The sequence below is a fragment of the Aotus nancymaae genome, unplaced genomic scaffold (assembly GCF_030222135.1).
Source record: "Aotus nancymaae isolate 86718 unplaced genomic scaffold, 86718_ANA_hifiasm-v0.15.2.pri h1tg000022l_1, whole genome shotgun sequence".
Lineage (NCBI taxonomy): Eukaryota > Metazoa > Chordata > Mammalia > Primates > Aotidae > Aotus > Aotus nancymaae.
Genome location: NW_026988435.1, coordinates 36683024 through 37235552, shown reverse-complemented (window position 1 = coordinate 37235552; position 552529 = coordinate 36683024). Strand labels below are relative to the sequence as shown.

At 42.0% G+C, this 552529-nt stretch overlaps 7 protein-coding genes, 1 non-coding gene and 2 pseudogenes across 28 annotated transcripts in view; 5 read left to right on the top strand and 5 right to left on the bottom strand.

Annotated features, from left to right (window-relative positions):
• The first annotated feature begins 135767 nt into the window (after positions 1-135767).
• On the top strand, positions 135768-149465 carry ATP5PO (ATP synthase peripheral stalk subunit OSCP). The gene is made up of 7 exons (XM_012446097.2): positions 135768-135845; positions 137075-137125; positions 139147-139257; positions 142309-142438; positions 144123-144235; positions 148905-148991; positions 149282-149465. The coding sequence occupies exons 1-7, from the start codon at positions 135810-135812 to the stop codon at positions 149393-149395; spliced, it is 642 nt and encodes a 213-aa protein (XP_012301520.2). The 5' UTR covers positions 135768-135809; the 3' UTR covers positions 149396-149465.
• A 4180-nt stretch (positions 149466-153645) lies between these two features.
• ITSN1 (intersectin 1) lies at positions 153646-400701 on the bottom strand. 10 transcript variants are annotated; one of them, XM_064380114.1, is made up of 40 exons: positions 400489-400701; positions 330815-330874; positions 328052-328144; positions 326626-326689; positions 316831-316991; positions 301190-301369; positions 299630-299726; positions 295827-295927; positions 289223-289286; positions 285095-285232; positions 283312-283427; positions 279400-279662; positions 277153-277302; positions 276923-277063; positions 269969-270056; positions 269378-269517; positions 257452-257579; positions 254605-254834; positions 252253-252374; positions 249855-249869; positions 241817-242064; positions 238955-239114; positions 234530-234735; positions 233360-233442; positions 229076-229242; positions 225873-225918; positions 222961-223082; positions 218636-218753; positions 216145-216336; positions 194527-194648; positions 192276-192382; positions 184773-184956; positions 182822-182920; positions 174770-174937; positions 170709-170921; positions 169238-169359; positions 167794-167876; positions 167391-167474; positions 166440-166613; positions 153646-165265 (listed from the first exon to the last, which is right to left on the bottom strand). In XM_064380114.1, the coding sequence occupies exons 2-40, from the start codon at positions 330840-330842 to the stop codon at positions 165117-165119; spliced, it is 5166 nt and encodes a 1721-aa protein (XP_064236184.1). In that variant the 5' UTR covers positions 330843-330874; positions 400489-400701; the 3' UTR covers positions 153646-165116. The 10 variants fall into 10 exon arrangements, with proteins under 10 accessions (XP_064236184.1, XP_064236186.1, XP_064236185.1 ...); XM_064380116.1 differs by lacking the exon at positions 249855-249869; XM_064380115.1 differs by lacking the exon at positions 400489-400701 and having other exon boundaries at positions 330815-330892.
• Positions 400702-401444: 743 nt separating this feature from the next.
• CRYZL1 (crystallin zeta like 1) lies at positions 401445-454973 on the top strand. Of its 2 annotated transcripts, XM_021669429.2 has the most exons (13): positions 401445-401523; positions 411017-411088; positions 417980-418057; positions 420934-421006; positions 425949-425993; positions 429169-429237; positions 438848-438981; positions 440347-440458; positions 444399-444497; positions 446530-446651; positions 448398-448503; positions 453098-453143; positions 454388-454973. In XM_021669429.2, the coding sequence occupies exons 2-13, from the start codon at positions 411023-411025 to the stop codon at positions 454485-454487; spliced, it is 1050 nt and encodes a 349-aa protein (XP_021525104.1). In that variant the 5' UTR covers positions 401445-401523; positions 411017-411022; the 3' UTR covers positions 454488-454973. The 2 variants fall into 2 exon arrangements, with proteins under 2 accessions (XP_021525104.1, XP_021525105.1); XM_021669430.2 differs by lacking the exon at positions 440347-440458 and having other exon boundaries at positions 444362-444497.
• LOC135276457 (U1 spliceosomal RNA) lies at positions 415305-415465 on the bottom strand. Its single transcript, XR_010343997.1, has one exon. It is a non-coding gene; the product is annotated as a U1 spliceosomal RNA (small nuclear RNA).
• LOC105712824 (small ribosomal subunit protein eS1-like) lies at positions 421202-421997 on the bottom strand (annotated as a pseudogene).
• A 692-nt stretch (positions 454974-455665) lies between the features above and the next one.
• Positions 455666-484508, top strand: DONSON (DNA replication fork stabilization factor DONSON). Of its 3 annotated transcripts, none has more exons than XM_012446178.3 (11): positions 455666-455977; positions 456695-456772; positions 458148-458351; positions 460162-460340; positions 460926-461104; positions 462014-462095; positions 462208-462312; positions 462766-462964; positions 464611-464823; positions 465709-465854; positions 483357-484508. In XM_012446178.3, exons 1-10 carry the CDS (start codon positions 455666-455668, stop codon positions 465844-465846), a joined length of 1689 nt encoding a protein of 562 aa, XP_012301601.2. In that variant the 3' UTR covers positions 465847-465854; positions 483357-484508. The 3 variants fall into 3 exon arrangements, with proteins under 3 accessions (XP_012301601.2, XP_012301595.2, XP_012301584.2); XM_012446172.3 differs by lacking the exon at positions 483357-484508 and adding an exon at positions 472285-478032; XM_012446161.3 differs by lacking the exon at positions 483357-484508 and having other exon boundaries at positions 465709-477150.
• Positions 466605-501430, bottom strand: SON (SON DNA and RNA binding protein). 4 transcript variants are annotated; one of them, XR_010343929.1, is made up of 13 exons: positions 501298-501430; positions 497812-497978; positions 489103-495003; positions 486957-487117; positions 484900-485046; positions 484532-484720; positions 477033-477143; positions 475188-475304; positions 471679-471758; positions 470842-470989; positions 468403-468474; positions 468181-468296; positions 466605-467673 (listed from the first exon to the last, which is right to left on the bottom strand). XR_010343929.1 is itself a non-coding variant. In XM_064380106.1 (12 exons), exons 1-12 carry the CDS (start codon positions 501372-501374, stop codon positions 467667-467669), a joined length of 7266 nt encoding a protein of 2421 aa, XP_064236176.1. In that variant the 5' UTR covers positions 501375-501430; the 3' UTR covers positions 466605-467666. The 4 variants fall into 4 exon arrangements, 3 of the variants coding, with proteins under 3 accessions (XP_064236176.1, XP_064236177.1, XP_064236178.1); XM_064380106.1 differs by lacking the exon at positions 471679-471758 and having other exon boundaries at positions 466605-467726; XM_064380107.1 differs by lacking the exons at positions 466605-467673; positions 468181-468296; positions 468403-468474; ... (2 more) ...; positions 475188-475304; positions 477033-477143 and adding an exon at positions 483651-484430.
• A 909-nt stretch (positions 501431-502339) lies between these two features.
• Positions 502340-541496, top strand: GART (phosphoribosylglycinamide formyltransferase, phosphoribosylglycinamide synthetase, phosphoribosylaminoimidazole synthetase). 6 transcript variants are annotated; one of them, XM_064380109.1, is made up of 23 exons: positions 502349-502392; positions 503593-503655; positions 505257-505442; positions 509229-509324; positions 509796-509970; positions 512332-512443; positions 513514-513582; positions 514630-514755; positions 516269-516356; positions 516583-516668; positions 516852-517020; positions 520351-520582; positions 523120-523214; positions 524601-524710; positions 525055-525253; positions 527786-528037; positions 528260-528412; positions 534050-534256; positions 535241-535378; positions 538830-538960; positions 539533-539674; positions 540678-540793; positions 540890-541496. In XM_064380109.1, the coding sequence occupies exons 3-23, from the start codon at positions 505298-505300 to the stop codon at positions 541079-541081; spliced, it is 3033 nt and encodes a 1010-aa protein (XP_064236179.1). In that variant the 5' UTR covers positions 502349-502392; positions 503593-503655; positions 505257-505297; the 3' UTR covers positions 541082-541496. The 6 variants fall into 6 exon arrangements, with proteins under 6 accessions (XP_021525126.2, XP_064236179.1, XP_064236183.1 ...); XM_021669451.2 differs by lacking the exon at positions 503593-503655 and having other exon boundaries at positions 502340-502392; XM_064380113.1 differs by lacking the exon at positions 535241-535378.
• LOC105712844 (charged multivesicular body protein 3-like) lies at positions 537422-538183 on the bottom strand (annotated as a pseudogene).
• Positions 541497-552352: 10856 nt separating the features above from the next.
• Positions 552353-552529, top strand: part of DNAJC28 (DnaJ heat shock protein family (Hsp40) member C28) — a 5439-nt gene continuing 5262 nt past the window's right edge. The window contains exon 1 of the mRNA XM_012446202.3: positions 552353-552443. The gene's annotated coding sequence lies outside the window, so the exon portion shown is untranslated. The remainder of the gene's footprint in view (positions 552444-552529) is intronic.

Here is a 552529-nt window from a genome sequence, read left to right as displayed (position 1 = left end):
AGCCACACCTTTGGTATTTCCTCAGCTCCTATCGTAAGACTTCTATTACGCTTCAATTCATTAGCATTTCTTCTCAGATGTTTTATTTTCATCAGTCTTCATAGCAACATGTTAATCTTCTGATGAGCTGAGGTAGTAACTCTTATTTCTCTAATAGTCTCTTAATTCAGGGCTTTAACCAAGAGGAGGAGGGGGACAGTCCCAAAGCCCGCACTGGATCTCCACTTAAGTGATCCAGCCACTGGAGGAATATTGATAGCTGGTGTCACGACACCACCAGGCAACACTTCCTGGTAAGACAGTCAGCATGCAGGTGTCATCTCAAAGCCCAGCCCTCTGTGAGGCTCATGCTACCCCCTGTTGCTGGAACTGACTGGACGTGGTTCTGTTGATCCATGTGGGAGAATGCCCTCGTGATCGTCAGCCAGGGTTGAACAGAGACCTAGTAAAAGAAAACAGAAAACAACCCATTTTTAAAAAATTTTAAATGAACAGGCACTTCATCAAAGAAGACGGCCAATAAGCACATGAAAAGATCTTCAACATCATTAGTTACTAAGAAAATGCAAATTAAAACTAGAATGAGATACCACTGCATACCTATTAGAATGGCTAAAATTAAAAAGACTCCAAAGTGCTGGTGGGAAGATGGAGCAACTGGAACGCGCACAGCTGATGGGAAAGTACATGGTGTGATCATTTCAGTAATTTCTTACAATGTTATACACAGACCTACCATGTGACCAGCCATTGTACTCCTGGGTATTTGCCTAAGAACAATAAAAGCATGTCCCCACACAAAGACTTGTACACAAATGTTCACAGCAGCTTTGTTTTTAATAATCAATAATTGAAACAACACAAATAACCATCAACAGGTGAATGGAAAGACAAATTGTGATATACCTATACAATGAAATTCTGCTCAGCAATAAGAAGGAATGAACTATTGGTATATTCAACAATACGGATGAATTTAAAAATAATTATGCTGAGTGAAAGAAGCCAGACAAAAAAAGAGTACACACTGAATGGTTCTATTTATATACAATTCTAGAAAATGCAGACTTACAGTGACATAAAACGATGTTATACAAGTCACAAATGGTTAATTGCCCATAACTTTCTAACACTCAGTCATTGTTGGGTATTTTGCAGTGATTATCAGGTTAGAGTTACTGAAAGAGTTGAGTTTTAGGTAAGTTTGATTTTATGGGCTTACCAGGGCACATGCCTTGGATCAGTCCCTGTACTCTCTAACCCAAAGTGCAGATCTGCACTGGAATTTTTCACTAATGCAGACAACCAAGTAGCTATCTCTTTTGAAAACAAAACTCACAAGATTGCTTCACACAATGAGTTTAATTATATTTTTTCAGGCATATTAGGTAGAATTCTTTTGGTTACAAATAGTAGAAACTGACTCTAGATGAATTATTATAAGTGTACCAGATGTCTCCCAGGACTCAAGGCAATATGTAGCTAACAGTCTCTGGAACTGTCTAGAACCAGGATGCTCTCCACATTGTTTTTCTGTTTCTCTGCCCATCAGCTTTCTTCTCTCCCTGAAAGCAACCTTTTTCTCTGCTCTCCAAACTGAACAATAGATGTTAGCCATTCTCAGCTTCGTGGTCTACATATAATTCCTCTAACCACCAATGGATAATCCGAGGCTCTCCTTCAATTGGCACTCAATTAGCCTAACCTGGTTCATTGGTCCACCCTTGGGCCAATCAGCCAGATCTAAAGAGTAGATCAAATCATATCACTGTGACTGCTAATAACTACCTCTGAACCCTACAAATTTGGGAGATTATAGGTAAGGAGAAACAGTTTGCCGCAAAGAGGAGGCTAGACAGGCAACCCAATGGGTATCATGGTGTCTCCTCCATTCATGCATATGTTGAGAGTTGTCATAATTTTAGAAATGTAGCTGTGAGCTTTGTGACACAGAGACACATAGAAACATAAGGGGGTTGGAGGAGAAACTGTGTCTTCCTCAGGCTTTTTTGGTCATAAGTAATAGAAACCCATCCAAAGGTTCTGCTATGGTTTGAATATGTCCTTTGAAAAATTCAAGTGTTGCCAATATGATAAAAGGTGGGGCCTTTAAGAGATGATAAGGCCCATGTAGACTCCTCCATCTTGAACAGGATTAGGTGCCCTTTTAAAAGGGCTTGATGGACGGAATACATCTTGCTTGCCCTTCTGCCTTCCACCATGTGAAGACACAGCATTCCTCCCTCCAGAGGATGCAACATTCAAAGCACCATCTTGAATGCAGAGACCAAACCCTCACCAGACAACTGAACTTTCCAGCACCTTGATCTTGGACTTCCCAGCCTCCAGAACTATGAGACAATACATTTCTGTTCTTTATAAGATACTCAGTCTCAGATATTCTGTTATAGCAGCACAGAAACTAAGACAGGCTCTTAAGCATGTCACCAAGATTTTAAATAATTGAGGAAGGCTTTTATATGCAGAGGACCACTTACAGTTACTGACTTTGATTAATACTCAAGTTATTAAAGTTGTAATATTTTAAAACCTAGGTTTTCATGTCTTTATGTTTAACTCACAAGTTTTATCCTTTTTGATATCCAGTAATTTCTATATAAAAATAAAATTGATCATTTTCATTTTTTCTTTGATTAGCATTGAATTGACTCCTAAGTTTGAATAGTAAATCCTCCTTGATAACTAACCTTATTTATAAACTTTGGCTAGGTTGGGGCCCTGCTGGAGGCTTGAGGAGCCTCAATCTTGGAGCCATGGATTCCATTTGGGACATAGGTCTCTGCCATTTCTGCTCCTACTGCATCCTCTCCCCCTGGAGGTGCCTTCAGCATGATCCCCCTCAGGGGGCCTGAAACACAAACAGCCTAGGAGGAGTAGAAGACAGCAGGAACCTTCCAATCTAGAGTAGGGCAGGAAAGCTGTGTCCACAGCTGTGCAAAACAGTAACACTGCAACACCACTGGTGTTTTTCTCCCTCCATAGGTGGAAAATATTTATTCTGCCTAGAGCAGCTACAACACACATGGTGTCCCGTCCCTGTGCCCAGGTCCCTGTCTTCCCACGCCATCCAGTCCCCCCTTCCTGTCCTCTTGTTGGCAGACCTCCCAGGTACTGAGAAGCTTACCCTGCCTCAGCCAGCATGCCCCTCTGTGCCAGCCTCTGACTTTCCCTGAGGGGATACATGTGATGCCATCGCTCTGGCCTTGACAGTGTTATTTCCTTATGGCCTGGAAGTCTCTTGGCCTGCCTTGCTCAGCGGGAGCACCCCACAAGAGGATTCATGCCTCACTCCCATGAGCCCCACCCCAGGATTTTATAGGTAGTGTCAGTGACAAGTTGTGGGAAATGGGCCTCAAATGCTTTCCAGAAGCTTCCTTGCTCACTGCATGTAAAGCTTTAATGCCCTCATTTTAATTGTCATCTTCCCACATTTTAAAGGTCAGCACCCCTGAGGTGGGGCATGGTGGCTCACACTTCTAATCCCAGCACTTTGGGAGGCCAAGACGGACGGATCACTTGAGGACAGGAGTTAGAGACCAGCCTGGCCAACATGGCAAAACCTCGTCTCTACTAAAAATACAAAAATTAGCCAGGTGTGGTGGCACATGTCTGTAATCCCAGCTACTCAGGAGGCTGAGGTATGAGAATTACTTGAACCCAGGAGGTGGAGGTTGCAGTGAACTGAGATCCTGCCACTGCACCCCAACCTGGGTGACAGAGTGAGACTCTGTCTCAAAAACCAAACCAAAACAAAACAGAGCCTTGGCTGCTCCACCCCAGGGAGGGGGTCTGGTTCTGCACACAAGCTTCTGGCTAGCCTCTGTAAACTTCCCCAGATCAATAGACAAGCCAAGAGGAGGAATCCAGTCAGAAGGAGTGGAGAGGCCAGGCTGGGGACAGGCCAGGCTGGGGACAGGACAGGGAGAGCCCATGCTTGAGAGACAGCTGAGAAGAGGAGTTACCTCTCAAAGTAGGCTTCAAGGTTTTAAAAGATTGTTATTTGTATTTTTCTATTATAAGATTACTGTAACCTCACTACAGAAAATTTGGGAAACCAAAAGTTTGCTGATAATCCCACAGCCCAAGCTAAGCCAGTGTTGTCACTTTAGAGGTTTCTTTCTAGACTTCTTATGGATATGTGTATTTAATCAGACTATACATCTAATCTTATATGCCATTTTTTCATTGATATCTAGTTATAAGCTTGTCCATGTTTTAACTAACATTTATAACTGTTATTTAGACTCGCTGTGTTATATTCAACTCCAGGAAACGTCGGTGTCTGTTTAATCTTTCCCCTGCCCTTGAATGTTTCAGTTGACATTTTTTGACTCTTCATTTATAACGCAAATCACTAGATGAACATCTTTGTTCCCTGGCTTTTTCTGCATTTAGGAATGCTGCCTTTGCTTTGCCTTCCAAAGTAGAATTTCTCGAATCATTGATGGCTCCTTGGGTTCATTGCTGTGGGAAGTAGAAAAGTTCCTTTTTAAAGTTTCTTTTCTTGTTAAAGAATGAGTGTGCTAATAACTTTGTTAAGCCCTGTCCTATGTAGCTGTTAGCCATGCCAGGCTTACAGGCATGTAGTACATTCTGTGTCCTTGTACTTTAACCAAGATATCTGTGCCGGACATGCTCACAGGCATACCCCAGCTCTCCATTGCTTTTACCTGTTTAGAAAAGTTTTAAGTTATTAGCCAGTTAGGTTTTAGTTTAGATTGTGAGGTCTGGCTCCAGCCAACGGAGATCAGACACAGAAGTAAGGACAAGCCCAAATGAGTAAGGGATAAATTTGTCTGTTTTCCTTTATTCATTGTACTCTTGTGGCACGATTGGCTAGTGAGGGTACCCTTCCTGCTGTCCAGGAAGTAAAAATTGCATTACTGAAAGATCCTTTGTCTCAGTGCTAATTTTTCTTTGCAGCACCAAGCATCTATTTTCAACAATTGCCAAATGTTTTTTTCCAAATAGGGCATCAGCAGTGCTGAGCAGCCTCAGGTTAGAATCAGAGCTAGGGGCCCAGGTACAGTGGCTCACGCCTGTAATCCCAGCACTTTGGAAGGCCCAGGCGGGAGGATCACCTGAGGTCAGAAGTTCAAGACCAACCTGGCCAACATGGTGAAGCCTCCATCTATACTAAAATACAGAAAAATTAGCTGGGCTTGGTGGCGCATGCCTGTAGTCCCAGCTACTCAGGAGGCTGAGGCAGGATAATCACTTGAACCTGGGAGGCAGAGGTTGCAATGAGCCGAGATCATGCCACTGCACTCCAGCTTGGGCAACAGAGTGAGACTCCATCTCAAAAAAAAAAAAAAAAAAAAATCAAATCTGGGGAAACTGAGACCAGAACAGCAAGGATCCTATGTTCTCAATACCTGAAACACTGCAATAAGATTTCTCCAGGGCTAGGTTAGGAGGTTAGATCTAGGAAGAGGAACTACGGATGACTGGAAATGTCTGAATCATGTGGAATCAGTGCCAAAAGAAAATGAGTAATGAGTCTAGACATGTAATTGCCCACGTGCATATGGTGCCTTCAGCTGTACCACCCTGAACAGCTGATTGCTCAAGTGCTATACAATAAAGACCAAGAGGTGGAAAATTACGGGCAAAGTATAGGTGAAGGCCAGGACCCCAGGGCATATTTTAAAAAGAAGCTCTAATCTCCTGGGAGGTGGCATGGAAAGTTACTCAAAGGCAGAAACTGCCCCATCACAATGGTTCCTGAAAGCCACCCCACCCTGCACTTCGCCCAGGGAACCCTATAAAAAGGGAGTTCCAGCAGGGCACAGTAGCTCATGCCTGTAATTCCAGCACTTTGGGAGGCCAAGGCAGGCGGATCACGAGGTCAAGAGTTCAAGACCAGCCTGCCTAACATAGTGAAACCCCATCTCTACTAAAAATACAAAACTTAGCCAGGTGTAGTGGTGGGTGCCTTTAGTCACAGACTCAGGAGGCTGAGGCAGGAGAATCACTTGAATCCAGGAGGCAGAGGTTGCAGTGAGCCAAGATTGCACCACTGCACTCCAGCCTGGGCAACAGAGTGAGGCTCCATCTCAAAAAAAAAAAAAAAAAAAAGAGAGAGTTCTGGCATCCACTCCCTGCTTGGTTCCAGGCTGCCTGCCTCAGCTCATTCTCCCACCTCATTCTATCTTGGATTTTATTTTTTCAGCTTCCAACCTGGGCATTCTTTCATGATTGAAGGTGAAAATGACAAGGTCCTCTTGCAGCTGCTGTTGACTTTCACAAACCATAACTGGTTCCACTGCCAACAGCTAGCCAGCTTTGGGTCACCTCTGCTGATTCCTTCTGTCTGCCCCCAAGACCACTGCTGTGCCCACCCCACAGGGCTCCCTCTCTGAGTACTCCCCTCATACTGTCTGGTTTCTGGCACTGCCCAGACCCTGCTGACATCCAGAACTTCTTCCAGCCCAGACCTGTCTCCTGGGCCCCAGGCCCAGGTTTGGACTGACCATTAGACATTTCTTCCTGGGTGTTCCAGGAGTCGGTTGAACCCAGTATCTCACCTTTAGGCTGTGCCACCTCCAGTCCTATGTCCCGTGAATGGCCCCAACCATGCACCCAAGTCTTGTGCCAGAAATCGGAAAACCTCCTAGAGTTGACCTTACTTCTTACTTCCATCCAGAAGGTCACCAAGGAGCAATCAAATCCATTCCTTCCTTGCCACCCACATCAGTCCACCCCTCAAATGCACTCCCACATGCACCTTTTTACCTGCCTGACTGACCCAGGTCTTCCCTCTTCTATTCTGGGGCTCCCCAGAGTGGTCCTTCTCAAAGAGCATGTTGATCAGGTCCCATCTCTGTTTACGTAAAACTCTAACTGCCTCCTGAAATGAGGGGTGCTGGAGATAACATTCCAAATCCATTCATTCATTCACTCATTCAGGAAATATTTACTGAGGGCCTTCCATCAGACAGCCACCGCACTAGCACTGGGAATCTGCTGGAAAATAGAGCAGACATGGAGAAGTGATATCCACTGATATTCATGGTCATCTACGAAGGGCTACTGCATGCACATCGAGTTGGACCCCTCACCACATCCCAGCATTCTCCACTGTTACACTCACGACCTTGCAGCTCCCGAAACATGGCACTTCCCTGCCCAGAAAGAGTTGCTTCTCTGGCCTTGTACATGCTTCCCCATTCTTTCTATAGATAATCACTATTTGTTCTTCCCAACTCAGCTGTAGTCTCAGCTTCTCCAGAAAGCTTTCCCAACACCCTTCCCCAGCCCCCTTCAGATCTACCTGCCCTTGCCCTGTGTCACCAGCACCTGTGTTTACCCCCATAATTGTATCAACCACACAGTATAGTGACATTGTTTACTAGCCTGTATTTTCCTTCCCACCCACTTCCTACACACACACACGCACACACACACCCCACACACACACACCTTTATGAGCACCTTAAGATAAGGGCCTGGGTGTTTTTTATCACCGGTGCCTAAGAATGACTGCTGTATGGTCTGCATTTGGTAAATAAACCATATGAAGATAACACAGATCATTCTTACTGTTAATAAAATATTTGTTGACTACATTTATTTATATAGTTCATTATAAATGCAGGTTAATGTCTTGGTCACCTTGGATACATTTAATAAACTTTTGAGAAAGTAGCATGAAGTTCATTGGGCTAGTGCTTCCTGAACAGATTTTTACTGAGTGCCTACTATGTGCCAAGCATCATTTTGGCACAGGGGATATGGCGGTGAAAAATTAGAGTCCCTCTCCTCATGGGGCTTGTATTCTAGTGGGAAAAAGCTGGCTGTAAACACATAAACAAATGGAAATCTCAGAGTGATAAATGCTATCAAGAAAATATCGTAATGGGAGGAGGTATTCTTGGAGGTGGAAGAGTGGCCTCCACATTAGCTGGGGTGATTTGGGAAGCCCCCCTACTTTTTTTTTTCTTTTAAGACAGAGTCTCACTCTGTCACCAAGGCTGGAGTGCAGTGGCAAGAGCCCAGCTCTCCACAACCTCCGCCTCCTGGGTTCAAGCAATTCTGCTGCCTCAGCCTCCCATATAGCCGGGATTACAGGTGCCTGCCACCATGCCCTGCTGATTTTTGTATTTTTAGTAGTGATGGCATTTCACCATGTTGGCAGGGTTGATCTCGAATTTCTGACCTCAAGTGATCTGCCCACTTTGGCCTCCCAAAGTGCTGGGATTACAGGCATGAGCCACCTGGCCTGGAAAGGCCCCTCTTTACCCCAACTTTCCCATCAGTGAGTTGGGAATGATGATGGTACTGGCGTTCTTGGAAACTTGGGAAGATTACATGAGAAAAATATGAATACAGCACTGGATACTTAATAAAAATTGTACTTATTGCAGGGTTTTAAGCAAGAAAGACAGATGATTTAATTTTCTTCTTCTTCTGTTACCCAGGCTGGAGTCCAGTGGCACAATCTTAGCTCACTACAACCTCCACCTCCCCGATTCTCCCACCTCGGCTTCCCAAGTAGCTGGAATTACAGGCACATGACACCACGCCTGGCTAATTTTTTCTATTTTTAGTAGAGACAGGGTTTCACCATGTTGCTCAGGCTGGTCTCAAACTCCTGCCTTGAACTCCTGAGCTCAAGAGATCCATCTGCTAAGCGTGAGCCACTGCACCTGGCTCCTAATTTACACTCTTAAAGAAGCATGCCAACTGCAGGTGGAGAATGAATGTCAAGGGTAGGGGGAGAGGGAGACTACACAGGAGGCTGTGGCGATGCAAAGAAAGATGAAGCTTCTGACTATTTCTAGAAGCAGATCTAGTCAAATGTCAGAGACTTACTGATATGTGCCACTGGAAAGGCCAAGTTTAGAAGATAGTCTCTTGGATATGAAGAGCACATCTGTGCCTGATGGAATACATGAAAACATGCCTATATTTCCTGCCACACGTATGTCTTGCATCAAGTTCGACCTTGATATCATACCTGGGCCCTCATTCACATCTGCTTCTAAAATGACCGGTGCAACTGTGTGTCTCTCTTTTTACTGCACCTTGGCTGTCTCCTTAAGGTTTCATTTTCATCACTAAGTCTATTAAATTCCTCTTTAAGGTTTCATGAGTATTTCCCCTGCAGTTTCCCAGAGTACTACAAGCTACTCAACTGTTGTTATATTTTTGAGACTTTTTAAGCTTTAACTTAATAAAAACACATACAATTTTTTTTTTTAATTTTATATAGGGTCTTACTTTGTCACTCAGGCTGGAGTGCAGTGGTGCAATCTAGGCTCACTGCAACCTTGACCTCCTGGGCTCAAGTGATCCTCCCACCTCAGCCCCCTCAAGTGACTGAGACTACAGGCATGCACCACCATGCCCAGTTAATTTTTGTTTTATTTTTAGTAGAGATGGAGTTTTGCTACATTGCCCAGGTTGGTCTTGAACTCCTGGAGTCAAGCAATCCACCTGCCTCAGCCTCCCAAAGTGTTAGGATTACATTTGTGAGCCAGTGCTTCCAGCCTAAACACATACAATTCTAAACAGTCAGAAATGCACACAATTCTTATAAACATGATCTACCCAGCACCTGTTCATGGTGAAGATTTTGAATGTTATTCAAGTGAGGTTTTCAAATGTTGGCCTACTCAGTGGCTGGACTGAAACATGAAAACTTCCAACAGCTCGGCCTTAGCAAACACAAACATACACATATTTGTTGAATGAATGAGTGAAGAAACAAATTCTTAAAACTTATGGCAGCCCCAAAAGTGGAAGTAGGAAAGAAATGTTCAGGGAACATTCTAGATGAAGTTGCCCAATACCATCTCCATTGTGATCTTGGGTGGTTTGATTCAGAATTCTAGGTTTGGTCATCTCTCCATCCTTCCCTCCCCTCTTTCCTCTCTTCGTCCTTTCTTCTTCTTTTGTTTGTTTATTTATTTTTAGTTATATCAGTCATACATATAGCCCCCTCAACAAATACCCAGTTCCCTTTCTAGAAGTAACCACTATTGGATATATGCCTCTGAAATTAATTCTGTGTACTTCTATGCATGAATGACTGTACTGTATATGTAAACATGGATAGCATTGTTTCGATATATATGCATTGCATTGTTTGCATCATTTTGCAAACTGTTTTATTTTCTCAATGGTAATGGTACAGCTTCAAAAACTCTCCATGTCACTATGTACAAATCTACTTCATGTATGAAGACTGCTACACAGCAGCATTTCATAATTTTCTGTACTTAGTATACGTAATCATTCTCTTTTTTTTAAATAATTGTGTGCCTGCATATGTTTGTGTGTGTGTGTGTATGTGTGTAAACAAATATAGAACAGGGAAAAAACAAAAATGTATAGCTCAATGGTTTATCCCAAAGTGAACATCCATATAACCTATTAGAGAGATAAACTATTACCAGCGTTCCAGAAATCCCCTCTGTATTCCAATCACCATACCATTCCTCTCTGATTAAAGTAGCCACTACCCTGATTTTTATGGAGTCACCTCCCTGATTTTTTAAAAGATACTTTTACCACCAAAACTTGTATTCTTAAATATTATAGTTTAGTTTTGCTGCTTTTTGAATTTCATATAAATGGAATCTTTCAGTACACCTTCTTTTGTGTTTGGTTTCTTTCACTCAAAATTATTTTTGGAGATTTCTCATGATTTCTCCATGTTGCTCCATGCAGCCAAGGTTCATTTGTTTTCATTGCTACTGTATTTTAATCAGCTAATACACCACAATTTATTTATCCATCCTACTATTAAGGACAATTGGGCTGTGTAAAGGACAATTTGAGGCTGTTGGGAACAGCTCTATGTTGACCATTCTTGTACATGTTTCTTGGTGCATGCCCATGTACATGCGTTTCTATTGGGCGTATATCTAGGAGTGAAATTGTTGGGTCATAATATATGCATGTCTTCTACTTTAATAGATAATGCTAACCTGTTTTTTCAAAGTGGCTATAGCAATTTATTCTCTTACCAGCCATGTATGAGAATTCCCTTTGCTTTATATCCTCACTAACAGTCAGTCTTTTTAATTGTAACCATTATGATAGATACGTGGTTGAATCTCATTGAACTTATAAGTTCTCTGATTTATAGGTTTATTAATCATCTGGATAGCCTGTTTTATGAAGTACCCATCCCAGTGTTTTGTCCCTTTTTCTTTTTTTTCTTTTTTTTTCCTGAAATTTATATAGAAATTTATTTATTTATTTATTTCATTGCATTTTAGGTTCTGGGGTACATGTAAAGAGCATGCAGGATTGTTGCATAGGTACGTACATGGCAATGTGGTTTGCTGCCTCCATCCCCATCATCTATATCTGGCATTTCTCCCCATGTTATCCCTCCCCAACTCCCTACCCCCCACCGTCCCTCCCCTAGTCCCCCCAACAGACCTCAGTGTGTGATGCTCCCCTCCCTGTGTCCACGTGTTCTCATTGTTCAACACCCACCCATGAGTGAGAACATGCCGTGTTTGATTTTCTGTTCTTGTGTCAGTTTGCTGAGAATGATGGTTTTCAGGTTCATCCATGTCCCTACAAAGGACACGAACTCATTGTTTTTTATGGCTGCATAGTATTCCATGGTTTATATGTGCCACATTTTCCCTGTCCAGTCTATCATCAATGGGCATTTGGGTCGGTTACAAGACTTTGCTATTGTAAACAGTGCTGCAATGAACATTCATGTGCATGTGTCCTTATATAATCCTTTGGATATATACTCAGTAATAGGATTGCTGGGTCAAATGGAATTTCTATTTCTAGGTCCTTGAGGAATCACCACACTGTCTTCCACAATGGTTGAACTAATTTATACTCCCACCAACAGTGTAAAAGTGTTCCTATTTCCACATCCTCTCTACCATCTGTGGTCTCCAGATTTTTTAATGATCGCCATTCTAACTGGCCTGAGATGATATTTCAATGTAGTTTTGATTTGCATTTCTCTAATGGCCAGTGATGATGAGCAATTTTTTCATATGTTTGTTGGCCTCATGTATGTCTTCCTTTGAAAAGTGTCTGTTCATATCCTTTGCCCACTTTTGAATGAGTTTGTTTGTTTTTTTCTTGTAAATCTGTTTTAGTTCTTTGTAGATTTTGGATATAAGTCCTTTGTCAGATGGGTAGACTGCAAAAATTTTTTCCCATTCTGTTGGTTGCCGATTCACTCTAATGACTGTTCTTCTTTTGCTGTACAGAAGCTCTTGAGTTTAATTAGATCCCTTTTGTCTATTTTGGCTTTTGTTGCCAATGCTTTTGGCGTTTTAGTCATGAAGTCCTTGCCTATGCCTATGTCCTGAATGGTTTTGCCTAGGTTTTCTTCTAAGGTTTTTATGATGTTAGGTCTTATATTTAAGTCTTTAATCTATCTGGAGTTAATTTTAGTGTAAGGTGTCAGGAAAGGGTCCAGTTTCAGCTTTCTGCACATGGCTAGCCAGTTTTCCCAAAACCATTTATCAAACAGGGAATCCTTTCCCCATTGCTTGTTTTTGTCAGGTTTGTCAAAGATCAGATGGCTGTAGATGTGTGGCGTTGCCTCTGAGGACTCTGTTCTGTTCCATTGGTCTATATATGTCTGTTTTGGTACCAGTACCATGCTGTTTTGATTACTGTAGGCTTGTAGTATAGTTTGAAGTCAGGTAGCATGATGCCTCCAGCTTTGTTCTTTTTGCTTAGAATTGACTTGGCTATGCGGGCTCTCTTTTGGTTCCATATGAAGTTCAAGGTGGTTTTTTCCAGTCCTGTGAAGAAGGTCATTGGTAGCTTGATGGGGATAGCTTTGAATCTATAAATTACTTTGGGCTGTATGGCCATTTTCATGATATTGATTCTTCCTAACCTTGAGCATGGAATGTTTCTCCATCTATTTGTGTCCTCTCTTATTTCGTTGAACAGTGGTTTGTAGTTCTCCTTGAAGAGGTCCTTTACATCCTTTGTTAATTGTATTCCTAGGCATTTTTATTCTCTTTGTAGCAATTGTGAATGGCAGTCTGTTCTTGATTTGGTTCTCTTTAAGTCTGTTATTGGTGTATAGGAATGCTTGTGATTTCTGCACATTGATTTTGTATCCTGAGACTTTGCTGAAGTTGCTTATCAGTTTAAGAAGATTTTGGGCTGAGATGATAGGGTCTTCTAAATATACAATCATGTCATCTGCAAATAGAGACAATTTGACTTCCTCCTTTCCTAATTGAATACCCTTTATTTCTTTTTCTTACCTGATTGCTCTGGCTAGAACTTCCAATACTATATTGAATAGGAGTGGTGACAGAGGGCATCCTTGTCTAGTGCCAGATTGCAAAGGGAATGCTTCCAGTTTTTGCCCATTCAGTATGATATTGGCTGTGGGTTTGTCATAAATAGCTTTTATTATTTTGAGATACGTTCCATCGATACCTAGTTTATTGAGAGTTTTTAGCATAAAGGACTGTTGAATATTGTCAAAGGCCTTCTCTGCATCTATTGAGATAATCATGTGGTTTTTGTCTTTGGTTCTGTTTATGTGGTGAATTACATTTATAGACTTGCACATGTTGAACCAGCCTTGCATCCCTGGGATGAAGCCTACTTGATTGTGATGGATAAGCTTTTTGATGTGCTGTTGCAATCGGTTTGCCAGTATTTTATTGAAGATTTTTGCATCTATGTTCATCATGGATATTGGCTTGAAGATTTCTTTTCTTGTTGAGTCTCTGCTGGGTTTTGGTATCAGGATGATGTTGGTCTCATAAAATGCTTTGGGGAGGATTCCCTCTTTTTGGATTGTTTGGAATAGTTTCAGAAGGAGTGGTAACAGCTCCTCTTTGTATGTCTGGTAGAATTCGGCTGTGTACGCATCTGGACCTGGGCTTTTTTGGTTGGTAGGCTATTAATTGCTGCCTCAACTTCAACCTTTGTTATTGGTCTATTCAGGGTTTTGACTTCTTCCTGTTTAGGGTTGGGAGGGTGGAAGTGTCCAGGAATTTATCCATTTCTTCCAGGTTTACTGGTTTGTGTGCATAGAGTTGTTTGTAGTAATCTCTGATGGTGGTTTGTATTTCTGTGGAATCTGTGGTGGTATCCCCTTTATCGTTTTTTATTGCATCTATTTGATTCTTCTCTCTTTTCTTTTTTATTAATCTGGCTAGTGGTCTATTTTGTTGATCTTTTCAAAAAAACAGCTCCTGGATTTATTGATTTTTTTGAAGTGTTTTGTGTGTGTCTCTATCTCCTTCAGTTCTGCTCTGATCTAAGTTATTTCTTGTCTTCTTCTGCTAGCTTTTTTAGTTTTTTTTTTATCTTGCTCCTCTAGCTCTTTCAATTTTGACCATAGGGTATCTATTTTAGATCTTTCCTTGCTTCTGATGTGGGCATTTATTGCTATAAACTTTCCTCTAGACACTGCTTTAAATGTGTCCCAGAGATTCTGGTACGTTGTGTCTTCATTCTTGTTGATTTCAAAGAACATCTTTATTTCTGCCTTCATTTCATTGTTTATCCAGTCAACATTCAAGAGCCAGATGTTCAGTTTCCATGAAGTTGTGCGATTCTGAGTTAGTTTCTGAATTCTGAGTTCTAATTTGATTGCACTATGGTCTGAGAGACTGTTGTGATTATGTGGTCAATTTTAGAATAAGTGTGATGTGGTGCTGAGAAGAATGTATATTCTGTGGATTTGGTGTGAAGAGTTCTGTAAATGTCTATTAGGTTTGCTTGGTCCAGGTCTGATTTCAAGTCCTGGATATCCTTGTTAATCTTCTGTCCCATTGATCTGACTAATATTGACAGTGGAGTGTTAAAGTCTCCCACTATTATTGTGTGGGAATCTAAGTCTCTTTGTAGGTCATTAAGAACTTTATGTATCTGAGTGCTCCTGTATTGGGCACGTATATATTTAGGATCGTTAGCTCTTCTTGTTGCATTGATTCTTTTACCATTATGTAATGCCCTTCTTTGTCTCTTTTGACCTTTCTTGGTTTAAAGTCTATTTTATCAGAGACTAGGATTGCAACTCCTGCTTTTGTTTGCTCTCCATTTGCTTGGTAGATCTTCCTCCATCTCTTTATTTTGAGCCTATATGTATCCTTGCATGTGAGATGGGTTTCCTGGATACAGCACATTGATGAGTTTTTACTTTTTATCCAATTTGCCAGTCTGTGTCTTTTGATTGGGGCATTTAGCCCATTTACATTTAAGGTTAATATTTTTATGTGTGAATTTTATCCTGCCATTTTGAGGCTAGCTGGTTGTTTCGCCCGTTAGTTGACACAGTCTCTTCATTGTGTTGATGCTGTTTATCATTTAGTACGTTTTTGCAGTGGCTGGTACTGGTAGTTCCTTTCTATGTTTAGTACTTCTTTCAGGTGCTCTTGTAAAGCAGGCCTGGTGGTAATGAAATCTCTGAGCAATTGCTTGTTCATAAAGGATTTTATTTCTCCTTCACTTATGAAGCTTAGTTTGGCTGGATATGAAATTCTAGGTTGAAAGTTCTCTTCTTTAAGGATATTGAATATTGGCCCCCACTCTCTTCTGGCTTGTAGAGTTTCTGCTGAGAGATCTGCTGTGAGTCTGATGGGCTTCCTTTTGTGGGTAACCCAACCTTTCTCTCTGGCTATGCTTAGCATTTTTTCCTTCATTTCAACCCTGGTGAATCTGACAATTATGTGCCTTGGAGTTGTTCTTCTTGAGGAATATCTTTGTGGTGTTCTCTGTATTTCCTGGACTTGAATGTTGGCCTGCCTTGCTAGGTTGGGGAAGTTCTCCTGGATAATATCCTGAGGAGTGTTTTCCAGCTTGGATTCATTCTCTCTGTCACATTCAGGTACACCTATCAAACATAGATTAGGTCTTTTCACATAATCCCGTATTTCTTGGAGGCTTTGTTCATTTATGAGACTATGCCACTGCACTCCAGCCTGGGCAACAGAGTGAGGTTCAGTCTTTAAAAAAAAAAAAAAAAGTGTGAACTTAATATACCTACATAGTAAAAGTAAAACTATGAAGTTACGGTGTATTTATAAAAAATGTAGAGAAGGAAATAAGCAAAATGAAACTAAAATAGAGAAGAAAACTACTTTCACCAGGACCTAAGAAAAACCACCCTTTTGTTAGAAAGTCTGATGAATATTGTCCAGATATAGTGCAACGTGCACTAACTTGAAGACAACTCCAGGAGCCCCTATACAATTTTACAGTGAACAAGTCTAGTGCAATAGGACAGTCCAAACTTCAGTTTGGAGACAAGATTCTAGGGAGGAAAGAAGGAAAGAATCAAGACTGTTAGGAGCCTACTGTGATATTCCACGGAGCTTGCAGTGAGTCGAAGTCGTGTCACTGTACTCCAACCTGGGCAACAAAAGTGAAACTCCATCTCGAAAAAAAAAGAGCCTCCTGTGGTATTCCAGAAGTGTGGTGGTGCTCTGGGCCAGGACAGTATTAGTGGAGGAACTCAAGATGTACTTTGAAGGTAGAGCCAACAGGATTGAATCTGGGGAGTGTTGAGAGACAGAGAGGATTCCAGTTTGATTCTAAAGTTTTCGACCTGAGTAACTGGATGAATAGGTACCATTCACAAAGATAGAGAACACTAGAGGAAGAGCAAATCTGGGGACAGAATCAAGTTTGATTTTGGACAGGTTACGTTTGAGATGCATATTGGACATCTAAGTGAACACGTCAAATTGACAGGTGGAGTTTAGGAGAGAGGTTAAGACTAGAGATATAAATTTGAGAATTATCTGCAAAAGGTGGCGTTCAAGGCCATGGGACCAGATGAGGTCACCCAAGGTGTCAATCTGAGGACTTAGTGTAGGAGCACCCCAATATGTAGGGGTGATGAATGAATATTTAGGAGAACCAAGCAAAAGAGAGTGAGAGGGAACCTCTAAGAGGTAAAAGAACACTGAGATTATGCAGTATCACAGAAGCTACAGAAGTGGCTTTAAGAAACCCATACAAAAAACTCATTGACAGAGTAGTTGTACCATTTAATTTAAAATTGTTTAAAGGAGGCTTAAAATAGAAGACATAATGTTTTAAAAAATCCCTAAACAGTCTCAGAGGTAGTTTGAGGTAGTAGTTAAGAGCTTGGGAAAAATAAGATAATGCATATAAAACAAACACGATACATGGTACTTAACATTCAACAAGTAATAATTACAGATTCTTTTCATCATCATCATCAAGAAAATCTAGGTTGTAGAGAGGTGACTAGGAGAATGAAAGCATGTTAAGTTTCTTGCGTTGTGGAGATGATAGAAGGGAAGGAGAGTTACATGGGCTGTTTAATCCTTGATGTCAATAGAGAAATGTAGAGTATTGCTCTGTCACCAGGCTGGAGTGTAGTGGCTCAATCTTGCCTCGCTGCAACCTCTGCCTTGCGGGTTCTGATGATTCTCCTGCTTCAGCCTCCCAAGTAGCCAGGACTGCAGGCATGCATCACCATGCCCAGCTAATTTTGTATTTTTAGTAAAGATGGGGTTCAAGCAATTCTCCTGCCTCAGCCTCCCAAGTAGCTGGGACTACAGGTGCACGCCACCATGCCCAGCTAATTTTTGTATTTTTAGTAGAAATGGGGTTTCACCATGTTGGCCAGGATGGTCTCGATCTCTTGACCTTGTGATCCGCCCACTGCAGCCTCCCAAAGTGCTGGGACTACACGGTGTGAGCACTGCGCCCGGCCAAAAGTTACTTCTTTCATTAAATTTATTCCTAAGCATTTTTGGATGCTAAGTGGAATTGTTTTCTTAATTTCATTTTTGTATTGTTCACTGCTAGCTTACAGAAATAAAATTGATTTTTGTATATTGATCTTGTGTTTTGTGAATTACTTAGGATTTTCTATATATGAGACATTTTTCTCCTTATAGCCATGGTTTCCTTTAGTTTTTGGGGTTCTTAAAAAACATATTTAACATAACGGATATAAGTCTTTGTCTAGAAAATCCAATGTCTGTGCCCTCTTGGGGACAGTTTCTATTGAGTGTCTTTTTTCCTGCATACAAGACAGACTCTCTTGTTTCTTGGCATGTTTCATAATTTTTGGTTAAAACTAGATATTTAAAACAATATAACATAGCAACTCTGGAAATCAGATTTACCCTGGGTTTGTTGTTACTGTTTAATTGTTCTGTTCGGTTGGATGGTTGGTGACTTTCCTGAACTAATTCTATAAAGGATATATTCTTAGCTTTGTGGGGCCAGTGATGTCTCTGACCAGTTAGCTTAGTGGCCACATAATGATTGAACAAAGATTTCCTTAGATGACCGGAACCAGTAAGACTCTCAGTCTCTGCCAAGAAGTTCTGTGTGTGCTTCCTTCAGCATTCAGCCAAGCACCTTACAGCTTCATCTTAGCCTCCGTTTCCTGCTTGAGCAGAGGCTCAAATTTGGCCAGAGGTGAGAGCTAGGGTCTTCTTGGATATTTCCTGAGCACACACACAGCGCTGTCTGCACAGCCCTACACATTTATATGGCTTTCGATATTCCCAGGAATATTATTAGAACTTTTAAAAGCCCCCGCTCCCTCCAAGGAGATCCCTTTCCTCTGCTTTTTTTTTTACATTTTTTCTTTAGCCCATTGTCTGTCCCACTTGTTAGCCACCACCTCGGTCAGCTGTGAGGTTCAATTCTCAAGGCTGCTTTTATTTGTGCTGGATGAGCTCTAAGTTAGCTCAAATAAAAACAGCCTTGCACGTAGTGTGACCAGAGAGGTCCAATCATGACAATTCTCTGAGAATGGGCTTCCAAGAGCTCTAAGCCCTTCCAGTGACTCCCGGGCCTTCCCCTGTGGTCATAGGTTGTTTTGCAGGCTGTTGGATTTCAGGGCTAATGTGGTGCTGGGAAGGGTGGGGATGGGAATACAGCAAGTTAAAGTACCACAAAGCACCCTGTTTTTACCAAGATTCTGCTGTTTTTCCTAAATAAATGTTTCTCAGATTGCTGCAAGCCTTTGGTTAATTTTGAAAGTTCTGAAAATGTTGATTCTGACATTTTTTGATAACGTTCTTGTTGCTTTTATGGAGGAGGGAATTTTCGGAGATTCTTATTTGCCATTTTGGCTGATGTCCTAGAATACAATTTTAACGGAAACTTTCAAGCCTCCAGGAGTGCACCGCTTAGTGCAGCAGCCACCACTAGTACGTGTGGCTGTCAAACCCTTGAAATGTGGCTGCTGCAAACTGAGATGTGCTCTAAGTGTAAAACACACACTGGCTTTCAAAACACACACACAAATTTAGTATCTCCATAATAATTTTTACTCCAAATATATTTTGAAATGATAATATTCTGGTTACATTAGATTCAGTAACATGTATTGTTAAAATTAATTCGGGGCCTGATGCAGCAGCTCACACTATATCCCAGCACTTTGGGAAGCTGAGGCAGGAGGATTGCTTGAGCCCAGGAGTTCGAGGCCAGCCTAGGGAACATAGTGAGACCCTGTCTCTATAATAACAACACATTTTTAGAAATTAATTTTGCTTCTTTAAACATTTTTCAATGTGTGTGGTAAACAGGATTCTAAGATGGTTCCCGATGAGCCATGCCTTCATGGTTGCTAGAAAAGTTTAAATCACGTATGTGGCTCTTGTTATGTTTCTATTGGACAGGATTGATCTAGGAGGTAAAAAGTACAATGGAAACTAGTAGTCTGTTAAAATGAAACAAAATTAAAATTAGAAAGAAAACAAGGAAAAATAATAAACAGAAAATATCAAACATGATTATAGGAATGAGACTAAACATATTGTTTATTAGATTCCATACAGTGGAATGCTTGAAGTTGTCAACGTGATGAGCATTGTGTTAACTGATTCCTGGGGAACTTCTGAGATGGAGGTTTGTGGCCTGGCATCTTACTGGGAAAGGCCCTCAGGTACAATGAATACCTGAGGGAACGAGGGCAGCAGGAAGGGACAGAAAGAGAAGTGAAACTGAGATACAGGTGGAACGGGGGTCTCAGCTGATCCCACAGGAAACTCTGGAGCTGGAGAGCTTTTCAGAGGGAAGACTGAGCCTCTATACCACATTGACCAAAGCTTGGATGTGAATTGTCCTCTAGAGAGAAGGTGTAACCTTGGCCAAGGGTAACTCCTGGGAAAGGACTTAGCTGCGACCCACCACCAATCAGCTTCCTGACAGCCGGGGAATGAGTGCCTTGACTCTGAAGCAGGATCTGGGAGCATACTACATCATCTGCTACAGAAGTGGTCTGCCATATAGTAAGGGAAAAAGAAGCAGATTATAGACACTATATATGTTAAGCATTAAAATATGTGTTGATATATAGGCATTAGAAAGGCCAGAAAAGGAGCACACGAAATCATTAATGAAGGCTCTCCTGGGAAGGATGAGGGGAAGGGTTAGTGGTGGCTGAGATGGGGGAAAATATGTAACATCAGGTATTCAGATAATTTACATTAACCACATATTACAGGAAAAAAAAAAAAGTATAAAAACTAATGGGAGGTTTCCAGTATAGGCATGCCGTATGGTGTCCAACCATGGGTTCAGGACTGAAAACCTCAGAATTAGAATTGCTTTCTGAATTTTGCCTTCAATATTTCTCTAGACTCTGCAAATAGACAACAACCCCGGGCAGTTCTGACATTAACGAGAATGATTCCACCATCACTAAATTCCTCCTGGGCCAGATGGCATCTGCCTCATTGTACAAACTTCATCTTTTTAAGGTCACTTATCTACTTGTTTTATCTGGTTGAATTATTCCAGTGACTTTCTTGGCACCACAAAAAGAGAAAGCAAATATTAATTCTGCTCTTTTTATCATGTCAATGGAGTTTCTTCTCCGCACTTGGTTTTCTCAACCACTTAAACAAAAATAGTGGTTAGGGCCTCCTTTCATCCTGAAAGGAATTTTCCAGGGAAAGGAAGGCATGGTATCTGCCACCCCCTTGTTGGGAGAGGATTTGTTTTAATTGTTCCATAATCTGGGGTGTCAACTATTCAGCAATCAGGGTAATAGCAGAAACCAACCAATTAGAATGAACATGAGCCCTTGGGGAGGTTGGAAGGTGTCAGGCAGTGGTTATTTGGCAATCAGTGTGAAAGTAGTTCAACATTTTAACAGGTCAAGATGTACCTGCCAAACACCGGTGCAAATGCAGGCACATGGTGGGTGAGGGACGATTTGATGAAGCTCACTGGGTGAATGAATGGCTCCAAATTAGACTAACAATCCACCATACTTAACCTCTGGAACATGTCAGCTGGATATGATAGCACAATTCATCCGGCTTCGACTCGCCCACTTCTTCCTGTGACCCAGCCTGAGTCACCGGCATCTGTAGGTTTATCACAGCACCCCACTTCAGGAAAGACAAAGGTACACAAAACAGAGAAGAGCCGTCTCCCCTTGATTGAAAGTCCGTGTGTGTTCCGCAGTCTTCTCCAGAGCACCAAGAGTGGGAGGCAGGAAAAGGATGGTGGGTTTTTTATTACACTTTGAAATGCCACCAGACTTGTGGTAAATTGAAACATTGTTTTAAGGAATTATAGGTATTTCCAGGCAGGAGAAATATGAGCTCCATTTGATCACAGTAATGTTGACTTTAATTAGGGTTCCTTGGGCAGAAATCTAAAACCAACATGGGCAAATGGATGCTCTAAAACACCTAACTGTGGGTAGGGTACTGAATATTTGGCCATGCCTCTGCTTTTTTATTTATATGTGAAGAATTTCACGAGCCACCTCCTTCTATCTCATTTGACCTCTGCCTTTAGTCCCCCTCACAGCCCAAATCAGGTGATGAGACTCTCCAAGGTCCAATCTCCCTTCTAGGTCCAACTTCCCCACTGGGTATAACCTTCCCACTGGCTGCCAGTCTCCCAGTGTGCAGCACACTTCCTACTGGGTACCAACCTCCCCACTGGTACCAATCTCCCCAGTGGGTACAACCTCTCCCTTGGGGAAACCTTCCTCCTGGTACCAGTCTTTCTAATGGGTACAACCTCTTCCCTAGGTAAAACCTTCACCCTGGTACCAATCTCTCCAATGGGTACAATCTCCCCACTGGGTGCTAATCTCCCCAGGGAGTACTTATTTTCCCACTGGGTACCATCATCCTCCCTGGGCATCAACCTTCCTGCTGAGCATACCCTCCCCCTTGGGCACAACCTCACCACTGGGTACCATCCTCCTTCCTAACAGCCTCCTCACTGAGTCCCCACCTCCTCACTGGGAACCAGCCTCCCCATTAGTACAACCACCTCTCTGTATACCACTCACCTTGCTGGGTGCTAATCTCACTGGGTACCATTTTCTGCTAAAGACGAGTACTCTCATGTTGCGTGAATGTGTGTTACCCTCCCAACCAAGAGCAAGAATCACCCATATCTATATGGCCCTGGACAATTGACAAAGCACCTTCATTCTCAAGGTCCCCTTTGATCCTCACCACTGCCCGGGAGGAAGTGAGAGTGGCACCCTCCATTTTATGGACGAGGAAGTGGGGACTCACAAGGGATATTGATTTGATTCATATTCTTAACTTTTTACCCAAATACCCTGTTCTTTTCTCTTCTTTCTTTCCTTCCTTCCTTTCTCCTTCTTTTCTTTTCTTTTCTTTCTTTTTTTGAGATGGAGTCTCGCTCTGTCACCCAGGCTGACGTGCAGTGGCGTGATCTTGGCTCACTGCAGTCTCCATCTCCTGGGTTTAAGCAATTCTCCTGCCTCAGCCTCCTGAGTAACTAGGATTATAGGCATATGCCACCATGCCTGGCTAATTTTTGTATTTTAATAGAGACGGGATTTCACCATGTTGGCCAGGCTGGTCTCAAACTCCTGACCTCAGGTGATCCACCCGCCTCGGCCTTTCAAAGTGCTGGGATTACAGGCATGAGCCACCACATGCGGCCGCCCTATTCTTTTCATGATGCTATGCTGCACCATGGTACCCATGGGGTGTTGACATCTGTGCAAACTGGCTCAACCTGAGAGGACAAGCCCATGCCCATACCTCCTGCTGCTCTCATATCCCGGAACCACAGGGTGCGGGTTCTCTGGGTGCCTAGCTTGGAAGCTGATAGAGAAATGTAGGCACTTGGAAGAAGTTGCCCTGCTGTTTCTGTACCTACCTTCCACGTATGGTGAGAAGATAAAGCGATGACATAGGTCAAGCATGTATTGTCATGCCTGGCACAACAAATGGCTGGGGTTGGGATGAGCCCAATATAGAAGGATATGTGGGAGAAAAGGCTCCTTTACACCCAGGGCAGCACGTTCAGTCCAAGGTGGGTTAACTGAGTAGTTCATGCCTGGCGTGAAACCTGAGGGCTTGTCCAAATAATTTCCTTTGCAAAGCAATGCACTGTGCCTCCCATGAGGTCTCCATGTCTGTGCAAACTCATTCTAAACCTGCAGAGGACCAGGCATGTGCCTATACCACATGCTGTGCCCACATTCCAGGCCTCTTACGTCTGCACAGCAGGGAGGGGACTTGTACCACCGTGCACAAAGAGGGCTCCCAGGCCAACATCCGGCCAGGCCTGGCAGGGGAGCCCGTTCAGTGACTACAAAAGACACTATCGTCCTGAGCTCAACTTCAGGACTAACAAAGGGATGAGTCCAGCCCCACTGATCTTATACAAGACAACTGTCCTTGGCTCCAAAGGACCACTGGAGTCTTTAGTTTCCAACATTCTCAGTGTGGCTAGTGAACCACGAGAGTACATCAGGATTTCCGTAGATAGAGACTCAGCAGTTCTAAATGGTGAACCACAATATAACAGCTCATATGGAAGGAAGTGTGCTTGGTGAGTTACGCAAGGTATCACTACAGAGGTATTATAAGTGGAAGGAGATGAGAGGAGCTCATGAACCATTTTGTTTTGAGAGCTCTATGACCCGAACAAGTTTGAGAAGTTTGTGGGGCATGGGGGCAAATCAGCTGATTTCCAAATTCCAGACCCTCTTTCTGGAGTCAAAGCTTGGCTCACCAAAATTGCATCTGGAAAACAACCATCTCTTTGTTCTTGAGCTTAACCTCAGAAGACTTCTGGAATCTAATGGGATCAGAATTGAAAGGGGACCTGGCAATTTTTCTTTAGATGAAAAAAAAAGCAAAAATAACAAAACAGCTTTCTGCTACACCCCCACCCCGGAACCCCCACCCCACTGCCCACCAAAAAAAAAAAAGAAGAAGAAAACACGAAACAGATCCGGGGGGATTTTCCTCTTTCTCCCTGCTTCCTTTTCTTTGAGTGTTTTGTCAACTACTGCCGTGGGTGGCATCTGAGCTACTGGTGTTTTTCTACTTAGAGGAGAAAGAAAATTCCATTATTAACTGAAGAATAATATGGTTGACTGCCCCACACGGCCGAGGCATGCAGCACACTGCAGACTTGTTTTCTCTGTCGCTCTCAGGACTCTGAGGTCTAGACTCACTGACTCCTGTTCGTCCAGGTCTTTGGAGGCGTGACTACCACCCACAGGGAAAGGACAGTGCATGCTGAGGTAGACCACAGGGACACAGGAGGGAGAAAGAGGATGAGAGCGGTGTATCCGGTGAACCATTTCTTGTTCAAGAAAGAAAATAAAGAAAAACAAATCTAGGCATAAATCTGTACTAGAGCTCATGCTGAGACTCTGGAAGTACAGTTGGGGTCTAGAATCATCCAGAACACACCCACGGATTGACTCCCACCAGTCCCTTACCCTTTGGGTAAATGACCCCAACCTTCCTGGTGTGTGTGTGTGTGTGTGTGTGTGTGTGTGTGTGTGTTTCAAGATGGTCAGGTCTCATACTATAAGTGTAAAATGGTAAAACCAATTGGGAAATGGAAAGTTTCTTATACAATTAAACACATACCTACTATGTGCCTCTGCAATTCCAATCCTAGCTATATTTACCCTAGCATCTTTATTCAGAATAGCTCCAAACGGCAAATAACCTCCATTCATCAAGAGGTGAATGGATAAACAAATTGTGTTAAAAATTGTATTAGTTTCCTATTGTCACTGTAACAAATTACCACAAAATTAGTGGCTTAGAACAGTCCAGGCATGGTGGCTCGTGCTTGTAATTCCAGCACTTTGGGAAGTCGAGGCAGGTGGATCACCTGAGGTCAGGAGTTAGAGACCAGCCTGGTCAGCATGGTGAAACCCTGTCTCTACTAAAAATACAAAAATTAACTGGGTGTGGTGGTGGGCACCTGTAATTCCAGATACTCGGGAGGCCGAGGCAGGAGAATCCCTTGAACCGAGAGGCAGAGGTTGCAGTGAGCCAATATCGCACCACTGCACTCCATCCAGCCTGGAAGGCTCCGTCTCAAACAACGACAACAAAAAAAATGTACAAATTTATTCTTTTTCAGTTCTAGAGATCAGAAGTATAAATTAAATTTCACTGGACTAAAGTCAAGGTGTTGGCTGGTTCCCTCTAGAGGCTCTAGGAAAGAATCTATTTCCTGGCCTTTCCATCTTCTGGTGGCCCCCTACACTCCTCCAATCTCTGCCTCTGTGGTCACATTGTCTACTCTTCTGTAGTCAATCTCCCTCAGCCTCTCTCTTACTTGTGATGACATCTAGGGCCCACCTGGATAATCTGAGCTAATCCTTCCTCTCGAGATCTTTAATTCAGTCGACTCCTGCAAAATCCCTTTTGCAGCTTAACATTCACAGGTTCCAGGATTAAGACCTGGATATCTTTGGAGCTATCATTCAGTAATATACTAATTAGGAATAAAAAGGAATGAGCTGTGATACAAACAACATAGATGACTCTCAAAAACAGAATGTGGAGCCAAAGAAGCCAGACCAAAAAAAAAAAGAGGCCAGCCAAATGATTCCATTGAGATGAAGTTCTAGAACAGGTAAAACTAATCTATATTGATGGCGATCAGAACACTGGTTGTCTGGGGGCAGGTGATTTACTGGAAAGGGATATAGAGAACTTTCTGGGGTGATGGGAGTGCCCTCTGTCTTGATTATCTTGATGGGAGTGTTGATCATGGGGTGTATACGTTTATCAAAACTCAGGGAGCTGTACGCATTAGAGCTGTGCATTCTGTTATATGTAAATTTTTCTCCAATGGAAAAAAAGTGTTGGAGGAAAAGTAAATAACAACAAACAAAAGAGAGAGAGAGAGTAGGGGAGGGAGGAGAAGGGGGAGAAGGTGGCAGAGAGGGTGGGCAGGAAAAGAAAAGCAAGGTTCTATCTATTTGAGAAACACATTTTACATTTTCCTCTCTTATTACGGAAAGAGCTTTGATACAGAGGAGGGAAGGACTGGACTCTAACCTGCTCGAGGTCAGCTATTCCCCGGCCCGTTCTAGCGCTTAAGGCACCTGAACCCATTAGCCCACCTTAGATAAATTTACAAAACAAGACACCCAATGGGAAACCTGAAATACATTGAACACTTCCTTCCTCCCACTAGAAGTGAGAAAATGATCATATTTTTAATATATCAACTGTTTCCACTTTTCACACTCCCTTCTAGACTCCACACATAGTCCTATTTATTTTTTAGAGTGTTGTTATCATGGCAGAGGGATCACTTATCTTCTGCCTTTTTCATTTAACATCATACAGACACATTTTCCAATTTTGCTAGGGAGGCTTCGTAAACAACCCTTTCGATCATGGGATAGTATTTCACCGAGTTGATTGATTTGTTATCATTTACTTAGCCTTTTCTGTCATATTCCTTTTATTTCCCCCATGGAAAAATAATAGAGTAATGATTATGTTCATACATAGGCTTCTGTTCTTTTTTTTTTTTTTGAATTATTTAAGACATGAATACTGAAATAAGAAATAAATAAGGGAGAAAAGGAAGCAGTGAAGAAACCCCTATCATAGAAATTAGAGTTCAAGGCACCTCCAGAATCACTGGTCTAAAGCCGTAATTACACAGAAGAGGAAACCGAGGCCAGGGCGTGTTTGAACTCACATGCCCAAGGCCACAAGGCGGCTAAGTCACAGACCTGCTACTCAACTGAGGACTTCTGAGTGAGTGCAGCACTCTCTAATCCAAACAAAATAAGCACAAGCCAGGCTGTCTGCCTCACCTGCACAGCAAACGCCAACAGGAACGAATTGCTGCTGTCTAACCTCGTCATAAAACTGCGTCTCCCAGCTCAATTGTGAGAGAAATCACTTAGCTGAAAAGAACAGTTCGTTGGGCCCGTAGTGTTAGCATGAGATTCAATTTTAAGCTATCCTTCAGCTCAGTTGCAGAGATAAACACCTCATCTGGAAATTGGAGAGAAAATTCCATTCTTTGCATTTGTGTGTTTGGGAGATGCTCTGAGTACCTGTGAGTGAAAATGAAGGATTGTTGACTCCCAACTTTCTTCACGAATAGCAGGAAACCCTGTTGTAGATCATCCAAAGGAGAAACTAATCCAAATATAATCTGCAATGTGCTTTACATAATTTTCTGGCAGCAGATACACCTTCTTAATTATGTTTACCATAAAATTTGAGTCTTTAGAGTATTCATCTATTGAAACGGCTTGATCTATACAACGTACTGGAAGGAGAAGGACTGCTACTTACAATGTGCCTGTTTTGTGCCAGGCCATAAGCTAGACACTTTACATATGCTCTCTTGTGGATTGTTATCCTCAATAAGAAGGAATCTGAGGCTCAGATCAATTAAGAAACTTCCCCAAGATCACCCAATGAGAGTCATAAAGTCAAAATTCCATTCCAACACTGTCTAAACCCCACTCATTTTCAATTCCACCAGGAAGATCAGGTCAAACTTTTTTCAACAATTTTTTTTTTTTGAGACAGAGTCTCACTCTGTCACCCAGGCCAGAGTGCAATGGTGTGATCTTGGCTCACTGCAACCTCTGCCTCCGGATTCAAGCAATTCTCCCGCCTCAGCCTCCCAAGTAACTGGGATGACAGGCACCTACTACCACACCCAGCTAAGTTTTGTATTATTATTAGAGACAGGGTTTCACCATGTTGATCAGGCTGGTCTTGAACTCCTGATCTCAGGTCATCCACCTGCCTCGGCCTCCCATGAGATCATAATGGAGCTGAAAAATTCCTATTGCCCAGTGACATGGTAGCCACTGTAATGTTGTGACACAATTACTTCACATGTTTATAGCTTTAGTGCAGTCCTAACCATACAGTGTTAATAAAGTCTACAGGAGTGGGCAGTAATGCCCTTCACATTCACTCACCACTCACTCAGAGTCACCTACAGCAAACTTCAGTCCTGTAAGTGCCATTTATGGCAACTGCCCTCTACAGGTGCACCATTTTTTATCTTTTATGCCCCATTTTTACTGTACCTTTTCTATGTTTCCATATGTTTAGATACACAACTTGCCATTAAGTTCCAGTTGCCTACAGTGTTCAGTACAGTACCATGTTGTGCAAGTTTGTAGGATACACCATACAGCCTAGGTGTGTAGGTTGTACCTACGTTTGAGTAAGTACACTCTATGACGGTCACACAATGACAAAATCACCTAACAACGTATTTCTCAGGACACGTCTTCATTGTTGGCTGGGCATGGTGGCTCATGCCTATAATTCCAGCACTTTGGAGGCCAAGGCAGGTGAATCACTTGAGGCCAGGAGTTCGGGACCAGCCTGGCCCACAGTGAAACCTCACCTCTACAAAAATACAAAAATGGTGTTACATGCCTGTAGTCCCAGCTACTCAGGAGGCTGAGGCATCAGAATTGCTTGAACCTGGGAGGTGGGGGTTTCAGTGAGCTGAGATCACACCACTGCACTCCAGCCTGGGCTGCAGAGTGATACTCTGTCAAAGAAGAAGAAGCGAAGAAGAAGAAGAGGAAGAAAAAGGAGGAGGAGGAGGAGGAGGAGGAGGAAGAGGAGCAGGAGGAGGAGGAGGAGCAGGAGGAAGAGGAGGAGCAGGAGGAGGAGGAGGAGGAGGAGGAGCAGAAGGAGGAGGAGGAGCAGGAGGAAGAGGAGGAGGAGGTATCTCTCTTGTTAAGTGACACATGACTGTATTTTAAGAAAATGTTTTCCTCTCCAATGGCTTCCCATCAGCACTTCAATCTGATCAAATCTTCATATGAAAAGTAAAATCTCATCAGGGAAACGTAAATCAAAACCACAATAAGATATTCACCTCACATGGTGAAGACGGCTGTTGTCAAAAACAGCGGTCCTCAGCCTTTTTGGCACCGGGGACCAGTTTTGTGGAAGACAGTCTTTCCACGGACCAGGGTGGGGGTTGGTTTGGGGATGATTCAAGCACATTACATATATGGTGCACTTTATTTCTATTATTACTGCATTGTAATATATAATGAAATAATTATACAACTCATTATCATGTAGAATCAATGAGAGCCCTGAGCTTGTTTTCCTGCTAGATGGTCTCATCTGGTGATGGGAGACAGTCACGGATCATCAGGCATTAGATTCTCATAAGGAGTGCACCACCTTGGTCCCTTGAGTGTGCAGTTCACAGTAGGGGTTGCCCTCCTAGGAGAATCGAATGCCTCTGCTGATCTGACGGGAGGCATAGCTAAGGCAGTAATGTGAGCAATAGGGAGTGGCTGTAAACACAGATAAAGCTTGAACTCACTTGCCTGCTGCTTACCTCCTGCTATGAGCCCACTTCCTAACAGGCCATGGACTGGTACTGGTCTCTTTCAGAGAAAAGAGAACTCTTGTACACCTGATGGAAATGTAAATTAGTACAGACTCTATGGAGAAATTCCTCAAAAAACTAAAAACAGACCTCCCATGTGATCCAGCAATCCCACTTCTAGGTATATATCCAAAAGAAATGAAATCAATATCTTGAAGACACATATGCACCCCCATGTTTATTGCAGTATTATTCACAATAGCCAAGATATGAAATTAACCTAAATGTCCATCAACAGATGAGTGGATAAAGAAAATATGATACCTACACCTCATGTATACATGTAGTGGAATATTATTTGGCCTTAAAGAGAAGGAAATCCTGACATTTTGAACAACATAGATGAGTCTGGAAGATATTACGCTAAGTGGAATTAGCCAGGCACAAAAGGATAAATATGACATGATCTCACGTCTTTAAGAAAAAATGGAACTCATGGCCGGGTGTGGTGGCTCACGCCTGTAATCCCAGCACTTTGGGAGGCCAAGGCAAGTGGATCACCTGAAGCCAGGAGGTCGAGACCAGCCTGGCCAACATGGTGAAACCCTGTCTCTACTAAAAATACAAAAATTAGCTGGGCTTGGTGGTGTGCACCTGTAGTCCCAGCTACTTGGGAGGCTGAGGCAGGAGAATTGCTTGAACCTGGGAGGTGGAGGTTGCAGTGAGCCAGGATCATACCACTGCACTCCAGCCTGGGTGACAGAGGGAGACTTCGTCTCAAAAAAATAAAAGTGTAACTCACAAAAGCAGGGAGTAGCATGGTGATTGCCAGGGTCTGAGGGGGCAGTGGGAGAAATGGGGAAATATTGGTCAAAGGGTACAAAGTTCCAGTTATAGAGGAGCAATGCATTCTGGGGAGCTAATATGCAGCATAGTAACTATACTTAATAATGCTGTATTGAATATGCTAAATTTGCTAGAAGAGTTGATCGTTAAGTGTTCTCACCACACACACAGAGACACACAAATTGTAACTATGTAAGGTGATGGATATCTTAATTAGTTCCTTAAAATAAATAGGTAAGTAGGTAGATGGATGGACGGATGGATGGATGGATGGATGAATAGATATAGATAAATAGAAGATGACTGACAGAGATAGATAATAGATAGATAGATAGATAGATAGATAGATAGATAGATAGATAGATAGATAGATAGAGAGCTGGCCAGGCATGGTTGCTCACACCTGAATCCTAGCACTTTGGGAAGCCAAGTTGGGCAGATTGCCTGAGCTCAGGAATTTGAAACCAGCCTGGGCAACACAGTGAAACTTTGTCTTTACTAAAATACAAAAAATTAGCTGGGCAAGGTGGTGTGCACCTGTAATCCCCAGCTGCTCAAGAAGCTGAGGCATGAGAATTGATTGACCCCAGGTGGAGGAGGTTGCAGTGAGCTGACATCGTGCCACTGCACTCCAGCCTGGGCAACAGAGTGACAGTCTGTCTCAAAAAAAAAAACCAAACAAACAAACAAAAAAGGAAGCTCAAGCTAGATGGATAGATGAATAGATCATTTGATAGATTGTTCAATAGATCTCACTGACACCTTCTAGCCATTGTATAATAAGTAGTCTCCTCTCTCTCCCTGAGTAGCCAGGTTTGGGGAAAGGGTTGCCTAGACCTGGTCTCCATTTCTCCCCTGTCATTAGCTTCACCGCTGTCTCCAGTCTGAGCCTCTCTCACTGCTAGACTGAAGCTAGTTTCACCACAGTTTCTTATGACTTCTTGTTGCTACATCTGTGGACGCTTTCCCTTCCTGTATTAGGTTTGTAGGACTGCTTTAGCAGATTACCACAAACCAGGTAGCTTAAAGCAGCAGAAACATTGTCTCACAGTTTGGAGGCCAGAAGTCTAAAATCACGGTGTCAGGTCATCATCATCTTGCTCTAAGACTAGGAAAAAAGCTTCCTCATGGTCTCCCTGTCCCAAGCTGTGTGGAAACTCAGATCTTATCATCACTTCCATATTAAATACTCAACTGTCCTTACAACCCTCAGAATAAAGTCCAAGCCCTTGAACTCACCCTCCACGATCTGGCTCTATCTACTTCCCCAGTCTGATCTCTCCATATTCCACCCTCACATGTTAATACTTCAGCCAAACCCAACCACCTACACTTGGCCTCCTGGTCTTTGCTTATGGTTTTCTGCTCCTGGAATATTCTTTCCAGCCCTCCTGGCTGCCCAAATCACACTTACATTTTATATTCATTTATTCAACAAACATATCTCAAGTTATGTGTGCCTGCGATGTGTCACGAACCATCTTAGGCATGGAGAATGCAGTAGGAAACAAAACAGAAAAATATCTCACCTCATGAGGTTACATTTTGGTTGAGAGAGACAGACATGAAATGTCAGCAAGTGAACACAGGGAGTGCATCAGAGAGTGACAGTTCTTTAAAGAAAAATAAAACCAGAGGGAAGGGGTTACATTTTTAACTAAGCAGGACGTGAGAGTCCTCACTGAGGAGGTGGCATTCAAGCTTGGCTTGAACATCACTCCCTCCTGGAAGCCTTCTGGAAATTTTCCAAGAGGGCAAGTGTCATCTTTGTAAACTTCTCTGAAGCCTGTATTTACCCATCATAGCACTTACCACACTTCAAAGGACTTTTCTGTTTATGTGGGAGTATCAATTTTAAACTTTGTGAGGGCAGAGACTGAGTCTGTTATTTATTATGTATCGACAGCTCCTTGTAGTTTTATGTTTCTTGAACAAATAAATGCATTGACAACTTACATTATTTGCAAGTTATATTATATAAAAAATTTATGTAGTATTTATGGTAATGTTCTGTGTTACAAATCACTTTCTCACCCACTGTCTTGTTTGAGAGAGACAGGTCTAATTGTCACCTTTTAACAGACACTCAGAAAAGTTAAGTTTCTTGCCCAGGTCGTCACAATAAGGGCTAACCCCAGCTCAATCCCAGCTCTTACATCTTCAGACCCAGCATGTTTTCTAGAAGAGCCCCCTGCCTTCCTGCAAGTTCTAGGAAAACACAAACCACTAACCCCAGGGCATTAGCCATCCTCAGCCAATACATAGCCATTTTTACTGTTCCTCCCTGAGATCTCATATTCTCATCTCCCCAGAAAACTTCCACCAAATGCTAAAGCCAATGTGTAAATCCAAAGGTAAAACCTTCTGGAATTCCTTGATGTAGACACTGCACAGCTGGCCTGTGTTCTCACACTAGTTTTCAGAACATTCCTTGCCCTTCTGCAAGTCAATATTTAGCAGACCGGCTCAGACAACTACCGAGTGAGGATCAATTGAATTCCTTTCCAATCTGACCCTTTTGAACTAAGGTTGTCTTTTCCATGTGTTAATTTTAAAATGTGGGTTTCCTAAAAGCTGCAGGCAGAATAGCAGATGGGAGTCAGTTAGAAATTACTAATATCCTCTATTCATTGCCTGCCCCGCAATTGATAAAGTGTCACTCCATTTGGGCAAAAGAGGTCAAAAAGGGAGCAGGGCAGGAAAACCTGCTGTTGAAGGAAAGCTCTCCTGTGCTGTGAGGAGCTGACGCCATCAGAGCGCCTGGGTCCTGCAGGGTTTGGAGAAGTGAGCCTCAGCTGCCCTCCCTTGAGCGAGGCGAGGTTTGTTGCAGGAGCGATGGGCCAGCTCTTGGTAGTTTTCCACTTGCTACTCATGAGTTCTCGCCCTCTTTGGCTCTTTGTCACTTGGTCGCATAAAAACGCCCACTGCAGGACGCTTGCTCATGCCACCCACCCACCAGATGGCATGTGGCAAAGAGGGTCAGAAGTTCACACACTCTTCCTCTCTGTTTTCTCGTGTTTCTTTCTGCATAAGCCCCCTCCACAGGCCAAGTGGTCGTTGTTGCCGCATGGATTTCCTATTGATGGTTTCCTGCCGTCCTCTCAGTCTCAAGAGGGGTGGGGGAAGATCCGGGGAGACCCAACTGTTTTGATGAAGAGCAGATTATAGGATGAGCAGGCACAGACCACAAAAGTAAGTCGAGATGCTTTGAAATGAACTGCTTTGTGTTGAAGGGCTTGCTTCTGCCCTGCAATAAAGAGTAAATACACTTGTCTCTCTTAGGAAGAAAAAAGAAAATTGTGTTCTCAGGAACTGGAAAATTCTCCTATAGGTATAAACATTTAGGAAAAAAAAAGATAAGCCCCCTAATTCTCATAACTAGGAATAGCCAATTAGGTCATCCGTCCTCACCTCTGTCACTTCTCTGTGAGGCTTTCGGTGTTCCAATTCTTCTACCCTTAACTTTCTAGAAGGAGGAAGCAACACTTCCATTCCTTTCCACTCTTCCAAGTCAGATGGTTCAAACAGCTGGACTTCTTTGAAAAAAAAAAGACTTTAATCTGACAAAAACACATTACTTGCAATACAGAACAGACAGAAGAGAAAAACATTTTCTGTGATAGTTTTCCCTTTTGGTTTCTGAAAAGTGAGCAAAATTTTTAATTTAAAAAATGCATAAAATTGTCTTAGGACACGCTCAACACAGATGAGAGAAGACAGTCATTAAAATAAATTGCAGGATGGGAAATGGCACCATTACCATTCTCCACTGATTTTTTTTTTTAGAAATGTCTTTTACCAAAAACCTTTTTGACATTTAATAAAAGCAAAATGTTTTAAGTTAGGAGTGACTTTTCAGAGCAATATTCCTGTGCCTCAGTGGTTACTAACCAAAATAAATGAACAAGATAAATCTGAATAAAAGCAAGAACTAAACCAAATTGAAGTAACTTCTTCTCAGCCAGAGGTTAATTTAAAGCATTAAGCTGAACCATCATTCCTGATGACTGTGGACTGAGGTATATGGAAGTGTATACGTTTCATCAACAACTGAAAGACATGGAGTGTGGTTAGGAGAATGCCTTGGAATTACACAGTGCTGGGTTCAAACCTGAACGGAGTCATTTCCTAGTTGTGTTCTCTTGAGCAAGTTAGCTAGCTTCTCTAAACCTACGTTTCTTCATCCATAAGCTTCGAATAATAATAACTGTTTCATCCATCACAAGGTTGTAAAAAGGATTAAAAGATAACACAAAATGCTTAGAGATACAAAAGGTATAGTAGGGTATCTGGTACCTTTTAAGCAATGCTATTATTACCATATGGAATATTCAGAAAAACTACTAACTGCTACACAATGCACACGATCTTTTCCTCACGTGTGCATGGACTTAAACTAAAGAATAGAGTTTGGGGCCGGGCGCGGTGGCTCACGCCTGTGATCCCAGCACTTTGGGAGGCAGGGCGAGCGGATCACAAGGTCAGGAGTTAGAGACCAGCCTGGCCAACATAGTGAAACCCCATCTCGACTAAAAATACAAAAAATTAGCTGGGCATGGTGGCAGGCGCATGTAATCCCAGCTATTCGGGAGGCTGAGGCAGGAGAATTGCTTGAACCCGGGAGGTGGAGGCTGCAGTGAGCTGAGATCATGTCATTGCACTCCAGCCTAGGCAATAGTGCGAGATTCCATCTCAAAAAAAAAAAAAAAAGAATAGAATTTGGGATCTTCCCACATGGAAGCATGTTAATCATGGTCTCAAAACCAGATTGAACAATATTTGCGAAGTCTGCTTGTGAATTTTCACAGTATCAGGTCACATGGGTTGGTTCTCAGGGTCCCAGGAGAGGGACTGAATTGTGTTCTCCTCAATTTATATGTTGAAGCCTCAATACCCCAGTGAGATTGTATTTGGAGATAGGGCATTTCGGAGATAATTAAGGTTAAATGAGGTCAGAAGGGTGGGGCCCTAATCCAATAGAATTGGTTGCCTTTTAAGAGGAGGAAGAAAAGTTCCTCTCTTCCTCACTCGTGACTCCCACCCCACCCCGCTACATGCACAAACTAAGGAAAGGCCATGTGAGGACACAGCAAGAAGGCCGCCATCTGCAAGCCAGGAAGAGAGCCCTTACTTGGAAGCCAATCAGCTGGCACCTTCACCTTCCTGCCTCCAAAACTATGAAAAATGAATGTCTGTTGGTTTAGCCACACAATGTACAGGATCTTGTTACGGCAATCTGAGTCATTAATACAGAAAGAAAGACAGCATTAATTTTACCCCACAACCAGAAAATCAAAAACATGCCTTCATTAGCAGAGAATGCTTCCTCTCTTGAATACTCTTGGGAGTGGCCAAATGCACATAAAATTGACAATGACTTTATCTGATTTTGAAAGAGAAATACATCAAATCCCAATTTTTTAAGTTAAGTAGTTTTCACAGGGGAAAAAAAATTCACCACCCAATGGAGAGCATAATTTGTATAGTAGTCCATTGGGGAATACATTTTCTTGCACAATTCAAACCTGTAGCCAGGATTGAGTAAGAAAGCAACTTGAATGATTTTGGAAGAAACTGCCCTAAAACCGGAAGCCTTAGTTCCCTTCTGAAATACATTTCTACAAGTGGTTCACAAGTTTAAAGAGAGATGTTATCACCAGTTATTGAAATGATAGTTTCCCCAGGGAAATGGGCACTGCCCCAAGAGAGACAAAAATGTAGACAGAGAACGAATAAATCCTGGAATGTTCTAGTAATTTCTGCGACAACGACTCTCCCTCCTTGCCAGCTCTACTCTAAGCAGATGCTGCTGAGCCCTCTGAACCTTAGAAAGGTGGCCTCCGCAGGGTAGAGGCAGAGGCACTGGCTGGGATTCAGCAGATCTGGCTTCAGATTCATTTATTTGCTTGACAGCTCTTCATCGAGGACCTGTTATACTGAGAGTATCAAGGAACTGAGTCTGAAGCTAGATTGTAAGATCAAATCCTGCTGTGCCCTTTACCACGGCCATGTGGCCTTGAGCACGTCAGTCCATCTTCCCAGGCCTTGGTTTCCCAAGACGGATGGGCGGACTGGGAAAGCACTTGCATGTCATCACACCCCTGTGTGTGCTTGTGGTTTTCACTGCTGCTCCCTGGCCCAGGGTCTGTTCCTGGTACTGGCATCAGCTATCCCTTTTCTGATATAGTGTAGCTCTGTGACCTTCAGCAAAACATTTAACTTGCATGTGCTTTCACTTCCTCATCTGCAAAATGGAGACAACAGTGCCTGCCTCACTGGATTAGAGGCGCATCCAGTGAAATATATATGCAAAGTGCATGGTATAAAATGGTTGCACAAGAAATGTTTTTCTCGTTAATATGTGTTAATTTTTCTTTTTTTTTTTTTTTTTGCTTCCATCTTCACCCCACACCCTTTTATTATTCAACATAGAGAGTCCTTCTGAGCCCTTGGCCATGGACAAATCCTGAGAATGATCCTCGTGAAAGAGGCAGCTGTGTTTCTTCCGTGTGAACTTTCTCTCATTGGTCATGTGGGGTCAGGGTCTTACACACACAGCATGTTGTGGAAGTTGAAGTAGTTATGTAAATCAAGGGTCAGTTAACTTTTGCTGTAAAAGGCCAGATAGTAAATACGGTTGCCCTTTCAGGTCATACAGTCACTGTTACAGTTATTCAACTCTGCTGATGCGGTTTGAAAGCAGCTTTAGACAATCCACAAATGCATGAGAATAGCTGTGTTCCAATAAAACTTTATATACAAAACAGGAAATGGGCCAGATTTGGCCTGTGGGCTGCACTTTGCTGGCCTCCGTTCTAGATTCATCCACTCAACAAATCTACTGCATGCCTTACATGTAACAGGCACCATTCTAGGTGCTAGGAATATAGCTGTAAACAAAATAAAGTCCTCACGTAATGGAGCTCACACTATGTTATAAAGGTATTAATATTTGTTATTGTCTGTTTCTCAGACTGTAACAGAGCAAGTGGAGACAGCAAGTGGAGACAGTTTTTCAAAAAGGGAGTAACCATTTGGGTGAAATGCTGCCGAAGTTTGAGTAAACCAAGGACTGAGAACTGGCCATTGGGTTTGGCAACAAAGGAGTCACTGGTGACCTTGATGAGTGCCCTTTCAGAACAGTGAGGACAGGCCAGGTGTGGCCGTAAAGGGAAGCACAGCAGTGAGGAGGGAGCGAGGAGGGGCTCAGGCTCAAGGGAGAAGGTTGTTGTGTTGTTAATCTGTGATTAGAGCTCATTTGCATAGAGAATAACCCAAAAGAAAGGTACAGTTGGATGTCATGAATAGGAGAGAGAAGTGATGTTCCAGAGTGGTAAGAGGACAGGGTCCCAGTGCTCTGGTGAGGTGCACTCCTCTGCAAGGAGCAGACCCGGTTCATCCCTGGGAACAGGAAGGAAGGCAGAGCCAAGGGGCAGAGATTCAGTTCTAGGAGAATAAATCAGTTCTCCTCCAGTTGCTTCTATTTTCTCACTACAATCAATGAGAAGCAATATCATCAGATGGGAATGAGGAAGGGAAGAAGTTCTAAGAAGAGATGAGAACATTTGAAACAGCTGTCTCAGAGGTAAGAAACTTTCCTACTGGGACCCTCAGTCAGCCTCTGGTCAGCCTACAAAATGGGCTCTTTGGGTTGGATGTCCAGTTTTGGTGCAACCAGCCGAGTCAAGGGATGTCCTTGGAACATGCATTGCAGCCTAGTCTCTCTGCATAACCATCGAGTTCCCCTTAGCCAGTAACGGGCTATATGTTGAGTGGGATGGTTTTCCTAGAATGATCTGTAGGCATAGACCCCTAGAAAGGGGCAGAGAGAGGGAATACCAGCCTGAGAGTAGGCCTGGCCAGATCCGCTTAACATCAGATGACCCTGAGCTTTCACATGGCAATGAAATCCAGAAGCTGCATCATATTCAAAGTGTCCAAGACACAGTGCTGCCAAATCATGCCCTAGTTTTTTGTTTTTGTTTTTTGAGACAAGGTCTTACTCTGTCACCAAGGCTGGAGTGCAGTGGCATGATCTCAGTTCATTGCAATCTCTGCCTCTGAGGTTCAAATGATTCTCCTGCCTCAGCCTCCTGAGTAGCTGAGAATAGCGGGTCCCACCACCACATCCAGCTAATTTTTGTATTTTTAGCAGAGTCAGGGTTTCACCATGTTGGTCAGGCTGGTCTCAAGCTCCTGACATCAAGTGATCCCCCTGCCTTGGCCTCCCAAAGTGCTGGGATTACAGGCGTGAGCCACTGCACCGGCCTGTGCCCTAGTTTGAAAACTTCTTGTACATAACTGTGCACCCTCTATCTGTATTGGAAAGCAACTTCAATTTCGCTACAATCTAATCAGTTGTTGGTATGTGTCAGGCACTGAGCTAATTCACTCTTAAAATATATCAACTTATTCTTAAAACAATCCAGCGGTCGGTACTGCTGTTGATTCCACTTTACAAATGAAGTATCTGAAGTTGAGAAATGTGAAGCAGTATGTCCAAGGTCACGTAGCACAACATATCAGTAGGTCTATCAGACCGCAAAGTCCATACTTTCAAATGCTAGTATAGACTGAAAATACCTCTGATTCAGTTAGATTGGGTTTGACTGAAAGTAACAGAAACTCCCAAAATACTGACTTACACAAATTGGAGGCTTTGCTTTTCTCGTGGAAAGGGCTGCCGTGGTAAGCCATTCAGAACTGGTATGGCAGCTGCGCAACACTGTCTAGAACTGATGTTTCTTTTAGCTATCTGCTTCCATGCTTAGTTTGTGCCTTCGCGCTCACAGTCACCGCATGACTGCAGAATGGCGACCCTGCCCGCGGCATTGCAACGGCATTCCAGGGAGAAGAAATGGGACAATAGATGATAAAAGTTGCAGGCCAATTTATTCCCCGGACTCCAACATTTTTTTTCTGTCTTCTTTTAAAGAGTTTTCCTGGAAGCCCCACCCTGTAATATCTGCTTACTTCTCATTAGCCAGAATTGCCAAAGGTCTCCCCTGGCTACAAGGGAGCTGAGAAATGTACAATCCTCGCTGAGTTTATTGCCACCCTAAGAAAATTGATGTTCTGCCACCCCTCCCTTTTTTTTTCTAGCAACCCTCTTGACAACATTGCTGAAGCAATATGAACTTTCTTTTTTTCTTTTTTCTTTTCTTTTTAAGACAGAGTCTCACTCTGTTGCCCAGGCTAGAGTGCAACAGCGCATTCTTGGCTCACTGCAACCCCTGCCTCCCAGGTTCAAGCGATTCGTCTGCCTCAGCCTCCTGACTAGCTGGGATTATAGGTGCACAGCACCATGCCTGGCTAATTTTTAATTTTTGTATTTTTAGTAGAGACGGGATTTCACCATGTTGGTCAGGCTGGTCTCGAACTCCTGACCTCGTGATCTACCTGCCTCAGCCTCCCAAAGTGCTGGGATTACAGGTGTGAGCCACCGCATCTGGCTGCAATATGGACTTTTAAGATTACAAGAGCTATGTGGTTAATATTACTGGAATGTGTTCATAAGTGTGAAATGCAGTTGTCACAGAGAAGCTTCTACTCATCATCTTAAGGTAAACACCAAACTCTTCAGAACAACTGATTCCCCCTACAGGGAGCAATATCCAAGGATATCCAATATCCACCAGAACAGTCCAGTTATTGAAACGTATCAGGCCTCATACAGTGGCTCACGCCTGTAATCCTAGCACTTTGGGAGGCCGAGGCAGGCGGATCACGAGGTCAGGAGATTGAGACCATCCTGGCCAACATGGTAAAACCCTGTCTCTACTAAAAATACAAAAATAAGCTGGATGCGGGGACACACACCTGTAGTCCCAGCTACTCAGGAGGCTGAGGCAGGAGAATAGGTTGAACCTGGGAGGCAGAGCTTGCAGTGAGCTGAGATTGTGCTACTGCACTCCATCCTGGGAGACAGAGTGAGATGCCATCTCAAAAAAAAGAAAAAAAGAAAAGAAATTTCTTCCAGTGTCCCAAGACAATCCCCTAAGTATCTGGAATTTCAGAAAGAAGACCAGACACAATTCTATCCAGAATTCATTGCTACGCTTGGGAGTTAAAAAGACCCCTCTTTACCATGAAAAACAGATGAAAGACCTTACGCTTCTAATAAAACAAGATGCTCTTCAATCTGCATGCTCCTGTGTCCAGGGAGCTAACCCGAGTGTGTTGGTAGTAAGGCTTAATGGCAAGAAGATACCATGGGAAAGTCAAGGACACCTAGATCTGACAGTTTACCTGGGAACAGCTCTAACTGCTTTCTCATTAGGATATTAATTCAAATGCATGAACACTGATTGTTCATCAGAGGGCATTGTGACCTTCCCTAGTACCATTTTTTAATAGACATTTTTAGAGTAATTTTGGGTTTGCAGAAAAATTGATCAGAAAGTACAGAGAGTGCCTGTGTATCCCCACATGCCCTCACCGTTTTCCCCTATTATTAATACCTTGCTACATCTGTTTCCATCGATGAGACAATATTGATGCATTATTATGAACTAAAGTCCATAGTCTACATTAGGCTTCCCTCTTTGTGTCATACATTCTGTGAGCTTTGAGAATATCTAATGACATGTATCCACCATCACAGTATCCCGCAGAAGAGTTTCACTGCCTCTAAAAGTCCTGTGTTCCTCCTCGATATTGGATTTGTGTCCCCACCCAAATCTCATATCAAAATGTAATCCCAAATGTTAGAGGCGGGGCCTGGTGGGAGGTGATTGGATCATGGGGTTGGATTTCTCATGAATGGTTTAGCAGCATTCTCTTGGTACTGTCCTTGAAGTAAGAAATGAGTTCTCACAAGAACTGGTCATTTGAAAGTGTGTGGCACCTCCCCTGTCTCTCTCTTGCTTCTGCTCCTGCCATGTGAGACACCTGTTCTCCCTTCATCTTCCCCCGTGGTTGGAAGCTTCCTGAGGTCTCCCCAGAAGTAGACGCCTGTGTTATGCTTCCTGTACAGCCTGCTGAACCATGAGCCAGGTAAACCTCTTTTCTTTCTAAATTACCTGGTCTCAGGTATTTCCTTATAGCAGTGTGAGAATAGACTAATACACACTTATTCATCCCTCCCTCCCTCCCTCTGAACCACTGGCAACCACTGATCTTTTTACTGTCTCCATCATTTTGCCTTTTCCAAAATGTCTTATATTTGGAGTTATATAGTATGTAGCCTTTCAGATGGGCTTCTTTCACTTAACAATGTGCATGTACAGTTTCTCTGTGTCTTTTCATGGCTCAATAGCTCCTTTTTATTACTGAATAATGTTCCACTGTCTGGATATGCCACAGTTTATTTATTCATTCACCTATTGAAGGACCTCTTAGTTGCTTCTAAATTTTGGCAATTATAAATAAAGCTGCTGTGAACATGAACACAAATGTTCAACTCCTTTGGGTGCCAATGAGTATCATTGCTGGACCACATGGCAAAAGTATGTTTAGTTTTGTAAGAAACTGCCAGACTGTCTTCCAAAGTGATGCTGCTGTGTTGCATTCCTGCCAGCAGTCAATGAGAGGTCCAGTTACTCTACATTGTCACAAGCATTTGGTGTTATCAGGGTTTTGGATTTTAGCCAATTCAGTACTCTTTCTTCTTCTTTTGGAGACAGAGTCTCACTCTGTTGCCCAGGCTGGAGTGCAGTGGCGTGATCTTAGCTGACTGCAACCTCTGCCTCCCGAGTTCAGGCAATTCTTTTGCCTCAGCCTCCTGAGTAGCTGGGATTACAGACATGTGCCACCACGTCTGGCTCATTTTTGTGTCTTTAGTAGAGTCGGGGTTTCACTATGTTGGCCAGGCTGGTCTCGAACTCCTGACCTCAAGTGATCTGCCTGCCTCGACCTCCATTCAACAATTATTTACTGCATATCTACTTAATGGCATATGCAAGAGAAAGTCAGTCTCTACCTCAAAGTGCTTAGAGTTTCAAGGGTCTTTAGGATTCCAATGCAAAGTTGTGGAAAGTCCTGCATCCTTTGGCTGTGTCCCCACCCAAATCTCATCTTGAATTGCAGCTCCCATAATTCCCACATGTTGTGGGAGGGACCTGGTGGAAGACAATTGATTCATGGGGTGGTTCCCCCATACTGTTCTCGTGATAATAAGTCACATGAGATCTGATGATTTTATAAAGTGTTTTCCCTTTTGTTTGGCTCTCGTTTTCCTCTTGCAGGCTGCCATGTAAGAAATGCCTTTCACCTTCCACCATGATTATAAGGCCTTCCCAGCCACGTGCAACTGTAAGTCCGTTAAACCTCTCTTTCTTTATAAATGACCCAGTCTCAGGTATGCCTTTATCAGCAGCATGAAAATGGACTAATACAGTTCTTAAACTTTAGCTGGCATCCTAGTCACCTGGAGTGTTTATTAAAACATAGATTGCAGTGGATAGAGAAGAGGAATGATGCCCAGCCCCAGAGCTCCTAATTAAGTAGATCTGGGATGGAACCCAAGAAGTTGTGTTTCCAACAAGTGTCCGGGTGACACTGCTGCTGGTGGTCCAGGGACCACCCCTTGAGAATCACTGGCCTAGATGCTTCTCAAGTAAAGGAAAAACACCAATGGGGATAGTCACGCCCTCCCTCAGGTATTGGAAAAACCAGTGGAAAAGCCACTGTATCTCAGGACTGTAGGGATGCCCCTCACCTAGCATGGTAGGAAAGTTCATGACATTCATGCTTTGCCTGCTCCATAAAGAAGGTCTCAACCCTCTCTGAAGCAGCTCAGTTTAGGTCCTGTTTTCTTTCCAGAACAGAAAGCCCTGTGTTAAGCATATTGACACCCCCTAGGGGAGCAGCTCTATGGTTGGGTACTCCAGCATGAGGACCCCTTCTGAATGTCAAGCAGGTATTGATGGCAGAAGCTACGCTAATGCATTTTGAGGAGTGCAAATTGTGACAACTGCATTTTGTTTTTGTAGCCAATGCCATACCTCCTGATACTAGAGCTTGTGCTGAGCCACCAAATGCTGAGTGACCCCTAGGTCCCGATTATCGATGGTTTACTTCTCAAGAGAAATGTCATCCGCAGAACAGACCTGCCTTTGACCCCAGGCATCAGCTGGTTCCACAGCTACTTCCTTGGCTCAGCCTCTACCACCTGTGTTAATTATATCTCCCTCTCCAACTCTGTCCTAGGAATCAGCTGCTACTCCAAAGTGATTTTATCCCAAGAGGAACACTGACTGTTGTCACTGTTTTGCTCACCAGCATTTGCTGTGCCTGGCTGTGCAGATAGTGGGCTGGACATTCCACAAGCCTTCCCTTTAATCTTCCTAAGGGCTTCTGGAGGGGGTTCCTTTTAGCATCACCACCCCCAAATTAAGGATGAGGAAACTGAGGTTCAGTGCAGTTAAGACACTTGTTCCAGATCACATGGCTACTAAGTGGCAGAGCTAGGATCTAAACTGGGGTCAGCCTGATATTATAGACCCTGGAAGAGTAGATCTGAACAGAGCTACCAAGATATGGACCTTGAGGATAGGAGATAAAGCTAGAATCAGGAGCAAAGTCTCTTTCCACCTTTACACACTCTATGAGCTCTATTCACAGCTCGCGGGCAGCACTCTTCTTGGACCATAGAGTAATAGAGTTACTTGCACCCCATTTTTCTTGCCTGCCTCAGAGTCTTGCCCAAACTCGGGACCCAGAAAATGTGTATGTTTAGTAAATGAATGGATGGATTAAAAGTGGCCAGGCTGCCACCAGGCACCGTGGCTCACACCTGCAATCCCAGCACTTCAGGAGGGTGAGATGGGAGGATGGCTCAAGCTCAGGAGTTCGAGACCAGCCTGGGCAACATGGAGAAACTCTGTCTGTACAAAAAAATACAAAAATTAGCTGAGTGTGGTAGTACACACCTGTGGTCACAGCTACTCAGGAGGCTAAAGTGGGAAAATGGCTTGAGCCAAGGAAGTGGAGGTTGTGGTGAGGCGAGATAGCACCCTGCACTCCAGCTTGGGCAACAAGAGAGATCTTGTCTCAAAAAAAAAGTGGCCACGTTGGACACATTTAGCATCCAGATCTTGGTTTTTGAAACGATTCTTCAACAATGGTTTATCCACAGCTTCTTGGAAAAATGGCTGATCCTAAGACTGGCACAGGAGATAGCCTGGGGCATTTTGTAGTGCCAAAAAGTAATGATGTGCTAAACAACCTAGTAAACCAAAAAACCGCAGTGCTGGGGAATGTAGCAGAGGAACAAAGAAGCCGACCGAAAGAACTCCCACCCACCAAAGCAGGAACCATTTGAGCAAAAACAAATAAAGTACTATCGAATGACAGCCCCAGAGAGAAAGTAAGTCTCCATGAGTTCATTACTCATATGGATAAATGATCAAATATTTAAATAATAAACGGGGAAGGGTAGACAAATCTCCAGTACAGAGGAATTCCAAATAAATCATGTAGATATTCGCTCCTCAAGAAAGTAGAGCATCAATCAAAATGACTTCCTTCTGGCTGGGCACGGTGGTTCACGCCTGTAATCTCAACACCTTGGGAGGCTGAGCCGGTGGATCACCTGAGGTCAGGAGTTTGAGACCAGCCTGGACAACATGGTGAAACCCTATTTCTACTAAAAATACAAAAATTAGCCAGGCGTGGTGGTGGGTACCTGTAATCACAGCTACCCAAGAGGCTGAGGCAGGAGAACCACTTGAACCTGGGAGACAGAGGTTGCAGTGAGCCGAGATCATACCACTGCACCCCAGCCTGGGTGACAGAGCAAGACTCTGTCTCAAAAAAAAAAAAAAAAAGACTTCCTTCCAAAGAGCACAGCATGGAATGGATGGAAGAAGAGGAGTTTTGCACTAGAGAAGTCTGACCAGCACTACCTCAGCCAGGTCACCAAGGTCAACATCAACAGTGATGAATCTTGTAGGTGGTATGTATCCTTGATGTTTTTCCTGAGACATGGCGTAGTTTTTTTTTAATACCCTCTTTTAAAACACTTAGATTTCTATTTCCTTGTTAAACTCTGAAAGGTTTTTTGTTTTGTTTTTTTGTTTGTTTGTTTTTTTGAGACAGACTCTTGCTCTGTCTTTCAGGCTGGAGTGTAATGGTGCAATCTCGGCTCACTGCAACCTCTGCCTCCCAGATTCAAGCGATTCTCCCACTGCAGCCTCCCAAGTAGCTGGGATTACAAAAACCCACCATCATGCCCAGCTAATTTTGTGTTTTTGTAGAGACAGGGTTTCACCATGTTGACCAGACTGGTCTTGAACTCCTGACCTCAGGTGATCCGCCCACATCGGCCTCCTAAAGTGCTGGGAATACAGGTATGAGCCACTGCACCCAGCCTCTGCAGTGTCTTAAGACCTGATTTTTTTTCATTTCCCATCACACACACACAAACACACACACACACGCACACACACTTTGAAAGCACTTTGCATTTGTCTTCCTGATTTCATGTCATAGCAGTTAACATTTCTTAGGAATACGGGAGTTGAACAAGGTGGACCCAACCACAATGATTGAACCAGAAAGTTGTAAGAAGACCTGGGAGAGTGATCTAGAGGCATAGCTGGACTCTAAATGAACTTCTGACCCAACAACCGTGGCAAAATCATTAGATGTATCTCCTCTAAAACTAACAAAAGTTTTGGCTACACACTTTTAAGCTCCCTGTGATCACAAAATGAAGGAAGCAACATTTTCCTTTGTTACTATGATGTCTCAGTGGGGTCACCCTGGTGTTTCTAGATTTACCAGGCAAACTAAAAAGAGCCTCCGTTGTGGCTCCGTTGTGGACACACAAGAGTCCATTGTTCATAAGAAGAAAGATGTTGTGACTTTGGTCTAGCACTGGCATCTTCATAGTGTTCTGTTGACTTTACATTGTCCCTGGATGGAACAATATAAGTTTGGGGGATTTTAGAGAAGCATTTTGTAGTGATTTCAGAATAATTCTGAATTCCTAAATATTCCTGAATATTTGGAATATTCAGGAATATTTGGTTAAAGGTCCATTTGTTGCTGGCAGGTGGCTCATTTGTTTTCATTGCTGTCTAATGGAATAGACTTTGCCTAAGTTACCCAGATAACTATAAAGTTTTAAACTAAGAAGTTTAATTTGTGCTATTAGCAATTTAGATCCACCCAAATTTGTCAGAAAATGAACGGAGCTCTATTCAGCTCTTGCTGCGTAGGTCTAATGTCGGTGTCCTTTAGGCAGCAAATGTCATTCTAGATTTGTGTACAGTGTAAATTCTAAAAAGCACATACTTGGAGGACCAGGAAACTCAGACTCTCTTAGGTGATAATGTGTGCATGAATTAGCGTGTGAATACACAAGTACATATGAATCCTGTTCAGTTCCACTGAATTGCTTTCTTATCACTCAAAAACTGCTTGGCTTCAGAGAAATGAGGTATTCAAGCAATGATTTTATTGTTTTTCTTTTGCTTTTACCAACATGTTGCAATCACATGTAATTGAAGGACAAATTCTTCCCCAGAAGATACAAAGAAACAACTTCTTAGAAATGCTGTTCTTGGGCAAATAATGAACCATCACTGCAAAAGGATGAGAGACACGTATCAATCCGCAAAAGCAAAGGCTTAAAGTCATCCCCGTCTTTCCATCCCCATCTTTTGTGGTTCAAATTTTCACTACCACAGATACACAATTAAATAAGCTCACTTGGACGTGAGCAAAAGAAACCAATCTTACTGTCCATCATAATTTGCTTTAATGGCTTTAAAAATACATGAAGAAGGCTGGGCACAGTGTATCACACCTGTAATCCCGGCACTTTGGGAGGCTGAGGTGGGCAGATCACTTGAGGTCAGGAGTTGGAGACCAGCCTGGCCAACACGGTGAAACCCCATCTCTACTAAAAATACAAAAATGAGCTGGGTGTGGTGGTGCATGCCTGTAATCCCAGCTACTCAGGAGGCTGAGACAAGAGAATGGCTTGAACCCAGGAGGCAGAGGTTGCAGTGAGCTGAGATTGCACCATTGCACTCCAGCCTGGGAGACAGAGCAAGACTCCATCTCAAAAACAAACGTACAAGAACAATAACAAATACACACACACACACACACACACACACACACGAAGGGTTTTTTACATCGAATGGCTCACAAACTTTGGGGTATATCAGGATTTTCTGGGTGCTTGGTACAATGAAAATTCTTGGCTCTAGCTCCCACATATTTGGTTGGCAGTTTGGTCAGGAATTTGTAATTGAAACAGGTCCCCTGATTCAGACGTAGGGAGGTCACTAGATCATGCTTTGAGAAATGCTGGGTGACACACTACTCAGGAGAAGACACAGCCCTGACCCTAAAATATAATGTATTTTTACCTTAAAGCAAATTTTTAATTGGACAGGTGCTACCAGTTGTACAGTACTTGGATTCACTGCTTGAGGGCAGGCATCCTAGGGCAGGGAAAAAATGTTCCTTTTGTTTGTTCAGTTGTTTGTTTTTGTTTTTGAGATGGGGTCTCACTCTGTTGCCCAGGCTGGAGTGCAGTGGCTCAATCTCGGCTCACTGCAACCTCTGCCTGCTGGGATCAAGCAATTCCCCACCTCAGCCTCCCAAGTAGCAGGAATTATAGGCGCCCACCACCACACCAGCCTAATTTTTGTATTTTTAGTACAGAAGGGGTTTCACCATGTTAGCCAATCTGGTCTCAAACTCCTGACCTCAGGTGATCCACCTGCCTCAGCCTCCCAAAGTGCTGGGATTATAGATGTAAGCCACTGTGCCCAGCCCCCCCAAAAATGTTTTTTATTGGTCAATACACAGAAGCCCCTCAATACCTTTGCTTGTGTTAAACTCTTGGGGGGCATCTGAAGCACCTCTTGCACTTTTATTCCATGTGCTCTTTTCCAAGGAGGGAAAGGTCATCTGAAGAACAAATCACTCGCCTTTCTCAGCCAGGGTCCCTGCAGAGATCCAGCCAGTGTTTTTCAGAGCCTGGTGCTCTGCCCAGGGCTTAGAGGCACCTTTTGACTTGGTACTCTGGACAAGATTTGACAGTCGGAACCAAATCTGGAAGGGGTTTCCGAAAGCCAGTATTGGAGCCCTTGTGATTGAAACCTGCCGAATAATGTGTCAGGAATGTCCAATTCCTTTCCCATGCCGAGTGGCAGTGTTTAATGAAAAAACACAGCTCTGAAAAATGAGATGTTTTGTACATTATCCATATTCATTAAAACTGGAACCCAACCCCGGAAAATAAAGATGCCTTCCATCATCAACACCTCACCTTTTTTCCTGTGGTTACTTAATACAAATGTCACAGCAGCTATTCTACAAGGACATGTCACGTGGCAGCATCTGCAGGCCACTGTCCCCTTTCTTCTTGCCCAGCCTGATGCTAGGCAGTGGGAGGGGAGGTATGGGGGTGGTGAATTCAACAAAATCTTTAAAAACAAGCCTCTGGCTCTGACTTCCACTGCACAGATTACCAAGCGGATAGGCATTTTATTTTGCTAAATGAAAGGGCTAGTTTATATCTTCCCTGGATCATTTTCTAACCTAACTGCAGGGGAAACATTCTCAGAAAGAAAGACTTTCTTGTTTGTTTGCCCTTTATATAGCCACTGGTCATCCCACTTGGAGAATTTGGCCAGTGACCTGCTGCTTCTGCTTGGGGCCAGGCCAGCTAGCAAACTCCTCTATGAGTTGGCCAACACAGCGTTTCGTCAGATGATCACAGCCAGCTCAGAAGCCCTCAGGGGCACCATGTTGAAAGGTAGACCACATTCCAAGCCCATCTTTGATGGATGAAAATGGCTCATCTCATTGGCTCCTCTAGGCAGGGAACCACATTTAACCCAAATCGTCTACATTCCACAGACTGGTCTTTTTGTTTGTTTGGGGTTTTGTTTTTTCAGTCAAGCATCTAGCAGGAATTTTCCTCTGGAAGGAAGTCATGAAAAGATGTTCCCCCAAAACTGAAGGAAATCCCCATGTAATGGTTAATTTTAATGTGTCAACTTGACTGGGCTAAGGGATGCCCAGGTAGCTGGTAAAAGATTATTCCTAGGTGTGTCTATGAGGGTGTTTCTGGAAAAGATTAGCATTTGAATTGGTCGGCTGAGCAAAGAAGATAGATCTCAGTAGTGTGGGTAGGCTTCATTCCATCCATTGAGGGCCTGAATAGAACACAATGGCAGAGGAAGCATGAATTTGGTTTCTCTTCTTCAACTGGGGCATTCATTTTTCTTGAGCCTTTGGACTTTGGAGCTCCTGGTTCTCAAGCCTTTAGAGTCTGGAACTTACACCAGCCTCCTCCTACCACCTCCATTTTCAGGGCTACATTATACCACCAGCTTTTCTGGTCTCCAGCTCATATGGTAGATCAGACTGTGGGACTTCTCAGCCTCCATAATCATATGTGCCAATTCCCACGATTGATTGGTTGATTGACAGATAGATAGATAGACAGATAAATAGTTGATGGATGACAGATGATAGATTGAGAGTTAATAAATAGATTATTAATAGATAGATGATAGATAAATAGATACTAGATAGATAATAGATGGTAAATAGTTGATAGATGAGAGATGATAAATAGATGATAGATAATAGGAGATAGATACATAGATAGACAGATAGATAGACAGATAGATAGGTAGGTAGATAGATAGATAGATAGACAGATAGATAGATAGATAGATAGATAATAGAGAGAGATGATAGGTATATAGATCCTACTAGTTCTGTTTCTCTGGAAGCCGCTGACTAATACACCCTGCAACTGGTTCCTATTACGATCTCTTGCAACCAAACCCCACGGTTTGCTTCTTACAAAATCAAGGTAAGGCGGTGGGGCTTGGCCAGCATCTGCCTCTCCTGAGATCTGACAAAGCCGGAGTGCTTATTTTCCCGCTTTCCTCACTGTCTCCTTCCTCCCCTGGCAGCGGTTGTGTGGCAGAAGCAGACCTCCACTGCAAGGCGTTTGAATCTCAGTTCTTCTTCTAAACCAGTTAGCAAGGTTCTGAGCCATCCTGAGCCTCCTTTCCTCAGTTGATGAAACAGTCATGGAGAATACTTCAGAGTCTTTGCGGGTGAATGCAGTGAGACAGGGAACACAAAGGGACCTGAAAGGATGGCAGCTCTCCCTTTTGGTTGTGTCTTCTTTCTTTGACAAGGGGAATGACTCAGAGATGGGAAAGTGCCATTATTCACATGGAACTTGAAAATCCCTTCATGAGTGAAATTTGAGGCTGTTCTCATTCTAGCCACTGTCGCAGTGACACTGCAGTCATTTCTCCCGGAGGCCTGCCTCTCCCACTCTGAGCGCTGCCCAGCCTTCAGGCACCTGCTCTCAGGACAATGCCGGTTTCCTGCGTGGTGAAATACAGTCATGGTTCTCACTCAAGTGATCTAATCTCACAGGGACATTCTTTGTAGACATTTGGAATGTAAATAAAAGGAACTTTTAAAATGGTAATTTTAGGGTTTCACAGATGGGATGTTAAGCGGTCCATGATACCCCTGGAAACTGTATGAATGTTTATGGGTCCTGGATATGTAATAAAATTTCCCAGGACAGACTCTACAGATGCACTGTTCAATCAATACATAACGTGAGCCACATAGTTAATTTAGAGTTCTCCAGTAGCCACACTTTAAAATTAGCAAAATTAGGCTGTGCACGGTGTAATGATAACACTCTGGGAAGCTGAGGTGGGAGGATTGCTTGAGCCCAGGAGTTCAAGACCAGCCTGGGCAACATGGCGAAACTCCATCTCTACAAAAAATACACAGACAAAATAAACTGAGCCGGGTTTGGTGGCACAAACCTGTGGTCCCAACTACCTAGGAGGCTGAGGTGGGAGGATCACTTGAACCCAGGAGTTTGAGGCTGCAGTGAGCCATGATCACGCCACTGCATTTCAACCTAGGCCACAGAGTAAGATCCTGTCTCAAAAAAAAAATTTTTTTTAATTACTTAAATAATATTATTCAATTTAACCCAAAATATCAAAAATATATTCAATATAAAAGATTTACTTTTTTTTTTTACTGAATTGACAATCTGGTGTGTATTTTACACTCACAGCACATCTCAGTTCTGGCTAGCCTCATTTCAGCTGCATGTGGCTAGTGGCTACTGTGATGAAGAGTGCACATTGGTAGCTTTTGTCAGCTTTCGATAACAAGTAGCATCATGACATTATAGAAGATAGTACGAGATCACCGTTGAAAACTCCCAAACCAAGTTCTTAGTAGTACCAAAAGTCTCCTTAGGAGCTCACAAAAAGCTTTCAGGTGAATTATCTCACTGGATGCTCACTTTTAAAAACACACAAAGTGGACATGGCAGATGTCATTTTAGAAAAAAACTAAAGCTTAAAAAAATTAAATAGGCTGGGTGCAATGGCTCACACCTATAATCCCAGCACTTTGGGAGCCCGAGGTGGGAGGATCTCTTGAGCTCAGGAGTTTGAGGCCGGCCTGGGCAACATAGCAAGACCGCATCTCTACTAAAAATAAAAACTAAAAAATCAGCTGGGCGCAGTCTTCCCGCCTTTAGTCCCAGATACTCAGAAGGCTGAGATGAGAGCATTGTTTGAGCTCAGGAGTTCAAGACCAGCCTGGGCAACATAGAGAGACTCCTGTCTTTATAACAGATTAAAACATTAGCCAGGCCTGGTGATGTGCAGCTGTAGTCCCAGCTTCATGGGAGGCTGAGATGGGAGGGTCACTTGAGCCCAGGAATTCAAGACTGCAGTGAGCTGTGATCACACCACTGTACTCCAGCTTGGGCAACAGAACAAGACCTTGTCTCAAATACATAAATAAATAAATAATTGGCCTCAAGCCAAACAGCTGGAAGTTGAAGGGCTAGAAATGTCAACGGGGTCTTCAGACTCCAAATCCCCAGTTCTAGCTAGGAAAGGGATGGCCACATCCTACTGTCATCAGGACACTGTAGAAGTGGCTTCGTTTACATCCTCTGCCAGGTACTAAGGCCCAAAGAAATTGATCTACATTTTGTGCATTCCCAGCACCTGACAGTGCCTGGCACAGAGCAGGCACACAATTCCTCCTTGATGAATTAAATTCAACTGAGAAGAATGGCACACAGCAGACACCCTCATAATCAGAATCCAAGTCACTCCATCTCTGGGACCTTTTGGTGAAGCCAAAATCACAAAAACCACCTTCACATGGAAGTGGCCTTTGTCCCTCCTTTGACACTCTCTCCTTTCCCACCACACACAAAAACATCAGCACATCTTTTTCTGATCAAATAACCTTTGCCATGCCTCTGTGTTAATGCTCACTTTGCATTTTTAAGTGGAAATTTACATCTCCAGTGCAAAATAGATCTTGAAAGTAGACTCAGCCTGAAGCAATTTGGATGCCAACCTCTGCCCCTCCTTCCACCCACCCAAGGCCACCTGGAGGGGCCCATGGACCACCCTAACAGGCTGTGAAGCTATGATATTAGCACAACAGAAACATCATATTGCCCCTCCGCCTTGCCAGCTGTATTGGGTTGAATCATGCAGACCAGGAAGAGCAGTCAAGTCTGACTAGCTAGATCAGAGGATGGCTTGAGGCTCAGTGGAGGCACAGCCCATTCCCAGCCACCCCTGGCACAATCTGCTACCAGCCCCTGGCTCACTTCTACACCCCTGTCAGCAGCAGCCTCCTCCACTGACGGTCTCTTGCCTCCCTGTGTGGCAGCCCTGGCATTCCGTGTCTGGGTTACCTTGCCGGGGTTTAGTGGAAACCTAGGCCAGGTGCTGAGAGCTTCTATCTTCCCAGAGGTGTTAGGATGTGGGGGCGAGGCAGAGATCCAGGACCAGCACATTCTGCCCATGCCCTCAGCTGCTGCTTCTTGCCAGCTCACCACTGGGAACCCAAGAGGAATGCAGAGCAGGGGGCAGGAGCAGAAGCTGATTCTGAACTTTTTATGAGTTCCTCAAATCTGATTGGCAAACATTTCAGAGCCCAAGGCCCCACATTTACCCTTACAAATGCAAACTAGAGTCTGACTGAGTCTCATGCTATTTCTGTCAAATGGATCTTGTTTTTGTAACATTTCTCCATAAATTAGTTTTTCCAGAGGACACCCCAGATTGCTACCCACATTTTGGTTGAAGGAAAAACATCCTTTGTTAAATGAATGAACTGAGATTAAGTGCAGTGAAAAATCAAGATTCATCCGACTAATAATCAAGGACCTCCCACTGCTGCAGGTCAAAGCTCCAGGCACCAGAGATACTAAGGTGGCGCTAAGAGACACAGACTCACTTGTACGGTTCACAACTTAGTGGTGGGGGTGAGGACAAGGGGAGAGAGAATAAATGAGGAAACATCACTATGTAGGAGGGTTCCAGTAGCCACAATTGCTATGAAGATATTAGAACAAGTTATGGGGGACACAGTCACTTTGGCACCACTTATAAGGGTGGTCTTCCTTTGGAAGCAGTGACATTGAAGCTGTGAGATGAGTGACAAGAAGCAGCCAGCTCCATGAAGAGCTGGGGAAGAGTGTGTTGGCAGAAGGAATAGTAACTGGGAGGCCAGGCCCAGTGGCTCACACCTGTGATCCCAGCACTTTGGGAGGCCGAGGCGAGTGGATCACCTGACTTCACGAGTTCAAGGCCAGCCTGGCCAACGTGATGAAACACGGTCTCTACCAAAAATACAAAAATTAGCCAGGCGTGGTGATGCACACTTGTAATCCCAGCTACTCGGGATGCTGAGGCTGGAGAATTGCTTGAACCCTGGAGGCAGAGGTTGCAGTGAGCTGAGATCCTCCACTGGGTGACAGAGCAAGACTCCATCTCAAAAAGAGAAAAGAAAAAAGAAAAGCGGAATAGTAACTTGGAAGGCCCTGAGGTAGGAGTGGGCTTGTTGCATGGAGAGAGGCCAGTGTGGCTGGAGCAGGGTGACAAGGGGCAGTGGTGAAGGATGACATTGCAGGGTCATTAGGGACCAGATAGGATGGGAACAAGTATGGATTTTACTCCGAGCATCAAGTGCCTCCTTGGAGGGCTCCAAGCAGGGTGGTGAAACCCCTTAGGTTTTTTAAGGTCTGCCCTGGCTGTGGTTGGGGATGGGTGGTGGAAGGGGCTGGAAGGAAAGTAGGGAGACATGGTGGGGGCAATGAGAAAAAGTTTTTCCAGCTGAGGAGACAGGAGGACACTCAGAGCCACTCAGGCCCGAACCTGGGCTTTGGGTACAACCATCTCAAATTTGTTCTACAATTAATTTATGTTTTTCAGTCACCACATGAGGTTACTCTGATGCCAAATAGCCATTCTCAATCAGCCCATCTCCATGGAGGATACAGTTAATGTCTTCCAGAGCCTTATACTCGGCCACAGGGTGCAGGGCCAAGCTTTCAATAGGAGCAATATTATTAGTTTCCATCTGGGTAACAGCAGCAGGAAGGCATCTGATTTCTTTGACTTCAGGAGTTCAGAAGATGCTGGAAACCACAGAAGGGGAGGCTTTATTTCCTGGTTAGATACTAAGAGATGTGTCCCTGGGTGGAGCCCACCTTGGCAAACCTGTGAAGCTCTCCTGGTTTCAGGGATCAGAGCAGTTCAAAACTGCAAAGGATCTCATCTGTCATCCGGTCTAGCATCTCCCAAGTCCAGTGGTAGCCCTGGAACAGGAAGTGCTGGAAATGCAATCTCCAGCCTTCCCAGGTCTCATGAGCCAGAATCTGCATTTTCACAAGATCTGCAAGTGATATGCATGTGTATTATAGTTTGAGAAGCACGGCTCTGAAGATTCTCACCTTCAATGGGTAATAGATTCACCAGCATAGTTTAAAAAAAAAAAAAAACTGTAATCCCAGCACTTTGGGAGGCCAAGGCAGGTGGATCACGAGGTCAGGAGTTCGAGACCAGCCTGACCAACATGGTGAAACCCCATCTCTACTAAAAAGACAAAAAATTAGCCAGGTATGGTGGCGCATGCCTATAATCCCAGCTACTCAGGAGGCTGAGGCAGAAGAATCGCTTGAACCCAGGAGGCAGAAGGTTGCAGTGACCCGATATCGCGCCATTGCACTTCTGCCTGGGCAACAAGAGCAAAACTCCTCTCAAAAAAACAAAAACAACAACAACAACAACAAAAAGCTGTAAGAGATGCATGGCCCTGTTCTAGGGATTTGGTTTTAATTGGTCTGGGGTGAGCCTAGGCAGTTTCAGGTCACTGTTTTTTTTTTTTTTCTAAGGTCTCTGATTATGAAGGGACATTAGAGAATCGCTTACATAATCCAAAATTCTTACTGAAGCTCTGGCACAATAAATTGAAAAGATTTACATCTTATTCCAATGCAAGGATCTTGGCAAAAGTGCCCAAGATTCTACATTTCTAACAAGCTCTCAGGTGAGGCCAATGCTGGTCCTCAGACCATACTTGGAGTAACAGGTGTAATGGTTAATTTTATGTGTTGATGTGATTGGGCCATGGGGTGCCCAGATATTCGGTCAAACACCATTCTGGGTGTGAGTTTGGTTTTGGATATTATTAACATTTGGTTTTGGATAATAAGATTAACATTTAGATCTGTAGACTTAGGGTAGATTGCCCTCCATTATATTGGTGGGTCTCCTCCAAACAGTTGAAGGTCTGAATAAAAAAACAAAAAGACTGTCCTTGTCTGAGCAAGAGAGGATTCTGCAGCAGGTGGCCTTTGGACTTCATCTGCAACACTGGCTCCTCCTGGGTCTCCTGCAGACTGCCTTTGAACTAGAACTAGAACTAAAGCATTGCTTCTCCTGGGTCTCCAGGCTGCCAGCTTACCCTGCAGATTCTGGATTTGTCAGCTTCCATAATCTCATGAGCCAATTCCACGTAATAAATCCCTTTCTATAAATATATACACATTATATTTGTTCTGTTTCTCTGGAGAAGCCCGACTAATTCTTTAATTTAGAAAGAAACTAAAGAAAAAACTGTGAGAACACTGAAAGAGAAACTGCTGTGTGTGTGTGGTGGTAGGAGTGGTAAGGGCTGCAGCCTGGGACAGGGCAGCTGGTGCTGCTCTAGGAGGATACAGCAGAAAAAGCAACTTGAGTTCCACTCTTCTCCTCCATCATTGCCTTGGGACAATCACTATCTTTTCTCAGCCTTTAGAAATTGGCAGTAGTGGCCCAGACTGCTGACACAAGAATAAAATCAGGGCAGCCCAGAAGTTCCATTCCAGTGAAACCTTACAGAACACAAGTGAAGGCTGAGTACCCTCTGCGTTCCCTGCCCTCCCAATCCCCGAGTTGAGGATGATAAACTATGCATGCCTTTCCTGTTGCTGCTTCCACCTGAGGATCTGAAGAGGAAGCTCTGGCCTCAAGTGTTGCTCGGTGGGTGATACCAAATGGGGGCATCCTATTTGGGGTTCTCTCCCATGCTTGCCCATTCTCTCTCTTTGTTCATCCAAACATAGCAACATAAAACAAGAACAGGGAGAAAATAAAAGGTATGGAAATTACATAATGGGGATAAAGAGCACAGTAAATGGGCTTCATGGTTGAATGGATACAGCTAAAGAATGAATTAGTGAATTAGAAAATCAGATTGAGGAATTCTCCAGAAAGCAGCAGGGGAAAGTTCAAATGTAAAAAATATAAAAGTTAAAAGACTTGGAGAATGAGAGTAAAACTACTGGCATCCAGGCAATAGGTCACAGAATAGAAAAAAAATCAACAGAAATGAAGAGAAGAAAATAGATGGAAAATTCATGGAGATACATTTCCAATATTAAAGATGAATATATTTAAATTAAAAGAGTGTGTAGAATGTCAAAAGGAGAGAGAAGAAAATGCCACATCTAGCCACACTAGAATTAAATTTAAGAATACCACACAGAATCATGGAAATAATTAACTGATTAACTTAGGAATACCAAACTCAAAGAGAAAATTTTGAAAACTCTTAGAAGGAGCATATCACCTACAAAGGAAAAATAACCAAATGAGTATCATACTTTTAAACCACAGCAGTTAATGCAAAAAGATAATGAAGTGTGAGTTTTAAAGTACTGAAGGGCTGGGAGCCACAGCACATGCCTGTAATTCCAGTACTTTGGGAGGCCAAGGCAGGGGGATAACTTAGTCTTAGGAGTTCGAGACCAGCCTGGGCAGCATGGTGAAACTCCGTCTCTACAAAAAATACAAAAATTAGCTGGGAATGGTCGCACCACAAGTCCCAGCTACTGGAGAGACTGAAGTGGGTGGGAGGGTCGCTTGAGCCCATGAGTAGGCCATGATCATGCCATTGCACTCCAGACTGGGACACAGAGTGAAACCTTGTCTCTAAAAAATATTAATAAATACAGTTCTGAGGAAAGTACTTTGAACTTAAAATTCCATTTCTGGCAAGATTGTCATTCAAATGTAGGGTATAATAAAAATATTCTCAGGCATACAAGACATGAGGAAGTTTGCCATGCTACAATCCACATTTAAAAACACTTTTGGAAGAAGTGATATTCAAATAAGAAAAATAAATCCAGAAAAAGCTGCAAGAAATATGTGAAATAAGGCTGGGCATTGACTCATGCCTGTAATCCCAGCGCTTTGGGAAGTTGAGGTGGGTGGATTACCTGAGGTCAGGAGTTTAAGATCAACCTGGCCAACATGGCAAAACCCTGTCTTTACTAAAAATACAAAAAACTAGCTGGGCATGGTGGCAGGCACCTGTAATCCCAGCTACTTGGGAGGCTAAGACAGGAGAATTGCTTGAACCCAGGAGGTGGAGGTTGCAGTGAGCCGAGATTGAGCCACTGCACTCCAGCCTGGGCAACAGAGAAAGACTCTGTCTAAAAATAAAAATTAAAAATTAAAAAACAAAATAATATGTGAAATAAGGGGGATCATGTACCTTGAAAATTTTTTGTGTATGGATATTAACATGAGAGATGGGATGAACTCAAAGGATCTGAGGGCATGCTAAAGCTATTTTGCTAAAGAGAAGCCATAGATACAAAATTTTCTAAATAACAGCAGCAGAAATTTTTAATTTTTAATTTTTTGTGACAGGGTCTCATTCTGTCCTCCTGGCTGCAGTGCAGCAGTGCAATCGCTGCTCACTGCAGCCTCTACCTCCTGGGCTCAAGCAGTCCTCCCAGCTCAGCTTCCCAAGTAGCTGGAACTGCAGGCACACATCAGCACATCTGGCTAATTTTCTTTATTTTTGGTAAAGATGGGGTCTTACTATGTGACCCAGGCTGATCTCAAACTCCTGGGCTCAAGTGATCCTTCCACCTTTCCCCTCAATGTGCTGGGATTATAGGCAAGAGCCACTGCACTGGCCAATTTTTAATTTTTAATTTAAACTTAAATTAAGAATGCAGAAAAAAAGTTTAAATACATTTAAAAATCTGGCCGGGAGTGGTGGCTCATGCCTATAATCTCAGTACTTTGGGAGACTGGGGTGGCCAAATAACCTGAAGTCAGGAGTTCAAGACCAGCCTGGGCAACATGGCGAAACCCCATCTCTACTAAAAATACAAAAAATTAGCTAGGCATGGTGGCACGTGCCTGTAACCCCAGCTACTCAGGAGGCTGAGGCAGGAGAATTGCTTGAACTCCAGGGGCAGAGGTTGCAGTGAGCTGAGATTGTGCCACTGTAGTCCAGCCTGGGTGACAGAGCGAGACGCCAGCTTAAAATAAATAAATTAATTGAATTAAATTAAAATTTAAAAATAAAAATAAAACAATATAAATGGTCTAGATTTGCCAACTAAAAGAAATCATCAGATTGAATTTAAAAAACAAAATCTACCTACATACTATTATAAAAGGTATATATAAAAACATGAAAATGCTGAAATTAAAAGAATGAAGAAAGGTAACATATGTCAATATAAGATAATTATACTTTTAAAAAAAGAATACTTAGGGCTAGAGAGGATCAATGGATGCAGAGAAAAGGGTTAGTTCTCGATGAAAAGCTAAATATGAATGCATCTACTGAACAAAACTCAAATGCATAAAATAAAAAATTGATAGAAATACATGGGGAAATTGACAAATCCACATTACAATCACTAAATATGAATGCATCTAATTAATCTCAAAATATATAAAACAAAAAACTGATAGAAATACATGGAGAAATTGACAAACCCACTGTCGTCAAGAGAGGTCTCAAGTATTGATAGGTCAGGCAGACAAAACAGCCACACAAATTCCAAGCTTGAACTAATGGCCATATACAGAATTCTGCATTCAACAATTAGAGAATGCCGTTTTCTTACGCATGCATGAAACATTTATCTTTTTAAGTCTTCTAATACTTAATAGAGATTTTCGCTGGTTTCCCAGACACCCACATAAAGACTACATTTCCCAGCCTCACCTGCCTCTAAGTAAGGATATGTTACTAAGAGCTAACCAATGCGATGTGAGTGGCAGTGATGTGTACAGCTTCTGAATCAGGCCCTGAAAGGGCTTCCTACTACATGGATCAATAAATGATTGTGAGCCACTGTGGGTCCTGTAAAAGGCAGCAACACCCTAGAGATGGCAAAGCAATATGACAGAGGGAGCCCGGGAGGCTGACACTAAGGGCTGCTAGACGGCTTATTCCCAGTCTCATAAGAAGGAAAGAGAATTCTGTCTGTTTAAGTCTCTTCTTGAAATAGAACAAGTCCCTTTTAGCTTTGTCTGTTTCAGGATCCCTAATACAGAGTATGTGTGGCACTGTCTACACACCAAACTGACCCCAGAAACAGAAGACATGGGTAAGGAGGAAGGATGAAAAACCAGCTTTTGCCTTGCAGCAAAGACCTTAAAACGCTGCTGGAAAACTTGAAGGGAGACCTGAAATGATCGGAATCTTCTGCTGGTCACTAGGCAGCCCCTGGTGGGAGGACATCCTGCAGAAATTTATATTGTTTGGGAACACAAGTGATATGGTTTGGCTGCCCCGGTGCCCTCAGAGGAGGAAGAGCAAAAAAACAAAGAGGAACAGGGGGAGGAAACACAGGAGGGCAGAATAGAAACCGGCACGGGGAAGCAGCTGTTACCTCGGGGAGGCAGGCTTGTTGCGCCAAAACCGTATTTGTTTTAAGATGGCATTGGAGGGAGGAGTGCTCCTCCCTCCTTTGTAAAAGTAGTTTCTGAAGGCAAAAGGAAAACGGAGGCAGGTGGCAGGCTGAGGCCACAGTGATAAAAACATATCTCCTTATCACAAATTACTGAAGATGAGCAACACAAGACCAACGGGAGGGGAGCTGAAGATGGGGGATGTCCCAGAGCAAAAGAACGTCTGTGGTGACCTCCACAGAGTCACCAGGCCACCGCTTCAGGGTGCAGCCAACACTGAAAGACTCCTCCAGAGAAGCCCAGTGTTCCACGAAATCACACGGGAGTATGTGCCAGGAGCTCCAGATCAATATATGGAGTGGAAAAGTGCCCGCGTTAGATGGTTGTGCCATGGTTTCTTTCCAAGTATTTCCTTGGCAGATGGGCATGCCCCACCCACAGCAGGGAAGGGGAGAGGCTGGAGATAAGTGTGCCTGAGGTCCAAGGGTGTGGGCCTGCACAGCCAAGACCCAGCTCCCTATTGCCTCTCTTCTGGAAGCCTCTCCAACCATCTAGATCTTTATTTACCTTGTCCTCTGCTGTTTTGCCCCCCAAAGGCACCCAGTGCTGCCATGCTCCAAACTCCTTCCAGAATCTTCTTTCTGAGCCCTCCGTGTGCCCCATTGCCCTACCCCAGATGGGCACACCAGTTCTGCTGCACACCTGGCAAAACAGCCATGGAAAGTCTAGAGCAGCACCACCTTCCCAGGGCTATTTACATCTAAAATAGGGCTCCAGATGACACAAGTGAGGCTGGATATGGTGGCCCACTCCTGTGATCCCAGCACTTTGGGAGGCCAAGGTGGGAGGATTGCTTAAGCCCAGGAGTTTGAGACCAGCCTGGCCAATAAGGCAAGACCCCATCTCTACAAAATAAAAATTTTAAAAATTAGCCTTGTGTGGTGGCACATCCCTGTGGTCCCAGCCACTCGGGAGGCTGAGACAGGAGGATCACTTGCGACCAGCAGGTCAAGGCTTCAGTAAGCCATGTTCATGCCACTGCACTGCAGCCTGGGCAACAGAGAGACTCTGTCTCAAAAAGATAAAAAGTGAAAGAGAGAGAGATAACACAAGTGATACGGTATTGGCTGTCCCCACCCAAATATCATCTTGAACTGTAGCTCCCATAATTCTCACAGGTTGTGGGAGGGACCTAGTGTGAAATAACTGAATCATGGGTACAGTTTCTCCCATACTGTTCTCATGGTAGGGAATAAGTCTCATGAGAACTGATGGTTTTATAAGAGGAAACCCCTTTCACTTAATTCTCATTCTCTCGTTGTCTGCTGCCATGTAAGATGTGCCTATTGCCTTCTGCCATGATTGTGAGACCTCCCCAGCCACATGGAATTGTGAGTCCATTAAAGCTCTTTTTCTTTGGAAATTACCCAGTCTTGGGTATGTGTTTATCAGCAGCATAAAAACAGATTAATACAACAAGTGAGCCTCCAAGTCAGTACCTTAACCCCAGGTAAAGCATCCAAAGTCCCCTGTGGAACTTTAGAAACTACAGAGTTTGCACTTCCTCTCCACATCCCGGTAAACAGAAGACCCAGGAAAGGGGCAGGGAGGAAGAGGCTGGGAATGTGCAGTTTTCAACCTTTTGTTTAAGGGTTTCTGCTGCCTGCCAAGGCTGAGAACCAGAGCCCCAAGGCAAGATCCAGGAGATGTTTTGGAGCTCCAAGTTCACTAAATTGCAAGGTATAAAAATTAAAACAAGAGCACAAGCATACCAAGATGTACATAAGGATTTGGCTTGTTCTTCTCTCCAGCCATCTCCCAGGTCTTCCTCCTCTTCCCTCTGCCCACCTGGGCATGGAGTCCAGCTTCTCAGTTTGGAAAAGGGAATGAGGGAAGAGAAAATGAGAATGGAAGAGGCATAGCTGATGCCCTTCAAAGCCATCAGCACCTGCACCTTTCTGCTTCTCTCTCCTCCCCAGAGACAGACAGTAAATATCTATTTTTAAAAAGCAACAGTTGTTAATAATTTCTCTACTAATTCGGGTAATGTTTAACCTCTTATTGTCAAACACAGTGGTTTGTGGACAAAGGACTTCTGATTCATTATCGTCATTACTGTCTTACTGTTAGTTTTCCAAAATGTATTTTCATTTTACTTTTATTAGGGATGTGCATACTCTTTAATTCCTTGGCAAACCCAAACTCAATCAATATATTTATTGTACTAAGTCTTCTAAAACCCAACAAATTACCATCCCTCCTGTTAAGGGCCTTAATTAGATTGCTAATAAGTATTCCCTGTTTAAGGACGTGTTCCTGAAAAAGCACAGAGAAGTCATCGACCTCAAATGTAATTTTCATGGAGTTACTTCCTGAACCTGGCTGTGGCCCCCATCATGTGTCAAATTAAATTAAAATCACAATTCCCATGAAGGCTCTCTGCCATCAGCCTTCCCCTGCCTAACAGCCTTCTTTTAGTGGCCCCTTCCCCCAATGGATGTCTTCTCATTCCCTCTGCCTAGAATCTTCTTCTGCTCTCTCTGCTACCTGGCGAGCTCTCAACTGTCTCTTAAGGCTGGCAATCAGCATCCTTTCTCTCTTTCTAGAAAGCCTTTCAAATCCTCTCCAGCAGAACTGGCATATTTTTCCTCTGAGCCTTCTTCTAGCAGACCTCAGATATCCTGTCCTAAAAAGCCTGTGCCTCGATGCCCCAGACTTTGAACTTCTCAAGTGCAAGAGATGAGATTTGGTCATCTCCATGTCCCCAGTGTCTTGCATAAAATCTGCCCATGGAAGGTGGGCCATAAATGATGGATTAATTGAATGAATGTATAAAAGAAGCAAGCCCACCTGCAGTCCTCTACACAACCCTCACTCTCTCCTTCATCTTTCCCAATGTTCATCCTTTTGGTCCAGAGTAACCTGAAAACCACACACCTACCATGAGAGCAGGAGGCGTGTCCGTTCTGTTCCCTGTTGTATCCCCAGTGCCTAGAACCATGCCTGACGTATTGTAGGTGCTCAGTAGACATTTGTTGACCATATGAATGAATCTTTCAAAACCCAACTCCTCTACCCAACTCTCACCATTCCCAGAGGACTGTCCTCCATCTACTCCCCTCCTCCTTTCGGTGTCCCCAGGGCATGACTAACTCAAATATGACAGAAGAAGTAAGAGGCCACACAAACCCATACCTGGGCAAATCAGTCATTTCAGGAGCTTTCTGCCCAAAAACAGATATGATCTGACAATCCAAGGGATTACTGATGCAGTAAGACCAAGGTGGGACACAGATGAAAAGCTGCTTTCTGTAAATCTCTGTTCATCACACCATTCCGTCTTGTCTTTTCTTTCTTTCTTTCTTTCTTTTTTTTTTTTTTTTTTTTTTTTTGTATTTGGTTTTGGTTTTGTTTTTTGGGACAGAGTCTTGCTCTGTTGCCCAGGCTGGAGTACAGTGGCACAATCCGAGCTCACTGCAACCTCCACCTCCTGGGCTCAAGCAATTCTTGTGCCTCAGCCTCCCGAATAGCTGGAACTACCGGTACATGCCACCACACTGGGCTAATTTTTGTATTTTTAGCAGAGACGGGGTTTCACCATGTTGGCCAGGTTGGTCTTGAACTCCTGACCTCAAATTATCCACCTGCCTCAGCCTCCCAAAACAGTATATAAAACTTTCAGATTACAGACGTGAGCCACCATGCCCAGCCTTGTCCTGTCTTTATCAAGAATTTTGGTGCAAATATACTGGTTTGGAGTTAAATTCTTCCCAATTTGATACAATCCTGAAATCAACCATGTTTCATGTATTCATTTTTTTCCCTATGTGAGAAAATAAAAAGTCTGTCCTGTAAACATTATGGGCCCATTTAACAATCAGATTTAGGTAACTATTCAAGTAGGCAGGATAACAGAGGATCAGAGTATTCTGCTCTGTTCAACATTGTGGTCGACAGAGCGTTGCAATTTACATCATTCATCCATCCCTAAGTTTCCAAGAATGAGAACACAATGAAATGTGCTTCATGTTAAAAATCTACTGAATAGAATCTAAACTTTGTTTGATGGTTTCTGGATCTACATAGGATTACTCTGAACATCAACATCTTTTTATGAAAGTTTTACAGAAGCACTTTAATCAAGGAGCCTGTTTGCAGGAGTCCTATGTGCACTGGCTGGGGTACACACAGCACACACTCCAGGTCTCTCTGTGCCACAGTGCCCACCCATTAAGGATTTCATGTTAATAAACTCCAGTGACCCCTCCTAACTGGCCTATTTGCTGGAAAAACCAGCTGCTGAACTACCCCTCCAACTCTCCCACTTCCAAACTCCATCTCCTTCAAATTCCAGTGAAAAAGACAATTCTTTTATTTTGTCTTAGTCTTTTAATTCCCTTCTCCTTCTATTTACTTTTCTGAAACTTATAGCTATAAAGGACTTTGATACACCCAACCAGTCATTGCTATATAACACTATATAGTCTTATATATACGTATAAAAGTTTGACGTATACATAAAATGTCAGAGGGTCACCACACCAATAGGATAAAACAACAATAAAAACTTTATACTTGGCCAGGCGCGCGGTGGCTCATGCCTGTAATGCCAGCACTTTGGGAGGCCGAGGTGGGCGGATCACGGGGTCAAGAGATCGAGACCATCCTGGCTAACAGGGTGAAACCCCCTCTCTACTAAAAATACAAAAAAAATAGCATGGTGGCATGTGCCTGTAGTCCCAGCTACTTGGAGGCTGAGGCAGGAGAAACGTTTGAACCAGGGAGGTAGAAGTTGCAGTGAGCCAAGATTGTGCCACTGCACTCCAGTCTGGTGACAGAGCAAGACTCCGTCTCAAAAAACAAAACAAAACAACTTTCTGCTTAGAGCTTAGGTTAATCCTTTTTAAAAGCACCTGCCTTTTGAGGACTGCATCAGGACTCAGGCGTAAAAAGCTGATTTAACTATCTGTGCTAGAGAAACAGGTAAAAATTAGAAGGTCAGTCTAACCAGACTTTGTGGTTAGGCTTAGAGTTCATGACTGACGTACACCATGTTACGATGTACCTCACCATGTTATGATGGCTATCATGATATTTCTAATTATAACATCTACTATAATAACACCATTTTGTGAGACAGGCATCAGTATCCCAGCTTTGCTGACAAGAAAACTGAGGCTGGGACAGGCTGGATATCGCCAGGACTGAGAGACAGTAAGTGAGACTGCTGGTACTCAGACCCATGTGCGTGGTGCCAAAGCTCATTCTCTTAACTACTCTGCTCCTTCCCAGCCCTGCCCTGCACATACACACACACCCTAACATAGAGAACATTTGTAATCATCCTGGCTGCCCAGCATCTGAACTCCCTTCCTGGGTTCAGGAAATCCTCTATTTATGGGTGAATCTTGTAGGAGGCAGGGCACAGAGCCTCCTGGTACAGAAGCCGAGCCCCTTAACTCCCACCTTTTCCAGCCCCCTTTGCTGCTGGAGCTCAAGCACGAGACCTAGGCCCAGCCAATCAGATGTGCCCTCCTGGATTCTAACTCAGGAGCTGATGGGGTGAGAAGGGGGCCCACGGGAAGCCCTTCCAGCAGCAGGGGCAGCCACGCTGAGGGGCAGGGCCAGTAGCGCCAGTGTCCAGGGTGGCCTGGGGTGGTCAGTGGTGGTCCTGGGCCACAGCCTCGGCTGCCATCTTGTCTGCAACCTGCCTTGTAGCCTTGCGAGCCTCACTTGCAACAAAAGCCCCATAGATCCAACAATCAAGGGGACACATCTCAGCGCTGAGAGCAACGATCCTCAAGTGCATCTCATGGGTCCCTGGGGATGGAGAAGAGCTGACCAGGCACGATCCCCTCCAGCCTCATCCACAGGTGGCCGGAAGTGGGAACAGTACTAGACAACCTTTGGAGTCGATGCCTCTTTTCATGTCTGTATTGGTCTGTTCGGGCTGCCCTAACAGCATAGTATATATAGTCTGGCTGACTTTTTTTTTTTTTTTTTTTTTTGAGATAGTCTTGCTCTGTTGCCCAGGCTGTAGTGCCGTGATGTGATCTCGGCTCACTGCAACCTCCATCTCCCAGGTTCCAGCCACTCTCCTGCCTCAGCCTCCCAAGTAGCTGGGATTACAGGCATGCACCATCACACTCGGCTAATTTTTGTATTTTTAGTAGAGACGGGGTTTCACCATGTTGGCCAGGCTGGTCTCAAACTCCTGATCTCAGGTGATCCTCCCGTCTCAGTCTCCCAAAGTGCTGGGATTACAGGCATGAGCCACCACACCCAGCCGATTGGGTGACTTAAACAGCAGAAATTCTCTCGCAGTCCTGGAGCCTGGAAGTCCAAGATCAAGGGCCTGGCAGGTGTGGTTCCTCCTGAGGCCTCTCTCCTTGGCTTGCAGACCCCCGCCTTCTTTCTGTGTCTTCACAGGGTGTTTCCTCTGTGTGCTTTGCTGTCTCTGTGTGTCCCAATCTCTTCTTACAAGGACATCAGTCCGATTGGGTCAGGGCTCACCAACAGGCTCATTTTAACTCTTTAAAGTCCCTATCTCCAAATCCATTCATAACCTGAGGTACTAGAGGTTAAGCGCTTCAACATATAAATTTTGAGGGGACACCATTCGGCCCATGGTAATGTCAAATCATTTCATTTGTCCCCATTATATTTTAGTATATGGTAAATGTTAGTCTATATTAAATATTAGTCTCTATTAAGAATATGGAGATATATATATATATACATATATATGTATGTGTGTATATATATATAGTTGTGGGGTTTTTTGTTTTTTCTTTTTAGACAGAGTTTTGCTCTGTTGCCCAGGCTGGAGTGCAGTGGTGCAGTCTCAGCTCACCGCAACCTCTGCCTCCTGGGTTCAAGCAATTCCCCTGTCTAAGCCTCCTGAATAGTTGGGATTACAGGTGTGCACCACCACACCCAGCTCATTTTTGTATTTTTAGTAGAGACGGGGTTTCACCATGTTGGTCAGGCTGGTCTCGAACTCCTGACCTCAGGTGATCTGCCCATCTTGGCCTCCCAAAGTGCTGGGATTATAGGCGTGAGCCACTGCGCCTGGCCAGTAAATGATATATTACTAAAACATTTAAGTTGGTATTTTATTCATTGACATGATCACATATATTTGAAAAATAGAGCATGTAGAAGTGGAAGGTACATTGGTTTATAGGCAACACTTGGCACACAGCCTGCTTCAGCCCCTTGCAAGGCTCCCAGGCTTCCCCAGGGACTGGAACCCAGACTCTGGGGACTGGGAGCTGGTCAGGAAGAGGCACAAAAGCCCAAGCTGGCTGCCACCACAGGGACGCCTTGGAGAGAGGACCAGTGCTTTCCTCTCATCCTGTCCTGCCTGCCAAGGTCCCACCCATCCTGCAGGGCCATCTTAGCCTATGGGAATTGGGGAGCAGGCAAGGGATGAGGGCCTGGGTTGTGTCCATAGAAAAGCTGGCCTGGCTTTGCTGTGGGAAGGATCCATGAGGTCAGACCATGGACCCTTTCTTCCCAAGACTTGAGGTGTGCAGATGGGAACCCTGCCCAAATGTCCCATGAGCCAGAGAAGCTTTAAGCCATGGGCAGAGGACAGGAGCTCAACATAGAATGAAGAGTCCAGCTTGGTATCATCCTCTGGGTTTATTTGCATGAACTGCCACACACCAAGGCTGTGGGGAGAATTTTGTTGAGAGAGAAGAGTTTAAACGAATAGGTTCTGTTGGCCCCAGTGAAGAGAAAGCAGCAAGAGCTTTCTATTTTCTAATAGAGAGGGTGGGCTGGGTGCGACGGCTCACACCTGTAATCGCAGCACTTTGGGAGTCCAAGGTGGGAGGTTCGCTTGAGCTCAGGAGTTCAAGACCAGCCTGAGCAACATGGCAAAACACTCTACAAAAATTAGCCAGGCATGGTGACGCATGCCTGTAGTGCCAGCCACTCAGGAGAATCACTTGAACTCGGGAGGCAGAGGTTACAGTAAGCCGTAGTCACACCACCGCACTCCAGCCTGGATGACAGAGCAAGACCCTGTCTCAATAAAAAATTAATTAATTAACTAATTAGTAGATGGGATGTGGCTGAGGGTAATGGATGAGACAAAGGTATCAGCGGGTGATGGAGATCAGGTAAAAACCAAATCCTCCCATTCTGCGTGAGGACCATCCCACTTCAGAGCACCCCAAACTCAGGGGCACTTTGAGTTGGTGGCTCTTTGCACCTAACTGTCACCTGCAACCAAAAAGCTCCCTTCTCCCTCCAATTTTAATCAAGGCCCTCCTCAGGTGTGGCCACGTTCACGATTCCTTCCCAGACCCTCCCTCAGGTTAACCTTTGTGAGCACTCCTCCCCCATATCACTGACTCTACCTCCTGAGAGGGCCACGCACAAAGCCTGAAGACCCAAGTTCCAACTCCAACTAACAGAGTGATTTTTGCACAAGTTACTCCATCCTTTTGGATATGGGATAAAAATTCTCTCCAGACCTTTCTCTCAAGGTTGCTATTTGTGGGGCTGGCATGGCTAATAAGCAGGAAGATGCTTTGGCAGCTCTGAATGGCCCCGGGCAATTGTCAAGATTTATTGAGAGCAATTCTGTCTTGAGGGCCCAGGGACAAGCCTCTGTTCACCTGTGCACTCCTCCTCATCCACAACGCCTGACCTGCTCGACATCCCGGGCATCTTGACCTCAGACTGGAAAGCCCCAGAAGGCAGGGAGCCCCAGAATCGGGGAGCGTGTACACCTGCTGCAATGGGGTGAATTGCGGCTCCCACTGCCCAAATTCATCTTTTGAAGTTCTAACCCTCAGTTCCTCAGAAGGTGGCCTTCTGTGGAAATAGGGACGTTGCAGATACAGTCAAGAAGAGATGGTATAGGAGCCGGGAGCACCCCTAATCCAGTCTGACTGGTGTCCTTATAAAAAGGGGAAATGTGGACACAGACACATACGAGGAGAGCACCCCAGGCGAAGGTGAAGGCAGAGATCTGGGTGATGTTCTAGAAGCCAAGGAATGCCCAGGATGGCCAGCACCCCCAGCAGAAGCCAGGGAGGGCCTGGGACAGCGCCTCCCTCACAGCCTCAGAGGAACCTGCCTTGCCACCACCTCCATCTGGGACACGTGACTTCCGGAACTGTGAGGGACGACATCTCTGTAGGTGCATGTGGCTCATGGTGCTTTGTCACTGTGGCCATGGCAAACTGTGGCACCGGCAAACGCCAGCCTGGGATTCACTGAATTTGCCAGGCAAGGAACTGGAGCTGCGAACCCTGGGAAATGCTGGTTCAGGCTGTTCCTCAAGCGCTTCTGCTCCCTGAGGAGCTCTGAACACAGCCCTGCAGGGTATGGGGTGTGTGTACATGCTGTGGGGAAGGCGTGCAGTATGCTGTGTGTGTGTGGCATATGTGTGTGATGTGGTGTGTATGTGTAGTGTGTGGGGGTGTATGTGTGTGGTGCGTGTATGTGTAGCATGTGTGTGTTGTGGTGTGTGTAGTGTGCGATGTGGTATAGTATAGTGTGATGTGGTATAGTATAGTGTGATGTGTGTAGGTGGTATGGTGTGTATGTGTAGTGTATGGTGTGTGGGTATGGTGTGGTACAGTGTGGTATAGTGTGGTGTGCGTGGTGTGTATGGGTAGTGTGTATGTGTAGTGTGTGGTGTGGTGTTAGTGTGTGTGGTGTGGTATGTGTGGTGTATGTGTAGTGTGTGCTGTGTGTGTGTGGTGTGGTATAGTGCGGTGTGGTGTGTGTAGTGTGTGGTGTGTGGGTGTGGTGTGGTATAGTGCGGTGTGGTGTGTGTAGTGTGTATGTGTAGTGTTGTGTGGTGTGGTGTGTGTGGTATGTGTGGTGTGTGATGTAGTGTGTGTGTGTGGTGTGTGTGGTGTGGTGTGGTATAGTGTGGTGTGGTGTTGTGTGTGTGGTGTGTATGTGTAGTGTGTGGTGTGTGTGGTGTTTATGTGTAGTGTGTGGTGTTGTGTGTGTGGTGTGTTTGTGTAGTGTGTGGTGTTGTGTGATATAGTGTGGTGTGGTGTGTGTGTGGTGTGTATGTGTAGTGTGTGGTGTTGTGTGTGTGTTGTGTTTGTGTAGTTTGTGGTGTGGTGTGGTGTGGTATAGTGTGGTGTGGTATGTGCGGTGTGTATGTGTAGTGTGTGGTGTGTGGCGTAGTGTGGTGTGGTGTGTGTGGTGCGGTGTGGTTGTGTGTATGTGCGGTGTGTATGTGTAGTGTGTGGTGTAGTGTGGTGTGGTATGTGTGATGTGTATGTGTAGTGTGTGGTGTGTGGGTGTGGTGTGTGTGGTGTGTGATATATGGTGTGTGTATGTGTGGTGTGGTTGGTATAGTGTGGTGTGGTATAGTGTGGTGTGTATAGTGTGTGCTGTGTGTGTGGTGTGGTGTGTGTTGGGGGCAGCGTGGTCAGGAGCATTGTGGCCCTGAGACACAAAGCTCCCCGTCTGGCCCCCTGTCCACCCCATTCCACCTAGCACCCCATCAAACCCAACTACTTGCCCTTCCCTTCCCTTTGGACTGAGCAGGCTGGAAGAGGAGAAGAGAAAAGAAGAAAAGCAGGAAAGTACAAATCCTTCCTAGATTCTTCTCCTCGTCCTTTTCCTCCCCTCCCTGCTCCCCGCATCCAGTGTCAAATGGCGACCAGGAGCATCAGGGTGACCTAACATTTTCTCAACTTGGCAATTCCCTTCTGGGCCATGCAGCAAGTAATTGACATCTTCAGGATTGACTGAAAACAAAGTTGGAAAGACGAGAGAAAGAGAGAAAGAGAGGGAGGGAGGAAGGAAGGAAGGAAGGAGAGGAAGAAGGAAGGAAGAAAGGAAGTAAGGAAAGAAGAAAGGAAGGAAGGAAGGAGAGGAAGAAGGAAGGAAGAAAGGAAGTAAGGAAAGAAGAAAGGAAGGAAGGAAGGGAGTAAAAACAGAAGAGGACACCACTTCTCCCACTGCTTATGCCCCTCCCCAGATTGCTATCTCCAAATACAAAATGCGGCATGGAATCTCAGCCAAAGCTCCAGCACAGCCTCAGAGACCAGAACAGAAGTTACCTGAAAATGAAGGACACACCCGTTTCAGATCTGAGCGGGCACTAGGATGTATCCTTGGCCTCTGGAATCTGGAGCCCACACAGACCCCACAGGCGGGGGAGAGGCCAAAAGCCAGGCCCAGAGGCTGATTCCTAAGCCGACAGCCCAGCTCTCAGCAGAACAGCTAGGCAAGGGCTGTGAAAATTATGCAGCCTCATGTGCCACGCCAGCCTGGCTCATGCACCTGCATATTTTGGGCCTTCCCCCAGCTGATGGGGACAGCTTGCATGGAATGACCTGGCGCCCCTGGGTCAGGGACAACTTTGTTTTTGAAAACATTGTTTCCTGTAGCAGCTCATGGAGAACTGAAAACCAAAAACGGAATGCCCCCAGGCACCAGAAACTCTGCACAGCATCTCTCAAAGATGATGATTCTTGTGACATTACTGTCTCCTCAACCTCTTCCCATGGCAGGTACCCGTCCCCAAAGGCGGTTCAGCCCAGGCCTGCATTTCCAGAATGGACGTTGTTATTCAAGGCTATCCCCCCATGAAGGGCAGGAGGGTTACTTGGTCATCCAAGGCGACTGTGGTAAATGGCAAGGTGACTCCAGGCCATCGTCCCAGGGATAAAAATGCTGCCACATGAAAGAGGGTGCTCAAGTAGAGACTCGCCTAATCCATCACAATGATCCAGAGACACAGCTCCCCTGGGGTTTTATCCCATGTAAGTGGAGAGGGAACAGGGATGGGTGCCCCAGGTCACACCAGCAGACTGAGGGATCCTTTGACCCCACATTTTTTCCAGCACTCCAGAATATTAAGAATAAATGACACTTGACTGAGACAATTCATTCAAGGTAGTTGCATGCAAATGAAGTCATTGTGGATTACACGTGTGAGTTATTATGAGTTCAAGGCCATGTGTCTGAATATAAGCTGAGATGCCTTTTCTTCTCTCCTAGGAGACAATAAAATGTTCCATGAAGATCAAAGAGCCATGAGAGCCAGGCCAGTGTGAGAGAAGGAGTGTGGAGAGAGGTGTCTGGGAAAAGAGAAAATCAGCAGTACCAGTAGACCCATTAGAATAGAGTAAGTTGTCGTCAGAAGTCATAGGCTAGGAGCAGACAGAGCCCACAGAAGCAACTCCTCAACCAGCAACACCAGGCAAGAGGTGATGAGGAAGAGGAACTTGATTCAGATCAAATCCAGGAACCATGGGAACTGTCCCCAGGCTGGCCAGAGCGATCCTCTGCTTCTACAACTGCCCGAAAGAGTCCGGTGTCCTCACGGCAGGATCAGCACTATGGCTCTGAAGACCTGACTGAATGAATATCCTTGGTGACCCACCAGGAGAAGTCACTGAGGGGATCAGAGTGAGTAACCCACTGGCTGCACCCAGGGTCTCTGACCAAAACAGGGAAGACGGAGAGCAAGCAGTCGGCTGGCCTAGGACACTCAGGCCAGATGCAGGAGGGGCTGTTGCATTTACTAAACCAAGTGTGAAATCATTATCTGGGAGAAATTGGAAGCCTCATGCCCCGCTGGTGGGAATGCAAAATAATGCAGGTGCAGCCACCGTGGAAAGCAGTTTGGTGGTTCATCAAGTTAAACGCAGAATTAGCACTTGACCCAGCAATTCCACTCCTAGGTATATACCTAAAAGAACTGAAAGCAGATGTTCGAACAAAAATGTATGCAGAATGTTCATTATAGTTCATGGCAGCATTATTCATAATAGAAGATGGAAATAACCCAAATGTTCATCAATAAATGAATAAACAAAATATGGCATACACACCCAGTTGAATATTATTCAGCTGTAAAAAAAATTGAAATACTGATATACACTACAACATGGGTGAACCTGAGAGCATTATGCTGAGTGAAAGAAACCAGACATGGCCGGGCACGGTGGCTCACACCTGTAATCCCAGCACTTTGGGAGGCCGAGGCAGGTGGATCACCTGAGATCGGGAGTTGGAGACCAGCCTGGCCAACATGGTAAAACCCTGTCTCTACTAAAAATACAAAATTAGCAGAATTGCTTGAAGCTGGGAGGCAGAGGTTTCGGAGAGCCACGATTGCGCCATTGTACTCCAGCCTGGGCAACAAAAGCAAAACTCTATCTCAAAAAAAAAAAGAAGCCAGACACAAAAGGCCACATATCGTATGACTTCACTATATGAAATAGCCAAAATAGCGCCAGGAGCGGTGGATCACGCCTGTAATCCCGGCATCTTGTGAGGCTGAGGTGGGCCGATCACTTGAGGCCAGGAGTTTGAGACCAGCCTGGGCAACATGGTGAAGCCCCGTCTCTACTAAAAAAATACAAAAAAAAAAAAAAAAATTAGTCAGGCATGGTGGCGGAGGCCTGTAATCCCAGCTATTCAGGAGGCTGAGGCAGGAGAATCTCTTGAACCCGGGAGGTGGAGGTTGCAGTGAGTCAAGATCACACCTGCACTCCAGCCTGGGTGACAGAGCAAGATACTCCGTCTTAAAAAAAGAAAAGAAATATCCAAAATAGGCAAATCTATACAGACAGACACAGATTCATGGTAGCCAGGAGCTGGGGAGAGGCTGCTAATGAGTATGGATATTCCATCTGGGATGATGAAAAAATTCTGGAACTAGAATATACTTAAAGCCACTGAATCAAACACTTTGAAATGGTTAACTTGGTGGAAAGACCCCCCCACAAAAGGTATCCAGCGATTTTCCTCCTTCCTAAGTTCACAAACTTTGATTTATTTGAAAAGAAACTTGATCCACAACAGGGTAAAAGCAAAGTTTCAAGCTTTTAGTCATTCTCTGATGTCAGATTTGCCTCATCTGGAAGCAACATGATGTCTGGAGACTGCTCTGAGAAGCTGGTGCCGAAGGAGGAGGACGGTGCCTGGACAGCCGCATCCAAGTCACCGTCCAGTAATACCCCTTAGCTTTGCAGAGGACTTGCAAGACCTTTGAAACACCTCACTTTTCACTTCCCATCCTCACATCTACATTGTGACAGACAGACGTGGCTGTGGTTATTTTCTTACCACAGAGGAAGCTGAGATTCTTGGGGATGCGTCTAGATTCAGCATCTAGACTCTGTCCAGTGCCGCTTTCCCCACGAGCACCTCCCTGGTTTGATATATCATCTCAGGCTGAAAGCCTCAGAATCTCTGGCAGAGAACCACTGTGAAGCTCCACAGTGGGTTGCCCGAGCGCAGTAGTGACATCAGAGACTTGTATTCTTTCTCCAATTCTGCCCCTAGGGAGGCAGCTGGCCCGCCCGAAGGCAGCAGGGAGCGGTGAGGAAATGAAGTACAACTCAGGGTCTTAAAACCAATACTAGGGATTTTTTCTTTCTTTCTTTCTTTTTCTTTCCCAAGATTAATCACCTGGCCATGTCCTTTTAAAAAAAAAAATCACAAGAACCCAAATACCCTTAGATTGAACCATGTGAAATCTTCATGTGTGTGTGTAAGTGTAGTGAGTAGAATTTTGTCCCTCAAAAAGATATGTTCAAGTCCTAACCATCGTACCTGTGACTATGACTTTATTTGGAAACAGGGACTTTACCAATGCAATCACATTAATATGAAGTCATACCAGATTAGGGTGGGCCCTGATCCAATGACTAATATTCTTACAAGAAGAGGAACATTTGGACACGGAGACACGGAAGCAACCCAGGGATGAAGGCATGTGGTGACCGAAGTGGAGATTGGAGTGATGCCGCTACAAGCCAAGGAGTGCGGGCAACCACTAGAAACCAGGAGGTTTCCCTCGAGCTGTCTTTGGGAGCATGACCCTGCTGCCACCTTGACTGATTGGAAGAACACCCTCTAGGACTGTGAGAGAATACATTCCCATTGTTTTAAGTCACTCAGTTTGTAGTCAATAGTTCCTGCAGCAGTAGGAAATTATTAATATAGTAAGGGCAAGACGGTTGGATGCTGGTCCTTTCACATGGCACCATCTCACAGTGGGTCAGGAGCCTGTTATGGGTCCCTCAACTTCAGCCACCCACTAGACGCCCAGCTGGCCCCTGGAGAAGAGGCGAGCAGCCTCGGCTTGCTGGGCCCTGGGCTTGGGTGCTCACGGAGCAGGCACCATCCTGGCATCTTTGACTCACAGCAATGGTTATTGCCTCTTGACAGCCTCTGGGCAGAGCTCAGTCCATCACTTCTCTCTTCTCTCATGACTCACTCTCCTAGCCAAGAGTTTGGCAAACAGCTTCTACAAAGGGAAGTATCTTCAGCTATGTGGGCCATGTGGTCTCTGCCATGACTTCTCAACCCTGCTGCCATAGTGTGGAAGCAGCCGTAACAATACCTAAATGAGTGAGCATGTTGTGTTCCTACACTTTATTTGTGGACACTGAAATTTGAATTTCATAAAATTGAATATGAATATAAATTGAATATGAATGTAAATTGCATATACTTGAAATTTCATATAAATTGAATTTTATATAATTCTCATGTGTCACAAAATAGTAATCTTGAAAAATTTTTTCAAATATTCAAAAATGTGAAAACCATTCTTAGCTTGCCAAACAGTATAAAAACAGACAGCGGTGGCCAAGCACAGTGGCTCACACCTGTAATCCCAGCACTTTGGGAGGCCAAGGCAGGTGGATCACCTGAGGTCAGGAGTTCGAGACCAGCCTAGCCAACATGGTGAAACCCTATCTCTATTAAAAATACAAAAAATTAGCCAGGCATGGTGGCGGATGCCTGTAATCCCAGCTACTCAGGAAGCTGAGGTAGGAGAATCGCTTGAATCCGGGAGGCGGAGGTTGCAGCGAGTCAATACCACACCTGGACAACAAGATCAAAACTCCATCTTGGGAGAAAAAAAAAAAAACACAGACAGCAGCCCTGTGCCTGTAAATACTAAATATATTAGATGATCCACAAATTCCTGCCTCCAGCTTAGGCATCTTTTCTGAGCTTCAAATATCTCCATCTATGTCCACTTGGATGTCGAATGTGTATTAGATATTTCAAACGTTACGTATTCTAAATACCACTTTTGATCTCCCTCCCCACCTGATACCTATCTCATCCCTATGGTTTTCAAACATTATATACCCCATCTCAGAACTTAATCAACCAATCAGGTCAGGCGTGGTGGCTCACACCTATAATCCCAGCACTTTGGGAGGCCGAGGCAGGTGGATCACCTAAGGTCAGGAGTTTGAGACCAGCCTGGCCAACATGGTAAAACCCTGTCTCTATCAAAAATACAAAATTTAGCCTGGCGTGGTGGCAGGTGCCTGTAGTCCCAGCTACTCCAGAGGCGGAGGCACAATAATTGCTTGAACCTGGGAGGCAGAAGTAGCAGTGAGCTGAGATCTTGCCACTGCACTCCAGTCTGGGTGGCAGAGCGAGACTCTGTCTCAAAAATTAAAATAAATCAAAAACGCCACATGATTCAGTAATTCCACTTCTGGGTATACAGCCAAAAGAATTAAAAGCAGGGTGACCAAGAGATAATTGTATACCCATCTTCACAGCAGTATTATTCACAATAGCAACCCAAGTGTCCATCCACAGGTGAACGGATAAGCAAAATGTAGTCTATGCGTACAATGGAATATTACACAGTCTTAAGAAGGAAGAAGAATCTGACCCAGGCTACAACATGGATGAATCTTTTTTTTTTTTTTTTTGAGACAGAGTTTCACTCTTGTTGCCTAGGCTGGAACTCAATGGTGCGATCTCAGCTCACTGCAACCTCTGCCTCCCTGGTTCAAGCAATTCTCCTGCCTCAGTTTCCCAAGTAGCTGGGATTACAGGCGCCCGCCACCACACCTGGCTAATTTTTGTATTTTTAGTAGAGACGGGGTTTCTCCATGTTGGTCAAGTTGGTCTCAAACTCCCAACCTCAAGTAATCCACCCTCCTTGGCCTCCCAAAGTGCTGTGATTATAGGCGTGAGCCACTGCGCCTGACCCAATATGGATGAATCTTAAGGACATTATGTGAAGTGAAATACGTCTGTCACAAAAGGACACACACTATATGATTCCACTTAGATGATACTCTGAGTAGTAAAATTTACAGAGACAAAGAAGAATGGTGGCTTCTATGAACGAGAGGGAAGAGGAAATGGGAATTGTTTAACTGGCACAGAATTTTAGTTTTGCAAGATGCAGTGAGTTGTGGAGACTGGCTGAATAACAATGTGAATGTATTTAACACTACTGAACTGTATACTTAAAATGATAAAGATAGTACATTTTACATTTTATTTTTGTGTTTTGCCACAATCTTTTCCAAAACTCCAATTCCTTCCTCGTTCCCTGTGCCCCTCTGTGATCTGGCACCACCTCCATCTCTGACCTCATTTTCTACGCCCCCTCCCCTACTCCCTCAGCTCCAGCCATTCTGGCCTTCCGGCTAACACCCGTTAAAGCATTTAACACCCACTAAGGCATTTCCACCTGGAATCTTCTTCCTCCAGAGAGTCTCATGACTTACCCTTCCACTTCCACAGTGTCTGCTCAAGGAGACCTTCCCTCACCACCCTTTCTAGGATGGCAGTTGCCCCCACTTTGTTCCTTTTTGCCACACTTTCTAACTTGAAATTAGGTTGTTTATTTGTTTGGAAACAGGATCTTGGTCCGTGGCCCAGGCTGGAGTGCAGTGGTGTGATCACAGCTCACTGCAGCCTCAACCTCCCAGGCTCAAGTGATTCACCCACCTCAGCCTTCCAAGGCCTCTGGTCCCAAAGGACCAGACTCATGCCATCACCCCTAGCTAATTTTTTTATTTTTTGTAGAGACAAGTGCTATAAGTAGAATTTTCGATGCCACAAAAGAAGTAGCACTTTAATATAAATTTCCCCAGCAAGGCAATTTACTTTTGTAGAAGGGTGCGGCTCACAGATGGAACAATGGTGAGCACACACTTGAACAAGTAGGGAGGAGGGACTTATGCCTGATGGGGGTCATCCCTACTGCTGTGTCATTCCCCTATTGGCTAGGGTTAGACCACACAAGCTAGACTCATCCCAATTGGCTATTTTAAAGAGAGCAGGGGTCCCATCTGGAGTGGCAGGGTGGGTGTTTTGGCGGGAAGGACAGTTACAGGTGGGTCAGAGTAGGTAGTCAGGGGTGGCCTAGGTCAAAGAAGGTGACCAGAGCAGGTGATGGGGATGAGTCAGAACAGATATGAACTACTAATTAGAACCTGGTGAAGGTTGTTTACTGGAATTACAAGGAATTTAAACTTTAAAGTAGAGAATTAAAGAATAAGAGAGCTGAACACACTGACACACTGATTCTTTGAAGAGAAACTTGGGGTTCACTATAACACGAGGTCTTGCCATGTTGCCCAGGCTGGTCTTGAACTCCTGAGTTAAAGCAGTCCTCCCACTGCCACCTCCCAAAGTGCTAGGATTACAGGAGTAAGCCACCACACCCAGTGACATTATAGGTGCAATTGTCTACTTGTTTATTCTTTCTCCTTGTGAGAGCAGCAGTTTTTGTCTGCTTAGCTTACCACATAGCTCCTGGCACACAGTAGGTGCTCAATAAATGTACTGTCTGTGCAACAAGTTGCTAAGAGAATAAATGTGAGCCCTGCAATACAATCTCACATAGAAAGACAAGGGTGGGGATCTCCAGGGACTTCAAATCACCTTCTTAATGCTCAGTAAATTCAACATTTTCCCTGGACAATAGAGAATGAAATTGTATATGTAAAATACTTAGAGCTCTTAGAGAAAATAGTTACAAAATTTATAGAACCCACACACAGTAAAGCTCAATGTTCGTGGAATGCAGCTCTTTAGTACTGACCTGATTTAAACATTCAAACATAAGCTGTTTTTTCCATGTTCTTTAATCACAAATAAGGCTGCTGGTCTGGGATCAGGACACCTGGACTGGTGGAGTCAGGAGGACTCCCAGGTGACTAGTGGCAGCACTCACTTGCAGCATGACCTTGGGGAGGACACTGTTCCTTGCTGTGCCTCCATTTTCTTTCCAGTCCTGTACAAGAATCAGGTCCCTTCCGGTTCCCATGGTTCCCTTCCGACTTGAACATTTTTGCAACTTCCCATGGGTTCCCTTTGGTTCCCATGGGTCCATTCTGATTTCAACATTTTCACAACTTCAAAAGGTTGTAGTTCATTCACTCTTCAAGGTTTCTGAGAGTTTAAGTTCATCTGAAACTGCTAATTTGTCAGGTTCCTTTTTTGCCCTTCCATCATTTGGCAACGCAATACAGAAAAACAGTTCTACCCAGGAGTAAAACCACAATGATTCATGTCATATCAAACCCAAATGCAATGGGGAGGGGAGGGAAGAGGGACATTTACTCATTCTTGGAATAAGAAGGAGTTTGAACTCAAAACTGCATTATTTACGGTAACACCATTCATCCTGACAAGCTGCTGTGTTTTACATGAGGTTGTAAGATGTAATTGCTCAGGCATTCAGATGGTAGTAGAACAAGGGAGTGTCATCCTATCAATAGAAACAGAACAAATTCTGTCGTTGGGGAGGCCAAGAGTGGGGCATAAGTGAGGCCAAGAGTGAGGCCACAGCGAGGGAGACTGAGGCTGGGACATCAGGCACTGGGGCTGGGGGTGGGGTGGCTGCAGCAGTTCCCCGCCCCAGCCTGCCCTTCCTACAGGCCTGCCCCGGACTCATCCCCGCTGAAATGAAGCAGGAAGTGGAGCAGGCGATCCTCGGGCCCCACAAGCTCAGGGGAAGGAGGGCAGCAGGGACTTTCAGTGCTTGGCTACAGGAAATTTACCAAGTGGAACGGGAGACTCCAGAGAGTTCATGTGCTTTTCCGAAGAAGGACCCAAAGGTACTTAGACCAAAAATAGATGACTAGATGAGTGAGTGTGTGTGTGTATGCGCGTGCGCAAGCGCGTGTGTGTGTGTGTGTGTGTACATGTGGCAGTTCTGGTAATCTACAAAGACAAGACTGGCTCTTCCCAACTTAATCCTCCCACTCGCTCCCACAGCCCCCACAGCCCCTTCCGTTCTTGTATGTCTGAGCCTGTCTGTCTGGCAGATCAAAAGGTGAACCTAGCAGCCTCTGAGGAGAATTAGAAAGGAAGAGAAAATTAGGCTAACAAGTTTGGCCACCCCGCCGCCCCCCGAAAAGCTGCTATAATAAAAGGGGAAGGGCCGTTACATTGATTGTCTACTCTGGCCTATGTGACCAGAATTTGTTCTCGTGAAATGTAGCCAGAGAAACTACAAGTGAAAACGCAAGGCATTGTTTTCACCCAAGATATAAAAAGCTGCGGCCCTGACAATGTAGACGCCCACCACTGCCACTGCTCATCCACCTCACCCCACTGTCACTCATGCACAGACGGCCCTGTGGCCTCGTTTCCTGAGAACCTCAGAGGATGTGAAATCGCTCTAGCCCTCTGAAAACGCCTTAGCGCCTTAGCACTGTGAGCCAGAGTGGCCTTAGTTGTTTGAGGAAGTGGCAGTGACCAGCAGAAGACAACCTTCATTGAAGGCAAAAATGAGGTGATTTCACACAGTTCTGCAGATAGCAGAGGCCTCTCCTTGAATGCAAAGGTCACCATGACAGGAGACAAACACATGGCAATTCACCGGGCAGTAATGAACAGGTGTGCCCTCTGGGTGTGCCCAGAAATAACTGGAGTTGGACATATTCAAAGACAACCAGACATCCAGGAAACCATGACGCCATGAGTAGGGCGGGCAGACAAAAGAGACTCCCAGAGCTTTCAGATATTCAACTCACTAGACAGAGACTAAAACAATTCTAGTTACTCTATTCAAAGAAATAGTCAACAAATTTGCAAATTCTAAGCAGGAACTGGAAACTATAAAAAGTGTCACATAGTTAACATAAAAAAAAGAACTCAAAAGAACTTTTAGAGGTGAAAGTACAATAACTAAAATTAAAAGCCATATAAGTGGCTTTGACCACACTTTGAATACAGCTGAAGAATTTGTATACCAAAATTAAAGCGGAAGAAACATCCAGATTACAGTATAAGGTGACAGAAAGATTCAAAACCAAAAGAGAGGGTAATTGACTAAGCGTGTACAGTGAGTCGACCTAACATCCATTTAATGGCAGTATCAAAAGAAGTAAAGAAAGCAAAGGCCCAAAAGAAAATATTTTAATATATCATGATGGAGGAAGGAGGGAGGGCGGGAGAAAGGAAAAAAGGAAGGAAAGAGGGAGGAAGGGAGGATGGGAGGAAGATAAGGGAGGAGGGAGGGAGGAAGGAAGGGAGGAAGAGTGATGGGGTAGTGGGGAGGGAAGGAAGGAAGGAAATTTTTTTTTTTTTTTTGAGACGGAGGCTCGCTCTGTTGCCCATGCTGGAGTGCAGTGGTGTGATCTCTGCTCACTACAACCTCTGTCTCCTGGGTTCAAGTAATTCTCCTTCCTCAGCCTCCTGAGTAGCTGGGATTACAGGTGCATGCCACCATGCTCGGCTAATTTTTGTATTTTTAGTAGAGACGAGGTTTCACTACATTGGCCAGGCTGGTCTCAAACTCCTGACCTTGTGATCTGCCCCCCTCAGCCTCCCAGAGTGCTGGGATTACAGGCATGAGCCACCCCGTCCAGCCAGGAAAACTTTCAAAACAGTCTTAGGAAGAAAGAGATCGCCTTTAAAGAAGCCATAAATAAACAGTCAACTGACTTTTTTCAAAGCCACATTGGAATCCAAAAGAAAAGCCTAGATCCTCTACCCATGAAAAATATCCTTTAAGAGTGAAGTTGAAATATAGACATTTGGGACAAGAAAAAAAACCTACAAACAAAACCCCAAGAGCATTCACCACTGGCAGATCAGCATCTTTGCAAAGGAAAAGGAGTACGGCGCCCAGAACTGTGTGGAATGCTGGAGCTGACATTTTGCTTGGAGCTTCCAAGGGAAATCGCTCCTTGATGACCTGTGTGGATCACTGATCATGGGCATCAGTGTGAATCAGATGGACCCCACATATGTATTTATTATTCTCTAGAGCGTATATATATTTATACACACACACATTCCGGGGCCTCCAGGGCCTTTGAGGCCCCGGAATGTGTGTGTAGATATATACACTCTGGAGAATAATGAAGTTATGCTTCTTGTGGTGCACAGACTACTGAAGGCAGGCTTTGCAAAGAGCTTGGAGACCTCCGATGTTACATCTTAGCCACTCTCCTGAGTTACTAGGGGAGTCAAAGGACACAAGTCCTCTTAAAGCACCTCAAAGGCAAAGAAAGCCATACAGATTTGAGGCAACGATCATACGTGAAATCACTCCCTTAAAGTGACTGAAAGAGTATCAGTTGGGCTCAAGCAATTAAACAAATGTCAAATGCATCATGCATCCGTGATATGAATTTACAGGCACATCTGAGCAAGAGCCCAACAGCAATTCCTCATGTTGTGACTGGATCTTGGGGGGAACCCTGGAATTCTCCGGTAGGGCTCCTACCTAGGACTGGCCCCCTCTCCTGGCTTCCCTGCCAGGAGCCACCTTCAGACACTAAGGGTCTATGAGTTCCTTCTCCCTAGCTTCTCCCTTGTAATTCCCGACATCTCTGACCACTGGCAGCTCTCCCCTAGAGGCTGGAGGGCTACTGATGATTCCGGGGAAGTTGCTACATGCACCGATCCTAACCCCAGACAACCTTAAGGAGGCTGAGGAGGAATCTTATTCCCAGAATCATAAAACTTGTGGGAGAGGAGGAGTTTGAAAAAGATTAATAACTTGCTGAGGACGTGACCAGACTCAGACGAACTTCCTGGAAACAAGGGACTTGTGTGTATCTTCTCTCCCGATGTAACATCACAACTGCCTGGTGAACAACCAGCTCAGGGAACAGAAAAAAGAGATTTGCTGCTGTTGCTAGGGCTAGGGCCCCAAATGCATTAAGGCCCTTGATGGGGCAGTTAAGCCTGCATTACGGGGGTTCAGCATTATGGGGTAACCAAGAACTGTCAGCTCTCTAAATGGTAAACATAATTTTCCCATGTGGGAGACACTATTCCACATCTTGATGAAAGCAAAGTTATAAAGTGAGACTGTTCCACCCCACCCCACCCCCCACCCACCTCAGTCATGAGCATCCAAGGTGCCTTTTCTTTTTGGAGACAGGGTGTCATTCTGTCACCTAGGCTGGAGTACAGTGGTGTGATCGTAGCTCACTGAAGCCTTGAACTCCTGGCTCAAGCCATCCTCCCACCTCAGCCTCCTGAGTAGCTGGAACCACAGGTACACACCACCATGCCTGTCTCAGGTGCCATTTCTTGAAGCATCTTCCACCTGGGTCTGAGCCTTGATCCTGGAGTTATCCTTTGGCCAGGGCTGCTGGCACCTGAAGCCACCCTGACCCCTGAACATCCCCCAGACACACTAGTCCTGACTCTCTCATTCTTCACAATGTCCATCAGGGCAGAGACCAGCCAATGGGAGGTCAGACCCTCCCTCCTCCAGACTCAGCAACATGTGTGTGCTTTCATTATGTGCCTCTTCACAGATTTTATCTTTTTTCATTTTTGTGTCCCTTAGGATAGGAATTTCTAGTTCTACTTAACAGATGAGTGTTGGGCCAGGCACAATGGCTCACACCTGTAATCTCAGCACTTTAAGAGGCCGAGGTAGGTGAATCACTTGAGGTCAGGAGTTCAAGACTAGCCAGGCCAACATGGTGAAACCCTGTCTCTACTAAAAATACAAAAATTAGCCAGGCTTGGTGGTAGGTACCTGTAATTCCAGCTACTTGGGAGGTTGAGGCAGGAGAATTGCTTGAACCTGGGAGGCAGAGGTTGCAGTGAGCTGAGATTATACCACTGCAGTCCAGCCTGGGTGACAGAGCAAGACTCCATCTCAAAATAAATAAATAAAGATGAGTGTAGTAAGCAGAATAAAGTCCCCCAAGGAAGCACACAGCCTGCCCCTGAGACCTGTGAGTGTTTCCCTCTATGGCAAAAGAGACTTTGAAGACGAGACTAAGTCAAAGATCTTGAGATAAAGATATTACTCTGGATTATCATAGCGGCCTCTAAATGCAACCACAAGTGTTCTTATAAGCAGGAGGCAGAGGGAGATCTGACAGGAAAGAAGGCAATGAAACAAGGCGCTGCTCTGCTGGCTTTGAAGATGGGGCAAGGGGTCACCAATCAAGGAACGCAAGGAATGCAGCATTAGAAGCTGGCAAAGGCAAGGAAATGGGTTCTCCCAGAGCCTCCACGGGATCTTGGTCCCACCAACATCTTGATTTTAGCCCGATGAAATTGATTTCAGACTTCTGACCTCCAGAATGCTAAGAGAATAAATGAGTGTTGTTTTAAGCCAACAAGTTTGTGGTGATATATTACAGAGGCAATAGGAAAGTAATACAACGAGGAAACAGAGACATTTAATGACTTGCTTCAAGTCACCCAGCAAGTCAGTGGAGCTGGAATTCACACTCTGGCTTTTGGATTCTAAGCCTCATATTCTTTCTGTTATACCATATACCATGCTGCTTCTGAGACTCGGCAGCAATTGAGAGTGTAATAATTGGGGAACAGATAGGTAAGCAGAATGTGTGTGTGTGTGTGTGTGTGTGTGTGTGTGTGTGTGTGTTAGCAGAGGAAGAGAAAAGGGTAAGAAAGAGAGCATGTCATTGACTTGTATTTATCTCTCAAACTATCCAATGGGAAATTGAGAAACACCAAATACAAATTATAAAAAGGTATTACTAAGCTCAACATTTTGCCTCTGTTTTCTCTGGCCATAGTGCAGTTGGTCTTCATACTGCAATACAGTGATGATCTTGTTCTGGTCAGGTGTTCACCTAAAGTACTGGTCTTACAGAAGGGCTTGAAAGAAAACAAATGGGTTGGGTGTACTGGCTCACATCTGTAATCCCAGCACTTTGGGAGGCCAAGGAGGGCAGATCACTTGAGATCAGGAGTTCGAGACCAGCTTGACCAATATGGTGAAACCCCACCTCTACTAAAAATATAAAAATTAGCTGGGAGTGATGGCACATACCCATAGTCCCAGCTACTCAGGAGGCTGAGACAAGAGAATTGCTTGAACCTGGGAGGTGGAGGTTGCCGTGAGCCAAGGTCATACCATTGCACTCCAGCCTGGGAGACAGAGTGAGACTCTGTCTCTCAAAAAACAAACAACAAAAATAAAAAAATGACTGTCCCTTGTGAGCCTTATCAAATAACAGAAAGCGTACAGAATAGATACAAGCCGGGGCCCAGGTCCTGAAGGCTGGTGTTCAATGTCTCCATTTCCTAAAGGAAATCTAGGGGAAGCACATCTCTAATGGACAGGGTCACTTTTGTGCCAGAGATCAGCCTTGAGCTCGTGCTTACTTGGTACATGTTGCATTTTCTCCTCCATTTTTAGCTCCTCAGGAACCCCTAGAATGGTAAACTGGGAAGGCACCTCACTTAACAAGGAATCTGGGGCCCAGAGAGGTTAGGGGTGATTCAGATGCTACTGGTTATGACCACAATCTGATGAGTCATCATTATTTGAAGGAGTGAGCGGAGCTTCGCTTAACTTCCTTAAAGCTCTCAACAAAAGAACCACAAGTGTCTGTCCCTTTGTTAAGAAAGCAATTTATCATGAAATCCTCCCTGCTGCTGAACTATTCAATACTTTTTTACATATGAAAACTCCAGTCTGGTTAGTTACTGCTTGGACATGATGCCATAGCATTATCTGAGAGGTCACAATACATTTCACGTCCTTGGTCAGAAATAGAAAAACAGAAGCACAAGACCCCGAGTCAGAAGATGACAGCATGCCAGAACTTAGTGTCACCAAGGTTTCCTTTCTGTTTTGGGAACCTTTAACGTACCATCCAACAAACACTGGGAAATGTAAGTTGGAAATGTCCCGCTATTGATTAAATTCCCTCATTATCTTCCAAGGCTCTCCCCAAAAACTGAAATCCCCTTGTCAGCTCTCATAACAGCAATAGAAGGAAGCAAGCATTTTCTAAGCCTTTGTTCCTTCTCCTGCCTAACCTCCTAACTCAATCTTCACCCCTGGTTTTAAAGCCACTAACACCTCTACTGCTCCCAGGACTTTTCTCTAGCTGGGATGCCCATCAGCTGCTTTAACTAGAAGATGTAGTGAAGAGCTGTCTGAAGCCCACTTTGGGGAATCAATGTGGAATCAAAGTAGAAGATTCTTGATGCTCAGGTAGCCATCCTCCACCTAAACAGGGTCCTGCCAACATCATTGTACTGCTTAGCTCATGTCAGCACAGTGACAAGATGTGCTGGTGAGATCTTTCAGGACTTGCACTTGACAAGTCCTCATAGATGTTGAACTCGTATCGGACAATAAAGCAGGAGTGTAAATAGCATGGCAGAGGCAACCTAGAGCTATCAGAAACTCTCATTCTCTGAATCAGGGGACTTTGCTTATTTTGTCAATAACATCTACTGGCAGAGAACTCCCAGGCCAGGGAAGCAGTGGGACTCCCCACAGGAAGGGGAGTCACTGGCAACTAACCATGAGTGGTTTATCTTCACAGTGGACAACTGGTGGCCTTAGACATCATCTTCTACAATCACATCTACATCCTCTCCTTTCTGTTTCAAATTGTTGTCTTGGGAAACTGTTCACATTTTGAGGAGCTGAAAATGTACTACCTTAAATCAGACTCATGTCAAGATTTCTGGGTTTGCTTTGAGGAATCCACTGATGGTGACTTGTTTAAAATTCTACAGCTGTTCTATTAGGTCAAATTTGACAGATAGTTACTGAGTGATTGCTGTAGCCAGTTTTTGGTGAGCTGGGAGTCTTCGGGTTTTCTCGGACCTCATGGAGTTCCCAGTCTATCTGGGAAGACAAAGTTAAGAAGTAATGAGTGTTGCAAAGTACACTATAAATAGCAAGGAGATGTTAGTCTAGAGGGCCAGCTGCTACTGTTGCCACTGCAGCTAATTGAAGCCAGAAAGAGAACCAGAGGAAATGCAGAAAATGTGCCTGGAAAAAAATAATAATAATAGCATGGTGGCCACCCACAACGGTGATCAAGGTTTTTTCCAAGTTCTAATGAAACATCCATTCATTTTTATTTTGTGAGATTCAGGCAGTAATGGCTGGGTATATAAAGAATTTCCTGTAGATTAATATGAAGCTGGAAGGAGTTGATAGACTTCAGCTGTGATTTGGGCTATTAATCCAAGCCAGTCATTCATTAACCCTCGGGAAGTTTTCTGTGCCAAAGTCATTATTATTATTATAAACTAAACCCCAAGCCCCAAATGGGTGTATAGCTACTTTTCTCTCCAGGATCCTGAGTGTTTGAGTCAGCCAGGGAGCCTGAATCATTTCCTGAATTCCTTTCTGGTTTATGGGGAGTTAGATTTTGTACAGTGCACTTGCTGCCAAGGGAACCCAGCAAAGAGCACTTTTGAGAGGTAACTAGCACTCTTGCCTTTTTACATGAGGTCCTAAGTCGCTATGGCAGATGTATCCCAATTTTTGTTTTTCTATACTTCTATAGTATAAATTTTAGCTGGCAACATGGCTGCCTGGCCAAAGACTACATTTCCCAGCCTCCCTTGCAGTAGCTATGGTCATGTGACTGGGTAAAGGCAGCAGAAATGATGCGGGTCACATCTTGACCTTGCCCTCAAAAAATTGATAGTATCATCAACTCCCACACCCAGTCCCTTTCCCCCTTTCCACTGCTGGAGGAGAGAACAAGAACCGAGGCATCTCCTTAGACACAGAGATGGAAAGCACGTATTAAGGATGTTGAGCTGCCCCAGGTCAGGACCTGCTGACCTTCAGACTGTGACTTGGGAACATCAACTTCTCTCTTGGTAAGTCACTGTATTTTGGAGTCTCTTTGTTACAGCAGCTAAGACTGTACTCCTACAAACACAGTGCCTACCAAGCAAAACTGTGGCCCCAGCTCAGGGACCCTTCCATATTATATGTTGACGTATCAAGGCAGTGGCTTTTTTTTTTTCTTTGAAACAGGGTCTCAGGCTGGAGTTCAGTGGCACAATCTTGGCTCATTGCAACCTCTTCTTCCCAGTTTCAAGTGATCCTCCCATCTCAGCCTCCCGAGTAGCTAAGACTACATGCAAATGTCAACCATGCCCAGGTAATTTTTTTCATATTTTTGTAGAGATGGGTGTCTCAAACTCCTGAGTTCTAGTGATCCAACTGCTTCAGCTTCCCAAAGTGCTGGGACTACAGGCATGAGCCACCACGCCCAGCTGGCAGTGGCTCTTTTTAATATTGTCTCATTTAATTATCCCAACAGTCCTGTGTGGTTGGTATTATTGCTGTACTATTTTAAAGATGAGAAAACTGCAGTAGAAATATATCAAAAAACTTGCTCAAGATTCCACAAGCAAGTAGGTGGTAGAGTGAAGATCCCAACCCAGCAGCGTAACTCCCTGTTACCTCTTCCCTGTCTTGCCATTTCCCTGTAAGATGACATGGTCACATCAACATTCCCTTTGAGGTCCGGAGAAATACATACCCCGGGTTAAACAAATTCCAGAAAATAGTCTAACTTGGCTCTGTGTGGGTGTAATCCACCAGTCTCACTTTTCTAAAGGCAACATCGATCGGTCACCCTCAAAAGCTCCACCAGGTGGTTCAATAGTTCAGCAGCTCCACATTGATTGAATTCCTATTGTGTTCCCAGGCATTAAGTTTGACACTGGGGACATAAAAATGGATAACACATGGCCCTGGATCTCAAGGAACCAGCCGCCTGATGGAAAATAAAAGAGAGAGAGAGACTTAAATGGATGATTTCAGCATAATGAATGTGACAGGTGATAAGATAAGGCAGTGCATCTGGTATCACTGCTTTCCCAAGGCTTCTAAAGGGGTAAAAAATTACCCAGTGGGTATTTGAAGAAGAAAGTAAATAAAAGAAAATCTACCGAGACCTGTGCTATTTGGTAATACATGTTATTTTATCTAATCCTTACCATAAAACTAAGAGGAGTGTAATTTTATCTCTGTTTTACAAATGGGGAAAGTGAAGGGCAACCAGACCTAGGTTCCCAAGTTCCTGCGCTCCACAGGAGAGGCAGCATTGAAATCTAGGTTAGCCTGAGTCCAGAGACCACGTTTTACCGACTGTTCCCAAAATAAAGAAGAAGTTGATCCTCTCTCTTGGGAAATTTTTCTTTTCTTGAGCCTTTGACTGGAACACACAACACCTGGAATTATGAAAACAGCTAAGAGAAAGTACTAGTTCTTTATAACATGGTGCTTTCTATCAGTCTCAGGGAAAGTGTCTCTTATCAGCATGGAAAGAAAAGCAAGATTATGGGCAATTACTGTTTCTTTTTCCTGTTTTGTGGGGAGCTGCTTCTCCCCAATGCTGATGGTATTGATTCTGGGGGGTTCAGTCACAGTGTCTGGCCCCCTCAAGGTCTGGCTAATCAGCCCCCCATCCCTCCTGCTAACTCAGAAGCCCAAGGGAGGGGCATGTGTCCAAGTAAGGCCAGCCTGAGCTCATCATGCAACTGCTGGAAGAGAGAAGCTCCTTTCGCCCCTCTGGGCATCAAGCCAGGGAGGCCTGGAGGTGAGGCAGTGTATTCAGTCACAGAAACAATCAATCATTTATTCAATCAATCAATTTTCCTGAAGTCCTAAGCTGGCTTGGGTTCAGTTTCTTCTACTTGCCAATGAAACCATCCTAGTACTGTGGGAAAGGTCTGAGTACAAAAAGCAAGCTCACAATGTAATTTCAATACTTACATTTCTTATGTTTATTTCTGATTTTATATATTATATACTTTATGTATACAATATTCATATATAAAGTACATATGATTTTACATATAGAATATTATATTTATATATTTGTGTATTTATTATATTCATTATATATTATATTTTTACCTGTTTCTTGTATTTGTTATTTCAGTGCATAGAGTTTTGACTGGGCATGGTGCCTCCCACCTGTAATCCCAGCACTTTGGGAGGCTAGGGTGGGAGTATCTCTTGAGGCCAGGAGCTCAAGACCAGCTTGGGCAACACAGTAAGACCCTTAGCTCTACAAAAAATTGTAAAAGTTAGCACGGTGGCATGCACCTGTAGTCCCAGATATTCCAGAGAATACCTTGAGGCCAGAAGTCAAGGCTGCAGGGAGCTACGATTGCACCACCGCACTCCAGCCTGGGCAACAGAGTAAGACCCTGTCTCAAAACAAACAAACGAACAAAAACTTAAGAGTTTTCTAAGTTCTGAGAATTTCAGGCACCCCACCATTTTCAAATGAAACCACAAAGACAAATTCTAAGGTTAAATATTTGGAATCACCATCTTTTTATGTGGCTCCTATGGCAGAGGTTTTTCATGCATTTCTTAACTAAGGTCTGGTCCTCATTTTTATTTGTAAGTTGCCAAGGATGCAGACAGTAACTTCTGGCTTAGTCACCAGCCCCACTCTATGAGATGTCAGCTATGCATATTTAAAGAGTTGTTAAATTTATGTTTCCACCTGAATTGCCATCTTTGTCTAACAAAACCCATGCTATGATAAACTACTTCCATTTTTTTCTTCTTCTAAAAGGTATTACTCAAAATGGATTTCCCCAGGATTTCACAGTTTTCTAGACTCTATGACCAAAAGTGGGACTATTTTTCCATCTCTATACTGGGGGCCTGGGCTGAAGTGTAAGCAGGTTTTGGGGTGCCTACTTGGGGTGTCATCAGGGCTTTGGGGTTCCTGCCTCACTCCAGAGCCTTAACATCTGCTTCCTGGGGTCTAAGAGTTCTTGCCCATGGAGCAACCTTAGTTAGAGATGCCTTCAGAATGTAATTCTGCCTGCAAGAGGTGACACATGGATAACTCCACAGTAAGAAACAAATAGCTGAGAGCCAATTCTTTCTAATTCTGCAAGGAGAAAGAGTGAAGTGAGAAAAGGTGGGCAGAGGCTGCCTGATCCTGGGAGAAGCAGCCCACGAGTGGGGAGTGAGGAGGAGGGATTCTGAAGGAGGAGGCCGAGAGTCCAGGAGCTGCCCTCACAGCTCAGCCTGGCCAGCCGTGGCACAATCCCGCCTGTGGCTTCTACTAGCCACGTGACCTCGGGCAATGCCTTAACTTCTCAGTATCCTCATCTGGTAGTGGAGACAATCAAACCTACGTCACAGGGTGTTGTCTTCCTAAAATTTCTCAAATCAGTGGAGGGCACAACACGATGCATGAGGCTCACCATCAGTGGACAGAAATTTAATCCCTAAGGATATCAGGTAAATATTTGTTGAATGTTAGTCAATTAATGAATGAATGAATGCATGAATAAATAAATAATCACCCCTCCCTCCATTCAGTCAACCAGTCAGCAACCTCCTATCTCACCACATTCTACATTTGAAAACCACCACATTCTACATTCATTCAATACATTACTTATTGAATGCCTACTATGTGCCTGAAAGTCAGAACCTGCTCCATAATTTGCCAGGTCTAGCATGAAATGAAAAGGGAGGGTCTTGTCCACAACTTATTAAGGATTTCAAAAAATAGAGAGAGGAGGGCATGTAGCTGGCCACAGTGTCAGCATTTTAGGAGCCAGGGATACAAGGATGACAAAATAAGCAAGCACTCCTACCCTTGTGGAGTTTACATTCTAGCAAGAAGAGATAGACAATAAAACAAATCATTTTGTTTATACAAGAAATATAAATAAATATATCAGAAAAAATATAGAGAATGTTAGAAGGTGATTAGTACTAGTGGGGAAATAAATGAGGAAAATGGGTGAGGGAGTAAAGGGGTGGGGTTATTTGATTTTAATGAGGATGGCCAGAAAGGCTTCACTGAGAAGGAGAATCTGAGTGAGAACTGAAAGAGACAAGGAAGGAGCTGAGCAGATATCTGGGGAAAGACTTTCCAACAAAGGGAACAGCGAGTGCAAAGGCTCTGCCAGGAGCATGCCAGGTATGTCCAAGGAAGAGCACAGGGCTTGGAGTAGCACAAGATGAAGCCAAAGAGGTAGAAGGTCTGGAGGACTCAATCCAAGGCTCCTGCGATGATGCAAGTGACACACAGGGTGGCCTGACGCAGAGTGAGACAGAGAGGTGGTGAGAAGTGAGCAGATTCTGGATGACTTTGGAAGGCAAGGCCAAAGGATTTGCCAACACACTGAATATGGTGTGTGGGCAATAGAGAGGGGTCAAGAATCGCTCCAAGGTTGGGGGACTGAACAAAGCCCAAAGAAGAATAAAGCTGCTGCCGCTGGCTGAGAGGAGGAGGTGGTGGGGAGGAGCAGCTTTGGGGGCATCACAGGAGATCAGTTTTGGGGCACTTTAAGTCTGAGATGCCTCTCAGTGGTTCAAGTAGAGGTACCGAGCAGACAGAGATAGGAATTTTGGAGTTGGGGGTGGGGACGTCCAAGCAGGAGGTACAAATCTGGGTGTCATCAACAGCAATGCAAGACATAAAAGGTGTCAAGCTAAATAATGACAGAGATAGATAGGATCTCCACAGAAAGAGCTTATTTGGGAATTGCAGGGAATTACAACCTGGGGAACATGTGCTATAATGAATCATAGACGTATCCAAAGAGATTGGGGCTAAAGAAAACTTTTAAAGACAAAAAAAAAGGAGAATTCCACATAAGCTGTTTGGAAACAGAGACCACTGATGACAGGAGTTGGCAATGTCTCATTGGTGGAGGCTGCCATTGTTGGGCAATTGGCCTTGAGCAAATGGCTTACCTCAAATCCTGCATATTTGAGGAGTTCCTGGCATAGTGCCTGTCATAGGCCTATGTGCAGGGATTCCTTGTGATAAGTCCTGTTACAGGCATGTATGCACGTAGGCTTGTTCTTCATGGCCTCCACCTCCATTTTGTTAGGGTTTAACATAAGTGACTCGATTCTGATATTGATAACCTCCACAAAGGAAAGGACCCCCAGGATCTCCAGTCCACCTGGAGAGATGAGACACAAACGGAGGCTTTCTAGCAGTACCAGGCAGTCACAAATGAGTGCAGGCAAAGAGCTGAAAGAGGGCATCAGAAAATGGACTCTGAGTGTAGGGAGTGGCATGGGCCAGACCTGGAGGAATGGGGGCAGGCTGACCAAGAAGAAGCCACAGAAAGAGCTGAGCCTGAGCAGCTGAGCTCAGTGGACCCCAGGGGATCTCACAGAATTCACCTGTCCATTCTACCTGCAGAATAACTTTCAAATCAACCTGTTTCTCTCCAACGCTAATCCAGCAGCCCAGGTTCTTCTGCTGTTGCTGAGACGACCACAGGTGGGCTCCCTTCTACTCTCACTCCCTCCCGAGGCTTCCTCTTCACAGGAGCACTTGTTCTTAGAATATAAATCACATCTCATCACTCCTTAGTTTAAAACCCACTTATGGTTTCCATAGGTTTAGCATTCTGGCCAAGGAAAATCATGTGAAAACTTTTCAAGGAAGTGGGGCTCCAACGAGCTGTTGAAAATTCATTGGCAGGTGACACTAAGCTTTATTATTCAAGGCAAAAGGAATCATGAAAACCAGTGTTTCTCAAGCTTCTTTTGGCCAAAACCCACAATAATAAATATGTTTATACCCACACACTGAAACAATCGTTACCCTAACTATATACAATTCACTTTTTTAAAAATGCTATTTGTGGAAAGTAGAAAAGTTCCTTTTAAAGTTTCCTTTCTTGTTAAAGAATAAGTGTGCTAATAACTTTGTTAAGCCCTATCCTATGTAGCTGTTAAACATGCCATGCTTACAGGCATGTAATATATTCTATGTCCGTGTACTTTAACCAAGGTATCTCTGCGGGACAGGCATGTCCCAGGTCTCCATTGCTTTTACCTGTTTAAAAAGTTTTAAGTTGTTAGCCAATCAGGTTTTAGATTGTGAGGTCTGACTCCAGCCAATGGAGATCAGACTCAGCAGTAAGGACGACCCCAAATGTGTAAGGGATAAATTTGTGTGTTTTTCGTTTGTTCATTGTACTTTCATGGCACAATAGGTAGCAAGGGTAACCTTCCTGCAGTCCAGGAAGTGAAAATTGTATTGCTGAAAAATCCTTTGTCTCCATGCTAATTTTTCTTTGCAGCACTGAGCATCTATTTCCAATATCTATTTCCAAAACTATTCTATTCTGTTCTTTTCAATTCTGTTAAATTCCAATCCATTCTATTCTGTTGTATATCATTTCATTACAATTTTTTAATGCTGGTCACAATAAACTCAATTGATTTTGTCAGCCATTAATGTGTTGCAATCTTTGTTTTGTTGGTAGTAAGAGGCAAGGAATTAGGGTGACCTACAGTGGAATGAGTGACTCAGCCAGGTGCATCAGTCTAGCTAATAACAGCTCTTGTTCATGGAACAATTCCTGTGTGCCAAGCATTTTGCCATTACTTAGATATGATATTACATTTATTCCTCGAAATAAACCCTCAGGTAATGTTATACTTATTTTACAGTTGAAGTCTTCTAAGGTTTAAAAAAGTTAAAGTCCTTTGGACATGATCACCGGGTAAGAAGTAGAATTTGAGTTTAGGTAGTCTGATTCCAGATCCTAAGCTCTGGCCCCACATCAGTCTAGTCATAAGGGACTAGAGGGAAAAAGATGAGACATCAGTTTGGAGCCAGGCATCTAAAGATCTTATATGCCCATCTAAAAAGGGCATTGATATTTTTTCTTTTATTTTTAGTTGATATGCAATAATTGTGCATATTTATGGAACACAGAGTGATATTTTGTTACATGAATACAATGCATAATGATCAAATCAGGGTAATTAGCATGTCCATCACCTCGACCATTTATCATTTCTTTGTGTTATGGACAATCAAAATCCTCTCTTTTAGGCCAGGCTCAGTGGCTCACATCTGTAATTATAGCACTTTGGGAGATCAAGGGAGGTGGATTGCCTCAGCTCAGGAATTCAAGACCAGCCTGGCCAATATGGTAAAACCCCATCTCTACCAAAAATACAAAAAGTTAGCCAGGCATGCTAGTGCATGCCTATAATCCCAGCTATAGAGGCATGAGAATCTGAGGCACAAGAGGCTGAGACACAAGAATCGCTACAGAGCGGCCAGACATGGTGGCTCACATCTATAATCTCAGCACTTTGAGTGACCGAGGTGGGTGGATCATGAGATCAAGAGATCAAGACCATCCTGACCAACATGGCGAAACCCCATCTATACTAAAAACAAACATTAGCGGGTATGGTGGCAAGTGCCTGTAGTCCCAGTTACTCGGGAGGCTGAGGCAGGGGAATTGCTTGAATCCGGGAGGTGGAGATTGCAGTGAGCCAAGATTGGGCCACTGCACTTCAGCCTCGTGACAGCAAGACTCTATCTAAAAAAAAGAATTGCTACAGAGCTACAGAGGCGTGAGAGGCTGAGGCACAAGAATTGCTTAACCTCAGGAGGCAGAGGTTGCAGTGAGCTGAGATCACGCCACTCCACTCCAGCCTGAGTGACAGAGTAAGACTCTGTTTCCAAAAAAAATTCTCTCTTCCAGCTTTTTGAGCATGTATATTTAATTATTGTTAACCATATTCACCCTAAAGTGCTATAGAACACTAGAACTTATCCCTCCCATCTTGCTGTCACTTGTATCCATTAACCATTCTTTATTTCCTCCCCTAGAGAACTAGAATATTTATGTAAAAAATCATCCAACCACCTTTTATTATTATTATGACTATTTCAAACATATAGAATATAATAGCAAGTAACAAAATTAACTCACAGGTATCTTGGTTCTATCATTTCATCATATTTGCTTTATATGGTTTTCTTTTTTAACCTATGCCATATTTAAATTAGTTCTTTGTAGACAGCTTATATTTGAGTCTTCTTTTTTATCCAATCTGACAATCTCTGTTTTTTAAGTGGTATGTTTAGATCGTTTACATTTAATGTAATTATTGGTATGGATGAATTTACATCTATGATTGTATTATGTGTTTTCTGTTTGTCTTCTATGTGTTTTGGTTCTGTTCCATTGTTCCTGTCTTCTTTTGAATTACTTGTTGTTAGTATTTCATTTTAATGTATCTGTTGGCTTTTTTGGCAGTATCTCTTTCAATATCTGTGACACACACAGTGCATGTGTGTGTGAGTGTGTGTGTGTATAATGATTGTTCTAGATGTTGCAATATGCATTCCTAGTCTTTTACAATCTACTTCAAGTTACTATTTTACAAATTCAAAGTAAAATGTAGGAGGCTGACAAAGCCTCCCCCTTTATGTTATAGTTATCATATGTTTATATCTATATACATTGAGAACCTTACCAGTTATGATTTTTGCCTTCAACAGCCATAAATATTTACAGAATTTAAGAGGATAAAAATAGTCTATTTTATTTAGCCCAGTATTTACCATTTCTGTTGCTCTTCCTTCATTCCTGAAGTTTCAAGTTTCCCTCTGGTATCATTTACCTTCAGCCTGTAAGACTCTCTTTGGCATTTATTTTAGAGCAGGTTTAATATCAAATAATTATCTTACTTTTTCTTAATCTGAGAATGCCTTTATTTTACCATCATTCCTGAAGAATATTTTTTTTTTAGATGGAGTCATGCTCTGTTGCCCAGGCTGGAGTGCAGTGGTGCAATCTTGTCTCACTATAACCTCTGCCTCCCGGGTTCAAGTGATTCTCCTGCCTCAGCCTCCCGAGTAGCTGGGACTACAGCCACACGCCACCACACTGAGCTAATTTTTGTATTTTTAGTAGAGTTAGGGTTTCACCATATTGGTCAGGCTAGAAGCTGGTCTTGAACTCCTGGTCTTGATCCTCCTGCCTCAGCCTCCCAAAGTGCTGGGATTACAGGCATGAGTCACCACACCCAGCCTGAAGGATATTTTTCCTGAATATAGAATTCTGGGTTAAAAGCTTTTTCTTTAAGCACTTTAAAAATGTTATTCCACTGTCTTCTGGCCTCCATGGTTTCTGGTGAAAAATACTCAGTCATATGAATCATTGTTCCCCTATATATAATGAGTTAATTATTTCTGGCTGCTTTCAAGATTTTTCCATTGTATCTGGTTTTCAACAGTGTGTGATGTGTCTGGACATAATTTCCTTACAGTTTATTCTGTTTGAGACATGCCAAGCTTCTTAAATCAACAAATTTATGTTTTTCCCAAATGTAAGACATTTTCAGCTGTTAATTCTTCAAATACGTGTTTTTTTTCTAATCCAATCTCTTTTCTCTTTCCTTTTGGTGCCACAAGAACAAGACTGTCAGACCTTTTGGTCTTGTACCACAGGCCACTGAGATTCTATTTTTTTCAATTACTTTTTTCTCTCTGTCCTCCTCTGCCAGCTCCATTCTGCTATTAAACCCATGCAATGAATTTTGCTTTTCAGATATTATAATTTTCCTTTTCAAAATTTGTATTGTATTCTTTTAATAGTTTCTATTTCTTTGCCAAACACTTCTTTCTTTCCATCTGAAGGTGTTTACCTTCACCTCGTGGGCTTGGTTACAACAGCTAAAGTATTTGTCTGATAACTTCAGCATCTGGTGCCTCTCAGGATAAACATAATTGATTGCCTTTTCCTTTGAAAAATGATCACATTTTCCTGCTTATTTATGTGTCAAGTAAGTTTGGATTGTATCCCGAACATTTCTAATATCGTTGCATGAAACTCTAGATTATGCTTTTAAAATTTCTAAGCATGTTGATTTCATTTTGTTTAGCAGGCCACCAACCCTAATTGTGTTCAGATCACAGGTTTTGTCTTGCCTTCTGTTTGCAGGGTTCTAGTGTCAGGTCAGTTGTCGAAACCTTTGCAGTGCTGTTTTTAGGTCTGTCCTAGGTATATGCAACTCCAGGCTGAACCCAAGATTTGTGTTGGTCCATACATGGAATTAAGGAATCCCTCTTCTCCAGCATTTCCCCTATTCCATGAGCCCCCAGTCCCCAGGACATGGACTGGTAGAGGTCCATGGCCTGTTAGGAACAGGCCACACAGCAGAAGGTGAGCTGTGGCAAGCAAGCAAAGCTTCACCTGTATTTACAGCCATCCTCACTCACATTACTTCCTGATCCCTGCCACCTGCCAGATAAGCACAGCCATCAGATTCTTAGAGGAGCACAAACCCTATCGTGAACTGTGCATGTGAGGGATCTAGGTCACTGATCCTTATGAGAATCTAATGCCTGATGATCTGTCACTGTCTCCCATTATGCCCAGATGGGACCATCTAGCTGCAAGAAAAACAAGCTCAGGGCTCCCACTGATTCCACCTTATGGTGAGTTGAGTAATTATTTCATTATATGTTACAATGTAATATCAATAGAAATAAAAGGGAACTATAAAATGTAATGCACTTGAATCATCCTGAAACCAACCCCCTACCCCAGTCCATGGAAAAATTGTCTTCCATGAAACCAGTCCCTGATGCCAAAAAGGTTGGGGACTGCTGCCCTATGATCTAGGTCCCAGGGATCCATTTTCTCAGTCCTCTAGTCAGAAAGACAGGGTTTCTCTCAGGAATTTAGGTCCACAACTAGGCTGCCGTCAGATCAAAGTTGGGAAATAAAAGAGGGGGAAAATGAGAAACTCAGCTCTAAACAGTTCATTCTTCCAGTTTTGACTCCCTTCCTCAGTCTGATTATTATGACTTTTCCAAGTCTTAAGTAGTTTCTGCTTTTAAAAGTTTTAGTTGTAATCAGTGGGAGAGAGAGAGGCTTAGAAATTAGACTCCTTCTGGACCAGGACAGGAAGCTGACCTTTTATTGAAGGTTGTCTTAAGCACTACAGATATCATAGAGGCCCCTAATATGCCCCTCCCCCATCCCCTTTTCCTCCTTCCAACAGCAGAAATGCCTACATCCTGAATTTAGGGTCTATCGTTCCCATGTATTTTATGGTTTTCTTTGTTTGTTTGAGACGGAATCTCGCCCTGTCATCAGGCTGGAGTGCAGTGGCACAACCTTGGCTCACTGCAACCTCTGCCTCCTGGGTTCAAGTGATTCTCCTGCCTCAGCCTCCCAAGTAACTAGGACTACAGGCATGCACTACCATGCCCAGCTCATTTTTGTATTTTTTAGTAGAGATGGGGTTTCACCATGTTGGCCAGGATGGTCTTGATCTCTTGACCTTGTGATCCGCCCACCTCGGCTTCCCAAAGTGCTGGGATTACAGGCATGAGCCACTGCACCCAGCTATTTTATGGTTTCTATGAAGATAATATCCATGAATATGGTACAGTATAGTTTTATAAGTTTTTAAGCTTTACATAAATAGCTTCACGATATAAATATCTAGTACATGGTCAAAATCTGTACATTTTCTGTATCTGCTTAGAAAAAATGTATATTCTCTAATTCTTTCAGTGGGGGGCATTGTTGTTGTTTGAGATGAAGTCTCGCTCAGTCACCCAGGCTGGAGTGCAGTGTCGCGATCTTGGCTCACTGCAATCTCCACCTCCCAGGTTCAAGTGATTCTCATACTTCAGCCTCCGTAGTAGCTGAGATTACAGTTGCCCACCACCACACCCAGCTAATTTTTGTATTTTTAGTAAAGATGGAGTTTTGCCATGTTGGCCAGGCTGGTCTCAAACTCCTGACCTCAAGAGACCTGCCTGCCTTGAGCTCCCAAAGTGCTGGGATTACAGACGTGAACCACTGCACCTGGCCTAGTTTCTGATAGTTGGGTGTAAAATTATAAATATAATTATTGTTCAAGCTTCTTATATTGTTCATATGTTCTATAATCAAACTAATTTTCTGTCTTCTTGGTTTATCAATTACTATAAGAAGTATGTTAAAAGCTCTCACTATGAGGATGGACTTGTCTATTTTTCCTCCTAATTATGTAAATTTTTGCTATATATGTTTTAAGGTGATCTTGTTAGGTACAATGGAGGTGAATGTATCTTAATGAATGGTTCCTTTTATCGCATATAGTGACTATTTTTCTCTTTAAAGTGCTTTATACTTGTATTAAAAAGTCCATTTTGCCTGTTATTACTATAGCTGAACTAGCTTTCTTTTGATTAGTATTCCCGCAGTATGTATTTTCAACCTTTCTGTATCACTCTCATAAACAAGACGCATACTAGAATACTAGATTGTGTGTGCATGTGTGTGTGTGTTTAACCTATTCTAACAATCTTTTTTTTTTTGAGACGGGGGTCTCACTGTGGTGCTCAGGCTGGCCTCAAGCTCCTAGGCTCAAGCAGTCCTCCCACACTATCCTCCCAAGTAGCTGGGACTTCAGGCCGTGAGCCACCATGCCTAGCTTCTGTCTTTTAACTGAATAATTTATTCTATTTATATGTATTATAATTACTCATATGTTTAGGTTTATTACCATTGCTTTATTTCATCCTTCCTACTTACTCTGTCTTTTCTTTGTTTCTTTTCTCTTTTTCTCTTTCTTTTGGTTTGAGTTTTACTGATTTCCCCTTTGTCCTCTAAATTATACATATATATCTTTTAAATTCTGCTCAAGACTAATCAGACTTGATTTTTAGGATTTAAGTCTTAAATCAATTCTAAAAATTTTTTAGCCAATTTCACATTGACTGCTGCCTCTTCCCCATTATCTATCTTTTTTTTTTTTTTTTTTGAGATGGAGTCTCGCTCTGTCACCGAGGCTGAAGTGCAATGGCACTATCTCAGCTCACTGCAACCTCTGCCTCCCAGGTGCAAATGATTCTCCTGCATCAGCCTCCTGAGTAGCTGGGATTATAGGCTCCCACCACCACACCTAGCTAATTTATATATATATGTGTGTGTGTGTGTGTATATATATATATATATTTATTTATTTATTTATTTATTTATTTATTTTGGTAGAGATGGGGTTTCACCATGTTGCCCAGGCTGTTCTTGAACTCTTGACCACAAGTGACCCACTCACCTCAGCCTCCCAAAGTGTTAAGATTATAGGCACCAGCCACCACACCCAGCCCCATTATCTATCTTCTTACCTTCTAGAAACCCCATTACATGTATATTAGAGTTTCTTATGCTGTCCTATTTGTCTCTTAATCTCTCGTTCATATTTTCCATCTCTTAATCTCTCTAAGCTGCTTTCTGTGAAATTTCCTCTACTCTACCTTCCAATTCCCTAATTCTCCTTCAGCTGTCTCTAATCTGTCCATTGAATTTTTAATTTTAATGACTATATACTTTTCATTTTTATTAATATTATTAGATTTTTTCAAACCTGCCTCCTCCTTATAATAGTCTTACTCTCTTTATCAATTTTCAATTCCTTTTTAAGTCTTTAATCTTTAAGTAAGTCTTTAATTTTAAATATATTTATTTTATAGTATATTTGACAGTTCTATTATCCTAAGTTCTTGAAATATAATCTGTCAGTTGCTTTGTCTGCTGACTCTTGCTTATGATGAATTTATTTCTCATATGATTTGTAATTGGATTGTGAACTCATATTTAGAAGGCTCTGTTTGTAGCAATCTTGAACTGCCTGGATTGAGGGCATGCTCCTCCAGAGAATTTTTTATTGCTTCTGACAGACATTGCAGGGATACCATCACTGCTTGATACCACTTCTATATTAATGTTTTGTCTTAAGAATTCCCAGGCCAAATGGGTAATATGCATTTGAACCTTGAACCTACATGAAGAATTTACAGTATGTTATGTACTGAATGTTTATGTCCCTCCAAAATTCGTATGTTGAAGCCCTAACCTGCAACATATTATATTTGAAAATGGGGCTTTGGGGAAGTAATTAAGGTTACATGAGGCCATGAAGGTGGGCCTTTCATGATGGGATTAGTGCCCTTATAAGAAGAGACACCGGGGATCTTGCTCACTTGATATCTCTCCTTTCATACCCACAAAGAAGAGATCATGTGAACACATAGCAAGATGGTGGCCACCTAAAAGAAGAACCCTCTTCTACAGCAGGAAGAATGCTCACTAGGAACCAAATCGGCTGGTACCTTGATTTTGAACTTCCTAACCTCCAGAACTGTGAGAAATAAATTTCTGTTATTTAAGCTACCCAGTCTATGTTATTTTGTTATGGCAGCATGAACAGACTAATATATAGTAGCATCCAAAAAAATCACAAACTTAGATATTAACATAATGGAAGCTGTATAAGAGTTCTATCATTCAATATTGGAAGATTCAACATTATAAAGCCATATGCTCTCTACAATCTGGCATATCTAGAATTTCAGTGTAATTCTAATAAAATTCCCAGCAGGTTTATTGTGAGTTTGCATGGAAATTGATGAGCTGATTCTAAATTTTGTATGGAAATGTAAAGGGCCAAAAAGAACTAAGACAATGTTGAAGAAGAACAAAGTTGGAAGATTTTCCCTATTTGAAATCAAGACTCATTATAAAATGAAATAATGGGATACAGTAAGATAATGTCACAAGGATAAACAAATAGAACAATGGAACAGAATTCAGAATCCAGAAACTGACCTATAGATATACGGTCACTTGATTTACAGCAAGGATGACAATGCAACACAATACGAGAGATAATATTATTTTGAATAAATAGTGTTGGGTCCGTTGGCTATCTAGATGTAAAAAAATTACTGTCAGTCTCTATATATTTTTAAAAACTATATATACCAAAAAAGAATTCGAGATGGATTGTAGTTCTAAATTTGAAAAATATTAAAAGAAAGCCTCTAAAAGAAATCATAGGAACATATATGATTTTGGACTAAGCAAATATTTCTTAAATAAGTCACACAAAGTGATAACTATAAAAAAAATAAGAGAATTGACCTTTAATAAAATCAAGGACACCTGCTTATCAAAAGCATCATTAAGAGAGTGAGGCTGGGCGTAGTGGCTCATGCCTGTTATCCCAGCACTTTGAGATGCCAAGGCAGGTGGATCACCCGAGGTCAGGAGTTTGAGACCAGCCTGGCCAACATAGTGATACCCCATCTCTACTGAAAATACAAAAAAATTAACTAGGCATGGTGGTGGGCATCCCAGCTACTCGGGAGGCTGAGGCAGGAGAATCACTTGAACCCAGGAGGCAGAGCTTGCAGTGAGTCGAGATATCACCATTGCACTCCAGCCTGGGCAACAGAGTGAGACTCTGTCTCAAAGAAGAATAATTTAAAAAAAAAAAAAAAGTGAAAAGGCAAGCTAAAGAATGGGAGAAGATATTTGCAATATATTTATGGTCACAAGAATTTCAAGTATATAAAGAAATATAAATCAGTAAGAAAAATACAGATGACCCACTAGAAAAAAATGAGCAAAATACTTGAACAGACACTTTATAAGAGCATATGTCAAATTCCCACAACACATAGGAGAAAGTACACTCTCATTCATCATCCTGGAAATGCAAATCCAACCAGAGTGATTAAAACAAGCCTGAGGAAAAAACAACACAAATTGCTGGGGAGGATGCAGAGTAATTAGAATGCTCCGACATTGTTGTCCTTGCAGTTGGAATTTTTTTTTTTTTTTTTTTTTTTGAGGCAGGGTCTCACTTTGTTGCCTAGGCTGGAGTGCATTGGCACAATCACAGCTCACTGCAGACTCCATCTCCTGGACTCAAGGGATCCTCCTATCTCAGCTTTCCACATAGCTGGAAGTACAGGTGCACACCACCAAACCCAGCTAACATTTTAATTTTTTGTAGAAATGGGGTTTCACTATATTACCCAGGATGGTCTCAAACTCCTGGCCTCAAGCAATCCTCCTACCTTGGCTTCTCAAAGTGTTGGGATTACAGATGTGAGCCACAGTGTCTGGCCCATATGCTAAATAATTCTAATTATTTAAAATGAACAACCACTTTGAAAAACTGTTTAGCAGTATTCTCCAAATCTGAGTTTATCATAATTTTTCTCTTAAATATTTGTCCAACATATATATCTTATGTTCAACAAAAACTCACATACCAGAATGTTCTAAGCAGCACTATTCGCCAATATCCAAAAACAAAGCCACACAAATGTCCTACATGAACTTTCAAACCCTGGTTACCAAAACCAGCTGGAACACCCCCATTCCTAAGGGATACACTATATTAGTCACGTACTTGAAACTCTGACTTCCAGTTCCCTCTTCATTTGGCCCCTAGAGATTTGCTTTACTTTCTTATGAGCTCAGTTTTGCACTGAAGAGGCTGCATGTGACTGTTCATTCAGCATGTCAGGAGGTTTTGCAGCACAAGTATTACGAGGTTACATAGTTCCTGATATGCCTCATCATCTTTCCATGGCCCCATCTAGCTGTGAAGATTCTTCCTGGCCCTGATTTTGCAGACTAAAGATAATATGTGTTGTAAAGGGGAGAGAGCAGAGAGGAAAAGAGAAGATACTTTCACTGAACACCCAAGGGTTGGGGGAGCATGGTTGGGGTGGTGTCTCTTCCCTAGTTCGTCTGCTGAGAAGCTGCAGTGAACCCTGTCCAGGTCCCACTGGAGAACCCATGCCTTGCCTGGCTGGAAATCAGCACCCTGGCTGTCCTAAGAGCCCATCTCCAGTTCGATGAGGTTGACAACTATTTCTGGAGCCTCCCATCACCCAGCTGAGCAGCTGTCCACCTCCATCGGGTCTCTGGGTTGCTTTGGGCAGGGCTGGAATCCAGGCTGTCAGACACCCCTGGCTGAGATGTGCTGAGAGGGTCAATCCTGGAGAGTCCCTCCCACCTTCTGCTTTGCCCCTGGCTCCTGGATGGATGCCCTTCAAGGTCACACCTCTCTCTGTTAGAGGAACCCGTTTGATCACCAGGTGCTGCTTGAACTTCTTGTGTCCTAATTTTCAAATAGCCCACGAAGCCCCAGGCCACATGTTAACAGGCAGGGAAAACAGTAGCTCCTCCTGAGGGCTGTGCGTGGCCCCAGAATCCGGAATGACGAGTTTTCTACTGACCACTTCTTTGTGGTTAAGTAAAAAGGCTTTCACATTTGGGGATAGAACTGAGGTTCCTTAGGAGCTACTGTCATCTTCAACCTGTGGCTAAGGAACAAGGGCTGGTGAACAGAGAGATGCTCAGGTCATAACAACAAAAAGAGGTGACAGTTATGAAGTATCCCACATGCTAGGCACAGTACCCAGAGTTTTACATGGGTTAGCTCATTTAATTCTCCAAACGACCATAAAGATGGAGATACATACACACATACATATATTATAAATAAATACAGGCTGGGTGCTGGGGTTCATGCCTGTAATCCCAGCACTTTGGGAGGCTGAGGCAGGCAGATCACGAGGTCAGGAGTTCGAGACCAGCCTGGCCAATATGGTGAAACCCTGTCTCTACTAAAAAAAATACAGAAAATTACCTGGGCGTGGTGGTGCATGCCTGTAATCCCAGCTACTCAGGAGGCTGAGGCAGAAGAATCGCTTGAACCCAGGAAGTGGAGATTGCAGGGAGCTGAGATCACACCACTGCATTCCAGCCTCGGCAACAGTGCAACACTCTGTCTCAAAATAAATAAACAAATATTGTAAATTAATGTATAATTATATATTATATATAATCCCCATTTGTGATTATTAAAATCATATATAATTATATATACACATATGTTATAAATAAGTATATAATTATATATATAATCCCCATTTTTCTGATAAGCCACTGAGACTGCAAGAGGTATGTGACTTGCTCCAAATGACACAGTTAAGTGACAGAGCCAGGACTGAGTCCCAGAAAATCTGGCTCATGTCCTTGACCACGGTTCTAGACGTGAGTCTTTTGTCACTGATCCCAGACTCCACATCACCTCTAGTGCATGCCAGGCGCTGCCCCTGGTGGACCCTGTCCGCGCTTCCCACTTTGGTGTCTCAGTGGACCCTTCAGTGGGTGTCTCAGCAGGAGGGGTTCACAGAACGCCTCCTTAGCAGGATCTCCAAGAGCCCCTCCTCATTTCCCTCTTCTTGTCCACCAAGGTGACCCTCTCCCTGTCCTTGTAGCTGGGGTCTCCTGCATGCCTTGGCCTTTCTGTCTCCTTCCCATTGACTTTGCCCAGCAACTACTATAACTATTCTCACGTGGCTCTGACCCACACAAACCTAGACCAATCCCCCTGTTCCCCTCTCTGCCTCCTAAAGAGCAGGGTCCCCAGCTGGACCATAAGGACACAGCTGCCTCGGGCTGGGATTGAGGGGCATCTGCTTGGCTCTTCCTTCACTGGGAACGCCAGACCAGGAATGGCCTCAGCCTTCCTTAAGGAGGAATGGTTTCTCTGAGAGGCAATGGAATGCGTTCCACAGGCAATAACCATCTTCAGTGGTTGTGGTTTAAAACAGAATAAGAAAGTCACCTTCAAAGAAGGCATGCCGCACATTTCCTGTTTAGGAGCTCAGTCTAGACTAGATGAGGGGCTCACGCCTGTAGTCCCAACACTGAGAGGCTGAGGCCCAACCCTACCCTGGAGGCTCACCTCTGTGCAGCCTTTCACCACCCACCCGGAGCCCGCCCTGATTCTCCGCAGGGAGAGTGAGGAATGACAGTTCCCGTCCCTGCTGGGCGGAACCAGATGACATCTTAAAGGCCCTTCCTACTGGGACTCACGCCATCCTGGTAATATCTACCATTGAATAAGCACCATGGCCCCCCATAGAGATGCATGACCACACTTGGCCATCCCAGCAACCCAGCCAGACTCTTGCTGTGAACATCCTTTTCAGAAATGGGGACAGTCACTTGCCAAGATGCCAAAGTGGGTTGGGGGAAGAGAAAGGGTTTGGGTCCAGGTCTGTCAAACCCGAAGGCTACCCCTGGGACTTCCCCAGCTCGCGAAGCCCGCTGCCTCTTGACAGGAAGTGAAAGGGACAGATAGATGGTGCTCTGGTGGAGTCCCGCCCAGAAGAAAGGCCACTTCCGGAGCAAAACTGCCACAGCAACAGGCCTCGTCAACAGCGGCCTCCAACCGTTAGCCACAGGGCCCTCTCACCTCTAAAAATCGCCTCCCTCTTCTCCACACATCCCTACACACAAACACTAACTCCGTCACCCAGGAGACCGCAGAACAAAGGCAAGGAGAGAGAGGGACAAAATGGGGCATAAATAAGATGCTGGACGGGCAGACAGGAAAAAAACACTTAAAGGCAGAGCACACCGGGACGCATTAGAAAGGAATACTTGATGCGCCGGCTTTTAAGTGAAGCCGACACTCCTTATGTGGGGAGTGAACACAAATGAGTCTGTATTTTCAACCGCGTCACAGGCACTGCCTTGCAACCCCAAACAATATCTGCGCTTCAGGGGCTGCACTGCGCTGTTTTATACACAGAATCACCTGGCACAGCTCCTGTCCCTGAGATGCAAATGAATGTTCTCATGGGGGGGAGGAGGTCGAGAGAGGCGAGGGGGAGGGGAGCAAGTGTACTCTGCAGGCCACACTCAGGCGCTGACATTGCTGGGCATGATGGGTGCTGCCAGCGCTGTTGCTTAGCAACCCAATACCCTTCCAGAAAATCCAGCAGCCTCGCTGGCTTGCAGAAGCAGGCAGGGCTGGTTCAGCATGGCATTGGGCATGGAAAGATAATAATAGGGTTTTTTTTTTCCCAGTTATTAATAATCATTCTTCCTTATTTCCTATACCGATCGACATACCTGAGAGGACCCAGAGTCATCCACAACACTGGGGCTGGAAAAAGCCCAGGGTTTTTAAATTGCCTCGCAATCGGCCTCGGAGAGTAGTGGAATTTTACTGGCTGGTCCCGTGACGCTCCTTCCAGCCCCGGCCCTCGCCACAACACAAAGGCAGAGCTCCGCGGTGACTCACCAGCATACCTTCAGATCGTTGTTTGTCAGCCCATGTCATGAGTCATGGTTTCTTCAGCCTGCTTTTTTCTCAAAACTGAAACACTTGACATTTTAGAATAGGGTTGGGGGGAGGCTTTTCTTTTTCTTTTTCTTTTTTTTTTTTAAGCCACTCTGTGGCTTTGTGTGCAAGTGCGGGGGCGTGTGGGAAGAGGTGAGTAATGGATGCACGAACAGGTAAACATGAGCGAGGTTCTCCACGCCGTCAGCCGCGTGGCAACAATCAGTGCTCGAGGAAGCTGTCATTTGTGTCGTGGAGGAATGGGAAGGCCCCTGGGCTATATATCTTGGGAGAGACCAGGCGCTGGACGGCATTCTGCCCTCTGTCCACGGCATCCCAGCAGTGTGACACTCCCTCTATTCCCACACACAAAGAGGTCGGCTTCATTTTGTGCAGCGTGATAACAGCTTTCAGAAAAATCCTGCAGGAGTTACAAGAAACCAAGTAAACTGCGATGTAAGATGAGAAAAGAGAAGTGGAACTGCCACACAGAAACTGTGCTGGGCCAGACAGTTGTTGGTGGGTCCCTGGCTCTGGGTTCTGGTTCTGACACAAATCGGGCAGGTGATGAGCTCCCGCTCATTTGCATGGCTCAGCACAGGCTTCCTCCCCTCCATGAAGCCCTCAACCTCTCACATGTATTCACTTAGACAGCACAGCCTTCCCCCAAGAGTGTGAACCCCTCAAAGTCAGGCGCCATTTTATAAATCTCCATATAGTATCAACCCAGCACATACCGAATACATACTAGATGTTCAGTCATACTCTCTGTCTGTATGGGGAGATGGAGAAACGAAAATTAACTAACTAAATCCAACTAATGTTTTAGAATCCTTATTTGTTCCCATGCTTTACAGGATGGATTCGATCGGCCCTGTCCAGTCCCGGAAAAGTAATGAAGACCTAGGAATGGATGCATCAGAAAACGTTTTGAAGGTTACACAATTCTAAATGCCATGATGCTATAAAGCATTCTTAGTTTGGGAGGCTGAGGCGGGTGGATCACGAGGTCAAGAGATCGAGACCATCTTGGTCAATATGGTGAAACCCCGTCTCTACTAAAAATAAAAAAAATTAGCTGGACATGGTGGCGCGTGCCTGTAATCCCAGCAACTCAGGAGGCTGAGGCAGGAGAATTGCCTGAACCCAGGAGGTGGAGGTTGCGGTGAGCCGAGATCGCGCCATTGCACTCCAGCCTGGGTAACAAGAGCGAAACTCTGTCTCAAAAAAAAAAAAAAAAAGCATTCTTAGAAAAGGGAATCATTGGCCGGGTGCGGTGGCTCACGCCTGTAGTCCTAGCACTTTGGGAGGCGGAGGTGAGTGGATCACCTGAGGTCAGGAGTTCGAGACCAGCCTGGCCAACAGGGTGAAACCGCATCTCTACTAAAAATACAAAAATTCACTAGTGAGGTGGCAGGCACCTGTAATTCCAGCTACTCAGGAGGCTGAAGCAGAAGAATTGCTTGAACCCGGGAAGCAGAAGTTGCAGTGAGCTGAGATGGCGCCACTGCACTCCAGCCTGGATGACAGAGTAAGACCCTGTCTCAAAAAAAAAAAAAAAGAAAGAAAGAAAGAAAGAGAAAAGGTAATAATTATCCAAAGTCTCCCCACAGTCAGGGACGAGGACCAATTCTATACATAGGTAAATTAGGGAAGGGAAAAGTTAGAACTAATACAAAATACTTCCCCTGTCAGATGGGGGTAATGTCTGAAATCTCCACAATATTTGTTCCTTTAGGTTAAGATACTGAAGATCCATGTCAAAGTGTAAATGTTCTCTAGCCGCAGCAATGTATTAATCCATTATTAACCTCAAGGTGCATTTGCTAAATTTATTAAATCCGCTCCCAGAGTGTAAGAGACCTAGGGATTGAGACTTGAAGCCCGTAATTATGTTTTTACTTTGTATTATGGAAATGTCCAAACGTGTACAAAACTTGGAGTAATAGTATAATCAAGCCCTGTGTGCTCATCAGCTAGCTTCAACGATCATCATCCTACCACCAACCACGTTTTATCTACTTCCCCCCAGCACACACACACTGGATTATTTTGAAATAAATCCAAAACCTCATAGCATTTCATTCATATATATATATTGCAGTATATAACTCTAAAATATAAAGACTTACTTTTTATTTTTTTAGAGACAAGGACTCACCATGTTGCTCAGGCTGCTCTCAAGCTCCTGGCCTCAAGTAATCCTCCCATGTAGATGGAATTACAGTCCTGAGCCACCACACCCAGCTAAAAACATAAAGACTTTTTTAAAACATAACCACAATACCAGTATCATACAAAAAAAAATCAAAACAACAATAACAAAAAAAAAAAAACAACAGTTGTTTTTTTTTTGAGATGGAGTCTTGCTCCTCTCTTTTCTTTTTCTTTCTTTCTTTTTTTTTTTTGAGATGGAGTTCACTCTGTTGCCCAGGCTAGAGTGCAGTGGCACAATCTTGGCTCACTGCAACCTCCACCTCCCAGGTTCAAGCGATTCTCCTGCCTCAGCCCCCCAAATAGGTGAGACTACAGGCGTGCACCACCATGCCTGGCTAATTTTTGTTATTTTTAATAGAGACAGGGTATCACCCTGTTGGCCAGGCTGGTCTCAAATTCCTGACCTCAGGTGATTCGCCTGCCTCGGCATCCCATAGTGCTGGGATTACAGGCATGAGCTACGACATCCACCCAACAATTTCTTAATATCATCAAATATCTGGTTGATAGTAAGCATTCAAATATCCCTGTTAAAATAGTTCAGGGGTTGGTTCCAAGTCTTTGCTATTGTGAAGAGTGCTATGGTAAACATACGTGTGCATGAGTCTTTACAATAGAATGATTTACACTCCTTTGGGTATATACCCAGTAATGGGCTTGCTAGGTCAAATGATATTTCAATTTCTAGATCCTTGAAGAATCGCCACACTGTCTTCCACAATGGTTAAATTAATTTACAGTCCCGCAACAGTATAAAGGCGTTCCTATTTCTACACATCCTCACCAGCATCTGTTGTCTCCTGATTTTCTTATGATCACCATTCTAACTGGCATGACTTGGTATCTCAACGTAGTTTTGATTTGCATTTCTCTAATGACCAGTGATGGATGCAGCAAACCATTACCATGGCATGTGTATACCTGTGTAACAAACCTGCACAATCTGCACACGTACCCCAGCACTTACAGTATGATAAATAAATTTTTAAAAATAAATAAAATAGTTCAGGGGTTCTTTTTAAATGAATGAACTTAAATTGTTGGAGCAGATTTAGGTTCACAGCAAAATTAGGCAGGAAGCACAGCTCCCACATGCTCCCTGTCCCCAGATATGCACTATCTCCCCCACTGTAGATGTCCCCCACCAGAGGAGGACCTTTGTTACAATAAATGAACCTTCATCGACACATCATTGTCACCCAATGTCCATAGTTTACATTGGAGTTCTTTCTCAGTGTTGTATACTCTATGGGTTTGGACAAATGTATCATGACATGGATCAACTATTACATCATACAGAATAGTTTCAGTACCCTAAAAAGCCCTCCGTGTTCTGCCTGTTGATTCTGTCCTCCCTCCAGCCCCTGGCAACCACCGATCTCCATCACTTTGCCTTTTCCAAATGTCATATAGTTGGAATCATATAGTATGTAGCCTTTTCAGATGGGTTATTTCACTTAGTAATCTGCATTTAAGTTTCCTCCATGTCTTTTCATGGCTTGACAGCTCATTTCCATTTAGTACTGAATAATATTCCACTGTCCAGATATACCACAGTGTGTTTATCCATTCCCCTACTGGAGGACATCTTGGTTGCTTCCAAGTTTTGACAATTATGAATAAAGCAGGTATAAAATCCTGTGCAGGTTTCTGTGTGGATATGTTTTCAACTCATTTGGGTAAATACCAAGGAGTGTAATTGCTGGATAATGATGTAAGAGTATGTTAGTTTTGTAAGAAACTGCCAAAGTGTCTTCCAAAGTGTCTGTATCATTTTGCATTCTCAGCAGCAAAGAATGAGAGTTCTTGTTGTTCCAGTTCCTCATCAGCATTTAGTGTTGTGAGTGTTTGGATTTTGGCCCTTGTAATAGGCATGTAGTTGTATCTTTTGTCAATTTTATTTGCAATCCCCTAACAACAAATGATGTTGAATATCTTTTCATATGCTTATTTGCCATCTGTATGTCTTCTTTGGTGAAGTGTCTGTTCAGGTCTTTTGCCCATGTTTTGATTGAACTTCTCATTTTTTTTTTGAGACGGGGTCTTGTTCTGTTGCCCAGGCTGGAGTGCATGCAGTGGTGTGATCTCAGCTCATTGCAACCTCCACCATCTGGGCTGAAGCAATCCTCCTACCTCAGACTCCTGAGTAGCTGAAACTACAGGTGCACATTACCACGATTTGGAGGGTTTTGTTTGTTTGTTAGGTAGAGATGGGGTTTCATCACATTGCCTATGCTGGTCTCGAATGCCTGGACTCAAGTGATCCACCTGTCTTGGCCTCCCAAAGTGATGGGATTACAGGTGTAAGTCACCGCACCTGGCCTGGACTGTTCCTTTTCTTATTGTTGAGCTTCAATAGTACACTGTTGAGGTTAAAGTGGTCAGATTCAGAACATGGCCAGGGCTGGTCTTAAGAGTATGCCCAGGGAAAAACAAGACACAGATTTAGAATTTCACCTGTTTCACCATTTTGTTTTCCTGTTTCACAGTTGTTGAGAGCAATTCATGCATGAGGCAGGACACAGATGTGGAATTCAGAATATGAATTTCTCTTCTTATCAGCCAGTGTCACACACCAGCTTCCCCCAGCTGTTATAAAATAACAAAGAGCTGGGTTTTCTTAACCTGATGGTAGCAGGACTTGATTATTTAATCCCATTGGCAGCTCTACCTGATCATAGATAAGCTAGATGTCTTTGTCTGAGCCTCAGTTTCCTTGTAAAATTGACATAATAATAGAACCTTCCTCATACAGCTCTTAAGAGATTTAAAGAGGATAATGTATGTAATGCACTTAGGAAAGCTCTTGGCACGGCACACTCATAATGAAGATGAACTATTATATTGTTACTTCCCAGTCTCCTTGGAAACCAAAGCTGTGGGCAAGCTGATGCTTGATGAAGATCCTAATGGCCCATCATGGCCTCTCCTCTGCTTGACAAAACACTAAATCTGAAATGTTTCAAGCTAGTATTCTTGATAGGTTTCAGACCACTGGCATTCAAACCAAGCAATTATTTAAAATGTGGATCACCAGCTGGGGGCGGTGGCTCACGCCTGTAATCCCAGCACTTTGGGAGGCCAAGGCAAACAAATCACTTGAGATCAGGAGTTTGAGACCAGCTTGGCCAACATGGTGAGATCCCGTCTCTATTAAAAATACAAAAATTAGCCAGGCATGGTGACAGGCACCAGTAGTCCCAGCTACTCCAGAGGCTGAGGCAGGAGAATCACTTGAACCCAGGAGGCGGAGGTTGCAGTGAGCCGAGATCGGGCCACTGCACTCCAGCCTGGGCGACTCTGTCTCAAAAGAAAAAATGTGGATCACTAAGCCCTGGGCAATTCTTAAGAGCACTGACATTTGAAAACTTTGGCCTTAAGCTTGTCTTACTGGTTGTGGAATAACTGACCCAACCAGAGAGAAACTGTGGTGCCCAAAAGTGACGAGTAGCAGAGAGGACCCAGAACCTGGGATCATGAGGCTGGCAGTGGACCCTGGCCACTTGTGGGATGCAATTAATAAGAACTCACTCATGGGGCCACAGCTAGCTCAATATATTCCATTAAATTGATTAATGTACAATGTCACTTGTATTATTATTCCAATTCCAAGAACCTAAATATAGAATTCCTACTTGCTGCTTCCAAAAGAAGACCATGTGGTCTAGTGATTTCCATAACAAAAGACATCGCTCATGAGAGTCTCATCCATTCATTCATTACTAAATATTTATTGAGTGTCTGTTCTTTGCCAGGCACCGAGCTGGCAACAAAACAGGGAACAAAGTAGCCACATCTCCTACCCTCTTGAGTAGAGGGCTCTGAAATATCCACAGACAAAGAAGGGATGGGAGAAATTTAAAACAAAGCTTACAAAATCCAAAAACTAGCAAAGGACCTTAATGGGTACAAGCTCCAATTCCCTCAGTAGAACTGGTGAGGAGGCACAGAGAAGGAGTTGAAGCAACTCCACGCCCAACTCAAGCTGGCAGCTAGGAAGGCACCTGCCCCTTAGTTCCCAGCACTCTCCTTACCCTGTTTGTTTTGCAAAGAAGCAAAACAAACAGGGAGTTGCTCTTTCTCTGTGTCACTGGAATGCTCTCTCGAGTTGACAGCAGCAATTGTTCCCACTTAATGCAGTCCTATTAAATTTTAACTCTGTATTTTAATTTAAAGCCATGTTATAAAGCAGTATGCAGAGTAGAATCTCATTTTTGTAAAGAATATGTATGTGGTGTTTGTATGTGCTTAGAAAAATGGCTGTGTAAATGAAAGATTATCAGTAGACAGCCCCTAGGGGCGAGGATTACGGGAGCTTTCAATTTTCTTCTTTATCTTCTTGGAACTTTCTCAGAATTTTCTAAATCTCCAATGAACACAAATCACAGTACTTCTGTAAGAAATTAAAAGATTGTTTCAAAAATATTGTTTGTTTTTTTTTTCTTTTGAAGTCAGTGTGCTTTGCCTTCTTGACACTAAATCCAATCTCATGAGAGGTTTCAAGAATCTTCTTGTCCAGATTACACCCAAAAGGTAAACGCAGGAGAGATGCGGCACAAAATAGTGACCTGTTGCCAGAACTCCTCTAAGATATTCTTTTTTTGTTTTTTGTTTCTTGTTTTTGAGACAGAGTCTCACTCTCACCAGGCTGGAGTGTTGTGGTGCGATCTTGGCTCACTGCAACCTCCGACTCCCTGGTTCAAGCGATTCTCCTGCCTCAGCCTCCCGAGTAGCTGGGATTACAGGCACACACCACCACACCCAGCTAGTTATTTTTGTATTTTTAGTAGAGACGGGGTTTCACCATGTTGGCCAGGATGGTCTCAATCTTCTGACCTTGTGATCTGCCCGCCTCTGCCTCCCAAAGTGCTGGGATTACAGGTGTGAGCCACCGCACCCGGCCTCCTCTAAGATATTCGTAGGTGTATCCAGGTAAAGACTAGTTCTGGTTGTGAATGGAATCAACTAATCTACAAATATTTCCAGACCCCTAACAAGTACAAGCAAAAGCACTGTGCCCCATGTCCGGAGGTCAAAGGCATGATCCTGGTCTCCGAGAACTTGCAGTCTGGCAACAAAGACATAAACATAGACAGAGTGAATTAACAACATGTTCCCGGAAGCGTGATATCGGGACACATGCTGTGTGCTGGAGTGGCAAAGGGAGTTTGTTTAGGAAGCCATGAGAGCCAAGAAGTGGACAGAAGGTGAAGGAGGCTCCTGGGGTCTGGGCCTGAAAGCAGTGGGGAGCCACTGTGGTTTTTATCAGCAGGGCAGTGACATGATGAGATCTGTATTTCAGGAAGATTAGGTCAGTGGAACGTACAATCCTACTGGAGCAGGAAGAGACTAAAACAATTGCAATAAAGAGGAAGAGAGGAAAACAATTGCAATAAAGGCCCAGTGAAAAGAACACTGGGCGTCAGGTCCAGCTCAGCCACCAGGCAGGCCACTTCAAACATGCCACTTGTACTGCCTGGCACCAGCTGCCGCCCCTGACAGGCAAGCGAGTTGGGCTAGAATCTTTAAGGTCCTTGTCAACTGCCAAAATTCTTTGGTTCCATGATCCGGGTAGGAGTGCGAAAGGCCTGAACCAGTATGCTGACCATAGTGAGGGCAGAAAGGGTTTTATTCCAGCAAATGCCTTACTGAGGGAGCCGTTAAATCATCTTCAACCAGGCACCAATAAAATGAAATCATGGTTTCTTTCTCTTCATCTTATTTTAACCCCATGGGAGGCTTTGCAGCATTTTCTTTTTACTTTTTTTTAAATTGAGTTGTAGTTTACACACTATAAAATTCGCCCTCTGAAAGTATACAATTCAGTGTTTTTGGTATAGTCCCAAAGTTGTGCAACTGTCACCACTAATTCCAGAATATTTATCACCCCAAAAAGAAATGCTGTAACCATCAGCAGTCACTTCCCTTCTCCCTCCCCCAGACCGTGGCAGCCACTCATCTGCTTTCTGTCTCAATGGGTTTGTTTATTTGTTGACAAGTTATATAAATGGAATCATACAAGTAGCCTTCTGTGTCTGACTTCTGTTACTCAGCATCATCTTTTCAAGGCGGTAGCATGTGTCAGTACTTCATTCCTTTTTATGGCTGAATAATATTCCATTGTATGGATATGCCACGGTTTGTTTATTCATGCATCCATTGATAAACACAGGAGGGGTTTCCACTTCTGTTCAAGTGTAGTGAATCTTATTCTCCAGTTTACCAGTAGAAAGCTGTCACATGAGCTTCCACTATTTGAATTTTTTTAAAGTGGAATTTGGGGGTGAAGGAGGCTGCGGTCACATCTGGACAGAACAATCCTGTCTTCATCCGCACTAATATTCATTCTGCTAAGTCTTACCACAGATACTACAGGGGTAACTGAAACATTTGTACCTCCAAAAGAGTGTGTGACTTTAAGTGAAAATTGTTGAGCACCAAAGCCCATTCCATGGATTTTAAAATGCCACAGGATTAGGGGGTAATCTTTAGCTTTTATGTTCTGCCAGTGAGAGGGCATTGAGTTTGTAGATTCCCAGGCAGGACAGAAGCCAAGTCTCAGCTTATGTGTGACTCGCTTTTCATTCTGTAAACAGCATACTCAGACCTTTGCTTATCAGAGTTTCAGCTTTACTTCTTTTCCCACAGTCCAAGCTGTTAATTTCCTTGCTGTAGTTTTAGGCGTTAGAAAAACATGAAATATCACAGAACTGCGATTACAACATGATTCTAGATGTCCTTGTCTTTTCCTAAATCAAACTAAGTTAAGAATAAGGTCAATAAAACAATTATCCAGTTGACATAAAGCCTCTGAGTTCAGACTTTTCTAAATGGGGTGGAGGGGGGAATCCAACTCAGCTGTATGTTGTCTTCTTCTAGACGTGTAATATAATTTTTTTTTTTTTTTTTTTTTTTTGAGAAAGAGTCTTGCTCTGTCACTGGGCTGGAATGCAGTGCTGCGATCTTGGGTCACTGCAAACCCCGCCCCCCTGGGTTCAAGTGATTCTCCTGCCTCAGTCTCCCAAGTAGCTGCAATTATAGGTGTGTACCACCACGCCTGGCTAATTTTTGTATTTTTAGTAGAGATGGGGTTTTGCCATGTTGGCCAGGCTGATCTTGAACTCCTGACCTCAGGAGTGCTGGGATTACAGGTGCGAGCCACCATGCCCGGCCTATAATTTTAAAATATATATACCAGCAAAAAGAGTAGAGAGTCTTAACTAAAAGCTTTGTCACACACACACACACACAATTTACTAGGTGCCTGCTATGTGCCAAAAAGAGTAATGAGTTCCATGGTCTTTTGTTATGTAATTGAAAAGATTTAACCATTGAAACCATCAGAATTTGCCAGGGGCTTTGGGGAGGAGGGAATGGAGAGTGGTCACTAATGGGTATGAAGTTTCTTTGGAGCTGAAGAAAATGTTCTAGAACTAGATAGCGGTGATGTGGCACAACCTCGTGAATATACTGAAAACCACTGAAATGTACACTTTAAAAGGGTACAGAAATTTTATGGTATGTACCATATCATAAAATTGAAAACAATTTTGAATAATTTGAAAAGTGAAATAATAATGGCACATCATAGTATAGTTCAAAGAAAAACTTCAGCCAAATTAAATGTAAAGGAGTTTAATTGAGCAACGAACAAATGTGCGAATCGGGCAGCCCTCAGGATCACGGCAGATTCAGAGATACTCCCGGGATGCCTCGGGTCGGAACAAATTTATGGAGGAAAAAAAGGAAGTGATGTGCGGAAATCGGAGGTGAGATACCAAAGCAGCTGGGTTGGTGACAGTTCAGCGCTTGCCTTATTTGAACACAATGTGAACACTCAGCAGTGTAGGAATGGTTGAAGTATGGCTGCTGGGATTGGCCAAGACTCAGCAGTTGCTACAGGTGCATAATCTAAATTAGGGTTTCAATCTTGTCCACCTATTAAGTTAGGTTGCAGTTCATCCACAAGGACTCAAATATGGAAGTAGGAAGTCCGGGGCTGGGCGCAGTGGCTCACGCCTGTAATCCCAGCACTTTGGGAGGCCAAGGCGGGCAGATTACTTGAAGTCAGGAGTTTGTGACCAGCCTGGGCAACATGGTGAAACCCCAACTCTACTAAAAATATAAAAGTTAGCTGGGTGTCGTGGTAGGTACCTGTAATCCCAGCTACTCTGGAGGCTGAGGGAGGAGAATCTCTTGAACCCAGGAGGCGGAGGCTACAGTAAGCCAAGATTGTGCCACTGCACTCCAGCCTGGGCAACAGAGTGAGACTTCATCCCCGCAAACCCCCCCAAAAAAGAAGTAGGGAGTCCTTCTCAGGCCATATCCATATTTAGTTTGCTTTAACAGTATTTTTTAAAGAGTTAGAAAACATGCCTGGGGTCGGGTAGAGGAGAGGCTCTCTTTCAAAACATTTTGCTACTGAGCAAAAACTAGAGTCAATTTCCCTGTCCTGCCACCTCTATCCAGATTGGCTGCAGCCCTCCCCTAGCTGTTCCCACTGCAGGGCTCTGGCATCCCAAAAGCCCCAGCTTTCTCTGGTTCAGTGGACACCCCAGTCCACACGCTACAGTGGAAGCTCTCTTAACTGCTTTGCCCCCAAGGATGTGTGTTTTGAGAGAACGCTGCCTGGCTTACAACGTGATTTGGAAATACGCTGCTGGCAGTGTTTTATGCATTTTATCAAGTGTTTTTAACTTTGTACTAGCTGGGACCATGAAGGGCACAGTTTTAGAAGGTTGAAGTTAAATAATAATGTCACACCAGAAAATGTTCAGCAGGGGCCGAGCAGCAAGCTGCCGGACAACGGTCAATATTCTTGAACCCTGGAGGCAGCCGCACAGCCAGAGTTTGCACAGTGGCTGCTGGTAGAGTTCAGGGTTGGATAATACAGCAGTTAAGCCCAGGGTCTTTGGGGTCAAGCTAAATGATTGGCCATGTAGTCTTGGGCAAGATGATTCACCTCTCTAAAGTTCAGTTTCCTCATCTGTAAAGTGGGGATGATTTTACCTGTAGGTATCCTATAGGTTTTGGGAGGACTACATGAGTAAATGAACATAAAGTGCTTAGACAGTGCTAAGTAGATGCTGCTGTTAGAATTATTAAGACTTCCTGAGCTGTTTTCTTACTGCCCGGAAGGCGGGAAGGAAGGAAGGAAGGGAGGGAGGGAGGGATGGAGGGAGGGAGGGAGGAAAGGAAGGGTGTCTGCCACATCTAACAACCTTCAAGGATGCTGGCAACTTCCTAGCTGGGTATATTTTGATCGTCACCTCACTTAGACATGTCACATTTAAACTCAGGCATTTCTGCTAAGGGGCATGGGTCCAGGGTCATTCTGGGGAAACTTAGTTGAAATTCCAGGATGAAACCAACAAACCAGGTCTTCGCATTCTGCCACTGTTCATTGTCTTTAGGCTTTAAGCAGTTTAAGCCCCATTCACAGGTTCTCAGAGACCAGTGCCAGATAGCTCAGAATCACATGAGGAGCTGGTTGAAAATAGGAAATTCCTGGCCCCACCCAGGACTACCTCACCGAGTGTCTCGGGGGAGAATCTGCATTTCGACACACTTCTCGTTGCCTCTTTTGTAAGCTGGAGAATAAGAACTACAGCACTTGAGCCAAACACAGCGGCTCATGCCTGTAATCCCAGCACTTTGGGAAGCCGAGGTGGGAGAACTGCTTGAGCCCAGGAGTTCAAGTCCAGCCTGGACAACTTGGCAAGATCCCATCTCTACAAGGCATAAAAAAATTAGCCAGATGTGGTGGTGCACACCTGTGGTCCCAGATACTCGGAAGGTTGAGAAGGGAGGATCACTTGAGCCTGGGAGGTTGAGGCTGCAGCGAGCTGTGACAGCACCACTGTCACCAGCCGGGGTGACAGAGCAGACCCTGACAATAAATGAGGGTGGGGCAAAAAGAACTGCAGCACGTGGCTGCTTCGTTTATTCATTCATGATTTTTGGTTAGCTTTTGAAAGTTTATTTTTCAATTTTGTTTAGTCTTTTTTTCTACTTATAAAGAAAAAAAAAAAGTCTTAGGCACTTGCGATGAGCCTGGCACTGAGTTTTATGCACTTGCGCTGCAGAGGTCAGTTTCTCAAGTCCAAGTGCTGCTATTCTTTTGGCCCTTTTTTATTTTTTGAGTCAGGCTCTGCTGTGTCACCCAGGCTGGAGTACAATGGTGCGATCACAGCTCACTGCAGCCTCAACCTCCCGAACTCAGGTGATCCTCCCACCTCAACCTCCCGAGTGTCTGGGACCACAGGTGTGCACCGCCACAATGGCTGATTTTTCTATTTCTTGTAGAGATGTGTCTTGCCGTGTTGTCCAGTCTGGTCTTGAACTCCTGGGCTCAAGCAAGACTAAATAAAATTGAAAAATAAACGTTCAAAGGCTAACTAAAAATCACGAATCAATAAATGAGGCAGCCATGTGTATCTTGTTTCTTCTTTGCTGCTCCTCACCATGTTGTCCCTGAAGGGGAAAGCATTAAAATTGAGAGGATCCTTCCTCAGTACAAAAGTAACATGATTGATGCTTAAAACTCCAAAAACACAGAGAAACACTAAAGAAAAGACAAGCAGGCTGAGCATGGTGGCTCACACCTGTAATCCCAGCACTTTGGAGGCCGAGGCAGGAGGACTACTTGAGGTCAGGAGTTGGAGACCAGCCTGGCCAACATGGAGAAACCCCAACTCTACTAAAATTACCAAAGATTAGCTGGGTGTGGCGGTGCACGCCTGTAATCCCAACTACTTGGGAGGCTAGGGCAGGAGAATCGCTTGAACCTGGGAGGCGGAGGTTGCAGTGAGCTGGTATGACAGCACTGCATTCCAGCCTGGGTGCCACAGCACGACTCCTCAAAAAAAAAAGGAAGAAAGAAAAGAAATACGTTAAATAAGGAGATCATATATAATTGCTAGCTTCAGGGATACTTTAGAATAATGTGTTTAAAACTGTTTCGTCTGGAGACTTAATGTACAGCACCGTGACTGTAGGTAATAACAATGCACAGTACACTTGAGATTTGCTAAGAGTAGATCATAAGTATTCTCACCATACACAAGCATACAGAAAAAGGTAGCTATGGGAGGTGAGGAATATGTTCATTAAGTTGATTGTGGTAAGCATCCTGCTTTGTTTATGTATATCAAGTCATTACATTCTACACCTTAAATATATTCGATTTTACTTGTCAATTATACCTCAATAAAGCAGGGGGCAATATAAATAACTTTTTTTATTTCGCAAGCAAAAATTTTTTAAAAAACCGTTTCAAAGCTGAGTCCACAGTGTTGATTTTACTTGTACAAAATATTTCTGCAAAATTTATCCTATCATTTGGTTCACTCCAGTCCCATCCCAGAAACCTGTCACACTTTCAGTTCGGGACCTACAGATTCATTGCAACTGATCAGCTGTCGCTGCTGCCATGAGGGAAGGTCCCAAGTCATCAAAGGGGACACTGTCCCTAAGGTCAGCTGTAACCTTCCATTGGAGTGTCTTCTTGTTATTATGAAACATAGCTAAGGTCAGGCATGGTGGCTCACGCTTGTAATCCCAGCGTTTTGGGAGGCCAATGCCAGTGGATCACTTGAGGTCAGGAGTTCAAGACCAGCCTGACCAACATGGCGAAAACCCATCTCTACTAAAAATAAAACAATTAGCTAGGTGTGGTGGCCATGCCTGTAATCCCAGCTACTCAGGAGGCTGAGGCTCCAGGATTGCATGAATCCAGAAGGTGGAAGTTGTAGTGAGCTGAGATTGTGCCACTGCACTCCACCCTGGGCAACAGAGTAAAGATTTGTCTCAAAAAAAAAAAAAAAAAAAAAGACACACAATAATCATCGTTCAGAAGCAACTGCTGTCAACAGTTTTTGAGGTTCTTTATTGCCTTTTGTATAATGTATATAAATACACGATTATTTCACAAAAACTTCATTTACACGCTGGCTACTCTTTTTTGAATATGAGCCTGCTTTTTTTTTTTTTTTAACTTAGCAAGGCATTATGAATTTTGTCAACAAATTCTTTTTCGCCATAGTTTTAAACAGCAGCATAGCGTTCCACCGTAAGTATGCTGGGATATTTAATCCTGTTCAATCACTGAATATTCAAGCTCAACAATTAACTAAAAATAAAATAAGGCCGGGCGCAGTGGCTCATGCCTGTAACCCCAGCACTTTGGGAGGCTGAGGTGGGTGGATCACCTGAGGTCAGGAGTTTGAGACCAGCCTGGTCAACATAGTGAAACCCCATCTCTACTAAAAATACAAAAATTAGCTGGGCGCAGTGGTGGGCACCTGTAATTACAGCTACTCAGGAGGCCGAGACATGAGAATCGCTTGAACCTGGGAGGTGGAGGTTGCAGTGGGCCAAAATCATGCCACTGCACTGCAGCTTGGGTGACAGAGTAAGACTCTGTCTATAAAAAAAAATAGTAAAATAAAATATACACGGCATATTCTAATTCATGGGCTTCGGTGGGCATGTGTTGTTTTCTGTTTGGTTGTTTGTTTGTTTGTTTTTGAGACTGAGTCTCACTCTGTTGCCAGGCTGGAGTGCAGTGGCATGATCTTGGCTCACTGCAACCTCCACCTCCTGGGTTCAAGCGATTCTCCTGCCTCAGCCTCCCAAGTAGCTAGGATTACAGGTGCCCACCACCACGCCCAGCTAATTTTTGTATTTTTAGTAGAGACGGGTTTCACCATGTTGGTCAGGATGGTCTCGATCTCTTGACCTCATGTTTTACCTGCCTCAGCCTCCTAAAGTGCTGGATTATAGGTGTGTAGCCAGGATTGATGGCTACCATGAAAGACTACTTATAGAATATTCTTAGGAAACCTTTAGAATTGGAACACAAATAAGGAAAATTTCCAGGCCCGAGGACATCAGCAAATCTGGATTACATAAAGTCTGTTAATTCCAGGGTGAGCAGTGCTGTCACACATCACAAAAGGAAAGGCCACTCACTGCTCCTGCTGTCCTTGTCACAAGTGGACTGACTTGATCCAGTGCCCCTAAGATGGTGCCAACTTCATTTCTGATGAGCAATCACTTTGAGAACTATACCGTGAGGCTCTGCCAATGGGAATGACTTGTTTTTATCATTTTATTCTCTCTCTCTTTCATTGTTTTATTTAGTTGTCAAGCTGTGATCGGAGTTTGCTGTGTCTTTGGGGCTCAGGTGTACCAGGAATTCCTGCAAATTAAAAAATATATTCAAGAAAGCTCAGAGTTTGTGAAATTATATGCAATTTAGCTTGATATTAGTCTAATGCCCATCTCAGTTCTTCTTCAACGTATAACAAAGAAAAGGTGACTCTTGTAAGTTAAAATTGGTTCAGGCCAGGCACGGTGGCTCACATCTATAATCCCAGCACTTTGGGAGGCTGAGGCAGGCAGATCACTTGAGATCACCTGGCCAACAAGTCGAAACCTCGTCTCTACAAAAAATACAAAAATTAGCCAGGTGTGGTGATGTGAGCCTGTGGTCCCAGCTACATGACAGGCTGAGGTGGGAGGATGGCTTGAGCCCAGGAGGCAGAGGTTTCAGTGAGCTGAGATCACGCCACTGCACTGCAGCCTGAGCTCAAAAAAAGAAAAAAGTTAACATTGATTCAAAGGGAGTTGGTGACAGCTCCTTACAGGGTCAGTCTTGGTTGACTCTTTATTCCCTACAATTTCTATCATGATCTCAAATAGGCCACGCATGTCTGTTTAAAGAGTTCATGCCTGCATGAACGAGCGAATAAATGAAGGAATGAACTAGGAGATGGCTTTCTATTCCATTTCAAGCTATACAATAGAGATGGTCTGAATTACTCTGCTGTCCTGCAGATTTGGCCTTGGTTTCCAAAGACCACCCCAGTAATAGCCCCCGATTGCTTGAAAAGTCAAAATAGCCCATGCTTTTATCTAACCCTACAGTTCTATCTGCAGAATTATAAACCCATAGAAATATGCTACCAGCCCAGTCTCCCCCCAGGAGGCGCCCCGCAAAATGAAAAGCATGGCATTCTTCACCCCTTTCAGGTGGAGGGGCCATCTGCAAGGTCACACAAATTCATTCGCTACAGAAACTGTGGCTGCCTTTAAACCCTGGGCCAGAAAAAGCCTCCTTTATTCTCCAGTCACCTCATCTACACCTTTCCCAGCCTCTCCGTGGGGTCAGCGGTGACCACTTCCTTGTACCGAATTTCACTGCCCCAAACAGAACGCGATCCTGATTTACCAGGATCCGCAAAGCGAGTGTTCTTTTCTGTGTGTTCTTTATGGATAAAAAGAAGCAAAATGATTCCTGTCACCAAGTTTTGCCAGCGGTTTTTGGGGTGATGCATCTCACCGTGGCGTCCAGGACGATCACATTCTCTCTGAGGCATTTCAAAATCGGACTGCGCCACTCGCTGTGTCCCACGTTCTGGGAGAACTTCCCGACATCCGAATGCGTTCCCTTGCCTTGACTTTTACTTTCACTTTTGCTCCAGCTAAATAATTATATAAAGAAAAAAATGTATGATTTCTTTTCTTTAACCATATAATTTCATTTTTCACGCTGAACTCCTACAAAGTGTAGGCCGTTCTCGCATTTTTGTGTGGACCAAACATAAACACTCTTTTTTATAAAATAATTCATGTTCAACGCTTGCTTGCTTGCCAATATGCCCTGATTGCTGATTGTTCTTAAATCACTAGTCTGCCTTCCCTTGTAAATCCCCGGGTGAGGACCCACTTCTGACTCCCCTCACTGTGGTCCCCTGCAGGTGCCTCCAAAACGGGGCTGCTGCTGACAATAACCATTTCCCAGCTTTTAGGAAGAGGTGATGGAGCTCTGTTGTAGTGCCTGAGCCACAGCTCAAGAAGGTAATGAAGCAAAGCCTTAACATTCCATAGTGGAAGGCCAGGCGCAATGGTTCATGCCTGTAATCCCAGCACTTTGGGAGGCTGAGGCAGGCAGATCGCTTGAGGCTAGGAGTTCGAGACCAGCCCAGCCAACGTGGTGAAATCCCGTCTCTACTAAAAAATACAAAAAAATTAGCCAGATGTAGCGGCACGCGTCTGTAGTCCTAGCTACTCTGGAGGCATAGGCAGGAGAAGCGCTTGAACCCAGGAGGCAGAGGTTGCAGTGAGCTGAGATCATGACTCTGCACTCACTCCAGCCTGGGGACAGAGCGAAACTCGGTCTCAAAAAAAAAAAAATCCATAATGAAGAATGATCCATGTTTGCATTCATCTTGCCTCTATCGAAAGACAAAATACTGCATTTAGAGGGGACTGCATCCTGGGGTTGAAAGTAACAGCTCTAGTTTGTGTGTGCTGACTCCGTCCCCACACTGTGTTAAATGTTTTGTAGGCATTACATAATTTACATGATATCTACCGTCACTATCTCCATTCTCCAGGTGAGGAAACTGAGGCATGGAGGTTAGTGACTTGCCCAAGGCACACAGCTGGTGAAGGGAAGGACTGGGATTCCAACCCAGGCCCTGGGGCTGCAGAACCTGCTGCCTCTGCAGGAACAACAGGATCATAACAGACCCCAGGGACCCAGGGACCCAGGCCCCCAGGCCCCAAGGCTTTGCTGCAGCTGGAACTGCAGAGTGCTTCATGACATCAAAAAAGGGCACCAAGCAGGTCCAGTTGACTATTCATACATTCATTACTCATCTCAATGTACAATCTATGTTTTGATTCAAATCAATGAACAGAAGAATGTTCTGCTGCTTCTCATTTGTTCATTCCTACTGTCATGACCATCTTCCTCAACAAGGCACCCATTTAGTGTCATAACTTCTCCCTGAACTGCCCTAGCCCCAAAAGAAAAAGGACTTTGAAGGCTGGGCGTGATGGCTCATGTCTGTAATCCCAGCACTTTGGGAGATCGCGGCAGGCAGATCACAAGTTCCAGAGTTCAAGACCAGCCTGACCAACATGGTAAAACCCCGTCTCTACTAAAAATACAAAAATTAGCCGGGTGTGGTGGTGCATGCCTGTAATCCCAGCAACTCAGGAGGCTGAGGCAGGAGAATCATTTGAACTCGGGAGGCGGAGGTTGCAGTGAGCCGAGGTCATACTACTGCACTCCAGCCTCGGTGGCAGAGCAAGACTCCACCTCAAAAAGAAAGGAAAGGAAAGGATTTTGGTAACAGAGTTACAGGTCTGCTCCAACCCAGCAGCACTTTTCTGTGAAGCCTGTGGAGCAAATATCAAAACCTGGGCGAGATGACCCCAACCTGGGTTGCTATGGGAAGTCTGAGGGGCTGGGTGGGCAGGAGCTGTGGAGCTGAAACATTAGGAGGGGTTTGTTTCTAGGGTTTCTAAGGGTAGAAACTCCTAGAAGGTTTGCAGCCAGGGAACAAGAAACTGCAGCTATCTGGGCCCCCAAACACCACGAGCCAGGATTAGAGCATTTGGCAAGGGACCCTTTCATTTGCAAACCTCACAATACTCTGATTCTTTCTTGCATGTGAGCGAGCACAACAAGGTTTGGAGGTTTCCTTCTCCGAGGTTTGGAGAAGGAAAGCTCTAGAAGGAAATTCATCCCGATGCCAGAGGCGTCCTCACAATGTGAGGCGATGGCGCCCCCTAGTGTGGAGACGAGCCTTCAGCACCTGGACCAAACGGAGCGCTGACCTTGAGTTAGCTAAGCAGGTGGTGGCTTCAAGATGGGCGTGACCGGCAGTGAGGAGAGGCCTGGGCCCCGCGGTAGGTGATTGGTTCCCACGGCTTGGGGTCCTCCTGTCGCCTTCCAGATACAGGAGGTCTATACTGCAGACCCTCCTAAAGCAGCTTTCTCTAAAGATGCAAAAACACAACCAAGCTGTTTTTGATGTGCTATTTGCTGTTTTTCTCTGTAGCAGATGCACCAGATCCTCATGATAAACAGTTTAAAATATGGACGCAGTACCTGGAGTCCCGTTGTCTATTTCTGTCAACACTTTTTTGTTGAAAGTCTGATCAGTTCCAGCCCAGCAAACTCGGCAGATTGGCATGACTCCCCTAAAGTCCACTTTGGTGAGGAAGTGCTACAGACCCTTGCTGAAAGCTGTCAAGGGCACTTTCACATCCTTTGGGTTTAAACAGAAAGATTAGCTACATGTAAAAAGCCCATGACCCCAAGACAACAAATGGCTTTGGTCTGCTGGAAGGGATTCATGCACAGTTTTTAAAAATGAACTCAGAAAAGAACAAAAAGACAAAATTGAAGCAGAATTCACTCCATGATAAATAAATACTTGAATAATGCAAACATGTCTCAGGTCCTTCTGGTGTAACAAAATGTATAAGGGCCAGGCATGGTGGCTCACGTCTGTAGTCCCAGCTACTCTGGAGGCTGAGGCAGGAGGGTCGCTTCAGCCCAGGGAGGTTGAGGCTGCAAGGAAGCTGTGATGCTGCCACTGCACTCCAGCCTAAGGGATGGAGCAAGACCCTGACTGAAAAAAAAAAATGTACAGGGAAATTGTTATTACCGCCCTTTGCCCTGACCAGATACCATCCTTATCTGAATTCTGCAGCGCTAAAGAAAATTCCCCCAGGTTGGAGGAGTGTACGTTGAAGCTAATCTTTGGAAGGAATTTAGGAGGTAATCTGATCCAATTCCTTAGTCTTTCGTGGATCTCCTTAACTTGAAGCAATTGCCTTTCCTGTCAGAAGCTTTTATCAGAAACCACAGCAGATGCATCTCCCCTTAAAGGGTCATAGTAATTAATAGGTGACGGGACCCTGTCATCCTTTTATTCTCATTATAGTACTGACATGTGCTCATTGTAGAAAAATACAGAATATGGTGTGCAATTTTTTCCTCATGTCATTAAGTATTTTTTATGAAAAATGTCTCTTTTTTTTTAAGACACGGTCCCACTCTGTTGCTCAGGCTGGAGTGCAGTGGCACAATCACAGCTCACTGCCACGTTGACCTCCCGGGCTCAAGCAATCCTCCCTCCTTAGCCTCCCGAGTAGCTGGAACTACAGGCATGTGCCACCAGGTCTGGCTAATTTTTTGATTTATTTGTAGAGACAAGGTCTCACTATGTTGCCCAGGCTGATCTAGAATTCCTGGGCTCAAGTGATCCTCCTGCCTCAACCTCCCAAAGCACTGAGATTACAGATATAAGTCACTGCACCCAAGCCTGAAAATCTCATTTTAGTGGCTACATAATATACCATTTGAAAAGCCATTTTCTTACGTTTGGACATGTATTTCTAGTCTTTTGCTGTTTTAAAGCTGAGTGTGGTGAGCATTTTGCAAATTAATATTAGTCCAGATTTCTGACTGGTATAGATTGGAAGCGTTCTTTCTGGGTTAAAGGGAAAGTCACTTTTGGCTGGGTGTGGTGGCTCATGCCTGTAATCCCAGTACATTAGGAGGTGGAGGGGGGAATATCGCTTAAGCCCAGGATTTCAAAACCAGCCTGGGCAACATAGCAAGACCTTCATCTCTACAAAAAGATACCGGAATTAGCCAGGGGCATGGTGGTGTATGCCTATAGTCCCAGCTACTAGGGAGGCTGAGATGGGAGTATAGCTTGAGCCTGGGAGGTTGAGGCTGTAGTGAGCCATTATTGCACCACTGCACTGCAGCCCGGGTGACAGAGTGAGACCCTGTCACATACACAAAAAAAAATTCTTTTAAGTCAGTTTTTTTTAGATGAAGTATAAATACCCTTATAAGCATGAATGCATAATTCATATGTAATTTTGCATTCTTTTTTTCTTGCATTAAAGAAATATATATATACTTCCAGTACAGACCGGAGTGCAATGGCACAATCTAGGCTCACTGCAATCTCAGCCTCCCAGATTCAAATGATTCTCCTGTCTCAGCCTCCCAAGTAGCTGGGATTACGGGCATGCACCACCACTCCTGGCTAATTTTTGTATTTTCAGTAGAGACAGGGTTTCACCATGTTGATCAGTCTGGACTCGAACTCCTGACCTCAAGCAATCCGCCTGCCTCAGCCTCCCAAAGTGCTGGGATTACAGGCTTGAGCCTTTAGGTCACTTTTTAAGCCTTTAAGTCACTTTTTAAAAAGCATGCACAGTTGAGAGTCTGATGCTGCCACGCTGCTCATTTTTACCACTGCATATGGTTTCCTTGTAGAGAAAATAAAACAGCCAGCAATATTTGTTTTGAACTGAAGGTCAGTGTAAACAAAAACATTGAGATTAGACTTCTGGATTTTGCCCTGTGGCCTTGGGCGAGTACCCTTGACTCCATTGACCTCAACTACTTAAATATTAAAATAACTCATTTTTAAATGATTTGAGTTTGTGCAGAGAGAAAGCACCATAACCACAGAGTGCTAAGTCTCTTCTTATTTTCTTTCCTTTTTTTTTTTTTTTTTTTGAGACATGGTCTCATTCTGTCCCCCAGGCTGGAGCACAGGGGTGCAATCTTGGCTTATTGCAACCTCCACCCCTCAGGATTCAAGTGATTCTCCCACTTCAGCCTCCTAAGTAGCTAGGACCACAGGCATACAGCCAGCTAATTTTTTTTGGTGGGGGGGTACAGGTATTTCTTGTAAAGACAGGGTTTCACCATGTTGCCCAGGCTGGTCTCGAGCTCCTGAGCTCAAGGGATCCACCCCCCTCAGCCTCACAAAGTACTGAGATTACAGGCGTGAGCCACAGTGCCCAGCCATTTCCCTTCTATAGGATACAATTCTTTCTCCCTTTCCAAATGCTCTGTTTGTGCAGAGCAGAGGGTGTGGGAGTATCATGGCTGGAAAGTTTCTGCCAGCTCCCTCCACGTGGGAGTTTGTACCTGGTGCCCTGGCCTGACATGGCAGTGATTTGCCTACAGGCACTCAGAAATCCAAGAGCAGGCAGGAGGGAGGTGTGGTTGCAGGGGCATCAGGCTTCAGGGCTTCTGTGTTTCTCCCTTTGCCCACGCCATTAAAATACACTGGCATCCAAATCCCATCCCAGAAGCACATCCTGAGTGATTCACTATTCATTCAACCATGGAAATGGAAAGAGATTGGACTTGGTGCAGGTGCCTGGGTTTGAGATGCAAATTGCCATTTCCTAGACAAGCTGCCTAAGCAGGATCTGAAACGTTTTCACCATCTATAAAACAGGGGAATACCAAGCCCATCTACATTTTGAGTTATCCTAAAACTCAAAATAAAAATGGAACCATATATATGCAACCACTTAGCAAATCCTAAAATTGGAATGACCATAAACTACTATTTTGGAGATGTGCAAGGGGCAGGAAATTATTCTAGATATGAAAAAAAGTGTATCTAAACATGCTTAGACAATTCAGAATTGTTTAAAATGTCAAAAAGTAGGGGACAGGGCGCCAATCGCGGCGGCTCACACCTGTAATCCCAGCACTTTGAGAGGCCAACGTGGGTGGATCACTTGAGGCCAGGAGTTTGAGACCAACCTGGGCATTTCTCTGCTGCTGTGCAACCTTGCAGTTTACTTATAATTGATTTTGTTTTTTTTTCTTTTTTGCTCTTTGTAATTAATTTTTGATGCAGTTTTTCAATTTTCTCTCACCAAGTTGTGCCAGTTTTGGAAATCTATTTTGAAATTTTTCTAGATATGAAAAAAAGATGCTTAGAAGATTCAGAATTGTTTAAAATGGCAAAAAAAAAAAAAAAAAAAAAAAAAAAGATGGGGGTGCCAATCGAGGTGGCTCACATCTGTAATCCCAGCACTTTGGGAGGTCAAGGGGAGGATCGCTGGAGCTCAGGAGTTCAAGACCAGCCTGGGAAACATGGCCAAAACTTGTGTCTATAAAATACAAAATTAGCTGGGCGTAGCTGTGTGCACACATAGTCCCAGCTACTCAGGAGGCTGAGGTGGGAGGATCGCTTGAGCCTGGGAAGTTGAGGCTGTAGTGAGCCCTGATTGTGCCACTGCACTTTAGCCTGAGCAACAGAGTGAGACCCTTTCTCAAAAAATAAGCAAATAAATAAAATAAAATGGCAAAAAAAAAAAAAAAAAAACGGAAACCATCTGAATTATATTCAGAGTCTAGAGTTTCCCAAGTATATTTGACCTTAGAACTTTTGATTTGCATTACATCTGTTAACACCCACACTTCAGAAAACACAGATTTTGCAGTTTAATTTCTCATAGAATATGAAGTTTATGAAGGTAGGCACTGTGTCTTGTATGCTGTTGTAGCTTCAGGAAATAGAACAGCTGACTGCACATAATAGATGCTCACTAAATTGTGTTAAATAATGTGTTGAATACTTTTCATTAGGCTTATTTGAAAATAGCCTCTGAAAATAGTTCTCAAAGTAGAGTGAAACATGGGTTTTCATGTGCTGCTATGAAAGTATAAATTGGTTAAAACTTTTGAAAAGCAGCTTGGCCTCATGCATCAGAGGATCTTAGCCAATGCTGGAAATCCATTTGGAAATTTTCCTAAATATGAAAAAAAATGACTGGGCATGGTGGTGTGCACCGGTAGTCCCAGCTACTTGGGAGGCTGACGCAGGAGGATTGCCTTAGTCCAGGAGCTCTCAGCTGTAGCACACTATGCCGATCAGGTGTTCACACTAAGTTACACATCAATATGGCAACTTCCCAGGAGCAGGGGACCACCAGGTTGCCAAAGGAGGGGTGAATCAGCCCAGGTCAGAACGGAGGTCAAAACTCCCATGCTTAGGCCAGACACAGTAGCTCACACCTGTAATCCCAGCACTTTAGGAGGTCGAGGAGGGCAGATCACCTGAGGCCAGGAGTTCAAGACCAGCCTGGTCAACATGGCAAAACCCCATCTCTACTAAAAATACAAAAACTAGCTGGATGTGGTGGCAGGCACCTGTAATCCCAGCTACTCTAGAGGCTGAAGTAGAAGAATAGCTTGAACCCAGGAGGCAGAGGCTGCAGTGAGCCGAGATTGCGCTGCTGCATTCCATCCTGGGAGACAGAGCAAGACTCCACCTCAAAAATTAAAAATAAAATAAACAAAAATTAAAATTAAAAATTAAAATAAAATTCCCATGCTGATCATTAGTGGGACTCATGCTTATGAATAGCCACTGTACTCCAGACTAGGCACCATAGCTGACAGACACCATCTATGAAAAAAAAAAAAAAAAGGTCGGGGGGGCTGGGTGTGGTGGCTCACACCTGTAATCCCAGCACCTTGGGAGGCCAAGGTGGTGGGATTACTGGTGTGAGCCTGAGATCAGGAGTTCGAGACCAACCTGGCCAATATAGTGAAACCCCATCTCTACTAAAAATGCAAAAAAAATTACCCAGGCGTGGTGGCACGTGTCTGTAATCCCCCAGCTACTTGGGAGGTTGAGGCAGGAGAATCACTTGAACCCAGGAGGCAGAGGTTGCAGTGCGCCAAGATCGCGCCATTGCACTCTAGTCTGGGCAACAAGAGCAAAACTCTGTCTCAAAAAAAAAGAAAGAAAACAAATGTATGTCTAAATATGCTTACAAGATTCAGTATTATTTAAAATGGCAAAAAAAAAAGGAAACCATCTGAATTATGTTCAAAAATCATAGAAAATTAAGTTGCAGAAGATTCATTTGATGGACTACCCTGCAGCCATTAAAATGATACTTAGAAACTTTCAGATTTTGGAAATACGCTTATAAGCATGAATGCGTAACTCATATGTAATTTTGCATCATTTTTTTCTTACATTAATGAAAAAGGCAAAACACCAAATTGTATAAAGATTGTGAATCGGTATGTACAACAAAAGCAAACAAAATAAAGAACTAACATAACCGGGTGTGGTGGCGTGCACTTGTAGTCCCAGCTACTCCAGAAGCTGAGATGGGAAGACTGCTTGAGCCCAGGAGTTGGAGACAAGCCTGGGCAACATAGTGAGACCCTCATCTTTTAAAAAAAAATTTATTAGCCAGGCTTGGTAGCAGGTGTTTATAGGGCCGAGCTACCGGAGAGGCTAAGGTGGAAGGATCACTTGCACCTAGGAGGTCAAGGTTGCAATAAGTCATGTTCACACGACTGCACTCCAGCCTGGTGTTGTCTCAAAAAAAACCACTAAATGAATGAGTACCACTCTGTCAGGCAATTATTCTAAATAGTTTACATATATACTTTTTTATTTCTCCTAATGACCTATAGGCAGATACTATTATAATACTCATTTTATAGATAAGAAAACTGAAGCACAGAGAAGTTATATAATTGAGCCAAAGTCATGCAACTGATTGGGATTCAGGCCAGGGTAGTTCAGGCTACAGCCTAAGCAAATATTGAGAAACAGGACACCAAAATATTTACAACAGTTGCCTCTGAGTGGAAGAAAAGAGGACAATTACATTCTTCATCTTTTCCACATTTTAAAAAGTTTTTAGGGGGGGCAGGTGTGGTGGCTCACACCTGTAATTCCAGCACTTTGGGAGGCCAAGGCAGGCTGGGGCAGAATCACTTGCTTCTCCTGCCTCTCCAACTCTCCAACCCAGAGGCAGAAGTTGCAGTGAGTTGAAATCACGCCGCTGCACTCCAGCAAGGGTGACAGAGCGAGACCTTGTCTAAAAAATAATAATTTAACAATGAGAAAATTGCTCTCTAAAAGGGCAAAATAGTGAATTAACGTGTTTCTTTAATAAATCTGAGCAGAAAACTTTTTTTTAAGTTGATTACAGAACCCCCACTATTACAACCAGGAATACTGACCCTTGCTCTGCCAGCCAGTCTCTTCTCTGACAGACGAGAAAATTCAATGGAGTTTGAATTCTAGAGAATAGGTTGAAGATAGGTTGCTTTTATGCATGCAGAGAAACTATCCAAGGCTGATTCCAGTTCTCAATTTCAATATCAAATTTGCTCAAACCCCAGCTCTCCTATTTTAGGCTTGATGCTCAGATAGTCACTCTGCCCTGGCCATAATCAAAAATCCAGTCACCAGAATCCCACATACACTCACAAACCAACAGCTCAGTTCTATACTCAGGTGAGATGAGGGAGAAAGGAGCAGAATGGAGGGCCACAGAGATTCTTTGCTTTTGCTTGGCCAAACTTTAGTGAGGCTTCTTGTTATATGTAAAATTTTCTGTTCCACAAAAGAAGTAGCACTCAAATATAAATTTCCTCAGCAAGGCAATTTACATCTACAGAAGGGTGTGGTTCACAGATGGAATAATGGCGAGCACACACCTGGACAAAGGAGGGGAAGGGGTACTTATTCCTGATGGAGGTCACCACTGCTGCTGTGTCATTCCCCCGTTGGCTAGGGTTAGACAGCGCAGTCTAGTCTAATTCCGACTGGCTATTTTAAAAGGAGCAGGGGTATGAGCTGGAGTGGCAGGGTGGGTAGTTTGGTGGGAAGAATGATTACAGGCAGATCAGACTAGGTAACCAGAGGTCGAAGCAGGTGACCAGAGGTCAAAGCAGATGACCAGAACAGGTGACCGGAATGAGTCAGGACAGAGCAGGGGACCAGGGGAGCAGATGTGAACTAGTGACTAGAACTGGTGGAAATGTTTGTTTACTGAAACTACAAGGGAGTCAAACTTTAAAATGAAGAGAGCTGAACACACTGACACACTGATTCTTTGAAGAGAAACTTGGGGTTCACTATATCTAACATTCTGAACCTTCTTGTAGGCCTATCTATGCACCTCCTTGTAAAAATCCAGTTTTACCAAAACTGCTAAGTCAGTTTAGCCAGAACCCCCAATTCCTGATAACTGATCATCTGTGATATCTGATCAGGGTCCTCATCTTTCACCATCCCCCAGGTGATGTCTGATCACCCTGGCCCATCTTCTACAAGATTCCTTTAGGTCAATTTAGCCAGAATCCCCCTTACACTTGTTTCCTCTTAGTAACTTTATATCCACTGACCTTCCCACTGCTTCTTGGCCATAAATTCCCATTATGGGAATTTATGAGGAGTTGACCTCAATCTCTCTGCTAAATCCAAGACTCAATTGCACTGGTCCTATATCCATCTTCATGGTCCTGAATAAAGGCTTCCTTACCAACAAGCATCATTGAATAATGTTTTATTTAACACTGGGCAGTCATGGCCCAGGTAAAAGGGACGTGATGTCTGCTCCTGGAGGGGCAAGGCTCCTGGGGGCTTTTTGTTTTGGTTTGGTTTTGTCTTTGTATGCAACATGAGAAAAAGCCATTGATGCAGGCTTTAGCATGTTATGAAGGAAGTGTAAAGAAGCCAGTGACGCTGGTAATAACTGTGAAACTGAACAAATGCCACCATATTTACCTAAACGTAAATTTTAAAACTGGGGACAGCAAATCCATTCTACAGCGAGGGCGGCTTAGCCAGTAAGAAGGATTTCATTTTCAGGTGCAATCGAAGCCCTCTGGCTCCACCCCCAGGGTCCAGCCCTTACCACTGCTAAGAACTACAACTCCCAGCCGGAAGGAGGTCTCTGCGCATGCCGCCTGACGCCCTACGACCTACACTTCCCAGAGAACCTAGCGGTTACGCTAACGTGCGCCTGCGCCCTTGCGCACCTCTCTCCCAACTCTGGTTTGACCTACAGCCGCCCGGGAGAAGATGGCCGCCCCAGCAGCGTCCGGGCTCTCCCGGCAGGTGAGAGAAAGGTGGTCCTGAGAGCCAGTGGGAGGATTTCTCTTGGGGTGACCGGTACCAGACTCTGAGCACGAGGGTGCGATGCTTCGGCTGGGGAAGTCTGGCAGTCTTCAAGGTTGCGGGGCCCGGCGACTGGGGGCAACTCAGGGCGACCCAGTGTTTGTCCCTCGGGATGCTTACGGGGCAGTAGGCGCGGGACTGCGCGTGCCATGACCTTGGCGTCCTCCGAGCACAGCCCTGGGAACTGCTAGCCTGAGAGGCGCCGGAGAGAGGGTCTGCGCTTCGCTGGATTCCTGGGAAGGGGCACGGCCTATCCCCTAAATCAGCTTTCTTTGCCATTGTGGTAAAACTTGTCAGAGATCGCTAGTAATGCTAAGGAATATTCGTAAAACACATTTCACAGTTTTGTAAAGAAAATAAGGCCGAAAAGTTTAAATGGGTCTTTGGCTGCTCAGCCAGTAAGTGGTAGAGTTGAGATTTGAACCCACGGAGTCACCCAGAAGATGGAGTTTGAAAAAATTTTATGCTCTTTGTACTGCATCTCCCCTTGGTGCTTTACGTATCATGACCCCTTCCTTGCATCTTAGGTAATTTTTACGTAAGCGTTAAAAAGTCTTCTCGTCCTCACAAGCAGTTTTGATAAAACACATTCCATAGCTGGAAGTATTTGAAGGTGACCTGTGATCTGTGACCTGTGAGCTTGTAGGTGATTTTTAAACTGTGGATTCCAGCTCTGTCTTTTGATGAGCAGGAGACCATCTCTCAGATCTAGGGCGTCTTGCCAGATCAAACTCTGCGGCAGTACTCAAAAAATTTATCTTTATTTTCAGATAGCATTTGGATTCCGAGCAAGGTACATCTGTTGCAAATTATCTGCCTAAAGGTGTTGCAATAGAAACGCCAAAAATTTCGTTAAATATTTTTGAAACATGCACTCCTTGGAAGTTAGTGTTTCTCTATCATACAGGTGTACTAGTCTCGGCCCATTCCTAGCAAACTAGGATGTTAGTGGGAAGGTGATTTCCCAAGCAACTTGAGATAATCCTCACTGGGTAAGTTTACTCCTTAGTAATAAAAAGTAGCTCATCCTCTTGTAATATGTGATGATAACAAAGAGACAAAACTAATGATTTTAAGGTCATTTAAAAAATTGTTTTGTTGTTACTGAGTTAAATGCAGAAATCCTTCAAGTAACCTTGTTTGATCTATTTTCCTTTATTGCTTTGAAGGTGCGATACTTCAGTACATCTGTGGTCAGACCATTTGCCAAGCTTGTGAGGGTATGTTAATTTTTGTTCTTCTGTAATTATAAAGCACATGAAGGTGTTAGTCAAACAGCAGTACAGTTAGGGTGTAGATTTTTGGGTAGTTACTATCTAAACCGTTTTGCACATCTTGGTTCCCAGAATGTAAGGTATGCGTAGGGTGGAGAAAGGAATGATGTTGAGTACTTGCTTTGTGACAAGCCTATGTGTAATCTTTAAATATAAGAACTTTTTTTTAATCATTTGTTTTTCCATTATCCCTCTAAAATAGGCAAGCTAGGATTTGCTTATTCTTTTAATGAAGAAACAGGTTTAACAAAGTGGCATGCCCAAGTTATCACAGAAAGTTATTATAGGAGTTGATACTAAAATCTAGATACCAGACCGGGTGTGCTGGGTCACTCCTGTAATCCCAACACTTTGGGAGGCCGAGGCAGGCAAATCATGAGGTCAGGAGTTCAAGACCAGCCTGACTGACAAGGTGAAACCCCGTCTCTACTAAAAATGCAAAAAATTAGCTAGGCATGGTAGCAGGTGCTTGTAATCCCAGCTACTTGGGAGGCAGGAGAATTGCTTGAACCCAGGAGGCAGAGGTTGCAGTGAGCCAAAATCACACCACTGCACTCCAGCCCAGGCAACAGTGTGAGACTCCATCTAAAAAAAAAATCAAGGTACCTTGGTTTCTAATGTACTTCTGTTGCAAATCTCCATGTTCCATTCTGGTAAGGACTGTTCATACTCTTTACATCCTTTCTCTCCACTAAGCACCAAGGAGGCTCACTATTTCTGAGAGTTGCCAGTCCCTTTCTTTTCAAACCAGTAGTCCAGTTGCCCCCAGATAGAGAAGACTATTAGTGACACATAATAAATGAAGTTCCCCAGGAGGCCTCCAGAAATGACACATAGCTAACAACTGGTAGCAGCCCTGTTGGAACATGAAGTCTGACTCCATTTCTGTGGGTTATTTTGAAATTCTTTATTTGATTAAAGACAGTTCCTGTGTGATAAGAGAATTGATTCAACTGTCAGGGAGCAGGAACTTCTCAAAGATGTGCTGGGCCATCTAGCCTACCCACACTTTTCCCCTACCAAATCAACAGTGAGCCAATCCTCCCCTTGGAAAAAGATTATAATATGAGATCTATGTTCTTAATTAACCCACATCGGGTGGAATTTAGGAAAATAATTATTATGTCCCATCATTACCAGCCCCAAATCTCTCAAATCAAATGATCAAAATCATTTTATCCTTCATGTGAGAGCTTAAAATGTCAGTGTTAGGGAGTAACTGGTCTTCCCATTTTACAAAAGAGGAAACTGAGGCCCTGGGAAAATATACCTGGGGTTACTCATCTTAGTCTTAAAGCTGGACTGGAACTAAATCTTTCTTATCCAAGCCTGAGCTTTCCCACTACAACCATACAGCACCACTAAGAACATGTAGTCATACATCAGTGGTAGAAAAAAGTCTACAGTTTATTGTGAAAAAGAAATTCAAGCATCAGGTTTTTTTGTAAATTGCTAAAGGGCTCTGTTAAATTGAACATCGATGGGGAGGCTACGTAAGGGAAAATGTATAGTGTTGGTATGAAATATATAAAAGTATACTTGTATGTTTCATAAACACCTGTTTTCCTGGCTCTAACATACTCAAAACTGTCTTATCAGTGTTCACAATCTACCATACTTGAAACTAAATAGTTACTGAATTCAAAAGAAACATAAGCTCATCTCTAAAGTGCAAGTAATTGATAAAGGTAGGTAAACCTGGAAGGGACTTTAGAGACTGCCTACTAAGCCCCTTATTTTACAGTTGAGGAATTGGAGGCTCAGAGATTGAGTGACCTGACCAAGGAAACACCCCTAATTTACTTGCAAATTACCATTTAGGACAGCTGTTGGATGACGTATTTAATCTGTTTGTGTTAAAGAGATATATTTTGTTTAATATAAATTTTAAATTCTCTTTAGCGTATACTACTGTCTTAACTGGTTTTCCTTTTTCCTTCCTCCCCTATCCCTTCTTTTTTTTAAAGCCTCCTGTTCAGGTATACGGTGTTGAAGGTCGCTATGCCACGGCTCTTTATTCTGCTGCATCAAAACAGAAAAAGCTGGAGCAAGTAGAAAAGGAGTTGTTGAGAGTAGCAGTAAGTAGCTTTCCTATTCATTACATATTAAGTTCCTCTTTGTATATTTTTTCCTTTGATTATTTGACGGTGCCTCTGTAATGAGTTGTATCCTACAAGAAAAAGAACTGGAAAAAAGCTATGTAAACATGTTTTTAGTAATAATATTGAGTGTTTATTATTCTGAAGCTTATATAAAAAGAACAAACAGATACATAGTATTAGGAACCAAGATTTAGGACTAAGAAAAGGTAGAAATATAAAATTAAAATATAAGATGATAATTTAGGAAAATCGCTATTTCAAAAGAGAATTTAAAAGCCACCTTTAAAAATCTATGCTTATGGGCTGGGTCTTTAGAATATATTGTGATTTGGTTTTACTGAGAATTTGTTTTCATGAAACCTTTTTCTCGGGTTCTAATTACCATATTCTATGCTTGTTGAATCAGAGGAGGCTCCAATATATCTTAGAGGTTTTCATTTGGTAGAGATGCCTTTGCAATTGCCAGAACCCCGGAAGTAACCATGTAGACCTTTTCATTATTTTGGTAAACCTTTTAATTATTTTATTCCCAGAATGTGAGGGAAGAATGACAGGGTGAGGCACACTGGGCAGCAGCATTAATAAAGGGGCGTGGGCTTCCCAGTGGTAATAGAGGACTGAGAGGCAAAGACTGTGAGGCTGCTGCAGGATGTTTTTTACTTTTTTTTTTTTTAACATGCAAAGCAGAATAAATAAACTGTATTAACAGAGACCTACATTGTAACTGAATAGGAGAATGTCTGCTTTTGCTTTCACTGAATTTTCTAGTTAGCAAGTTTCTACACATTCTGTTGCTTCCCTCTTTGATTTTCTAGCTGCCACCACTGGCAACATGGTCTGCATTAGAAAAGGTGAGGGAGACCCAGTCTAGCATATAGTCTCTTCAGAGAAAGTTTGATTCTTTCTTGCTTTTAAGATTCTTGATTCTTGGCCAGGCGTGGTGGCACATGCCTATAATCCTAGCACTTTGGGAGGCCGAGGCGGGTGAATTGCCTGAGCTCAGGAGTTCAAGATCAGCCTGGGCAACATGGAGAAACCCTGTCTCTACTAAAATACAAAATATTAGCTGAGCATGGCGACATGCACCTGTAATCCCAGCTACTCAGGAGGGTGAGGCACGAGTATTGCTGGAACCCGAGAGGCACGCTAGCTTGGGCGATAGAGCAAGACTTCATCTGAAAAAAAAAGATTGTTCATTCTTTAATTCACATATCTGTAAGTTTTTATTGTTTAGGAAAACAATTCATAGGCTAGTTGTATAGAGTAATAATACTTACGTTCTATATTCGTCATTGTATGTATATCCAATAAGTATTACTATTCTGTACGTTTATATTTTATTCATTTTTCACTTGAGCATCTGTTGGAACTTTTCGTCTTAACAGACAGAATAATTTTAGCTCCATATTCCTTCCTTTAACCATTTATCTCTGCTTAGCTGGTGTGATAAACTCTTAAGAATTCTCACAGAGCCCAGGGGGCCCAGCCCTATTGTTGGAGACATTTGAGGGAAGGGCCTGCAGGAGCAGATGGGGTCTCACAGGCATTTTTGGAGGTGATGGTTATTGTCTGCTGCTTGTTGGTTATGCCCATTTTAAACGCAAACAGTCATGTTTACGATGGAGAGAATGACTTGGATTGTGGACATTAGAATGGAGTTTGTCTCAAGCCTGAAAGTCAGTCAAGACGTGGAGAAAACAGGAGGCAATTACCTTAAGACTCTTTATAAATGAAAATTAGCAATGTTTTGGCACTAAGAGGGAAGGATGATACAAGCATCATACTAACTGTCCTCTGGATGATGCAGGAAACACACATAAACATGAAAAACTAGGTAACCTAAATTCCTGAATGCTTTAAATCTATATATGTCTCATTTTTTATGGAAAAATGTCATTTCTGTGGGGTCACTCAAGTGGAAATGTTAGCATTGGATGATAATATCTGACCAGTATCGTGGGTCAGAGACAGTTAAGATTCTGGCCAGGAGCCTGGGAGGAGGTGCTAGGAGAGTAATTGAAACGCATAGAGGGGTGAGTCAACTGAAGGTGCTTGACTGGAAACTGCCATTGCTGGTTCGTTGGAACCCTGGAGTAACATGCTGGAAGTGGCACTTGGTCACTGAATTCAGACATTCGTGATACAACAAAATGAGAAGGAGGTTGTTTCCCGTGATGGTTGTGCTCCTGTTTTTTTGTCCACTCTGCCTCTCAGACTCTTTGGGCTTGCTATGGCAGCATCAGAGGTCTCGCAGAATCTGCTGGGTTCCCTGGAGCTCTGTAAGAGGCAAGGCCCCTCCGCGGGAACAGTGAGGAGGCCTCTGCAGTCAGAGCACGTTTTTTAGGTCTGCACTCAAGAAACAGCACTGCAGCACTGCTAGAAAAGCCAGACTATTACTCTCTGAAATACAGTAAAATATGCAGTCAAATGAAGTTTTGTCTGCTTAGTGTTTTATAAATCTTTCATGAAAAGCAAAAAGAAATTTAAGAAACTTCATACAGTATTTTTAAACTTTTTTGAGGAACATCATTCTATCCTTATAAAATCCTGGTGTAGTCAAGTGTATTCTGAAAGGCAGTCAAAAAATTATTTGATTATAATCTTTTTTTCATATATTCTTTGGCAGTGCTAATTTAATTCATAAGAAAGTGTGTGCATGGCCGGACACAGTGGCTCATGCCTGTAATCCCGGCACTTTGGGAGGCTGAGGTGGGTGGATCACTTAAGGTCAGGAGTTGAAGACCAACCTGGCCAACATGGCAAAACCCCATCTCTACTAAAAATACAAAAATTAGCCAGGCATGGTGGCACGCACCTGTATTCCCAGTTACTCAGGAGGCTGAGGCAAGAGAATCACTTGAACCTAGGAGGCAGAGGTTGCAGTGAGCCAGAATTTCCCCACTGCACTCCAGCCTGGGCAACAAAGTGACACTTTGTCTCCAAAAAAGAAAGAAAGAAAGTGTATGCATGACACATCCTTCATTTGTGCTCTGAAAAATTTAAGAAATTATGTCTTGAAACTTTCAGCAAATCCTGAAGGAACCCAAAGTGGCTGCTTCTGTTTTGAATCCCTATGTGAAGCATTCCGTTAAAGTGAAAAGCCTAAGTGACATCATAGCAAAAGAGAGGTTCTCTCCCCTCACGACCAACCTGATCAGTGAGTATGAGAACTTTTTCGTTTGAGGTGTCTTAAAACTGTGATTGGAAATGTGGTCCATGGACCATGGGCATCAGTATCACTTGGGAGCCTGGTGGCAGTGAAGCTTCTCAGGCCTCACAGCAACCTGCTGAATCGGAGTCTGCATCTTAACCAGCTCCCTAAGTGAATTGTTTGCACATTAAAGTGTGAGGGGCACTGTCTAAAGGATACTAGGATCTAAGCACTTCTAATTGAATAGTCAGTAGTTTCAGCCATGGAGGCGGCCAATGTGATACCCACTAAGAAAGCCACAGGTTTGTGGCCTGTGGCCGTACCTTGATCCTTAGAGACATTTGCATTCTCAGATACATTTGGACTGCTTTTCTTTTTCTTTTTCCTTTTTTACTTTTTCTTTCTTTTTTTTTTTTTAAGACATAGTCTTTGTCACTCAGGCTGGAGTGCAGTGGCACAATCTCAGCTCAGTGTAGCCTAAGTCTCCCAGGCTCAAGCCATCCTCCCACCTCAGCCTCCCTAGTAGCTGGGAATACAACACACACCACCATGCCCAGCTAATTTTTTGTATTTTTTGTAGAGATGTGGTTTTTCCATGTCACCCAGCCTGGTCTTGAACTCTTGGGCTTAAGCCATCTGCCTGCCTTGGCTTCCCAAAGTGCTGGGATTACAGGCGTGAGCCGCTCCGCGGCTGGGATTGCTTCTCAGATCCTCATAGCCAGCTCAAAAGTTCCAAAGAAAGTGTATTCATGTTATCATCTTTGAATTTGTAGCCAACGTTATAATCTGTAACCTAAATATGAAAATCAGATTGCAAGCTGAGTATAAGTCTCTTGCAGATCCGTATGGGTGAGAACTCCCCATACCTACTAATTTGAATCCTCGTCAGTATGGTCTATTAAAAAAATAAAATAAAATTGGATAGGCATTTTACATAACAAGTTGTATCTTCTCCATTCATTCTTTTTTTTTTTTTTTTTTTGATTTAGACTGGTTGTCCCTCTCTTGTCACCCAGGCTGGAGTGCAGTAGCACAGTCTTGCCTCACTGCAACCTCTGCCTGCTGGGCTTAAGTGCTCCTTCTGCCTCAGCCTCCTGAGTAGCTGGGACTATAGGCATGCGCTACCATACCCACCTTATTTTTGTGGGTCTTTTTGTAGAGACGGGATTTCACCGTGTTACCCAGGCTGGTCTCAAACTTCTGGACTCAAGGGATCTGCCCACCTCAGGCTCCCAAAGTGCTGGGATTACAGGCATGAGCCACTACACTCAGCCTCCATTCACATTTTTAAAGGACATTGAATATACTGTGACTTTTAAGAGACAAGATCTTACTCTGTCACCCAAGCTGGGGTGCAGTGGCACAATCATAGCCCACTGCAGCCTTAAACTGCTGGGCTCAAGCAGTCTTCCTGCCTCGGCCTCCTGAGTAGCTGGGGCTATAGACACGGACCACCAAGCCCTAATGTTTTTTGTAGAGACAGGGTCTCACTATGTTGGCTGGTCTTGAACTCATGGCCTCAAGCAGTCCTCACACCTCAGCCTCCAGTAGTTGGGATTATAGGCATGTGCCACTCAGTATGGTGTTTTAAGGCCAGAAATCTAAGTTTGTGTTTTGGGTTAAGTATACAGCTTTATGAATAACTTGTTCAAGTGAGTTTCATGTTACTGAGACACCTTCACTTCGCCAGATTTGCTTGCTGAAAATGGTCGCTTAAGCAATACCCAAGGAGTTGTTTCTGCCTTTTCTACCATGATGAGTGTCCACCGCGGAGAGGTGCCTTGCACAGTGACCACTGCATCTGTAAGTAACGGGTTGTTGCTGCTCTGTTTGCCTTGATGTTACCTATGTCGCCTTTTACAGAAAAGGCAAAAAACAAGGTAAAATCAAGAAATTGGGAAAAGTAACTTGTCAGCTGGGATGTTTGCTTCATTTTTATATCAACTTCTGTGATCCTTTGCTTTGGAAACGTCAGCATATATCTTACTAGTGCTTCTGTAACCAGTGATTATTCATAAGGCCTGGGTTAAATGTAAAGAACATCAAAATGTGTTAGAAAAGAGTGGTTTAGACCTACCACTTGAAGTAGTTTACTGAAAGTGCAATGGCACAATCTCAGCTCACTGAAACCTCTGCCTCCTGGGTTCAAGTAATTCTCCTGCCTCAGCCTCCCGAGTAGCTGGGATTACAGGTGCCCACCACCACATCTGGCTAATTTTTTTTTCTTTGAGACGGAGTCTCACTCTGTCACCCAGGCTGGAGTGCAATGGCATGATCTCAGCTCACTGCAGCCTCTGCCTCCCAGGTTAAAGCAAGTCTCCTGCCTCAGTCTCCTGAAAAACTGAGATTACAGATGCACACCACCATACCCAGCTAATTTTCTTTTTTTTTGAGAAGGAGTCTTGCTCTGTCACCAGTCTGGAGTGCAGTGGTGTGATCTCTGCTCACTGCACCTTCCGCCTCCTGGGTACAAACAATTCTCCTGCCTTAGCCTCCCAAATAGCTGGGATTACAGGCACGCGCCACCACGCCCAGCTAATTTTTGTATTTTAGTAGAGATGGGGTTTCACCATGTTGGCCAGGATGGTCTCAATCTCCTGACCTCGTGATCCACCCATCTCAGCCTCCCAAAGTGCTGGGATTACAGGCATGAGCCAATGCACCCAGCCAATTTTTATATTTTCAGTAGAGATGGTTTCACCATGTTGGCCAGGCTGGTCTTGAACTCCTGACCTCAGGCGATCTGCCCGCCTCAGCCTTCCAAAGTGCTGGGGTTATAGGCATGAGCCACCACACCCGGCCTGAGTTTATTTTTTTGAGACAGAGTCTCACTTTGTCACCCAGGCTGGAGTGCAGTGGAACAGTCACACCTCACTGCAGCCGCAGCCTCCTGGGCTCAGGTGATCCTCCTGCCTCAGCCTCCTGAGTAGCTGGGACCACAGGTACACCCCCACCACACCCAGCTAATTGTTTTGTATTTTTGTAGAGGTGGGGTTTTACCATGTTCCCCAGGCTTGTCTCAAACTTCTGGGCTCAAGTGATCCACCTGCCTTGGCCAGGTGCTGGGAGTAGAGGTGTAAGCTGTCACACCCGGCCTGAAACTAGAGTTACGTTTTTTTTTTTTTGAGACAGAGTTTCGCTTTCGTTACCCAGGCTGGAGTGCAATGGTGCAGTCTCGGCTTACTGCAACCTTCACCTCCTGGGTTAAGGCGATTCTCCTGCCTCAGCCTCCTGAGTAGCTGGGATTACAGGCACGCGCCACCATGCCCAGCTAATTTTTTGCATTTTAGTAGAGACGGGGTTTCACCATGTTGACCAGGATGGTCTCGATCTCTTGACCTCGTGATCCACCCGCCTCGGCCTCCCAAAGTGCTGGGATTACAGACATGAGCCACTGCGCCCGGCCCGAAACTAGAGTTACTAATCTTTGCTCTTGTGGTGGCAAATGGGAAGGAGTAGAGCAGATGGGCCTTTGTATCTTTTTGACTTGATAGAGTGGGCTATAATGGGCTACCATTTATTGAACCCTACTCTATGCTGAGTACTTCATTATTTTATACACTAGCAAAAGATTCATGTGAGATAGGAAACCGAATGCAGGGAAATGAAGTCGCTTACCCAAGGTCATTACGAGGTGGAACCAGAATTTCAAGTCCATATTCCTTACACTACACTGCATTGCTCCCTAGAATTACTTTTGTTGTTGTCTTAAATATGTGTTTTCTTCCCTGTGTAGCTCAGTCAAATGTAACATAGCCCACTCTACAGGAAAATAGGAGAGTGTGGTAGATTTACTTGGGATTCGTCGCATCTGACCTCATCTAGATTAATAATTCTAGCATTTGGCTGGGTGAGGTGGCTCACGCCTATAAATCCCAGCACTTGGGAGGCCGAGGCAGGTGGATCACAAGGTCAAGAGATTGAGACCATCCTGGCCAATAGGTGAAACCCCATCTCTACTAAAATACGAAAATTGGCCAGGTATGGTGACTCACACCTGTAATCCCAGCTACTCAGGAGGCTGAGGCAAGAGAATTGCTTGAACCCAGGAGGCAGAGGTTGTAGTGAGCCAAGATCATGCCACTGCAATCCAGCCTGGCAACAGAGTGAGACTCTGTCTCAAAAAAAAAAAATAGTTCTAGCATTGACAGGACAGTCTACCTTTCCAGTTAGCACAGTTTCAAGGAGAACCATCCTAGTACATTATACTTACTTGCACACTTGTAGGTCAGTACATCATACTTATTTGCACACTTGTAGGTCAGTACATCATACTTATTTGCACACTTGTAGGTCAGACTTGCACACTTGTAGGTCAGTACATCATACTTATTTGCACACTTGTAGGTCAGTACATCATACTTATTTGCACACTTGTAGGTCAGTAGTTGGTGCCTCCAAAACAAGTACCTGGCTACAGTCATTATAGCTCAGACATAGGCAGGGCTCCCTCTGTGGCCACACTGGGGATCCCTAACAGTGTGGCACAGGTTAGGCATTCACCTGCCCCCCGGTCACCCAATCATGAAGCGCTGGTGCAGGACATTCTTCAGTGCATACAAGGACATGATTTTCTTTTTTTTTTGACACTGAGTCTCACTCTCCACCCAGGTTGGAGTGCAGTGGTACAATCTTGGCTCACTGCAACCTCGACCTCCCAGGTTCAAACGATTCTTCTGCCTCAGCCTCCCAGGTAGCTGGGATTTTAGGCACCCTCCTCCATGCCCAGCTAATTTTTTGTATATTTAGTAGAGACGAGGTTTCACCACACTGGCCAGGCTGGTCTCAAACTCCTGACCTCAAGCCATCCACCTGCCTCGGCCTCCCAAAGTGCTGGGACCACAGGCATGAGCCACTGCACCCGACCAGAAGGATGTGATTTTCTTTTACAGGATGCTTATTTTTGCAAAAGATGTTAAAACAAACTGTTACTAATGCTTTTGCTGTTGATACCACTGGGTGTATAAGTCTGTACTGTATGGAAAAAATTACACCTTGATGAGTGACTAGGAGCACAGGCTTTAGAAATACACAGACCAATTTCAAATATTGGGGTTAGTCCTCACTTGCTCTTGTGACCTCAGCTGAGTTTCTTAACCACTCTGATCCTCAGTTCCCTCATCTGTAAAATGGGAATCATAACCACTGGCTCCCAGGGTTGCCCACATTAAGGGAGATAGTAGGTGTGAAATGCCTGGCATAGTCAGGCACCTGGCAGTTGGTACATGTCTCAGTGGAGGGTATGTATGTTTCAGAATTCCGTAACCTTGCAGTCTCAGCAAATAATGTTTTAAACATGAATAGACTTTGGCCATCACCACCCCCTGCCAAAAAAAGGATATTGTTAGATCTTTGCAAAGATACAATTTTTTTTTTGCTAAATTTCTTTAGACTCTTGGAGGAGAGGCTAGGGAGGTAGGTTTTATGACAAGTTTAAAAAAAGGCCTTTGCAGCAGGGCACGGTGGCTCAGGCTTGTAATCCCAGCATTTTGGGAGACTCAACTGGGTAGATCACTTGAGGCCAGGAGTTCAAGACCAGCCTGGCCAACATGGTAAAACCATTTCTACTAAAAATATAAGAATTAGCCAGGTGTGGTGGCATACGCCTGTAATCCCAGCTACTTGGGAGGCTGAGGCAGGAGAATCACTTGAACCTGGGAGCCAGAGGCTGCAGTGAGCCAAGATCTCATCACTGTATTCTAGCCTGGATGACAGAGCAAGACTCAGTGTCCAAAAAAAGCCGGGGGTGAGGGGTGAGGGCGTACCTTTGCTTCAACAGCTTTTTTCATTTTCGCCATTGTAACACCTAACTAACCAGGAGTAACAGTTGGGGCTGAGAGGAGAACGCAGTCAGGACATTTAGGGTGCTTGCTCTAAAGTGGATTATGGAGCTGAGCTGACTTCAGGAAAAGCCAGCTGCTCCAGGTTCTCTCCCTGAGGTTCAGAGAGTGGAGTGGCCTGCCACAGCTCCAGGTAACCGTGGATGCAGGGAGATGACAGCCAGTGGAGCTCGAGAAACATGAAGATGTAAAACCAGGTTAAAATGGCAACTTTTCACCCAAGGACATGATAGAGACATGTCGTGACCCTGGGGCTGCACCCAGGAGAGGCCTCATCCTCCTGCATTGATGGGGCTGCATCTTCAAGCATTGTCAACTTTAGGGCTTTTCCTCCTTCATTCCACGTTGTTCTGCTAGCACATGGAACAGAGACAGGGAGTGGCATTTAGGGGCCGTCCATGAACTGCCGAGTGGGAGCTGCCCGGGTGATGCTGTGAGGCAGGGCCTTCCCGTGCTCCCTGAACCACCAGCGCGAACAGGGAGTGAGTGCTGCCATGCCGCTCCACGATGGTCCCAAGTAGCTAGTGGAGGAGCTCACAGGCCTGTCTTGGTGATGTGGGCCTGGTGTGTTTTAACCATGGAAGTTTCTATTTTGCCTTATCTGAATTGAAAGGATGGTTTTTGTCTTTCAGCCTTTAGAAGAAGCCACACTCTCTGAATTAAAAACAGTCCTGAAGAGCTTCCTAAGTCAAGGCCAGATATTGAAATTGGAGGTTAAGGTGGGTTTTAAATTATTTATGGTATGTTTCCTCAGGTTATCTTAAATTTAAAATGGCTACGGAAAGTATTAATGAAATATTAGATCTGATTCTGTACTAATTTTTTTGTAGTTAAACTTTTGTATTTATTTTAAATTTAAATGATTATCTGACTCTGTACAGTTTTACTTTTGCCTTTTTCTAGGTGTGATTATAACATCTTATATTTGTGTGGCACGTTTAGCCTTTCAAAGCACTTTTTCATGCATCCCGTTTGATTAGCGTGTTTTCACATTTCCAATCTTTTGTAGACTGATCCATCAATCATGGGTGGAATGATTGTGCGTATTGGAGAGAAATACGTTGATATGTCTGCCAAGACCAAGATTCAGAAGCTGAGCAAGGCTATGCGGGAGGTTATCTGAAAGTGTTGGTCTTCTGCCATCAGTGAAAATTCTTAAACTTGGAGCAACAATAAAAAGCTTCCAGAACAGACCATAGTATGTTCACTATCTTTTAAAGTAGAATGTAGAAGGGTTTACTTTTATGTCTTTCTTTTGGTATCCCCTGAGTATAAAGGTCAAAAAGCCCTTTTGGCCTAGAGAATTTGAGTAGACTATTTTTAGGAATGGATTGTTTGGACATGGCACCTAGCACATGGTCACTTAGCAAAGTCTGTCTGGTACTGCCTGCCAAAATCCCATGCTTTTAAGGGGTTGCTCAGAACTCCTGGTCCCTGCTAGGTCATCGGATCTGTGCTTGCTCCATCAGTCCTCCAGGGAGGCCTCTTTCTGATAAAATACCCTTAGTCCTGACGTGAACACACCTTGTCGTAGGCTGCTCTGTAGCTTTCAGGGCCATTTCATGTACATCTTAAGCTTCATGACGGCCTTGTCATACAGGTGGGACAGACATCACCCCACTTTACAAATGAGGAAAGAGATTGAGGGGCTCAGAGTCACCTGTGTGGACAGCTAGTCGCCAGGCTCTAGAGCCCACGTTTGTCCCACTGTACAACTGACAGCACACCCTGACATGTTGCTGGAGCAAACAGGCAAAAGTCATCGTAGGTAGGTCCCCTGCCCCTTCCCATTTTGTCCCTAAGAAGTTCCCGATTCTCCTCTTAACCAAAACCAGTTCCCAGGTCAGCTCTCCCCACTAGATTTTACCTTTTGGCCTCTAAAGAAAGTAAGAGTTCCCCAGGCAACAGCCCACTCAGGCACCTGTTGCCCAGTCACCCTCCAGGAGCTTTGGGCCAACAAACCAGTTCTCTTCCCAGAACTGCCCCTGGTTGGGCGGGGGCAGGACCATTGCAGCGAGGAAGTCCTACAGAGCAATTACGTGGCCCAAGGCTACTCCTTGCATTCTAGTGCTGGAACCAGCATGCCCTCCACGTGGCATGACACTCATGGCTCTCATGCTTGGCTTCAACTCCAGCTTCCTCCTGGCAGAGCTTTTAATACATCACCTAACATAACCAACAGAGACACCATGTGGCCCCTCAACTTTTCCAGGAACCAGGAGTGCTGAGGCTGCTGGTTGGCCTGAAGTCCATTCACCTACCTTTTAGGTGGGCCTAGTGCTATCAGCTAAAGACCGTATTTTTGAGCCTCTGGTAGTACCTTAATGTGATGCTGAGTTGTAGCAAATAGGAGAGGAGAGGAAGTGATGTGTGCCTTCCTGGACTGCCCTCATGTCCCTCTGGCTAGATGCAGACAAGATGGCAAGCCATGCCAAGGGCAAAGCCACCCTGCCAGGCCTGACCGCTGCCCTGAGCTGTTAAACATGATGAAGAAATAGACCTCTCACCGAAGCCACGGGATATTGAGCTCTGTCTCCGCAGCTGAGTGCAACCTAACCACAACCACGTTCCAGGTTCTGCCGACTCACTGCCTGCTCCTGCCTGTAGTGAGGCCCACTCTGCACAAGGTGGCGTCATATACACGATCAGCTCCTACAGACACGTGACCGCCAATGGACAAACTGTCTTTGGTAGAGCCTCATGCTGCTGAATCTGCCCAGATCTTTCAAACTCAAAAACCTTCCTATTGATCAAATATACAATCTCAGGGAATGAAGAGGCGCTTCATATGTCACCTTACAAGGTCACTAGAGAGAACTCAGAGATCTGTGTACAATGATTTGTTTTGTTTTGTTTTTTGAGACAGTCTCTTCACCCAGGCTGGAGTGTAGGGGCACGACCATGGCTCACTGCAACCTCAACCTCCTAGGCTCAAGCCATCCTCCCACCTCAGCCTCCCGAGTAGCTGGAACTACAGGCGGTACCACCACGCTCATCTAGTTTTAGTATTATTTTTAATAGAGATGGAGTCTTGCCATGATGCTCAGCTGGTTTTTAACTCCCAGGCTCAAGAGATCCGCTGGCCTTGGCCTCCCAAAGTACTGGAATTATAGGCATGAGCCGCTATACCCAACCTACAATTATTTTCTTCATAATATTTTTTTAAATCAAGATGAAAGTTTTTTTGTTTTTTGGGTTTTTTTTTTTCTTTTTTGAGACAGAGTCTAATACTGTTGCCCAGGCTGGAGTGCAATGGTGCGATCTCGGCTCACTGCAACCTCTGCCTCCTGAGTTCAAGCGATTCTCCTGCCTCAGCCTCCTGAGTAGCTTGGGTAGTCCAAGCTACGGCGCGTGCCACCACATCCAGCTAATTTTTCATATTTTTTAGTAGAGATGGGGTTTCACTATGTTGGCCAGACTGGTTTCGAACTCCTGACCTCATGATCCGCCCACCTCAGCCTCCCAAAGTGTTGGGATTACAGGCGTGAGCCACTGCGCCCAGCCAAGGTGAAAGTTTTACAGTACCTTGTATATGGGATGTTTTTGATGCAAATTAGCTATTAAATAATACAAGAGGCCAGGCACGGCCTGGGTGACAGAGCAAGACTCCATCTCATAAATAAATACACAAATAGTAAAAGAATATTTAAAATGCACACACACACAAATAATACAGAAATGAAGTGCATCAAAACTTTAACCTTTATTTTTGTGTAGAAGAACATCTCCATTAAGTAATTTTATTTCCTTTGTTTTTTTCTTTCCTTGCTGAATTTTCTGCATTAACAAGTATTACTTCTGTAATGAGAAGAAAAATTAAATATTTGAGAATAAAGTATTTCCTTGATTATGCTGGCTAACCGTGGTTAAATAGGTATTAATTACATGTTTTAATTAAATAGGTATTAATTACATTTAACCACTAACCGTGGTTAAATAGGTATTAATTACATGTTTTCTACTAGTGGTTCAATCTACTCTCTATGCTATGTGAGTGGGGCTTCATCAGACTCAGAGAGAACTAGGTATAGTTTGGGAAAGTTAATTATTGCATTTGTTTTTAATGGCATTTAACTTTTATTTTTAGGACAGGGTCTCACTCTGTCACCCAGACTGGAGTGCAGTGGCACAATCATGGCTTACTGCAGCCTTAACCTCCTGGACTCAAAAGATCCCCCTGCCTCAGCCTCCTGAGTAGCTGGGACCACAAGCATGTGCCATCATGCCTGGCTTTTTTATTTTTTGTAGAGACAAGGTCTCGCTATGTTGCTCAGGCTGGTCTTGAACTTCTGGATGCAAGCAATCCTGCCTCAGCCTCCCAAAGCTCTGGGATTACAGGTATGAGCCACCATGTCCAGCCTTAACTTATTTTTAAAACTTCAAATAACAACCAAGAAAATGGCATAAGATTTTTATGTTTTTCAAAAATGGGGCATACTAGTTTCAAAAAGGCAAAGACATACTGCTTTAGGGTCAACTTTTTAAAAATGTGCTACGTAACAATTCAACTAGTGTCCAAGCCAGCTAGAGAATTTAAAGGACTTATTTATAGTCAGTTAAATCAGTGATGACATAGGTAGGAATGGCCTTAAAACCGGAACAGGAAGAAACAACCAAATAAAATTTAGTGTTGGGTTTTATGGAACTCAGAATTACAAATCACCCAAGTTCTGAACATGTGGAGTTACATGTGGTGTTAGAAATTTTTTCCTGGAAATCCAGTGACCCTTCTGAATGTCTTTTTTTTTTTTTTTAAGATGGAGTTTTGCTCTTGTTGCCCAAGCTGGAGAGCAATGGCACAGTCTTGGCTCACACAACTTCTGCCTTCTGGGTTCAAGCAATTCTCCTGCCTCAGCCTCCCTAGGAGCTGGGATTACAGGCACCACCACACCCGGCTAATTTTTGTATTTTTAGTAGAGACGGGGTTTCTCCATGTTGATCAGCCTGGTCTCGAACTACTGCCCTCAGGTGATCTGCCCGCCTTGGCCTCCCAAAGTGCTGGGATTACAGGCATGAGCCACCACGCCCAGCTCAATGTCTTTATAAGAAAATCAGCTTTTTGTGCCACCTCCCCAACCCCACCCACAGAATTTCTTATGCTGTACAACACAGAACTTCTCCTATTCTCAGAAATACTTTGTATAGAGAAATCTATTTCTGCGGCGTTAGCTAACATTTATCTGAAGAAGCCATAGGAGAGTTAAAGGGTTGTCGATTGGTTTTGTTTTCTAGGTTTATTTTTGCACAATTTTCCTTGCACAGCTACAACCTTATCTATGGGAAGAGGAAAAGACAGCATTTGCAGGGCTATTCGCTTCCTGTGCTCTCAGAAAACAGTGGGGCAGAAAGAACCCAAAATAATCCACCATCACAGGTTGGCTTTTCTCATTTTATTCATGAACTATTTGAATTTAAACCACACAGGTCAAAATGACCAAAGAGTTGTTTTTTGTTTTTGTTTTTGTAGAGATTGTTCTTTTTAGGTTCAAGATACACAGGAATAGCAATTTGTACTGATGTTGCTACTGGTTTAAAGAAAGATCTCAGTTACCATCATCTGAATCGGTAAAATTAACATTTCACACATAATACATTGCCAAAGGAACACTCAAACAGCAAAAAGGAACCTCAGCTTCTTTCAAACAAACAAAAAAAGAAAATGTTTTGGCCCTGCTTCATCAACCCCTTACACAAATACATACGTCTACAATTTACAATAGTGTCTAGTAATTCTTAGAATTCCATTAACATTACATATCAGACAATATAGTCTCTCTTTTATGGAAAATTAAACAGTACCATTATTTGGCAACAGAAGTATATTACAATCAACAGCACATCCGTCGAGGGGCGGGCCTGGTCCTACCCCTGGGCAGGGCCGCGAAGGGAGCAACATGCCACCAGCACTGTGGCCCACTTGCCACCAGAAGCACAAAGAGCTCACGTTCTGATGGATTACATTCTTTTCCAAACAGGCAAAGGCTCCTGGGAGGGTTCGCCAGCACTCCTGGGCAGGGAGGGCCCCATGTTCTAGCTTTTTTTGTCCCCAGACTTTTTAAACAACCAGGGCCCAAGGGCCAGTTGACTGGCTGACTTGTTCCCACTCACAGCCCTCCTGCCACCCCAGCGAGAGGGCATCGTTCTAAGGAAGGAGAGTTAGGGCCTATTTGGGGTGGGTGGACCAGAGCTCCTCTGCTGGCATGCCTTAGGTGGCCTTCCAAGGCTGCGCCTGAACAAAGACATCTCTAAACAGCTCCATCTTTAGGAATAAAGCCAGTTATGGACCACATGGACAGTGCCTCTAAGCAATTTGCAGATTATTCATACACTTCAGTAGACTCCAGGAAGCTTCCAGAAATCACAGCTTCCCACATTCCTGAAGTCAGGAGCTTTACACAGGCCTCTCAAAAAAGAGTCTTCAGTTGCTGCTTGACAGCATTAAGATGCATGCAGCCTGTAAAAGAAATGTTGAAAACCTAACACATTCTTCAGATGTCCTTTCAGACCACAGGCCCTCAACTTTCCACCAACGTTGATCACCCCCAAAAGCAATGTGCTCAGATCACTGAAACCAGCTCTTTTTGTCATTGCAGAATTTCCAGGCTGCCAAGGGAGGCTGGACTCCTGGGGTTGCTCCCTCCTGAAATAACTTCTGAACACCTCTCTCAGGGGTTTAGACATTAAGTTTCATGGAATCCTTGGGTGGCCTACAGGGACACTTCTGGTGGCCAAGTACAGAAAGTCTGTGCTCCAGACACAGCCTGGACTCCTGATCCTTTCCTGGGAAGAGAGAGGGGAGGAAAGCATCCTCCCGCTGGGGTCTTCATGGGAACACAGGCATCCAGAAGCCTGCCCCAGAACAGCTTAACCCAGAAACCTAAACCAGCCATCCACCCACCCGGCTGTGCAACAGTTGGAGACGGTGAGGATGCATCAGGAAATTTCATGGAATACACAAATGCTAATTAGGGATAAACTAAGTCCATCCAGATAAAGAAGTAGAAAGGGTGACCTGGAAGTCAGAGAGTAGCCTCTCTAATGGGATAGCTGGGTCAGCCCCAGATCCCTAACAAATCCGCTAGAACCCAAGGCAGCCTGTGTGGCATGTGGACCTGATAAAAAACAGGCTCCCAACTCTCTCATCCTTCCTGACCCAGTGCCCTCTCGGATATGTGATCTGCATAAATCCATTTTTAATGCAACACCAAGGCCTCCTGCAAGGTCATGGTTACAGAATACTTTTCATTTGATCACACCACCACCCATTACACTGAAATTTATCATATTTCCTGCAGGAAAATGAAATGACTCCTTTGAATTTCTAACATATACAACTTGGATTTTTTTTAATATATATATAAGAAATTTAGTTGAGTTGAACCCAAGTAATCTGATTAAGCATTTTCTACTCTTGGAATAGGTTTTAAATTTTTTCTATAGTTTTATCCACTTAAATTAGATTCCTAAAATACTCTCATATACATACAGAAAAATAATCTCTCAATGACAAATCACATTTTACAATAACAAGTTAAATATTTTTGACTATAGAATCTGTGTTAGTTTATGCAACATTTAACAGCATAGCCTCTTACATACCATATATACATTTAGTCATGGCCATTCCATAAACATACATCGGAGATTTCACGATTAACATGAAATGAATACCCTTTTTCCCTTTATGTAGTGGGAGTTCGCATTTTTCTTAGCTGGAAACAGCACAAAATGTAGAAAGCCGGAAACTGTGAGCTTATTATCATCCACAGGACAATTCCGTTGCAGTTTCTCATCTGTACACATGTATTTACACATAAGTTCACCACCTATACATGTGAGGGTACAAAGCTGATGGAACTAAGGCAATACAACATGGGGGGCGGGGGCCAACTCCCCTATCTATGCAGGCGGCCAAGGGATAAGAAGGGGCCGTGGAGGGCACAGACTCCGGCTTGCGGGGCTACAGCAGACGAGATCTGAGGTTGATTTCACAGTTCAAAGATACTTGGGCCATTGGCCGCGTATGCTTTAAATGCAGGTCTACAATTAGGTAGCATTAACATAGCTCTTGCTAAAATATCTACTTTCTGTCACAGTGAATGTTTAGCAGATGACACTTTAAGGATGTTGATTTATAAAATGTACCTCAAATGTTCATTCATTAAAACTAATGCTGACGCACTATTAATGAAATGCCCCTGGAGAACACTCTCAGAACTTCCCGTAGTCCTGAAGATTGCATGACACATGAAAACAAAGCTATAATGTGTTATGTCATTCAAGGTGACTCAATCACATCCAGTGAGATGAGTTTGCAATTTCTGTTCGACCGTCTGTCAACGTTTTTACTTAGAAAATATAATCCCATACAGAATCAGGAAACACAGGATTATTGCTCAATGCGTATGGAGATGGAGACCTATTTGCAAAAAAGCAAGTGGAACTGCAAAAGTTTTGGGGCATCCAGCCCAGGGCAAGTAAAAGCTCGAGAAAAAAAGCAACAACAGGAATCCCAGCTCCTTGGTCAACTGCCTCCCCCAGCCACAGTCTTCTAGAACTTGAGGCTACTTACGCAGAGGGTTCTTTTCTCTCCTACCTTCCCCTACTTAAAAGCCATGCATGGGATCCTAAGGGGAGAGTCTGGCTGGGAAGTCGCAGCCTCTCTGAAGCAGGTCCCTCCCAGACACCTGCAGACCAGATCACATGGCCCAGCTGGGCAGGGAGGCGCTGGCTCCGCAAACTCCCCTTCTCTCCAGGGGGTGAAGGCTGGAGGAGCAAGCGTCCGGGGACACTGAGCACTTCTATGACCCTCCCTGCTTCTCTTTGAAGGCAGAAGGTTGGAAAAGGCTTGCAGTCCTCCCAGAAAAGGGGAGAAAGGCTCCCTGTGGATGACCAAGGCCCAGAGGAAGGGTTTTATTTCCAAGCACTGAGCTCAATGGTAAAGGCTCACAGCTGCTTGATGCCCTGTGGCACACCCTGAACTGGGAGCCCAGTGCGCCTGCCACCACCGGCAACCCCCTCTCCAGCCTTGGGGGGCAGCTGTGTACTAGGGGCTCGGTTCTGCACCCTCTAGCTAGTCCAGGCCATTTGTGCTTTTAGGAAATAAATGCAGACATTTAGAAAAGTATATCCACCCAGCTCACCACAGCCTGCGGGGAGACCTTTCAAAGTAATAAGACCTAAGACAGAGCCCACCTGCTTCGGGAACCAGCCGAGAGCAGCATGGTCAGGGCTGGCCTCATGGGTGTGCGGCCTGACAGCCACACGGGGCCGTGCACTCAGAAGGGACCTGAGCTTGGCTTAATGCTGTCCTGTCACTGTCTAGAAATACTGCATCACCTGAACAAGGGGCCTCAAATTTTCTTTTGCACTCTATCCACAAACCGCACGACTAGTCCTGAGCAGGACAGGACAGTGGAGCAAAGCGTTTTCTGTTTCCCTGTCCAAGCCACAGAGGCATGCATCCCCTCAAGTGTGCGTATGCATGCACGCATTCACACACACACACACATGCACACACACACATGCACACACACCATGCATGTACACACATGCACAAACACGCAGGGACACAAACGCACACTCGCAAACATACACGCACAATCACGCACACACAAGCACACTACACACACACGTGCAAACATGCACACATACATGCACAAACGCACACATGGACAAACATGCACAAATACGCACACAAACACCCAACACGCACAAACACACAAACGCGCACACACAAACGCACGCACCACGCACTGAGCGGCTATATCTCACCAACAAAAATTCCCTTCCATCTAAAGTTCCAGAGGTCAAAGTCTGCAAGTAGAGACTAATCCAGTCCAAGTAGAGTGCACCAGAACTCCTACAACCCTTGTCAGGGAGCGGGGCCTCCTCCAGTTCACCTGCCTTGCAGCCCACCCAGCCGACAGACACCCAAGCAGATGCAGAAAGAGTGGAAAGGCTGAGGACCTCCGTGCAGCCCCCGCCCCAGGGGTAGGGAAGAGCAAGGTCTCACTGGAAAGCCCTGGCGCGGTAGACTCGAACCCCAGGCCCGCCGCGAGCTTCCTTCCCACCCAGCGTTCGGTCTCTGCCAGGCCCGCATTCCTAGCTCTGAGTCAGTTTTCCTGTCTTCCCCTACACCCCACATCACCTTCTGCGATCTACAAGAGCAACTCCAAGCAGCTGCGGTAGGTGAAGCCGACACCTTGAAATCCTCCAGTGAAAACAGCAAATTTCCTCCAGCAAGTTTCCTCCTCCTCCTCCAGGGAGGCCCTCCACCCCCGGCGGTGACAGTGCACAGAACGTCAGCCACTGCTCCTCACCCAGCGCTGCAAAGCCACCACACTTTCTTTGGTTCCTGGCTGCCCGAGGCCACCATTTTGTTTAGATAAAGGGACTGCAGGAAATAAGAGATTTGAGTGGAAAAAAAAGAGAAATACAAAGGCGAGGAGAAGCAGAGTCGCAAAGGAATGTTACTCTTTCAAAAGACAAAAGTACAAAACCAGAGCTTCTGGAAGAAGAAAATACGCATTTTTACGACTGCCTAAAAAGAAACCTTAGTTTCTGGTTAATCCTCAGGAAATATCGGAGAAACGCTGATTTTTTTTTTCAAGGCTGACGAAATAAGTCCACTTTTGAACACAGCTTTATTTGGTGGGCTTTGAACACTAAAATATTCATACTAGGCAGATGATAATAACAGTATAGGCTGGCATAGAAAATAGAACAGAATCCTATTAAAATACAACTCACAAAACACCCCTGACATCCAGTAGGGGAAACTGACCCTGAAGTATGACAAGCACACATAGTGTCAAAAACATTATTATGTGGTTGTAATCTGGTTCCCCCAGGGCTAGGGTAAAGAGGGTTCCTTTGAATGGAGGAACTGACTGAGGCTGCACGGAACTAAAGAAGTTACTGGGAGGTCGATGTGAACTTTTTAAAATAACTGTTGGGTGTTATTTTAATGACTTCAAGATAGTTTACCATTAAGAGCAATGGCAAAAACCGCAATTACTTTTGCACCAACCTAATGCAATTAAGCTTGGAATGCCACCAAGGCAGGCTCATCCAAGCTGGCTCTCAGCTTCTTGGAGGGTGTCCTGGACCAGGATGGGGACTCCCTAAATGAACAGTACATTAACTATTAAGATGTTTCTGAGAGATCGCAACCCAGAGATGGATTGTCTAGTGTGCTGCTGTCTGGGTTTTAATGCTCCCAAGACAGAAAGCTGTTAGATGTTTTCTTTCATGTGGACTGAGCTCCCATGCCTATCAGGAACTGATTCTTTTTCCTCTGGCTGCTACTGATATAAAGTTATGTATCTTCGTGGATCTTGATGACCTGCAGACATATCCTGGATCTGATACAGCGCAGGGTGAGGAAACAGGAGTTCTAGAACTTTCCTTTCCTCTAGCTCAAATAAACAACTGCTTTCCAAGTACCAAGAAGCAGGATCCTTACTCAGAAAAAGGAAGCTGTAGAGTGTCATTAAGTCGACCAGCCAATTACTTCCTCCGAGTCAGATCTAGCACGAAGAGGTCTGCATTAGTTCTTTTTTTTTTTTTTTTTTTTTTTGAGAAGGAGTCTCTCTCTGTCACTCAGGTTGGAGTGTAGTGGCACAGTCTCAGCTCACTGCAACCTCCACCTCCTGAGTTCAAGTGATTCTTCTGCATCAGCCTCCTGAGCAGCTGGGATTGCAGGTGCCTGTCACCATGCCCAGCTAATTTTTGTATTTTTAATAGAGATGCTGTTTTGCCATGTTGGCCAGGCTGGTCTCAAACTCCTGACTTCAGTTAATCCACCTGCCTTGGCCTCCCAAAGTATTGGGATTACAGGCGTGAGCCTCCGTGTCTGGCCAGTCTGCATTATTTCTTTGAAGAACCCCACACAAAGCAATGGTTATTGATCAGGACCATTCAAAACAGAATAAAAATATCCAAGGGCTTGAGGGAAATATTCCCTCTAGAAGGTGGGCCCTGGGCTACTGCACAGAAAGTACAAGCCACTATAACAAGGAGAGCAGGGACTGAGCCATGTCTTTTTCGGAGACCAGGCTGGCAGGCACATGGGAGTGGCAGGGGGTACAAACTGCAAACAGGCCTAAGGCTGCTTCTCCTGGAATGGGCTGACCTGTGGGTCCCCTAGAAGGAGGAAGTTGCAGGGAATACATTCCTTGGCCCCCAGGATGGCTCTAATCAGGCTCCTCGTAAGCTTGTAGCATCACTGGGCAGAAGAGCTGGAGGGAGCTGCCCCATGAGTGGCAGCTGTGCTTTCTTTGCACCCTCAGTCTTTCTGCTGCTTTACAGTATCACCTCCTGAGGGCAGCCTGATGGACAAGGAAAGCCCACCTTCCTCTAGAAGGGGCCCAGGCAGGTAGGCAATTATACTGTAGTTGGGAAAAAAAGAAGGAAAAGAAAATGGCCCTATTTTATCAAGCACTGAACGTCCCTAAAAGGAACAGAGGGTCTGTGTGCAGGAGGCTGCTAGATCAATGTTTTGGTTCCTGTGTGGCAATTCCTGACCCTACCTCACTAGTGCAGGTTAGGGCTGTTCTAGGAAAGTACCTGCCACTTATATTTAATACAAGCCTGTTTCTGTCCCTGAGATCTGCCCAGAACATAGGCTGGCCTATCAATCCTCATCTGAGCTCAGCCTCCCCCAGAAGTGGATTCATCTTCTGTGTCATTTAAACAAATGAACTGGAAACAAAGAGAAACACAAGGATTTGGTCTCACTGGGCCACTCCAGGGAAAAGGAGGGAATAAACATCCTAACTAGATACTAAGCAGCCCCTGGGCCATTCCTGGAAGTAAGGGGAAGTCTCCAGCAGGCATTTCAGCACCCTAGGGTGCAAAGAGAAGGAGGTGTTAGTTTTCCCTGATGCCTCTTCTGGTGGCTCAGACTACACTATCTGAGGGCTCGTCACGCCACTGGTTTCTAGGGCTACCGGTTATGCTTCTGCCTGGTGTGAGCTTAAGCTCTTATATCTAGAAGCAAAACAAAGCCATCCAGGTGCATTTGTTTTCATCTCACCTTCCAGCATAGGATGCTCTAAACTTGTAAACAAGCTATCTGGACCAAGCAGACCCATTGCTAATTGCACACTCACCTCAAGCCCAAAAGGACCCTGTTACATCCAAAGTACACCAGATGTTCATGTAAAAGTGCTAGTGTCTCCTATAAAGCACATCACTAACCTTGAAAAGGAGCGGAGAATTTAGAAATCAAATCAAATCAAATCATATTTTATGTTTCCAATGGAAATTCTTAAAGTTGTTACACCTACAAAACACAATTTCTTCTTATCAATCAAAGAGGCCCAATCGACTAGAAAAAAGACTTGCAGGAGATAGAGAAGTCTTTTTCTGCCTATACAAAGTACTGACCTTTTCTAAAATATACTCCAGGAGCCCCACCTTTCCAGTAAAGCCAGAAGTGCCTTGTCCATTTCTCCCTTTATCTTCAGCCCCATCAGATTCTAGAACATCCTCGTTCTGTGTGGTCAGCGGCTTTACACTTGTCCTAGCCAGTTGCTGGAGAGACAGCCGGCCTGCTCAGCCTTGGAAGGCAGACCTGCAATTGTCCTTCCCTGCTGGTGCTAGCGCCTGATCCCTCTGCCACCCCAGAATACACCCCTGGAGGACAAGGTCACCGAGATAAGACACAATGTGGGTGGTCAGTTTACTCATTTTCTGATGGGATTTTTTTTCCCCAGTTAAATTCAGGTCTACTCTAGATGAAATCAGTTACTTTCATGCACTTAGGTCATACTTAAGGTTGTTTAAAGAGCAAAGAAGAAAATGCCTTCTACTACATGAATGTTCTTTGGGCGCAGAGCTTTTTCCTCTGCTGTCAGAGGACAGGGATGTATTATCCAAACAAACAAGGAAATCTGGCTCTAGTTTCTCAAGCATTCCTGGTGACCTGCACCTAGAAAGTTCCCTCTTTCCACATTAGGCCAGCTGGATCTGAATGAACCACATCTTCAGGCTGTAATGGTCACAGCAAACCTGGTTCCAGGAGACGATGCTGTCCCTCTACCTGCCAGGATGATGCCAGCAGCCAGAGAGGCCCTGCACCAGCGGGACCAGGATGTGGACTCTCCCTTCTGGAGAGCTGCTAAAGAAGGCGCAGCCCAAAAGGTCCCGGAGTAGTTCAGTTCTTGGGGATGACTGAGGGTCGCTGCATAACCCTATGACCAGGACAGCCCCTTCATGGGCTGAAGGACATCAGCCTGTGGAGGAGGAGCTAGCAGTGCGGCTCACAGCAGAGGGGCGCTTGCAGGGGTGTCTAAAAGGCTGGGATCAGGATGCCAGGACGCAGTGGCCTAGAGAACTCCTATATCTAGAAAACAGAGCTAGGAGATAGACTCCTCATTGGCAAGGGGCATTTAATTTCTAGGAAATATAGCCCAGATGATCAAGAAGGTAGAGGTGAAGGAACAGTGAGATCCGAGGGTTTGGGACTCCATGCATCGCCCATGTTCCTCAATCCCCCTGACACAAATCGTGAATCACAGCTGGATCCAAGGGCCAGCCAGACTCATCCATAAGTACGACTGGTCACATTACACAGTACACCAGTAAATACAAGGACACGATTCCAGAACCTGCTACACGGCAGGAGCATCTCAAGAATGCTCAACAGAGTCACTTGAGGAAAAAGAGTCACATATTGCTTTGTCATGCTACATTAATTCCAATAATAGGATACTAGGAGTGGGCGACCTGGGACCTAAAAGGATCGTTTGTCATTGTGCATACCACACGCTACCTACATGAACAATCATGACCAACACTAACACACAAATAAAGTCAATGAAGAAAAGACCGGACAGAAAACAAGAAGGGATTGGAATGGTGACCCACACTACCCCATTTACACATTCGACACTTTTCTTTCTATCGTGGTAACATGTCTTTCATAAATACACTGAACAAACTGTATTGGTTATAGAGATAGGGAAGCATGAGTTGTGTGTCTGTTTATAGATTTAAAAGTTTCTTAACAACATCAAAAAATATAAACAAAGTATCTTAACCATGTTTTCTGCTGGGAAATGGTAAACAAATGCATGCCTGAAGTTTAATTTGGTCTTTAACATGTTCAGTTGAAAGTTTCTAACTAAAGGGTATATCTGCTTGTTTCAAAAAATATGTATGTCTGTTGTTCTTGATACAAAATTCTACACTATCTTCAATAAATAAATAATAAAGTATTTCTTTAAAGTATGAAATGTAAACTTTGTTGTCCTTTCCAACACACACTTTTAAAAAATTGCTTGAAATATGACTGGGCTGTCATGGGAAATTATAACACTACATATTCAGTTCCCAGCAGAGGGGTACTCTGCCACGAAGCTGATGCTATCACTTGGAAAGCACTTTTACAACCCTAATTAAAGTCTAAGGACAGACAATCAAAGAGAACACCATCTACTGCAGGAAAGCTAGACTCCAGTACCTACAGAACATGCAAAGAACATTTCATGACCACAACAAACTAGGATTATGAGAACATGAACATGCGAACAAAATACGGCCCCCATTTTTCATTAGCAAATCAAGTCACTATCTAACTAACCAGACTATCTATCTCCTGGCATTTAAGGGAAAAAAAAAATTAAAGAACTCAAACCAAACAGCTTGGCACATGGTCATACACTCCTGCCTGTCGCAACAAGCACATTGCTGCGAGGCTGGCGTGGATGGGGTGGAGGGTGGGAAAGTGTCTTAGGTCTTCGTCCCAGGATGTGTGGGGCTTGCATGCTCCTAGGGTCTTTCCCCCACCACATAATGGATTGCCTTCATTTTCTTCCCCAACCTCTAGCTTGACAGTTTCCCTTTTCACGCCTTGGGGATCTAGGACATGGCTTCTGGGGAACATACCAAAGACAGCTGTTGAAATTCCCCATCCCACAACAGTCAGGATTCAGCACATTCAAGCACAGAACAGGTCACCAGCAACTACTGCTGCATGAAATATCACAGGGCCTCCGAGCCAAAAGAGATTTTTTCCAACATGGCTGCTGACCGAGACAGTTTTGTCAAGTTGCCTTTCTGGTGACCTGCAGTGACCTGATCCAGCGCAGGGTGACTTTCTAGATAATGACTTTCTGTGACCATATTCCAAGCATGCTGTCAATCAGAACTGAATCCACGCAACGATACACCGGTGTGTTTTCATTGACATATATTAATACAAGGTCTAGAGGGGATGGAACGACTATAACGGCGCACGTGCTGGAAACTTCCATAGACCAGCTCTTCAAAGAGCTAAGCCAGGGCCTGATCAGACCGTCTCACCGACTGATCAGCTCCAGGCAGCATTTCCCAGTGGGAGAGATGGGATTCTGAAGCAATGACAGGACCATCATCAGTTTCTAAACGCACACCAAGGACTGGGCATTGTAGACCAAGAAGTCTGCTTGGGGACTGGTGGATGTAAGAAATAGGAGGGTTACGTGAGCTCTCCAAAAATATAGACATTGCATTTATAAATCTATTTTATAGTAACCAGACCCATCCCTCAAGCCCGGGAAGGGGCTAGACTCCCAACTGCACTCTGTTGAGGCCTATGGGATTTCAGCGACCCTAGAAGCCATAATGAGACCTGTAGTGAGGACAAAGGAAAACACAGCTGAGTTTCATAAAACAGGAAATTGTTTTGGGGCAGGGAGGATTGTCAAGAATTATTCCTAGGAGCTTTGAGGGTCCTGTCTTTGCCGTCCCATATCCCTTTGAACACCAAACGGTGGTTTCTTAGAAAAGGAACACTATTTTCAGACAGCATGTGCTGCCGTGGGCTGGGACCCTGCTAAGCACATCGAGCCCGCTGCCTACGGTTCATCAAACAACTGCAGGTCCAGGCGGACCACAATCTCTCCCGTGGGGACTTCGTGCAGCAGAAGACACTTCGTAACGGGACCCTTGGAGCCCTGGTCTTTCTTGATGTCCGCCACGCGGATCTCTGTCCGGCCCAAAAAGTCTGAAAAGAGAACAAACAGACCCTGCTAAGAGGGACCGTTCCCTCTCTTTGAGGCATATGTCTGGCATATTGGGACCTCCTGATGAACTGTTACAATCTCCCTTCTTCTCTGGACTCTGACGTAAACCAACTCACTCCCCAGCGGAGTGGGTTGACTTAAAGTCTCTGTTATTAAATCTATACCAAATAAATAGGAAGAGGGCGAACTACTCAGCACTGTGTAGCTGTGATCTCTCTGTGAGTGGCTCACAACCCCTTGGCCCACTCATTCACTGGAAATTTGTGTCTGAGTGCATGTATTCATCCATTGTGCAAAACAAGACAAAGGGTCTTGCTTTGTCACCTAGGCTTGAGTGTAGTGGCACCATCATGGCTCACTGCAGCCTCAACCTCCCAGGCTCAAGCGATCCTCCTGCCTCAGCCTCCCAAGTAGCTGGAACTACAAGCACACGCCACCGTGCCTGGCTAAGTTTTGTATTTTTTGTAGTGACAAGGTCCCATTATGTTGCCCAAGCTGGTCTTAGACTCCTGGACTCAATCGATCCTCCTGCCTCAGCCTCCCAAAGTGTTGGGATTCCAGGCCTGCACCACCACACCCAGTGGTGATTTTTATTGGGTTGAGGGAGAGACAGTAGTTTCTTGGAATCGCTGGGCCAAGACTATTCTTTTCCTGACCCAAGCAGAAAGAGAAGGCTGGTTGAAGAAATGATTCATCCAACACAACTGCATCCGTTTGCCTACTTAATTACTGCCACAGAAATGCCACCCAAAGGGACCTGGCCGATTCTGATGCTCCTGCTGTGGGCTAACATTCTTGTTCCATTAGCTAGTTTCAAACATTGCCAACACGGCTTTTTTGCCAAGGACTGAAGAACTATGCTGAGGCTCTTAAATACACCCCTCTCCACAGTCACTTGCTTTAGAAAGCAGAAGATGGTAGTGTTTGCCCAGGGCAGCTGGCACAATTCTAGGCCAAGCATGCTCTGTCCACATGTGATGAGACACCTCCAGAAGACACCTCCAGGGGAGACGGAGCCTCATCTTGTGCCAGCCAGCCTCATCTGGGAGGGAAACCCCAGGAATCCTGGCACCAAGTCCCCAGGTAAGAAAACATGAACCCACGCAAACTAGCACCAGGGAAGAAGGAATCACCACAGGGCCGCGTTCCACTCACCGTCTGGTGAGAACTGGTCCCTCTCAAACACAGTGATGCAGAGGACTTCCTGCTCCAGGTCTCGGATGAAGAACTGGCAGTTGGAGTTCCACTTGGGGTTCAGAGTGTCCTGGATTGTCTTAGTGATATGGCATTGGGAACCCATGGTCACCTCGCAGTACGGGTTGCTCTTCCCTGGAGGGAACAAAAGCCTTTACCAGATGGAAATTACACTATTTTGATCCCCACTCTTTTTTTTTTTTCATTTTGTTAGATGGAGTCTTGATCTGTCGCCCAGGCTGGAGTGCAGTGGTAAGATCTCAGCTCACCACAACTTCCACCTCCTGGGCTCAAGTGATTCTCCTGCCTCAGTCTCCTGAAGAGCTAGCATTATAGGTGCCTGCCACCACACCCGGCTAAGTTTTTTTTTTATTTTTAGTAGAGACGGACTTTTGCCATGTTGGCCAGGCTGGTCTTGAACTCCTGACCTCAGGTGATCCCCCTGCCTTGGCCTTCCAAAGTGCTGAGATTACAGGTGTGAGCCACCACGCCCAGCCAACCCCCCTCTTAATAAGTACCACGCTTAATAAGTGGCAGTTATTTCACCTGGATTTCAATGGAGACTCCAGGTGAAAACCCCCAGAAGTCAGGTTCATCCTTAAACTAAGAACAAATAATTACTTGAGTGGGCTTTGAAACTAGGCCCTTCCTGTCTCCTCACTTTGGCCTTATTCTGTGTCACAGCCACTGTGAATGCCGCCACTCAGATCCCTTGGAGAAGCAGAATGGTAGGAAGGATTTAAAAAAACACAAAACCTCCAGGTTTTTAACAAGTGCTAGTTAAACCAATTCTGGAAGGAGATCGGGGAGTATGAAAATAGCACATTTGATTTGGAGCCGGGTGGGGGTGTGGGGAACGCAGACCCAGCTTCTAACCCTAAAGCAGGAGCCCGGACCACCTCAGAGCCTTACCATGTGATCGACAGGGTTTCAACTCAATGCCTTCAACCACGTTCACCATCAACCTTCCAATGCCTGTTGCCCTCTGGGAACGGACTATGATGGCAGGAAAAACACAAAATGCTTCATTTGAACTTGCAATGCCTTTCCCATCTCTGTGAGCCTCACAATTCATGTCACGTACCTCTCCCTACTCAAAAGCAATTCTTCCCTCCTCTCCTTAAACTCTGGCTTCCTTGCTGCTGGCATTTGCCCTCCATCCCCCATCCGCATCTCACCCCAAGCTTGCTTTCATCCCATCTCACGCCCCTCCTCTAGGTCCAGGGGAATCTTCTATTCTGAGGATTCTCGGCCCAGCCAAATGGCCCTCCGTCCTGCCCAGCTGTGTGGGACACCCCACAGGGCCATGCATTACCCAGGTACGCTTTCTCGCGCTTCTTTTTCTCAGTCTCTATGTAGAGTTCAGAAGCAGCTTTGATTTTCTGCACCCAGGCAGTCCTTGGACAGAAAAAGAGAGAAAGTTGCCAAACAGAAGCTCAGGAAAAGGACTTCAGGTCTGTTCAAACACTGTTGCCAGGACTCTGTTTTCTTTGTTCATTTGATTTTAACAACAAAGGCTCGGGAAAGAGAATCCGATTTTATGTCACGTGATGCTAATACTTACTCCTGCCATCAGTAGTAAAGGCATGAGGGCCATTTCCATGGATGACCTCAAGACCTGAATTCACGTTCCCGGGGAAGAAAATATGTGATAGATGCTGTCTTGGAGGCCACATCAGGACGCAACTCCTCTTCCTTCCTTACCAAAGGCCAGCACATATTTGCCTAACCCAAGCCAGAAGGATCTTGCTTATGAAATCACCCAAAGAAAGAACAAAAGCCACTTCCCAAATTGAGAACCACTTCACAGGAAGGAGCAGAATGCCCCGGAGGGAGGCATTTGTGGCTGCTGTTTTCTCCTTCCTTTTTTCTGAGAACCATATGCACAAAAGCTTTAGCCAATTTTCTTGCTTGGTGCAAATGCTCTTCGGAATGATGCTGGCCTTGTGTCAAGTTCACCCTTCAGAAAATGATCTGTTTCATTTGGCTCCAGGGCAGAGTCTTGAAGACAGATTGAAGCAAATTACCCACAGCCCTAGGTTCCAGAATCCCCATTTAAGTGAGCCAAGGTGAGGAAGCGTTTGGGTTTGGGCGGTCCTATTAACTCCGAAATCGCTTTCCTATTGGTTTCTGCCACCTGGGAAGCAGGGGAAACTTGAGATGCTCCGTTTACCTCAAAGAATGCTAAATGTTTCAAAAACAAAAAAGGAAAAACCAACTGCTGTGTGCAGTGGCTCATGCCTGTAATCCCAGCATTTTGGCATTTTGGGAGGCCAAGGCAGGTGGATCCCTTGAGCCCAGGAGTTTAAGACCAGCCTGGGCAACATGGCGAGACCCCAGCTCCACAAAAAAAAAAAAAAAAAAATTAGCCAGGCTTGGTAGCACATGCCTGTAGTCCCAGCTACCTGGGAGGCTAGGGTGGGAGGATTACCTGAGCACAGGAGGTCGAGGCTGCAGTGAGCTGTGAATGTGCCACTGCACTCCAGCCTGGGTGACAGAGTCAGACCCTGCCTTAAAAAAAAAAAAAAAAAAACTCAAGCAAAATTAGTTTCAATCCATGTTATTTTGCAAAGTGCATGCCATGGGTCAGATTTTTGAGGGGCTGTAGAAAAAAGTAATAGCCCCATCCCCACTGCCAGCCAGAGGTTATGGCGTTGCCGCTTGGGAAACGTTGGCACCTGCTGATTAATCACATGCCCCTTGTGTCTCCCAGAGCCAGGGGGCCCTGGGGCCCAGTGCTGGGGAGGGGCAGGTCTTACCTTTCATTTATGCTTTCTGCCCGGAGGGTGTAGACTCGGTCAATGTGGGAAATGTGGAAGATGGGCTCATCTCCAGAAGGATCCGTGGGTAATTTTACTAGAACCTCATTTAGAAAAATAGGCTGGAAAGTAACACACAGGTATTACAAAGCAAGGCTGGGGGTCTGTGTGCTCTGGTAAACCATGAGTAAGTGAGCGCTTATGCGAACGTGTTCTAGTAAACAAGACTGCAAGTCAGCCTGTGTGTGCGTGCCCGTGCGTGTGTTTCAGTAACCTCGACTGAGCATGTGTGCGTGTTTGTGGGTGTGTTCCAGTAAACCAGACTAAGGGGGTGTGTGTTTTCCAGTAAAGAATCCCAGAGGCCAGGCGCGGGGGCTCAAGCCTGTAATCCCAGCACTTTGGGAGGCTGAGGTGAGCAGATGACGAGGTCAGGAGTTCAAGACCAACCTGGCCAACATGGTGAAACCCCAACTCTACTAAAAATACAAAAAAATTAGCCAGGCAAGTTGGCGCGAACATGTAATCCCTGCTACTTAGGAGGCCGAGGCAGGAGAATCACTTGAACCTGAGAAGTAGAGGTTGCAGTGAGCCGAGATCATGCCACAGCATTCCAGCCTGGTGACAGAGCAAGATTTCGTCTCAAAAATAAATAAATAAATAAATAATCCCAGAATAATGATTTTGTATTAATATCAACTTTTATGTATTACAAATTATAAGTATGACCCCCCCCCATTTTGCAGGTATTGTTTAAGTCCTTCAGAATAAGATCTAACTGGTGTCTGCTTTTCCCAGTGTCCTAAACAGCAGTCTTCATCCACTTCACATCAAGCAATTCCCTCCAAAGATTTTCACATGAAGTTACTAGTAACTAAATACATAGCTCTTTTCTCCCCAAAATAAAGCTAACTGCTGCTTCTGAGAAAATTCTTCTATAGAAACACCCCCATGCAGACAAATTTAGAAAAACAATGTCCCATAACAGGAAGACACACAAACATAGACATACACAGATGAGCAGACTGTATACACAGCTGAGGGACATTCTTCACTCAGCAACTGTTTAGAGAGGCTTTGCTGGAAAGGGGAGGGCTCGGATGTTTCAAGCTACCTAGAGAAGTCTGGTGGGGGACTTAGGACTATTTGGAGGCGACAGTGGGCCCTGGGTGCCCACACCTGCCTCATCTGTACCCAAGACTTCGCTCCTACAGGCTAAGGCATGCCTTTGTCACATCCCAGGGGACCACAGCAGCCATTTGGCAGCCGATTCCACCGACAGCACTGAGTGTGGGAGAAACTGCGGCGGGAGATGGATTGTCCTCCACTCCGGTTACCCTAAATCGCAGCTCAGCTCCTGGCCGCCTCCTCCACACCACAGCCCCTGACCCTGCTAAAACTCTAGCTCCCTTTTGGAAACTTCTTCCTCCCCAAACACGTCCACTCCGATAATGCGATCTAGAATCCAACTTACTGTTTTGTACATTTTATACTGCAGGTTTGATTTGGGGCTGAAGACTTTGTCGGTGCCAGATGACCCCAAGGGCTTCGTGATCTGAGTCAGCAGGAGGAAGTCGTTGAAAAGGAAACCGTACAGCTCCTTGTTGCTCTTGGCCTTGTAGAGCTTCCCACTGTGCAGAAATTTGCGTGGCCCCAAGCAATTGGTCACGGAATTGAACACAAGTTGCTGAGAAAGGAAAACAAAACCCAAAGTGTAACGTTTTTGTGTCTCCGCATCTGAGAGCATGGGCTCTGTCGGCATCAGAGGCCAGGCCCCAGCACACTCGGATCTTAGGCAAAAGTCAAGGACAGCTTTGAAGACTTTGGAGCCAAGAAATCAAAGTCAGACCAAGGCACTGTTCAGGGGTTTCCAAGTATCAGGAAGAGTCTCAATGATCATTTCTGAGGCTTTTCCTCTAGGGGTATGCTAGTGTCTTATGGGGCAATTGGTGTTTTTCTCCTTTTCTTTTTTTGAGACAGGGTCTTGCTATGTTGCCCAGGCTGGAGTGCAGTGGTGTGATTATAGTTCAGGCAGCCTTGACCTCCCAGGTTCAAGCAATTCTCCCATTTCAGCTCCCCAACCCATACCTGGCTAATTAAAAAAAAATTCTGGGAGGGGTCTCACTGCCCAAGCTGGTCTTGTACTCCCGGCCTTAAGCGATCCTTCCACCTCAGGCTCTCAAAATACTGGGATCACAGGTGTGAGCCACTGAGCCCGGTTGCTTCTCTTTTTTATCTCCTGGGGAAACGAGGGAGCAGAAAGAAAAGTGCCCAGCTGGCTCCCACCTTGGGGAACTCCCTGCTGTATGCAGGGTCCGTGCAGGAAGCAGCTCCAAGGAGAAGATCCTACACAGGTTCAGACAGTCCTTTGCGCTTCTGGAAAGCAGCAGGCCCCCCCTCTCCAATTCCATGGACAAATGCTACCTTCCAAGGCGCAACTGCAGTCCGGGCCACTGGCACGTGTGTGACTGCAGAAATCAGTGGCGTTTAGTGACCTCTCAGTGCCAAGCAGAACAGGCACTATACTGTGCAAACGAAATGTCACCCGACTCACCTGCTTAGCAAATAGGAAGGGAGCAGCTCCCTCCCTCAACTTACTAACCCTCAGAGACACTGCAGGCGCTGAAGTGCGGCTCTGACATCTCTCTGGGGTCTGAGACCTCACCCCAGTAGGTTCTGAAGTGGCAGGGGGCACTGAGGTGGAGACAAACCCATGCAGGCCCCCAGCTTTTTTTGAGATAGAGTCTTACTCTGTCACCCAGGCTGGAGTGCAATGGCGCGATCTCGGCTCACTGCAACCTCCGCCTCCTGGGATCAAGTGATTCTCCTGTCTCAGGCTCCAGAGTAGCTGGGATTACAGGTGCTAGCGACTGCATCGGCATTTCTGCCTGGCAGTGCAGGGGCTGCTTGGGTCCCTTGTCTTCAGGATCAAGTCAATGTTCCTTTGCATGATCCACAGGCCTCCTCAGCCCCATGGCCCATCATTCCTCTATATTCCTCCCCAGTGCCCTGCTCAGAATCTCAGAATAGTCCTCCACTCCTAATGCCCTGCCCCAATCTTTTTTTTTTTTTTAAGACAGGGTCTTGCTCTGTTGCCCAGGTCAGAGTGCAGTGGTGCAATCATGGTTCACTGCAGCCTCAAACTTCTGGGCTCAAGCAATCCTTCTGCCTCAGCCTCCCAAGTGGCTGAGACTACAGGTGCATGCCACCACACCTGGTTAACTTTCTAAACATTTTTTTGAAGAGACAAGGTCTCACTATGTTGCCCAGGCTGGTCTTGAACTTCTGGCTTCAAGGGATCCTCCCACCTTGGCCTCTCAAAGTGCTGGGATTACAGGCCTGAGCCATGGTGCCTCTGAGGCTTCCTCCCCCAACTCCCAGTCAACCATCACCTCCAAGGCCCCCGAGAGTCCCCCATATAAGTGTCCCTTGCTCCCATTACATGTCCCCACAGCACTTGGCACCCAGCTCTGCCTCCTCACCCCTCACATCTTGTTGTAAATGTTGGTTTAGCCCCAGCTTCCTCCTGGACCATAAACTCCTTGAGAGTGGGGGTCACATCTTATTTGTTTTTATGTCCTAGGGTTCAGTACTGAGCCGTGGCACATGGGTGGATACTCACTAAGTGCTTATTGAATGAATAAGCCTCCCTGTCCACCTTCAGTTGGTGTGGGATGAGCAAAAGTGTGGAAATAGCCCCATGGAAACGAAGGGACAGCTATGGGCTCGCATTTTGGGATCTTGTGTTGCTCTGCAATCGGTGGCTTGGCTCATTTATTCACTCACCTTGTGACCTTGGTGTAGTGCGGGAAAACATGTTCTGAAAATGTGTGGTTTATCAGGCAGCAGTCACACAAGTTTACAACCACAATCCACACAAGGGGTGTGATGCCCAAACCCCTCTAAACTTACTTTTGGATGATCACAATGACAATCCTCCCAGAAGGAACACAATTTCAGACAATAAAGATGCCTGCAGGTAGGCCAGGTGCGGTGGCTCATGCCTGTATTCCCAGCACTTTGGGAGGCCGAAGTGGGCGGATCTTCTGAGGTCAGTAGTTCAAGACCAGCCTGGCCAACATGGTGAACCCCCATCTCTACTAAAAATACAAAAATTAGCCAGGAATGGTGGTGCACACCTGTAATCCCAGCTACTCAAGAGCTGAGGCAGAATTGCTTGAACCCAGGAGGTGGAGGTTGCAGGGAGCCAAGATTTCACACTGCACTCTAGCCTGAGTGACAGAGGAAAAAAAAAAAAAGATGCCCACAGGTGAAGTTCAAGGAACATTTAGTTCACAGTCAAAAATCAGAATACATATGAGAAACAAGGTAAGTTTAGCAAGAGCTGGCAGAAACAACAGATAAAACAATAAGACCCATAACTTCAGGCTATGGGTTATATAACTATCTATATCTATATCTATATCTATTTGTTTGTTGTTTTAAGACAAGGTCTGCTCTGTTGCCCAGGCTAGAGTGCAGTAGCATGATCATAGCTCACTGCAGCCTTGAACTCCTGGGTTCAAACAATCCTCCCACCTCAGGTATGAACCACCACACCCAGCCAATTTTTTTTTGTATAGACAGGGTCTCACTCTGTTGCCCAGGGTGGTCTTGAACTCAAACTATCCTCCTGCCTCCACTTCCCAAAGCACTGGGATTACAGGAGAGAGCCACTGAACCCGGTCAGGAATATCTATATTTAAATGTGTTAAGAAATAAATGAGAAGCACTAACATTTGAGCAAAAAACAAGATACAAGAAAGAAACCACCATAGCTGGGTGTGGTGGCACGCACCTGTGGTCCCAGCTATTTGGGATGCTGAAGTGGGAGGATCACTTGAGCCCAGGAGGTCCAGGCTTCAGTGATTGTGCCACTGCACTCCAGCAGCCTGGGTGACAGAGCAAGACCCTGTCTCAAAAAGAAGGAAGAAAAGAAGGAAGGAAGGGAGGGAGGGAGGGAGGGAGGAGGGAGGGAAAAAAGGAAGGAAACCAGCAGACAGGAGAAAATAAATAGAACTTCTGGCAATGGGAAATGATATAATGTAAATTAAAAACTCAGTGGATGGCCAGGAGAGGTGGCTCATGCTTGTAATCCCAGCACTCTGGGAGGTCGAGGTGGGCGAATCACCTGAGACCAGGAGCTTGAGACCAGCCTGAACAACATGGCAAAACCCCATCTCTGCTAAAAATATAAAAACTATCCAGTCATGGTGGCGTATGCCTGTAATCCCAGCTACTCAGGAGGCTGAGGCAGGAGAATCGCTTGAACCCAGGAGATGGAGGTTGCAATGAGCCGAGATCGCACCACTGTGCTCCAGCCTAGGTGATAGAGTGAGACTACTTCTCAAATAATAAATAAATAAATAAATAAATAAACTCAGTGGATGGATGAAACAGATGAGAAGCAGCTAGATGGAAGTGAGGGTGCTATTGGCTGGAGAGGAGGAGAGTTCATGCTTTTCCTTGTCCTCCTCCAGGCTGGTGGCCGAGGCTCAGCCGGGGGAGGCCAGAGTCCAGCCTGAGGGCGGCTACCTCAGACAGGCCTTCACACTGCACGTGGGCCTGGATCCACTCCAGCCGGTCGGAGTTCTCCTTCTCCCGCACCCCTTCGTTCACCTGGGAGCAGAGCTCTTCCGCCTTCTCCAGGGCGTGCTTCAAGTGGCTGTGGTCCGGGTGGTTTTCAGGGGTGTTCTCCAGGATCTACACAGGAAAACAAAAGCAACCACTTCCTTTCAGGCAATGTGGGTGCACTTGTGATCTGGAGTCCTGCAGGACCAGGCCCAGTGGGGCAGGGCACCGTCCTTTCATGAACGGTGCCCATTTGAGCAACCGCAGCTCTGAGCACCCACATGGCAATCACGTGGCAGATGACAGCCACTCCTTATTGGCTCCAGTGGGTGGCCCTGCAGAGCAGTGGATTGTCCCACCTCTGAGGCCTCAGCCCAGCCGCACACCCTGAATGTCCAGGGCAAGCTGTGTGATCTGTCCTGCAAAACGCTAACATCATAGGGTGGACCCTGAGCCACACACGCAGACTCACAGGATCACAGCATGTACCTATAACCATGGAGCCAGGGGGGCCCTTACAATTTCTCTTTGAAAACATTCACCCTGTTTCACAGAAGAATAAACTAGTTCCCGAGACCAGGAGCAGAGCCCAGCCGTCCTAGCCCAGTTCCACGCTGCTTTCCCACCTGTCCACCCACCTGGGGGAACTTAAAATACAGTTCTGGCATCTGATGTGCAGAATGTGCCATCAACCCACTGATGAGGGTCAAACAGCCAACAGGTGCCCTTGGGGGGCAGGGCAGGGACAGCACAGTCTTTGCTTAGCACACAGCCTGGGGCATAGGGGGAGTGGTGGCTGCAGCAAAGGTGAGGGCACCCACACAGAGAATGGCTCTATTCTGGGTCCACGCACCTCTGGAACCACATGCAGACGGGTGCATCGGAGCAAGAGTGCAATTTTCTAAGCAGACCATTCGAGGTGGGGGTTAAGAGTGCCAGCTCTGGAGCTGGACCTCCTGAATTTAAATCCCTGCCCCGCCACAGACCAGCCATGAGTTGGGCTGCTCACATAAATGTTCTTTGTTTTTGTTTTTGTTGTTTTTGTTTTTTTGAGATGGAATTTTCATCTCATTGCTCAGGCTGGAGTGCAGTGGTACAATCTTGGCTCACTGCAACCTCTACCTGCTGGGTTCAAGCAATTCTCCTGCCTCAGCCTCCTGAATAGCAGGGATTACAGGCACCCACCGCCACGCCCAGCTAATTTTTGTATTTTTAGTAGAGACAGGTTTCACCACGTTGACCAGGCTGGTCTCGAACTCCTGACCTCAGGTGATCCACCTGCCTCGGCCTCCCAAAGTGCTGGGATTACAGGCGTGAGCCACTGCACCCGGTCATAAATCTTCTTTTTTGTCTTGCTCTGTCGCCCAGGCAGGAGTGCAGTGGCACAATCTTGGCTCACTGCAATCTCTGCCTCCCAGGTTCAAGCAATCCTCCTGCCGCAGCTTCCTGAGTAGCTGGGACGTCTCTACTAAAAATACAAAAATTAGCCATCACGCCTGGCAGCTAACTTTAGTAGAGATGGGGGTTTTGCCATGTTGGCCAGGCTGATCTCAAACTCCTGGCCTCAAGTGATCTGCCCACCTCAGCCTCCCAAAGTGCTGGGATTAGAAGCATGAGCCACCACGCCTGGCCCACATAAACGTTCTGAGTCTCAGGTTCCTCCCATGAGAATTGGGGAGGTTAATAGCCTCCTTTATAAGGTTGTGTGGAGGACTAAGTGACTTGATACACATGGACCTCTTGGCAAAGCACCTGGTCCTTAGAAAGTGCTTAATAAGCAGGAGTGATTACCATCAGATCCGCAAAGAACTTGAAAACAGTCACCACCCTGTGCTGGAGAATGAAGAAAGATCCTAAGCCACCTTTGAAATATACCAGGAGAATGCTGAGGTGCTGAAGTCATATTTGCCCAGGACTTGTCCACATACAAATAATGTAAATGGCCCAGACGCTGAATAATATCTCATCCCAAAGGTATACCGTGCTTTAAAGTCCTAAGTAGCTGCTCAAATGGAGAAAAATATGAAGTTTTCTATGTCCTGTGTGTCCACAAATCAATTCCAAGCAACAACCCCAACCTCTGGGCCAATCCTGACTGTACCTTAGAATCCATTTGGAAAATCTGAAGCCTCATCCATGACTAAATCAAAATCCCTGGGGGTGAAATTCAGGCTTAGGGATTTTCTAGAGCTTTCCAGATGTTCTAATATGCAGCCAAGTCTGAGAATCACTACTCTAGGCTAGGAACCCACCCAGCTGCCTTGAGTAAATTCATTTGTTTTGTTTAGTTTCAAAATCCAAACAGTGTTATCAATTTTTCTAATTATAAAATATTAGACAATGTACAAAATTTAGAAAATTCAAAAAGTTATGAAGAACCTAAAAATCACCCATAATCTCCCCATCTGAAGAGAACTTCTGTCTAGGTGTTAATTAATATACTCTGCCTAGATACATACAAACATACACAATTTTTGAAAAATAAAAATTGCTTTGGGAGGCCAAGGCGGGAGGATCACCTGAGGTCAGGAGTTTGAGACCAACCCGGCCAACATGGTGAAACTCCATCTCTACTAAAAATACACAATTTAGTCAAGCGTGGTGGCTGACACCTTTAGTCTCTGCTACTCAGGAGGCTGAGGCAGGAGAATCTCTTAAACCCAGGAGGTGGACACTGCAGTGAGCCAAGATCATGCCACTGCACTCCAGACTGGGTAGAGTGAGACTCTGTCTCAAAAAAATGAAAAAATAAAAAGTGGATCATACTACTATTTTGTACACCGTACTATTTCACACATTGCTTTATAGTACAAAGTTCCAAATCCATTTCATACATACTATCATTTTTTAGGGTTTTATAATATATCATTATTGGGGCAGACCCAAGTAAGGGGCACCTCATTGGACACAATGCATTTAAATAGTTCCCTTACCATAAAACTTCATGTTGTTTCCAACTTTTCAATATTTCTCAAATTAATTCCTTAGAATAAATTCCTAGAGATGGAATTGCTGAGCCAAAGAGAAATTATAGTTGGATCTATACATCACCTTCCAAAAAAAGGCTGTATCAATTTAACTTCCATCCAGATCCTTGCCAACACTGGGGAACTACAATCTTTTCAACATACGCCCATCTGGCAAGATGCATCGAAGTGTCAATATATGCCCATTTGGCAAATCAAAGTATTTTCTTCTTTTGTTATATATTTTCGTTTATTGCCTGTGAGTTTGAACTTTTTATACATTTAGTTCATAAGTGTTCTCAATGATAAAGTTAACATTTGTATACTGCCTAGTGTAAGCCACTTTGCATATGTGAACTCAGCTAATTCTCACATCACTATGCAGTAGGTACTACCAGTATCCCTATTTTACAGACTAGAAACTGAGGCTCAGAGAGGTTATGGAACTTATAGCACACAGCGGTAAATACCAAGATTCAAATCCAGTCAGCCCAGCTCCAGGCTATGTGCACTTCACTGCTATTCTACACTGCCTCTCAGCAACTTCTATATTCTATCTTTTTTTTTTGAGACAGAGTTTCACTCTGTCACCCAGGCTCGAGTGCAATGGCTCAATCATAGCTCACTGCAGCCTGACCTTCCAGACTCAAGTGATTCTCCCACCTCAACCTCCTGACACATGCCACCATGACTGGCTAATTTTTTTATTTTTATTTTTTGTAGAGATGGGGTTTCACCATGTGGCCCAGGCTGGTTTTCAACTCTTGGGCTCAAGCAATCCTTCTGCCTCAGCCCCGCAAAGTGCCGGGATTACAGACGTGAGCCGTCGTGCCTGGCCTTTGCCTGTTTTTCTATTAGAGTATTTGTGGTTGTGGTAAGGGTGCTTGATATAGCTACAGATACCTACTTACATTTTAGTACCTATGCATGTACCGTTAAAAGTGTTTACCCAGTTTATGCCTGTCATTTGTCTTTTTCTTTTCTTTTCTTTCTGTCACCGAGGTTGGAGTGCAGTGGCATGATCACAGCTCACTACAGCCCCGAACTCCTGGGCTCAAGGATCTTCCTGCCTCAGCCTCTGGAGTAGCTAGGACCACATATACATCCCACCATGCGTGGCTGAGTTTTTAATAAATGTTGTAGAGATGAGGGGTCTCACTATGTTTCTCAGGCTGGTCTTGCACTCCTGGCCTCAAGCGATCCTCCCACACCTTGGCCTCCCAAAGTGCTGGGATTACAGGCATGTGTTACCATACCCAGCTTGTCATTTGTCTTTAAACTTTGCTCATTATATTTTGTTGTGAGAAATTTTTAAGAAAAATTTTTATGCAAATAACATAGTAATATATCCTTGGTATGCAAGATTCAATCACTACAGAAATATGTACAGCAAATGTAAAAATTTCCTTCATTTCCCTACCCCTGAGGTAACCACTGCCAACAGACTGAAGGGCATTCCTTTAGATGCCTTTTATATATTTAATAGTGAAACTCTGTCTCAAAGCATGTAAAGCTTTTCCCCTCTTTTTGCAAAATACATCATACCGTAGAATTGTTTAGTGAGTTTAGTGTTGCTTTTTTCACATAACAGCATTTTCTCAGTGTCCTTCCATGCTAATACACACGGTAGAATTTGCCCTGTACCTTTTTAAATATTCTCATAGTACAGATCTACCATATTTATTTAACTATTCCCATTAATAAACATCTAGGTTGTTTCCAGAATAAAAGTTAGGGTTTTTTGTTTTTGTTTTTTTTTTTTTTGGAGACAGAGTCCTACTCTGTTACCCAGGCTGGAGTGCTGAAATGTGATCTCAGCTCATTGCAACCTCTGCTTCCTGGGTTCAAGATATTCTCCTGTCTCAGCCTCCCGAGTAGCTGGGATTACAGGTATGCACCGTGTAAAGAACATGGCTGTGCTGCAGCCAGGCAGACATAGGCTGAAGTAAACATCCTGCATGACTCAGCAGGATTAGAGTGCAAGTGCACAGTCCTATGCATTATATAATCACAGCTTTGTAGCCATAACATGGGAGGCTCATCACCTGGCTCCAAGCCACTATTATGTGTGAGGTGTATAAAGGCAACACGGACACTGTGAAAAAGCTGCTGAATAAAGCCATGTCCCATCTACCTGCTGTCTTCCGAGTGTTCTTCCAGCTCCCTGCCCTATGTCCACACATTCCCCTTGGACCTCAGCTGGGGCTCGATCCTGACACACCATTACTCCCGGCTAATTTTTTCCATGTTTTTAGTACAGACAGGGTCTCAGCATGTTGGCCAGGCTGGTCTTGAACGCCTGACCTCAAGTGATCCACCTGTCTCAGTCTCCCAAAGTGCTGGGATTACAGGTGTGAGCCACCAAACTCAGCCGAAAGTTTGGGTATTTTTTAGGTTTCTGTGATCTAAATCCTTTAAGTTTCTGTCTTTGAGATCATGCTAAGAATTTTTCCACATCAGTATCATAAAAATATTTAGTCTTAGTACTTTGGTGGATTTCATATGTATCTCATAGATGACCACTTTTCAATTCTCTTCTTAGTTCAGCTGGTTTTCAGTTCATTCTTCTGGGTGCTCTGGAAGTAATCAATAGTGCTTCTGCAAATAATGATAGTTCTTTTTTTTCCCCTCTTTTTAATATTTGTGCTGTTCAGTCCTTTTCTTCTTTTAGTTTTTCTCCCATTGGCTAGATCTAGAACATTTATTTTAAAAGCTTGTTTTCCACTTCAATTTGCAATTAAACATTGGGAGAAAAAAGAGAAGTACTGAGTTAATTAAATAGTAACTGTGGTGTTGGAAGAGAGAAAACAGTAGGTTGAAAGCTTATTTCAGAGCTAATTATTTAATTCAGTCAAAGATCCACAGTGTATTTTGTGGAGTTGAGCTGGGGCTGGAAAGAGGAGATGGCTTATGTGGGAGGGAGATTTGTCACATGTAAGAAGACAGAGCAAATAAGGAAACACAATAAGGATACTGAGAGCCAGGCTCTTCACAGAGTAGGGAGTTACAAATGCAGAAAGGGGAAGGCTGGAATAGATTCTGCAGTACTAGATTAGAATAAGAGGTATTGGTGTGAATTCATGAGTTCTAATATACATGGATAGATAGATCTAGAAATAAATATAAATATATGTGTATACATTGGCATATGTAAATATGTGTGCATGAAAAGACATTCATATATTTCCCAGCTCTGCCACAGAGAGGAACACAAAGCAAAAACACCCCAGCAGCAATGAGCACACCAGTGCCCACATCTGAGTTTCTAAATACCATTCTCTATTAAAAGGAACCAGATCTAAAACCTCTTTCCAGGAGCTACACTCCCTGCGGTTTTATAAGCATAGGCTCAGAGGACAACTAAGTCTGTTCACTTGTTTTACAGGTGGAGACACTGAAACCCTAATTTGGTTCATTTTTTTTCTTTTGGTATTGGCTTTCTGAAAGTGACAGGAGAAGAACAGTCATCTAATATCAGCACAGTGTCTGATATGGTTTGGCTGTGTCTCCACCCAAATCTCATCTTGAATTGTAGTTCCCATAATTCCCACATGTCGTGGGAGAGACCAGGTGGAGATAACTGAATCATTGGAGTGGTTCCCCCCATCCTGTTATTGTGATAGTGAATGAGTTTTCACAAGATCCTCTGGGGGTTTCCCTCTTCGCTGGGCTCTCATTCTTCTTCCTGCCATCATGTGAAGAAGGATGTGTTTGCTTCCCCTTCCATCATGATTGTAAGTTTCCTTACAATCAGGCATCCCCAGCCATGTGGAACCGAGTCAATTAAACCTCTTTCCTTACTAATTACCCAGTCTTGGGCAGTCCTTTATAGCAGTGTGAGAATGGACTAATAGTGTCTCACAATGGCCTTCTGAAGACAGGTTGTGGGCATTATGTTTCTCTTTCCTGCTAAGAAAATCAAGGCCTAGAGGCACTGGGTCTGTCTTTGAGAAAGAATTGGCCAGGCGCGGTGGCTCACACCTGTAATTCTGTAATCCCAGTACTTTGAGAGGCTGAGGCGGGCAGATCACCTGAGGTTGGGAGTTTGAGACCAGCTCGACCAACATGGAGAAACCCTGTCTCTACTAAAAATATAAAATTAGCCAGGTGTGGTGGCGCATGCCTGTAATCCCAACTATTTGGGAGACTGAGGCAGGAGAATGGCTTGAACCCGGGAGGTGGAGGTTGCAGTGAGCCAAGATTGTGCTATTGCACTCCAGCCTGAGCGACAAGAGCAAAACCTCATCTTAAAAAAAAAAAAAAGAAAGAAAGAATCAAGGGAGAAAGGCACCGACCACAGACTGTTTCTGTGATTCCATGTTATTTTCTTTTAGAAAAAAATAAAAATAAAAAAGTTAAGGACTAAGGGCTCATTTCCTGACTTACAAGGTAGAAGTCACTTGGTGCTTGGTCACACATCTGAAGACTGTGCAGTATTAGCTCTCGTGGGTTTTTTGTTTTTGTTCTTATTTTTTGAGACGGAGTCTTGCTCTGTCGCCCAGGCTGGAGTGCAGTGGCACAATCTCAGCTCACTGCAATCTCTGCCTCCTGGGTTCAAGAGATTCTCCTGCCTCAGCCTCCTGCATAGCTTGGACTACAGGTGCATGCCACCATGCTCGGCTAATTTTTTGTATTTTTAATAGAGAGGGGGTTTCACCATGTGAGCCAGAATGGTCTCGATCTCCTGACCTCGCGATCCAACCGCCTCAGCCTCCCAAAGTGCTGTTTTTTGTTTGTTTGTTTTTAGAGAGAGACAGGGTCTCGTTATGCTGCCCAGGCTGAGCTTAAACTCCTGGGCTCAAGCAATCGGCCCACCTTGGCCTCCCAAGTGTTGGGATTACAGGCGTGAGCCACCGTGCTCGGCCAGCTTTTTGTGTAGTAAACCAGCTTTTGTTTCTGAGTTACCAGGCAGACCTCTGACGACACCTTGTTGTCTTGAGCTTTCTACACGACAGCTACCAGGTATGTTCGCCGGGAAACATGGCCCACCCCCTCCAATGTAGAGACAGCATTCCCCTGCTTGAAAAGGCAAGATAAGATGGGTACTTACATTTTTAATGATCAGTGGGTATCTTGTTACCCGTTGCATAGGCTTCAGTATAAAACTGGAGAGTGGCATCCCTTTACACCGAGGGTCCATTGCCAATCTCTGAAATAAGAGATGTTTTTAAATGTACTTAAGAAACTCGCAAAATCCAGTTAGTGACATCAATGCTAACGTCAGTGAGGACTCCCCACCCGTTATCTCATTTATCTGGACGACAACTGAGAGACCTAGGGTTGGAAAGGCCCAACTAGTTACCCTGTCCAGGATGACACACTTTCCAGATGGAGAATGGAGCTCCATTCTCCAGATGTGACTCAGCCAGCAGGGTGAAGCCCTGCACTCCGGACCCAGCATACCTTCCACAGGATGTGTGGTTCCTTACGCACAGAGATGAGATTCTGGCTTTACAGAGAATATTTCGTCTGGATGTCTGCAAAAACTTTATAACATTCCCAGGAACAAGAGTCACAAGACTGTACAGTTAGAGGAAAAATTCTCCTTACATCCTAGAGCTGCTGGAAGGGCTGAATCTCATTGTCTATTTTCGGGTGGAGTCTGCACGTGGAGCCTCTGGGAGTCCCAGGTAGGGCGGAAAGAGAGAAGCTGAGACATCAGGGGTCAAGACTCCAGTCTCAGGGTCTTGTGACTTTGCTGTCAAAGTCTGTGATCCAGTTTAATGCCTTAGAAACGGGCAGCTGCATTGACTGGAGCCCTGAGACCTGATAACTGTCAGCACCGGGACCTGTTCCAGCTGTTGACACCATCATTCCAGGAACACGTCACAGCTGGCAATGACGTGCCACATTCCTGCTGGGATGAGGCGGGGAGAGATGAAGAGGAGAGGGGCGGGGAGGGATGAGGAGGCCCCTGCCCTGGGCTGGCGTCAGCACTTCCCTGAAGTTCAAGTGCATCCAACAGTGAACTCATCTTGCCCGGGCCCAGGAAGAACCCAGCCCTTGGCTGAAACCCCAGGCAGTCCATGGCGCCCAGCAGCCCAGCATCTGCTCTCCCATCTCCATCCACCCAAGGCCTCCTTCTTAGCAATCTTTCTCCCCTGGAATGGCCTCAGAGTGCCTGGTGCCTTGGCTGGCAAGTCTAGGCATTTGATGCTGAGAAACACCACGAGGGGCAGAAACAAGTCCACGTGAGGCCCTGACCAAGAAGGAGCCATGCTGTACCTCACCACGGTGATTCCACAAGCACCACTCTAGGGCAGGTAAGTGTGGCCTGTCCCCAAAATGCATGAGACCCAAAGATATGCCCGTTGTTATTATTTTGCTGTTTACTCATCAAAAGGCACCTGTTTCATAGAAGGAATTTTATGCTCTTCCTACTTTTGTTCTCCAGGAGAGATGGGGGCTGTTTGAATGGCCCAGCATGGCCAGCAGAGACTCACCCTGGCCAAGGCCAAGTCCCAGAGCTGCAGGTCTTCCAGGAGCATCCGCATTATCTCCCCAAACATCCCTTGGTGGACACCCTACTCTCCAGATGCCTGCTACCCCCAAGGAAGAGGTCCTGACATCCCACACTCTCACGGGCTGCCTAGGGCTGGAGCCCATCAAGCAGAACCAACTGGGAAAGGAATGAAGGGGCCACCGGGAATCCTGGCCATTCCCTCTGCAGGTGAAGGGCAGAGACCCGCAAAGAACTGAAGATGTGGCGATTAAACACAAGAGGAAATCTGAGACCTGCCTGGGCCTTGCAAATGAAATGAGATTTAAACATGCATCCAAATAACACCACTAGTATCTAGAAAACAGATCCCTTGAAGACGCTTCAAAGCTTCCGAGCCCAGGGCTCGCCCGTCCTTGCCAAGCCCACCCCATTGGTGACAGCCACACTTGCCAGGGAGTGCCAGTCCCCTAAGGGTCAGGCAAGACCCCAGACCCTGTTGGCCTCGAGCAGGAATGATCGCCACTCTGGGGCCCAGTCTCTGCACAGTCTGGACCCTTACTTTGACGAACTCCTTGAAGTCTGGGGCCTCGTCTGTCTTCTGCTGGATCAGGGCAGCCCCGTTGAGCTGGCGGCTGCAGAAGCGGATGTAGGGCTGCATGTGCGGCAGCTGGGCGCTCAGGATGTCACCAATCATCTTCACGGGCATCTTCTCCCCGGACATCTTCTTGCGGACTCTCAGCGCTCTGCACGGAAACACGGGAGGTGAGCCCCCCGCCTTCACGCTGCCTGACAGCACCACGGCACACTTCTAGGTTGCACAGAAACAGAATGTGTGTGAGGGGCACAGACTCAAGGGCCACTACAGGATCTATGTGGGAGACAAGGAATGGAGAAAGAAATGAGTCTACGGCTACAGAGAGGGAGCACCAGGGCATTTTTCTTTGCAGAGTGGCTGTTTGCTACAATTTTTGTTTTCTTGTGTAGAAATATGCAGTTTTTTCTTTAACAACCCAGACGGGTCCCCTGTGTCAATGTCTCACTATGCAGATTATTGGTGGTGAAAGCCCCTGGCTGATGTGGCCTGAGCACCCACCCTATTTCCAGGAGGCACTTCTGCACAACAGAAATTGCTACTGCCAAAGGATGGGAAGGTGGTTTTGGACTAAAAACATAATGAAGATGGCAAGACAACTGCCTTGGCAAAATAATCCCACTAGATTCGGCAAAAGCCAGGTATAAATGACCGTTTGAACTATTTCTGTCATTCACTGCTTCATTGCTGGAGCTAAGTTAATTGAATTAAGAGGAGTTCAGAAAAGAGGTCTATTACTATGATAATGGGCCAATGAACCAAAAAAAAATAATAATGTATATCCTGGAATCCAGGAGAGGTGATGCTAGGACTGGGAAGCATTTGTTCTGGGGTCTGCCTGCAGTGTGAGTGCTCAGAGCTATGGTAACTAGGACTGTGCGTCCACTCTTCTAACTTCAACCCTTAACACCAGCATCTGGAAGAAGGGCACGGCACTGAGCTTATACACGGTAAGGACAGCAATGTACTACATGGCAGGACCACAACATGAGGCCAGGAGTGTGTTTGGCTCTCCTCGTTATGATCATGGGTGGAGGATGGGTGGTGGATGGAACAAAATGGTAAGTCCTATGGTTTTAACACGAGGCTGGGAGGCTGTCCCTATTTAATTCCTTTGGCTGCCTCCATGGTCATGTTGGAGAAGCCTTTGAGGTATGGGGCGGGCTATCGAATTCCAAGGAAGCTCTGCGATATTTATATTAGGCTTTAAAAACTTCAGATCACTTTCTTTTCTTTCTCCCACATTTTTGGCTACAATAAAATCCCTTGGACTGGCAAGCCAGGGAGAGAAACTTAGGGACCATAAATGACGTGGTGTGAGCAGTCAGCAATTCCACCTGAAGTGGATTCCCTAACCGGCAGATCAGCACCGGCTGCCTGGGGTGTGGGGAGCGGTGGCAGCTTGGTGTCTTCAGAATGGCCCAAGGGCCACTGCCCCATTGAGGGACTGGTGTGAAATACCCCAACGGTGCAGAAATGTGCTCAAGGGTGATGTTGACAATAATTTGAGGGGATGAGAGCCCTGAATAGCCATGTTATAAACTTGCCATGAATGGAAACAGGAAGAAATTCCATCATTCCATCATTTTCCTATGAGGAGTAGTTTTTTTTTTAACAAGGGAATAAAATATACTTTCACCCTTTCCTTCTCCTGTTTTGTTTGTTTTTTGTTTGAGACAGAGTCTTACTCTGTGGCCCAGGCTGGAGTGCAGTGGTGCAATCCCAGCTCACTGCAACCTCTGCCTCAGTCTCCCAAGTGAGTGGAACTACAGGCACCTGCCACCACACCCTGCTAATTTTTGTATTTTTAGTAGAGATGAGGTTTTGCCAGGTTGGCCAGGCTGGTCTCGAACTCCTGATCTCAAGTGATCCACCCGCCTTGGCCTCCCGAAGTGCTGAGATGACATGTGTGAGCCACCATCCTGGCCTGCGTTTTCTTAAAGGATGAGGGAGACAAGAAAAAAGGAAAAGAAGAAAGATCATCTACAGACAGTGATTGTCTTGAGGAATTAGTTCCTGGTTTCTGCAGACCCACACTTGTAGACTGGAGTTGCCCAACCAGCAGACGGGCCTAAAATTAAGGCCTGATTTACTATGGACTAGGCACCTATTAGGTTCAGCTGTGGGTCTTCATCCAGGATGATCTACTGCATAGGCAAAGACTTATGAGGACTGGAGGGTGTTACAGGCCCAGGGGTCATGTGACTCTGCTACTGCAGCCACCCCCTGAGAGTACTCTGCCCTGTGGTGAGCTGATTGGCATTCTCCTAGAAAGATTTATAGATGAGAGGCCTTGAACTGACTGCAAAAGGCAATCGACTGGCTAATGAACGTTTCAAAGAGCACTCAGTGTTTGCTGAACACGAGTGTCCCTAACCCTCTGAAGTCTGCAGACCAAGTGGACAGTCATGGTGCTAGCATGTATGAATGCTTCCTATGTGTCAAACACAGCTTTAGATATATTATTACCCCCATTTCCTGTAGGGGAAACTGAGACACACAGAAATTGAATGACTTGACCAAAGTCACCGAGCTAATAGGTGGCGGAGGTAACCCGGGAACCCAGGTCTGACTCCAGAGCCCACAGTCGGGACCACAGCCTCAGAGGCCCCAACCCACCTCCTGCCACTACTGCCCCCCATCTTCCCAGATGTGGCTGCCCTGCTCCTCCCATCTCACCCTCAGGCCTTTCCCTGCTGGTCTCAGCCTCAGCCTCTGTACTTCCCGCCCCACTGGACTTCCCACCTCTGCTCCATGCCCTCTCTCCTTCCGTCTTCTCATTCTCCCAGCCCCATGTCCTTTTCTTCTTTTTCATCATCTGTCTATACCACCCAAAACTGATTTTTATTTTTTATTTTTCCTTCATTTTCTGCTTAAACAAGAACAAATGGAATCCATTCTTCCTTAGTTAAAAAGAAGATGTGCCAACTATGTTAGATACAGTAAACTCCAAGTTTCTCTTCAAAGAGTCAGTGTGTCAGTGTGTTCAGCTCTCTTTATTCTTTAATTCTCTATTTTAAAGTTTAACTTCCTTGTAGTTCCAGTAAACAACCTTCTCCACCAGTTCTAATCAGTAGTTCACATCTGTTCCCCTGGCCCCCGGCTCTGTCCTGACTCATCCCCGTCACCTGCTCCGGTCACCTGCTCCAGTCACCTTCTTTGACCTAGGCCATGAGTGTGTTTGGCTCTGACCCACCTGGCTACCTGCTCTGACTCACCCGTAACTGTCCTTCCTGCCAAAACCATCCACCCTGCCACTCCAGCTTGGACCCCTGCTCTCTTTAAAATAGCCAATCGGGATTAGTCTAGCTTGTGCGGTCTAACCCTAGCCAATAGGGAAACAGCACAGCAGTAGGGACGACCCCCATCAGGCATAAGTTCCCCTTTTCCTCCCTTGTCCAAATGTGCGGTCCTCCATTGCTCCATCCGTAGCCGCACCCTTCTATAGAAGTAAACTGCCTTGCTGAAAGGATTTATCTTTGAGTGCTATTTCTTTTGCGGCATTGAAATTTTACTTATAACAAATATTTAAGAAAACCACTTTTTTGGGACAAGCTCTTTTTTTTTTTCTTTTCTTTTCTTTTTTATTTTTCCAGCAGGGGGACAGGAAAGGCTCTTGATAAAAAAAAAAACAGTTCACCAAACCTGGGTTGGCCACTCACCTCACTTCTGCTTCCCTTCTGCTATCATTTCTTTTTTTTTTGGTGACACAGTCTTGCTCTGCTGCCCAAGCTGGAGTGCAGTGGTGAGATCTTGGCTCACTGCAGCCTCTGTCTCTGGGTTCAAGCAACTCTCCTGCCTCAGACTCCTGAGTAGTTTGTATTACAGGCATGCACCACTATGCCTGGCTAATTTTTTTTTTTTTTTGAGACGGTGTCTCCTCTGTCACCCAGGCTGGAGTGCAGTGGTGCCATTTCAGCTCACTGCAGCCTCCACCTCCCGGGTTCAAGTGATTCTCCTGCCTCAGCCTCTCGAGTAGTTGGGTCTACTCGAGTAGTTGGGTCTACAGGCGCATGCCACCACACCCAGCTAATTTTTTGTATTTTTAGTAGAGACAGGGTTTCACCATGTTAGCTAGGATGGGCTCAATCTCCTGACCTTATGATCTATCCACGTCGGCCTCCCAAAGTGCTGGGATTACAGACGTGAGCCACCATGCCCGGCCCTTTTTTTTTGTTTGTATTTTTAGTAGAGACAAGGTTTTGGCATGTTAACCAAGCTGGTCTCCAACTCCTGACCTCATGTGATCCACCTGCTTCAGCCTCCCAAAGTACTGGGATTACAAGCTAATGCCATCATGCCTGGCCCTTCTGCTATCATTTCTGACAGCTGCCCTGAGGGGCCTGCTCCAGGCTCTGGATATAAAAAGGTTCTAGATCTTTCTGCCTTACCTTGTCTATGAAAGGCACATTTCTCAGCTCTCAGCTTCCTCGTAAGAGAGGCAGCCATTTGCTCTAACCCTCAATGAGGCATCATTAGTAGGAAGTCCATGGGTCCCAGTTAGCCCTTTTTATTTTCATTTTATTTATTTATGGCTGACTTGCTTGATAACGGCCATGCCCCCGCCACACTCCAAATACAAGAGGTACAGGATCAAGAGTAGCAGGCATGTGGCTGCTCGCTGGTGGCATTCCTGGGCTTGCTGCCTTAACTTCCCCTTATCCTCAAACGCCTCCCTCTCTGGGCTGCCAGGACCCTCTAGCTCCCCTTACCACAGTCATTCCTTGGCATGAAGAAATTATGTCTATGCAGCCACGCAAATACAGCACAATGGTCATTGTCCAGTTTGCCATGTAGGTGTTTACAATTCTTTCACATTTTCTATATGTTTGAGATTTTTTTTTCTAGTGAAATGTAGAAAGGAAGAAAAAGAAATCAGGTCCACAGAAGGCTCCGGTTAAATACAAGATTTTATCTGGAGGATGAAGACATGAGCCAGTGAGTCCAAACTAGCTAATCCAGGAATAAAAGGAATGGGGGTAGAGAACAGGGACCTTGGGGTGGAAAGGTCCCGGCTGCTCTTGTGCACATCGGCGCCCTGATCGACAGTGTGCCCCTGGGACACCCGATCTCTTGATCTCAGAATAACCCTGCCTGGTAGGCAGGACAGGCACCGTAACTGCCATCTTACTACCCAATTAAGATTATGTTTTTAGTAGAGAGGGGGTTTTAGGCTGGTCTTGAACTCCCAACCTCAGGTGATCTGCCTGCCTTAGCCTCCCAAAGTGCTGGGATTACAGGCATGAGCCACCATAATCTCCATTCTAGGACCTAGGCATCATCCATAGAGCAGCCACCCTCCTGTGTGACTTCAGGGAAATCACTCAGCCTCTCTGAGCTTCATTGCTTCAGCCGTCACAGGACTGTCCCTCCCACCTCCAAGACAGTGGAGCAAGTCAGAGCTGACAGGAAGAAGAAGCACGCAGGCCCAGCCCCGGCCCAGCTCAAGAAAGGGGCTGCTGCTTCCCTGACGAGGGTTAAAAGACAACAGAAAGGGATGGGGAGCTGAGGCCAGCACCAGTTTCCCTCAGGCCAACCCTGGAGTCGGGGAAGCCCTCTCTAAGGGGGACTTGGGAACCTCAGACGCATCTCCCACCTCCCCCAACCCTCATGGATAGCTGCCCAAGAAAAAAGGTTTTAATTTACAGGTATATTTTCTTTTCTTTTTTTGAGACAGGGTTTCACTCCTGCGGCCCAAGCTGGAGTCCAGTGGTGCGATCTCAGCTACAACCCCTGCCTCCAAGGTTCAAGAGATTCTCCCACCTCAGCCTCCCTACTAGCTGGGACTACAGGTGCGCACCACCACACCCAGCTGATTTTTGTATTTTCAATAGAGACTGGGTTTCACCATGTGGCCCAGGTTGGTCTCAAACTCCTGGCCTCAAGTGATTCTCCTGCCTCAGCCTCCCAAAGCACTGGGATTACAGGCGTGAGCCACTACACCCAGCTATCATCCACGTAGACGAGAACACTAAGGCCCAGGGATCAAAGGGACCTGCCTGATGACACACAGCCAGAGTCAATAGCGGATGTGAGCCCAAGGGTCTGACGCCAGACCTAATTTGGAAAGGCTTCCACAGCACCAGGAGGCCAATGGAGTCCAGACCTTCTCTAAAAGGCTGCCTGGGGTCACCTTGGATTATTCGTCTTCTAGAGCACCAAGCCAGCAGACATTATGTCTCCTTCTTCACGTCCACCTCTCCACGCCCCTCTCACCATCCCTTCATCCACTCCCAAACACATGCTCAAGAAAGTAGGGACCTGAAACAATGCAGAGACCACATTTAGGAAATGGTGGCTTCCCAATGACACGGACGAAGATCAGGAATGGATGCAAGGTTCTGGGAGCCTGCCCTCCATCCTCAGGCCCAGGAAGTGGGTGGCCCTTCCTCCCAGCAGGGAGTATCGCGCGCCCTGGAGGCTGTGGCTTCATCTGTGTTCTAGCAAGTGATGTTACAATGACAGCCTGGTGGATTCCGATTTTGGTTTTTGACTTTTTTTTTTGAGACTAAGTCTTGCTCTGTCATCCAGGCTGGAGTGCAATGGCGTGATCTCGGCTCACTGCAACCTCCGCCTCCCAAGTTCAAGCAATTCTCCCACCTCAGCCTCCTGCATAGCTGGGATTACAGGAGCCCACCACCACACCTGGCTAATTTTTGTATTTTTAGTAGAGATGGGGTTTCACTATGTTGGTCAGGCTGGTCTCGAACTCCTGACCTTGTGATCTGCCTGCCTCAGTCTCCCAAAGTGCTGGGATTACAGGTGTAAGCCACCGCACCTGGCCAGTCCCCCGTCCTTTTTTTTTAAGAATTGGAAGAGACCTTTGTGATGATCAAATCCAACTCCTTTGTTTTACAGATGGGCAAACTAAGGCTTGAAAAGGAAAGGCAGTAAGTCAGAATCCAAACCCAGGTCTCTTGACTCCTGGCCCTCCAGCTGCCTCTGCAAACTAAAGTTGGAAGAAAATACAAATAGTCCCGGGCCCGCTTCCCGGAGTGATCCTGAGAAACTGCTGACGTTAGGCAGGGAACAGTTCCACACTTTTCCATCTGCAGGGCCAAGAATGCCTCAAAAGTCCAATATTCCCCCACGGGATCCCGCGTCCCGGGGAAACCGTGGAGAAGACTGCCCCATGCCCCAGGATGGAGCCAGCACCACCGGGAGCCAGCCTCAGCCTAGCCCTGGACATTCAGGGCTTATTGCGTCAGGCCCATGTTGCCACAGTAATTACCACAGTAATTCACCCCACGGCAGGCTCTGGGGTGCCTGGGTGACCTACTCTTGCAATGAGAGATTCGGGGTGCGTTTCCAGAAAGCATGAAGGCACAAAAGGGCGATGGTGCTTGTGAGTGGCAATGAGCAGAAAGAAACACAGGACAGCATGCAGGAAGGACACACAGACCCACAGAGGTGCTAGTGCGTGAGAGCCGAGGAGGTCAAGCCAGGCTGGGGATTAGAGGAGAGGCTTACTTCAGTAGTTTGATATTACACATAATCAGCTCCTTCCAGTTCACAAAAATCATAGCAACCTCTTTTTCTGTCAGCAGCTCAGACTCCATCAGGGGTTTTTGAAAGATCTACAGATGCAGAAAACGAAGCAGTTCAGAAAGCAGTTAGTTTGAAACTCACACGCGCACACACCCATCCGCTGAGAGCAGGAGAGGGCTCAGGTGTCTGCGCCTCGGCTGAGAAGCCCTGAGATGACCGCCCACTTTCCTGCAGTTTCTGAAGCAGACGGCCCCTCCTCTGACCCGGGGGCTGGAGGGTGGTCCCCAGCAGGGCCTGCATTGTTTTACAGGGGAAAGGAGGCCAGCTGAAGTCTCCAGGGGACAGGTCCTAACTCCACCAGACAAGTAGGGAGACCAGTAGCAAGTCACGCTCACAGGCAAGGCGGTCTCACTGCCCACTGGGAGGAGATGGCCCCGTGAGAAAAGCAGGGCTTAAAGATGCCCGTGGCTGTGGGCACTCCCTTCATCTGCACAGGTAAACCTGGGCATTCCGAGAGGAGCAGCCCAGGCGGCAGGCCCTCTAATAAGTCCGTGGCCACCTCGGTGACTGACTCCATTGCCGTGTCCTCAGCCTCCTGGGCTGACCCGGGACAGAGCCAGCACTTGTGGGCCCACTATAAAGGGGGAGGTGCCGCCCTTCTCCTGGGGTCTGTAAAATAAATGAGCCCCTCCCAAGCTCTGTGTGGTTGGGCAACTGGCAGTAAATCACAGATCTCAGTGGAACCCCGTGTGGTAGAGCCCCCACCTGCAAGGAGGACATTTTCTCCCATGGGAGGCAGGAGGCGCTTCTGAAGGCTCTTTAGGGATGGGGACAGCCCATCTTCAACAGAAACTTGGCTGGGTGGCGGCTGGTCCCTGGGAGCCCTATTCCACAGGAGTCCGTGAGCTGACGTTGAACCCAGCATCCACCAGGGCAACCACATACGGCGTGCGTTCTGTGCACTGCACAAAGGGGCCATGTCTAAGGGGGCCCCTTGCATCCTGGACATCCTGAACTGTATATTTAATAACAGTCAAATGCCTTGAGAAAAGAGCACCTTTTGAATTTGCGCCAATGCTTCCTAAGTGTTAACGGTGGTCTTATGGCCAACAACCCACCCTGTACTCCTCCAACGGCGGCGAGCCCTGCTGTGTCTCTCCCGGATGTCAAGACTATCGGACAAGATGGTTTCAAAACCACTTGGTGTTGTGGTGGCGGGCGTTTTCATACTATCACAGCACCTTCCACACTGCAGGCCCATCCCCACAAATCCCTGTCTCCTAATACGGCAGCTTCCCGCGGATGGGACAAAAAGGCCTGCTGAGAAGCAGGAGTGTGACCAGCCCTGCATCTCCCTGTAGTTCTGTCTGTTTGTTTTTGAGACAGAGTCTTGCTCTGTCGCCCAGGCTAGAGTGCAGTGGCACGACCTCAGCTCACCACACCCTCTGCCTCCCGGGTTCAAGAGATTCTCCTGCCTCGGCCTCCTGAGTAGCTGGGATTACAGGCACATGCCATCATGCCTGGCTACTTTTTGTATTTTTAGTAGATGCGGAGTTTCACCATGTTGATCAGGCTGGTCTCGAACTCCTGACCTTGTGATCCGCCCGCCTTGGCATCCCAAAATGCTGGGATTACAGGCATGAGCCACAGCGCCCAGCCCTCCCCATAGTTCTAGAAGGGGTGGCCAGGGCCCTTCTGGGAGGACAGATAAGATGAGGCATCACCTCAGGTTGGGGGTTTTGTAGGGGTCTGGGAGGAAACGTTGTCATTCTTGGTGACAGATTTGTCTCAGGGTAATATGTGGCAGGAATGACTCGAGACAGCAGCCAGATGGCCGCCATTTTCAGATGCCAACACCGTGGGCTGGGGGCAGTGTGGCGGGCTCCATCGTACCCCTTCCTTGGTAGCTGAGCTTCAACTGCTCTGAGTAGAGCGTGGACTCCAGACTGTCAGTCCACATGACTCCATCCATCAACTGCTCGGGGACTCACTTGCCCTTGGTGTGAGCAATCTCTGTCCCTCCATGAGAATGACTCAATGTCGGCCATAAATAAGCACCGAACCATCTCTGGGGTCAGAATCTCCTACAGCATTTGCCGTCCAGATGCTCCCCACACATCAGAAAGTGTCTTGGGCTCAGAATCAGGACGTAAATGTCCTTGACGGAGCCCTCCACCCTCCCTCCCTCCCTCCTTGCCCCCTGCGGTGCCCCGTGCCCCACCAGCTCGCTTACCTCTGTGACCAGCTGCAGGTCATTCACATAGTTCTCCTCCGTGACAATGAGCTCGTGGATGTATCCTTGTCGTTTTCTTTCCGTTGGGGTCAACATATCCAAGAGATGTAAGTCTGAACACCCTGGAAAACACAACCATTTGGGAGAATTTAGTACCAGTCCAGAGAAGCCCATATGACTTCAGATGGAAGATCCGTGAGGCTGCCGGGCCCCAAGGCCTCACTCCAGTCCGACGGGTCATGGGATGAAGTGCGTCCTCCCCAGTCATATGTGGAAGCCCTAAGCCCTGGTACCTGTGAATGTTACCTTATTTGGAAACAGGGTCTTTTCACATATAATCAAATTAAGATAAAATCATCACAGGGTGGGGTCCTGACGCAATATGACCACTCTCCTTATGAGAAGACACGGAGACAGAGAGGCAGACCCTGGAGAGATGCGTCTCCAACCAAGACACACCTGAGCCTTCAGAGTGAGTTTGGCACCTGCCAACCTTCATTTTACACTTTTGGCCTCCAGAAACGTGTGGCGATGTGTCCCTGTTGTTTTAAGTCCTCCAGTTTGTGGCCGTTAGGGCAGCCCCAGAAACTGACTCAGGCAGTGCCCTCCTGCTTCATCAGAAACACTGAAATGACGTGAAAACAAGACACACAGTGGCGACTGGCCAAAACTCCCGAGGGCTCACACCATGTCAGGTGGTGAACTGCGTTGAATGCTCAAGTAGTAGTATACTAGAACTATTCCCATTTTACAGATGAGGACACTGAGGTTTACACAGGGTGACTCGCCCCAGTTCTTTTGGCTCGGAAGTGGTGAAGGCAAGAACTGAACCCTGAGACTTGGACTGCAGAGGCTGTGCCGAGGCCGTGGGTTACCTATGTCCAGGTTGGTTTGTGGAGGACGAGGTGGCTGTGCTGAGGCTCTGATGGTCCTGGGGGCCAGGCAGTTGCAAGGTGCATCCAGACAGCTCTGGGCACATTCTCCTGGACAAGGCTGCTGCTGGGCCTTGGGGCAGCCAAGCAGCAAGCTTGCTGCAGACGGGGAATTCCCTTCCACTGCAGAGAGCCTCGCACAAGACCACCACAGAGGCCAAGGCTGCCTGCGGGGAAGGGCTACTCTGCTGCCCTGAAATGGTGCCCACACTGGAAGTGGGGCTCACTCATGGCTCTGCTCAGTTAGCTTGTTATTTGGGGTTTTGTTTGAATGTCTGAGCCTCTTGCCCCAGACACACTGGAATGAGGGGTAGGGAGGCTTGGTTCTTGGGAGCATCCCATGTGCAGGCCTGGGCCCACCTCTCCTTTTTATCAGAGGTTCTTTATTAACTCACAGAAGCCAGACTTGAAAGATAGACAGGGAGGTAACCCGAATGTAGGTGAGAGGGTCCAGGCTGAGTCCCCTTTACTTCTTTTTCCCATCCCCTCTCTTCCCCTCAAGGGGGCGTAAGGGAGCACAGTGCGAAAACCCTTGCTGGGGACCAAAGGTTGTCAAAGTGTGGTCCCCAGGCTGGCAGCATCAGCATCACCAGGAGCTCACCAGAGATTCCTGTGCTGAAGTGACTCTGGAGTTGGGGGCTGCGTATCAGTGATTTAACAAGCTCTACAGGGGATTTTTGTTTTTAGGCGCACTAATATTTGAGAAGCCTGCTCTGGACTACCAGGGGTTCCTCGAGTTTCCATTTGCCCTCGAGGAAGTTGTCTGGGGCCGTGACTGATCTAGCCTATATGCTAAAAGCTGCTGCAAATCGTTCGATCCCTTTGGGGCAAATGGTATCAGAGATTTCTTGGCAAATGCTTTGCTACTTTAGAGGTTAACTCTCGGGCTGTGGTGCTTCCAGCCCTTGCTTTTGTCCCTTCTCTGGGCCAACTGTCCTTTCTGGATTCTGTAGCTTCTCTTGCTGGGACAGGAACATTCTAGGACCAGCAGGAGGATGCTGGGAAAGCAGCAGAAATGAGCCATCATTATATTAACACCCTCAAACTCACTCAGCGTTCCCTGCCTGAGGTCAAGCAGAATTCCCCAGGGCTGCAAGGTGAGCTCGCGCCTTTGCACAGGGCTGCAGGCGGGCCTGAGCTGGTGCCTTTGCACAGGGCTGCAGGCGGGCCTGAGCTGGCGCCTTTGCACGGGGCTGCAGGTGGGCCTGAGCTCGCGCCTTTGCACGGGGCTGCAGGTGGGCCTGAGCTTGCGCCTTCTGCTCAGCCACAGGTTTGGCCCAACTGTTTTTCCTGTCTCAGGGCATAGATTGTCTTTTACTGAAACAGCTGCGCCAACAATGAACTCTCAGGAAGGAGGTGGGCCACGGGGCTCTCTCATTCAGTACAGCTGGGCTGCTGTGTGAGTTTGGTTTTGTGGGAAGCTGAGTGATGTTTCCGAGTTCTTTGACTTTTATTGGGAAGGTCACCCAAGAAACACTCGAGTTTGAGGGGAAATACATCTTGTTCCTGCCCTCTTTTTACCCCACTTTCCTGTGAGTGAGTGAAAGGACCCAGGCCTCAGGCCATTTCTTGTGAAACGGCTGAATGCAGCCCTCGCATTAGGCAACCTGGATGTCCTCTCACTGAAGCAGAGCCCCTGCAGTGGCCAGGACATTCCCTTTTGCAGGGAGATTACAATATTGGCACAGAGCGTTTGTTCTAAAAGTCACTGCACAAACACGGGGCAGTGACATTTGCAGCCATACAAACATCAGGCCAGTAGTGGCCACTGATTGGGCCAGTTTTCCAAATGTCCCTTTGAGAATGCCCCACAGTTCCCTTGAAGAATCTGAGGGATGTTACGGGTTCTTGCTGCAGCAAATACACGTGTACAACACACACATTTAGGGCACACTTTTATCGGGTTCACAGGCCCTCTTCAAGACTGTTGATAGATTTCATTCATTCATTGGGCAAATATTTACTGATGTCCTACTGTGAGTCTAGCACTAACCACTCAGGGTGCTGGGGATTCAGGACTGAAGAGGAGAGGCTCCTGCCCTCCGGGGTACAGCTAAGAACCTTGGGGTCCGGTGGTCCTCAACAGGGGGTGGTATTGCCCCACCCTCCGCTGGAGGTGGTACTGCTCCCCACCATGTTGAGATCAGTACTGTCCCCAAGGCTGACCTCAAGGTGGTGAGGTCTGAGGGTTGTACTGCACCCCACTCCAGCCCCAGGGCTGAAAGTGTTCTTGTCACAGTGGAATATAGCAGGCTGGCCAGGACTGCTGAATGACCCACAACATGCAGGACACAGAACTGCCCACTCCAAAAGCCAACAGAGGTGCACCCTGTTAAGAAACACTGGCATTACTTGAAACTGACAACCCGACCAGAGTTACGGGCTGCAGCACGGAGGTGCGAGGGGCCAGCAGACACGCATCGAATGATGAGGAATCGGAAGAAAGAACCTATGAGGAAAGGTCCTGGCTGGCTTTGGGTTTCAGAGGTTCTTCTGAGTCCAAGTTTTAAGCGGTGCAGATTGTGAAGAAGCTCAGAGCCAGAGCAACAGCAGAAGCTTCAGGGCAAATCTGGGCCATTTGGCTGGGCATGGTGGCTCACAGCTGGAATCCCAGCACTTTGAGAGGCCCAGGCGGGCGGATCATCTGAGGTCAGGGGTTTGAGACTAGCCTAATCAACATGGTGAAACCCCATCTCTACTAAAAATACAAAAAAATTAGCTGGGCATGGTGGCAGTCACCTGTAATCCCACCTACTCAAGAGTCTGAGACAGGAGAATCACTTGAACCTGGGAGGTGGAGGTTGCAGTGAGTGAGCCGAGATCGTGCCACTGCACTCCAGCTAGGCGTCAGAGCAAGACTGTGTCTCAAAAAAAGAAAAAACAATTGGGCCATTTGTCCAAGATTCCTAGAAGTCCGGGGCCAGTTGGGGACAAGCTGGAGGGGCTACTGTGTGGCCTCCTGCTCCAGGTAGCATTGGCCTCTGGCCCAAACACTTTGCAGGGCCCAAGTCAGAGCTGATGGAGCTTGGAGGTCAGGGGAGGCGCTGGGCAAGTCTGGGCTGCTTGCACCCTGAATTCCACCCCTCACAGGTCCACCTACCAGCCCGCCTGGAGACAGGGGGATGGCCCCGATGGCCTCTGCAGAACACAATGAAAAGCAAAGGTTTTGTGGGGAGTCTTCTCTACGTTATGTGCCAACAATGTTGGCTTGGAATCATCTTGGTAGTCATCAAATTGACCCATTGGAGGCTGTTTTAAAACTTCTTGCTGGTGAATGCCAGACCAAGAGAACCATTAAAGACTTGAAATAGGCACTTTGAACTCAAAAATATCCTCCTTTGAAAATTTAATGTTTAGAAAAACAAGTGAGTTTAAAAACTCCATTATTCAAAGCAGGGTAAATGGAAAAGACATTTCAAATAAAAGTGTTTTCTTTAGGGGTGGAGGGACGTGGCCGTTCTCTCCTTTGGGTCCTAAGATAAATATGGTTTCTGGCCCCCTTTCCCAGGGAAAAACGAGAGGAGAAAGCACAGCAAATGGTTTTCCATGAACATCTCAGTGTGACGGAGGGATTCTCAAAACTCACTGAAATCCACACACAGCTGAAATAATATTGCAAATGACTCGAGGCAGTTACAAATGATCCCCCATTACAGCCCACATAAAATTCCTAATCTATGTGCCATCCCTTAGAATGCTGTGTAGTTAGACACATTTACGAAATGGAGAGACATGTGATGGCCTCTGGAAGGATTTTTGAGTCTAGGCCCTGGAGAAAAGCATGGGGAAAAAAATCTTACCAATAAAATTTCATCTGCTTCCCTCAACTGATATTCGTATGAACAGCATTATTTCAAGAACTTGTTTTATTGCAGAAGCAATACAGAAACACATGCTGATTATAAAATTTCAAGGGCTACAGAGCATTTAGGGTAAAAAGTGTACCTCACCCCTCTCCACATCTCCAATTATTCCACCTTTCCTGGCAAGTAGCAGAGTGTTGAAAACCAAGCCGGCCCCCACAGCAAGTTGCCCATTGAGCAAAGCAAATACACAGACCTCGTTCCTGTATGAAAGGGGCCAAAATATACAATAAGCTGGTCCATAAATAATTATTAAGTTCCTCTGAAGTCCAAGAGACACAGAAATAAGCAAGATACTGTCCTTGTCCTCAAGGAAACTCACAACCTTGGGGGAGATGCAATAGGAAAATTAAATTTAAAATATTAATAGCAAGCAGCTGGGCTTGGTGGCTCATGCCTGTAATTCCAGTACTTTGGAAGGCAGAGGTGGGTGGATTTCTTGAGCCCAGGAGTTTATGGCCAGCCTGGGCAACATAATGAGACCCCATATCTACAAAAAATTTAAAAATTAGTCATGCATGGTGGTACATGCCTATAGTCCCAGCTACTCGGGAGGCTGAGGCAGGAGGATTACCTGAGCCCAGGAGGTGGAGGCTGCAGTGAGCTATGATCACACCACTGCACTCCAGACTGGGCAACAACAAGAATCTGTCTCAAAACAAACAGACAAAAAAAAAAAAAAAAAAAGAAATGAGGGAAAAAAAAGAAATTAAACAGCAAGCATTAAAAGAAGAGCCCAGGCTAGGCGCAGGGGCTCACGCCTGTAATCCCAGCACTTTGGGAGGCTGAGGCAGGTGGATCACTTCAGGTCAGGCATTCCAGATCAGCCTGGTCAACATGGTGAAACCTCATCTCTACTAAAAATACAAAAATTAGCTGGGTGTGGTGGTGGGTGCCTGTAATTTCAGGCTTGACTTGGAAGGCTGAGGCAGGAGAATCCATTGAACCCAGGAGGTGGAGGTTGCAGTGAGCCGAGATCACATCACTGCACTGTAGCCTGGGTGACAGAGTGAGACTCTGTCTCAAAAAAAAAAAAAAAAAAAGAGAGCGAGAGAGAGCAAGCCCGTGGGCTATGCTGATGGTGGAGACAGTAGGATCTCAGAAAGGAGCAACTCCTCATGCTGAAGGGAGGCTTCCTCAAGGGTCCCGCCTGAGGCTGGGTCTCCAAATGGCTGGGAGGTCAAGGCCATATATAAACAGGTATAGGAACCAGCAAGAGCAAGCCTTCACCCAGGCGCCAGGTCAACGCAGAGACACTGCGGGAGATAGGTGGGAAGGAGGGAAGGGCCAGATGACGGGGTGATGGTGATTGCGATGCCAGAACAAGAGATCAGAAACAACATGTAGGAAGACCCGCAGAGAGCAATAAGCAAGCTCGGGAGATGGCTTTCATCTCTAAGGAAAAGGTTCTACCAACGTCTCTGGGGCCATTCAGCCCAAATCCTCTGGCTAAATGGCCCTGAATCAGCAGGATCTATGCTACTTGGCCTCCTGGAGGTCTCATCTATACTGCAGGCTTCTCCCCACGGCCCGAGTCTCTCCTTCCAGGTGAGCCCATGCTCCCGAGGGTTGCACTGGATTCTCCTGGGAAAATCAATCTAACTGCACTCCCTTCAACATCCGGGGCCTCTCCTGGTAGGTGTGGGGCGGCCTATCATGTAGGAAAAGCAGATGAAGCCACGTGGCTATGACGTGAAGAAAGTTTTCTGGTCAAACACTGTCTCTTTTCCTGCAGCTGATGTCTAAAACCCCAGCGTTATCCAAGCCACGAAGTTGTGCACTCCTGCCGTGAACCAGCAGCCATGCTCTGCCCTGGGGTTCTGAGAAGGAGGCAGGCCGGGTCCTTGTCCTCTGGGAACCTGCTGGTTGCTAGACTTGGATCTAGTAACCCAGGCCAACTTGGATCCTTGCTGAGTTGCAGGCACTTTGCAAAGGCCATCACTGCAAGCGGTTATAAGTCCTTGAGACCGTGGACTTGCAAATCCTCAAGATGTGATTTTTATGGGGGTCTGGAGAAGCCAGAGGTGGGAGGGGAAGGAATGTGGGTCCAGCAGAGCTCAGGCATCCCACCCCAGTCTGTCCTGATGACCCACCATGCCCCATGTAGGTGAATCCTTGGGAGGCTTCCACTCAGATGTAACCCAGAAGCTTAAATGTGCCGATGTAATACCAAATAAGCTTTGTTTTCTCCCGAGGAGGGGAATCCAGTCCACATGGGTTGCCAGGCAGTTTAGTGATTGCTGAGGAGTGATGAAGATAAAATTCTTAGGGACAAATCATCTCTTAATTTTCCACAAATATGCACATTTCAGGGAGTGAAAGGGCGTATCATTTCATGGCCTTATAATGGGCACTGGAATTCCTGGCATAGCTTTACCTCCTCCATGGTATGCATGCTTCAGCTCATTCCAGGTCCCGTTTATGTCCCAGCCCGGGTTTTCTTTCTTCCTGACTTACTTCTCTCACTGTGCCCTCTCCTGTAGTATTCTAGGTGTCCCGAGTAGCTCCTGTTAATAAGTTTTTGGGTACAAAGGCAGATTGATTTGTTATAATGAAAGTACAAATGCATTTTTACTGGAATATGAAGGAGCTTGCTGTTTTTTTATTTTTATTTTTAATTTTTGTGGGTACATCGTAGGTGTATATATTTATGGGGCACATGAGCTGTTTTGGTATAGGTATGCAACACATAATAATCACATCACGGAGAATGGGGTATCTGTCCTCTGAAGCATTTATCCTTTGTGTTACAAATAATCCAATTACAATCTTTTACTTATTTTTAAATGTACAATTAAATTACTATTGACTATAGTTCCTCTGCTGTGCTATCAAACACTAGGTCTTCTTTTTTTTTGAGACAGAGTCTTGCTCTGTTGCTCAGGCTGGAATGCAGCCTCCACCTCCCAGGCCTGCCTCAGCCTTCTGAGTAGCTGGGATTACAGGCATGCACCACCAGGCCCGGCTAATTTTTGTATTTTTAGTAGAGATGGGGTTTCACTATGTTAGCCAGGCTGGTCTCAAACTCCTAGCCTCAAGTGATCCATCTGCCTTGGCCTCCCAAAGTGTTGGGATTATGGGAATGAGCCATTGTGCTCATGCCCAGCCAAATACTAGATTTTTTTTTTTTTTTTTTTTTTTTTTTTTTGTAGACAGAGTCTCACTCTGTTGCCCAGGCTAGAGTGCAGTGGCACAATCTCAGCTCACTGCAACTTCTACCTCCTGAATTCAAGTGATTCTCCTGCCTCAGCATCCTGAGTAGCTAGGACCACAGGCACGTGCTACCATGCCCAGCTGACTTTTGTATTTTTAGTGGAATCAGGGTTTCACCATGTTGGCCAGGCTGGTCTCGAACTCCTAACCTTAGGTGATCAGCCTGCCTTGGCCTCCCAAAGTGCTGGGACTACAGGCATGAGCTGCCGTGCCTGGCCAAATACTAGGTCTTATTCAAGGGGGCCTGTCATTTTGATAAGAGGGATTTGAAAATATTTAGCAGAGGAGGAGGAATTTGAGTTGGACTTCAGCAGGCTAAATATAATATATATATATGGGGGGCAGGCAATGGTGAGGGATTCAAATGGAGGGAGGAAGAATGGAAATAAATAGAATTCAGAGTCGGGGCGTGGAACCCTGGGGGCAGCTGCAGAGGAGGGAAGCAGGCTCTGTGTGATGGCGAGTCATGGGTGTTAATGCGGAATGCCACTTGAACTCACAATGCTGGGCACTGCACATGTGCGAACTCATTGAATCCTCACCAGGAATCCTATGCGGTAGCTACACTGTTGTTACCCCTCCATTGAGCAGACGAGGAAACTGAGGCACGGGGAGGGTAAGTCAGTTGATAAATGGCAGGAGTCTGACCCCAGAGCTCAATGCTCTTCCCTGAGACCTCTTCCTTCTCGCTCAGTCTGCTCAGGCGGCCAAAACAAAGACCACAGACCCAGCAACTTAAACATGTATTTTCTCACAGTTCTAAAGATACAAGGTCCAAGATCAAGGTGACAAAGTCCAAGATCAAGACTGGTTCCTCCTGTGGGCTCTCTCCTTGGCAGGGTCTTTCCTCTGTGGATGCAAATCTCCAGCGAATGTGTGTCCACATTTCCCTTCTTATTAAGGGCACCCATCAGATGGAATCAGAGCTCACCCTAACAGCCTCATGTTCACTTCAGCACCTCTTTAAAGAATTTATCTCCAAACAAAGTCATATTCTGATGTCCTGGGAGTCAGGGCCTCAACATGTGAATCTGATGGCACAGTGCAACCCTAACCAGTGGGCAAGTTCAGTCGAGGAGCCTCTGGCTGCAGAGCTGGGAAGGTCTTGGCTGGATTTCAGGGGATCAGTGTGCCAGCTGTGTGTGGCATGGTTGGGGCTGTGGCCCTGGAATCTGGCCGCACACTAGGGTCACTCAAGGAGTTTTTAAAAATCCCAGTGCCCCTGCTGACCAACTAAACTGGACTGGCTGGAGTGGGGCCCGGGCACCTGTCATCTGCAAAGTTCCCATGTGGTTCCAATGTGCAGCCAGGAGATCAGAGGAAAGACAGCCTGGAAATCAAGACACCTGGCACGAAAAGGGAGTAGGATTTGGAAATTGATCTGTCCAGGCCCAGGGAGCATGAAAGCTGCCACAACTGCGGAGCTGAACCCAGCCCATGGCAGGTCACTCAAGCCATCATTCAAGAGGCTTGATGGCTGTAACCACAAAATGCCATCTCTCTGAGGCCACCGGTGATGAGCCAGAGACCATCCGACACTCTGCTCTTGGGGCCCCCTGAAGCTGCACCTCAGGCCACGCTGCCACCACTGACCCCCAGCCCTAGGGTTGTGGCTTCAAAGGCCACTCTGTCTGCTCAATGCCCTCATTTTATGAATGGAACAGCAGATCCCAGAGATGTACGGTGACCTTCCCCATCAAGAAGCAAATCTTTGCTGGTGATACGTCAGGAAATGGAATCGTGAGGAAACCACCAGGTTTTCAAAGGGCAGGCCTGAGGGTGGGCCATAAGCTTGTCTCTCTCAGTAGATTCCTGCAAGATCAGGCTGAGAGGATATGCCTGTCCTTGGAACCCAGGGCTGATAGGGGCTGGCAGTGGCCAGTCTAGGTCAAGGCAGCCAGGCCTTCTCTGAAAATGACCCTTGGCTGACCCATCCCTGGACAGCCCCAGCCCACGGGAAGCTCTGGAGGCCAGACCAGCTCTGAGCTGTCCAGAGGGGCAGGTGAACTTCTCATCTCAGTGGAACTTTCTTCAGAAGGCTCTACCCACACACAGCCTGCTCCCTGGGGTTGGTCTCTCCTAACTCAGCAAACTGATCCCGTAGAGACCCAAGAGGCAGCTCAGCCATGACATTTCCTACTTGTTCACAGCGGCTGCACAGATCCGCAGGGGCCCTGCTCTTGCGGGGCTTCCGTTCCGGTGGGGGAGACAGAAAAGCAAGTACATACGTAAACAGACAACATTGAAGATGGCTATAGGAACTACGAAGAACAATCCTTATGCTTCATAAGCTCACTTCTGGCTTCAGGGTGTTTTCATGAGAATTGATTTTGTAAACAGTGCTGCCTCGTCCACCATTCCCTTTCCTCCTGGGGAGGGAAACCAAGCGCAGGTTTTGTGTTGGGTTCCAGGCTACATGCAGCAGGGAGCGTGAACACTGATGCGTCCTGCCTCACACAGCCTAGCTGGGGAGGAAGACCAAGCCTGTGGAACAGGCAGGTAGAAGGGCAACCCAGGACTGTCTGCCACAGCGCTTCCTGAGCAACTGGCAAGAGTGAGGCGCCAGGGGCATATGCGCACGTGGGAGGTGGGCCCTGCCCTCTGGGAGCCCTGCAATAAGCCAACTCTACAAGGAAAGGGACCATCGCTGCTCATTAGTGTTGTTACTGGAGGTCTTAACGGGGATGTAACAAACCACAAGATTTGGGCCCTGCCTCCTCGGAGCTCACAGTCTAACTGGGGAGGTAAGAGCCTGTCTAGTCATCTTTCTGTGTGACAAGGAATTCAGGAAAGAGCTGAGTTGTTACAAGTTAATGGAGCAGGAGAGGTGGCAGAGAAATCAGGAGGGGTGAAGGCAGGTGGGCAGGAGACGCAGGGGAGGTGGGGCAAAGGCATCAGCAGCCAGGGCATACCTGTGGCTTTAATGCGACTCAAGAATCCTGGGGTGGTGGTGGAGGCTGACATGATGGAAGGAAGGTTCTGGGTTGGTAAGACTGGACAGCAGAGCGGGGCTAGATGATGAAGTCCCTAGACCCAAGCACCACCTCCCTATTGGACAGGTGGGCACATAAGAGCCCTGGGAAGTAGTCGAGGGGGGTTGAGTCATGCAGTCTCTGAGGCTGGGGGAGACTCCTTGCCCACACTGCCTGCCTGCACCCCCATCACTTCCTGCTGACGTGGGCGCAGGATGCCACAGTGGGCCCCAGATCTGGGTTCTGGCTCTCTCTGAGGAGGGACTTCCATGATGAAAATGGACCTTTCCATAAAGTGATTTGGGGGGGTCAAAGGAGGTGTTTGCAACAGGCCCATTTGGAAAGCCATGGGGGCCACAAAAGCCTGACTTTCATGACGGGTCAGAACGATGATTCAAAGGTGGCAGAGAAGGAACACTGAGCGGACTCTGGGAGAGCAGCTCCGTTACCAGCCAGCCCAGCTTCCCCTCTGCAAGCACAGAAGAGTGCATGTGTTAGGGAAGGCATCCTCAAGGAGGTGACGACCGAGCCGTGCTAAAAGTCAGCACAAATAGGAATAAATGAGGAGAGGGAAGGCAAGAGGGCTGGAGAAAAGGGAAGATCAGGCAGGGCTTGAAGACCAAGTAGATTTGGGTCTTTTATCTTGGAGGACTGGGAACCCCCTGGATGATTTTCTTGCTCCATTACCCAGGCTAGAGTGCAGTGGCACAATCTCAGCTCACTGCAACCTCCGCCTCCTGAGTTCAAGCAATTCTTCTTCCTCAGCCTCCTGAGTAGCTGGAACTACAGGTGCACACCATCATGCCCGGCTAATTTTTGTATTTTTGGTAGAGACAGTGTTTCACAATATTGGCCAGGCTGATCTTGAACTCCTGACTTCATGATCCTCCGCCTTGGGCTCCCAAAGTGCTGGGGTTACAGGTGTGAGCCAATGCACCTGCCCCACCCCCCGGATGATTTTAAGCAGAAGAAGCGATGTTTTCAGAATAGCTCTCTGCCTGCAGTGTGGGGGAAGCTAGAAAGAGAGAGTGGGTGCAGCCAGACCAGGTGGAAAACTCAGCCATCCTTCTGCGAGGGGCAGAGCAGCTCCTTCAGCTCTGGCCTTTGCACTTGCTGTTCCTTGGGCTGAGAAAGCTCCTCCTGTTGATCTTTGCACGTGCCTCCTCTGCAACCAGGCCTCCATCCCCGTGTCACCTCTTCAGAGGGCCTTCCTGGCCCCCAGTCACGCTCTGTGCCACCTTATCCTTCACTAGCTGGAACCACCACTCATTTCTCTGCTGTTTGTTGGCTGCTCCTGAAAGTTCCAGGCGTCTCCTCAGCTTGTATTCCGCTGATCACGGCCCTATCACCAGGCTGGTTCCATATACCTTGGCCACAACTCTCAGGAGGCAGCGGGAGAGGGAAACAGAGTGGGCTGGGCCCCTCGTGGGCTCCCAGGCCACACAGCAGGAGGCGGGGAGAGAAGACAGGATGCAGGAGGGAAGGGGAGGCAGAGAGGACCGGCGGATGTACTTCTATCCCTAGAGGATGGGATGGAGCGAGGCATCCTACTGGATTCCAAGTCAGTGGAGGCTGTTACTGAGGATTCGGCCGCGTGGGGCTTTGGCACGGGGCCTCAGGACTCCAAGGTAACGCTGCAGAGAGGAAAGAGGCATCCCTGGCCTGGTCCCCTCTGCTGGAGGCCTGACAAACAGAGCGGAACCGCGGGTCTGGATCTTGAGAGGCATCTTGGGGTGCACGCGGTGGGCAGGGAGGGAATTAAGCATGCCGGGGGCAGCTGCTCTGGAGACGGCACTGGGGGGCAGCACCCCCCGGCAGCCCATGTCCCTTAACTAAGCTGGACGATGGCTTAAAAAATCCAGCAGCCGGCATGTCTAGGGGGCTGAACGTTCCATTCTTTGCTGGCAAGAGAACACAAGGCCACAGAATGCCGTGATGAGAAATAAAGGACCCAGTGACTCAACGCATTTGTGACAGGTTTATTGTGGAGCGCTGCATGGGCCTGCCAACACAGTCCAGACGTGACATTTAAAAGCCCTGCACATTCCATTTCCCCTGGTGGCCTCCCCACCGTCGACCGTGTGAAACACAGGCACCTTGTCCACATCGACCAAGAGTCTGCTGAGTAGGCTCTGGTCTTTCGTCCAGAGAACGTCTCCGCGCATTTGAGGAGAGCAGTGAAGGTGTTTTAAAAGCCACTTGCTTCCACCGGTGGACCTCCTGCTAACAGAGCAAAGGGGGCCAGGGTTCGTGCACAGATTGGTGGGGCCAATCTTGCAATGAGACATCTGAAAGTTTTTAGGGAAGCTGTCCAATCTTTTGTCTCTGAAATTCCTAATCTATAAAAGCATGTTTAAAAAGTCTTTTTTTTTTTTCTGGAGATGGAGTCTCCCTCTGCCGCCAGGCTGGAGTGCAGTGGCTCCATCTTGGCCCACTGCAACCTCCGCCTCCCAGGTTCAAGCGATTCTCCTGCCTCAGCTTCCCAAGTAGCTGGGACTACAAGTGTGTGCCACCACGCCCAGCTAATTTTTGTATTTTTAGTAGAAACGGGGTTTCACCACGTTGGCCAGGATGGTCTTGATCTCTTGACCTCATGATCTACCTGCCTGGGCCTTCCAAAGTGCTGGGATTACAGGTGTGAGTCACTGGGCCTGGCCTCTAAAATGTCTTAAAAATGCACATAACCTACCTGCTGTTTTGGTTTAATGAAAGAAGCCACTTGATTGGATCTCGTGATGCTCACTGACCAGGCACAAATGCCTTTCTCTCCAATAAAAGCAACAGCAACAAAGCTATTATTCTCTACTAGATGTCATCATTATCTCTCCATATGTAAATGAGGAAACTGAAGCAATTACATAACTTGCCCAAGATCACACCACTAGTAAGTGGCAGAGCTGGGATTTGAACCCGTGCTCTGAGCCACCATCATGGATTGCTGCTTAGCCGCCATAAGGTCCCCGGATGCAGTTATGTTGATGCCCCCTCTGAATCACTATCTTCCTATAGGGAAGTGGTTTACAGGAAAACAGAATGTTGCAAAATTATGAGAGAAATGGAGTAAGGTATTAGGCTGAACTTTCAGAGAAGCCGTGTTGTTATATACAGCACCATGTTTTTCTGGAGGCCAGGAATGAAAATTGAAAAGCTACAGCAACGTATGTTCTTACGTTTGGCTCAGACTGAGGGCGTCTTAGGCAAGCCTGAGCCTTTGGCAAATTCGCCCAGTGGAGGCGAGAAGGACAAAGGGCTGAGGTGGGTCAGCATCGAGCTTGCGGGTTGAAAATGTGTTGGAATCCTTACCAATGGCTCCAAACTCCTATGGCAACCCCAGCAGTGAGGGAATCGCATGAGGGAAGAGGGGCCCCTTCCCCATCTTTCCAAAGATGTAGCCACTGATTCTGTGGAGGTGGGAGCTCTGGAGCTGTGGACACGTGTGCATATATCTGTGCATCAAACGGTACACCTAGAACAAGGATTTGCCAAAGAGTTTGAAAAGTTGACTTGAGGGCCAGGCGTGGTGGCTCACGCCTGTAATCGCAGCACAGGCGAATCATGAGGTCAGGAGTTCGAGACCAGCCTGGTCAACTTGGTGAAACCCTATCTCTTCTAAAAATACAAAAATCAGCCAGGCATGGTTGTGCGTGCCTGTAATCCCAGCTACTCGGGAGGCTGAGGAAGAATTGCTTGAACCGGGGAGGCAGATGTTGCAGGGCAACAGAGTGAGACTCTGTCTCCAAAAAAAAAAAAAAAGAAAAGAAAAGCTGACTTGAGAACATCACTGTTTCCCAAGCCCCTCGGTGCCCTCAGCTCCAGGTGTAGGCCTTGTGCTCAGTGTTCTCTAAGATACACACTTCACTGAATAATCCTCAGAGCACAGCTCTGCACTCCACCCTCAGCCCAGGCTTTTCCCCACTTTCTGGGTGGGGCCTGGAAAGCAACGCAGTGGGTTATCGTGCATGAGTGTGTGGTGACAGGTATCAGAAGGGGAGAGGACAGCATGGGAAACGTGAGGGGAAAGCAGGGGCATCAGGGGTTTCTCCTCACTAAGGGAAACAGCTTTCTTGATGAAAAACGGCAGATCAAAAGTGTTCTCCCCTCTCCTGGGTCAGAGTTCAGAGAAACTCTATCAAGAGAAGGAACTGTTCAGCTCTTAAAGACATGATAGGCTGCGTCAAAATAAGGAATATTTCTTTTGAGGCTTGCAACATCACTCAAAAGCGATGTGCCAAGCAGATTGGAAATAGCAGCTGGCAGCCTCTGCCAGGATCTTCTATAGAACAGTATTTATCTATCTGTCTGTCTTCTGGCTGTACCTTGAACTCACTGTTTGACCTACTGTTACCAAGCCATAGATGAAGGCATTTAAGTCACCTGAAAGTCGCTGTTCACTGCCCCTCTCTCTCTCTTTCACACACACACACTTGACATCATAAAACAATAACATGGTAGCTGTTTGCTTCTAAGAGGTAGTATGCCCAACAGCAAGTTGCAAGAACAGTGTGCGTGTGTGTGTGTGTGTGTGTGTGTGTGTCTGTATCTTATAGCTGATGCTCTTTTATTTTTCTTTTTTTGAGACGGAGTTTCACTCTTGTTGCCCAGGCTAGAGTGCAATGTCACGATCTTGGCTCACTGCAACCTCCACTTCCCAGATTCAAGTAATTCTCCTGCCTCTGCCTCCCGAGTAGCTGGGATTACAGGCATGCACCACCATGCCCAGCTAATTTTGTATTTTTAGTAGAGACAGGGTTTCTCCATGTTGGTCAGGCTGGTCTCGAACTCCTGACCTCAGGTGATCCACCCACCTCGGCCTCCCAAAATGCTGGGATTAAAGGCGTGAGCCACCATGCCCAGGCCAGGTGCTCACTTTTTATTAAAAAAAAAAACATTTTTGAGAATCAGGTCACACAACTTAAAAATGCCTGGGGAGGCATTTACTTTAAAGAATAGACTTTTCCTAAGAGGCTATGGAACCCTCTGAAAGGGAACAGCTATCTATCTAGACATCAGGAGACACTCTGGAAGCCTGGATTTTCCTATGTAGGGTTTTCTCAAAGAAGGGCCCAAGAGAACTCTGGTTGAAGCGAACCATTCACATAAGGCTACTGTGATCATGGACTTCATCATGTTTCCCTACCCTACCAGACCCAGAACACCACACATTTCAAAGGAGGAGCTATTTTTCCTTGAATTTTTGGGACCATTGGCATCCAATGCCGTTTTCATAAAAATTTTCTTGGGTATTTTTGGAACTAAAGAGAATAATGAATAGGATTAATGAAGCAGGACTGTGATTTCCTGTGCCCGTTCCCCAACTGTTACCTGGGTGGGGTGCTGCCCCCGCCCTGTGCTGGAGTGGAGACATGGCCCAGATAATGGTCCCTGGTCCTCAGCCTCCTTCTTAGACCAAATGAGCAAGACTTCAGGAGCAGCCCCTTCCAAGGGCACTGTTGCTTTTGGGAAGCTCACATCTAAAGGAAAAGGAAACTGGAGAGACAGCATGGTCTCCTCTCAGGGTGATGTGGAATGTGTCATAAGCTGAGACTCTGGTGTTTTCTATAGTGCTAGTTTATTTCACTCACTCATTCAATAGGTTTTTTTTTTTAACCTAACCTACCATGTGCTACGTGACGATATATTGTACTAGTTTGAATCATATAAATTGCTGTTTTTATAGGTAAGAATTGACAATTTCATATGGTTAAATCTAGTATTTGGAGGGTTTTCCTAAGCTAGTTAGGTTTTCTTCTGATGGCATCAATGAAGGCATAGATAACCCAATCACTGCTATTTGCTATGGCGGCCTAGGTCTGCCCGGGTTTCTTTCCAGAAACAGGGCAGATACCAGTTTCTACCATGCATGTAATGGTGTGATATTTTGACTTAACATAGGGCTGAGTTACTGCTTTAGATCAGCTTCTCCCAGATGCCTTTTTGTTTTTGTTTTTGAAACGGAGTCTTGCTGTTACCCAGGCTGGAGTGCAGTGTCACAATCTCAGCTCACTGCAACCTCCACCTGCCGGGTTCAAGTGATTCTCCTGCCTCAGCCTCCCAAGTAGGTGGGATTACAGACGCCCACCACCACTCTGGGCTAATTTTCAGATTTTTAGTAGAGACAGGGTTTCACCATGTTGGCCAGGCTGGTCTTGAACTCCTGACTTCAGGTGATCCACCTGCCTCACCCTCCCAAAGAACTGGGATTACAAGTGTGAGCCACCGTGCCTGGTTCCAGATGCCCTTTTGTACAGAGGCAGTCTGAGGCCTGGGCCACTTGGGGAGCCCAACCACCACACTCCCCAACTCTGCAAGCCCTGCTCTGCAGTGTGGAGAGGCAGCAGGCCAGAGGAGAGTGATTTGTGGTGCACAATAAGGACAATCTTGTTTGGGCCCATCTTGTCTAATGCCATTGGAGCAAAGTACCAAAGTTCACTTGCAAATATATTTACACAGACCAATATGAAATTAAATGATTTAACAATCAGTTAAAAAGAAACAAAACAGGCTAGGCATGGTGGCTCATGCCTATAATCCCAGCATTTTTGGGAGGAAAAGGTGGGTGGATTACCTGAGGTCAGGAGTTCTAGACCAGCCTGGCCAACATGGCGAAACCCCATCTCTACTGAAAATGCAAAAATTAGGCCAGGCATGGTGGCTCACTCCTATAATCCCAGCACTTTGGGATGCGGGCAGAACACCTGAGGTCAGGAATTCCAGACCAGCCTGGCAAACATGGCGAAACCTGTCTCTACCAAAAATACAAAAATTAGCTGGATGTGGTGGTACACACCTATAATCCCAGCTACTCAGGAGGCTGAGGCAGGAAAATCGCTTGAACCTGGGAGGTGGAGGTTGCAGTGAGCCGAGATCGCACCACTGCACTCCAGCCTGGGTTAGAGCGAGACTCCATCTCAAAAAATAAAAATAAAAAACAAATAGCTAAAGAACAAACAAATAAACCAAAATCTGACACCTTTAGAATCTGGGGCCAAGGGAGATACCTAGTATCCCTTCACTAATTTATTAGAAGAAAGATGTTTTCTTTCCCTTGTACTCAATTTTTTGTTGACCAGATTCTCTGTGAATATGACTAATCTAGTACTAAAGTGCAGAGTATGGGAGATAATACAAAAGAATAAGATTTTGAAATATAAAACCAAGGTTTTGAGATACTTTTGATGCTACAGATATATGATATGAGCTTATTAAGTGATTAAATTTATTCAACAGGAGTTTCTAGAGCAGCCTTTCTGGTGGTGAATAACCAGGTGAACATTAACCACAGTGGCCAGTGGGGTGAGACTCACGCTCCTCAACCTCAGCTCTGGCGATATCTGGGGCCAGATCATTCTTTGTTGTGGGGGACTATGCTGTAGGATGATGAGCAGCATCCCTGACTCTACCCATGAGCAGCAGCAGCACTCCCACTGGCTGAGAATCATGGGGTCCAATGGATACTCTACAATCAAATGCAAACGGAATGATGTGTAAGGAGAAAGCACAGCTTCCTGGGGAACAACCCGCGTCAGCTTCGCAAAGCCGGAGGCGAGCCTGGAGGAATGGCCCACAGTGAGGGCGCGAAGCCTCTGGAGTGAGTGAGGTGGAGTGTTATGGAGTAGTACCCACCTTGACAACTGCATCCCTTCCAGCCAAACTCAAGACTGGACAACCAACACTGGCTTACACAGCTGAAGGGGTCCTGGGGAAGAGATGGGGCTTGCAGACTCAACTGTTGCTTCAAAAGGGGGTGGCCTAGGGGACAGTGAAAAGGATCTCTCCACCCACCTCTGAGCCTTGGCATTTCCTGATGGCTCTACCCATCTACAATAGCCATGCCTCTTCCCCCACTCCATCTGGTTCCTCCTTACTCCTCAGGTCTCAGCTCAAACAGCACTCTCCCGACTCCCACCCCAAGGTTCTCTGATCCTTTCCCTGCGGCCGCCCTCCCCTGGCCCCGCCAGTCTGCTCAGTGGTGCCTGCCATCCAAACTTCTCATGCAGAACTTGTCACCTTGTCACACACATACTGTGTATATTTATGTGGATTGCAGGAGTTTGGTTTTCTGTTTGTTCCTCCCATTAAACTAGGAACTCCATGAAGACAGAGATCCTGTTTCCATGGAGTGCCACACTCCTCCCAGAAGCCAATGGGGCACCCAACACATGGTAGACATCCCCCCCAAAATATCTGCTGAATTGATGAAGGAAACCACTTTTCCACAGAATGGCAGGAGAGGTCCAGTAAGTGAAGTTCATGAGGATGGAATCAAGCATGTGGTCATTGCAGCAAACAATGTAGCATCAATGTGTACGCTGGTTTATTTCTGCCAAGTGTGCCAGGCAAAAGCTGGTCCCAGACAACAGTGTGGGACATGTGCAAGTTTCTGTCTTTACCCATGTATTTTTGGGGGTGTTCACCAGTATATGATACATCTTTTGGACAAATGGTTTGTACCCTGAGCTGAATCACACACCCTCAATGTGTCAACAACTTATATCAAAAGCCTGGTGAGACAGTTAACTACTACACTGGGTGGTAGAGTTCAATGCTTTGAAACTGATATTATAAGGAATGATCATTTGCATACTGATCAGGGAGGGTGGGGAGCAAGGGGAGAGGGAGACTGTTCAACAAAGACTCGGTGAGCCTCTGATTATGTCTGTATTTCAAAGCACACATGATTGACACGGGGGCAGCAGGCCCACTGCTGACATCTAGTCTGCTTGGTTCCTCACCACCACTGCCAGGTTCCAACATCAAGAACACAGAGACATTTCCGTCTAACTTTTATATGAAGAATTTAATTATCTATACACGTAACTAATTCAAAAGGTTGTATTACAGTTGTTAAAGCCGCAGGTTTATATATTTATATATTTTACATTCATATCCGTGAAAATACTGAAGCGCAACCGAACGAGGAGGAGCGGTCCTCGCTCTCTGCACCATGTGAAAGGAGAAGGACCTCTACACGGACCGCCAGCACAGTCTCCCAACAGCGCCGGGCAAACGCGAGGGGAGTGCTCGTTACAGAGTCTTTAGGAGGATAGCTAGATTGTGCTTGAGGCTCCCCCTACCCCATTTTCTGTGCTGTGAGCAGCAGGCATTTTTATTGAGAGCTTCCAACTAGTGTTTAAAAGACAAACAGGGCTTCAGCTACAGCATATCCAACACACAAACAGACCATGAGCTCCATTTCATATTAATCTGTAGAAATTCCACAGTCTAGTTAAAAAATGTAAACATTGGAAATTAATTGCAAGGAGACTTCTATACATTCTTTCTTGTCAAGAAAATTACTTGTTCAAAATAGGTCATTCCATGAAAAATAATTGGAATAAAACTTCCTGTAACAGAGACTAAAAAGAGATTGTAGGTATCGTTGATCGTAATGACCTCAACAGCGTTGTCTACTGATTTTATGCTATGCAAACACGCAAAATTAAAAACCCCAAACAAAACACCAACTCAACCAGATAAATCTGAGACCAAACAAAAACACAGAGTGCTTTCTCACGTGGCTACAAGGTCACTGTGCAAAATAAACTTAAATGCAATATGATTAGAGCATCATACAAGGTAATAGCTTTGCCATGGAAAGAACTAATTTCTTATGTACAGGATGTATTACATGCTCAACAAGGTACAGCTGATACACACAAACAAGCACAAACACCTTCGCTTTAATTGGGCTCATTCTATACGTCTTTAAAACAGAGATAGTGAACTCCTCTGCACTTCTATAGTAAGGGGAAAGCCCCAAACTACACAATTTAGTTGGTAACACTGGACAAAATAAAAAATACATCAAGTCTCAGATTTATGGACATTTGGAACAATTTTTAATAGCACATGCAGCATTCCTTGATAGTGGGTCTTTTTGCAAAACCAAAATAGCAAAGAAGTCATATATTTTGTTTATTAAAAGGCTAAAATATATATTTAAAAATAATTTTAAAACTATTGAAAGCACCTGTGCAAAGGTGGGGGAAAGTCAATTTGAGTAACTAGGAAAGCCACAAAAGGACCCACTACCCTGTGTGTTTTTGTAATTTTTGCTCCTATCTCTGCAAGTAATAACTCAAACATTGCGATCACATGCAACTAAGGTAAAATGAGGTAAACTGCTCTGCAGTGAGTTCTTCTACTCAGAAGGCAGTAGGTGATCATGCTGGAAGTCACATGATCAAGGCTGCATCTCCCATCATCCCTCTGGGCAGTGATATGGGATAGTGGGTCTCTTTGAGGACTTTCAAGCCTGAGGGGGGGATGGACAACATATGATTCCTAGAAAAAGGAGGAAAACAACACATAAGCAAAACAAAACAATGAGCAAAATTCAAGCTAGGAAAATGAGTCAGGCATGTAAACAGCATGGTGCCAAAATGATTTAAAAAAAAAAAAAGGAAAAAGGAGGGAGGGGAGGGAGGGGACATGCTACAGAAGGAATGAAAATTAAAGAAAAAAAACCCCACGAGATAAACTCTTGCATTACAGAAGGTCTTCAAAGAGACGATTGCGAATGCAGCAATGGTCTAGCTTTAAGTTCTGCAAACAAAGCTCAGCAGAATCAGAGCAATGCTGCATGTTTTACCGGAAGATACCAGAGAGGCGAGGCGACAGAGCCACCAGGGCACTTACATTGCTGGCTTGGGTCCATGTCTGTGGTCAGCTTCACATAATTGGATGGGAAGAGCCCCACTTGTCCATTGACTTCTCCTTTCCACCAGTCGGGGTCCTCCTTGTTGAGGACATTGATGATCTGGCCCTTGTTGAAGGCCAGCTCGTCATCATTCTGCGCGATGTAGTCATACATCCCAATCACCTGGCACACTGCAGGAGACAGGGCTGGGTGAGTGGCAGCACACTCGCTGGAGAACGCGCAACAGGCACCGCACAGCCATTCAACATTCCCAGCTACTATTTCTGTCCTTGCAGAAAAGGATAACAGTAGGTGGAACTGTTCCATCAGGCTTTTACAGTGTGGGCAATAGAGGAAGACAAAGAATTAAAAACCAAGACAACAGCAAATGTTCACACTAAGTCTTTAGCTTTTTTTTTTGAGATGGAGTCTCACTCAGTCTTCTAGGCTAGAGTGCAGTAGCGCAATCTTGGCTCACTGCAACCTCCACCTCCCAGGATTTAAGCGATTCTCCTGCCTCAGCCTCCAGAGTAGCTGGGACTATAGGCACGTGCCACCATGCCCAGTTAATTTTTTGTATTTTTAGTAGGAATGGGGTTTGATATGTTAGCCAGGATGGTTTCAATCTCCTGACCTCGTGATGTGCCTGCCTCGGCCTCCCAAAGTGCTGGGATTACAGGCATGAGCCACCGCGCCCGGCCAAGTCTTTAGTTTTTATAATATCGTCCTCTTTTTCATGTTTACTTGTCAGCAGAAAATGTACAGTGCTAATTGAGGGCTTCCATTTCCAGTGCAGTGGAAATCCTTTCTACTGCTGACTCCAGACAGACTGGCCTATAACCCCATCCCATCTTCCACTGCACAGGACAGCTGTGTATCATGGGGAATTTACTATCATCTTTCCTTTTTGGTTTAAAGTGGAAGGTAATTTATTAGGTCAAATTATCTTTGACCTCCAAGAATTCAAAATCTTAGTGAAAATGAAAACCAGTGTTTTATTTATTTATTTGAGACATAGCCTTGCTCTGCTGCCCAGGCTGGAGTGCAGTGGTGTGATCTCGGCTCACTGCAACCTCTGCTTCCGGGGTTCAAGTGATTCTCCTGCCTTGCACTCTCAAGTAGCTGTTACAGGCATAAGCCAACACACCTGGCTAATTTTTGCATTTTTAGTAGAAATGGGGCTTCACCATTTTGGCCAGGCTGGTCTGGAACTCCTGGCCTCAAAAGATCTGCCCGCCTCGACCTCCTAAAGTGCTGGGATTACAGGCGCAAGACACCACACCCAGCCTAAAACCAATGTTTTAAAAGACTGTTCTGCTATATCTTTGCATCTCAAAATGATGTCTTGAAAGAAATTTCCACCCTCAAGAACAATTTTACTTTGCTCGTTTTCTCTCAAGCCTCTGGAGGTAAAATTGTTCTCTTTCTTTGGCACTTCTACTTCAGATGAGTCTGCACCATCAGGTCACAGTCCCTATTAATCTTTCTTAACCAACCTATATATATAGGTTTAGGCTTTTCAAATTCTCCAGCTAATTCAATCATTTCAGCGAATGATTTCACTGGTCCTGAGGAAGGAGCTGTACATGAAGTGGAGGGATACTGACACATCTCCCTGGGAGACAGCAGACCCTGTGAGAACCACACTCCTCAGCCTACAGGAGACCACAGCTCAAGCAAAGAGGCCCAGTGGGGACTGGGGCTCATCACAAAGTTTGCCCATCCTTTAGTTTCTCGAGAAGGCTGCCAGGTTTCAATCTTATCTCACTGGGTACATACAACACAAACATTAAACCACAAGGTATTGAAACAAAAATTCTACGCTTTCCACAAAAGCCAACCAAGAATGGTGGCTTAAAGACCTAATGCAGAAATCTGCTCTCCTGACCTCACCTCTCTCAGATCTTACTGAAGCATCTAATTTGGTTCCTTCAATCAGAAAATAGCCTACCAGGCCAACTGCTGTGCTCTGTTCTTTTCCAGTCCTCCAGGAAAGTGTGCACAACATCCTGCCCGCCCAGAGAAGTCCCCCTCTGCCCACAGTGAATATCACAGGGGAGCTATTTTAGTCACATCACAGCCCCCAACCCTCATGGTCCCCAGCTCCATCTCCTGACCTACTGAGACCCCAGCCATTTATTTTTGGGTGTCACTTTCTGTTGCCTCATCCCCTAGCCTAAACCCCAATTTAAATGTCTGGAAGGAAATCAAGAGGAAAATCTGGCCTTAATGCCACAGCATTCATGACTCCTGCAGGAAGAGCATTCCAACAAGGGTTCTGTTGTATCCAGCACAGAAAAGCCACTTAGATATTTGGTTCTTTCGAAAGACATATTCCATATTACATTAGTTGGTGTCAGTCCAAGCAAGTACAAGAAGTGCTTTAAAGCACATGTGAAAAACAACCTAAGATATTTAAAGAGAAAATCAAGTGGAAAAACTCAAGTGACATGCAGACCATTTTCCAGTTAGACACTGGAAATGCCTTACCTGCTGCTAATGCTGTTGACTTAGGTGGCTCTGTTGGAGTGATTTTGCTCGTCCCAGGGCTTAGAAGTTTTACATAATTAGCTGGGAACCAGCCTATTTGGCGCTTTTTCCCACGGGCCTAGTAAGAAAATAATTATATCAAACATTTTTAAAGGTTCATCTTTTGTAATACATTTCACTTTATAACAAAGCACTTATGTAAAGCTCACATATAATTGAAAAATAAATGACACTAACAGTAAAATCTATGGATTACTAGGTCACAAACGTAAAACACCATAGCTAAAATTCAAACTGTGGCAGTCATTGGTCAGCAAAGCCCAGAATGTTTTTGCTTGCGCTAGACTGTGTGGATCACAAAATCAGGATATGCCATGGATTGTCTAGGATAGGAAATTCTGCTCATGTAATGCTAGCACTCAGCTGTTTATTTCAGGTAATGTAAACATTATGGTTAATGCCAACACTGTATATGGGTTTTAGGAATAATAATATAATAATGGCCATCAATACTCACTGAGTACTTTTTATGAGCCAGGCCCTGTGCATTTATGCACACAACAATTCCGGAAGGATAATACTATTATTATTCTAATTTCCAAATGAAAAGCTGAGTGACAGCCCCAAGGCCACAGGCAGTTAGTGGCACGCCAAAACGCACTCATGTGTCTGCACTCTCCTTTATGGGTAACGTACATCCTTAGATGCAAGATGACATACATGCGGTGCACACAGAACACAAGGAGACTAAACATTATTTTCACAAACGTGTAGGCCCATGTGATGGGTAAAGCCACACTTTTCAACGCCATTCCTTTCTCATTTAATTCAATCTGATTCAACATAAGACTCATCTATGGAGTGTTTCTGTGCCATGTTGTTAGAGAGGGACAGTAGATGACACGGGGAGTTTATAACGAAGTTGGTGAGGTAGGGCTTGCAGTTATGACACAATCCCATGAAAAGACTCAGGTTAGGGATCATGAGGTGGGCTTTGACTACCCTTCTGTACACCACCAAGAAAAGAGAACCCAAAACTTCTTGTGCATATACATGCATGCGTGTACACACACACACACACACACACACACACACACACACACGCTCACGTCTAGAAACAAGGCTCTGATCAAAACAGCTACCTCTGGGAACAAGGGTGGGAGGGAGATATATCTATCCCCTTGTACCGTTTGAATTTTAAACCATGTGACTATAATTACCTGTTCCCAAAATAAGGAAATAAAACTAAAAGAAAACTTCTACCACATCACCTCTGCCCTCCTACCCGCCAATTTCTCAAGAAGGACACCTCTGGGTCACTTTTAGAACACAGAGCAGGTTTCCATTTCCTTGAGGTCTGACAGATTTCATGCCCTTGGCTCAAGGACTACAGCTTTTATGTTCACAGTGAACCTGCCAATGACTGAAGCCATCTGTTTACAGGTTTCCACATGCTTATCTACCAAGTGTACCATCATTCAGCTCACAATGACACCACTCTTTCCCACACTCCTGCAGCTGCACAAGGGCAGAACACAGACCTCACTGTTGTTTCCTCATTTGTGGATCCACACTGAGAGTCACTCTGGTGACAGCACCAGGAGCTTTCTCAGGCTATGGCAACTCAGCCACCTTATCGTAGATCCTAAGAACCATTCCAACTCTCACTTAAGCACAGTGCTAGAGGTGTGGGGACTGGAAAATATGGCTGCTGTCTCCAAGGGGCTTGTCAGCTACACGTAGAAATAAGAAACGTGCACGAAAAGCAAAGTATATAAAATACTAAAGAGTGGTGCAGGCATGGCGCCACCACTGGAGCTCAGGGGAGGGAGATGGTGCTTCTGGTTGAGATGGTCACAGAGAGCTGCCATCTGCAGCTCTTGTGGAATTGGAGAGGTAGGAGTCAGTTGGCTCCTGGGGAGAATGTCATGAACAAGGGTAGTGAGGCAGGAGAACAAGGGGTGCTGTTGTTTCAAAGGCTGGAGTGGAGATGTCATTGCTCAGTGCTAAGACGTGAGGCTGCACTGGGGAGAGGGGCCCCGCAGGCGAGGAGGAAAAGTGATGGGAGTCTCCCATGTCTCCAAAACAGGACGGGAACATGGCTGATGGCAGGGCCAATGGGTGACACAGCACAACTCTAAGCAGGAAGTGGGACCTGAGGGTCTAAGGAGGCCTCTCCCTCCCCAGCACAGGAGCAGGCATGCTGACAAAAAGGAGTGGGTTTCCAGGCCTCCAGAGGTCAGACTCCTGAACCAGTGAGTAGTATCTGGCCAGCACTTCCAGAAAGGACATTTATGGGCATCCACCAGCGAGCTCCCCAAGGGAAGATTTGACTTTGGCTACACTCCAGATTGTGCCTTCTATTCTGGCCAAGATGTGTTTCTTACATGTTCAGCTCTCCAGTGCGGCTCTTCCTGTCCTGGCATAAGGCTTGCCTCCACAGAGTGGACAGGGGACTGTGTGAGACCCAAGGCCTTCCCAAGCAGGGCCTTCCTCCTTCCTGCTCCTGCTGTTCCAATCCCCCATTCCTCAGCACCCCAAGGGTCTGTCTTCTGAGGCTAGCCCACTGTATAGCAATGGTTTCCTGCCTCTCTTCCCCCTCAAACTTACCTAGTTCCACACGGTCCTGCTCATGGGCAAATACCAGCTGATTGGGGAAGTCAGTCTACAGGCCCACTAGTGGGCACCAAAGGGTTCCCAGAGGCCCCTTCCTCACAAAGCATTCCAGAAACCATTCCATCCAGCCCAGCCTTACTGAGGCCCCCTGTGTTACGCAGCAGAAACCTACATTCAACAAAGGCTAGACAGATGGATGGCTGCAGGGATATTTAGCCCTTCCACAGGCCCCAGGCAGGCAAGCCAGGGAGCAAGCCCCGTCCTTCACTGAGCTATGAAGTGGGTGCCCAGGTGCCTGCCTGGCTCTTTGAGGCTCATCTTTGCTTTGGATGGGGGAGGATGTGGGAAGGGAGACACGCTCTCTGTACAAAAGTCAGCTGGCTTACCTCTCAAGTAACTGCTATGTAACTTTTTAAAGGCAACTTTTAATTTAGAAATGATTTCAAACTCACAAAAAAGTGGCAAGAATAAGAAAAGCACACAGAACACCCATAGGCCCTTTACCCCGAATTCACCTACTGTCAACACTCAATGCCAGCTGCTCCCTCATCTGTGTGCTTTCTCTCCCCCTCCCTACCCCCTCCTCTGTAAGCTCTTTTTCTGAATCATCTGATTGCAAGTTGCTTACATCTTAACTCTTTACCCCTAAATACTTCAATGTGTATCTCCTAAAAATAAGAATATTCTCTTATATGACCAGAGTACAGTTATCACTTTCAGTAAATTTAACACTGGTACAACAATTTTGTCTAATCTAAGTGTCCATAACCTGATTTTGCCCGTTATCCCAATAATGTCCTTTCCAGAGTGGTTTCCTTTCACACAGGACTGAGTCTAACACTGCAGTCAGTCCTCACGCCTCTTTAGTCCCCTTTCGACAGGTTTTGTCTTTTATGATCCTGACATTTTTGAATGTCCCTCCCTGCACAGCTGCACACACATGACGTCCACTGGTCTCCCCGCTGCTGATCATTCTGATCACCTGATTCAGGTGTTGTCGTAGTTCTCCACTCAATAATTATACTGTGTTTCCCTGAAAATCACAAGCAATCTGTGGGGGTCACTTCAAGACCATGCACATTTCCTGCTCCCACTGAAAATTTCCTGTAGATTTGGCATCCATCAATGATTCTAACAAGTTTTACCATGAGGGCGGTGTAACAGTAATCTTTTTAAAGCATCTTTGTCTCTGGAAATGAGACTTATAGTAGGTATCTGTAATGGTAAAATGTATAACAGGAAGATATGATTAATACACACACACACATGCATACACATACACGCACACAGGGGAACTAAAAATACTATAATGTACAGATGTGGCTTTGAACGCAAAGAAACCTGCTACTGTGCCACACCTTCTATACCACTGATGAAAAGCTCCACTCTCTAATGCCAAGACACTTAAGGACGATGCTATGCAGGCATCCCTCATCATATGAGTTCTCACTATGCCAACGCTCACTATCCGAACTCAGGGATGGAACAGATATGTTTTCATATGAGCTCCTAGCTCTCAGAAATCTGTTACCAGCTGCCTGAAGCTCAGGAACTAAACAAATACAGAAAATGTGGCATCTCCTATTACCCAAATACAGAATTTAGGCAGTGAAGGGTGATTTGTACTTTATAATAAAATAGCATCCCTTTGAGATTTTGCATATTGAAACTTGCATAGAGAATGGTAAATAAGTAGAAAAGACACTGACTTGCAGCTCTCCTTCCCACCATCCACCTGGGTTCTTTTTTCGGATCAAAATCAGCTGACCAGGGGCGAGAGTGAGCTGCTCGGGGCCGGTGGCGGTGTATGAGGCAATAACCTGGGCAATTTCTGAAAAACAAGATCAAACATTGCGGTCCGCTGTTAGAGTCAGCAGGAGAAAAGGCCAAGAAGATGCAGGCGCCTCCCAGGTTCACAGATGAACATTATCAAAACCAACGTATTGGGCTGGATTTCTACCCAACGAGTAAGGCTCCCTGAATCGCCCCTGTTCCCAGAGCTATCAGGCAGACAGAGCATTCAAGGGCTTGGCTGATCCTCAAGCCCTCAGTGGGCAGCAGGCTCCCTGGTCATCTCACGAAACTTACTTACCAACTTCCCTCCATAAGGTCTGCTCCTTGCCCACTCCTGGCACCTTCTGTCACATCCCTCCCATAATTACTGCGAATGCCCTGAGGCTAAGGGCGGGGCTTTATTCGCCACCCACCCCAGCACAGTAGCACTCAATGACTAAACTGCTAAAGTGACTAAAGGACTCAATAGCTTTTCCAGCTGCCAAGTACAGTAGAAAGAGAAAGGCTATTTTCCTCTGAAACTGCTGGGAGCCTGGCAGGAGCTTATTTCTATGTTGTTGCTACAGATTCTCACTCCCAATAACACAGCCACCTTCTTTATGGCTCACGTATTGACAGTGATCCCTGAATATCAGGTGCGAATTGTGACAGGGCAAATTTCTTTCTTTTTATTTCATGTTATAGGAGGGACCTGGAGTTAAGAAGGGAATTTTAGGCAAAACCAATTCAGCACAGGGAAAAAAATGTAAACAGTTCTGTACTTTTCCTGAATGTTAAAAGTCCCATGGGAAAAATTCCAGCAGTACCACAAACCAGGCTCTGAAACACACATTTCCCCTAGCCCAGGAGACTTTGAGTATGAAAAGACAGAACCCTTCTCTGCCTGAGTTCTGGCACATCTGCAGCTACTGCCTTCTGAACTTCTAGAAGCAATACAGAACAAACTGTTCTACTGCCCTATCCTTGCTCTCCAAGTGTGGTTTGTGAAAGAAAGGAGAAAAGAAGGAAAGAAGGACAGAAAAAAAAGAAGAAAGAGGGAATTAAGTAAAGAATGGAAAGGAAGAACGCAAAAAGGTCCCATGTTCTGATGGGATTTTCTACTTTTCCACTCACTCCAGGGAACAAGTAAGACTCTGGCCCTTAAGCAAGCCACTCTCATCCTGTTCTGCATGTTATCAGGGGTCTGCCACCAGGACAGAAGCACTCGGAGATCACACTGCAGGCCTGGCTCTGCCTGATGCTTTGGAGAGCTTGGAGCAAGCAAGAAAGGCCAGAGCACAGTCTACTGCCCCAGCCTAGGCTCTGACTGGGAGCTCCAGCTGAGAGGCCTACGCTGGGATGAGGACACTCCTGTAACACACCAAAGACCAGCTCTTGACTCCAAGAGTTTATGATCTGGAGAAAGACCAAACTAGTGTCCTATTTGGCACTAGATATTCTTGCTCCTCATGGGACCTGGCATATGCCGCCAGCGATCTGCCCCAACATTATCTGCGGTCTTTCGTGTCCTTTCTTGCTAGTTTCAGTGCAAAGCAAAGCCCACCTGGGCATCATCTATGAAATATCTGGACCCTCTGGAATGACAAACGTCCAAAACTTAGAAAACTTGCAGTTAAAACAGAGATTTGATGGAGTGGTCCAATGTATCCCCATACACTGATTGTATTTATCTGACTAAAATAAAATCCTAGACTATGTGAAACCTCTCTTCCTTTTTCTTGCCATGTAAGTCCAGTTGAAGCTGAGCACCAGACAGACAAGCAAATCCGTTGCTTGGCATTTCAGTAACTGTTTCAACCTATAATTTCCTAAGGATATGTTAGCAAAAAAGCTCCAATGACCTAGACCAGGAAGACATGCCATAGAAACCATATTATTTCACATCCGCTTCTTTCTTCCCTTTTTTGTGCTATTTACAGCACATGTGATTTTATTGAAATCAACTAAAACGCTTTGGATTCAGAGGTGTGACTATAATTTTGTACCTTCAATGTGTACCGAGGAAAACCATCTGATAGCTTCTAAATTAATGGAACCTACATTCAGATAATATCTGTTGCTCCTCTAATCTTCTCCACTGTTTTGTGTCCTGGGAATGCATTGTTTGGAAATGAAAAGGGGCTAACCAAGCCTAACAGGAAGACTGAGAAGCAGTTGAGCCCATAATCCTACAGCTCCATGTATTATAACTTCTCAGCATCTCACCTGAATTCTTTCTTTTTCTTTTTTCTTTTTTTTTTTTTTGAGATGGAGTCTTGTTCTGTCGCCCGGCTGGAGTACAGTGGTGCAACCTTGGCTCACTGCCACCTTGACCCCCTGGGTTCAAGCGATTCTCCTGCCTCAGTCTCCCGAGTAGCTGGGATTACAGATGTATGTCAGTATGCCTGGCTAATTTTTGTATTTTTTGGTAGAGACTGGGATTCCCCATGTTGGCCAGGCTGGTCATGAGGACTCTCCTCCAACGCACCAAAGACCAGCTCTTGATTCCAAGAGTTTATGGTTTGGAGAAAATGATCCACCTGCCTTGGCCTCCAAAATTGCTGGGATTACAGGCGTGAACCACTGTGCCTGGCCTCACCTCAATTATTTCTCGACAACCCAAGAGAACACTCTGTCAGGTAACGGCTCCACTCCTTACGTGTGAAGTAACAGACAAATCTCATAACCAAGTAAAATTATTAATGGATTCCAAGGAGAGGACTTACTCTCCGTACTCTCAGCAAAGATTCTTTTTATTTTAGGATCTATTCCTAATCAACAAAGATGGGGAGCAACTATCAATTACATTCAAAACATTGAAAAGTAAGTATCAGGATTTGTAACTTACCAGGTTTTTTTCCTAAACTCCCTGTTTTCCCAGCAGTTCCAGAGCCCTTAAAACAGAGCAAAAGGTCTCATTTGCATGCTGAAGTTTTGATCATGCAACTTAAAAAACAATTAATGATGATACAAACCCACTTGAGCCCCGAAGCCCCACTTTTTATTCTGGGAAAACACAGCACTGCATCACCTGACACAAGGATATAGATCAGGAAAACATGGGACAAAATAAGTACTTTCAAACATGGCTTTTACTCATTTCTACAAGAGGAAGAAACAGCAGTGTATGGGGCCCTGTAAGAGCCCAGAGGGCTCCAGTACTGACCGTGCCGAGCAGGCATTTCTTGGACCTGGTCAAATCTAATAGGAGTCTCCAAACTAGGAAGACTGTTAGTCTGCATCCTAAACACTAAGCTCGGGTTTGTTACCATGTGGTTAATTATGACATATTTCACACATAAAAAGTACAGGGAATAGAACTCATGAGCCTACCACCCAGATTTAACACATTAAAATATTAACATTTTGCTATATTTGCTTTAGGAGCTTTCTTCTTTAAAAAACTAACACAGTACAGGGACAACTGGAACCGCTCTCTTCCCCCATCCTATTCATCCCTCTTTATCCAAAGAGGCAGTGGCTGTCCTTTGTGGCCTTTCCACCCAATTTCACAGTGCTTATACACTGAAATTTCTCTATCAATGCATAGAGGCAGAGCATATTTCTTCCCAACTATCAAGCAAAAAGTGCTCTGGGGTTGAATTCCTTTCTGGGATACTCATGGAATTTTAAACCAGCCGAGTAAGCCAAGAACAGAGACCACGAGAGGCAGGACAGGAGCCAGAATGGAATCTGTTGTTACAAAGTGCTTTATTCTAAATTAATTTATGCTCGAGTCTATCTTGCAGTAAATTAAGTATTCCAATTAAAACAAAACAAAAGACTTAATAAACTAAACATGAGTTACTGAAAAAATAAAAATATGCCATTTATCTACCAGGAACAAAACTTACAGTCTCTTTATTTTGCTTATTGAAATTTAAGAACCATTTAGCAGGAAAAGTTTAGGTTAAATTTTTACTTGATTCTGCTTTCTTTATTAACAAAGTTATACAATGGCAATCTCTCGCTATTTTTTAATAGGCTGCATATCAAAAAAAGGAATACCAATGAAACAAGATTCCAGTGACCAGTTACTTTCCTAGTACAGGCTTAGAATCTACTCCCTACATTCCATAAAAAGAACAAAGCAATTGGCAGTACTCAACAGTAGAGTTCAAGTAGTTTCAATGTACTCTCTTTGAAAAACCACAGCCAGTCTCGTGAGCTGGGATGGATTCAGAAGGCCATGTTCTGTCCTCCCTGCACCTGTAAAGCCTCCCAGACTGTGTGCCCCAGACCTGCCCAGACAGAGAAGGGAAGCAGGACGGGACAATCCTCCCCATGCCTAGACTTCAATTCTGGAACCTGAAGCCGGGTCTAGTTCGGTCGAATATTTTGCTTTTACATTGAATTCTGTATCCAACTATGACAAATGAGCTGAGTTTTTAGATTTTTTTCATTATTGAATAGTATAGCTAAACGTGTATCTAAACATTTTTAGTACTGCTAGTTCTTCTGTGGCTAATAATTTAAGACTGTGGTTAAGAAAGTACCTTACAACTCCACTTACCTTAAAAACAAATCACTGTATGTTTTTCTAAAGTTTACTTTGGATGGTTTTATTAAAGTAGAAAACTGTAATTTCTTAAGATACATTACAAGTAATGGTTTTTGTATTTTAATTGATCCAAAAGGTAAGGTCACTGTAAGAGTTTTAATGCACGGTAGTAGACACTGAGTTGGTTTTTAGTGTTTTACCCAACTCCCCTGAAATATCATCTCTACGACTCTCACTGGACTCAACGTGCTAGCCTGGAGAAGAATTTAATTCTCTGTCTCCAGGTCTGAAAAGTCCAACATGCCAGCTGTCTCACAGGGCAAAATTATTTTCTCCCAGACTTCTGCCAAATTCTCCAAGGGTGGGCAGACTTATGTAAACCCATCCATTGGAATTCCACCTAGTTGCTCTCAAGACCACAGCAAGAAAAACCAAAAAGCAAAACAATGCCACCCCTTAAAAAAACAAAATCCAATCAAATAAAATCATTTCTGGGAGTTGCAGGAGAGGTGAGCAGGCCGAGGGCAGGACTACTGGAGCAGTGCGCCAGGCCCAGCCTCACCCCCAGAGCAGCTCCGAGCACAGGGGCCCATGGAAGAGCCCAGGAAACACCACTGGCATTTGAAGTAGAGAACTTTGTCCACCTGCTTACTCCTGAGAAAGCAGCCCCTACAGGTTCCCTGCCAGCCTTTTCTCTCTCAGTAGCTAGGAGGTATGAGGAGAAAAAGAAAGTAACTGTAAATTGACTGTCAATGCTTAAAAAAAAAAGAGTCAATTCTTGTTGGTTTTTTAAAATGTGCACTGGATCTGTTAAATGACTACATTTATACCCTGAAACTCTCCACTAACGTGCAAGTGGCTCCTACAAGACAGAATCCCATATTCTGTGGTAGGTCCACCCCACCATTCCATTAAACTTGCACTATCTTGAGACCATAGTTTATGCAATCAAATTTTTAGGGCTCTATTTAACAACAGTAGGAACATTTCCAACTTATACGGATAACAGCACTTAAATTCAGTCCTGATCAACGGAGATTCTAAGGCCTAGCCAAAGTGTACCCATCTCTTAGATCTTGTCTTTCTACTGTATGGGCAAAAATAGAAATTCTAAAAACTTTCTAATATCCAATATTCTGGGGCCAGTATCACCAGAATACTTCTGTTTATACAGGCAAAATATTGCTATCTTTCTTGGGGCATTTAAAAATCAATGACCATAATGATCCAATCAAGAAAGTTTACTCCAAAGCATAAGTCAATTACATGCAGAAAGAGATTAATACTGAACATTATCTTCCCAGCTGATTCGGACCAGCCCCATCACACTCAGCCTCCACTTAGCCCTGATGTGTTCTGCTTGAGGGAGGCCAATGCTTACCCTACAGCACCAAATGACAAGATCAAACAATGACAGGTCACACTGGATTTACTGTCACATTCCAGAACTTAGCAAAACGCAACAAAGCTCCACTGTCAAATATCACGTGACTCCCCGCAAAGAGAATCGCCACACAGAAAGGGAGAGGAAACAGTTAATGTGGGTTTACCTCTGAATCTTTAAGCCTCACATAGTTAGAAGGGAAGACTCCGGACTTGTCGCCCACTGTTCCTGTCCACCAGTCACCATCTTTCTTGGTAACCAAAATCACATCCCCTTGCTGAAAGGTTAAATCTCCTTGCTCAGAACTCTCGTAAGTGTACATGGCAATAAATTCTGGTGGGGAGAAATATTGAGATACGGAGAGAGCTTGATTGTTTAAAGAAATCCCAGACAGCTTTGCAAAAGCAAGTTTATGAATAAGGAAGTTAGGACAAGATCCATTCAAGAGAAGGGCTAGTCACAGATAAAATACAGAGCTGCAGAATGCCCTGGGCTCCATATTCCCCCAGTGTACATAAAAGTTCACTAGCTGCAGACAGGGAGACAATTCCTGGGAAGACCCAGACACAGGAACAAAAGATCCAATTGCATGTTTACCAACACCTGAGTATTTATAAGTGATATACCATTTGGCACCATGATTTCTTATTGAATGAAAATGGTTTTTATATTTAGTTTTAATTAACAGTTACATAGTACCTACTCTGTGCTGAACACTGGGTCAGATGCATTCATATGCAGGCTCTTGGTAAGCATATTAAGTATCTGTATTTCAGTTTTGAAGGAACCACATCACAGTTTTAGAAAATTGTTAGATAGGATATATTCTCTGTGTAAATTAAACAAGACATACTTTCCATTATTCAAGTGCCCGAAAACTTATGTCCTATTGTGTCATATACACAATATGATAGGAAGCTGTTAGAACACAATAAGTTACACATATTATTTAGTTAAAAATGGGCATCTAGTTGTCATTTAAGAGCACAAACAGGTAGAGAGGACTGATGATAAAAGGAATGCCTACCCAATCCCAGAAAGCCTTTCAACAAGTTAAAAATACAAATCACAGTTTATCACATTTTATTATTCATGTAATTTAGTCTTAAAAGATAACAACTAGTGTTCTTTCGTATCTTGAATTTGAAGGGTGTACATTACAGAAGAAACTTTTCTTTTTGATTATACGTAGAACTTTGCATCACTCTTGATTGATTTTATTAAGGCTTAGAACCAAATCACAGTCTCAGAAAGATCACCAGACACAAAATCCTAGATGAGGTTCCAAGTAAAGATTTACAGAAAGATGCACATGTTTCTTATTTCTACTTTTTCTCCATTTTATCCTAGGCCTTTGCATGTATTTTTTTAAAGCAACAGAAAAATTACCATTTACCCAAAAAGTTCATTTTTATAAGGGGCAATGTATATTTCTCTCTAAACCTCAGATGATATTTCTTTAATGTCAAGCCTCGATTTGAGTAGGAGGCCGGAATTTTGTATGGAGAACTCCTCCGGTCAATTATCAGAGCTTCTGCAGGAGGTACGAATGAAAACTAAAACAAACAGACAAAAACACAAAAACCTCTAACCCCTGTGCTCACATGGGCAGCCCCTGGAGCAACAAGGGGCCTCCTTCAGCGCCAGTGTTGACCTGTCAGCCCCGAGGCCAGCAGCAATTGCTGGTGGAGAGCGCTGGGCCCCATGGCAGACACAGGTCATTCAAACGTCCCAGGGAAAACAGAAGACTCTCTGTCTTTAGCCCTGAGGCTCTGGTAACACATACCTTCACAGTGAAAATTGGAAAAATGATTTCCCACACAAGGAAATCAAAGTTTGGTGGCTTTAACAGGGTCATTCTTTTTTCATAAATAGACTCATTTTTCTGATTTCTCCATACTCTGACCCTTCCCTTTTGATTTTGCTCCCTGTTACTATTCTTTAGATCACATTTGGCCATTTAAGACGGGATCCTTGGCAATCAATACTTTCTCCAGTGATTCCTCAATTTCAAAGTCACTTTCTTTAAAATGGATCCAAATTTTGAAGTAACTTTCCAAATGCTTAAGAAACTTCAGAAATGTGAACTCTGGCTGAACTTGGTATCACAGTATAAAATATAAAATATAAAGGAGACTGGAAAGACTGAGGCTGGCCTTGCCCTGCCTTGCACTAAGGCATCTGCGAGTGGCTTTAGGGTGACAATGAAACCCAGAGACGTGATGATATATAGGCAGAGGTTCCTTTTCAGCTACCCTTCTCATGAGACATTTCACAGAAGGCACTGGCCATCCCCAAGCTAATATTTTAAGAGCGACCCCAACCGATCATCTATTTTATCTGGTTTACAGTTTACTTTAAATTTGATTATGTTCAATGTGGTATTAACAAGAGGCTCATTAATATATGTAAATAGCTTTTCTCAGAATTTCTAAGGCTAATGTCCTCCCAACCCTTCACAAAGCCAGTAACCTTTCCAAATATTTCTAATATCTAAGTCATTTCAAAATGGCTGTAATAAATACAAACTAAGATCGGAATTTAACTCTATTCTGTTAACCAATTTTAAGTATATGTGTGGTTCATTTGTGACCTATTTATTGAGGCTTCAGTACATGTTTCAAAACAAATAAATAAACATTCCTCCACACTGCTATTGGATGAGGATGCTCATACTTTATGTGGCTTTATCAGTAATCCAGGGAATGAAGCAAAAATAAAATAAAAGCAGTAGACATTTACTGTGTTTTGTTCTAAAAGCCTTCTGCATGTTATCTCTTTATCCTTGTAATAATTTCCTATCTCAAGGGGTAGTTATCATGCTCAATTTACAAACAAGGAAGCTAAGGCATAAACAAAATAGTATGGTTACTAGATGGGAGAGTCAAGATAAGAACTCCAGGCCGGGCGCGGTGGCTCAAGCCTGTAATCCCAGCACTTTGGGAGGCCGAGGCGGGTGGATCACGAGGTCAAGAGATCGAGACCATCTTGGTCAACATGGTGAAACCCCGTCTCTACTAATACAAAAAATTAGCTGGGCACGGTGGCGCGTGCCTGTAATCCCAGCTACTCAGGAGGCTGAGGCAGGAGAATTGCCTGAACCCAGGAGGCGGAGATTGCGGTGAGCTGAGATCGCGCCATTGCGCTCCAGCCTGGGTATCAAGAGCGAAACTCCGTCTCAAAAAAAAAAAAAAAAAGAACTCCAGACCTCCACTGAGTCTTGACTGGATAGCATACACTGAAGTTTCTTTTTGTTTCTTATTTTTTGGTGAGGTGCATAATTTGCTTTTTAGTAAACTGCTGTGTTTAAAGGAGCTTTTTGCCTTGTTACTCTACCAGTGTATAAAAAAGTCATTAAGATAATGAGAATGTATAAAGGGAACTCTGCTAATCATCGTTTTCATGGTAATAGTAAAAATTAGATCCTCGATTTGTTTAGTGATAAGGTTTTATAGCTATGCTATGAGCTAAAAAAAATTTTTACTTTTAAAAATCCTCTTGAAAAAAGAACACTGTTACTGTGGGTCTGAAATGCCATTATACCTTAATCCTTGCTGTCTCCACCTAAAACAGCTGTTTTAATAATTCTATTTTTCATTAGGCAAGGTTTCCAAGGAATGCAACAATCTCATTATGGCAAACAAACTAAATAAAACATTCTATTCTCATGTAATGTATTCAAGGAACCCATAAAGAATTACTATAGAATTGGTTAGTTACAGCATCAGTTAACACTGCTCAGACATCTACACAGAAAACCCATCTAACTCAAGGAGTACTCTCCAGTTAGGATGTGATGATGACTGTATTGAATATAAAAAAGACATGAGATTTTTACCATGAAGGTCTGAATTATGTAGGTTTTGGTCAGTTGGCATCTATATAATATTTAAGATTATGTCACCAAGTGGAGATTGGGAAAGAAAGCAATTATTTGCGTAATAAACACTCAAAATGATTTTTTTAGGCCTAAATTGTCTGGTTTGGTTGCTTTCATAGAGCAAAGAAACTGAGTTTCAGTTTCATTTGGGATGGTACAGATGGCATTCATGTTACTGTGAGAACTCTATTGGTCTGTACAGTTTTAAGATGAAATACTTATCTATATAAGTCAGATGAGACTAGACTATGTTAGGTGAAGCAATGACCACAATTTAGCTACAGAGAGGCTTGGAAAACTTGATTCTTAGTAAACTGAATGGGTCTCTTTTAAAAGTCAAAGGGTTCATAATAAAATATAATTAGAAAATTCAGTTTTTGATGATTAATATATCTGACAGTATTTTCCATAAAGTATTCTGATTTTGTAAAGAGCTAAACTTTCATTTTACTTTAGTTTAATATATTGATCATAAGTGTAGTCTATCTTAAGATGAAATTCAATCTCATTTCAAACATTTACACATGTCCTTGACCCTTTTGAAGAACATAATACAACTCAGACCCTCACCTTCTCCCGAAACGGCCGGCTTGGCTGCTGGAGAGGCTACTCGCTTTAGACTAGCAGGACTCTCTGAAGAACCAGACTCCATGCTGCAACAAGAGAAGAAGAGAGTATTTTAATTTTTGTCTTAAAAGAAAATAGTACAAATGACACTGATTTTTCTGTTAAAACTGTTTGACTTTTAAAACTATAAATAATCCACAGCTGAAATAGTTGTACTTAGCTAGGTTAAAAACACATAATAAGGTACTACAGAAGCATGACTCTAAGCTCGAATTCTTCTTCTTAAGAGATGGGGTCTCACTATGTTGCCCAGGACAGAGTGCACTGGCTATTCACAGGTGCGATCCTACTACTGATCAGCACGGGAGTTTTGACCTGCTCCATTTCCAACGTGGGCCGTTCACCCCTCCTTAGGCAACGTGGTGGTCCCTCGCTCCCCGAAGGTCACCATATTGATGCCAAACTTAGTGCGGACACCCGATCGGCATAGCACATTACAGCCCAGAACTCCTAGGCTCAAGCGATCCTTCGACCTCAGCCTCCCGAGTAGCTGGGACTACAGGCACGCGCCACTGCGCCCAAAGCTCGCATTCTTATTTTTCAGCACTTTGCTATACTGGACACATAGCCTATGTACTAGTTTATTTCAAGGGATGACTGACTGAGAGACGCTCATTGAATAATTTTGCTATTTTCATCTTCTTAAAGCTCATAATTTGTTTTGAACATCAATATGGTTGAAGGAATTAAACAACAACCTTAAGGTTCCATGCTGTAAAAACCTAATGAAAAAGACAATTAAGTCCTTCTGATCATTTCCCCAAATGCTTTGGGTTTCTAAGTATTCACATATATCTGGTACAGTGCTGGGTAATAAGCATAAAGAGAGTCATAATCTCCAACGAATGCACAAGAGTGTTCCAGGTATCCGAGCTGAATTCCTTCTTGTGTAAGGCAATGAAAAACAAGACACATACGTTTCCATGAAGGAAGAAAAAATGCACTTATCTATAAGAGGCTCCCTTTTTGTACTCCATATATTCTAACTTTTGCAGTTAAAAGATCTAGAAGACAAACTAATCCTGCAACTCCTATGAATCTTAACTAGCGCAAACAGTAATTTAATGCCTAATACTGTTTTCATCAAATACAAGCAGATAAATACAAAAATACCTTGTAGATTTCCTTATGGGCCCTGAAATGAGTTTCACGTAAGACTTGGGGAACCAACCCTTCTGACCTTGAACTTCTCCAAACCACCACATGTCTTGCTGTTCCAGGACGGTGATGACATCATTTTTGTTAAAATTTAAATGGTTGTCTTTTTTGGCTCTCCAAGGATACAGGGCTTGAGCTTGTAGACCCTCCACCTTTTCACCCTTGTGTGGAATAACATAAAAGACCTCTCGTTATGTTGTGGTTTGTTATCAATTAGGGCAGACGTGAACATGGCACCTCTCCAACAAGCATAGGCCAGACAAGCACACACAGCCACAAAGGGCCCTGAGGCAGCACAGCAGGAGTGCTGGATGCTTCACTGTTTCCCAACAATTGTTTACTGCCAAAAGTGGAGGCAAAAGCCTGCCAGTCTCTTCACAAAGTTATTGACTGACCATCTAGAACTCTCTATTTCAACAAGCCAGGTGGTCACAATTGTTCTGTTGCATCTGGCTGTGTGCCCTTTATATTTTGGTTCTATTTTCACTGTCAAGTTGCCCAGGACACCTCCACATTTCCAATCTGACTGGTATTTTTAGTGGAGGATTAACACTGGAGCAGAAATTTTATGAGCTTTCATGAGATGATTAACTGGCATTTTAGTTTAGGTAGACCCAGGGAAATAGGCCCTGTGCTGGATTATGCTTGTTTTAGTTCCTTTTTAGAGAAAACAGGGATTTGGTTAGCATAAATTAATTGTAATTGCCATTTATTGTACATCTACATGCACTGCCCCATAAGACTACAAAAATGAAACAGTCTCTACTTCCTCCAAATAATTTAGGGAAAAGCACTTTATTAACCATAAAACTCTATAAAGATGGACAGTATGGTATCATTAGCAACTCACAAATGGGGAAGAAAGAGATAAAAACAACCAAATATACCACGTGGCAGAATGCAATATACTAAAAAGGAGTTCCTACTATTCACTGCAGGAATAAAGAGAAAAGAGGGATGAATTCTGCCTGGGAGCATCAGGGTAAATTTCACAGAGGGGGCAGCATCTGAGATGGGCCATGAAGGATGAGAAGGACTTTGACAGCTAGGGCTTCGGAGGAAGGGCACTCCAGGCCGAGGGCGCAGCATGGGCAAAGGCCTCGAGGTGGAACACTGCAGGGGATCCGGGAAGAGAAGCACAATCCGGGGCTGCGTGTAGCCTAGTCTCATGGAGGGGTGGAGGAGGTGGTCAGGCTGGAAAGGCAGGGTGAGGCATTTATTATCTTTTAAGAAGCTATAGCATTAAACCATTACAATATCTTAAAGCATTTAGTAAAAAAATGAAACATCAACTCTCGATCACATATGTGAATAGAAAAGCACAAAGGATAATGCCTAGAGATAGATACTTTCGAACCAATTTGTACTTGCCTTTTAAAGTTATTTCTATTATGCTGACATTAAGTTATGATTATGTCTGATAAGCAGAGAATTTACAACAGGTCAAGTAGTTTTAGCACCTATGTGCTAACCTCTAAATCCTGGTCTTCATGTGAGTTTGGCTTCTTAAACTCACAACATCCCTATCCTATTTCCTTTCATTTAGCTGTACATTCACTCCTTCAAGTCCCTCAGAGCTGAGGAGGTTTCCCTGGATTTCGAGCACCCACTAAGACTGTATATTCCTGACCTTGCATTTTTCCCTCTTGCAGCGGACCTGCTGCCTGCGTAGCTCCTCATCCCACAGCCTGTCTGCACTGTCTAACTTTCTTGGCCACTTCACTGATTTCTCTAAGCATGGACCCCAGGATCAGCCTTTCAACTGTGCCCTCACTGGCACTTCAGAATCTCTCTCCCTGAGAAATCTTCCCCATGTCTGCTTTGTCAACCTTTTCATATCAATGGGCCCTAATGACCCCAGCCTGGGCTGGATGTGGACTCTGGGTATGAATCCCAGGTCTGTCACTTACTAATTTTCTGACTGGCAACTGTTTAATCTCTCTGAATCTCCATTTCCACATCTGTAAACTAGAGATGATACTTTCCCCAAAAAGCTATTAAAGTTTAGCAATCTCATGGTAATATAATATGTGTGTAGGTGGGGAGGGGAAGAAGTTTAGTAAGATCCATGCACAGTCTTGCTATGATAGAAATAACAGTAGTGAACTATATTACTATTATTATTCCTAGTCCCAAGCTGTGAAGTATTGCTAGAGAAAGCTGAGGCAATGTGCAATGACCTACTACAGACTCAGGTTAAAATAAGCCCTGGCAATTCTTAATTCTTTTGTTTTTTTTTCTTTTCTTTTCTTTTTTTGAGATGGAGTCTTGTTCTGTCACCCAGAATGGAGTGCAGTGGTGCAATCTCAGCTCACCGTAACCTCCACTTCCTGGGTTCAAGTGATTCTCCTGCCTCACCCCCCCCCAGAGTAGTTGGGATTACAGGTGCCTACCACCATGCCCAGCTGATTCTTATATATATATATATATCTTTTTTTTTTTTAGTAGAGACGAGGTTTCACCATGTTGGCCACGCTAGTCACAAACTCCTGATCTCAGGTGATCTGCTCGCCTCCCAAAGTGCTGCGATAACAGGCGTGAGCCACCACACCAGCCCAATTCTTCGCTGTTGACAGATCCCTCATTTGCCTGCTCCCAAATCTCTTCTATGCTCCATAGCCGCCTGGGGCTCCCTCCTCACTGAGAACAGTATCATGCAGCCCCAACCTCAACATCTTTCAAGGCTTTATCTTCTCCAATCTCTCTTCACCCTTCCTCACCCAGAAGAAAGTGACTTCTGTCTTTTCTGTGCCTTTACCGTCGTCTGCCTTATACCAATTATATCTTCTGACAATTCACTTTTCCATCCCCATCTCCACTGGCAACACGGCTGGTTCTTGCTTTCCCAGACCCCTCCACGCTGCTCCTTCTCTGTCCTTTTGCAGACCTTTCCACTTTCTTGCTGCTCGTTTCCTTTTACGCCCCAGCAGAGTGGTTTCATCCTTCTCCTTCCCAGGTCACAAAGCTCTAGCTGTCACAATGAATGGTCTCTTCTTTGCCCTGACCACAGTACTTAATAACATAAGCAACCTCCCCTCCCCCACCTCCACTTTCTGGAACAACCTCCCTACCCCGTCACTGAGTCACTGTTAACTAAGCATGTGACATGTGCTAAATGCTGAGCTGACACAGATGCAAAGGGAAGTACCATTTCCTGCTGAGTAGCTCCTGTTCTTCCAGGCTACAGAACACACGCGTGCCTGTGGATTTGCTATTTTCTCCCTATATTCTCTCTCCTTGGACGACCTCACACATTTCCTGAGATCTGATAAGGTTCTCTACGAGAATGGCTCCAATCTATAATCCTAGTCTCGCCCTCTCTTCCACCCTCCAGATCGATGTTCCAACAGCCTGCCAGACAGGGTCCCACAATAACCTTCAACTCAACACATCTAAAACCCAACTCTCCCTTTAACTACACATTCATTTCACTTTCTGCCTTTCTCCTTTCCCTTTAAAGTGGACCATTTTCCTCGATTCCAGTCCTCTTCCCTTCCCTTCAGCTCCCACAGGCGTTGTGACTCCAACCTCTTCACTCTCCTCTGCAGTCTCTCCCACATGCTCTCCACTTCTGCTTCCACCAGCACCTCCCTACTTGGTGAACATGAACTTGGCTGGGTCCAGGCCTGCCCTGGGTCGCAGCTAGGTGACAGCAACAGCCCCGACTAGTGGCACTGCCTGCCGGCCCTCCACTCTAATCTTCCTGCATACCACACTTCCAGATGGATCTGCCTAGAGCCTGTGTTTCATCTGGGTGTGGATCAGAAACGATCCTGGAACCCCCAGAGCCTCCCAGATGGGCACTTGCTGTTTGGCATGATCACTTCCAGAAATTTCATTATTTTATCATTATTGTATGAAGCAAAAGAGAACTATTCAGAATAACCACCTTTGTCCTTTCAGCATGATTCTTTCCGAGGAGAGCATTTCAGAACTTCCCATTAACCTTTAATCGGTCTACCTTTTCCAATAAAAACTCAATGGTCTAGACAAATGGAGTGGGCCATGATTTTCCTTAAACAGATTCTGACTGTCTGCCTTAAACCCTTTCTCCCAGCATTTTCTGTCTGATATGCTGGCCCTCTCCATTTTCTAGTAAGATCTTACCCACTTGTCAAGATGCAGCTCAAATGCCACTTCAGCAATAAAGCTTCCTTGAACAACCCAGGCAGGAGAAGTCAACTGTGCCCCACCCCCACCCCCGAACTCCCAACTATTCACAGCAGATTTCTGGCTCCTGAATAGGATTCCCATACTGCCAGCCAACCCAGACACATATAACAAGGCTTGCTTCTAAATGACATTGCCAATAAGCATTTGCTGAAGTCACTGGCACTAGATAGCATGCCAAGTCTTTACACTCTCACTGGCTGCCTTTACCTGGCCTAGCACAGGAGATGGGGAGGAACCAGTGGCTGTGGCTGGAGTAAAGGCGGACCTCTGCCTTAACTGGCCGGCACTTGGAACGGTGAGAGAGGGCTGGGCTGCCCATGCATCCCAGTTATCTGTTTCTGGTTTCTCATTCGTGCTGGTGGGCCACCTGGAGGGAAAAGCACAACACCATGAATAGCAAGCACTCTCTAATATGCCAGCTTTTTACCCACAGTACAGTGCCAAAAAAAAAAGAGAGAGAGAGAAAGATGGCAACCGACGAGCCTGTGCAACACAAACCCAGTATGTTTATGTGGCTTTCTACAGTTAAAGAACAAGGAGGAGGCTGAGCACAATGGCTCATACCTATAATCCCAGCAATGTGGGAGGCCAAAGTGGGCGGGTCACCTGAAGTCAAGAGTTCGAGATCAGCCTGGCCAACATGGTGAAACCCCGTCTCTAGTAAAAATACAAAAATTGGCCAGGCATGGTGGCGAATGCCTGTAGTCTTAGCTACTCAGGAAGCTGAGGCAGGAGAATCGCTTGAACCTGGGAGGTGGACATTGCAGGGAGCCAAGATTGCACCACTGCACTCCAGACTGGGTGACAGAGTGAGACTCTATCTCAGGGGAAAAAAAAAAAAAAAAAAAAAGAACAAAGAGGAGAGGAAAAGGCATTAGGCTTAGGTTTGAGTCTGAGCTTCACATATTAGTAATAACCCCCTCAGGCAAATTGTAATACTTTTTTTTTTGGAGACGGAGTTTCGCTCTTGTTACCCAGGCTGGAGTGCAATGGCACGATCTCGGCTCACTGCAACCTCCGCCTCCTGGGTTCAGGCAATTCTCCTGCCTCAGCCTCCTGAGTAGCTGGGATCACAGGCATGCGCCACCATGCCCAGCTATTTTTTTTTGTATTTTTAGTAGAGACAGGGTTTCACCATGTTGACCAGGATGGTCTCGATCTCTTGACCTCGTGATCCACCCGCCTCGGCCTCCCAAAGTGCTGGGATTACAGGCGTGAGCCACCGCGCCCGGCCCTGTAATACTTTTTCTGAATTTTTATTTCCTCAGTGATAAAATAGGAACAATACTGTGCCACTTAAGATGAGCTGTGAGGGTCACATGAAATAGTGACTAGGGAAACACTCTAACTGTAAAGCACCAGAGGAATATCCTCACTTGATCATTATCAGTTGTAATAACAATAGTTAAATGAGAAAAAAGAAGCTACATGTCACCTATGGAGCGGGAGCTTCTCAACACCATTTCTCTGACCCATGCATACTATAGTAAGTACCTGGTCATATGCCTGGATGCCACGCAATTACACATGGCATCCTGACAGCAACCAGCTGCCCTGGATGCTGGGGACAGTTCTAGTTTTGTGATTTCAATAATTTTAGATAAACAGGCTGGGCATGGTGGCTGATACCTCTAATCCCAGCGCTTTGGGAGGCCAAGGCGGGAGGATCACTTCAGTTTGGGAGTTCAAGACCAGTCTGAGAAACATACTGAGACCTAATCACTACAAATAATTTAAAAATTAGTTGGGCATGGTAGCATGCACCTGTAGTCCCAGCTACTTGGGAGGCTGGGGCAGGAGGGCTGTTTGAGCCCAGCTCAAGGCTGTTGTTGTGAGCCATGGCTGTGCTACTGCACTCCAGCCTAGGTGATGAAGTGAGACCCCGTTTCAAAATAATAGTAAGTAATTTTAGATAAACATATCTGTGTGAGTGCAGATCTAAAGGCAATTTACTTTTTACATCTTTGTAAGATATACAAACAAATCTGAAAATCAAAATAATTCCTGATTTTTGGTTTAGAAAATAAGATGCCCAAAATTATAGCAAGAGAACTGCATACCATACAAGAGTCATCCTGATTTGATCCACAGCAATAAAAAATCCTGTAAAGTATGGCATTAGTCTTCTATTTTAGCCTAAGCTTTAGTTTTCAGAACTTTTCAGTCAAGATCAAAAGAGGAAGGGAAAGCTTCAATTTGGAAGTCAAGCTAATGGAAGATTATTGTTTTTTTTTAAAGCAGAGATTAGATGGGGGGAACCTTCTTTAGCACCTTCACCTTATTTCATGTAAAAATAAAGTATGAAAAACCTGCTATTCCTTACATTCTTCCCTCCACTTCCTCCCGCCCTGGGTAATTATTCTTTCTTCCCTCTATTTGTTCCATCTGATCCTTCTCCAGCAATACATCTGGATTCCTTGCCTTTGATTTGTTTCTTCTGAAAGATGATTAGACTTGAAAAAAATTTTTAAACACTTCTTATTCAAATCACTCGTACTTGTGTCCTAGTATAAAATATTTTTAGACAATTGCTCATCTAGGTCATGGCCCTATAAACTGAAGTCTGGACAGCGATTTCATCTATCATTTCAAACCTCTGCTTACACGCAGTTTTTAAAATGCCACTTCCTGATGAACCAGGGCACAGAACTAACTGTGGCCAAGTGCAAACACTTCTTCATTCTACTGTACATTTGTGTAAGATTAATGAAAGTGGAAAGCTTTAAAGGAAACAGCTTTCTATCTTATTCAGAACCACATGACTGAATTCAATTTTTGCTTCTGCCTGGCAAGAAAAAGTGCTATTTGCATGCAGGAAATGACTCTGAAAATTTGCTGACTGACATGGATGTCAAAACAGATTATTAGGAAACTATATTTCTCCATTTCTTCTATAAGAGTGATAGATACAAATACACTATTGAACAAAACAAGATCATAGGCAAATATTTTATAAAAGCCAGCTCCCTTTCTTAGAGGGATAACCCAAGACTATGAAAATACTTGGGGAAAAAAAGATGATCAAATTGGGATTTCAAAAATTACCAGGAAGAGCCCACTAACACGTACGTGGAGCTGAAGTCGGCCCAGTTATTGGTGGTCATGGAGGGTTCTGAAGAAGTTACTGTCAAAGGGGCAGGGGTCTCACGCAAGGCCAGTTTGGGGGCAGGGGCAGATGTTGAATCAGTCACTGGTTTCACTGGAGCAGGAATCTCATTTTCTGGGATTTTCTCTGCATAGTTTGCAGGGAACCATCCTGTCTTTCCTTTTAATTCTCCTCCAAGCCATCCGGGTTCTCCAGTTTGGCTTTCATCCACCTGTAGAAAAAGTCAAAACTTCAATTTAAGTGGAACTAAATCAACCCCTGAATAGACCCAGCACCCTACTACAGCAAAGTCCCAAGCCTCTGCCCTCTTTAGACTGACATATGGCATAGGAATTTCTTCATTTTAGTCCAAGTGTCTGGGAAAAGAGTCTCTAAGCAGTAATGCTGAAAAAAAATGCACTATAATTCAAGTTCTTACTCTCTGTACTTTTTTTTAAAGCCTTTCCCCATGCTTTCCTAATAATGGCAGTTGAGACAAAGTGCCTGGAGTCCTCAGGCATGTAATTTAAATATTTTGATTTGGGAAGTGACCTGACAGGCTTCATCACTCAGAAAGTCACGTAATTATTAAAAATAATTTGACTTGGGTTTATTATTTAAAGTTGAAAGAAAAGGGTTCAATCAATATAAATTCAGTACCCTGAAAACCTCCAATAACTAAGTAGTATTTATTCAGTATAGGGACAAGGAAGATTTAAAAAGAACAAGGATTTGCTTCCATGGGAAGCAAAGCTGACTGCTGCTGTGTTTAGTCATTTAAAAGCTCCACAGACACATGATGAGAAAATTAAGGAAGTCATTATTTGCAGCAATAATCAATTCTATTAAGTAGTTTTCTTTTGCACAAATTTAACTTGCATATTCTACAAAAGTGCACATGAAAATACAGAATCATACTGTTCAAAAATTTCAGAGGCTATCACACCAAATGCTTTTAAGCTTTGCATTTTAATTCTGACTCAAATGGATCATCCAAAATGGCCAAAATGATTCTATTTTTCTTTATAAGTTGCCCCTACTATTTTATGAGCAACAGGAGAATGACTTTGGAGGAAAATCACATTTGCTATTAGAAAACTTATTTTCGGCCGGGTGCAGTGGTTCATGCCTGTAATCCCAGCACTTTGGGAGGCTGAGGCAGGTGGATAACCTGAGGTCAAGAGTTTGAGACCAGCCTGGGCAACATGGCGAAACCCCATCTCTACTAAAAAAAAAAAATACAAAAATTAGCTGGGCTTGGTAGCTGGTGCCTGTAATCCCAGCTACTTGGGAGGATGAGGCAGGAGAATCGCTTGAACCCGGAAGGTAGAGGTTGCAGTGAGCTGAGATTGCACCACTGCACTCCAGCCTGGGCGACAGCGAGACTCCGTCTCAAAACAAAACAAAAAGCTTATTTTCATTACTATAATTTTTATAAGGATCTTATCTTATGAAACCTTATATCTTATTTTCACCCCTTCATATGCTGCCTAAGGAGTAAAACATCAAACACTTCATTGGACATTAAAGTTGCTGCTTAGAATTCAGACATGGGTAGGCAGGGTTATAACACAACTATGATTTTGGAAAAATCTGACAAAAATATCAGTTGTCTAACCCATTCAAGTATTCAGTAAAAACTAATTAAAAATAAAGCAAAAAACGATTACATTAAACAAACATCTATCTGTATGTACTAAGTGGAGAGTGAGTAATAGGGTTCAACATTTATTAGCTTATTTGAATAAAAAAACGCTTGGGGTAGAGGTGGAGAAAACAGAATACAAGGCAAGGTTTAATACTGAATTCTACCTGTTATTTACTAAATATTCAGCAAGTAGGGGATGCCTACTTGCTCCACTTTAGGAAATCTTTATTGTCACATATAAAAGCAATGTTTAAAGCTGAGAATTCTCCAAACAACCAAAAAAGGAGTTCCCTTGGATAAAATGCAGTAACACTTCCAAAGGTTGAATTTCTGGCTTCACAGTTCTGTCATTCCTGCTCACACTTACACCCACGTGAACACACTAGCCACTTTCCAGTCATTGTTTTGTTCATACTGTTCTTTTTCTGGGCAGTCCCAACTGTTTCTTTAGATGAGGACTTAAGATAAATTCTCCCCCATTTGGATCTTCTTTTACGCTAAACACAAATGGCTAGATGCCGGTGATACACTCTAACTTTGCAGCAGCTCCACACTAGAAACATAGCTGTCTCTATCCAAGCCAGGTCCTGCCAGGCTTCTTAGTAGGCTCAATAGTCAAGATCAGTCACCTTGATTCTAGGACCAAAGGTGCTGTCAGGCAGGAGTAGGTTAGGAGCTTGAGCCAAATACATGATTACTTAGTATCAAGACTGCAAAGTGTAACAATCAAGAATAGGGCTCTGCAGTTAGACCATCTCAATTTAAGTGCTAGTTCTACAATCTATTAACTGGTTGACTTTGGGCAAGTTTAATCTCTTGACACCTCAGTTTCTTCACCTGTAAAATGGGGATAATAAAAATACTTGACTTATTATAATGCTCACTGTGAGAATGGACAAATATTTACACCAATGCCTGGCATACAAGAAGTGTTAGATTTTTTTTTTTTTTTGAGATGGGGTCTCACTCTTGTCACCCAGGCTGGAGTGCAGTGGCACACTCTCGGCTCACTGCAACCTCTGCCTCCTCGGCTCAAGCAATTCTCCTGTCTCAACCTCCCAAGTAGTTGGGATTACAGGCACCCACCACCACACCTGGCTAAGTTTTGTATTTTTAGTAGAGACAGAGTTTCACCATGTTGGCCAGGCTGGTCTCAAATTCCTGACCTCAGGTGATCTGCCCACCTTGGCCTCCCAAAGTGCTGGGATTACAGACACCTGCCACCACACCCAGCTAATTTTTGTATTTTTAGTAGAGATGGAGTCTCACTCTTGTCACCCAGGCTGGTCTCGAACTCCTGACCTCAGGCGATCTGCCCGCCTTGGCCTCCCCAAGTGCTGGGATTACAGACATCCACCGCCACACCTGGCCAGATTTTTTTTTTAAGTCATCTCTCTTGTTGTCCAGCTCTGATTTTGTGCTGTAGTTCTCTTACTTGGGCTTCTTTCCTGTTCTAAAAGCCTGGTTTGACTTTACCTTCACTCGAGGTAAAAATCTGTTTCTTTGTACAGGAGTGCTCTGCTCCTTCTAGGTTGACCTTGCCATCGCAATCCTTTCGGGGCTCAAGTTAATCCCTTGATTGACGGGAACTCCTACTCGTCTGCTCATTTTGAACCTTTTTAAAGGTTAGCTGCTTTGCTTAATTATATCCCCTGATCTATCATCACTCCTTTGAAACAACGGGTCCTGTTTGGTTAATAAGACTTTTAGGTCAGGTGCGGTGGCTCACTCCTGTAATCCCAGCACTTTGGGAGGCCGAGGTGGGCAACACGATGAAACCCTGTCTCTATGAAAAATACAAAAATTAGCCGGGCGTGGTGGTGCATGCGTATAATCCCAGCTACTCAGAAGGCTGAGGCAGAAGAATAGCTTGAACCCGGGAGGCGGAGGTTGCAGTGAGCCAAGTTCACACCACGGCACTCCAGCCTGGGTGATAGAGCCAGACCCTGTGTCAAAAAAAAAAAAAAAAAAAAGGAAAGATAAACAGACTTTTGGTAGACATCTGGAATGGGATCTGAAACCCTGCGGAAATGTCCTCCCCGTCCAGTAAACTGATAACACCAGCCTGTCCCCACATATGATAGAAAGCATGCTGGTGCAGTGTATACTTAGGAGTGAAGGAGGGGCCATATCAGCCTCTTATCTCCACAAGTAAGAGCTTCTATCATCCCCAAGGCCAACAGTGAAATCAGTATTTCACTTTTAAGCAAATAAATCCACTGATCTCAAAAGCCCCCCAAACAATAGTCTCAATTAGTTTAATTTCCTCTTATAAGAATACGTTAGCTTTAATAAATTATTACATTTTAAGATTCAGAGGATGTAAGAGACATTCATTCTTAACACCTAAATTACATTAACCACTTAGAAAGAGCACAAAGGTCAGCATATGAAAATGAGAAATATTTCTTCCTGGATTTGGAAAACTATCCAAAATGCCAATCCAATTTTGGAAAACATAAGATTATGGCAGACCAAGAAGTAGGAACACAAACGGCTTTGTAATATGACTGGTTCCAGTGTAGACTTTTACACAATGTACAATATACCCACTGGGGGCTATACAGGAGATTTTATTATCAACAATTTTGGTCTCAATACAATTTTATTTATCAGGCACATTGTAACACCCGAGTGTATTTGGGGGTAATTCTAGTGAAACATCATTAAAGTGAAGTACAAACACCAGATATTGTTCACATTTCTGGGACTATGTTACAGAGCTAGTCTACAAAATGTTAGCAATTACACACTGCATACTGTAGCTCACTGATGCAACAGTCAAATATACACAGCAGCCACTGCAGGTTCAAGTCCATTTGGCTAAAGCCTGACAGTATTACACTTCTTTTCTCAATTTTTATATGCTCAGTGGCTGCCGTCTTCATTAGGTAAGATTATTATTTCCAAAATCTCTGACCTTGTCACAAAGGAGGGAAGGAGGTTAAGAGCCTAAAACACCTTTTTCCCTCAAAGAATATGATAAACAAGTGTAGCAAACAGGTTTAGCCTGTGTATTCAGACCAGCTGACAGTGGCTGCATAGGATGTGTTGAGGAGTGCAGGTAGCAAAACATTTTTCATGGATTTGCTGGTTTTGAAATGTAAGGTTTCTCCCCAAATTCCTAGATGAGGATATTAAAACTTTTTCTAAAGCTCCAACCTGGAGGCTGGCAAATTTTTCCTCTGTTCCAACTACTCAAATCTGCCATGATAGCACAAAAGCAGCTGTAGACAATATATGAATGAAGGAGCCTGGCCATGTTCCAATAAAACTTTATTACAAAACAGGCGTGATTGGGCTAGATTTGAGCCAACCCTGTAATCACGTGTATGCTGGTCCCTCAAAACTGCAGTGATACCATGGCCAATCGTTACTAAACGAGCTCCGTTCAGATGTTTAATCTATGGAAATCTATGGCAGGTAGAGGAAAAAGGTATTGTTGGCTACATTTTAAAAAATGTCTGTCAAGAGAAGAAAAGGAAAAAGAATGAGTTAAAAATTGTTACAAGAGTAACACTAAAACAATTTCCAGAATGAACTAACTGGCTAATGACTGATAACTACTAAAGAAGTCCATTCCTCTTTGGATATTTTTGTGAGGATATTTTCTAGAACTGATTTAGGATTAGTCCTGACAGGAAAAAAGAGATTAGGTTAGATTAGTGGTTCCTGAAATTGACTCCCTAACAGAACCACCTGGCCAGACTTTCAAATACTGTATATGCAGTAAAGTTCCCAGAATCTCTGGGGGTGAGCCTTGGCATGGTTATTTTTTGGAAGCTCCCTCAGCAATCTGGATGTGTTCAGGCCTGCATCCGTCCAAGGAGAAGCATTTAAACCAAGCTTGTCCAACCTACAGCCCATGGGCTACATGTGACCCCAGGACAGCTTTTAATGCAGCTCAACACAAATTCGTAAACTTTCTTAAAACGTTATGAGATTTTTGGCGATTTTTTTTTAAAGCTCATCAGCTATTGTTAGTGCATTTTATGTGTGACCCAAGACCATTCTTCTTGCAATGTGGCCCAGGAAAGCCAAAAGATTGCACACTCTTGAATTAGATGCTCAGCCTGTGTTCTCAAGACACATCTCAACAAAACAGCAGTGAGCCTAGGTCTTCTCGTTTCTTATGCTCTACTGATATGTTACAGATGTCAAATTTGATTTTCACCCTCCCAAGTATTGGAACTTCCCAATCAAGAGAGGCCATATATTTTCTATGCATCTAAGCCTTAGTCATCAAGGTCAAACTCAATCTCACTATAGAGATATTCTCTATATCTCTATATCATCACTTTACACTGATTCCTCTCTTTTAAATTTCTAGCAGAGTTAGTGAATATATATTGAGAACTTCATCGAATATTGGCCTTTTCATGTGTTTCTCTAGATTTTTCTAAAAAGAACCTTAAGCATATGAATGGCAGACATGATAATTTTCTATGAACAACAACATTGAAAATAGTGCTACATACAAGATATCACATTAAATTTTTGTTAACCATGAGAAATTATATTTTGGGATAGAACTGAGCTAAGTTTTTCTAAAAGCAAAATATTTTGAAGGCTTAAACTGCCTACATTAAAAAAGAAAACACCATTACACTGTTGGACTTCTAAAAATCTAACATATTATAGTAAGCTATATCCCAAAGAAGTTTGAGGAATTTGAGAATCTGATGACTGTGCCCACAAAAGTAAAAGTGAACCCCTGGTTTTTCAACCTAGAGATACTGAAAGTAATGTTCTACTACATGTTGCAAGCTCATCTTCTGTTAACTGCAAAACTCACAAAATTAAAAAAATACAAACCTGCTGCTATTATATGTCAATATCTATCTTTTTGTATTAATTGTTACCCTCACAAAGATAACACAGCTGGAATGGCACTTATCACAATGCATTTTGTAGCACAAAATCGAAACACTGCTGTCCCTTCCGCAAGTCAACGAATGATGCCTAGTAGTACACTCTACATTTCATTACATGTTTGGGAGGTCTGAGATAAAATAAATACCATTACAGTCCTGGGTAGATATTCTCTGCTATACTTGTCATTGAAGTTGAATTTATGTTTAGTGTTTTATTAAAAATTTCAACTTAGATACATTTATTGAAAATAATATAGAAGTCTATAAAATTCAACATGAAAGTCCCTTCTTTACTGCCCAGTGGCAACCACTGTTAACAATTGGATACACATATATTTCAAAATTGTTAACTATACATAAACACATAAATATATATATAGTTTTATTTCTAACCAAAATGCAATTATGCTGCACACATTCATCTGCTTTTTTGATGGAAATCTTATTTGTATATGTGATCTATATAAGTTTTAATCTTCAGTATATTTTTTAGCTATATCATAATTTATTTAAACCATCCCTTTACTGATGGACATTGGGCTGTTTATTTGCTTTTACCAACACCACTGCAGTGAACATCTACGTACACATATATTTGTGCATGTGCCCAAAAGAGGAAGGAGAAGGATGAGAGGAAGAAGAAAAATATTTCTGGGGCAGAGGGAATGAGAATTTTAAATCTAAATAGGCACCACCAAATTGCCTTCCAAATCACTTAACCAACTTATACAACCATGCTAACAATCTACATTATATCCACTGTCCTATACTCTTGACAAAGCTGGATATTACTGGACTTTTAAACTTGCTCATTTGATAAAGGAAAAATGCTATTTTGTTTTTTAACCTGCATTTTTCTGACCACCCAAGAAGCTAAGCATCTTTTCATGTGTTTTTTAAATAACTGACTTTTTATTTCATCTGTGAACGTGCCTTCCCACCCTCTGCCAATTGTCTAAGGCTTGTGGGCCTCATTCAAGTTAACTGTTTGGAATCTTTATGTAACAGGGGTAACCTTTATGTAACTCTTGGTCTCATATATTTTGAAATATAGACATTTTAATTTTTGTATATTGTCATCTGTCCATTTTTGCCTCTTACGACTTCAGTTTTTATAGCTTAAAAGGACTTTCTTAGCCAGAAAATTATTCCAATAGTCTCCTTAAAAAAATTTTTTTTCCCAGAATTTTATCTTTTATGTTTAATCTACTTGGAACTCCTTTTGGTCTATGGCCTGAGATGGAGACTTGACCTAATCCCTGGCCAAACACAGAGCATTCAAGTTAGTCTTTAAAAGGAATCCAGCAAAAAGAAACCCAGTACACAAACTGAGAAGACTTACTTTTTTAAAAAAAGACACAACCTACTACACAGACTCAAACACATTTTTACTGCCACGACAACACCCAGAGATATGTGTACTTACACAGAATTCAAGTGACTTAAAAGAACAAAACATTGAATCAGATGCAGACTTCCTGACAGTTAGGCAACACTTACCCATTCCCCTTTAACCTCCACCAGGAAAGCAAAGGTTTGAAAGCAAGGCAAAATATATGTTTAATGACATGCTTTACTCTTACAGCATATCTAAACTCTACGCATCTCATCAAGCTGGTGGTTAACTAGCCAATTTGAGGAAAAGGTTTCAATAGGCCTAGGATTACAGGTGAAGCCCAAATATGTTCCCATAAAACAGCAACACTTTCTCATTAAGATATAGATCACCTGTAACATTTCCTTATCATAACATTTCATAACATTCCCTTATTTTAAGACAAGAGCAAGCTGCTTCTCTGCACCTTGTGTTGCAACAATATCCAGAGTTCCAGAAATATTAGCCTGTTTTGCTTTAAGCGTTAAAAAAAATTGTAATGAGGTCCTCACTGATGTGACATTGTATTTTCAGAAAGTTTAGATTCCTATTATATGTTATTTATATATTTTATAATTAATCTGCTTTACAGGAGACACTACTTCAAATATGAGGCAGTATGAGTAAAGTAGCTTCAGGCTATTAGAAACCATGGTATAGGAAACAGCAGGTGGTGAAGTCAGAAGAAAGCTGACAAACACACCCTACTGGCTCAAATTACCGTGTGTGTGTACAGAGTGGCGTGCCCAAACTACCAGTTCTTTCTGTAAAGAATGAGTAAGGCTGGCACCCAGCATGTTTCAGACATTCAATAACTGTGTGCTGAATGAAGGCATGCTGTATATTTGAAGAAGTTTTTTATTATTGTTAAGGTGATTTTAACTTTTAAAGATTTGGAACCTTGGTAACATAGGGAGACTCTGTCTCTACAAAAAATAAAAAAAGAAAAATTAGCTGGGTATGGTGGCACATGCCTCCGAGCTTCTCAGGAGGCTGAGGCAGGAGGATCACTTGAGCCTGGGAGGTGGAGGTTGCAGTGAACCAAGATCATGCCACTGCACTTCAGCCTAGGTGTGAGACCCCGTCTCAAAAAAAAAAAAAAAAAAAAAAAAAAAAAACAATTAAAGAAAAAATAATTTGGGACCTTTGGCCTTGCTTCTTCTAGCCCATGGTAATTACAGAGAAAGCAGCTGTTAGAGAAAGAAAAAAAGGGGACAGAGGCATTGATTTATCTAAGTACCAAACATATTGTTTATGTATTTTAGCCTATTAAAGATCTATCCTATACACAGAGATATGAAGTGTACATGGCAAGATGAATGCATGAGTAATAGTATAATGACCTGTACAACACCCTTTATACTTCAAAGACATACAGTCCTTGGGCAAGAAATATGTTTGTCTCAATTGTTAACTTTCATAGTTCTTTAAAAATTCTAGGCCAGGCATGGTGGCTCATGACTGTAATTTCAGCATTTTGGGAGGCTGAGGTAGGAGGATCGTTTGAGCCCAGGAATTCAAGACCAGACTGGGCAACACAGAGAAACCCTGACTCTACAAAAAACACAAAAATTAGCTGGGCATGGTGGTGCATGCCTGTGGTTCCAGCTACTTGGGAGGATGAGGTGAGAGGATTGCTTTGCTTGAGCCCAGGAGGCAGAGGTTGCAGTGAGCTATTATCACATTACTGCACTCCAGCCTGGGTAACAGAGCGAGAACTTGTGTCAACAACAACAACAAAATCTAAATTATCTTTTAAAGTAATGCTAAGAGTAAGGCAAAGCTGACTATTTCTAAGACTCTAAAGTGAGTAACTAGAACAAGGAACTACTATTTTCTTTTAGAAAATAATTTAGATCAACCATGTTGTCTGATTTTCTTTCTGAAACTGGTTCATATAGTTTCAGTCACATCATAAGATTATTATTACAGTTAAAGGAAAGAAACAATAACAGCAAAATTCTATCTTCTGTTACAGAGTAGGAAAGCAGATTAACTGTATAATTCATTACTCTTTTTACATAATTCAAAGTGGGAAAAAAGATGATTTGACGAAAGATACAAAAGTTATCATTGCAATTATGAGAATGATGAGAGAGTGTTTTGCACTTATAACTATTTCTTAAAGACTCCTGGCCTCCTCCCACCTTGGAGGATCCGTGTGTGTGTGTGTATACACATATAATTATATAGTATATACATCATATATAAAATATATTTATAATCATAGTATATAAGTAGTAATCTAAACTCTGAAATTATCATTTATAGATTTTAATATAAGAACACATTGTCTTTACCAATTCAATTTTAAAGTGATGTTAGGATACGTTTTTTTAAATACCACCTTTCATTTTAATAGAAAAGAAATAAGATTGAGCTTCTATTATACTTTAAAAATCTAGATGCTGGATTATTGGGTTTCATACTCACTGACAATCTCACAATTGTCTAATAAAGTGCAAAAAGAGGACAGAGGCTAATCTTCAACAGAAATGACCCTCTCAGTGGAGTCTTTCTTACCATGACTATGTCTCCTGGCTGGATAGTGATTTCATCATGGCTTCTGGATTCAAAGGGGTACAGTGCTCGGTAATATACCACTTTTACATTTTCCTGTGCAGAAATGGTAAGTGGACCTTTTTCTGTTTAAAAAAAGGTGGGGGGGGGGCAAAAATAAATAATTACAGAGAACACAAATGTATGACAATAAGCCAAACAACTAACATCTCCTCTATTGCCTCTCTCAACCTCTGAACTGTTTGCCTTCATTCAAGGAATTTATGAAACACATACTGAATGCCAAAGGGAAGCCAAATCTGACATCAGCAACTCAAACCCAGAGAGTTCATTAGTGACTCTCTCTAAACAGAGGTCATTCCAAGGCTGAGTGCAGCGAGGCTGCCTAAAGGTCCCTTGTCTCTGCCTCTTGGCTTGGGCTCTAGCAGTGTAGATCTGTAAAGCATCAATACCCACCCCCGCTCCTCCCTACCCAGTGTGTTGAGTACAATGCAGCAGTTAGGATATGACCCAAAGTCTGAATCAGCCAAGAAGCAAACTTGTTTGGGAGGGAACAGAGGCACCAGTTTCCATACTGAAACATGAAAATGCAGATGTTTTAGGCTCTTAACATGGCCATATAAAACCTAAGTGCTGATTTCAGTTATACTGATAATCCCTGATGAAGAAAGTCTTCTCTACATTTCCTGGGGAAATAATGAGTCTAAGGATGAACTCTAGATTCAAATAATTTAGATTTTAAATAAAATAAAATTTAAAAAAATGCACATGAGCAGAGGCTATTTCGGATTCTGGTTAGCAACAACTAATAACAGACCTCTAGGCATTTTTACTCAAGAGCTACAAGTATTCTGACATATACCTATCTTATCCGAAAAGCAATGAGGAGAAAGTATTATCTCCATATGATTTTGAACTATGTGACAAGCAAGATTTCCTACTGACTGAAAGGGAAAAATAAATCCTCACTTTATACTAGGAAGACACATAAAGAACTTAAACTACTTGCCTAAGATCAACGGTGAAATTATTTTCAGATTAAAAAACTATCAAAAAATAAATTTGCCCCTCCTATGACGTGGTTGCTACCGTGTAGGTCTGATGACCTGCCAGTCTTTCCCCTGGACTATGTGCATCTGAAGGCAGTAAGGTGCCTAATACAATTCCATACTTCATGCCCATCTCTGCTCACTATGCAGCCGGGAACCAGTAAACCTTTATAGAATAGCTTGAGTGTTTTTCCTTTCTTTTCGTTCTGTATACTGCAGCACTAAAAAAGCACACCGATGACCAAGCAAAATTGGTATAATTTACCACACAAAGAAAAAGCAATGACTTGCTTCCGCTGAGTATTATTTGCAAAACTGTACAATCACACAACCACACAAGAATCTTAAATACATTCTAGCTTACATCTGATAATATAAAGGATAGCTTTTTCTAGCTATTCCAATTAGATCGGTCTTTCATTTATCTCTTTTCTTGATCTTCCATTTACTTATTTTTTTTTAAGGCAAATTAGGCCAGGTGTGGTGGCTCATGCTTGTAATTTCAGTACTCTGGAAGACCAAAGTGGGAAGACTGCCTGAGGCCAGGAGTTCAAGACCAACTTGGGCAACAAAGTGAGACCACATCTCTTTTTCTTAATTTTCTTCTGGAGAATATACCAAGTAAGAGACCCCATCTCTTAAAAAAAAAAAATTAGCTGGGTATGGTGGTGCATGCCTATAGTCCCAACTACTTGGGAGGCTAGGCAGGAGGATTGCTTGAACCCAAGAGTTTGAGGCTGCAGTGAACTATGACTGTGCCACTGCACTCTAGCCTCAGTGACAGAGTGAGACCCTGTCTCAAAGAAAAAAGAAAATTAAAAATAAAAAGAGGCAAATTATATTCAAAGGGCAAAACGTTGACACTTTTCAAAAAGTAAAAGTAGTTTTATGCAATGCAGACCAAAGACACTGAATCCCACATCAGTGGAGGCAAGGGTGAAAGGTGCCACTTTCTGTTGCAGAAACAGCTCAGAAATTCCAGGGAGGGAAATAACAAACCAGAGAAACAGCAGGTTCTTTTTGCAGCATAGGTTAAGACCAGTGGAACTTCATACCACTTTTGTTAACTCCGTAGAGGATTCGTGGATGTCAGCGTATTGTGGGCCAGAGGCTGGCACAGTGGTGGGAGAATTACAAGATCTCAAAAGACCCTGGGGAAAGAAGAGCTGCCATGCTCAAAATAGGAGACTGCCGTTCTCATCTGTTAATGTAGCCAAGACAGGTTCTGACGAGATATGGGCATTTCTCAGGAGGATCTGGGAGAGAAGACGACTTATTTTCTAGAATTATTTTTGGCTTCTAATACCTGCAGTGGACCAGGGTGCCTGGACAGCTGGCTTAGCTGGTTCTTGATGCTGATGGAAAAGCCGACCCAGCTTGTCTTGTGCTTCCTGTCTGCATTTGTCCTCGCCATCCTTCTTTTTGACACTCTCTTCCCTTTTCAGTTTTTCTTCCTCGTGGAGTTTTCTTGGTCGCTGATGCTCATCCTCCTGCTGCACATGCTCCAGCCACTGCTTGTCCCTTTCCTGAGCTCGTCTGCCAACAAACACGCTTGATTACAGCAAGGAAGCAACCCTAAGTTAACACTACTGTTGCCTCTTTTCACAAAAAAAGCTCCATCCAGTAAATGGGATGGTAAACATCAACGAAACTTGTTCTTCAGATGGGGCAACTGAATCAAGGCTCCAATTCTGAGTGAGAAGAAATCACATGATTTAGGAAAACACAGAGAAAATTTCTGATGTATTTTATCAAGTGGTTGCAAGAATAAGGAAAATACTTCTTAATAATAAAGCTGGCATTAAACTGCCAAAACAAACAAACAAAGCCATAAAACAGAGAGAACATAACTTCTATAAAAATAAAGTATACCCAACACTGTAAATGAAATATCACTTAAAATAAGTCCATAATCAATCAGATCACTAAAATTTCCCCCCAGCTAAGGGCACAACACATTTATATGTACACACATTGCTCCCAAAACCCGAAGCTGAAAGCAAGAAATTGTTTTATTGATTTCAACTACTTTGATTGTGTTTTTCAAAGTAGCTACCACAAAATAGATAATTGGAATTAAACCTAGGCCTTGAGATTTTTGATGGCCTCAACCTGAAACCCACAGTAAAAGACTGAGAATGATTTTTCTCATTCCTTAATACTTATAAAGTCAGAAAATACTTTAAATGAAACTAATACGTAATACCAAATGACATAACTAGCTCTTCACATATTAACTCCTTTAACCTGCCAATCAGGTAGGTAGGTCCCAGTGTTACTCCCATTTACAAATGAGGAAGCTGGGGCAGAGATATTAAATGACTTGTCCATGTCACACAGCCATATGTGCCTGGTCCCAGAGTCTCCACCCTGAACTGTCATCCTGTGACAAGGCTAATGCACACAGGTCATTGGCTGGAATTAGGAATCTGCTATGGAAACATAATTTAAACAAACTACTTTTATTCTCCATTGTCAAAAAATTACATTTATTTCTACTCTGTATAAATGTGAAATTTTAATGCAGAAGTCTTTTAAACTTAAATCTTAAACATTTTATTTACAACTTGTAAAATGTCTTTTAAGAAAGCATAAAAACATTTTTTGGAGGGGTAGGATGTTGTTATTCATGACAACAAAAAACCATAATAAAATTACTTTATATTTTCTACCAATAAAGGTCACCATATATAGTGTATAACCATTGAATTTCTGAAGTTAATTTGGAGTACTTTTTATCTATATAATTGGAATATATTACAAATTATATTTTTATTATGCTACTTTCTGTATTATGCTATTTTATTTATTTTTCTATATTTTATGTTTATTTCTACCAGTAAACCTTTATAGAATAGCTTGAGTGTTTTTCCTTTCTTTTCGTTCTGTATACTGAAGCACTAAAAAAGCACACCGATGACCAAGCAAAATTGGTATAATTTACCACACAAAGAAAAAGCAATGACTTGCTTCCGCTGAGTATTATTTGCAAAACTGTACAATCACACAACCACACAAGAATCTTAAATACATTCTAGCTTACATCTGATAATATAAAGGATAGCTTTTTCTAGCTATTCCAATTAGATCGGTCTTTCATTTATCACAAGAAAGGTTTACTGTGGGAATACAGCAGTTCAGTACAGTATAGTGTGAACAATAAAAACATTTTATAAACTGTGGAGGTAAGAAAAGGATGGAGTTAATCCATATATCCAAGGAGGAGATCCTTAGTCTGACCCCCAACAAAACCATAAAACAATCCTGTAAATTGGTCTGAGAGCCCAGATACCTCTCCATTGGCACTGAAAAACAAAAATACAAACCAAACAAACAGAAGACTCTGTATACCCATAAGAAAGTATTCACAGCTCTGGGCAGGTTAACTGAACTCAGCCCACTACAGTGAATGACTTGCCTCAAGTATCTGTTTCTTCATCTTTTTAATCTAATTTCAATTACCAACTTTTATAATCTATAGCCTGTCATTGGGACATTTGGTTATTTTTGTTTTGTGGAGTCTAAAATTAACTGACACTTAAAAGGCAAATACCCAGTAACAAAATCAGACACAAATTTCTACAATTTACTGCAGAAAGTTACAAGTAAAAATAAAAATATCACAAACACGAATCTTCAAACAAAAACAGGTCTGTATCCTATGCACTAAGCAGCAGTGGCAAAATTTCCCCTTTTGTACTAAAGTTTAATTTGCAGTTGAAAAACAGAGGACGGGAAACAGAGAGGCCCACGCTGACCCTGCCAGAGAAGCCCTGTGTGGGGCGCTAGCTCAGTGGCTTGGATTTCAAACCAGGCATTCCCACCCCGTTACTAAAAGGCTGTGAACTGGAAACGTTATTTTGGCCATTAGCATGCAAATGAGCACACCAAGTGTCCCAATTTCCTTGTATAATTCCATTTATCCACATAGTAGTAGCTTGAGAGAGCTCTGGGAACTAACCAGAAACTTCAGGGAGTACTGATATATGCAAAGATTTAGATATACACGTGTTTGTGTTTGCACTCACACTTCACATGCACACGAAAGACTGAAGGTTCTTTCTTGTGCAGTAACTACTTGGAGAAGCCAGGCAAAGAATAGTAAATCCTCAAAGTTCCTTCCAGATGAATGCATAATCCACAGAAGACTCACCTTTGGGCTTCTTCTTTTTGTTTTTCTAATTCTATGATCTTTCGCTCTTGTTCTTTCTGTTTCAGTCGTTCCGCCTCCAGGGACTTTTGCTTCTGGAGTTGCTGCTTACTATGTATTTCTCTTAGTTCCTATAAATAATCAAGAAACATTTCATGTAGCAACACAAGTGACCGGTACATCAACTATTTATCAGCATGCAACATTTCATAGTGGGAAGCCTAGGACACTTAAGAGGTAACGTTTAGAGTTGGAAAAAGTCAAGTTGGAAAGCTAAAATCACACCACATGACTGATTTCCAAAGGCCACTTAAGATTACATTCTAGTAAGCCATACACATTATACCATTTCCATGATCTGCTCTAGAAGCAACCTGCTAGAAAAGGGCAGGAGAGGAGCTATACTGCTAAAGGCTCAGCAATCCTAATGGAATATAACCAGTTCCAAGATATGGCGATGATCATGATAATGTTGATTATCAATCAACACCAACCTCTACTGGCTTTGAAAATACACACACCTCTTCACTCACTACCCTCCATTCAAACCTCACCTCCTCCTTTCACTAAGCTGCCTTAGAACAAATGAACATCTCTTTGCTTCCTGACTTCAATTCTTCCCCCCAGGGTCATTTTTCTTCAAATTACACCTCTTCCAGAGCATCTTTTCTAACTAAATCTATCCTTCAAGTTGCTAACTGCCCCAAACTAAACCAGCAATCAGGCTGAAAGTAAAAAGCTATAATTTGATGATGACTACCTTGGATCCAATTTCCTCACTTGAAACTAGCTGCAGGAATAGCAGTAATTTCCTTAGCAGGCTACTGAAAATAAAATGCATTCTATATTTAAAGTACTCGAGTCAGAAGTTTAAACACCTGAAAATATGAAGAACAAGGAAACATCTGCTGACGAAGAAACTCTCTGATTCCATAGGAGTCAAATGGTCACCAATAGACTGAGTCACTGAAACTCATCTTACTTCTTTTCCCTTTCCCTAAGTTCCTGTTCCACATGCCAGGTCTGCTGCCAAAGGGAACAGTCCAATTTGTGTTTTACAAAAGTACCTTTTCCTGCTGTGTCCTGCCTGGATGTTCCCAGTGTCATCTGCTAGGTTCCCCACTGAAACCCCTTCCTCCCTTCTTTTCCCTCCTCCCGACTCCCTTCATTTCCTTCTTTCTTCCTTTCTTCTGCCTTTTCCCCTTCTCCTTTTCCTCCAGTGCCTCCCTCTTCCTAAGTACCCCCCGCCCCAATCTCCAGTTAAACTTTTTCTTTTATCTCATTTTTCCCTTTTAAAGTCTTACTTGGGCCAACAATAAATCAGATCTGTCAAAGTGCCCAGTAGAGCCAAGGTATCTTTCCAATTGATTTCCCAGTCTAACTAGGGCTGGTCCTCCCAGTAGCTGGCCCAGGGATCTCTATAGGAAGATTTAAGGACTAAGATTTGCCCTGTCCTCTATCACCTTTCTCACTGGCAATACTAGATGGGCAGCGTTCTTCCAGGCCCTAAAACTCCTACCTTTAGATTCATTTGAGATTGAATAACAAAGATAGAGCATTTTCTTTAGAAGGTCAGTGTTAAAATGCACTTGTTATTGGAAAATAATCCTAAGGATTAGGCTAACCCTTTCTTACTAATTTTGCTAAGGTTGAAGTTAAAATGCATATACAGGCTGGGCGCAGTGGCTCATGCCTGTAATCCCAGCACTTTGGGAGGCTGAGGCGGGTGGATCATCTGAGGTCAGGAGTTCGAGACCAGCCTGACCAACATGATGAAACCCTGTCTCTACCAAAAATACAAAATTAGCCAGGCGTGGTGGCACATGCCTGTAATCTCAGCTACTTGGGAAGCTGAGGCTAAGACTGGAAAGCAATGATGAAGCCTCACATTGACTGTTAAGTGCTAACTGAGATCAGAAAATCAACCCCAGGGAGAAAGAAGTCCATTTTTCATCATCTTTCTCACTGCCATATCAAGGGATGTAAAACTTAATTTTAATGTGCTAAAAAATCAGCAGTATTGGTTTTCACAGTAACCTGGAATCAAGAACAAATAATAATCAGTAGTAACATGAATAAAAATTTCATTTTCAATACTATTACATTCTTAAATAGGTTCAGAAAAAATAATTTACAGCAAAATACTATACTTAAAAGGTACAGAACTAGGAATCAAGAAACCAGGATTCTAATCTCAGGTCCCTGACATGAGCTGGCAGATGAATCAGAATAGATGATCTTTAGGTGTTCTTCTAGTTTTGGGATCTGTTAGATCTTAGACGTTGTTCATCACATAAGTATTTATTTATTTCAGTGTCTGTTTTATTTAGAATTTTATTCTTAACTGCAAGAATAAGTGAAAAAAGCATAAGCAAAATAACCCTGAGCTGAAATTAAATACAAAAGAGTAAGAAATGATGGAAGAGAAATAACATTTCAGTTTGATGTTCAGAGATCTGATTATATGTTTTAAAAAGTCCTTATTTCATCCAGGAAAAATATATTTATAAGTAGAGTGATATTCAAAATATTCAACAACAGGTACTGAACAACCAGAACGGACACTGGCCATGAGGTACCAACATACTATAATAGATAGCCCGTAGGTACAAATGAAGATTTTTCATTTTTCCCCAAGAATTATACTGCACAGTTCCTTTCTATACTAGGCTCTTGTAACTGGATATGGATTTGCAGATCATTGATTACCAGATGGAAGTAAAAAGCTAGTAATACATTAGGAGGCACTATAAAATTGAAAAGCTTATAAGAAAAAGTGATTTTGAAGAATCTACAAAAAAGCATCCTACCTATGACAGTTTCAAAAATAATTTTTCAATGTATCAAATACATGAAAAAAGATATTTAAAAAATTTTAAACATATTTGTTTTCAAGTATAGCTGCATTATGGGATGGGTTGAACCAATCTTTGGAACTGATTATGTAAGTTGCAGCTTCAAGTACCTCCAAGAAGTGGAGCTTGCAAGAACCATAAAATAAGCTAACAGAAGGCTCTGGCACCTTATGATCCAGATTTCAAGATGGCAAAGTTTTTCTATCCTTTCTTCACCCAAGTCGAACACTGCTGAGATACGCTGTTGTAAGGAAATCAATGTGCTTGCCCACTGGCAGGCATTCTGGGTCTTCTCTTTTCTTGGACTTAGGAGTTTACTATGGCATGAATCAAAATAAGCAGAACATGGATGATTTCTAAGTTGATAAGCTTTTTAAAAAGTTGAACTTCCAAGAAGGTAATCTACAGAATGAAGGAATAATACTCTAAAAAATGAGTGAATGACTCTTCTTCCTTTGCCACAACCAAGTCCTTAGCGAACACCCAATCTTTTCACATGGGGAGTAGATGGCTACACTATTCTCTCATTCTTTCAACACTATTAGAGAGACTCAAGTACAATTATAGTTATTAAGAAGTATCCTTTTAATCCTTCCAGAAAAAAAAATTTCAAAGTGACAAACAAATATGATGTCATTAAATTCTTTATCTAGGAAATGAGCAAACTATTCAGGGAAATGGCTAAGGCAAATTTCACCGCATTGAAAGTATCAACTTTTCCTGGTAGGCAACTTGATTAAAATGACCCTCAAATTCTATTAAATCCATGTGGAATTTGTCACAGTTATTTCACTATTATAACAGAAAGAAACAAATAAGAAATTACCATGAATCAAAAGTCAGTATCTCACTTGGTTCTTCCTAAAATTAATTGATTTTTTTCTAAAATGAACAACTCTACAAAAACATGTTTCTTGCCTGGATATTAATCTAGCAATACAGTATGGAGGGTACAACTTTGTTGATCTTTCTTCTATAAATTCTATTCAAGCGTATGATATGTTTTACACTAGGTACAGTATGTAATTTGATATTACCTTGTAATAACATAATTACAGTACTTTGTTAATAAGTAAGAAATTCGGTAGTCAAGAAGTTTTAGCTGCATGCAACAAATAAATACTTATGTGGGAAAAAATTAAAACTATAAAATGTGTAGTATATTACTACACATATATATATTAAAATAATAAGGTGTTTTTTTTTAAGTAAAAAACAAAATATGCAGAATTATGATGATACAGAGCAGAGTTTCTTAACCAGGTTCTGTGAATAAGCTTCAGCTCTGTGGATGCTATGTAGCATGCAGACTTGGGGTATATTGGCATTTTTTCTGGTGGAGAAAGCTCACAGCTTTTATTAGTCTCAAGGGGTCTTTGATCAAACCCAGCTTATGAACCACAATAAAAAATTATTAGCACATCAAGATTCTGTTTTGTGTTAGTTAAGATAAATGAAAATCAACTTGCTTTTAATTTTCTTCCCTAGACCCAAGAGGGAAAAGTCACTTACATCCCCTAAAGAGCTAAGATATTTGAACCATAAAATATCTTTGGACATGCTACGGCACAGAGCCAAAGTATTTCAAAAGTAGTATGTCTGACAAATTGAATACCCAAGAAGATCCAACTATTTTTCTGCTGAGAAATGTGGCTCAAGTTTACTGAAGATGGTTGTTCTACTGTTATGTTAAAAGGCACAGAATCACTTGATTTAATAACTGACTGTTTCTCCTTCATCTGATCTTAGAGACACTTAAAAATAGGTGTATTATGTCAAACAATATTACTTGAAATATAAAGTAGCATGCACCTGAACATTATGTATAGTGTTCCTTTTCACAAACATTACTTTGCATAAATGTTTATGAAGAGAAAAACAATTAACTAGCAACATGGGCCTATGAAAGGAGACTAGCAGTTAATGGAAATTTATTTGCTGATTTAGATATTTAACTTTTTTGAAGATTATTTTGCTTTTGGTTCACCTCAGGCTGTCTCTTGGAAATGAGAGACAAAAACAAGCATACCTTAATTACTTAAAATTCATGAACTCAACACCATAAATCAAGATAAAATTGTTTAGCTCACATAAAATATTTATAATAATCTTCATACTGTTAATATTAAATTGACCTCATAAAAAAACTGATGTAGATACCAGCATCAGAAATTTCAGGTGTTTATTTATAATATCATATCCATAAAAAGTCTGAAGTAGAAGTGCTTTTCTGTAAATAAACATTATTTCACACCTAGGGATAATATGTAGTACACAATATCAAAATTTATAAAAGGTCTTTGGAGTTTTAAAATACAACAACTTTTCCAAATGAAGTGGTTTTGAAACAAATCAAGAGCTATTAAAGAAAGCCAGTTAACAAACCCCATGAGGTGAGAACTTGTGTTTGTATGGAAAATTTTGAAAAATAACAATTTCAGAACACAGAGACTATACTCAAATCAAGGTAAACTGATAGTCCATTTATCACAAAGTCATATATTCATTCATTTAAAAATTTTATTTATTTACAGACAGGGTCTCACTGTGTTGCCCAGGCTGGAGTACAGTGGATATTCAGACAAAATCATAGCCTCAAACTTCTGGCTTCAAGTGATCCTCCCACCTTGGCCTCCTGAGGTACATGCCATTGTACCAGGCTATGTTTATTCATTCTTGATGTACTAAGAGTGAGAGGACTATACAGAAAGAGATATACTGTTTCGTTATTTATTTATTTATTTATTGAGATGGAGGCTCACTCTGTTGCCCAAGCTAGAGTGCAGGGGCGTGATCTTGGCTCACTGCAACCTCTGCCTCCCAGGTTCAAGTGATTCTCCTGCCTCAAGCCTCCTGAGTAGCTGGGATTACAGGCGTATGCCACCACACCCAGCTAATTTTTGCATTTTTAGTAGAGATGGGGTTTTGCCATGTTGGCCAGGTGGTCTCAAACTCCTGACCTCAAGTGATCCACCCACCTTGGCTTCCCAAAGTCCTGGGATTATAGGTATGAGCCACAGTGCCTAGCCTAATTAGTTATTTGAATTCTGAAATGGGGTATACTAATGTTTGAAAACATGTTCAAATATTTAAATTTGAAGTCAATATTTAACAAAATAATAAGCCTATTTCCCATGACACAAAATGGCAGTCAACGTATCACAAGTGCCAAGGGATATTGGAGCAGGATGTGTGTGTGGAAGGGGGTCGGGACAAGAGCTAGAAGCTCCTATCCTCTCTGAAATAGGAATAGGTAATTAGACACCCTCTGCCATGAGGCTCTGGGAAGTACCCTTGGAAAGTATTGCCAGAAAGAGAAAACTGATTACAGTTTGTCCTGAAAATCTCAATTTTCCTCAAAGTGTCTGCTTTAGTCACAAACAACATTCCATTGAGAGAAGTATTTTTTCGAAAGAAAGGGTTCTTCTTAGCCCTTTCCCAAATCATCTTTTATTAAATTTTTACAACTTCAAAAAGAAGAAAACCCAACACTATAACTAAAAAACTCAAGCAGCCTACTGGTATGGCACAGAATCTGAAAGAATGAGAGTTAGAGGATTTTATTACTTCTAGACAGAAGAGGTCTTTTCCAAAGGATCATACGAGTAAAAATAAAATTTTAGCTTGAACAAAATGAAAGAAGCAAACATTATTCTACCAATTATGAGAAAACAACATTGCTATCTGAATCCATACTGATTTATCTTGCTGTCTCTGTGCCTCCTCTTTCTAAGTGTTTCTCCTTCCTTCATTGTTTCCCTTCACAGACTTCTTACTCTGTTCTGCAGTTCTTTCTCCAGCTCTTTTCTTTTTTCCCCTGGTTGCTAAACATTTTGCCTTTCACTGCCTTCATAATGAATGAGCCTCCTATGAAAGCAAGTGTCTGAAACCAAGAGTATAAAGGCTTTAGTTAAGCAAACAACCTCATTTACTACAACTGGCCTTCTCATTTCAACATCAATTCAGTTCTTAGGAGCAATTTTTAGAACAGGTAGCATTATGGGGAGAATTTATATTTCTAAAAGCCCCTTGTGTCTAATTTAAGAAGCCTGAATTTCCCAAGTATACTAAGGAATATAAATCTTACTTGTGAATTAGTCCTAAATACTCAAATTTTCTAAGATATAAAGTATTACACACATTTGGAATAGTATACTGACCACAGTATGTCCCCCATGATGGAAATATGCACATGACCCAAAAAATAACTGAGCACTTTCACATTTGCAGATAAGGAGCAAATTCAGTGATCTAAAATGCTTGTTAAAAAGACAAGACTACAGTATACAGTACCTTGTCCAGCTTGTAATTCAGTTTACACCACCATACACACACACACAACTTGTCAACAGGAAAGAATCAATCATACTCTATGATTAATAGTAACTAATCGTTAACGTTTACAAAGAAGGCTTAGTACTTCATGATAAATGCTATCTTAAGACACTGAGCACTCATCTGCGCAGGGGAAACTGAAGCACAGAGCTGGAGATGGTTCATCATTCTTAGTCTGAGAAAGATGTGCATTGCCTGAGTAGGGCATAGAGACCTTTAGAAAGAAGTCTAAGTGGATGACGCAGCCCAGGAGAACTGCCAGGCACTGCAACACTGCCTCCTCCATTGCCACTGACTGGAAGAAAGAAATGCTCAAATGTAAACAGCCATTCACATTAGGACTTGTCCAGTACACACTGACTAGACAGGAACCAACAAGTACTCAACTTTTCAACATAAAACATAAAATCTAGCCCTGTTGGGTGTTGGATTCTCTTTATTTGTCCTCTAAAAGGAGCCTGGAAAACTACAAGCTGTACTTTGTACTGCTGCTCCATGTTAGAGCTAAGACATTAAAATACAAAACATTAGGCCATCAGTGCCAAGGAAAACTGCTACAGTAACTACTGGCATTGCTAAGGTCAAGGTAAAATCAGGTGCTACTGTCCAAAAAGTCCTGGCAGTAATGTTATTTGACACTTGTTTGAATCATAATTTTATACCTATAGGTAAGCACTGTGTGTAAGAAAAACAACTAGCCTTTTGGTACATAGAGTCTCCAAAAAAGTTGGGAGTTTTATTTGTAAACTGAATTAAAAGAAAAAGTCATAGATAATAATTTAAAATTTTTGTTTCTAGAACATGGATTTGAGAAGACTACTTACTTCTTAATAAGATATTTGTTATATATAGAACACATTTTAAAAGAAGAAATCTATGGTAAATTTTATCCACTGAATTAAAACTATTTTAAGACATACGAATTCATGCTAGCAATAATCACTAATAAAATTAATTATTCCTGGTTAATTCACTGGTTAAGTATTTCATTTGATCATCAAAACCCTAAAATTTATCATGCATATCAAGGGCAGCCTAAGAACAAAGGCTGCCAACTGGGGAATTGGTAGCACAAGAGCTTCAGCATCTGAGGGTGCTATCATTTCTCCTCTTCTCCAACGCTCCTTGTTTTTACAGACTTATTTCAAACCCAAAAGCAAAGTTTATTTACTACAATAAGATTCCTGTTTCCTTTCTCAAGTAATTATTGGTTTGGGGTGGTAAATAGAAAGATATTTACATCTTAAGATCTTTTTTGGAATATATAAATGTGACACCTACAAGGTAAATATCTATTAAAATGCATGGAAAAACAGCCTTTTTGAAAACTAAAAGGAGCCTTCGACTTCCATGGATTAGGTAGAAACTTAAAGGTCCGTGACTTTGAATGTGGAGCCATTTAACAGAAGACCACAATTATAAGCATGCTTTATGCTTTCAATAGGTTGCTTCCTATATGAAACAAATACCTGTTAACCTGACTACCATTAACTTTTTCCTCTTTGCCTTGAGAATTTCTATCCTTGCTTATCAGATTTTGGATAGGGAAGGAAGGAATTTAATTCTTCCTGAACTGAAGAAATGGGGAGAAACCCACAAAAGACAAACTAATCCGAGCAAGGCACTCTGGAAGAAAGAACTAAATCAGATTGTTAAAAGAAAAGGAAAGTATAATCGTATTTAGTTTTTCCACTAAATATGCTTCCTATACTTCCTAATCACTGTCTTATAACTCAGAATCTGGGTTGAATCAGGGTACGATTATTCCCTGTATTAGCTTTATACTTAAGAAACTGGACATGACTCTGAGAGTGCATCAAAGTAAGTGGATGACTTTTTGCAATTTACCCAAAATAATGAGAATCAGTTTTTGCTAAATGCTATCCTCATTTGTGGAGCCAGATATTTAGTATCCGGATCAACTAATTTAAAAATTCTGTACTCTATAAGGTACTTCTACAGTGTTACTGTACTAATCTATAACGAGGGAATTGCATTTCCTTCTTCCAGGTGAACAATCTACATGAGCATGAAATACAAAAGAACATGAAGCCCTAATTTCTTTTCTGTACTCTCCAGCTGGCTTCCTTTAGGGAAAGGAAGGTTTAGGATACAGAAAATTCACACCATCAGGTTAGTTGTGTGAAATGACACATCCCAGAGGTAGAAGTAATTTTTGCATCATCACTGTCGATGCTCTAAAGGCACTGCTGATCAAAAGGGGCACTGAAGAAATCCCAAGCGTCAAGAGGCTGGCTCTTCCTGGTCTAGCTCCTCATCCAAGAAAGCACAGTTGCTAATAGACACATGCTCTAAAGTCAGAAAAAAAGTACTTCATTTTCCAGTGTGGCTACAACAAAGAAAAGTGGGCAAGTGACAATTAAGAGACTAAATGATAAACCCATCTCTGAGTTGTTGCAATCAAATTTTAAGACTTTTGATTCTCCGATTTAACTGTTTGTTTTGGCTTTACCAGGTTTGAGAGGAATAGTAGAAATAATAACCATAACACAACCTATTCACTAAGTCCTCCAAATGCATGTTAAATAACAAAACAATACAGTTATACTGGCCTGTGATTTGTTGTGTGTGTGTGTGTGTGTGTGTGTGTGTGTGTGTGTGTGTGTATTTTTATTTTTTTTCGAGACAGGGTGCCACTCTGTTGCCCAGGATGGAATGCAGTGGCACAATTATGGCTCACTGAAGCCTCGACCTCCTGGATTCAAGTGATTCTCCCACCTCAGCTTCCCAGGTCGCTGGGACTACAGGTATACACAACCATGCCTGACTAATTTTTTTTTTTTTTTTTTTTTTTTTGTAGAGACAGGGTTTCACCCTTTTGCCCAGACTGGTCTTGAATTCCTGAGTTCAAGTGATCCACCTGCCTCTCAAAGTGCTAGGACTACAGGCACGTGCCACTGCACCTGGCCTGACCTGTGATTTTTAAACTCATATTAATTTAAATTTAAAGCTAATAAGAGAAAGTCAAAATTAAAATTAAAAAACAGGAAGAAATATTCTTATTTAAAATTAAATATATTTGGAAAAAGGCTAGTGGAAAAGTGGGCTAAAATTAGCCTTTATTTAAGAAACTCTGTGACCCTGAAAGCAGCCATATAGTCAATTAAACACAGTAGGAGTGACTCACCGCATAGTAAGGGTGTTCTCTTTAGTGATGGCAACAGAAATTCAATCACCAAAATTATTTAATCTACAGATCTAGACATTTATCAAAAGTCTCTCACTAGAGTATCATTTTCTAATACTTGAACCTCGTTCTGGGGAGTCAAATTTCTAAAAAAAGAATCTTAACGTGAAGGCACAAATCTGGACTACTGCCTGGGTTCAGAAGATAGCTTAATATTTAACAGTTTATATTCCAAGAGACTATTAAAAGGCACTGTAGGCTACGCAACAGTGCTATTTTTTTTTTTTTTTTTTTGCTTATAAAAGAGACAAGTGACAATGAAAGTTAATGTGAGCATTTTAATTGTACTTATCCTTTTTTTTGGTTTGTTTTTAATTGTACTTATTCTTGAAATGGTTAACTTACAGCTATACTTCCAATACTGACATACCACATAATCATTTATGCATGTATATAGAACATATATAGTGTACACACACACTGTGTAAGCATGAATGCAAAGTGAAGAAAAACGCTAAGCTGGCCCAAATAATATTTCCCCTTAAGAGCTATTTCTTGGAATTGTACAATTAAGAAAAGATCATTACCTAATACTCTGAAAGAACAGCACAAATACCTCAAACTCAGATGTCTAGACAATTTGGCCTAGAATCTCAATCCAAAGGTCAACTATTATAAAAGTTTCAAATATGCTTTCTAATTTTTAATTTTGTTTTTAGAATTAAAGAACAGGAGTTTTAATTCTTCCTACTGCCAAAAGCTGAATTGGACAGAGTCAAGTATAAAGAATTTTAAGTTAGGAAAGGAAAACAAATATTTGGAGGGGAAAAAAGTATAACATCCAATTTCTTAAAAGAATATAATTAATAAAAATGCTAATATCTATATATGTCTAAAGTAGTATATAATTGTTTATAAGAAATGAACTATTTGTGTTCTGACTGCATTATAAGAATTACCATTCTTAAGATGATACAGTTGTAAAGTTAAATCAGAAACACCAAATCTGAAAGAGGCTAAGATCTAACCAATTTACATTTCCTCAGAATTTTGGCATTTTTCCCAGTTTTACTGTGCAAATGTGACAAAACCATACACCACTTCTGCCACGGAGACGAAAGCAATTACTCCACTAAAACAGTAAGATTTAAAAATGCGAGGTAACAAAATAAAGATCTACATTTAAGCACAATCTTAAAGATAAGAAGTGGCAGAAAAATTCTTAGTTTTAAAAAAGAAAACAATTCCTTTTAGTAGTATTCAAAGAACATAAGAAAGATAAAGCTTTCAGAATCAACTTGATGTGATTATAAACAGACAAAAGAATGGAGATGTGTAAAAATATGATTCAGGTTAAAACAGATGTCATGCTGGGGCCACTCACTCAGCCCTAATTTATAGATGCCAAATTCATTACATTTTCAAGGAGAAAAGTGCAATTTAGATTGTATAATGTTCATCTATAAATGTGAAGGCTTTCACAATGGCATAATAAATTTTTCTGCCTGGAATTAAATAGCAGCTAATCATTTGGACAGTTAAAAAAAATTAAAGGGTAGGACATACATGCAGGCACACATAGAATAGTTACCTTCAGCTGATTATTGAAAATATCAATCTCCTGTAGTTTTGATCTAGTTTCTTTCTCCACTTCATCCAGTTGGTCTCGTAGCTGCTGCCGAGCTATTTCTTTTGCTTCTAAGGCTCTTTTAAGTGTAACAAGTGAATCTCCTATTTTATAAAAACATTGCAGAGATAAGAAAACTTTAATATGCAGTGAGGAAAATGTTTTTTTAATGTTCTCATTTCACTTAAGGAAATTCTTGCTGTTTAAAAAAAAAAAAAGGCTAGGTGCAGTGGCCTACACCTATAATCCCAGCACTTTGGGAGGCTGAAGTGGGCGGATCACCTGAGGTCAGGAGTTCGAGACCAGCCTGGCCAACATAGCGAAACTCTATCTCTACTAAAAATATAAAAATTAGCTGAGTGTGGTGGCACACACATGTAGCCCCAGCTACTTTGAGGCTGAGGCAGGAGAATCTTGAACCAAGGAGGTAGAGGTTACAGTGAGCCGAGGTCATGCCACGGCACTTCAACCTGGGCGACAGAGCGAGACTTCGTCTCAAAAAAAAAAAAAGGGAAAAGAAAAAGAAAAAGTCAGCTTTAAAAATAAAACACCTACTGTGCAAACTGTTCTGTTGAACTTGTTTTAATTGGTCATTGAGTATCTGTTTTTCTGGAATAAGTCTTCCAAGCATTTGCTGAGATTCCTGGGAGGGAAGGAGGAAAACAGTAATGAATGACAGGGAAGGCTACCATGTCTACATTAAGATCCAGGCAGAGCTCAAGTCAGTTTTCACAGTCCTCAAAGACTCATCCCAAATCTTGTATGGTAAAGCTGCATGTAATCGTTAGTTAGGTGTGGCTCCTACATTGTTTGCCAAATGCATTTCCCTAAAATAAAGTTAAGATAGTTATGGCTTCCCTGATATTTCCTTTTTTTTTTTTTGAGACGGAATTTCGCTCCTGTTACCCAGGCTGGAGTGCAATGGCGCGATCTCGGCTCACTGCACCCTGCGCCTCCTGGGTTCAAGCAATTCTCCTGCCTCAGCCTCCCGAGTAGCTGGGAATACAGGCATGCGCCACCATGCCCAGCTAATTTTTGTATTTTTAGTAGAGACAGGGTTTCACCATGTTGACCAGGATGGTCTCGATCTCTTGACCTCGTGATCCACCCGCCTCGGCCTCCCAAAGTGCTGGGATTATAGGCGTGAGCCACCGCGCCTGGCCCCTGATATTTCTTATATTTTTGTTGACTTACTAGATATTTATGAGCTTTAAAAAATGTACATTAGGTACTACTCCACATAGATAAATTCAAGTAATGAGCTTCCAATAGCACTGGGATCAAATGTAAATGCAGTGATTCTACTGTTTGTAAAAGAACTCAGTGGTTTAAATAGGAGTTATCCTACTACTCTATTCTGAACTTTGATACTTACTAAGGCTGAACTTAGGTTTATTGTATACATGAAGCTGGAAAGAAATAAAAGATTTTTAACAACTAGAATCTTAGCTGCTGTATATATTTTCTACCACATTGGATGGAATTTTAAACATGTACACAAAAGTTTTGAAGCAACTACTTTTTAACTGACACAAGAAAAAAGTTAAGCTACACTGCACAGGCTGTTTGGAATTTTTGCGGTTAACTTGCCAAGCACAGTATTTGCTTAAATTTAGCCAAAAATATCCTGTAGAGTTTCTGTACATTTCAGTAAAATGGTAGCTATAATAAAGAATATCTGACTTTTATTTTTACCTTGATAAAAAATGAGCTCTATGTATTGACTTTTTGTTTGAAAAACTAAAAATGCCTTAATTAAACTTTTTTATCAGAAGCTAAAAACCAGTCTCTTTTGGAATAACCGCCTTTAGATACAGAATGGCTTATGAGGAATAAATCTCTGTAATGTATGTAATATAAATGGTAGAAAGAGTTGACTCAATACCAAGAATTTAGAAGCATCTTCTCCTATGAATAATCCATACCAGAAAAAAAACTGTGACAAAACAGAATACACAAAATCAGATCTGACTTATCTCTAAAGCAAGTAACTGCTAATCCCTGTACAGAAAGGGAACCAATACCTCATTACCTACTACGTACCTTTCTTTCTTCAGAGAATGTTTTATTTTTCACTTCACTATGTTTTTGGAAACCCTGATTTTTATTATGTTATCAATAAGCAAACATTCTAAGCATCAATCTTAAATAATAAAACTTGTACTTGGTCACATAGTATTAGGTAGGTGATAATACTTAGATAAACCATGGTCTTCACCCTTAAATTTTCCAGGAGAGCATTTTATGAAACTTTACCTCAAATGTTAACGAAAGACACATAAAGAGAGTTAACACATAGAAAAATATACCTAGGCCGAGGTGGGCAGATCACGTGAGGTCAGGAGTTCAAGACCAGCCTGGTCAACACAGTGAAAGCCCATCTCTACAAAAAATACAAAATTAGCAGGTGTGGTGGCACTTGACTGTAATCCCAGCTACTCAGGAGGCTGAGGCAGGAGAATAACTTGAACTTGGGAGGCGGAGGTTGCAGTGAGCTGAGATCGTACCACTGCACTCCAGCCTAGGAGGGAGGGAGGGAGGGAGGAAGGGAGGAAGGGAGGGGAGGGGGAGGGGAGGGGAGGGGAAAAACGTACTTCAAAAAGGTGTATGCATTTTATAATACGTTAAAACGATTTCCAGTAATCAACTTCTGGTACTTTTTACTTTACAAATCTCAAATTTCAACTTTATAAGGACTTTCTTAGGACGTTAAAGTACATGAAATAATAACTGAACAAAAATAAAAGGAAAACAGACAAATCCACAATGACCAGAATTTCAATGTTCTACTCTCAGTAACTAATAAAAGTAGTCACAAAATCAGTCAAGACAGAGGAGACTTGAAGACCACTATGAATCAACTTGATCTGACACTTGGGGGACACTCTACCTAATTACAACAGAGTACGTATTTTTTTCAAGTGCCCATAGAATATTCCCCAAGACAGATCATATGCTGAGCCATAAATCTCAATAAATGTGAAAGAATTAGAAGAAATTACAAAGAAAAATTTTAAAAGATTTTGAATTGAATAAATATGAAAATGCAACATATTAAAAATTGGTGGGATATGGCAATGTCAGTATTTAGAAGGAAATGTAAAGCGTAAAATGTTTATATCAAAAATGAAGAAAGGTCCAAAATCAATTATCTAAACTTCCTTCTTAGGAAGCTTGAGAAAAGAAAATTAAACCCCAAATAAGTAAATGGAAGAAACAAGAGAAAACGAACATAAATAAATAAAACAGAAAACAGACATACCACAGAAAAAATCAATAAAGCTGAGCTTATTTAAAAAAAAAATAAAGCCAATAACTTATTTTTTAAAAATCAACAAACTCCAGGTAGATTGATCAAGAAAAGGAGGAGGAGGAGAGAGAGAATAGGAGAAAGGAGAGAAGAAGGGGTTGTGGGGAGGAAGGAAGAGGAGGAGGAAGGAAGAGGAGGAGGAAGGAAGCACGGAGACAGAGTGAGATGGCACAAATTACCAATATCAGGAATGAAAGAAGGGGCATCTCTACAGATACCTCGGACTTGCACAGAATAAGAGAACGTTAAACAAATATATTTAATAACTTAGATGATATAAACAAATTCACTGACAGACACAAATAATCAAAACAGATTTGGCCGGGCGCAGTGGCTCACGCCTGTAATCCCAGCACTTTGGGAGGCCGAGGCGGGCAGATCACGAGGTCAAGAGATTGAGACCATCCTGGCCAACATGGTGAAACCCTGTCTCTACTAAAAAAATACAAAAATTAGCTGGGTATGGTGGCATGCGCCTGTATTCCCAGCTACTCGGGAGGCTGAGGCAGGAGAATTGCTTGAACCTGAGAGGCGGAGGTTGCAGTGAGCCAAAATCAGGCCACTGCACTCCAGCCTGGCAACAGAGAGAGACTCCGTCTCAAAAAAAAAGATTCAAAGAGAAGAAAATCAGAATAGTCCTATACCTACTGAATAATTTTTTTTTTCTTTTTTCTTCACAGCAACATCTAGACTACTGAATAAATTTTATAATTAAGTCTTACCACAAAGAAAGCTACAGGCCCAGAAGGCTTCACTGGTGAATGCCACCAAAATTTAAGAAATGCTAATTCAACACAAACATTTTTAGAAAGTAGAGGAGGAAGGAATACTTTCCAACTCATTTTCTGAAGCCAGCATTACCCTGATATCAAAACTAAACAAGGATATTACAAGAAAACAAAAAACCATTATCTCTATTGAATTCAAATAAAAAGATCCTTAATAACATAGTAGGAAATGGAATGTAGTAAAATATTTTAATAAAGGGTAATATAGCATGACCAAGTGTAGTTTATCCCAAGAATGGAAGGCTGATTTAACATTCGAATTGTAATCCATGTAAATCATTGTATAAACAAAATAAGAAAGAAAAAGCACATACTTATCTCAATAGGTGCAGGAAAAAACATATGATCTAATTCAATACCCATTCATCATAAAAACCCTCAGCAAAAAGGCAAGTCTATCAACCTGATAAAAGGTGTTTACAAGAACCCTGGTTAAAACCATACTCAGTGGTGAGATGGCTTTCCTTCAGAGGAGGAACGAGGCTCTCCCCACTTGAGAGAAGTTCAACTGATAACTGAATAAATATGTTCAGCTGATTTTCAACAAACTATCAAGGTAACTCAATGGGGAGAAAAGCCAGTGTTTCTAATAAATGGTGCTAGAGCAACTGAGTATCAGTATGTAAAAAAATACAGTATGGGAGGTTCTGGTCAACAAAGACACATAAGGAAAGTTAAGCAATCACAGATATAAGGTCAATATACAACAATAAATTCTATTTCGATTTACTGGCACCAAACAACTGAAAACTAAAATAAAAATATACAATATATAATAGCATCAAAAGCCACAAAATACTTAGGGATAAACTTCACAAAGTATCTGTAAGAGTTGGACACTGCGAACTACAAAACATTGCTGAGAGAAATTTATAACAACCTAAATAGAGATTTATGCCATAGATTTACTATTGCTAAGATGTCAGATCTTCCCAAATTGATTTATAAATTCAATGGAATTCCAAAAAAATTCCAAGCATTTTCATAAAAACTGATAAGCTGATTCTAAAACTTATATGGAGATGTTAAAGGCCTAGAATAACTAACTGAAAACAATTCTGAAAAAGAAGAAAAGTAAAAGAGAATTCACATCACTTGACTTCAACCATTAGGTATCAACAGAGTGAGAGACTGGTAAAGGACAGATAGCTCAAAAGAACAGAACAGAGTCCAGAATAGACCATTACAAATATATTCAACTGATTTTCAACAAGCTACCAAGGTAACTCAATGGGAGAAATGCCAGTGTTTTTAATAAACGGTGCTAGAACAACTGAGTAACAGTATGTAAAAAAATAAACCTCAATTATTACCTTATACTACATGCGAAAATCAACTTGAAATGGCTCACAGACCTAAACATAAGATATAACTATGAAACTTAAAAGACAAAATTTATAAAAACTTATAAAACTTATTTTTTAAATAAAAAAAGTAAAAACTTCTGGACGAAAATAAAATATTTGCAATCATGGGGTAGTCAAAGATTTCTCATAGAACATAAAAAGCATAAACACCGAAAGAAAAAAATGGTAAACTGAGTTTATCAAAATTTAAAACTTCTGCCCTTTTAAAAATACCATTACAAAAATTAAACTTAAGCCACATATTGGGAGAAAATATTTGCAAAATACGTACCTGACAAATGACTTGTTAAGAATATAAAAGAACTTTCACAAGTAAATAATTAGACAAACAGCCCAATGAAAAATGGGCAAAAGATTTGTTCAGACACTTCAACAAAGATATGCATACAGTAAAAGATACTCGCCAATAAACATGTAAGATAATGCCCAACATCATTAGCCTTCAGGAAAACACAAATTAATGATCAGAATGTAAAATGGTATAAACTCTTTGCAAACAGTTTGACAGCACTCTTTCTTTTTTCTCTTTTTTTCTCTTCTCTCTCTGTCTCCCCCTCCCTCCCTCTCTTTCTTTTTTTTTGGACAGGGTCTTGTTCTGTGGCCCAGGTTGTCAGTGGCTCAATCATAGCTTACTGCAGCCTCAATCTCCTAGGCTCAAGTGGGTTCTCCTGCCTCAGCTGCCTAAGTAGCTGGTATTACAGGTGAATGCTCTCATGCCAGCTAATTTTTAATTTTTTTTCTGTAGAAATGGGAGTCTCACTATGTTGCTCAGGCTGGTCTCAAACTCATGCACTCAAGTGATCCTCCTACCTTGGCCTCTCAAAGTATGAGGATTACAGGTGTGAGCCACTGCACCCAGCTTGACAGTTCCTTATGGGGTTAAGTATACACTTATATGACACAGTAGTTCTAAAAGTTTACCCAAGAGAAATAAACCATTTCCACATAAAGACTTGTACATAAATGCTCACTGCAGTTTTATTCATAAAAGTTCCACACTGGAAAAAACCTGAATATCAACCAATAGGTGAATGGACATATAAGGAAATACTATTCAGTAATGAAAAGAAGCAAAGGAGTCATTCACTCAAAAACCCAGATACATCTCAAAAACATCATGCTGAGAAAAAGAAGCCTGATATGAAAAGGTCACAAACAAATATGATAATCTGAAGACAATATTTACATGAATTTGATGCCCCTATAGTTCAGCACTTGATACCAAACCAAGTGATATTATAACAACTTTGGATAGGCTTCAAAATTTAGGCAGAACTACTAATAGTACTCTGTGTGTCTCCAACTATTTACTATACACATAGCTCTCATTTGACCCCCTAAAATACTTAAGTGTACTTATTTATTGTAATTTCATAGTAAAGCCAAAGTCCTGTTGGTGGACTACAGGTTCTGTGTGATCCAGCTCCAACCTGCTCTAGTAAGTAGTATCCTGGCATCTCAAGAGTCCTGCTATGTAACTGGCATCTCAAGAGTCCTGCTATGGCCTCAGGACTTTGGCACTCCTATTTCCCTGCCTAGATCTTGCTCTGTTTCAGATACCCACATGGCTTAGCCTATCATTAATTTCAAGTCTCTGCTCAAATGTCACCATCCAGAAAGATCTGTCTTGACTACCTTAGTTAAAATCACAACCTTTTCTATCCCCAGGACTCTCTATTCCCTTCCCTACTCACTCTCCGTGCACTTTTCATCTTCTAATACAGTACACACTTTATTTTGTTAGTCTCTGTTCCTCCTGCAAACAGAGGGTAAGCTCCCAGAGGCAGAGTGTCTGTCCCTGCTGTTCACTGCTATAGCCTCAGAAGCTGCAAGAGCACCTGGCCCGCAGCAGTGCTCAGTAAACCTTCGCTGAGTTTGTCTCTTTGACAGGCTACGTTTCACACAAGGACCCTGTCTACTTCATTTTTGCTTCCCAGTACCTAGTACAAGATAGTTGCTTAATGTTTACTGAATAAATAAATGAAATGAATTAGAGAAAAATATGCCAGTTTAACAGCTTTTAAAAAGAGGCGTATTTCCTCACCTGTAGTTGTTGCTGTAGATGGGTGATTTCGGCAATTCTCAACTCTCTAGATTTGTTTGTGCTCTCAATTTCTTGTCTCTGGGTGGTCAATCGACATCTGACATCTTGAAGTTTCCCTTCTAGTTGATGCTTTTTATCATTCTTTAACAAATGAAAGATAACAAAAATTATTACTGTTTTTAATGGTTCCATCTTAGCATATTTCCAAAGTATAACCAAACTTCACTCACTAGAGCTTCTAGTTCAAATTCCAAAGTCTTTTTCTTTGCTTTCAGTACAACTATGTCCTCTTGTTCTTTGTTTCTTTGATTTAGTAGTTCTTGCCTTCGATTCCGTTCCCACTCAAGTTGTCGTTGCCTCTCAAGTTCCCGTTTTGCAGCCTGTGACATTTACAAAGACACAAATTATTAATTTTTCAGTTCTTACATTACACAATGTCTCTTCAGAAAAGCAGCATCTAGTAAGTCTTTCCTTTTAGGGATGAAATGTTAAACATTGTAAGAAATCACATTACAAAGCCAAAAATAATTTATAAAAATGCAGTATTCCTTCTATGGAAATAAAGGGAATATATAGAACTAGCTATTATATTTACGTAAGAAGAGAACTGACAAATCATTTTTCCATTAGAATTCCATTCTTTATGTCTTCAAGAATGCTTGATGTGCTCACTAAAAGTTCTCCTTCTTATTTACTGACACACTGAGAAGGAAAATTTCACCTAGTAAAATCAAACTAAAATACACCTGAACAAAAACAAAAAAAACTTGATTTTATTCCACCAAAGGAGAAATTATTATTTAATTCATTTTAAAAGTCTGTGACTCCCCTCTTCCTAATCATTCATTTCCTTTTTGCCACAAAAGCTTTAGCTCTCTCCAACACCGGCTCTGAGGACTGTTAGGTAGAGTACATATCAGAGCACCTGACGGTCTATCAGAATTGCCTCTGACTCATGGGTCTTCCAACTACATCTGGCAATGTACACCTGGCAAATGTCTATTAATAATTTTGAATAAATACTCTAGAATATCTTTTTTTTTGTACGTTGAAGAAAAGTTTGCCTATCTTTGCTTGTCCATTCTAAAAATTAAAATTTTGTTAGTATCTGTCGGAACAAAAGGGAGTTCTGGCTAAAAGTTTTCTTTCTTTTGAGACAGGGTCTTGCTCCGTTACCCAGGCTGGAATGCACTGGCTTCCAACTCCTAGCCTCAAGTGATCTTTCCTCCTTATTCTCCCAAAGTGCTGGGATTACAGGCTTGAGGCATGGCACTCAGGCTATTTTTTTATAACGAAAAATTCCTCATTTTTATATTTCATTCACATGAAAGAACCATGTGTTGCTTCTGCAGTAACACACTAAAACTGGAAAGAGAGATAAGATTGGCTTAGCCCCTTTCCAGGTATGGGGCTAAATTTACGAAGCCTTCCATAGAATATAGGATGTCCCAGAAATATTTTTAAAACAATTTAAAAAGAAGGTTGCAGAACAATGTAATTGGAATGACACAATTATAGTAGTGTTTAAAAAATTACACAACCTGGCTGGGCATGGTGGCTTATGCCTGTAATCCAGGACTTTGGGAGGCCAAGGTGGGCAGATCACAAGGTCAGGAGCCCAGCCTGGTCAACATGGTGAAACCTCATCTCTACTAAAAATACAAAAAAAAAAAAAAAATTAGCCGGGTGTGGTGGCGTGCGCCTGTAATCCCAGCTACTTGGGAGGCTGAGGCAGGAGAATTGCTTGAACCTGGGAGGTGGAGTTTGCAGTGAGCTGATACTGCACCATTGCACTCCAGCCTGGGCGAAAGCGCAAGACTCTGTCTCAAAATATATATATGTATACACACAATCCTTACACTCTCCACCATAAATACATTTATATTTTTATATAGATTTATACAGAGAAAACAGTCCAGAAAAACACCGTTATCAGTGGTTTGTTACAAAACTGTATCATCAAAAACTTGTACATTAATGTTCATAACAGCATTGTTTGTAATAGCCACAACGACCATCAACTGATGAATTAAAACACGTGAATTAAATGATATATCCATATAAGGAAATATTACTCAGCCATAAACAGGAATAAAGGACTGATTCATTTTACAATGTAGATGAACCTTGAAAACATTATTCTAAGTGAAAGTCAGAAGCAAAAGGCCATATATTGATGATTTCTTTTATAAAAAAATGTCCTGAATAGGTAGATCTAGAAAGATAGAAAGTAAATTAATGATAGACAGGAGCTGGAGGGAGAAAGAAATGGGGAGTAACTGCTTAATGGGTAAGAGCTGGGGTGATGAAAATGTTCTGGAATTAGATCAGGACAATGGTTGTGTAACTTTGGTAATATACTAAAACCACTGAATTATAAAACAAAAGACAAAGACGGCATGAATAGATCACTTGGATAATTCTGAAAGGGGGTGATCACACACTAACTCGTGGTGCCTCCACTCTGGCCTGCTTACCTCTCGCCTCTCAATTTCCTTCCTCCTCTCCTCCTCTCTCTGCCGTTCTAGCTCCCGCTGCTTTTCCAGTTGCTTCTCCAGCTCCAGTTGTCTTTTGCGCTCTTGCTCCTGGCGCTCACGTTCTTTCCTCTCCTGCTCCGCCCGCTCCAGCTGAGCCAGGCGCTCCTGCTCTTTGCGCTGCTGCTCCAGGAGAGCTTGCCTTCGTTTCTCCAGTTCCAGGTTGCCACGTTCAAAGTTCTCCCGCTTCTTATCTTCAAACGTTACTTCAGACAAGGAACACAGCAACTATGAAAACTCATGATTTTCAACACACTCTTTTCAAAGGAAAACTCACTAGTGTATTTGAAACCTGTAGTACAAACCCAGGACCAGAACTCCCTAAGCTTCTGTGCCCTTGTTAATGAGCACAACGAAAATGCTCTTTGCACAACCTCTCTGCTTATATCCTCTCTCCTCCATGCCAAACACTGTTTCTAAAAGATCCTTATCTAGCAGTTCTATATCACCACCCAGACTCCTTTCTTTCCCTGTTACTCCATCCTTTCCCTTCTTCCCATGAGCTTGCCCTAGCAATTAACCCCCACTCTTTTGGACCATGAGTCTCTGCCTCTCTCCCTCCTTCCCATTGCCTTATAACTGTGCTGATGAGTCCTCTAATCTAACAAGATTTCTCAAAGCAGAGCAAAAAGTGAGCGTTCCGCTTTTCACACTGAAGAACAAGCTATGCCCTGATCCTTATGGAGATCAGTCAGTCAACAATTTTTTCTAACTCATTATTCAGTTTTCTTCTTTGACACATCAATTACAAATTTAGAATAATTACTCAGTTCTATCATTTTTTTCTCTAATGCTTTGTTTATGCCCATTTTATTTCTTCATTTTCTATAATCCCATCATTACTATCCTCAGCAGTGTCTATTTCATTTCCATGTTTGGCCTCACGCAATCCTCCTTGGTACCAATCCCAGCCAGGGGAGCGCTCATTGCTGGCCTGTGCAGGATGCCAGGCCCTGGGACATGTCTATCTAGGAACCATCGCTTCTCACTCTGCCTTGAGACCTGTAGCTGTGAGCATCCTTCTTTGGCTTCTTCCCACATTCCTGTTTGGACTTCACTGCTTTTGACAGACTTTCTTCACGTACTGTAGTCAGTGATTAGAGATCAAAGAGCGCAAGTATGTTTTGGTTTCCTTGCTCTTCTTATACCTTTGGTGATTTCAGAGGAGGCGATATCCTCTACTCTGATATCTTAAAATTCAAAGTCCCAGCCAGGTGCAGTGGCTCACACCTGTAATCCCAGTACTTTGGGAGGCCAAGTCGAGCAAATCACTTGAGGTCTGGAGTTCGATACCAGCCTAGCCAACATGGTGAAACCCCATCTCTACTAAAAATACAAACAAATTAGCTGGGCATGGTGGCAGGCACCTGTAATCCCAGCTACTCGGGAGGCTGAGGCAGGAGAATTGCTTGAACCCAGGAGGCAGACGTTGCAGTGAGCTGAGATCATACCACTGCACTCCAGTCTGGGTGACAAGAGCAGACTCCATCTCAAAAGAAAAAAATTCAAAGTCCCTCTACCACAGAAAGGGATGATGTAATGATACATGCTGCAAGGTGGATGAATCTCAAAAATATTGTGCCAAGTGAAAGAAGCCGGACATAAAAGGTCATATATGCTTCCATTTGTATGAAACATCCACAATAGGTAAATCCCAGAAAGCAGATTGGTGGTTGCCAGGGGCTGGAGGGACAGAAGGATGGGGAGCGATGGATATGGAGTTTTATATTTTGGGGTAAGGAAAGTATCTTGGGAAAAGATAGAGGTTGTGGCTGCAAGACACTGTGAGTGCACGAAATGCCATTGTTAGGAACTGAATGTTTGTGTTCCCCTCACCAAAATTCATACATTGAAGCCCTAATTACCCTAATGTGATATTTGGAGATGGAGCCTTTGTAGGGTTAAGATTAGTAGTAAGGGTGGGGGCCCTTATGATGAATTAATATCCTTATAAAAAGATGGGGTCAGAGATGGGGGGAGAAGAGAGAGAGAGAGAGAGAGAGAGAGAGAGAGAGAGAAAGAGATCTGTCTCTCTCTGCATACACAAACCAATGAAAAGCCATGTAAGCAAAAGAAGTGAAAGCTGCTGTCTGCATGTAGGAAGAGGGCCCTCACCAGGAACCAAATCTGTATACCTTGATCTTGGACTTCCAGCTTCCAGAATGGTAAGAGATAAATTCCCATTGTTTAAGCCACCTGTCTATGTTATTTTGTTATGGCAGTCCAAGCAGACTAAGACAGCCACCGAACTGTACATTTTATATTATGTAAATTTCGTCTCAATTTTAAAAACTCTCCAAGTCTCTATACATTCTTTTAATTCCAGCATCTGGCAATATTCCTAGTACGTAGGAGGCATATAATAAACGGCTGTTGAAAGAATGAATGCACAAGTGAAATCTCTGATAATGTTGCTTCCTGTTCAAAATTTTAAATGAATGTCTACTAAAAACAGAAAAAGAAAATTCTGCATTCCAAGCATTCCTGTCCTATCTGCCATTGAGACTTCATTGTCATTGTTATAAAAACCTGAAATATTCCTCACTTCCACTTGTTGTGACCCTACTCATCTTCAAGTCTCAACTCAACTGTGACCTCTTCCACAGACATTTAATTCCTCATGTCTTTCCCAGTCTACACCAACCAACCATAAGTGAGGTCTGTTGTGCATCTGTAACACTCTCCAGGAATTCATCCCACTCAAGTACTGCTTAAGTGATTGCTTATATGGGTGTCTTAAATCCTCTAATATATTTTAATGTTTCTAGAGAGTATGAACCATGTATTATTAACATGTAGAGTCTTTGCTCAACACTCAGCCTTGCACAAAGAATATGTGCAATAAGTATTTCATCATTGAACAGAAGGTTATTTAGTTTAGACAATAAACTGGAACAGCAAGTGTTCTTACCAGACCAATTAACTGCTGATCATCTTAAATGCAGCAAAATGACACTGACAAAGTATTTATCATGAAAACACTCCATAATAAATTTCATTTGCTTCTTAGTTATCATTATAATCTCATTAATAATTCATAGCCACCTTAGAATATTTTAATAGTATGTTGGATTTATCATTGTAAATGAGGACTATTTAAAATAGGTTCAGGTCAGGTGGAGTGACTCTCGCCTATAATCCCAGCACTCTGGGAGGCCGACGGGGGTGGATCCCTTGAGGTCAGGAGTTTGAGACCAGCCTGGCCAACATGATGAAACCCTGTCTCTACTAGAAATACAAAAATTAGCCAGGCATGGTGACACATTCCTGTAATCCCAACTACTCCAGAGGCTGAGGCAGGAGAATCACTTGAACATGGGAGACGGAGGATGCAGTGAGCCTAGACTGCACCACTGCACTCTCGACAAAGTGAGACTCCATCTCAAAAATATAAAATAAATTAAATAAAATAGGTTCACATTAAATTTAAAATGGGTTCCTTTGATTAAGGAGTTTCCAATTCTCTTATAACAACACAAGAAAATAACAGTAGGTGATTTCACTTTCTATTTCTGCACTGGTGGTATTAAGCAATCATCTAAATACTCATCAATTTTTGGTGCTGTATATTCTATGGATATGATTTACATAATTTTTGTTTAGCGGTTTATAATCAGATTTCAAGTTAAAAGTTAGAACAACAGTGCATTAGCAGAGTGCATAATGTCCTTATTTCTCTATCCAGTCCCAAATCCAAAAGCTTAATTAACAATGTCTCTGACTAAGGTCAGTTAAGGAACAAGGTAAAAATGTCAAAAGCTAAATTTATGTTTACCTCTATCTTTGTCTTAGAGATAGGAAATCTCCAATTTAGTTTAATCTAAATGATTTAACTCAATATAAAGGCTGCCTTACCAGGTAATTTCTTTTCTAATTGTTGCTGTTCATCTTCTAAAACTGGTTCCTCTGGTAGCCTCTGATCTACAGATGTTGAGCTTATGACAGATATACCACTGCCAGATCGAACTCTTCTGCAATTGTGGGGAAAAAGAGAAAGATAAATGGATTCACATTTTTCTTTGTCTGGGTGGAGTTGGACAAATTATAAAGAAGAATTTTTAAAGATTTTACCATACCATGGAGCAAACTTTATTTATAGTAAGGAAAAGATAAAGATTTTGTCTTCTCTATTTACAAAGAGCTTTTTAATGAATATTTGAATGTCATCAGACTCTGAGTGCCAAACTTGTTTTAGAATCACCACCAAAACTGGGATAATTCCAAAGGATGAAAGTAGTTAATACTCATAAAGTGGTAAGAACAATGCCTGGGACAGGGTGAGCACTAAGTGGGAGCTGCTATTTCCACTGCCCTCTCAAGTGACCTTAAGTTCCTCCAAGGGAACTTCGGTAGCTCAGCTCACTGGGAGCATCTCTCTTCCCTTTCCAGTCTCTCCATTTTATCCCTTAAGAAACATATGCAATGTCTGTACTTAACAAATCACTTCATTTACTAATTTCTTTCACTTTACACTTTTAACTTTGCTGTGTTTAAACAGTCTCCCAATCCTTTTTATGCATTTATTATCAGCTTCTAAAGCTGTAGTTGTGGGATTTCACAGGTAAAATGCCTCACCTACCTGTTGCTTCCTACACAGTCACAGTTTTCTCAGCTTGCTCCTGAACCACGTGTATGCTGACAGTAATGACTCTATTTGTCTTCATCTAAAGCGGATTTTGGCCAGGCGCAGTGGCTCACGCCTATAATCCCAGCACTTTGGGAGGCCGAGGCGGGCAGATCACCTGAGGTCTGGAGTTCGAGACCAGCCTGACCAACATAGAGAAACCCCGTCTCTACTAAAAATACAAAATTAGCTGGGCGTGGTGGCACATGCCTGTAATCCCAGCTACTCAGGAGGCTGAGGCAGGAGAATTGCTTGAACCCAGGAGGTGGAGGTTGCAGTGAGCAGAGATTGCACCAATGCACTCCAGCCTGGGCAACCAGAGCAAAACTCCACCTCAAAAAAAATTAAAAATAAAGAGGATTTTGTCTCAATCTTTCCTGCAGTTTGAGGACTCAGGACAGAAATCCTAATCTTTTGTTTTTTTCATTCTTCTTCATACTTGTAAGATCTCATATTCAGTTTTTATGTTCAAAGCCAGGAGACAGAACTGTCCTGGACAGTGTGTGCATGCATGCATGGATGTAACTGGGGATGCTAGTCATAATACTGGACCTCAGGAGACTCTCTTGACATCTTTACTGAGACTGTGTTTCAGTCTAGGATAATTTTCTTTAATTGCCTTCCTGATTATAATTTCTACATTGCTAGCAGCTTTTGTTAACTACTTAAATATGTAGGATTCACAGGTGCGATCTCCTTGGTTTATTCTCTATGCATAGGCTCATGCAGTTTCTCTTTCACTGCTGGCATCTGTTGCAAAAATTTCTGGTAAGCATTGATGATACAGGCTGGTACAAAATTGATGTTTTATTTCACTGTTTCACTAATATACTACAAGTATTATGAAGAACAAGATGGGCCCAAGATTAACACAGACCTAGATAAGAGTTTCTAGAATTCACAGATATTTAGTTTCCTTGTCAGGGATGAAAATCAGATAAGCTACATAGTCAAGCCAAGTTTGGAATTCATATACTTTGCACACAATTTCTTATTAGAGCCAATGTTCCTTACCTAAATGAAGGTGGAATGTATTCTGGAGGCAGGACGGGTGGCAGTGGTTGGCCAGACATAGCTACATCAATGAGGTGCATGGCCAGGATAAATTCTTCTGCTGTAAGTTTTCCATCTTGATCAATGTCAGAAAGATTCCTATTAAACAAAAAGTTCATTGTAATCCGCTTTCATGAAAATTCATGCTTTTTATTATTCATGAGTGATTTAAAAGTTCTGTTTTCTTATTCTGACCACAGGCCAACTGAGTCTCTCTGTCCCTCAGTTTATCAAAATAGTACCTATTTCATACTGTTGCAAAGATAAAATTACACGTAGTTGGAACAGTGTTCCTCATTCAACAAATGCTATGACTATAATGATACTCTTTCTCAACCTTTGCAAGTCCTTTTAAAATATAACACACTCATATTCCATGTATCTTTTTTAAGAGATGAACTCTCACTCCGTTACCCAGGCTGATGTGCAATGACATAATCATAGTTCACTGCAGCCTCAGACTCTAGGCTTAAGTGATCCTCCTGCCTCAGCCTCCTAAATAGTGGGATCACAAGGGATATGCCACCATGCCTAGCTAATTTTTAAATATTTTGTAGAGATGGGGGTCTCACTGTGTTGCCCAGGCTGGTCTTTATCTCCTGGCCTCAAGTGAACCTACCAAATCGCTGGGATTATAGGCATGAGCCACCACACCCAGTTCTATATGTTGTTAAATGCTCTGCTCTAGACCAGGAAATGACAACCTAGCAGTAAAGGGTCAGTAAATATTTTATGGTTTATAAGACATACAATCTCTATCATACTGAATTCTGTCATTTTGGCAGGGAAGCAGCTATAGACAACATGTAAATGAATGGGCATGGCTGTTTGTACAATAAAAACTTCCTTCACAAAAACAGATGAAGGCCAGATTCAGCCCACTGGGCATAGCTGGTCACCTGTTAATCTAAGCCTACAGGGTGAATCTTTACGAACTCCAGTCACAGAATCAAAGTGCTTCCTCTTCCTCAATCTCAGGATTCAATTTCCATCATTCTTCATAATGAACTTGCCCAAGTAGCTAATTATAGTAAACATTTTCCTAGCAAGTCCAAGAATGTGATTTTAATTAACAATTTCTAGACAATCAAAAGAAGATACATGACAACACATCCGTTCCCTAAAATGTCAACAGAACAAATCCAATGAGAAACTGGCTTTGCCAATGCCAACAATTAAGAAACCTTCTTAATTCTGAAATTTCTTTAGGTGCTATAAACTTTTTTTAATGTTATAATTTCCATAAAGTAGCATACACACTTTCTAGGGTATAATTCTGAGAGTTCTGACAAACACAAACCACAACATACACAAATAGTGTCCACTCTACCTAAAAGTCCACGTCTCTTTGTAGCAACTCCCTCCTTTGTGCCCAGCCCCTGGCAACTGCTGATCTCTTTTTCATTCCTCTAGTTTTGCCCTTTCCAGATGCCAGACACCCATTTTTAAAAAGAAAAGAAATGCAAATGAGATAAAATGAAACCCCTGCCCACTTTTCCTTATTCTCTGTTCCTGGATGTGTCCCACTGTTAGCCAGTCCTAGGTAAACCAGAGAGAAGGTGGCTGAAATTCTTACTTGTTCTTCACCACACTTGCCTAAATTATGATTATAAGCATTTAATTGTAATCCTAGCACTTTGGGAAGCTGAGGCAGGAGGATCATGAGATCAAGAGATCAAGACCACCTGGCCAATACCATCTCTACTAAAAATACAAAAATTAGCTGGGTGTGGTGGTGCACACCTGTAGTCCCAGCTACTCAGGAGGCTGAGGCAGGAGAATGGCTTGAAACTGGGAGACAGAGGTGCAGTGAGCCGAGATCATGCCACTGCACTCCAGCCTTGTGACAGAGTAAGACTCTGTCTCAAAAAAAAAAAAAAGAAAAAAACCTTTTTAAGTGTGTAGAAGCAGAATATAACATTATAACAGGAGAAGCCTCAAGTGTTTTTCTCAAAGGATGTAAGTTATAAATGAGAAATTTAAAATAAACATTTCAATATAATCTGGTATCATGAGAAGAACCTAATAAATTGTCAATCAACCTCCATTAATGTTAGATCTCAAGTTTATATTTCAGAGGGCCCTAGAATACTGTTCAATACCCAGATTTAAAGAGGTCTGGGTGTGTCAAGGATAATAAGATGTTTATTAATTGGTCTAGTCTGCCACCAAAGGCAAGCTCTTTCATACAAAAGGGAGCTGCATTAGAGCTTGATCATTTGTGAAACAACCATATCAATGTGTCCTGTAAAAAAAATGACGAACTTTGCAGTGAGCATTGTAGACAAGGTTTATTTTCCAGGGGCAATCACCAACACATAGCTATAAGATGCACACTTCTTAAGAAATCATTCTAGTTCACATTAAAATGTAAGGAAGCCTGTAGGACTGAGGCAATGCTCATCGATAGCTATTCAAAATCACTACACAATAGAGACGTTATGTGCCTCTTGCAGAAAGTACACAGAGACCTCTCTGGCACAGTCTTGTCAAAAACAAAACAAAAACAAAAAAAATCGAATCTGATCCGCAGTTCTCAATCAGGGATGATTTTGTACCCCAAGGGACATCTGTTGAAGTCTGGAGACATTTCTGATTGTCATGCTGGGTGCAGAGCTCATGCTACTGGCATCTAGCATCTAGTGAGCTGTGGCCGGAGATGCTACAGGACATCCCCCCACAACAAAGATTTATCGGGCCCAAAATGTCAATGGTGCTGGGGTTGAGAAACTTTGCTCTAGATCTAATTACAAATTTACAGGAAATACAGAAACAAATCAGATAATCCCACAGCAATGTAATCTTCAAAAGTTAAGCCATTAAGAAACTACAGGACGGGCCAGGCGCGGTGGCTCACGCCTGTAAACCCAGCACTTTGGGAGGCCGAGGCAGGTGAATCACGAGGTCAAGAGATCGAGACCATCCTGGTCAACATGGTGAAACCCCGTCTCTACTAAAAATACAAAAAATTAGCTGGGCATGGTGGCACGTGCCTGTAATCCCAGCTACTCATCAGGAGGCTGAGGCAGGAGAATTGCCTGAACCCAGGAGGCGGAGGTTGCGGTGAGCCGAGATTGCGCCATTGTACTCCAGCCTGGGTAACAAAAGCAAAACTCCGTCTCAAAAAAAAAAAAAAAAAAAAGAAACTACAGGACGAATGATCTGGTTTGTTTTTAATGGAGGTTTTTTTTTTTGCGGGGGTGGCATGGGGGACTTGGGAAAAGAAGTGGAGAACAAGGGGAAATTTATAGATTAAAGGAGACATAAAAGATGGAAAAGTATAGGCTTATTTCAGTCCTGATATGAACAAATAAACTATAAAAACATTTTGAGGCAACCTAAGAAATCTGAACATTACTTGATTAATTTAATGATAAGGATGACTACTAAATAATTTGGGTGAGCTATTGGTATTATGGCTATGCTAAAAAGAAAATCAGTCAGGCATGACAGCTCACACCTGTAATCCCAGCACTTTGGGAGGCTCAGGCAGGTGGAGGTCAGGAGTTCAAGACCACCCTGGCAAACATGGCGAAACCCCGTCTCTACTGAAAATACAAAATTTAGTCAGGCATGGTGGTGCATGCCTGTAATCCCAGCTACTAAGGAGGCTGAGGCAGGAGAATAGCTTGAACCTCGGAGGTGGAGGTTGCAGTAAGCTGAGATGGTGCCACTGCACTCCAGCCTGGGTGAAAAAGCGGGATTCCATCTCAAAAATACATATATAAATAAAAAATTTTAAAAAGAGAAAATCTCTCTTTGGAAGATACAAGCTGATATATTTGCAGAAGATTTAGCTTAAGATTATCAAAGAAAGAAGGGAGAGGCAAGATTGGTTACAAGTTGAGAATTGTTAAGTTGTACTATCACTTATTCAGAATTTGTTGTATTAATCTACTTTTGTATTTTTCAAAATCGAGAGGGGAAATAGTATTATAAAAGAGGCAATCACTACAACTCATTGAAAATTAGGCAAATATACTACATATTCCCCCATTAAAAAATGGCACTAATCTAAAAACCCATAAGGTCACACTAATCTAAGTAAGTTTCCACTTTATCCAAACCAAAGAACTTTTCATTCCTTACCATATTGAAGCCAGCTGAGCCTGTGGTAAACTTGATTGCATAAGAATAGTTCTTGCTTGGGGACCTAAACAGGAACCAGGAAAAGGACATACAGATGAGTCCGCAAATACTCACTGTGCAGGAGAACCAGGGTTCTGCCTATACAGACTACTACACGACCTCATGCAATCACAGTGCTTTAAATAACATTTGCTATTACCACAAGGGCTTTGTAAAATGGAAGTTAAACCCCAAAGAAAGGGGAGAAACACAAAGCACAGCATCTGACACATACTCAATACATTTTTGTTAAATGGATGTTTGATAAAGAATGACTGTGAAAGATTTAGAGTTTCCAAATATAACCTGACCTTTTGTCCAGATCATCATCTTTATTTGTATTGGGCTTTATTTACAAAGTTGAAACTTTTTCTCTTTAAGTTTAACATCTTTTGCCACTGCTACCACCTGCTGCCTCCATCCTGCTCAACCTCAGGCAAATTTAGGGAAGATTCAGAGAATCTTAGACGAGGAAGGGACCTCAGAGAGCTCTCTGGGAAACGGTTTCACTAGACTTAAAGAGAGAAAGAAAAAAAAATATATTGCACAAATGGCTAATACCCAGGATTAGAACACATTTCCAGCCAGGTGTGGTCGCTTACACCTGTAACGCCAAGTTTTGGGAGGCTCAGGCAGGCAGATCACTTGAGCTCAGGAGTTCAAGACCAGATGGCAAAACCCCATCTCCACCAAAAATGCAAAAAATTAGCTGGCGTGGTAGCAGCTACTCGGGAGGCTGAGGTAGGAGGATCACTTGTGCCCCAGAGGCAGAGGCTGCAGTGAGCTGAGATGCCACTGCACTCCATCCTAGGCAAGAGTGAGACACTATCTCAATTAAAAACAAGAACAACAAAAACACATTTCCTATGTTAGCCAAGAAAAAAAAAAAAAGAATTTCTGGAATTTCAACTCTTCTCTCAAAATAAGCTCTCATTTCTTAAAATAATCATAAACATCTTCACTTCTGGTATTAAAGTGGCCTTTGATATCAGACAAAAGCACAGTAGGAGATTCTGTTTAAATAAACTAGTGTCAGGGAGGGAGAGATAAATATGTGTTCCTTTCCAGCACTGCCTCTCAGGGTGTGGTCCCAGGAAGACTGATGGACAGAGGAATGGAATCTGTGGCAATTTTGTTGGGAAGATTCTGGTGTATACGCTTCTGCTTTCTGCTATTTCATTTTTCAAATGTCACCTCATCAAAAAACAAAAAAGTGGAAGTGTTTTTGCATGGCCAGCAGTAGAGGTTAGGGAATCAACAAGCTGTGGGCTCTAGTCCTGGCTTAGTACAGACTGCTGAATGACTGGGGAAGGTAGGCTGGAACCCAGTTTGCTCATTTCAGATATGCCGGTCTATGATCCATTGGGGCAGTGAGCTTAGCACCATGTTAGCAAATGAAAGGTGCTCCAATGGCAGGTAACATTACTGACAATAGTATAACTTTCATTTACATATAAAATCCTGGCAGAAAACCACACATATGAACAGATACATGTGGATATATCCATGTGCACATGTATACAGCTGAACTAATTTTCCAAATTGAAAATACTCAAACACTATGGAGGTCACGAAAGAGAATATAATCACACCCCAGATACACCTCTTTGCATCTCTTTTAGTATCACCTACCACCAAGGTAGCCTAACTTCTACCTGGATAGTCTGTCTGCTGTTCCACCTGGCTTATCTTGCTCAATATATTTTCGTGTATCGTTGTAGAACATTAATCTTCACTGCTATGTAGTATATCATTGTGTCATTACATCCCAATTTATTGTCCATTCTATTGTTTTCTTTTCTTTTTTTTTTTTTGTTTGAGATGGAGTCTCACTCTGTCATCCAATCTGGAGTATAGTGGTGCCATCTTGGCTCACTGCAACCTCCACCACCTGGGTTCAAGTGATTCTCCTGTCTCAGCCTCCTGCATAGCTGGGACTACAGGCATGCACCACCATACCCGGCTAATTTTTGTATTTCTTTTTTTTTCAGCAGAGATGGGGTTTCCCCATGTTGGCCAAGCTGGTCTCCAACTCCTGACCTCAAGTGATCTACCCACCTTGGCCTCCCAAAGTGCTGGGATTACAGGCATGAGCCACCATGTCTGGCCTGTTCAGTCTACTGTTGGCAAGCATTCAGGTAGTTTTCAATTAGGGCTACTATTAATAGTGAGCATCCTAACTTTTGGTGAAAATATGAACACATTCCTGTTGGATGTGTGTGTGGATGTGAGCGTGTGTGTATTGGGAGCATCTAAGAATAAAAAACAATCTACTGAATTAATACGAACATTCTAAAGAACTGTGGCATAATGGAATGAGCAAAGTTCAGGAATCACTTTCTTTAGTCTGTAACATTGTAGCTAGACTGTTGGTAACAAAGTAGAATTAACAAAGCTTTAGTGGATGATTTAATTTACACTTGTAATAATTGCCCTTACTCCAGAACAATATAAAAGGAAGTTAATATTTTATCTATTCCACATAAAAAGCCTAACAATAAATATGAAGAACTAGCTCTACACCTGGATATCAGACTTGGATTCTAGTCCTGACTCCCTAATGGCATGTGGCATTAACAAAACTACTTTAGCTCTCTAAAATGAAGTTCTTCCATCTATCAAATAACAAAAACAATCTACAACAGAGAATGGCAAACTATAGCCCTTAGGCCAGATCTGGCCCATTGCCTTGTTTTCATAAACAAAGTTTTATTAAAACAGCTATACCTATTCATTTAAGGCTGTTGTCATGCTACAATGGCAAAGTTGAATAGTTGCAGCAGAGAACATATGACTTAGAAGCTTAAAATATTTATTGTGCTGTCCTTTACAGAAAACATTTGCTGATCCCCACACTAAAGATCACAATTATCTCTTGTAATTGTAATATTTGTCTATATATGTACTAAATCAATGTTGCAAAACATTAAAAACAGATCAGCAACAGCTAAGTTAGCATCTTAGCACATCTGGGCAACATACAGTTGAGCTTGGAGTGCACAGAACTTCTGTGGAAACCTATGTACATAAAGGGCTACCAGTTTTGGAATATTGGCTTATAAGGAAACATGGGAATAAACCCAGAAATCCCAAGAACACAAACTCCAATTCTGGCATCCATGTTTGGGCAGGGAAGTATGGCTGGAAAGGAGAGAGTAACAACATGAAATGAGTTTTATTTGAAACAATGACTAAGACCTTAGCTCTTCTGATTAATAGATGAATTACCAAATAGCATATTCATTGTTTCAGAATGCAACAATAAAAGACTATTTGAGAAGAGGGGGTAGCATTAACAGGACTACCAAAGTTCTAGAGCTTTTTACATAACCTTAATTAAAGAATGAGCCTTCCCTATTTTATAAGGCTGTGTCTCTAAAGGGCATGCAACAGTATACCCATCAAGCTGTGAAGGAAGAACAGGATGTCCAACAGGATGCATTAGCCAAATCAACTCAGATAGTCAGTGAGGTAAATAGTGCCACTGCTAAGGCCAGGTGTAGCGGCTCACACCTATAATCCCACTACTCTGGGAGGCAGAGGTGGGCAGATCAGTTGAGCTCAGGAGTTCAAGATCAGCCTCAGCAACATGATAAAACCCCATTTCTACAAAAATACAAAAAATTAACTAGGCATGGTGGCACATGCCTGTCGTCCCAGCTACTTGGGAGGCTGAAGTGGGAGGATCCCCCCTAAGCCTGGGAAGTCAAGGCAGCAGTGAACCATGATCATACCACTGCACTCCAGCCTGGGCGCCTGGAATCCCAGCACTTTGGGAGGCCAAGGTGGTAGGACTCCTTGAGGTTAGGAGTTCAAAACCAGCCTGGACAACATAGCAAGATCCCATCGCTCTTTTTTTAAATTAGCCGGGTGTGGTGGTGCATGCATGTCTGTAGTCCCAGCTACTCAGGAGGCTAAGGTGAGTGGATTGCTTGAGCCCAGGAGTTCAAGGCTGCAGTGGGCTACTATCACACCACAACACTCCAGTCTGGGTGACAAAGCAAGTCTCTGTCTCAAAAAAAGAAAAAAAAGAAGTGCTTTTTAGTTCTTGAAAACACACACACACACACACACACACACACACACAAAAAGTAAGAAGGATGAAAAACAAGAGATTACAAATATAAATTATATATTTCACTTGGGCCACATTATACACTGAAACCTTTTCTCAACTTTCTTGCTATTTTGCTTCTCCTGCTGCTGAATGAACTGCTTTGGGGATTCTGACTTTAAAAAATTATCTGTAATTGTGATCAAGACAATGACCTTTATGTTCTATCCACCTCAACAAATCAGCTGTTTCCATCAACAGTCTAATTCAGTGTAAAACATACTTTACACTGATTCCTAAGTACATAAAGGGAAAATGAATTAAATTTCCTTTGTTTATTCCCATTTTACAACTTACTATAATAAATTATTCTACTTGACATGACTATACAAAGGTCTGGTTCAAAAGTAAAATTCCCACCTTAAATTCTTGCTGGATCAAAGTAGCAATAAGTATGCAGATGTTAAATAATATCAAAATCTGCTTTCTTTCCAGTATATTTCAAATTTTACTTTCTGCCTCAGATACTAAAAAGTTCTAAATGTTCAAGTGCCTGGGTCATTATATTTGGAATGGAGATAATGCATTTCATTCATAAAACACACATCCTACCAAGAAAGAGAAAATTTCTCAATCAATGTCTCAATTGAATACTATTTTAATCAACTCACAGCAAACATCAACGTTTTCAAGAAATATTTTCAGATTCATTGGCAATGTTCTGGGTTTGTATGGAGCACTGGTTTGTCAAACAAACCATGTAAAACAGTACTTAAAAATATACTATTAAATATATCTTTAATGGGCCAGCCACGATGGCTCATGCCTGTAATCCCAGCACTTTGGGAGGCTGAGGTGGGTGGATCACCTGAGGTTAGGAGTTTGAGACCAGCCTGATCAACATGGTGAAACCCTATCTCTACTAAAAACACAAAATCAGCCAGGCATGGTGGTGCATGCCTGTAATCCCAGTTACTTGGGAGGCTGGGGCAGGAGACTCACTTGAACATGGGAGGTGGAGGCTGCAGTGAGCTAAGATTTCGCCATTGCACTCCAGCCTGGGCAACAAGAGTGAAATTCCATCTCAAAAAAAAAAAAAAAAAAATACAGTGTCTGCATAAGCTAGGCTGGTTTTTCATACCATGTATAACAGTGCCAGCTACTGCTTTATGAGGAAGTATGAAACAGCAAGAATCTGTGTGTATTTACTATTCATCCATTCAAACATGAATACATGCTTACTTGAGGTGACTGGTGAGATCCTTAAAGGGACCAGGGTTCAAGATTAGATTAGAAACCTTCAAAATCTCATCCAACTCTGGCATTTTAAAATATAAGATACATTTTTTCTTTTGGAAATAAAAATTGCAATTTTAATATTTAGCAAGAAAAAAATTGTATGAATCAGTTCTTAAAAGTGTTTTGGATTATAATCCTCCCCTCACCCTACCCACCACCCAGGAAACCTATTTTTTTTCCCTTCCTTTCATATTTGTTAGATGGCAGTTAGTTTTTTCCTTTAACATTTAATATTCTTATCAGAGGTCTCTATTTTCTTTTACTAAAGTTATGCTTTTCTTTATAACTTTCTTTTTGTGTGTTTAAGATGGAATCTCACCCTGTTGCCCAGGCTGGAGTGCAGTGGTGTGATCTCAGCTCACCACCACCTCCACCTCTCAGGTTCAAGCAATTCTCCTGCCTCAGCCTCCCAAGTAGCTGGAATTACAGGAGCCTGCCACCACATCCGGCTAATTTTCGTATTTTTTGTAGAGACGAGGTTTCACCATGTTGGCCAGGCTGGTCTCAAACTCCTAACCTCAGGTTATCCATCCACCTTGGCCTCCTGAAATGCTGGGATTACAGGCATAAGCCACCATATTCAGCCTTCTTTATAACTTTCTAACAAGTATTTAACCCTTCATGAGAAAAATTTTGAACAGTATGCTAAAATGCCTGTCTACCCTTCCAATGTACATAACAGAATCATTCTTCTTTTAAAAAAAAATCCACTGAGATTGTCTAAGTTAATTCTGGCCTTTTATATTACTAGTTACTAGATAAAGAAATATCCAAAGTGGTGAGCCCTAGCCAGGCAGTGACAGAGCCATGTTCCCAACTCCCTGCTTTTACCCTGCCTGCTGCCTCCAACTCTGACCTGGTGAACACACAGCTTCAAGTTTATCAGGTTCAATGCTGGACTTAAGAAGTTGAAGCTGTTTTTTGTTCAAAGAAGTGTTTCTTTGCTAGTGCCCTGATTTGCATATCAGTAGCCTTCAGTGTACAGGAGGATTCCTGGTCTATGTTCCATTTTACCATGAAGCAATGGGGCATGAGAAAATGATATAACTATGTAAGGAGCTATCAGTGGATAAGGACACGAGAAAACAGACAATGAAAACGCTGCTAAGAAATAAGCACATAAACATTTGGAAAATATCCATGACCCAATATCTAGAAACAGTTTGCACTGAAAACAAAGATCGTATTTCACAAATTTTTATTTGTAAATACCTGTTAAGTGCCCACTCATAGTTTTGTCATGACTATTGAATAACTGCCTGTATTTCAGTCTTGATGACTGAGGAACAGCCCATTCTGCCACAGGAGGGACACTGTGGGAAAAAGGAAAAGGAGAGAAAGAGGATTATCCATAAGGAGTAGTCTCGTAAAGTTTCCTACAGACGGTAAACTAAGAACTTATCTAGATAACCATATCTAACTTTAACATTTTATTCATTTTATTATCATTATTTCTGATTTTTTTTTTTGCCATGAGTATTTCCCATTTTTAAGGTCATGAACATTTCTCTCAAAATAGGTAATTATTTTTCCAGAATCATGGATAAACACAATAGACCAAGTGGCTGTTTCAAGTTCTATATATAATTTAATAATTTAAAGGTTCTAGAATGAAAAACCTCTTGTAACTGAGGCAATATAATCATATCCAGCCTACTCTAATTTCTAAAATATTTCTATTTTAGTTAAAAAGCAATGCTAAAAGTAAACCAGTAACTGTCTTTAGAGGTACTAATTCTCTAAAAATGTTGAACTTTCTATACATGAATATACAGGACCCATTTCTTAATGAAGTGAAATTACTCCATTCTGGTAAGTTTAAATTCTGACCCATTGGACAGTTTCCCCGAGAGAGCAGAACATTTCCAGGGTCACGACACATAAGCAGAGTGGTAATGGACAGAGCTTCACTTTCTAGACTACGATCCAGTACTGATCTCTCCTTGTCAATGTGCCACAATCCTGACCTGGCCCAAGGACACACCTGCCACTAGTTAATCTGGGTCTACACTTCATTAGTTCCTCAGATGCCACTGTCCACACAAATATCACGTTGGTACCAATGGCTTGTTAAGCCTCCGACGTCTAAATTAAATACAATGGCTGAGCTGAGAGTAAAAATGGCATTTCCCTTCCAGGACAGATTACAACTAATGCTCCGTTTGCAATTTCCTTTCATTTCAACAAAAATATCTATTTCAAACATGTAAAAGCAAATCTTACTTAGCTGTGTTATCTAGGCACTTATACCTATTATATACAGTTCAAGAATAGGAAATAGCTCCCAAACATGAAGTACTTACATAAATTCACCTTTTTTCAATTTTTATGAATTTCTTAATAAAAAAATACTTACCATGATCTATTCTGCTGTGGGTACTTCTGCACCAACTCTCTCATGTTAAACTAACTAGTATTTTTGCTGATTCCAACTCCTGTCTATTTGTCAAGAAGCTAACTATCTAGCTCCTACATGCCAGGAATGCTGGGTGTTACACACAGAAGTTGTTTCAGATTACACTTATCACATCAGAGTTTTCTGCCAAATTCCTGAGAATTTAAATAGACTAAAAACTCATTATGATGTACCCAAAAGTTCAATACTGCATTGCAAAAATTGGCTAGAAATATATGTTATTAAAAAGGTGACTACTAACATAAAAAAAAAAAGTTGTTTTAATAGCACTAACGTTTGCTAATACTGACTGTGCATTCATTCTAATTTCACAAATCAATAAGGCAAGATTTCAAAATCTCTTCTGCAGAGTCATAGTAAACTCAAAACTAGAGCATGGTATGGGAGAAATTTTTTTTTAAAAAGGAACTTAGTGTAAGATGATACAGGTTTAAATCTCAGGTCCACCATGCACTAAGCTGTAAACTATGGGTAAGGACTAGAGGTTCTCTGGGTATGCTTCCTCAAGCACGATTTTGAGACATTATCTACTGCACAGGTAGTTGTAGGGCTGAACAGGATTAATGACGTGCCGGGAAAGTAGATGTCCAATACATATTCAAGCATCTTAAGAGTAAAACCTCAATTAAATGGAACATAAATAAATACTTGTATCCTACAATTAAATTAAGATTTTAAAAGAAAACTTGCATAGTTAAGAACACATGCCTTAAAATCAGACATAACTCAGTTTGACTCAGCTCTGTCACTTATGAGTTATGTTCTGTTGGGCGAGTTATATAATGTTTCTGAGCTTGTCCCTCATCTATAACAGAGAGTAACAGAATCATCTCATGGGGAAGAATGAGTTAATGTATATAAAGCTTTTGGCACAGTGCTTTTCAGTTTATGGATTTTCTTTAAATCATTTTTAAAAGCTAATAAATTCATCACTAAATTATATTCAACATGCTCTTCTCTTGAAAGTGGGAAAATGGGCCAGGCGTGGTGGCTCACACCTGTAATCACTTTGAGAGGCCAAGGTGGGCCAAGGTCAGGAGTTCAAGACCAGCCTAACCAACATGGTGAAACTCCATCTCTACTAAAAATACAAAAATGAGCCAGATGTGGTGGTGGGCACCTGTAATCCCAGCTACTCAGGAGGCTGAGGCAGGAAAACTGCTAGAACCCAGGAGGCAGAGGTTGCAGTGAGCCGAGATCATGCCACTACATTCCAGCCTGGGTGACAGAGCAAGACTCCATCTCTCAAAAAAAAAAAGGAAAATGGGGAAATGACTTGATTCACTTAACAATTTCTAATGAGAGGACTGATGCAAGAAAAGATAAATTCCAAAAACTTTTTTTTAAAGGCAGGGTCAGGATCTTGCTCAGTCACTCAGTCAAGAGTACAGTGGCCTGATCACAGCTTACTGCACCCTCGATCTCCCTGGCTTTAGCCATCCTCCCATCTTATTAAAAAAAAAATTTTTTTTTTTTTTTTTGAGACAGAGCCTCGCCAGGCACCAGGCTGGAGTGCAGTGGCATGATCTCGGCTCACTGCAACCTCCGCCTCCCGGGTTCAAGCAATTCTCCTGCCTCAGACTCCTGAGTAGCTGGGAGTACAGGCGCACGCCACCACATCCAGCTAATTTTTATATTTTTTAGTAGAGATGGGATTTCACCATGTTGGCCAGGGTGGTCTTCATCTCTTGACCTCGTGATCCGCCCACCTCAGCCTCCCAAAGTGCTGGGATTACAGGTGTAAGCCACCGCGCCCGGCCGATTCATTTTTAAATTTTTGTATAGACAAGGTCTCCCTATGCTGTCCAGGCAGGTCTCAAACTCATGGGCTCCAGCTATCCTCCTTCCTTGGCCTGTCAAAGTGCTGGCATTATAGGCGTGAGCCAACATGCCCGGCCTAAAAGTTTTGAGACGGCTCAAAAGAGACTTAATTTCTCATTTTAGTATAGCAGTATGCAAGGCCAAAAAATAAGAGTAAAATAAAATAAAAATATGAAAGGTAATCATTGAAACAAAGGTTGGCCAAAACATAAGCAATAAGGTCATGTCAATTTTAATAAAATTGAGCCACGCATTTGATTAATGTGAATTGTCCACTATCTGGATAATTTATTTCATAATAAATGGTCTTTAATAGGATTTTACTAATTACCCATATAAACTGAATAGGATTATCTGATAAAGAATTAAAAATAAGACCAACTATGACTCCAATCTTCATATAAAAATTTTACACATAAACTTGTGAATCATAAATATATAAAATAGTTCATTTGCTTTTTTTCCCTTACACTCAGAATTTTATTTTACTATTTTTAAACATTTTATTACTATCCATTTGTTATACTCTTAAAAAAAAATACATAAAGCCTTTAAGGAAATGTTATGTCCTTGATTTCTCTCATCTCTGCAACAAATTAATGATAAAAGCTAGTGACACTATCCAGAAATTAAGAAAATTATTACTAGCACTCCACAAAAGCCTACAAAAAAGAAGATAACAACAACAAAAAGAATATAGATGATTCATGGTCAAATTTATTATTTAATCAGGTAATGGATTTAACCAAACCTCCCATTTAAAAACAAGCAAACTTACCTGGCCACATCAAATGACTGTGCCTTTTGTAATTTAGTGTTTAGTTGTGACCCTGGACCAGATCTACTAAAAGAAGAACTCTTTGGCAATGTGGCTGCTGTAAAAAATAAATGTTGAATAATTTTAATTCTACAAAGATAAGAAACTGTCCCCAATTTACAAAAATTAAAATGCACAGTCAACAAATCTGAAACAGAAATAATTCCCCCTTTCTTGCCAGTCTGGACTGAAAACGAGCTTTTCCCTCCATAATCTCTGTCCTCCTGCCAAAAAGGTTTCCAGATTTACTTGTTCTACTGAAAAATCACCTTACTACATTGTAACACTGGTTTCCATAAAATTTTATTCCTTATTAAACATTTAGCATCACATTTTATAGGACCTGTTCCAATAGTTAAAGAGGTAACAGCTTAAATATATAAAGTGGCATTTTCTTAACTGCAGGGAAGGAGCTGAAGTATTAGTTCCAGATGTAAGAGCCTAGAAGTCACAAACTGTAGTCTTGGCCAGATAATATGTGATGGTAGGGAAGGTCAGCTTTTGTGTCTGATTCTCACTGGGGTTGGTTAGTTGTGTGTCAGAAAAAAAAACAGTCTATGCCTTAGCCACATTCCCCCACCCTTGCCTGATGGCAAATGGCTTGCAACATTTGCCATTAGCCACAAAAGAATAGAAGACTCAAGAGTGTGAATTTGCTGATACCCTGCAAAAACAACCGCATACACTTTCTGGGCTACCATGATGTCTATAGTCATGGTCATAAATGCAAGATGAACTACAAGTGACAAGAAAAATTTAAAAAGAAAGTACATTTAGTTTCTTTGGCCATAACTTAAAAATATATCCTGACATATGGAAATGTTTCAAGTATGATGATAAAACCCATGTCGTCAATACTGAATTTACTTAGATGTAGTCAAAGTACTTTAAAAATAATATTTTCCATATTGATATGAATTAAGATGCTAGACCAAGGCTATCTACATCAACAGTTTTATGCTTTATTTTAACTAAAGGAAAAAAGACTAAATGAAGTCTCAAAGTGAAATTAATTAAACCAGAAACTCTTAAATCCTTTCCTTCAATTAAGCAAGCATGTAATACCAATAAATAGTATGAAGTGTTCTTTTTTATTCTTTCCTACCACCCCCAACATAATTCTATTCCTAGGGGATTGGCTTGCTTATTAGCAATTCATAGTGGACAAAGAAAAGTAGTAACTGATACATAAAAATAGAAAATATTTTCAAATACAGTACAACTTCAATTACTCTTCTCAGCCCTTGAAAGGAAATTACATTTGTGGCTTTCCCTGCTGAGCTCACCTTTGTCCACAGTGGTACCCAGAAATCTGTAATTCTCTTTGACTCTCTCCACACTAGCATATCCCATTTAAAACAGTGAAAAAAAATGTGAAATGAAGTGAAAAAAATAAAGATATTTTCCTCTGGACTAAGTATCATTTAAATATAACCAGAAAATGAAAAGAAAAGATTTTAATAATGAACAGCAAAATATAAGTAGTAAAAATTCAGCCTATGGTTTCAGCAGGTCACATACCAGAATGAGCAAATGCAGGCAGAGGTTGTATAACAGGGGGAGCCCCGTTAGCCAGCGGGGGCACAGCTGCTGTAGGAACAGAAGATACTAGGGGTGGAGACATTCCAACAACTGGAATGGATCCCATTGGCACTGGAGCAACAGCTGTAAGTGGTGGCATGCTGGCAATACCTCCCATACCTAGGAAGAAAAAAAAGCCCAACACAGTTCACATCCAATCACATTTCAACATTCAATAATAATTAACCCAGTACTGCTTACAGAAGAAAATCATTTTCCAGCTGTAATGTATTGCAATTAAAATAAGGCTTCAAATTAATCATTTTAAAGAGTATCAAAAATTATGTCAAGGATCCCATCAAAAAGACTCAAGACTCAACCTGAAGACAGATCAAACAAGATGAGAATCAAAAAGAATAATAACTGAGGTGGACTTAAAGGGTCAAATATAATTAAATCCATGAGTTCAAAATGATATTTAAAAATAAACAAAATCCTGCCTGGTGCAGTGGCTCACACATGTAATCCCAGCACTTTGGGAGGCCAAGGTGGGCAGATCACAAGGTCAGGAGTTCGAGACCATCCTGGCTAACATGGTGAAACCTGTCTCTACTAAAAAATTTTAAAAAGTAGCCAGTTGTGTGGTGCATGCCTAAATCCCAGCTACTCTGGAGGCTGAGGCAGGAGAATCACTTGAATCTAGGAGGAAGAGGTTGCAGTGAGCCAAAATCATACAACTGTACTCCAGCCTGGGCTACAGAGCAAGACTCCATTTCCAAAAAAAACAAAATCCTAACTGGTCAAAAAAGGAGGATGCTAAGGCAATCAATTTACTATTACTTTGAAAACTAGTAAATAAAAGGTAGAAATATCAAACTGCAATCTGCCTTTCCTATATTTACTATACCTCAGTGTAACCAGATGTTTGACGGGGAAAGCAACTTTATTTATTTACTTACTTACTTTATTTTTTCTTTTTTTTTTTGAGATGGAGTCTCGCTCTGTCACCCAGGCTAGAGTGCAGTGGCGGGATCTTGGCTCACTGCAACCTCCACCTCCCGGGTTCAAGTGACTCTCCAGCCTCAGCCTCCCAAGTAACTGGGATTACAGATGCCTGCCACCATGCCCAGCTATTTTTACACTTTTAGTAGAGACAGGGTTTCACCATGTTGGCCAGGCTGGTCTCGAACTCCTGACCTCAGTTAATCCACTCTCCCTAGCCTCCCAAAGTACTGGGATTACAGGCATGAGCCACCATGCCTGGCCCTGGAAGCATCTTTATATAAAAATATTCTAGCCAATAAAGAAGAAATGATAAAACAAAAATAAATGTTTCCAGCTGGGCACAGTGGCTTACGTCTGTAATCTCACTACTTTGGAAGGCCAAGGCAGGAGGATCTCTTGAGGGCAGGCGTCCAAGACCAGACTGGGTAATATAGCAAAATTCCACCTCTACAAAAACTTTTAAAAATTAGCCAGGCATGGTGGTAAACACCTGTAGTCCTAGCTACATAGAAGGCTGAGGTGGAAGGATCATTTATGCCCAAGAGGTTGAGACTAAAGTGAGCCATAATCACACCACAGTACTCCAGCCTGGGCAACACAGTGATACCCTTGTCTCAAAAAAAAAAAAAAAAAAAAAAGTACAAATCTTCCTTTCTCTTTTCTCTGTCCCAACTTTAATACCTTCTTTCATGTTGAGTAAATAAATTTTAGTGTTTAAATGCCCCCTACTAATTTTTTAAAATATTTTTATTTGAGACAGGATCTCACTCTGTTGCCCAGGCTAGAGTGAAATGGTACAATCACCTTCACCTTCTGGGCTGAAGCGATCATCCCAGCTCAGCCTCCCAAGTTGCTAGGACCACAAGTATGTATCCCTACACCCAGCTTATATATATATAGGTAGAGATGAGGTATATAAATATATATATATATATTAATATAGGTATTAATATAGGTGTGTGTATATATGTATATGTATGTGTGTGTATATATATATATATATATATATATATATGTAGAGATGAGGTCTTGCTATGTTGCCAGGTCTGGTCTCGAACTTCTAGGCTCAAGTGATCATCCTGCCTCAGCCTCCCAAAGTGCTGGAATTACAGGTGCTGAGTCACCACACCTTGTACTATTTTTTTAAAAGTAATTTTCTTTTCAACCTGAGAAAGCTAATTGAAAAAATTAATTATTACTACATAATAGTAATTAAAACATTTTTTTTCCTTTTATTATTAGAGATAATGTCTCACTCTCACCCAGGCTGGAGAACAGTCATGTGATCATAGCTCACTGCAAACCTCAACTCCTGAGCTCAAGGGATTCTTTGCCTCAGCCTCCCAAGTAGCTGGTATTACAAACATGCACTACCACACCCAGCTAATTTTTATATTTTTAGAGACAGGGTCTTGCTATGTTACTCAGTCTGGTCTCAAACTCTTGGCCTCAAACCTCCCACAGTGCTGGGATTACAGGGGTAAGCCACTGTATCCATCCAAAAGTAATATTCTATGTGGTTGTTGCAGGGATTAAAATCTCCAAATTAATTTATCATAATCAACTTCTAATGGCAGAATATAGAAACTTTACACAAATATAGCTCAATTTTCTTTTTCCTCTTCTGTGCTATTATTATCACACACAATATAATCTTATATAAGCTCAATAGTTATTACTTTATACAATCTTATATCTTTTAGACGAGAGAAAAGAAGAAAAACAGATTCACATGGTCTTTTTAATTAACCTACTTGTATACCACTTTTGATGCTCTTCATTTCTTTCCATATATTAAAGTTACCACCTTTTGTCATTTCATTTCATCCTGAACATCTTCCTTTAGTATTTCTTCTAAGGTAGGTCTACTAGCAATAAATTCTCTCAGTCTTTATTTGAAAGGGTCATTATTTCACCTTCATTTTTAAATGATAGTTTTGCTGAATATAGAATTTTGGGTTGACTTTTTTTTTCTTACATTTTGAATATTCCACTGCCTTCTGGCCTCCATCGTTTTCAATTACAAGTCTGCTGTTATTAGTATCCATGCCCCCCTATCCACAATGAGTTGCTTTTCTCTTACTGCTTCCAAGGTTTTATCTCTGTGTTCAGCTTTTGTAGTTTATGTGTCTGGGTGTAGATCTCTCTGTATTTACCCTACCTGAGGTGTGTTGAGCTTTAGACTGTGTAGACTATTGCTTTTCACCAAATGTGGTAAGTATTTGGCTTTTATTCTTCAAATATTTTTTCTGTACCTTTCTCTCATGATCCTCCTTCTAAGACTCCCATGACATGCATATTGGTAAACTTGGTCTTGTTCCACAAGTCTCTGAAACTTTTTTATTTTTTTTCAATCTTTATGTTCTATGGTCTTCAGACTGAATAATTTCTATTGATTGATCTTCAGCTTCACTGACTCTGTCTTCTACTATCTTGAATCTGCTATTGAGACCCTATGGTACATTTTTCACTTTAGTTATTGAACTTTATGGGTTTTTGTTTTGTTTTGTTTTGTTTTTGAGATGGAGTTTTGCTTTTGTTGCCCAGTCTGGAGTGCAATGGCACAATCTTGGCTCACTGCAACCTCTGCCTCTCGTGTTCAAGTGATTCTCTTGCCTGAGCCTCCCAAGTAGCTAGGATTACAGGCATAAGTCACTATGTATTTTGTATTTTTAGTAGAGACGGGCTTTCTCCATGTTGGTCAGACTGGTCTCAAACTCCCGACCTCAGGTGATCTGCCCGCCTTGGCCTCCCAAAGTGCTGGGATTACAGGCTACAGTCACCGCACCTGGCCTTTGTTTTGAGACGAGACCACTCTGTTGCCCAGACTGGAGTGCAGTGGTGTGATCTTGGCTCACTGCAGCCTCTACCTCCTAGGTTCAAGCGATTCTCTTGCCTCAGCCTCCTGAGTAGCTGGGATTACAGGCCCAGCTAATTTTTGTATTTTTAGTAGAGATGGGGTTTCACCATGTTGGCTAGGCTGGTCTCCAACTCCTAACCTCAGGTGACCTGTCCACCTCAGCCTCCCAAAGAGCTGGAATTACAAGCATGCCCCTGTGCCCAGCCTTAGCTTTGAACTTTTCAAGTCAGTTATTGTACTTTTCTAGAATTTCAGTTTTCCTCTTTTTGTTATTTCTATTGTTTTTTGGAGAATGTCTATTTGTTGATTCATCTTCATGCTTTCCTTTAGTTCTTCAGTTCTTTGAACATAATTGCTGCTTTGAAGCCAACAGCTAAATCAGAGATAGTTTCTCTTGACTGCTTCTTTTCTCGAGGATGAGGCAACACTTCCCTGTAATTTTTTTAATGTCTCAAATTTAGTTGAAAATGGACATTCAGATAATATATTGTAGCTACTCTGGCTCTGATTTTCCCCATGAAGGTTGTTGTTTCTATCTTTATTTAGTAACTTGCAAGGCTAAACTGGAAAAATCTATCTTCCCATGTTGTACAGCTCCTGATGGATCTGCTCAGTTGTGTTTTTAAAAATTTTTTATTTTTAAGCCTGGCTTTTAGGGATTGCACCTGCATCTTTGTAGCACAGCAATCAGCCAATGACGGGACGGAAGTTGTGCTCAAACACCTCAAGTCAGTCAGGCTTCCTTTCTCTGCCAATCTGTCAGCACAAAAATGCATTCAAAGTTCAGACCATTTTAAAGCCTGCCCAAACTTTTATATTTCATAGGGCCTTTCTGCATATTCTCTATTCATGCATGCAGTCTGAAAGCTAATCAGGAGTTTGCAGATGACTTGGGCCCACCCTGGTCTGAGCGGCACATGTGCACAGCCTCTGCCAAGAATATACTTGCCGGTGCCAAGACCACAAGTTCAGGCTAACAGAGTTGTTGGTCCTACCTACTCCTCTGTGGCCAAAGTTGTCATTTCCACTGACAAAGTTGCTGGGCACAGGCATGAATTCCCACTCCCAAAGCAAGTAAGCCCCCTTCAATCAAAGTAGTAAGACTGCTAATATTTACAACCTGCCCCTCCATGTTGCCAAGCTGAAGTGTTGGGGGTTAGAAAAATGCCCAGGAAAGAATGCCACAGACTTGTGCTGCTCATACTGTTCATATGTGAAGCTCAGCAGCTTTTCAAGCATAAATGATTCTCAGATGTTAATATACCTTTGGTTAATTTCCAGAGCACTGAAATGGTTATTCTGTCAATTCTGTCCTGTCTTATAGCTGTCCTTGAGGGAAGAATTTGCTCAACTCAGGCATGGTTGGAAATCTCACTGCTGAAATGTCTTTTAGGTTTCCTTTAATCTATAGGCCCCTCTCCATCCTTTTCATTTCCTTTTCTGTTGAAAGACCCAGGCCATGTGACCTGTGGAGTTTCCCAGTCCGGATGTTGCTGACTACATTCTCATGGTGCAGTTCAACATTTCCCTCTATTTTCTCTATTTCCTGCAAATAGGCAGCTACGTCCAAACACTGGATCAGGCTGAGGTTGGGTCTCTTTGGCAAGACTATAGGAAGCACACAAAATGTAGCTGTCTTTTTGTGATCTTAGCAGTCATTGATGCTTAATGCATCAATGTTTAATATTTATTCAATTAATATTCAATTGATTGATGCATTAATCAATGCATTAATATTTATTCATTTATGGGGAGTTGAAAATAGTAATGTTCTAATTCTACCATGTCTTTGTCATTTATTATCTGCAATACTTTTATAAAGAGGTGCTTCTGGCCGGGCACGGTGGCTCAAGCCTGTAATCCCAGCACTTTGGGAGGCCGAGGCGGGTGGATCACAAGGTCAAGAGATCGAGACCATCCTGGTCAACATGGTGAAACCCCGTCTCTACTAATACAAAAAATTAGCTGGGCATGGTGGCGCGTGCCTGTAATCCCAGCTACTCAGGAGGCTGAGACAGGAGAATTGCCTGAACCCAGGAGGCGGAGGTTGCAGTGAGCCGAGATCGTGCCATTGCACTCCTGCCTGGGTAACAAGAGCGAAACTCCGCCTCAAAAAAAAAAAAAAAAAGAGGTGCTTCTAATGAGGATATACTAGCTGGCTATTCACTTGTACAGCCCATATAGGAAAGGCATAATAAATGCTTGATTCTTTCCCTTAGCCTGTTTTCAAGATAATGAACTAGTTTATTAAGATCTTCCTAAGGTAAGTTACTCGTGTTAAATACATATCTTATTGAGTCATAAATTTATAAATATTTATTGAGTTTTAATTCATGGCACAGTATCATTCTTGAAATTCAAACTGTCCTTTCTTTGGCCAATCAAGTCTCTTTGGGTTGGCTTCTGAGAATTTCTGATATCTTCCTACTGTTTTTTGATAGCTTCCTTGCTGACCAGTATTACAAGATGAGTCCTCCAAGCTCTTCAGGTACATTTCATATCTAGACCTGCATTCAGCCATTTCTCCAGGAAACTCTGGTTTCTTTTAGTGAGGAACAATATTTCAAGTTCGCAATCTGGGTGCTAAGGATGCTCAATGCTGATGATTGTTTCTAGTTTTTTCAGTGAACAGAACCAGGAGACAAATACATGAACAGATAGATAAAGAGAATGGGGGTGTGGTGAGAGAGGCCTTCTAAGTTCATATTAACACTTTTGATTTGAAAATTCAAATCCAAGTCTATACAGCTTTTTCTTTACATTTGATACTTTCTATTACATTTGTATCTCCTTTCTTTCATAGCAAGAATACATTTTTCAAAGATATAGAAAATGACAGAATTAGACTATTCCATAATTACTCATTTGTTTATATCACATATCTCAGACAACAGTTTCAGAATAACAATACTAATACTAATTTCTGAAAGCATTAAATCATTTTATTTTGCATGCAGTCCTGTCCCTCTTAAAGTTTTATTGTATCCATGTTGTCAGTGCATGGGAATTACATCCGATACTCTCTCCTCCTCAGCCTTCATTCAGTCTTAGGTCTACAGCTAACTATATATTTAGTGCTCACCACCAGTCCTTATGCTGACCTATCTCTGGCTGTTTGAAGCACATTCTCTAATAGATTCTTTGAGAAAGGCTCATGTTAATGTACCCTGAGTCCTTATAAATTGATAACAGTTTGTCTGTTTTTTCTACTTGAAAGTCAGTTTTTCTGGACATAAAATTCTTGGCTGAAAATTCTAAATCTTTCCCTGAAAATTCTAAATATGTTACTCCATTTTCTTCTAGCAGAAAGCACTGCTGTCGAAAAATCTGAAGATAATCTAATTCTCCCCCTTGTAAGTCATATGCTTTCTTTTTCTACATGCCTAAATACTTTTTCCTTTAACTGGAATATATCTTAGTGTTGGACTTTTCAGATTGATATTCTTGGCCACATGATATCCTTTTAAATATAGTTGAGAATCTCTTATTTTAAGAAAGTTGTCATGAATTCATTTTTATCACTTGTTGTATTCCCTTGGTCTAGCTTTCTTCCACAGGGACTCCTACTGCCCATACATTCAATCTTCTTTATCTTAAATATGTGTTAATGTTTCTCAAATTCTTTTTAAATCTTTTTCATTTACTTTTATTTATTTATTTGTTTTGGAGACAGAGTCTCACTCTATCCCCCAGGCTAGAGTGCAGTGGCGCGATCTTGGCTCACTGCAACCTCTGCCTCCCAGGTTCAAGCAATTCTCCTGCCTCAGCCTCTCGAGTAGCTGGGATTACAGGCGCCTGCCACCACGCCCAGCTAATTTTTGTATCTTTAGTAGAGATGGAGTTTCACCATGTTGGCCAGGCTGGTCTTGAACTCCTGACCTCAGGTGATCTACCCACCTCAGCCTCCTAAAGTACTGGGATTACATGTATGAACCACTGTGTCTGGCCTCATTTCCTTCTAATTTAAAATTCTTTCCTCTTTTTAACTTCTATTTTTCTTCAGTTAGTATCCCTTGTGTTGCTTCTAGTTGCATTCTCATTTCTCGAATGAATTTTTCTTTTATTTCTCATTCTTTCTGTCACCTTATTTCTGAGACTTAAAAATTCTGATTCAAGTCTTGTACCATTTTCTTGTTCTCTTTGAGCTGCTTTTAAAGTAGTGATTTACTGGTTGCTTTGACTGTCCACAGGGGTGTTATTTCTCCCTTTATTCTCCTTTTTTCTAATAATAACTTCGTGTTGTTTGACATTGCTTGACACTTTCTGCAGTGGATTTGACCTTGCTTGATACTTTCTGTTGCTCATTCTTAGGTGAGCCTTGCTTCCTAGGAATTCCAGTCTACGTCCTCCTCCCCTACTTTTTTCTGGACCTTTTCTTTCCTTTGTATCCATGTCCCTCTACTGCTCAATTTTGATTCCACTCCCAGTCATTTCTCCTGAGTACAAAGCCATGTCCCAAAAGGAAGGCTTGTTGGGCCAGTCTTGAGAGTTCATATGGGCTGGACTGCTCCAAATCTCTGAGGTCCTTTGTACTCACTCAGTAATGCAGAGAACATAACCTTTTCCCGTTTCTATTGCTGCTCTCAGACTGGTTAGTTGAAATTTCTTGCAATACCTGTTAGCTATTTTGGGGTTTTTCTATTCTCAAGTGCACCAGATACCCGAATTCTTCCCTCTTCCTCCTGCACTCTTACAAATGTACTCAATTCTGTTCTGTTTGTATTTCTTTTTTAACTAAGAGCATGTATTACTTTTATAAGATCTAAAAAATAGGGCCGGCGCGGTGGCTCACATCTGTAATCCCAGCACTTTGGGGCAGCGGCGGGTGGATCACCAGGGAAGGAGTTTGAGACCAGCCTGGCCAACATGGTGAAACCTCATCTCTACTAAAAATACAAAAATTAGCCGGGTGTGGTGGCATGTGCCTGTAATCCCAGCTACTGGGAAGACTGAGGCAGGAGAATTGCTTGAACCCAGGAGGCAGACATTGCAGTGAGCTGAGATTGCACCACTGCACTCCAGCGTGGAAGACACAGCAAGACTCCATCTCAAAAAAAAAAAGATTATTAAAAATAGTGTTGTTGAGTACAGTGGTCAACCCTGGGTAATAGAATTAATAGTAATTTTTACTTTTAAAGTCTTTTTGCATTGTTAACTTACAATTAGCATCTATTACTTATACAATAAGAAAATCAGACTACTTTCATTTTTAAAAACAATGTATATAAGACACTGAAAATCCAACAAAGAGAAGGAAAAAAAATCTAACTTGGGCTTTATTGAGTAAAAGTTTATAGTCATCTAGATGTGTGGTTTACAGTTCACATACATACTATCAAGCACATTACCACACATCTCATTTGGAATCTGATTAACTTTACATATCCACACATAGCAATATGTATCAGGTTGACCTTGTCAGTTTTAGAATTCCAAAATTTTCTAGATTATTTGATAACTATATTTTTAATATGTTTTTCTTTTAAAATATTTTTTGCTTTTTTTCTTTTGATAACTATATTGAATTATACTCCAAATCATGGTTTTTGCTTACATAAGAATGTCAAATTACTCAAGCAATAACTAAGAACAGACAGAAACAAACTAAAAAGTTTTCATGAGCTATTATTCAGACTTTCAAAAGGCTTGACACAGCATATGGCACAATCAGTTAACCTTCAAGATACTTACCCCCGCTGTGCTGCAGACTCCTAACCTAAAAGGAGGCTAACCTGAACAAGACACTGAGGAAAAAGACAACAATTTAAAAAATACTGTTTAATCACCAGACTGGTAAAAAAGACCTTTTAAGCTTCCAAATTTGTTAAAATCTTCTCTTACATAATAGTTTTTCCATTTTATGGAAACGGAAAAATTTCTTATCTATCTATCTATCTACATTAAAAAAAAAATAGAAATAGGATCTCACTATGTTGCCCAGGCTGGACTTGAATTAAAAGCCTCAAGCAATCCTCCGACCTTAGCCTCCCAAAGTGCTGTGATTATAGGTGTGAGCCACCCTGCCTGGTCTACTGTGCTTTAAAAAGCCACTGCAAAAAGACTATCATCCTTTTGACAACTGACTACCTTTTCTGAATGAATAACTTTCTAAATAAATATATCTACCAGAAACTGTATTATGGCTGCCATCACCTCTTACTGTACTAAGTCTTCATTCTTGGAATTCTCTCCCCTCTTCCAAGTCTCCAATCAGGCTTTTGACCATATCACTCTACTGAAACTGCTTGTCAAGGTCACTGACAAGCTCATTATATGAAATCTAATCACCACTGTTTTGCCATATTCTTACTCAATCTCTCAAAAGCAGTTCAAACAATGGAGCACTCTCTCCTTCTTGGAACACTTTTTCTTGGAAGTAGAACTATAATCTTCTGCCATTTCACTTTTGTTAGTTTGGTTTCTGGCTTCTTCCCTTTTGCCTGGCCTTTAAATGTCACATCACACCAAGGCCTGGGTCTACACCATCTGCTCCTTATAGCTAAGCTTCCCCCTAAGATATCCTCTCCATATCCAAACAGCCCTGGAGCCGATTGATCCTTCCTCTGAGCTCCAGTCATCCCTGTCTCCTTAACATCCCAATTTGGAAATCTACTAGAATGCTCAAAATCACCAAAATGCTTAATTTCTCCTCTAAAGCCATTCCTCTTCCTGTTATTTCCATCTCAGTATGCAGTTATACCATCCATCTAGTTATTCATGCGAAAAGCCTTAATTCTCTTTTTTCATTTCTTATTTCCAATCTACTGACAAGTCCTTTTTACTTTTTCTCCAAAATATAGGCTATAATGAATCTAATCTATCCTCCACATTGATTTTTCACCACCAGATATAAATCACCATTACTTCTTGCCCATGGCAAAAGCTTCCTAACTGATCTCCAGGATTCCATTCTTGTGCCCCTGCATTCCAGTCTTCAGATAACACAGACTAAGTCCTATCAACCATGTCACTCTTCTGCTTAAACAAACTGTTGCTTGCTTGCTTTCTTTTCCTTATGGTCTACCCATGCTTCAGCTACAATGCCCCTCGCACACCTTCCAAACCCCAAGCTAGTTTTTGCCTTAGGACCTTTGCAATGGCAGTTCCTTTAGCCTGGAAAGCCTCTCCCCTAGGTCTTCACGTGGCTCTCATCATCTACATCAGATCAGTCATCTGCTCAAATAATTCTTCCTTGGCCATCCTGTTCCACTGCTCGCTCTTGCTCTCGCTCTCTCTCCCCCTCCCTCCCTCTCCCTCTCTCCCTCTCTCTCTCTCCTATTACCCTGTTTTAATGAACTGATTGCACTTATTCTTACCTAAAAGTGTTTATTTCCTTGCTCCCTACAATTTGAAAATAAGATCCACAAAGAATAATCACTTGAACCCGGGAGGTGAAGGTTGCAGTGAGCCAAGACTGCACCACTGCACTCCAGCCTGTGCAATAGGAGTGAGACTGCATCTCAAAAATAAATAAATAAATAAAAAGAATGTCTGGCATGGTGGCTCATGCCTATAATCCCAGTACTTTAGGAGGCTGAGGAGAGTGGATCACAAGGTCAGAAAATCGGGCCCATCCTAGCTAACATGGTGAAACCCTGTATCTACTAAAAATACAAAAAAAGCCAGGCATGGTGGCACACACCTGTAGTCCCAGCTACTCGGGAGGCTGAGGCAGGAGAATCACTTGAACCTGGGAGGCAGACGTTGCTGTGAGCCAGTATCGGCCACTGCGTTCCAGCCTGGGCGACAGAGCAAGACCATCTCAAAAAAAAAAGAAAGAAAGAAAAGAAAGTAACATCCACCACAATGGTAGGAACCATGAGGTTTTGCTGGCCAACATGTTCCAGCAACTAGAACACACAGTAGGGGCTTACAAAACACCAGTTTAATCCAATAAAACCATGTACTCTGGCAAAACAAAAACCAAGCAAAAGAAAAATAGACTCCTCCTGTATAAGTTGGGTCCAGAACCAAAGAAGAATTATGCTGAATGCAAACACACTGGTGAAAGAAGGTATCACGTCTACTCACAGAATTTCCTGGAATAGAAAATTCTACTTTCTGGGTGCCCTTAGGCAAGTCACAGTATCACTGCACCCCATTTCTCTCTCTTCTCTATAGGGGAGTTGAACAAAATCATTGTTCAGAGCCCAGTCTGAGCCTTAATTCTACAGTGTTAACAACTACATTAAAAAATAGGTGAGACTGTGGCTTATGCTGTATTCTCAGCACTTTGGGAAGCCAAGATGGGAGGATTACTTGAGATTAGAAGTTTGAGGCCAGTATGGGCAACACAGCAAGACTGTATCTACAAAAAAAATTTTTTTAATTAGTTCAGTATGGTGGCACATGACTGTAGTTCCAGCTACACAGGAGGCTGAAGCAGAAGGAACGCTTGAGCCTAGGAGTTGGAGGTTGTAGTGAGCTATGATCATGCTACTGCACTCCAGTCTGGGCAACAGAGTAAGACCTGTCGCAAAACAAAACCAAACCCATGCACTCAAGGAACCCTGCAAGAGTGACACGCCATGTTACCCAGTTGGTTTGGTGATAATAAAGTCAGGGAGACGGTAATTTTAAAAAACCTAAAGCCTTTAGATAAACTGTAGCTTTGGACAGGTTCTACCTCCTTTGTTACAAATAAAGCCTTAAGCAAAATGTTTAATTTCTTAGAATCCCAGTTCCCTCATTTATATAACGGGGCTAATAAATTCTGCATACATTTTAGGGATATCATTGTGATCAAATAAAATATTGTATGTGAAGGCACATACTATATATAAGGGCGAGGAAATGCAGAGTCAAGTTTTTGTTTTGTTTTTTGAGATAGGGTCTGGCTCTGTCACCCAGGCTGGCACAATCTCAGTGGCACAATCTCAGCTCACTGCAATCTCCACCTCTTGGGCTCAAGCCATCCTCCTGTCCCAGTCTTCTAAGCAGCTAGGACTACAGGTGAACACCACCATACCCGGCTAATTTTTGTATTTTTTGTAGAGATGGGGTTTTGCCATGTTGCCCAGGTTGGTCTCAAACTCTGTAACTCGCGATCTGCCCACCTTGGTCTCTCAAAGGGCTGAGATTACAGGTGTGAGCCACTGCACCTGACCAATAATTTTAAATATTAATGAGAAAACAGGCTGAGTGTGGTAGCTCATGACTGTAATCCCAGCACTTTGGGAGGCTGAAGCAGGTGGATCACCTGAGGTCACGAGTTCAAGACCAGCCTGACCAACATAGTGAAACACTATCTCTACTAAAAATACAAAAATTAGCTGGGTGCGGTGGCATGCGCCTGAAGTCCCAGCTACTCGGGAGGCTGAGACAGGAGAATTGCTTGAACCCCAGGAGGTGGAGGTTGCACTGAGCCGAGATCATGTCACTGTACTCCAGCCTGGCAACTGAGCAAGACTCTGTCACAAGAAAAAAATTATAACAATAGTAATAAATTATTTTATTCTCAAATGGCTGAATGAACTATAAAAAATATATGTATATTGCCCTAGACTGAGCTAAGAGGTGGAACTAGCAAACATTAGCAAAGACTAGATCTTTGAGTAAACTTGGGCAAACTTGATCAGGATCATGTACTAGTAACTTCTCCTATGTCCTGATATCCTTCATAGTTTAGCCTCTTCAAAATCATTTATGGAGAACATCGATGTGATGAGAACGAGGTGAGGAAAGACAGGGAGAAGTCTAGGGGAAGCGCAATGGGCTGCTTGGCAGAGTATTAGAGCAGAAATCCTGGCAGATTTCCCTTCCTAACAGTAGCAGGTTACTTAATGACTGTCAAACCTTCTCAGCAGGAAGGTCACAACCTCCTGAAACTAAATCAGCAATAGCTCCATAGTTGGCATTCTGACGGCAGAATGGAATAAGAGGAAATAAATTAAATGTTATAGGAAAAATTACTGACCCCCAGGTTTGAGAGAAAAAGAGGAAATGGGATGCCTCCAGTCCTCTGACCTTTTTTCCACTATGAGATTTCTTCTTGCAGCATTGGAAGAAAGCCAATAGAAAACCAAACACAGTTTTTTTTGTTTTGGTTTTTTTAAGACAGGGTATCACTTTGTCACCCAGGCTGGGATGCAGTAGTGTGATCCTGGCTCACTGCATGTTTGACTTCTTGTGCTCAAGTGATCCTGCAGCCTCAGCTTCCCAAGTAGCTGGAACTATAGGCACACGCCGCATTGCCTGGTTAATTTTTAAATTTTCAATAGAGACAAGAACTTGTTATGTTGCCAAGCTGGTCTCTGACACCTGGGCTCAAGCAATCCTCCTGCCTTGGCCTCCCAAAGTGTTAGGATTACAGGCATGAGCCACTATGTTCAGCCCCAAACACCCTTTAGCTGTTTTAACACCTGGGTCCTGACCAAAGATTGGCTAGAGGCCTTCAAGGATTCAGAACAAGTTCCACTTAAATTAGCTGGTTAACTAAAGGCTAAACACTGTGAGCACACACTGGACAAGATAAACAACGGCGCCAGCCATGTGGAGGCTGCTGCAGTGTTCACATCTGCTCTTCCCTACCTTTGCTAACACATGGATTTTTCTTTCTTTTCTCAAACCACAATTGGCCTCAAGATCTTCCCAAAACCTTTTCCCTTACAAAAACCAGCCTTGTGCCTAAATCTTACTCAAAGAAAGGCAATACATTGTTTTTAATAGGAAACCTAATAAGTAAAACCAGAGTATTTCTGTATCTTAGCTTATCACAGTACCTGAGATACCCTGAATTACTATTGACTGCCCCCTCCCAAATCTATTTCACTTTATCATTTATCACCAGCTGTCTGAGGATGAAGAGAGGAAAAGAAACTCTAGCCACAATTTTCATGTTTTGTTTTAAACTGTTAAAGAACCTCCCCATGAATCAGACATCAGATTTGATTACTGTGATGTCCAAATCAACCTAAATAATTAAAGTCCAGAATGAGAACAGAAATCAGAACTGTTGATCTTAGTCAACTAATTGACCAATTAACTTATTTAAAAAAATACCTGTTTGAAAGATAATTTTTTATGGAATTATATTTGTTTGTTTGTTTGAGACGGAGTCTTGCTCTGTCGCCCAGGCTGGAGTACAGTGATGCGATCTCGGCTTAGGGCAACCTCCATCTCCCGGGTTCGAGTGATTCTCCCGCCTCAGCCTCCTGAGTATCTGGGACACACACCACCATACCCAGCTAATTTTTTATATTTAGTAGAGATGGGGTTTCGCCATGTCGGCGAAAGTGCTGGGATTACAGGCATGAGCCACCATGCCCGGCTGGAATTACGTTTTTAATCAGGATTTATTTTTTTCTCTATTCCATTTTGTTCTAAGAAAGAATTTAATGTGGCCAAGTGACTCAATACTGTGATTCAAAATACATATTTCTAGATACCATAATCCAAAGAAATTGTTTATGCACAAGGAGAAACAGACATTATGGAAACCGAAAACCAAAAGGAAGTATGCAACAACCTGAAAGATCAACAGAAGACCAAAAAAAAAAAAAACCCAGAAGCTACAGCAGCGGACTGCAAGCTTGTTCCTTTTCCCCTGACTGACAGCCTGCACCTCTGCTTTCATTTTGATTACTTTACATCCTAGGGTTCAAATGTGAACATGCTCCTTCTCCTCAGCACTATCTTCCTGCACAGGGCCATCATTTTTTCTGACAGAATTACCTCCTAGAATTTCAGAATGTTATAAACTACGAGGGGAAAAAAAGGAAAACATTTCTTTTTAAAATATACAAAATGCACAAAATCAATTCATTTTCAGACTTACCAAATGCTGGTGCACTAGAAATAGCAACTGGTTGCTGTTTCATGACAGGGGGAAGTGCAGAGGGTAGCTGATATCCTTGTAGCTTGAGTTTGATAAGTTTCATAGCTATGGAAAACTCCACTTGATCCATTCTTCCATCATTATTCATGTCAGCTAGTGCCCTGCAAACCGACAGCATGGCCTGAGAACAACAGTGACCATAAAAGAACCCTTCCAAAACTACCACTCCCACCAACACGAAAACAAAATAATTAGCACCCTTACCCCTAGGGAGAACAACAGAAAACATTAACTGTTTACCAAGCTTGGGAAATAGCCTGTAAATACTGGCAAAGTTTTATATAAACATAAAATATCTTTCACTCTGTCACTTTACCAGGTAAATTTCAGCCCCAGTGTAAGGATTTGTTCTGTAGATATCAAAAGGGTTTTCTTTCTGAAGTGATGAAAACATTCTACAATTAGATGATAGTGACTGTTGCACAACTCTGAATAAACTAAAACCAATGAATTTGACACTTTAAATGAGTAAATTTTATTATATGAATTCTTTCACAATAAAGCTATTAGAAAAGAAAAAAGATTTAGAAACAGAGAATGTTACTGCTAGAGATACTTAGATTGCAATAACTTCTCTGTGGAGTTCTGCAAACCTCAACATGGGAACATGACATGACCTACCTATGCTATGCTAGGGTTACTAAACTATAATGCTACTATACCTCTAAAGCTCTTGAAACTAACTTTTCTTTAGAATCGTGCCCCATATCACTCAACAATATTGTAACTCAGCTTACAAAACGTGTTTGCTATTTGAAATGGTACTCAAATATACATGGTCCAAGTATAACCTGTAATGAGCTTTAATGTAAAGTATTTTCTCTCAAAGAAGAGTAAGCAAAAGGACTCACTTCTCGGTCTTTTGGCTAAGATCAAGTGTAGAAGGCCAAGCAAAAGGAATGAAAGTTTGTCCTTGTAAATGGAAACGACATTATGCCAAACTGTGCATATTCATGATTTAATCTCTTCTGCATAAAAAAGGTTTATTCAGATTTTATTTCTTTTAATCTAGATATTAAAAGCATAAGGATTTATTTTTTTAAACCAATGTTACAAAAAATGTATTTGAAAGATCTAAAGACAACAGTTCATTTAAAATATCATGACTAGCCATCTTTTAGACTGAGCCATATCCAGATAGTGTTCACAAAAAAAATTAAGTTACACAGAAATTCATCATGCACAGCCGGAGTTAAAAAAAGAAAACGTGAGGGTGGGCAGGGGAATAGCAAAAAAAAAAAAAAAAAAAAAAAAGAAAAGAAAAAGAAAAAAGAAAGAATGAATGAAAGAAAACCTGACACAATAAAAAGCATGGCATAAGACAAAGATAAAAAATCTCTAAAAGTGATCAAGACTGTAAAAGTTGGCACAATCATTTCAGAAAATAAAGATCATAAAGCAGGAAATGAAGCCCTGTGGTTCCAGAAACCTCCTTTTTGCCTGCTAGGAGTCCTTCACTCTTCTGTAGTCAAGGGCCCTTCAGCAAACCACACCAGTGGAAACTGAATTCCTCTCACTACTTGTGAACCTGAGCATCACTTTTCTATATTTCGTTGTCATTTGAATTTCCATGTCTATGAACAGTTTATTCAAATCCTTTGCCAAATTTTCTATATACTGTATGTCTTTTTGTTGTCAGTTTATATGTGTATCACATATAAACTCACAGTGTATGACAAATTAACTGTTTATCTGCTGATGGCCGAAAGATTTTTAAAAATTCATTTTGTTGATTTATGTATATTTACAGCATAGAAATTCTAAATTTTCATATGTAAAATATTTCTTTTATCATATGATCAGAAGGTTTTCAGTCCTTGATTTTCTAACATTGTATTATTTTATTACATTTTAATCCTTAAACCAATAATTGTGTGGGATGGGGGAATTATCCCAGGGTTCAACCATATTTCTTCTACATGTATTCCTAGCTTTTCCAGTAATATTTTTTAATTAATCCATCTTCTTGTCACAGAACTAAAATAAATTTTTATCATGTATTAAATGTTCACATGAAGTGGGAATTATTTCTGGATTACCTGTTCTGACTGATGATTTCCAGGTCAACATTACAATGATCTGATTTATACTGGCTCTCTGGTATACTGTAATCTGGGAAGGTCTGGGAAGGTTTTTTTTTTCTTGGTTATTCACGGATGTTTATTTTCCTATGAACTTTCAGATCATTTTATCTATTATACAAACAGTTCTAACCGGGATCCTAAAACTGCCCCAGAAGAGGATTTTGGGAGAGTTGATTAAACCGAAAATGGTTTTGCAGCAATAATTTACCCAATCAAAGAAAAGAGAATCTTTCCATTTGTTCAAATATACTAATATTTCCTTTAATAAAATTGTATCCCTTTTTTCATATAAGTAATAAACTTTTCTTGCTAAATGTATTCTGAAGAATTTTATCATTTTTGCCAGAATTTTAGATGAAACATTCCCCATTTCCATTTTTTAGGTGCTTATTTCAAGCACAGAGAGCATTTTTTATTTCAAAAAATTATTTAGGCTGTATTTAGTTATCCTACTAGACTCCTAGGAGTCTTACTAATTTTTAAAACTAAAATCGCTTGGGTTTACTAAGTATACAATCACATAACTAGAAAAAAATGAACATTATCTTTCTTTTCCAATATGTAAAGCAATCTTTTTTTTTTTTTTAGACAGCCTCCCTCTGTCATCAAGGCTGGAAGGCAGTGGCTCAATCTCCACTATACTGCAACCTCTACCTCTGGGTTCAAGTGATTCTCCTGCCTCAGCCTCCAGAGTAGCTGACATTATAGGTGCCCACCACCACACCCAGCTAATTTTTGTATTTTTAGTACAGATGAGGTTTCACCATGTTGACCAGGCTGGTCTCCAGCTCCTGACCTTATGATCTGCCCGCCTTGGCCTCCCAAAGTGCTGGGATTACAGGTGTGAGCCACCACACCCGGCTAGGCCAATCTTTTTTATTGGTCTTATTGCCTTTAAGACATTACTGAATGCCTTCTTGCTCAGTTCTGAGTTTAAATGAAATAGATTTACTAGAATTAATAGTTTAATAGATTTCATTGTTTTGAATGACATCCAGTAGTGATTTCTGGAAAGTAATGTAAACTAAAAACAAAATTCCAAGCCCCCCAAACATCTGAATGGACCCCTCATCTCAGCCAAAGGCATCCCAACATTAACATAAAAATCTAGTTTACACCATGATGTGAAGAGGGAGTCGTACATGCCTCATTATACCCTCCTCTCTTTGGGAATTCAGGCCCAGCTGACCAGCATCAGGATTAACACAGACCTTAAGAATGATAAAACAGGCTCTTAAAGTCTGATAAGAAACATTTACAATCTACTTTTTCTGAAGTCTACTACCTGGAGGCTTCAACCACATGACAAAACTTTGTTCTCCAAAATCGCTTATGATAACCCAGACATTTCTTTCTATTGAATCCAGCTCTTCAGATAGTAACTCTTTCAGGCAATGGCTCATGCGTGTAATCCCAGCACTTTGGGAGGCCGAGGCAGATCACTGGAGATTGGGAGTTCGAGACCAGCCTGACCAACATGGAGAAACTCCGACTCTACTAAAAATACATAACTTAGCCAGGTGTAGTGGTGCATGCCTATACTCCCAGCTACTCAGGAGGCTGAGGCAGGAAAATCACTTCAACCTGGTACGCAGAGGTTGCAGTGAGCCGAGATCGAGTCATTGCACTCCAGCCCAGGCAACAAGAGCAAAACTCCATCTCAAAAGTAAAAAATAAAAAAACACACACAAAAAAAACAAAAAATTCTTTCAATGAAATGCTAATCAAAAAATCTTGAATCCACCTATGACCTGGAAGCCTCTGCTTCCAAGTGTCCCATTGTTCCAGACCAAAATAATGTACATTTTACATGTATTGATTGATGTTTTATGCCTCCTTAAAATGTATGAAACCACATTGTATACCGACCACCCTGGGCAAATGTTCTCAAGATCTCCTGAGGGCTGTGTTACAGGCTATTGGTCATTCACAGTTGGCTCAGAATAAAGCTTTTCAAGTATTTTACAGTTTGACTCTTTTCATTAATAGCAATCTCACATATTTAAGTAGTTTCTACTTATTAGAAATGGTTACTGTATTTTTCATCAGGTGCCTAATCTGTAATTGCCAATCTGATTACAAGTTTTCTGCTTCCTTTTAGATGGGGAAATAATGACTAGTGTTGATAGAATTTCTACATTCTGAACCAATTTTGCACCTTTGGCGTAAAGTTGGTCATGGTGTATTCTTTTCATATATTGTGGAATTCTATTTGCTAAGATTTTTATTTTTTATTTTTTGTATCTATGTTCATAATTGAAACTGGTTTCTGGTTGCTTTATTTTCATACTACCTTTCAGGTTTTACAAAGGAAATTAAATAAAATGAAACAATGAACTTCCTTCTTTTGCTAAGTATTTTTTCAAAGATACTCAATTATTTAAAATGGTTTGGCGGGGAGAGTTCCCATTAATCAAAATCAACATCAACATGCATACTAAAATCAATCAGTCAGGCAGATGCCCACCCCCTATTCCCCACACCACTGCCCAATATGGTCTCTGGTGAGAAACAGGAATATCCAATGTGGTATAATGAGAAGATTATCGGAGAAGACTTTAGGTAATGGCTTAATTAGACTCTAAAGGCTTCCTACAGAAGTGTTTCCATGGGTGAGAAGAAACGTAATCATGAGGTTCTAGGGACTTGACTTTAAACCACACACCACAATCCCAACATTTAGCTGAGAATGTCATGATACTCAGAAAATGCTTTTCTCAATTAACATTATGGAAATATGGCAGTTACAGTCGGGCGTGGTGGCTCACGTCTGTAATTCCCAGTACTTTGGGAAGCTGAGGCAGGTGGATCATGAGGTCAGGAGATTGAGACCATCCTGGCTAACATGGTGAAACCCCATCTCTACTGAATATACAAAAAATTAGCCAGACATGGATGTGGTGGCTCACACCTGTAATCCTAGCACTTTCAGAGGCTGAGGTGGGTGGATCACCTGAGGTCAAGAGTTTGAGACCAACCTGACCAACATGGTGAAACCCTGTCTCTACTAAAAATACAAAAATTAGCTGGGCTTGGTAGTGGGCACCTGTAATCCCACTTACTCAAGGGGCTGAGGCAGAAGAATCGCTTGGACCTGGGAGACAGAGGTGGTGGTGAGGCAAGATTGCAGTAAACCCAGATTGTGCCACTGCCTAGCCTGGGTGACAGAGCGAGACTTTGTCTCCAAAAAAAAATTAATCCAGCTGCTGTTTGGAGACTAGAGTCTACAGGGGCAAATGTGAAAGAGAGAATCCAGTCCAGATACTTGAACAGTGGGCCTAAGTGAGATGACAGGTTAGGATAGTAGCAGTAGAGACAGAAAGAAGTGTCCAGATTGGGGGTAAAGTCTGTAAATGAAGTCATGCTGATGGACTGGGTGTGCAGGGTGAAGAAAAGAGAGAAATCAAGTGTAGTGTCCAGGTGTTGGTTTGGGGAGCCAGATAGACAGTTGCCATCTTAGTTCAATGCCATGAACTTGAGATGATAAAGACTCAGGAATGAGGGATGGAGGAGAGGGGATCAAGAGTCCAGGATGTCTTATTCTTTTTTTTTTTTTTGTATGAGTTTAGCAAATTGATCTTGTTGGGACTGAAGGCCCTTCTGACACATACTCAGAAGTGTCTTAAGAGAGTACAAACTATTAATATATGGCTATTTGCCCTGACCCACCCATTCTGAACCAGATCATAGAGTTGATCTAATCCTTGCCTTCATGTATCTGGCTCCCTTATTTCCTCTCAGGGCCCATTTCCAGTTAGTGTTCACTCACTCCCCCTTTTCTTTCCAATTCTGCAGCCCCTCCATCTCAGATTTCAAAGCCCTCATCCAGTCTCTTTCCCGCTGTCTCTTTTTCCTTCCTGTATCTTCTGGCTCCTATCTATTCCCTCTGCTTTTATTCTCCTCCCTTCCACTTCAATTGCCAAAAGGATATCTGCCAACCTCCTTCCAGCTCCTTATTAATAAGACAATTTCTAGGAAGATGTATCATCTTTGGCCATGGTTATAATTTGGCATTATACACACTGACTTGACTCCATCCTCTGAGAATTCAGATTTTCTTATATTAATTGGAAGTCAGCTAGGAGAGACAAGAAGTCCCCAAAGCATTAACAGATTACAGTTTAAAAGCTCACAAATTAGTTAACTGGAATACAGTTTCAAACATAATAAAGGTTTCTAACATACACTGCCATCCATCAGTTCATATCACTCAAATATTTGAAACAAAGTCCAGAATAAAGTAAGTAAAGCTCAGAGACAGAAACTAGACGTAGTTCCCAATTCTCAATCCAAACTTCTCTTCTTTGCTGGGTGCAGTGGCTAATGCCTATAATCCCAGCATTCTGGGAGACTGAGGCGGGCAGACTGCTTGAGTCTAGGAGTTCAAGACCAGCCTCTGGGCAACATGGCAAAACCCCATCTCTACGTAAAAAAAATTAGCTGGGTGTAGTGGTGCATGCCAGTAGTGTTCGCTACTCAGGAGGGTGAGGTGGGAGGATTGTTTGAGCCCAGAAGGTTGAGGCTGCAGTGAGTTATGATCACGCCGCTGCACTCCAGCCTGGGTGACACAGTAAGACCCTGTCTCAAAAACAAATGAAAAATTATCTTCTTTCCCAGATGACTGACACAGGACTGCCTAAAACTTCAGAGTCAAACCCATTCCTCTATCTACCAAAAGGAGTAAGGACTTACCCTGAGACCCTACCCGAAAAATCACAAACACGAGATTAGCATGGGGGTTACAGGGGGCTGCTTCTTTAGATCAGCTATTCTTACTTGAAATTTTAAAAACCTAGGCTTGGCCAGATGCGGTGGCTCATACCTGTAATCCCAGTACTTTGGGAGGCTGAGGCAGACAGAACACTTGAGGTCAGGAGTTCAAGACCAGCCTGGTCAACATGGTGAAACCCCATCTCTACTAAAAATACAAAAATTAGGTGGGCGTGGTGGTGGGTGCCTGTAATCCCAGCTACTTGGGAGGCCGAGGCAGGAGAATCACTTGAACCTGGGAGGCAGAGGTTGCAGTGAGCCGAGATAGTGCCACTGTACTCCAGCCTGGGTGACAGAGCAAGACTCTGTCTCAAAACAAACAAACAAAACAAAAAACAAAAAAAACCCTAGGCTTTAAGAGACCAAGTACTGCCTAGGGTTACTATGTGAATAAGTATCAATCAGCTCAGTTGAAAGACAGATCTTGCTAAACTCATACTTTGCACTGCATTATCCCATCATCTGGGCAGGCTATCAGTGAGTGGTTCATGAAATTTCCAATGACTTTTCAAAGATATTTCTTTTGGGAAAAGAGACTTATGACATTTTTTGATAGTAAAATATAACATCACAAACTTATTTAGCAAAATATCAGAAGAAAATCAAAGACAAAAAAAATACTTTTTTGATTCAATCTAAGACTGCCAAATTACCATCTTTAATAAAAATGGTCACTGTAAAAACCTGACTTTGGGCCACTCAGGTAAAAATAGTTTAGAAAGTTAAGACAACTACAACTGTTTTTAGAAAAGTTAAGACAATTGTTTTTACTTTTTAGAGACAGGATCTTGCTCTGTCACCCAGGCTAGAAGGCACAATCATAGCTGACTGCAGCCTCCAACTCCAGGGCTCAAGCCATCTTCCCACTTCAGCCTGCCTAGCAGCTAAGACTACAGGCATGCACCACCATGCCTGACTAACTCAAAATAATTATTTTTTGTAAAGATGAGGGCTCGTTATGTTGCCCAGGTTGGTCTGAAACACCTGGGCTCAAGTGATCCTTCTACCTTGGCCTCCCAAAGAGCTGAGATTACACCCAGCCAAATGTTACTTTTTTCAGTTAAGACAGTTGTCATTTCCAGGCATGGTGGCCATACCTATAATCCCAGCACTTTGGGAGGTAAGGCAGGAGGATGGCTTGAGTCCAGGAGTTCGAGACCAGCATGGGCAACATAGCAAGATCCCATCTCTTAACAGTCCCTGGCCTGCAGTAGAAATCTGATAGATAATTTTTTAATGTTTAAAGAATAAATGAATTTTCAAAAATTGGGAATACAACATAAAAGCATAATCCAGTGGAGGAAGTGAAATATGGGAAAGAAGGTTCCAGTGAGAGGTCCTGATGGTGTGAAACATGATCATGTATGAGATGCAAAACAGAAGAAGCTTGCTACAACTCACACAGGTGCCACAGGTCTCTTGCATCTAAAACTTTGACATTTAATTGATAGAACAGCACTTCTGTGCTCACTTGTGCATGACTTCTTACTTGTGGGTTGTTTCTCCATCTGAGACTTTTACTTTACTTAAAATATAATTCCAAAACCGCTTGGCTATCTGATTTTTCTAGCTCTAAGAGATCAGAAGTTAGAATCAGAATGGCTTCATAGGAGCAAGCACACTAGATTTAAAGAGACAGTCTAACAGCCAATATGCTGACAACCAGGAAAAAGAAAATAAAGCAGACACCCAAAAAAAGCACAGGGATCTGGTATCATTTCATTTCATTTCAAATATATCCAAATACACATACACACACACACACACATATATATCCCATGAAAGTTCTGCTATTTCAGGACAGAGTACTGATTTTCATGATGACGTTTCATCAAGAAAAGCTTAGATTGTGTTCTGTAGACTCTGCTTAAAAGAAACAAAAAGCTCTATCAACCTTTATTAATTCCCACTAAGATTATAAATTAAAAGGCTTGGTCACTTAAGAGGACAAAGTAATTAGCTGAAAAATTTAGTTATGTGGAATACCCAGTCCCTGGAGATGATACCTTTTGGGGTTTTATTTTGAGGGCCTATTATGTGCCACGAGCCACAGTAAGCCCTTGGTTTTTCTGCTAATCTTCTCAACAACTCTCACAAAACTATACGCATTCCTATTTTCTAGATTAGAAAACTGAGGTCAAAGAGGGTAACTGTATCTCCAAAGAAGAGACACTGAAAATGGTACAGCTGGGATTCAAACTCAGGTGTACGACTAGAAATCATGTGCTCTTTCTTTATAGCCAGATGCCTTCATATCACTAACTCAGGGAAGTGAAGTATTAAGCACACTTAGTGAAAAAATGAGGCATCTTACAGGACAACAGAAGTCAGCACGGTTCTCCAAAGCCATGATCCTAGAATCCAAAACTGTATTTGCCACCCTTTTTTATTATACTCTCTGTATGTTCTGTGGCTTAAGAGATTGAATGCCTATTTGTGATAGTCAAAGAATTCAACATTATCTATTAATATTATGTATTCACCATGCACTAACTCTCAAATATTTCCTTTACCTTTTATTCTTCAATGAAAGATAAAAAATCATTCCAGTATAAAGCAAGAAATGTGGGACATCCAAATAAATATGGGTGATATGGATGAAGCCAAAACTAGTGAGAGAACACCAAAATTTAGATGTCTCCATGGAAATTTCACTATTTGACAGTGTTGTCATTCAAATGTCAACATTTTTTATTGTTGTTGTTTTGTTTTAGTTCCATATTAGAAAGACACTTTTCAGACATAATTTTCTGGTAAGAAGTAACAAGGTATTTCAGGCTAGAGATACATGTTCTCCTTTTATAACATGAGAAATCATATTACCAAAAAGAACTAAATGATATTTTATTTTGCCATCTGCTTATGTAAAATTCCAACTTACCATATCTGTGCTAAAACAGGTTGAGGTAACCCAGATTGAAAAAAAAAGTTTCTAGCTTGATCACCTGTAAATTAAATAGAAAATTAAAGTTTTAGAAAAAAACAAAAGCTGACAGAAATCCTCTAATAGCAAAATTACAAAATTTAAAAAGAGGCTGGTAATACTATAAATACAGACTTGAGTGTGTTACAAAAGTCCAAGGATAAGCCCATAGGCAACGGTAAAAGAATCCAACAGCACTGACTTTAGAATTTAACACTTTAAAAAATCATCTCAAAAAGGGCCTACCATTTGCTGGCATAGATTTTCCACTTTAATTAATCTGCTATTAACTAAGATATTAACAGCTAACCATTGTGCAAAAGCACATTTACAGGAATCCTTAGGAAACTGACAAACCATACTTTCACTTCATAAAAAAAGTTCATTGCCATTCCCAATACCTATACTCCAAATTCTGGGTACTTCTGATATAATTACGGAGAGTAAGTAAAAATGACTAAGACACACCTGAGGTCAGGTGTTCAAGACCAGCCTGGCCAACATGGTGAGACCCTGTATCTATTAAAAATACAAAAAATTAGCTGGGCATAGCAGCGGGTGCCTGTAATCCCAGCTAATCAGGAAGCTGAGGCAGAAAAATCACCTGAACCCAGGAGGTGAAGGTTGCAGTGAGCCAAGATTACACCACTGCACTTCAGCCTAGGCAACAAGAGCGAAACTCCGTCTCAAAACAAAAACAAAAAAAGAATCACATCCATTATCAACAGGTAATAAAAGAGAATAATGATACAAACACATACAAAAAAAAAACCAATTCCCCAGGCAATAAAGATCCTATTTTTCCTAAAGCAAATTCTTAAAAAAATAATCAAACAAGAAAATTAGTTTGTTTATTTTCTGAGATGGAGTCTTGCTCCATCACCCAGGCTAGAGTGCACTAGCGTGATCTCGGCTCACTGCAACCTCTGCCTCTTGAGTTCAAGCAATTTTTCTGCCTCAGCCTCCAAAGTAGCTGGGATTACAGGCACCTGCCACCACATCCAGCTAATTTTTTATTTTTAGTAGAGACGGGGTTTCACCATGTTGGCCAGTCTGGTTTGGAACTCCTGACCTCAAGTGACCTGCCTGCCTCAGCCTCCCAAAGTGCTGGGATTAGAGGTGTGAGCCACTGGTCCTTTGATCTTAATCAATTTCCACAAATTATATGCACAAAGCAAGTGGTTTGACATGCACCAAAAATTGCAAACAAGGTATGAATCCATTATGTGTAAAACAATTGTAAAAAGACAGGCTCAAGGTTAACGCAAAATAGGTAAATGTCTCTCCTTGGTCATATTTGCCCACCTTGGCTTTGCATAACAGAGTTTCCACAGACATCTGCACTACTGATAAGTAAAAATGATAAAATGCTGACTCTGATTACCAGTAATAAATCCAGATATTGGCTTTAAACTATGGAACTGCTGATCATGCTTCGCTCTTTCCTCTACAGTTATGGCCCAGATATCCAGGCTGCCTAAAATCCAAAGAAAAGACAAACAAATTATTCAGTGAGAAAAGGAAAACAAAATGCTCTCACACACTATTTCCACAGCACTTCAAGATTCTATCAATGTATTATAAAGACTTGATAAATTCACATCTGCTTGTCCTTGGAAGTTTTGCATATAAAGTTAGAAAATTAAGTATAAAACAGAACACAAAATGTAAGAAACAGAAAGAGAGAGAGAGAATGGGAGAGAAAGAAAAGAAGAGGCACACATTCCTTTCTTAGAAACTTGTCCTATAATCCCATAGTTAGCAAGATTATAGCAAATTAATCATTTACTTACATAAACCCAAGCAACAGACTAAATTAACCTAAACTTAAAACTGCACTCTCAAGTGCCTTAAATGCCACAGGCAAAAAGCTATGAAAGAAGAAGTTGAGTGTGATTAATATCCATAAAAATTTTTTGGGGAGTGATTAAAATAATATATTAGATTGTGTGATGGTTACACAATTCTATAAATTTTCTAAAAATTATTATACAGTTAAAGCTAGCAAATTTTATGGAATGTAAATTACATTTCACTAAAGCTGTTTTAAAAAATGGGTATCTCAGTGAGCAGGAAGCAGAGTTTAAAAAAAGTGGGGGTGGGGGATGTCCTGATATGACATAATAGCCAAAAACAATGGGTTTTAGGTGTTCCTTCAGTTTCAGCTCTTAGACTGACTAGATGTCCACTTATGACCGAGATCTTGCTGACTTTAGTCCTAGGTCTCCTCAAACTGACTAAAATAATTCTACATTACATACATGGAAAGCTTTCAAAACCTCAGACACTTTCTACAAAACTGGGAATACACAATATGTATGTTTCACACAAGATGTGAATGTGCCCAGCACACAAGCAAAAACGTCTAAACATTGCATCTCTCCTCTCTACAGGATCTGGTATGACACTGACAGATATAGGAATCTAGAAAAATATTTACTGTGGGGATGAAGTGGTGTCCAAGACAGAGATGACCCCTTCCCTCACAGGCCTTACAGTTCTAAAATTTCTAGAAGAAATTTTCACTGCCCTGTCAGAATTCATCCCTAGAACTATAAACAAAAACCAAAAATTGTAGTTATTAAGAAGGGGAACAAAAATAAAACAGAATAACTAATAATTTCAAAAAGTTTACAGATCTCTGTACCAGAATCGCATTGAGACTTTTACTCTCTTCAATGATGAGATTAGACAGCTTTCAAGAGTAACCCATTAATATGGATTTTTAATAGGTATTTTTAATAAGTACTATTTTTTAATTAGTATTTTTGTTTAAAAAATAACTTAAGGGCCGGGCGCGGTGGCTCACGCCTGTAATCCCAGCACTTTGGGAGGCCAAGGCGGGTGGATCACGAGGTCGTGAGATCGAGACCATCCTGGTCAACATGGTGAAACCCCGTCTCTACTAAAAATACAAAAAATTAGCTGGGCACGGTGGTGCGTGCCTGTAATCCCAGCTACTCAGGAGGCTGAGGCAGGAGAATTGCCTGAACCCAGGAGGCGGAGGTTGTGGTGAGCCGAGATCGCGCCATTGCACTCCAGCCTGGGTAACAAGAGCGAAACTCTGTCTCAAAAAAAAAAAAAAAAAAGAAAAAATTAAAAAAAAGAAAAAATAACTTAAAAAAAAAAAAACTTGGCTGTAAGCAAGAACATTTAAGAATTTCTTAGTGACCTTAGAAAAAATTACCCAAAACACATTTTATGCAGTCTGATATGTTTCAAACTTTAGTTTATCTAACTAGAGTAAAACAAACAAAAACGTCAAGCTTCAAATCCAGGCTTTGAAAAAGTGTAAATGACTCCATCACTTCAACAAATAACTTGCTGATAAAAAACAAGAGGAGTAGGGGAAAATTCACTAAGAGACTTGGGAAAAACATGACCTAATTTCAATGGTTATACCTTATTTGGATCCCAATTTAAACAAACAAACCATCATAAGAAATGTCTAAAGACTATCAAGGAAATGTATAAAGACTATAAGGTACAGACTAGATATAGCAATCATTTTACAGGTGTGATAATATAGTATTGTACAATTTTTTTTTTTTTTTTTTGAGATGGAGTCTTGCTCTGTTGCCCAGGCTGGAGTGCAGTGGCACGATCTCAGCTCACTGCAACCTCCACCTCCCACGTTCAAGCAATTCTCCTGCCTCAGCCTCTCAAGTAGCTGGGACTACAGGCGCCCACCACCATGCCCGGCTAATTTTTGTATTTTTAGTAGAGACGGGGTTTCACCATGTTAGCCAGGCTGGTCTTGAACTCCTGACCTCAGGTGATCCACCCACCTCAGCCTCCCAAAGTACTGGGATTACAGGCGTGAGCCACCTTGCTCAGCCCAGTATTATAAATTTTTATAGATGTGATAATGGTACTGAAGTTACATCTTTAAACATTTTCTTATCTTTTAGGTACACATACTAAAATATTTATAGATGAAATGATATGATGCCTGGTAGTTGCTCCAAAAGAATCCAGATGAAACAATATTGGGCATGAGTTGATAATTAATGAAACTATATGATGGAATATATGAAGGCTGATTACATTATTTTTCTCTACTTTTTCATTTTAAATTTGCCATAATATCAAGTTTTAAAAATCTAGTTCCAAAGTACATTAAAAAAGGAAATTTCTGAAAACTTACCACCAAAAGGTGTTGGAAACTGAGCCATGGTTCTGTTACTTTTACCTTGCTAATCGACGCCTGTAATTGAAATGCAACATTTAAGTTTATGAAAACTTAATTCCTGTATAATCATAAACACACCAACATGCTGTCTTAAATGGTCAGAAGACTAATACTAGAGTTAGAGCATAGCTCTACAATTAAGGAATTCATTCATTCATGTGTTACTTTTTAAATATACAGTTGTCCCTCATTATCCCAGGAAGATTGGTTCCAAGACCTCCTATCGATAAAAAAAAATCCATGGATCCTCAAGTCCCTGATATAAAATGGCACAGTATTTGCATATAAACTAAGCACATCCTCTTGTATACTTTAAATAATCTCTAGATTACTTACAATACCTAATACAATGTAAATGCTATGTAAACAACTGTTATACTGTATTGCTTAGAAGTCTGTACATGTTTAGTACAAACACAATTTTTTTCCCCCAAATGTTTTCAATCTGTGGTAGGTTAAACCCTGGACTTCGTGAAACCCATGGATACAGAGGGCTGACTGTGCCTTTTTCTTAACCATCTATAAATACCAGTGCATCTAGTTGATGGTTATAATCACAGCTTCTTTTCATTGAGCACTTAGTACATGCTACACACTTTACTAGGTAATTTATAGGTCTTATCTCTTTTACTTATCATCACAGCCCTGTGAGATAGGTTACCATTATTACCATCCTCATATCAGGGATCAGGAAAATGAAAATCAGAGAGGGTAAGTGATTACAGCAATTTATTCATTTGGTGACCAAAGGCTGTGGAATTAGCAGGACTCCACAGTGTTTTTCAGTGAAAAACACTGAAAGATTTTGAGAAAGACTGTAAACAACGCATATTCCACTAACATCTGTCCCAGCATACCAAACACAAATCTAATGCTCCAAAAATCTCCATCAGGTATTATTTATTCATGAACAGCCAATGTGAAAAAAAGCCAGTCCTTTCTCCAGCTAAAAACAAAAATCCAGATTTAGTGAATATTTTTCCCTATGTTTAATTTAATTTTGACAGAGTAAATGCACAGTTAAAAATGAATACTGGCTGGGCGCAGTGGCTCACACCTGAAATCCCAGCACTTTCAGAGGCTGAGTTGGGCAGATTGTTTGAGTCCAGGAGTTCAGGATCAGCCTGGGCATCATGGCAAAACCCTGTTACTATTAAAAATACAAAAAGTTGTTGCACAAGCCTGTAGTCCCAGCTACTCAGGAGTTGGAGGTGGAAGAATAACCTGAGCTCAGGAGATCAAGGCTGCAGTGAGCTGAGATGGTGGTGTCACTGTACCCCAGCCTGAGCAATGGAAATGAGACCCTGCCTCAAAAAAACAAACAAACAAACAAGAATAAATAATGAGGACTAAATATTCACAGATTTAGTACTGTGATTATAAGTACAGTATAGTCAAATCTAGATTTTTTAATATGACAGTCTCTTGCCCTAATATACCACAATTTCATCTTCCAATTTGTCCACAGAAGTTTTTTCCCACTATCACATTTTCAAATTTCTTGAACTCCAGACCTCAGGTGATCCACCCGCCTTGGCCTCCAAAGTGCTTGGATTACAGGCGTGAGCCACCACATCCGGCTAACATTATTAAATTTCTAAAAGCACTTTCTTGTTCTCTATTCCTAGCACTCTGTTCTTTAAAAAAAAAAAAAAAAATGACACTTTAATTTCCTCTGATTATTTTATTTTGCTTTTAGTTTTCCTCTGTTTCTTGGATCATTAGATTCCTCTGGGTTCCTTTTTCGTTCGTTGGCTCACTAACTGGTTTGGGTCTCTTTCCCCCTTTTTTTTTTTGAGACAGAGTCTCAATCTGTTGCCCAGGCTGGAGAGCAATGGCATAATCTCAGCTCACTGCAACCTCCACCTCCCAGGTTCAAGCAATTCTCCTGCCTCAGCCTCCTGAGCTGGGATTACAGGCGCCTGCTACCACGCCTGGCTAATTTTTCTATTTTTAGTAGAGGCAGGTGTTCACCATGTTGGTCAGGTTGGTCTTGAACTCCTGACCTCATGATCTACCTGCCTCAGCCATCTCTTTCACTTTTAAGGCTTTCCTCATATATCTAGTGATCCCTGGATGCACCTCCATATTTAACAATGAAGCACTAAAAAACTGCCCAAGCTCAGTGTGAGTGGCAGGTTTGTTGACTGATGGGCTTCTATGTAAAATCTTCAGGTATACTGAGTCACCTTTTGATTGGGAGACCTCCAAATGTTCAGTATGCGGAGATTCTTTCACAGAAGCTGTTAAATTTTGCCAGATAGAAAGAAGTGTTGGGTGAGATATGAAGGGATCAACTCACCTAAGTGCTGCCTTGGGGAGCAGTGAAGAAGGGAGAAAGAGGTAGGACCCTACACTTCACCATGCAGTCCTGTACAGGGTCACTTGACTTTCAATCCCATGCTTCACCTAGTCTGGAGCACCTCTGGTTCTGGTGCTCCTCCCATTTCCCCAGCAGACAGGGGATTGAAATCTATACTCATCTGCTGAGGCTTAGAAGAGGAAGGCCTAGAAGATCTGGATATGGACTTTTAAGGAATTGCCACTGTGAGCTGTAAAACTGACTTTTGACTTTTGGAATATAGGGAGCCTCCAAGCACAGGAATTCCCTCAAGCTATCCCTGGGGCATGCTGATTTATATCTCTGTAGGTCCTCAGGTGGTATCTTCCTCTGTGAACTCGGTTACTACTCCCTCTATTCCCTTTCGGGTTTTTCAGAAATCGTTAAAATCTTTGGTCATTGTCTCCTTTACTATTATCTTTCTCCTTATGAATTAAGATTTATTTGTGTATTTTATTATTTTATTTATTTATTCTTTGAGACAGAGTCTTGCTCTGTTGCCCAGGCTGCAGTGCAGTGGCACAATCTTGGCTCACTGCAACCTCTACCTCTTGGGTTCAAGTGATTCTCCTGCCTCTGCCTCCCAAGTGGCTGGGATTATAGGCGCCACCGCCCCCGCCATCTGCTTAGCTATGAATTAACGTTTGTAAGCTTCCTTTGAGATTATTGTAGACTTCAGGGAAGGAAAAGAGAAAACAAGTATGGTCAAGGCACCATATTTAACCAGAGGTCTCGAAATCTAGTTGTGAACTGGACTACTACTCACCGTAGATTCCCTTTAGAAACTGCAGCTGCCCTTCTTTTCCTCCTCAGTTTCTCATTCAATATATTATATAGGCAATCTTGATAATTTTCTTAAAATTTTTTCATGTGTTTTATCTCACTTAATCCTCACAATGTTCTTTTGGAATCAACATGTCATACATCTTTTTGAAGAGCTTCTCAAAAATGGTAAGCTCTGGATTTTAAATGCATAGTAAAACAGATATTCAATATATGAGAATATATTCTGCTCATTCAGTTTTTTTGTTTTGTTTTGATTTTAGAGACAGAGTTTCCCCGTGGTGCCCAGGCTGGTCTTGAACTCCTGAGCTCAGGCAATCCACCAGCCTCGGACACCCAACGTGCTAGGATTACAGGTGTGAGCCACCACGCTCACCCCATTCAGTTTTACTTTCAGTTTTTACTTTGTTGGAAAATAAAGAGGTAATTGATTTCTCTTCTTTGTATCCAGCTACTTTACCACATTTTCTTATTAGTGCCAATAGTCTCACATATAGATCTAGATTTCCTAGATCTGTATCTGCTGGAAATAAAGAATTTAGCCTTACATTACTGGCCCAAAGCAATAATACTAAACTATACAAAATAGTCATGATAGCAATAATTTTTTTTAAATGATGTATGATCTCTTTATTTGGTTGGATAGCAATAATTTTTATATTACCTTATGATTTTCACTGTGATAGTTTTGGTATTTCATATTTTAATAGGTTGGTTTGTAGTTATATTTTAGTAAAGATTATTTACCATGTTTATGTAGTTTCCTATTCCTATTTTTTATAATTTTATTAAGAAATGGCAGCTAATTTTTTTTCAGAAGCTTTCTTTAAACATCTAATGAGATAATAATGAATTTCTCCTTTACTTACATTCTGAATTATAATGATATATTTGCTAATATTAAATTATCCTAGAATTTGTACAATAGACCTAATTTATATATGCATGTTATTCTTTCACTACACAACTAGGTTTGATTTGCTAATATTTTCTTTAAACCTTTTGGCTAAGAAAATATTATACATAATACTATGCAACAAACGGCAAAGCCAGAGGAAATTCATGCATTTCTACCTCCCTATAAATCTCAAAAATTATCTTCAGAAACAATGATTTTATGCAGTTACCATTAGCTTAATACTATGATACTGGAAGCATTAAAAAGAGACCATTTTTACTTATAGATATACATATAATGTAACTATAATATTTGAGGACAATGAGAAGTAGACAAAAGTAGGAAGATCTTGGAGGTGAGTAAACAGTTTCTGCTTCGTAGTCTTTTCTCTACAACTCTGCCCCACGGGTGGGTCCTAGTCAGGGAGCCATGGAGCAGCACAGTGAAGCACAGGTGCAGAGACTGAAACTCCAACAGAAACACAGTCTTTGTGGTTAAAGGAATTAATAAAAAAGGCCCCTTTGGGCTATAAAGTGTGGGGAAAACCAGAGAGGAAAAAGCTCTGGAGGAAACAGGGACCTCCCATTGTGTGAATGAACTCCCTCTAGTCTCAGGCTCACACCTGAGCTATGGATATGCAGGGCAGACTCAAAGTAACACAGCAATGCTCTTGAAAACTGAACTAAGAAAGGAGCTCATGTCCACAGACAGCACAGAGAATTTGTATTCTGGTATATAACCAAGGTAGATCTAACCAAGTTAGATACCTGCTGAAACAAACAGCATTCTGCAGAGGAGTACAACAGCACACAACATCTATACAACATGAAACTCACTATGTTCAGGATATAATCCAAAACTACTGGACGTACAAAGAAGTAGGAAAATCCGACAAATGCTAAAAAACAACAACAAACAACTGAAATCAACAGATGCCAACTCTAAGACAATAAAAATGTTGAAATTATCAGACAAAGACTCTAGAACAGCGATTACCCCTATTTTCCATGAGGCAAACACAAACACAAATTAATGAAAAGATACAAGTTATCAGCAGAGAAAGAAAAACTAGTTTAAAAAGAATCAAATGAAAATTTTATAGAGAAACTTAGATCTTTAAGGCAGAGCAAAAGAAATGGTAAACATCTGAGTAAATATAAAATTATTTTTCCTATTAAGCTCTTTAAAATATGTGGACTTTTGAAAGCAAATATTGTAACATTGTGTAGCACGGTTTCAACATAAATATAACACATATGACAACTATAACATAAATGTCTGTGGGGAGGAGAGTAAAGGGACTTATATGGCTGCAAGTCTTCTACATTCTACACAAAGTGATAAAATAATAACTCTAAGTTGATTATAAAAGGTTAAGTAAATATATTTAGTACCTGGAGCAATTAATTACACACACACACACACACACACACACACCCCCCCCACAGAAAAAGATATGGCCAGAAAGTTAAGAGACAAATGAAAATGAAATGTTAAAACTTCAAAGATGTCAAGAAAAAAGAAACAGAAGAAAAAAAACAGAAAGAACAAACAAAACCAATAATAGTAAGATGACAGGTCTAAAATTGCAACAACCGATAATTACATTAAATGTTAATATTCTAAACAACACAGAAAAAAAAACTTGGAAAAAGAAATGTAAACCAAAAGTAAGTAGAAGAAAGGAAATAACAAAGATATAACAGGATGAATATATATATATATATATACACACACACACACACAAAGACAAAAGAGATAATGACAAAATCAAACTCTGGTTCTTTGAAAAAAAATTTTTACAAACCTCAAGCTAGACACAGAGAGAGAAAAAAAATCATAGAAATAAGGGGCATCCCCATCAATCCTACAAACATTTAAAAAATAAGAAATAGCAAAAATAGTCTTATGCCAACAAATTTGACAATGTAGATAAAAGAAACAGATTTATTGGAAAATAAAGCTTACTAAAATTGATATGAGAATCTGAATACTCCTATATTTATTTTAAAAAACTGATTTTATAATTAAAAACTATCCCTGGCCGGGTACGTTGGCTCACACCTATAATCCCAGCACTTTGGGAGGCTGAGACGGGTGGACCACAAGGTCAAGAGATAGATTGAGACCATCCTGGCCAACATGGTGAAACCCCATCTCTACTAAAATACAAAAATTAGCTGGGTGTGGTAGCGCAAACCCGTAGTCCCAGCTACTCAGGAGGCTGAGGCAGGAGAATCGCTTGAACCTGGGAGGCAGAGGTTGCAGTGAGCCGAGATTCCACCGCTGTACTCCAGCTCGGCAACAGAGTGAGACGACCTTCCCCAAAAAGAAAGCCACAGTCTGTTTCACTGGTGAATCCTTTCAAAGAAGAAATAATACAAAAATTATGCAAAGTTTCTCAAACAAAGAGGAGATCACTGCCCACCTCACTTTTTGAGGTCATACAACTATAAGACCAAAACCTCACAGACATTACAAATAAATAAATAAATAATAGAACAAGATCCCTAAAGAATATAGATACAAAAATCATCACAAAAATTAAAAATTGAAGGCTTTTATATAAAAATGATACTAAAATATAACCAAGTTATTTATCCTAGAAATGCAAGGTTAGTTTAAACATTTGGAAACCAATTAATGTAATATACCATATTATCAGAATAAAGTAGAAAGCCCATATGATCATGTCAATAGATTTTTTTTTAAAAGCTTTTGACAAAAACTCAACATCCACTCATGATTAAAAAAAAAAAACTCAGTAAACTAGAATTAGTCGGAAACTTCTACAAACAGATACAGGGCATCCATGAAAAACCTACATCTAACATCACAGTTAATGATTAAAGACTGAATTTTTCAACCTGAGATCAGGAAGAAGGCAAGGATACCTGGTTTTACCATTTCTATTCAACATTGACGTGGAGGAAAGTTATCAGGCAAGAAAAACTACAGGCAAAAAATAGGCATAAAGATTGGAAAAGAAAAATTATACTCTCCTTATTTATAGATATCACTGTTTATATAGAAAATCCCAGAGAATCTAGAAAACAATGACTATAATCAGTAAGTGAATTTAACAAAACTGCAGGATAAAACGTTAATGTATTAAAATCAGCTGAATTCTTAAATACTAGCAAGCAATAAATTGGAAAGTAAGTAGAATTAAGAAAAACAACTGTTTTATAATAGCATCAAAAAATGTAAAATTTCTAAGTATAAATTTAACAAAAGACAGGCCGGGTGCAGTGGCTCAAGCCTATAATCCCAGCACCCTGAGAGGCCAAGGCAGTGAATCACCTGAAATCAGGAGTTCGAGACCAGCCTGACCAACATGGTAAGACCCCATCACTATTAAAAATACGAAATCAGCCAGGCATGTAATTCCAGCTACTTGGGAGGCTGAGGGATGAAAATCGCTTGAACCCAGCCTGTGCAACAAGAGTGAAACTCCATCTCAAAACAAAAACAAAAACAAAACACACACAAAAAAAAACCCACATACAAGGCTTCTACACTTAGAACTACAAACTATTGCTAAGAAAACTTAAAGAAGACCTAAGTAAATGATAACTAAGTTAAGATACTAAGTTCATGGGTTGGAAGATTAAATATTGTAAAAATGGGCCTTCTCTCCAAGTCTGTATATTCAATGCAACCCCAATCAAAATTGCAGCAGGCTTTGTGGCAGAAATTGGCAAGCTGACATTAAAGACCTAGAATAACCAGAGCAGATTTTTAAAAGAACAAAGTTGAAAGATTTACCCCGATTTCAAGATTTACTATAAAACAACAGTAGTCAAGGACTTTTGGGATTGGTGTAAAGTGACAGATCAATAAAACAGAAGAGTTCAGAAACAGATCTACATGTTTGGTTAACTGATTTTTGGCAAAGTTGTAAAGACAAATCACTAGAGGAAAAAAAGTCTTTCAACAAAATGGATCAACTGGATATCCACAGGTAGGGAGAAAAACATACACTGACACTTTACATAATACACAAAAGTTAATTCAAAAAGGGTCCCACGCCTAAATGTAAAACTATATATGCTTCATATAAAAATCTAAAAAGATGGGAGAATATCCTGAACTTAGACTAGACAATTTCTCAAAACACAAAGAAGCATGATTTATAAAAGAAAAAATTAGTAAACTGGGCTTCAAAGTAAAAAAAAAAAAAAAAAAAAGTTCTTCAAAAGATAACCATTATGAAAACAAAAAAGCAAACCACAGAAAGAAAACATTTGTAATACATACATTAGACAAAGGACTTGTATCCACAATATATAAAGAACTCCTACAATTTAAAAATAAGACAGCTCAGTGAGGAAATGGCTGAAACATAAAATAACTTCTAGAAATGGCCAACGTTAACTCATGAAAAGACATTCAACATTATTAAACATAAGGAAAATGCAAACTAAAATCACTTGACATTCCACTATATTTCCTCAAGAATGGCTAATGAGAAAAAAATGACCATATCTAGTGTTGGTGAGGATGTGGAACCCCTCTACACATTTCTGGGAGGAATGTAAAATCATACAAACTTTTAAAAATATAGTTTTCTTAAAACATTACACAGCTACCATTCCACCCAGCCACTCTACTTCTAGGTATTTAGCTAAGAGAAATGAAAATTTATGTTCACACAAAGATTTCTACACAAATGTTTATATCAAGCTTTATTTTTAAGAGCCAAAAACTGAAACCCAAATGTCAATAAACTGATCAATGAATAAATAAATGGTGATCTATCCATACAATGAAATGCTACTTAGCAATAAAAAGGAACCAACTGTTACACATGCAACAACATGCATGAGTCTCCAAATTATTATGCTAAGTGAGAAAAGTCAGGTTAAAAAAGTATATATGATTCCACTTTCAGAGAAATTCTAGAAAATGTAAACTAATTATAGTGACAAAAACCCCATCAGTGGTTGCCTGAAGAAGGGAGGAGAGGAAAGGATATAACACGGAGAGCAGGCATAAGGAAACTTTCAGGGGAACGGAAGTGTTTGCTCTCTTGGGAATGATATTTCACAGATATATGCTTATGTCAAAACTAACCAAACTGTACACTTTAAATACATGCATTTTAAATGCAGTGGCTCACATTTGTAATCCCAGTGCTTTGGGATGTCAAGGTGGGAGCATCACTTTAGGCCACAAGTTCAAGACTACCCTGGGCAACACAGATAGACCCCACCCCCTTTCAAGAAATAAAAAATAAATTGAAAAAGCATAGAAACAAGTATATGCATTTAGTACACTTCAATTACATATTAATAAAGTGGAAAGAGGGCCACAAGCCACAAAGAAAACACTAAGAGTCAAGAGTACAGCATTCCTAACAGTTCACTACAAACTAGAATATCTATGTTGGTGGAATTCACATCTCTCCTCCAAGAGAGGTAGTAATTCTTGATATGCCTCAACAAAGATTTTATCTTTTAAAAAGTATCTCAAATTTGGCCGGGAGCGCAGGCTCACGCCTGTAATCCCAGCCTGCCCAATATGGTGAAGCCCCGGCTCTACTAAAAATATAAAAATTAGCTGGGAGTGGTTGCAGTGAGCCAAGATCACACCACTGCACTCCAACCTGGGTGACAGAGCAAGACTCCGTCTAAAAAATAAAAAAACAAAAAAACTCAAAGTTAGGCTCAAGTTAAAAACTGAAATGAGGCTGGGCACAGTGGCTCACACCTGTAATCCCAGCTACTCAGGAGGCTGAGGCAGGAGGATCGCTTGAACAAAAGAGGCAGAGGTTGCAGTGAACCGAAGCCACTGCACTCCAGCCTGCAAGACAGAGCAAGACTCTGTCTCAAAAAAAAAATGAAGTTTTTCTTAATGAAGTAGGGTAGGGTGAAGCACTGTCTATGTCGAAACCAAAATGCTTTACTGGAAAACATGAATTCCTCATTTTACGTTCAATATATCCAGTATTTTTTTAAATGAATGTCTTTTATTAAAATTATAAGATCTGTGATTTTCCAAATACCTTTATTACCAAGTAACAAATGCGTGTAACAGCTATACTCTGATTTTAAATTTCATATATGTGGGGAAAATGTCAGGAAAGTATAGAATATGAGGTATTCTTTAAAATGCCATCAATTAAAAACTTGGCAAGGCATGGTGGCTCATGCCTGTAATCCAAGCACTTTGGGAGGCGAGATGGGCAATCACTTGAGCTCAGGAGATCCAGACTAGCCTGGCCAGCATGGTGAAACCCCTTCTCTACTAAAAACACAAAAATGAGCCAGCATGGTGGCACATCTCTGTAATCCCAGCTACTCGGAAGGCTGAAGCAAGAGAATCACTTGAACCCAGGAGGCAGAGGTTGCAGTGAGCTGAGATTGCACCACTGCACTCCAGCCTGGGCGACAGTTAAGTATATGAACAAAATTCAAACATAAAAGATGATATGCAACTTCACAGATATCAGTGTTTGATTTGTGTGAGTAAATATATATACTTCAAGAGGCAAGTTATAAAGTCATCCAATATGAGAAGGCTTTCAGAAAAAAAAGTAAAACTGCTTTTACTGCCATAACTCACTAAAGGTATAGTCAAAAGGAAACATCAATGTAGAATAATAGGAGAAATGAACTTTAGTGCCTCAATTTCTAAAGTAAGAGCATTTGACTATTTTAATAAGGTCTTTCCATTTAAATTTCTGGAGTATATTTGAGATTTAGCAAAATTTTCAAATGTTAAGAGAACTGAAAATATGTAGTAAAATTTTATCTTTTGAGTGGGAGCACCAGCATATTAAATATTTTTCATATTCTTCTCATTTATAATCAGATTATCATTTCTATTTAGAGCTTATTTAAAAATAAACCTTAATATCTTTTCTACATCTTATTAATTTACTCAGAAAAAATTTTTGTTTCCAATGTACAGTACAAAGCTATATGGATCCAATATAAAAACAACAGGCTGGTTCAGTGATTTTTATCTCCTCATTAAAGCATTTTAAGGTTGTCTTAACAACTGATTTCGAGGTCCTTATCTCATTCAAACGACAACTTAGTCTTACTCCCAGAATCAAAGATAATAGTCTACAATAACATTAGGCCAAAATAATGAAGTCAACTTTGGTGACGATTTACTGGTGTGATCCTTAATGGTAATAGTTTATAATAACTAATGGAAAGTTTAAGTGCTTACAAGTACAACTGACCTATATTATCTAATTTAATCCTATTAACCCTATAGGTTAAATAATATTAGTATTCCCTCTTACAGATATGGAAACTAAAGCACAGTTTATATAGTTTATTAAACAATGGAAGAGAGAGTCAATCTGGATTCAGAGCCCATATCATAACCTCATACTTTTAGGAATAAGAACTTCACCAAAGAAGCACGAAGTAGTTAGCTTGGTAAACTAACCAGGGTGAAGCTGAGGGTGCGGGGGACACTGTTTCATGCAATAAAGGCACTGGAAAACGAAAGAAGAAAGAGAGACCAATTTTTTTTTTAATGTCATAGCAGATCACAGAAACAGAATGGGGGAATTAAGATTAATAGAAAGCTGACATGTAAATCCAACGAGCTTCTACTTCTTACACACAAAAAGGAAAAGCTTTCTGAAGTGTGAAGATTTATCATGTAGAAGCTGGAAGTCGTATATTTTTTAAAAATCTAACAGAAAGCCTAGAGCAGTTAAGAAAAGAAAAAGGTGAATGAAATTAGTTCTATCCCTGTGAGGGGACCTCAGCAGCATAAGGTAGGTCACCTACCCTGAAAACAAACACAGAAGCGTACCTAGAGAAAAGGAAGGAAAAGCATTCTTCTCTCTGTCTCTGGCCCTGTGGCCTAGGAAGCAAGGAAGCAGAAGGGTTACCCCAGGAGTGTGGGAAGCTCAGCCCCAGGCAGAGACAGCACCTCAGGGCTAAGGGCCTAGAGTTCTTCCAGGGAGGAGACAACAAAGCGAGAAGGGCAGCACCAGGTAGGCAAATAGGCGCAGTCCCATTTACTAGTTACCATTTCTTCCCTCTGAAATACTTGTAGTTTACAACAGTGCCTAAATTACGATTGCTCACACTTTCCCCATTTAATGAAAAAGGTTATAGGTGACCACTGTGGGAAATTTAGAAAACTGAAAAGATAGGAAAAAAAAATCCACGATTCCACTATCCAAAGGCAACCTCTATTAACAGCTTGGTATTTACATTTCCTTTTAGTCTCTTCCCAATGAAAGTACAATTGTTTCCTTCTTTTGCACACTTTACACAAAATACACGCTTTCAGCAAGTTATTCAAACCTTTATAAAAATATTGCTTGACCTAGATATTTTATTGAGACTCCTTATTTAGATCCCCGCCACCAAAAAAAAAAAAAAAAAAATAGAAAAACAGAGAATAAATATTAAGCAATGAAAAAAACAGGTAGAGTTTCTTCAAGTTTGGGTACTTTTAGGATTTTTAAAACAAAGCTAGAATATGTTTGAGAAGTCTTTAATCATTCTTCATTTCAGCTTCAGAAAAAAGCTAATTACACAAAGTCAAAAGAAAAAATACTGATGATCCTAAATTTTGGTATTTACATTAAAATCCCTAATGTTGATATAGATAAGTAGAAGACCTCTAATAAACGTGTATTTATAAAACAGAATGATCATCCTTAAATCAATATTTATTAAAATGTCATTTTGCATGATAAAAAAGTATACTGGCCAGGTGCAGTGGGTCACGCCTGTAATCTCAGCACTTTGGGAGCCTGAGTCAGGCAGATCACAAGGTCAGGAGTTAAAGACCAGCCTGACCAACATGGTGAAACCCATCTCTACTAAAAATACAAAAATTAGCTGGGCGTGGTGGCACTCACCTGTAATCCCGGTACTCAGAAAACTGAGGCAGGAGAATCACTTGAACCAGGGAGGTGGAGTTTGCAATGAGTGGAGACCACGCCAGTGCACTCCAGCCTGGGCAACAGAGTGAGACTCCACCTCAAAAAAAAAAAAAAAAAAAAGTATATTGAAACAGATTTGTTATTTCAGTTACAAAGTTTTGCTATCATAAATACAGAAAGATTATTCAGAAAATATGCAACAATTCCAAAAAAATTAAAATAAAAACAAAATATACACAATTAGGGATTTTAGGTTCTAGCACATATACTAAGTTCAGTAGTTAAAAAGTCAAAATTTAATCATGTGGAATAAAATTTCTAAAGTCTAAATTACTGGCATAATTTAAAACTTAACTTCATATCAAATAATTAAACAGTAGTTGGTCTTTTAAAACAAGTACGTCATTGTGCTGTTCTTTCAACTTTCCTGAATGTTTGAAAATTTTCAAATTTTTTTTGACTGGGCACAGTGGCTCACGTCTTCATCCCAGCACTTTGGGAAGCCAAGGCAGGCGAATCACCTGAGGTCAGGATTAGGAGACCAGCCTGGCCAACATGGTGAAACCCAGTCTCTAATAAAAATACAAAACTTAGCCTGGTGTGGTGGCAGGCGCCTGTAATCCCAGCTACTCGGGAGGCTGAGACAAGAGAATTGCTTGAACCCAGGAGGCAGAGGCTGCAGTGAGCCAAGATCGCACCACTGCACTCCAGCCTGGGCAACAGAGCGAGACTCCATCTCAAAAAAAAAAAAAAAAGTTAAAAATCTGAAAATTTTTTTTCTATTTTTTTTTTTAAGAGGCCGGAGTGCAATGGCTCAATCTCAGCTCATTGCACTCTCCGCCTCCCTCGGGCAAGCGATTCTCCTGACTCAGCCTCTCAAGTAGCTGGGAATACAGGTGTGTGCCACCATGCTTGGCTAATTATTTTTTATTTTTTTTTTTTTTTAGAAAAAACAGGGTTTCACCATGTTGGCCAGGCTGGTCCCAAACTCCTGGCCACTAAAATGGTCCACCCACCTATGCCTCTTAAAGCGCTGTGATTACAGGCTTGAGTCACCATGCCCAGCCAAATTTTTTAAAAATTAAAGGGAGAAAAGGCATGTTAAAAATAACAAGTATGCAAGATGAAATAAGGTAATTCAAATGTATTTACAGGCCAGGCACAGTGGCTCACACCTGTAATCCCAGCACTTGTGAAGGCTAAAGTGGGTAGACCACTTGAGTCCAAATCAATTTCTCACAACGGTCACAGGAGTTCAAGGCCAGCCTGGGTGATGTGGCAAAACCCCATCTCTACAAAAAATACAAAAACACTAGCTGGACATGGTGGCACATGCCTATAGTCCCAACTACTCAAGAGGCTGAGGTGAGAGGATTGCTTGAACCCAGGCCTAGGCAAGCCTAATCTATTTTTAAATGTTCCATTATATACAAAATACCATTTCTACCAACAGTAGGTTCTTAACTATTGAGACCAGCCATGGTTTGCTTGTGACTTCAGCAGTATGGATTGGTGGCACTGCATGAGCCGAGATCATACCACTGTACTTCAGTCTGGGCAGCAGAGTGAGACTGCATCTCAAAAAAAAATCACAGGAAAAAGATACATGTACTACTAATATGTAGTCCAGATAATCAGCAGATTTCAAAAACACCAAAACAGGCTAATCTGGGCTTAATGACCTAAAGACTAAAAGGTGATTATGAACATACATCATCTGTTTTTCACTTAATTATTGACCATTCCCTCACAAAAACCTTATAATCCTCTTATATAAATGAAGAAACTGGGCCCAAACAATTAGTGACAGGCAAAGGTTACAGGAGGGGAGAGTGGAGGCCCAAACTATTCAGTGTAAGATGCCACCAATCCATGCTGCTGGAGTCACAACCAAAGCATGCCTGCTCTCAGTAGTTAAGAACCTACTGTTGGTAGGAAGGGTGTTTTGTATATAATGGAACATTTATAAATGGATTAGGCTTGCTTTCTCCCTCCTACTGTCCTTAAAGTCGCAGTGTTTCAGCAGCTCTCAACTGTGAACAACTACATCTGTCTCCCTCCCCACCAAAGTAAGGCAAGATGGCTAGAAGGTATTAGAGGCCAGAGGAGTAAGGACAGCAGAGACCTGTTCATCCTCATATTTAACCAATTCAGGGCCAGGCGCATTGGCTCACCTGAGGTCAGGAATTCAAGATCAGCCTGGCCAACATGGCAAAACCCCATCTCTACTAAAAATACAAAAATTAGCCAGCCGTGGTGACAGGCACCTGCAATCTCAGCTACTTGGGAGCCTGAGGCAGGAGAATCGCTTGAACCCAGAAGGCGGAGGTTGCAGTGAGCTGAGATCATGCCATTGCACTCCAGCATGGGTGACAGCGAGACTCTGACTCAAAAAAAAAAAAAAAATTCAGGCAGGGTGGGTGGCTCAGACCTATAATTCCAGCACTTTGGGAGGTTGAGGCAGGAGGATCTCTTGAGTCCAGGAATTCAAGACCAGCTTGGGCAACATAGCAAGATGCTGTCTCTACAAAAAGCAAATTTAAAAATTGGGTGTGGTGGTGCATGCCTATATAGTCCCAGCTACTTGGGGAAGCTGAAGCAGGAAAATCCTTTGGTTCCAGGAGTTCTAGGTTGTAGTGACCTATAATGGCACCACTGCACTGCAGCCTGGGCAGCAGAGTCAGACCCTGTCTCTAAAAGAATTAAATTCCTTTTGGGCTTACTTATTTATTTATTCTATAATTTTCTGAGACAGGATCTGGCTCTGTCACCCAGGCTGGAGAGCAGTGGCGCAATATCAGCTCACTGCAATCTCCACCTCCTGGGCTTAAGCCATCCTACCTCAGCCTCCCAAGTAGCTGGGATTATAAGTGTGTGCCACCACACCTGGCTAATTTTTGTATTTTTGTAGAGTCGGGGTTTCACCATGTTGCCCAGACTGGCCTTGAACTCCTAAGCTCAAACAATCCACCTACCTCAGCCTCCCAAAATGCTGGGATTACAGGCATGAGCCAATTGTCCCCAGCCAGTTGGACTTGCATTTTAAAAGGCCTGTTTATAAACCCACTTCATGGTGTCCCTTCCCAATCTTCAGACTCATTTATTTGAGATAGATTTTTATTATGGTACTAAGGTAATAATTCATCTTTTATAAAGAAGTATTTTTAAAATTTTGTTTTAAAGTTGCTCAAAAGGTTGAATTTCAGCTTGAAGAAACTATAGGATAGTAAGATATAGGATACAAAAGTAAAACTGGTAGAAATGTGGCATCAATGAAATATTGAAGGGAAAGAAATGTCCAAATGTGGGAGAAAAATAAAAATGGGTATATTTTAAATATCTCGAAGGATATAAAAGCATTCTCAGGAACATAAAAAATTTACAACATATTCTACCCATATCAAATATTATCTGATATTTGAGAGTTGTTAGGGTTTGATTTTGGGTATCTATCTATATCTGTTTCTGATCTAGAATAAAAATTAAATCATAAAAAAAATACTGTCTGCATATTTCCCTTTTAGAGGCTTTGCATCCATAAAAATTCAAAATTGGAAAATATTAAAGAAAAATACAAGGAAATCTTTCTCTTTTTAAAATAATCTGCAATGAATGAAAACAACTAGAAGAGCCTATGTCCCTGTTCTATAAGTGAGTCTTATACCAGATTCCCCTCTTGAGATGACTCTTTGAGCAGGAAATAAATGAAAAGGAGAAAGTTGCCCTGTAAGATTACACATAAAGGCAAGAGGTACACAAAGCTCTATTGATATACAGAGAAAAGGTACTGAAAGCCAGACAAAAAATAGACAAAGGAACTGACAAATCCCAAACATATAGCCAACCTGATCAATGCCCTATTGTCATGTCTGAAGCCCTGAGCCTCAAATATGGCTTCTGTATGTGCTATTTGAAGTAGAAGAACAAGATGACCTAAAAGGGATACGCAGCTTATTCACGAGTAATATTTTAAAACTGCATGAAGGATAAAGAAGCTGATAAAAGTGAGAATCTTATTACTAAAACTGAAAAATGTTAGACATTGTCCACATTCTTTCTGACAAACTATCGTGATCACTCAAGTTGTCCTCTAAACAGGGAACAGACATTCCTCCCAGAATTTCTGTTGTTAGGGGGAGTGGCAGCAGGGGATGGGAGGTGAAAAGGGGACACTCAGGAATGACCAGTGTTCAGCAATCACTGCCAGGTACCGCCGTCAGCACAGCACTTGGCATTTCGGACAATTTGTCCCTTTACTACTGCTGTAATTTCCACAAAGAGAAATGTCAGGGTATCTAGCCTAGAGAGCTTAAAAAGGCAGATTTTAACCTCAGATCTTCTAAATCATCCTACTTTAATTTTGAGAGGAGGAGAGAATTCATCAGGGAGCTAATAAAACCAAAACCTAGCTACAACATAAAGGTGAAAAATAAGGAACAGCAATGAGAGGCAGGAAAGGAATTCCTGTTTAAGAGATAAATGAAATGAATAGTTCCATCTTTGAAGCTCTTTTTTTTCCACTTCCAGACCACCAACTAACTGCAAAGTAACATCTGAAAATGTTTATCCATAGTTTAATGTTATCCATTATTATCCATAGTTTGTCTATTTGTTTGGAAAAATCAGATTGTAGAGCCCTACAGCTGCAGATAGGAGAGCCATTCATAAAGCTTGAATAAAGTGAAGGACTTTATTTCTTCTAGAAGGTTCTATTTTCTACTGGGCCATCAAGAATAAAACATTATATCAAGTTCCTGAAAGCTGAAAAAGTAATTCCTGGGAAAAAACATAACTCAAAACTAAAGCAAACAATAATTTTAAGAACCCCTGATAGAGGTAAGACTGTTTTGGCCAGGCACGGTGACTCATGCCTATAATCCCAGCACTTTGGGAGGCTGAAGCAGGTGGATCACCAGAGGTCAGGAGCTTGAGACCAGCCTGGCCAATGTGGTGAAACCTCATCTCAACTAAAAATACAAAAATTAGCTGAGTGTGGTGGCAGGCGCCTGTAGTCCTAGCTACTCAGGAGGCTGAAGCAAGAGAATCGCTTGAACCCAGGAGACAGAGGTTGCAGTGAGCCTGAGATGGTGCCACAAAACTCCAGCCTGGGCAACAAAAGCAAGACTCCATCTTAAGAGAGTGTTTCAAATCAAAATTTTATTTTAAATCTAAGTTATGGAATAGTTTCAAATTGACAGTCAAATTAATGAGACTGTATATGTTTAAACTATTTTCAACTCACATACTTTCCAGTAACCTCTCAAATATAAATTAATAAATGATGAAAAAAGTTAAAATTTCACAAGTAATTGCAAACACTTATTTTGGCACAAGAAAAAAATGTAATGAACCAAGTCACAGGAGAACAAAATGTTGTCATCTGTGTAATGTAGATATATATAGTCACTGAAGAAGAGATAATCTAGGCTGGGCACAGTGGCTCACACTTGTAATCCCAGCACTTTGGAAGGCCAAGGCAGGCAGATCACCTGAGGTCAAGAGTTTGAGATCAGTCTGGCCAACATGGTGAAACCTCATCTCTACTAAAAATACAAAAAAAAAAACCTAGCTGGGCGTGGTGGCGCATGCCTCAGGAGGCTGAGGCAGGAGAATCACTTCAATTAGGGAGCCAGAGGTTGCAGTGAGCAGAGATCACACGACTGCACTCCAGCCTGGGCAACAGAGAGAGACTCCCTCTCAGAAAAAAAAAAAAAAAAAAAAAATCTGAAAATTGTCTTCCAAAACTTCCAAATAAAAACTGAAGTTTCAACACATTGCAAACGCTTACATAAAGGAAAACATTAAAATAAATAAACTTCCATGTTGTAGCATAAGAACTGAAATCACAGTCTTAAGACAACACAGTACACTAATTTACTACTCTCACTTTTATCTCTGAGTAATTAAATTGTATACCTCTAAATACAGCCAGCAATCAAGTCTCGTATTATCAGCTCATCTGCATGAACAGTGGTTAAAGATAGGCAGAGAAAAGTTTTAGAGATATATGGCCCTTCAGCTTTAGGAAAGAAAAAACTACATAGAAAGCACTAATTGTATTAAGTAACACTGCAACACTGAAAAGGCCAAGAAAGTAGGAAAGCCTACTGCCAGCTTTTTAAGTCTGCTTCAACAAAATAGTGCAACAGCTGCAAATGGATGAATTAAATATGGGCTGAAAGACAGTAGTAAAAGAAATGAAATATGCATATACTGTATAAAAAACCATGAGCCAGTAACTATAAAATGCTCTATGTTTAAACATATTCATCAAAATTAAATTAGCTACATGTAAGCCTTGATAACAAGTAAGTAACTGAGAATCCAGTGAATACTTCACATGTCTGACATCTTCATAGCTGTAATGCCACAATGGACAGCAAAGACAGTAAGACTTTACTGTCCAATACAACTGACTCCTTTTGCCAGTTAGAGTTAGTGGAAAACTCAATGGAGAGATGTTTTAATCACTTACAGTCTTTGCTAAGGACTGTTAAGTATTTGCCTAATCAGGAGATAAAGGCAATCTGCACAGGTACATATTGATAAATCTGATCCGCATATACATGCGGGCTGCCTCCTGCTACAGCTGAAGATTATTTACCAGTGTGTAAAGAATGGGAGAAGTTCAAGGAAAAAAAAAGCCTTACTGCAACATCAATGAAAAGTCACTGGGTATCTCAAATGAGAGCAAAGGACAATGCAGTCATTAACAGAAAGCAACTGTGCTCTGCTAAGTGACCTAAGGGACTTCCATGCACAAGATTTATCACTACCAGAAGTTTTAGAACTAAAAACCATTCAGTAACATTAGCATCACTAAAACACATTAAATAGACTGCAGCCAACAGAAGGGCATCAGACAGATGATTCAAATATTTAATCTCACTTCACTTGATTGAAGTGCACTGAAATATATCCAAGCCTGAGAAATGGGAGAAAAGCTGAAAAGAATCCTGTTGCTAGTCATCTTTCCTGGGGATTTCACTCCATTTCTTTACATGGATCTGGCTGCACCATTAAAGTACAGAAAAGAAAGTTTCCGTTAAAAATCAGAACACACTACAATCCAAAATAAAAGAAAAAGAAGAAAATCCTAGATTTCCTCAATTTCTTATTTTCTTCAGAAAGGTTCCCCTTCTACTCATAATATTAAAAACTTTCTAAAGGCCCACTTAGACTCAAAATGTGTTTGGTTTATAATCTAATTTATCCAGAATTCCAGTTTACGTACGTCTGCACATTCAAATTTGACTGTGTTTTAGTTTCACTCTTGCAAAATCCAGCAGAGTATTAAGCTTTAAAGTTCCAAATAACATGGAGAAGATTTTGAAAAGATAACAATTGTTATTGAAGAAAACTTTAGGCATTCAACATGTATTTCACTGACTAACATTTCTCTCTCTAACAAAGCTTTTCCTATTTCCTTGACATTCTAACTTTTAAAATGGATTTTTTTTTTTTTTTTTTTTTTTTGCAACAGAGTCTCGCTCTGTTGCCCAGGCTGGAGTGCAATGGCACGATCTAGGCTCACTGCAACCTCTGCCTCCCAGGTTCAAGTGATTCTCCTGCCTCAGCCTCCCAAGTAGCTGGGGTTATATGTGCATGCCACCACACATGGCTAATTTTGGTATTTTTAGTAGAGAGAGGGTTTCACCATGTTGGCCAGGCTGGTCTCAAACTCCTGACCTCAGGTGATCCACCCACTTTGGCTTCCCAAAGTGCTGGGATACAAACGTGAGCCACCACACCCCACCTAAAATGGATCTTAAAAAGTTTTTGTCAAAGGGAAATTTTACTTAAAGCCAGTTTACTTTAGGTCAACCTAGTTCAGAAAGTTTACCACAAGGAAGGAAGTAAGTCCTCAAAATAAATAAGTTTAATGCAGATTTCTAATATTAATACCATTAGAGCAAAGAGACCCTGTCTCACATCGATGATGGGAGGGCAAACTGTTACAACTCCTTTGGAAAGCATATCACAGGATAAGTATCAAGAGTAGAAAAAATGTGGCTGGGTGCAGTGGCTCCTGCCTGTAATCCCAGCACTTTGGGGAGCCAAGGCAGGAGGAATGCTTGAGGCCAGAAGTTTGAGACTAGCCTGGGCAAGACGGTAAGACCCTGTCTCTACAAATAAAAAATTAATACAAAAATCAGCTGGGAATGATGGCATGCATCCACAGGCCTAGAACTACTCAGGCAGGAGGACTGATCCTAGGAGTTGGAGGCTGCAGAGAACTATGACTGCACCACTGCACTGCAGCCTGAGTGAAAGACCCTGTCTCTCTTTTTTTTGTTGTTTATTTTTTTGAGACAGTCTCACCGTCACCCAGCCTGGAATGCAAGGTGTGATCTCGGCTCACTGCAACCTCCGCCTCCCAGGTTCAAGCAATTCTCCTGTCTCAGCCTCCAGAGTCACTGGAATTACAGGTGCTACCACCATGCCCAGCTAATTTTTACATTTTTAGTAGAGAAGGGATTTCACCATGTTGGCCAGTTTGGTTTCTGACTACTGAACTCAGGTGATCCACCCGCCTTGGCCTCCCAAAGTGCTGGGATTAAGGCCACAGTTCCTGGCCAGACCCTATCTCTTAAAAAATGGAAAACAAATAAAAAATAAAGGAAAAATGTTCTTTCCAGTTTACCCAATAACTCAACTCCTGCAAATCTGCCATAAGAAAATAATCCAATATACAAAGATATATGTCCAAAGGCATTCATCATGACTTTATTTTTAACAATTAAAAACTGAAATAATCTTAACTGTTCAGGAGTATAGGAATAGTTAGGTGAATTATGATAATCCAGCCAGCCATGGTGGCTCACGCCTGTAATCCCAGCACTTTGGGTGCCCAAAGTGGGAGGATTCCTTGAGCCCAGGAGTTTCATACCAGTCTAGGCAATATAGTGGTTTTTTTAAAAAAAATAAATAATAACAAAAATAAAACCAAAACATTAGCTAGGTATAGTGGCACATGACTGTAGTTCTAGCTACTTGGGAGGCCAAGGTGGAAGGATCGCTTAAGCTCAGGAATTGGAGGCTGCAGTGAGCTATGATTGTGCTACTGCACTCCAGCCTGGGCAACAGAGCAAGACTCTGTCTCCAAAAAAGACATAACCATACAATGAAATATATGACAATTAAAAATATAGAACTTCATATGAGGTATTTGTCCACCATGATTTTTTTAAGACACAGAAAGAAAATATAACAAAAACTGGTAAGTTGGATAAGGTGCTGTAAATATTCTCACTTATATCTAAAACTCGTACTATGATACAGTTACTCCTTTCGCATACATTATATCAGATAAGATAAACTGTGGCCTTCCACAGGTCTGTGAAAGCTCAGAAAAAAAGGTACAAACCCTGACTGAGAGAGTAAGAAATCACTGCAGAATACAAGTGTGTATTATTTAAATTAGAAGTACTATATAGACGCAAGTGGGAACAGCATTGTAGGCAAAAAAAAAGCAAGAAGGGTATGAGCAAAGCACCATATTAAAATACAAAATGTAACCAAGACTAGTCCTGAAGAGAAGAGCAGCTATGTATGTGTTTTAATTTTTATTTTTCTTAGAAAATTGAATAAAAATCACATAAAAAACTGTCATACTTCACGTATTACCATTTAGGAAACAGTTGATTCATAAAGCTTACAGGGTTCACCTATATTTGAAGAGTTTTTCATAGAAATAGATTACTGGGCTGGGCGAGGTGGCTCACGCCTATAATCCCAGCACTTTGGGAGGCAGAGGTAGGTGGATCATGTGAGGTCAGGAATTCGAGACCAGCCTGGCCAATATAGTGAAACCCCCGTCTCTACTAAAACTACAAAAATTAGCCAGAGTGTGGTGGCACATGCCTGTAATCCCAGCTACTCAGGAGGTTGAGGCAGGAGAATCACTTGAACCTGGGAGGCAGAGGTTGCAGTAAGCCAAGATCATGCCACTGCACTCCAGCCTGGATGACAGAGCAAAAACGCTGTCTCCAAAAAAGTAGATTACTGACAATGTTTAAAATTATCTTTTGGCTGGGCGCAGTGGCTCACACCTGTTATCCCAGCACTTTGGGAGGCCAAGGTGGGTGGATCACAAGGTCAGGAGATCGAGGTCATTCTGGCCAACATGGTGAAACCCTGTCTTTACTAAATACAAAAAACAAGCCGGGTGTGGTGGTGCATGCCTGTAGTCCCAGCTACTCAGGAGGCTGAGGCAGGGGAATCACTTGAACCAGGGAGGCAGAGATTGCATGAGCCAAGATCACACCACTGCACTCCAGCCTGGGCGACAGAGCGAGACTCTGTCTCAAAAAAAAAAAACTTATCTTTTATGTTCAAACATCTGAAATCCTAATTTTCATATTTTCTTCCTTCTGTGACTATATTTAATTGGTAAGATTCCATTAAATATAGAAATGTTTAGTCAAATTTAGAAATTTGACATAAGTTATTCTGTTGTATAAAGAAACTAGAAATGTATATAAATGAGATACTTACACATCTATTTCAAATTTCAAGAAAGCTGCTAACATGTAAATGTTACCCAGTGCTGTAACCTGAGTATGTTGCTCCAGTGGAAATCACAGGCTGACAGCACTAAGGGCAGCAATACCAGGAGTCATTTTAAAGCAGAGGCAAACTCCCACTGATGCTCACAGCAGGTTAGCAAAAGCGAATTCAGCCATCACAAGCAGGGTCCAGATGATCAGTAGTTTAAAGTTATCGAACACAAAGCATGCCAGCTAGAATCCAAGTAGGGTACTTACTGGTATGGACCTTGTGAGTTGCTTATCCTCTTTCTAAGCTTTAGATTCTTTGTCTACAAAATGTATTAATAGCACCTAAGTCAAAAGGCTACTAACAGTGACAAAGACCCTCTCCTTAATCAAACTCAGGCTCCTCTGAGCCCTCCTCAACTAAGTCACAACCTCCTTCAATTCCCTCCTGTCTTCAGCCTGCCTAGCTCAGTTTTACAAAGAATCCTGCTAAGTCAGTTTAGTGAGAATCACCCCATCTGAGATATCTGATCACCTTTGATAGTTGATCAAATTTCTTACCCCAGCTTTGATGTGTAAATTCTAGGCCTGCCTTTAGCAACAATCTTGTTAAGTCAGTGCCATGGACTGAATGTGTCCTCTCAAAATATATACTTTGAAGCACTAGCCTTCAAGGTCATGGTATTTGGAGAGCGAGACTTTGGGAGATAAAGTCATGAGAGTGGAGCCTTCGTGAATGGGATTGCTACCCTTATAAGAACAGACACCAGAGAGATGATCTCTCTTTCTGTCAGCAGGAAGGTGACTATCAGCACACCACAAAGAAGGCCCTCACCAGGAACTATATTTGTCAGCATCTTGATCTGAGACTTATCAGCCTTCAGAACCATGAGAAATAAATTTTGATTTTTTAAGGCAGCCAGTCCATGGCAGGTTGCTACAGCAGCCCAAGAGAACTAAGACGGTTTTAAAAGAATCTCTTGACCTTGATGTCTTCTCTTAGCAATTTCCATCCACTGATCATACTCTGCTACTCGACTATAAATCTCCATTTGTACTTGCTGGATTCAGAATTGAGCTGGATCTCTCCTTACCATTGCAACAGTCTTGAATAAAGTCTTCCTAACTATTTTAACAAGCATCAGAGTAATTTTTTAACAAGGATAATTAAATGAGTTTTAACATAAGTAAAACACTTAGAAGTGTCCTAGGTAGAGTAAAAAGTTTAAAAATGTTTTTTTCAGTCACCTTTATCATCTAGTAAATGTTAACAAATTAATGTGTGTTACATTGCTCAGCATAAATTAATTATTGACTGTTTATTATATGACAGTTACTGTGATGAACGTAAAGGTCCAAAGAAAGGCACAGGTCCTACCTCAAAGAGCTCAACAGGAACAGAAAGTAAACAATTTTGGCACAATGTGTTTCATACAACACCACAGAGCAGGCCAAAGGACAAAGGAAGCAGAGAAGAGAAATTGATTAACTGAGCATGCAGGAAAGGCCACCAGTCTACAAAGAATGAAGAGAAGTTCATACAACTGCTTTCCAGGTGAGGGCAATTACTCAGGAGGGATCAAACAATCCCAAGGGCAAGGATGTGAGAGTGGAAGCAGAACTTGCCCGTGGCCCCACTGGCCCACTGGGGTGATGGAGCCACTGAAAGATTTTCAGCAGAAATGAGCCTTTTATTTATTTGCCTTTTATTTATTAATTTATTGAGACGGAGTCTTGCTCTGTCACCCAGGCTGGAGTGCAATGGTTCAATCTCAGCTCACTGCAACCTGTCTCCCAGGTTCTCCTACCTCAGCCTCCTGAGTAGCTGGAATTATAGGCACCTGCCACCATGCCCGGCTAATTTTTGTTTATGAGACAGAATCTTGCTCTGTTGCCCAGGCTGGAGTGCAGTAGTGTGATCGTGGCTCACTACAACATCCACCTCCCTAGTTCAAGTGATTCTTCTGCCTCAGCCTCCTGAATAGCTGGGACTACAGGCATGCACCACCACGCCCGGCTAGTACTTTTGGTAGAGATGAGGTTTCACCATGTTGGCTAGACTGGTCTGAAACTCCTGACCTCGAGTGATCCACCTGCCTCAGCCTCCCAAAGTGCTGGAATTAAGAGTGTGAGCCTCTGTACCCAGGCTTACTTTTTAGAGACAGGCCCTTGATACCAGACTGGAGTACAGTGATGAGATCATAGTTCACTGTAGCCTCGAACTCCTGAGCACAAGCGATCCTCTCACATTAGCCTCTAGGGTAGCTGGGACTAGAGGTATGCGTCACTAGCCTGCTAATTTTTATTTATTGTTATTTTTTGTAGAAATAGGATCTTGCTACCAGGCCAGCCTAAAACTCCTGGCCTCAAGTGATCCTCCCACCTCAGCTCCCAAAAGTGCTGGGATTACAGGCATGGGCCACTGCACCAGGCTCAGATTTACCTTTTAGAATGCTCCCTCTGGGGCTACATAGATGCTGCACTGGGGAAGGTGACAGCTTAAACCTAAATAGAGACACATTATGTAACTGTCAAGAGACTGTAGACACTGTCCATCAACAAGTTCAAAACTGAAAAGAGAGCCTGGGTGCAGTGGCACTCCAGCCCGGGCAACAAGAAAGAAACGCTGTCTCAAAAAAAAAAAAACTGAAAAGAGAAAAATTGAGCACCGGTAATTTGTAGAAACATACCAAAGGAATGATATTCTAAATCAGTAAGTCTACATTAGGCAATCCTGAATATTCGATTTACTATAGAATTTCTATAGATTAATAACTATGGAGAGTAATTAAAACTAGTGAACTGGTTGGGCACAATGGCTCACGCCTGTAATCCCAGCACCTTGGGCGGATCACCTGAGGTCTGATTGTTCAAGACCTGGCTGGCCAACATGGTGAAACCCCATCTCTACTAAAAATACAAATATTAGCCAGGCACGGTATCGGGCACCTGTAATCCCAGTAACTAGGAAGGCTGAGACAAGAGAACTGCTTGAACCTGGGAGGCAGAGGTTGCAGTGAACCGAGATTGTGCCATCGCACCCAGCCTGGGTGACGAGAGTGAAACTCTAACTCAAAAAAAAGGACTAGTAAACTATTCTTAGAGAACTGAATTTATCCTTTGAAGAACACTACCCGAGCTCCCTCTCTGTCTTCCCCCTTTCTTGCCATTCTAACTTTGGACCACAGGTCCTGTTTGGACCCTAGAATGGTCTCAGTGGATTTTTTTCTGTTGTTCCCTCTGAATGCTCTAAGCCTAGAACTAGATCTATTGGAAACTGATGTTCACTGTCTGTTTCTCAGACAAGACTATGGTCCCCTGAGAACAAGAACTGTATTCCCAGCATCTGTTACATGGTTTGGCCCATAAAAGGCACACAAAGCATGTGTATTCAATGAATGCATTTTAGAATTAATCAATTAAGTGTTGAGTAGTCTCTGTGATCACCCTTGCATCTTCAATGGTCACTTGGTCCTCACCTACATAAACTCAGAAATAAGGAGTCTTTTCGATTCAGATTCCTGCTAGAGTGTAGTCCTACAAATGGTTGGGAATAAATTTTAATTCCCCAAAGAGACAAACACCAAAACGAAGAAGAAATAATTATTTTGATCTTGATCCCACATGTGTTCCAAGAAATACAACATAAATGAGCCCTTAGTTTCCTAAACTTCATGGTATTCTATTAGCCATGTAAGTTTCAAGTCAGTATCAGCATTCTAATAGAAATACATGAAATAACAGTTCAACTAAGAAGGCTAATGTTTAAACACATGCCTTTTCAAGAAAAACAAAAAGCAATCAAAACAGTGATGATTTTTTGGAAATTTTATATTGTAAAATAGGCAAAGCAGCTTTTTGAAATCTTAGATTTTGGAAGCCACAATCAAAATTCTTGGGAGGTTCCTCTATCTGTACAAAGCACAAATTTTCCTAGAAACAGTCTTTGTATGTTCAGCCTGAAAAATCAAACAAACTCGGCTTAACATCAAAAGATTTCTTGTTTATTTTACTCAGTCTCAAAGTATGTATGACTCTTTGTTAAGGAACTTTGAAAGGCAAGGGGATTGTCAATGAATGCCAATTCAAGTTGTATGATATGAGGGCCATTTTCAAACACCCCAGAAGCTATGAACAACTGTCCCTAACTATGTATTTGGAATGCTGTCCTGAGAATGTAATTTCATTTGTTCCTGAATGTTGGTTCATTTCAAACTTGGCATGTTTGAGTAGGTCAACTTAACATAGACCACCTGAGAGAAAGAGGAATGCTGTTCCCTAAAAAACTACCACCCAAATCCTTAGGCCTTCAAGTTCTATACATTAGAAACATCAAAACTCAAATACATTTCAGATTGCCTTATTATGTAAAATTCATGCTGATAACCACCCTAATTTGGCTAGAAATTTTTTTTTTTTTTTTTTTTTTTGAGGCAGAGTTTTGCTCTTGTCACCCAGGCTGGAGTGCAATGGCACGATCTTGGTTCATTCCAACCTCTACCTCATGGGTTCAAGCAATTCTCTTGCCTCAGCCTCCCAAGTAGCTGGGATTACAGGTACAGACCACAATGCCAGATAATTTTTGTATTTTAGTAAAGACAGGGTTTCACTATATTGGCCAGGCTAGTCTCAAAACTCCTGATCTCAGGTGATCTGCCCACCTCGGCCTCCCAAAGTGCAGGAATTATATATAGGTATGAGCCACCATGCCCAGTGGAGGCTTGAAAATTCTTTAACTATTAGTTATAAGGTTGACCAAAAGAAAAAGACCATTTTGCAAAACATATATGAAGCATGTGCAAATTGTGTTGAAATATCAACCACATTGCCCAATGACAAACAAAACCACCCAAATCAGATAAAGAGAACAATTTCATCCATAAACACATAATGGGAACCCAGAAAAACTGAGGAGTCTCGCTCAGGAGACTGGACCTAGCTCCAGTCTCAGATCTGTTCACACATTCATTCTACAGTTCTCTAATTTATGCCAGGTAACATGAAGGACCTCATTTTGACTTTATTAGATGGCACCAATCTTCCCTGGAGTGGTTAGACAAGTAGATCATCCATCTTGAAATGTGAGATATAAAATGGAAGGGGGAAATTAGACAAAAATTGAGCTCAAGACAGTCAGGCAATAGGTGGACTGATTCAGACTGGCCAGTCACACAGAGAGTGAAATGTGTCACTGTAAACAGTAACTCTACTCTGAAAGTGGAGAGGCCAGAAGGATATACAGGCGAGCACTTAGCACAGTTCAATTACCTTGCCATTAACTTACCCATCAGCCAGACTCATCACTTGCACTAAAAATAGGACATAAAAGCTTTTCTAGCATTCCAGCTATGAAAACCTTAAGAACAAATTTCAAAACATTTATCAGAAAAATATACCAGGAAAAGAGAAAAAGCAATATATATATTTCTAGTGTCAAAAACACAAATTGAGAAAAATGACAACATAACACCTTGCTTTTATATAGCACCTATCTGTAAAGAAGTTTAAATACTTTTGCAAATTAAAAAAAATCTAATTATAGTAATTCTAACAACATTCCTATGAAATACGGAATGTAAATATATAATTATTTCTGTTTCGCTATTGAAGAAAAGTAGACACATATTTCCCATTCACTGCCAATGACATTCCTGATCTAGCTCAGTCCGGCACTTTCAAGCATACCATAGACCCAAGTCATCAATTTACCTTCCAAGTTGTAACAAAGCAAAACATAAACGTGAACCCCACAGTTTTCTATGTTTAAGAACTAAACTCTAAAGAACGCACAAACATGTATGGCAAAATTGGCTTTAGCTTTAGAAGGAAAGCAAGTATTCAATTCAGTCTGATGAATTTACTTTTTTTAGAAGTAAAATTGAGAAACAGTTGTTATGATTATCATTAAAACCACTTGAAATGTAGAAATTATAGGAAGAATGAAAACTCAATTTCTCACACTCACCAACGAGAACTGACAGCTTTATGCCTCCCTCAAAGGACAAAAGGAATTCAGTTTAAAGTGCAAGGTCAAAGTATACAAAAAAACACACTGGCCTGAGAAACTAAGAGGTTTAACAACAAAGAATGAGTCAACCAATACTTGCAGATCTTGAGTACTAGGGAAAAAAAAATCTTAAATTTCCTTAAAAAATTTCATTTTTTTTTTAAGACTCAAAAAGGAATTAATTTGTCCCACTGACAGCAAGGAAAAAGGATCACCTCTAAGTGTTTTTAAGAGCTATTATGAGGTAGTTTTAAAAGTTGGTTTATTATTACAGCGTTAAAGGGGTACTTCCTAAATATACCCAATACATTTAATGCCTTTCAAAGCCAACTCTTGGTGAAATAATTCTTTCTTCCCTTCAATACTATTTAGATAAGGCACCACCAAAGCAGTACATAATGACTAAACCTGAACTTGCTACAGGAATTTCCAAACAGATAAGAACTTGCAAATACGTCCCTAATTAAAAAGACAAGGGAAACTTGAAGAAAGTCTCTGATTCCCTGAACACAGAGTATCCAGTGAAATCATAAACTCCTTTCTTAAAACATATGCTCTTCAATGCAGACACTGTCTCCTTAAAATTTTATTCAGCCCTTAGCACCTGTGCCAGGAGTAAATGGCTTCTACTGTCATTATCAAAAGTAACTTGCTTTAATAAAAGGAAGTGATGTCTAGAATTTACTTCAAAATAATCTGGAGTGGAGGGTGGAGGGATGGAAACAAGATTAGCCGAGAGTTAACAGTTACAGTAGCTGGGTAATGGATACTACTTTCCTTTCTCTTGTAGATGTTGGAATTTTTAGATGTTGAAATTTTTCATAATAAAAGGTTAGAGAGAAAGAAAACAAAGCTAGTTTTAGAAAGTAAATCCCCCTTTGCTTGCCAATTTCTTTGAGAGTTACTTAAAAAGAATTCACAAGGACTATAATACAGCAATTTAATCTCTTAAATTCTTTAAAGTTATAAAACAATTACGATTCTCTTCAGTTCTGTAGTACACACAAGTGGAGGAAGCTGAATTAGGAAATTACCTGACTCTAGATGAATTTGTTTTCTCTTTTATATGTCATGAGAATTAAACCTGATTTAAAAGAATGACTGATCATTTTATCCTTCATCCTAATAACAGACCCTCTTTCTGAGATAATTAAAGGAAATTATAAGTACCCTAGAAAAACTGTTTCTACCCCCATAATACGGGCTTTAAGTAAAGCTTAACAAATTTTTAACTATTTCTTATATCAGTTTCTACAAGCTAACCTTAGATTAAACTAAATTAACTTTTCAACATATTACCTTAACCATAATAAATGTTCTCATAAATCATGCTATTCCACATTTTTAAAATTTCATTCTTTTGGATCCTGCTAAGAATTACAACACAAAAGAAACCAACCCGACTGTCTTTTAGTGTGAACTGGTACTCAGATGAGTGCCATCAAGATCAAATTAGTTTCCAGCAATGAGTTCAGACATTTGACAATTAAGATTAATGTCTGACCTGTGAGTTGACCTTAATGGACACCTTCCTTAAAGCAGATGCATGGTAGATTAGACAAGTAGTCATATGGAAACAAAGTTAATACTCAATCACATTTCTTTAAGAAGTTATCAGCATTTTAATTAACCAAAATGCTTTAATGGAACAGTAAAAATAAAAATAAAACATGGCATAGGAAACAAAGACTAACTCACAGGGTTCACATGAGTCCCTAACAGATGTTACATGGTGGGTTCATTCTCCTCCGTTTTTCCCCTTTCCTCTCTTTTACTGGTAGCTTTACTTAGGGGTATCTTCTTCAATAGCAAACAGGCACATTATTTAAGCTCTCATTCTTGCACACATTCCTAACCTGCTTGGCAGAGTGGATATTTCTAAAACAGATAGCAACTACAAATATTAAAATAGAGAAATTCATCAAAATCCAAATAAAAACTGGTCACTGAGCTCTCTGAGTCTACATTTAGTATTTCAAATATTTGGAAATTGTATTAAGTACAAGAGTTATTCAAAAGAGTTTAATAAATAGTTAATCATGTCATCTATATCCTGATCAGATCTCTGTAAAATGGACACAAAGGGTAATTTTTAGTAACATATTTATAAGGAATTTAATCTGTTCATTGCAGGAGACAAACCAGATGTCAGATCTCTACTGAGAATAACAAATATGTCACATATTCACCTCAGCAGGGTGGATTTCCAGCACTGTGAAGAGCCAGATGACTTAACACTCAGCCATGTTTCCACAGCTTGGAGAAAAGATGATTAATGATGCCAAACAACAAAGCATGAGGAACTTGTACAATGGCTTGCTTACACAAGATCAGCTGCTACCTAAAAAATGCTTCAACCTTTGATAAACAGGGCCCTCAACAGACAGGTTCAAGCAGGGGCTTGGTTCCTGAATGACTCATACTAAGCTTATCTAGTACATCAGTTACAACAAGACAGTAGGACTAAAATCAACTTATTATCAAGCTCTTGACTTTTAGATCATTCAAATAACTACAAATCCCAAAATACAAGAAGATTATCTCTGAGTAAAAGAAAGAGGGGAAAAAAAAGTCAGAGCCTGATTTCCCAGGAGCTGATTATCCAGTCTGAGAATCTCCAAGGCACCTTATTATCTCAGGCCAGCTGTCTACCTTTGATCATTCTGGTCCCTTTCACTCTTGCCATGTTGAGAGGGAAGAGAAAGAGAGTGTACCTTTTCGGTTAAGTGAATAGTTCATATATTTGGAGGAGGAAATTCGAGAAGAAAAGAAAACAAGGGTTAAATTAAAATTAATCTTATAAATACTTGTCTATTTCATCTATGACCTTTACATATTATTGATTGGCAACATTACAAGTTAAGCAATAGATACAACTTAAAGTACAAAAGTAAGTGATCCTAGTGTGACAATAAACATAAACAATGTTCAGATACTATCAAAAAAAAAAAAGGGCCAGGCACGGTGGCTCAAGCCCGTAATCCCAGCACTTTGGGAGGCCAAGGTGAGTGGATCATCTTGGTCAGGAGTTTGTGATCAGCCTGGCCAACATGGCGAAACCCCATCTCTACTAAAAATACAAAAATTAGCCAGGAGTGGTGGCAGGCATTTGTAATTCCAGCTACTTGAGAGGCTGACGCACAAGCGTCACTTGAACTCAGGAGGCAGAGGTCACAGTGAGCCGAGATCACGCCAGGAAGGAAGGAAGGAAGGAAGAACGGACAGACGGACGGACGGACGGAAGGACGGAAGGAAGGAAGGAAGGAAGGAAAGAAAGACGGAAAGAAAGACAGAAAGACAAGAAAGACAAGAAAGAAAGAAAGATAGAAAGAAATTATATAGGAAGACATATAATAAAACACCAGTAATTGTCCTGTGTAGCCAAAGAGAACACAACCTCTACTTGCTTGTATTTAATGCATATTTTATATTTTTCCTGTAATTTTTTTTAAAGCACATGATCTTTTGGTATGGCAAAATGACCCCCAAGAAAGCCCTTTTCATTTTAAATATAAAAGGGGCTATTATAGGTGCTGCTCTATAAAACTGGTTCCAAGCTAAGCAAAGGCACAGAATATAATGAAAAGAATCTGTTTACTTTCTTTTTTTTTGAGACAGAGTCTCACTCTGTCATCCAGGCTGGAGTGCAATGGCGTAATCTCAGCTCACCGCAACCTCTGCCTCCCAGGTTCAAGTGATTCTCCTGCCTCAGAATCCATTTACTTTCTTGCTATTGTTAGAAATCTTTGTTCACTAATTCAACAAACATTTATTAAGCAGCTATCATGCATTAGATCCATTGTCTGCAGAGATGCCGGATAAGACATAACTAGTAAACTCTCATTCTCATAATGCTCGATAGCAAGGACTGCAGGCTGCAGAGCTCCCTGCCTACCCCAACCTCTCACCTTCAATAACCCTCAAAAAAACCTGGGAAACCTTTTTAAATATCACTGCATCCAAACACATAGTACTATTATCCAAATATTTGCTGCCCTTCCTTATCAGACCCTTTCCTATCTGCCCATCCCTGAGGGGAAATATTTTTTTGCTCACTGAGGCACTGCATGACCATGTGACTTGCTTTTGGCCAATGAAGTGTGAGCAGAAATGGCACATGCCACTTTTGAGGTTCTACCATGGCATGAAGCCCACAAAAGGCCTTAACGTGAGAAACAAACTTTTGTTGTTGTAAACTACTGAGATTTGGAGACTGTTACCTCAACGTAATTTAGCAAAACCTGATTAATTCATATACCCCTGACTAAATTTTGATACATTAGAGAACATTAAATAACCTGTGACCAAGGGTACAAATAATTAATCTCCTTTCTAGCTGTGCCCATTCTAGTTTACAACTTAATGTTGTAAGTGGTAGGGGAGAATAATTTGGTCCCCAAACCATGCAGTCATTAACTTACTGATTGCTTTGCTGTGTTTTTTTCTCCAAAAATCTAAGCAGGACCTTGCTGAACTTGAGACATTCAGAAACTTCCATAAAGAAAATGTAGAAAATATGGCACCAGGCCAGGTGCAGCAGCTCACACTTGCAATCCCAGCACTTTGAGAGGCTAAGGCAGGCGGATCACTTTAGGTCAGGAGTTTGAGACCAGCCTGGCCAACATAGCAAAACTCTGTCTCTATAAAAACACAAAAATTATCCGGCTGTAGTGGTGTGTGCCTGTAGTCCCAGCTACTCAAGAGGCTAAGGCATGAGAATTACTTGAACTCAGCAGGCAGAGGTTGCAGTGAGCTGCGATTGTACCACTACACTCCAGCCTGGGCAACAGAGCGAGACCCTGTCTAAAAAAAAAAAAAAAAAGAAAGAAAATATGACACCAATGAAAACATTCCTAAGCACTATCCTTAGAGAAAGAAAAGAACAAAAACAAAAAGAAAATATTCCACAGGACACAAGACAACAAATGGCCAGAGGAATAAAACCCACTGCTTCCCTTTGAAATAAATTAACTAAAAGCTCAGCCTTCTGAGTAGCTGAGATTACAGGCGCTCGCCACCATGCCAGGCTAATTTTTTGTATTTTAGTAGAGACAGGGTTCCATCATGTTGGCCGCCCACCATATTGGCCAGGATGGTCTTGATCTCCTGACCTCGTGATCCCCCCCACCACCTCAGCCTCCCAAAGTGCTGGGATTACAGGCATGAAGCACCGCGCCCAGCCAGAAGTTATTTTTCTTAATTAGAAGATATTTGCTTTAGAAACAATAAAATGCAAAAGAACATTGTATCTATTATATAGGAATAAGGTGTTATGAAAGAGAGCAGGCCAAGCTAACTGGAAATGCACCTAAAATAAAAAGATAAAGGATGAGTAAGGATCAAAACACATAAAAAGGAAGGACTGCCAAATTTAATAAGCATTTCAAGGCAAAAACTGTAAATATGATAAAAAATAAATGTTACTTTCATAAAACATATAAACCACCATGAAAGCAATGGTTGTAAAACTTTGTACTCCCAATAACATAACCTGAAAATACACAAGCAAAAACTAAAGGCAATCTCTTGGTATTTGCTAGTTAAATTGTAGAAAGCAATAACTTAAAATACAACTGAGACGTGTTTCTTTTCTTTTTTTTTTTTTTTTTGACACAGAGTCTCGCACTGTCGCCTGAGCTGAAGTTTAGTGGCACAATCTCGGCTCACTGCAACCTCTGCCTCCTGGGTTCAAGCGATTCTCATGCCTCAGCCTCCCGAGGAGCTGGGATTACAGATGCCCGCCACCACACCCAACTAATTTTTTGTTTTAGCAGAGAAGGGATTTTACCATATTGGCCAGGATGGTCTTGCACTCTGACCTCGTGATTCGCCCACCTTGGCCTCCCACAACTAAGATGTGTTTCTAATTAACTGAGTAGCCAAAACTAAAATATTGAAACTGTCCTAGAAGAGATGTCACAAAGTCAACGAATATCTGAGGAGCAGCAAGCTGTACACATCAGAGTACACATGCAGTAAAGAGTTGCAATGGAAGCACAGACATCATCAACTGGAGTGTTTACAGTGTCACAGGGAATAAGAGAACACAAATGCTATGTGTGTGTGCATATATATATGTATATGCACACATACACACACCCACATCAAGGGGAATAACACACCTAAAACAAATATTTACATAAGGTTATACAAATGCTTTGGCGTGTGATTCAGGAAGCACTCTTTAAGAAGGGTAAATATAAGATGATGTAATCTCATAATCTTTCCAATTATAGGATAAAACAATCTATGGTATGCAATTCAACATGCAAAGAAAAAGTACTCTTGGGTGGGAACTGTTAAAAATCATTATGCTAAGCTATATTCATGCTTATTCCTTCAGGTTAAAAATCAGGAACCATACCACCAATACATTACAAAATAGATGGAACACTCTGACAGAATGTCAAATTAAAATATTTGCTTCCGTGAAACCCTTTCTCTACTAAAAATACAGATATTAGCTGGGTGTGGTGGCGCATGCCTGTAATCCCAGCTACTCGGGCAGCTGAAGCAGGAGAATCACTTGAATCCGGGAGGCAGAGGCTGCAGTGATTGCGCCACTGCATTCCAGTCGGGATGACAGAGGGAGACTCGGACTCAAAAAAAAAAAACAAAAAAAACTTTGTTTCCTCATATATCCTTAGAATAAATCCTTATCTTCTAAGAAAATCATTTTCAGACTTTTGTCAACCAAGAAAACTTTCCGTAAACAAAACCTCCCACGAAAACTCAAGATATAAAAGCTGAACTTCTGTGAATAAAGTGTGAATGGAGGCCGTGGGGTGGGAGCAGTTCCACAAATGGTCACCTGTTAACCTACCACCAAATGACATAAGCCAAGCATAGGGCGAAGTGCTAGGGATTCAAAAGTGAAGAGAATGTCCTCCGGGAGCTTACATTCTCAAACGGGAAGACAGCTAATAAATTAATAAACAAATAAAGACGATCATTTCATATACAGAACCCCACTCTAAAGAAAATAAACAAGGGTAACAAGATAGACGGTAACTAGAGCGGGTATTTGGGGATTCTTCATGTGCCTCGGGGTAGTCAAGGAAAGCCTCTCTGAGAAGACATCAGAGGTAGTTTCTGGTTAGTTCTAGAAGAGGTTTAGCCAGTATAAAGACCTAAAGAAAGAAAAGAACCTGTCCAAGGGACAGAAAGAGGCAAGTCTGGCTAGTGCAAAGTAGACAAGAGGAGTGCAGAAGGAAGAAACTGGAGAAGCACAGAGGCCAGACAAATTGATCTTTTATAGTAAGGCTTGGATTTTGTTTTAAGTGTGATGGGAAGTCTCTGAAAGGCTTTAATCAAGGGAATAACATGATCTTATTTACACTGTAGAAGCTACTGTGTGAAACAGATTACAGGGAAAGACAAAGTGTACCAAGAAAACATCCAGGAGACCACAATAGACACCCACATGAGAGACAGTGGTGGCCTAGACTAATGTTTTCACAGGGAAAATGATTAGGAGTGGTCAGACTCAGGATATATTTTAGACAAAGTCTACAAGACTTCATGATGGAGTAGATACAAGGTGATGGAACAGAGCAGAATCAAAGATAGCTTTGAAGTTTCTGGCCTCCCTAACTGGGTGTTTGATAGCACCATTTACTAAGATGAGAAAGGACTGGGGTGTGCACATTAGGGTTGGGCTAGTGGCTCAAGCCTGTAATCCCAGCACTTTGGGAGGCCAACACGAATGGATCACTTGACACCAGGAGTTTGAGAGCAGCCAACATGAAAAAACCTTGTCTCTACTAAAAATACAAAAATTAGCTGGACATGGTGGCACACAACTGTAATCCTGTAATCCTAGCTACTCGGGAGGCTGAGGCAAGAGAATCCCTTGAACCAAGGAGGTGAGGGTTGTAGTGAGCCACTGTACTCCAGCCTGGGTGATAAGTGAGACCTTGCCTTAAAAAAAAAAAAAAAAATTCTGCTTTGGCTGTATTAATTTTGAACAGCTTATTATTAGATGCCCAAGAAGATCTGCCTACTAGACAGCTGCCCATCTAAGCCTGCAGTTCTTGGGAGAAGTTGGAGCTGGAAATACCCACACACTTGCTCAGCTCTCCCCTCTCGCAACCTCCACTTCCACGGCAAACTCTTTAAGCCCTCTCAGAATTCCCAGTGCTCCATGGAACAGTGTGACACTTAGTGGCTTTTTCCAACTTAATACCTAAATTTGCCTAATGTTTGCACAGTGCAACCAAAGTAATTAAATATTTTAAAATGTAAATTACATTTGGCCACACTAAAATAAATTTATTTCCCTGCATCAAAACAAACTACAGATGTAGTTTAAAGACATTAGTGAACAAATGAAATCATGAAAGTGTGGCAGAGGCCAGGCACGGTGCCTCACACCCATAATCCCAGCACTTTGGGAGGCTGAGGTAGGAGGTTCGCTTGAGTCCAGGAGTTGAAGACCAGCCTGGGAAACTTAGCAAGACTCCACCTTTAAAAACATTTTTTAAAAGAGAAGAAGTGTGGTAGAAGAAAATGCAGGTTAACATTTGTAAAATATTGAAGTGACAGAGGATGTTCTCATCTGAAACCATGAGCAGAAATCCTTAAAAAGGGAAAATCATAGTGGATGGATGGCACTTCTATGAAAGAAAAAAAATTCCACGAGTTACTTTTAAAAGCAAATGAAAATTTGGAAACAAATATCTGAAGCATATGACATAAGGAATTAATGCCCCTAAGTATGAAGAGTTCATATAAATCAAGAAAAAAGATTAACCCCAAAAGAAAATGTGACAAGAGCAGATATTCAAAAGAACAACTGACACATGAAAAGAAGTGCTAAGCTTCTTATCAGTAAAAGAAGTGAATGAAAAGATACATTTTCACCTATCAGGCTGGCAATTATTAAACTGGCAATGAGCATAGACTGGGGATCTGGGTACAGGTGTGGAGCTATTAGTGGAAACAGAAATCTCTATGCCCTTCCTGGAGATCCGGTAATACATATCAAGACTTCTACATGCTCTTCAACCTACATAATCCACATCAGGAAATTCGTTCTAGTGGAAAAATGAGAAATGGGAGTAGCCGGTGGTTGAAAAGCATTAGGTACAAATACGTTTTCCAGAGTATGATACTCTATGCCTAAAAAAAGATGCTTCAGAATTACATCTAATGATATAATGAGCATACACTACTTGGATGATAAAAACTTTATTTCATGGCAAAACAAAAACAAAAGTCTTACACATAAAAGAGATACTGAATGGACATTGCCAAAAAGTCAGAAGATACTTTGGGCAAAATTTTCCTCTTTTAGAATAGAAATGTTTCTGTATTTATGACACTTTCCATTACGAACATGCATTACTCCTATAATAAAAAAGGTAAAATCAACTTTTTAAAATTAAATTATTTCCAAATCTCTTTTCCTATCTTAATTTTAAGGACCACTGCAACTATCATATAATATTATCAAAAGTTGATGTCTGTTTTCCTTCTTTTCAGGTTCCAAAACCAGTTTTTCTTTACTGCTCTATTATCTTTGGAGAGCACAAAGGGATCCTGTTCCCAAACACACTGGGCCCCATTTCCCCTCCATATTAATACTTTTAGTTGTCTTCCACACTTTAGCCCAGTAGTTTTCAAAGTCTGGTCCCCAGACTAACAGCACCAGCATTAATGGGGAACTTGTTAGAAATGCCAACTGCTGGATCCCGTCCCAGATCCAGTGAATGCATGCTACATTTGAGAACCACTGTTTCAGTCTATACGCTGTGGGCCTTCAGAATCCAAACTCTCTTAAAAAGTCAAATTGTATTTCAAAGTAATTTTCAATAGTAACACATTAAACCATTCAAAGAGACTGAGCTGCTAAATCTCTAACAGCTGAAAACTTTTGAAAGAAAAGAATCCACAGTAAAAGAAAATCGTACCTGTAGAGATGCCTTAAAGGTACCAATGAGTCCTAGAGACATGGCAAGCCTTCAACAGTTCTGAGGTAAATACACCTGGCTGCCTCAAGGAACACATTAAATGCAAACTCATTTAATTACATATGTCAAAGGCAGAGCTATACAATCAAACATTCAACCAGATTCCTGAGTAATAACAACATTCAAGCCTGATCTAGAAGAAATACAACAATCAAGTGTGCTGAAAACTTCAGAAACAGTTTATCCTGAACTAATAAATAATTTCATTTGGGGAAAGATGTACCAAAGTTTGATGCAATAATTAACATAGCTGTTTACCTCAGATGGAGTTTTAACCATGATAAACATAAAACAAAGTTTATTCACAGTCCAACACCAATAACAAATTTTCTGCCACATTCTTTTGTTCAAATAAACTAATGAACCGGGTCCTCGGCTGGTGCTGTGTGATGAAAAGGTGACATCCTGGCTGCTCTTGAGAAGCCTGCAGTCCAGTTAGAAATGAGCTGAGGACAAAGAGCTGGGATTACCCCCACTGTGCGTACATATACACAGTGAAATGGTTACTACAGTCAGAACTAATATATCTCTTCACATAGCTCTGTGTGTGTGTGTGTGTGTGTGTGTGTGTGTGGTGTGTGTAAGAGCACTTAAAATCTACTCTCAGCACATTTCCCAATACAATAATATTAGCCAGAGTCATCATGCTACATATGAGATCTCTAGTTTTATTCATCCTATGTAACTGCAGCTTTGTACCTTTTGACCTACATCTCCCACTTACACTGCCCCGATAACCACTGGGCCACTCTGTTCTTAGGTATTTGGCTTTATTTCAGATTCCATATATAAGTAAGATCTTGCAATATTTTTTTCTTTCTCTAGTTTATTTCACTTAGCACCATGCCCTCCAGTTTCACCTATGTTGTCACAAATGGAAGGATCACCTTTTTTATGGCTGAACAATATTCCACTGTACGTATATGCCCCAATTTCTTTATTCATCTGGCAACAGACAGTTATTAAATGGTTTCCCTATCTTGTCTATTGGTAATAATCCCACAAGGAACATGGGACTAGAGATATCTTCCCAAGGTGCTGATTTCATTTCCTTTGGGTATATACCAGAAAAGGGATTGCGGGGTCATAGAGTAGTTCTATTTTTAATGTTCTGAGGAATTTCCATATTGTTTTCCATAATTGCTTTTCATTTTTTTTTTTAAGATGGAGTTTCACTCTTGTTGCCCAGGCTGGAGTGCAATGTTGCAATCTCAGCTTACCGCAATCCGCCTCCCGGGTTCAAGCAATTCTCCTGCCACAGCCTCCCAAGTAGCTGGGATTACAGGCATGTGCCACCATGCCCGGCTAATCTTGTATTTTTAGTAAAGACGGGGTTTCTCCATGTTGGTCAGGCTGGTCTCAAACCCCCAACCTGAGGTGATCCACCCTCCTTGGCCTCCCAAAGTGCTGGGATTACAGGCATGAACCACTGCGCCCGGCCTCCATAACTGCTTTACACCAATTTACATTACCACCAACAGTGGATAAGAGTTCCCTTTTCTCCATATCCTGGCCAACTCTTATTATCTCAGTCTTTTTTATAATGGCCATCCTAACATGTTAGAGGTGATACCTCATCATGGTTTCATTTGTACTTCCCTACGTAGCACCAGTTTTAATATTAAGAGAAATACGAGTATACATTGTTTGCATCTTACATGAGATTGTACTAATTATATGATCAAATCAAGAATAAAATGGTTTTGTTATTTTTAAAAAGAAGTGAATTAGGTAAAATTAAGTAGTATCAAGACAATTTCTTTTTAAATTTTTAAATGATCCCATTTTTGAATGGAAAAAAAACTACAAAAGAAAAAAGGACAAGATGGATATACAACAAAATATTAACACGAATTAATATTGGGTGGTGAGTTCAAGTAATTAATTATTATTATAAGTTATTTTTAAAATGATCATCCAACTTAAAAAAACAAACAAAACAATACAGCCAGGATTCCATTTATCAGTGGTTCTTAACAGGTATGTATCATTCCTTAATGGATGCTTGAAAACCTGTAGGGTATTTTTGCTGGTCTCATTCATTGGGAGGCACTGCTGGCATTTATTTAACAGGCTGTGCAGAACAGTCCTGTATGAGGAATTGTCCCACGTGACTTTTGAATGTTTCTCTAGATATTCAAAATAAGTGTAGGTGTAGGAGAAAACCCCATGTATAATGATCTGAACCTAAAACTGAATTCCATTTCATATAGAATCATGAGACTTCCTGGAAGTTTTATTACACATTCAATTTGCTAGGAATATAATCACCATATAAATCAAAAGACTGTTTTGTATTTTACCAAAAGTTGCTCACAATTTTAGAGAAAATGTCATTAACTCTAATGCCCTTCTTGATATTTGAATCACCAAGTAATATACCTCTACCAGTATGCATTTGCAGCCACTGCATTCTCAGTGAGCACCTGACCTAGCGAGCAGCTGCTCCTAGTGTAGAGACAGCACTGACACACTGAACTACTATCATGTTAGTATGTTACTTTCATTTTTTTCTTTATAAAAAAAGTAGGGCATTACATTGGTGTTTTTGAAATTATGTGTGTCGGTAGGTTGCATGAATTTATTTGAATTCTGATGAACTCTGATGAATATATATCATAGAATAAAGGAAGCATTACCAAAGACTTACTACAAAAAGCGAGTGTTGTCTGACAGGGTTGAGACCTGGATGACTCAGGGCATGTATGCACTGGATGAGAAACCCGCGGCCTTTTCTTCAGCCAGACATGAAGGAGGTCGACAACGCAAAAGTCAACCATGGCCATTCTCCTGACTACATTTTGTTGTTGTTGTTTTGAAAAAATCGATTTTCATTAAAAAGCTGTGTATGCTAACTTGAAATGGGTTCACTTTTCATTTTAAATAAACTAATAACTAAATAATAAGTTAGGAAGTAAGTAATTTCTCAGATTTTGTTTTGTTTTCTGAGACAGTGTCTTGCTCTATAATGCAGGATAGAGTGTCATGACGCAATCACGACTCACTGCAGCCTCCAACTCCTGAGCTGAAGCAATCCTCCCACCTTAGCCTCCTAAATAGCTGGAACCACAGACACATGTCAACACCCCCGGCTAATCTTTTTACTTTTTGGTAGAGGCGAGGTTTCACTATGTTGTCCAAGCTGGTTTTGAACTCCTGGGCTCAAGTGATCCTATCACGTGGGCTTCTCAAATTGTTGGGATTATAGGCATGAGCCACTGCACCTGGCCTCTCAGTTTTAATCAAAAAGTTTGACGACTACTGCTCTAATGGAAAAAGATATGGAGAGAGGGCAAAACTGGCTGGAGAGAGACCAGGTGTGAGGCTAAGGCAGCGCCTGAGTGAGAGTGAGGGAAGTTCCAGAACTAAGCCAGATCAATAGTGCACAGTGAAAACAGAGGTTTAAGGGGGAGAAGGGAATGCAGAATAAAGTATAAGCTTCCAGGTTGGGCACATGAATAGATAATGAAGCCACTCAGATCTCAACACCAACACATGTTATTTTTTGAGATTTTAAAAAAGGACATTAAAAAGTTTTCTACCCACAAACATATAAAAACTTAAATGAAAAAAGTATTGGCACAATGACCCTTTTTCATACAGATATAATATCAGTTTGGGCCAGGCATGAGGCTCATGCCTGTAATCAATCCCAGCACTTTGGGAGGCTAAGATGGGTTGATCACTTGAGGCCAGGAGTTCGAGAACAGCCTGGTCAACGTGATAAAACCCCATCTCTACTAAAAATACAAAAATTAGCTGGACATGGTGGTGCGCACCTGTAATCCCAGCTACTTGGGTAGCTGAGGCATGAGAATTGCTTGAACACAGGAGGCAGAGATTGCAGTGAGCAGAGCTCGCACCATTGAACTCCAGTCTGGGCAACAGAGCAAGACAGTCTCAAAAAATAATAAAATAAAATACCTTCTTCTCTTTCTGCTTCTGGAATACATAAACCAGAATGTTTGGACAGGAGTTTTGAACCTGTGGCCTCCACAGGTGGAAAGGAGCCCTGAGGGAGGGTATGCACATGCCACACCCCCTTCAGCCGCCTAGGCATCTCTACAATCCCATACAAATTTTCAAGTATTCAGCTTCAAAAACCTTTTAGGTCAGAGGTTTTCAAAGTAGCAGGAAGGAAGGGCCACCTACTGCCCTTTCACACATTTCCCTGGAATTCCTGTGCCAAGTGCTAGGTCACTGACCTGGCAAGGCTCTAAGCTTGTACTGTTCCACTGGGAAGGTTTGGGGCTGCTATGCACAGAGAACTAAGGACAGTGACAGATATGGCCATAGAGTAAAGAAAATCTCTTGAGTTAAGAGCCTTTAACTGAAAGTACAAGTGGAGAGAAAGTACCAGAAGGCCTAATTTTTAATACCAATGGGGCTGCTCCTTCATGCAATGCCTGGAGAGCATCCCCAGTCCCCATCACTGCTTCCCATTTTACCCCATCAAGGGTTATGGACCTACAAAGGGATCTGCAGTAGTAAGACTGAAAGTAAGAAGAGCAAAAGGGAAGTAGGCGGGGACATCCTTCAGTCCCAGTGCAGATCTGTTGGCAACACTCCCCATTTCTAGCTGTGGCTGGAGGCACTGGCTTACTCCTCATGGCAGAGGGCCCATCCTAACCTCAGTGATGACACGCCTTGGGAAGGCCCACACCACAGTGATGTGACCCTCTTAAGGAGGTTGACAAATTGTGTTTTAATAACATGAATCCTAGAGACTCCAATTTGTACCACTTATCTTTTGAATACCATCTCCCTCTTCAACTTTTTCTTTCATTTCTAGTTGGTAGTAAAAACCCTCAGAAATGTTCAAAGGCAATAAGTGCTAGACTCAAGTAAAGAGGTCAGGAGAAAACTTTAATAATGCATCTTGCTCCAAAGGGCTCCAGAAGGGTTAAAGGTCCTATTATTAAAGCCGTAAGTGGAGCCAATCTATAGAAAGGAAAGGTCCAATTTCCAAACTGTACCAGAAATATCCTAGGCAGGTCTGGCCCTATAGCGGTCCATCCTCCTGTCCTTGCTCTCTGTCTCTCCTCTAACCATCTGCTTGCTGGAGCCCCTGCCTTAGGCGCCAGAACCCAACCCGCCTCACAATCACTGCCACCACTATCAGTGCAATACTACGATGCCAGCCTTCCAAATGGGAACTTCACACGTACATTCCCAGGGAGCTATTATTAAACAATGTACATAAGGAGAGGTATTATATAGATATAGATCACATACTGGGAACAGTGCAGACTCAGGAAACAGACTTCGTGGATCCAAACACTAGATCTGCCACTTACTAGCTGTCGGATAAGTTACTTAACCATTTTGTGCCCTGGCTATAAAATCCAAGTATCAGTACCTATTCTGCAGAGATGCTGGACTAGAAAATTCAAAACTATAGACTTAACCGATACCTGACATCCTTTTTTTAAACCGGAAACCTACCATGTCCCAAAAAGAACACTTTGGTTCCAAATCTAGCAACCTCTGAGCAGTAAAGACGATAAAAGCTAAGCAGACAAAAGAGTCATTTGGCTTACAATTTATTTTCCTTCTATTTTCAAAAATACATAATACTGGTAGTTCATATATATATTTTCATTATTGGAGCATACATTTTTACTAAGACATTTTGTTCTCAAACTTTTTGGCCTCAGGACTCTTTTATGCACTTAAAAATCATTGAGGATCCCAAAAAGCTAACCTTAGAGAATTGTAAAAAAAAAAAAAAACCCAGACATATACAAGTATATAAACCTATATAAACCAATAGCCAACAAAGAGATTACACCATCATATATTATACAGCGTTTAGAAAACTACACTGTACACTTGTGGAGACAAAGAGTGAAAAAAAGCAAATAGGCTGAGTGTGGTGGCTTATGCCAGTAATCTCAGAATTTGGGAGGCTAAGGTGGGAAGGGTGAATCACTTGAGCCCAGGAGTTAGAGACCAGCATGAGCAATGTGTGGCAAAACCCATCTCTATGAAAAATTTTAAAAACTGCCTGGGCATGGTGACATGTAAATGTAAAACAATGCCTCCCTGTGGTCCCAGCTTGGGAGGCTGAGAGGCAGGAGGATCACTTGTGCCCAGAAATTCAAGACTGCAGTGAGCTGATTGCACCACTGCACTCCAGGCTGGCGACAGACCAAAACCCCATCTCAAAAAATAAAAATAAATAAAATAAAATTGTAAAAAGCAATTAACCCTCAACTATTATTATGAAAATAATCTGAACCTGTAAACCCTTTGAAAAGGTCATAAGGAGCCCAAGGGCTCCATAGTACACTTTAAGAACACTTGCACAAAGTGAAGACATATTTAAAACTCTCAAGGCTTACATTTTTTTTACCTTTTCTAGATTTACAAGAGAATAAAACAACTATGATACATTTCATTGAACTATATATAAACCGTAAATGATCTTATCCTAAAATTACAATAAAATGCTTTAAGAAAGCATTTTGGCAAAATAGCAACTAAGGTAAACTCGGAATACATGTCATGTCGAATTTTTTTTTTAATAGCAGCATAATACAAATAACATAAAATTTACCATTTTACCAATTTTAAAGTATGCAATTCAGTGACATCTCATACAGTCATGCTGTACAACCACCACCATATCTAATTCCAGAACATTTTAATCACTCCAGAAAGAAATCCCATGCTCTGCCCCAAACAACTATTCATCTGCTTTCTGTTTCCATAGATTTGCCTATTCTGGGTATTTCATATAAATGGAACCAATAGGCCAGGCAAAGTGGCTTACGCCCATATACCCAGCACTTTGGAAGGCCGAGGCAGGTAGATCACTTGAGATTAGGAGTTTGAAACCAGCATACTCTCTACTAAAAATACGGAAAAAAAAAAAAAAAAATCAGCTGGGGCCGGGCGCAGTGGCTGACGCCTGTAATCCCAGCATTTTGGGAGGCCGAGGCGGGTGGATCACGAGGTCAAGGGATCGAGACCATCCTGGCCAACATGGTGAAACCCAGTCTCTACTAAAAATACAAAAATTAGCCGGGCGTTTGGCACGCGCCTGTAGTCCCAACTACTCGGGAGGCTGAGGCGGAAGAATCGCCTGAACCCGGGAGGAAGAGGTTGCAGTGAGCCGAGACTGCGCCACTGTGCTCCAGCCTTGCGACAGAGCAAGATTCCATCTCAAAAAAAAAATAAAAATAAAAAATCAGCTGGGCATGGCAGTGGGCACCTGTAACCCCAGCTACTCGGGAGGCTGAGGCATGAGAATCGCTTGAGAGTTTGCAGTGAACTGAGATCATGCCACTGCATTCCAGCCTGCGCAACAAAGTGAGACTCTGTCCCAAAAAGAGAAAAAAAGGAAAAAAAAGGAACTATAAAATATAATGCCTGTTGTGTCTAGCTTCTTTCACTTAGCATGTTTTCAAGGTACACCTATATTATACATGTTTTCATGTTTATTGTACGTTTTCAAGGTATATCTATACTGTACCATGTATTATTAGTTTCTTTTTATGGCTGAATCATATTCCACTATATGAATATACCACATTGTCCAATGATGCACAAAAGTTGATGGACATTTGGGTCGTTTCTACCTTTCAGTTATCGTAAATAATGCTGCTATAAAAGATTATGCACAAGTTTTTGTTTGAACACCTGTTTTCTTTTGGTATATAGCTAGGAATGGAATTGCTAAGCCATATAACTCTGTATTTAACTGAGGAGCTGAAAAATTATTTTTACACAGCAGTGGCACCATGTTACATTCACATCAGCAACGTATGGAGGATTCCAGTTTTTTCACATCCTTACCAACACTTACTTTCCTTTTTAAAAAAAATAGTAGTCATACTAACGGTTGTAAAGTGATTATCTCATGGTTTTGATTTCCACTTCCCTAATGGCTAACAATTTTGAGTATCTATCTGTTCATGTACTAGTTGGCCATTTGGATATTTTCTTTGGAAAATGCCTACTCATGTCTTTGCCCACTTTTTAATGACATTATCTTGCATTATGTGTAATGTTTTTTCATATAAGTAGATGAGAGCAATTTAAGCCTATCATACATCTCTTCCTCTCATCTCTTCAAAGCTTAAAACAAATGACGAAGCCTCTAGATGACGGAAAGAGTGACTGAGAAATTAAGAGAGGTCATCATCAACTGGCAACAAAAGTATACATAATAACTTCATTTTTGTCTTAAATTATAAATTCCAGGCTTGGATCACAGAAAATAATAATAGTCATTTCTTATATACTGTTTACTATTCAGTGAGGCACTGTGCTACCTGTTTTAGCAACCTCACAACAATCTTATGAGATAGGAACGACCCCATTCTATAGATGAGGAAACTGTGGCACAGAACAGTTAAATAGCTGGCCTATGGTTACACAGTTAGTAACTGTTATTCGTCCCCATCAAATCACAGGTTGAAATTTGGTCCCTATTGTGGCAGTGTAGGGAGGTGGAGCTTAATTGGAGGTGTTTTCAGGTCATGGGGTGGATCCTTCATGAATAGATTAAGGCCCTCCCAATGAGTGAGTGAGTTCTCACTCTTAGTTCTCACAAGAGCTGGCTGTTGAGAACCTGCCACTTCTCTCACCACGTGACCTCTGCACTCTCTAGCTCCCCTAAGCACAGCAGCAGCACCATGTTACATTCATACCAACAATGTGTGAGGATTCTAGTTTCTTCACATCCATATCACACTCAGGAGTCCACACTGAGTGGAAGCAACCTGAGGACCTCACCAGATGCCCAATCTTGACCTTCCTAGCCATCAGAATTGTGACCCAAAAAACCTTTTTTCTTTATAAATTACCCAGCCTCAGGTATTCTGTTACAGCAACACAAAGTGGGCTAAGACAATACCTGAGCAGCTTGGCTCCAGAATCCCTTTGCTTATGCTGCCTGACTCTCAACCATGAAATAACAAGCCTTGTCCGGCTGCCTCACTGAGGACTTTTTAAGAAAATGCTAGTAGCTACATCGCTGATAAATCGCTTGCAAGTTCCAATCCCCACAGTCTACAAAATCTTTTAAGCAACTCTTGGTTTTAGAATTTGCTTTTAAATTGGGTTAGGTATGTCACAAAGAAGTAAAAGTAAGCTCAATATCAGATGGGTGAATGCCATTTTATCATCCTGATTCAGATCTTTTCTAACGTTTTTGAACCTGACAAAACAATATTCAGGATATTCTGATTGAACGGTCTATTATCAAGAGCATCTGGATTACATCTTGACTGCAATCATAAAAGGTTGTTACAGTTGCCAGCAAGCTAGGGCCTAACAGCCCATCTAACTAAAGCCTATAATTTACACTATAATTTTTTAACAGTTAATGGCTTTGTAAACTAAATCTAAAAAAAAAAAAACTCATAAGAAGAAATCTAAAAGGTAATATAACTCATAATAAAACCAGTATGAACATCATGCTACAGTTTACATATATCATTTCTGAGCAGTAATTACAGGCATAACTTCCTGGTATATCCAGCAATTGCTACAACTGCCTGAAGAGTTATGAGACATTAAAATTTGAAGGAACTTCAGTACATATCCAAAACAGCGCTTTACAAATAATTCCTGCTCCTTCTAGAATTGCAAGGTAGACTAATGTCTGAGATGTGTCTATACTGATAAAAGCTCATTTATACCAAATCTTATTTTATAATGTTATAACTGTAAGGTCTTTTAGGCTGACTGACAGCGCCATGGATGCCATGGCGATCCCCACGACCTGCATGGTACACCTCTGGATGTCCTCCTGGAATTAGAAAATCTGAAGTAACTGGAAGACCATGAAAAGAGGAAGAATGAAGAATGATCAACCTTTGCAGCACCTAATTAACTTGAGACATTCTTCTATTGTTCCTTATTCCCACCTCAATTGATAAGGGAATTGTACTCTGTAACCGACCTTGGTCAACCTCCTGACTCCAGACCCTACAACCTCCTCCCAGCTTGCAAGAAACCACCCTAAACTGTAACTTCAGTAACTTTCGACTGCCTACCTCAAACCTGTAAAACCAACTCCTATCCCACTGCCCTCCGCTGACTCTCTTTTCGGACTTAGCCTGCCTGCACCTGGGTGAATAAACAGCCATGTTGCTCATACAAAGCCTGTTTGGGGGAATCTCTTCATTCAGTGTGTGTGTTTTAACAGTAATACTGTTATTTATGTGGTAAATCAATAATTTTTTACTTAAGCTTAGCTACTCACTATGCCATTTATGTTTTCTTTTCCTTTTTTTTTTTTCTTGAGACTGAATCTCACTCTTGTCGCCCAGGCTGGAATGCAATGGCATGATCTCAGATAACTGCAACCTCCACCTCCCAGGTTTCTTCCGCCTCAGCCTCCTGAGTAGCTGGGATTACAGGCACATGCCACCATGCCTGGTTAATTTTTGTATTTTTAGTGGATATGGGGTTTCACCATGTTGACCAAGCTGGTCTTGAACTCCTGACCTCAGGTGATCCACCTGCCTCGACCTCCCAAAGTGCTGCAATTACAGGCATGAGCCACCACACCCAGTCATTATTATGTTTTCATTACTACAAATGGCAGCAAATTTGAGATCCTCATCTGTAAAATAAGATCTTGCTATTTAGCTCACAAAATTGTAAAAAAACAAATTTTAGATGGCATATGTGAAAGACCTACAGAATCCCTGAAACATGACAGGCACTCAGTACTCATTCCTGTGTACATGCAGAAGCATGTGTGGCATGAGGGGCAGTGTGGGTCAAATAATACCAGAAAGCATATTCTATATGAGCCAAGTGTAACTCCAACCTGTCCTTTATCTAAAGGCTATTTAACTGATGAACTCAGCAGCACAAAACCCAGGACCTAGATAATCCCAAGAAACCTTCCTGATTAGGCAAATGGGTATCATTCAAATATTTGTATGACTAGGTACTCATAAAGCACTTATGTGGTACCAAATAATAATGTCCAAGAAAATCGCTGTGCAATCATTTGAGTTGTGAGCTAAACGAGCCTTTTTTTTTAAAATGGAACCCAATTTTTATTTGTTAAAACAACAACAAAAAAACTACGATAATTCAGATTTGGGTATTTGGCACAGTGTCTCAAAAATGAAGCAAGCCTGATGCTGCAAGAAAAACAACTGACAGTACTTGCTGTTAATGATAAAATTTGAGTTTGGGTGAAACTTAGAATTTTGGAAAACCTGTATCTGCCATTATGAGCTAAACTGCTTCTCAACATTTAAAGAATTTTCTAATAAGATAGGTGGTGATAATAAATGTGATTATGTGATATTATTTAATAAAATGTGTCAACATTTTAAGATCTATATAACTCAGTGACCCAATATTCTCCAAATGATCAATATGTGATGTTACAAAATCAAACAAGGGTAAAGTAGCCATTCAAAGTACAGGATGGATCAACAGATTTTATCATAACAGAGGAAGAAAAGTTCATTTATATGACTTCAGACTCTACTCTGCAACCAATCCTTAAGAAACTACCCAGTGTCAAGTTTTGGTACAGTATCACAAAATAACCACAATTTTCTGAAAACATCACTAAAAGACTCCTGTTCTTTCCAACTACATATCTGTATAAGGCCAGATTTTCTTCAACTATTTCAACCAAAGTGTTTCACAATGAACTCACTACAGGAGCAGTTATGGAATTCAGTTGTCTTTTATTCAGTCAGACATGAAAGAGATCTGCAAAAAATGTAAAAAAGGGCTACTTTTCTCACTAAATTTGTTTTGTGAACAGTTTGCATTAAAATGTTATTTATGTTAACATGTAATGGGTTTATTATAGTTATTTTAAATATAAATTTCTTGGTTTTAATTTCTCATCTGGCAGAGTGATAGACAAAAATCCACATGAAGAAAAATTCCTTGGGGTCAGCAAGGGTTTTGATACCAAAAAGCTTGAGGTCCACCACCTTAGGAGATAAAAGCACAGGGAAAGATCTTATTGTGGGGGCAGCACATAACAAAGATTATTTTCGCAACATGGGTGTGTAAAATGAAGTGGAACAGAGAAGCCAGACAAGTCACGAAGCAGCAACCATTAAGATCTAGTAAAGTGAAAAAATATATAAAGGCCTGGAATAAGACCACAGCAGTGGCGCTAGAAAGCAGTGAATTCAAACGATCTTTCAGAGGCTGAACTGACAGAATCAATCAACTTCAGCCTCAGACAGAATCCAGGCTGGGTGCAGTGGCTCACACCTCTAATCCCAGTACTTTGGGAGGCTGAGGTGGGAAGACTGCTTGAGCCCAGAAGTTTGAGACCAGCCTGGGCAACATAGTGAGATTGTCATCCCCACAAAAAATTTTTTTTAAATTAGCCAGGTGTGGTGATGCACACCTGTGGTCCTAGCCACTTGGGAGGCTGAGGTGAGATGTTTGCCTGAGCCTGGGAGATTGAGGCTGCAGTTAGCCATGATCATGCCACCACACTCCAGCCTGGGTGACAAAGCAAGACCTTATCTATGTTAAAAAAAAAAAAAAAAAAAAAAGAGTACAGGCTGCTAACTTAGTCCATGAATAGCTTACATGGCTAAATTATAACTCCTTCTTCATCTATCTAGCTTAAGGGCAGGTACTAAGTCTATACTGTATATAGACACAGTATACAAAAGCACTATAGGCAGATTGAGTTCTAAAAATGTTCTCCAACACTAACTGGGTATCCTACCATTCATTTCAATTCTGATACTACTGGTGTTAGTGCAGATAAGACTTGGTCCCACAAGTCTTCCCCATTTCAGATGCCAGCCTCAAGTCTTGCATATCCCCAGGCTACCAGCACTTCTGCCAGTCTGGCTACAAATTTAGGGGTTCCCATAACTCCACTTCAAGTTCAGTAACTGACTAGAACAACTCATCAAACATGTAAAAGCTCTACACAACTCAGGAACAGACAAATGGAAGAGATTCACAACACGAAGTATTGGGGAGGGGAGGTACAGAGCTTCCGTGCCCTCTCCTCCTCTGTGCAGTACAGGCACCCACCTTTCTGCATAGCATGTGTTCACCAACCCAGAAGCTCTCCAAACCTCATAGTTTCAGGACTTTCATTTGCAATTTCATTACATAAGCATGATTGAGTATATCACTGACCACTTGACCGAACTCAATCTCCAGTCCCTCTCTCTTCCCTGGAGCTGGTGCTGGTGGAGGGCTGAAAGTTCCAACCCTCCAATCTAGCTAGCAGTTTGCTGATTGCTTTCCTCCAGACCAGCCCCCATTCTGAGGCTGTCCAGCCCCTCATCCCGAGGAGCCACTTCATTAGCATGAACTCAGATGAGATCCAAAAGGACTCATCATGAATAACAAGACACTCTCACTGCCCAGGAAATTCCAAAGTTTTTGGAAGCTCTGTGCTAGGAACCAGGAACAAAATGATATAAAACTATACAATGAACTACACTGATATACAGTAAGTAATCAATAAATAACTGCTGAAACAATTAACAAAAGGATAGATAATAGTATCATTCACCAAGATGCGATATACAGAGGAAGAGGTTGGTAAGAACAATGGTGGCAAGTGAGGAATGTTCTAGTTATGTTGAATTTTTAAGTGCCCAATGGATCCAGTAGGTACAGTCATGAAGCCAGTACTGTCAGAGTCAATGATGGACTGCATATACAATCATGGTCCCACAAGATTACACCACCATATTTTTACTGTATCTTTTCTATGTTTAGATATGTCTCAATACACAAATACTTACTACTGTATTAAGTAAGTATTACTTACTACTTACAGCTGCCTACAGTATTCAGTATAGTAAACACTGTGGGGCTTTGTAGCCTAGAAGCAATAGGCTATACCATATAACCTAGGTGCATAGTAGGCTATACCACCTAGGTTTGTCTAAGTAGTTGACCCTTGAATAACATGAGTTTTAACTGTGTGGGTCTACTCATATTCAGATTTCCTTCTACCTTTGTCACCCCTGAGACAGCAAGACCAACCCTTCCTTCTCTTCAGCCTACTCGAACTGAAGACAACAAAGATGAAGAATGTTATGATGATCCACTTCCACTTAATGAACAGTAAATATATTTTTCTCCTCCTTATAATTTTCTTAATACTATTTTCCTTTCACTAGTTTACTTTATTGTAAGTATAGAGTATATAAGGCCGGGCACAGTGGCTCATGCCTGTAATCCCAGCACTTTGGGAGACCAAAGTGGGCAGACCATCTAAGGTCAGGAGTTCAAGACCAGCCTGACCAACATGGAGAAATCCCATCTCTACTAAAAATACAAAATTAGCTGGCTGTGGTGGTGCATGCCTGTAATCCCAACTACTTGGGAGGCTGAGGCAGGAGAATCGCTTGAACCCAGGAGGCGGAGGTTGCTGTGAGCTGAGATCGTGCCATTGCACTCCAATCTGAGCAACAAGAGTGAAACTGTCTCAAAAAAAATAAATAAATACGTAGAGTATATAATACATATAGCATATAAAGTATGTATTCGTTGACTATGTTATCAGTAAGGATTCTGGTCAACAATAGGTCATTAGTAGTTACATTTTTGGGGAGTCAAAAAGGTTATATATGGTTGTTTTAAGACAGAATCTGGCCAAGCATGGTAGCTCATGCTTGTAATCCCAGAACTTTGGGAGGCCAAGGCAGGCAGATCACCTGAGGTCAGGAGTTTGAGACCAGTCTGACCAACATGGAGAAACCCTGTCTCTACTAAAAATACAAAAATTAGCCAGGCCTGGTGGCACATGCCTGTAATTCCAGCTATCTGGGAGGCTGAGGCAGGAGAATCACTTGAACCCAGGAGGCAGAGGTTGTGGTGAGCCAAGATCATGCCATTGCATTCCAGCCTGGGCAACAAGAGTGAAACTCTGTCTCAAAAAAAAAAAAAAAAAAAAAAAAAAGAATCTGGCTCTGTCACCCAGGCTGGAGTGCACTGGCACAATCATAGGTCACTGTAACCTCAAATTCCTGGGCTCAAGCAATCCTCCTGCCTCGACCTCCCTAGTACCTGAGTCTACAAGAGTACACCACCATGCCCAGCTAATTCTTAAAATTTGAATAGATATGGGAGTCTCACTTTGTTGCCTAGGATGGTCTCAAACTCCTGGCCTCGAACAACTCCCTCACCTTGGCCTCTCAAAGTGCTGGGATTACAGGCAAGGGCCACCGAGCCCCGCCTATATATGTGGATTTAACTGTGTTGGATGGGGATCAATACCCTAACCCCTCCCTTGTTCAAAGATCAACCATATACTTTATGATTTTTGCACAGGACAAAATCACCTATCAGAACATCATCATTACATGATGCAGGATTAGAACCCAGAAAAAAAGACATAGCTCCAGGTAGAGACAGACAATAGAGTGAAATGACTTTCGTGGAAGACAATGAAAGGTCGAAAGAGGGTATAAAAGCCCTAGCAACATTTTAAGGATAAGAAGCCCTCAAGGGAGATTGGAAAGTTATAAGTAGGGAGGGAGGGAGGGAAGGAAGGAGGGAAGGAAGGAAGGAAGGAAGGAAGGAGGGAAGGAGGGAAGGAGGGAAGGAGGGAGGGAGGGAGGGAAGGAAGGAAGGAAAGAGGGAAGGAGGGAAGGAGGGAGGGAAGGAAGGAAGGAAGGAAGGAAGGAAGGAAATTAAAGGGTAACAAGCATTCATTGCTGTTTTGGAAGTTCTATGTCAATAAACAAATACAAGTTATGGTGGCTCATGCCTATAATCTCAGCACTTTGGGAGACTGAGACAGGAGAATTGCTTGAGCCCAGGAGTTCAAGACCAGCTTGGGCAATACAGCAAGACATCATCTCAAAAAAAAGAAAGAAATGCAAGTTAAAAATAAATTATAAATTCTAGGAATGAAAATGGTCTTTTATAAACATGATGATCTATATGAAAAACCCAAGAGAATTTTTTAAAAAGCATAAAAGACTTAGAGGGTTGAGATTCTGTCTTGGTTCAAGGCTACATACCTAGAGCAATGCCAGGTACATACAGCGTGTGCTCAGACATTCACTGAACAACTAACTAAACTCAGAACTTCCAGTCACAGCCGGAAGCGGGCTCACAGCTGTAATCCCAGGACTTTGGGAGGCCGAAGAGGGCAGATCATCTGAGGTCAGGAGTTTGAGATTGGCCTGGCCAACATGGCAAAACCCCATCTCTACTGAAAATACAAAATTTAGCCAGGCGTGGTGACACACCTGCAGTCCCAGCTACTCGGGAGGCTGAGGCAGGAGAATCACTTGAATCGGGGAGGTGGAGTTTGCGGTGAGCCAAGATCGTGCCACTGCGCTCCAGCCTGGGCAACAAAACAAGATTCTGTCAAAAAACAAAAAAACACAAAAGGGCTGAGATGGGGTGGTTCACGCCTGTAATCCCAGCACTTTGGGAGGCTGAGGTGGGCGGATCATGAGGTCAAGAGATCGAGACCATCCTGGTCAACATAGTGAAACCTCATCTCTACTAAAATACAAAATTAGCTGGGCATGGTGGTGCACGCCTGTAGTTCCAGTTACTCAGGAAGCTGAGGCAGGAGAATTGCTTGAAGCCGGGAGGTGGAGGTTGCAGTGAGCTGAGATCGCACCACTGCACTCCAGCCTGGTGCCTGGTGAAAAAGCGAGACTCTCTCAAAAAACAAAAGAAAAGAAAAAAAAAAACACAAAAGAACTTCCCGGCTGGGCACAATGGCTCACATCTGTAATTCCAGCACTTTGGGAGGCCAAAGCAGGTGGATCATGAGGTCAGGAGTTCAAGACCAGCCTGGCCAAGATGGTGAAACCCCATCTCTACTAAAAATACAAAAATTAGCCAGGTGTGGTGGTGGGCACCTGTAATCCCAGTTAGTCAGGAGGCTGAGGCAGAGAACTGCTTGAATCCAGGAGGCAGAGGCTGCAGTGGGCCACAATCACACCACTGCACTCTAGCCTGAGCAACAGAGACTCTGTCTCAAAAAAAAAAAAAGAACTTTCCAATCATAGTACTTAAAATGGATTATAGTTGTGCCAAAGATACTGATGTCCTTAGTTTTGGGAAATGATGCCTACAACTGGTACTAATTATTTCTACGAATACAGTATTAAAATCATCTGATAGCACAAATATTGAGAAGCATTGAATGCAAGACCAAAACTGCTGGAACTTAAGAGTTCCAGTAAGACAGGCTAGTTACCAAATAAATTTGTATAAGGCCAATAGGCATTTAATAATCATTCAAATTCATTGGTAATACAGAAAATAACGCAAGTTAAAACAAATAAAACTGGCTACGATGTTTTTGGAAACAGTTTTACCCAGTCCTGCTAAAAGAACAGGAAACAAGTACCTTTTACATGATAGGAGGAATCTATCTGAGGGCAGTATGCTGCAAAGGCTTTGCAAACATCTTTTGGTCCAAGAATTTTACCTGTCTTCATTAAAAAGCAAAAAGACAAAGAATCTATAGGCCCAGCAATAAGTGACTGATTACACATGTGATAATGTAGCAAAAAAGGCTGCAAATTAAGTGACAAACACAGGCTATAAAACTGTATGTACCTGAGGTTACAAACTGGCAAGGCAACACAGACTGAATTCAGCCCTCAGGTATGCTCTAACCCCCAGTGTGTTAACAAAACAAAGTGTAGCCCACATAAAAATCAGAAGATTTCATATTAAATCCATATTCTCTTAAATAACTAGAAGGTGTAGTAACACCAGGACGCATCCTCCCAGAACCACAAAGGTCTGGGTTGACTGGCCCTGGACTGTCCTTCTGATAGGACTACCTTCAGTGCTTATGGTCCCTAACAGGCCTTCAAGTCTTCCAGGCTGAGTAGCTTCACACCAGGCACCTGCTGGGTAATTTGAGCATGCTGACCTTCACAGAGTATTAACAGTCATTATCACTGGATGGTAAGATCTTGGTAGGCTTTTAGTCTTCTTTCCTTAAACATGTTTTCAAAAGTTTTCTTCAATAAACATGTATTCCTTTTGTAGTAGGAAAAGACGTTATTTTTTAAATTACCAAATCACAACTGTAATATCACTTCATCTTCTAAGATCAAAACAACTAAAGATAACAGATAATGACTGGTTTAAAACTAATTGAACTAAGAAGTAATGTAAGGTTACAATTACTGCAGGATTTCCCTCCCTTTGTTACTAATTAAAACTCCAGATTGGACAGACAACAGCAGCTTTTTACAAAATAGATATTTCTCAAAGAGAACAAACAGCTTCTATAGACAAAGCATAAGCCAGCTATTTTAAGGATTCATTCCCATACATTTACGACTTCTCTCATTAAGAAAAGGAAACAGAAAAATCTCTCCTATCAGAAACCTATATTCATAACCTCAATTAATTTGTTTATAAAGCTAAATAATTCTTTATTTCACACTGTTATTTCATTTGATCAATAATAATAGTAATTTTATGGGGTTTTCCTTTCCTCAAAGAACTTCAGAAAGTTTATATAAATTACCATTCATCTCAAACACCCCTGAGACCTCACAGAGTAAACCATATTATCCTCCTCACAAAGATAAAGTAGAAGGCTAGGCATAAACATCAACATCCATAGATAGCTGGACGCGGAGTCAATGCAATGCTCCTCTCTATCCCTCCTCCAATCCACTCCCACATGATATCCAGAGTGAGCTTTTTAAACAAAAGCACATCATGGGACTCCCCTGCTTAAAACTTACAGTAGCTTCCTACTCCCCAGATATTCTGAATCAAGTCCCAGGTGGGCCTCTCTTTCACTCCTCACCCGTCTCTCTTGTCCCCAGCACTAGCTCAGAGCCCTCTGGCCTCCAGTCTTGAAGGGCCTCAAATACTCCTTTTTTATTTATTTATTTATTTATTTATTTATTTATTTATTTATTTATTTATTTATTTAGATACGGAGTCTTGCTCTGTCGCCAGGCTGAAGTGCAGTGGCTCGATCTCAGCTCACTACAACCTCCGCCTCCCGGGTTCAAGCGATTCTCCTGCCTCAGCCTCTCAAATAGCTGGGACTAAAGGGGCATGCTACCACCCTCAGCTAATTTTCGTATTTTTAGTAGAGACGGGGTTTCACCATGTTGGCCAGGATGGTTCCAATCTCTTGACCTCGCGATCCCACCGCCTTGGCCTCCCAAAGTGCTGGGACTACAGGCATAAGCCACCACACTCCTTTATTTAATAAACAAACAAATAACCCTTGCATGTCTGCCAGATAGCAGGCGCTGCTCTAGGGCTGGGGGCTAATCCCCTGGACAACAGAGATATACTCAATGCCCTCATGGAGCTAACATCCTGGTAACCCCACTACCAAGTTTCTTCCTCCTCTAATCATTTAAATAATATTATAACAATTGTAATAACTGTATCTCAAGGGGTCTAAAAATAAGCAGTGCTACCTGTAATATAGACCTATTTTCATTTAATGACTTTGTTTAATTTTAGCTCTTTATATTAAGCGCAGGAAAGAGGAGAAATAAAGGCAGAGGAAACTACTATTCATTGAAATCTGCAATATACCAAGAATGGCACTCATTTTGTTGTCGATTTTTCAAACTTTCTCTGGTTACTAGCTATATAGCTTTTATTCATCAGTGGCCAAAATCCAGTACCCCAATTCTGCAAGAATGGGGCAGCTGAGTTTTAAATAACTTCAGAAACTGAAAGATAACTTGGTTTTAAAATCTACTATCTTAAGTTCACAGCAGAAATGAATTGATTTTTATAAAACACTGGATTCACAATGGATGCTCTTATAAATAATACACTGGAATGATGTATGTGTTTACACAACATTTTGTCTGTGCTAGAAGAATAAAACTGCTCAGGAAATTTGCCTTGCAAAGAAGTAATTAGCCCTACACACACAGACAGACACAAACACACAAAACGAATGGCTCCAATGGCATCTTATTTCAGTGTTTCCATGGGAAGAGTCAGTGTCTTTCTAAATTAGGTTGGTTAAAGCCTGGCACGTCAGTTGACCTCGTCCATGTCCATAAACCATATCTGTGTCTTGCAAATGCATGCCACCAGATACCAGAACGATTTGCAGACATAATGCAAGGAGGAACACATCAAATGCTCACCAGTGCAACAGAGGAGCAAAAGCACTGTCCTCTTGTATTAAAGAGAGGATATTTAATTTTAATTTTAACCACCAAGGGTAAAACTCTGACCACTTGTATGTTACTATGACCTTGTTCTTTTCTTTTTTTTTTGAGACAGAGGTTTGCTCTACGACCAAGGATGGAGTGCAATGGCACGATACCAGCTCACTGCAACCTCTGCCTCCCAGGTTCAAGCAGTTCTCCTGCCTCAGCCTCCTGAGTAGCTGGGATTACAGGCACATACTACCATGCCCAAGTGTGAGCCACCGCACCTGGCCAGACCTAGTTATTTTCACATTCAGATTTAGTGAATCCAAAACTCTGCCACATCCCTCAGTTCAACTCCTGGCTCCACCACTCAACAAAGAGCCAAACACACTACCACATGGCTTCAGCAGCCCCCACACCACACAAAAACAACAATAGGTTTCGGTGACCAACTGAAAACCGAGCTAGGCAGCACAGACAAACTCAGTCCAGTGAGCTGAAGCCAAAACAATTTCACCAATGTTCTCTCTGGGCAGTAAGCTAATAAAGCAAGCTACCTATTGTTAATTTTACTAGAAAAATACTGAAAGAGCAGTGATGAATTCAAATAGATTAACTTGCTTAAAATTCACTTTCTTGGCTGGCGCGGTGGCTCACACCTATAATCCCAGCACTTTTGGAGGCCTAGGCAGCCAGATCACAAGATCAGGAGTTCAAGACCAGCCTGACCAACATGGTAAAACCTGTCTCTACCAAAAATACAAAAATTAGCCGGGCATGGTGGTGGGCACCTGTAATCCCAGCTACTCGGGAGGCCGAGGCAGGAGATTCATTTGAAACTGAGAGGCAGAGGTTCCAGCGAGCCAAGATTGTGCCACTACACTCCAGCCTGGGTGACATAGCAGGACTCCGTCTCAAAAATTAAAAAATAAAAAAAATAAACTACTATAGAGCCATAAAATGGAATATTATTTGGTTACTAAAATTGTTATAATTGACAATATATATAGGGAAAGACACTCATGTCAGCATGTTAAACAGAAAAAAAGCAGGTTACAACCATATGTATGGCAGGATCCCATTTTTGTTGCCAGAAATTGTGTATGAATAGCCACGTGCACCCACACAAAAGTATTTGAAGAGATATGTATGCAGGTAGTAGACTTACGGGGTTTTTTGTTTGTTTGTTTTGTTTTTGAGACGGAGTCTGGCTCTGTCACCAGGCTGGAGTGCAGTGGCACAATCTCCGCTCACTGCAACCTCCGCCTCCCAGATTCAAGCAATTCTCCTGCCTCAGCCCCCTCATTAGCTGAGACTATAGGCATGCGTTACCATACCCAGCTAATTTTTGTATTTTTAGTAGAGACAGGGTTTCACCATGTTGGCCAGGATGGTCTCCATCTCTTTTCTTCATGATCTGCCCGCCTCAGCTTCCCAAAGTGCTAGGATTACAGGTGTGAACCACCGCACCTGGCCAACTGATGGGTATTTTATAGATTTCTACCTTTTACTTTTCTGTATTTCAATTTTTCTACCACAAAACATACAATTATCTTTTTAAATACAAAGAATATTTGTTGCTTATCATAAACTATATTATTTCAACCTAAAAGTGATCATGAGATTTAATATTTATTTTCAAAACTTAGAGTTACTCATATATATTTGGTAGCTTATTAAATACTTTTAATGTTTAGTCTAGTCATTCAATTAAAAAATTAGACAGGCTGGGCATGGTGGCTCATGCCTATAATCCCAGTACTTTGGGAGGCCAAGGTGTGCGGATCATGAGGTCAGGAGTTCAAGACCAGCCTGGCCAACATGGTGAAACCGTTTCTACTAAAAATACAAAAAATTAGCCAGGCATGGTGGCACGTGCCTGTAATCCCAGCTACTTGGGAGGCTGAGGCAGGAGAATCACTTGAACCCAGGAAGAAGAGGTTGCAGTAAGTCGAAATCGCTCCATAGCACTCCCGCTTGGTCAACAGAGTGAAAATCCATCTCAAAAAAAAAGAAAAAAATTATACATAGTACCAAAAAGTTAGCAAAAGAAACATTTTCCTTTTTCTTTTTTTTTTTTTTGGAGACAGGGCCTTGCTCTGTCACCCAGGCTGGAGTGCAGTGGCGCAATCATACCTCACTGCAGCCCTGATCTCCTGGGTTCAAGTGATTCTCCCACCTCAGCCTCCGAAGTAGCTGGGACTACAGGCACACATCACCAAAGAAACTTCTTTTTTAAGAAACAGATTTCTACTTACTACCATAAAGTACAGTAGTACAACACTTAAATAGGTTAGCTTTTGAGTTTTATGGATTTTTATACATCCCAATTCTTTATCATCACTATAACTACCATTTATTAAGTGGATGTGTCTCAAAAACTTATGTAAGTAAGCACTTAGAAATAGCTGAACTTTATTATTACTATTCCTATTTTCAGCTGAGAAATGAGGCATTGAGAGGTTAGATCAAACTCACCAACTATGTGTAGTCAAACACAATATTCTCCAGAGTCTGCACTCTTAAATACATAATATCTATGGTGCCCTGTGGTGAACTCTTGAAAAGAAGGCGTAAAGGTCAAATTTTATTAACATGAAAAGCGAAATTGGAAAACGTAACACTTTCTGTATTTGTTAGAAAGCAATTTTTATAGCAGTATGTTGGAATTATGGTTTATAAAATGGTATTTCGATATAAGACAATATACCAAATGTAAGTATGACATAAGATGTACCGCTACACTGTGACTTAAATTTACATTTGGAGTCTCTAAGCAAATGCTTTGCTATGAATCTTCTTTCTGGCTAATCACCTTGAGCACACTACTCCTGGGAAAGGTCTCTCCTTTCCAAACTAACCAAACTTACAGGAGTCACTGGGGTATGGTGCTTGTGGCTCCTAATTTAAAAAATCAGTGACTACTAAGTTATAGATTAATTTGACAAGTAAACTTTTAAAAGATTGGCCTGACTAGACAAGGATGCCCTCTCTCACCACTCCTATTCAATATAGTACTGGAAGTTCTAGCCAGAGCAATCAGGCAAGAAAAAGAAATAAAAGGTATTCAAATAGGAAAGGAGGAAGTCAAATTGTCTCTATTTGCAGACGACATGATTGTATACCTAGAAGACCCCATCGTCTCAGCCCAAAATCTCCTGAAACTGATAAGCAACTTCAGCAAAGTCTCAGGATACAAAATCAATGTGCAGAAATCACAAGCATTCCTATACACCAATAACAGACTTAAAGAGAGCCAAATCAAGAACGCACTGCCATTCACAATTGCTACAAAGAGAATAAAATACCTAGGAATACAACTAACAAGGAACGTAAAGGACCTCTTCAAGGAGAACTACAAACCACTGCTCAACGAAATACGAGAGGACACAAACAGATGGAGAAACATTCCATGTTCATGGTCAGGAAGAATCAGTATCGTGAAAATGGCCATACTGCCCAAAGTAATTTACAGATTCAATGCTATCCCCATCAAGCTACCAAAGACCTTCTTCACAGAACTGGAAGAAACCACCTTAAACTTCATATGGAATCAAAAGAGAGCCCACATAGCCAAGTCAATTCTAAGCAAAAAGAACAAAGTTGGAGGCATCACACTACCGGACATCAAACTATACTACAAGGCTACAGTAATCAAAAGCATGGTACTGGTACCAAAATAGAGATATAGACCAATGGAACAGAACAGAGACCTCGGAGGCAACACAACTTATCTACAACCATCTGATCTTTGACAAATCTGGCAAAAACAAGCAATGGGGAAAGGATTCCTGTTTAATAAATGGTGTTGGCAAAACTGGCTAGTCATATGCAGAAAGCAGAAACTGGACCCCTTCCTGACATCATACACTAAAATTAACTCCAGATGGATTAAAGACTTAAACATAAGACCTAACACCATAAAAACCATAGAAGAAAATCTAGGCAAAACCATTCAGGACATAGGCGTAGGCAAGGACTTCATGACCAAAACACAAAAAGCATTGGCAACAAAAGCCAAAATATACAAATAGGACCTAATCAAACTCCATAGCTTCTGCACGGCAAAAGAAACAGTCATTAGAGTGAATCGGCAACTAACAGATTGGGAAAAAATTTTTGCAGCTTACCCATCTGACAAAGGGCTGATATCCAGAATCTACAAAGAACTAAAACAGATTTACAAGAAAAAAACAAACAAGCCCATTCAAAAGTGGGCGAAGGATATGAACAGATACTTTACAAAAGAAGACATACATGAGGCCAACAAACATATGAAAAAATGCTCATCATCACTGGTCATTAGAGAAATGCAAATCAAAACTACATTGAGATACCATCTCACGCCAGTTAGAATGGCAATCATTAAAAAATCTGGAGACAACAGATGCTGGAGAGGATGTGGAGAAATAGGAACACTTTTACACTGTTGGTGGGAGTGTAGATTAGTTCAACCATAGTGGAAGACAGTGTGGCGATTCCTCAAGGACCTAGAAATAGAAATTCCATTTGACCCACCAATCCCATTACTGGGTATATATCCAAAGGATTATAAATCGTTCTATTATAAGGACACATGCACACGAATGTTCACTGCAGCACAGTTTACAATAGCAAAGATCTGGAACCAACCCAAATGCCCATCGATGATAGACTGGACAGGGAAAATGTGGCACATATACACCATGGAATATTATGCAGCCATCAAAAACGATGAGTTCGCGTCCTTTGTAGGAACATGGATGAACCTGGAAACCATCATTCTCAGCAAACTGACACAAGAACACAAAATCAAACACCGCCTGTTCTCACTCATAGGCGGGTGTTGAACAATGAGAACACATGGACACAGGGAGGGGAGCACTACACACTGGGGTCTGTTGTGGGGAAATAGGGGAGGGACAGCAGGGGGTGGGGAGTTGGGGAGAGATAGCATGGGGAGAAATGCCAGATATAGGTGAAGGGGAGGAAAGCAGCAAATCACAGTGCCACGTATGCACCTATGCAACAATCTTGCATGTTCTTCACATGTACCCCAAAACCTAAAATGCAATTAAAAAAAAAAAAAAAAAAAAGATTGGCCTGGCTGGGTGCAATGGCTCACATCTGTAATCCCAGCCCTTTGGGAGGCCAAAGCAGGTGGATCAGGAGTTCAGTCAGGATTTCAAAGTGTGAGGTCAGGAGTTCAAGACCAGCCTGGCCAAAATGGTGAAACCCCGTCTCTACTAAGTATACAAAAAAATTAGCCGGGAATGGTGGTGGGCGTCTGTAAACCCAGCTACCCGGGAAGCTGAAGTAGAGAATTGCTTGAACCCAGGAGGTGGAGGTTGCAGTGAGCTGAGATCATGCCACTGCATTCCAGCCTGGGCAACAGAGTGACACTCTGTCTCAAAAAAAAAAACGATTGGCCTCACTGCAACGTAGTTCATGTATTCACTCAACAAATATTTAATTGAGTTCCGCCAGGCACTGTTTTAGGCCCTTGTGGTACAATGGTGAACCATAGCCTCTGCCTTCTGAAAGGTACATGACAGGTACAACTATGCAGCTGAAGGTCATGGTCAATTGTTTTTTATTAGCAGCCTAAGGCATAAAACTTAACCTGCCACTTGAAAAACTTTCTATCCCGGCAAGGCACAGTGGCTCACACCTGTAACGCCAGCACTTTGGGAGGCCAAGGCAGGCGGATCACGAGGTCAAGAGATCGAGACCTAATTTACACTCCCACCAACAGTGTAAAAGTGTTCCTATTTCTCCACATCCTCTCCAGCATCTGTTGTCTCCAGATTTTTTAATGATCGCCATTCTAACTGGCGTGAGATGGTATGTCAATGTAGTTTTGATTTGCATTTCTCTAATGACCAGTGATTAAGAGCATTTTTTCATATGTTTGTTGGCCTCATGTATGTCTTCTTTTGTAAAGTATCTGTTCATATCCTTCGCCCACTTTTGAATGGGCTTGTTTGTTTTTTTCTTGTAAATCTGTTTTAGTTCGTTGTAAATTCTGGATATCAGCCCTTTGTCAGATGGGTTAGTTCAACCATTGTGGAAGACAGTGTGGTGATTCCTCAAGGACCTAGAAATAGAAATCCCATGTGACCCAGCAATCCCATTACTGGGTATATATCCAAAGGATTATAAATCGTTCTACTATAAGGACACATGCACACGAATGTTCATTGCAGCACAGTTTACAATAGCAAAGACCTGGAACCAACCCAAATGTCCATCGGTGATCAGACTGGACAGGGAAAATGTGGCACATATACACCATGGAGTATTATGCAGCCATCAAAAACGATGAGTTCGCGTCCTTTGTAGGAACATGAATGAACCTGGAAACCATCATTCTCAGCAAACTGACACAAGAACACAAAATCAAACACCGCATGTTCTCACTCATAGGCGGGTGTTGAACAATGAGAACACATGGACACAGGGAAGGGAGCACTATACATTGGGGTCTGTTGGGGGGAAATAGGGAATGGACAGCAGGAGGTGGGGAGTTAGGGAGAGATAGCATGGGGAGAAATGCCACATATAGGTGAAGGGGAGGAAGGCAGCAAATCACAGTGCCATGTATGCACCTATGCAACAATCTTGCATGTTCTTCACATGTACCCCAAAACCTAAAATGCAATAAAAAAAAAAAAAGAAAGAAAGAAAAGTGAAGAGAATTGAAAGCTAACAGAGAAGTATTAACATCTGGATCATGGGACTTATAGAATGAGAAAATATCAAAAACCGGGCATCAGAAATATCTAAATAGATAATGGAAATATTGTACCCGATTAAAACAATACATGTTGGCCTTTGTATTTAAAGATCCGTTAAAATATCAAAGAGGAGAAATAGAAGAATTTACAAACCTTGAAAAAAAAAAAAAAGATCGAGACCATCCTGGCCAACATGGTGAAACCCCGTCTCTACTAAAAATACAAAAATTAGCTGGGCGTGGTGGCGCGCGCCTGTAGTCCCAGCTACTCGGGAGGCTGAGGCAGGAGAATTGCTTGAACACGGGAGGCAGAGGTTGCAGTGAGCCGAGATCACGCCACTGCACTCCAGCCTGGCACCTGGCGACGGAGCAAGACTCTGTCTCAAAAAAAAAAAAAAAAAAGAAAGAAAGAAAAACTTCCTATCCACTTCAGGAGTGGAGGAGGCATTAAAAATACCAACTCCTGGGCCCCACCTCCAGCTGTCTGATTCTGAGGTGAGGTGACAGAAACCTGTATTTATTTTTATGTTATTTATTTACTTACTTACTTTTTGGACATAGGCTCTCTGTTGTCCAGGCTAAAGTGCAGTAGGACAATCATGGCTCACTGCAGCCTCAATCTCCTGGGCTCAAGTGAATGAACCAGATCCTCCCATCCCAGCCTCTAGAAGAGCTGGGAATATAGGCACGAGTTACTATGCCCAGCCTATTTTTTAAAAAAAATTTTTTTAGAGGCAAGGTTTCTCTATGTTGTCCAAGGTGGTCTCAAATTCCTGGGCCCAAGCTAGCCTCCTATTTCAGTCTCCCAAAGTGTTGGGATTCCAGGCTTGAGTCACCATGCCCAAAACCTGTATTTTTAACAAGTACCTCCATTAACGCTGATGTAAATGATCGGTGGTCCACACTTTGAGAAACCCAACCAGTAAGTGGAGCCATTCAGGAGGAAGTGATCATTCAGAAGGCAATAGCTCTATGGCAGAATAATCTGAGGTGTGTGATATAACCCCAACTCTCATGTCATTAATTCTCTACAACTCACAAATTTTAGCAAATTAAAAAGACGATTTAGAGTAGGGGAATTTGGATGAGGCGCAGTGGCTCATCCCTGTAATCCTAGCTCTTTGGGAGGCCTAGTGCCTAGGTGGGAGAATCCTTTAAGGCAGGCTTTTTAGACCAGCCTGAGCAACAAAGAGAGACCCTGTCTCTAGAAAAAAAATTAAAAACTAGCTGGGCATGGTGGCATGCACCTGTGGTCCCAGATACACCAGAAGCTGAGGCAGGAATATCACCGGAGCCCAGGAGTTAGAGACTGCAGTGTGCCATGATTGCGCCACTATACTCCAGCCTGTGTGACACAGCCAGACTCTGTCTTAAAAAAATAAAAAATAAAGTAAAGGAGTTTACCGTCAGCTCCTCCTTAATCTCTTACAGGAGCTTTGATAGTTTGTCCCAATCTAGGCATTTGGGGAAAAGATAAACTTGAGCAGAGGTTCTACTACCAATATTAAAGATAAGCTTTAAGAAAAAGAAAATTGCTAGTCAACTGCCAAGAAAAAAAAAAATGCCATGGGAGACAAACATTTCACAGAACTAACTTGCTACCCTATTTTATGCCCTATTTCACAATGCTTAGTATCTGAGCAATCCACAGGGTTCCAAAGTACATTAAAAATTTGTTCATTTCCTCTCTTACTCAGGCAGAATAATAATGGAGATTTCTGAAGGTACCATGCGCCTCAGCAATTTCAACAGACACATTCTTAGATAAAGAAATACCATTTTTTTAAAAAGATCATACTATCAGAAATGATCTTTACTGGATTACTTAAAGGTGTCTGAAGTAATTTTAACACCATCATCAAATTAGTGTCCCTCACTCCTTAATTTATATGCCTTAAAAGTCCCTGGATTCTTTATAAATCCACCTGCAGAAAGGATTTGTCTTTCACATGTATGTATTTTTTAATGTTTTTACTTACAAGGAAGCTCCCATCAAAATAACGTTTCCAGCAAACCAGTAAAAGAAATTTTAAACAGAAAGATATTTTGTTCTCAGAGATAAACTAAGAAATAGTAACTATGAAGGGTGTTTAAGCTTCTGCACTCTCAGCCTTAAAGTCATCTAAAAATAAAGATATCCCAAAAAATACATTCCACCTATTCATATTTTGGGGGTTTAGAGTGGCACCATGCAAACCAGCTGGCCTGCTGGGTCCTGGCCCCAGTTCCTGCCCTCACATCCTGTCCACTACATAATCCATGAGATCTCTGTGCCTTTCTCTTCATCCGTTCCACGGGATTAGCAAAACTGCCTCCCCGCTGACAGAACTGAGAATTTCTAGCGGCATTTGTTTGTATGGGATTTGCTGTTATTATCCACCCTCTCGTTGGCCCTGTTTTTATTATCTGTACGTTTTGATCAAGAGGGAACAGCAAAAGAAGAATACCAACAGACAGGCACAAAGAAACGCATCTGGTCGGAGCCTGCATATATTTAAATTTCCAGGTTGCTGCTGCCCTCAGAATAGCACTGATAATGGCAAAGTTCTAGAGGAAACTTTCATATTGAAGAGGCTATAAAAATCTCCATCGCCTCCAACTCCACAAAGAAGCCGCTAATCTATCTCTTCCAAAGCAAAGCCTTCTTGAGTCTGAATCACAACAAAAGATTGCCCATAGGAAATGTAATCTCCGAAGTTGTTCTAATCCCAAAGCAAGCAGAAGCGCAGGAAGGTGCAGCCGACTCCTCGCCGGTTTCCTTTTCTTGGGAATTCTGATGGCATTCCCTCGTGCAAGCAAGCGGCCGCAATTGTGCCTTGGGTCCACACCACAAAACCGTGTCGGTGCGTAAGGGAAGGGACGCGGCGGACCCGGGGACGCGCTCACAGGGCGCGGGAGCCGCTCTCCGTTAAATGCCTTCAGGGGCGGCCCCGCGGCGCGCCCTGGGGCCGAACGGCATTGCCTGCCCTTCACTGACCCAGGATTCTGCAGGCTCGCGAGTGAGGGGCCGAGGAAGGAGCCGGGGCTCCAGGCAGAGGCGGCGCCGCTCCCGCCAGCGCAGGTCCCCGGGAGGCCAGCGGGAGGCGAGGCCGGGCCGCCTCGCGCCAGTGGCCGAGGGCAGGGAGGTCAGCCCGGGAAGGAGCGGCCGCCCGGGGTCTCCGCGGGAAGAGAGAGCCCGCTCGGCGACGGGGCCGCGGCGCCCATTCATCCCCACGCCGGTCCCGCGGCCGCCACGCCACGGCCCGCCGCGGCCCCCGGCCTCCCGGTGCGGGTCCGCCCGCCGCCCCGCCGCCGCCCCCGAGGACGGGAAGGACGAGGCGGAGGGGCGGCCGCCGCCGTCTCCCGGGCGCGCGGCGAGGGGCGAAGGGCGGCAGGGGGGACAAGCGCCGGGCGCGGGACGGACGCCCCAAGCGGCCATCGCGCCGACCCCCGCCCCCGCCGCCGCCCCCGGTCAAGGCCGCCGCCGTGCAGCCCGCTCCTCACCTCATCTCCGGGCGGGTCCGCGCTGCCGCCCCAGGGACAAATCAGTGCCGCTCACGCGCCGCGGGGAGGTACGCAGGAACCGCAGCCCCGCAAATCATCCCCGCCCGCCTCTCCGTCCGTCCCAGAGCCCGCTCGGGGTTCTTCCTCGCGAGCCGCCGTACTACGGAGCAACCAAGCTGCGCTCCCTCCCCTGGCGCCTCCACGCCTCTCTACCTCCTTCTCTCCCTCCCTCGCTCCCTCGCTCCCGCCTATCTCCTCATCTCCCTCCGCTGCCTCCCCCGCCCCCATCCACCCCTCCGTCTCCGCCCACAAGCGGGTGGGAAAACCTCCTGCCAATCGGAAGAAGAGGCTCGCACCTTCTCACCGCCCCCTACCGCTGGCCCCGCCCACCGAGCGAACCCAAGGAGGGAGAGCCAAAGAAATGTAAGGCGACACAGTGACAAGCCCAATGAGCCAATCAGCAGGCGTTGAGAGGTGGGCGAGATTAGCACTCCTCTCCCCTCGACGTAGGCGTAACCGGAGATTTCTTGTCTGATGTTGCCCTATCGTGGTTTATGAAGATTTTGCTCCACGATTTCGGTGCATCTGCTCGTTTCCGTGCGCGACGCTAGATAGGATGCACTTAACTAACTTAATTATTGGAGATTTTAAAGGAGTCAATAATGTGGAAAGGCAAAGAGAGGCGAAGCACAACCCAAAGCAGTTGGCAGGGGCCGTGATTGGAATGAGGAAGGGTGTGGTCTTCAGTTAGAATTTGCATAAAACCGAACCCATCCAGGCGATTCCAACTTCGCCCATTTATTGGTAGCCTTTGGGGCGGTGCCTCGCCTCTTCTCCCGCCCCCGAACAGAACCTGCCGGGAGATGTAGTTTCGAGACCGGTTGCCATGGCGTCCTCGACAGCCTCGCGTGTCCGACCCCGCCCTTCAGGAATGACGAGCGATCTGACCAATGGGAGCGGGGGGCGGACTCTCTACGGAAGGACTTGAAGGTGGCGGTGGCGAAGGTGCAGGCCGTTGGGACGGCTCAGAGGCAGGTGAGCCCCAGAAAACGCATACTGTGTCTTGAGAAACGGGACTTTAAGCGAAAGGTGGAGAGATGCCCCATGGAACCGTGCAGCCCTCGGGAGGATGGTGGTTCGCGCCGAACCTCAACCGGAGACTTGTTCGGGCCCAGGCCTAGCTTAGCTGAGGCCGCTGAGGGGCGGGTAAGACTAGATTTGAGGGACAGTTTCCTGGACCTTGACGGGTTTTGATTGTAGGTCTTACCTCAGTTTGCGTCTCCCTCTACTTTTATGGAGACGGAGGTCTGTGAGTGCCCTTCCACTTAATCTCCCAGGTTGAGTCTTTCTCCACTGTTGCTTGTTTCTAGAATTTGAATGTCTTTTTCTTCCTGTTACTTCTTCTCAGCCACTTCTTTCTTCCTCATCCCTTTGCTGTATTCGGAAAGCAGTTAGTAGTTATTCGCTGTATGTGGCTTTCAGCCAGATCTGCCCTCTTCATTCCGCTAAACAGCGGAATAATCTGGAGCGAGATGTAAGCATTGCCTTGGAATAGGTCTGGGTACAAGCCGGAACATCTGCGTTTCTAAGAAGCTCCCAGGTGCGTCTGTCCACGTTATGAGCAGAAAGGTTTTACCTAAACTCTGTCCAGTATAAATATACTGCGAGCCCCTTATGTCATTTTAAGTTTTGGGGTAGCTACATTTAAAAAGTGAAAAGAAACTTGTGAAATTAATTTTAATTACATTCTTCATTTAGCCCAGTATATCCGAGACGTTACTATTTCATCGCTTCATCAAATATTTTAAAATTGAGATTTTACGTTCTTCGTATTAAATCTTCGGAATCTGATGTGTATTTTCCACTTCCAGCACATCTCAATTCCGACTAGACACTGTTGGAGTGCTCGATAGCCACCTGTGCTAGTGGCTGCTACCGTAGCCCACTGCAGAAATTAAAAGGTGTGAAAAATAAGGTTTCATTGACCAAACCCTTTGCAACTCTGTGAGATGGGCTTCAAAACTACTTTAGAGATTCTCTGTAATTGAAATATGCCCAACTTACAGAAATAATAGTTAAAATAGCCAACATTTCTGAAAGTATGATGTTGCCCTGAGTACTTTGCATGTACTATTTAATCCTTACGGCAACCCTTTGAGATAACTGCTATTATTATCTAAGATATGGGATTTCGGGTCCAGAAGGGTTGAAATTAAGTAGCCCAAAGTCATACAGCTGATAAGTAGGAGAGCCAGGATTCAAACTCGAGGCAGTTATGACTTCTAAATCTGATCCAGCAGCCACTGCAGAGTAAAATTACTACTTTTTATTACTAATTTCCCTTCATTGATGCCTCTGGTCCAGCTTATAGCAGGGGATAAGATGTTTAGATTTGAAACTGAGAGAGTTCCCCATACAAGATCAAGCTGCCAGCCTTGTGCAGTGAAATATCTCTAAGATTATACTCTTTTTGTAGACCCAATGAGTAGTACTACATTGAGCTCAGGAGAGTTTTAAGAGTAGAAGAGCAAAAATACACATATTAGGCGGGGCGTGGTGGCTCACACCTGTAATCTCAGCACTTTGGGAGGCTGAGGCGGGCAGATCACTTGAAGCCAGGAGTTCAAGACCAGCCTGACTAACATGGTGAAACCCTGTCTCTACTAAAAATACAAAAGTTAGCTGGGCATGGTGGTGCACACCTGTAATCCCAGGTACTAAGGAGGCTGAGGCAGGAGAACTGCTTGAATCCGGGAGGCAGAGGTTACAGTAAGCCTAGATCGTGGCCACTGCGCTCTAGCCTGGGCAACACCCTGTCTCAAAAAAAAAAAAAAAACTCCAAAAGAACACATATCTACATATGCTAAAATACGGTATTTTACAAAAAAATTTCTTCCATTTTATACATAAAGACTGACATTTTCTCTTGATTTTTGAATTAGTAAATATTTAATAATCAAAATTAGAATTCATATTTTTCATTTGAAGCAAGAAGTGGTTTCTCCACGATCCTCTAGTGAACTGGAAAATTAAGTATTTACAAGCTTTGGTAATGTTAGTAGGTGAAAAAGAAAATCAGTTAAATGGATTGCAGGGGAGCTAGTAACTGCAGTGTGGTAGAGTTGTGGAAGGATCCTTCAGTTGGTTATTTTCGCCATCACCAGGGACCTCCACCTGCATTGTCCCAGAGTCACATGCTTAAGCCAGCATAAAGGGAAGATTCATTCATCACACCATGTGCTCCCTTGTTCCTCAAGTAGTACAATATGGGAAAATATGATGCTCATTCAAAAATATAAATGAAAGTTAAGTTTCTGTTGTTCTGGATCATACTATATTAAGTAACCCTACATTGTATAGTAACTGGACCAGAGATTTTCAGATCTTTGGGATAATGACCATCCCACGTCCCCAGGTCCCAAAGATATGGGTGGGAATTGCTCATGTAAGAAACCCTAGACTCTTAAGTGAAAATGCAGTCTGAAAATCAACAGATAATAAAATAAAGCCCTCATGTGGGTGGGGAGGTCATCAGAAATTCTTTTTTTTTTTTGAGATGGAGTCTTGCTCTGTTGTCCAGACTGGAGTGCAGTGGCACGATCTCAGCTCACTGCAACCTCCACCTCCCAGGTTCAAGCAGTACTCTGTCTCAGCTTCCCAAGTAGCTCAGATTACAAGCACCCGCCTCCACACCCGGATAATTTTTGTATTTTTAGTAAGGACCCATACCTGGCTAATTTTCGTATTTTTAGTAAGGACAGGGTTTCACCATCTTGGCCAGGCTGGTCTTGAACTCCTGACTTTGTGATCTACCTGCCTTGGTGTCCCTAAGTGCTGGGATTACAGGTGTGAGCCACCGTGCCCGGCCAAATTATTTTGAAATCCAAAAGAGTTCTTTGTTGAGAGCCACTGTGCTAGCTAGGCAAAAAAGAAACAATTTCCTTTTCTGCTTCTTTATCTATCTTTAGATCTCAGGTTGCATAAGATGTAGAGATTATGCCACACATGTATAAATTCAATTGAATATGTATCAAGATTGTCACAATTATAAGATAATTTAATGGTCATCTGATACACCTGTCCCACTCAATTGATGCTTAAATCTCCTTTATAAAGCCACTGTAATATGTACTCAGCCTCTGTTTCAGTCCCTCTAGTGATAGAGACCACCTAACATTGTGCATTCTCCACTTAGTTTTAAATTATAGTGCCTAAAGTTCTTATATTATCAGCTGGAATTGCTTTCCAAGGTTTAGCCAGGTATAAGCCACTGTCACAGTGTCTCCTGTGCCCGTCTATGTAATAGGCACAAAAGAGCACTGTAGTTGTACACAGCAAAACACCCGTGGACTCTTTGTTTATGCAAAGGGTCCTTTGAGTATACAAATTCTAGAGACTGTTTTGCCTATGCAATGTAGAGATGTCCTCAACTGTTATGACCATGCATTCACTACTCTCTTTAAGAAACAAACCTGACCCATTAGGACTACCATCTTCCATACCCTGCGGAGTACAGTATTTGAGCCAAACCTCCAGCTAGTTGCTTTGATTATACTATGTTCTTTTTAGCCAAATATTTCGGCATATTTCATTTTCCAATGTGTGGATTTATATGAAAAGTCTCACAGATTAATGCAAACATTGTTAAAATGTAATATTAATTCACCTCTTCCCAATGATCTGAAATATAATTAAAGATTTCCCCCTAACAATCCAGCTAGTATTATAATGCCATGCACAGGTCCCAACGATGGATAGGGAATAGAGTGTTGGATACTCAGACATCCCAAGAGAGCCTGGGATGGTGACCAGGTTGAGCATACAGGGCCACATTTCAGAGTTGACTTCATCTGTTTTTCTGTTGTGTAGCTGCTTGACAATGTATCTTTGCTTTCCTTAAAACAAAAATGAGGCCAGGTGTGGTGGCTCACGCCTGTAATCCCAGCACTTTTGGAGGCTGAGGCAGGTCAATCACCTGAGGTCAGGAGTTTGAGACCAGCCTGACCAACATGGAGAAACCCCATCTCTACTAAAAATGCAACAAATTAGCCAGGTGTGGTGGTGCATGCCTGTAATCCCAGCTACTCAGGAGGCTGGGGCAAGAGAAATGCTTGAACCCAGGAGGCAGAGTTGCGGTGAGCCAAGATCGCACCATTGCTCTCCAGCCTGGGCAACAAGAGTGAAACTCCATCTCAAAACAAAAAGAGGTATGTTAGAAACATTATAACTGAACTCTGAGCCTGAAGTGGCCATAGTATTATAAAGTTTGTGTTGGGGAATAATAAAAATTTGAGCATATAAGAAGAGGAGTTTGGACTTCCAGGAATTACATTAGCCATAGGGGAATGGATGGGTTGAATGAGGAAGAGAAATGAAAGCATTCGTCAGCCTATCACCATAGCCCAAGCCTGAGGCATTGAGGTGTTCGCACATCACCAGTGTGAAGGTAATGGGATGGATCTAAGGTATTCCTGATGACTGGAGAGTACAGCAAATTCTTATTGGGGGGAAAGATGAATCCAGCTTTGGGTCTGTTGAATTTCAGGTTGGTCTGATGCTCAGATCACTTTTGGCCTGAAAGTGTAGGTAAGGAATGATTTGTAGAGGTTTTATTTACAATTATTAATAGATGAGCTTCTTGGGGGATTGAGTGTAATGGAAGAGCAAGTGGCGTTCATGTTGCTATTATAAGAAGGATGAAACCATTTGAAATTACTTCCCATTGATTTTTTAGAAACCCCTTAGCAGATCAATACCTTTATTAACTACTTTCTTGAAGTGTTTGTAGTCAGGTGTTTAATTTATGCAAAGTCCTCATTCTGCTTTTGCTAAAAATTATTTAAAATTCATATTATCTTCTTAATTTTTGTTTCTGCAGATTTTAAGTAAGTTTACTGTGTGGCCATTATAAAAATTTATAGTACTACTAGCACAATCCTCAGTTTGTGGATTAATTCAAGTATTTAAAAATTCTCATATACCTGTAAAAATATAAATCCTATGCTTTTCTTTTTTTTCTTTTTTCTTTTATTTATTTATTTATTTATTTTTATAAGATGGGGTTTCACTATGATGGCCGGGCTGGTCTTGAACTCCTGACCTCAAGTGATCCACCCACCTCAGCCTCCCAAAGTGATAGGATTACAGGTGTGAGCCACCGCGCCTGGCCTATTTATTTATTTTTTTTAGAGACAGAATTTCACCAGGTTGGCCAGTCTGGTCTTGAACTCCGGACCTCGTGATCCACCCGCCTCGGCCTCCCAAAGTGCTGGGATTACAAGTGTGCACCACCGCACCCAGCCCCTATCCTTATGCTTTTCACAGGCTATATCAGCCTACATTTTTAAACAGGTTTATTAAAAAGTTTTATGTTTTTAAGAGACAGGGTTTTGCTCTGTTGTCCAGGCTGGAATACACTGGTGATCATAGCTCACAGCAGCCTCCAACACCTAGATAGGACTACAGGTGAGTGCCTCTACACCAGGCTTATTTATTTATTTACTTTATTTTAAGAGACAGGGTCTTGCTTTGTTGCCCAGGCTGTCAAACTCCTGGGCTTAAGCAGTCCTCCTGCCTCAGCCTCCCAAAGTGTTGATATGACAGGTATGACCCACCACCCTTGACCAAAAAGCTTTATAATGTACTCTTTTGATATAGTAAAATTTATAGTGGAACTTACAGTTTTGAAGTTACATGACTTTTCTTAGAAATGTCATAAATATTATATATATTGTATTTATTTATTGAGACGGAGTCTCACTCTGTTGCCAGGCTGGAGTGCAGTGGCATGATCTCGGCTCACTGCAACCTCTGCCTCCCAGGTTCAAGCAATTTCCTGCCTCAGCCTCCCAAGTAGCTGGGACTACAAGCGCACACCACCATACCCAGCTAATTTTTGTATATTTAGTAGAGACAGGGTTTCACCATGTTGACCAGGATGGTCTCGATCTCTTGACCTTGTGATCCACCTGCCTCCGCCTCCCAAAGTGCTGGGATTACAGGCATGAGCCAACACACCTGGCCTATATATTTTAATTTATATTTTTATTTTATACAATGTTTTGTTCTTTATGTCCTATGTGCAAATGTCTTTTAAGTCAATACAAATTTTATTAAATAACATGAGACTGGCAGAGTGTGAGACCAAAAACAAAAAATAAAATGAAATAAAATGTTATTGAATAATAGAATAAGTGTTTTATTTATCTGCCTAGGAAACCATGTGGGCCTTCAATACCATTCATTCTACCATTTTCTTAGTACTAGGAACTCAGTATTCCTTTTTTGGACTTGCAAGACAAGTAATTCCTCAATTTTCTTCTGGCTGCTTTTGTAAAAAACACCTCTATTTTTACTTTGTAATTTTAAGGATATTTTTGTTGCCATACAATTTTTAATTGGACCAACAAAACATTACTTTTTTCCACTAACCATGGCAATTTTCTCCTAATTTAAAGAAACTAGGATGATGTGACTAAAAATGTTGCCATTATTATATATATAATATTTGTTTTAGGAGATACTAGGGGTGCAAACAAGTAGTTATCTTCCAGGGTCTTTGAAACTGGGCACAGTCTAAGGTCCACGTGACTGGTTATCTGGGTGATATGCCATGTATTTCAAGATTCAAAGGGCAGAGAAAATAGTACCTTCCAGTATCACAAACCAAGATGCTTTGAAATCAAGGTGTTGATATGTGATTATTTCACTTCTCAAAAAGGCAAGTCTAGTAACTCCAGACTGAGTAGGAACAGAGATTTTTTTATTTAATAATAATGGATATAGATTTTCCCAGGTTGGGAAAGCCCACTAGTTAGTAAATAAATAAAGCAAGGTTTTGTTAATATGTAATGAAATCTGGAAGCATGGAACAGATGGAGTGATTGTCACTGGGGATGATTCCGGAGAGGGGGTATAACTTGAACTTTATTTACTTAGCAGAATCTGTGAAGTACAGCATTCTGTCAGAGAACAGGCCATACCTAGGATCTCTGAGACGGGGAGTAACCATATGATGTGAAGTCATACTGACTAGATAGGCAGAGGGTATGTGCTTGGATGTTGTGGAGCAGTAAGGTAGAGTAGGGAAAGTGAGTATGCATTTTAGAGAGTCTTCAAAAGTAGGCAAAAGACGTTAGATTTAATGCTGGAGGGAATACATAACTGGTGTAACTATGCTTAGGTTCTCCCCAGCCCCTAAACAAAAACATTGACACAAATAAAGACCTTTTGCAACCAAAGGATTAGAATTAATCATTTGACCTAGCTTAATCCTGCTTTTATATACTTTGTTGATCACGCTACATACATAATTTCTATATATATCTTAAATGTGTATTCATTTCTGTTAGTTCCAGCATTAGATTATCACATCTGAGAAACCAGCAATCATTGTTCAACTACATACTCTGTAAAAACTCTTTACATGTTTAGATCCAAGTAGATCCACTAACATTCAACACAGAGGGCTGGCTTTATGGGCATGTGGCCTGTGCAGTCTCACTGACCTCACACTCAGAAGAAATGTGCTTGATTTCATCCTCTGCTATCTTGAAATTTTAATAATTTCTAGACAAGGCTTTCCACATTTTCATTTTGCACTAGGCCCTGCAAATTATGTATCCAGAACTATCAACAAGTACTTAATAATGATCTTAAAAGTATTCCACTTTAACTGATATATCTAATGTTAGCAGCTCAGTAGGAAATGATTAAATGCCGTGGTTAGGAGTAGTGACTTTGGATTCAGTAGCACCTGGTTTATATCCCAGTTCTGGCCCAGCTGGTGCTGTGAGACAACTATGTGCTTAAGCTAAGATTCATTTTCCTCATTCATAGAATAAATGAAATAATAGTACTTTCACCAAAAAGTATATACAAGGATGTTTTTAGCAGAACCATTCGTAAGAGCCCCAAACTGGAAATAATTCAAGTGTCTATTTATAGGGGAATGGATAAATAGCAATTTGTTTATACAGTGGAGTACTATATAGCAATGCAAATGAATGGAAAAGAACTACAAGCAACAACATGAGTGAGACTCACAAACCTAATATAGAAAGAAAGAAAAGACATTAAAGAGTATAAGTTTATTTATATAAAGTTCAGAAGCAGACAAAAATCTGTGCTGTTAAAATTTAGGTTATTGGGGCCGGGCGCGGTGGCTCAAGCCTGTAATCCCAGCACTTTGGGAGGCCGAGGCGGGTGGATCACGAGGTCAAGAGATCGAGACCATCCTGGTCAACATGGTGAAACCCCGTCTCTACTAATACAAAAAATTAGCTGGGCACGGTGGCGCGTGCCTGTAATCCCAGCTACTCAGGAGGCTGAGGCAGGAGAATTGCCTGAACCCGGGAGGCGGAGATTGCGGTGAGCCGAGATCGCGCCATTGCGCTCCAGCCTGGGTATCAAGAGCGAAACTCCGTCTCAAAAAAAAAAAAAAAAAAAAAAAAAAAAAAAAAAAATTTAGGTTATTGGGTCTCCTTAGAAGGAGAAGGGGACACAGGGAACTTCTGCAGGTCTAGTGATGATGTGTCCTCTGCTATGACATGGACATATCCACACTGTAAAATTCAACAAGTTATATGCTGTGGGATTTGTGCACTTTCCTGTATTTTATACTTATATAAAATTTGCATTTAAAAAAATAGTCTTACCGTACAATTACTCTGAAAATTAAAGAAACAATTGTGGAATCCTTAGAGATGCTTCAAGAAATCCAGAGAATATAAGTTTAAATACTCCCATTAAATAATTTATAGACTGAAACAGAAGAATTAGGGCCACAATTTCAACCAGTGTATTCGCTGTTCACTTTGTCCTTTTTAATGATCTTTAAGACTTCGAAAGCCTTTGGTAAACATTGGTAATTTTTTTTTTTTTTTTTTTTTTTGAGACGGAGTTTCGCTCTTGTTACCCAGGCTGGAGTGCAATGGCGCGATCTCGGCTCACCGCAACCTCCATCTCCTGGGTTCAGGCAATTCTCCTGTCTCAGCCGCCCGAGTAGCTGGGACTACAGGCGTGCGCCACCGTGCCCAGCTAATTTTTGTATTTTTTAGTAGAGACGGGGTTTCACCTTGTTGACCAGGATGGTCTCGATCTCTTGACCTCGTGATCCACCGCCTCGGCCTCCCAAAGTGCTGGGATTATAGGCGTGAGCCACCGCGCCCGGCTAACATTGGTAATTAAAGGAAAATTTAATAAAAGGTAAAGAAAATTGAGCTGCTCTGGCCATCATAAGGTTTCTTTTAAGTAATCTTTTTTTATTGTATAGGAAAGTAAAATGAAGCATATTTTCCTTTGTAGTAAAAGGTTGAACTGTAAACCCATTCTCAGTAAGACAGGTACCCAGAAGTTGTTGCATATTCTCTTATTTGATCACTTTGTGAAAGATTTTTTAAATTTACTTATTTGCAGTCTACATTTATAGTTGTCATTTTATCCTTTGCCAGCACTATTTTTCCATTTTTGCTTTCATTTAGTCTGGAAGACTTGTTCTTTTATTTCATGTATATATGTTTATTTTTAGGTCACTATGAAAGGCTTATATTTCCAGCAGAGTTCCACAGATGAAGAAATAACATTTGTATTTCAAGAAAGGGTAAGAAAAAATGTTTAATCATTAAAGTAAACAAGATAGTGTATCTTTATATGCCATAAACCCACTTTTAAATGACATGTTATTTTGAGTGGGACTTAATGAACAAAAATTACTTAAATAAAACTCCTCAAATTACAGTACTTTCCTTTAAATTGTATGTGAAATGGTGGTTCATATTGTAGTGTAACAAAAATTTTTTGTTTCATTTTCTTTTTAATTGACACATAATTGTATATATTATTGGGCACAGTGTGATATTTTGATTCATGCATAAATATGTAATGATCAAATCAGGGTAATTAGCATATCCATCACTAAAATACTTGCCATTTTGTTGTGTCATTCAAAATCTTCCAGTTATTTTGAAATATGTAATACATTGTTAACTGTAGTCAGTCTACTGTACAATAGAACACCAGAACCTATTCCTTCCATCTATGTGTAACTTTGTACCTGTTGACCAACCTCTCTCCCCAGCTGCCACCCCTTTAATCTCCCCAGCCTCTGGTAACCATTATTGGAATTTCTACATCTATGAAATCAACTTTTTTAGATTCCATATTTGAGTGATATCATGTAGTATTTGTCTTTCTGTGCTTAGCTTATTTCACTTAGCGCAGTGTTCTCTATATTCATTCACATTTTCACAAATGACAAGATTTTATTTTTTTATGGCTGAATGGTATTCTTTTGGGTATATATACCACATTTTCCTTATCCATTCATTTGTTGGTAGACACTTAGGTTGATTCCATATCTTGGCTATTGTGAATAGTGCTGCAGTAAACATGGATGTGTAGATATCACTTTGACATATTGCTTTCATTTCTTTTGGATGTATGTATACCCAGGAGAGGGATTGTTGGATTACATGACAGTTACTTTTTTTTTTTAATTGAGATAGAATCTCACTCTGTCGCCCAGGCTGGAGTACAGTGGTGCGATCTCAGCTCACTGCAACCTCTGCCTCCCAGGTTCAAGTGATTCTCCTGCCTCAGCCTCCCGAGTAGTTGGGATTACAGGCGTGCACCACCATATCTGGCTAATTTTTGTATTTTTAGTAGAGACAGGGTTTCTCTGTGTTGGCCAGGCTGGTCTCAAACCCCTGACCTCAGGTGATCCACCCGCCTCAGCCTCCTGAAGTGCTAGGATTACAGGAGTGAGCCACCATGCCCAACCTGGTAGTTCTATTTTTAATTTTTTGAGGAACATCCATATTTTTGTCTATAATGGCTATACTAATTTACATGACCACCAATGGTGTATAAGAGTTCCCATTCTCCACATCCTCACCAACATTTGTTATTTTTTGTCTTTTTGATAAGAGCCGTTCTAATGGGGATCAGGGGATATCTTCTTGTGGGTTTGATTTCTATTTCACTGATGGCTATGGTTGAGTGCTATTCATCCCAGGGATGCAAGGATAGTTCAACATTAGCAAATCGATAATATGTGATATATCACATTAACAGAATTAACAAAAGCTCTCTATCATCTCAATAGATACAGAAAAGCCATATAATAAAATTCAGCATCCCTTCATGATAAAAACCCTACATAAATTAGGTATAGAATGAGTAGACCTAAATACATATATTAGGTATATTCAATAAAATAAAAGCCATGTATAACAAACCTGCAGCTAACATCATACTAAACAGGAAAAAGTTGGAAGCTTTTCTTCTAAAATCTGGAACAAGACAAGAATGCCCACTTTCACTACTTCTTTTCAACATAGTACTAGAAGTCCTAGTCAGAGCAATTAGGCAATAGAAAGAAAGAAAGAGCATTCAAATTGGAAAGAAGAAAGTCAAACCATCCCTGTTTGCAGATGACGTGATCTTATGTATAGAAAACCCTACAGAATCCACCAAAAAACTATTGGAACTAATTAACAAATTCAGTAAAGTTGCGGGATACAAAATAAAAAATCAGTAGTCATTCTTTTTTTGTTGTTGCTGTTGTTTTGTTTTTTTAAGACAGGGTCTTGGCCGGGTGCGGTGGCTCACGCCTATAATCCCAGCACTTTGGGAGGCCGAGACAGGTGGATCACGAGGTCAAGAGATCGAGACCATCCTGGTCAACAAGGTGAAACCCCGTCTCTACTAAAAATACAAAAATTAGCTGGGCACGATGGCGCACGCCTGTAGTCCCAGCTACTCGCGAGGCTGAGGCAGGAGAATTGCTTGAACCCAGGAGGCGGAGGTTGCGGTGAGCCGAGATCACGCCATTGCACTCCAGCCTGGGTAACAAGAGTAAAACTCCGTCTCAAAAAAAAAAAAAAAAAAAAGACAGGGTCTTGCTCTGTCGCCCACACTGGAGTACAGTGATGCAATCTATGCTCACTGCAACCTCCCCCGCCACCAGCTCCCACCCTAGCCTCCTGAGTAGCAGAGACTATGGGCATGAGCCCCTATACCTGTTGAACTAACTTTTTTTTTTTTTGGTAGAGGCAGGTTTTGCCACATTGCCTAGGCTGGTCTCGAATTCCTGGGCTCAAGCTATCCTTTTGCCTCTGCCTCCCAAAGTGCTGGAATTACAGGCATGAGCCACCATGCCCAGCCAAATAGCAGTTCTCTATACCAACAGCAAACTATCTGAAAAGGAAATTGAAAGGCTAGGCACCTGTAATTCCAGCACTTTGGGAGACCGAGGGTGGAAGGATTACTTGAGCCCAGGAGTTTAAGACTGGCCTGGGCAATACAGGGAGACCTCGTTTCTACAAAAAAAATTTTTTTTTAGTTAGCCAGGCATGGTGGCTTGTACTTGTAGTCCCAGCTACTTGAGAGGCTAAGGTGGAAAGATCACTTGAGCCCAGGAGGTCAAGGCTGTAGTGAGCTGTGATCTTGACACTGCACTTCAGCCTGAGCAACAGAACAAGACCTTGTCTCAAAAAGAAAAAAAGAAAGAAATTAAGAAGGCAATCCCTTTATAATAGCTACAAAAAATAAAATACCCAGGAATAAGTTTAACCAAGGAGGTAAAATATCTCTACAATGAAAACTATAAAATATTGATGGAATAAATTGAAGAGAACAGTAATAAGTAGAAAAATAGTCTATGTTCACTCATTGGAAGAATTAATATTATTAAAATGTCCTTTCTATCCAAAGCCATCTACAGACTCGATGCAATCCCTATCAAAATGCCAGTGTCATTTTTCACAGAAACAGAAAAATAATCCTAAAAATCGTATGGAACCACAAAAACTCAGAATAGCCGAAGCCATCTTGACGAAAAGAATAAAGCTGTAGGCATTATGCTACCTTACATTAAAAAATATTTTTAAAAGAAATTGCTGCAAGAGTTTTTAGTTCTTCAGGTTGGTGGTGTAAAAGGCATTAGGAAGACAGAACAAACTTAATAGTCTTACATGTTGCAAAAGTAACCCAATTTATTCTGAATACCACAATAATGCAAATTTTCAGAATACTTTCTCAGAAAAGACCTTGTCTCATATGTGAAATGGAAGAGGTACAAAAATGTTTTCCATACAAATTTCAGAGATTGCCCAAGTTACCTCATTTACTACGTTTTCAGTGATCGCTAGTTTTTTTTTTTTTTTGAGACGGAGTTTCACTCTTGTTACCCAGGCTGGAGTGCAATGGTACGATCTCGGTTCACCTCAACCTCCGCCTCCTGGGTTCAGGCAATACTCCTGCCTCAGCCTCCTGAGTAGCTGGGATTACAGGCACGCGACACCATGCCCAGCTAATTTTTTGTATTTTTAGTAGACATGGGGTTTCACCATGTTGACCAGGATGGTCTCAATCTCTTGACCTCGTGATCCACCCGCCTCAGCCTCCCAAAGTTCTGGGATTACAGGCATGAGCCACCACGCCCGGCCGATCGCTAGTTTTTTATTACTTTAAGCATTGATAGTAGAATTTTCATATACAGTATTGGTGATTATTAGAAAGATTTATGGCAAGCCAAAATCATTCTTCTATAAATTTAGGGATTAAAAGTAAGTGCTATATGTAAATCAGTATTTCATAATAATAATAGGAGTTCGGATCATGAATACAATCCAGTTTTCTTTCTTGTCTTTCATTAACTCTTAAAACATTTAGGCTGGGCACAGTGGCGCACGTCTGTAATTCCAGCACTTTGGAAGGCTGAGACAGGAGGATCACTTGAGCCCAGGAGTTTAAGACCAGCCTGGGCAATAAAGTGAGACACCCATTTCTTTCTTTCTTTTTTTTTTTAATTAAAACCAGGGAAAGCTCAAACGCAGTCCCCCACTACCACAAATTATGCAGTCGAGTTTCCTACATTTGGGGAAATCGCAGGGGTTAGCACATCCAGAGTGCGATGGATAAGCCTTGTCCTGGGAAAACCACCTTCGTGATCATGGTATCCCCCCGAGACACCCATTTCTACTAAAAAAACAATTAGCTAGGCTTGGTGGCACCCACCTGTGTATGTCAAGACTACAGTGAGCTCTTTGCACCACTGCACTCCAGCCTCTGTGATAGAGCAAGACCCTGTATCAAAAAGACAAAAACAGTTAGGCCAGGAGTCTATGTTTCAGAAGGCTTGGCTTCTATCATTGATCAGGAAGAGGTCTGGGGTTGATTAGCTCTTGGGAAGAAACATCTCCAGGTTTACACTATCGTGAATAAAATTCACAAACTCATCAATATTATTGAACATCTTTATATTATTACCAAGTTTTGTCAAATCTGAGATTTAAAAAGATGTGCTCAGATTGTGTTCATGACAAACAAAATAGTAATTCCTTTGATACATCACAGGAAGGGCTATAAAAATGGCTATTCTTGGTCAGCTTTTGATCTAATCTTGGGCATATCAGGGGCAGAGGAGACTGATTTAATTACTAGTACCAGGTACAGTTGTTTAGAGGAGGTGATATTTAATAATATAGGTAGATAACATTGAATGTCTGAATTTGGACTCTTTAGCCTTTTAATTTCTTTTTTTATTTCTTTTTTTTTTTTTTTTGAGACAGGATCTCACTCTGTCACTCAGGCTGGAGTGCAGTGGCACAGTATCAGCTCACTGCAACCTCCACCTCTTGGGTTCAAGTGATTCTCCTGGCTCAGCCTCCCAAGTAGCTGGGACTACCGGTGTACGCCACCTTGCCCAGCTATTTTCTGTATTTTTAGTAGAGACAGTTTTCACCATGTTGGCCAAGCTGGTGTCAAACTCCTGACCTCAAGTGATCCACTTGCCTCGGCCTCCCAAAGTGCTGAGATTACAGGCATGAGACACCATGCCTGGCCTTGCCTTTGAATTTCTATCTAGAAGTGGAATCTGCGGGATGATTAGGTTCAATTGCATATGTTGACCCCAGAATCCCATGGAGCATGATGAAATGTCCAAGGCACATGTTAAGGAAGAGTTGAATAAAGGACTATGTAGAATTTCACTGGCTGGCTCGGCGCAGTGGCTCATGCCTCTAATCCCAGCATTTTGAGAAGCCAAGATGGGCAGATCAGATTTAAAGCATGAGACATAGTGCCCAGGCTTAAATTTTCTTAATGCTTTGTAAGTGGCTATTCTTGGCCAGCATTTGATCTAATCTTGGGCATATTGGGGTAGAGGACACTAATTTAATTATTTAAATTAGGAGTTTAAGGTCAGGAGTTCAAGACCAACCTGGGCAACATTGCGAAACCCATCTCTACTAAAATACAAAAATAATTAGCCAGGCGTAGTGACTCATACCTGTAATCCTAGCTACTCAGGAGGCTGAGGCAGGAGAATCACTTGAATCCAGGAGGCAGAACTTGCAGTGAGCTGAGATCGCACCACTACACTCTAGCCTGGGTGACACAGAGAGGCTCTATCTCAAGGAAAAAAAATAAAAGAAAAAATTAATTTCACTGGCTCACTGGCTGGGCACAATGGCTCACATCTGTAATCCCACTTTGGGAGGCCGAGACAGGAGGATTATTTTAGCCCAGGAGTTTGAGACCAGCCTGGGCAACTCAGCAAGACACCGTCTCTATTGTTTTTTATTATATTAAAAAAAAATAATTTTACGGCTGGGTGTGGTGGCTCACACCTGTAATCCAAGCACTTTGAAGGCCAAGGCGGGCAGATCACCTGAGGTCGGGAGTTCAAGACCAGCCTGACCAACATGGTGAAACTCCATCTTTAAAAAAAAAATGAATAAATAAAGAATTTCACTTACAGCATTAAGAAAATTTAAGGGCTAGGCACTATGTCTCATGACTTTAATCCCAGCACTTTGGGAGGCTGAGGCAGGAGGATTGCTTGAGCCCAGGACTTAGAGACCAGCCTGGGCAACATAGCAATACCCCATCCCTACAAAAAATTAAAAATCAGCTGGGTGTGGTGGTGCATGCCTGTAACCCCAGCTACTCAGAAGGCTGAGACAGGAGCATCACTTAAGCCCTGGAGGTGGAGGCTGCAGTAAGCTGTGATCGCTCCACTGCACTCCACCCTGGGAGACAGAGTGAGACCCTGTCTCAAAACAAAACAAACAAACAAACAAATTCTAAAACTTAGTAAAGGCTGTATGTTATGTGTATATGTGTTTAAGGATAGCCCTGTAAATGTGAAGATCTGATGTTCTGAGATTATTTAGGTTGAAATAAAGGAGTACAGTATTTGCTGCTTTACTTTGTTATCCTAACTTTATTGTCTACACATATATCCATATTGTTATCTGAGTGCTTTTTAAAATATATACTCTAAAGTTTTTTTTAAAATTGTACCCCCATATTTTCTTTATTTTGTATTATGTATTTTTCTATAATTAATTATAATTGTTAAAATTCGCTGTGAGATTTGGGGGTCTGTTTAATTTTGTTTAATTATATGTGAAAATTTTCACAGCATTAAGACCTGCTCTCATAGGAATGTGTAAAATAACATTATTTTATTATCATTTGGTTCTAGGAAAATCTTCTGGTTACAGAGGACAACTTTGTGAAACTTCAAGTTAAAGCTTGCGCTCTAAGCCAGATAAATACAAAGGTATTGGTGCTTTTGTTATGGCCCAAAGTAAAATAAAAATTTCTTAGTGTATTTATTGTATATATATATATAATGATAACTGACCTCCAAATGTGAAAAATTTATTATCTTCATTTTTATTAATTTTTTTTATTTGAGGCAGAGTTTCGCTCTTGTCGCCCAGGCTGGAGTGCAGTGGTGCAACCTCTGCTCACTGTACCCTCCATCTCCTGGTTTCAAGCAATTCTCCTGTCTAAGCCTCCCGAGTAACTGGAATTACAGGGTTGCGCCACCACACCCAGCTAATTTTTGTATTGTTTTCAGTAGAAACGGGGTTTCGCTGTGTTGGCCAGGCTGGTCTCAAACTCTTGACTTCAGGTGATCCGCCCATCTCAGCCTCTCAAAGTGCTGGGATTACAGGCGTGAGCCACCGTGCCCGGCCTATCATCTTTAGAAGAATAGAACAGCTAGGGAAAAAAATGTAGTGTGCTTTTGTATATTTCCATGTAAGAGACATTATTAGTCTGATTTAAGTTATGTATTTTATATGAAAATATAAATATTTTATAAGAAAATAGAAATATTTAATGTAAATATTTTATAAACTCCTTTACATTGCAAAAATTAAAGTTTATCATTAATAAAGCCAATTATTAAGGAAGAAATAAATAATAAAATAGAAACTAGAAACCTAATCAGTTTATTAGCTACCAATTAGATATTTCTAATTAATATCATTATTTATGGTTCATATTCTTCTTGTCATTTCTTTTTGTCTCGCTCTCTCATAAACATACATCTCTATCTCACACTACCCTGCAGTAATCTTTCATTATTGACCATGAAATACATAGAACATTTTCAATGGTAAATAAACCGTGGTTAAATGTGCCATGATAAATTGAACAGGTCCATTTACTCTGTTTGTTTGTTTAAGATTAATGCCATAATTTATATGACTCATAACTTATTGGATTATAATGTCATCATAATTTTTAGGAACCTAAAAGTCCACTTTGATAAGGTCACACTTAAGAAATTACAGACCAAGTATAGGCTTTCATTGGGCAACTCTGTAACATGAACATGACTTGAGAAAGCCATTAGTGGAATTCTCTGAAGTCTTTTCACAAGAATACTAGTACTAGACCTTGTCTGCAGATTTTTGTCTTCAGATGTTTTTATTAAAACTGAAAAATCCATTAAAATCTAAGTCTAGGAAATAATTTCCTTGTCTAACAGAAATAAATGGTAAATTATGATAAAATCAGTTGAATGAAATATTACACATCTGTTAAGCATAATGGTTATGAAAACTGTGTAGTTAATATAAGAAAATGCTTGCTGGGCATAGTGACTCATGCCTCTAATCCCAGCGCCTTGGGAGGCCAAGGAGGGCGATCACAAGGTCAGGAGTTGGAAACCAGCCTGACCAACATGGTGAAACCCCGTCTCTACTAAAAATACAAAAATGAACTGGGTGTGTTGGCATATACCTGTAATCCCAGCTACTCAGGAGGCTGAGGCAGGAGAATTGCTTGAACCCAGGAGGCAGAGGTTGCAGTGAGCTGAGATCATGCCACTGCACTCCAGCCTGGGCAACAGAGCAAGACTCTCAAAAAAAAAAAAAAAAATGCGTATGGTAGGTGAAGGAGCCAAGGAGCCAGGATGCAATTGCCAAAACCATGGCTATAACTCCATACAAATGTGTGTAAAATAAACACTGTGAAGCATCCAGTACGTCTATAAGAATGTCATATGAGGCCAGGGGTGTGGCTCACACCTGTAATCCCAGCACTTTGGGAAGCTGATGCAGGTGGATCATGAGGTAAGAAGTTCAAGACCAACCTGGCCAACATAGTGAAACCCCATCTCTACTAAATTAGCCGGGCATGGTGGTGGGTGCCTGTAATCCCAGCTGCTCAGGAGGCTGAGGCAGGAGAATTGCTTGAACCCGGGAGGCGGAGGTTGCAGTGAGCCGAGATTACACCACTGCACTCCAACCTGGGTGGCAGTGCAAGACTCCATCTCAAAAAAAAAAGAATGTCATATGAACATCTTAGGAAAAGTATCATGTTCCACATTGAAAAAGAGACTTCTGACAATCAAGTATACATACAGGAGATCACAACATTGAAAAATATAGAAGAGAATTATTTCAATTTTTTTTAACTTACTGTTCTTAAAATACTATGGTATCTACAAATACATTCAGCATCTCTAGTGTTCCAGAGCTTAAACCACAGGCTTATCTTAGTACACCCTGTTACTTTAAAAGACAGTACTTATAATTAATTTGGTCACAATCTAATAAATATCAATCTCTTAAAAATTTAGCCTTAACCAAAAGAAACTCTATTCACCATGAATCTGAAATTATATGGCAGATTACCTGTTTGTAATCCATCACGTCTTCTCACCCACTCCCTAACCCAAGGCTTTTGAGACTCAGGTGATTTTAAAGGGTATAGGATTGGAGAATCCTTTGTTCTCATTGGGTGTATCCCTTTATTCAACACCGTTCTCTCCAGACTACTCTCTCCTCACCTGAATAAGATGACTGATAAATAGTGTTTAGCCAACCAAGAAATGTTTTGGCCATAATTTCCCTTCATACTTGGCAGAGTAAAGATGTTAAACAAAGGATGTTAATGGTAATTTGAATAATACTATTCATTCCTATGCCCTGCATATCAACTAAAGCCTCAGCATATTCTTGGTTTTGTACCCTTTAGAGAAACCTATTTTGTGAAGTTATTTGCTTTGTCTTAATTCCAAAAATTGAACCCGTATTTGCTCTTTCTGTGATTTGACTTTTGCTCTCACTTTCCTCATATATGATAGAGTCCAGGATTTCTTCTGACAGTAGTATGTTAACCGCCTTTGTCATGATTTAGCTTCTGGCAGAAATGAAGATGAAAAAGGATTTCTTTCCTGTTGGGAGAGAAATCGCTGGAATTGTATTAGATGGTAAGTATACATATGGGAGTATCTGTATTTATTTTCTAAGGTAAAAGAAATTAAATGGTAGCTAATTGGTTTACTGGTACATAAAATTCTACACACCCTTTCAAATTTAAATTTATACAAATATGTTGTCCTTTTTTATTTATTTTTTTTTTCACAAATAAGACTTTTTATTTGCCACTATTATAAGTCTGAACTTTAAATAGATTCTTGGACTGGTGGTTCATACCCATCAGCTCATTCAACTTTAGCACCTGTCTCATCCCCAGTAGTTTTTCCAGAACTACTGCCTTTGACGTGAAGCTCCATGAGTTTTCCCAATTCAAACTTGGGCTTCTTCAGCATTTTTACTTTTCTAACGAAGACATTATGGAGAGGATAAATAGATTGGCAAGCCTTTTCTATGTCTTTTCCAGTGCTGTCTGGAGTCAGTTTATTGACCACTTCTTTCAAGTCATTTGTCTGCACCTCTTGGGTCAAGATTTCCATCATCTTCTTCCGGATTTGGCAGGCCTGTTGGTGCTGAGCATAAGAGGTGTTTTGTATCTGATCATTGCATTTTTTTTAGTAAGACCAACACAGAACAGACGAAGCAAGTAACCATCAGTAGTCTTGACATCAACATGAGCTTCAGTCATTGTCTGCCATTTTTTGACCATGGAACACATTTTGTCATGGGTAAGATCCATGCCATGGAAGTTAGGCAGTTTTTGCCCTGAACATCTTCAGTAATCAGCTTGAATTTCCTAAATGCAACTTCATTCTGCAGATCAGCAAGAATAACTTCAAACACATGACTCTTGAGGCCGTCACATGCAATTTTGGTTCCTTGGGTCCTGGTGACTAGCCTCTTTCCAATATTTCTTACATTGAACATAACGGGTGCTTTCACATCATACCAACCTTCCTTAGAAAATGGATCAACCACTTTCTTCTTGGCTCCCTTTTTGCCACCTTTCATAAGGCGCTTGTTCTTGGCAACCGCCATGGTGCTGCTCAGAGAGCCAAAAGGCCTTTTTTATTTTTATTTTTTTGAGAGATAGGGTCTCTCTATGTTGCCTAGCCTGATATCATAGACAGCCTTAACTCCTGGGCTCAAGCCATCCTACTGCCTCAGCTTCCCCAGTAGCTGTGTTTACAGCAAACTTGTCCAACCAGCATGTGGCCCAGGACAGCTTTGAAGGCAGCCCAACACAAATTTGTAAATTTTCTTACAACATTATGTGATTTTTTTTTTTTTTAGCTGATCAGCTATCATTAGTGTTAGTGTATTTTATGTGTTGCTCATGAGGCCCAGGGAAGCCAAAAGATTGGACACCCCAGGTCTACAGGTACACGACATTGTACCTGCCTTTATCTGGCTTCTTTTTTTTTTCCTTCAAGGCAGAATCTCACTCTATCACCCAAGCTGGAGTGCAGTGGCACAATCTCCACTCACTGCAACCTCCACCTCCCAGGTTGAAGTGATTCTACCTCAGCCTCCCAAGTAGCTGGGACTACAGACACTCGTTACCATGCCTGGCTAATTTTTGTATTTTTTGGTAGAGATTGGGTTTCATCATGTTGGCCAGACTGATCTCCAACTCCTGACTTCAAGTGATCTGCCCACACTGGCCTCCCAAAGTGCTGGGATTACAGGCATGAGCCACTGTGCCTGAGCCTTTTTTTTTTTTTAATTGAAAAGAAAAATAGGACTTAGTTGGTATTTTATACCTGAAGAGCTTATTACAGCTTAGTAAATATTTAGGGGTTGTATATTTAAATCCACAAGTAATCATATATTGAAGAGAATGACCAATATTGTCTTTTTGTGATGAAATAATGATCTTAACATACAGAACAGTAAGCCTTATATCAAGTATTTGATAGTTTGTTTCTAAATATGCCTGTATTATTCACGAACAGGTGGTTCATGATTAACGTGTTTGCTCTTACCTTCTATATGAATGAATAAATGTGTTAAGGTATGTTAGACTATATTTGAGTTTTACCTGTGATTTTAACATATATTTGATACTCTATATTATCTTCTGATACAGCTAAATGATAATTGTTTCCTTTTTTGCAGACTGTAAAAAAATAAATATAATAACTAGGTGATCATTCATTCATTCTACATTTAAGGAGCAATTGCTGAGTGCTTATGATATAAGTGAAATGAAGTCCTTGCCTTTGAACAGTTCACTCTCTAGGGGTGAGACAAATATACACGTGAGCAGATTATTATGAAATCTCCAAAGAAAGTTGCTTAACCCAGCCAGAAAAAACAGGAAAGGCATCTTGGAGTAAGATGTCCAAATAATAAGGGGCGGGCAGGTGGAGAATCACACCCAGGAGGGAGGATATTGTGAGCAAAGACAAAGAAGCAAGTGAAAATGGGATGTATATAAGAATTACGAAGAGTTTGGTATTGTTAGAGCAAAATAAAGGCCTGGGCAGGCGTCAAGGGCATGGTACTTGGTAGGAGAGAAACGTTTTGTCAAGAAAATTCTCCTGGGCTGGGCGTGGTGGCTCACACCTGTAATCCCAGCACTTTGGGAAGCAGAGGTGAAGAGGATCGCTTGAGCCCAGGAATTTGAGACCACAGAGCAAGACCCTGCCTCAAAAAAGAAAAAAAGAAAAAAGTTCTCCTTCAAATATTGCAGAATAAAAGATATTGCACAAAATACTTTAATGGTGATATGAACACTAATTCCTACCTTCCAAAAATGAAGCAGGAGGATAGGCAAGGGCCCTTTGGTTGAACCTTATATATCAGATTGTATTTTAGGGAGATCATTAGAGTACCCATATGAGGGAAGAGTGGATGTGAGGCAAACAAGTGTCTATAGGCAAGAGGACTCATTGGGTTGTGGACCAGGAGGCAAGAGACAGCAAAGTCCATAACCTTGACAGTGCTGGCAGAGGTGGAAAAGAGGGACTGATTTAAGACATATTGAGGAAGTAAAGTCAGCGTGACCTAGTAATTCATTGGAACTGGGAAATTAGAAACAGATCAGAACCAGGAATGGCTTACAGAATTCTGGTTCAGGCTTGAATTGGTACCAACATTTGATAAAGGAAGGTGATCCAATTTGGAGGAATATGATGAGCAGATTTATACTTGTTGAGTTCAAGATACTTAGGTGACATCTCACTGGCAATATCTAGTAAGCAATTAAATGAGTTAAAGCTCAAGGATAAGAGTATATATTTGAAAAATGTTGGCATGTAGGTTGTATTTGAAATAATAGAGTTAATGAGTTCTCCAAGGGAGAGAATTGAAAAGGAGGACAGATGTAAACAAAGAACCCTTGGGAATGCAGTGTTTGAGAGTCAATTAAAAGAGGAGTATGAAAGAAACCAAGAAAAAAAGAGTCAGAGTGAAGGAGGACAGGGATCAGCAGTAGAAGGTAAAGAGAAAGATACAGTGAATCAGAAGCCAAAAGGACTGGGGGATGATGGCACAGGAGGGAGCCAAAGAAGAAGCAAACTGCAAAAGGAAGTCTTTTTTTTTTTTTTTTTTTGAGACGGAGTTTCGCTCTTGTTACCCAGGCTGGAGTGCAATGGCGCGATCTCAGCTCACCTCAACCTCCGCCTCTCGGTTTCAGGCAATTCTCCTGCCTCAGCCTCCTGAGTAGCTGGGATTACAGGCATGCGCCACCATGCCCAGCTAATTTTTTATATTTTTAGTAGAGACAGGGTTTCACCATGTTGACCAGGATGGTCTCGATCTCCTGACCTCGTGATCCACCCGCCTCGGCCTCCCAAAGTGCTGGGATTACAGGCGTGAGCCACCGCGCCCGGCCCAAAAGGAAGTCTTGAAAGTGGAAATACCAGACTTCGAATTACTTGCTAGTGGCAACAAATGCATTCTGGGGTCATACTGATGACAGAGCCAGTCGAAGGGGCCACTTCCAGATTCAGGTTTCCATCTTACTTCACTGCTTCACCTCAGTTTCCTCGTCTGTTAAATAGGAATAATAATACCTACCTTATTGGTACATTGTGAAGTTTCAATGTATAAACACACTACATTGCTGAGCACAAGGAGGCATTCAACAATGTTTGGGTTTTTTTCCTCCCCTTTCTTCTTGTAACTCTTTGAATGAAATGACTCAAGTGAATTGACTGATAATCGAGGCTTTTTCTCTACATATGCAGAGAAAATGTAACTATATCATTTCCATAAAGTTCCAGAAAACTTCTTGGTACCAACTTGAATTTATTTCATATAAATAAATAATTTAAATGTCACTCTTCTCAGAATTCCCTGTTGTATGAGATTCTGCAATTAAAAGATTGGGCTAGCCACAGAAGGAGTAGAAAATAATATAATTACCATAGAAGCTATAGAATGTATTCTTTTCCTTTACTCCTTCTTCCTTAAAGTCAGCTAAATAGAGGCCAGGCACAGTGGCTTACACCTGTAATCCCAGCACTTTGGGAGACCAAGGCAGGTGGATCACTTGAGGTCAGGACTTCAAGACCAGCCTGGCCAACATGGTGAAACCCCATCTCTGCTAAAAATACAAAATTAGCCAGGCGTGGTGGTGCATGCCTGTAGTCCCAGCTACTTGGGAGGCTGGGGTATGAGAATCGTTTGAACCCGGGAGGCAGAGGTTGCAGTGAGCTGAGATCGCGCCACTGCACTCCAGCCTGGGCTGCAAGAGTGAAACTCCGTCTCAAAAAAAAAAAGTCAGCTAAATAGGCAAAGAGAGACATACTTCTCCCTCATCTCAACAATTACATGGCCCAGATATCTAGAGAATTCAGATTTGAAGTGCTCTATATCTTGTAGTCTTTATAGACCATCATAATGTTACTAACATTTTTGGCCTTTTTTCTGAGTAAAAATAAAATCAATCATTTTACAAACCCACAGATTTTAAACGTGTATTTTAATAGTTAAGATTTGTGTTTAATAAACTTGTAATATTAACTATTAATTTTCTTCACTCTTTAGTTGGAAGCAAGGTATCATTCTTTCAACCAGATGATGAAGTAGTCGGTAAGTTATAGCTGATAATCTTATTTCAAGTCATCTATTTTCCTGTCATCTCTTTTTCTCTATACAACTATTAATGTTCACTGTGACCTTGCTTCATATAGAAATACTTTACTGGTTTTTGGAATTTACTCTCAAATTTCTATTGATGATAAAAATTGGGACCTTGATTAGAACATTTAAAACTTTTTAATATTTAGCTATAGAACAATTTTTTTTTTTTTTTTTGAGATGGAGTTTTGCTCTTTTCACCCAAGCTGGAGTGCAATGGTGTGATCTCAGCTCACTGCAACCTCTGCTTCCCAGGTTCAAGCGATTCTCCTGTCTCAGTCTCCCAAGTAGCTGGGATTACAGGCGTGCGCCATCATGCCTAGCTAATTTTTTGTATTTTTAGTAGAAACGGGTTTTACCATGTTAGCCAGGCTGGTCTTGACCTTCTGACCTAAGGGGATCCACCCACCTCGGCCTCCCAAAGTGCTGCAAATACAGGTGTGAGCCACTGCGCCCAGCCAGCTGTAGAACAATTTTACAGATAAAATGATAATCATAGTTGCTGTAGTGCTTGGTGTAGCCTTTTTCTGGCAGATCCTTAGTCTATGGGCAGACTGAAGTCTTTAGGGAGAAGGAAAGTCACAAATCGTGTGCTTGAAGGCTGCTGACTGACTGAACCATATAGAAACTCATGCACCATTTCAACTGAGATCATACAGAGCTTTTCTCTTACCACTCTTATAAAACTAAAAATTGACTTGAAACATTTAATTTTTTGGTTTTTCAAAAATCAACAATATTTTTGCAATTTTGCAACCTGTATCCTAGACAGTCACACAAACATAGGGTATGACTTTTATAGTAGTCTTTGAAGTTTCCATTTCTCTGTGGAAGACATAAAGTTAGAAAATATTATTTATGTGGGCCGGGCGCGGTGGCTCACGCCTATAATCCCAGCACTTTGGGAGGCCGAGGCGGGTGGATCACAAGGTCAAGAGATCGAGACCATCCTGGTCAACATGGTGAAACTCCGTCTATACTAAAAATACAAAAATAAGCTGGACATGGTGGCGCATGCCTGTAGTCCCAGCTACTTGGGAGGCTAAGGCAGGAGAATTGCTTGAACCCAGGAGGCGGAGGTTGCGGTGAGCCGAGATCGCACCATTGCACTCCAGCCTGGGTAACAAGAGCAAAACTCCGTCTCAAAAAAAGAAAAAAAAAAAAAGAAAATATTATTTATGTAATATGTGTTATATAGGGCCATATAATGTATATTATGTGGTGGTTCATGCCTATAATCCTAGCACTTTGGCAGGCCAAGACAGGGAGATCACTTGAGCTCAGTAGTTCAAGACCAGCCTGGGCAACATTGCAAAAGCTCAACACTACAAAAAAAAAATCAAAAATTAGCCAGGCATGGTGGCACACACCTGTAGTCCCAACTACTCAGGAGGCTAAGGTGGGAGGATTGCCTGAGCCTAGAAGTTTGAAGATGCAGTGAGCCTTGATCGTGCCACTATACTCCAGCCTGGGTGACAGAGCAAGACCTAGTCCCAAAAAAATAGAAAAAAGAAAATATTTCACCTTATAGCATGCTTGAAATTCTTAAAGGATAGGTATGTAAGAAAGTTTTCATCAGCTTTTTATATTATTGCCTTTGACTCAAGTATTATCCTGGAGAATTGGTGATTTCTTTCTTGTCTTTTTATTCTGCTCAGGAAATCAGTAACACTCTGTATTATTCAAGATTCTTTTTGTAAGAGACCAAAAATAAAATCAAAACTAGCTTAGAAGAAAAATGGGATTTTATTAGAAGGATACTCTGGCCAGACATGGTGGCACACGCCTGTAATCCCAGCACTTTGGGAGGCCGAGGTGGGCAGATCATGAGGTCAGGAGTTAGAGACCAGCCTGGCCAAAATGGTGAAACCCCATCTTTACTAAATATACAAAAATTAGCAGGGCATAGTGATGTGTGCCTATAATCCCAGCTACTCGGGAGGCTGAAACAGGAGAACCCGGGAGGCGGAGGTTGCAGTGAGCCGAGATTGTGCCACTGCCCTCCTGCCTGGGTGACAGAGTGAGACTCCGTCTCAAAAAAAAAAGAAACATACTTAGGTATGTTATGGAACCAAACTATAGGAAGGTAGCCATGCATCAAGGACAATTTTGTTTATTTGTTTGTTTGAGACAGAGTCTCGCTCTTGTTGCCCTTGCTGGAATCTGTGGTGTAATCATGGCTCATTGCATCCTCAAACTCCTGGACTCGAGCAATCCTCCTGCCTCAGCCTCCCCAATGGCAGGTACTACAGATGCAAGTATGCACTAATTTTTTTTTTTTTTTGAGACGGAGTCTCACTCTGTTGCCCTGCTGGAGTGCAGTGGCACAATCTCGGCTCACTGCAACCTCCATCTCCCGGGTTAAAGTGATTCTTCTGCCTCAGCCTCTGGAGTAGCTGGGACTACAGGCACGCACCACCGTGCCCGGCTAATTTTTGTATTTTTAGTAGAGATGGTGTTTCACCATATTGGCCAGGCTGGTCTCAAATTCCTGACCTCGTGATCCACCCACCTCAGCCGCCACCGCACCCGGCCGACACCCAACTAATTTTTAAATTTTCTTTCTTTTGTAGAGATGAGATCTCACTGTGTTGACCAGGCTGGCTTTGAAGTCCTGGCCTCAAGTGATCATCCTTCCTTGGCCCCCCTAAATGTTGGGATTACGAGTGTGAACCACCATGTCCAACCCATCAGGGACAATTTTTTCTTTTTTTTGAGATGGAGTCTCACACTGTCACCCAGGCTGGAGTGCAGTGGCACAATCTCAGCTCACTGCAGCCTCCGCCTCCCAGGTTCAAGTGATTCTCCTGCCTCAACCTCCCAAGTAGCTGGGATTACAGGCACCCACCACCATGCCTGGCTAATTTTTTTTATTTTTAGTAGAGACAGGATTTCTCTATGTTGGCCAGGCTGGTCTTGAACTCCTGACCTCATGATTCACCCACCTCGGCCTCCCAAAGTGCTGAGATTACAGGTGTGAGCCACTGCACCCCACCCATCAGTGACAATTTTAACAAGGAATTCCAGATGCTCGCAAGACTCTGACTTGCTTCTATAATAATATTGGCCTCTCATTAGGAATGAATTTTGACTTATTTTCCCTTAAATTTCTTGTTTTGATTTTTAGGAATTTTGCCTCTGGATTCTGAAGACCCTGGATTTTGTGAAGTTGTTAGAGTACATGAGCATTACTTGGGTATGTAGTAGTTCAGTACTTTGGAGCTCACGTAAGTCTTACTTCATTGACATATGGTTTAATAACATTTTAATTTCTTTAAATCTATTGTGAGTGTTGTACTTAATAAAGTTTCATTAGCCAGTCATGTGTATAAAAAATGTTGGCTGTTCATATGAATACTTCTAGCTTATAATTAGTATTCATAAAATTCTTATTCAGACTCAACAATATCTAGGCCTTTAAGTTTTACTAACATTGCTTGTAGTAAGATCTTTGAAAAGTGGTTTCTTGGCTGGGCGCGGTGGCTCACGCGTGTAATCCCAGCACTTTGGGAGGCTGAGGTGGGTGAATCACTTGAGGTCAGGAGTTTGAGACCAGCCAACCAACGTGGTGAAACCCTGTCACTACTAAAAATACAAAATTAGCTGGGCATGGTGGCACACACCTGTAATTCCAGCTACTTCGGAGGCTGAGGCAGGAGAATCACTTGAACCCGGGAGGGGGAGGTTGCAGGGAGCAGAGATGGCACCACTGCACTGCAGCCTAGGTGACAGAGTGAGACTCCATCTCAAAAAAAAAAAAAATCTGACTATCCCAAAGGGTGGGAAGGATGTGGAATGATGGAACCTTTCATGCACTGGAGTGTAAGTTGGTACAAATGTGTTAGAAAATAATTTAGCGTTATCTAATAAATCTAATAACGTATATACACCAGACCTAGTTATTCCACTCATAGTTATGTAGCCTTTGGAAATTTGATGTGCACTAGGAGACATACTGCACAAGATTCATAGCAGCGTTATTTGTAATAATGAAAAAAACTGGAAATGGCTCAAATGTCCATCACCAAGCAAATGGGTAATTGAAGATATTCATAGAATGAATTTCTAGTTAGCAGTGAAAATGTATAAGATCTAAACATATCAAAGTGGATGATTCTCACAAACAGTATTAGGTGTAAAAAGAAGTTGCAGAAGAATACAAACGGTCCCATAACATTTATTTATATAAAGTTCAATAATGTACAAAATTAAGGATATTTTATTTAAGGATATAAAGAAAAGGTAGAGGATGGAAAGTTGGGTGGAAGTTACCTGTGTGAGCAAGGAAGGAGGATGTGGTCAGTAGATACCTGAGGACTCCAGTGGTACAGCCAGTGTATATTTCTTATGCTGGGATTCATTATGTTGTTCTTCATACCATATCCATAGGTGCAAATACATTCTTTTATGTTCTTGAACTGTTGAATTAAACTTTCTCCTGGGTTCTTAAATAATGTAATCTCTAATCAGACTTTTTGGGGACAGAGGCCAGTTTGAATTTTGGTCTTCCGAAAACAATAATGTTACTCAGTTGAGTCCATATGGTAATTTGAGCTAGGCTAACAAATTTTTGGCATTTCACTTCTAAAATTATTAAAGTAATTTTTATTTAAATTAATATTCACTTTATCTAAAACTTCCATTACTCTGTTATTCTATTAATAATTAATTTTCAAAAGACACTTTATTAGAGATCTGAGGCCTGTGCCTATTGGTATGTACATTAAGCCTAGAAAAGGAGCCAAGTATGTCTTCCTTTGAAAGATAAAGATCTCTTTCAAATACCATGCAGTAAAAGTCTCTAATCCATTGCTATCTTGAAATTGTGCAATTTGAAAATTGAGTACTGCCACTGGCTCCTTTACAGGAAACTATCCTATTTTTGGCCCCAGAGTTTCCTTGGATGGTTGGCCCTTATTGCCCTGTTCTTTTGAGAATGTTGTGAATATGGAGTCAAGCCTGGTTTGCCAGGCTTGAGTTTTCATTAAGTAACCAAAACTAAATTGCTATAGAAGATGAACTATTAAAAACAACAAAAAAACAAGGCTCATTCCTTTAGGCACTAGTGAACACTGGAGAATTATGACATGGACCAGAAGGAGAAAAGCAAATTAGAGCATCAGTTTTCTAGCTGTAAGGTTTAACCTAAGACAGACAAACCACACAAATGACCTTTTTCTTCTAACTTATTTATAAATCAAGAGGATGAGGCTGGGCGCGGTGGCTCATGCCTGTAATCCCAGCACTTTGGGAGGCCGAGGTGGGCAAATTACTTGAGGTCAAGAGTTCCAGACCAGCCTGGCCAACATGGTGAAACCCCATCGCTACAAAAAATACAAAAATCAGCTGGGCATCGTGGAGGGCGCCTGTAATCCCAATTACTCAGAATGCTGAGGCAGGAGAATCACTTGAACCCAAGAGGCGGAGGTTGCAGTGAGCCGAGATCACACCACTGCACTCCAGCCTGGCGACAGAGCAAGACTCCGTCTCAAAACAATAAATAAAAATAAATAAATCAGGAGGATGGATTAAAGTCCAGAAATCCACCAAAGTATATAGAGAAAACGATTGCAGATATTCCTTGAACAAGAAAACACAACAAAATGTTTCTTTGAAAGAAGTATGGACAGGTGTGGTGGCTCACGCCTGTAATCCCAGCACTTTGGGAGGCTGAGGCAGATGGAACCCCTGAGGTCATGAGTTTGAGACCAGCCTGGCCAACATGGCAAAACCCCGTCTCTACTAAAAACAGAAAAAATTGACCGGGTATGGTGGCCATGTGCCCGTAGTCCCAGCTACTCAAGACACTGAGTCACAAGACTTGCATGAACCCAGGAGGCAGGGTTGTGGTAAGCCAAAATTGTGCCACTGCACACCAGCCTGAGTGACAGAGTGAGACTCTATCTCAAAAATATAAAATAAAATAACTACTTTAAGGCTGGGTGTGGTGGCTCATGCCTGTAATCCCAGCATTTTGGGAGGTCGAGGTAGAAGGATTGCTTGAGCCCAGGAGTTCAGGAGTTCAAGACCAGCCTTGGCAACATAACAAGACCTTGTCTCTACCAGCAAATAAAATTTTGTTAAAATAAAAAAAAAAAAAAAGAAGAAAGAAGAAAGACTTTAAGAATGGGCAGCATAGCAAAATCGTCTCAACAAAAAGTTTTTATTTTTTATTTTTATTTATTTTTTTAATACCAGGCCAAGCACAGCAGCTCACACCTGTAATACCAGCACTTTGGGAGGCCAAGGCCTCCCAACACGGATGAAAATGGAGAACGCTATGCTGAGTGAAATAAGCCAGGCACAGAAAGACAGATACAGCATGTTCTCACTTCTTTTTGGAATCTAAAACAAACTCATAGAGACAGAGAATAGAAGGGTGGCTACAGAGGCTGCAGGCTGGGGAGAGTGAAGTGATGATGGGCATAAAATCTGAGTTAAACAGGAGGAATATGTTTTTATTTTTAATTGAACATGGTGAATATAGTTAATAATAGAGTATTGTATGGTGAGTATAGTTAATAATAGAGTATTGTACAGCATGGTGAATATAGAATATTGTACATTTCAAAATTGCTAAGAGTAAATTTCAAATGTTTTCATCATAAAATATATTAAGTATTTGAGATGATGGATATGTTAACTGGCTCGATTTAATTATTCCACATTGTATTCATAAATCATAGCATCACTTTGTACCCCATAAATTTATACAATTATAATTTGTCAATTTACAATGTAGAAAAAAAACGATGATGACTTAGTGTGACCTTTAGATTGGAACCTAGGCACACTGACTACATCCATAAATGAGGACACTCAACTAAATAACCTCTTATCTCTGTTGTAGCTCCAACCTTTTGTAAAAAGGAATTCATTTCAGTTTTCCACCAAGTTTGTAGGGGGAAATTTTCAGTTCACCACAGCTCTATTTTAGTTCCTATTACTTGTCTGGTGACTTTCGTTTGTTTGTTTGTTTTGGAGATGGAGTCTCACACTGTCACCCAGCGTGGAGTGCAATGGTGCAATCTCGGCTCACTGCAACCTCCATCTCCTGGGTTCACTCGATTCTGCCTGAGCCTCCTTAGTAGCTGGGATTACAGGTGCACACCACCACACTGGCTTTTTTTTTTTTTGTATTTTTAGTAGAGACGGGGTTTCAGTGTGTTGGTCAGACTGGTCTCAAACTCCTGACCTTGTGATCCGCCCACCTCAGCCTCCCAAAATGCTGGGATTACAGGCGTGAGCCATGCCCAGCTGATTCTTTCATATATATAAATTGTGTTTTTTTTAATTTGTCTTTGGTGTTTTTTTTGTTTGTTTGTTTATTTTTGAGACAGGGTCTCACTCTGTAGCCCAGGCTGTGGTGCAGTGAAATGATCACGATTCACTGCAGCCTCAAACTCCTGGGCTTAAGCAATCCTCCCACCTCAGCCTCCCAAATAGCTGGGACTATAGGCAAGCACCACCATGCCTGGCTAACTTTTTTTTGTAGAGACGAGTCTCACCACGTTGCCCAGGCTGGTCTTGAACTACTGAGCTCAAGTGATCTTCCTGCCTTGGACTCCCAAAGTGCTGGCATTGTTACAGGTATGAGCCACCATGCCTGGACTTCGTGATTGTTTCATGAGTGCTCAGCGCTCAGTCACTTTCAACTCAGATGAGTCTGTTCATTTGCCAAACCAAAGAACTATGTTTCAAACATTCCCCCAAAACATGGTGTTTCTCCTGTTTCTCAACCTTGACAATAGAGTTAAATAGTAGAGTAATTTTTCCAACTCTTTTCTACTTTTCAGCTCTTAAGCAATTCTGTCAAGCCTAAAACTAATTTTATTTTTCATTTAAAATTTGGCATGCATTTTCAGCATTGTTGTTTTTATTCCTTTGGACCTAAACTAGAAAGCAATCAAATTATAATTCTTGGATGCTGAAATATGGCTCTCATTTATTTGTTTAGTTTAGTTTTTTTGGGTTTTTTTTGTTGGTTTTTTGTTTTGTTTTGAGATGGCATTTTGCTCTTGTTGCTCAGGCTGAAGTGCAGTGGTGCGATCTCGGCTCACTGCAACCTCTGCCTCCCAGGTTCAAGTGGTTCTCAAACCTGCCTCAACCTCCCGAGTAGCTGGGATTACAGGCATGCACCACCACACCGGGCTAATTTTTTGTATTTTTAGTAGAGCTAGAGTTTCTCCATGTTGGTCAGGCTGGTCTCGAACTCCCAACCTCAGGTGATCCACCCAGCCTCCCAAAGTTCTAGGATTACAGGTGTGAGCCACCACACCCGGCCTTATTTTTTTAGTTTTTATAGCATAATAAACACCTGTGGACCTCCAACACAAAATCAAGTATGTTGACATTAACCCACATCTAACTATGCAATTTTAGAACCGTTGAAATCTTAAATATAATTTTACTGCAGTTAGCAATTTTTCTTTTTTTGAGACAGAGTCTCGTGCACAGTCCAGAGTGTAATGGTGCGATCTCAGCTCCTCAGCTCACTGCAACCTCCGCCTCCTGGGTGCAAGCAGTTCTCCTGCCTCAGCCTCCTGAGTAGCTGGGATTACAGGTGCCTGCCACCATGCCTGGCTAATTTTTGTATTTTTAGTAGAGATGGGGTTTCACCATGTTGGCCAGCTGGTCTCAAACTCCTGACCTAAGGTGATTTTGCCCGCCTCGGCCTCCCAAAGTTCTGGGATTACAGGTGTGAGGCACCGCGCCAGCCATAGTTAGCATTTCTTTAAGGACTGCACGATTGAGTTTTTAATAAAAATATAGTAGTCCCAATCCTTATGACGGTATATGTTCCCAGTAAGTAAATTATATGTTGATTGAGCATGCACTGTTGGAATAAATGTGTTTTAAAGTCATATGTTCACCTTGTAAGCTATGTGGCCTTAGACAAATTAATCAGTTACCCTGAACCCTATTTCATAATCTGTAAAACTGGGAGAATAGCTATCTTAAAGAGTTTCCTAAGGAATAAAGTACTGTGTGTGCCATCATCTAGTGGTTAATGTGTTTTTACGGTTTTAGTTCTCGGCTCTTGTCTGAGCATTTCAACATGCATACTTGAATGCTCCACTTCTCCCACTAGATGGCACTAGTTCGTTGCTAAATGCAGTGCTGACTGCTCTGGCTAGTTCGCGTGAATCGTTGCTATTAGGGGAAATATTTGAAAGAGCTGGTCAAGACTGTGAAAGTGTTATACAGTTGATTTTAGGTAAAATGAGAAAGAATTTATTGTGCTGTGGAAAAATCACATCAGTTTACAACATAAACACAAAACAAAAAATTAAATAGTAAAACAGGTTAAGGAATAGTTTAATGGTCAGATCATGCAGAGCTTTTTAAACTATATTAGTTTGCATTTGGTTCCAAGTGCAGTGGAAAGCCATTGATAAATTTTAAGCATAGAATTGTTAGGATGTCATTTATCTTTTTTAAAATATCATTCTAGTGCTTCTATTTTTGAAAGATACTGTTAAAGAGATTGAAAATAGAAAGCATAAACTTGAAAATAATATTTACAGCACATAAACAAATGACTTATCTAGACTATATATAGAATTCCTGTAAATCCCTAAATAAGAAAAAGACAAAACAATAGAAACTGATAAACACTTGAAAAAGGAATTAACAAAAGAAATTCCAGAGAGAGAGATCCAAGATGGCTGATCACTAGCAGCTCGGGCACGTAGCTCCCAGTGAAAGCGCAGAGAACGAGAGGACGCCACACTTTCAGACGAATATTTGTTGCTCACGGACCAGGAGATTCCCAGTGGAGGAGCCCCACGGGTCGCCAGAGCGACTCTTGTGGCCGGCGCGGCGGTTCTAGGTGCAGAGTCCAGAGATTCCCGGGCAGAAAAGCACCATCAATCTTAACACTGCTGTTTTGGCCAGCACAGTGGATTGCTCAGATTTCAGTGCTGGGAATCAAAAGTTGGACGTCCGCTCAGAGACCTAGTTAGAAAGTCGGTAATTACAAAGATGACAGAGGGATAAATATATAATGAAGAGAAGAAACCAGCTTAAAAAGGCAGAGAACACTCAAAATCAGAATGCCTCTTCCTCTACAGGGGATCGCAATTCCTCATCAGTAACGAAACAAGGCTTAATGGAGAACGAGTGTGTTCCAATAGCAGAAGCAGGCTTCAAAATGTGGGTGATAAGAAACTTCAGTGAATTAAAAGAACTTGTTCTAACCCAATGCAAAGAAACTAAGAACCTTGAAAAAAGGTTTGACGAAATGCTAACGAGAATGGACAATTTAGAGAGGAATATAAGTGAATTGATGGAGCTGAAAAACACAACACGAGAACTTCGCGAAGTATGCACAAGTTTAAACAGTCGAATTGATCAAGCAGAAGAAAGGATATCAGAAGTCGAGGACCAGCTCAGTGAAATGAAACGAGAAGACAAGATTGGAGAAAAAAGGATAAAAAGGAATGAGCAAAGTCTCCAGGAAATATGGGACTATGTTAAAAGAGCTAATTTACGTTTGATAGGTGTACCTGAATGTGATGAAGAGAATGAATCCAAGTTGGAAAATACTCTTCAGGATATCATTCAGGAAAACTTTCCCAACCTAGCAAGGCAGGGTAATATTCAACTCTAGGTAATACAGAGAACACCACAAAGATATTCTTCAAGAAGACCAACCCCAAGGCACATAATTGCCAGATTTATTAGGGTTGAAATGAAGGAGAAAATACTAAGGGCAGCCAGAGAGAAAGGTCAGGTTACCCATAAAGGGAAACCTATCAGACTTACAGCAGATCTCTCAGCAGAAACCCTGCAAGCCAGAAAAGAGTGGGGACCAATATTTAATACCCTTAAAGAAAAGAACTTTCAACCCAGAATTTCCTATCCAGCCAAACTAAGCTTTATGAGCGAAGGAAAAATTAAATCTTTTGCGAACAAACAAGTACTTAGAGACTTCACCACCACCAGACCTCCTTTACAAGAGCTTCTGAAAGAAGCACTATACATATAAAGGAACAACCAATATCAGCCTTTCCAAAAATATATCAAAAAGCAAAGAGCATTAACACAATGAAAAATGTACACCAACTAATGGGCAAAACAGCCAGCTAGCATCAAATGCCAGTATTAAACTTATATATATTCTAATTGGATAAAAAGCCAAAACCCATCGGTATGCTGCATCCAGACCCATCTCACATGCAACAATACACAAAGACTCAAAACAGAGAAGGAGGAAGATTTACCATCCAAACAGAGAGTAAAAATAAACAAACAAAAAGCAGGAGATGCAATTCTCGCCTCTGATAAAGTAGACTTTAAAGCAACAAAGATCAAAAGAGGCAAAGAAGGACATTACATAATGGCAAAAGGATCAATGTAACAAGAAGAGCTAACGATTCTATAGATCAACCAGACAGAAAATTAACAAGGACATCCAGGACTTGAACTCAGACCCGGAACAAGTAAACTTAATAAACATTTATAGAACTCTCCACTTCAAACACACAAAACATACATTACCACCTCACGCCTATTCCAAAAGTGACTACATAATTGGAAGTAAATCACTCCTCAGTAATCGCATAGCATTTCATAGGTTTAAATGAAATATTGGTTAGCTGCTTGTTTGTTATTTTCTTCCCTTATTCCTTCCTGTCTACATCATTAAGTATAATTATTAGTATAAAAGTGGTTTTCAATACCCATTACTAAATTGCATTCTAGCCTGGGCAAGAAAGCAATACTCCCATTCTTTCTCTCTCTTTCTCTTCCTTTTTCTTCCTCTTCTTCATTCTTTTTTCTTTCTTTCTAAAAAAAAAAAAAGAAATTCCAGATGGCCAGTAAACATGGAAAGATGCTCAACCTCTTTTAGTAGTCAGAGAAGGCAAATGAAAATCATAGTAAGAAACCATTACATACCTACATGATTGGTAAAAATTTGTAAATGTGATCATTCCAAGAGTTGACAAAGACATTCACAGCAATAGGACACTACTGTGGAAAAGTAAATTGATACAGTCACTTTGGAAAGGTGTAGTTACGGAACAGATAATACACCCAGAGTGGAAATTCAGGATTTCCACTCCGAATTAAATATCCTAGGAAAACTATGCAGTGTAACAGTATCTTTCATACAAGAACACACTTAGCAGCATTGTTTGTAACTGACAAAAACTGGAGACAACACAAATGTTCATCACCTAGACATGGATAAGCAAATGAAAGTGTTTTTAATATATTGGAATGCCATAAAACAACAAAATGAAAGTGCTCCAACAGTCACATCCACAGAAGGGATGTCTTAAAAACATAATGTGGAGCATAAAAAGCAAGGTAGAAAAGAATGCATATGGTATCATTCCATTCAGATAAGGTTTAAAGCCTTGGCAATATGAAACTGTATTATTTAAGAATGTGTACTTGAGTGATAAATGAAAAGACAAATAAGAAATTGCATGAGAATGGTGGTGACCTCTGAAGAGGAGACAAGAGGCTGCTGGGGTGATGGGTGTGCTCTTTCTCCACCAGTATGGTAGTTAACTTTGCATATGTCCTTTATATTTATTCATCCAACTATACTTTATATTTTATATACTTTTTCTGCATGTTTTTTATTTCATAATAATAAAAATACACACGTACTGACTCCTAGGTGGAGAATGGATTATTCATGGGCAATAATGGAAAGTAATGTAGGTGAGAGAGAATGGGAGCAGGGGATTGGACCAGGGCCACAGTGGTAGTAGAGATGGAGAGAAATAGATCCAGGAGGCAGGACTCATGGGGCTTGCTAACAGACTGTTTCTTCTTGTTCTTTATGGTAGTTCATAAACCAGAAAAGGTCACATGGACAGAAGCAGCAGGAACCATTCAGGATGGAGTGCGTGCCTATACAGCTCTGCATTATCTTTCTCATCTCTCTGCTGGGAAATCAGTGCTGATAATGGATGGAGCAAGTGTAGGTGCTAATGGTTTTGTTAAGAAACAGACCAACAGCCAGGCATGGTGGCTCATGCCTGTAATCCCGGAACTTTGGGAGGCCAAGGTGGGCGAATCACGAGGTCAGGAGGTTGAGACCATCCTGGCTAACACGGTGAAACCCCGTCTGTACTAAAAATACAAAAAGTTAGCTGGGCGTGGTGGCAGGCGCCTGTCATCCTAGCTACTCAGGAGGCTGAGGCAGGAGAATCACTTGAACCTAGGAGGCAGAGGTTGCAGTGAGCCAAGATCGTACCACTGTACTCTAGCCTGGCAACAGAGCAAGACTCAGTCTGGAAAAAAAAGAAAGAAAGCAGCATACAGTAAACTTAGGGAATTTAGCAATGAGCCATCCATTTGCTAATACAAGTTTTTGCCAGTATCTTATTAATTGACTTTTATTCCAGCATCCTATTTTGTTATAATAAGCAGCTTTTATCAATAGACAATCAACATTAGATTTAGTGTGATTTGTTTATTACTTTGAATCTGCTGGTACATTAAAAAGCAGAAAATCCATTTTTATTCATTTCTGTTACACAAACTAAGATACCACATGAGCCTTTGAAGTCATTGTCCAGAGCTCCCTACCAGTTTTATAGCCTATTTCCCACCCTTACAATTATGTTGATCAAATATTGGCATTTTATAGATAGATGGATCATACCAAAGATCAACATGTCCTAATTTAAACATATTACATATATTAAAAAATAGTTCAAGACACTAAAAGAATACATAAAATATTATAATCTAAAAATGTTAAGAAAAACTTGAAATGAACTTATAGTTTTATTTTCTAACTGGCTTGTGATGAAAATGCTTTTTTCCTGCTTCTCTTAGAAGAAAAGGCAGAACTGTCTTCAGCATTGGCCTCAGCCTGATGTCCAACATCAGGATAGTAGGGTTTCCCCGAACTTACCCCATAGGTCTGAACAGGATGGAGCTTTTGAAGTGCTTTGATCTTCAAAGAGAGGTAGCTGGACTCCCATATATACTACACAATTAACTTCTTAGACCATCACATTGACAAGACCCAGTTTTCTCTTTGTGGGGCCATGTGTCTGAATGTGGCTTTTCATCCTTGAAATTATGTGCTGTGGTCACACTGGGTGACAGCAGGTGACATGCAGCTTTTCCACTGGCCCTTGAAAAGAAGAAAGTCACCCAAACATTTCCCCTACTAAACTTGCCCAAAACTTTGCTCTTTTCCTATTAGATAATATTTTAAAATATACTAAAGTAACACTGAAGAATTGTCCTTTATTAAATAATCTAAAGAAATCAATTAGAAATGGCCTCTGCCCTAAAACCATACACCCACTGCATATTTTTTTCTACACAGGCATTTGGTACCATAGCTATTCAGTTAGCACATCATAGAGGAGCCAAAGTGATTTCAACAGCATGCAGCCTTGAAGATAAGCAGTGCCTTGAAAGATTCAGACCTCCCATAGGTGGGTAATACTACTTAGCACAGACTTTAAAACAGAAAATTCTGAAGGAAAATCACCTTTAAAAAATGTGCTTGGAAAACCAAGTACAAAATCCTTGGCTAGGCGCAGAGGCTCATGACTATAATCCCAGCACTTTGGAAGGCCAAGGTGAGAGGATCACTTGAGCCCAGGAGTTTGAGACCAGCCTGAGCAACACAGGAAGACCTCATCTCTGTATAAGATTTAAAAAAAAAAAAAAAAAAAAGAATTTATAAAATCCCAAATGAAAGTCAGTTTAAAAATGCGGTGAATATGTGTGCTATCTCTCAATTTACTTTTTTTTTTTTTTTTTTTTTTTTGAGACAGGGTCTCACTTTGTCACCCAGCTGGAGTACGGTGGCACAATCATGGCTCACTGCAGCATGGACCTTGCCAGGCTCAGGTGATCCTGCCATCTCAGCCTCCTGAGTAGCTGGGACTACAGACATATGCCATCACACCTGGCTAATTTTTTGTATTTTTTTGTAGAGACAGGTTTAGCCATGTTGCCGAGGCTGGTCTCAAACTTCTGAGCTCAAGCATTGCACCCACCTCGACCTCCCAAAGTGCTAGAATTACAGGCGTGAGCCACAATACCCAGCCCGAATTTACTTAAGTGATAGTTTTAATTTCAATTATTTGTTTTTTAAAACTTACGTTTTTCAGTGTTTTTTTCCTCTTTGCCCCATTGTTATCAGCAATTTACTCAACTTTGAATTAGGTGAACTTTGATGCAGTTTAGAAACACCTGTTGCAGGCTTGGTGTGGAAGAACTAGAGACAAGCCTCAGAGAGTTAGCTTGTCCAAGGATATATACCTGTAAAGGACTGGAATGAGATTTAAGCCCAGGCCTGTCTGACAGTAAAGCTCACATTATTTCCATTGTTACATTATGCTTGTGACAGAGATAACCAAGAAATAGAAGAAAGGTAATACAGGGGCCGGAGAAAAGGAAAAAGAAGAGATTTGAAAATAGAATGGAGAAAAAGAGCATGGGCTGGGCTCAATGACTTGCACCTGTAATCCCAACACTTTAGGAGGCCAAGGCTTGTGGATCACTTGAGGTCAGAAGTTTAAGACCAGCCTGGCCAACATGGTGAAACCCCGTCTCTACTAAAAATACAAAATTAGCCGGGCATGGTGGTACATGCCTGTAATCCCAGCTACTCGAGAGGCTGAGACAGGAGAATCACTTGAACCTATTAAAAATACAAAACTTAGGCCAGGTGCGGTGGCTCACGCCTATAATCCCAGCACTTTGGGAGTCCGAGGCAGGCAGATCACCTGAGGTTGGGAGTTTGAGACCAGCCTGACCAACATGGAGAAACCCCGTCTCTACTAAAAATACAAAATTAGCCGGGCATGGTGGTACATGCCTGTAATCCCAGCTACTCGAGAGGCTGAGACAGGAGAATCACTTGAACCTGGAAGGCAGAGGTTGCGGTGAGCTGAGATTGCGCCATTACACACCAGCTTGGACAACGACAGCAAAACTCTCTCAAAAAAAAAAAAATAATAATACAAAAAGTAGGCTGGGCATGGTGGCTCATGCCTGTAATCCCAGCACGGTGAAACCCTATCTCTACTAAAAAAAAACCTCTTAGCTGTGTGTGGTGGCACATGCCTGTAGTCCCAGCTCCTCTGGAGGTTGAGGCAGGAGAATCGCTTAAACCCAGGAGGCGGAGGTTGCAGTGAGCCAAGATTGCACCACTGCACTCCACCCTGGGCAACAGAGCGAGACTCCATCTCAAAAAAAAAAAAAAAATGCAAAAATTAGCTGGGCATGGTGTTGGGTGTCTGTAATCCCAGCTCCTCAGGAGGCTGAGGCAGGAGGATTGCTTGAACCCGGAAGGTAGAGGTTGCAGTGAGCCAAGATCGTGTTACTGCACTCCAGCCTGGGCAACAGAGAGCGATTCCATCTCAAAAAAAAAAAAAAAAGGCATGAATGGTATGAAAAAAAAGCATGAATGAAGGGAAAATTTCTTATTGGTTAATTTGCCCTTCCTAGATTGCTTTGTCCCCTTTTCCTTTTGTTCCCTTCCTCCTTTCCAAATCCTAGATTACTCTGTTGAACTATATCTCTAATTTGAGCAGCTCTAAGAGGAATTCTCTTCAACAAGAAGGTGTTAAAAGATACAGAAAGGAAATAAAACATTTTATTAGTTGCCAGTTCAAAATTCTGAGAATTATTTTTAATTCTCTCAGTAATTTATAGTCTATTAATATGATATTACTAATATACTTTAATGCAGCCAGTTAAAATCAATTTAATTTTTACTGACTGCTAAAAATCATGTTCCTATTCCTTAGCTTTAGGATTTTTCTTCATTTGGGAGAGTAAGTGGGAAAGAGAGGGGGATTTCTATGACTGAGAAAGGGTGAAACAGCCTCTAGTAGATAGTTACCATATTTTACAAATACAGACAGTCTCCAGCTGACAGTGTTTGGATTTAGGATTTTTTTTAAATGTTACGATGGGTTTATTGGGGTATTAAGTGTGTTTTTGACTTACAGTGGGTTTATTGCGATGTAGCCCATTGTAAAGATAAGGATCATCTGTATATTTTTATGCTTTTTAGCTCTAATGACTATTAAATATGAACATACTTGAGAACCTACTTAATCTAGCTGGGTACGGTGGCTCACACCTGTAATCCTAGGGCTTTGGAAGGTCAAGGCAGAGGATCACATGAGGCCAAGAGTTCAAAAATAGCTTAGGCAACATAGCAAGACCCTGTCCCTACAAAAAATAAATTAGCCAGGCATGGTGGCATGTACCTGTAGTCCTAGCTACTTGGGAGGCTAAGGCAGGAGGATTGCTTGAACTCAGGAGTTCAAGGCTACAGTGGGCTGTGATCATGCCACTGTACTCCATCCTGAGCAATGGAGTGAGACCCTGTCTGAAAAAAAAAAAAAAAACAACTTCCAGTTTATGTCTTATTATATATATACCTCTGTGTTTTCAGATTCCTAATTCTGGCAACATATCCTATAGCTGTAGAGAATAGTGCTCTGTATCAACAGACCAGCCTTGGATCACCTTATCCACAAATGTTCACATTTTAATTTTTTTTTTTTTTTGAGATGGAGTCTCGCTCTGTAGCCCAGGCTGGAGTGCAGTGGCGCAATCTCGGCTCACCACAATGTCCGCCTCCTGGGTTCAAGCAATTCTCCTGCTTCAGCCTCCCGAGTAGCTGAGACTACAGGCGAGCGCCACCACCCCCAGCTAATTTTTGTATTTTTTTTTTTTTTTTTTTTTTTTGGAGACGGAGTTTCGCTCTTGTTACCCGGGCTGGAGTGCAATGGCGCGATCTCGGCTCACCGCAACCTCCACCTCCTGGGTTCAGGCAATTCTCCTGCCTCAGCCTCCTGAGTAGCTGGGATTACAGGCACGCACCACCGTGCCCAGCTAATTTTTTGTATTTTTAGTAGAGACGGGGTTTCACCATGTTGACCAGGATGGTCTCGATCTCTTGACCTCGTGATCCACCCGCCTCGGCCTCCCAAAGTGCTGGGATTACAGGCTTGAGCCACCGCGCCCGGCCTTAATTTTTGTATTTTTTAGTAGAGACGGGGTTTCACCATGTTGGCCAGGATGGTCTCAATCTCTTGACCTTGTGATCTGCCTGCCTCAGCCTCCCAAAGTGCTGGGATTACAGGCGTGAGCCACCGTGCCTGGCCACATTTTAATTTTATTGAATATACAAGTCTCTTCATTTAGACTGCTATATCCCATATTAGGTTAGATGAGAAAAAGTATAATTTAAATTGACTTTTTCCCTTTAAATTCAGTAATTGTTTGAATTGCTTAACTCATTTTAGAGAATAGATATTTATTTGCTTTTCTTTTTCTTTTTCCCTGATTTGTTTGTGTTGATCACATAGAGAACAGTACAATTGCCTGATTTCCTGTCCTTTACAGCCCGAGTGATTGATGTATCTAATGGGAAAGTTCATGTTGCTGAAAGCTGTTTGGAAGAAACAGGTGGCCTGGGAGTAGATATTGTCCTAGATGCTGGAGGTAGGTACCTTATGAAATTAGTAGCCTGTGTAGTTTTTTTAGTTTGATGAATTTAAGAGAAAAACATAACCAGGGAATAATTATTAATGTATTTATTAAACTGGATGTTCAGTTTTGGGTTTTGAACTAAAGACTTTTTAACTGAAATTGGAACTTCTTCACGTTATTCCCATTATAAGCACTGTGTATAAGAGAGAACATTCTTATCTTTTACCAGTGTAGACCAGGGGTGCCCAATTTTTTACTTCCCTGGCCACATTGGAAGAATTGTCATCTTAGGCCACACATAAAATACACTAACGATATCTGATGAGCTTAAAAGAAAAAAATCTCAAAAATGTCTTATACTGTTTTAAGAAAGTTTACGAATTTGTGTTGGGTCTCATTTAAAGCCATCGTGGGCAGGCTGTTTGGTTGGACAAGCTTGGTGTAGACATTAGAGTCGTGAATGACATATCACTACAAGAAATCTAGAAACATGACCTCCTAGGCCGGGCGTGGTGGCTCACACCTATAATCCCAGCACTTTGGGAGGCCAAGGCAGGCAGATCACAAGGTCAGGAGATCAAGATCATCCCGGCCAACATGGTGAAACCCCATGTCTACTAAAAATACAAAAATTAGCTGGTCGTGGTGGCGCACATCTGTAGTCCCAGCTACTTGGGAGGCTGAAGCAGAAGAATCACTTGAAAAGGGGAGGCAGAGGTTGCAGTGAGCCAAGATCCCGCCACTGCACTCCAGCCTCCAACCGAGTAAGAGTCTGTCTCAAAAAAAAAAAAGATATAAAAAAAATGACCTCCTCAGTGGTTCCCAGATAACACATCATCATTGCGATGCCTTTTCAGTCCCATCTGCTGTGTGTGGCTGCCCTCTATTGGATAGTTGACTTCCACAGTCTTTATTTGGAAAATACCCAAGTTCCAGTTTCACTTTTCTTGAATGTTTTTAGTTTACCCAGTATCTATTTATCACTTACTCTAAACACACTTAAGTAATAGCATGACTCCTAAAGGATAGGTTTCACAAGCATGCAAAGTGCTTCTACTTATACTTTAGTAGGATTTATCTTCTAATGTGAGAAGCATGGATGAATATGGTTATGACTATCATGTAGTTTTTTAAACCAGTATTTTCTAAGATTTGAAAATAGCTCTGGAAAATCTGTCAGTGGAAGTAAATACATACTTTTTTGCATCATTTTTTCACATGGACATTTCAGTAATTATGTTAAGACGGTCTTGAGTCTATGAGGTTTTTAATCGGGAATCATCTCACTATAGTAAGCTGTCAATGTTAATTAACAGATTTGGTTATGTGTTACATTACCTTGCCTGGTTTTCAAATAAAGATAGACTTCTTATTTTTATTTATTTCTATAATAAGTAGATTTACAATAAATTGTTAAATGTAGAATAAATTTTATGATTCATTAGATGCAACAAGTAGATTTTAAGGTATCAGAATACATTGTGTGTTGTCTTTTTTAAGAAAAATGTTTCCTCATTCCTACATTAAAAAATAAAGAGAGGCCAGGCACAGTGGCTCAAGCCTATAATCCCAACACTTTGGGAGGCCAAGGCAGGTAGATCACAAGGTCAGGAAATCGAGATCATCCTGACTAACACGGTGAAACTCTGTCTCTACTAAGAATATAAAAAATTAGCCGGGTGTGGTGGCACATGCCTATAGTACCAGCTACTCAGGAGGCTGAGGCAGGAGAGTCGCTTGAACCTGAGATTGCACCCCTGCACTCCAGCCTGGGCAACAGAGTGAGACTTCATCTCAAAAAAATAAAAAATAAAATGAAATGAAAAAGTAAAGAGAGTGCTGGACACAGTGGCCTGCCCCTGTAGTTCCAGCTACTCATGAGGCTGAGGCTAGCGGATTGCTGGAGTTCAGGCCAGCCTGAGCAACATAGTAAGACTGTCTCTAAATAAATAAGAACTTGTTTGAGGAATACATTTTTGTCAGATTATTATAAAATATATTTCTTCTTTCTCTCGTTTTTTCTTTTTAACTATTCCCTTGCAAGTGAGATTGTATAGTAAAGATGATGAACCAGATGTAAAATCACAACTACTGCCACATAAACATGATATCATCACACTTCTTGGTGTTGGAGGCCATTGGATAACAACAGAAGAAAACCTTCAGGTATTATCAGAAACCATAAAGCATTAGTATTACCCCAAAGGGGTGTAATTAACAAACAATAATGCCTAAGTTATTTGAGGCAAGGTATGACTAAATTAGTTTAAAATCTGGGCCAGGGATGGTGGCTCATGCTATAATCCCAGAACTTTGGGAGGCTGAGGTGGGCGGATCACGTGAGGCCAGGAGTTCAAGACCAGTCTGGCCAATATGGTGAAACCCCATCTCTACAAAAAATAGAAAAATTAGCCAGGCATAGTGGTGCAGGCTTATATTCCCAGCTCCTCAGGAGGCCGAGGGCTGAGGCACAAGAATTACCTGAACCCAGGAGGTAGACGTTGTAGTGAGCTGAGATTGCACCACTGCACACCAGCCTGGGTGACAGAGCAAAACTCTGTCTCAAAAAAATAAAGAAAAAAATCTGAATCATAAAGAAATTTAGGCCGGGCGCAGTGGCTCATGCCTGTAATCCCAGCACTTTGGGAGGCCAAGGCGGGCGGATCACGAGGTCAAGAGATCAAGACCATCCTGGTCAACATGGTGAAACCCCGCCTCTACTAAAAATACAAAAAAATTAGCTGGGTGTGGTGGCATGCGCCTGTAGTCCTAGCTTCTCGGGAGGCCGAGGCAGAACTGCTTGAACCTAGGAGGCGGAGGTTGCCCTGAGCTGAGATCGTGCCACTGCACTCCAACCTGGCACCTGGCAACAGAGTGAAACTCTGTCTCAAAATAAATAAATAAATAAATAAAAATAAAGAAATTTAGCTTTTTTCCATATTTTATATCAAAAAGAAATTAGTTTTTTTTACTTTAGCAACATGTTGCCCAGAATATTGAAATACTGCCTAGTACAGAGATCCTTTCAATGACACTGGAGTATAATTTTATTTAGTGATTTAGACATAGTAACTTATGAATTTTTTTTTTTTTTTTTTGAGATGGAGTTTTGCTCGTTACCCAGGCTGAAGTGCAATGGCGTGATCTAGGCTCACCGCAACCTCCGCCTCCTGGGTTCAGGCAATTCTCCTGCCTCAGCCTCCTGAGTAGCTGGGATTACAGGCATGCGCCACCATGCCCAACTAATTTTTTGTATTTTTAGTAGAGACAGGGTTTCACCATGTTGACCAGGATGGTCTCGATCTCTTGACCTCGTGATCCACCCGCCTCGGCCTCCCAAAGTGCTGGGATTACAGGCGTGAGCCACCGCGCCCGGCCCAACTTAGGAATTTTTAATAGTATTTCAGATAGCATTTTTTTATCAGTAACATATACTTAGCAAAATATTTCTATATTAAATTATTACAATTTCCTAATTATTCAAACTGGAATTACTATGTATGTTTATGTATGTTATCTCTCAAGGTTATATTTTTCAGCATTCTAATTAAGTATTTACATGATGGCTGATATGCAAATATCATAATTCTCATATACCAGTCTTCATTGATTTTCCAATACCCTCATGAAGATTGCCAGAAAAGACACACATACACCCCTTCCACTTCATCACCAGGATTCTAGATTAGCCTTGCATCTGCCATATACTTATCACCTTGCTGTTTCATTGTTTTGGACCATGAAATAGAAAAGAAAATATTATAGTTTACATGTTATTAAAGTTCATGTGCATATTTTTGTGATTTGGACATCATTTAATTTGTGTAGAAGTTTTTCTGGCTCAAGATACCAATTATCCTTCTGCTGTTAAACTCACAATAACTAATTAGTCTTTATTTTATTCTATCCAAGTTGGATCCTCCAGATAGCCATTGCCTTTTCCTCAAGGGAGCAACGGTAGCTTTCCTGAATGATGAAGTTTGGAATTTGTCAAATGTACAACAGGGAAAATATCTTTATATCCTTTTTATTGACTGATTGAGTTTCTGGCTTGAAACCTTGTACTGTACCAAGTTCTTTCATTACAATAATAGGAAATAACAACAGCAGTTAAATTTCCTTGAGTGTTCCAAGTGCCTTGCAAGTATTCATTTAAACAACTTTTTGAGATGTAAGTACTGTTATCATCCCCATTTCACAGGTGAAGAAACAGAAGCATAGAGATGTTGATATAGACTCAAGGACCCAGCAAGTGGTGGAACAAGAATCAAACTCAGGCAGTCCCTCTCCTTTCTGAATAGGAGATAAGCTATAAGGATACATGGAAGATCTTTTGTTTTTAACCTGATGTGAGGGAAATTACACATCGCCTTGAAAGTTGCACACTTACTCCTATGATGGTGCCACTGCGCAGAACATTTCAGAATACTTATCTAAATTAAAGAGTTTGTGGAGTGTTTTATAAATATCAATGCTAGGAAATCTTTATCAAATGAAGATGGGTTTGACTTTTGGAAACAAAAGTCATTCAGAGATAAGTCTGGTGTGATTGAAGCCAAATTTTTCCAGTTGAGAAAAAATAAAAAGTTTGGAATATGCAAATAATTTCAAAAAGAAAGGTCTAAACCTCTTTAGGGTCAACTTAAAAATTCCTTCTAAGACTGGTTTAGAGGCAGCAGCACTTGATAAACATTTTAATGTATTGGATAAAAAAAAGTTATCATTGCTTGATAGAGCATATGTGTGTGTCTAAAGAAAGATTTACATAGCCTTATATTTGTCTCTACTGAATATCATACTTTATATTTCTTGAATATGTCTAACATATATGTGTCATATGTGTAAAGGCCAGTTCCCTCTGGGAGCAATGACAGACTTTATTTAGAGCTTTAAAATAGTTATGTAATTAGTATACTGCATGTATTGAATTTTAAGGAGTAGATTTTAAAACCCCTTCACGTAGTGAATGTATGAGTTTAAAGTTATTTCTGATTAAATATTTCCTATTAAATTTGAAAATTAGATTTAACTTTCTAAAAGAATTTTTAATTAATTTCATTTTTTTAAAAGGTATATGTCCAAGCCAGGCACCGTGGCTCACGCCTGTAATCCCAGCACTTTGAGAGACCAAGGTGGGTGGATCACCTGGGGTCAGGAGTTCAAGACTGGCCTGACCAAATGAAGAAACCCCGTCTCTACTAAAATTACAAAATTAGCCAGGTGTGGTGGTGCATGCCTGTAATCCCAGCCACTCGGGAGGCTGAGGAAGGAGAACTGCTTGAACCCAGGAGGTGAAGGTTGTGGTAAGCCAAGATCACACCATTGCACTCCAGCCTGGGCAACAAGAGCGAAACTCCACCTCAAAAAAAAAAAAAAGAAAGTTACATGTCCAATAATACTGTAATTATTAAGAAAAACATGGAAAGATGCTACAGTGGAGAATACCTATTAAAAGTAACATTAGTTAACATTAGAATACCACGTAGCTATTAGTTTTGAATCTTTTTTTTTTTTTTTGAGACGTAGTCTCACTCTGTCGCCAGGCTGGAATGCAGTAGTGCCATCTCTGCTCACTGCAACCTCCAACTCCCTGGTTCAAGTGATTTCCTACCTCAGCCTTCTGAGTAGCTGGGATTACAAGCATCTGCCACCGCGCCCAGCTAATTTTTCTATTTTTAGTAGAGATGGGGTTTCACCATGTTGGCCAGGATGGTCTCAATCTCCTGACTTCGTGATCCACCCGCCTCAGCCTCTCAAAGTGCTGGGATTACAGGTGTGAGCCACCAAGCCCAGCCATTTTTTTTTTTTTTTTTTTTTTGAGACGGAGTTTCGCTCTTGTTACCCAGGCTGGAGTGCAATGGCGCGATCTCGGCTCACCGCAACCTCCGCCTCCTGGGTTCAGGCAATTCTCCTGCCTCAGCCTCCTGAGTAGCTGGGATTACAGGCACGCGACACCATGCCCAGCTAATTTTTTTTGCATTTTTAGTAGAGATGGGGTTTCACCATGTTGACCAGGATGGTCTCAATCTCTTGACCTCGTGATCCACCCGCCTCAGCCTCCCAAAGTGCTGGGATTACAGGCGTGAGCCACCGCACCCGGCCCGCCCAGCCATTTTTAAATCTTACATGGTGGAAACTAGACAGACTGACTGCTTTGCTTATAGTATATAACTTAATTCTCTCACACCCTCTCTCCGAATAAGAAAGCAATTTTAACCTATTTCACAAATCGCTGAACCAAGTTGAAACATGACATGTATATATGAAATACTGTACATTTTCAAAAATCAGAAATACATGCTACACACACACGCATGCACACAGGTGAGAATTTCATTAACAGAAGTAGGAAGATAACTTGCAAGGATGTGAATTAGTAAGTTTATATTCTTTAGTTTACTTTTGAAAATATTTTTAAATGACCATATTTTCTAATTTGCATTTTCTTTTTTTTCTTTTTCCCTTTTTTTTTGAGGCATAGTCTTGTTCTGTCACCAAGGCTGGAGTGAAGTAGAGTGAAGTGGTGTAAACTCGGCTCACTGCAACCTCTGCCTCCCAGGTTTAAGCAGTTCTCCTGTCGCAGCCTCCCAAGTAGCTGAGACTACAGGTGCATGCCACCACGCCCAGCTAACTTTTGTATTTTTAGTAGAGGCAGAGTTTCACCATATTGATCAGGCTGGTCTCGAACTTCTGACCTCAGGTGATCCACCTGCCTCAGACTCCCAAAGTGCTGAAATTACAGGTGTGAGCCACCTCGTGCAGCCCTAATTTGCATTTCTAAAGTCCTGATTCAGACTATAGTCTTCACTTGTGCAGACCCTCCTCATTCAGTTCATACAAGCTGAGTTGCTGCTTGTGATTTAACATAGAATCTCCTTCCAACTGTGTGATTCTTGGCCATAAATAATTCAGAAGTACTGGCAATTAAATAGAATCTTGATCCCAGTACTATAATTTCAATTAAATTAGCAAGGTAGATTTTTTTTCTATGATTTTTACATCATTTTCTGATTCTCTTAGTGCTACACAGTCAGCCGCCTGTATCCAATGGTTCCGCATCCAGGGATTCAACCAATCGAAGTTCAAAAATATTTGGAGGCTGGGGGCAGTGGCTCACACCTGTAATCCCAACACTTTGGGAGGCTGAGGCAGGAGGATGACTTCAGCCCAGAAGTTTGAGACCAGCCTGGGCAACATAGGGAGATCCTGTCTATACAAAAATAAAAATAGATTAACCTCGTGTGGTGGTGAATCACTGTGGTCCCAGCTACTTGAGAGGCTGAGGGTCACTAGAGCCTGAAAAGTTGAGGCTGCAGTGAGCCATGATCATGATGCCACTGCACTCTAGCCTGGGCCACAGAGGGAGACCTGTCTCAAAAAAAAAAAAAAAAAAAAAAAGGCCAGGCACGGTGGCTCATGCCTGTAATCTCAGCACTTTGGGAGGCAGAGGTTGCAGATCACAAGGTTAGGAGATCAAGGCCATCCTGGCCAACATGGTGAGAACCCATCTCTACTAAAATACAAAAAAATTAGCCGGGTATGGTGGTGCAAACCTGTAGTGCCAGCTACTTGGGAGGCTGAGGCAGGGGAATCACTTGAACCTGGGAGGTAGAGGTTGCAGTGGACTGAGATAGCGCCACTGCACTTCAGCATGATGACAGAGAAAGACTCCATCTCAAAAAAAAAACTCTGAAAAAGTAATAATACAACAATTAAAAAAATACAAATAAAATATAGTATAACCACTATCTATATAGTATTTACATTGCATTAGGTTTTATAAGTAATATAGAGATGATTTATTGTATAATGGAAATGTGCCTAGGTTATATGCAAATACTACACCATTTTCTTTTTTCTTCTTTTTTTTTTTTTTTTTTGACAGGGTCTTGCTCTGTTGCCCTGGCTGGAGTGCAGTGCTCATTCCAGCTCACTCTAACTCAAACTTGTGTGCTCAAGGGATCCTCCTGCTGCAGCCTCCCCTGTAGCTGGGGTACAGGCACATGCCATCATGCCTGGCTAATTTTTAAATTTTTTGTAGAGAGCATTGTTGCCCAAGCTGGTGCACTATTTTCTGTAGGGGAATTGGAGTATCTGGAGATTTTGGTCTTCATGGGGGTCCTGGAACCAATCTCTCATGGATGCTATGTGTATATCATACACATAGTTTACTGGCTTCTGCAAACAAATTTTGAGCCTCTTACCAACCAGCCTAGTGAACAAATGTACATTAAAATTAACACTTAAAAGTGCTAAAATTGTTTTTAACTAAAAATTCCATACATAGTACAGAAATGAAAACTAGACACTATTTCATTCCCATCCATTGGGATAATAGTGGTGAACACTTAAGCGCCAGGCTTGACTTACTGCTCTTGTTACTTGTCCTTGGAAATTTAGGCTCTATTACACCACCAGCTCTCAAATCATTTCCCTGTTGTAGAGCTAAACTTGACGGCCTACAGAATTTCTCTAACTTAACATTTTGAATCTCTTGAGAGTGCAAAACTTGAAAAAAGAGCAAGTGGCCTGCCTGGCAGCTTCTGCTTATTAAATGGTTTTATTTAATTCTCTCTCCTTTATGTTGCCACCTTAACAATCCTGCCAGCTACGTATCTTAAAAGATGTGATGGAGAAGTTATCAACTGGTGTTTTCAGGTACGCTGAAGTAACCAAATCATTGTTCTTGTTTTCTATTTTCAAGGAGCCAAGGCAGGCAGTTCCAATTTTGTTTTAGCTCTCGCCATATATCTATTGCCTCCATATTTTATTATTAGGTTGGTGCAAACATAATTGCAGTTTTTGCCATTGAAGCAACTGCAATTACTTTTGCACTGACCTTATATTTCATTTAGATAAATAGCTGCACTTTAATACTTATCAAAATATATCTGGTGGCACACCACTAAGTATTCCCAGAGAAAGAAGTGGCTTGTGAGTTTTCCTCACTCCACTCCATAGTGTACCTTACCCTTTGCTTTTCCTCATTGCCCCTTCCAAAGCAACTTGAAGTAACCAGTAGCTTGAAGGAGAGAAAAGCATGGTATATTTGTTTAAAGTTGAATCTGTTTATCACTTATAAAAGAGGGAGTAAGCCAGGCACGGTGGCTCATGCCTATAATCCCAGCACTTGGGGAGGCTGAAGCAGGTGGATCACCTGAGGTCAGGAGTTCGAGACCAGCCTGGCCAACATGGCAAAACCCTGTCTCTACTAAAAATATAAAAATTAGCTGACTATGGTGGTGGACACCTGTAATCCTAGCTACCAGGGAGGCTGAGGCAGGAGAATTGCTTGAACCCAGGAGGTGGAGGTTGCAGTGAGCCGAGATGCCATTACATTCCAGCCTGGACAACAAGGGTGAAGCTCTGTCCCTCACCCCCCCCAAAAAAAGAGGGAGTAGATATTTTTTCTTAATAACTACTTTTAACTTGGAAACACTAATGGACAAATTTGTTTGAATTACTTAAAGTAATAGATTTGAGGCTGGGTTCAGTGTGGCTCACACCTGTAATCCCAGCACTTTGGGATGCCAAGGTGGTCGGATCACTTGAAGCCAGGAGTTCAAGACTAGCCTGGCCAACATGGTGAAACCCATCACTACTAAAAATATAAAAATTAGCTGATTTTTATATCAGCTTGATTCTCATACTTCAGCCTCTGGGTCATTCCAGCTACTCAGGAGGCTGAAGTATAAGAATCATTTGAACCTGGGAGGCAGAGGTTGCAATGAACTGAGATCATGCCACTTCACTCCAGCCTGGGTGACAGAGCCAGACTCTGTCTCAAAAAATTAAATAAATAATAAAGTTAATAGATTTAAGCACTAGCAATTGTCATATGCCATCCTGTTTGTTCTACATCTTTAACTAGACCTGACATTTCTAATTTCATTCTTTCTCAGACCTCAGTTGGATGAACCCATTCCACTGTATGAGGCAAAAGTTTCCATGGAAGCTGTTCAGAAAAATCAAGGAAGAAAAAAGCAAGTTGTTCAGTTTTAATTTTCTTCTTTCTCAGACCTCAGTTGGATGAACATATTCCAGTATTTGAAGCCAGAATTTTCTTTGGAAATTGTTGAGAAATCCAAGGAAGATAAAAGCAAGTTCCATTTTTAAGCACGTTTCCCCTGCTAAGACAAGATGCTCAGTTGACACATTGAAAAGTATTTGAAAAATTGTTGTGTAAATGATCAAGATAATTCTTTAATTAACATCTTAAGAGAATTTTCTAAAAACCTTTTCATTGTTTCTATATATTTTGCCCCTGGTATAAAATTCCTTCCATGAAGAAAACCGCTGCTATCAGCAAAAGCCACACTACTCTATTGATAAAGCTGTTGCAGGCCTTTGCTAAACTATCCAAATAACGTATTAATTTTGTATCAGCTCCGTTCTCAACACCTTCCTTCATTAACAAGTCTTTGCTGTTATAATTTAAGAATTTGAGTATATTTTGAAGTCTTAAAGGACCTAGCCCATAGCCCTTAAGTTTTGTGTTGTCAAATATTCATTCACTCCGGCTTTCCCCAGGATCAAAGAAGAGGATCACGTTAACTTGCCAGTGGCAGCTGCCTGGAAGGCTGAGATGACCAGTCACTGGGAACCGGGAAGGGAGGGTTGTCGGGAGGCCGCGCTGGTACAGGAAGCGTGCTGAGGTCTTATCTGAGTTCTCTATTTGGGAGTTGAGGAAGGGTGGCCTAGTGCCCTCTCCTCGCCTCTTGAGAGCAGTAGCCGCTGCCCTCTCTCAAGTTTCTGGAAGCAGCAGCCCATCACCGCAGCTCAAGTTTGTTCCCTTTTCATCCAAGCTCCAAACCCCGGGCTGATCACATCCCTGCTGCGGGCTTATTTAGAGTTCAGCTATTTCGGTGCCCCCGGGGTAGTACACATCGGCGCCCTGGATCGCACGCTTTCCAGAAGCGTCGCTGAACCTGGTGACCGGACTTTGGCCGAGGACCCTGCAGGAACGCCAGGGCAGGGTCACCGCTGGGCCAGTGGGTGGGGGCGGCCACGCGGCTGCGTAGCGGGTCTCGCGGGCTGTTGCCGCGCATGCTCTGCTAAGAACCCGTGGGGGCGGGGCCGCGTCGGGGGCCGGAGCTCGGCGCGGCGCCACGTCGGGGGCGGGCCCGGCGCGCGCGGGAAGTCTCTGCGGGGCGGCCAGCCGTCCTCAGCCGCCGCTTGTCATGGCCCTTTCCGTGCCCGGCTACTCACCAGGCTTCCAAAAGCCGCCCGAGGTAGTGCGGATCCGACGGAAAAGGGCCCGGAGCCGTGGGGCTGCTGCCTCCCCGCCTCGTGAGCTGCTGGAGCCGGCAGCCCGCCGAGCCGCCCTGGCGGCCGGGCTGCCCCTTCGCCCTTTCCCTGCCGCGGGGGGCAGAGGCGGCGGCGGCCCGGCAGCGGCCCGGAGGAACCCCTTCGCCCGCCTGGACAACCGACCGCAGGTCGCCGCGGAGCCCCCTGACGGGCCTGCCCGCGACCAGCCGGAGGCGCCGGGCCGGGTGAGTCTTGGAGCTGGCCGCTGACGGGCTCTTGTCTTTCGTGTCTTTCGTGGGTTGAGCCAGCTGTGAATCGGGGATGGAAAGTCCTCGCCTTCGAGGCAAGGAAATGGGCGCGAAGACTTCGGCCGTCCGTAGCCTTAGGGTGCTCCGCGCTGGGAGCCGTGACTCCCCCAAGGCCGGGTTTGTGGGAAGAGCGCGCGCCTGGCTGCCCCGCTGCGGGCTATGCCCACGGGACGCGTTCCCGAGGAAAGTGAGGGGCGCCGGAGGGCAGCGCGGAGCCCCTTGGAGGGGACTTAGAGGTGAGTTGGAAAAAAGCTTGAAAAACCCTGAGAGCCCCCATCTTCTAAGGACGCTGTTGGATGGGGCAGGTGACAAGCCCTGCTTCCCCCGTGATTCAGGGCCTCCCTCCTCTCACGCACTCCACATTATTCTGGGGATTGGGGAATGTTGAGGATTCGTGGGGGCAGAATTCACTGGCATTTGTCTTACCCTAAGGCTTTTGGATCTTTCGGTGTGAAACACCGTCTCTTGTTCCCCCCAATTTTGATACTAAAGTTCAGACACAAAACTGAAGTGAAACTCATAGCTTGGATGGGGTGCCTGTGAGTTGGGTGCTCTTGTATTTATTGAGAACTGTGTATGCCAGGTGAGGCTCCGTACATATTTAACGCAAACTTCAGCATCCTTTACATTTTAAAAGGACATTTTTAACCTCAGTTTTTAGATTCTAATCAAGAAAATAATGTACTATGGGAAGAGAAGTTTCCTGAAAGAACTGTTACTGAATTACCCCAGGTAATACTTTTTAAATATCATTAGAATGTTTGTATATTCAAGAATGTTTGTATAAACTTTTTTTTTCCTAGCTAGGATTTGAGTCTATTTTTAAAAATAAATTTATACTTCTCAGAAGCATTTTGCTTAGAAAGTAGTTTTACAGAGAGGCTTGATCATCTCTACCAGGGATGAAAATACGGCATCAGCTAAGGTAAAGGAGTTGGTTTGATACAGTGATGATAATTGTAAAGGTACCGCGCTAAAATAGGCCTGATAGACGTGGAGTTTTTTACCCTCTAACAGTTTTTAACATTCTTCTTTGGGCAGTTGACTTCTCCAGCTCATCACTCAAAGCCAGCTGTCCTGGCCCACTTCCCCAGGTTGTGGCATAGCACTGAACCTCGTTGCTCCCCTCCCCTAACACGCACACGCACACACACGTTTCCATTCCCCAACTACTACTGTTGTGCTGTGTAGTTTGATAAATGCAGTTTGTTCTAATGGGAACAGTCTAGAAGAGTTCACAAGACCCAGTTTCTCTTGTAAATAAGTGACCTTATTATGTTCTGTCAAAGATAGTTCCCCCTTCTCTGATAGTTTATTGTGTTATAAAAGAATCCTTGTCTGGGCACGGTGGCTCATGCCTGTAATCCCAACACTTTGGGAGGCCGAGGCAGATGGATCACCTGAGATCAGAAGTTTGAGAACAGCCTGGCCAACATGGTGAAACCCCATCTTTACTAAAAATACAAAAAAATTAGCCAGGTTTAGTGGTGTGCACGCCTGTAGTCCTAGCTACTCTGGAGGCTGAGGCACCAGAATCGCTTGAACCCAAGCAACAGAGGTTGGCAATGAGCCAAGATCGGACCACTGCACTCCAGCCTAGGCGACACAGCGAGACTCTGTCTCAATTTAAAAAAAAAAAAAAAAAAAAAGAATCCTTGTATTGTGGGGAATATTGACCTGAAAGGACAGCAGACAGGTTGAGGAGAAACATTTGAGGTCAGGAAATGTTTCTTAAATATGGACTTTGTTAGCCCTGGATGCAGTTTCAGAGGCTTAAAGATCGAAAATGTTTAACCACTTGGAATATTTCTACTTTAATACAAACATCTATATTACCATAAAGAACTGTATAGACTAGACAGTAAAATCTGCCCTCCACCCCCATCCGCCAAAGCAGCAAATTTCTGCTTCCCACAGGTAACCACTGTTAAAAGTTTAGTGTGTGACTCCTTTCAGGCTTTTTTTTAGTGTGTAATATATTTTTCATGTTGTTACACAGTTTAAATAATTTTGACTTTTCAGCGATAATGTTAGCTTATAAAAATCTTTAGATTAAAGATTTTTTTCTTGGTACTCGACTAATTTTTGCATTCTTTGTTTTCTAAAGACTCCACATGTATCATTCTCCGAATCTGATATTCCATCCTCAAAAAGTACTGAGTTACCTGTGGACTGGAGTATTAAAACCCGACTCCTTTTCACCTCTTCTGAACCCTTTACCTGGGCAGATCATTTGAAAGCACAGGAAGAGGCTCAAGGTCTTGTCCGGCATTGTAGGGCAATAGAAGTTACATTGCCTAAAAGTATACAGGTAATTCTGAAATAAAATAGTTGTGTGTTAAAATAACAAAGTAAGTGTGAAATGTTCTCCTTTGCAAAATAGCAGAGATATTACCTTCCATTAAGTTTTTCTTTGGACATTTAAAGATACAAAGACTTAGGAAATACTGTCTTTCCTAAATGGTGCTTGTGGTGCTTTCATTTTTTTTTTTTTTTTTTTTTTTTTAAGATGGAGTTTCGCTCTTGTTACAGGCTGGAGTGCAATGGCGCAATCTCGGCTCACCTCAGCCTCCGCCTCCTGGGTTCAGGCAATTCTCCTGCCTCAGCCTCCTGAGTAGCTGGGATTACAGGCACGTGCCACCATGCCCAGCTAATTTTTTGTATTTTTAGTAGAGACGGGGTTTCATCATGTTGACCAGGATGGTCTCAATCTCTTGACCTCGTGATCCACCCGCCTCGGCGTCCCAAAGTGCTGGGATTACAGGCGTGAGCCACTGCGCCCGGCCGTACTTTTCTTTTTTTTTAAGTCATATTGAGTAACAGCTCATAAATTTAGAGACTTGTCCTGCAAATTAATCAGTGTTGCAGTCAATAATTGTTTATCTTTCTCTACAGCTTTTTGAGAAAGAAATACAAAGAAATGAAAAGGATTTGGGTGGGAGTGCAAGGACTGATGGGTTTACTGATTTTCTTATCTGTGTAATGGTCTTTTATATATTTAGTGGAGTTTGTGAGTTCTTTTTTTTTTTTGAGACGGAGTTTCGCTCTTGTTACCCAGGCTGGAGTGCGATGGCGTGATCTCGGCTCACCGCAACCTCCGCCTCCTGGGTTCAAGCAATTCTCCTGCCTCAGCCTCCCAAGTAGCTGGGACTACAGGGGTGCGCCACCATGCCCAACTAATTTTTGTATTTTTAGTAGAGAAGGGGTTTCACCTTGTTGACCAGGATGGCCTCGATCTCTTGACCTCGTGATCCACCCACCTCGGCCTCCCAAAGTGCTGGGATTATAGGCATAAACCACCGCCCCCGGCCTGAGTTTGTGAGTTCTAGAATGGTTTTAGAGAAATACATTTTGATTATTTTAAAGCATCAACTCAAACTAGGAAGCTGGGCACAATAGCCCACGCCTGTAATCTCAGCACTTTGGGAGGGTGAGGTGGGAGGATTACTTGAGACCAGCCTGAACAATGTAGTGAGACTCCATCTCTACAAAAAAAAAAAAATTAGCTGAGCATGGCAGTGGGTGCCTGTAGTTCTAGCTACTTGGGAGGCTGAGTTGGGAGGATCATTTAAGCCTGGGAGGTCAAGGCTGCATGAGCTGATTACGCTACTGTACTTTAGCCTTGGTGACAGAGTGAGACTGTCTTAATTTTTTTTTTTTAAATCTCAATCTCAAACTAGGTTAAAAAGGATTATCCTGAAAGAGGTCTTGGTATATACATCTTTTCAATAAATAGATTAGGGTGATTTGTGATTTGCTGTATCAGTGTTTGCTGACTTTTTAAAACAGCATCTTGGAGAGAGGGTTGGACATAGTGTTACCTACACACACATGCCCACCCCTACTCCTCATGATAAAATAGGTAGTCATTGTCCTTAAGGGTGGTAGAGACAGGCACATGTTCCCATCTGTGTTTAAATGCTCTGATAATATGGTTTAACATTACATCTGGCCCAAATAAAGATAAACTATGTTTTAGTTCCTGTAACAGTTACTAAAGCGTTTCTATAGTAAGCAATAAAGATTCTTAGACCTAAGTGTTTAGCTATTCAGTGTATCTTTAATCAAATTCTATATTTCTCAAGGGGCAAAAACTGCCCACTGTCACCTCTGGATTTTAGGATCCCAAACTCTCCACTGAGCTCCGTTGTACCTTCCAGCAGAGCCTTGTCTATTGGCTCCACCCTGCTTTGTCTTGGCTACCACTGTTCCCTCGTATTGGAGCTGATAGAAAAATGACTGGAAAGACAAGTCCTTGGTCAAGTGATGCAACCCTGCAGCATGTTTTAATGAGTGACTGGTAAGATTAGTAAGAAAAGCCTGTGTAATTCAATAGGAATTTTCATTTTAGCAGTATTCTCTGTTTATCATATTTGTGACTGGATAGATTAATGGCAGAAGGATATCTGTGTCCTTGTGAATTTTATCTGAACCTATTAACATTTAAACTGTTTACTTTTTTTTTTAAAGCTGCTATTCGTTCTTTACCCAGTTGTGGTAGAATGTATATAAATAAGTGTTTGTTAAATATATACAGACAGACCTGATTCTTTAATGCTATTTCTTGTCAGTGTCTGCTCCCTTTCTTATCAGCGGCTTAGAGAAAGTCAGGAAGCAATTCTCAATTAAATGTTGTTTAAAGAAAAAATAACTGTTTCAGTCGTATACACTGTTAGTTAAAGTATTGAGAAATCATCAGCAAGTCCCTATAACCATTTTCAGTCCTTTAAAGCTAAGTAATATGTAACCACAAAAATTCAAACCAGTATCTAAAATATTTGTGTTGTGTTTTAAAACAGGTCTCAAACTAAATTATACAGAATTAAATTATAAACATTGCATTAAATGTTTAATAATACCTAAAGAAAATTTTTTTACTTCATAGGTCTGTGAGCTTTACTTCTCTATATAATCTGCTGAAGACAAAACTTTGCCCATATTTCTACGTTTGTACCTATCAGTTTACTGTCCTGTTCCGAGCAGCAGGATTAGCTGGAAATGAGTTAATCACAGCTCTTATATCTCCTACAACTCGAGGTTTAAGAGAAGCTATGAGAAATGAAGGTAAAGTTTAGGTTTAAAATAAGGATACTGTAGTATATAGTAAACCTATTTTAACCTAAAATCTATTTAAATTTAAAATGCCTTTTACCAGTTGGTTAGCAACACTAAGAAACGTGATTTATTTCTGGTTCCCCTCCTCCCCCCCTGCAATTATTTGATCTAGCAGTCCCCAAACTTTTTGGCACTAGGGACCAGTTTCATGGGTGGGGGGAGGATGGTGTCAGGATGAAACTGTTCCACATCAGACCGTCATTCTCCTAAGGAATGCACAACCTAGATGTCTCACATGCACAGAATAGGGTTCGCACCCCTGTGAGAATCTAATTCGACCACTGATGTGACAGGAGGTGGAACTCAGGCAGTAATGATCCACCGCCAGTCACTCACCTCCTGCTGTGCAGACCGGTTTCTAACAGGCCACAGACCAGTACCAATCCACAGTCCTGGGATTGGGGACCCCTGATTTAAACTGTTCCTTATACATAGTTTTCCCTTCTCTGATCTCTAAAATAAAACACATACTGGGTCAGATAGTCACTATATACACTCTTCTAGAAATTCTTCTATAGTACCAGCTACTCCTTTAATAACATAATTTTCAAACTGAGTCAACCCATTAGTGGATCATGAAATCTATTTAGTGGACCCAATCAGTACTTTTTCAAAAAGTGAACTAGAATACAATATAATTTATGAAAGAGTATCACATGTATGTGTTGTTTCCCAAACCTCTTTCAAGGAGATATGTTTTTATGTGTGTATATACTGTGTCAAGAAAGCTTGAAAACTACTGCCTTAATAGATCATTTGTAAAAACTCACATTTCATATTTTGTACACTCGAAAAGTACAGCATGCCTGTTAAATACTTTTAATGAAAACTCAGTTACATTTTTTTTTCCTCATGTAGGTATTGAATTTTCTCTGCCTTTAATAAAAGAAAGTGGCCATAAAAAGGAGACAGCATCTGGAACAAGCTTGGGATATGGGGAGTATGTGATTAAAATAACTTTTTATGTCATCCAGTGACTTACAGACCCATGAAATAGATTTGTACAGGATCAGCTTTGTGAAATAGAGACTCTAACTACAGCAATTTCCTAGGGAGCAAGCCATCAGTGATGAGGACGAAGAGGAAAGTTTTTCCTGGCTGGAAGAGATGGGAGTGCAAGATGAAATTAAAAAGCCAGACATACTTTCTATCAAGCTGTATCCTTTCAGTTGCTGTTAACTAGAATTAATTTTCATTGAATGACGTTAGTGAGAAGTTTAACGTTGGCAGTTTTATATGACTATAATCTTAAATTATCTTCAGATTATATTAAAACTAACTTTCCATTGTAATATTTAATAACAAGCCCCTGAGTATCAATAAATGGTGAACTATGAACCTTTTTTAATCAAAACATTCAATTGTGATTGTGGGAGAATAGGTGTGTTTTGACTAGAGAAGAAATTATGTTTAGGTGTCAGTTTGTAGCAAATTTAGATTGTTAATATTTTGATTGAAATATATGCCTTAATGATTGAGTAAAGAGAGATAGCAAGAGCATTTCTATTTCATTATGGAGAAAAGGGGTCTCAGGTGATTCAGAATTGAGATAACTGCTTTCCACAGTAGGTGGGATTTGCTTTTGCAATTTCCTTGATTGTCATCTTCAGTCGTAAAGAGAAACATGAAGTACAAATGGATCACAGACCTGAGTCTGTTGTGTTGGTGAAAGGAATCAACACCTTTACATTGCTCAATTTTTTGATCAACTGTAAGAGTTTAGTTGCTACCTCAGGTCCACAGGCAGGACTTCCTCCAACCCTCTTATCCCCTGTTGCTTTCCGAGGTGCCACAATGCAAATGCTTAAGGTAATAAAAATCTCCATAACCTAGCTTTTAAGAAGTACTTTACTTTGTTTGATAGGATAAATTCTTGATTAAAAAAAAAACTTCTAGCATTTTTACTTGGTACATATTTTGCTTTTGCTTTCCTCCCATTAAGACAGTTACATCAAAGAAATTATGTGAAAATATATAAATTATATGAAATATATATATATTTTTAATGGAGTCTTGCTCTGCTATCCCAGCTAGATAGAATGCAGTGGGGTAATCTCAGCTCATTGCAACCTCTGCTTCCCCTGTTCAAATGATTCTTGTGCCATGCCTCAACCTTCTGAGTTGCTGGGATTACAGGCACACACCACACCCAGCTTTTTGTTTTGTTTTTTCTTGTTTGTTTGTTTTTGGAGAGGGAGTCTCGCTCTGTCAGCAGGCTGGAGTGCAGTGGTGCGATCTCAACTCACTGCAACCTCTGACTCCCAGGTTCAAGGGATTTTCCTGCCTCACCCTCCTGAATAGCTGGGATTACAGGCAGGCGCCACCACACCCAGCTAATTTTTTTGTATTTTTAGTAGAGATGGGGTTTCACCATGTTGACCAGGCTGGTCTCCAACTCCTGACCTCAAGTGATCCACCCACCTCAGCCTCTCAAGTAGCTGGGACCACAGGTGCTTACCACTATGCCCTGCTAATTTTTTTTTTCACTCTTGTCACCCAGGCTGGAGTGCAGTGGCGTGATCTCGGCACACTGCAGCCTCCGCCTCCTGGGTTCAAGTGATTCTCCTGCCTCAGCCTCCCGAGTAGCTGGGATTACAGGCGCACACCACCATGCCTGGCTAATTGTTTTTTTGTATTTTTAATAGAGATGAGGTTTCACCATTTTGGCCAGGTTGGTATTGAACTTTTGACCTCAAGTGATCCACCCACCTTGGCCTCCCAAAGTGCTGGGATTACAGGCTTGACACACCACGCCTGTCGTAACTTTTAAGTTTTTGTAGAGATGGGGTCTCATGGTGTTACTCAGGCTGGTCTAGAACTCCTGGGCTCAAGCGATCCTCCTGCTTTGGCCTCCCAAAGTGCTGGGAGTACAGGCATGAGCCACCATGCCTGGCCAAAAATTTTCTTGCTGAATAAAAGTAACAGTTGGCAATAAAGTGATTGGGAACAAAAGCATTTTGGTGTTAATTTCCTTTTTTGCCACTTAAGAAATAGTTGCTTGATTCCATTTTCATTTTACTAGTGAAAGGACATGGCCAAGAATGTTATGTTAAATTATAGCAGATCTCAAAAACTGGGGCATACATAAGTCAAATTATACATGTAAATACAAAGTACATGCTAAATGTTAGCAATAGAATTGAATGGATTTTTAATTTTTGTTTTTCCAGTAGTCTGCATTGATAGTGTATTACTAATCAGATAAAATAGTATATGAAAAAATGATATTCTCTGGAATATACTTCAACTGAAAAATCTCATAATATGGAGAGGATGCTGAAAATTTGCCAAGTATTTTTACTCGCGTAACATTGTTTTGATGTCTTGGGAAATACTTCTGTTCCATAACGGTTAAAGAGAGGAAACCCCAAATGGAAACGTATTAAACACATTTTTAGCTAGAAAAAAAGTTGAAAGATGATCATCATTTTCCTTTTCTTTAAATTTTCATGAAGGCACGAAGTGTAAATGTGAAGACACAAGCTCTTTCTGGATACAGAGACCAATTTAGTTTGGAGATTACAGGTCCTATCATGCCTCATTGCCTGCATTCACTGACAATGCTGCTCAGATCTTCACAGAGTGGGTCTTTCTCTGCACTACTATATCCACATGAACCAACTGCTATATTTAACATCTGCCTGCCAGTGGACAAAGTACTTAATACGGTAAGTAGACATCTATGAACAGACTGTTTTAGTTATAGTTTCCTCAAACTAGCTGGAGGGAAGTGAGTCATTTATGCTGAGTCACTTACTTAAATCAATTATGAATTACTAGAGGAAGGAATAATGTCCATAAGTTGTTGAATTAACTTTCATGAATTGAGTCCAAGTACAAAATTTTTCTTTTTTGAGACAGAGTCTTGCTCTGTTGCCCAGGCTGGAGTGCAGCGGCCCGATCTTGGCTCACTGCAACCTCAGCCACCTGGGTTCAAGCAGTTCTCCCGCCTCAGCCTCCCATGTAGCTGGGATTACAGGCATGTGCCACCATATCCAGCTATTTTTTGTATTTTTAGTAGAGATGAGGGGGGAGGTTCACCATGTTGGCCAGGCTGGTCTTGAACTTCTGACTACAGGTGATCTGCCACCTTGGCCTCCCAAAGTGTTGGGATTATAGGTTTGAGCCAAGGTGCCTGGCGTCAGTCCAAGTACAATTTTAACAGTGACTAAGGAACTTCCTATTCCCAGAACGGTAAATTTTATTTTCATTGTCCTCTTGGATCCAAAACTCAGTAGTACCCGATTCCTTTATAGTTTTAAGGAAACATGATTCACTATAGGTATTTAACCATATTTGCCTTTGATTTTGAATATAAGGATTTTTAGAGTTAAGACCTTTAAAATTGTCTCATGCATCTCAGTTGGCTAGACTTACAAAAATAACCATTAATATTTTGGGATTTTGTCACTACAAAAATTCTTAGGTCTTCTGTTGATAGGATGAATCACATGAATGAGCCATTTATTTGTCAGTCTCCATAGTAATTATTTAAAACTCGTGTGTTTCAAGACTAATATGCTTTTCACTGACTTTTATACAAATTTCCACAGGAGGTTGTTCATAAGGAGCTTACTAACTGTGGTTTGCACCCTAAGACTCTGGAGCAACTTAGTGAAATACCATTACTTGGGAAATCATCTTTACGGAATGTGGTGATGAGAGACTACGTTTATAATTGGAGATCCTGAACACCAAAGTAAGCCTAAAAGGAATCTTTGAGGAAAAAAGCCTTCTAGCAAGGAAATTCAAGATTCTTGAAGTTAAAGGAATATACTTTAAAATACTGAAATGTTTATAAATATTTTTATTACAGTAGCATTTTAAATGAGTGTTTTCTGCTTTTACTATTTTCAGGTTAGTTTTTAGATATAAAGATGAAAAACTCAGATCACTCAAATGAAGTGTCTATATTCCTACAACCTAATTGTATAGTGAGTAGAAAACTGAATTAATGTTTCCTTGCAAACAGGAAATTGAGACTAAACATATAGCAGTTATCTTGTGGCCTTGTGACAAAGGCATCAGGGCAAAAATATGTTACTTTACCATTTACCTAAGACTGTTAGTAGGTTCTTGTTTTATAAAGGTAGAAAATAAATGCAGACAACATCTCTACTAACCTAGCTGACTGCTGATGCTTCTACCTTAACATTTTTCCTACTGATTTATAATTCCTTTATTTTCACATATACTAAAATTTTTTTAATGCTTGTTAATTCAGATAAAAAGGCATTTTGTATTCCACATAGAATAGTGTTAAGAATTGTGAAGTATGCCGAGCTGTCATGGCAAAGTAGTATTTAGTGTGCGTGTGCATGTGTAGGTGGGGATTGTATAATTCACATTTTTTAAAAATAAAAGTGCTTAGAAATCAAAAGCATTGGGTAAAGAAATAATAGTATCTAAGTATTTGTTCACTTTATAATCCAGAAAATAAAACACCACATTTATTCCAGAGAAGTTTGTATTTGGGCCTTAAGCTTTTGAAAATAAAGTTTAGAGACATAGCATATGAATACCACCGTAATACACATGAAATATTCTATCGGACCCTAAAAATTAACATAAACTTTAACTTTCTCAGAGTCAACAAAATAGTGGCTGGTTGCCAATTTTATTAGATAAGTTGGTTACAGCATTTTAATTATCATTTTACGTCTATCTAGGTGTAGCTGAAATTCAAAATGCACATCAAAGTAAAACTATATCACAACTCAATGCCATACTAAATGTACTTGGCCTCTGCAATAGAATTCTAGTCAGACTTCATTTTTGACTCCCTTCTTATGACCCAAGTGGCTTTAACAGGAATGCAGGACTTAGTGCTGATCATCACACAACATACCCACTTTCTTTTTATAACCTCTACAAAATTTTGAGGGGAGATGGTGGCATTAGCCCTGTGGAACAGATCTTGCTTGATTACCTCAATAACACTGGCCCAGTATCTGTCCAGCAGAACCCATTGTGAAATAGTACAAGGTGCACAGCCCTTCACTGATTACAGGCAAGTGTTACAGCAGCCTAGCCATAAGGAAGGGGAGTTACATCATAGTACAAAATACAGTATAAAAGCGTTATTTAACATTCCACACTGAAGATTACTGATGCCTTCAAACAATCGTTTGGATGTTAGCCACTTAAACAAATACATCACTAAGGTAAACAATATAAACATACCAAAACCCTGTATGGTTAAATACAATTTCCATGGTACAAAAATCAAAGCCTGGAGATGTTTTTACAGATTGCTTTTTACACAATGTCTTAAATTGCCAAATATTTACAACATTAAAGAGGAAATACATTGTGATGCAGAGTAAAATTATCTGAAATGATTATTATAAAACCTCAATCTATCTACGTGAGGCACTCCTGAAGCAAGTGGCATTAGCCATGAGGTCCTTTGGTACAAGGCCCATTGCTTGAAGAACCACAGTAGCTGCTGTGGCTTTAGCATGCTTCTTATTAGGGCTGGCAAAGCTGGGCTGGTAAGCGCTTCCATTTATCAATACCTATTCAAGAAAAACATACAATTGGGCTGGTAAGGGCTTCCATTTCTCAATACCTATTCAAGAAAAACATACAATAAGAACAGCATCAAACTTTAATATCTATTAGCTTTGTATTTTTTTTACTAAATGCTAGAAAATAAGTTACAATAATATAAAACCCATACTATGTAAGTCAAATTATAATCTCAACCCAGAAGAAGCAAATCATTTGGGAAAGGGACTGCAAATTAAGAGCAGATCTCCAAATTGAGAAAAAGACTGATAAAATTATTAAATTAGTTCCCCACATTCAACTAAAAAATAACAAACTGTTTACTAGATTTTGCCCATTTTTTCCCAATTTTTTAAAAAATAGGACATTGAGTGTTTAAAAACCCCACCACTTAACTACAAATAACAAACCCCCACCCATGAACAGAATCTTAATCCTGTGATCATGTTTACCCCTCACCCTCTAAGTCATCACATTAATAAACATGTACAATTAGTGCGGAAATTCATATTTACCCTAAAGAGAAAATGTTTGCGATGATCAGGGCCACTATCATGGACCAACAGAAATTCAGGTGGTTGCCACCTTCTCTTATTACAGATTTCCATCAAAGCAGACACAGGATGTTTGCCTGCAGGGGGGAAAAATACCCAGTTTTAAATTATTTCCACCAACTTCTGCAACAAGTAATTCAAGATGGGATTAGGGTAAGAGGAGATTCAAAAATGTGCTCTCACCTGACAGATCTTTCATTGCAGCAGAGAAGTTCCCAGACCTCTTTTGTGCTCTTTCTCCTACTGCAACAAGACCTTTAAAAAAAAAAAAAAAAACTGTTGACTGAATCTTAAAGCACCATTTTAAATTATAATACAAAAAAACAAAGATCCCACTGTAGGAGTCTGAACCTCAAAATCTATGCCTTCAAATAAAATCAACAGATTCCTACTATACTTGAATTCTCTACCAATCTTCTATTTGTTCTCTTTTGCTGTATTTCAGCATATAGATTTATGTTTTATATTCATAAACCTTGGTGTGAGAAATTGTAACAAATACCAAATGTAAACAGAAAACAAAACTTTAAATATGGCTGGGCACGGTGGCCCATGCCTGTAATCCCAGCTACTCGGGAGGCTGAGGCAGGAGAATCACTTGAACCCAGGAGGCAGAGGTTGCAGTGAGCCGAGACTGCACCACTGCACTCCTGAGCGACAAAAGCAAAACTATCTTTAAAAATATATATATATACAAAAACACATATTCAAACTAAGTGCCAACAGTACCAACATTCCCAAGTCTGTTTCTGTATTAATTTAAAAAGTAGTGGTTATTGCCAGGCACGGTGGCTCATGCCTGTAATCCCAACACTTTGGTAGGCTGAGGCGGGTAGATCACCTGAGGTCAGGAGTTTGAAACCAGCCTGGCTAACATGGTGAAAGCCCATCTCTACTAAAGAAGCAAAAATTAGCCGGGCATGGTGGCGGATGCCTGTAATCCCAGCTACTCGGGAGGCTCGAGCAGGAGAATTGTTTGAACCCAGGAGGCGGAGGTTGCAGTGAGCCAAGATTATGCCACTGACAACCTGGGGCGATAAGTGAAACTCTGTCTCAAAAATGAAAAAAAGTAATGGTTATTTATTGGAAGTGATTTCTGCAGATTTACTGTCTCTTAAAAAAAAAAATGCTCAGTTAAGACTCTTCCAAAAAAGGTTAGGATTTCAAGCCACCAAAAAGGTGAAAAAGGCAGTTGTCTCCAAATAAAACAGGTCCCTTTTTTCCTAGCAAACAAATAAGATGTTCTCAAAATATGAACATGACCTTTCTACATAACCTCCCTCTCCATAGGCTTATTACAAAGGGGATTAGCTATATTGCTAAACCCAAACACTGCTTTCCCAATTCCCATATAGAGGCTGAGTATCCTTATCCAAAATGCTTGGACCAGAAGTGTGTTGGATGATTCCAGGTTTTCAAATATTTGCATTATATTTTACTGGTCAAGCATCCCAAATCTGAAGAACTGAAATCCAGAATGCACCAATGAGCATTTCCTTTGAGCATATCAGTACTCAAAAAGTTTTCAGTTTTAGAGCATTTTAGGTTTCTAGATGTGGGATGCTCATCTTGTATATTACAATAAATTTTTCAACCTTTGCTAAATAATTCCATGCTCGTATAAGCTTTTTTCCAAACCTATCCTGGGAAATGTGTGGTTCTCCAAGAGCTTACAGTCAGGCCATGTCCCACAATTCCAAGGAGAACGCTTCCTGAAACTACAATACTTACACCAAAGTATTTGGTGCAAAGCTAGTTCATTTCCAAATTCATTAACACAGATTAACTGTTTAAGTTAATTTTAACCTACTGTTTGATTACAAAGATGAAAATAAATTCCAGTTTTACATTTGCCAATTTTTATAAATGAGGCTTAAACGAGGTATAAAAACCATACTCAGCTGGCAGCCTCTTGCGATTCCACTTATATTATCCCAAGGGAAGAAGTTATTTTATATATACCAATTAGGTACTTAACAACTACATACAAGCGACATAGATGACACAGTGCTGCCCTGCCCAGGTATCTGAACAGGAAAATACAGTCAATGCTAACATTTCCAAGATGCCTTAACACAAGGCAACAGGAAGAAGTAACATTATTGTCAGCAGTTGGTCTACTATACTCTAACCCCGACCCAACTACTGAGCTTGAGGGGAAGAAAAAAAAAAAAGCAAACAGCGTTTGTGAAATCTAGGACTAAACAACACTGTAATAGGAAATAATGAAGTGGGCTAAAATAGCTGACAAAAAATAAACCAAACTCTAGAAATAAGGATAGTCCCTCGTCAAGATAAAAAGAAAATGGAAATCCTGTTTTCTAAACATGAAATCTAGTTAAATTTGGAGGTGTAATAATATAATTAGATATACATACATTTCCATATTTAGCAACTAACATAACAAAAGTTTCCTTTTAAAAGTTAAAACTGGTGTCTCTATCCATAGTTATAGTAAAAAAAAACTACTTTGTGAACCCCAAAAGGCTTAAAGTTTTTTCTGACAAATGGCTGCATATATACAAGAAGTGCCTTCAGTTCAGGATCACTGGGTTCAAAAGGTTATATAAAAGGTAATGTTAAAGGAGGTGTTAATAAACATTCCAAAAAAGAACTTGTTACCTTTTCGGTCTGTCTTAAAATCAACTAGGATGGGTTCCTTATTGCCTTCTTTGTTTTTTCCTAATCCTTCTCCTTCTCTCCAGCCCATTTTTCTCATCAAAACGGCTCCCATTCCTCCAGTGACTGGGGCTGCTCTTAAGAACTGATCCTATCCAAAGAAAGAAAGGTAAAATGTCCCCATTTTACAGTTAGAACTTGTTGACAAATTCATTCTTTACTTTCTAAAAACAGGAATCTTATTTTACTTCTAGACCTGTTACAGCAATTAAATGTAAATTCTATACGCTATACATACTGTAGTGTGTATGTTCTGATTATTTTCACATTAATATAATAGTATTTTGAAAGTCAAATAAGACAAGTAAATGGCAGTTTTGAAACAGAAGCCCTTGTGCCCCCACAAAAAAAAAAAATTAGAACACTCCTGTTTTCGTCCACTATTTAGGTTCACTCGTATCTCTTCTTAGCTTGCAAAATAAAAAGAAGGCAATGTTAAAACAATCAATATTAATTGTCCCAGGTGTACCTAGTTTATGAACAAAGCCCAGAAATCACTTAGAAATAATTTAGACACTGAAGAAGCATATTGTTGTCATCCAAAGTTTTCTTCCCCATTCTACTATAAAGCAAGTATAAATATTTTACTTAGAAAATCCCTAAAGCAAAAAAACAAAAACAAAAACAAAAAAACCCCACAAAAAACTCTTTAAATTTACACAGTAACAAATACAAAACAATCACATAAAATATCCTGTAAGTATGCCAAAATGAATTTGAATTCTTTTAAAACCTGGCTTGATGTTAAGACTTTTAAAAACTCCTTAAATGTTTACATACCTAGGCCTCGGTAGCAGCAGTGTTGTGAATAGTACGGCTGGCACTGACCGGGGCAAGAAGACAGCTACAAGGATTTGGCCCTGAAACAAGTTTCCATACAGAGGGGTGAAAGTTCACAGGTTATTCTGTGAACAATCATCTCTCTCGTATCCAACCCACTGAACCATAATTTCCATCAAAGCAGCAAACCACTTAATGTTCTAAGATGCACAAGTATATACATTAGCATGGTCAGCAGTCCATTATTTTTACAGGTTAAGAAATATTCAATGCCTCTTATTAAAGGGCATCCATGTACATATAACAAACAGTATTAAATTCTGTTGATCTTTATGGCCATTTTTTAAAAATCTGAAATATATATGTCCAAATCATGCTTTATTTCCCCCTTGTTATTAAATTTTGTTTCTATGTTCTCTACCTAATATACATAAATTTACATATAGCGTAAGTCATTAACTTATCAACAGAGAGAGTAAAAAACTTTGGTAGCTCAGGAAATAGTATGTATTAACAACATCTCCTATATTGATAAGTTAATACTAAATGTAAAAAAAAAATATGTTTGTATGCAGTAGTAAAACTGTATCATCTTTTGTTTCCCAGCTTAATAATTAAATGCTGGGGAGAAAACATGCCAATGACGTGTGCCTAGACATTAAGTTCATCAAGGTGCTCTGATGGAAGGAGGCAGCTGTGGAGGTAAAAACATACCCCTGGTTCAGTTCCTTAATTGGTGCAGGCCATGCAGTGTAGATGTATAAAGAGAAAGCTGATGCTTGGATATTAACTGCCTTTATGCTACACACCTAGAATGTCTTTTACTTACTTCCAGGTTCATCCGTCCCTCTTTTCCAGGGAACACTCCTAAAAAAAAGGGCAACTGTGCAGAGTACAATATAAATCCCCTAATAACCCAGGTTTCCAATTTTGTTTCCATTCCCTAGTATCGTCATCTGTTTCTTCATCCCAATGTGTATGCAGTTTATTAAAAAGCTGATTAATTTAATGAGACCACAATAATAAACTGTATTTATCAGGTCACATCCAAATCATTGCATTCCAGAAAATAAAAGTTCTTTTAAACCAACTACTTTAAATGTTTTACTGATGAATGAGAATACTGATAAAACTTTGCTTTTTTTAACCTAAAAATATACTGCAACAAACTAAAAAGAACACAGAGAAATGTTGGTATTCCATGTGTTTTTTAACACATAATGAGGATGCTGGACTGTACTAAAGAAGAAAAACCAAAATGATTGTTTGGACAGGTTTTTCTAAACAGAACTAAACATTTAATGAGTAGACAATATTTGTGGTATTTAACAGGGATGATACATACTAAATTTTCAGTTGCCTAATGACTGCTACATGTTGTGGCCCATTTTTAATTTTAAAAAGTTTCTTTTTTAGTTGATACTACCATCAAATATTCTTCAGTAATTCTATACAACAAATGAATCTTTTCCTATAAGTGCTGCTTTTATCTATAATTTAAAATTTGGTCTGATGAACATATCTTTATCTTGTAATTGATCAAAATGATTTGCTTCCCAAAGTATATCTTACATAAAATATAAAGACAAAGCCTTTTTTAAAGGTGCTATTAAACATTTTAAAATTACTTAAAGTCTGTTAATTGCCTACAAGACTACAAATACCAGAAGTAATTATTTTAGGGGAAAACGAATCGAATCAGAAAAAGATTCACTTTTTAAAAGTTATTTAAGTTATTAACATATTTAGTAGAGGTATATAAACATATATATAGATCAGCACATCATTAGATAAATACCAAAATTTTGTAATGGAAGCACATTTAGAAGTCTACCTAGCAGTGTACATGACTGTGTATTATGTGCCAATTTTAATACCTGTAAGCTTTATTTCTAACTTCCTGAAATATTGGCTGACTACTCAGCTTCAAGACTCAATAGTATTAAAGAATTAAAACTAAAGCCATTTTTTCAATTATATAAATCACTTTCATAGTAACTGTAATATAGAAGTCCAAGATAATTCCAATCTTTAAAATATTTTGCTACATTTTCACCCTTTTTCCTAAAACCAACCCCCAGCAAACTACAGAAATTGTAATTTCTTAATGAATGTGACTGTGTACTCACTATACGCATCAGTGCAACTACTGTCCTGAAAAAGCAGGCATGAGTATATGTCATGTTTCATATTAATTTGTTAATAAGATCAACAAAGATAAACTTATCAAAATTGATAAAAAGTTACAAGATTAAAATACCCAAAGCAACCTATGTCTCATTTTTTGGAAATTCAGCTCATTCACTGGCACTCATAGCAATTCTCTATAGGTAATCATCACATTACTCATTACCACTAGACACCTGGGAGATGGAAATTCCAAAGAGTTACTTGCCCACGATCACACAAGCAGTCAGGAGTACAACAGGATAAAGAAACATTCCCAATCCATTAGACCACGCAGCCTCCCAGTTTCAGCACTGCTATGCTGCCAGTACTCCTGTAACAAATTTCCCATCACCCATCCAACCAAGTTTTGTCCCTTCACCAGAACGTGTTTCTTCAGAATGCCCTTCTTAGCCACCTAAGACTCCCCCAATGATGAGGCAGCTGTAGGTGGAGTTCACAGGTCTCACTGCAGAATCTGAAACCAGGTACACCTACATCTTCGTAGCATGAGGTGTCCATCCTCTCCCTTGATTTTAGGTCTTACATATCTGTTATTGTCATGAAATTAGTGGTTCTCAAATTGAGTGTGGATCACCAGAGGCCACTAGGGCCTAAATGGTGGTCCACAGATTAATCTCCATCCCATCCCCCTCACCACAGCCCACCCGACTCCAGCCATCCTCCCTCAGCCTTCCAATCCCACGGCAAGATCACAACATGCAGAGCTAATACTAGGGCCTCCCAACCACTGGCTGTAACCAGCAGCTGACAAACAAAGGGAACTAGGGCTACAGGTCACAAGAGGAGTGAGGAACAGGGGCCAAGATATCTTAGAAGAAGGCACAGGCACTAATGAAAGGGGTGGGGTGTGAGGACAAAAGAACAGAGGAATGGAAAATTAAGGTGGTAGAGGGCTCTTGGGGGCAGTGATCCACCAAAAATAAACCTGTAATAAAGTATCCCATGATGAAGAAAAACTTGAGAACCACTGCTTTGAAATGATTAGGTTAGTAGTCCAGCAGGAACTGTGGAATATTCTGAACATCACCTGATACGCTATCGTTCAAAATATAGTTAAATAAAATCACCCCTTCAAAAGCAGCAGCAGCAATATTTTAAATAACCGTATAAATGAGTGGCTCTTGAGCCATATTTATACATTTGCCATTTTCTGATGAATCCAGTCCATCTTCAGTGTCCACCCTGGAGTATATACACATAGCAAATTTACTCAGGAACTTTGGTTAGAGTCACTGGTCTTTTCATGCAGTTTTAATAAACAGTTTCCAAAAAATTTAAACTTTTTGTTCAACACTTTCATATGTGCATATACTGTGTACCTTTTTAATCCAGGCTTGGGCACCAGTATTGGCCAACTGTTCTTGGGTCAAAACCTGTACTCCTGTACTTCCTGTGAACTGGCCAGGAATAGAGTTCAGCTGAGCCCAGGCATCAATCTGAAAAAAAGTAGCAGTCTCAGTTAACTATATAAAATTCCCTGATTAAAACAACACTGGTAATAATTCATGAAGTAAAAATGGCTGAAAAGCAGACTTAAATATTTGAATCCATACACACTTAACATTAAGTATTTGCCTAAATTTTCTAAAGCAGTTTGACATTTAGTAAATCCTAGTAAGATTATGAAATGTATCTAAAAGCATAGCTACTAAAAGGCACAGCTGTTAATACTCATTCTTCAAACTATCACATAGATACACTAAAAATGTAAAAAGCTCATATGGCAATGGGTCCCCACCCTCCCTTCCTATCTCATAAGAATGTATTGTAATGCATGTCATGACAGCCTGGATTCTTAATTACTTCCTTTGAGACATTATAAATACAGAGTAAATTCATGTGACACGTTTAAAGAGTATTTATAGGAAGCAGTACACTTGAATACATGAAACAACTTCTGTTTTTATTTTTATTTTTTATCTTTTTTTACATGAGATTAATTTTGAGACCGAGTTCCGCTGTTGTTACCCAAGCTGGAGTGCAATGGCATAATGTCGGCTCAATGCAACCTTTGCCTCTGGGGTTCATTCTCCTGCCTCAGCCTCCCAAGTAGCTGGGATTACAGGCATCTGCCACCATGCCAAGCTAATTTTGTATTTTTAGTAGAGCGGGGTTTCTCCATGTTGGTCAGGCTGGTCTCAAACTCCTGACCTGAAGTGATTCACCCGCCTTGGTCTCCCAAAGTGCTGGGATTACAGGCATAAGTCACCGCACCCGGCTACAAAACAACTTTTTACAAAAGCCTGTACACTACATCAGTCGCCAACATTTGTTGTGATAATCAGCTATCATTCACACAAATTATATTTACTAAACATCTTGCACTGGCAGCAATGTATTTCCTATCTGAACATGTACTTACAGTAAAAATGAAACGAGGAGACTGTCCATTGTTAAAAGCACAGACTCCAGATTCATAGTGTTTGGGTTGAATCCCAGTTCCCCCACTAATTAGTTGTGTGACCGTGGATATCACCTAACCACTCTTTTTTGTTGTTGTTATTGTTGAGGCGGAGTCTCACTCTGTTGCCCAGGCTGGAGTGCAGTGGCACCATCTCGGCTCACTGCAACCTTCTGCCTCCTGGGTTCAAGCAATTCTCCTGACTCAGCCTCCCAAGTATCTGGGATTACAGGCATGCACCACCACACCCGGCTAATTTTTGTAGTTTTAGTAGAGATGGGGTTTCACCACTTTGGCCAGGGTTGTCTCGAACTCCTGACCTTAGATGATCCACCTGCCTCGGCCTCCCAAAGTGCTGGCATTACAGGCATGAGCCACCGCGCCCAGCCTTAACTACTCTTTACACTTCAGTTTTCTCAGCTGAAATATGGCAACTATTAATACCCATACATTTCATAGGGTTGTAGGCACTTCGTTGTTTTTATATACCAGATTGTAAACTCTGTGAGGGCAGCGAAATTTTTCTATTTTTCTTCCCTCAAGAAACAGTTCCTGCCACATAGTAAAGAATAAACATTTACTGAATAAAAGATCAGGCCTCAAACCACTTTCATTTAAAATAAGACAGCTAATTAAGGTAAATGATGTTACAACTCAATCACGTAGTTAGCAAAATTTTTATTTAGACATTAAAACTGGTACGTTGATGTGAGTTAGCTGAAGGTAAATTTAAAAAAAACAAAAACAAAAAACTGCTACATACCCTTTCCTGAGCTCTATTTAACATGCTCATGGCTTCAAGGTCAAATGCATTCTCACTGAGTCTTTTCTGAGCAAGTGCCCGTTCACTCATTGCTGTAGAGATGTCCACAGGCTAAGAAGGAAAACACAGATAATTATCTCAAATTACCAGAGTCCCCTAAATCTGAAAAATACTCATATCTTTAGTTGCTACATGTCGAAAATAAAATAATAACCTTACATACTAATAATCTTGGAAAATAGGGAAAAGACTCAAAAAGAGAAAGTAATCCTGGAAAATAGAAGATTAAGATAAATTACAAAGTTATCACACAGGCAGCAGAACTGAACCCAAAATCTGACTGAATTTACTAAATTTTCTACTATATGTATCAAACTATAATCATAGGAAGTTCCATTAAGAACTTAAAACTCTCTACCCTTCATGAATGAAAGCCACTTATAGTAAACTGCAAACTTTTTCAACGGTGGTAAAGGTTATTACATTCCTTAGCAGTTTTCATTTTACTCATTGGCATAACCTTCAGAAGCAGTAACAAAATTCTTGAATAAGCAAGTAGAAAACCATTATGATCACTCATTTACTCATCAGTGTATCTTTTACATCTTGCAGTTGTGGACACGTTGGTCTTAAGAACCCAATTTCTTTAAACAAAATATTCAGGATATAAATAAGTGAACCATGTTTTCAGTTTATCCACACTTATTACCAAAGTTATAGTACTTCTGTGGAAGTCCCTAATAACATCAACTGAAATGCTTTTAACGCTTTTAAGTGTCTCAAGTCCTAGGTCTTTCTTCTCAAAGCTCATATTCTACCTTTTAAAATCTTATAGCAAGCAGAAGAAACTAATTTTTTTTAAAAAGTAATCTTTGGAGCCAATTCTTAGTTTGTCAGATTTGTGGAAGGTTTAATCACAGAAGAAAAAACCCAACAAGATAAGTATTTGTTTGTTTTTTATTTTGTTCTAAAATTAAAAGTTCAAATTGATTTGTATCAACTCACGTCTTGGTTTTGGTTCTTTTAACATTATTAATATTTCCTAGTTATCTCACACAAGAAAATTCATTTCTATAAAATGCTTTATCTGACATGGAAGCTGTTTTCATATACAAAGTAGACACTGCATGAATATAACAAATATGAGAAAGTCTGTAAATAGTTGACGGCTAAGGATTTTCTTAACAAGTAGAGGCTAGCTGTAATTAAGACTGTGTATCATGTATAAAAGACTTCTTTTAAGAATAAGGCCTAAGTAGAGAAGGCTGTATGACTATGAGAATAATTCTTACGCATAAGGATTCACGAATCTTTCTTTTCTTACCTTCAGAACCCCTAATCCTCCATAATTCTTTTTTTGTTTTTGTTTTTTGTTTTCAATCCTCCATAATTCTTAGTTACCTTGATGATGAACTAATATTCCTTTAGCTAAATCAAGGTTTTACTTTAAGAAAGTATGAATTCTGATATGACTTCTTAAAATGAAAACAAAATTAAACGATTCATTCTGTAACTATTAGACTATTATATATATAAATCTTTCTAGAGACCTATAAACAGTCTAATAAACAACTGCAGAATGCATCTTTCAAATTGAATCTCTTGACTGTGAATTTCGTTGTCAATTTAAGTAAATCATCACACAGCTTTAGAATACTTCTAAGACCTATTAAAAATATCAATCTAAGCAAAATGAGACTGAAACACTAACGAACTTACTATGTTCATCTTTCACTTTTTAAGTCTGTTTGATTCCTGGGACTTTAAATGGGAATGCAGATATTTCAAGTAAAAATTCACGTCCCCTAGGCCTACCTTACATGGTTTGTCAGGTAGGATTATCAAGGTTAATTTTCGAAGGCACACCTCAATACTGTCTCATTAACCTTCTCACATTTACTTTGCTTTTCCTAGCAGTCTCTATAAATCTCAGTGTTAGGGTGCTTAGACATAAGTAACAGGCTTTTATTCTGAAAAGGTTAAAATCTGAGAAGATACTGGGGAAAATGCATCTACCCACTTAACTCTCCTGAGTCCTAATTTCCAACTATAAATTAGCTACCAATCTATTCATATGGCTCTAAAAAAATAACTTTTCTAGAATAAAATTAATTCTTTCCAAGTGGAAAGCAAACTATTATACCTGTAAAAGTTTTACTCTTTTAGCCTTCATTAAGCAGGTAACCTAAATGCCTCACCATTTATCCCCAGAATGAAACTCTTCAAATCTTAGTGTTGCATATTAAATTCACATGACTCTGAAAGGAATTTTATTATAGCAACCTTGATATGTAAATAAAATTTCATAAAACTTCATTTATTCTTCAACACACTTACCAAGGGAACTGCAAGTTCATGTCAAAAATTTATTACCAAATGGTAATTTGACTGTTAGTTTCATATTTTTATCTATTTATTTATTTTGAGACAGAGCTTCACTCTTACTGCCCAAGCTGGAGTGCAATGGCACAATCTCAGCTCACTGCAACCTCCGCCTCCCAGGTTCAAGAGATTCTCCTGCCTCAGCCTCCTGAGTAGCTGGGATTACAGGCACACGCCACCACGCCCAGCTAATTTTGTACTTTTAGTAGAGACAGGGTTTCTCCATGTTGGTCAGGCTGTTCTCGAACTCCCAACCTCAGATGATCCACCCACCTCAGCCTCCCAAAGTTCTGGGATTACAGGCATGAGCCACCATACCTGGCCATATTTTTATTTTTACATGTGAAAACATATACTCAAAGTAGAATGTAACAAGATTATCTTAACCTCTTAAGGATCCTCAAAACTTTACATCAAAAAGCCTGTTTTCAGCCTTTCAAGGTAGCTCAAGTTATACAAAAAGGCATGAAAAGCCAACTACAATCCCCAAAGCAGCAAGTTATAAGGGTCAGACCCAATGTTACTTATCAGTATTGAAACACTCATAATACCACAGCTACCCTTTAGAGCAGCACTGTCCAGTAAAACTTCCTGCAATGATCACTACTGAGCACTTGAAATGTAACCAGTGTGATTAACAACCTGATTTTTCAGTGGCTGGTAACTGCTGGACAACAGAGCTTTAGAATCTTAACTATGCTTTAATATTCAGAAACTGGAAATGTAAGAAAGGCACCAAAAATGATGGTAAAAGCCTCTTCTAAAAACTGGGAAAAAGAATCTTAAATCTGTAGAATACTATTACCAAGTTGTCATCAACAAGCCTTAGTTTCTACCAATACCCTATAGATTAGCATGTTACCTAATGTATAAAAATGATTCTGTAGTAATATTCTAGGTAGGATAATGGGGGAACTATTTACTGACTTTTCACCTTTGCTCTAAGGTGAAATTTACATAAAAAGTATCCTGAAATACAATTCTCAGGTTAATAAAAACTGCCCAAATTCTTTATTCTCCCCCCCTCAGCAACAAAGCAGACAGCTACTACCTATAAAAGCTACAAGGGTGTCTGAGGCATAATGAAATTACATAATGCAATGGCACCATGTAACATGCATTTCATGACCTATATTATACATATAAGTGGGCCTTTTACATTTTTATTTCTCATTTAGAAAATTATTCTAAATCAATTTATTCCTTTTGTTAACACAACTGTTAACATAAAAAGAACAAGTATCTTAAGAGACTTCTTAGAACGTAAGTAAAAGGATATAAAAGAGCTAAAGATAATTGTTAGGATGGGGTGAGTCAGATAAGGAAATACCTATAACCAGAGAATTATTTTCTATATTGGTAATTATAGATATCTCAAAAAAAGATATAAAAGGAAAACTTTAAGAAAGTAGACCTAAAGTAAAAGCATTTGGTCTGTATATAAAACATGATTTTAGACTATTCAGCAAATATTAAAATATAAAGAGGCTAATACATAAAAGAGCAAAATGACAACTACAAAAATAAAAGCCACAGAACGTCCCAGTTATTATGTGCTTGGTTGGCTTTAAAAAGTGAATTATGAATCTTTTTATTGTAGCATACAAAATCCTCTAGTGTATAACAGACTAAATGAAGTACAACAGGAAAACAAATAGATAACCTACTAAATAGTTCAGAGAAATTCAGCGTTAACCACATAGGAGAATCTAGGAAGAATTAATAACAAGCCTGTGTATTACACATTCTAGCAGTGCCAGGACCTGTATGTGTTTAACTTCCAATTAAAATTTTCATTTTACTCCAAGTTTTCCTATACATTTAGAACTTATAAATTAAAGAATGTTTAATTCCATTGGGATGTGGAAATATGATTTGGTAATACAAACCAGCAAACTGCTTAAGATAAAGATGATCTTTTTTTTTTTCTTTTGATAAAGATGATCTTAACATCTAAGCATTCACTAGACCTTAACAATACTACCTCTGGACCCCTAAAACATTTGATTGATCCTACACCCATGAAAACTCCACACTAATGAGTGAGTTATAACTCCACTTATGTCAAAGATTACATTCTAATCTTCTACCCAATAAACCTTTGCTAACTTTATTACCAAGAATTAATGCCCCTGAGGACTATTTTTTAAATATTAGTTATCCAACATTTTTATTTCACTGTTTATAAATCAAATTCACACAAATACGGTGAAAGTTCTGTAGTCACTCCTTACTGAGGATGATGCTGGCTGGTGTCTGAATATGAAGACGATGCTATGGCAGTACCGCACACAGTCTGATGAGTTGTTTTTCCATAAGAAATGAATTTATGCTGCTCCATCCACAATGTCTATCCATTCATACTCATGTCAAAGAGCATTCATATGCAAGACAATTGGTGGGATTAGGGATTATAGCAAAGCTAATTCAGCCCTCTTAGGGAGATAAAATCTGTGATCTTTGCCTAAATGTTTTATGCTCAAGAACAAAGAACCACAAACTCCATTTATATTTATTAAAATGAAAAAGACTGGTAGATAAAAATAAAAGATACTATTCAGTTGAAAGGGTGACCATTTAAAAGGGCTATCTCCTTTTACTCTAGAAGTCTTCATTTCAAACTCTAACAAGGAATCAAAAGGGTCAATGCTCCCATAAAATGTTACCAAAAGTATTTCACATTTTGTATGTATCTAAATAATAAACATTGGTAATTGTATAAATAAATTCATGACTTTTGCCTTCTATAAATTTTAAATTGTGACACTTTCCTCTACATGTTTTAACATTATTGCCAGGTAAAACTGCAGAGATATGAAAGCAAAAGGCAATCCTGTCTCTCTGTCCTAGTATTGGGATTCTTTTGTTTAGAATTAATCTGTATGTTCCTTTGTGTCTAATCTTCTAAGTAGCTTAAAGAGGTTTTATATCGAAGTTATATATATCATCCCAAAACAGACATCATCTGCTTTATTCATTTAGCCCTTTGAAAAGAGTTGTTAAATAATTTTACCTTCTAGGATTCTTCTTTGGCAAGAAAAATTTTTTAACAAAAAAAAAATGTCATCATTATTTGAGTACCTTTCTCTATCAACTTTTCCCACCAGATTTCTTAAGAATAATTATCCTCAACCTTTAATTAAAATCGGACAACTTTTGATGACAAACAAGGAAAGGCACCACACTCAGTGTTAAGATTGAAAATGGCTGAGTACTAAATTTCAAATACACACACCCACACACACACACTCTCTCTCTCAAAAAAAAAAAAAAAGTGTAAGCATCAGGAGTTTCTAAGCACTTTCCCCATAGTTGAACTGAAGAAATTCAAAACAGTTATGCTCACTTATCTTCTCAGGAAGATCCCTTGGAATTCTGCAGTATTTGTTAAGTCTTCACTTCATTGGAAAATATTTGTCATACAGACTCTCTCCCTATTTTTTTTTCCCAACTCTTTGTTAACTGCTTACTCTGCAAGAAATTAACTAGTAAAAGCATACATATTAGGATTTCTAAGTCTGTTCAGCCCTCTTACATGGTTTATATTCAGCTACTACAAGAAGATTAAGTCAGTTGCAAATGTCAGTTAACCTTTCTCTCTTGAGATATGCAGGTAGCCTGATTTGGGGATTAACAATTCAAATGGTCTCACTAAAATATTATCCAAACCAACTATCCCCACCCTGCCCGACCTTAACTGGTGATGGGACGACTTGCTTCACTTGTTGAATACCATGGGAATACAGATTATCACCAGTAACTGAAAGTTACACTGGCTAGTTATCATGTCCAACTTCACTGTATAGAAGTTGTTCCCTCAAAATGCTGCAGGTCGAACAAACAAAAAGTGAAAATGTCACCTGTGAATAGCTTGGGGAAAAAAGTACTACTATCAAAAAGTTTCTGATTTGGGTTCTGTTCACTTTCTGATTTTATAAACAGGATTTATTTGTAGAATTGGAAGTGTTTACTGGAAGATGATGACATGGCCAAGCCAAAGAAGGGAACCTGCAGTGAAGAGTACAGGTGCCTCTTGACCTACATATCCCAGAACTGTAAGAAAAATGTCCGGATGGGCATCAGATATCTAGTCCAGTCCTTGGACAAAAGTCTGGGCTTTGGAAACCAAGGGCAAGAGGTGATGACAACTAATCTATAGTATTTAAAATTCCCACCCCCCTATTAAGACTCCACCCTCCCACATCCCCCAAGCGTGATTTTGCACAACAAGTTAAATAAAAGTAAACTGTTTATTAAAAGATACAGCAAAGGTACAGATACAGAGATACATACAAAGATACATATATATATATTTACATATATATACAGTCTTGCTGTTTTCATGTGCACTATATTTAGCAGCACATTATTTAATCAGGCGGCATTTTAATGGGGTTGTTTTGACACTTGGCATTATTAAGATACAACTATAGCCCCATGGAAATTTCAAGATGTGAATTCCACTTCTCCGACTTTTAATAGTAGCAAAGAGGGGAAGGAGAAGGGAATGGAGTACCAAGGCTGAGCATTAGGTTAAACACAAGAATTTAAAAGGGCCAAGGTAGCAAAGGGAAGGAAAAATAATAACTAAAGGCTATCTGACAAACAACCCAGAGAAACAGTAAGAAACCATCATTAAGGGCAACGGGCTATGTACCCAAGATGCTCACATCAGCCTACAAGGACCTTTTCCAATCCAGTTCTTGTGTTGAACCTGAGGATCTGCCCCTCTCCACTCAATCCCTCCACCCAATAAATTTGCTACCACCAAAATCTAGAGCTATAGAGCCTTGAAGCAAATCGGGAAGCTAAATAGTTGTACCTTGGACTACCTTCCCACAAGTGCAGGGAGGGCCCAATGTTGGGTAGGGATGTGATAACACTGTTCTCTGCAATTCGATGCTTTTCACTTTGTGGCTTGGTTCCACAAAGTGAATTGCATCGAGTTACTGTCAAATGAGAAGCTGCGGGTTGTTTCATCTGTCGTCTAACCCGGCCCTGCCGTTTAACCCGGCCCTAAGAAGAGTGAAACAGAATCCAAATCAGATATAAAATAACAATGAAATGGCAAATTCAGGTATAAAAAAGGAAAAATACATAATATTCCTCCTACTTACCTCAGAGGGCAAATTGCTGCTGAAAACATTATCATCATCTTTGTTTTCTTCACCATTTTTCTCTACAGGAACCCATTCTCCATAAACACTATCCGCTTCCTTTTTCCGATGTTGAGATCCGGATGATACAGGGAATTCTTTTGTTAATGTTACCTGGCTTTTTGGTGGAGTTGGCTTTGCTGCAGCAATCTAAAAAATAAAGTGTTTCTTAATTAAAGCTCCATATAGTATAATCTGAAGGAAATTATATTGTCCATTATTTCTCTCAGTATTTAAAACAAAAATTAATAAACTAAATTCCACTTGGTTTCATTTAAATAATTCCACAAGTTACACTGTTTTACCAATCCATAAGCACTAATACTCACATTTAGATTGAAAAAAATGGGTTTGGGTTCACTGAGTTTAAAGGGATGATGATAAAAAGGAGGTTCTTCTTCCTCTTCATCCGAAACATGAGGTTTATTCACTATTACATCATCATCTTCTTTACTCTGTGCGATCTGTTTACATTTCTTTAAAAGTAAAAACAAACAAAAGATAAATCTTACGCTTTATGTAGAACATGTAATTTCTTAGAATCAAAACCATATAAAAGCAACTTTCAAAAGTTAAACAAGATTCATGACAGGTTATAGATACGTGACTTGGCATATTAACTACTATTTAAACACACTCTGACTGGTCAGTCAATAACATTTATTGAGCACCTACTATGTGCAGAGAGAGCACTGTACTGGGCACTGTCTGGGGAATACAAAAAAAAAAAAAAAGAAGAAGACATGGTCCCTGCTCTCAAGGAGCTTACAATCTAGTACAAGAGAAGGAATACATACACATGAAATAATTGAATGCTTTTACAGAGCAACACAATAACAAGTGCAAACTGATATAATACAAACTGAGTACATAAGTGCTAAAAGAACAAAGGCTTAAGAGAGAATAGAGTCAGGCAGAGTTAAGAGAATCAAGGAATATTCCTTGAAGACTTCTAAGCCAGAATTTCATAGTGAAGAATAAAGACTGGTAGGGAAAGGAAAAGTCATCATAGTAAGCTAGTGGTAAAAGGGTGAGAAGAAACTTAGAGGGGACAAGAAGGTTGAAGATGGGGCTAAAAACAGGAAAATACTAAGTGTCCAAAGCATTTTGGATAAGGAGCTTGAATTAGGTAAGTAAGCAATAGAAGCTTTTGCAAGGTCCTTAATTTTTTTACAAAAGTTATAATTCATATTTTAATAAATCTAAGTGAGGAAACAGATTCAGAAGCTTTACATTTTCCCAAATGTATGGCAAAACAGAAGATCTGAAATATTTGCAACAGGATTAGATAGCATGTCTCTCCATAAATGTTTTGTGGGTTGAGTTTAAATAGAACTTAAGAAAGGAAAATAAGGCATGATGGAGAGGGTGCAATTGATGAGGTCTGATACATAAAGCAAAGTCGATTCCTTCCGAGATGCAAAGGAACAGACTCCATTACCTGGCTTTATAAAAAGGTCAAGAGTAAATCTGGGTAGACCTGTCTCTATACAAGCAGTAGATTTAATGACATCTATTATCAATTGAAAATATTACAATAGGATAAAAAGCTCATTTCGCCAAAAACACAGAGTATATTAAGCTTGTAACCAAGGGGAACAGAATATATTGACAGTGGCAGGCTGGCATAAGGCTAGCCAATAACAAGTTTCAATATATGAAACAGTGTGGTATTTCTGGATTCTAGCAGCAATATTTCAGCATCTCCCCCCTCCCACCCACACCAAAAAAATAGTAATAATAATAAAACAAAGCCCCAAAAAAGCCTCAATTGAAAAGATCAAACTTTTAAAAACAAAAATAAGTGTGTTTAAAATATATATGTTACTGCCAAAACCCGAACCGCAGGAAGAACTGATAATGGCCGGCCATTATCGCCAATGGCTGGTACCAAACAGCCAAAACCCGAAATGTTGATGCGAAAGAAGTTCCTTTCAGGCAATGGCCAGCTATTCTTATTAATTTCCAAGCTCCGGTGGCAAAAGATCATTTCTGAAGATTGTCTGTGTCTTTGCGTATATGCAGTATACTCGTGGCGATCAGTGAACACGTCGTGAATGGAAACGAAACTGTAGGCGAGCTTCTGCGTGTTGCTCACTCAACACCTCCTCCATTCAAACGAACCGTCCCACTCCTCAGTCAGTTTGGCTTCTAAAACTGGAAAGCAAAAGTAATGGGAAGTAACTTTTAGCTAGCGGAGCTTAGCCATCCCGGATAATGGCCTGCTAAACAGAGCTTCTGCCGCTGCCACATCTGTATTTCGGGTTTTGGCCACTCGGTGCCAGCCATTATCAGTTCTCCCCACAATTCGGGTTTTGGCACGCTCCAGAGTCAACATCACTGGAATAATCCATTTAAGAATGAAAACAAATTCTGTCTAGCTTACCTCTGTTAGTTCTTCTATAGTAGCTCCTCCTGACTTTTTAGCAACTTTCTCTTCTATAGTAGGTGGAGGTGCAGGCTTCAGGTTTGGCGGTAAAGGGACACCAGCCTTAGCACACATGGCAGCTGCATTAGCTTTGGCTATTTCAAGTAATTGAGCCTTATCTGTAAGAAGAAAAATATAAGCTGCAGTATTCCTAAAAGGCTGTACATTTTATATTTCCAAAAGTCTAACATGCTAACAAAACTAAAGGCATCCTAGGTCCATCGAAGAACTTGGGTATCTAATAAAAAAAGAAAAGAAAAAAAAAGGAAAAAAACTATAGGCATCAATATTCTGCTCTGAAGTTATAGCTGTGATCAAACCACTCTGGTTCAAAGTTTTTAAGCAGTGGCCTCATTCAAAGAATTAAGGCCACATATTTAGCTTCCCATTCGAATGCTACAAAAAACAGGTTACTACACAACTATAATGATCACCCTACTACACACATTCTAAGATAGAAACCTGCCAAAGTCAACTTAAATCACTCTCTGTACCACCTCTTATTTTTTTTATTGGAGAGACAGACTCTCGCTCTGTCACCCAGGCTGGAGGGCAGTGGTGCCATCTTGGCTCACTGCAACCGCCTCCCAGGTTCAAGTGATTTTCCTGCCTCAGCCTCCGAAGTAGCTGGGACTACAGGCGCGTGCCACCACACCTGGCTAATTTTTTATTTTTAGCAGACACAGGATTTCACCATATTGGCCAGGCTGGTCTTGGAACTCCTGACCTCAGGCGATTGCCGCCTCGGCTTCCCAAAGGGCTGGGATTGCAGGCATGAGCCACAGTGCCCAGCCTATGTGCCACCTCTTCTAATAAGTTGTCATTAAGTCAGAATTAACATTCCTTTTCCCACTGTGTTCCTAAAACACCTTATCTCTATCAGTATTATAGTAATGACATTCTGCCCTTTCTTGGACAGTGCTACTATTTGGTAAAAGAGACATGTATGCATTTTACTCATGTCTCCACCAACTTGTAATCACTTGAGGAGTTACATACTGTCCCTCTGCTTTGAATAAAAAAACAAACAACTTCTTTTGAACTGAATGCAGATTCTCACTTTTTCTCTCAACCTCTTTTTCTTTAGATAATCCTGGCCTAGAAATGTCCAAAATACTGGGATAACGATAAATTATCCATACTTATTGTAGGTAATCATGCATGTCAATCAAGTTTTAATCATCTCTGCACACTATTTAAAATCAGGGGAAATTAGAGCACTTATTTTTAAAGTAAAGCAGAACAGATTTTTTTTTTTTTTGAGACGGAGTTTCCCTCGTTACCTAGGCTGGAGTGCAATGGCGGGATCTTGGCTCACCGCAACCTCCGCCTCCTGGGTTCAGGCAATTCTCCTGCCTCATCCTCCTGAGTAGCTGGGATTACAGGCACGCGCCACCATGCCCAGCTAATTTTTTGTATTTTTAGTAAAGACGGGGTTTCACCATGTTGACCAGGATGGTCTCGATCTCTTGACCTCGTGATCCACCCGCCTCGGCCTCCCAAAGTGCTGGGATTACAGGTGTGAGCCACCGCGCCCGGCCCAGAACAGATTATTAAAAATCACTCTGATCTAAAATATTTAACATTATTTATCTAGTATCATCTACCCAATTAAATAACCCCCACATGTGAAATTCCCTACTCACTTCCATTACCAACTATACTAATCAGAATTACCTTCGCCAACATTTAACAGTCCGGTAATGCCATTTTAAGATGTTAACTTATTAAAAAAGGAACATTGTAATTTTAGGTTTATTTCCAAGGATACATGTCAGAACACATAGAATAACAATCTGAGCATATACTTAGCTTGTTTTTAATTTAGCTAGAGTTCTACATCTGCTTCTGCTTCCCATGTTTAGCTATGGCAAGATAACTGAAACAAAATAAAACATTCAAGTGTGGAAACACCTTGGTTCTATTATACTCCAAAGCAGATCTTTTTAACTCCAATTACGATACACTGATCCTGGTATTTCCTAAATACAGGCTAACTTAATCATAAAAACTTAAAGACAGAAATATTTATCCTGTATCAATAACTAAACAAGGTTTAGAACATTCTGTTACAATGCCATTAAATTTTAAAACAATGACTCACCCAAATCTGTCAGACGTTTGGGTGATCTGCCTCTCTCAGAAGACCGGGATCTTTTACGACGAATGGGAGATCTGCTAAACCTTCTTCTCAAGGGTGTTCTTGATCGCCTTAATCTGACTGGTGATATACTGAAGCTTCGTCTTCTTACCACAGACCTTGATCTTCTCCGGCGGCTGGGGGTGCGGCTCCGGCGGCTGGGGGTACGGCTCCGGCGGCTCGGGGTACGGCTCCGGCGGCTGGGGGTACGGCTCCGGCGGCTCGGGGTGCGACTCCGGCGGCTGGGGGTGCGGCTCCGGCGGCTGGGGGAAATGCTAAAGCTCCTTCTTCTACCCACAGATCTAGACCTTCGTCGACGACTTGGAGTATGACTCCGACTCCGACGACTTGGGGTTCGACTTCGAGCTCTGACTGTCTTTCGGTTATCCCTGGAGCTTGATCTTTTTCTTTTTCTTTCCTTAGACCTGGATCTGTGCTTTGGGGATCTTTTGCGCTTCTCTTTTGATACAGATCGTCTTCCTCTAGACTTTGATCTTGATCTGCTGCTCCTCCTTCTACGTCTTGAACGTGATCGTGAACGTGTTTGAGAGCGATGAGACTTGGACTTAGATGATCTCTTCCTTGCTCTAGAACGAGATTCACTGGTACGCTTGCGTGATTTGTGTTCAGAAGACTTGGAACGCTTACTTCGAGATCTTAATGAAGAGTCTCTTTTCTTCTCCTTCTCACCCTTGTCACGGTTCTTATTTTTCTTGCTCTTTTCATGAGTGTCCTTAACTTTTACAAAAATTTCATAATCATCTTTTTCCTCTGAAGACGACTCAGAAGCTCTTTCTGGCATACTAATTACAACTGGACTGGCAGCAGATTTGTCACGTCCAACCTCACTTGCAAGTAAAGGTCCTTCAATGCCAGCTCTAAGGCTTGTAAGACGTTCCATGTCCTTAGGAAGTAATGGTCTCACTAAATCTGCTTCATTAATATCCTCAATATTGGCAGAAAATCCTGAATCAGACACTGTCTCTTTAGGAGGGATAGGTACTTCTTTTTCTCCTCCAATACTTTCTTTAGGGCTGAGGAGAGCTGCTAATGTCTGGTCACTCTCTTTTACAGGTAATGGTTCTTCTGTATCCTTACTAACAATGTTATTAGATGGTAAATCAAAATGAATATCTTTAGCAGGCAAAGGCCCTTCAATGTCAGCTTCACTACCACCACTAGGACTGGTGGAAATTACCATGTCATGTTCAGTATCTTGAGTAGTTAAAGATACTTCAACATCATATTTATTAACTGAACTGAGAGTAGATGCTGTGATAAATTCAATACCCTTACTAGTTACTGTTGCGTCAGGTTCCAGAGCAAGAGGATCAGTAGAGGATGAAGTTTCTCCTGCATCGGCTTCACTAACACCAGGGTAGGTATCCAATACTGTGCACTGTTTAGTCTCACAGGTGGGCAAAATTTTCTCTTCACCAATTTCCCCAGCAGGACTAGTGCTAGCAGCACACACTGTATCATGTTCCATCTCTTTAGCAATTAAATGATTATTTATATTAAGGTCTATACTTATACCATGTTCACTTTCATAAGAGTCACTTTTCAGGTGTCCCTCAGCATGCGGCTCTTCACCTGAATGCAATGGAATCTCCTGCATGCCTACCTCTAGAACAAGATTTTGATCACCAGAGGGTAAATTCATTCCTTTCATAACATGTGATGACATGATACTAGACTCCAGTATCATTGGTGTGGACTCTATAGCCACTTCAGTCGGTATTACTGGAGTCTGCTCTGAGATAGTGACAGCAGGCTCCGAAACTGTCACAGTAGATTCCTGAACAGAAACAGATGGTTCTGAAACAATCATAGCAGGCTGAAGGACTGACACCATTGGTTCCAGGACAGGCACAGAAGGCTCCAGGGCAGAAACAACTGGCACAGGAATGGTAATATATTCTGGCTCAGCCACAACAGGCGGCTCCGGGACAGTCACAACCGAAGGCTCTAGGACAGTCACAGTCGAAGACTCCAGGACGGTCACAGTCGAAGACTCCAGGACAGTCACAGCTGAAGACTCCAGGACAGTCACAGCTGAAGACTCTGGGACAGCCATGGCTGGCGGCTCCAGAATGCTCTCTGCCAGCTCTGTAGTAGTTACTGCTGGCTCCAACAAGGATGTAGATACCTCTGAGGCAACATGTCCTGAAGTTCTCATAGAATCAAATGTTTCTGCTGTCTCTGACATAACAGGAGGCTCTGATGTTAACACAGTTGGTTCAGCTGACATTGTGGAAGTTTTGGATACCATACAAGTCACTGGTCTCTCTGGAACAACTTCATGTTCTTCTTCTACTGCAGACTCTACAGGTGTTGATGTAATTGAAGATTCTCGCTCTGGTGGTGGTTCTGGAACAGTCACAGCAGCCTCTGATACTAACACTGAGGGATCTGATGCTGACACTGAATAATCAGTAGGCACTGCTGAAGGCTCTGAAATTTCACTTTGACTCACAGGAGGCTCAGGTTGTGATACAGACTCTTCAGAAGGTAATGATGGCACCCCTGTAGGCCAAGTATTTTCAGCTGTTAATGCTGACTGCTCAGTGGGCAATGCTGCACCCTCTGGTGGTTCCTCAGGAGGCAATGGTGGTGTTATTGGTGGCTCCTCAGGTGGCAACGGTGGCATTGTTGGGGGCTCTTCAGGAGGCAAAGGTGGCACCATATATGCCTCTGTGTATGTGTCAGTGTAAGAATCAGTGTAAGAATCAGCAGCCATAGACATCATTGAACGATCAGCAGTATAAGATGACATCATAGATCGGTCAGCTGCAGAGTACGATGACATCATAGACCGGTCAGCAGCAGAGTACGATGACATCATAGACCGGTCGGCACCCATGGACATCATAGATCGATCAGCCATTGGGGACATCATGGAGCGCTCATAAGCTGACATCATAGAGCGTTCATAAGCAGACATCATAGAGCGCTCAGCCATAGGAGACATCATAGAGCGCTCATAGGCTGACATCATAGAGCGCTCATAGGCTGACATCATAGAGCGCTCAGCCATAGGGGACATCATAGACCGCTCGTAAGACATCATAGAGCGCTCGTAAGATGACATCATGGAACGTTCTGCAGCATAGGACATCATCATAGAACGTCTAGATGCTAACATCAGGGGTCTAGGTGCTAACCTATATGGCCTGGGTGCTATTCTATAGGACCTGGGTGCTATCCTATAGGGTCTAGGTGACATCCTGTAGGGATCAGGAGTTAGTCTGTAGGGATCATGGCCTAATCTATAAGCGTCCTGTCCTAACCTGTAAGCATCATGACCTAATCTATAGGGGTCATGGCCCAACCTATAGGGATCCTGAGCTAACCTGTAAGGATCCTGAGCTAACCTATAGGGATCAGGAGATTTTGAACCCAACATAGCAGAATCTTGGGTACTAGATGCTAACATCTGGGCATCCATGGTACCAGATGCTAACATCTGAGCATCCATGGTGCCAGAAGCTAACATTTGAGAGTCCATAGTGCCAGATGCTAACATCTGGGAATCCATAGAGCTGGTTGCTAACATCTGGGAGTCCATGGTGCTGGTTGCTAACATCTGGGAGTCCATGGAGCTGGTTGCTAACATCTGGGAGTCCATGGAGCTGGTTGCTAACATCTGGGAGTCCATGGAGCTGGTTGCTAACATCTGCGAGTCCATGGAGCTGGTTGCTAACATCTGGGAGTCCATGGAGCTGGTTGCTAACATCTGGGAGTCCATAGTGCTAGTTGCTAACATCTGGGAGTCCATGGAGCTAGTTGCTAACATCTGGGAGTCCATGGTGCTACTGGCTAACATCTGGGAGTCCATGGTGCTAGATGCTAACATCTGGGAGTCCATGGTGTTGGATGCTAGCATCTGGGAGTCCATGGTGTTGGACGCTAGCATTTGGGAATCCATGGTGTTGGATGCTAATATATGGGTCTCCATGGTGTTAGAAGCTAATATATGGGATTCTGGGGCCATCAAGGGATCCACTCCTACTGTTACAGAAGTCTCCCCCACTAATGTAGCAGGCAGCTCCTGTGCTACCGTATTATAGGATTCCAGCGCTGTCGTCGAGGGCACCTCCAGGGACTGCGACACGGTCATCGTTGACAGCTCCGATGTTGTCACCACAGACTGAACAGAGATCTCCAGCGCCACAGTTGCCACAGGCTGCCCTGGCAACTCTGGCGCCCCAGGCTGCCCTGGCAACTCCAGCACCCCTGTTGCCAGAGGCTGCCCCAAAAGCTCCAGTGCTCCAGCTGCCCCAGACTGCCCCGAGAACTCCAGTGCCCCAGCTGCCATGAGCGGCCCAGGCAACTCTAGTGCCCCAGTTGCCACAGGCTGCCCCGACAACTCCAGTGCCCTAGTTGCCGAAGGCAGCCCTGGCAACTCTGGCACCCCAGTCACCGAAGGCTGCCCCGGCAACTCCAGCGCTGTCGTTGCCACTGGCTGTCCTGGCAACTCCAGCACCATCGTTGCCTCAGGCTGCCCCAGTAACCCTGTTGCCGTTGTCACCTCAGGATGCCCAGGATGTTCCACCGTTGTCATCCCCACGGGCTGCTCCAACTCTGTCGTCGTCACAGGTTGTTCGGTCAACTCCATTGCTACTGTTACCGCAGGCTGCTCTGGCAACTCTACTGCTGCTGTCACCAAAGGCAGCCCTGGCAACTCCTGTGCCATCACAGGTGGCTCTGATACCTCCTGTGGTGGCTCCAACCCCATGGATGGTGCTGGAAGCCCTGGCAATTCCTGCGACAACTGTGGCACTGGTGTCACAGAGGGCCCTGGCAACTCAGGCACTGCTGTCGCAGGGGGCCCTGGCAACTCAGGCACTGGGGTAGAAAGGGGCCCTGGCAACTCTGGCACCGGGGTAGCAGAGGGCCCAGGTAACTCCAGCACTGGAGTCACAGGGGGCCCCTGCAACTCCAGCATGGAGGTCGCAGGTGGCCCCGGCAACTCCATCGCTGAGGCCACCGACGACTCCTGCAGCTCCAACGCTGTGGTCTTAGGCAGCTCCGGCAACTCCTGCGGTCTTGTCATGGATGAATCTGCAATCTCCGATGGTACGTCTACAGGCTGCTCTGGCAATCTGAGCGCTTCAATTGCAGATGACTCTGGAAAATCCATTGTTGTTGATGTGCTTGGCTCAGGGTACACCTCAGTAGGTGTCTCTGATGATACCACAAGGGTTTCTGAAGGCTCTAACACTTTTGCTATTGGGGGCTCTACCAACATGATCTTTGATGGCTCTAGAGACGTGCTCTCCACAGATTTCAGCACAGACTTCATCTGATACTCCACTGACATTGTTACGACTGGCTCAGATGACTTCGACACCACTGTTGTAGTAGGCACTGGTGCTGTTGCAAAGGAATCCAGAATCTTTGTCATGGCTGGTTCTGGCATTACTGCCACAGACTGCTCTGAGATTACTGATGTAGATGCAACTGACAGTTCTGAAGTTTTCGTAGCTGGCTTCAGAGTTTCTAAGACGTGTGGCTCTGACACCTCCATTGATACTAAAGGAGGTTCTAGCACAACTGCAGGGGATTCATTGGTCTCAGATAGGCCAAACACTCTTGTAGGAAGCTCCAGCACCATAGCTGAAGGTTCAGAATCAAACTTTAGAAAGGAATCAGATTCTAAATCTATGTTCCCATCATGATGAGACTTTGTCTTTGACTCAGATTCTTCTGGCTGTCTTTTATATTTTTTTTCCTTTTCTTTCTTCTTTTTCTTCTTTTTGTTTTTGTGCTTTTTATGCTTCTTTGACTTTTTAGTGGGAATTTCATCAGTAGGATCTGTTTGTACAGATACGCATCTACTTTTCCTGGAGGCCTCTTTCAAGTCTGAAAGTAATAGAAATAATTTTGTCAGATATTTCCCAAAGTAGAGTTAGATTAAATCACATAAGCCCATATTTACATTCCAGGTTAAAACACCACAGTATTGGCAGGGCGCAGTGGCTCATGCCTGTAATCTCAGCACTTTGGGAGGTCAAGGCGGGTGGATCAAGAAGTCAGGAGTTCAAAACCAGCCTGGTCAGCATGGTGAAACCCCGTCTCTACTAAAAATACAAAAATCAGCTGGGCATGGTGACATGCACCTGTAGTCCCAGCTATTCAAGAGGCTGAGGCAAGATAATCATTTGAACCCAGGCGGTAGAGGCTGCAGTCAGCCGGTATCTCGCCACTGCACTCCAGCCTGGGAGACAGAGCAAGACTGTCTCAAAAACAAAAAAAAAAACAAAAAACCCCACAGTATAAACATCTCATGTTACGTGAAAAGTTACAAAATAAACTATTTTTCATAAACCAGTTAACTAGGAGACTGCTACTTTTCTGATACTTCTACAACTCATAGTTAAAAAATAAATTAGTTTAACATCAAAACTTATTTTGAATTACATTAAGATATGTTTTACTAAATTCTATTAAAATTATTATTCTTCCAGCTCTCAAATTATAGCAAAATTACTTTTAAACTACTTTTATCAATGAATACATTTCATCACTGAATATATTTCATATTAGTTGCTATAGTTCCTATTAAAAATACCCACATAAAATCATTTTTGCGATTATTAACCCTTGTATATTCAGAAAGCAACATGGCACTGACTCTGGAACAGACTGTCACTTTGGAATCCTTAATCAGTTCATCACTTACTAGGTTAATGGCCTTGGCCAAATTACTGACACACTTGTGTCTTCTAGAGTTAGAGGATAAAGTGAGTTAAAACACGCAAAGTACATCAAACACGCGTGACACAGAATAAGCTTTCGGCAGAGGTTAGTGATTGCTTCTATAGAGTACAAAAATATCTGAACAACAAATATAAAGCATTCACAGAGAACCCTAAAGTTTATCTTATCACACCTATGTTACATTCTAATAAAAATAACATTCTCCCCAATACTATTCAAAAATACTAAGAAATAAACTTTTTAAACGTTTCTGTTTCAGAAAAGAATAGTGATTTTTTTTTTTTTTTTTTTTTTTTAAGACAGTCTCGCTCTATCACCAGGTTGGAGTGCAGTGGCATGATCCCGGCTCACTGCCAATTTCCATTTTCCAGTTTCAAGCAATTCTCCTGCCTCAGCCTCCCGAGTAGCTGGGACTACAGGCATGCACCACCACGCCCAACTAATTTTTTTGTATTTTTAGTAGAGACAGGGTTTCACCACGTTGGCCAGAATGGTCTCATCTCTTGACCTCATGATCCACCCACCTCGGCCTCCCAAAGTGCTGGGATCACAGGCATGAGCCACCGCGCCTGGCCAGAACAGTGATTTTAAAGAAGGAATTCTTATTCTTTAATTTGTAACTTAAGGTTTGAATTTGTATACCCTAAAGAGATAGGAGTTGATATTCAACTTTACAACCAGACAGGATTTATTTACAATAATGCCAATATCAAATTAGATAAATCTTAGGAATCCAAAAAAAAACTCATCAGAAATCTAAGCCATTAAGACTACAGAAAAAAGATAAATTAACACTCGACATAGGCCGAAGCAAAACTAATCACTTCTATTAATTGTTTCATAATACAAAATGTTAGCTAAGTTATACTTTAATCAGGGTTGCCAGAGCCATGAATTTAAGCATAGCTAAAGTCTATGATAGTCATGAATCTAAACACAGCTAAAGCTCCCCGCCGCCCACATACAAAAAAAGAGAAGGACAAACCAACTATATTACAAAATTGATTCCACAACTAAATGAAGGTAATGACTTATTTCTGTGGCTAAATCCTCCACTTCTAAACATCAATTATTTAATCAATCCCAAAAATGCTAAATATTCAAGCAATGATTCCTCTCTCTCCATCCACTGGAGTTTGTGAGATGGATGTTTTTATACAACTGTTTAATAAAAATCCATACTCAAATTCCCGATACTAAGAAAGTGAATCAAATAAACTGACACTAAGTCAAAGATAAAAATCATGCAGAGCAAACAAGTACATCGATGTTTGTGTCTCAGTGGAAGTGTATTTCCAAAGGATAATTTAAACAAGAAAGTCTTCATTAAATCAATTAAACAAAAGCTTAAATTCACTGAAGTTTTTAAATTTTTTTTTTTTTTGAGCCAGAGTTTCACTTTTGTTGCCCAGGCTAGAGTGCAATGGCACAATCTCAGCTCACTGCAACCTTCGCTTCCTGGGTTCAAGAGATTCTCCCACCTCAGCCTCCCAGGGAGCTGGGATTACAGGCACCCACCACGACGCCCAACTAATTTTTGTATTTTTAGCAGAGACGGGGTTTCAACATGTTGGCCAGGCTGGTCTCGAACTCCTGACCTCCGGCAATTTGCCCACCTCAGTCTCCCAAAGTGATGGGATTACAGGCAGGAGCCATCGCACCCTGCCTGAAGTTTTTAATTTAATAAACATCTTAAATACTGCAGTCAAAAACTAATACTATTGGCAGGGCGTGGTGGCTCACGCCTGTAATCCAAGCACTTTGGAGGCCAAGGCGGGCGGATCACCTGAGGTCGGGAGTTCAAGACCAGCCTGACCAACATGATGAAACCCTGTCTTAAAAAAATAAAATAAAGTAAAAATAAATAAATAAACTAATACTATTAGCCTCCAAATTTCAAAAAAATCTTAAAAGAAAAAGTTTTGAGACAGTTAATTATCTCCAACTTACCTGGCTTATATCGCAGTTCTGTATCTAAGACCCCAGAAAGTACTTCCTCTATCTTTTGCACTATTTCTTCATTTGGTAGACTCCTGGCAGAGGCAGCTGCGTCACCCGCCTGGTTTCCTTCAATGGGTGTATTCGTTTCACCATTGAGCTGGCCTTCATTCCTTCCGCTTGACATGAAAAGTTATCAAAATTCATTAATATTTGGTCATAAATAAAAAATAATCCAATTAATCAAAATAATCATATGTTGTATTGCACTGTCACACATTTCAGCTTTTTCCTATTTCAAATATTCACCACTAATAATGCTTCCTTAACATGATTACTTATATTTAAGACAGTTCATTTTTACACAATTAAAGTTTTCAGAACTATGAAAATTAAGAAAGTCTTTAAAACAGGTTTCTAAGCATATTCTTTTTTTAAACAAAATAACTTCAGAAAGGCTTTTGGGTTACCCACATGTTTCTCTCAGAAGAGAAAAATTAGTAAGAGCCCAGTCACAAATCTAAAAACATGTGGCCTAACATTATGGTAGAAACCATGGCTACATTAAAGTCACATCTGTGCATAAATCACAATCACCGCCGGGCGCGGTGGCTCACGCCTGTAATCCCAGCACTTTGGGAGGCAGAGGCGGGTGGATCACGAGGTCAAGAGATCGAGACCATCCTGGTCAACATGGTGAAACCCCGTCTCTACTAAAAATACAAAAAATTAGCTGGGCACGGTGGCGCATGCCTGTAATCCCAGCTACTCAGGAGGCTGAGGCAGGAGAATTGCCTGAACCCAGGAGGCAGAGGTTGCGGTGAGCCGAGATTGCGCCATTGCACTCCAGCCTGGGTAACAAGAGCGAAACTCCGTCTCAAAAAAAAAAAAAAAAAATCACCATCACCATCAATAGTAGCAAGGAACACAGAAATTAGCCACAGGAACACTGAATAAGAAGGGTAATCCGTAACCTCTATCCAGGATCACACTATTACTGAAATGCCACTACGATTAAAAAGGAAAATAACACATAATTTTTCCACAATTATCAAGAATCCTGGTTAAAAAAACTGACATAAAACAAGTGGCACTTATACCAACAGTAAAAGCACAGATGGTTTAACACATTTTCCATTCACAGAGCCAGATAAATTTTTAAATAGGTAAGAACATGTCATTCACCCAGTAATTTTTACTATTTTTGGGTCAATGTGCAAAATTTTGAAAAAATCAAATAATTTCAGCAACAGTTTGATTTTAATTTAAATTTCAGCTAAATGAAAACACATCAATTATCCTCCACTACCTGATAAAAGTCTGAATGATCAAAAACCAAAAAAATTCAGTAGTTACCTAAATGTTACTAAGGAGCATTTGGTTTTCCAATACAATGAATTGTATAATATTTAACATTTATTGACTACTAGCTAGTGTCGCACTGTTCTACATTAATTCACTTATTTAATCCTAACAAAACTCTGAGATCACCACTATTATTCTTTTTTTTTATAAATGAAAAAACTTAGCTGAAGGTCACACAGCTACTAAGAGGTGAAGCTGATACTCAAACCAGAGGCCACATTCTTACACACCATCTATAACAAAAGTTCGGTAACTTGTTTTAACTATCTAAATGTCAGCCTCATTACTCTAATTTATGTAAAAGCAGATGAGAAAAAAAACCAGCTCACTGAAATGGCAACTAAACAAAAACTTGTTTGCAGACTGATAATGCATTATGTGTTGTTTGAAGAGAAGATGAATAGTCCTCTAGTAATAAACCGCTTCGTCTAATATTTTTAGATACTCTTTCTGTAGCACTTTATTTTACAATTTTCCTAAGCACTTATACGTACATAATTATCACAAATTTAAAAATCAAAAAAGTAATTACGATTTTAAAAGTTAATCTACAAGGAAGTAATAGTGGTTTCATCTTAAAGCTACCAATTGTTAACTGCAATTAATGAAAAGCAATGAAAATTTCAAACCACCTAAATACGCAACAGTATATTCCTACAACGGGATTCTATGCAGCCATGAAGAAGTCCACTGAGACTGAGAGGGACAAACGCGTTCACAACGTTATTAGCTGGAAAAACGATCAATATAAAACAAGATCACATCACACAACACAAGGGGAAAGAAATGAAATGACATGAGAGTATCAATAACCATGTTTTTTTTTTCTTTTCTTTTTCATGTCTTCTAAATTTTCTACAATAAAGCACTCATTTTCTAAAGGAAAGATTAGCTTTTAAAAACTATAAAAACACAGCTTGTTAAACTAAGCAAACTACTTATTGCATCCAGCGACTTATCAGGAAAATTATATTCTCTTAGCTCGGGTCTCTTCTCATCCTAAAATACTACTAGCAATATTACAGAAATTTACAAAGCAATGTGAGTGGATCTATTTCCACTTAAAAAACAACATTCTGCAAAAGTGATAATTCTAGCAACAATACATCATTGCCCTAATAATCCTGTATTACTATGGGCACTTAAAACTGGTTTTCGCCCCATTTTCAAGTTCACGTACTACTCTTGCTCTCAACTTTTAAAATACAATTAAAAACACTTGAACTTGGAACATTTACGTTTCAAGATCTCTTTCCTACTTTGAACTTTAAAGAAATGAGTATGTTATACAAAGCAAATACTGAAAGACAACAGCTGAACTATATGACACACTATTTTCCTTTCTGAGTAAACAACTATTTAACAATCTCTTCGCCTACAAATTTCGTGAAGCCAAGCGCAAATAACGTAAAGTCTACCGACAATGACAAAAATAGCGTGTAATTTGGGGCAGGGGTAGCAAGAAAAATAGACATACACAGAGCCCACTTTCTTTTTCTGTAATTAATCACTACCATTTCAAAGTCCCTTTCCATCATCATCTCGAGTATTTTAACAAAAGCTGTTTTAACTGAAACATTTAACCATTAGAACGGCTGTCTGGGAGATACTACAGGACGCTAGGCCCGGAATAATCTAATTAATAAATCCAGACCCCCAAACGGTCTGAAGCTCGCAATAATCAAGCGGATTTAAGATTACCCAAGAAACAGCCGTTGGAGACCCTTTCCGGTCATAGGCACCGGCCGGCGAAATCCGCGGAGGCAGAGAGGGGGAGGGGATACGCGGCAGCGGAGGAGGAGCTGCGGAAGGAACTAGGCCCGTCCCTGGTGGACAACCGGGCCTTCGGCAGGGGGGAACCAAACAGGAGGGAAGGATGAGCATCTTAACTCAGTTCTAAAGCAGGGAGTTGGGGTTACCTTGGCATAGGCGAAGTTCCTCGGGGAGGGGAAGAAAGGGAGCGGCTGAGGGGGAGCTGTGGGGGGGGGGCCCGGAAAATGGATCCCAGGCCCAGGCGCGGCCCTAGCGGGGCCTGAGCCGAGGAACGACATCGTCTCCGAAGAAAGGTGCCAAAGAAGGCTAGGTGGGGCCCTAACGGTCCGCTGGGAGCAGAAGACTCTGGGAGGCGTTTACCTGGAAAGCTCCTGTTGAATTTCCCGGAATTTGCTGACCACGAAAGACCTAAAAATCTGCTCGATGTTGGTCGCCATGGCGTCCGCTCCGTTCTCTCAACTCCTCCTCGCTAGTCCTCCAGCCTCCCAGCATGCCTCGGGAGGAGGCGCTGCGGCCAATTCGGTCTCTCGCTTTCCTGATTGGCTCCAAAGGGAACGCTCGGACCGGCCCGCTCCACCGAGGGACCAATCAGTGAGCACGGCCCTGCTCTCCTCCGCTGTTTCTGAGCGGCTGGGGTAGAGGTGCTGACGTTTGCGCCGCGCACGACTATGTCCGCCATGTTAGTGTCTGACGCAGGCGCCATTACAGGAGCCGTCTCTCTTGAGGCGGTTTTGTCCAAGTTGTCAGTCCCCCGTGGTGTTTGGGAGCCATAAGAGGCTCGGTAAGCACCTGAGATTAAAGGCCTGGAGAAAGGAGAGCAAGAAGGGCAACCCGCTGTTCGACACAGGGCTTCCAAGCGTTTGCAGATGGCGCCAAGTTCCGTTTCGACAGGGATATGCATCCGGGAAAGAATTATTCAGCCCCCGCCCCCAGGGTTGTGAGAGGAAGAACTCGTTGTTGCCCTGTGTTTCCCCCAGTGCATCCTATAACCAGCCTCATTTTTTTAGCATTAGGCCGGATGTCCTAAGCGACAGGAGTTCAAAGCCTGGTGCATTTTAGTCTCATCAGGTGTCAGGCGTGTCACCAGATTTTTCCACGGTAGCTGGTCAGTCCTGACTCGTGAGTGGCGCACAATTGGCTAAGCATGGGTTTAGCATTTTGATGCTCCCCCTACTCAGAGTTCCTGGAAACACTGAGTGCACCCCATGTCGCTGTCACATTATAAACGTGCTAGGGCTTTGGTGTCGGCTGGGGAGCAGTCACGCCTCGCCCAGGGCAGGAGGGAATCAGACTAGATTCTCGCCGCGGAGACCCACAGCCGCGCGGACCAATGGGGCGGGAAAGCCGCCCCGGGGCGGGGCGCGGAGGGGCGGCGCCGCGCTCGTCTCGCTCCGGTTCCGGTGGGCCAACTTCCGGCGAGTGGGCGAGCGGGAGTCTGGTGGCCGCCCGGTGTCGGTGCGTAGAGCCTGCTCCGCTTTTACACAGAGCGCGCTTAGGCTTTGGTTTGGAGATTCAAGATCGGGAACTGAGCGAAACCCTAGAAACTGGTTTATAGAAATTTTAGCCTTGTTTGTAAATGCGGTGGGTGTGGGTTAGCCACGTGCTTTTCACTTAATGTTAGCTGAAGTTTGTTTGCTCTTTTATTTTCCTTGCTTTCTAAGATGTGAAGGCTTTTTGTGTCTTTATGCATTTTTAGGACATAACCCTAAATTGGCGTACTTTGTCAGGTTTTCTCTTTATGCAACCAATGTCTCTAGCAGATCACTTGGTTAACTTTTGTAATTGGTTTCTGTTTTCTTTTATTCTCGAAATTCACTGATATGGCTTTACTTAGCTGTCATACTCTCTTTATGTTACCTATTCTGATGAATGAGGCCCAAGGTTAGTAAGTCCCCCAATGTCTCTCTGCTAACGTGGGGCAGGGTCTCTACCAGGCCAAGGTGCTGTGACTGTGGAGCCCAGACGTCCTCACCACTGGGTGGTAATGCTATTTTCAGTGATCCACTAGAGTAAACAGGAGAATTCTCCCACACTAATGCTTTATTCAAACTAAAGATGTAATATTTGCTCTAGATTTAAAGATCTGTTTATTTCTGGCCGGATGTGATGTAATCCCAGCACTTTGGGAGGCCGAGGTGGGTGCAATACTGGAGGTCAGGACTTCGAGACCATCCTGACCAACATAGTGAAACCCCATGTCTACTAAAAATACCAAAATCAGCCAGGCATTGCAGCGCACACCTCAGGAGGCTGAGGCAGGAGAATAACTTGAACCCGGGAGGCGGAGGTTGCAGTGAGTAGAGATCGTGCCATTGCACTCCAGCCTGGGGGACCGAGCGAGATTCTGTCTCAAAAAAAAAAAAAAAATCTACTTAGTCCGTTTATTTCAGATACACATGTCAAGTAAAATGTGTTTTTCCATTACGCTAAAATAGCTTTTCCTTGCGAGACTGTAATTTAGCAGGGTTTTTTCTTTTCCTTTCTCAAATTTTTAATGATAATCTTTTCAATTAATTGTTAGAGAATCTGAAGCAAAATTGCTTCCATTAGGCCCCAATTCCTCTTACCTATGTGACCTCCAGCAAGTTATTTAACCTATCTCTTCCTTCATGTCTTATCTGCAAATTGGTGATAGTAATATTATCTCTCTCATAGGATTCTTATGAAGATTATGTAAGGTAATACATGACAAGCATTTAAAATAGTACTCTGCCCAAGGTAAGTGCTAAAAAAAAAAATGTTAGTTTTGTGCATTGTCAACTTAAATTTTTCTTAAAATATGTAATTCTAGCATCATCAAAAGTTTTCAATTTTCTTTTTTCTGTTACCAGTTTGCCTTGTGGTAAGTAAATGTAACAAGTTAACATTTACTACTGAGTGCTAGATTGTACTTATTTATAAATGTCATTTCAGTTAATCCTTATATAGCCAAGGTTACACTGCTGTTTTATCCATTCTTCTAAGTCTCAGGTGCCAGAACTAAAGTGAATGAGCTGGAATTTGATTTTTGCCTTCTCTACCAATTTTCTAACATATTGCACTACTTGAGTTAGGAGTCGGAAAACTATGGCCCACATACCAAATCCATCTTGGTTGAGAAAAAGAACAGAAAATAAATGAGGTTTTTATGACATGAAAAAATTTTATGAAATTCGATTTATAGTATCCAAACATAAAGTTTTATTGAAAGATTGAAAGTGGAGTCATGCTTATTCGTTACAAACCTTTGATGGCTTCCTACTTCTTAAAGCACTGATAGGCGACAGTGACCTCTGACCCAGTGCCTGTTTATGGGTCAATTAAGTTTTTTTGAACATTGACATGTTGATCTATTTGTATATTATCTTTGGCTGCTTCCCTGATACAGTGGCAGAGTCGAGTAGTTTTGACGGACCCATGTGGCCCTTTATGGGTAATGTTTGCTTACCCCAGTTTTCAGTATTTCCTTCAATTTATGATAACCTAATTATCGATAAGATTTCAAGGTTTAAAAATGGATATTTTGTCATACATTTTGAGTCTAAAACACCAAAATTCATTTCATAACTAAGGCTTAGTGATTATTAAATCTTTTTAAAGTGAAGCCTAGAGAAGGGAGATTATCAGGTAAAGAGCTGATAGTCACCGTTTGACTCTAACCTTGCTCCCTAGGCCAGTCTGCCTTCTCTTTAAAATATCTCCCTTACCCTTGTGATCACAGTCATATTTCTCAAATTATGAATCCCAGTTTTTCAAAAATGAATCATTGAATAAAAATGTCATTTGTATGAGTATAAATGATTATTTATATTTACAAATCTGGGTTTCTTTTTTCTTTTTCTTTTTTTTTTTAATTTTTTTTTTTTTTTTAAATAAAGACAGGGTTTCACCGTGTTAGTCAGGCTAGTCTTGAACTCCCAACCTCAGGTGATCTGCCCGCCTTGGCCTCCAAAGTGCTTGGATTACAGGTGTGAGCCACCACTCCTGGCTTTTTTTTTTTTTTTGAGATGGAGTCTTGCTCTGTCACCTAGGCTGAAGTGTAGTGGCATGATCCTGGCTCACTGGGACCTCTGTCTACCAGCTTCAAGCAATTATCCTGCCTCAGCCTCCTGAGTAGCTGGGATTACAGGTACCCACCACCACGCCCAGCTAATTTTTATATTTTAGTAGAGATAGGGTTTCTACATGTTGGCCAAGGCTGGTCTCAAACTCCTGACCTCAAGTGATCCACCCGCCTCTGCCTCCCAAAGTGCTGGAATTACAGGTGTGAGCCACTGTGCCCAGCCGTGGATTTCTAAAATGTGCATTCTAAGATATCAACTGTGGTTTTCTTTTTGCAGGTTTCATTTTCCTTTGGAATTTCTGCTTTGCAGACAGACCAATGGCAGCCCGAATACTTGTAATTGGCAGTGGAGGAAGGGAACATACGCTGGCCTGGAAACTTGCACAGTCTAATCATGTCAAACACGTATTGGTTGCCCCAGGAAATGCAGGCACTGCCTGCTCTGAAAAGATTTCAAATACCGGTAATCATGTTTTAAAGTAGAGAATAATAGTTATTATTTGTTAATGGTAAACTGTCAACCATGTCTCTGCTTTATGATAATAAAGATAGATTGCTATTCAGGGTTGAGTGCTTTCCTTGACCTTCAAATTTAATTGGTAATTTGAATGCTTGCCATATCATAAATTTAAGGTAATCTATTGATCAGAATATGGCATTTCCTTATCTTAAACTGTTTTAAAGCTAGTGAAACACATCCATTGGAAAAGTAGTAAGTGCCTAATACAGATTAAAGGTATTTTGATATGTACTTTTGTAAAAGAAAAGTTTAACATTGCTATTAAATGTAACTTCTGGCCATATGCAGTGGCTCACGCCTATAACCCCAGCTTTTTGGGAAGCCAAGGCAGAAGGATCTCTTGAGCCCCAGGAGTTTGAGACCAGCCTGGGCAACGTAGTGAGACCCGATCTCTACAAAAAAATACAATAATTTAGCTAGGCATGGTGGCGCACACATGTAGTGCCAGCTACTTGGGATGCTGAGGTGGGAGGATTGCTTGCGCCCAGGAGGTTAAGGCTGTACTGAGCTCTGATCTTACCACTACACTACAGCCAGGGCAAAAGAGCAAGATGAGACTTTGTCTAAAAAACAAAGTTAACCCTTATCTCTCTCACTCTTTTTTTTTTGAGACAGAGTATCACTCTGTCACCCAGACTGAAGTGCAGTAGCATGATCTCAGCTCACCGCAACCTCTGGCTCCCAGGTTCAAGCAGTTCTTCTATCTCAGCCTTCCAAGTACCTGGGACTACAGGCACATGGTGCCACACCTGGCTAATTTTTTGTATTTTTAGAAGAGATGGGGTTTCAGGTTGGCCAGGCTGGTCTCTAACTTCTGACCTCAGGTGGTCTGCCCACCTCAGCCTCCCAAAGTGCTGGGATTACAGGCATGAGGCACCGTGCCTGGCCTCTACCCTTAACTCTTAATTGGCAAAAATGAAAAAATGGTCAGTTCATATACTACATAAAGCTTGTCAGCAGCTTCAGAAACTCCTCAGTATTCTAATAATACTTAGAAGAAAACTTATTACAAAGCCCTTTGTGCAGTCTGTCTTCTGGCTGCCCTTCCAGCCTGATCTTTTATATCTCTTTTTCTCTTTTCAGTATACCCTATCCATGCTGTTCTACCAATTTCCCAAGCAGAAGCTTGCTGCCTTGGACTTTGTATTTGTTCCCACCCCTTACCGTGACTGTCTCCTCATCATTCAGAACTCCACTTATATGTTAGCCTACTTAATTATATCTTTCCTACACTTTCTTTTTTTTTTTTTTTGAGACAGTTTCGCTCTTGTTACCCAGGCTGGAGTGCAATGGCGCGATCTCGGCTCACCGCAACCTCCGCCTCCTGGGTTCAGACAATTCTCCTGCCTCAGCCTCCTGAGTAGCTGGGATTACAGGCATGCGCCACCGTGCCCAGCTAATTTTTTGTATTTTTAGTAGAGATGGGGTTTCACCATGTTGACCAGGATGGTCTCAATCTCTTGACCTCGTGATCCACCCGCCTCTGCCTCCCAAAGTGCTGGGATTACAGGCGTGAGCCACCGCGCCCGGCTGCAGTTTCTTACTAAAAGCAAGTGTCCATCTGCATTTCGTTTGTTTATGATCATGAATGTGTTTATTTTTATTTCGCTATTGTCTCTCTCCCATGTTCTTTTCCCCTACTAGAATATAACCTATAATGTAAGCTCCATGAGGGAAAGGAACTTGTCTGTCTTGTTTTGCATGGTGTGCACAGTGCCTAGTTCCCTATGTGGCACATAATATCTGTGGAAAGAAGAGCATGGACCCAACAAGCCACAAACTGGGAGAAGATAATGGCATGTATATAAGACCAAAAAGAATAAGAAAAAGGCAAATTAGAAAATACCTCCTTAGGCTGGGCGTGGTGGCTCACGCCTGTAATCCTAACACTTTGAGAGGCCAAGGTGGGTGGATCACAAGGTCAGGAGATGAGGCCATCCTGGCCAAAGTGGTGAAATCCTGTCTCTACGAAAATACAATAAATTAGCCAGGTGTAGTGGCTCGTGCCTATAGTCCCAACTCGCAAGAGGCTGAGGCAGGGGATTCACTTGAACCCCAGCAGCTGAGGTTGCAGTGAGCCAAGATTGCACCACTGGACTCCAGCTTGGCAACAGAGCAAGACTCTGTCTCCAAAAAGAAAAAGAAAAGAAAATACCTCCTTTTCTTGGATCTTAGTTCTGGGGGTGAGGTATATCTGTTTATTAGAGACTGGGACAGTCTGTACAATTGAGGTCATCCAGGCAAGTCCATCAAAATCTCTTCAGATTGTCATGAGACCACTACAAGTAGTCTTGAAGACTATTAAAGAGACCTCTTCCTCTTGTTGCCCTCTGATATACTGATTTAGTTGACCCTGCTCAGCTAGTTTTATTGGGAGCTACTAACCCAAAGTGCATGGTACTCCATCCTAATCACATTCAGGCAGTTGCTACAGATTGAGGAACCTACCTTTTCTGGACTTGGACCCTATACGGTAGTCATCGGCTTACCCACAGTTTCAGTTACCCACAGTCAGCTGTAGTCCAAAAATACTAAATGGAAAATTTCAGAAACAACTCATACATTTAACATTGCAAGGCAATCTAGCATAGCATGATGAAATTTTGTGCCTTCCAACCTGAGATGTGAATCTTTTTGTCCAGCATATCTATGTTACCTAGTGTGTTATCAGTACATGTGCTCAGGTGGTGTTACTTAATAATGGCCCCAAAGCTGATGCTGGCATATAGTTATAATTGTTCTATTTTAGTATTAGTGATAATCTCTTACTGTGCCTAATTTGTAAATTAAACTTTATCATAGGTATTTATGTATAGGAAAAAGCATAATATATATAGGATTCAGCACTGTAGTTTCAGGCATCCACTAGAGGTGTTAGAATGTGTCTTCCAAGGATAAGGAGGGACAACTGTACATCACAACTACTGCTTCTTACACCCTGTACCAATGGCAGAGTGATTTCAGACTTGAGCTGACTTAGGAATGGTGGTCCAGATACAGTGAAGCAGGAGAGCGCCTGTATAACCAAACCGTGTTCAGTATGTGGTTGATTCTACTGCTAGTTACTTAGAACTCCACAGACTTTTAGGTTGGAGAACAGAGGTTCCTCTTGAAAATATCATTCAGTTCTTAGCTTAAACAATTCTGCCCCAAAGAGCTCCCCCCGACTCAACCAGAAATAGCCTCTCAATTCACTTTATATCAAATTCACTTAATTTGTTTCTATTTGCTATTTTTTTGTTTGTATATTTATTACCCAGCATTCCTACAGCATATTGTAAACATATTATGTATAAGGACCTGGCTTGTGTTGACATCTTAATACCTATGCTAAGGACAGTACCTAGCACATAGTGGATTTTCAGTACAATTGAATGAATGACATTAAAAGACCAGTTTCTGAATATATCTTATGGTATGTTTTTTGTTTAATATACGATCAATATTAGTGACATGAACAATATCATGAACCAGATGGTACTTTATGGATGTTTGGGAAGTTTATTGGTATTTTCATCTAACTATCTACAATGAAAACAGAGAACTGAGATTTGTTGGTTAGCCTAATGCACTCTCCTCTGAATTTCACATGTTGAAACTGTCACCTCTACCAATGTAAGAAAACCAACAGATAACAAGCATACTGAAGTATAGAACTGTTTTGAGTGAGACACTTAGTTTATTTCAGCAGCATTGTAAATGTAGTGTGTTTGTTTTTTCTGTTTACAGCTGTCTCAATCAGTGACCACACTGCCCTTGCTCAATTCTGCAAAGATGAGAAAATTGAATTTGTAGTTGTTGGACCAGAAGCACCTCTGGCTGCTGGTAAAGTTCATTTCTATGTATTGTTACAGTATATTCAATGCCAAAAGGGGCTTACGGATCATCTAATCAATTCATTTTACAAATGAGAAATTGTAATATTACATAGGAAAAAGACTCTCACTCTCAAAATTTATAGAGTCTAGATTATTTTTTTCCCAAGCATCAGTTATATGATGAGTTAGAGATCAAATTTGCAGCCATGGAAAACATTTTGTATGTCTTTATTCTGCTGTATTCTGGTGTCTTTTTAATAATCTATATATGCAAATATAACAACTTTTGATAGATTTGAATAACATGTTAGTAGCATTTTATTTCTATCCAGCAGACAACTTGAAAAAGTTAGTTATCCTCTGCCACCAGTCATCAGCCTTGTCTAGTTATAGATATAGTCTGATACTAATTCATCTTCAAGCTGAAAAGCCCCTGGGGAGACCTTTGTTCACCTACTACTACTGTTTTCATCAATAGGGATTGTTGGGAACCTGATGTCTGCAGGAGTGCGATGCTTTGGACCAACAGCAGAAGCGGCTCAGTTAGAGTCCAGCAAAAGATTTGCCAAAGAGTTTATGGACAGACATGGAATCCCAACTGCACAATGGAAGGCTTTCACAAAACCTGAAGAGGCCTGCAGCTTCATTATGAGGTAGGTAGATGGCTGCCTATAAAGGACCGTTGTTTTGTTGTGGTATTTAAATATACAGGTCAATGGCCAGGCATGGTGACTCACCTGGAATCCCAGCACTTTGGGAGGCCAAGGCAGGTGAATCACTTGAACGATTAGAGACCACTCTGGGTAACATGGTGAAACCCTGTCTCTACAAAAAATACCAAAAAAAATAGCCAGGCATTGTGGCGTGCACCTGTAGTCCTTGCTACTCTAAAGGCCGAGGTGGGAGGATCACTTGAACCCTGGAGGCAGAGGCTGCACTGAACCAAGATTGTGCCACTGCACTGCAGCCTAAGTGACAGAGTGAGACCCTGTCTCAAAAAAATTAAATAAATATATATTTATGGGAGACTTCCATGTTGAAAATGCAATGCTAGGTCCTTAGGCTGTCACAAGATTATAGTAAGATGATTAGAGAAAAAACTTTCTCTGCCGGGTGCGATGGCTCACGCCTGTAATCCCAACACTTTGGGAGGCTGTGGCGGGTGGATCACAAGGTCAAGAGATCCTGGCCAACATGGTGAAACCTCATCTCTACTAAAACACAAAAATTAGCTGTGCGTGGTGGCACGCACCTATAGTCTCAGCTACTCAGGAGGCTGAGACGGTAGAATGACTTGAACCTGGGAGGCGGAGATTGCAGTGAGCTGAGATCGTCCCACTGTACTCCAGCCTGGAGACAGAGTGAGACTCCGTCTCAAAAAAAAACAAACAAACAAAAACAAACTTTCTCAATAAATATGTGGGTTGTCTTTGCAGAGCCAAAATAAAATGGGATTCTTGGCATATAGAGTTTGTATGATCTTGTGGCCTTGTGGGAAGATGACATTTTTAATAAAATCTGTGTAGTTCCTCAGGGAAGAATGCACTTGGTTCTGCAGTTTTGCGTTCTTTTCACAGCTGTGTTTTTGGTTTTTGAGGTCCCCCCGCGACCCTCCACTGAGACAGGGTCTCTCTCTGTCACCCAGGTGAAGTGCAGTGATGGGATCATGGCTCACTGCAACCTCTGCCTCCTGGACTCAAGCTATCCTCCCACCTCAGCCTCCCAAGTAGCCAGGACAACAGGCACATACCACCATGCCTAGCTAGTTTTTGTATTTTTCGTAGAGACAGGGTTTTACCATGTTGCCCAGGCTGGTCTCAAACTCTTCAGCTCAAGAGATCCACCTACCTCTACCTCCCAAAGTGCTGGGATTACAGGCATGAGCCACAGCACTAGGTCTCACAGCCAGATTGACAAACACGGTGGCATCTTACGACATTAAGAATATTGATTTTTTTATGATCAATAATTTGCCACAGTGAGTCATCATCACTTGGTCATCTGCCACCACTATTGCAATTTTAAATTTCAAGACTAAGCATCCTTTGTTCTCTGTTATGTGGAAAGCATTGAGCAATTAATGAATGGTAGTAGACACATGCCTTTGCCCTTTTTTTGTTGACACTTCTGCTACCTGGTATGTTTTCCTTTCAGTTGGGTCAGTTTGATTTTTTATTCATTCTCCATCCTATGGGGTTTCTTAAACACTGAATATTATTATTTCCTAGTAGCCAGATGCCTTGGGTAAGTAACAGTTTTGTTACTTACTTTGGGTAAGTCTCCTTCCAGATCCCCAGGCCCACTCGATAATTTCTAATGTGTACTTACAGAAATGATCTATGCTAGGCCGGGCGCGGTGGCTCAAGCCTGTAATCCCAGCACTTTGGGAGGCCGAGGCGGGTGGATCACGAGGTCAAGAGATCGAGACCATCCTGGTCAACATGGTGAAACCCCGTCTCTACTAAAAATACAAAAAATTAGCTGGGCGTGGTGGCGTGTGCCTGTAATCCCAGCTACTCAGGAGGCTGAGGCAGGAGAATTGCCTGAACCCAGGAGGCGGAGGTTGCGGTGAGCCGAGATCGCGCCATTGCACTCCAGCCTGGGTAACAAGAGCGAAACTCCGTCTCCAAAAAAAAAAAGAAATGATCTATGCTGTTGTTATATACCCGCATTTTCTACTTGAATGAGAGTACTATTTGCTACTTTGTATCTTAGAGATTATACCATATTCACTCTATACATCTGTTTATTCTTCCAAAGATATTGCCTACGTAATCTCAGGATAAATGAAGAAAGCAAAATTATAGGTACTATATGATTGCAACTATAAAAGAATATATAGGGGGAAAAAATCCTGGTGGAAAGTATGTCAAAATAGTGTAGGAATGCTAAGTTATTTTTTTCATTCTGCTTTTCAGTTTTCACTATAGCATATCGTTACAAAATCCCACAGCATTTTAAATTTTTAAGTTGTGTTGGTTTATTGGATATTAAAGATTGCTCTGTCTTCATAGTGCAGACTTCCCTGCTTTGGTTGTGAAGGCCAGTGGCCTTGCGGCTGGAAAAGGGGTGATTGTTGCAAAGACCAAAGAAGAGGCCTGCAAAGCTGTACAGGAGATCATGCAGGTAGGCCGAGTCTTCTGAAAAAATTTACTTTTCTATTCATACTGAATAAATATCCTTTTTTAAGTTTAAAAAATGTTCCGCTGGGTGCCATGGCTCATGCCTGTAATCCCAGCATTTTGGGAGGCCAAGGCGGGCAGATCACTGGAGGTCAGGAGTTAGAGACCAGCACGACCAACATGGTAAAACCCCATCTCTACTAAAAATACAAAATTAGCTGGGTGTGGTGGCGCATGCCTGTAATCCCAGCTACTCGGGAGGCTGAGGCAGGAGAATCGCTTGAACCCAGGAGGCAGAGGTTGCAGTGAGCCAAGATCACACCACTGCATTCCGGCTTGGGCAACAAGAGCAAAACTCCGTCTAAAAAAAAAAATTGTTCCTCACAATAAGGAAAACCTATTTTGCAGACACATGGGTAAGTTATTTTTTATAATTCCATGTATTGTAATCCATTTCTATAAAATAGTTATTAGGGATTTACACTGATAACTAAACCATGATGGTGTTCTTTTGAAGTAAATTCTAATATCCTTTATTGTCTGCCACTGAAAGATAGAAAAACCTCAGGCTATAGAATATATAAATAAATAATCAAGCCATCCATGAGGGCAAAAGTATTTGTTCCTCGTGTCCCAGGTCTAGGAGAAGTAAATTAATGAATGAATATGCTTTGTCTTTCATGATCAATCATTGTTGTGGGTTTTCTGTCCTTGTAGAAATCTACTTTCACAGGCATGCTTTAATATAGTTATTAAAACATGTATAATTATAATTGGAAGTAAGGATTAAGTGGTGATAATGAAAAAATCTGTTTTTCCCGTACCTTATTTGAAACTGGATCACCAAATCCTCAGGAGAATATTAGAGATGTGTTCATTCCATCTGTACCAGTGTTAGCTATACTGTTGCCACATTGAAAGGAAACATTTACATACTCCTTTTGAGTCTTTCTGAAAGAAAAGAGAAATTGCAGTACTCACTGGTTCATAATACAAATGCTGGATAATGCTATAAGTCAACTAAGTAAATATCAAAAGCTTACCTAACCTCTTTTTTTTTTAACTTACAATTAGGAGAAGGCCTTTGGGGTAGCTGGAGAAACAATTGTCATTGAAGAACTTCTTGACGGAGAAGAGGTGTCTGTATGTATATTCATCTTTTTGGCATTTATAGCGTTATAAGAAGCTGTCATCTGACTGGGCGCGGTGGCTCACGCCTGTAATCCCAGCACTTTGGGAGGCCAAAGTGGGTGGATCACAAGGTCAGGAGTTCAAGACCAGCCTGACCAAGATGGTGAAACCCTGTCTTTACTAAAAATACAAAAATTACCCAGGCATGGTGGCTTATGCCTGTAATCCCAGCTACTTGAGAGGCTAAGGCAGGAGAATCGCTTAAACGTGGGAGGCGGAGGTTGCAGCGAGCTGAGATCATGCCACAGCACTCCAGCCTGGGCGACAGAGTGAGACTCCCTCTCAAAAATAAAAGATGTCATCTTACTTGCCTTCAGCCAGTGATTAAAAAAAAAAAGAAAGAAAAAGCTGTCATCTGACCTATATACTCCAGAAAAGACTTGATATAGTCTGGTTGCTTTATCTAAAAACATAAACCCAGCAGTTACAAAGGAATTTGTATACTTTTTTTTTTTTTTTTTGAGACAGAGTTTCGCTTTTGTTACCCAAGCCGGAGTGCAGTAATGCTTTCTCAGCTTACTACAACCTCCAACTCCTGACTTCAAGCAATTCTCCTGCCTTAGCCTCCCAGGTAGCTGGGATTACAGGTGCCTGCCACCACGCCCAGCTAATTTTTGTATTTTGGGTAGAGACGGGGTTTCACTATGTTGACCAGGCTGGTCTTGAACTCCTGACCTTGTGATCTGCCTGCCTCGGTCTTCCAAAGTGCTGGGATTACAGGGGTGAGCCACCGCACCCAGCCTAAATCAAGTTTTAATGCCTGGAAGCTTAAAGTGGAAGAAAGGTTGAAAAAGTCACAAATCCTTCAGAAGTTGAGTATGTTATGATTCTTGATGTATGTAACTTAACATTATTGATGTTTCAGTTCATTTTTCTCTAAAAAAAAAAAAAAAAGGCTTTTCCTCAAAGAAGAGTTAAGGGACATAGAGTTTGCCTTACTAAATTATTTTTTTACTTTTTGGCATTTAACATAAGTGGACTATTTTGTTTTCTTTATAGTGTCTATGTTTCACTGATGGCAAGACTGTGGCCCCCATGCCCCCAGCACAGGACCATAAGCGATTACTGGAGGGAGATGGCGGCCCTAACACAGGGGGAATGGGAGCATATTGTCCGGCACCTCAGGTACTTCCCAAAGACTCTGCTCAAGTCTTGTGGTAGTTGTTTGGTTTTCTCAGAGAGCTCTTAGATGATACTTTTCTATTTTGTTTTCTGTTTGTTGCTACAAATTATGTTCCTAATCAGCAATTAAAGGTGTCTTTTCTGGTCTCTAAAACTAACTTTTCCTAAAAACCTTTGAAGAACTAAAATAAGCCAATCTAAAGTACAGTATGGATTGAATAGATCCTCCTATTCCCTCTTCTCTATACCCAATTTTTAACACATAGGAGCCTATTGTGGTCTTAGATTGATCTTTGGATAACCATGGTTCACCACAAAAGTGTTCTGTGTGTGTATATCTGTGTGTGTGTGATATGAATTGAGAACCAAGTCAGATCAGCATTTGTTCTGATCTTTCTACTTTGTAATAGACAGCACGTTTCCAAACAATCCCTACACAATTTTTATAAGGAGTCTGCATCATTGGCATATATTATAAGTAGTTAGCAGTCCAGAAACTCACCTATTCTTTTTATTGACGATAGTCATAATTGTATTTTTAGTAGAGACGGGGTTTCACCATGTTGACCAGGATGGTCTCGATCTCTTGATCTCGTGATCCACCCGCCTCGGCCTCCCAAAGTGCTGGGATTACAGGTGTGAGCCACCGTGCCCAGCCCCATATTTTTAATCTTTTATTTATTTTAAAAGATTAAAAATAAACCAAACTTCATTTTTTAAAAGACTTTATAAGTACAGGCCAGGCACAGAGGTTCACACCTGTAATCCCAACACTTGTATTAAAACTACCATTTAGGCCAGGCATGGTGGCTCATGCCTGTAATCCAAGCATTTTTAAGGCCAAGGCAGGCGGATCACCTGAGATTGGGAGTTCAAGACCGAAACTCCGTCTTAATTTAATTTAAAAAAAAAAAAAGAAGAAGAAGGGCTGGGCACGGTGGCTCATGCCTGTAATCCCAGCACTTTGGGAGGCCGAGACAGGTGGATCATGAGGTCAGGAGTTCAAGACCAGCCTGGCCAAGATGGTGAAACCCTGTCTCTATTAAAAAAACAAAAACAAAAGCAAACTACCATTTGATAACAGTGGATTCTAAGACCTATCTCTGGGTCTGATTTTTACAATTAAATTCATAAGCCCAGATTCTTACACATATAGGCTTATGAAATATGCAGCATATACTGTAAGTAGAAGAATACAAAGAAGCCTTAGGGTACGAGAGAACTTCTTTCATTTTTATTATTGTTTCGGGAAATTATTTTTGGCTAGTTATTTTAAGGGTGTGCATATTTCCCTTCCTGTGCATATTTTTGAAAATCATAATGCTAAAATACCTACTTGATAGAATCATTGTGAGGATTCAGAAACTTTAAATCCTTTTAATTCAAAGTGCTCAGCCTGTTTCAGATAGTAAAAAAACATAAGTTATCCTCATCATCTCCTTCCATTATCCCCTGTAATACTACTTAGACGTTCTAAATTACTGGTTACATTCAAGTGTTTTTGCACATTCTCCAGGTTTCTAGTGATCTACTACTAAAAATTAAAAATACTGTTCTTCAGAGGACAGTGGATGGCATGCAGCAAGAGGGTACTCCATATACAGGTAGGCACACCCACATTACTACTGACACTACTTGTAGAGTCACTTTCCACTTTCGATAAAACTTGTTTTCTATCCTCTTTTTTTCACCACTTTTTTAACATTTATGATTTTTTTCAAATCTTTGATTATTAGAAGTTTATGTGGTAGATTTTATATTTGTAATACAGTGTCTTCATTATAGATTTCCTTTCTCTCTCTTTTTTTTTGCTTTTCTTTTTAAATGAAGGTATTCTCTATGCTGGAATAATGCTGACCAAGGATGGCCCAAAAGTTCTAGAGTTTAATTGCCGTTTTGGTGATCCAGAGTGCCAAGTGGGTAAAAATATCAAAGTATTACTTTGTAGAAGATATGTGTTATTTTAATCTTGGAATTTATCAGCCTGGAAATAATTACCTTTGGGAAATTCATGCAAGTTCTGCTAGTACCCCAGTGAATAAAATGTTTAAGGAAAACTAAAATTTATCTCACCTGCCATGTGGATTATGTTTTTCCAGGTAATCCTCCCACTTCTTAAAAGTGATCTTTATGAAGTGATTCGGTCCACCTTAGATGGCCTGCTCTGCACATCTCTGCCTGTTTGGCTAGAAAACCACACTGCCCTAACTGTCGTCATGGCAAGTAAAGGTTATCCTGGAGACTACACCAAGGGTGTAGAGATAACAGGTGAATGTCAGGGATCAAGAGGTTGGAGTACAAGGTGACTAGCGGCAGTGCCATAGCAGACCTCACTCCCACACTAAAGCTTGCTCTTGATAAGAGTGTGAAGCCATCAGAAACCTTTCAGAGGGTCTTAACACAACCGGATTGCTTATTGGATATGCGTGTTGAAATATCCACAAATACTGTATTCAAAGAACTATTGATTTCCCTTCCTGTGCAAGGAAGACATAAGTGGCGGAACCACAACTCCAGAGTGTCACCCAGTGCAACCTTCTGCTTCCATCTGCCTAGAGCCTGGGTAATAATGAGATTCTGTGAGAATCAGAGGAACATTAGTATAAAGTATATCAATAAGATACATCATAGAGGTGAAGTCTGAATTATCGCAAATGCATACGGTCCTGTGTGGTTTGACCCCCAGTTTACAGTGCACCCCCATAGTCACTTGGATGGTAAAATTCAAACAGTTTCAAAAATGTATCCTTCTGTTTTTTTCTCTGTCTTCACAGTAGGTGAAACATCTAGTTAAATGATCTTAAATCTAAGTTCCGGGCTGGGTGCGGTGGCTCACGCCTGTATCCCAGCACTTTGGGAGGCCGACGCAGGTGGATCACGAGATCAAGAGATCGAGACCATCCTGGTCAACATGGTGAAACCCCGTCTCTACTAAAAATACAAAAAATTAGCTGGGCATAGTGGCACATGCCTGTAATCCCAGCTACTCAGGAGGCTGAGACAGGAGAATTGTCTGAACCCAGGAGGCGGAGGTTGCGGTGAGCCGAGATCGCGCCATTGCACTCCAGCCTGGGTAACGAGCAAAACTCCGTCTCAAAAAAAAAAAAAAAAAAAAAAAAATCTAAGTTCCATTGCAATAAGTGCAAAGGCAGACTCTGACCCTGAGCAGGCTGTAGTTTGGCCACTCCCAGTGCTCCAATAATGTATTTGGGTTTTTTGTTTGTTTGTTTTTTAAGGTAGAGTCTGGTTCTGTCACCCAGGCTGGAATGGAGTGGTGTGATCTCAAATCACTGTAACCTACACCTCCTGGGTTCAAGCAATTCTGGCTCAGCCTCTGAGTAACAGGGATTATAGATGTGCACCACCAGGCCCAGCTAATTTTTGTATTTTTAGTAGAGACAGGGTTTCATCCTCTTGGCCAGGCTGGTCTTGAACTCCTGGTCTCAAGTGATCCACCCACCTCAACCTCCCAAAGTACTGGGTGGGATCACAGGCATGAGCCGCCACACCCGGCCATCAGTAGTGTATTTCATTCAAAAACCCCATAAACTGTCTTACCCAGACACAGAGTCCATTGCCTTGTGAATCCCATGCATGGCAGATAGGCAGTTAGGAGTTCGTTGCTTTTGAATATGGACAAAGAAGGAAATGGGCCAGCACCAAGATCCCTGGCATTGGTGAAATTTCCCTAAGATTGAAGTAACAAGTGTAATAGTTCTACCAGGGCAATACTGGGTTTTACCATTACTGGCAGGCAAAGTAGCCATTCAGCATCACTAAATGGCTTTGTGTTGTAAAAACACTCAGGGGAGATGTGTATTAACAAACTACCAAATAAGACTCTGAGAAGAGAAATAGAGATGGAAAAAGAAGATCACCAGGAGAAATAAAATAGTTTTCCAAAAATTAAGAAAAAGTGTTATCTTTATGTAAACTGTCCCTTTTGGTCACTTTAAAATTTAGAAAATATAACCTAATAATATTTTAAATATAATGTTGTATCTGAGGCTGGGTGTGGTGGCTCACACCTGTAATCCCAGCACTTTGAGAGGCCAAGGTGGGCGGATCACCTGAGGTCAGAAGTTTGAGACCAGCCTAGCCAACATGGTGAAACCCCATCTCTGGAAATATATATATATGGCTGTATCTCACTACAAGGAAGCAGCAGGAATTTGGGGCTGACCCCAAAACTTAATTTAAGCCAAATTTGTCTTAAAATCGTACAAGTGTTATGTTAGTGAAAAGATTACTTATGTTTTGCATTGTACTGACCATATTGGTTATATTGAAAAGAAAGAAACTTAAGTCTCATAGTTTATGGTAAAAAAATGTAAAAATAAAAAGAAGCAGCTTTAATTGAATAACTGTGATAAAAAGAAGTTCCTTTCCCATGGTGGCTCACGCCTGTAATCCTAGCACTTTTTGGGAGGCCAAGGCGGGCAGATCACTTGAGGTCAGGAGTTCAAGACCAGCCTGGCCAACATAGTGAAACCCCGTCTCTACTAAAAATACCAAAAAATTTAGCCGAGCGTGGTGTTGCACCTGTAATACTAGCTCCTCAGGAGGCTGAGCTGGGAGGATTGCTTAAACCCAGGAGGCAAAGGTTGCAGAGAGCCGAGATCACACCACTGCATACTCCAGCCTGGGTGACAGGGTGAGACTCCGTCTCTAAAAAAAGGAAGTTACTTTACTCTTAAGGAAAAGATAATGTGATCAAATACAGGATTTTTCTTTCCTCATTAAACAATTGCTTTTATAATGAGATTTACAATAACACAAGAATTTAGGCTGTCATCCTAAAATAGCAGACAGTTCTTAGGAGACAGGGTATTTACTATTATATTGCATTAAGACCTGTTTGGGCCAGGCATGGTGGCTCACACCTTAATCCCAACACTTTGGAAGGCTGAGGGCGATGGATCATGAGATCAAGAGATTGAGACCATCCTGGCCAACATGGTGAAACCCCATCTCTACTACAAAAATTAGCTGGATGTGGTGGTGTGTGCCTGTAGTCCCAGCTACTCTGGAGTCTGAGGCAGGAGAATCGCTTAAACCCAGGAGGCAGAGGTTGCAGTGAGCTGAAATCGAGCCACTGCACTCCAGCCTGGCAACAGAGCAAGACTCCGTCTCAAAAAAAAAAAAAATAGACCTGTCTGATAGGGAAGGTTCTTTTAAAGGAGATAAAGATCTTTTATTTTTAATTTTTGTGTATTTATTTTGAGACAGGGTCTCACTCTGCTGCTGGGGCTAGAGCAGTGGTGGGATCAAACCTCACTGAAGCCTTGAACTCCCAAATTCAAGTGATCCTCCCACCTCAGCTGGTGTGTGCCACCGCACTTGGCTTTTTTTATTATTATTGATTGATTGATTTATGTAGAGGCAATGTCTTGCTCTGTTGTCCAGGCTGGTCTTGCACTCATGGACCCAAGCAATCTTCCTCACCCCAGCCTCCCAAAATGCTGGGATTATGGGCATGAGCCACCACACCTAGCCAAGTTTAAGAAAAACAAACAAACTTGTAGAAATTGTAAATCACTTCACAGTGTGAAATACTATTGTTATTTCAAATCATATGTCAAATATGCTGTCTTCCAGGATTTCCTGAGGCTCAAGCTCAAGGTCTGGAGGTGTTCCACGCAGGCACTGCCCTCAAAAATGGCAAAGTAGTAACTCACGGGGGTAGAGTTCTTGCAGTCACAGCCATCCGGGAAAATCTCATATCAGCCCTCGAGGAAGCCAAGAAAGGACTAGCTGCTATAAAGTTTGAGGGAGCAATTTATAGGAAAGACATTGGCTTTCGTGCCATAGCTTTCCTCCAGCAGCCCAGGTAAAACTCTTAGCAAGTTAGCTTAGTGCCATTTCAGAAACTGGCCTAAACGGCTATGTAGAACATTTCATTAACCCTATCATAAGCCATTCAGTATTCTTTTCTGTCTATGGGACTGATACAATCTTGGTTTGTATTTTGTTTGAATCAAAACTGGTTATAGCAATATTCAAATAAAATGGAAAAAACTTCATAATAGCTTAAGTTTGGAAAGTTTAGCAAAATCACAGTAGTAGTGATTTGTATTTTTTTATTTTGTTTTTTTAATTTTTTGAGACAGGGTCTCACTCTGTCACCCAAACTGGAGTGCAGTTCTCATGCCTCAGCCTTCCAAGTAGCTGGGACTGCAGGCCCAGGCTACCACACCTGACTAATTTCTTTGTATTTTTTGTAGAGATGGGGCTTCACCATGTTGCCCAGACTAGTCTCAAATTCCTGGGCTCAAGTGATCCTCCTGCTGTGGCCTCCCAAATTATAGGCATGAGCCACTGTACTTGGCCTGATAACTGATTTTTATTCACATAGTTAGTGTTGTATTTGAAACATAGTTCTGGTTTTATCAAAGAACTTAAGATGAAAATAGTGATCATCTAACTTTGTAATTTGATTTGGTTATGCTGTAAATTTTGACAGTCTCATTTTATCACTGTGTTTATATCTATTACTAAAATGTATTTTTTGACCTCTTACTGATTCATTGTTGGTATGTACAAACTATTCACTTGTAAAATCAATAAACTATTAGTTGGAGATGTGTGTGTTTTAATTTCTTTTTTTTTTTTTTTTTTTTTTTGAGATGGAGTTTTGCTTTTGTTGCCCAGGCTAGAATGCAGTGGCACGATCTTGGCTTACTGCAGCCTCCGCCTCCTGGGTTCAAGCTATTCTCCTGCCTCAGCTTCCCGAGTAGCTGGGATTACAGGTGCCCGCCACCACGCCCAGCTAATTTTTGTAGTAGAGACGGGGTTTCACCATGTTGGCCAGGCTGGTCTCAAACTGCTGACCTCAGGTGATCCGCCGACTTAGCCTCCCAAAGTGCTGGGATTATAGGTGAGAGCCACCATGCCTGACCTGATTTCTTAAGAATATATCACATTTACAATTGTTCTTGAAGTTCATTAGCAGATAATGTATTTTAAGATAAAATGAAAATTTTTTACCAACTTAATTCAAGCTATACTGTTACCAAGAGGCAAATTTTTTAAAGTTTAAATACAGATTTTTGAAGAATCAAGAACATAAAAATGCCATGCCAGAAATTTATTTTTCATTTAAAAGTGACGAGATTCCACTGAAATGATCTGTTTCAAGGGACTGCAATCTCAATTCTAGTCTGAATTATTCAAGTTACAAAGATGAAGAAATTGAGATGCCACAGTGTTAGTTGCTCCCTGAGAAAAAGTTCTTTAAATCAGTCTTTGGAGCTGCTGGCTTTATTTGAGTTAGCTGCCAATGCTCTCAACTCCAATTGTATTCTGGCAGCTTGGTTTTTTTGGTGGTGGTTGTTTTTTAATTTTTAATTTCATTTTTTATGCTTTCTTAAAAGGCACATATAGAAGCAAAGCAGCTTGTTTTTAATAAAACATTTCTTCATGTATCACGCATCCCAGCAGGCCAGAGTTTGCATTTTTGCAAGTCAAGACTATAGAATCTGCAGTATCATTCACAGATTTGATCTCTCTAAATGTACTGCTCCTACTTGTGGGTCCTATACAGAAAGAAATGATGCACTAAATATCATTACCTGCTTTCACTTTTGTCATGGTGTTTCTCACTGTCCTCAGCTATTAGGACAGATATAGTTACATATTTTTGCAATTAAGAACTCAGTTTATTTAGGGATACTTGTGTACAGTTTTTTCAACCCTGATTTTTACTTTTTTGACTTGGTTTAGGCATTTCTCTCTTGTTTATACCAAAATTGTACTGAGAAAGGTGGCAAAATACCAGTATATCTACTTTTACATAGATGGTTGCCAGGGTCTGTGGGGAGTGGGGAGTTATTTAATGGGGACAGAGTTTCAGTTTTACAGGATAAAGGGTTATGGAGACGGATGTTGGTGCTTGGTGCACAGCATGAATGTGTTCAATACCATTGAACTGTTCACTTAAAAATAGTTAAGATGCTGAATTTTATGTTGTGTATATTTTACTGTAATACAAAAAAAAAGTTTAAAAAAATCAGCATATTTAGCAGCATGTGAGAAGTACTTCTGGGAGAAGTAGATGATTGAGTTAGAACAGTGGTTCTCAGAGATGATGTGATCAAATCAACTGGGGAAATTGTTCAAACTCATTTCAATTCCCAGGGACTACCCTAGACCAGTTAAATCAGAATCTGTATAGATGGGGCCCAGGCACTGACTTTAAAAATTTTAAGCACTTTCATTCACTATGACTCATCAGGGAAAAAAAAATTAAGCACTTTAGGGGATGTGAAAATCACTTGGGATATCTTTGCTTTAAATAATGTCTTAAGATTAAAATAATTTTCCCTGGTGTTTAGGTGATGACTTCATTTTTTGCTTTTAATTCTTTAGGGGCTTGACTTACAAGGAATCTGGAGTAGACATTGTAGCTGGAAATACGCTGGTCAAGAAAATTCAGCCTTTAGCAAAAGCTACTTCCAGATCAGGTAACTGATCCTACACTTTGCTAATTCATTAACTTTGACATACATTGTGAATGGATTTGGGTTTTATATTTAACTGAGGAAATTTTTCCAAAGTAATGCTTGGTTACTGTAAGTTTTGCCCTGCTTAAGCCAAACCCAGTCTTCTGCTTTCTTGTCTTTAATATTAAGGAAAGCATTTCTCATCTGCGATGTTGATCTTGGCTCACTGCAACCTCTGCCTCCCGGTTCAAGCCATTCTCCTGATTCAGCCTCCCAAGGAGCTGGGATTACAGGTGCCTGCCACCACACCCGGCTAATTTTTGCATTTTTAGTAGAGATGGGGTTTCACATTCACCATGTTGGCCAGGCTAGTCTCGAACTCCTGACCTCAGGTGATCCGCCTCACCCTCCCAAAGTGCTAGGATTACAGGTGTGAGCCACCACACTTGACTTTTTTTTTTTTTTTAAGATGGAGTCTTGCTCTGTCACCCAGGCTGGAGTGCAATCAATGGCACCATCTGGACTCACTACACCTGGTTTCAAATGATTCTCCCACCTCAGCCTCCCGAGTAGCTGGGATTACAGGCACCTGCCATCATGCCTGGCTAATTTTTGTATTTTTGTAGAGCCACCATGTTGGCTAAGCTGGTCTTAAACTCGTAACCTCAGGTGATCTGCTCATCTCAGCCTCCCAAATGCTGGGATAACAGGTGTGAGCCACGGCTTCCGACTGATCTTTACTATTTAATTACTGTCTTAATCAATTCTTGAGCACATGGTGCAATCTCTCATAGGAAGGGCATCTCTTGTTTCAACCATTCTTATGAAGGAGTAGTATATATATTTATATATACACATGTTTAACCTATTAACATGTTACATGTTAATCTGTTAAATGATTACATTCTCCCTAGTTGATTTGATAATATTATCTCTGAGAACAACTGTTTTTTGGGAGTTTTTTTTTGAAATGGAGTCTCACTCCTGTTGTGCAGGCTGGAGTGCAATGGCATGATCTCGGCTCACTGCAACCTCTGCCTCCCGGATTCAAGTGATTCTCCTTCCCCAGCCTACCAAGTAGCTGGGATTACAGACATGTGCCACCATGCCCAGCTAATTTTTGTATTTTTAGTAGAGAGAGAGTTTTGCTATGTTGGCCAGGCCGGTCTTAAACTCCTGACCTTAGGTGATTCACCCACCTTGGCCTCCCAAAGTGTTAGGATTATAGGCGTGAGCCACCACGCCTGGCCTCTGAGAACAGCTGTTCTAACCCAGTCATCTATTTCTTCCAGAAATATGTCTCACAGGCTGCTAACTATACTGATTTTTTTAAAACTAGTAGACATTTAAACAATTACGTGTTTAATCTGTTAAAATGTAGCAAGTAATTAATTTCCTTTCCAATAGGCTGTAAAGTTGATCTTGGAGGTTTTGCTGGTCTTTTTGATTTAAAAGCAGCTGGTTTCAAGGATCCCCTTCTGGCCTCTGGAACAGATGGCGTTGGAACTAAACTAAAGGTAATCAGACACCTTTGTGCATAAAGGGTTTTTATGAAAGATAAGAGGAAATTTACTGTATATCAAATAACATTTTTCTTCTCTTGACATATATGAACTAAAAAAAACTGTACCAAATCATGTAAAATGGCTAAAATATCTTACATTTCTAATAACAAATTATTATTTAGGTTATATTTGATGGAAAGGTATTTTAGAGGATAATAGGGGATACTTTTAGACCAAGTAGCTTGTCAGAATTTAGTGTTCTTTTGTTTTTAGGTGTTAAGAATGGCTAGCCAAATGGATAAAATACAATTTGGAACTTATTCCCTAATGTGGGTGTTTATATTGTTCTTATATAGATTGCCCAGCTGTGCAATAAACATGACACCATTGGTCAAGATTTGGTAGCAATGTGTGTGAATGATATTCTGGCACAAGGAGCAGAGCCCCTCTTCTTCCTTGATTACTTTTCCTGTGGAAAACTTGACCTCAATGTAACTGAAGCTGTTATTGCTGGAATTGCTAAAGCCTGTGGAAAAGCTGGATGTGCTCTCCTTGGTATGATCAGCCATTTTAATCAATAACATGTTATTCTTCTTATTGTCTTTTAGCCCTATGTAAAAATGTGATCGGTGCCAACATAGCTGGCAAGAGAAACTGTATCACAGGATGCAGCAAATGAAATACAGATAAAACTATCTGAATTAAATTTTGAGCCTGCTACCTTCAAAGCCCTACTGAAGCGTTTGTCCACTAGACCTGTACTCCTAAACTGTCATGCACGCCTTATCTTTCTTCCCAATTTTTGGCCACCTTTTACATCCCCATCAGTCTCAGTAGCCTCCTCAACAAACAGGTCTAGGAGTTATTTCCTCCTTATTGGCCCTTTGATGGAGGCAGATGGATTCCTGGCTTTCCAAATCTTAATGAAAGCCAAATTTTCCCACAGAAGTGACATAAATAATAATATATGCCCAAGTTTTATAGAAGTATGTTTATGCATTAAATGTTTGAGCAAAGTGAATCTGTAGATTGATCAAGGAACAAAACAACTGCTTTTATTTTTATTTAAAAAAAAAAAAAGGCATAGTCCATGCTCTCTCTCTGTCACCCAGGTTGGAGTGTAGTGGTTCAATCACAGCTCACTGCAGCCTCGACTTCCTGGACTCAAGGGATACTCCTGCCTCAGCCTCCCAAATAGTTGGGAACTACAGGCATGTGTCACCACACTCAGCTAATTTTTGTACTTTTTGTAGAGAAGGGGTTTTGCCATGTTGTCCAGGCTGGTCTTGAATTCCTGGGCTCAAAGTATCTGCCCATTGCAGCCTCCCAAAGAAACAGCCTCTTTTATATGACCATTTAAACCAGAAATCGTGCCATCTTACATCCCCACATGTGTGTACCTAATCTCAGCTGGTCTACCCTAGACCCCAACATGACCCTTTTCCACTCTGAAAAGATGAAAGAAACAACCAAATTGCAGGCACAAGTGTGTGTCGATGGAAAATAAACAGAAAGAAGGTGGTTCAGCTGTAGCAGATGATAAAAATTTCAGTTCTTCTATGGAAGTTAAGGGTAAACAATATCTCTGGAATTGAAGAGGTGAGTATGTTTACAAATGAAGGACCAATGATCCACTTTAACAATCCTAAAGTTCAGGTCTCTCTGGGGCAGTGAACACTTTCACCATTATAGGCCGTGCTGAGACAAAGCAGCTGACAAAAATGCTACCAGCATCTTAAAGCAGCTTGGTGCAGACAGTCTGACTAGTTTAAGGAGACCGACTGAAGCTCTGCCAGTCTGTGGATGGAAAAGCACTGCTTGCTACTGGAGGGGATGATGATGATGAAATTCCAGATCTTGTGAAGAGTTTTGATAAAGCTTCCACGAATGAGACAAACTGAATTAACTTCTGAAGAAAAAATGTGAAGAAGTAACTAGGAGCTGCTATTTTACATAATGGCTGCTTTTAAAAATTGTTTATGAATCTGATAAAATCTAGATCTCTAATATTTTAAGCCCCATACCCCTTGGACACTGTAGCTCTTTTCAGTTTTACTTATACACAATTTCTTCTTTTTTTTTTTTTTTTTTGAGACAGTCTCTCTCTGTGGCCTAGGCTGGAGTATAGTGGCATGATCTCAGTTCACTGCAAGATTTGCCTCCCGAGTTCAAGCATTTCTGCTGCCTCAGCCTCCCAGGGAGCTGGGATTACAGGCATAAGCCAGCACACCCAGCTAATTTTTGTGTTTTTAGTAGAGACAGGGCTTCGCCATGTTGGCCAGGATGGTCTCGAACTCCTGATCTCATGTGATCCACCTGCCTCGGCCTTCCAAAGTGTTGGGATTACCGGTGTGAGCCACCATGCCCAGCCCATGATTTTTTCTTTGTGGCTAATTAAGCTAAAGAAGTCTGGGATTAAAGTTTGAAACAAACAAAAATTGCCTTTCAACCACCATTTAGAACACAGTTTCTAATTTGGAGTCTGCCTATACCTTTTATCTTGACATGATAATAAGTAAAATGTTATACTTTTTTCTTTTTCTCCTAGGCAAGTGCAGTAGTGAGAAGGGGGGAAAGAGGAGAACGAGGAGTTCAATCTGTAACTGACTGTGAACAATCAATTGAGATAACTCACTACCTTCGGACCAGCCAAAATGTTACACTTTTTAAGCTAGGGTATTTGGAGTTGGGCAGTCCTGGTTAAGTCACTTATTTAAGGCTATACCATCACCTGGAAAATGGACTGATTATAAAGGTCAAATATATATGAAAACAGTGTTGAAACTAAGCAAGCTATAGAAATGATGTTATATTCAACTGAGCATTCATTCTGTGAAAGGAGTGGTGTTTGGCAGCTGCATACATACTGGCAGAGGTGTTACCTTATCTTACTCTGTGGAAATGAGAGCTATTTCCCCTGAAATCATGCTTGGTGGAAAGTTCTGTTAGACAGCTAATAGTACATTTTATTCGATGTTTGCAGGATGTAGCCACGTGTTAATTGTTCATGTTAAGAGTAGCCTGTGCCACTGTTTCCTAGACAGATAAAATACTCTGTGATTTTTCGCTCTTGTCTTCTCCCACTAGGAGGTGAAACAGCAGAAATGCCTGACATGTATCCCCCTGGAGAGTATGACCTAGCTGGATTTGCTGTTGGTGCCATGGAGCGAGATCAGAAACTCCCTCACCTGGAAATAATCACTGAGGGTGATGTTGTTGTTGGAATAGCTTCATCTGGTCTTCATAGCAATGGATTTAGCCTTGTGAGGAAAATCGTGGCAAAATCTTCCCTTCAGTACTCCTCTCCAGCACCTGATGGTTGTGGTGACCAGACTTTAGGTAAGCTCCCTTATGTTTACACTGTCCTCCTTGGAAATGTCTGGGCAATCATTTAGTGGTTTTAGTCTCTCATTAATTAGAGCTAAAAGGGAATGAATTACCTTGGTTTGCTTCTTGGTCATTTTTGTAGAACTGGTGTCATTCTCCATTTCAGAGTTGCTTTTTATGTTTTGGTTTTCTTTTCATAGGCTAAGTTTTTTGTCTTCTCTCTCCAATATACAGGGGAGTTACTTCTCACACCAACCAGAATCTACAGCCATTCACTGTTACCTGTCTTACGTTCAGGACATGTCAAAGCCTTTGCCCATATTACTGGTGGAGGATTACTAGAGAACATCCCCAGAGTCCTGCCTGAGAAATTTGGGGTAGATTTAGGTAAGGTCACTAAGACAAACTTCTGTTCAGAAAATTGCTAAGAAAAAAAGGCACTGTGGGAGAAAACTCTCTGGGTAGTTAGTGCACACATAATTACACATGGAAAATTCTCAATCATTGGGGGTTTGGGGAGGGAAAAACTGGTTGACACTTTTCTATCTCCTTTTGCTTCATTATCTATATTTATAGGACATAAAGTATTGTCATGTAATTGGCTTATATAAAGTTGAAGTACTCTTAAGCAGATCCTCCGGGGAGTTGGTAACTTCAAGCTCTATCCAGATGAAGCCCTACATGCCAGGAAAGGAAATGTTAGCTATTAAGTAATCCACATGCAAGATGAAAAGACCTACACCAAGGCATAGAGAAGGGAGGCACATTAGAGAATCATTTTACGCTTAGAAATAAAAAAAGTCTCAGGTTTCTAGTTAAGCAGGTGAGTAGGTGATAACATCAGTAACATAGGAAGAGTAAGTTTGCAATAGGAAGTTTTTGAAATCTTCCGTGTGTTTATTCCAAAGTGACTGTGAGTAGAAGTTGAAGTCAGGCTGAAGATAAATTGGTTGGTTGTATGCACGTAGTAATAGTTATAGCCAAGAGAATGAACGAGACTGAAAGGTTGTTTCTCAGAGTGACTGAAAAGAACAGTTCAAAGGAGAGGTAAATCATGTAAAAGTATTATCATCAAACCCAAGGTAGGGTTTTTTTGTTTTTGTTTTTTTTGAGACAGTCTCACTCCATAGCCCAGGCTGGAGTATGGTAGTATGGTCTCAGCTCACTGCAACCTCCACCTGCCGTGTTCAAGTGATTCTCCTGCCTCAGTCTCCTGAGTACCTAGGATTACAGGCACCAGCCATCATGCCCGACTAATTTTTATATTTTTAGTAGAGACAGGGTTTCACCATGTTGGCCAGGCTGGTCTCAAACTCCTGACCTCAAGTGATCTGCCCACCTTGGCCTCCCAAAGTGCTGGGATTACAGGCATGAGCCACCCAGCCCAGCCCCAAGGTAGGATTTTAACATGACACTGGTCCGCAGTGTCAGGTACAGCACAGAGATCTAGGATAAGAACCAGAAAGAGACCAGTGTATTTCAGAGTTAGGCCAAAAGGCAGCTTGCTGGACATGGATACCATCCACTAGATTGTTGTGGCAGAGTAGTGGAGACGGTGGGTAAAGAATCCTGTTTGAAGAAACATGCTGGTAAAAGAAAAAGTGGAATAATTTTATGCATATGGCAAAAGTGAGGGACAGTCTTCCCTCCCTGTTTTTATAGGATAAAGAGGCAAAGAAAGCCAGATGAACTCTTTCAGCATTGGTTTGAAGGAATAGAAACTGAGGGAGTTCACATAAAATAACCTCCCTGTGAAGTATTAGTGAGATGAGCAGGCCTAGGGGTGGGAGCATGAAGAGAGGAGTGGTTAAAGCAGTCAAGGTCGTAAACAGGAATGAGACAGCTAGCAAGACTGAAGGCACAAGTGAAGCTAAAGCTGCTTGTGTAGTTTTTCTCCCAGAGTAAAAGCATGTATAGCCTTGAAGCAAGAACAGGAAAAAATAGATTGGTTGGGTTGATCCAGCTAGACTAAGCAGGTATTGGGGTCATTGATGGGGGATAAGCAGTCAGAGATAGAGGTGAGTAGATTTGGTGAGCTAACCGGAGAGTCAGAGCATATGTGAAGCTCAGAGAGAACTGAAGAGTCAGAGGTAGGTTGTGTGCAAGTAAGGAAATTGGCAAGGGAAGCAAAACAGACAGGCCAGGCTAAATGGGAGTCTTTTCCAGGTCCATGGACTGAGCATAGTTAGGAGCTGAAGGGTTCATAGAAGGGTTAAACTAGTGGTTTAAGACATTCCTTAAGTAGACATGCTTTCTGGTGAGCATAAACAAGAACCTTAAGAAGTAGTTCCTTCATCATCCTTTTCAAATAATTAAAAACAGTGGCCTGCTGATGAATGGGGAAAGGAGGCAGGACTGATTTGTGTATTTGCCAGTTTCTGTGGTATAAATACTCCTACCACAGCAGCTTTAAAAATGGCTATTTAACAGCCTCTACAAGCTGGCTCTAGCACACCACTAGTTAAAAACAACATAGTAGTCACCTCATTAAGAAACTGAAAGTTGGCCAGGCGTGGTGGCTCACGCCTGTAATCCCAGCACTTTGGGAGGCCAAGGCAGGCAGATTATGAGGTCAGGAGATCAAGACCATCCTGACTAACACACTGAAACCCCATCACTACTAAAAATACAAAAAATTAGCCAGGCATGGTAGTATGCACCTGTAGTCCCAGATGCTCTGGAGGTTGAGGCAGGAGAATCACTTGAACCCGGGAGGCAGAGGTTGCAGTGAGCCGAGATTGCACCACTGCACTCCAACCTGGGCAACAGAGTGAGACTCTATCTCAAAAAAAAAAAAAAAAGAAAGAAAAGAAACTGAAAGTTGATACAGCTATATTCCTGAAAGCAGTTACATTTTGAGTTACACAAATATCTGTATTCCAATAAAAGCCATTGCAGAATTCCTTGCATCAGCCTCTAAAGTTTCTTCCAGTAATCATACTTTGACAACATATTTAAGTAAGGACTTTTGGGGTTTTTTTGTTTGTTTTTTATTGAGACAGAATCTCGCGCTGTCGCCCAGGCTGGAGTTCAGTGGCACGATCACTGCTCACTGTAGCCCTGGTCCTCCCACCTCAGCCTCCTGAGTAGCTGGGACCATAGGTACATGCCACCACACTTGGCTATTTTTTGTATTTTTAATAGGGCTTCACCACGTTGCCTAGGCTGATCTCAAATTCCTTGGCTCAAAGTGATCTGCCCATCTCGGCCTCCCAAAGTGCTAGGATTAGTGGCATGAGCTACCACACCCAGTTATGACTTTCTAACATTAAAATTACAACTTATATTATTCACAAAGTACTTGTTCATTTGTAGAAACTAGACTCTTAGTCTGTCAGTGTTTTTTTATATAAATACTTCGTAAAACTTCACTAAAACAAGATCATAGTTTGGTAATCTGCTACTTGCCCTGCCATTTAATATGTCATCATTATCTACTTGTCTTAATAGCATCATTTTTTATAACAAGTATTCCATTTTATAGATGTACCACTGTTTAGTTTTAAGTTGCTATTGACTTTTAACTATTGAGAGCACAGTGAACAATGTAGTTACTAAATCTTTTAAGCTCAACTATTAAGAATGGACATTTCCCAGCTAGTATAAATGGAATTGAGTCTGAGAGTCATAGACATGTGATTCATTTTTAAAAATGTATCAACTCCAGGCTGGGCACGGTGGCTCATCCCTGTAATCCTAGCACTTTGAGAGGCTGAGGTTGGTGGATCTCCCTGAGGTTAGGAGTTCGAGACCAGCCTGGCCAGCATGGCGAAACCCTGTCTCTATTAAAAATACAAAAAGAGAAAAAAAAAAAAATAGCCGGGTGTAGTGGCACATGCCTGTAATCCCAGCTACTCGGTAGGCTGAGAATCACTTGAACCCAGGAGGCGGAGGTTGCAGTGAGCCCAGATCACACCATTACACTCCAGCCTGAGTGACAGAGAGAGACTGTCTCAAAAAAAAAAAAAAAAAAAGTATCAACTCCAAAGTATTAAAACACTGATAATTAGCTAAGCGTGATGGCTTACGCCTATAATCCCAGCGCTTTGGGAGGCTAAGGCAGAAGAATTACATGAGCCCAGGAGTTCAAGACTGGGCTGGGCAACATGGTGAGACTTTGTCTCTACAGGAAAAAAAAAAAATTTAAATAGCCAGGCATGGTGTTGTGTGCCTGTAGTCCCAGCTACTCAGGAGGGTGAAGTGAGAGGATTGCTTGAGCCTGGGAGGTCAGGGTTACAGTGAGCCGTGTTCATGTCACTGCACTCCAGCCTGGGCAACAGAGCCAGATCCTGTCTCAAAAAAAAAAAAAAAAAAAAAATCCAATAAATATACCAAATAAATAGGCGTAACTGATTGTAAACCTTATTATTTAATAAAAGGCTAAAGTCACATTGGCTTCCCTTTCCATAGAGCATCATAAATAATTTAATTCAGTATTTAAAAAAAAAAAATCAGATCCCATAATTGTAGATTACAAAGAACTATCCAAATTCTTTTATTATTCAGGAATGTCGTGTGTATATAGGCCTTTACCTAAAAATTTTTATTAGAGATTTTTGTTGTATTATTTGTGACCAGAGAGAAGTTTTTTTTTTTAAGATGGACTGTCACTCTGTTGCCAGGCTGGAGTGCAGCGGCACAATCTTGGCTCACTGTAACCTCTGTCTCCTGGTTCAAGTGATTCTCCTGCCTCAGTTTCCCGAGTAGCTGGGACTATAGGCATGCACCACCATGCCCAGCTAATTGTTGTATTTTCAATAGAGATAGGGTTTCACCATGTTGTCCAGGATGGTCTCAATCTCTTGACTTCGTAATCCTCCTGCCTTGGCCTCCCAAAGTGCTGGAATTACAAGTATGAGCCACCACACCCAGCCAAGAGAATGTATTCTTCATGTATTCTTTTTTTTTTTTTTTTGAGACAGAGTCTAGCTCAGTTGCCCAGGCTGGAATACAGTGGTGTGATCTTGACTCACTGCAACTTCCACCTCCCGGGTTTAAGCGATTCTCCTGCCTCAGCCTCCTTAGTAGCTGAGATTACAGGCATGCACTACCATGCCCACCTAATTTTTGTATTTTCAGTAGAGACAGGGTTTCACCATGTTAGTTAAACTGGTCTCGAACTCCTGACCTTGTGATCTGCCTGCCTTGGCCACCCAAAGTGCTGGGATTACAGGCGTTAGCCACCACGCCTGGCCAAGAATTCTTATAGCAGACCTAGGAAGTCTAAATTTTAAAATGAATGAGAGGGACAGGGTGTTGATCTACCTTCCATTAGCATACCTTTTCTTGAATAATGTATGCATTTTCTCTAAACATGCAGATAAGCTATCTAGTTTTGCATTGTACTTTGGGTGCATTTTGGTCATTGGGAAGACCCAGCCAAACATTCATAAAAGGATGGTATACATGGCGGCTGAGTGCGATGGCTTATGCCTATATCCCAGCACTTTGCGGGGGCCAAGGCAGGCGGATCACCTGAGGTCAGGAGTTTGAGACCAGCCTGGCCAATATGGTAAAACACCATCTCTACTGAAAACACAAAACTTAGCTGGGCATGGTAGTACTTGCCCATAGTCCCAGCTACTCAGGAGGCTAAGGCAGGAGAATCACTTGAACCCAGTGGGTGGAGGCTGTAGTGAGCCGATATCTGGCCACTGCACTCCAGCCTGGGCAATAGCATGAGACTGTCTCAAAAAAAAAAAAAAGGATAGTATACTGGCCTTTGCTGGAACTCAGCTACTAGCTCATCTAATCCATTAGGGAATGTCTAAGGGTCTAGTTAGTTAATGTAGCACAAAACTTCATTCAATTGTGAGTACTGGCCAAGTATGTCAACAAAAAAATGTTCTTAATATCTAAGGCACAAATGAATTTCAAATAAAAAGTTCTCAGAGGCCAGTTTATAGTTTTGCCCTACATAAAATAGCAGAGCCTGATTATAGTTTCCATGTCTTTGAATATGTGCGTACTTTTGTACTTTGTGTGAGGTGGTAGGATAATCAAACAATTCATGTCTATTTTTAGATGCTCAGACCTGGAGGATCCCCAAGGTCTTCTCTTGGTTACAGCAGGAAGGACACCTCTCTGAGGAAGAGATGGCTAGAACATTTAACTGTGGGGTTGGTGCTGCCCTTGTGGTATCAAAGGAGCAGACAGAGCAGATTCTGGGGGATATCCAGCAGCAAAAGGAAGAAGCCTGGGTGATTGGCAGCGTGGTTGCACGAGCTGAAGGTACTTGCTACTTATTCGTTTTTAGACATATAATTTTAGCTATACCTCAGCCTTGCCTCACAAGCTTTCTGCCCACCTTTTAGTGCAGCCATCACTATGGCAGTAATCTTTACACAGATGTAACATGACAGCACCCACCCCAGGGATACCACATATCTCTTCATTTCTGCCTCAGAACTTGGAGAATTGACGCATTCACAGCCACACCCCACAGGATCACTTCCCAAAGTAATCTCCCTGCACACAAGACCTCATGGCTCTGCTGTGTCACTCATCTCAATTCAAAGAACAGCAAGTGAGCACCCTGACAAGTGCTGTATCAATCAGGACTCTGCTAGAAGTGCTAGAACTTGGCAGAGGGGCAGAAAATCCACTCAGGTTCGCTAACAAAGATGTCACATGCTCGCTTCGGCAGCATATATACTAAAATTGGAATGATCCATAGAAGATTCACAAAAATAAAAAATAGGAAAAAAAAAAATCAAACCTTGTTGACTTTACCTATATCTGCCTTTCTTTCCTCTATTGTGTAGGATTCATTTTCAAGTGAGTCAGAAAGATTGCATCCTTCAGCTCATGTTACAATAAGAAAGAGACTCTTCTCTTTCTTAACATTCCATATCAATTCTTTAAATGGCTTCGCTGGGTCACATGCTTACCCCCGAGACCAGGAGGTCATGGCACTACCGTGGGTGGTTTCACTGGGAAGATTTAGGGAGTAGGGGTAGAATACTGGCAGGCAATAATAGATCCACTATGTGCTTCAAGATAGTGATCTGTAGCTCTTAGTTGAAGTAATTACATATGTTCACCTTTTGGAAGTTTTTATGAATGAGTAGTGTTAAGTGATAAAAATGTTCATTTTAGTCCTTGCATTATCTTATGTTCAGAATAAAATATACCCTAAAGTTTTCATAAAATATTTTTCTTTCCATTATTCCTGTTAATTCACAATTGTTATTTATGGATTTGCTTGAAATGAAGGTTCCCCCCGTGTGAAAGTCAAGAATCTGATTGAAAACATGCAAATAAATGGGTCAGTGTTGAAGAATGGTTCCCTGAAAAATTATTTATCTGTCGAACAAAAAAAGGCCAGGGTGGCTGTCTTAATATCTGGAACAGGTGAGATGTGGCTTCTTTGTCACTGTAGAGCTGTTGAATGCCCTTTCTCTCCTCCCTGCACTCTTCCAGATTGTAAGGGTACTCTTGGCAGAGTCTGGGGGCTGGGGGGAATCATGAAGGTTGTCTTTGCCTTTTCAGCATTCTTAGTCTTTCTACTTTTTTGACACAAAGTCTCAGTCTTTTGCCCAGGCTGGAGTGCTGTGGCACAATCTTGGCTTACTGCAAATTCCACCTCCCAGGTTCAAGCAGTTCTTCTGCCTCAGCCTCCCAAGTAGTTGGGATTAAAGGTGCCTGCCACCATGCCCAGCTAATTTTTTGTATTTAATAGGGATGGAGTTTTGCCATGTTGGCCAGGCTGGTCTCGAACTCCTGACCTCAGGGTGATCCACCCTCATCGGCCTCCCCAAGTACTGGGATTACAGGCGTAAGCCACTGCACCCAGCCTCTTTCAGTTATTTTAAAATGTATAATAAGTTATTGTTGACTCTAGTCACCCTGTTATGCTAGTAAACACTAAATTTTGCTTGTTCTAACTATATTTTTGTACCCATTAGCTGTCCCCTCTCCCCCTCTCTCCCACTACCCTTCCCAGCCTCTGGTAACTGTCATTGCACTATCGTCATGAGTTCAATTGTTTTAATTTTTAGCTCCCACAAATAAGTGAGAACATGTGAGGTCAGTCTTTCTGTGCCTGACTTATAATGACCTCTGGTTCCATCCATGTTGTTGCAAATGACGGGATCTTGTACTTTTTTATGGCTGAATTGTACTCCATTGTATAATGTACCACATTTTCTTTATCTATTCATCTGTGGATAAACATTTAGGTTGCTTCCAAATCTTGGCTATGGAGAATAAACATGAAACTGTAGATAACTCTTTGATATACTGATTGTTTTTCTTTTGGGTATATACCTACCAGTGGGATTGCTGGATCATATGGTAGCTCTTTTTTTTAGTTTTTGAGGACCCTCCAAACTGTTCTCCACAGTAATTGAACTAATTTACATTTGCAGTAGTGTGTGAGGGTTCCCTTTTCTCCATGTCCTAGTCAGCATGTGACTGCCTGTCTTTTGGATAAAAGCCATTTTAACTGGGGCGAGACAATATGTCATAGTTTTGGTTTGCATTTCTCTGATGATCAATGATGTTGAGCACCTTTTTATATACCTGTTTGCCATTTGTGTGTTTTCTTTTAAGAAATGTCTATTCAAAAAAAAAAAAATGAAAAAAAAAGTCTATTCAGATCTTTTGCCCATTTTGAATTGGAGTATTAGATTTTTCCCTGTTGAGTTGTTTGAACTCCTTATATATTCTGGTTATTAATCCCTTGTCAGATGGGTAGTTTGCAAATATTTTTTCCTATTCTATGGGTTGTTCCCTCACTTTGTTGATTGTTTTCATTGCTATACAGCTTTTTCCATATTTACTTTAGTTGCCTGTGCAAAGAAAGAGAAAGGGAATTTAAAAGCCTCACACATCACCAATCTTTTTCCAAGACATTTATTCAGAAAACTTGACCATCTCCTATTCAAAATAGCACATACCTTTTTTTTTTTTTTTTTTTTTGAGGCGGAGTTTCGCTCTTGTTACCCAGGCTGGAGTGCAATGGCGCGACCTCGGCTCACCGCAACCTCTGCCTCCTGGGTTCAGGCAATTCTCCTGCCTCAGCCTCCTGAGTAGCTGGGATTACAGGCACGCGCCACCATGCCCAGCTAATTTTTTTGTATTTTTAGTAGAGACGGGGTTTCACCATGTTGACCAGGATGATCTCGATCTCTTGACCTCGTGATCCACCCGTCTCGGACTCCCAAAGTGCTGAGATTACAGGCGTGAGCCACTGCGCCCGGCCACCTTTTTTTTTTCCCTCCTAAAAATGATGCATTTATTTACGCAACCTTTATAAGAACAATCCCTTTGCGATCCCAAAACCTAGGCAGAGAGTGAAAAGAGACAAACAGAACCTTCTCCAAAATGGTAGTCCTCACAACAGAAGTGAGACACATAAAATGGCAGCTCTTCAGAGGAGTGTGTGCACACTCAGCAGGTAGGCAGCCCCTAGCTTCGGAGTGTGGCCAGCCGGGACTGCATGGCCTCCAGAGCTGCTTCCTCATCCTCTGAGGCAGCCATTGCTCCTGAAGGTTCTGGCTCTGGAAGGGCATCAGTCACTTTACTGGGTGCTTTGCCCAAGACCCCTGCTATAATTTCAAATAGAATTTTGTCAATTTCCATTTCTGCTTCTTCCTCCATTTCTTCCTGATCATCCATGCTTTCAAAAGCGTCCTCTAACATCTCCTCTATGATCCCAGTCTTCATCATTTCTTTGGACAGCTCCCTCCTGGTGGCCTGAATTTCTGGAATCTTCACAAGACTTTGCATGGCCTTCATCACTTCTGTGCTCTTCTGCAGGGAACCAGCCACTCGCAAGACCGCGAGCTGGTTCTTCATCCCCGTGAGCACCGAGTTCATGTGCGCTTTGGATGCATACAGCTTGCTCACGGCCTTCCTTGACCTGATCATCTCCTTGGCCAGAACTACAGACATCCTTCTGGCCCTTCTTGGCTGCATGTTTCACAGATCGTTCCACTTTTTCTTCTTCTCTTTGGATATTCCTTATTTGCCTGTCAACAACTCTCATTTCCTTTCTTATCTTCAATGACCATTCATTGACCAGTTCTTTGGGTGGCTTCTCCTGGGTTTTTCCAAACAGCCCCATGGCGAACAGAACTCGTCTTCCGGCTTTCCGTTTCCCACGCCCAGGCAGGTCATGGGCAGCCGCCTGCGCGGGGCCCGCGGAGAGGAAGGGAGTCCCGACGCCCAGAGTAAGCACATTCCATTTTTTTTTTTTAAAGATGGGGTTTCACCGTGATGGCCAGGCTGGTCTTGAACTCCTGACCTCAGATGATCCACCCACCTCGGCCTCCCAAAGTGCTAGGATTACAGGCGTGAGCCACTGCGCCCGGCCTAGCACATTCCTTTTTTAAAGAAGTAAGAGGCTGAGCGCAGTGGTTCATGCCTCCAATCCCAGCACTTTGGGAGGCCGAGGCAGGCAGATCACCTGAGACCAGCCTGGCCAACATGGTGAAACCCCCATCTCTACTAAAAATACAAAAATTAGGCTGGGCGTGGTGGCTCACGCCTGTAATCCAAGCACTTTGGAGGCCAAGGTGGGCGGATCACCTGAGGTCAAGAGTTCAAGACCAGCCTGACCAACATGGTGAAACCCCGTCTTAAAAAAAAAAAAAATACAAAAATTAGCCAGGCATGTTGGTGAGCTCCTGTAATCCCAGCTACCTGGTAGGCTGAGGCAGGAGAATCACTTGAACCCGGGAGGTGGGTTGCAGTAAGCCAAGATCATGCCACTGCACTCCCAGTCTAGACGACAGAGACTCTGTCTCAAAAAAAAGAAAAGAAAAAGTGTGAGCTCACTGGTGTTTTTCTCCCTTCTTAGGATCGAACCTGCAAGCACTCATAGACAGTACTCGGGAACCAAATAGCTCTGCACAAATTGATGTTGTTATCTCCAACAAAGCCGCAGTGGCTGGGCTAGATAAAGCAGAAAGAGCTGGTATTCCCACCAGAGTAAGTTACTTGAGAAAGTATCTTTCCTGTGGGCCATATTTAAGCTCGTAATCTGCCCTTACAGGACCCAGGTCTGTGGGGCACTTGTTCTTTGGACTTAGGCATTTTGGGTGGGTGCTGGGCTTGCCTTCTCCTTCATCCTGTCCCTCTCTTAATAATCTCTCTATCAAGGCCGGGCGCGGTGGCTCAAGCTTGTAATCCCAGCACTTTGGGAGGCCGAGGCGGGTGGATCACGAGGTCGAGAGATCGAGACCATACTGGTCAACATGGTGAAACCCCATCTCTACTAAAAATACAAAAAATTAGCTGGGCGTGGTGGCACGTGCCTGTAATCCCAGCTACTCAGGAGGCTGAGGCAGGAGAATTGCCTGAACCCAGGAGGCGGAGGTTGCGGTGAGCCGAGATCGCGCCATTGCACTCCAGCCTGGGTAACGAGAGCGAAACTCCGTCTCAAAAAAAATAAATAAATAAAATAATCTCTCTATCAGGTATATCTTTACAAGGAAGTGAAGTATGTTAAACTATTTTCGTTAATTCATTGAAAAAGGTGTGCTTATCTTTTTGTATTACAGGTAATTAATCATAAACTGTATAAAAATCGTGTAGAATTTGACAATGCAATTGACCTAGTCCTTGAAGAGTTCTCCATAGACATAGTCTGTCTTGCAGGATTCATGAGAATTCTTTCTGGCCCCTTTGTCAGAAAGTGGAATGGTAAGCAAAAATTATTTGACATCACATTGAGAAATCAGTTGAAAATGGTATCCAGAACAGTTAACATGCCAAACAATCCCAGTAGTGAACTATTGACTGTGATATTTTATTAATACTTTAATACAGGTCACAATTTAATATCCTTTGTTTTACTCTAAAGAATGACCCAATGATGATTTATTAACCTGTTCTCTATCCATTTTTTTTGGCTTGCTGTAATTAATCACTTTTTCTAATGTAGTTTAGTTTTGTTTCACATTACTGTAAAGATAATATTTCGTCTTCTGAATAAATATTCAGAAGACTTTCCTTGTTTAGAAGCGAAAGAGAGTGATTCTGTATATCCCAAATTGAAGAGTCCATCCTCTCTTAGGAAGCAAAGACCATTGCCAGAAGTTGGCAAGGAAGAGGTTATTACCAGAAAACACATACTATGTTACTGCCTTCTCCCCAAAAGCCTTGACTGCATCCTATTTGTGTGTGTTCCAACACAGTGCATTGGTCAATAACTACATTTTCCCTCCAAAGAGTTTATGTATTCTTAGGTAAATGTAGTTAGAGCACTTGCAGTGTGATATAAAATATACAATGCCTTTGGTGACGTAAGCCACACAGAACTAATCTAGCATCTGTCTAGGGGACAGGTCACTTTGTGGTTAGAAGTCAAGCACATACACACTATGTAAGAACCTCTTACTTCTTTTTAATAGTATGTGCCAGCAACAAGCTGGTATTCAGCTTAAACTCACCACCTTCCTGTCACCATGGGTACCTATACAGAGCACCCCAGTGTGTACTTGGCTGTGCAGGGCAGGTACTTGCTGCTCTCAGGGCCTTCTTGGATGAGAACTTACTTTTACCTCATTTCTGTGTTTGGCAAAGAAAACACCCATCCCAGAAATCCAACTCCTGTTTGACTTCTGATCTAGATAGGAAAATATATTCCTTTAATAGAATACCAAGGATTTTTAAATTCTGACCACTATGCCCTTTTCACTTTTAGGAAAAATGCTCAATATCCACCCATCCTTGCTCCCTTCTTTTAAGGGTTCAAATGCCCATGAGCAAGCCCTGGAAACCGGAGTCACAGTTACTGGGTGCACTGTACACTTTGTAGCTGTGAGTATGTCTTTTTCTACCAACATAATATTAGTGTTCAGATGTAAATTACACTAGTTAGAAGGTAATGTTTAAAACTTTTGCTTACTTTTCCAGGAAGATGTAGATGCTGGACAAATTATTTTGCAAGAAGCTGTTCCTGTGAAGAGGGGTGACACGGTCACAACTCTTTCTGAAAGAGTAAAATTAGCAGAACACAAAATATTCCCTGCAGCCCTCCAGCTGGTGGCCAGTGGAACTGTGCAGCTTGGAGAAAATGGCAAGATCTGTTGGGTTAAAGAGGAATGAAGCCTTCTAATTCAGAAATGGGTCCAGTTTCAAAAGAATTATTTGCTGTTTGCATGGTGGTTTTTTATCATGGACTTAGCCCAAAAGAAAAACTGCTAAAAGACAAAAAAGACTTCACCCTTACCTCGTCTGCTATTTTTTTTAAATAAACACAGACTCATTAAAAACAAGACTAGTTAATGCAGCATATCTGAGACATACACGTATCTTGGTCTTTTTTATGCTCTTTTTCTGACCATCACCACCTTTGTTTTTGTTTGTTTGTTTTGATACTGCCTTACAACATGAGGGATCACCTCCATTTTTATAAGTTATGTTTTCTAATCTTTGATCATGAGCTTTTGAAGCCATGGCTGCTGGATGTATCTGAGTTAAAATGGAGGAAATAAACTTGAAGAGAAGCCCAAGTATATCACCTAGGCTCCGTTTTATAATCTTAGTTATATATTCCAATGTGTAAAAGTTGCCCAACCTCCTTCTGATCAATGTCAAGTGACTATCTCTTCTCCAAGTCTAACAAGGCATTATCTCTTCCTTATATTGTATATCTGATTTGAGATTTTTCTGATCATGATGATCATAATCTGGTGTGTTAAGATTTCTGGATTGTTCCCATTTCTGAAGGATAGTTAGTATCCTTTATGCTTTGAAGTATCATTAAACGTTCCTCTAATTATTGACAGTTTCTGTAATACCCAGATTTTAGCTTCAGTAAAGTTTAGTTATCCTGTGGTTTATAAAGATCCATACTTCTCTGTAAGTCACTAGAGTCACTAGAGCATTAGAGGGAGAATTGGTGGCTTCTAGATTCAAGCATAAAACTTGAGGCACATTTTTAATCCACTTTCTCTCTCTATTCCCTTGTTGATAAAGTAGACAAATGCCATTCATACAGTTGTTTTAATAACTAATTTTTTTTTTTTGAGACAGAGTTTTACTCTTGTTGCCTAGGCTGGAGTGCAATGACGCAATCTCTGCTCACTGCAACCTCCGTCTCCCAGGTTCAAGCAGACATAGTGAAACCCTGTCTCTACTAAACATACAAAAATTAGCTGGGTGTGGTGGCAGGTGCTTGTAATCCCAGCTCCTTGGCAGGCTGAGACAGGAGAATAGCTTGAACAATTTCATTTTTTTGAGACAGAGTCTTGCTCTGTTGTCCAGGCTGGAGTACAGTGACACAATCTTGGCTCACTGCAACCTCCACCTCCTGGGTTCAAATGATTCTCCTGCCTCAGCCTCCCTAGTAGCTGGGATTACAGGTGCGTACCACCATGCCCAGCTAATTTTTGTATTTTTAGTAGAGACAGGGTTTCACTATGTTGGCCAGGGTGGTCTGGAACTCCCAACCTCAGGTGATCTGCCCGCCTCAGCCTTCCAAAGTACTGGGATTACAAGCATGAGCCACCATGCCTGGCAATTTTTTGTATTTTTAGTAGAAATGGGGTTTTGCCATGGTGGCCAGGCTGGTCTCCAAATCCTGACCTCAAGTGATCTGCCTGCCTCTGCCTCCCAAAGTGCTGGGATTACAGGCGTGAGCCACTGCACCTGGCCTCTTTTGGCTTTTTTAAAACCAAAATTGTATTATCTCCCAAAGTGTTTTTGAGCAACTCTAATGCATACATTTGCCTCCTCCACTGTTTAAAAGAGATCATCTCTGACAGCCATTCTTTCACAAACCATGTAAATTTTACATTTACCAAAATGTTAGACCATTTCCCTTTATCTGGAGCCAAATGTTAATTAACAGTTAAAAACTGACTCGTAAGTGGAGACAATGCAAATGTTCATCACAAAATTAACTGGTACATAAAATGTGGCATATCCATATAATGGAATACTATTCGATTACAAAAAGGAATGAAATAGGCCGGGTGCGGTGGCTCATGCCTGTAATCCCAGCACTTTGGGAGGCCGAGGCAGGCGGATCACGAGGTCAGAGATCGAGACCATCCTGGCCACCATGGTGAAACCCCATCTCTACTAAAAGTACAAAAAATTAGCTGGGTATGGTGCGTGGTGGTGCATGCCTGTAGTCCCAGCGACTCAGGAGGCTGAGGCAGGAGAATTGCTTGAAACCGGAAAACGGAAGTTGAAGTGGGCCGGGATCGCACCACTGCACTCCAGCCTGGTGATAGAGCGAGACTCTGTCTCAAAAAAAAAAAGGAATGAAATACTAACACATGCTACAATGTGGATGAACCTTGAAACATTATGCTAAGTGAAAGAATCCAGTCACAAATGACCACATGCGGCCAGGCATGGTGGCTCATGCCTGTAATCCCAGCATTTTGGGGGGCCCGGGTAGAAGGATCAGTTGAGCCCAGGAGTTCAAGACCAGCCTGAACAACATAGTGAGACCCTCATCACTACAAAATAAAAACTAGAAAAATTAGGCATGGTGCAACACACCTGTAGAATTAGCTACTTGGAGGCTGAGGTAGGAGGATTGCTTGAGCCCAGGAGGTTGAAGCTTCAGTGAGCTGTGATTGCACAGCTGTACTTCAGCCTTAGTGAAACATTGTCTCAAAAAAAAAAAAAGAAAATGACCACATATTATACAATTCTATTTGTATAAAATGGAATCCCAGGCTGGGTGCAGTAGCTTACACCTGTAATCCCAGCACTTTGGGAGCCTGAGGAGGGAGGATTGCTTGAGTCCAGGAGTTCCAGACCAGCTTAGACAACATAGCAAAAAGCCATTTCTACAAAAAAACAATATTTAAAAAGTAGCCAGATGTGGCTGGGCCCAATGGCTCAGGCCTATATTCCAGCACCTTGAGAGGACAAGTTGGGTGGATCACCTGCAGTCAGGAGTTTGAGACCAGCGAGGTCAACGTGGTGAAACGCCATCTCTACTAAAAATACAAAAATTAGCCTGGCATGGTGGCTCTCGCTGGTCATCCCAGCTACTCTGGAGGCTGAGGCAGGAGAACCACTTGAACCTGGAAGGCGGACGTTGCATTGAGCTGGGATCACACCACTGCATTCTGGCCTGGATGACAGAGTGAGATCTTGTCTCAAAAAACAGCAGGCATAGTAGTTCACGCATGTAATCCCAGCGCTTTCGGAGGCCGAGGTAGGTGGATCACTTGAGGTCAGGAATTTAAGACTCTCCTGGCCAACATGCTGAAACTCCGTCTCTACTAAAAATACAAAAATTAGCTGGGCATGATGGCACATGCCTGTAGTCCCAGTTCCTTGGGAGGCTGAGGCAGGAGAATTATTTAAGCCCTGGAAGTGGAGGTTTTAGTGAGTCGAGATCACACCACTGCACTCTAGCCTGGGTGACAGAGGGAGACTCCATCTCAAAAAAAAAAAAAAAATAGCCAAATGTGGTGGCATACACATGTGGTCCCAGCTACCTGGGAGGCTGAGGTGGGAGGATCACTTGAGCCCCGGAGATTGAGTGCAAGTAAGCTGAGATCATGCCACTACACTTCAGCCTGTTCTCTAAAAACTAATAATAATAACTGGGGCTGGGCATCATGGCTCACGCCTGTAATCCCAACACTTTGGGAGGCTGAGGCAGGCTGATCATTTGAGGTCAGGAGTTTGAGACCTGCCCAGCCAAAATGGTGAAATCCTGTCTCTACTAAAAATAAATTAGCTAGGCATGGTGGCAAGTGCCTGTAATCCCAGCTACTTGAGAGGCTGAGGCAGGAGGATTGCTGGAGGCTGAGGCAGGAGGATTACTGGAACCTGGGAGACGGAGGTTGCAGTGAGCTGAGATCCTGCCACTGCACTCCAGCCTGAGTGACAGAGACTCCTTCTCAAAAAAAAAAAAAAAAAAAAAAAACAAAAACCTAATAATAATAAATAACATTTAATAAGGAAATGTCCAGAATAGGCAAATCCAGAAGACAGATAATAGATTCATTGTTGCCTATGGCTGGAGGGTGGATAGAGGTATTTGAGGTGATAATGAAAGGGTAAAGGAGTTTTTGTTTAAGTGATTAAAGTGTTCTAGAATTGATTGTGGTGATAGTTGCACAGCCACAAGAATGTACTGAAAGCCATTGAATTGTACATGTCAATCCTGATTGCATGGCACGTATCTCTAAAACTGTTTCCCAAAAAAAGACCCAACTCCTCCTCTGTCACTCAAATATATATACACACACACACACACACACACACACACACACATATATATACATATATTTTTTTTTGAGACAGAGTTTAATTCTGTCATCCAGGCTGGAGTGCAGTGGCACGATCTCAGCTCACTGCAAACTCTGCCTCCGGGTTCAAGTGATCCTCCTGCCTCAGCCTGCCTGAGTAGCTGAGATTACAGGCGTTCTCCACCATGCCTAGCTAATTTTTATATTTTTAGTAGATACGGAGTTTCGCTATGTTGGCCAGACTGGTCCCCAACGCCTAACCTCAAGTGATTTGCCCACCTTGGCCTACAAATGTGCTGGGATTACAGGCGTGAGCCCACCACGCCCAGCCTAAAAAAAAAAAAAAAAAAAAATCATTTTTTAAATAAAAAATTTGATTCATAGTTTTTTAAACACAACAAGAGTACATTGAACATACTTCACATTCAGAACATGAAGTCTTTTAAACGAATAGAGGTAGAACTTCCAGGCTTTGTAACGGAAATCATATTATAGACTCTGAGTAGCAAGACTAATCCTCAAATCCCCCATCTGTTAACCTGATAATCCTCATGTGTAAGCCTGTTAAGAAGCTAACTCCTGAGCCCACCTGTATTCTGAGCATTGTAATAAAGAGGTGAAGATTTTAATATTCCAAGTTAATTTTGCTTTATAAAAATGAAAGTTTCATGAATTGAAATATCTGTGGACACTGAAACCCAAACAACAATTTTTTTCTTTTTTTTTTGAGATGGAGTTTCACTCTGTCACCTAGGCTGGAGTGCAGTGACATGATCTCAGCTCACTGCAACCTCCACCTCCCAGGTTCAAGCGATTCTCCTGCCTCAGCCTCCTGAGTAGCTGGGACTATAGGCACCCGCCCCCATGCCCAGCTAATTTTTGTATTTTCAGTAGAGATGGGGTTTCACCATGTTGGCCAGGCTGGTCTTGAATTCCTGACCTCAGCTGATCTGCCCGCTTTGGCCTCCCAAAGTGCTGGATTACAGGTGTGAGCCACCACACCCGGCCCCAAGCAGCATTTAAAATTTCCCACATCACCAAACTCCAGAAAGTCACAGGAAAAAAAACAACAACAGTTGTTATAGCAGTATCACTCAATTCCTCAAATACTTCAGTTATATGCTCCAGGAAAAAAAATCTATCGTTGGAAATCATTTTAAATAAAATATTCACATGAGAAGTCTATTATCTCCTCCTTCACTTTTGTTGGAAACCAAGTATTGGACGCCACCCAATTTCTTTCTTTCTTTTTTTTTTTAAGACAGGGTCTTGCTCTGTCACCCATGCTGAAGTGCACTGGCATGATCACGGTACACTGTAGGCTCGACCTCCTGGGCTCAAGTGATTCTCCCACCTCAGCCTCCCCAGTATCTGGGACTTCAGGCTTGTGCTACCATGCCTGGATAATTTTTGTATTTTATAGAGTTAGGGTCTCACTGTGTTGTCCAAGCTGCTCTCGCACTCCTAAACTCAAGCAATCCTCTCCCTTTTACCTCCCAAAGTGCTGAGATTACAGGAGTGAACCATTACACCTGGCCAAACCATCCAATCTGTAAAGGATTACTTTCCCTTCTTCAGCACCCACAGTAAATCAACATTTTCAATTGAGCCTTTGCTGCCCAGAAGGTGTTTACAATCTGGAGTGAGAGATGTGCCTTTCTTTTGCAAAATGAGGGAGAGATAATACTGAGAGGGGAGGTGGGACTTCTTTGTACACCTTGAGGGATTCCTGTATTCAACACTTGACACCATTCCCGGGTCAGTCATTAGCTTCGAAGAGGAGGTTTAGGCATTAGTGTTGGCAAGGGAGAGTAGATGGTGAAGATAATGTGGATGCTGGAATCTGAGAGCACCAATTGTGTGAGAAGGGTGAAGCCAGCCAAGGACACTGTGTATGAGTGGGCTGCGCAGTAGGGGGACCCAGGAGAGAGAGATGCTGCGAAGTTTGAAGAAGTGTGGTTCAAAGAGCAGAGAATGAGCTTCTGGTGCTTTTCTCTTCCACCTGCTTTCAGAGTTTTCCATGTGGGAGGAAACAGTTTGGGTAACACAAATCCCTGGGAGCTACCAAAGGGACATATGAGGATCAAAGACACCTGCTGTGTTGGTTTGCTGGAGCTGGTGTGACAAAACATCACACACTGGGGCTTCAATAACAGAAGACCATTATAGTCCTGGAGACTGGAAGTCCAAGATCAAGGTGTCTGCAGGGTGGGTTTCTCCTGAGGTCTCTCCTTGGCTGGCACATGGCCACCTTCTCTGTGTGTCCTCACAGGGACTTTCCTCTGTGTGTGCACAACCCTGGTGTCTCTCTGTGGCCAAATTTCCTCCTTTGATAAGGATGCCAGTCAGATTGGATTATCACCCACCTTAACAGCCTCATTTTAACTTAATCACTTCTTTAAATAACTTATCTCCAAATGCAGTCACACTTAAAGAACTGGGGGTTAGGCTGGGAGTGATGGCTCACGCCTGTAATCCCAGCACTTTGGGAGGCAGAGGCAGGTGGATCACAAGGTCAAGAGATCGAGACCATCCTGGCCAACATAGTGAAACCCAGTCTCTACTAAAAACGCAAAAATTAGCTGGGCGTGGTGGCGTTCGCCTGTAGTCCCAGCTTCTTAGGAGGCTGAGGCAGGAGAATCGCTTGAACCTGGGAGGTGGAGGTTGCAGTGAGCCAAGATCGCGCCACTGCATTCCAGCCTGGGTGACAGAGCAAGACTCTGTCCTGAAAAAAAAAAAACCGAGGCGGGTGGATCACGAGGTCAAGAGATCGAGACCATCCTCGTCAACATGGTGAAACCCCGTCTCTACTAAAAATACAAAAAATTAGCTGGGCATGGTGGCGCGTGCCTGTAATCCCAGCTACTCAGGAGGTTGAGGCAGGAGAATTGCCTGAACCCAGGAGGCGGAGGTTGCGGTGAGCCGAGATCATGCCATTGCACTCCAGCCTGGGTAACAAGAGCGAAACTCCGTCTCAAAAAAAAAAAATCCGGGCGTGGTGGCTCACACCTGTAATCCAAGCACTTTGGAGGCCAAGGCGGGCGGATCACCTGAGGTCGGGAGTTCAAGACCAGCCTGACCAACATGGTGAAACCCCGTCTTTAAAAAAAATTAAAAAATTTTAAAAAATGAACTGGAAGTTAGGGCTTCAACATGAATTTTGGGGGGCACAATTCAGCCCAAAGAGTGGAGAAGTCAACAGGTCATCTGGAGGGAGGCATCTAACTACCCACCTCCTTGTGCAAATGCATCATCAAAGTAACTAGTGTTTTCCCCACCAGCTTTGTGGACTAGAAGGATGGAGAGCAGTAATTCCACTTGACATGGATCACTTGAATTCCGAAGTTCGAGACCACACTGGCCAACATGGTGAAACCCTGTCTCTAATAAAAATTCAAAATTTAGCCAGGCATGGTGGCACACACCTGTAATCCCAGCTACTCGGGAAGCTGAGGCAGGAGAATCACGTAAACCTGGGAGGTGGAGGCTGCAGTGAACTGAGATCGATCTCACCATTGCACTCCAGCCTGGGTGACAGAGTGAGACTCCATCTCAAAAAAAAAAAAAAAAAAGGAAAGAAGGTACAAAGCAGAAAGAAGAAAGGAAGGTAGTAGGCACTGGGCACAGTGGCTTATGCCTATAATTCCAGAACTTTGGGAGGCTGAGACTGGAGGATCACTTCAGCCCAGGAGTTTGAGACCAGCCTGGGAACATAGTGAGATAACCATCTTTTCAAAATAGCAAAACAATTAGCCAGGCATGGTGGCACATGCCTCTAGTCCCAGCTACTCAGGAGGCTGAGGTGGGAGGATCACTTGAGCCCAGGAGTTTGAGGCTGCAGTAAGCCATGATCATGCCACTGCACTGAAGCCTGGGTGACAGTGAGGCCCTGCCTCTTAAGAAAAAAAATCAAAAGGTAACAGTACCTTAAAACCATAGCCAAGGAAGCTAAAGTCAGTAAATGTTTGTTTAGAAACTAATGATAACATTATCTAACATTATCTTAACATGTCTTTGAGTTGTTTTTCAGAAACACAGACCCCCACTAAATGAATCCAATGGCCTATAGACCTCAGATAAGGGGAAACTGAAGACTAAACTCTGACCACTGTTCTCTGTTTTAAATTTCTTCCTAAGGGCCCTGGAGGAGCTCACACCCACAAAAGACAGCTAATATTCCTTTTTTTCTTTTTACAGAATCTTGCTCTGCCACTCATGCTGGAGTCCACTGGCGCAGTCTCGGCTCACTGCAAGATTCACCTCCCTGTTTCAATTGATTCTCCTCCCTCAGACTCTCAAGTAGCTGGGATTACAGGCCCCTGCCACCATGCCCAGCTAATTTTGTTATTTTTTTAGTAGAGACAGGGTTTCACCATGTTAGCTAGGCTGGTCTCAAATGCCTGACCTCAGGTGATCTGCCCACCTTGGCCTCCCAAAGTGCTGGGATTACAGGTATAAGCCACCGCCTGTAGTGAGACTGTTTTTTTTTTTTTTTGAAACAGAGCTTTTTTTCCTTAACCAATTGAATCCACCTGTTGATGGCTATTGTGAGACCTCAGTTCTTGTTTTCTTAATCTAAAATTATTTATTTTTGGAGGGGGGTTGGGGGGATGGAGTCTCGCTCTCTCACCCAGGCTGGAGTCAGTGGCGTGATCTTGGCTCACTGCAACCTCTGCCTCTTGGGTTCAAGTGATTCTCCTGCCTGAGCCTCCTGAGTAGCTGGGATTACAGGCGTGCACCACCACACCTGGTAAATTTTTGTATTTTTAGTAGAGATAGAGTTTCACCATGCTGGCCAGGCTGGTCTCGAACTCCTGACTTCGTGATCCGCCCGCCTTGGCCTCCCAAAGTGCTGAGATTACAGGCACGAGCTACCACGCCCAGCCTGAAATAATTTATTAATAATCCAGAGACATACAGAAAGGAGATGCAGCATAGGGCAATTTATTGCAAAGAAAAAATATTTTGAAAGTGAGGTGTAGAATGGACAGTACACGCTGAGAGAGGATTCAGGGCGGGCTGCTCATAAGGATGAGACAGGAAAGACCAGCACAAGGGAGCCTCCCTTTATGGGAGCCTTACATGGTTATTCACAGAGGCAGAAAGAGATGTTACTAGTAAGCATGTTCTGGGTGGTCCTTTGCGTGCACATGTGCAGTAGCTAGCTGTACATGCTTGTTCATATGTGGCATGTCTCATTAGCATCTTTCTTTTTTTTTTTTGAGATGGAGTCTCACTCTGTCGCCCAGGCTGGAGTGCAGTGGCGAGATCTCCACTCACTGCAACCTCCACCTCCTGGGTTCAAGCAGTTCTCCTGCCTTAGCCTCACAAATAGCTGGGACTACAGGTGCACGCCGTGACACCCGGCTATTTTATTTTTTATCAGTAGAGACGGGGTTTCACCGTGTTGCCCAGGTTGGTAGCTAACTCCCGAGCTCAGGCAATCCGCGCGCCTCGGCCTCCCAAATGCTGGGATTACAGGCGCGAGCCACTGTCATTAGCATCTTAAATCTCCACCCAGATAAGTGGTTTTTATCATTATAATGAGCAAAGGGGTCAGTCTGAGAACAGGTAAAATCCTGTCCTGCGTGCTCCCTACACGGGACATTCCCTGCTGGAGACAGCGTTGCTTAAATGAGCTGGACCACAATAGCAAGTCTGGGATGTATTGTGTTGACTGTATGATCACTATGGTTGCAGCATCCCGAGGACATGGTCACTTCTTTAACTACCTATCCTGCCTCACACCCATGACCTGTAAGCCCCTGCTTCAAGATATCCACCTCTTTAGGTCAAACCAATGTATAACCGCCATGTATTGATTTGTGACTCTGCCTATAACTTCTGCCTCCCCACCTTTAAAAACCCGTTCTTGGCCGGGTGTGGTGGCTCACGCCTGTAATCTAAGCACTTCGGGAGACCGAGGCAGGTGGATCACCTGATCACCTGAGATCAGGAGTTCATGATCAGCTTTGCCAACATGGCAAAACTCCATCTCTACTAAAAAATACAAAGCTTAGCTGGGCATGGTGGTGGGCGCCTGTAATCCCAGCTACTCAGGAGGCTGAGGCAGGAGAATCACTTGAACTGGAGAGGCGGAGGTTGCAGTGAGCCGAGATCGTGCCGCTGCACTCCAGCCTGGGGAACAGAGCAAGACTGTCTCAAACAAACAAACAATATGCCTGCCTCTCTGGGTGCCATCTCAACTCCCTTTTCACTCTCTTTAATTAAGGAAGAGTTTGACAAACTCGGTCTCCGCTAATAATACAAAAAAAATTAGCCGGGCGTAGTAGTGAGCGCCTGTAATCCCAGTTACTTGGGAGGCTGAGGCAGGAGAATCTCTTGAACCCGGGAGTCAGAGGTTGCAGTGAGCCGAGATCGCGTCACCGCTCCAGCCTGTGCGACAGAACAAGACTCTGTCCAAAAAAAAAAATAAATAAAAAAAATAAAAATAGTGAATGAGACTATACATAAAGCACTTAGCACAATGCCCTACTATTTCCTATAGTTTACTATGTATGGCAACTCTCATTTTGCAGGTATCTTGCCTATGGTGCAAGCAGAAGAAACAAGATTTTCTTTTTCTTTTTTTTTTTTTTAATTATTCTCCTTCTCCCCGAGAAATAGGATTTTCAATCCAGATCTGAAAACTCCCAAGCCTCTGCCTTTTTCTTTTTATCTCTTTTCTTTTTCATTTTTAAAAAACTTGCTTCCTATACAGAGAGGGGAAATGCTCAGTTCCCAAGTCAGTGGTTGAATCTGAAGCCAGAAGATCCCTATTTTGATTTTGTCCTCGGTCCTGTCGGCAGCCCCTCAATAGTACTTGGTGAATTAATAAAAGGGCAGGTTTGTAAGCCTTACGTATCTGCGCAGGTGGCCCCTTCTGTGACCCCGAAGAAGCCTGCTCAGGTCCCGTTCCGGGGAAACAGCTTTGCCTTCCCCTGCCCCAAAAAAGTTACCATCGCCTTCCGAGCCACAGCTCCACACGCCACCAACTCGGTCTTTGCCTCATTTTCGACGCCCCCTAAGCCCCTCCCGAGAGGCGCAGGCGCACATCGCTCCTTCTGGCGAACTACATCTCCCACAATCCCAATCGGCCGGACCACCTCTGCTCCGGGCGGGGGCGGAGGTGGAGGCGGAGGTGGAGCTGGTCGTCCCCGGCCCGGTCGAAGCCTCCCAAGGTGTCCTGCCTGGGACCTCCGCGGGGAAGCTCATTAGACCAGAGATTGTCCGTTTCCCTGGTAAGGCGGGTGGCCTGTCCCAATCGGGTACGATTCTGCCTTCTGTACCCCCGGGGCCCCTCAGTGTAAAGTGGCAGATGTTATTA

Bases quoted from the DNA above. Each gene is read 5' to 3' on its own strand.
- ATP5PO (XM_012446097.2), top strand. From the start codon at position 135,810: ATGGCCGCCCCAGCAGCGTCCGGGCTCTCCCGGCAG. The intron at 137,126-139,146 runs GTATGTTAATTT...TTTTTTTTAAAG, and splicing joins CATTTGCCAAGCTTGTGAGG to CCTCCTGTTCAGGTATACGG. The intron at 139,258-142,308 runs GTAAGTAGCTTT...TGAAACTTTCAG, and splicing joins AGGAGTTGTTGAGAGTAGCA to CAAATCCTGAAGGAACCCAA.
- ITSN1 (XM_064380114.1), bottom strand. From the start codon at position 330,842: ATGGCTCAGTTTCCAACACCTTTTGGTG. The intron at 239,115-241,816 runs GTACGTGTTAGT...TTTTCCCTCCAG, and splicing joins TGGGCCGACTTCAGCTCCAC to GTGGCCCACCAGCACGAATG. The intron at 169,360-170,708 runs GTAAGTTGGATT...GTTACTTTCCAG, and splicing joins AGTATAAAATGTACAAAACA to CCTATTTTTCTAAATGAGGT.
- CRYZL1 (XM_021669429.2), top strand. From the start codon at position 411,023: ATGAAAGGCTTATATTTCCAGCAGAGTTCCACAGATGAAGAAATAACA. The intron at 438,982-440,346 runs GTAGGTGCTAAT...TTTTCTACACAG, and splicing joins TGATAATGGATGGAGCAAGT to GCATTTGGTACCATAGCTAT. The intron at 446,652-448,397 runs GTATTATCAGAA...ATTCTATCCAAG, and splicing joins CAACAGAAGAAAACCTTCAG to TTGGATCCTCCAGATAGCCA.
- DONSON (XM_012446178.3), top strand. From the start codon at position 455,666: ATGGCCCTTTCCGTGCCCGGCTACTCACCAGGCTTCCAAAAGCCGCCC. The intron at 455,978-456,694 runs GTGAGTCTTGGA...TTTTAACCTCAG, and splicing joins AGCCGGAGGCGCCGGGCCGG to TTTTTAGATTCTAATCAAGA. The intron at 462,096-462,207 runs GTATGTGATTAA...GCAATTTCCTAG, and splicing joins ACAAGCTTGGGATATGGGGA to GGAGCAAGCCATCAGTGATG.
- SON (XM_064380106.1), bottom strand. From the start codon at position 501,374: ATGGCGACCAACATCGAGCAGATTTTTAGGTCTTTCGTGGTCAGCAAA. The intron at 487,118-489,102 runs GTGAGTCATTGT...TTCTTCTTACAG, and splicing joins CAAACGTCTGACAGATTTGG to ATAAGGCTCAATTACTTGAA. The intron at 477,144-484,531 runs GTAAGTAGGAGG...TTTCCTTCTTAG, and splicing joins GCAGCAATTTGCCCTCTGAG to CCTGTGGACATCTCTACAGC.
- GART (XM_021669451.2), top strand. From the start codon at position 505,298: ATGGCAGCCCGAATACTTGTAATTGGCAGTGGAGGAAGGGAACATACG. The intron at 525,254-527,785 runs GTATGATCAGCC...TTCTCCCACTAG, and splicing joins AGCTGGATGTGCTCTCCTTG to GAGGTGAAACAGCAGAAATG. The intron at 538,961-539,532 runs GTAAGTTACTTG...TTTGTATTACAG, and splicing joins GAGCTGGTATTCCCACCAGA to GTAATTAATCATAAACTGTA.